At 37.8% G+C, this 483,814-nt stretch overlaps 7 protein-coding genes across 7 annotated transcripts; 4 read left to right on the forward strand and 3 right to left on the reverse strand.

Moving 5' to 3' along the window:
• Positions 1 to 10,865: 10,865 nt before the first annotated feature.
• On the forward strand, positions 10,866 to 19,220 carry LOC134793393 (very long chain fatty acid elongase 7-like). Its single transcript, XM_063764968.1, has 4 exons — positions 10,866 to 11,062; positions 15,380 to 15,454; positions 17,064 to 17,363; positions 18,696 to 19,220. Exons 1-4 carry the CDS (start codon positions 10,898 to 10,900, stop codon positions 18,855 to 18,857), a joined length of 702 nt encoding a protein of 233 aa, XP_063621038.1. The 5' UTR covers positions 10,866 to 10,897; the 3' UTR covers positions 18,858 to 19,220.
• A 4,038-nt stretch (positions 19,221 to 23,258) lies between these two features.
• LOC134793409 (very long chain fatty acid elongase 7-like) lies at positions 23,259 to 32,980 on the reverse strand. Its single transcript, XM_063764983.1, has 6 exons — positions 32,847 to 32,980; positions 31,413 to 31,603; positions 29,515 to 29,595; positions 28,872 to 29,023; positions 27,246 to 27,393; positions 23,259 to 25,719 (listed from the first exon to the last, which is right to left on the reverse strand). Exons 1-6 carry the CDS (start codon positions 32,914 to 32,916, stop codon positions 25,456 to 25,458), a joined length of 906 nt encoding a protein of 301 aa, XP_063621053.1. The 5' UTR covers positions 32,917 to 32,980; the 3' UTR covers positions 23,259 to 25,455.
• A 49,787-nt stretch (positions 32,981 to 82,767) lies between these two features.
• LOC134793965 (very long chain fatty acid elongase 7-like) lies at positions 82,768 to 88,861 on the reverse strand. Its single transcript, XM_063765677.1, has 6 exons — positions 88,391 to 88,861; positions 86,156 to 86,343; positions 85,698 to 85,766; positions 85,280 to 85,476; positions 84,923 to 85,025; positions 82,768 to 82,950 (listed from the first exon to the last, which is right to left on the reverse strand). Exons 1-6 carry the CDS (start codon positions 88,458 to 88,460, stop codon positions 82,783 to 82,785), a joined length of 795 nt encoding a protein of 264 aa, XP_063621747.1. The 5' UTR covers positions 88,461 to 88,861; the 3' UTR covers positions 82,768 to 82,782.
• A 73,930-nt stretch (positions 88,862 to 162,791) lies between these two features.
• Positions 162,792 to 195,489, forward strand: LOC134793384 (very long chain fatty acid elongase 7-like). The gene is made up of 9 exons (XM_063764955.1): positions 162,792 to 162,943; positions 163,291 to 163,510; positions 168,889 to 169,079; positions 172,338 to 172,418; positions 182,351 to 182,513; positions 183,148 to 183,284; positions 192,448 to 192,512; positions 194,075 to 194,749; positions 194,978 to 195,489. Exons 2-8 carry the CDS (start codon positions 163,411 to 163,413, stop codon positions 194,424 to 194,426), a joined length of 1,089 nt encoding a protein of 362 aa, XP_063621025.1. The 5' UTR covers positions 162,792 to 162,943; positions 163,291 to 163,410; the 3' UTR covers positions 194,427 to 194,749; positions 194,978 to 195,489.
• A 24,322-nt stretch (positions 195,490 to 219,811) lies between these two features.
• LOC134793405 (uncharacterized) lies at positions 219,812 to 335,647 on the forward strand. Its single transcript, XM_063764980.1, has 12 exons — positions 219,812 to 220,068; positions 318,513 to 318,651; positions 319,117 to 319,181; positions 320,215 to 320,353; positions 323,243 to 323,355; positions 325,961 to 326,095; positions 327,132 to 327,260; positions 330,808 to 331,027; positions 332,532 to 332,677; positions 333,541 to 333,822; positions 334,154 to 334,357; positions 335,104 to 335,647. Exons 1-12 carry the CDS (start codon positions 219,921 to 219,923, stop codon positions 335,205 to 335,207), a joined length of 1,824 nt encoding a protein of 607 aa, XP_063621050.1. The 5' UTR covers positions 219,812 to 219,920; the 3' UTR covers positions 335,208 to 335,647.
• Positions 335,648 to 349,179: 13,532 nt separating this feature from the next.
• Positions 349,180 to 351,881, reverse strand: LOC134793341 (uncharacterized). The gene is made up of 3 exons (XM_063764889.1): positions 351,738 to 351,881; positions 351,122 to 351,279; positions 349,180 to 350,252 (listed from the first exon to the last, which is right to left on the reverse strand). Exons 2-3 carry the CDS (start codon positions 351,224 to 351,226, stop codon positions 349,263 to 349,265), a joined length of 1,095 nt encoding a protein of 364 aa, XP_063620959.1. The 5' UTR covers positions 351,227 to 351,279; positions 351,738 to 351,881; the 3' UTR covers positions 349,180 to 349,262.
• Positions 351,882 to 352,155: 274 nt separating this feature from the next.
• Positions 352,156 to 478,004, forward strand: LOC134793354 (uncharacterized). Its single transcript, XM_063764911.1, has 11 exons — positions 352,156 to 352,966; positions 447,914 to 448,035; positions 469,429 to 469,630; positions 470,110 to 470,195; positions 473,347 to 473,476; positions 473,996 to 474,121; positions 474,467 to 474,579; positions 474,886 to 474,992; positions 475,159 to 475,414; positions 475,896 to 476,062; positions 476,802 to 478,004. The coding sequence occupies exons 1-11, from the start codon at positions 352,607 to 352,609 to the stop codon at positions 477,857 to 477,859; spliced, it is 2,727 nt and encodes a 908-aa protein (XP_063620981.1). The 5' UTR covers positions 352,156 to 352,606; the 3' UTR covers positions 477,860 to 478,004.
• Positions 478,005 to 483,814: the final 5,810 nt, after the last annotated feature.

A 483,814-nucleotide genomic window follows, 5' to 3' on the forward strand; every position in this document is an offset into this window, starting at 1 on the left:
GTCATTATATATAACGAAATCGTCTAGATCCCGAAAAGTCGGCCAAGTTACTGTTTATTAAATAAAACGCACCTATATTCTTGCTCAAATACTAAACGTTTCGTTTTTTTTTATTAAAAATTGCTAAAAATGTAATATTTGACGTTTTTTAAGTACCTTATCTTGACATCCGCATCCGCATCCGCAGATGTGAGACTTTAGATATCCGCATCCGCATCCGCGGATGTCAAAAAATCTGCATCCGCAACATCCCTATGTATACCCCAATGTTCTCAATGACTTATTTATTCTCACTTGATAAGTGTTATTGAATCTTAGATGTACACGTACAGTCGCCATCGTAGGTATACATAATGTATATCGAAGAGGCCAAGATGTTTACAAATAAATGAACAAAGCTTGTGTAGACGTTATCCATGTTCAGATATATTTGACCTCCTTAGCCGATCCGATATACCTGATGCGACTGTACCTATATCTACTAATTAATATTCAGTATAATTTTATTAAAGTCCGCCCCATGTTTATGTCGATTCGTTTAATACATAATTGGATAAATCGCACAAGATGTAAATAATGATACTAAATGTTTATTTTTCTAGTGCTTAAGAGAAGTTCTGGAAACCGGTTTGTTACCCAGAAAATGTTATATGTTCATTGAAGAATATTGGAACTTGGTAAGTACCAAAAACAAAGCAAACAATAAAAACTATTTTACAAAAAAATAATTTAATTAATTTGCCATACAACGTGGCAATGCTGCCAGCCTTCTGGGCACGCTGCCAATAGACGGCGATTTGGGGCAAATTTTCTATTTATAGTTTTATTTTTAGGCTTAGTTTTAATCTTAGTTTTTAACTTTAGTTTTTAATTTTAATTTTTGACTGTGTTTTTAAAATAATATATATGTATGTTTCGGTCGGACATTACAGATTACATTTAATTAATTATTATAATTGCATCACAGGTTGTATTAATGAGCTCTAGAGTCTGGCTACTGAAATATTACCCAAAGTTATGGCGGGAAATTCAAAAAATCTTGGGCCGGTCACACTGTGTGTAGTAGGAATTATAGTTTTGATACTAGAAAATATTTTTGATTTTCTGTGCACACGTAAGGTACCTAAGGAAATAAGTTAAATATACGTTGACTGCACTCAAAGTCAGCTCACATTAATTTCTACCACTATGTAAAGTATAGTCAACGACAAACACATATGATTACGTTCCAATGTTTTGATTTTATTGATATTTTACAGAACTTCTAGTTTATCCGTTTTTTTAAACACTTTTCCTGTTTATGAGATTCAGGTATTAATAAATTCACATAATTAATCAAAGTTATAGGGAAATGTTAGAAGTTTAGAACTAGCACTTAAAGTATCAAAATATTAATAGAGCACCAACCTACTAAATTGTTTCCGACTTGTAAACATTGCAGTTTTTCGTTATAAAACGCTTCACGTCGTTTCGCACATTGTCGTAATTGTTTACGAGCTTAAATAATAGGTTGCGGACCTCACTCGGTATAGTTATTATTAATATTATTTAAGTATTATTTAAAATAAACGCCTTATATACCGCGAACAATTTGAATGAATGACATAAATTGACAACAGACTTTTAACTTTTTTTAAAAGCATAGACAATTGGTGATGCAACAAGGAAATATCTGTCAACAAAATTTGGCTAGCCAGACTCTAAATAAAAGCCATACCTACGTGTAAAAATAGCTCATAATAAATTGTCAGTAAATTATTAAAAAAAATGCAAGTACTTTTTGGTAATGGTGAAATTTAATCAAAATTCATTCCGAAAAAAAATGCAAAGGATTAAAAAATTGGTCTTATATAGACAAGAGGTGTAAACCGTATATTCTCTTTCATTTTATTCCAGGCTTACATCGGAAACCGTCTCTACTTCTTCGCCAAAGTCTCCGAACTTCTCGACACGATATTCTTCGTTCTCCGAAAGAAGAACAACCAAGTATCCTTCCTCCACGTCTACCACCACACTGGGATGGTCCTCATCTACTTCGTGTTCAAGTACCACCCCTCGCACGTCACCAGTGTTATGCGTCTGGTGAATTCGGCGGTGCATGTGGTCATGTACGGGTATTATAGCTTGACCGCTATGGGACCTAGTGTGGCTAAATATTTGACGTGGAAGAAGTATATTACGTCGATGCAGTTGGTGAGTTGGGTTTCCTAATTCAGAGGGTCTACCGTGTAAAAGAAAATCAATATTTCTTTAACTACCTCTCTATCGCTCTTGATAGAGGCAGGTAAAGAAATTTCCGTTTTCGTTTTGTGCAGTAGCGCCTCAGGCTTCAAATTCATATTATTAATTTATTAGCTCGGCCGTCAGAGTTCGTTTGACCGTTTTGATAAAGGTTTCCAGCCAAACTCAAGTAGGTCTAGGTATCAAAATATTTTTTGTTAACGAAAGTTTTTAGCCTATAAAGTGTCCCACTGCTGTGTTCCAATCTTCTCAATTAACTGCAGCATCCGTCCAGTTACTGATGAGACGTGTCCAGGTCGTCCCGCCATCTCCTCTCCCAAATATTTTATATTATAAAATTTGCCGAGACTCATCATTTATACCTCCTGTTTCCATCTCGACACAAGCATTTTGCTCATATATTAAGGTAATGTGTAGGGGAGGTGGGCACCATTGGGCAGTCGGGAGAATCGGGCACCCCCTTGTAAATAGTCCTGATTTACAAAGGAGTTCCCGAGCCTCCCGACTGCCCGATGGTCCCTTATCTCCTCTACATGTATATATTATTTTGTTATTGGTCATATATAATTAATACCTTGTTTTTTTTTTTCAGGTACAATTCTTCTTCTTCATCATTTACTCCATAGCTGCAGATCTAGTATCAGAGTGTCCGTTTTCCATGGCACACACAATATATCTAGTTTCTCATGTAGGAATAATTGCTGTGCTCTTCGGAAACTTTTACAGACAAAATTATCTCAAGAAGTGTAAAAATAACGGAAACCAAGTTGGAGAAAACTTTAGCCCAGTAATTCAGAAGAACGAATAATAATAATATGTAAAGTCAATGTGGAGAAGACCGGCATATATATTTTTTTGCTATAATAAAAGTAAACAATGAACAATACAACAATTAGGTAGGTATAATAGCATAATAGATATTATAATTTTAATTTTAATGTATGCTATATTGATAAGGGAATCTAATAAATCATTGTTATTTGATCCTTTGTTGTCTTTCTTTTTTACATCAATTAATTTTATATGAACCTAACATTCATAATTTAAGTAAGTATAATAATTGATGATTTTTGGATGATTTTAGGGGGGGGGGGGTTCAAAAATCGTCAAAATTAGATGACGTAATTTATGGACAGCCCCTATCCTAATATTCGATCCCTTATGGGACCTCTTTATTTTACGTATTGTAGGTAGAGTCTGGCTACTGAAATATTACTACTTTTTTTACTATAAATAGATCGATTGAAAATTTGCAAAAAATTATAGAGTTAGACCAAGAAAAGTCTGCAGCGATTTTGATAGCCCACGCAGTGCAAGTGTTATTCTAAACGTCAAACATCCATGAAATTATGACGAATATTGCTAGAATTAGACCAAGAAAAGTCTGCAGCTGTGGTCTGCAGCGATTTTGATACCTCGCGCAGTGCAAGTGTTATTCATACGTCATCATTTCATAGATGTTTGACGTTTAGAATAACACTTGCACTGAGTGGGCTATCAAAATCGCTGCAGACTTTTCTTGGTCTAACTCTATAATTTTTTGCAAATTTTCAATCTATCTATTTAAGCAGTTAGGCCTAATAACTTGCCTAAAGCTGGTCATACAACTTTCTTTGGGACGATAACCCTTGGCGCCTACATTTTTAAAATTTTCCGCTATTTTGTAATGACGGAAATGGCTTGACAGACTATAAATGAACATGCCAATAAACTTTTCACCTTAACTTAAAAAGTAGGCCATCGCCATGACAATCAACGTCACGTCAGTCATTCATGGACGGCCGGAAAAGTCACAATTTTATATTTTCGGATCTATATGATTTCGGTAAGTGAGATTATATGAATAACGATCAATAAAATATTTGATTCATGTGGATTCAATTTCAACTTCTTTGCGGTGACCAGTTGTGCGAGAATTTGGTGTTCTTCCGTAATTTTTGATACGATCCAAATACTAACCAAAACAATTTAGAAATGTACAATTTATTGAACAACTAGCGACACGCCCCAGCTTCGCACGGGTTACACAAAACCGTAACAAATTATACACCTAACCCGTTCTCAAGAATCACTCTATTGAGGTGAAAACCGCATGAAAATCCGTGTAATTTTGAGTTTATCGCGAACATACACACAAACATACAGACGCGGCCGGGGACTTTGTTTTATAAGGTGTAGTGATGAAGAGCTGATCTGATGATGCAAGAAGGCAAGGGTAAGAACTAGAACGAGTTTCGTTTGTATACTTTAGCTGCAACATATCAAAACTTGCTATGAAAAGTGTAATTTTGGTTTACCAAAATAAAAATTCAAAATACTATCGAGTATAAGGTCTAAATATCTGGGAGACCGAGCTTTGCTCGGAAAACATATAAAAACTCAAAAAATGCGCGTTTTTATGGAGATAAGACCTAGCTAGATCGATTTATCGCCCCCAAAAACCCCGTTATAGCAAATTTCATCGAAATCATTAGAGCCGTTTCCGAGATCCCCGAAATATATATACATATAAATAAATAAATAAACAAGAATTGCTCGTTTAAAGGTATTAGATAGATAGATAGGCTTCAAGACAGCTGGAGGATGTGACAAAATTGTACATACCTATAAACAGTGGAATAGGTATGTGTGCGGCAGGGGCGTCGAAAGTTTATGGGCTAGGGTAGGGTAGGCTTCGAGCAACACCGGCTTCCGGCACGTCGGAAGGGAGGAGCCCAAGCGATATCTTACCGTAGTCTGTTCGGGAAGAGAAGAGTCGTGGAATGTATTGAGCCCCATACATTCCACGACTCTTCTCTTTCCACACAGACTCTACAAATCATCCTGCCATTTTTTGCGGGGGGAAACGTGGACACAGGTGCACTTCTCTCTCACTAGCTCACTACATACAAAATCCAATCTGTAATGACGACAGAAATACATAGATAATGACACACTTCAAAGACAAATCTTGCACACCTCGATCTCTTTTTATATACGGATGAGTCACAACACACACCCCGCTAGTTGTGTGCATGCCCAGTTGGGCATGTGCTTCGGCAGAGGGGGAATAGTGCTAATGCCGACTCCCTTCCCGGTGTTGCTCGAAGGGCTAGGGGGAGGTAGTTCATATGGCCGATGACCAAGGAGAGGAGGGGCATACATTTAGTTACAAACACAGCAACTTCCACTCCCTGGCGACGAAAATAGTGCGCGGACTCATCTACTTCCCCTACTAAAAAACCAGCCAACCAACCAACTTCCGAAAGGTTGTCTGGAAGAGATCGCTTTTGAGCGATAAGACCGCCTGTTGTTACCTACTGTAATAACTGTTCTTTTTCTGTATTATTTTTCATTATGTGGTGCACAATAAAGAATATATTATTATATTATTATTAAGTAGTTACTAACGGCGCGATTCGGGAAATGAATTAGAGATTAACTAGATACGATATAGTAAAGATATGTGACGTCCCACGAGTAAAGGTAACTTATGGCGTTTGGCACGTGCGCTATAATTAACGCCGCTCCAATATTATTGCGGCGCTATGAATCGCAGCGCCAGCCGCCATAAGGTACCTTTTGCCGTGGAACGTCACATATCTTTACTATTTCATATCTAGCGAATCTCTAATTCATTTCCCGAATCGAGCCGTATGATTTTTCCGACGATTTAGATTACGCTGAGCCTCAGTATTAGTCATAATATGTACAGTTCTCATAAAATAAACAAGTGTGACGTTCCACGGGAAAAGGTACCTTATGAGGGTTTCTAGTTTCGGAGATATGAAATGTTTTGTAAAGAGGTGAAAAAATGCTCAATTTTTTTTATTGTGTGATCTGAAACCTTAATGCGTAACGTTTGTTTACCTGTTTTTATTTTTGTTATAAGTTAGTTATAAGCCTAGTAATGTCGTCTCAGAGTTTAGTAGAAAAGGTACCTTATGGAAAAAAGATTGAAAATTCCCAAAAAAATTAGTCAATACGGGAAAAGAAGTTTGGTAGAGAACTGTATTAGCATTCTGCAAAACTAATTTGATAATTTCAGTTCTGGTTGGGGCGCCTCGCAAATATTATAACCGTACATCGACCGACATCACAAATCCAAGTAGCCTGCTATTATACCAAAGTTACTCTCGTCAAGTCTTTCTTAACTAGAATAATCTTCATTTGGTTTGGTCGCATGCAGTAAATCAGCCATTGGTTTGCTGAAAAATGCCAATACCCGACGCATTACCTTATGGAATATCTGAGGTCATTGAACCTCAATGCCGCTTATCTTCAATAGCAACCGAAATATATTATTGATAAGAAATAGACGATTTATACCATCTTAACCCCAAAATATTATTAGTTTATCCTAACTGTACCATCATCATCATGCCTCATCATGTAACTTAATCACAAGGTACCTTTTCATTACATACAAATTATTGGTCTTTTTTAAGATTATTATGACGAAGAACTAATTCAATTTGGGGCAGTTTAATGTAAATTAATATTTTCTATTCATAAAAGATAAACTGTAATATGATTGATATTTTGTAGTGATGTATTATTAGATTTATTTCCATAAGGTACCTTTTCGTAAATGTATGGAGCAAATACTGTTATTGTTATGTAAGTTTAAAGTGGCATAAGGGGTTAAATATAGTATTTAGTTGGGGTTTTAGGATTTATTTCATTTGAATGACAGAATTTCTTTCATATGTGCTCAGAAAAATTGATTGTGTGTCACATTAAAAGTAAAAATATTCAATTTTGTGATTTTATATGAAAAAGTCAGAAAATACATTTTCACCTCTAAATCGGTATTGTTTTTTGCTTAAACTGTCTGTCAGTGTCGTTTTCTAATAGATAAAATTTAAATCTTGAGAGCTCATTGTAATCAATCGTGAAAATGAAATAAAACTTTATTTTCAAGAGATTGGTTAGTATACACATAAATCAGTCGATATCAAAAGTTTCTATTTGCATTACAGAACAAGTCGCAATATTTTTTTAATCTCAGATATATAAGGTATTATTATTTGTAGTCAACTATGTAACTTACTTCAGGAACATAGTTTTTTAGGCGGCTAAACTAAAAACTTCTCTATCGTAAAGTTGCTAATTTCACAACATTATTTTCAAAAAATCATATCTCTGTAACTACGCAACCTAGAAGGTTGATCTTTTGTGTTATCGATAGCTTATTTATTGTAGATTACTGGGGTATGCATAACTCCATACCCGCCATAAGGTACCTTTGACCGTGGGACGTCACAAGTAGTCTGTATAACATCAATAGTCTCAAGGCTGTCATGTGGTAGGTTATGATATCAAATAATATAGACATAGGTTAACCACACCCGACGTTTCTCTTGAAATATTACTATTAGACGATAATTTGGCGTATGCTTGTGACAAGTATAAAAATAAAAACCCGTGCTTACCCAACTCAAATAACTACTGCAAAAAAGATGGACTCATTGTATTCAATGTTAAGCGTCAATTATGATGAAATTTGGTTTTACTGATATAAGTAACAAGAATGGTTTAGTTTCAGTATCAGTCGAGACTCACTACAGGTAGGTAACGGATAATTTTATTTTCACCACACCAGCTCGGAAAGGCTTACTTTGCACTTCAAAAACTGATAGCAAAGTACTTTGCTATCAGTAATTCACATGTGAGGCAAAGTAATCAAATGCAAATTTTGAGTTGTTTTCTAATGTATGCTGGTAGAATTGACTTTTAAATGATGATTTTGAATGATAAATATTTAATAACATTCATTTGAATTTGATTTGGTTTGATTTTGTTTGATATTGTACATTTAATATTTGCTTCTGGTTGGTATGGTGAAAAATTTTGTGTTTCACTCGGGGGCAAATTTTGTTTAACCCTCGTGCTTTGAAACCCTTGCAACGCTCAAGATTCCATTTTTCGAACCACTCGCTACGCTCGTGGTTCAATTTTGGAATCTTTCGCTTGCTCGGGTATCAATATTAGCACGAGCGGTTAAACAACAACTTTGCCCACGAGTGAAACAAATAAAATAACTATTAGTGCAGTGGTTCTTAAAGGGGGAAAGAAAAGATGGCGCGGCGGTTTTTTACTTTATATCTCAATTACTCTGAAAATATACTACAATATTTCAAATAGCTATATGAAGTGTAGCTACCTTCAAAGTGTGTAAAATTGTCATTTGTTTTACAAGGGGGCAAAGTTGTTGTTTAACCGCTCGTGCTAATATTGATACCCGAGCAAACGAAAGATTCAAAAATTGGTAGGGTTCGAAAAATGGAATCTTGAGCGTTGCGAGGGTTTCAAAACACGAGGGTTAAACAAAATTTGCCCCCAAGTGAATTACAAAATTTTTCACCACACCAACCCGAAGCAAATATTAAACTTAAAATATCAAACAAAATCAAATCCAAATGAATGTTATTAAATATTTATCATCCAAAATCATCATTTAAAAGTCAATTCTACCAGCAAACATAAGAAAACAACTCAAAATTTGCATTTCATTACTCTGCCTCACATGTGAATAAAATGCAACTTTGCTATCAGTTTTTAAAGTGCAAAGTAAGCCTTTCCGAGCTGGTGTGGTGAAAATATACTTACTCCTCTGGCGTAGCGACCCAAAATGTGTATACTCTTGGCCTCCAACACGACTGCTCGCCACTGCCAACCTCTCGCAAATCAGCGTCCACCACATCCGCCCATCGATACCTAGGTCGACCGACCGGGAGGCGTGCTGCCGGTTTACCCTCAAACGCTGTTTTCGCCGCCCGATCGCCTCCCATTCGCTCAAGATGACCGAGCCACCAGTCTTTGCGCCTTTGTCACACCAATGATGTGTGGTTTATGCCGTTCAAGGATCGGGTTGTATAGCCACGAGCGGCGCTGTCGGTACTAGTCGGTAGATCATAGATGCTGCTTTAAATCATCTGCAAAGATGCTTCTTCTTTGTCGTATCCTCATGGCTGAGCTAGGGACATGACGAATGTGGACACTTTTCACCAGCGCTCTCCAAGCCGCTCTGTCTTGGGCCCAGTGCATGCTAGCCTGCAATGTGGCGTTTGTCTCTGACGTTATTCTGTCCGCCCAACGCGTGGCCATACGTCCACCCCTACGCTTCCTTGCCATGCGGCCAGTAATAAGGAGCTTTTCCAGGCTATATGGCCGTTTCTGGCAAAGATGCATAAGGCCCGAATGATGACGTTTGGTTCAGCAACTAGTTGTTCAACGTCAGCGTTTTTGTGGATTCTCAATCGGGTAAAAATATAAGATGGTATTATTTTATTTCAGGTCACAACATAGCAAACAACATGGAGAACATGACAAGTGACAGAAACCTATATTGGGATTTAAGGAAAAGTTCATGTAAGTATCTGTGAGACTTCTTTATGTAAGGTACCTGCATCAAAAAAGGCTCATTATTGAAGTGAAAACTTCTTTAGCGGCGCTGTGCACTTTTTGTGATGGGGAAAAAATGTTAAATGTTACAATCTCATTGAGTTTTCACTTCTGTCGGCACTCCCGGAGTGCAACCCGTTGTTTTTGAAGTGAAAACTTCTTTAGCGGCGCTGTGCACTATGTGGAAAAAAAATTAAATTCGCGAGAGCGTAAGACTTCGAGCAACACGGAAAGGAGGCGGCATTCGCACTATTTCCCCTCTGCCTAGGTACAAGATCAACTTAGCGCGGGTAATAAAACTAGTTGCACTCGGATTTTTCACTAGACCGAATCCAGACGCGCGCGTGAACACAGCAGCAGGAAAAATGTCTAATTGCTCGGTTTTTTGTCGTAAAAAGAGGTCGGAGACATCAAATTTACAAAAAGAAGGTGTTACATTTCACATGTAATATTTTTTTACATATCGTACGTTTAATCACATTTAAACACAATTATTATATTTTAGTCTCATGTAATTGTTGGATTTATCGATTTTGCTCGCCCAGTACAAATTGCGGATCGGTCGAGCGACAAATCCGACTTCTCATCTGTCAGAATACAATAAAATACTTCGACGAAAATGTGTTAGTGTGCGTGTTGTGACACTTGTGACTCGTCCGTACACAAAAGAGATCGAGGTCTGCAAGGTTTGTCTTTGACGTGTGTCATTTTCTATGTATTTGTGTCGTCATTACAGATTGGATTTTGTATGTAAGTGTGTGAGAAGTGCGACTGTGTGCACCTTTCCCCCCCGCAAAAAATGGCAGAAAGATTTGTACGGTGAGATATCACTTGGGCCCCTCCCTTCCGATGTGTCGGAAGCCGGTGTTGCTCGAAGGCGTAAGATTCGTAAGCGGTGACGTCACTCGTCATTGAGTTTTTCTTTATTGATTTAAATGCCATCTAGTGGTTTTCCCTATAACTGGTACTAATATAACTCGAGTATTAACAGTGATGTGCTTAGGGGTTTCAAGTAATGCGACGAAATAACGCTAGATGGCGTTAACCTCAATTATACATAGTGAAAACTTCTTTAGCGGCGCTGTGAAATGTCATTGAGTTTTCACTTCTGCCGGCACTCCCGGAGTGCAACCCGTTTTTTTTTCTTATGTTTCATATGAACATGCAGAACTTCAGACCAATAAAAATGGGTAGCTTTACATAGAAAATCCCCGTGTATTTACTTGACTTACATTTATTTTCAGACCCAGAAATTGACCGGCTGCCCCTGATGGAAAGTCCAGGGCCAATGCTGGTCATATTGACAGCATATTTGGCCTTTGTTCTGCGAGTCGGGCCCGCTTTTATGAGGAAGCGACAACCGTATAAGCTGACTACGACTATGTTAGTGTATAATGCGTTGCAAGTGGCGATATCTGCGTATTTAGTACAAATGGTAAGAAAGTTAGATTCATTTCATTTCATTTATTCATGCTAAATGACATAAGTAATACAAAATATATACGCCATATTATTAAACCCGGGTGGGGCATAGCAGAAAACTTATTATCTAGAACTTAAATATTAAATTATCCTAATTACAATCAATAATAAATAACAATAAATACAAATCTTATGCGCACTAAACATCTTTGTCCCTGAAATACTCCTCTATATATGATAGTAACATTTGTCTACTAAGTTCTTTCTTAATTCTTTAAAAAATATACTGTCTTGTTCTTTTCTCCTTTTAAGGTGTCACTCAATTTATTATAAATTTTAATTGTCATGGCGTGTGAACTGTGTAATTTCATTGTAGATCCTGACACTGATTACCCCCTCATTCATAACCGCGCTACAAAACTCAATTAGATAATAATCGTTTGTCTCTATCCGTCATTTTGACTTATGTATTTGTAAGAAAGGGATAAAACAATTTAACTATTATAAATCAAGCCCGTAAAGTGTTATGACTATGGCGGTAACATCTGCAATTCGGAATAATACGATAAGAGACCACACACTAACGTATACTGAACGTCGGCACCAATACGTTGCGTCGAGCAGCAGCCATAGAGTTAATTAGACGCCGACGCTCTCAGCTTGGGAGACCGCTACGGCCACCACAGCACACACTAGCGTCTCCCGAGCGTCGGCGTCTAGTCTTTATGGCTGCTGGTCGACGCAACGTTGGCGCAACTGCACAGCGACGCTATTTTCCATAGCGCTGACTGCGCCGACGCACAAAAGACGCTTGTGTTGGGTGGCTCTAACAGTTTGGGCCACCCCACACTAGCTCACGAGCGTAAAAAAGGAACTTTTTTTAAACTCTACTTCTTTGTGGCCGATATCGAATCGGGAAAACGCTCTAATGGAGGAACAATATGACTTTCTACTGTCAAACATTTACATATTTTGTTAAGAGGCCGTTATCGATTTTAGTCGCAAAAATGTAAAATTGATAGATTTTGACGAAGAAATTCTACACTTTTTGCTATCTAATAGAAATAACAAGTACTGGTTCCTATTTGCACGTCTTCCCATCTTGCACTTTTGTAGATCATTTTTTTGAAAACAGACTCACTAAATTAGTAATTATTTTTTTCTGAAGGACGTATAGGTAAACGCGCGTAAAGCACTGATTTTGTCGATCTTATTTGTAAATTTCGTAAAGTTTGGACTGCTAAAAATGGTAAATTTGTATTACACATATCCTGTACTCGAACTTTTGTAGACTACATTTCTGTTATTATGACTTTGAAGTAGTGTAAATGAAAGTTAAACGAAATCAATTTTCTCCAGAAATTACTTCAAAACAAGTGACAATTTCTTTATAACTCGACTTTCAACGTAATTTAGATACTTGAACAATCGATAACATTTTCTGAAACTGTTCTTATACATAATTTAGTATAATTTACTACCATAATTTTTTGATGAATTTTTAAAAACTGCCCCTTCTCGTCATGTATTACCGGTGACGCACGCTCGCGACCTCATTATTAAAAGCCAAGATGAGAAGACGTGCTAATAGAAACCAATACTTGCTATTTGGATATTACGTAACAAAAGGTGTACAATTTCAACGACCAAATCCATCAATTTCACATTTCTGCTCTAAAATCGATAACGGCCTCTTAAAGTTCCGTGTGGGGTGGCCACCCCATATTCTGAGCGTCGGCGTCTAGTCTGCGCTATAGAAAATGGCGTCGCTGCGCAGTAGCGCCAACGTTGCGTCGAGCAGCAACCATAGCGTTGACTAGACGCCGACGCTCGGCAGACGCTAGTGTGAGGTGGCTCTAACAGTGAGAACTGTACACAGTAGGATACAGCAACACTCTTAACTGTCCATCGTCCTTATGCCTTTTGTAATAAGGTTTGCCGATGAACAGTTATCAGTGTCGGCGATAGTACCATCTATTGTGGCAGTGGGAGGGTCACTATCATAAATTAAAGTTGTTACTGTTCAACCTTAAGGCACTTATCCCACCGCCGACGATGAGCGATAAGCGAGTAGAACGATAAACTAGAAACGAGTGAGGGAGCGGCGAGAAGCGAGTGTTAGCTCCAATAGTTTTGTCGCTCGGCTATTATTATATAATAGGCGAGTGTTCGAGTGCGACGGGCTATTACTCGCGTCAATCGCTCGGGCGGTGCAGCGTAGCCGAACACGCAGACTGATTGGTCTCGCAGCTTGAGTTCTAACTACGAAGTGAGCATCGCCGAGCGAGTACCGCTGAGCTAGTTTTATCTTATCGCGGCGACAAACTAGTAGAGCGAGTGTTCTCGCCGGCAGTGTGAACAGCCAGCGGTGAACTATTAATATATGTGTCTCTTTTACTAACACAGGATCCTGATCTTTTGTTCGTTTCTTGGGCGAGAAAATCGCCGATAGTTAATCGCTTACTCGCTCCTGGTGGGACAAGTGCCTAAAGTCAAACAATGAGAAACCGATACGTCATTGAAACCATTGTCTATAATGAAGAGTAAAAAAGAAATCATTGACCTTTAACCCGTGGATCGTCCACAATGAGACTTGACGGACACGTATGGTGTGAGCTGTGTTAGCTAGCTAGATAATATATACTAAACTGTAATTAAGTTGACATTAAAGTTCTAATACCCCCCCTTAGTGTTATTTGTTTGATATACTTGGTCAAGCAAATCTTGTCAGTAGCAAAAGGCGGCAAATTTGAAAAATCGCGGGTTAGCAACACTATTTTCTAATAATTCCATAATCGCGTGTCATCTGTGTTTTATCTGTGGAATGTGGATCGGGAATGACAGTCATCTTTTCTGTTTACATTCTGAATCGTTGCTATTTCAAGAGAAATTTCTGCTGTCACCATTAAATAGCAATAACCTATATTAAATAAGATTGTGCATTTGAACTTAAGGCGAGGTAACCTCTTAGAAACGTAATTTTAATGCCATTTTATTAAGAAACGGCAAAGATTAAACACGTGAAAAATATATATGTTGTTTCTGGGACCTTAATGTAAGTACGTCGGGTACTCGTTACATAATTGGACAAACTTCGGTCGATAGAAAAAAAATCCAAACATACCCTTATTTTCTACCTTAAAACTCATTTCATTTCAATATTATACTACTTGATGTATTGAAAATCACATCAAAATAAACGTCTGTAATCATAGTCTAATAAAACATGGTCTTCTCTTCCCAGAGTGACACAGGCCTACGTCACAATAACATGGCCGCTATATCTAGAGCGCTATCGCATATCATCATATAGCGCTGTCGCATGATGACGTAGGCTTGTGTCAGTTAGGTGACCTAGAAAAGACGGGAAGAGAGTTACAGGCGGAGTGTATTATTATACCATGGTCTGTAATGATGTAATGTCCGTCGGGTTTAATATTGTTAATTTCGTAACACATATAACTTTAAACTCAAAATTTACGAAATCACGACACCATTTACTCGCGCCCCCGCTGCCAGCAGTGCCAGCTCGCCGCTCAGTCCCGAGCGGGACGCGTTGGAGGTCGGACGCTTGCCAATTTCTGAAGCGCTCCATATTACGATTGGTTGATAGTACCTACAGTTTTTCATGGTATAACTCTAGATTCTAAACTCCAGTGGGGCCCCCATATTTCTGCTCTTTCGAATAGACTGAGTTCTGCAGCTTTTGCAGTGAGCAAAACTCGTTAGCTAACCGATGTGAAAACAAGTCGATCAGTATATTTTCATAACTGCCATAGCATTATGTCATAACGTCATAAGACAGAAGGAGCAACCGTTCAGATACTATTGTAACATTGACACGACCGAATAGTTACTATTAGAGTTAAACTAAGAAAAGTCTGCATATAAACCTTATTATATAATATATAAACCTGCATATAATATATAAACCTTATTCAATATAAATTTCCGAAAAAAAAATCGGAAAGTAACAAACCAGAATACGGATGGCGACAGAATAAGGAAGTAGACGTGTTGCGCGGGAATCGTGCGGCGGGGCGCGCGGGGTGCCCCCCTGCCTATTCTATCGCTGCGTCTGCTTCACCCCCTTGAAAACGTAAAACTCGAGTATAAGAGCGCCTTAAGAACACAATGTACAATCATGCTCGTTGATCGTAAATATTAGTAAAATTTGAGGTTATGAATGTTATGATAATTACGTGTTTTGGTTTAATGTACATTGCTGCTATTCTTAGCGCAATACTTTATTCCTGTACATAGCTACTGACATACTTTGCTTGACAGACTATACAACACATATCAGTTAAATTCTTATTTTATTTTTCAGTTTTTCAAGAATATCCATGAATACGGTGTTACTCCGAAGAAATGCCTCATGACAAACGACTATTCTCGTAAAGATGTAAGCATTACGTTTAATAGTGTACACACACACACACACACGCACGCACGCACGCACGCACGCACGCACGCACGCACGCACGCTCGCACGCACGCGCGCGCCTACCTGATTCTAGACACAATTCGCACATATTTCGGTTGTGCTATATATGGAACTGTATGCATTGTAGGGTTAAAAATATGTCATCGTTATTAAGGTCAATGTGAAAAAGACCATCTACCAGGCAAGACCGTCTACAAGCTCTTTCATCGCTTCTAATTCTTGCGTTTGTACACATATTCCGGTGTACTGCCATCTCGCCGAAATATTTTTCGCCTAATTTCACTTCCCAACCAACTTATTGCAGTACTTTTAGTTGGCAAACCAATGCTTACCATATTATTATTTAGCATAATTTTTATTTGAACACAATTTTATTTAGCAGATGTTCATTTTACCACGATTTATTTAGAAAAATAGTTACTAAGCAAATGTTTTATTATACCTAACTATTTATTGTTAAATAACGTTTGCCCAAATTGAAATTTCGCATACTTTTCATTGGATCACAACTATATTTAGCATTTTTTTTAGGACCCGTAAAACGAAATTGCTCCCAGAGATAGGTAGGTTATGGTTATTTTTTTTATGACCCGTAAAACGAAACTGCTCCCAGAGATAGGTAGGTTAGGGTTTTTTTTTTTTGATGACCCTAAATACGAAACTGCTCCCAGAGATAGGTCGGTTAGGGTTATTTTTTTGGTGACCCTAAAAACCAATCTGCTCCCAGAGATAGGTAGGTTAGGGTTATTTTTTTTGATGACCCTAAAAACGAATCTGCTCCCAGAGATAGGTAGGTTAGGGTTCTTTTTTTTTGGTGACCCTAAAAACGAATCTGCTCCCAGAGATAGGTAGGTTAGGGTTATTTTTTTTATGACCCGTAAAACGAGACTGCTCCCAGAGATAGGTAGGTTAGGGTTATTTTTTTTAACACCCTAAAAACGAAACTGCTCCCAGGGATAGGTAGGTTATTCACAATATTAGGCGAAAAATAATTTATGCCTATCAATACATTCGACATAACAATAAAATACATTTTGAAACATGACCAACTAAATATTTTGCCATACAATAATATTGTAAATAATCATTTGCGACATGTTATATATGCGAAACATTGGTCTGCCATCTGATAGTTTTGCCAAATGATACTATGGGAAAAATAGTTTGGGTAGTGATAATTTGCCATACAATTTTCGGCCACATATTAGTAAACCCACATATTCCACTTAGGTACCTAAACATCAAATGATACTTAGTAAGTACGTTAATTACAAAAGCGTTAAAAAGCATTTTTTCCATTATTTTAAATATAAGTTACAAGTTTGGAAGCCGCATGCTTGTAATACTGCTGCTGATACACAAATGTGACGTTATCAATGAAAAGGGGCCTATTATTGACGATAGCCGTTACATATTAACGATGCTCCGATATAAATACAATGCGGCGCGTTCCTGTGTGGCGTAAGCGCCATCAACAATACAATAAGATCCCTATTCATAGATAATGCCCCAAAGTAATTTGTGCAGATTGAACATTAAATACATTTGTGTTCTTTGTTTCTTCCAGGTAATCACCAGCCTTTGGATATACTTCATCGCCAAAATAACCGAATTAGCCGACACAGTGTTCATCGTCCTCCGTAAAAAAGACCGCCAAGTGACGTTTCTCCACATGTACCACCATACGATCTTGGTGATAGGCGGCTGGGGGATCGTCAAGTACTGGCCAACGAACGCATTGATGTTCGCCGGCTTTCTGAATTCGTTGGTTCATGTGGTCATGTACACGTATTATGGATTGGCGAGTCTTGGGCCGAATGTGACGAAGTATTTGACGTGGAAAAAGTATTTGACTACTTTTCAGTTGGTATGATATTTGGGGCATCTATGAAAAGGGACCTTATTGTCGATGGCGCTTACGCCGCACAGCGTCGCGCGGCATTGTATTTATATCGGAGCACCGTTAATAATGGCGTAAGCGCCATCGACAATATAAGGTCCCATTTCATAGATAACGTCACATTTGTTGTTTTATTTTATTTAAGTTTTATTGCGCATTTAAAGAAGATTTAGCTACCAATAGATAGGTATCTCTAGCTAACAGAAATAATAATTAATACATGCATGTGGTTTTGGCCTATTGCCTAGCTAGCCATACACTTTGATTTTCAGAAAATCTACACCCTTATCAAAATCAGCTTGTAAGTTCAAGTCATATTTGTTTATTTAAGAGCCAACGGGAGTGGTAATTTCTCCATACAAACGTACTCCTCGTTTTCCTCCGTGGTTTTTGAAGCTAGAGCAATGATTTTTTCAACACAGATTAATATTGTCAATATCTGTGTCGGACCGTTTTGATTTTTTTGATATTTTTGTTTTTTAAGGCGCCAGAGCCCTTCAAAAATGGCCAAAATGGCCTAATTGACTATGCCGCAATGAGTGGCGTGGCATTCAAAACTGATATCAATTAGCCAAAAAAGCAAAACGGTCCGACACAGATAATTTCATAATCATTTAGATTTCCAAATTTGGTTACGATTGGTTAAGTTTTGGAGGAGGAAACAGAGGAGTACGAAACCTCGATTTTTGAGATTTTTACGCAGGATTTTTCGCCTTGTCCTTATCGCACTACTTTTAGGTGCCGCTTCCGTTAGCGAGACGGGTATATTTACCTAAAATATTTAAAACTCAGCTCCTGTTTCGTCTTAATAAGTACATGGGTAAATCTTATGTTTATACATAAAATTCATGAATGAGTTTTACTGTAGAATGTAGATCATGAGTCACTAGTTATACTCTACTCTACTTATTGACTGTTTTTTACGCAGCGCAATTAATCGAATAAGATATTAATTACTGTGTATGAAAATGGTTTTATTTTCACATCTGGCCCCGTAAACATGCCAATCGCTAATGATACGTAGCGAACAAAACGTAATTGTCACTGTCACACTAATATGGAAGAGTGATAAAGACACAAAGCGATTCGATGGCGAAGCGCAAGCGATCGTCACCTTGGCTATGCCGCCTGCTAGAATGAGTTGCGTTCTCGCGCGCGTCACCATACATCTAGCGCGGCTTCAAGTATGGTCTCATGGAATGGAATGCAACTCATGCTAACCGGTCTCATGGGTTCAGTGAAACTATTAAGTAGGTATGCAATACATTTCCTTAAGTAATTGTTTATTCCCTTTTTCAGGTACAGTTCATGTCAGTAATAGTCCAGTACAGTACGGCCGTATTCGTTTCCGACTGTCCTCCGAAGAAGTCTTTCAATATCTTCATAGTCTTCAATGCATTATTCTTCTTGCTGCTTTTCAGTCATTTCTACATGAAAACATATTCAAAGAAGAAGGAATAAATTGTGAAAAAACTATATTTATTTACTTTTTCACCTCAGCAGGGGAACGAATGCGGATAATTTTCTTCTTAAATCAGTACGCGAAATTATAGTTTGTTGCGAACGTTAGACAAAATGATCATGAGCGTGAGACAAAGTGATCTCGATTTCAAAGTGGATTCGGGGTCGTATTCGAAATCAAAGTCAAAATCGCAATCGCAGTCCAGGCTCCACTCACAGTCTCAGTCACAGTCAAAGTCCGTCGCAGTGGAAACTGGGAACAGAAACAGAAATAAAGGGGCCCACAGATTACCAGTTCGCCGGACGACATCAGCCTGTCAGTTAATCGCAAAAGGCGACAGTTCCGAATAACTGGCAGGCTGATATCGTGGGAATGAAACCGGAATGGTTATTGAAACGGGAACAGGAGTGGGAATATAGTGTGTTAGAGAGTAGAAGGGGAAGTGAGAATAAATAAATGTATTTAATAAACTTTTCACCTCAGCAGCTCGAACAAGGGTACTTTGCTTCTTAAAAACAGTGAGCAAAATGCGATTTTGCTCACTGAGTCATTTTGTCTCACTCAGTGAGCAAAATCGCATTTTGCTCACTGATTGTGTCTCACTCAGTGAGCAAAATGCGATTTTGCTCACTGAGTGAGACAAAATGACATTCAAGTGACCTTTATAGTCATTTCAACATGCGGGGTCTAATACAAGTTCGATATACTTGGGTTCTATTATCTCTGTCCCTCTAGGTATGTTCTCACTGCTTAGGGTGAAAAATTTTGTGTACTACACGAGATCAAAGTTATTTACATCTCGTGCGCTTTTGAATCCCTTACTACGCTCAAGATTCTAAATTAGATTCACTCGCTACGCTCGTGAATCTATTATAGAATCTTTCGCTTGCACGGGACTCAAAATAAGCACTCGAAGAAATATCAAACTTTGATCTCTTGTTGTACAAATAACTATTTCTGTCATATTGTATTTTTACGCTTTAATTTTTTCACACTGCTGAGGTAAAAAGTTTTATACGTGTGCCACACGAGACCAAAGTAGACGCCTCCTCGAAAGTCTAAATTAACCCTAACAGCAAAAACTAACTTTGCTGTCTTGTTGCACAAATACATATTAAAAGCTTTTGAGTTTACATTAGGGTAAACAAAAACGGATTTCGAATTGACCTTCAGTAAGGACACTTTGGAATGATGTCGTCGCTTTCAGTAAGTAGTTTAATTTTCTTAGTGCCCGATGAGCCCATGATATAAACCATATTTCCGATTATAACCGATATTTCTATAAACCAATACACATTATTTTATTACCGTATCTACCCAACTAGGGTTAAGTAATGAAATTATGGTATGGTGTCGTCGGTGCGAATAAAAAAATCGCCATGTATTTTGAAGCTACTTTTCAGGAGACAAAAATAACTGTTTATTTTCCTGTTTGTAATATATTTGTTGCACCTGTATTTTTTTTCTGATAGATCAATGATTTTTACATGATACTCATGAAGAATATAAACAGTTTTTTTTTTGTAATTTTTTACAATACATATTATTATTTAACCAAATTTTGCTACATAGCGAATTAAATTTGGTTCATTAAAATCGTCATGTGTGAAGTTTGTACACATAGCGATTTGTTGCCAAAGTAACATAGTGCGATATATGATACATAGCAGATTTTAGGGTCTGTCGGGTAATCCATTCTACAATAAATCGCCATGTGCAACATTATCGCCATCACCCTCGACGGAAAACAAGGCATTTAATATCGTTATGTGCTAAAAATCACATTGCTATTTTTTTGTTTCTGTTCTGTTATTTTTTTGTACAAATGTTCTTCTGTGTTCACATAGCGGAATTTTTATTTTCAAAACTAATAAAAATATAACAAAAATATTTATGTGGGTCGACGGGAAATTTAAAAAGGAATTCAAATATGCCAAAAACAAAAAATCCAAAAAAAACAGCGATTTTTTATTCGCACCGACGGTATGTTTATGTTATGTTTATGTATAATTATATCTAAGGACGGGCCTTACGGAATGGGGCAAAGTACAGCGGTGTCACGCACACGAATACGAGCCAATCGAGCAGTCTAACGCCACAACGCGATTGGTTGATGAGTTCGCATCACGCGCGCGATTGGTCGCAACTAGTTGCGTTAAACTGCATGATTGGCTCGAATTCGTGAGTGACACCGCTGGACTAGCACCATTCTTAGTGCCCATAAGGCCCGTCCTTAGATATATGTCAATGCTCAATACGTATTTAATTAAGTATAAGTAACAATGTTCGTTTAGGTTTTCTGTGAGTTTTTCTTCCATTTATAATCATATTTTGTCATATAACTACATTCAAATAGTAGTCACACCGGAACGATAATATTGAGACTTTCCAAGGGTCCTTATGCTTCATCTGCAATAAGGTCCTTTCTATCAGAATTTCTGCTGAAATTTCATATGAAAACGTCCTTATTGCACTTGAAGCATCCTTCTGAGTTGGAATTGGCCATATATTCGAGTTAATTGTGGGCCATAGTTGGGATCATTTGGACTATAGTAGGATTTTACGGTTACTTGTTCACTTTTGAAATGTATAATTACGAATATTATGATACCACAAATCTTCGAGCAACACCGGCTTCCGACACATCGGAAGGGAGGGGCCCAAGCGATATCTTACCGTACAAATCTTTCTGCCATTTTTTGCGGGGGGAAAGGTGCACACAGTCGCACTTCTCACACACTTACATACAAAATCCAATCTGTAATGACGACACAAATACATAGAAAATGACACACGTCAAAGACAAATCTTGCAAACCTCGATCTCTTTTTATGTACGGACGAGTCACAAGTGTCACAAGTCACAACACGCACACGAACATATTTTCGTCGAAGTATTTTATGGTATTCTGACAGATGAGAAGTCGGATTTGTCGCTCGACCGATCCGCAATTTGTACTGGGCGAGCAAAATCGATAAATCCAACAATTACATGAGACTAAAATATGTATAATAATTGTGTTTAAATGTAATTAAACGTATGATATGTAAAAAAAATATTACATGTGAAATGTAACACCTTCTTTTTGTAAATTTGATGTCTCCGACCTCTTTTTACGACAAAAAACCAAGCACTTAAGCATTTTTTCTGCTGCTGTGTTCACGCGCGCGTCTGGACTCGGTCTAGTGAAAAATCCGAGCGCAACTAGTTTTATCACCCGCGCTAGATCAGTTGATCTTGTACCTAGGCAGAGGGGAAATAGTGCGAATGTCGCCTCCCTTCCGTGTTGCTCGAAGCCACAAATTTACGATACGGTATCTTAAAGGAAACGATCACCCTTTCTGGCAAGACTCGAACTTGCGACCTGTTGGAACACAGTTCTAATCGCCCTTAACCAACAGCTACGGAAACCTGCTAGAAGCATGCGAATCTTCCCATTCCTTCCTTTATGCTTACACACGCCTTGGGGGGGGGCTTCCCACACTGGCGTCTTTTGAGCGTCAGCATCTAGTCAGCGCTATGAAAAATGGCGTCGCTGCGCAGTTGCGCCAACGTTGCGTCGAGCAGCAGTCATTAAGTTGATTAGACGCCGACGCTCGGGTGACGCTAGTGTGGGGTCACCCTTAGGGTGGAAGAATGGAAAGATTCGCACGCTTGTCGCTTCTGGCAGGCTTCCATTGGTTAAGAGCGTCTGGACCGGTGTTCCAAAAGTTCGCAAGGAGTCTTGTCGGAGGCGGTGAATTTTTTCTGTAATATAATAATTTGTAGTAATTAAATTTGTATTACTTATAATTACGACACCATAAAAAGGTGACGACTGATGATGAGGGCATGAATACTTACTTTTAGATAGTATTATTGATTAATGATTATTGTATAAAACGTTATCAAATATATTTTAAAATTTTCATGAAGCCTTTTTATTTTACTGATGTTTTTTTTTTCATTTTGATCGTCCGCGTCTAGTCAGCTCTATGGAAAATGGCGTCGCTGCGCAGTTGCGACATGACAACATTGCATGCGTCGAGCAGCAGCCATAGAGTTTTGCGCTCTAGCTAAAGCGGTATCCAGACGGGATGATCAAATCGACCGATTTGATCAGAAATGAAATTGGCGTCAATTTCCAATTTAATCACCAATTTTAGATTTATGGTGATATTAGAGCCCTCTAAATTGCAAAAAAGCCCCAGAACGAAAATACTGGCGTCAAAATTGGTATTCTTGCATCCGCGCCTCATTTTATCGGTAATATCGGTTATTATCGGCGGTTGAATTCTGGCGTTTGCGTCCGCACATCCCGATTCGATCGGGCAATTTAATCAGATTGGCGAAAAATTGACTAGTCTGGACACGCCTTAATATGTAGGGCAAAAATTACAATAAAAAAAAAACAAGAAGTCTTCTCGTAACATTTTAATACCGAACATCGCTTTAAAAGATTCGTACATAGGTAAAACATTTGTGTACAATCCATTAAGTATGATTAAATCAAATAAATAAATAAAAAACAATTTATATGGTAAAATTAGATTCGCAGCGTTTTAATATCTAATTGACGGTTGTCTTCACAAATAAAATAAAAACTTATTTAAACGTTATTTAAATAATGATGCCTTTAGGCTGTTTTTGAAATAGGAAGACAGCTTAAAAATTATAATATACCTAATACTTTAAATGGGCCTGTTTTATTCTTCTCCTTTACGGTCCTACAGCCAAATTATTTTTTTTTCATACAATTTCGTACCTTGTCACAGTGACAATAGTATGAGGTCCCTAGCGACTTTCATATTGATTTTCACTGTGACAAGGTACGAAATTGTATGAAAAATAATAATTTGGTAATGGTACTGAAATTAAATTCCTTTCTATAGATTAGACAAGATTTTTTTGGCCTTCTCCATATTGCAGATTTTCAGTGGTACCAAGTGGTACTGACATTTTATTAGACAATATATGACGTACGCATAATGCACATTATTGCCATATATAGGTACATGTAAGTTGCTTGTACACTGTCTCATAGCCAAATAGAATCTTGTCAGGCTTTATACAGACTGTCAGGAAAAATAGAAAACTAAAACCAGCCATAAAAGTGACATTGGTTCACGATTCGACTATATAATTTCTGAACAGTAGCAATTCCCTAAAGAACACCTTATTCCTATAGGCAGAGAGTCCTGTATCCCGCTTTGGAAGAATTTGTATACATTAGTATATTTAAAAATCTATCTACAATTTCTTAATATTATCTTACACTTAGGTATTTATAGAAGAATTCTGTGTATTTGTGTTCTAATAGGCATTCTCGACCAGTAGAGTGTCAGTTTAGTCATAGATATATTCAATATATTAAATCGAGTCACTCACGTATATAAAGTCTATACGTATAGGTCTATATAGTTTATATACGTGAGTGACCCAGTTTATTATATTTAATATGTCACCGTCTCACGGAAGTTTTGCAAGCCATAGACGTTACGATTTAAATACCGAAGCTCTACAGAAAATCCTCTATACAGAAACGTGTATGGCCAGCTTTATGGTCGCGCTTATCCCTTGGGTGGCGACAAGATAAAGCGTACATCATATTCTGAAACCAATACCAATGCTTAAGAGACGAGATTTTTATCTTTTTGTTATTAAAATGATAAGTGCAACACACTGCGCCTGGTAGCTACTTAAGATTTTTTTTCAATGGCAGTGCGTTTTGAATTTCCACAAGAGGCTATAGTTTTTGTGCCACTAAATTATTTCTCATTACAAATGATTTTTGCGTGTTGTTCACAGCGGTAAGCGTGAATTATAAGCTACAGATTTTAAAATATAACAGATGTGAGTGTCATGTGTAAAAAAACTTCTAGGCGACTCAAATCAAAACATGTAACGGGTCACTCACGATCTTTAAATCGAATTTGTGAACTTGAGTGACCCGTAATGAATATATTTTCTAGTCATAATATCCTGGAGCGACCTCGTCACTTATGAACACTTTTGGGCTCAAATCAGGCTCTACAACTTCCCAAACTTGACATCGAGGTCATTGTTATATATGTACACAGTAAAATGATATAATCAATTATACAATTAATACTACATTTTAAATAAGTACATTGAGCATGCGTTATATTTATAACATTCTAATTTATATTTAAAATGCCTTTATGTACAATGTAAACAAAAATTGTGCTTTAATATGTAAACTGCTGAATAATAACATATTTACAAATCTACCTACATGGCGTGTATTAGTATAATTTTTCAAGATTTTTGTTAGTTGTCTTAAGCAATTATTCAAATGGTGACTTCTTAAGTAAAGGTACTATTATGCGCAATTGGTCTAATTATCTGTAAAATATTCCTCATTTATGACGGAAAACCTTTTATGTTGTAATCGACCAAAAATAGGTAATCATTGTTTTAAAATAATGGTAGATATACAAGGCAGACGAAATTCTTATCATTCAATTGCTGCATTACGCAATTTAGGTCACAAACAACAATTTTTGACCTTTCTTTTGCATTCTTTTTTTCTAAATAGGACAAGAGTCAGGGTTTAAACTGCCTTGGCTCTTTTGTGCGCGATAAAAAGTACACAATTCACTTCACTTTCTTATCATTACTCCTGTCCTTAATCCCATTGCTCTCAATTTTTTGATGACCTTTGACGCCATTTTCTTTCAAGCGGCCGTTAGATTTAGCACCATTGGCGTCAGGTTTCTTATAGGCTTTGTCATAGAAGTCCCAGAAGAGGTAGTAGAAGAAGATAGAGTTGGGAAGAGTGAAGACGACGGACCAGCGAGGGTAGCCGCAGTCGTAGAAGAGCAGTTGGGAGGAGTGGAGGAACGCTATGCAGAACTGGACCTGAGGAAGACAGAAAAATAATTTTAATATAATTTTCCGTCTTGATTACTTCAAAACTTGGACCAAAAACGGCTTCCTAGCGTTTTCACTAGTATTAAAAAAGTAGCGTTAGTAAGTATAGAAAACTGTAGTGGAATTGTATTATAGCGGCCATGGATTCTACCAGCGATGTTATCGCCTAAGTAAAGCTAGAATTGTGCTACTGTTATTAAGAAATATTCTCCGTTTAGCAAACTACGAGTAAATATTCTCGAATCCACTTAAGAAAATGAAGACTATTCTCTAGCACAATCTTATAGGCAAGGCAAAACGAATTCTAAACTCTTCATATTTTCTGGAGCGTTTGCTGGACATAACCCCAAATACCACACAGTGCGTAGCATTTAGATTCCATGGAGAATGAAGGCATTGTAAATGCGGTAATAGAAAACAGCCGTGGGCATCATATCAGATAATTCTACTACGCGCTTTTGTAACTTGTTGCCCCTGCCTGGGTTTAAATAGATTTCTTCTCCCCCTCCCTAACCTCCCCATGTTTGAGCAATAGCCAACGTTTGCTAGAAGAAATTAAGTGCGCCACCATTTAGGTACCTAGTGAGAATGAATGCCAACGGCGAGCAGTGCGATTATAGAAATCGATCTTGAACATTATAACACACAACTTTTCCGAGCACATTGGTACTGTCCTGCGAAGGGTGAGCAGTGCGTTAATATACTCGTAAAGGCTTTGGCCATCATATCATACAATTCCTCTGAGCACATTGGTAGTTGCTGTCACGGTTGGTAGAACTATTATCAAAGAGAATAATGACCATTTGTAAAGTAGTAATGTAGGACTTCCAAAAGCACAGCCGCTGGTACTTGGGCCCCATGGCGGCGAGCATGAAGTACAAGTATGTACACGAACGAGTTGGTCACGCCGATGACCTACCGTAGCCGAAGCAGTATCTGGCTAACACCAGCCAGATAATTATGTCGGAGCGGCCGAGATGCTCAAAAGTCTCTGAACATGATGCTTGATAATAGAAACTTTGCCAGTTTACGCACATATTTATGGATATCTTACTCTCCACTACTCCGGTCGAGAGTGACTGGCCGAGAGTGACCGAACGTGAGTGAACGGCTGAGCTTGAGTGACCCGTTTGTATACTTCAGGACGACATTGACCATTTGTAAAGTAGTGATGTATGACTTCCGCCAGCACAGCCGCTGGTACTTGGGCCCCATGGCGGCGAGCATGTAGTATGAGTACATATGTACACGAACGAGTTGATCACGCCGATGACCTACCGTAGCCGAAGCAGTATCTGGCTAACACCAGCCAGATAATTATGTCGGAGCGGCCGAGATGCTCAAAAGTGTCTGAACATGATGCTTGAGAATAGAAACTTTGCCAGTTTACCCACATATTTATGGATATCTTACTCTCCGCTACTCCGGTCGAGAGTGACTGGCCGAGAGTGACCGAACGTGAGGGAATGACTGAGCGTGAGTGACCCGTTTGTATACTTCAGGATGATACTGACCATTTGTAAAGTAGTGATGTAGGACTTCCACCAGCACAGCCGCTGGTACTTGGGCCCCATGGCGGCGAGCATGTAGTATGAGTACATGATGATGTGCACGAACGAGTTGATCACGCCGATGAGCGTGCCGTGCCCGCCGGGGTAGTATCTGGAATCATTAATATACAGGGTGATTTTTCAGTTGTGAATAGGGTTAGGTACTGAACAGGGCCAGGTACTTTTTTTTCGAAAAATCATCAACTTTTGGGTTATTTAGACTCAAAATCACGAGTACTATTGAATGAGGCGAAGAAAAAAAGTGTACCCAATTTTTCATACGTTTTGTGACGGTCCATACCAAATGTACTTATGTGAAAATGCGTCACAAAACTGTCATTTTATTTGGACACATTTTTAGTGTTCCGTGGAAAACTTTGTTTTCTTTGTAAATCGATATTAGCCCTCGTCATTCTGAGTAGAAATAACGGTAAAGGATTTTCTAGAAAAAGTAAATGGAACACTTTTAAGTGAAAATATGCCCCTATATGAGAAGATGGAATATCCATCCAAGATTACCTTAAAAATCTTCCCATTACCTGGGCGGTAATTACTCCAAAAACCCCTTATTCCAAAACCTAAAATACTGTTAAACAATCATTTTAAAACTCAAACCCAATTATTAAATAATACGGTTACGAACCCACTTGTATTATGAGGCATTCCGGGTATGTGACGCTATTTATATCGCTCCCCAGGATATTATGGGCTCATGCTCACCGACCTCACCGTCATCGGTGAGGTGGTACATGTGGAGGAATGTGATCTGGCGGTCCTTCTTGCGGAGCGCGAAGAACACCGTGTCCAGGAGTTCCGACATCGTCGCTAGGAAGTACTTCGTGTATATCTTACTTAGTCGCTCCCCAGGATATCATGGGCATGACGGTGTGGTGGTACATGTAGAGGAATGTGATCTGGCGGTCCTTCTAGCGGAGCACGAAGTACACCGTGTCCAGGAGCTCCGATATCGTCGCTAGGAAGTACTACGTGTATATCTTACTTAGTGGCTCCCCAGGATATCATGGGCATGACGGTGTGGTGGTACATGTGGAGGAATGTGATCTGGCGGTCCTTCTAGCGGAGCGCGAAGAACACCGTGTCCAGGAGCTCCGACAACGTCGCTAGGAAGTACTACGTGTATATCTTACTTAGTCGCTCCCCAGGATATCATGGGCATGACGGTGTGGTCGTACATGTGGAGGAATGTGATCTGGCGGTCCTTCTAGCGGAGCGCGAAGAACACCGTGGCCAGGAGCTCCGACATCGTCGCTAGGAAGCTACGTGTATATCTTACTTAGTTGCTCCCCAGGATATCATGGGCATGACGGTGTGATGGTACATATGGAGGAAGGTGATCTGGCGGTCCTTCTTGCGGAGCGCGAAGAACACCGTGTCTAGGAGCTCCGACAACGTCGCTAGGAAGTACTACGTGTATATCTTACTTAGTCGCTCCCCAGGATATCATGGGCATGACGGTGTGGTGGTACATGTGGAGGAATGTGATCTGGCGGTCCTTCTAGCGGAGCGCGAAGAACACCGTGTCCAGGAATTCCGACATCGTCGCTAGGAAGCTACGTGTATATATCTTACTTAGTCGCTCCCCAGGATATCATGGGCATAACCGTGTGGTGGTACATATGGAGGAAGGTAATCTGGCGGTCCTTCTTGCGGAGCACGAAGAACACCGTGTCCAGGAGCTCTGACATCTTCGCGAGGAAGTACACGTAGACTCCTCGGGCCACCTGGAATTGGGAAAGGATCGATTGATATTGATACACTGAGATTGTTTTCGCCGTCGCCATCAGATATATGGGATCGGCCGAGGTGCTCAAAGTTATCTGAACACGTACTCTAACGCCTTGACAATAGGGGCGGGTACTTATCTCAATAGAAATCGAAACAAAATGAAATTATAAATAGTTATGGTTAATATACAATAACAACAATTCGAGTCAACAATAATTGGCGAGAGATCGCACAGGACCGAGACCGAAGTCTCATTTTGGGTCGCTGAGCCAACGGAGTAAGTAAGTATATACTGTCATAGACTGCTCGAGAAACTGAAAACGGTGAAAAATAGAGATACTACTTCTAAAAATACGTGTGATACCTCATTCGATTCGTCATGATGTCTATATTAAATTGTATATAATATTTTTTCCATAATGTCAATAGCCAGGGAGGAAAATAGGGACGTGTCTTCGTTTGTCTATGAATGTGTGAAAGAACTTACTCGCATCGCTTCCGGGCTGTCGGAGAAGTCGACGGGTTGGCATTTCCAACTGTATGTCCGGAGCCAGCCCGCATCTAGACCCTGAAATTAGATAAAAAAAACTGTTTAGTAATTAAACTTTTTGAATTTGGTATAGTTAAAACGACAGAATTCGCCATACAGATTCTTAATTTACAACACGCAGTTTTAGTCCGGTGGCCAATTGCATGAAACCCTACCTGATAAAACATAGAAAATACTGTAAATAAATCCTCTGTAGGGATAACTGACTTTTGACAACCCGTTTTACAACTAATTTGCTTGGAATGAAGGCCTGGTTTACACATTGATTAGTGTTATTAAGTGCGAGTTTATACATTTGCTCCTAACCGTTAGTTAGTAGGTACCTAGCAAATGTATGTCAAATTGTCAATGAACACTAATCAATGTGTAAATCGGGCCTAATATAGAAGATGGCAACTATTTGGACAGTTTCAGCAATGGTACCATCATCCTCCGCGATTGTTGCGCCGTGGTCCTAGCTAAATTGGTTGTTCAATACTTACGCTATAGAATTTCCAATTTAGTAAGAACCCTAAATGGCATAACAATCCCGCGTGGTGACTGTACGTTAGTGATAAATATTAGGTCATTACCTATGAAATTGGCGTTTTGTCCGGAGAATTTCAACGAAACACGAATTTCCATACAATTAATTTTGCGGATATTTTTTTGATGGCTAATTCAAACCAAACAAAATTTTTCCAGTAATTTTTGACACCTTTAAGGTATGTTTTCAATATCTCCATTTCTTGAAAATTGGTACCATTAGAAAAATATAAGTAATTTTAATACTCGAACCGACAGCACATGAAAAGACCTATTTTCAAGGCTTAATTCTGAACACTTAACAATAAAAAATAACAATTAATTGTATGTAAAATCGTTGTTTATTGAGTGCACTGTAGTTTTATTGTAATTGTGTATGTACTTTTGTAAAAAAAAAAAAACTAGGATCAGACTTATATCTATGAACAAAAACGCCAATTTCATAGGTAAGGACCTAATAGTATAGTTACATTATAAATCAGTTATTGACTGATATTGCTCTGCCTTTCATTACAGGCACTTTACAAACGCACAAAATGGCGAAGGTAGTGAGTTTCAAACCTCACGAAAAATGCTTAGTCAAAATTACTGTTGGTCTGAGCTACATTGCGTACTTGACCTATAAAGGGTGACAAGGATTTAACCTCCTAAGACCCCGCGTACAAATTTCTGTACACATTCCACAATCTATTTTGAACTTTTATGTGTAACTAAGGGTTCTAAATTTAAAAACAAAACAACTGTCATTGGGTTTCAGGGGGTAAAAAAAGTTCCAATTGCAAAAAAAGGGGACAAAATTGTTGTTTAACCATTGATACCCGAGTAAGGCAACGATTCCAAAACTGAATCACGAACGTAGCGAGTAAAGTAAAATAGCTCATATCTTACCTCATGGAACAGCCAGCAGCTAACAAGCTCCTGCAAGAAGTTGTACACGATGAGCGTCTTCTGAAATTGGAAGGGCGGCCTGTCGGCCATGTAGCGAGGGCCCCATGTTCGTACGAACTTCAAGTACAGGTAAAGGATGGTCAGCCCGGGGATAGGGCTGCTGATGAGGAACCAGTCAGTGCGAGGGTCTAGAAGGTACATATAAACTTACCTCATGGAACAGCCAGCAGCTAACAAGCACCTGCAAGGAGTTGTAGACGATCATGGTCTTCTGAAACTGGAAGTGCGGCCTGTCGGCCATCTAGCGAGGGCCCCATGTTCGCACGAACTTCAAGTACAGGTAGAGGATGGTCAGCCCGGTGATAGGGCTGCTGATGAGGAACCAGCCAATGTTAGGGTCTGGAAGATACATATAAACTTACCTCATGGAACAGCCAGCAGCTAACAAGCACCTGCAAGAAGTTGTACACGATGAGCGTCTTCTGAAACTGGAAGGGCGGCCTGTCGGCCATGTAGCGAGGGCCCCATGTTCGCACGAACTTCAAGTACAGGTAAAGGATGGTCAGCCCAGGGATCGGGCTGCTGATCAGGAACCAGTCGTTGGTGCGAGGATCTGGAAGATTAAATAGAACGGTTAGGGTCCCCCCACATATGTTGACGCGGAATCGACAAAATCCGATAGGGAAAAGCATTTTGTCTGCGCAATAAGAGCGAAAAAGTCGTGGTTCGGCTCGGCTCAAATCGGCCGGGGTCTGTCGACGCATCGACGGCTTTTTTGCTCTTGTTGCACGGACATAAAGCTTTTTCCTATCGGCTTTTGCCGAATGCGCGTCAATATATCTGGGGAGACCCTTAGAGTGAGTCTTACTAGAATGGAGTTTGAAACTTAAATAGTAAATATTCACCGCCTTAAAAATACCTATTCTACAAAATACACCGTGTTGTTAATTTCTACCAACGCAACTGTCCAATCTGATCTTTCACCCTAGAGAGGTTGTACCATCGCCCACATTGTTAACTGTACATCGGTGGACCTTATGCTTTTTGTAATAAGATCCGCCGATGTACAGTTAGGAGTGTTGCTGTTTGTACGTATAGCAAGACACAAGCATTTTATTTAAAAGAGTTTTCAAGTAAATACATGGTTGATATGCTAACAGCTGCAAATTGTAACCGTTTGTTAGCGTTCAACTGTTTAACAATCCTATTAGAACATTATGGTTGCCCAACAAAAGGTATCGCTTCACACGTTGACAAAGAACGGAAGAAATTTTTTACAACCATTGAGTTTTACATTATTGTGATCACGGTCAATCGTAGTGGATCAAAAAGTATAATGTCAATAACCTTTTAATAGCTTCCTGAGTGCCTAGATTGTCTAGCCTAGCCCATTAGTTTCAAGACTGTTGGACTATAAATTATAGTGTTAGAACCGAGGTGAATCACCTGTGTGGGTTTCGGTCTGTTTCATTTCTTAAAATAATGTTGATATATGTATCCATACTTGCTGAGGCGTGGGGCTTCATGATCAGAAGTCCAGGGGCTCAATTCCCGAATGAGTTTTTTTTATGATATAGGAGGCAAATTAACAGTACAGTTGATATAATAAATAATCGGAAATGATAACAAAATCTACAGCTATACATAAATACCTATCTAGTAGGTCCCCTTTACATCTTGTTCTTTGTTTGTTGTTGGTTATACCTATCCAGTAAGTCCTTTCGGCATAATGTAACTCTTTTGTTGTTTGTATGTCGATGTTTGTTGTTGTTGTTTGTTGCTGGTTATTTGTAGTGTTTCTTTGTTGTTGTTTGTTGCTGTTGTTTGTAGTGTTTCTTTGTTGTTGTTTGCAATACCTGCTAGTTCCACAAACAGATGGTTGTAGGCCTTAGCGATAGTGTTGTTTGTGAGCTGTTTGAACGACATCTTGGTTCCTTTTGAACTGTCACGTTGAACAGGCCTGCATTTTTTGGTGGCACGAACTAGCTGGACTCTGGAAAGAATGAATATAAACATTTAAATTAGGCACTGATAGAGGTAGACCAAGAAAAGTCTGTCACGATTTTGATAGCAAATAGAGTGCAAGTGTTATTTATACATCATAATTTCATAGAAGTTTGACGTTTAGAATAACGCTTGCTCTGCGTGTGCTATCAAAATCGTTGCAGACTTTTCTTGGTTCAACTTAAATTTAACGATTTAGCAATTTGTTGCAGTTTTGATCTTTTAATACGACCTTGAAGATCGCTCACGCTGAATGGTGCTAGCGAAATGAAGTGAGAGATGCGCGCCAACTATCAAGACGGATGAATGTAACTGCGTAGAAATATCGGAAGCTCGAAAACAATACAAAAGGTAATTAATCACTGTTCATATCCCGGTCGATATAAGTCTAGTCATCAAGACTGATCGTCAGGGTCGTATCAAAACCGGTCGTACCATAACAAATGGTTAGTTTAGAATCGACCTCCAGGTCAAAATTGATAATGTATTTGGACAGTTCTCTTCGTTTTCCTCTACCTACATGTTGAATTCTTAACTGATTCTAGTGAATTTTGTAAGCAGTTCCATAATTATAGGGTTATTCGTCGATTATTTAGAGTTTTCGGATTTTTTTTTAAATGGTGGAGCCATACATTTAGTCTCAAGCTATGCAAAAACAGACTCACGAGGTCTAAAGCTCAGAGAGCCAATAGTAAGTATTAATACGTAAGACTCGCTCGCGGTAAATATTGTAAGTAAAGTAAGTAAATACACTTTATTGCACCACAAAAGAAAAATTCAATAATAGATTTATACAATGTAAATAAAGGTAGCAATAGGCGGTCTTATCGCTGTAAGCTATCTCTTCCAGGCAACTTTAGGGTAGCAGGATATAAAGAACAGAAAACTTTCAAAACAGGTAGTGCACGAATAAATACCTATCCTACCTATATGAATATTGTTGCTTTCGTGTTGTTTTGAGTTGTAAAGTAAAGAACAACCGTTTGTGTTGTTTTGCAATAGGACAGGTATTTAAACAGCTCGCTGACATATCTGTGTCGGCTCTTGTTTTACAACTTTTGTACGCTAAGATCCCTCAAAGGTGTAAGTTATGTCGTTTACCGAATTGGGTACATTCCTCTACTTAAAATAAATTATTTCACATCGTGCACGAAATAAAGCACCAGATCATTATTAGAAAAACCTAGATAGCAGTTATTTTTTAATACAATTTCCATTTAATAAATCGGATAAAAGTATAAAAAGTAGGTGAGTTGACTAATTATGACGTCACTACACACGTTTCCATATAAATTCCATATTAGCAAATCGTTTTGACAGTTCATAAAAAAGAAGCTGATTTGACTAGTAGGAAAGTATTAGCCAATTATCTACAAGGTGGACACACAAAACATAATCGCAGCAGCGGTCATAATCACTTGAAAAATTTAACCTTCTTTTAATGAAACTTGACTATTTCGAATCTAAATATAAAGTGCGTTAACAAGTATTAGGTACACGACGTTTAAGTGTCTATTTATGAATATTTTGAGCTAAAGTAGCACAACTTCATATGTGAAGAGAAATATCGCTTACATACGTTTACTCATATAATATTTACATACATTATTTTAACTTGCCAGTTTGTTGCCAATTTTGACACAACATATATTATATTATATTTGCTTAGTTATCATTACTTATATACAAAATGGAACTTAACAGCATGTAGCGTAGGTATATTACGAAATATCTAACACACCTTGTTAAAGGTGTTAACTTAGTATTAACCAATATCTGCACATAATTAAAGGTATCGTTCGTATCAACATTGAGCGATTTTGACATTTGAGGCAGCAATGTCATGCCGCAATACTTACTGCAACAGTAACGCTGATGCAGTGTGAATCCCAATATAACCTTATGAATATTATTTTAATATTTTATGTACATCATTTGTAATTGGATTTGATTATCTCTTAATTAGAATCACATACCTAGATATTACAAAAAAAATAAATTACCTGCATAAAGAAAATATCTATATTAATATAGCTACCTAATTAATATTAGGTACCTAATTAGGTTTTTCTCAATTGGCTCGTTAAGCTGTGAAAGCTGTCATAATCGGTGTAATTAAGGTTTTATAAATTAATTAAATGACTAATTAATGACTTATGTGACTTAATATCTCATAGATAAAATAATATTTACCTACAGGTACATTAAAACCAAATTAAAATACTATTTCAAAATGTCATGGTCATTTGCATTATTAGGTATAGGTATCGTCGTATTCCTGCTGCAGTATTGTAGCGCGACATTGCTGCCATAAATGTCAAAAATCCGGGCAGTAACAACGATTTTGAAATGATGAGTGCATTGCTGCCACAAATGTCAAAAGTGACCCCCCTGCATAGAAGTTTGTAGGCAAAGATGCTAAGCGCCACTTGCACCATCCCACTAACCCGGGGTTGACCGGTTAAACCTGGAGTTACCATGGTTACCGGTACAATTTGACACTGGGTTAACAGTTTAACCGCTTAACTCCGGGTTAGTGGGATGGCGCAAGTGGCGCTTAGCATCTTTGCCTACAAACTTCTATGCAGGGGGGTCACTTTTGACATTTGTGGCAGCAATGCACTCATCATTTCAAAATCGTTGTTACTGCCCGGATTTTTGACATTTATGGCAGCAATGTCGCGCTACAATACTGCAGCAGGAATACGACGATACCTATACCTAATAATGCAAATGACCATGACATTTTGAAATAGTATTTTAATTTGGTTTTAATGTACCTGTAGGTAAATATTATTTTATCTATGAGATATTAAGTCACATAAGTCATTAATTAGTCATTTAATTAATTTAGAAAACCTTAATTACACCGATTATGACAGCTTTCACAGCTTAACGAGCCAATTGAGAAAAACCTAATTAGGTACCTAATATTAATTAGGTAGCTATATTAATATAGATATTTTCGAATACTATTGCTACCTATTACTGTAGGTAAGTTGTGCCTCAAAATCGGACAATCACAAAAACAATACACGGTAAATAGAATAAGCTCAGAATAAGCATAGTATAGGGCAGCGGTTCTCAATCTTTTTTTTTGACGGAACCCTTTTTGAAAGCGAAATACTTGATGGAACCCTAAAGCATAGTGTTCTAGTCATAGTGTTCTGGATGGATGACTAAAGCATAGTGTTCTTCGGAACACACTTAGAGTATGGCTGGTATAGGGTATTTTGACTACTAGTTAGTCAAATCGGTTTCTTTTTTCGAACTGTCAAAACGATCTTGTTACTAATGAAATTTATATAAAACACTAGCATGTGACGTCACAATCAAATTACCTACTCTTTATAGTTGTATACGGGCTTTAAAATAGAAATTGTGTCTTTATTTAAAGCAGTTATTTTTATTTTAGAAATAAAAATAACTGCTGTCTACGTTTCTCTATTAATCTTCTGGTGCTTTATTGCATGCATGGAGTAAAATAATTTATTATACAATCAAATACCCTATTGGCACAGAATAATTAATAGTACTACCGTACAGAAAGGAAACTTCCTACAAAAACGAAGTTTGACAGCGGTTCAGGGTCGAATCATGCTGTCCCTTTCTAATATATGGCACTATCCCTTTCGGCTATTTAGGGTTGTCAAAAATCAAGTGATTATCTTATCTGTGGTCGTGCACGCAAAAGGAAGTCAAGTGGTGCCAACCCTAATAATTGCTCGGAGCAATGATGAGCCGAGCGGAGCCGAGTTTGACCGAAGTCAGGAGTTTCGCACCCCTGCTATTGGAGTGTTAGTATGTAGCACCAAAACGTCAGCGCATTTTCCTATGCCTATCAAAAGAACATTTGAAAATCCGCATCCCATCAAATGCCAGGCCTCAATAACCCTTGACCTTTTAAAAGCACAAAAATAGGACAAATACATACCGTCACTTCGGATATAGGAAGACATGTACCGTATCATAGCACAATATGGAAGTATTTTAGTACATTTTGGCACATTAACACGCGTGCGTCCGCCTCCAAGTTCAGAATGAAACTGAGCGAGCTTTGGGGGTGGGAGAAATTCCTCCTCTCCCTATGACGGCCATATTGATAAACATTACTTTCAAAATCTCCTAACTTTCACTTTTCCTCGCTTGGAATTTCAACTTTACTGTCCATTAGTTTGAGTGTAATTTTGCTTGGATGTAAATTGAGATTATTAGTTTCTGTAAGTCACGGTTGCCGTTTAATGAGGGAGGCAATGCGGCCTATTTGATTTTCACCCAATTCGTGCGCGCTATGACGTTTGTGTACGGTTTGATATTAAGTTTAAGGTTTATTATTATAATTCGTATGTCAAATACAAATACAAATGCTTTATTCGTACATAGGTGTACACAACATGATATTGCATATGATGGTAAAAAAATTGTTCCACTATGTCGTACGCATATACGAAACGGGCATACGAAATTAAGTTTGATTGCTAATACATAGCTAGCTAATACATACATAGCGTAACATCTTTGCGATTTTTAGGCGTTATGATAGATTGTCATAATAGTTGGGAAGTCCATATTGAACACTTAATTAAGAAATTAACTAGGTTTATCTTTGCTCTGCGTAAATTGAGAAATATCGCTTCCAGGCAAGCATCGATAACGGCATTTCATGGCCATATAATGTCCAACCTCCGCTATGGCATCATCTTATGGGGCAATTGCAAAGACATTAACAGAGTTTTTAAGCTGCAGAAAAAATGTGTAAGGGCGATCTGTAGCGCCCGTAGTAGAGACTCGTGCCTGCCATTGTTCAAGGAATTACAAATACTAACGGTCCCCTCTTTATATGTATATGAAATCTGTCTTTATGTGAAAAAAAATCTACACAAGTTTAATGTACAAAAAAGCAATCCGAGAATAACGTCAAAACTCCATGGCTTTAACTTGTGCTATCCCATTGATCACAAAACAGCTTACTTTAGAAAGAGTGTGTTTTATATGTCTGTTCACACATTTAACCACTTGCCTAATGAAATTAAAATACTTGAACAACCTGACTTCGGACGAAAACTTTATAAATGGTGCCTAGAAAAATCTTACTATAAGATAAGTGACCACTTTATGCCTTCAAACAATAATTAGTAAGAATAGTAATATTTATTAATTTGCTCATTGACATATTACCCATCATTTTATTCGTATCACATGTAACGGCATGACATTTGTATAAGTATTTAGCTGTAAGATTAGTTTTAGTATTAACATTGTACTCCGCATCGCGGTTGATTGTGATGATTCTACCTTAACATAATTTTAAAATCATTGTAACTCACAATATGACAATAAAGATTTCAATTTCAAAAATTTCAATTTCAATAGCAATTAGCATGCACCATGTCTCTGCTTTATACAAGATTGTTTTTTACACACTTTTATTTAGCTTCACCGCTTATATTTGTGTAAATATAATATACGTGCTTCAAATTTCATAACTTAAAGTTGAACCAGTTCCCAGTATCTGATTGAGCTGGAATTTGGCAAAAGTACTTATAATTATATTTTTGAGCTCCAGTCCGGGTTGTACATATAGTTTATCTAGTTCGTTGACTGAGCCTAATTATTGCCCATAGATTCAAGTCAAACGAAATGATACAGTATAATAGCTAAGCATAGGTAAGTCAGTTTACAAAAAAAACTCAACAGTCCATGGCGAAATACCTATTGAGCATAAATTACCAAACAATACATTACCTAAAGATGAGTAACATTTCGTTTTTGGAAGTCGGTCAAACGCTAGCATAAGCAATTAAAATCTCGCTTACTCAAGCAAAACATGAACTTAAACTAAACAAAATATGGTAGCTTCAAAAAGGCTCATCTTACTATGAACATCAATAACATACTCTCCTGTTTAACCAATACCAAACCAATACATTTTGCAACTCAGCTCATACATACACCTGATGCAGTAAAATTATATAACCAACTTAAAAAGACCTCTTAATACTTTCAACTCTCATACATACTAAGGCTCTTGTTATGTAGCCGTATATACACAAGCCAAGTTAAATCATGCGTTTCTAATGCACTTTGACGTTATCGCAATACAGGCTAGTTTTGTTTGTTTTGGCAACTGTGACGAAATGACTAGGCTTGTTGGCCTGAATACCTCGGTCCAAAGACTACGGGGAATCGTCAGATGTTAGCTTATAGTGCTTAGGTCGAACCTAATTATGATTTAGGCTAATAGGCCGTTGAGAGGAAAATGACGGTAATAAATGTCACGTATCGTTTTAAAGATAAATTATTTAAAAAAACGTACCTTTATAAAATGTACTACTAGCTTATGCCCGCATGGAAAAAAACTAAGTACATACTTACTCTATTCCCCGGGTCTCAATCTCAAACTATCTACATACCAAATTTCATCTAATCGGTTTAGCATTTTAAGCGTAACGAGAGACAGACAGCATTTATAATATTAGTAATATTAGTAATATAAGTAATATTAGTAGGGATGACGCCTAAATTTGTCAAACCAAATTCGGTGCACAGTTAGCTTCTGACCTATTGTTTGTTACTAATTAGATGCGTGCAAAAACAGGAACTACTATAGTATAAATACAATGAAAACAAAATACATTATACAAATAGATTGCACTAATATGTAACGAAAACGGTACGCTAATTTTTTTAATTCTAAACTAAATTAGAATTTAAAAAAAATCCCTACTGAAGCCCGTCCCGGGATGCCCCCGACGCAAAGGACGCATCACGCTCGCTGCATTGCCGCGTTGGACTGCGATGGACAACCTTTGCATCAGGAAAAACCCGGAGCGGGGGTCAAGGCCCCTTTCAAGCAGGCGACGACCCAGCTCCCGGAGGAAGGACTTACCCTCAGCGCACCAGCAGCCTGAGGTCTCGACAGCGAGGGGGACGAACGAACGAACTATAAATTGTATGAGTACCGTAAAATGGGGTGAGTAGGGTCAAAACTGAAATTCAAACCTCGATAACATTTTATTTTTACATATGAAAACTGAATGGTGTATATAATAAGTGTTCCGGACGTTTGTATTTTATTTTGGGTAGTTCCATTTCATAACTTTGACGATAAAGAGGAAAACCCACCTCACCCCGTAGTGCCTCGTATTTGGGGTGAGAGGGATTTTCATACAAAGGTGATTTTGGAAGATTGTTGGATCGATTTTTTTATTATTATGCGTATTACTATAGCTCCATTTTAAATTGGAATACATTATTTTTGTAGCAGTAGCCTTAAAATCCCTTCTCACCCCCCTCTCAAACCTTCTCTCCTCATTCATAACCCACCTCTCCCCGCGAAACCTACTCACCCCGTTTTACGGTATGTTACTATTGTCCTTTAGGTACACGATAAATAGAATCAATTTACTTATTAAGGCCTTAACTGTGTTGAAAAAAATTCAAAGTCACTCAATTACCTTAAAAGATTTGGACGATGATATCTTCTTCATACAGTCTGCCCACAAATTGTATGGTTGCGGCAAGGTCAATGGACTCTGTTGCTGCCTCGTCATGTCCGACATGTGCTTAGAGATATAATGATTTGGAGAAAAATATCGTTGTAGGACTTGTAGGGGGAGTATCGGTATTTCAAATTTGTTGTTACACTTATTACAATGGAATCCGCTTATCATGACTCCGCTTATACTGACCAACCGCTTACTATGACCAAAGACATATGTAACTTCGTATAAGACGAATAAAGTAAGGAAAAAACGTGCCTCGGAATTCAAGCAAAAGTCATTCTCGAATAGGTGGCGCACACACCTTTAGCCTATCCTCGGCTAGATGGCGTAACGACACCGTTTCATATTTAACAATTTTAACACATGGATATCAGTGAATGAACATGGATCAAAATGATATAAAAATTATAAAATCATTTATCCATATATATACATTTTTTGATAACTTTATACGTTTTCATTTTGAGTTTTAGTCGTGTGTTGATAGATGGCAGTAAATTTACAGTGACTACTAAATTTACAATGACAGGACCCCTCTATACTATCTATTCTTTTTGCTATGACGTAATTACTGTGCGAAGTTTGGTTTTCATATAAAATTTTCGTGACAAAGTCGGATAAGTTGACTTCGTTTATAGTGACAAACCGCTTACTATGACCATTAAATCCGATTTTCATGAAATTATGTCCGGTTATACTGACACATTCGTTTCAGTATAGTTCGGGTTTTTGTCTTTCCCTGCGAGAACGTTTGGTGCGTGCGTGGCGTTCACTTTGTTTTAGTTTTGATTCTCGGTGACAAGTTGATAATTGGTAGGTACTAGGTTAATAAAACTCATCTCACACAAAGGAAATTGAGATTAATTCGGAAAAAAAACAAAAATAAGAAGTTAAACAACTATGCTTTATATGACATCTGCTTAGTATGACGTGTTTGTCACTTCCCTTCAATGTCATTATAAGCGGATTCTACAGTATATTTGACGTTTCCTGCAGTAATGCAGTCGCAAATATTACTGCAGCAGTATTGCAGGGTGACGTTACTGCCGACTGCATTACCGCAGCAGTATTGCAGCGCGATATTACTTCCCGGATTTTTGACACCGCAATACTGCAGCATTGCAGCAGCACCTACCTAATGCTAGTCGGTCATACACATTTTATAGTAAGGTTAAAGGATGACTCACGTTAGACCGGGCCGTGGCCGGGCCGAAGCTTCCGTAGCTTCGTTTTCTATGGAAAACACCACGTGATCACCGATCAGCCGTCATAGAAAATGACATGTTGGACGCCTCGGCCCGGGCCCGGTCTAGCGTGAGTCATCCTTAACTCGTTCGCGTTTTTCCTGTAGGCATAGAAAAGTTAAGGAAATCTAAAGTTAATGTTTACGCTACACCCCTTACAGCAGGCGGGATACATTTTTTCGGTACTCGAGACCCAAATAAAAAACGGGATACATATGTACCAGAGTCGTTAACTTTTATAAGATTGTCCAAAAAAGTGACCTTTTTCTAAAATGTGTTTAATACTCGTGCAGTCTTTCGAACGGTGCCTATAGATAGCTCTGACGCAGTCAATTATACCTTGAATACAACATCATAATTGTTACACGTGGAAGTAGAAATAGAATAGGCGCTAATTTATCGCACGGAACCTTAGCATTACATCGCGTACGTTATACCTAAATATTACTCATGTCATCATTCTCTTGCCCTTGTCCCATTCACTTGGGGTCGGCGCAGCATGTCTTTCTCTTCCACACCTCTCTGTCGCCCGTCATTTCATCATTCACTTGCGTTCGTTTCATATCATCTCTCACACAGTCCATCCACCTTTTCCTCGGTTTTCCTTTCCTCGTACTTCCCTCCACATTCATTCGTAATACCTTTCCCGTCACATGACTTTCATCCCTCCGCATCACATGCCCGTACCACGCTAGGCGATTTGCCCTTACTTTTTCTGTTATACTAAATATCACTTATGTACCTACCGTCGAAATATTTCCAAAATTTCTCTCTGATTCAGAGTCTGATTTGAAAAATTTTGGGGACTACATATTTTTGTATGGCGATCGAAATTTTCCGTTTCCAAAATTAATGTTTCCACAACTTACATATATCAGCCGTAAAAATGCATGGTGACTTTATCAATGAGTTCATTCATAATTTCACCAAGCAATTTCGCAGCTCACTGTACATCTGTTTAAAAGATACAGCAGATGAAAGTTACTTTCCAAAATATGAATTAACTAGGTACGGTAAGGTGGGATAAGACTATCACCGGGGTAAGACTAACCCTTGTATGGAATACTTTGTCTTGCCCCGAACAAAATAAACCATGTTAGTCTTAGGACCTTACCTTAATTTTTACCTTAGTTTTAGCTTTTTTCGACCATGAATGCCATTGCAAAAGTCTGTATTAATTTTCTGTAATTTACTATGTTACTTAGGGGGCATCCATCGAAGGTGTTCAGAGAGAGGGTGTCAAGTCTGGGTCAAATATTCATACAATCCTCAAAAACATCTAGTAAATAGGAATTAAAACAACGCCCCCTGTTAATTTCACCCAACATATTCAAAGAGCTCGAGGTGGTTCTGTATATGGAATATTTTACACGCAAGTACTTACAAATCTTACTATCATGTGTGGTCAGTGCCGTCTTTATCATAAGAGCACACGGGGCCCGTGCCTATGGCTCCCATCCTCAAAGGGCCCCGAAGGACAGACAGGCATATATCATAGATCATTAGTAGAAAAATGTTAGTTTAATTAGCTTTCTTTACTTCCCAAAAGGGCCCCAAATGCTTATATGCCCAAGGGTCCCAGCATGGTAAAAACGGCCCTGTGTGTGGTATGCCCACAGATGGTTCGCACTGTAGTGGTAATTGAATTTGATGATTCGTACAAATACGTTGTTGGCATCACGCAATCAATTTACAGTTATATGTGATAATCTCTTACGTCGCCGTAAAGGGGCCCACTGATTAACAGTCCGCCGGACGGTATCGGCCTGTTAGTTGTTCGGAACTGTCAAAACTGACAGGCCGATACCGTCCGGCGCACTGTTAATCAGTGGGCCCCTTTAGATTTAATATAGGGCTGATTTACCAAGGAACTGAAATCAAGGTTAAGAGGGGGCGTAAAATCAGGAAATTAGGGAGATAACAGATCAATTATACTATTACTTATATAAACTAAAAAAAAAATACTGAACTATATAGTATTACATACCGTAAAATGGGGTGAGGTGGGTGAAATTTGACTTTCAAACCTCGATAAAATTTTATTTTTACATGTGAAAACTGAATGGTGTAGATAATACGTGGTTTGGACTTTGGACGTTTGTATTTTATTTTGGGGAACTACCCTTATTTTCATAACTTTGACGATAAAGAGGAAAACCCACCTCACCCCGTAGTGCCTCATATTTGGGGTGAGAGGGTTTTTCATACAAAGGTGATTTTGGAAGATTGTTGGATCGATTTTTTTTATTATGAATATTACTATAGCTCCATTTTAAATTGGAATACATTATTTTTGTAGCAGTAGCCTTAAAAACCCACCTCACCCCCTCTCCATCCTTCTCTCCCCATTCATAACCCATAGCTCCCCGCGAAGCCTACTCACCCCGTTTTACGGTACTACTAAAGTATACCATACCAGTACGGTTACCATCAGTTTGTCACTGACATAAACGCCGTCGAGAACGTAATTTACTTTCTATACCTACGTCCCGTTTGCACTAATATGCGAGTGCGAGCGAGATGTATAGAAAGTAAATTACGTTCTCGACGGCGTTTATGTCAGTGACAGGGCCCCAGTGTAAATTTCATTCGATAGCGTGACGTGCCGTACGCGTTTGCGTTAAGTGTCATTTTGTATGGGATATCGAGTTTCCAAACGTCCCGCTTGGCGCGCTGATAACGCAAACGCGAACGGTCGTCACGCTATCGAATGAAATTTACACTAAGATCTGGTATGGTATACTATACAAGGTATATACATACAACTGAAAATAAATGAATATTAGACATGTTTCCGTGATTTTTTTCTATCGAGACAACTTTAACCTTTAAAGGTTTTGCTCAGAATCTGCCCTTGCAAATATAGTCTAGTTTCCGTGTGAGTTTTTTCATGGCATTTTCCCTTGAATAATACGTGTAAAAATTCGATATAAAAACTAACTTGCGTTAGTTCCCTCTTAGGGCCACCCCACACTAGGGCATTTTCACGAAACGTCTAACCGTTACATTCCTGACAAAATGTATGGGATGTGACATTGACCGTCAGTTTTGTAGCGATTGCTAACCGGCCGTTAAAGGTGCACAGTTAAGTGAAAATGCCCACTAGCGTCCCTTGATTTTCGGCGTCTAGTCAGCGTTATGGAAAATGGCGTCGCTGCGCAGTAGCGTCAACGTTGCGTCCAGCAGCAGTCATAGAGACTAGACGCCGACGGATGGACTGGCCGCTAAAGGATATTTTAAAGTGTCTAAAACAATGAATCCGTACTTTGTACTATTTCTGTGTATTGCAGGCGGAAGACGTAACATATGTAGCTAATAATGCAGGTCAAAAGTCAACGGAATGCATTGCTACACCTATTTATTAGGTATTGCTTATGAATGGTTCAATGCAACTACTTGCTTTACATGCGATGCATTCACAAGGTCGTTCGTTTGCGATCTTCGATTTATAAAAATGGTTCAAAGTTGTAATATTCTTTTCCACATCACCTATTCGGAAAAGAGGTTCTTCTTCTTCCGTGCTAGGAGGGATTAAAGTGGTACTTTTCTGTTTTAGGACACCATTTTTTTAATCTTTTGCATATTTTTTTAGCTTAAATAATAAGTAGTTTGAGACATAATAGCCTAGTCGCCTTAGCGTCACTTGCACCATCCCACTAACGCGGGGTTAACCGGTTAAACCGTTAACCCAGTGTCAAATTGTACTGGTAACCATGGTAACTCCAGGTTTAACCGGTTATCCCCGGGTTAGTGGAATGGAAATGGTGCAAGTGGCACTTAAAGAGCTTACCCTTCTGTCGAAAACCTCGCCCAATGGTCATTCATACTCATTGTATGGACTGACGTTTATCTGACATGGCTACGTTGCGTACAAATAGCCATACAGTTGACGTGCCCCTCCCCCGCAAAAATCAGCAGACTATCTTGTACAGAAAATTACAGACAAGGCGTCTCCAGTTGTTAAATGCTCTAAGGTATTGATACTTAATTAAAGCCTGGCCAGGAATATATGATCACGCGCCGTGTTGCGGAATTTCACTGGAACTATTTTTTTCATACTCTGATGTCCCAGCAAAATGCGTGTGTGTGTTAATATGTGTTCAAAACGCGAAAGTTTTAAATATTATATAGTTGGGTTGTTTTATGGCAGCTAAATGCTATTTAGCGCAGCGAGTGCGTTGCGACATACGGCCTAAGAGTGCGCAGGAGTGCCGAGATAATCACCCACTTAACCGCAAAGCACATTAGAATGAACTAAGAGCACAGACTATTAGGCTCTGTCTTATTTGCCAAACTATTTGACTACAATATTCGCTTCCAAAATAGGTTTTGATTTCTTAACACAGCAAACAGCAATAGATAGGTAATTGCGGCAGCTTGCCCAGGCGACACTCTAGATTAGGGTTTTAGGGTTCCGTACCCAAAGGGTAAAAACGGGACAATTCGACAAGTCTCATTGTTGCTGACGTCACAGGCATCCATGGGCTACGGTTATCGCTTACCATCGGGCGGGCCGTATTCCTGTTTGTCACCATCATTGTATTATTTAAAAAAACTTTATTATATCGGCAAAAAACAGGCATTTCTCTTGCGATGTTTATGATGATAATGATGACAATTGTCACAAGATTTCAAAGAACTTTCGGTAATTCTTGACAGCAAATGAGTTCTGTGTCGGAATTTCGTGACAATTGTCGTATTTCTTGTAACAATTGTCATTAGCTTCGCAAAATAAGTACTTATTAACTGGCGATATAGTGGAGTTTTTTTTAATTAACATGTTGGTGGCAAACAACCACACCGCCCGTCTGATGGAAAGCGGTTACCGTAGCCTATGGAGGCCTGTGACGTCAGTAACAGTGATGTCGACAATTGCCGGACCTGTCACGTTGGTGAAATAGGGGCCAGGCTGTAACTCATGAACCGTGATAGTTTTTTTTTTTTTAATAAAAAAGCTGAAATTTTTACAGATGACGTATTTTTGTTGCCGCTATAACAACCCATACTAAAAACAGAATAAAATAAATATTTGAGAGGGGCTCCCATACAACAAACGTGATTTTTTTGCCGTTTTTTGTGTAATGGTACGGAAACCTTCGTGTGCGAGTCGAAATCGCACTTGACCGGTTTTTTATAATGAGTTTAAGTATAATGTATTTTTTATTGTTTTTTATGTGTTTTTATATTTTACTTTTAAGTATATATGCGTTTTCATTTTAACTTGTACTTTAAAGCGCGACTTAAGTCCGACAAAACATTTTTATAATATTATTGAGGGCGCCACTTCCTACGTGACTGTCACTTTTTTGACGTAAAATGCTTAAACATGGCAACAATTTAGTACCAATGGTGTTTTTTTGGTCCATTTTCTTTTATTTCTACTTTTTTATGTCGCACTATAGGTCGTGTTACAGTAACGTCTAACCGTCACATTCCGGACAAAATGTATTGGGGTTTGACATTGACCGTCAGTTTTGTGACGATTGCTAACCGGCCGTTAATGGTACACAGTTAAGTGAAAATGCCCATATATACCTATGCATATTGAAAAAAACCTAAACTGAGATTTCAAATGAATAAAGGAATAGGTAAATAACAAAATCCTATAAACAAAATACACATATAATCCAATCGCGACCCAAAAGTCAGATTTTAATAAGTTACTAAAAAATTGACAGCTGTTTTAAAATATTACAGAGACATTACATAACATGACATTACTGTATAAAAATCGGGCAAGTGCGAGTCGGACTCGCGCACGAAGGGTTTCGTACCATAATGCAAAAAACTGCAAAAAAAAAAACGGTCACCCATCCAAGTAGGTACTGACTACGGACCCCGCCCGACGTTGCTTAACTTCGGTCAAAAATCACGTTTGTTGTATGGGAGCCCCACTTAAATCTTTATTTTATTCTGTTTTTAGTATTTGTTGTTATAGCGGCAACAGAAATACATCATCTGTGAAAATTTCAACTGTTATATTAACTGATACAGCCTGGTGACAGACGGACGGACGGACGGACGGACGGACAGTGGAGTCTTAGTAATATGGTCCCGATTTACCCTTTGGGTACGGAACCCTAAAAAGCATCAATTATAAATGGTAATAAAATATAATTTATTGTAAAGTTATTTATTTATTTATATGAGCCTAGAGTGTCCCACAGCTGGGCAAAGGCCTCCCTCCTCCCTTTCCACGTATCCCGGTCTTGACCTGTCTCCCACCAGTTCCTGTTAAAGGCGTCGAGGTCTCGCCAACGCCTTCGAGGCTTGCCGCGACCCCGGGTTTGATGTGGGACCCAAATGACCCAATTGGTAGTTGTTTTAGCCCACAAGTCATCGCACGGCAAACGTGTCCCGCCCAGTCCGACTTCAGCTTGTAAAGCATTGTAAAGTTAGGCAAAGATAAATCTGCAATGATTTTGATAGCACACGCAGTCCAAGTGTTATTTATACGTCATAATTTCATAGAAGTTGACGTTTAAAATAACACGTGCACTGCGGGTGGTATCAAAATCGTTGCAGACTTATCTTGGTCTAACTCTACCTATTCATTTATTGCATCCAAGGTGAAGGCCAGTAACATTTTAAACGGCTTGCAAGATTTATCTAAGCATCTAATCGAAAAAAACAGGTTGAAGTTTGTAAACATACTTTTCGAGCTAGACAGGCCAATTCGAATGTACACTGACATCAGAATGATATTTGAATCATGTTATTTACTCATAGCAAAGAGAATAGATAGTATAGAGGGGTCCAGTCATAGTAAATTTTTAATTACACAAACGGGTCTACCGCGATATAATTTCATTGTTTTCATTGTTTTTGTTTGTGTAATTAAATATGTGTACAAAACGCGACAGTTTAAAGTGTTATATAGTAAATTTTGTAGTCACAGTAAATTTACTGCCATCTATCGACACACGACCAAAACTCAAAATGAAAACGTATAAAACTATCAAAAAATTAATATATTTGGATAAATGATTTTATTACTTTTATATCATTTTGACCCATGTTCATTCACTGATACCTATGTGTTAAAATTGTTAAATATGAAACGGTGTCGTCACCGCCATATAGCCGAGGATAGGCCGTTTTTTCCTTAGACTTTATTCATCTTATACGGAGTTACATATGTCTTTGCTCATAGAAAGATATATGTAACTCCGTATAAGATAAATAAAGTCTAAGGAAAAACGTGCCTCGGAAATCAAGAAAAAGTCATTCTCGAATAGATGGCGCCACACCTTTGGCCTATACTCCGTTAGATGGCGTTGACGACACCGTTTCATATTTAACAATTTTAACACATATCAGTGAAAGAACATGGATCAAAGTCTAATGGAAATAATAAATAAATAGGTAAATAAATCATTTATCCATTTATTTATTTTTTGATATTTTCATACATTTTCATTTTTAGTTTTAATGCTTTGTTAATAGATGGCAGTAAATTTACTGTGACTGCAAAATTTACTATGACAGTAACCCTCTATACTATCTATTCTCTTTGCTCATAGCAATCGTCTCGTCCGCATGCCAGCGACATGCACAATAACCGAATGACATCCATAGGGAATATTACGTGAAAGTCTGCATAGGGGGCGCCACTACGACAATCCATCACAATCTCAGGGTCTACCGCGAAACAAGAAAATTAAAATTCCGTTATCTAACCTCTCTATTCTTGCCTATTCGAGCGATAAAGAGGCAGACTAAATTTCGATTTTCACGTTTCCCGGTATTTGTAAACAAACCGCCTTGATTCATCAATGTCATATTTTATTGTCTGTGAAAACTTGTCAAAAATCAGTTTAAAGCACAGTATGTATAAGCAGTGGGGAGACACTCCTGACTTCGGTCGAACTCGGCTCCGCTCGGCTCAGCATTGCTCCGAGCAAGTATTAGGGTTGGCACCACTTGACTTCCTTGTTCGTGCACGACCACAGATAAGATAATCACTTGAATTTTGGCAACCCTAAATAGCCGAAAGGGATAGTGCCATATATTAGAAAGGGATAGCATGATTCGACCCTGAATCGCTGTCAAAGTTCGGGTTTGTAGGAAGTGTCCTTTCTGTACGGTAGTACTATTATTTCTTCTGTGGTATAAGTTACTCTATGGTTTACGATAGGCGGTAGTGCTGCACTCTGGCGGCAAAACATTGCAGTAATACGTATTAGATGTCATTCTGATATCAATGACATCAGTGGACGTTCACATTGGCCTGAATGTATGTGTCTACAATAACAAACTCTTGTCAATGTCAATGACGACCTCAGTGTCATTTAAAACTTATCGTTATGTCAAAAGTAAACTATTAATGTTATAAAAAACCGGACAAGTACCGGGTAAGTTCGCTTTTGTACTTCCATTACCTACTGTACTTAATTTATTTTTGTAAACCTGTGTTTTGTACAATAAAGTGATTGATTACTACTACTACTACTACTACTACAAGTGCGAGGCGGACTCGCACATCGAGGGTTCCGTACTTTTAAGTATTTGTTTTTATAGCGGCAACTGTAATACATCATCTGTGAAAATTTCAACACTCTAGCTATTACGGTTCATGAGTTACAGCCTGGTGACAGACAGACAGGACGGACGGACAGACGGACAGTGGAGTCTTGGTAATAGGGTCCCGTTTTTACCCTTTGGGTACGGAACCCTAATAATAGGGTCCCATTTTTACCCTTTGGGTACGGAACCCTATTAATAGGGTCCCGTTTTTACCCTTTGGGTACGGAACCCTAAAAAAGATAAAAAGATAAACACCGATCAATGTCAATGTCAAATTACGCTGTCACAACTATACACCGTGGGCCTCGATAAACCGATAGATTAATCATGTATATCCTTGATATAATAGTTACCTATTAGGAGTAAATAACAGGTCTAATGGAATGTATTACACCACATATATATACCGTCATGTGGGGTAAGTGGGGACAGAAGGAGTAACATTAGACAAAGAAAATATTCCTAAATTTTATAATAATAATGTGAACGTGGCGGGCAGCAGTGCACTTTTAACAATCTTTAAATCAGGGTTTACTAGTTTACTACAGCTAGATTTGTTCATAATGAAAAAAAATTGTCTGTAGTTACACTAGTTATAGTTACCCCACCTGGCGGTACATGTATAGGAAACACACGTGTTTTGAGCAGCATTTTTTATGTAATTCGACATTAAGAGGCCATATACATCTCTAAGTAATTGTAATAAGTTACTTTGAATTGGTAATTGCAGTTAGTTGTATTTTATAAAATTGTTGATGTATTGTTATTATTTTTGCTTGTATGTAAATTCAATGTTGACGTGTAAAAGTGCCCTTGTGGCCTATTTGCTGAATAAATGTTGAAGTTTTGAAGTAAGCAATCCATTATTGTGTAGCGCACGCCTAAGATCACTAAATAGTGAATAAATCTAAGATAAGCTTATAACCAAATGCGAATCATACGAAGATTTGCTGATTAAATAGGATAGGTACTCGTTCGAACGTAATACTTAAGTCAATATTGGTACTCCATTATATGTCGGCACTTGCGTACTTAGGGGCTATTCATAAATTACGTCATTTCAAATTAGGGGGGGGGGGGTCTGGACATCGGATGACGGTAGCATGAAGTAGGAGGAAATGGGGTCATTTGAAGCATGATTTTTGGATGATTATAGGGGGGGGGGGGTCCAAAATCGTCAAAAATCGATGACGTAATTTATGGACAGCCCCTTACACCTACATACTTAAACAATCTGGAAAATGTTATTAAGAAACAAGTTGCTTAAAATAACGTACCTGTTATTGAAATATGGGATAGCTCATCAAATTAATATAAAAGTCGCTAATTACCTCATACTATTGTCACTGTGACTAGTGTGACTAGGTATGAAATGGTAGTGAAATTAAATACTTTGACCGTACGTACTAAAAGCGGTCCAGACAATATGAGGATGGAGGAGATTCTCAAGATGTCGAACTCTTTTCGGAGTCGTTTTTAGGGTTCCGTACCCAAAGGGTAAAACGGGACCCTATTACTAAGACTCCGCTGTCCGTCCGTCCGTCCGTCTGTCACCAGGCTGTATCTCACGAACCGTGATAGACAGTTGAAATTTTCACAGATGATGTATTTCTGTTGCCGCTATAACAACAAATACTAAAAACAGAATAAAATTTAAATTTAAGTGGGGCTCCCATACAACAAACGTGATTTTTGACCTAAGTTAAGCAACGTCGGGCGGGGTCAGTACTTGGATGGGGATGGGTGACCGTTTTTTTTTGCCGTTTTTTGCATTATGGTACGGAACCCTTCGTGCGCGAGTCCGACTCGCACTTGCCCGGTTTTTTTAAATAGGTACCGTTAAATGTTAACGATATACTAGCTGTGCTTTAAAGGTAATTTAGTTTCTATGTCAACCTTTGTGACTGTTAACGGAGGTTTTTATACCATAGGTATTGTAACAAGACAATAGGCGCTGCTATGTAAGTTTATTTCTAATAAGGCTTGTACAAAATGTACAGTCAGCTGCAGAGAAAAGGTACCCCCCCTGCAAATAAATTTGTATGCAAAGGTGCTAAGCTAATAGTATTGCTGGTTGTACAAAATTAGTTGAAATTACAGTGACAGATTTAACTTTTTCTATTTTATTAATAATTTTAATGATTTTAAACATTAAATTTCATAATATCTATGTAGTTTTCTATTTTTTTATGAATATCGTCTTATTTACTGTAATAAAAGCTGACAACTGACAGTGAAAAAACTGACAACTGGTAGTGAGTAGCGTATGACAACATAATTGATTAGGTACCTATTTATTTGTTTGCCTAAAAATTTTATGTTTGTGATTTTGAAAATAACTCCTAAACTATAGACCGACCGCTTACTCGTCCTTCCCCGTCACCCCCGTACCGCGCAGGCGAGGACTCATTTAAACGGTCTGTCTATAAGAGTTTTTGCTTTTAACTATTTTAACTCAAAGGCATCAGAAGTTATGGTTGAAGTCTGTCAGGTTATTCGGGCTCACGTTGTATTTTTCCATACATCCAGGTCAATGACACGTCAGTAGGATAACCAATTATTGTAACCACTAAACACACGACTTAGGACCGCAACCGTTTTGCCAACCGCATTCGGCATAATGGCGACCGCATGAACGAATATCGTTTAAGACTAAAAAACATAAACATTTTAAATTGCTTGTGGAATAGAATTTTAGGGAAAGGATTTATTCGGTTTTAGGAGCTACTTTTCCAGCTGAGAAATCGCTAAGATGTTAGGAAGAGTAATCTTACAGCAGTGTGAAAAAAAATATGGGAAGTTTTGAATGTAGGTAGCAGGCACTGGGTTGTATGCAAGGAAAAGGGTAGATTAGGAAACTCAAAATCCCATACAAAATGACACTTAACACAAACGCGTACGGCACGTCACGCTATCGAATTAAATTTACGGTTATAGTTCGTTTTTTTAGCATTAGAAAAAAGGTAAAAAATCTTGTTGTGTCTTTTTATTGAAAAACACTTTAGAAAAATAAGTCACGGCAAATATGTAACAATTATGAATCATATACGATTATTTACATTATTTTGCTTTCATAAGTAATAGTTACAGATTTTTAAAAAGCGTTTTTCAATTAAAAGACACGTCAATATCGCCTAGCCTTTTTCTAATGCTAAAAAACGAACTATAGCAGTATTTTTGTCACGAAACGACACTTACATATCTCGTGTTCAAAATGACCGAAGAAAAGAAACGTTGGCATTAAAAACATAAAGGCCTCACTTAACGGCATGATACATGTATGATATGATTATATCATCATAATAATCTAATAGTGCACACGTAACTTACTTTCGCTTTTCCCCATTATTACCAGTACCAGCTGTCGAAAATGTCCACGAACGGGTATATCCGTGGTTTCACTTTGTTTTATATTTGTAACGTGTTAGTTTTTTGTAACAAATAGTTAACAACGAAATCAACGAACGCCATATTCTGGCAAACCAATTTGTTAGTAAATAAAGGGTAAATTTTAGAGATGCAACGGATAGTTGTTTATCGGCCGTATATCCGGTATCCGGCCGCCGAATATTCGGCCAGCGGAACTATACCTACATTTTGGTTTATCAGGTGCGCATTCTGCAGGTTTGACCTGTTTCCTAGTGAACGTTCGCGCGGACACATTTCTAGGTTCGAAATGAGTGCGCGTGCAAGTCAGTGGAATGTTTAAATTGTTTAAACATAATAAATAAGTACGATTATGACCGTGTCTGTTTCTTAAATCCAATTTGTTTACTCCAAAATCAAGCAATGTTACTATCCGGTATCCGGCCGGATAGTAGGTCACTATCCGGTATCCGGCCGGATAGTAAAATAATGGCCGGATAGGCCGGATACCGGATAGTAACCGAATATCCGGTGCATCTCTAGTAAATTTGTACAATGTAAATGCAAAAACTCGCTCTCCGATCCCGATGGCTGTTTTTGACACGAAACGCGGCTCATCATAAAATAACTTTTTAACATGCGGTATTTAGCCAGATGTATTTTGAGTATCTAACCCTTAGCCCTTATTACCATTTCTGGTGTGTGATTTTTTATTTACAAAACATAAGCTCGATTAAAGGATGACTCACGCTAGACCGGGCCGGGGCCGAGCCGGAGCTTCCGGCGCTTCGTTTTCTGGGGAAAGCACCACGTGATCACCGATCAGCCGTCAGCCCGTCACAGAAAATGACATGCCGGACGCTTGGGCCCGGACACGCCCCGGTCTAGCGTGAGTCGTCCTTAAAAGCGAGAAGAAAATAGCTCTATCTCTTTTATTTGTAAGTAACTATTGCAGGCTTGCAATTGACCCCAAACACTCACAAGATATAGTATGAATTATCTCAGGTGATTTTTACGGGCTCGGACCCTAATCTGTAAAACAAAAGGTATTGTTTCCTTTATGCAGTGTTTACAATGCTTACTGCTAATAGCCCCGACATAAGTAACGGGAACAAGCACGTTTAAAAAGCAAATTTACTTTTCTAATTATATAGTTCAAATTCATGAAACAGCCCATTCCGAGATCGAGACCTTCTGTTATCTTCAAAAACAAGGCCGCCCTGATTGTTCTCTGAACGAGGTGTCATATGAATTTGAACTTTAATACTATCACGATAGTTGCTTTTTAAACGACATGGTTGCTTTGGCACGTGCTGTAGACCGTCTTAAAAGAAACAAAGGCTTTTGTTTAACGGATTAGCACCCGAACCCGAAAAAATCATTTGAGAATTCATACTATACATACTTTGTCAATTTAATATTGGATCAGTTTCCGTCTTACTCTAGTATCCTGTTGTAGTGAAAGTGCTGTATAGATGCGCTGGAGCATAACGTGTCGCAGATTGACAGATACATTACACAGCCTTTGATAAATGTATAAATAAATAAAACAGCGCACCCCTACTGTGTCCTGGTAGCAGAGAGAAAAGTTTTTCGCAAGATCCTGGGACCTATTCAGAGAGATGACGGCACCTGGAGGATCCGGAAAAATGCCGAGATCGAGGAGTTAGTAGCCGAACCCAATATCGTCGGCGAAACGAAAGCGCACATACTTCGCTGGTTCAGTCACCTACTTAGAATGGGAGAGGATCGGGCTGTCAAGAGGGCGTTCTTGGGACGACCGACTGGTAGCCGTCCGGTGGGTCGGCCCAGGTATCGCTAGGAAGACAGTGTGGCGGCGGATCTGTTTCAGCTTCGCGTCAGTAACTGGCAGGAAGTTGCGCAGGATCGGGACAGGTGGCACGCTCTCGTTTCGGAGGCCAAGATTCTCTTTGGATCGCTGAGCCAAAATAGTTAGTTAGTTAAATAGAAGGCTGCGTAATGTATCTGCCTTTAATTTACTAATTTTACTAAAATCATTGTACGTATCATATCATTTATTCAGTAATAGTCATACATTGTCATTTATATATACAATTAAGGATAATATAGAATTAACTAAAAATTACACATGGCAATTGCTAATTGTAAGTTATAGTACTGTGACAAAATGTATGGGGTTTGACATTGACCGTCAGTTTTGTGACGACTGCTAACCGGACAACGCCCTTGCTAAAGGGGCCCACTGATTAACAGTCCGCCAGACGGTATCGGCACAGGTTAGAACAAAATTTTGACAGTTCCGAACAACTGACAGGCCGATATCGTCCGGCGGACTGTTAATCAGTGGGCCCCTTGAGATTCGAGCCCAGGACCTCCAGCTTCGTAGGCTCACTAAATAGGCTATGCCGATAAAAAATACTTTTTCCTCATTATAACCTCAATTAGTTAATTTATGGGTCAAACAGATCACTGTGTTATGTCTTTCCTGTAGACATACACAAGAGTTAAGGGCTATAAAGGTTAATTTTCTTATTTAACCCTTATCCACGTGAAAAGGTCCTCCTTTTATTTAAAGAACTATGATAAAATCATTACTTACATGCCCACAAGCTGTTAACTATTGCCCACAGGAGAGAAATCTAGTGTGTTATCGCGAACAGCACATTTTTCTCTCCTGTGGGCAATAGTTAACAGCTTGTGGGCGTGTAAGCAATGATTTTATCATAGTTCTCTAAATAAAAGGAGGACCTTTCCACGTGGATAAGGGTTAAATTTTTGTTAAATAAGGAGCGGTGGTGGCCGAAGGAGCGGTGGTGGCCGAGTGGATATGACGCCCGACTTTCAATCCGGAGGTCGCGGGTTCAAATCCTGGCTCGTACCAATGAGTTTTTCGGAACTTATGTACGAAATATCATTTGATATTTACCGCTAGCTTTTCGGTGAAGGAAAACATCGTGAGGAAACCTGCATACATCTGCGAAGAAATTCAAAGGTGTATGTGAAGTCCCCAATCCGCATTGGGCTAGCGTGGGGACTATAGCCCAAGCCCTCTCGCGCATGAGAGGAGGCCTGTGCCCAGCAGTGGGACGTATATAGGCTGAATTATTATTATTATATTATTAAGGGTTAAATAAGAAAATTAACCTTTATAGCCCTTAACTCTTGTGTATGTCTACAGGAAAGACATAACACAGTGATCTGTTTGACCCTTATATTTTATACTTTTCTTATTAATTTTAGTGTAATTTTTGTTGACATGTTTTTTAAGTTTATTTATAAATTTAAAAAATATAATTTTAATTTTTATATGATAATATTTTAATTTTAATAATTTTAATTTTATATGTTGTATGGGTACATTTTTTGCCTGAAATAAATTTGATTGGTTGATTGATTGATAAATAAGTCAATTGAGGCTTGTAGCGCGTTTATGAATAAACCAATCAATCTGTCAATAATCAGTTTGAATACGCGCCAAGTGCGCTCGCGCATAGGGGCCAAAGTCCGATTTGACGCGGACCACCGCTGACCACAGCAAGTTCTACTGTTATTGGAACTTGACAACATTCTAATCCATAGACTAGGAATCCTCTAGACGGAGTTTAGAGCAATTGTTTCATGAAACCGATGCTGCCAAAAATACGAGGGTGCGGAGGACGAGGTGAGCGAGTCCCGTGCCGTGATTGGTCCGTTCAAATACACGGACGTCACACAAAGACACTTTGGGCGATTGTGCACTACAATGAATTTTACTGTCCGGCAGAGTTTTTACGGTCCGATATGGCACGCCATTAAATGTATATAGTAGCTCGTGCACTAGACGTAATTTTACTTTTCCCCATTCCGGACAGTTTTTTTTCCGGTCCGAGATGACAGCTATGAAAAACGTGTTTATGCTTGTCCACTGCGTCTGGAATTACTATTATTCATGACTTAGCCGGGCGGGGGCGGGCTAGTGGGGGGGGGGGGGTGTTTCATGCCACTGCGCCGCACCTGCGAGTAAAAAGACGGACAAGTGCACAAGCCAATCATCCGGTTTTTTCATGCCACTGCGCCGCACCTGCGAGTAAAAAGACGGACAAGTGCACAAGCCAATCATCCGTTTTTTTCATACCATATCGGACCATGAAAACTCGGACTGCCGGACAGTAAAATTCATTGCAGTGCACAATCGCCCTTTCGACTCGAAAATGGAGTAAAACTACCGTATGCGTGGCAGAGAGTAGAGCTACTATGCTCAGTCTAGAGGATGTCTTGTCAGTGTTCTAATCATTCTTCGTAGTTAAAGATAAAGAGGCAATTTGAGCAGTTTCGACACGAGTTTTGAATGTGTCGTTAGTTTTTCGTTGAAATTAAGAAGGTTAAGAGGATATTCGTATTGCAACTGTAAAAATCTAACTTCTGACATTGACTCTAGTTATTCTGACACTAATTAAAATTACATCGAATAATAATTAACTGTGCAGGCATGCAACTATGCTTACCTACATATAGCAAATAAAGTTTGATTGATTGAGTTTTTTTTTTTAAGTTTGTTGTAAAAGTAATATTTAAAAATTACAACGGTACCTGAGCAATTCTCAAATGTGTAAGGAAATCTGGTAACAAAAAAGGAATGTTTCTTAGAAACTTTCTGGGACATCTTGGGAAATATGGTGGAAGTTGTTCAACTTCATGTACTTTACCAGCATACCAATTATTATAGAAATCAGTATGTGATGTACAAACTTTTTGAGAATTGCTCACCTACGGTCTTACGTCTTAATTTTGTCGACTTAGTAAGTTTCATTTGCCCTCGCACTTTTTAAACGTCAAACCTAATTGCACCCGAGAAACCGTAGTATGTATATAGGTACTTATATAATCTGTGTAAGAGTACTTATTTCAGTGTCACGTATAATATCATTCGGACCAATCACAGATTTCGCGTGTCGAAGTGTCATTTAGTGGTTAATTGCAGATTTTATGATCACGCTGCGCTGCGCCGGAGCAGTTTTACGTCAGTAAATCGTAGCCACTTAACAACTGTATATAAATGGAGGTTTTGTTATACTGGTGTGAACGATTGGAATTACTGAGGGCTGTAATTAACTAATTATGTAAAGGTAGCATATTATGCAAGGTTAGAAGATGGTAGTGAAATCTCAGTCTTTGTTGTTCGTGTTTTTAAAACAATGGTTATAAGGTCGAAATAAAGTATGTATATAGGATAAATTCAGTTAGATCGAGAAAACTGTATGCAATTTGAGAAAATATTTCGTCATTTATGTTGTTTTTAATACGGTTATTTTTGCGAATGTATGGTTATACTCAGCAACTTTTGATCTACCTTTATACCTATTATTATTCCCCTCGCAAAATATGGCTAAGGGTTAAAAATATATTCCGTACAAGAGCTATTTTGTTTATTTAATTTTAAACTTGTACACTACAAAACTGTACACTTTAATTTTATAATATACTAGCTGTGCCCGCGGCTCCGCCCGCGTGGAATTCGGTCTGTGTCAGTAATCGGCTAATTACTAATCCTAATTTCTCTCCCTCTCCCCTGTAGGCGGAACATGAAGTAAAGTTGACAGATGGATATGCTAGAGGACTGCAGTCCAGATAAAATATTTTACAATTAGGTACCACTAAATAAAACTACACTCCAAAATCAATATTTTTTTCGCCCTTATTCAAATTTTACACGTGATATAAACGACAGAGTAGTAGATGTATATCGGACGATACAGTAAGGTATACGCGCGCGAGCGAAAGCGAAGCGGCCTGCCTGGCTAGGGCGCCACTCACCGTGGTCTTCTTCAGACTCCTGAGGAAGACCACGTACCCCTTGTAACCTCAATGCGTTGCGAGACTTTCGCGAATGATTGGATTTTTTTCTGGAAGGCATGGTAATGCGTATTAAACGCGAGTCCCAAATCGATTGACTCCGCAATCGACCAGTGCCGTTTTGATGCCCTAAGCATTTCTAGACCATGGTGCCCCCTCTCCCTAGGGTCATCGAGATTACATTGAATTTTTTTGGTCAGTTGAGTGACGTTCATTGCCGCATTACAGCTGAGAATGGAAATTAGTCACAACATTTTATCAGGAAATTTGACAGTGCTACAGCAGTAACGTTGCAACAGAGTAATGCTGCTGCAGTCGCCATACCTTAGAAAGTTATTGAAAACGCGAGCGAAGCGAGCGCGAAAATTTTTCGATATAAAAACGCAATTTGATAGACAGTTGTACATTTTTACTTTGAGTATGGAAATCAGTCACATCATTTTATCACGAAAATTGACAGTGCTGCAGCAGTACCGTTGCAACAGAGTAATGCTGCTGCAGTCGCCAAACCTTAGAAAGTTATTGAAAACGCGAGCGAAGGAAGCGCGAAAATTTTTTGATATAAAAACGCATTTTGATAGACAGTTGTACATTTTTAGTTTTAGTATGGAAATCAGTCACATAATTTTATCACGAAAATTGACAGTGCTGCAGCAGTAACGTTGCAACAGAGAAATGCTGCTGCAGTCGCCAAACCTTAGAAAGTTATTGAAAACGCGAGCGAAGCGTGCGCGAAAATTTTTCGATATAAAAACGCAATTTGATAGACAGTTGTACATTTTTACTTTTAGTATGGAAATCAGTCACATCATTTTATCACGATAATTGACAGTGCTGCAGCAGTAACGTTGCAACAGAGTAATGCTGCTGCAGTCGCCATATCTTAGAAAGTTATTGAAAACGCGAGCGAAGCGAGCGCGAAAATGTTTCGATATAAAACGCAATTTGATAGATAGTTGTACATTTCTACTTTTAGTATGGAAATTAGTCACATCATTTTATCACGAAAATTGACAGTACTGCAGCAGTAACGTTGCAACAGAGTAATGCTACTGCAGTCGCCACCCGATTGTCACGTTTATCATATCTTAGAATGTTACTGAAAACGCGAACGAAGCGAGCGCGAAAATTTTTCGATATAAAAAACGCAGTTTGATAGACAGTTGTACATTTTCAGGGTTCCGTACCCAAAGGGTAAAACGGGACCCTATTACTAAGACTCCGCTGTCCGTCCGTCCGTCCATCCGTCCGTCTGTCACCAGGCTGTATCTCACGAACCGTGATAGCTAGACAGTTGAAATTTTCACAGATGATGTATTTCTGTTGCCGCTATAACAACAAATACTAAAAACAGAATAAAATAAAGATTTAAGTGGGGCTCCCATACAACAAACGTGACTTTTGACCGAAGTTAAGCAACGTCGGGCTAGGTCAGTACTTGGATGGGTGACCGTTTTTTTTTGCCGTTTTTGCATTATGGTACGGAACCCTTCATGCGCGAGTCTGACTCGCACTTGCCCGGTTTTTTACTTTTAGTCCCAACCAGGCGCGAATCCAGGATTTCATACAGAGAAGGGATGGGACGTTATTAGATGGGTACTTGTACACGTATAAAAGTTTCATGTAGGTACCTACTCCACGACGACTGCAATGCTGATGCAGCCTGCGCTTTTTTTTGCCTACGGTTTTGGTGCCCCCTAGACGTGGTGCCCTAAGCAAGTGCTTATTTTGCCTAAAAGGGTTAATCCGGCACTGCAAATGACAGAGGTCAATGTTTTTTTTGTCAAAGTACCCACTTTGTATGAATATGGGTTTGATATGGGTGCAATATAATTACGATTAGGTATAGTTCATGATGGAGAAAATTAATAATTTTAAATAATTATGCAATTATACGCGTGTTTGATAATTATGTGTGTTTATTTTACTACTATGTAACTATGTAAACTCATTTTTAGTTTTCTTTATTTATTAATGTTTACTCAGTTCCCCAAAAGACTGCAATGAAGGGCAATTAATTTACTGTCGTTTAATTTTGTTATATTATTAATTTATTAAATCAACATAATTATTCAATTATTTTTGTTGATATCCGTACCCCCTGCTCTAAACTTAGAGTTAATTTGGCAAAATCTTTCCTCGGTGGCTTATTCATGTCACAACGTATTAAATTCAGTGCCATCTGTTAGTTTACCAGGGTACTCAATAGTGGTAGCACATATTTGAAAAAAGTTTGCCCCTCCTTCCTAAGTAGCGCCATAAGATTCAGGGGCAAACTTAAGTCAATCAAGTGTTGTGGCTACCCCCCCCTTTTAGGGGTTGAATTTTTATAGCCTATAACCTGGCCGGGGATTTTCTCGACAGATTAGTAAAGTTTTCATCAAAATCCGTTCAGCCGTTTTCACGTGATGCGCGTTCAAATAAACAGACAAACAGATAAACAGACAAACAGACAAAAATTCTAAAAACTTTTGGAACGTGTTCTGTTATCGATTCTAAGTATCCCCAGCCAACTTTTTTTCAAATATCTTCCATGTACAGACTTTCGACCGTCTTCAGCTTTATTATATGTATAGATTAAGTAAATAAAATAAAAATAAAAAATAATTTATTCAGTAACTTAATAGCTTAACAATAAGCAGGTTGGTGTGTATTTTTAAGTAAAAAAGATATCTGTGTCCCTTCCTTACTGGTTTGCTTAGTAACAAGAAAAATACAACGGAATATTAAAATAGAATTATGAGCCACGGAATGTATAGTTAGGTAGTTTTATGGTTAATAGTACCTATTAAAAATGCATAATTTGGGTCGTTTTTCTTCTATTGCCTTCACAGCTACCTGTGAAGGCAATAGAATGTTTTAAAACACGAACCGTTGTAAAACTCGAATTTGATTTCATTATACAGCGTGGGCCCTAATAACTCGACACACCTATTTCTAACGGTGTATCTGGTTAATGTGCATAATGCGATGCAGTTAACCGATTTTTTGTGTAACATTCAAACAGCTGATGAATTGACAGCTGCCAACAAAGCCAATTAAAATGATTTTAGATAATTAATTTCAGTTTTAGTTTAATACATATTCATTGTAGAAGAAGTATACATTTTAAGAAAAATTCGTGTTTTTAATTTAGTCGTATTAATAAAACACGATTGCACAAAATAAGTAGGTAAGGTTTACTCGGGTAATTCCGAATGTCCAAAACTGTCGGATAATTCCGAAAGAGACTTTTATTATGATGGAATTAAGGGTGATTTTCATCTGAATTTCGGAATTATCCGACATTCGGTAATACCCGAATACACCTTAGGTACATAACAAAGAGATAATACAATAATTGGCTACAAAGGCGAACTTACCACTTTAAGGGATCACTTCCAGATTTTAAGCAACTAAGGGCCACTTGCACCATCTCACTAACCCGGGGTTAACCCGTTAAACCGTTAACCCAGTGTCAAATTGTACTGGTAACCATGGTAACTCCAGGCACCTCCAGGTTTAACCGGTTAACCCCGGATTAATGGGATGGTGCAAGTGGCGCTAAGAGATTTAGCCGCCGAAGTAGATGCCGCTGTAAGTATGGCGCCATCGCTCGAAAAGATGGCACCATACCTTTGGCCTATCCTCGAGTAGATGGCGATACTTTTTGACATTTAACAAATTTAACACATATCAGTGAAAGAATCAATGTCAAATAGCGTTCTGAAGAGTTTTAATCATTTGTGTCGAACGATGGCAGTAAATGTACTGACTACATAATTTACTTTGACAATATTCCTATATTTCAAATTATCTTTGCTTTAAATCCTTACCTGAGAGGCATAACACTATAAGTCCCTTTTATGTGATTTTCGGTTTTTTACAGTATCGTACATAATTTCTGATGCTCCATCGATCCATAAAACTATATTTTCACTTCTCATGCTCAAAAAGTGCACCTTTATGTCGTGCGTAGACGACATCACAGATCGCATTTTATGCTCTAGAGCATAAAAGTAAAATTTTCTTCTAAGACTAATAAGGTAATCGGTCTCAACAGCCAAACAGTTAATAGTTATTTGTACAACAAGAGATCAAAGTTTGATATTTCTTCGAGTGCTTATTTTGAGTCCCGTGCAAGTGAAAGATTCTATAATAGATTCACGAGCGTAGCGAGTGAATCTAATTTAGAATCTTGAGCGTAGTAAGGGATTCAAAAGCGCACGAGATGTAAATAACTTTGATCTCGTGTAGTACACAAATTTTTTCACCCTAAGCAGTGAGAACATACCTAGAGGGACACAGATAATAGAACCCAAGTATATCGAACTTGTATTAGACCCCGCATGTTGAAATGACTATAAAGGTCACTTGAATGTCATTTTGTCTCACTCAGTGAGCAAAATGCGATTTTGCTCACTGAGTGAGACCCAATCAGTGAGCAAAATGCGATTTTGCTCACTGAGTGAGACAAAATGACTCAGTGAGCAAAATCGCATTTTGCTCACTGTTTTTAAGAAGCAAAGTACCCTTGTTCGAGCTGCTGAGGTGAAAAACATATTGCACAATTTTACTGAGCAATAAAATTGTGTAGATGACAAAACTTGTTATATTATTTTATTTTTGCTACAATTTATTAGAAATTCGTATTTTCTGTCATTAAATTTAGTAAATCACATAAAATAGGAGTCGATTATCGTTCAAAAATGCTCCGAAATGTTTGACTTGGCAGAAAACCAAGCGTCTGAAACTCTGATCACATGTTGAAAAAAAAAAAAAAAAAAAGTTAGTTGGCTGGAATTGGTTATGTATTATGTTCTTTCGCTTTACGACAATTTCGTGGTGTAAATTCGCTTCGCTCAGACCAAAAAATTGCCTCGGGTAAAAATGGGTCACTTTATGCCCTTGTTGTACAATCTACTGTTTTACGAAGCTACCACAAAACATAAGGCGCTACCTAGTTGGCGCTTGTCAAACTCGGGAGCACGATTTTTTTCTCAGACTAACGCTTTCGTCATAAAGCTTTTAAAAAGTAGGTTTGAACGCTCAGAGTATGACAGAATCCCATGGAACGTCCCAGGTATCGCTGGTGCGATGCTGTTCGGACTTGCGCGATCGCCATGCCGATAACTGGCGGGAGATCGCGCAGGATCGAGACTCGAGACACAGTTTTACTCGGTCGGAGACCAACGGCGGTAGCACGTTCGCATTTTTATCGCCTGTCACGTTCTAACAAGTATGTATGTAAGTGCAGAATTGACAGGCATAGTGATAAAAATGCAACCATGCTGCCAGCGCAAGACTCCTTTTTGGTCGCTAAGCTATTAAGTAAATAAAGTTTGAACATAGAACCTATAAACTTACAGCAAAAAAATTAGGTAGGCCATAAACTTATAGGCGCTTAACTTAATGCTTTAGTTCATAGCCACTCACATGCTTGATATTTTTCAGTGACCTCTATTATTATAATAAAATAAGGGTGACAGCTGGTAGCTACAGTTACCAAAAGCAAGTGAGTGGCTAAGTACTAAAAAAGTTTTTGCTCCGGAAATAAAATTCCTTGACTATGTTATTTAACAATTTAGAAATGCATAATCGGTGTGTTTACAGTGAGGCCGCATTAATAGAAGGTAATGATTGGCAGTTTTAAAAATGCAGTTAATTGTCCTTTGACTTTGCATTATTCTACAAACAAGCGTCAATTACTAATGCAAAATGCACAGTATAAAATGCATACTTATCGTGTTAGCGGTTAATTTTGCTATTGTTTGTGTTATATTACAAATTGATGAGTTGTCAGAAATCGTAAAATTGGAACAAGTAGGTAGGTACATATTTAATTTGTAGCAGATTATTTGAAATAAAGTTGTTATCTCAAGTGAAAATGGCTAGTATTTACCTATATTTTTTAGCAACCCCGAAATTAAAACAAAATCAATAGTTGATCCCATTGTCATCATGTTATTATTTTGATGATGGGATCCTGAAGAATACTACGAAAATATTTTCCAGATTTGACAATTTTAGCGCGATAAGGACTACTGCAGCTTAGGCGAAAAATTACGTAAAAATCTCAAAAATCGCGGTTTTGTTCTATTATTATTATCTATATTTATTTGTATATATCTGTCTATTATAAATGTATCGTCGTGTACCCACGACGTAAGCTTTATTTAATTTACTGTAATGTCCCATATTAAATTAAACACTCTACGCATTATGCCAAAAAAACCGCATCGAAATCGGTCCATCCATTTGAGAGCTACGATGTCACAGATAGACACACAGACAAACTTTGGCGTCTAGCATATAACACCCTTCTTATTGCGTCGGGGGTTAAAAAAATAGGAATTAGGAAATGTCAATGGATGAAGGTAGATTCAGTTTGCCAGATTGGGCAGAAATGTAGCCCGCGCGACGGCGACGCAACTTTTGCGTTGCGTCAACGCAACGTCGGCGCGACGGGAGCGTTTATCGGGCGCCGGCGCCTCACCAGCGTCCACGCAGCGACGACGTGACGTCTCTAACGTCTTTCGAACGTCGGCGTCTTGACGTCTTGTCAGCGCCCGCGTCAGGGCAAGAACGCTGTGCAGCCTCACACAGTTCACCTTAATGCAGTAATACATAGACCAGTCATTATCCATCGTTAACTAGAGATTAGATTACGTCAAATCGTGGGTTTTCCGTAATACTACCTCGTTTTCTAAGTGTACCTATCTATACCTACTTCCGTTCGAAACCACGTACCTATGAGTAGATGTAGAAATCATTCTATCTGACTTTATAGATTACTTGCGGGAGATAAGATACTCGCAGCTAGCAGAAATTAAATCACTACATCATATAAAACAAAGTCCCCCGCCGCGTCTGTCTGTTTGTGTATGTTTTTTTTTTATTTTTTTATTTTTTTCGATGTGGCGCTCGCACAGCTCTTGTGAGTAAGGACCCCGCTAAGGATACGGGCGAGCCTTGCTCATATGCATATCTGTCGCCAGTTTTCCCTTAGTCGCCTTATACGACACCCACGGGACGAGATGGAAACTACTGAACGGATTTTCATGCGGTTTTCACCAATCAATAGAGTGATTCTTGAGGAAGGTTTAGGTGTGTAATTTGTTAAGATTTTGTGTATCTCGTGCGAAGCCGGGGCGGGTCGCTAGTATTAATCTATTACTATGCCCAGCCTGTGATTATTTCTATGTAGGTACATTAGAGTCAGTCCGTTAAAAGTCTGCAGCGGATTTGATAGCCCACGCAGTGCACGTGTTATTTTAAACGTCAAACTGCTATGAAATTATGACGTATAAATGACACTTTCACTGCGTGGGCTATCAAATCCGCTGCAGACTTTTCTTGGTCTAACTCTAGGATGATTCGTGTAGATCAATAGATCTCGGAAAATAATTTATTTATTGAGGAAAACGATTATAATGTATTAAAACATGCAATTACTTCCGTTGTTCTGATGCATCCACATTAAGTTGAAGGCAAGAATGATATTTCCGTAAATAATGTTATTCCTATACCTACTATGTAAATCACAAAAGAGATAGATTTATCACGTATGTGCCTACATAGGTAGTTAGTTAGTTCAACGAGGAAAATAAATAAATAAGAGGGGCACGTATTATATAATGGTAACTAGTTTTGAATATATAATATATTAGGTCCTTACCTATGAAATTGGCGTTTTTGTTCATAGATATAAGTCTGATCCTAGTTTTTTTTTTTTTACAAAAGTACATACACAATTACAATAAAACTACAGTGCACTCAATAAACAACGATTTTACACACAATTAATTGTTATTTTTTATTGTTAAGTGTTCAGAATTAAGGCTTGAAAATAGGTCTTTTCATGTGCTGTCGGTTCGAGTATTAAAATTACTTATATTTTTCTAATGGTACCAATTTTCAAGAAATGGAGATATTGAAAACATACCTTAAAGGTGTCAAAAATTACTGGAAAAATTTTGTTTGGTTTGAATTAGCCATCAAAAAAATATCCGCAAAATTAATTGTATGGAAATTCGTGTTTCGTTGAAATTCTCCGAACAAAACGCCAATTTCATAGGTAATGACCTAATATAACGCAGCCAGCCTTATGGGAACCCTTCCACAGGGATCGGACCTGGGTGATGTAGCTTAATATATACATATTGGGCTAGGTCACCCATGCTATGTTTTTTTTTTTGTTTTTTAGGTATTAGTTTTAGTTATATATAACTACGTTTTAACAACTACGTCTTACTATACGGGATACTATTTCTGCATTAGCGCTTTCTTTTGAACAATTATGTACTTATAATTAAATGTATAAAAAATATGAAAAGGTACTTCCGTATCCGATATCGGGTCGGACATTGTGGAAATGTACTTACGAGACGAGTAGGAAGATAGTTTAGTCCTATGCATAAGCATTTATTAATAATAAAAAATTAATACAGTTTAATTAGGGTTCCGTACCCAAAGGGTAAAAATACTACCCTATTACTAAGACTCCGCTGTCCGTCTGTCCGTCTGTCCGTCTGTCCCTCTGTCCCTCTGTCGCTCTGTCCTTCTGTTCTTCTGTCCGTTTGTCCGTCTGTCCGTCCGTCCGTCCGTCTGCCTGTCTGTCATCAGGCTGTATCTCATGAACCGTACTAGCTAGGCAGTTGAAATGTTCACAGATGATGTATTTCTCTTGCCGCTATAAATATTTGAGTGGGGCTCCCACACAACAAACGTGATTTTTTGCCGTTTTTTGCGTAATGGTACGGAACCCTTCGTGCGCGAGTCCGACTCACACTTGGCCGGTTTGTTATAGTCTTACCTAGTTTAGCTACAAGCCCTTTGCTCGCATTAAGCAACACATATAAAACAAGTAACGCAGTCTGTTGCAACTGCATCCGTGAAATGAAACTAACGAGGCCGTGCGTTGGTTGCACTTCCCTGATGAAAGAGCTCGCTCGGGCGCGACGGTGATCAATGTTACCCTTATGGCCCGATTTGAGTCATGAAAGTGACTTGACTACCATGTCAGTCGAGAGGAATAATGGTGGTATTTATAATACCTAGAGAAACTTTGTCTCACCACGCATAACATCAATTTGATAAGCAGGTTGAATATAGCTGTTACGTTACTTTATGTGAAATTTAAAGAATGACTACAATAATATATGTGTCGCTTAACTTCAAATTCAGGTAAATCCATTCGACCCTCTCAGCAAATATCTACCCTATTAACTTTCCTTAATACCAAAATCGCATAATCTGACAGATGGATTTACCCGAGTTTGAAGTTAAGCAACTTATATTTAGTATTTTATGTGACTCCTACATAAAAAGTAGAGATGCAACGGCCAGAACATCGGCCGAATATTCGGTATCTGGCCGCCGAATATTCGGCCAGTGGAACTATACCTACATTTCGGTTTTTAAGGTACGCATTGTGCAGGTTTTGACCTGTTTCGTAGTGAACGTTCGCGCGGACTTATTTCTAGGTTCTAAATGAGTGCCCGTGCAAGTGAGTGGAATATTTAAATTGTTTTTAAAGTAAGTAATAAACGCGACCGTGACTGTTTCTTATTCCAATTTTGTTTACTCCGAAATCAAGCTATGTTACTATCCGGTATCCGGCCGGATAGTAGACCACTATCCGGTATCCGGCCGGATAGTAGACCACTATCCGGTATCCAGCCGGATAGTAGACCACTATCCGGTATCCCGCCGGATAGTAGACCACTATCTGGTATCCGGCCGGATGTTAAAATAATGGCCGGGTAGGCCGGATACCGGATAGTAACCGAATATCCGGTGCATCTCTAATAAAAAGGCATTAAAATACGATTGTGGGTTTATAAAACGAGCTGAAAGCGAGCGTCAAGTAGGTATAGTCTGTCTTTTTAGGTATTTAAATTAAAGTAAACAAACAATTTGTATATTTTCGGGTAGTTAACATTTATTGGTTAACCAACCAAATACAAAACCGCCTGGATCAGTCACTGAACGACTTGATTTTAACCTACATTATTTGATCATGTAATGTTTTCATCTACCCTCAAATGGCTTCTTAAGCCATTTTTGTTTACTTTTATTTGGTTTACCTTTATTTTGCCGGCAATTTTTCTGCAGATTTTCGTTTCAAAGAAAATTTTTCAAGTAATTTCAAATCGCAAAATAATCTTTACATAGAATATTTACTTCAAATAATTTTAGTTCGGATTAGTTATGGTTCACCAAAAATTTAAAACATTAGTTTTGTTTCAAGAACAATTTGTTCATGTAGTTTGATTTCACAGAATCATCGATCTGTAGAAAAGTCACTTCTTATAAATACGGTTCACCAAAATTTAATATACAGAATAGTAATTTAGTCGAATTTTATTTATTGAGTCGTAAATATAACGCAATCTGCTTCTCTGGCAGGAATTCGTTTTTAGGGGTTGCCGTTCTAACCTAACCCACTTTTCTGGCAACAGTTCGTTTTCTTGGGGGTCGCAGTTATAACCTAACCTAACCCACTTTTCTGGCAACAGTTCGTTTTCTTAGGGGTCGCAGTTCTAACCTAACCTAACTCAATTTTATGGAATAAGTTCGTTTTTTTGGGGCTCGCAGATCTAACCTAACCCACTTTTCTGGCAACAGTTCGTTTTCTTGGGGGTCGCAGTTCTAACCTAACCTAACCCACTTTTCTGGCAACAGTTCGTTTTCTTGGGGTCACAGTTCTAACTTAACCTAACCCACTTTTCCAGCAACGGTTCGTTTTCTTAGGGGTTGCAGCTCTAAAATAACCTAAACTCATTTTTTTTAGCAATTTCATTGAATACTACGAGTATGTGAAAGGTAATTTAGTAAAATAATAATTGTTGAAATTAATATTCTGTGAACTGTAGTGTCGCACAAATAATATTCAATTAATAATAATTCTACAGTCAGTCTTTTATTTTATTTAAAAATCTTTGAATAATTTATTCTGAATTTTAATCAAGTTACAAAATATGTTTCTTTGAAATGAATACTCGAAGAAACAGAATTACTTAATTGTAACAAAAATGTGCGATTCGATTATTCTATGAATAATTTTCAGTATTACAAAATTCTGCGAAAAATTTGGCGGTATAATAAGGGTACACCCTTTTATTTAAAAACCTAAAGATACAGAGTTATAGTTAGAGACATTTTTACTGTTTTTCGGAAATAGTCTATCTACGGTAATCGGTTTTCCCGTTTATAAAAACCGGGCAAGTGCGAGTCGGACTCGCGCACGAAAGGTTCCATACCATAATGCAAAAAATGGCAAAAAAAACGGTCACCCATCCAAGTACTGACCCCGCCCGACGTTGCTTAACTTCTGTCAAAAATCACGTTTGTTGTATGGGAGCCCCACTTAAATCTTTATTTTATTCTGTTTTTAGTATTTTTTGTTATAGCGGCAACAGAAATTCATCATCTGTGAAAATTTCAACTGTCTTGCTATCACGGTTCGTGCATGAGATACAGCCTGGTGACAGACGGACGGACGGACGGACAGCGGAGTCTTAGTAATAGAGTTCCGTTTTACCCTTTGGGTACGGAACCTTAAAAACACGGTCATATTTAACCAAATAAAATAAACGAGTTTTTTAATCAATTGCTATTCCAATAAAATACAACGGCACCTTTCACATAGAAAAATGTATAACCTGTGACATTTTGAGGCCAATCACAAATTTCACTGCCCAAAAACCTGTCGGAGTACCTTCATCGATTCTGTGCTACTTTGTATCATTAGTAACCATATTATGCGAGCCCTTCCGGCTATCATATACCTACTTACCTATAATAGAACCTACGAATCTCAAGGGAAACGCCAAAAAGTTTGTCTTAAAGGGGTTGTTATAGGTTCTTTCGTTTTAAAGAGATTTCGAGTTACAGAGGTGAAACAAAATGAAATATATACCTATTTTATTATTTATTTAAACTTTATTGCACAAAGTACAATAAAATGTACAAATGGCAGACTTAATGCGTAAAGGCATTCTCAACCAGTCACCCGTAGGGCTAAACAGAGATGTAATAACAATGGTGCAAGAAGAAAAGTAAGAGAATTTAATATTCGTATTATTTAATTAGAGAGGTAATTTTCACATAATATTTTTTTTTCACACGGACTAAATAGATAAAAGCAGCTTTCCCACCAGTGCTACAATTTTGGTAGTAAAAAAAATCTAAAAACTTAGATATCACATCCCTAGTGCGAAAAACGTTCAATAAACAAGACCAAGTGCGGATAGTTCGAAAAACTCGCGCGGCTAGAAGATGTTGATGTCAACTTGAGCCAGTCTTCTCCGAGCCCACGGAGGTAAATTTAAAACTTAGGTAATAAAATATTACGCTTGTGAATAATAACTTAGATATTATGAAACAGAATTTTAGTTGTGCATACCTACACCAATTAAGGACCATGTAATTAATATAGGTAATTGTAATTATGTAGGTAGGTACTTGACAATTTGACATCCTAGGAAAGTACCAACATGGTACCAACATAAATATCAGGATGTACTGAAGATTTTAGCAGGCCAACCATTATGATGGCAGATTTAATTTTTATTTTAAACTATGATAATCAAAACTTTAAAGAAGTTTAAACGCACCGACAATTTAAGTTGATGCCAATATGTTACATACCTACTCTGATACTTAACTTTATAATAGTTGACTTTTATATTTTTTACCTGACATAAGGTAGTGGTACTAGTGCTCGACATGCTAATGCCCAATAGATGACACCCTGCTGTCACCTCTATTGACAATGACTTAAGTTTCAAGATGACATGTACTGGGACCGCGTCGAGCACCAGTACCACCACCTTAATAGTAGAAACCATGATATCGTGTTATGATGAATACTCGTTTAAAGGTATTAGATAAGTAGCAATTAATAGGGTAAGTATAGGGATTCTTAATAAAAGTTTTAATAAAAGAAAATTCCTAATAAATGTAATAATAAAAAATAACTTCACCCTTTCAAAACCAACCTTTGCCTCCTTCTCGAAAACAAACACTTCGAAGCACTGAAAACAAAACACTCGCGGTTCGAACTCGAAGTTTCGAATTTCGAATACAAAGTTCGATTTCAAATGACGCCCGGCCCTCTCGGCCAACGGAGAGCGACTGTTTTCTTACGTGCGAAGATGGAAAGCCTGTGCTTGTAAGGCTGGCCAACGCTGGGCGTTTTGAACGCGCATTTGGCCCTTCGACATTTTACTATACTCTGATAGCCGTGCCGTTATCGAGAACGTTCTCCATTTACTATGCCGAATATTCTCAAGCGAGAACATTTCCCATACAAAAGGGAAAACGTGAACGGCACCACTATTTTGACCACGTTAACTTTGCACAAACTTGGCAGTAAGAATACATACATATCCATATAAGCTCCATACTAACTTAGCGTGGTCTGACTCTAAATAATTGACATATGACAGTTCCTTCTAGTCTCTTTAGGCTGGGCTTAGTTTAAAAAATAATATTCAATAATGGTTTTACCCTTTTTTTTTACTTAAAAAACGTTACATTTCTAAATAAATTAATGAGCTAAACTAAAAAATATCTAGGAACATTTTACGTGACAGGTACGCCATATAAAAATGAACTATCATTGGGACCATCATTCGACGCGAGAGGTAGGTATAAATTTCCACTAACTAATAACTACTTATCCAAATAACACTTCATGTCACACCCCTGCAACTGTCCATAGGCTACTGTGATCGCTTACCACCAGGTATGTATGCTTGTTCAGACAAGTCGTCAGCGACTCACTCATTTTTAGGGTTCCGTGCCCAAAGGGTAAAACGGGACCCTATTACTAAGACTTCGCTGTCCGTCCGTCCGTCCGTCCGTCTGTCCGTCCGTCCGTCCGTCCGTCTGTCACCAGGCTGTATCTCACGAACCGTGATAGCTAGACAGTTGAATTTTTCACAGATGATGCCCATATAACCATTCCAGTCGCAGAATCACAAAGTGGTAACTAAATGTCAGATGTGTCGTAACAGAGTCCACACAATGTGTCTAGAATTGTTTCGAAACAAAGTGTCGTCGCCGTGTCTACACTTTTCCGTAACAAGGTGTCGACACATTTGTGTGCACTTTGCGTGCGGTTTGCGACTAAATCTGACAGCAAATTTGTGACAGCAAATGTCAATATAAAATACCTCTTGAAAACCAAGGTTTGTCAAACTACTATTAGTGTCTCGTGTGCTCGTAATTCTAGTAAGTCATCATGGGCAATGCAAATGATAATAATCGACCGAAACCATATAAACACCCAACACCCGTCAACCCTTTACAGAAAAGTTTTTAAAGAAATTCAATAAGCTACTTAGGTCAGGCAACGAATGCTCCAAAAGTTGTAGAGGGAAATGCTCGGAACACAATTTTTGACTCCGTAACTCGGTTTGACAAGTTAGGAGGTGAACATATCAAAAGTCCCCGGCCGTAGCCCTTGAGCGGGGGGGGAGAGAGGGGGCTTTGAAGGTCCCATTTTCCCGTTTTTCGATTATATCTCGGAAACTATGCATCTCAGCGACATGGCCACTTATACAAAATGAAAGTTAATTTAATTTGTTACAAGTTTATTCAATCAATTTTTTCGATATGTTGAATAGTTTTTGAGATATCCGCTCTTGAAAGTTTATTTAGGGCTCTCAATTTTATCTTGATATATCTATATCAGTGAAGGTGCTAGGCCGTGTTTGGTATCGTTTTCGTATAAATCTGGGGTGCTGAATCCATTTAAGATATCACATTGACACCATTCCACAAAATAAAAATAAATCTTTTTAGGGTTCCGTACCTCAAAAGGAAAAAACGGAACCCTTATAGGATCACTCGTGCGTCTGTATGTATGTCCGTCTGAATACACAAAATAGTTCTTTACCTATAGATGACAGGAAAACCTATTAGAAATGTGCAGTCAAACGCGAGTCGGACTTAATGTACGGAACCCTTAATACGCGAGTCCGACTCGCACTTGGCCGGTTTTTTTGAAACTCTTCTTGACGCTTAACCGCTGAACCGATTTCGTTGAAATTTGGTATAGAAATAGTTTGCGTCCCGGAACAGGACATAGGATAGATCTTATAACCAAAATCATCTTTTGAAGGTGTGAAAAGTGGCGTGGAAATTTGTACGGGAAATCAATAACCGCTGAACCGATTTATATGAAATTTGGGATGGTCTACATCTTTGATTTAGTTAAAAATGATGAAAAAACATGACTTCAAACCTAAACTTAAACAGTATTAACTTCAAGAAGTCAATTCTGAATTCCCCCCTACACCTCATTTCACACCTTTAAAGGATGATTTTTGAGATAACTTATTATATCCTGTCTCGGGACTCAAAATATATGTGTACCAAATTTAAATTAAAACTGTTCAGCAGTTTAAGCGTGAAGAGGAGTTTAAAAGAAAGTATTTTAATAAGTTTATATGTTTTTACTTCGGAATGGTGTCAATGTGATACCTTAACTAAATTTGGTACTGCGAATTTATACGAAAACGATACCAAACATGGCCTCGTAGCTTTACTGTTGTAGAAGTCAAAATAAAATTGAGAGCCCTAAATTCTTATTACTTGGCCAAACTTGTGTAGAAGGAAAAGGTAAAATAAAAGTCTTCGGCAGGAATATAAGACACAAATATATTTTTTTTTTGCGTTACTATTTCATTCATCAAATATAAACATACCTTGATTATACTATTCTAGTGAGATCCTCATAGATAAACAAAAACATTTACTTAAAAAATTACAAGGTCGAAATGTCACGGAACTTGTGAGAGTAATATGTGAAAAATAAAAACTTTTATGACAAAAAAAATCTGAACACAATTTAAGAATCACCCAATTGCGTCGAGGAATCATCTGTATTTTTGCTTGTTTCATTACCTCCTCGCTTCGTTTTTGTCCTTTGTATTCTGTAGCAATTTGTTAGATCTGAAAATAAAGATAACTTGCGTCGTCACGGATGTCGATTTATAGGTTTTAGGGAGTGCAGAATTCGAAAACGATGATCATTTTATAATCCAAGATGGCGGCTACGTATTTTGTCATAAAAGTGGAATCCAAAATAGTCATCATTTTCGAAATCTGCGCCCCCTAAAACCTATAAAACGATATCCATGACGACTTTTATGACATAGTGCATTGCCGCCGTTTTGAAATTAAAAATTTTATCATTTTCGAAATCTGCGCCCCCTAAAACCTATAAAACGACACCCATGACGACTTTTATGGCATAGTGCATGGCCGCCATTTTGGATTCCAAAATGGTCATCATTTTCAAAATTGGGGCCCCCTAAAACGTATAAAACGACATCCATGACGACTTTTATGACACAGTGCATGGCCGCCATTTCGGATTCCAAAATGGTCATTATTTTCGAAATCGGCACTCCCTAAAACCTATATATCGACACCCATCTCGACTTTTATGACAAAGTGTTTTGCTACCATCTGCATGCAAGACATTTCTATTATTTTTACGTACAAAAATGGCCCCCTGTCAACTTTCAATCGAGATTTAATCGATAATTTATTCGATTAATATTCAGATTAATTCAATTTCAATCTATGTTAGGTCGACTAAACTAATCGCGATTAAAATTTGAGAATTAACTTTTTTTATTCCATTAATTAGTCGAATAAACAGTTAATCGATTAATGCCCATCTCTGACCACGGCATTTTTACACTTTGAGAATATCTGAAAACAAATCAACACAAGGAGCCATTTTGCAAATCCAGTAACATACCAGTAACTTTGTTATTACTTTTGACAGCGCGTGTCATGTGTCAACACAGAGTCGACACAAAGTCGAAACATTGCAACTACTTTGTGACTGCAATATTTCTCAGCCTTAAACCATATTTATACATCATAATTAACAAGTTTCGTAGTATGTAAAGCGTTATTTCTGTTATTTAAGTATAGTATACGCATCGAAGTACTAAAAATGCTTCAAATAATATAGTTATGAACACAGGCACTGAGAAGTAAACAATTTCATTTCCGGCTAAACTAAAACAATGTGGTGGCGCGTTGATTATATTACACTTAGTTTATCAAATCACTCGAGCAGTTTAATTCCCCATAATAATTTAAGTCCTATTGTAATATAAATGCAAACAATATATAATTACGTCTTGTAATCCGTTTTAGAGATGGCGTATTAATGTCACTTATTTTTATTTAAGTATTTTTCCATCTGACAGTTTCCATTTGACAGGAACAAAATGAACGAATGAACGAATGATTTTGGCATGAAGTAGTCGCAAACCCGAAACAATGTGTGCACACGGCGACCACACTTTATGTCACTTTGTGTCATGTGTCGACCCTTCCCCATTTCTGGTAACTGTGTCGACACGGCGACGACTCTGCGACTGGAATTGTGACCGAAACAGACGGTGTCGACACAAGATGTGTCAACACCGCGTCGTAACGGCGACTGGAAATGGTTGTATGGGTGTATTTCTGTTGCCGCTATAACAACAAATACTAAAAACAGAATAAAATAAAGATTTAAATGGGGCTCCCATACAACAAACGTGATTTTTGACCAAAGTTAAGCAACGTCGGGAGTGGTCAGTACTTGGATGGGTGACCTTTTTTTTTTGCTTTTTTTTTCGTTTTATTTTTGCATTATGGTACGGAACCCTTCGTGCGCGAGTACGACTCGCACTTGCCCGGTTTTTCTAACCACGCTGGTGATTTTTCTCTCGAAACTGTTTAAAAAGTTAAATTTAGGGCCACCCCACACTAGCGTCTCCCGAGCGTCGTCGTTTAGGCAACTCTATGGTTGATACTCGATGCAACGTTGGAGCAACTAATAAAAGTAAACAAACAATTTGTACATTTTCGGGTACTTAGTTATAACATTTATTGATTAACCAACCAAATACAAAAACGCCGCGATCTGTTACTAAACGACCTGACTTCAACCTACATTATTTGATCGTGTAATGTTTTCATCTACCCTCAACTGGCTTAAGGAGCCATTTGAGGGTAGCTTTTGTTTACTTTTATTTAAATACCTAAAGATACAGATTATTTGATTTACAACTTATAATGAATATCTATCGCGTTAATTAAAGACAATATTATAATTATATGAGATAGGTCCCAGTAACTGGCATGATGTAGTTTATTATAAGCATGCAGGAAGACCAAAGCAGGAAGGTAGGCCTGTTACTCGTAATAGAATAAATATATATCAAAGCCAGTAAGCTAATTACTAAACTAATTTTATTACATATGTGCTTTTTTATTGACTGATTTCCTTTTAATTTTACGATGCGTGTTGCGAATGACAGGTATATGTGAAAATGTACGTTTTATTTTGACGAAACCTGAGAATGAGCTTTCTGCATGATGACGACAGAAAAAAGAAGGAAAAAAAACTAATTTTACTGTCTACCTCTAAATATTTCTTTTTCTAAAAAAAAACATCACAATGAAAATGAAAAAATAAAAATGAAATAGTTATTTGTGCTGAGGTGAAAATGTTTATTTTTCTGTTACACAATACAGATTAATTTATAAAGGTTAGGATCTCCTAGTAGGTATATGCCACTGTAAAAGCCCGAAGTACGGCAAAACCTAGGATTTACCGGTAAGACCTAGGTTTTGCCGTACTTCGGGCTTTTACAGTAACATATACATAACCTGTAGCAGGAGATCCTGCTTTTCCATCATGTTAGTTAAAAACCAAAATAAATGAACAAATTTAAGTGTTAAGAAACTTTAGAAACTTAAAAATAACAAAAGTGAGTGTGTGTGTGTGTGTGTGTGTGTGTGTGTGTGTGTGTGTGTGTGTGCGTGTATTTATGAAGTTATGTTGCATATACGAGTCCTTCAACGCTTTCATAATTTAGGTATTTTAACCATTCAGATACTACTTTTTTGCAAGTGAATTGTTGTAAAGAATAAATATTTAAGTTTTTATTGAGTATAGTTAATAATAATATAGTTGAAGGTTTTTTCGTCTGCAGTCAGCCTTATACCTTAAACTACCGGCCCAATTAAAAACAGAAAATTGCCATCGTCATATAATCTTCTAGTTGCCGGTACCGTACGAACTTACGATGCATTATATTATGCATTATATACATTATGATGTCCTGTTTATGACCTCAACTCAAGGAACTAGAATAACTATAAAATTCTGACTAGAGCTTAAAAACCGGCAAAGTGCGAGTCGGACTCGCGCAGAAGGGTTCCGTACCATTATAACGCAAAAAACTGCAAAAAAAATCGCATTTGTTGTATGGGAGCCCCACTTAAATATTTATTTTATTTTGTTTTTAGTATTTGTTGTTATAGCGGCAACAGAAATACATCATCTGTGAATTTTTCAACTGTCTAGCTATCACGGTTCATGAGTTACAGCCTGGTGACAGACAGACGGTCAGACGGACAAACGGACAGACGGAGAGACGGACAGACGGACAGCCGGACAGCGGAGTCTTAGTAATAGGGTCCCGTTTTTACCCTTTGGGTGCGGAACCCTAAAAATTACCCCACATATACTGTGCCGCGAGCGACTGGACTGTAGCAGGGATGTAACGGATGTGGTTTTATCGGAACCGAAAACGGAAACAGATGTTTTCAATTTAGTTTAACGGAACCGAAAACGGAAACGGAACCGAAAACGGAAACCAAAACGGAACCGGAATCAGAATCGGAGCCTGACTTTTTAACGATGTAGTCGTTTTCTCCTTTCTAGAATAAACCTTCAGACAAAGTTTACACTTAGCCGTGTCCCCACTAACTTCATCAAAATAGTTCCAAATCGAACTTGATTTCGGCTTCATTGTGCGTTTTTTTACACACTAACATTCACCACACACACTACACACAGTCAGTAGTCAGTACACAACAGAACACATACGATTTTAATTTTAATAACACGAATAAAATGTACGCCGCCGCCGCGCGAAGCATTGACATCCGTTATAACTTCCGTTTCAAACATAACGGAACCGGAACAGAAACGGATGTGTAATACCAAACGGAAGTTCCGCCTTAACGGAAACGGAACCGGAGCTCCGTAACATCCCTGGACTGTAGGTACAGTCAGCAGCAGAAGTTGCTAAGCGGGCGAGGTGTGCAAAATTACCTTGACACGCTATTCTCTTAAAAATAAAGTCGCGTCAAGATCATTTTGAACACCTCGCCCGCTTAGTAACTTCTGCTGCTGAGTGTACTGCGTGTAGCTTGACGACGTCATATATTGTTAAGGTGACAGTCCATTTCCAACGACAGCAGCACTACCATGCATTTTACTATGGAAATTGACAATAACACCGACGCGTTTACGTAGTAGTGCAGCTGCGGTCAGAAATGGAATGTTACACTTATAATAAGGGGATTATCCCCTTATGACCGCAGCTGCACTACTAGTACGAAACGAGTCGGTGTTATTGTCAATTTCCATAGTAAAATGAATGGTAGTGCTGCTGTCGTTGGAAATGGACTGTCACCTTAATGCGCAAGATGTTTGACATACAGTATTTTATTTTAGCGACCCCCTTATTCATAAACGCGCTACAAACCACAATTAGCTAATAATCGTTTGTCTTTATCTGACATTTTGACTTATGTATTTGTAAGAAAGGGATGAAACAATTTAACTAAATCAGGCCCGTAAAGTTTTACGAATAAGGGGGTAAAAGTTTAAGCTTTGATTGGCCAAAATTAAGCCAATCAAAACTTTTGGTGATCAATCACAACTTTTTCTTTAAAGTGGGAAATTGTGTCAAGTGCACTTTTGAATTGGCCTGTCAGTTGTGCTGCTCGGGACGTAGCATTACATAATTCAGTTTGTTGAACTCGCGCTCTTGGCTTCAATGAAATGTTCATACAAAATTACCTGTTTTAATTGCTCTGAGTCATGGTATAATAATATACTCCGCCTGGTACTCTCTTCCCGTCTTTTCGTGGTCACGTGACTGACACAAGCCTACGTCATCATGCGACAGCGCTATATGATAATATGCGATAGCGCTATATAAAGTGGCAATGTTATTGTGACGTAGGCTTGTGTCACTCTGGGAAGAGAAGACCATGTTTTATTAGACTATGCTCTGAGTGTAAATTATATACGAAAAAAATTTTTGGAAGTCGGTTAAAAACCCGTAAAAAGAACCGTAATATATAAAATCGATTAAATATTTATTAATGCATAATTGTTGATCAATTTCGATGCAAATTCTCACAGTCCAGCTAGCTCAAAGCTATATTTTATTGTGATACCGTTACTCTAAAAAAAAATATGCGAATTTGTCTAGACTAGCCTGGGTAATCTAAGTTTGAACCGGTTTTTCGGAGGCTTGTGCTTAAACTCCCGTTATTATTTGGCATACTTTAATAACTAAAATAAATCTGTTATAGACAAGTTATAGCGTTAACGTTATTTGCTTAAGGCTAGGATCTCCAAGAGTACAAAAAAAAAACCAGGCAAGTGCGAGTCGGACTCGCGCACGAAGGGTTCCGTACCATAATGCAAAAAACGGCAAAAAAAAAAACGGTCTCCCATCCAAGTACTGACCCCGCCCGACGTTGCTTAACTTCGGTCAAAAATCACGTTTGTTGTATGGGAGCCCCACTTAAATCTTTATTTTATTCTGTTTATAGTATTTGTTGTTATAGCGGCAACAGAAATACATCATCTGTGAAAATTTCAACTAGCTATCACGGTTCGTGAGATACAGCCTGGTGACAGACGGACAGACGGACGGACGGACGGACGGACGGACAGCGGAGTCTTAGTAATAGGGTCCCGTTTTACCCTTTGGGTACGGAACCCTAAAAACGCCTAATTAAGACATACATCTGGAGCATCGTTTTGTTTGGGTGTGAGACGTGGACAATGCGGCAGAAAGATAGGAAACGATTAGAGACTTTTGAGATGTGGTTGTGGAGAAGAATGGAGAGAATAAGTTGGACAGAGGAAAAAACGAACGAGGAAGTGCTGCAAATTGTTGGAGAGAAGAGAAACCTGCTGAGGACCAAAGAGAATAGACGAGGCAAAATGATAGGTCACTTGATAAGACACGACACTTTCTTTAAAACTATATTAGAAGGCAAGATCAAAGCTAGGAGAGGAAGAGGAAAACCACGAGCAAGCTATACACAAAAACTAAAAGCAAAAGCGAATGTCGTGTCTTACCAGGTAGTCGAGGACCGCGAAAACTGGCGCATACTCCACCGACAAGAGCCATGCTCTTAAATTATGATGATGATAACGTTACATTAATAAGTAGAAAACCATTTAATATTCCTACAAGGTGTAATAAAATAGTGGTGATAGTGGTTAACCGTTTAACGGCACATTCGGTATCGTGTTCTATTTATAGTTCGTTTTTTTAGCATTAGAAAAAAACTACGCAATCTTGACGTGTCTTTTAATTGAAGGCAGTGACCCGCCTATGAAGTCGATGGTCCAGGGTTTGAATCCCGGTAAGGGCATTTATTTGTGTGATGATGATGACACAGATATTTGTTCCTGAGTCATGGTTGTTTTCCATGTATTTTATTTATATGTATATTAGGTAAATATATCGTTGTCTACCCACAACACAGCCTTCTTGAGCTTACCGTGGGGCTTAGTCAATTTTTGTCCTATAGTATTTATTTCTTTATTAAAGTTTTTTTTTTCACAAAATGCTGAACAATTCAGCCTGTATATCAGAACAGGGTAGGAATTTATATGGGGTTATTCAAAAATAAATTTAAAACAATAAAACGAACATTTTTTCACACACCAATTTCAATTTTCTTTATTATTTATCCCGACACAAAAAGAGGGATGTTTGACCGGTACGTGTGTATCACCTTGACACCGTAGCTCTTATAGCTCCTCTCTCTCTGGCTCTACACCCCACACACACTCCAGCCCCACTCTACAGCCCTGGACCAGCGAGATGGCCATGCGATGGTTATGGCTCCTCTACACGATGGCCCAGCACTGGACCAGCGAGATGGCCATGCGAAGGTTCTGGCTCCTCTACACGATGGCCTAGCGCTGGACAAGCGAGATGGCCATGCGATGGTTGAGAGCACGCACTATGGAATGGGCGATGAATACCTTTGATGTGCGGACGAAAAACCATCGCCATCTCGCTGCGCCTTAAGCCATCCGACACCATTACCCTCTGGCCTCTCTACGCGCTGGCCCATCTTAGTGGGCCAGTATGATAGTCCATTTTAATTTTATTTGGAAGCAGGTTCTCTAGAGGTGATTCCTAGATACACTTTAAAAAAATACATTAATTGCGTTGGGGGTTTTTTAATTTTCGATTTAATTATTAACAATAATCTCCTCATTCTCTCCTTGTCTTGTTTGTATAACTATTAAAGTAGAATTTAAGAAAGAGAAAGAAGAAAGAGCCGATGCTGAAGACACAGAAGTAGTGGAAGAAAGCAGGCAGCGGGCAGGGGGTTAACTTTTGTTGGTAGTACAGATGAGAAATTACCAGAATGAATTGTACCTGAAAATAAAATAAATATTATGAATTACCTATGTTTGTGACATATGTCTATTTATATTTCTATTTAATTTAATGGCTAAAAAAAATGGCTGTTCTCTAATGGCTGCTCTACACGATGGGCCAACGCCGGCCACTCCAAGTGACGCATTTATGCGTTAGAGGGAGCAAGTGATATTGCTACCTCATTCTACCGCATGGCCGACGTTGGCCCATCGTGTAGAGGAGCCATAAAATTTTGGCTGGTCCATTTTCTATGGGAAGGTAAAATTTTTTTCGCGATTTCGGGGTCCCATAGTAAAAGTTGCACAGTCAGTATAATCCCAAAACCTTCCTGGCAACAGGTATGCAGTTCTTTTTTAGCCACCGTGTATAGCCTCGCAACACCCACGGTCCCACCCATGGTACTAAATACAACAATGAACTTAAGTTCAATTGGAACATACGGCCAATTGGAATATAACAGACATGCATTTCTTTCATTGAGTTTGATTATAACATAAAATAAATTCATACCATATTTCCTTGACTTTTAATTTAAAATTCAATTATTTTTTTGTATTTATTTATTTATTTAAACTTTATTGCACAAAATACAAATAAAATGTACAAATGGCGGACTTAATGCCTAAAGGCATTCTCTACCAGTCAACCATAGGGCTAAACAGAGATGTAATAAAAATGGTGCAAGAAGAAGAGTAAGAGAATTCAATTAGGAACTATTGCAAACAACTGAAAAACATCTATCGTAGGCCTTATAACTCTGTATCTTTAGGTATTTAAATAAAAGTAAACAAACAATTTGTAAATTTTCGGGTAGTTATAACATTTATTGGTTAACCAACCAAATACAGAACCGCCTGGATCTGTCACTGAACGACCTGACTTTAACCTACATTATTTGATCATGGAATGTTTTCATCTACCCTCAACTGGCGTAAGGAGCCATTTGAGGGTAGATTTTGTTTACTTTTATTTAAATACCTAAAGATACAGAGTTATAGGAGGATCAGTTATTATACCTACCTAGTACCTACTACCACTACCACTACCGAAGTGTTGTTAATGATAGAAAAGGGTGTAAAGTATAAGACGTACGGACATATTTGTCTTTCAAATTAGTACAGTGTTGTACCCACATTATCTGGTAACTCGAACTCAAAAATTTGACGAATGACAATTCAGTTATCACTTTATCAGTTAACCACAGTAAAATACGTGGCCTTTTTCAGCTGTCAAACTCGGAGGCACAGGACACGATTAATTCTTAGGCCGTTACAGACAGACGGACTGCAACACTGCAAACCGACTGCAATTTGTATGGGAACTGCACGCCGACTGCACGCCAACTGCAACTTCGGCGTGCAGTTCCCATACAAGTTGCAGTCGGGTTGCACTCCATCTGTACTACTGGCCCTTAGACTTAGTACATCGTACACAACGAATTTTTGCTACTATGTACTAGAAATAAACGCCTGTAGTTTTTGTTTGAGCAATCTCGACTAGACCGATATTTGTCGATCAATACAGAGTTTATTTAGGCACCCATTAGCTATACACGGTGGCTAAAAAATAACTGCATTCACTATCAGGGAGGTTTTCGGATTATACTGAGCAACTTTTACTATGGGATCAACCCCGAAATCGCGAAGAAAAATTTTACCCTCCCATAGAAAATGAACCAGCCAAAATGTATGAAACAGCCAAATTTGTTTTTTGCAATTTTTGGGTTGGTCCCTTAGTAAAAGTTGCTCAGTATAATCCCAGAACCTCCCTGGCAACGGGAATGAAGTTATTTTTTAGCCACCCTGTAAAATTTGAAATAATACCGATATATATGAACTAAATACACTGTGCGGTTTCAGAAAATAATTTCTTCCGAAAACGCTCCTGCTGTAGAATGAGTTTCCTGTCACTGTAGTGTGATTTATTAAAAAAAAAGTGTGATGTGATACTCTTAGAGCTATAGACTTACCAATTGGATCTTAGTGACATGTTTCTTCCACCAAACATATTTTTGATACTCTGGGCCCATGGAACTGATCCCATAATACGCGTACATGATCACGTGGACGAGACTGTTGAACAAAGAAATTATATATGGTAATGATAACGAATGTTTGATGTTGTCGAATGGTACTAGGCTGCTCGTCAGAGCGTTAGTGTCCAAGCTTCCCATACGTTAAAATGGGGCGGAAAAAAAAACAGAACCGACACCATTCGAATCTCACCTTAAAGACATAGATTCCATTCCTGCCCTTAATAAATAAATATTTTCAAAAATAAGTAGGTACTTTAACTTGTTCTTATAATAAGTGAGACCTAAAATTACCTGTTAAGCAGCCCCACCACCACAAAGTGGTCAGTCGGGTGATACATCAGATGCAGCCACGTCCAAGACACCATGGCGGTATGATGGTACAGGTGAAGGAAGGTCACCTGGTTGTCCTTCTTCCGAAGCACGAAGAACACCGTGTCCAGGAGGTCCAGGTGCTTCGCGATGAAGTAGGGGTAGATCTCTTTGATGACCTGGGGGTTTCATATTTGTAAGTATTCCCAGCATCATATAGGACTGGTCCTTGGACCATCACGCTCCGCGATTGTTGCGCCATTTAGGGTCCTAGCAAAATTGGTTGTTCAATACTTACGCTATAGAATTACCAATTTAGCAAGCTAAATGGCATAACAATCCCATGTGGTGACTGTACATATATAATATTATTAGTTAAATAACTTGTATACAAACATACTCCTTGCAGATCCTCTCCTTGAGGGCATCTTGTAGTGATGATGCCATGTTTTACAATGTATCTGGCGTACTGCGGGATGAAATAATGATAATAATTAGTCAATAATCAATTTACAAGCAAAGAAAAAAGACAACTTTAACAAAACGTTTTTAATAATGACATAATTTACAATGTCAGCAAAATAGGACCGTGTGTCAACATGGAACAATATCGAACACGCAAAATAGTATAAAAATTCAATAAATAACTTTAACATTTGAAAAACTAATACCCAATGTTGCTTCCACACTGATGTTATAAAAAAACCTATGTGTATGTATAATTGTATATCATCAACTGATTGCTTTCTGCCATCGTTTTCAAAATTGTATCCGGTGTCATAACATGTACATATATTTTATATGTATAACTGAAGTCTAGACATAACTTTGTCATGGCAAAAGTTATGATATACTTACTAAAAATACGATGTATGCCGATGACAGGACTTGAAAAGCATTATATTTGGTTAAAATACTTTGTAAACTGTATGGTGGTCGGTTCTTCATATAGTTTGGCAATATCTTTTGAACTACCAATAGATACAGAGCTATAACTAATCCTAAACCTATCGAGGTTTCTGTGAGACTCCATCTTTTGACGATATCTGTAAAACAAAATACAGTTATTTTAATAACTACATACATTGGATTGACGATAGAAAAAATGAACACCTTTTACGCTTGTAAAATGAGACAAAAACCAGATGAAAAAGGATGGTAATTTTATACGTAAAGTTACTTAATTAAAAAGAATTTCAGTTTTTAATTTCGTCCGCACGGTTGAGGTGTTAAATAATAAATATCAAGTTGTCATGTTTGTTATTGTTATTAGTTCTCTAAATAACAGTAGAATCGGAGCGGCTGCCGCTGCTTTCGGCAAACTGCGCGTCAAGGTGTTCCGTTCACATGACATTAAGCTCCAGACAAAGGTCTCTGTGTACAGTGGAAACTGGATAAGTGGAACCTGGGTTAGTGGAAAACCTCTTTAAGTGGACCCAAGTTCTCGGTTCCAGTCCCTTGGCAACGAATTACCTCTATAAGTGGAATTTTGGGACCTCTATAAGCGGAATCCATTTTTTCGAAAATTTCTTATTTTTACCTCTGTAACTGGAAGCAGCCGTCTCCGAAACCTCTATGAGTGGAATAGCTCGGCGTTATAAAATTTGTATTTTTAATAAACGGTCACAAGGAGGGTAGTTTGTTTCGTTAACATTATGGTTCGTGTTTTAACTACGTATTTTGTATGAGATCACACATCGTTCAGTTTTTTTTGCATTAAAGTACAATCGGTACATTGATTTATTTAACCATACTGGTTTCTCTTGCATAAATAAATATTAGGAGTGATTTTGTTTTTGTAATTTTGAAAATCGTATACGAGTAGGTACTGGGGATTATTTACAGTATTATTGCTTTTTTTAAAGTCAGGATTACATACCTAGTTTTGTTAATACTACATACATATCTACATACATATTTAATAAAAGATGATTATTTAAGTCTTGATCATACCATACGTGACCTCTATAAGCGACATTACTAGCATCCACAACCTCTGTTAGCGAGAGCCTCTGTAAGTGAGAAAATGTTTTATTTGAACCTGGTTTAGTGGAAAACTGGATAAATGGAAAACCTGGATAAGCGGAACTAAACAGCCAGTCCCTTGCGATTCCACTTATCCAGTTTCCACTGTATATGGCAATAGTTCTGCCCAATCTCTTGTATGCCTCCGAAACGTGGTGTCTCTACCGAAAACAGATTCGGACATTGGATAGGTTTCACCTTAAATGCCTGCGTGACATTATGAACATCTCTTGGTCAGATCGTGTCAGGAACACCGAAGTGCTACGCCGTGCTAATGTCAGCGGCATTGAAGCCTATCTAATGCGGCGACAGCTGCGATGGTGTGGTCACGTCTCCCGTATGTCTAATGACAGAGTTGCTAAGCGCATCTTCTACTCTGAGTTGCAAAGTGGCAAGCGGAAACAGGGTGGCCAACTTTTGCGCTACAAAGATGTGCTGAAGCGTCACATGCGGAGATGTGACATTGAACCATCGCACTGGGAGACTTCGGCACAAGATCGGCCGAAGTGGAGGCATACAGTGAGTACAAAAGTGCAAGCCTTTGAAGAGCAGAGGCGAGTGGAACTCGACGCGAAGCGTGACGAGTTAAAGGCCCGACCACCTGCGGTCATAAATTACAATTTTGTCGGAGGGGTGCTGACCTGCGGTGAGTGTGGACGTACATTCACCGCAAAAATAGGCTACGTCAGCCACCTGAGAGCTCACGATCGTCGCTCTCACTAGCCAGTAAATACCCAGTCGCCGAGGCCGAAACCGGCTAGGACAGGATGATGATGATGAGTTCTCTAAATTCACTAACACTCTATGGCTATAAGTAATTAGGTATACTTTCACGGCTGTCAGCACACTATCCTATTATTATAAGTAGGTAGCACGTATTTCAAATGGCATAGTTATTTTGTATTTTATTACTATAGGAAATCTTATTGGGCCAGGTATAGTAACAATGACATTGTTTGTTTTGCCTAGAACATAAAGAAAGTATGGAAATTCCGTATAAGAAACTTGCCCCGTTGTCCATCTTACTTCACCTTACCTTAATCTTAAAATTGAAATAAATATACTCACCATTATCATCGAGAAGATTTATTTGTTCTCTATTCTCTTCATATGCAGTTTTTAATTTTACATAATCCATTATTAAAATAATCTATGATTTATTTAATTTTATTTATCTATTTAATTTATCAATATATCAACAGAGAAATTTCGAAATGCCTATTAACATAGTCGCGGTTGCTTTTATACTGATATTTAATTTGAAATACTTTCTAGCTCATTAGCTGACTTTTAAGTAGATTGATTAGTGGTTTCAGTGGTCATTCGCCTTTGTATGGTAATTTTATTAACTAACACCTAACAATGCGTTAGAAAAGGACAAAAGTCCATAAGACTGTGCAGTTAAATTTCGAATTTATTACTAAGACTTAAGGTTGAAAATTAACAAAACGACTTTGAAATTAGCTGCTGTATTGGAATGCGTTACATTATGCGTAAGGTCAGGAGGTAAATCATTAATTATCTATTGTTACTGTCGTATATGTAGGTACGGCAATTCCGGGATAAATGGCTATAAATTTTCTAAAACCCTTCAGTATATATTCAGTACGTAGGTATTCTTATGGGATTTTTAGTTAGATTTGGCACGTAACGAACAAGTAGGTAAGATTTTCTTAATGACGTCACTTAATTAAATGCATGGATTCTGCCGTGGGAAGTGATGACGAGATCTTAATTATTTTTAAATAATTAATCCTTACAAAACTACTACATGAAATAATTTTACAGTCAAAACAAAATTCAGAAATGAATTACTTAATCTAGCGATATCAGCCGACGACCCAATTTAGAGACATAATTTATATATTATTTTCTTATGAACGTAAATTTATTAGTCATCAAACAAACAAACAATACGAAAAAATAGTTTTTATTTTATTTTAAGAATCTCACAAAAAAAATTAAGTATAATTTTATTTTCAGGATCACAGTTTCACTCACAGTCATGTATGTTTTATTTTTCAAAATAGTAATAGATTAGGGAAACCAGGATACCTATTACATGTTTTGTTTCGGTAGACCATTACTCCCGTGGCCCGTGGGGCACCTCTACCGGAATGACCCTGACCCTATTATACTAACATAAATAAACAATATCTGGGAGACCGAGCTTTGCTAATCGAAATCATTAGAGCAGTTTCCGAGATCCCCGAAATATATATACTTACCTACATATAAATAAATGAACAAGAATTGCTCGTTTAAATAAATACCTACGCATAAACTGGCTGGCTGTGAAACAAATTACTTTCTACAGTGCTATACTCCGTGCATTGTTATTTGCGTTATTTGACACATGTCACTCACAACAGCAATACAACGTAAAATGTCTTGCACATCGAAATTACAAAGGAAGGCAATTGCACTGCGAACGTTTAGGTTCTACATCTTTTTTTTTAATTTAGGGTTGGCCGGACACCACCGTTATGAATCGGTAGTCGTCTAAGTAAATCGATATAAATTTTTCATTTTTCTTTTAATAAAAATAAGGAAAAGTTGGATAATTAACTGTAGGTAAATATGGATATAAGACAACAAATTTGACACAGAAATAACATAAATAAACTTTAAAATAGATCCCCAGTTAGTTTCGATTTTGACGATGGGTGCGACCTACTCGGTCGGTGTATTAAATGCATTTACCTTGCGGGAAAACCATATAATTCTAGCTTTATTTGAATCTCAAATAAAAATTCATTCGATACCTCAGTCTACGTACTATCCAATCGTAATCGCTTGCTGTGACAATCGAATTGGGTTAGTTACATCTCTATATACGTCAGTCATAATGTGTCAAATAAAGCAAATAACAATGCACGAAGTATATGTAGTTAATAATATTAGACAGAAAAGAGATTATTCTGAGTACGGTTTGTTTTGTTGCACTTATTCTATGCCACAAAAAAAATTGGATTGATATCAAATGTACAAAAAACCGGCCAAGAGCACGTCGGGCTATGCTCAGTGTAGGAGTCCGTAGTTACCCGACCGTTACAGTAGGATGCCTTAAATTTAATATTAGTAACATGTTCTTTCGGATCGATCATTTCCGAAAATCTAATCAATTTACCAAAAATGGCTGTTGAAAACCCTGTATTCGTTTCGAATGACCTATGATATCTAACGACACCCCACACCACAGGGTTAAAGTATCATTTTAGTAAGAAGTGCCTATACAAAAAATGTGAACTATCCTAGTGAAGTTAGTTGCTATTTACTATCGTAAAGGCACTTTAAGAGTAGAACCGATGGCAGATGAAAGGTGGCGTTCAAACCAGAACTTGCTCGGAGGTTGTCAGTGACGGATTTGCCCTAAGGCCCAGTAGGCCCGGGCCTAGCGGCTCGATTCGGGAAATGATTTAGAGATTAACTAAATACGATATAGTAAAGATATGTCACGTTCCACGGCAAAGGGTACCTTATGGCGGCCGGCGCCGCGATTCGGGAAATGAATTAGAGATTCACTAGATATGCAATAGTAAATATATGTGACGTTCCACGGCAAAAGGTACCTTATGACGGCTGGCGCTTACGTCGCATAGCGCCGCAATAATATTGGAGCGGCGTAATAGCCCATAAGGTACCTTTACACGTGGGACGTCACATATCTTTACTATATCGTATCTAATTAATCTCTAATTCATTTCCCGAATCGCGCCGTAGAGCGGCAAGACATGTGGGCGGCAACCAGGCGGCAGTCTATTTTTGATGGGTGCTGAGAAAGGGGCAGCTAGTAGTTACTACTACTACTACAGGGCTTGTACGGTTACCATCAGTTTGTCACTGACATAAACGCCGTCGAGAACGTAATTTACTTTCTATACATCCCGTTTGCACTAATATGCGAGTGCGAGCGAGATGTATAGAAAGTAAATTACGTTCTCGACGGCGTTTATGTCAGTGACAAACTGATGGTAACCGTACTGATGGTAACCTGGGTCGGGCGGCGGCGGAGGTTGTGAATTCGAATAAAGCCCCGGCTCGTCCTTTCTGTAGAATCATTTATATTATGCTTAAGTATATAAGAAATAAATTTTATTATACTTGTTTCTACTTCCTTCTAAAAGGGGCCCACGGATTTACAGTCCGCCGGACGGTATCGGCCTGTCAGTTGTTCGGCACTGTCAAAATTTTGTTCTAACTGACAGGCCGATACCGTCCGGCGGACTGTTAATCAGTGGGCCCCTTTTAGAATGAAGTAGAAACAAGTATCATATCATATATTATATAATTATATATATAAGATAATTTTTTTATCAGTAGTATGATGGACAAATAATAATAATGCGTTGCTTTATCTGAAACGAAAGTTTTATTTACTATATGTTTTTTATCTTTATTACATTCGTAAGAGAATAACTAAAAGTAAACCTACATACCTGAAACGAAAGAAACGACATTTAATGTCTATTCGTCCATCGTATGTACACTAAATCACTATTTTATAAACTTATCTTAAATAAACGTTTTCTTTAATGCATTTCATATTTTTCAATGACATATGTGACATTATCGACAGCCACGCATCCATAGAGTAGGCGGCGGCCAAATAGGAAGAATAATAAAGTATAAATACTTTTTACATCTCCCCCCTAAGGAAAGAATTTTTTTTTAAATAAAATTTTCGCAACCTCACGAACTGTCTTCGGTTTCTTCTCCTTCTTCTACTGTAATGGGGACTGGAATAAGTTTTGTTATATGGAAAAGGTTAGACTCTATTTTTTTATGACCGACATCTATTCTGTATATAGAGTCTGAGATTTTCTCAGTAATTTTATAGGGCCCAATTTTCAGCTCATGTAATTTCCTTCTATTTAGTTTGTTTCCATTTTCCACGTACACTAAGTCTCCTTCATTAAATTTATGATACTTTCGATTTTTGTCAAAAACTTTTTTATTATAGTTGTGCGATTTTAGAGTGTTTTCATATGCTATCTCTTTATCTCTAATCAAGTCACTTTGCAGTTCTTGCTTAAGTTCGTTTGGCAAAATTCTATCATCTGTACCATTCATAAGGTAAGATGGGGAAAAACCAGTGACTGAATGTTTTGTTTCATTATATGTTTTTAGGCATTCTTGTGCTATTGTGGCCCAAGCTCGTTTTTCTCCTCTTTCATTTATTTTGCATCTTATCTTGTTTACTAATGTTTGATTTAATCTTTCATTTAATCCATTCGAGAAAGCTGTGTTTACTGCTGTAAATACTATGTTTATACCCTTGTTCTGTAAGAACGTCTTAAATTCTTTAGAATTAATTCCAGGGTATTGATCAGTAAGTATCATACCAATGTTGTTTGTTTCTGTTACATTGATGAGTAGTTTAACAAAATCATCTGCGCTTTGGGTTTTGGATGTTAGTATATACGCGTATCTAGTGAAGTGATCTACCAACAAATGCAGATATTTTTTTGTTGATCGCGAACCTCCAAATCCTCCAATTGTGTCTATTGACATTATTTCAAAAGGCTTCGTAGCCGGACCCAAATGAGACATAAGTCCAAATTTGTCTTGACCTCTTGATTTATTTTTAATACAAATTTCACATGTAGCACAAACATTTTTGATATTATTCGTTAAATTTTTCGCCGAATATAACGGACTAATAGTTTTCAGCATTTGTCCCACTCCAATGTGGCACAACTGTTCATGTATGTTTTTCAAAAGTGTTCTGCTAAACCTCTCTGATAGTAGTATTTTCTCTTTTGTCTTAATTTTTTTTAAATAAACGTTATGTTTCTTAATTAAATTATCCTTTTTATTCTGTATATCTTTATTTTGACTCTGATCTTTTAAAATATCTTCAAGTTTTATTAAATTAACAACTTTTAATTGTTCATCTGCATTTTCATCACATTCTAAAACTGGATTCCTGCTTAGGCAGTCTGCTTCCAAGTTCGTCTTTCCTGGCGCATATTTTATTTGAAAATCATATTGAGATAAATAGTATGTTAAATCTCCAAGTTCTTCATCTGTTCTTGATTTAAGATTCATATTTTCTAGGGGTTTGTGATCGGAGAAAACTGTGAATGTTTTTCCTATCAGCCAGTACTGCCAGTATCTTACAGCCTCCTTAATAGCTAGACATTCCAAGTATATAGCTTTTTTTTTCTTTTGAGCCACATTCAGTTTTTTAGAAAAATATGCAACTGGTTTTTCTTTTCCATTAGGCTGTGTCTGTTTTAAAATAGCTCCAATACCTTCCAATGAAGCATCAGTATAAATATTTATTGGTAAATTTTGATCAAATATTTCCAGTACTGGTTGGGAGCATAGCAGGTTTTTTATTGTATCGAATGCTTTTTGACATTCTTCAGACCATACGAATTTTTGATTTTTTCTTAGTAAGTTATGTAACGGGTCTAATATAATTGCACTCCTTGGTATATATTCATGATAAAAGTTTATCTTTCCTAGAAATTGTCTAATATTTTTTTGAGTTTTTGGAACAGGAAAATTCTTTATAGATATTAAGTTATCTTTTATCGGTTGTATTGAGTTATTTTGGATTATGTGACCTAGATATTTGACTGAGTTTGATGCAAAAGTGCACTTCGTAAATTTCAATCTAAATCCTTCATTCTTTATCGCTTCTAGCAATTGTGTCAGGTGATCAATATGCTCTGCGAATGTTTTAGAAAATATGAGTATATCATCTATATAATTAACAGCAAAAACAGTAAGTTTGTGTTTTCTTAATACATTGCTTAGTATCCTCTGAAAGATTGCAGGCGAGGTCTTTAACCCGAACGGCAAGACTGTCCACTGAAAATGTCCTTCCTGTGTCACAAAACCAGTTTTCTTCCTGTCTTCGATACGTAATGGAATAGACCAAAATGCAGAGTTTATATCTAAAGTAGAAAAGTAACTGCAATTCCTCGTTTTAATCATTAGGTCATCTATTAATGGAAATGGCTGAGCCTGAGGAACTACTATTTTGTTCAGATCCCTGAAGTCTATGCATAGCCTCGATTTTCGATTATCCTCTTTTTTAAATGCTAAAGTAACAGGAGCAGCAAATGGACTGTAAGATTCTTCTATTAGTTTATTGTCTAATAGTTTTGCTATCTGTTGTTCGATCTCTTTTTTATCTTCTTCAGTGCACCTATAGGGCCTCTTACTACAGTATTTGTCAACTAATAAATCTATCCTTGCTTCATATCCATTAACTGTGCCAATATCATACTTATGTTTAGCAAAAACTGACTTGTATTTATTAATTAAATTATTTATTTCATCTTTTTCTTCTCCATTTAAATGATCTATATTCATTTCAAAATCTTCTTCCTTTACATGTTCATTAAAGTTTATTTTGTATTCTGTTTCACTTTGAGTTTTATTATTTATTACTAAATCGGTAAGGATCTCTTCATTCTTAACATTTGTAGGATCTATGTCATTATTGTTTACTTCCTGTTTTTGGGATACATCTAAGTTTTCATCTTGTCTCAGTCTAAATAACTTTATCAGGTCTAATCCAATCACAAAGTCATCTTTGAAATTTTCTTCATCTAAAATATCTATATCTACATTATTTTCTAATTCGAAGATTTTTATTTTTAAGTTTGTCAAACCTTTTGTCTTGTTAACACCACTAATTGTAATTAAGTTTGCTTCGTTCAAACTGTTTCCTTTCCCTTTCAAATGTAAAAGCTTTGCGTTAATAAAAGAAACGTTTGAACCTGAGTCATAAAGTGCCTTCAATTCAAATTTATCATTTACTATAAGTTTGACGTGTATTAATGGTGTTATTACTCGTTTTTTTGGTGCGTTTCATTTAATTCAGCTTCAATAACTGAATTGTTGACATGTCTCACAACATTCTTTATATTCTTATCCTCGTCTCTTGTTCTAAACCAGCATAAGTTTTCTGGGTGGTAACGTGGTCCTTTATTTAATTTTTCGCAAATTTTACATGCGTTATGGTCTTCATTTTTATTGTTAGTTTTGTAGCTTCCGACTCTTCTCTTAAACACGTAGCTTTTTCTATTTACCATGTGTTCCAGCTTGCTGACCTCATTAAATAAATCAACAGTATCATTTAATATCTCCCTGTCTATCTTATTTATTATGTATTCTGGCAAACCAGATGCAATTAAATCCACCAAAGTGCCGGCATCAATCGACCTTCTCATATCCAGTAATAATTTCTCTTTTTTAATAGCATAGTCGAGCAATGAACCGTCTTTATATTTAAATAACATTGCATTCGTAACTGGGTTCCATCCTTTATTTGCAAAAGACTCACAGAATTTCTTTTTCCATTCAGACCAATCCGCGTCCATTGTTAATTTTATGATCATGGAACTAAACCAATCTGCGCAACTCTTGTCCATGAATAGCCTCAATATCTCAACCTTCTTCTCGTCTGCAATTTGAAAACGCCCACATTCTCTCTCGAAAATGTCTATCCACTGAACAGCGTTTGAATTCTTAGTTGAAAATTTCTCAATAACAAACTTCTCCGCAATATTTTTCAAACTCTGTTGACGGTTTTCTTGTGTATTCTCTATTAATTTTTCCAATAATTTTCCTAAGGCATCCGTATCTTTTTGAGGTGCGGTGGTGGGTCGTTCTTGGTTTAATTCTTCTAAGTATCGATCTCCGAAATGTATGTTACCATCCTCGTCTATATAATTCTTCTTAATTTCTTCGGTCATTGTAATCCAGATTCTTCTTATCTGATATCTCTTAGTTAAACTATGTTTTACTTTACTGTAAGCAGCTGTTTTCATTAATTCTGCATGATGACCGACTGATTGTAGCTCTTCCGGAATAGCATAGATTTTGTTATCACTCGTAGTTATAGAGGTAACTGAGTAAATATTTGTTTTCCCATCACTTCCCGGCAATATCGTAAATTCAAAGCGAAGTTTCTCCATTTTCGATCAACTTAATAACAAAAATGTCGTTTTATAAGATAATTTTTTTATCAGTAGTATGATGGACAAATAATAATAATGCGTTGCTTTATCTGAAACGAAAGTTTTATTTACTATATGTTTTTTATCTTTATTACATTCGTAAGAGAATAACTAAAAGTAAACCTACATACCTGAAACGAAAGAAACGACATTTAATGTCTATTCGTCCATCGTATGTACACTAAATCACTATTTTATAAACTTATCTTAAATAAACGTTTTCTTTAATGCATTTCATATTTTTCAATGACATATGTGACATTATCGACAGCCACGCATCCATAGAGTAGGCGGCGGCCAAATAGGAAGAATAATAAAGTATAAATACTTTTTACATATATGTCATCATTTCGGAGAAAGAAAATGTCACGAAGAAATTTAAATACATCTGCGAAGTATGGAAATTGAATAGTCTTTTTTATGATATAGGAGGCAAACGAGCAGACGAATTGCCTGATGGTAAGCGATCACCGTCGCCCTTGGACACCCTCAACACTACGGTGTTGTCAGTTCGTTCCCGGCCTTTAAACTTTATGGTGTGAAATTTGCATCATAATTTGCTTGACCTGTCAGGAACTGACATTTCTCCCAGGTAGGTGCCAAAAAAGCTGAGTTTGAATTCTTACACTAACATTACTAACAACAACCAACCCCTGTTGATGTTTGATTTTTTAGGGTTCCCTACCCAAAGGGTAAAACGGGACCCTATTACTAAGACTCCGCTGTCCGTCCGTCCGTCCGTCCGTCCGTCCGTCCGTCTGTCTCACGAACCGTGATAGCTAGACAGTTGAAATTTTCACAGATGATGTATTTCTGTTGCCGCTATAACAACAAATACTAAAAAGTACGGAACTCTCGGTGGGCGAGTCCGACTCGCACTTGTCCGGTTTTTTATGTAACATAAATATAATGGAAGGCTAGAAAAAAAATAGTAGTAGTAGTAGTAGTAGTAAAATACTTTATTGTACAAAAAGAAACATAAAACATGAAAGAACACACATCATTAGTACAAAGGCGAACTTATCCCTTTCAGGGATCTCTTCCAGTTAACCCTTGAGCAGTTGAGGGAAAATTGGAGAACGGTAGACATAAAAGCTGTACTAAACGGCATAAAGATAAAATATTTAATATCCTACAAGATAGGTAAACCTATATCCTACTATAATTATGTACCTATATACAAAGTATGGGATATGAAATATAACAAATATGTAAACAACTATATATATTTAAAATATATAATACATATAATACATTGTATATGATACAATACATATATACTAAAACTACCTAACCGCATACATCTTTTAGATTTCAAGTTCCGTCAGAAAGCCATAACTTTTTTAAATTCGCCTTTAGCGATGCGACCGATTGACACTTACGAAGAGAAGACGGTAAGGAATTCCATAATTTGACAGAGTACACAGTAAAAGACTTGTCATAGGATCGGTGTTTGTGTGGCGGGATAGCCAGAGAGAGATCTGCACTGGAACGGAGCCGGTGCCCGCTGCCGTCTGCTAAAAATTTAAACCTCTCCGAGAGATAAGGGGGAGAAGAGGGAGAGAAAAGGACGTTAAATAGAAGGGAAAGTACATGAATGTCTCTACGACGCCGAATGGGCAGCCATTTGAGTTGGGAGCGGAAAGATGAAATGTGATCAAATTTGCGTAAGCCAAAAATGTATCTGATGCAAACATTTTGCAAACGTTCAAGCTTGTCAAGTAGTTCCTCCGTGAGATCCAGAACAGCAATGTCCGCATAATCAAGAAGGGGAATTAGCAGAGAACGTGCAAGCATGACTTTCGTGTGGACAGGGAGGAAACTCTGCAGCCGACGAAGCGAGTGCAGGGAAGCAAAAAGCCTCCTACTGGTTTCAGTCACGTGGGATGACCAAGAAAGAGTCTGATCCATGACAATGCCTAAATTTCTTACAGTGGCTGAGAAAGGAATGTGTGTTCCATCGAAGAGAATTTTAGGCATTGTCACTTCAGACAACTTAGAGATAAAGTGAGGACTCCCAATGAGAATTGCCTGCGACTTTTTCGCGTTAACCATGAGGCCAAAAGATGTTGCCCAGTCGCGAATAGAGTCAAGATCCCCGTTAATTTGGCTTATTAGTGGTCCTAAATTATCTATACTAGCCGCCGAGTAAATTTGCAAGTCATCTGCATAAAGGTGGTAGGAAGAAACAAGTGACTTCGTGATCCCGTTAATAAATAGAGAAAAAAGTAGAGGCGACAGGACCCCACCCTGAGGGACCCCCGCGGTCAGTTCACACCACGAAGAAACAGTGTCCTCGACCATGACCCGCTGTTATTATATTATTAGGTAATAATTAATAGAAATAATATTATTATTTACTTGATGTATAATATCTTCCTTTTTATCTAATTAATTTTATGTAAATAATAAAATTATACACTATAAAAAACAAACGCTCCGCTTGGACAACGGGTATGTCTCCTACCATTTCACCAGCTACAAAACTTTAAGTAGGTATGACCACAAATATAATACGTGTGTGTCATCAAATAAAATACCTACATACACCATAAAGCCTTTAAGTACAAATACTCTGTTGTTTAAGAGTCCGCAGCAAGCTCAGTTCTCCATACAAACGTAGTTACGATCTCATCTTCAAAACGACTAGCTAGATTGCTCTGAAACTATGTACTTACAACAGAATAAGGTATACCTATCTAGTCCTGTATTTAGTTAATGTAACTTAAGAACCAAATTTAAAAAAATACAACGAATTATAGTTTTTCATACAAAACTTTGCTTTGCTCTATTTCGTTTGTTTTATAAACTGGAGCTATATAAACTAATTAGGTACAGGACTAGATATTATTAGATATTACCTCATGTCATTGTATGTGCAAAGTTTCATTACAATCCAACACGTAGTTTAAAATGAGAACGAAATTCCGTTTGTATGGGAAGATGAAATTCGGCCGAGCTTGCTGGGGACTCTTAACAATTCGATTCGGACATGTAACATCTTATGAAACACAGGTAAACTGCAAAGATTTCGTTTCAAACTGTCTTCTGAGAAACCAATGAATAAAGGGCAAGTATTGTGTTGTTTTATTGAGGTATTTCATTATTCTAGATATAATATACATTTTCATCACACCTGTACGAGGAACTTACTAGATATTGTTATTCCATTAAGGAGTATAGTTGATTTGAATCCCACGGATATAACGTTTTTTTTTAATGAAAGCTGACATTAGAGAAAATTTATTAGAAATCTAATTTTAGTAATTCATTTATCATCAGGAAATTATATGTTTTCAAAGGTCTAGTTTATTATGAAAATATTAGAGGTAGGAAATGTATGTAATAGGTAAGTATATTTTATGTGTCCTACATACGAGACAGGAATATAGAATAAATAAAACAAACTATGATATATTTAGGTAAAGTCGACGCGACGTCAAAAATATCTTTACACTTTTTCACCTTACCCTTTCGTAATAAGGCGAAAATTGTAAAGTGTAAACATATTTTTGACATCGACTGTACAAACTTTACGTTTAAAAAAGCGCCAGTCATGTTTATTTAGAAAATTTCAATGTCAAATATATTATCACCAAACTTTGGAATGCCAAAAAGCTTGAATTTTTTTTAATTTCGCAAAGAGTTAAACGACCTTGCATCCACCTGTATTAATAGTTTGCCTATTTCACAAATCAACGGGTCACACCTCTCTCAAACCAGGTCAAGTTTACACTCAACACGGATTGTCACGTAACCTTAATGACTCGGCAGTTTTTTTCGCGACGCCTTCGCTGTTTTAAGCTATGATAACCTGATGCCTCTCGAATATAATAGGGCGTAAGTTTCATACATAAAACATGTACATTTGACATTTTATTTTGCAGTATGTAATTGGCTAAAATAATTATGGATGTTCAAGTTCTTATATACGATGTAATTGAGATTGTGATTATTTTCAATTTGTCCAGAATTTATTGTAGTATTTTGGAGACTTTTCCTGATCGTAAAGAGGCGATGAAATTATGCTGATGGGGAAATTAATAAAGATCTTTAAATGTCAAGTTTTTACAGTTCTCGACCGTTCGAGCCTTATCGGACAGGACAGAGGTCGATCGTGTTTTATCAGTACATTACAGAATATTTATTGTGAAGGAAGAACTGTTTATTTATATGTTTAAACTGAATTGCAAGGTACCTAATGGAAAGCAAGGAAACACAATTGGTACAATAAATAAGTGCTAGAAAATGTACTTTATACAATATATATTATTAAGTTAATTTTTTTACAAATTAGTGATGCAAGTAGGTTAAATAAATAAAGCCCACATTTGAACCAGCTTTCCAATTCAAAAAGAGCCGAATTTTACATTAAATTGATATTTCTAATATAAGTAACCCAGATATTTCTCCGAATCAAAATATAATCACCACACCTTATAAAACAAAAAAACCCGCCGCGTCTGTCTGTTTGTATGTATGTATGTTCGCGATAAACTCAAAAACTACTGAACGAATTTTCATGCGGTTTTCACTTATCGATAGAGTGATTCTTGAGGAAGGTTTAAGTGTATAATTTGCTAACCCGTGCGAAGCCGGGCGGATCGCTAGTATATAATATAAACGACCGTTTCGGTACTTATACACTGGCAGAAGGCTCTGCCTAAGTCGTTGAAACAACAAAATAGACCTTAACATTTAGAAGTTTTAGAGATCATCAAAAAATATTTTCGAAGTTCAATCTCTTAGGGTGAAAATGGGGCACAAACGTTTTGAGGCACACATGTTGTTTTTCACAATTCGACGTACATACGACTTTTACTTATATGTAAACTTCCGTCTCCAGATCCATTTAAATATTTACCTCTGCTTTATGTGTTGCCCTTCGGCCCTTCCTGATGTCTTGACAGCCGTCATCCGAGCCCTGACATACACGCATGATAAAATCACTTCGCAAAATGTCAGCGAGCAGAATTGCGACTAAATTGATAGTTATGGCGAGCATCACGACATACCTAATAAATCGTTATTTGTTTTACAAGGGTGCAATAGTTATTTGTACAACAAGAGATCAAAGTTTGATATTTCTTCGAGTGCTTATTTTGAGTCCCGTGCAAGCGAAAGATTCTATAATAGATTCACGAGCGTAGCGAGTGAATCTAATTTAGAATCTTGAGCGTAGTAGGGGATTCAAAAGCGCACGAGATGTAAATAACTTTGATCTCGTGTAGTACACAAAATTTTTCACCCTAAGCAGTGAGAACATACCTAGAGGGACAGAGATAATAGAACCCAAGTATATCGAACTTGTATTAGACCCCGCGTGTTGAAATGACATTTGACTATAAAGGTCACTTGAATGTCATTTTGTCTCACTCAGTGAGCAAAATCGCATTTTGCTCACTGAGTGAGACACACACAGTGAGCAAAGTACCCTTGTTCGAGCTGCTGAGGTGAAAAAGTTGTTGTTTAACTCCTTGTGGTTACTTACCCGAGTGAGCGATACATTCCAAAATTGAACCACCAATTGAAAGTATTTATTAAGCTTTTGTTTTACGATTTATTTATTTACAATATTTGTATCTAAGTATCAGAGACTTGATGGTCACATTATGCGCAGAGATGATAGCTACTCCGTGAAAACTGTACTCAACATCGGTACCCAATCTAGTGGAAGAGGCAGATGACCAGCTACCTGGTGGTCAACTGTGGAGAAGGATTTAAAAGCCCAGAAACTTAAACCAACGACAACCCGGGATAGAATATCCTGGCGCCGATGCACAAGGAGGCCCGACCCCAGATAAACTGGGATAAGGGCAGGAAGAAGAAGAAGATTTGTATCTAAGTATCACTATTCAATTCCCGTAAGAAAATTTCAGTTTACTTATATTGACAAGTCAAGACAGCCCCTTTAACGTTAAGTGAAATTATTACTTAATACTTATCTAATGTTTATTTATTTTCTTTTCATTACTTATTGATGATGATGACTTAATGTTTGTTTTTTCTTTCTATTACTTAATACATCATGTTTATTTTTTAAATTTAACTTTGTGTGAGAAAAAGGTACACAGTTAAATTATATTTTAATATTAAGTTATACTTGTATTAAAATATCATTATAGGTATCATACAATATATGTATAGGAAGGCAAAAGAAGTATGCAAGATCAAGCATGTAAAATACATTAAAATATCTCAATTAATCATAATAATAAGACCGTAACATTGCAAGAGCTTCCTCGTAGGTCAGTATTTCATACTCACTTACTAAACACTAGGTAATACCTAGTCAATTTCAAGTCTAGCCTAGATATATTCTAATCTGTTGTATAATAAACAATCTAGTCTAAAAACAAGCCCGACTGGCATTCTTATTACAGCGTTCCGTATAAAAGAACCTATTATTATTTGATTCCAAGAAAAATATATTTAAAATATGTACATAGGTATAAGTATGACAAAACTTTAAAAATAAATTTAATAATAATTTCCACTGATAAATTTGGTATTACGATGTAAAGATACGACTATTGTTTAGTTTAAATCTAGTAATACTAGAATAGTAATGAATTACATAAATGTTTCATGACTTTCATAAGCCACAACATGCATTACCATCTTCACCACTTAGATGGTTGGCAGTCCTCAACTATGCGTTTCTCCAGAAACTTCCTGCCTCGCACAGCCAAACTGTGGAATGAACTGTCGCCAGCGGTATTTCCGGACCGATGCCACAGAATAACTAATATACGACCTTCATACCTTCAAGAAAAGAGCGTACTCTCATCTTAAATGCTGGCAGCGCACTTGTAACCCCGTCTGGTGTTGCTTACCATCAGGTGATTTATCTGCTCATTTACCTCCTATGTCATACAAACAATTAAAGTATTCTAAGGGGCATTTTAGTATCCTAAAGGATAAATCAGAATCACAGAACCCTGAAAAAAATTACAGACACAAAATTGCAGAGTTGCAATTCTTTGATTAGGTGACGATTTGGTTTACACATCAATAATTATTAGGCTAAACTTTCATGTAACCATTGCATTATGTAAATGTTATTCTAGCTAAGTCTAGACTACTTTAATTGTAATAGGAAATAGTTTAAAATTGCGGTCATTGTGTAGCCAGTGAATTTGCTTATTTGGAAGAATATTAGATTTAACAACGAGAGTATAAATAAGACAACCTATTGCTGTAATGAAATAAATAAATATCAACTGAAATAAATGTACACATGTACTATGTACGAGTATGTGTGTTCTACTTATAATCGAAACAAATTAAAATACTTTTATGAAATAATTTAATTTGTTCTAATATGTACTTCTAATAGTAGTAATAGTAAATAAATAAATAATAAATATTAAAGGATAATTTTACACAAATCGACTTACTGCCCGATTCGAACTTTAAGAAACGTCAATTAATAGATCTAGAAACGATATAGATTAGATGTGTCAGTGTGACGATTTTGTTTTAAGAAACACATTTGACACTGACATATTTAATCCATATCGTTTCTAGATCTATTAATTGACGTTTCTTAAAGTTCAACAACAACTAACAACAACAACAACCATTTAAAAAAAAATCCAATTACAAAATAGACGACAATTTTTTGTTTGAGTAATGATCGAACCTGCTCACCAAATTTTACGAGGTTCGGTTGAAAAATGCGACCTGTAGATGCGAACATCCGGACATATGAAAGAATTTTTGCCCAAACTGAAACGGAGACCTTCGCTTACGCTCGGCCAATTAAACCGCACAGAGGTTATTGTTCCATTAGATAACTGACAGATTACTTATAGCTAATAGATGCGAAATTTCCACATTACCAATTAAAATCTAGGTCGTTTTGCGAATTATATATATATCTTTAACCTTTCGGAATAAACAATGTATTATGTGGTAAATCTGACATAAAGTGACTCAATCTTTGATTTGACACGTCTATTGTGTAAGCTCAAAAACTGTTTATACACCGTGGGCTGGAATAACCCGAAAGATTTTAACAGTGTTTTCCTGATCATATTTAAAGACTAAAATTTCCTATCAAATTTTCTAGAATTTGCCTAGTTTCTGAGTTATGACCGTTTAAAAAAAATATATTTTTATCATAACTTAGTGTACAACGCCTTTTTGATGGCGATGTTGCCACTATGGGGCAAAGTCTAAATGTGCTTATTGATAGATGTCAAAAAATGACAAGCAACACTTTGCAAAAACTAGGATTTACGAAAAAATTAGTAAAAATACATTTTAATTTTTTGCGAAAAAATCAATAAACCTTTCGGGTTATTCGAGCCCACGGTACATGTAAGTATATATATTATATGCTTGGCGTAACCTCAATAGAAATCTTGCTTGATTGTAAACCTTGTTCTCATTTTATAAGGTGCAATATTGAACTAGTTTTAATATGCGCTTACGTTTTCTAAGTAAGGCATGGCTGTAGTGTAGTGTATCTTGTAATATTAAGCTAGATCATGTATTATAAGTAATGATCAATTACAATTTTGGCGGACTGCTGACCTGCAGTGAATGTGGCCGTCCGTACATTTGCTGCTAAAATCGGTTATGCCAGCCACCTGAGAGCTCACGAACGTCGCTCTCAATAAACAGTACTAAACAGTCGCCGTGGTCGAAAGTGTCGAAACTGGCCAGGACAGTATGATGAATGATGATAATTATGTCAAATAACTTAAGCGCATCTGATTGATAACAGGGTCAAACAGATCACTGTGTTATGTCTTTCCTGTAGACATACACAAGAGTTAAGGGCTATAAAGGTTAATTTTCTTATTTAACCCTTATCCACGTGAAAAGGTCCTCCTTTTATTTAAAGAACTATGATAATGAGCATGTAAGTAATGATTTTATCATAGTTCTTTAAATAAAAGGAGGACATTTTCACGTGGATAAGGGTTAAATAAGAAAATTAACCTTTATAGCCCTTAACTCTTGTGTATGTCTACAGAAAAGACATAACACAGTGATCTGTTTCACCCAACAAACTGTTTGTCTGTTTATTATTAAGGAGTTTTTTCAAAAATGCCAAGAAATAAAGAAACAGTGGAAACATTCACTGTTTAGGGTGAGACTTGATGTCACGACTCATCTTGGGTGAGACTTGATCTCGCGACTCCAGGATACCAGCCCACCGCTCTTTGAACTGAGTTACCGAGACTTATGGCCCGATTCGAACTTTAAGACACGTCAATTAATAGATCTAGAAACGATATGGACTAGATATGTCAGTGTCAAATGTGACGTCTCTCCAAACAAAAACGTCACTTTTGACACTGACACTCCGGTTTCATTTGCAGACGTTTTTGCTTAATAAAACATTTAAGTATTTGGGCTTATTCGAAGTTTAAAAATGTCAACTTTAACCGTTTAAGCGCCACTTGCACCATTCCACTAACCCGGTGTTAACCGGTTAAACCTGGCGTTACCATGGTTACCAGTACAATTTGACACATGGTTAACGGTTTAACCGCTTAACCCCGGGTTAGTGTGATGGTGCAAGTGGCGCTAAGAAGTGTAGGTAACACTCTTACGGCAGATGTCGCTAGGGTCCCCTTGACCCATAATATGGTGGAAAGATTTGCTGGCTATGGATGAGGTCTTGCCCAAGTAGCATGGAAGTGTCGGCAACATCAATATAGCAGCCAATTAAGAACTTAGAGTGATTTAAGGGACGTATAAGAGTGTCAGAAAAGATTTAAGCTGTATAGAAGGTACTTTACAGACATTATACAGCTCAAGCTGTATAAAATCATTATAAAGGATTCTGCGGAAGCATGGGGTGCTTTATCAGAATATAAAAAATCTACTATAAAACTAAAAGTGTTGTGAGAGACTACAAGCTAATTCTATCGTAAAAGCTGTATACAGGCTGTATTGTAGTAACACTTGGCACTTTTAGCTGTACAAAAGTATCTGTCAACTCCGTTTTAAAACATTAAGTGTTGTGAAACACTACAAGCTAATTTTATCGTAAAAGCTGTATACAGGCTGTATTGTAGTATCACTTGGCACTTGTAGCTGTACAAATGTATTTGTCAACCCCGTTTTAAAGCTATTTCTTATGGCGTAATCTTACTCTCCTATAAGAATAGTAGTTATATAACTTCTGTCTGTAAGGGTATTATAAAACCAAATGAATAAATGGCAGCTATAGTACAGCTTTTTTCTGTAGGTATTACTGATAGAGTCGCTTATAACAATCTTTTGGCGTAATTTTACACTCGTATAAGTATAGTAGTGTAATGATTTCTGAAAATAAGTGTATTATAAAACTAAAGGAATACATGACAGTTACAGTACAGGTTTTTTATTTGTTATACGGATCTCTAAAGAGAATTATAACTTATGTACGGAGAACCGAAATACAGCCAAACGAATACAAATATTCTATTATAAAGCTGTTTTAATTACAAAAGCTGTAAAAGACACTCCATTTATTACACAGCACAGCTACTAAGATTATAATGCTCTCCAACTATCCTGTAGGCTGTTTAAAAATTGTCGCCATTTTACAATAAAAAAAAACGTATTTGTAAATATAATTAAAGAAATACTTGCAAATATTTAGCAGACTAACGCCGTGTTATGATTACCAGCTAAAATAAATTGTTTAGCCTTAGAATTAATATTTATAAATATTTTTGATACTCTAACCTTAAAAACAAACAGCAACTTTACCGATTTTTGATATTTTCCTTTTGGTTTCTCTTTGTTATTTTGCAGGCGCGTAAATATTTTGCCAGAAAAGATACACAGGTTCACAATAAATAATAATCCGCACTTACCAATAATGTAATATTCCATTCAAGTCCTGTATAATATTTACTTTTACCATCCACTATAACACTTTATTGTCGCCATTACTATATTACGAATGAACAAGATTAAGACGTTTTAGTTTCTTAAATGATTATTATTCTCTTGTAATTCTTTCTTATAACTCATTTAAAACTTATATTCTTATATCGTACTTATAAGAGATTATCTGTAGTGTTAAGGTTTCCTGTTACACCGAAATATAGCTGTAATGCAGCTATTATGCAGCTTATGTATTGCTTATACAGCTACTCTACAGCTCTAATAACGCCAAAGGCTGTATAATTTGGGCCATTTTTAGGGTTCCGTACCTCAAAAGGAAAAAACGGAACCCTTATAGGATCACTCGTGCGTCTGTCTGTCTGTCTGTCTGTCTGTCTGTCTGTCTGTCCGTCTGTCACAGCCGATTTTCTCCGGAACTACTGGACCAATCAAGTTGAAATTTGGTACACATATGTAAGTTTGTGACCCAAATACGGACATGTAACGTAAACAAATGAATTTTAAACATGAGGGCCACTTTTGGGGGGTAAATGAAAAAATGAAAAAAAAAATTTTTTCAAACTATATCATGTTACATATCAAATGAAAGAGCTTATTGTAAGGATTTCAAATATTTTTTTTTTATAATTTTCGAATCAACAATTTAGAAGTTATTCAAGAAAATAGGCAAAAAATGACCATTCCCCCCCCCTTATCTCCGAAACTACTTGGTCTAAAATTTTGAAAAAAATACATAAAATAGGTCTATACCTATAGATGACAGGAAAACCTATTAGAAATGTACAGTCAAGCGTGAGTCGGACTTAATTACAGTTTTTAATCCGACCCTTACGGATTTTTTAAAGAGATTTCACTCACGTTTCACATAAAAAATACATTGTTAACAGTGCCGGATTACTTAGAGTAGTAGTTTTCTTAGAGTAATTGGTGATAATTTTCTGATAAGATAATCATTTTAAATATTTAACGGTCTTACCTACTTACGAGTAATTGTAAGGTCAAATTAAAAATAATGTTTAAAAAAAATGTTAAATTGAGAGCTAGCTTAAAGTTTTTTGTACTCGTCGACTTTAATGGTTGAATTAATAAAGACTTTGTAACCAATAAGCAAAACAAGCACGTGCTTACGGCACCACGTTCAGGGAGGGCACCAAAATGCCAGGTTGAAAAAGGTGAACAAATTTTAAAATTAGGGACAGACACATCGTTTTTACCACACGATTTTTTTAGCTGTCCAAAAGCTAATTTGCAAAAATAATGGCGCGTAATTCTTTGGGAAACAATCGGTAGCAGTAGAAGAGTCGTGATTACATGCATAGATTCGATTTCAACCCACTCTTTTGCGGTTCGGCGCTAGGTCTTATGCGAGGCCTTCTGCCTTACGGCAAAGTTGATCTTCTGCCTTAATTACACTTGGGCGTGGATCCAAATCCAAGCTTTCCTCTTTCGCAGCTGGGCCTACTGCCTTTCTCACACTTCGCCAATTCAATTCCAAGCTCTCTGCTTTCTTGCATATTTTATGCATGAAAACAACCTCGCTGAGACCCTTAAATATCGAGCCCTATGCGAAGCTAGGCTGATAGAAAACTGTCCCATCCCTTCTCTGTATGAAATCCTGGATTCGCGCCTGGTTGGGACTAAAACTAAAATTGCGTTTTTATATCGAAAAATTTTCGCGCTCGCTTCGCTCGCGTTTTCAATTACTTTATAAGGTATGATAAAGGTGACATTCGGGTGGCGACTGCAGCAACATTACTCTGTTGCAACGTTACTGCTGCGGCACTGTCAATTTTCGTGATAAAATGATGTGACTGATTTCCATTCTCAGCTGTAATGCGGCAATGAACTTCTCTCAATTTACCAAAAAATCAATGTAATCTTGATGACCCTAGGGAGAGGGGGCACCTAGAAATGCTTAGGGCATCAAAATATCTTAATCCGGCACTGATTGTTAAAAATTGTGTAATATACGGAACCCTTGGAACGCGAGTCCGACTCGCACTTGGCCGGTTTTTTTACTTATAAGGGCTGTATAAGCGCTTATACAGCCTTTGTACAGCCTAACTGTACAGCTTATAGTATACAAATAAACTTTAATACAGCTTATATACAGCTTGCAATGCTACTTGGGTGGTGACTCAGACGGCAGAGAGCTGGAGTATCGATCCAGAGGCCGTAAGTTCAAGTCTCACCCAAAGACAGTAATTTTTCCACTTTTAAATTTATTCTAAGCTTAATATCATCGTTCGCCAGACGTTTCTGCTTATTACTGCTGCTGCTGCTGAGATACGCGTCATACTCGTGAACGGGTGCTGTTTGTGGACTGGTCTGTTTAAGCTAACACAAGCTATTATACTTAGTAACTTTATTTTTATTAATTAATTACAGTGAGACGCCTCATTCTGCTCTCGTATGTTTCTTTTCTCTTAATGAATGTATTAATTATACAGGATATTGACTCTTGGAGACCCTATACATCTCTAAGGATAACTTGATAAACTATATAATCTTATAGTTCTGACACCTAGAGACATTTACACCTCTAAATATTATAGATTTTTTTTTTTGTGTTTTGTATCAGTCTGTATTTTTTATGTAATTCGACATTAAGAGACCATATACATCTCTTAGTAATTGTAATACGTTAGATTGAATTGTTAGTTTTATTTTATAAAATTGTTGATGTTATTATTTTTCCTTGTATGTAAATTCAATGATGACGTGTAAAAGTGCCCTTGTGGCCTATTTGCTGAATAAATGTTGGTGTTTGATGATGTTTGATGTTTGATTAAAAAATAAAAAATAAGTCAACTTAGGTACTTTGTTTTTGACACTTGTAGTGATTGTCTGTGATTGTAGATGGTGCAGGCCGGGGCGGGGTGCAGGCAGACCGAAAAGAAGATGGCGGCATTCTACCAGGCAATAAAAGGATCCAGTAAAAAAAAAACCGGCCAAGTGCGAGTCGGACTCGCGTTCCAAGGGTTCCGTATATTACACAATTTTTAACAATCAGTGCCGGATTAAGATATTTTGATGCCCTAAGCATTTCTAGGTGCCCCCTCTCCCTAGGGTCATCAAGATTACATTGATTTTTTGGTAAATTGAGAGAAGTTCATTGCCGCATTACAGCTGAGAATGGAAATCAGTCACATCATTTTATCACGAAAATTGACAGTGCCGCAGCAGTAACGTTGCAACAGAGTAATGTTGCTGCAGTCGCCACCCGAATGTCACCTTTATCATACATTATAAATTAATTTAAAACGCGAGCGAAGCGAGCGCGAAAATTTTTCGATATAAAAACGCAATTTTAGTTTTAGTCCCAACCAGGCGCGAATCCAGGATTTCATACAGAGAAGGGATGGGACAGTTTTCTATCAGCCTAGCTTCGCATAGGGCTCGATATTTAAGGGTCTCAGCGAGGTTGTTTTCATGCATAAAATATGCAAGAAAGCAGAGAGCTTGGAATTGAATTGGCGAAGTGTGAGAAAGGCAGTAGGCCCAGCTGCGAAAGAGGAAAGCTTGGATTTGGATCCACGCCCAAGTGTAATTAAGGCAGAAGATCAACTTTGCCGTAAGGCAGAAGGCCTCGCATAAGACCTAGCGCCGAACCGCAAAAGAGTGGGTTGAAATCGAATCTATGCATGTAATCACGACTCTTCTACTGCTACCGATTGTTTCCCAAAGAATTACGCGCCATTATTTTTGCAAATTAGCTTTTGGACAGCTAAAAAAATCGTGTGGTAAAAACGATGTGTCTGTCCCTAATTTTAAAATTTGTTCACCTTTTTCAACCTGGCATTTTGGTGCCCTCCCTGAACGTGGTGCCGTAAGCACGTGCTTGTTTTGCTTATTGGTTACAAAGTCTTTATTAATTCAACCATTAAAGTCGACGAGTACAAAAAACTTTAAGCTAGCTCTCAATTTAACATTTTTTTTAAACATTATTTTTAATTTGACCTTACAATTACTCGTAAGTAGGTAAGACCGTTAAATATTTAAAATGATTATCTTATCAGAAAATTATCACCAATTACTCTAAGAAAACTACTACTCTAAGTAATCCGGCACTGTTTACAATGTATTTTTTATGTGAAACGTGAGTGAAATCTCTTTAAAAAATCCGTAAGGGTCGGATTAAAAACTGTAATTAAGTCCGACTCACGCTTGACTGTACATTTCTAATAGGTTTTCCGGTCATCTATAGGTATAGACCTATTTTATGTATTTTTTTCAAAATTTTAGACCAAGTAGTTTCGGAGATAAGGGGGGGGGAATGGTCATTTTTTGCCTATTTTCTTGAATAACTTCTAAATTGTTGATTCGAAAATTATAAAAAAAAAATATTTGAAATCCTTACAATAAGCTCTTTCATTTGATATGTAACATGATATAGTTTGAAAAAATTTTTTTTTTCATTTTTTCATTTACCCCCCAAAAGTGGCCCTCATGTTTAAAATTCATTTGTTTACGTTACATGTCCGTATTTGGGTCACAAACTTACATATGTGTACCAAATTTCAACTTGATTGGTCCAGTAGTTCCGGAGAAAATCGGCTGTGACAGACGGACAGACAGACAGACAGACAGACAGACAGACAGACGCACGAGTGATCCTATAAGGGTTCCGTTTTTTCCTTTTGAGGTACGGAACCCTAAAAAACGAGGGGAGGCCTTTTCCAAACATTTACTAAGAAAAATAGGTATATCATTTCACTTACTTCCACCCTCCACTCCAATGAATCAACCTTGCATTTGAAACCCTCGCTCCAATCACCAGTTAAGACAGACTTGCGAAACCCTTGCGCGGGCACCGGCGCCGCGAGCTCTCAGTCCGAAGCGAGCCGCGCACACGACCCACTGCTCCCGCGCCGACCTTGGGGTGAGTTGCGCAACATACACTTGACCTTGAAATTGAAAGCCGGCTTTTACACTTAACTAACAGTTTTAACAATAGTTATACATATGCGATTTTTTTATACCGCTTCGGTGGCAAACAAGTATACGGCCCGCTATTTGTTAAGGATATGATTTGTCAGTGTCAAAAGTGACGTTTCAGGCTGATGAAATGTCACTTTTGACACTGACAGATCAAATTCATAACCTGCCCTTACAGTAATTAGAATAAAAAAACGGGAAAACTAGTTTTGGTGTTTTGTTCTTGAAAGGGATAATAGAGTTTCTTTATTGTTTGTGATTTATGTCGTATTAAACTGATTTTAAAAGTTTTGGACTGTATGTACAGTCGCCATCAGATATATCGGAGCGGCCGAGGTGCTCAAAAATATCTGAGGGGCTACCGCGAAAACCGAAATTTGCAAATTGCGGGGATCTTTCTCTTTTACTCCAATGAAGGCGTAATTAGAGTGACAGAGAAAAATGCCCGAACAATTTGCGAACTTCGATTTTCGCGGTTATAGCCCTGAACACGCACTCTAACGTCTAGACAATAGAGGCGTATTCAGATGTTTGTGAGCTCCTGACCGCTCCGATATATCTGATAGCGGTTGTACTAATAAGGCACCTTTACCCGTGGGACGTCACATATCTTTACTATATCGTATCTAGTTAATCTCTAATTCATTTCCCGAATCGCGCCGTATGACCCGTTTAGCGCTCAGCATAGATGCGACCTTTTGGCCGGAAATATTTCAGGTCTCTCAGACCGGATACAATTATTTAAGTATATATTTTTTTCTAAATCTATGAGTGATAGATTCTGACCTGATCTGTCTGAAAGATTTCAGTCCACCCCCCGAAATTCCGTCGCATCTCCAGTGAGCCTCTCGCGACTGAAAGTTTCGTGCCGGTCCCGAAATTCAGACACTTAGGTACCTTTAGTTTGAAATCATTTTTCATTTTTGTTGTCTTAGGTTTAGGGAAAAGGTTCTTAAATGCAAAAGGGGATAATGCACTTAAAAAGAGGTTTTTCACGTGTTTGACCGACTTGTGTGTGTGACGTTTACCTTATGATTTGAGGCCAGTTGTAGGATATGACAGGTAATGAGTTGACATTTATTGGAAGTGGGGATAGGTGGGGAGGAGTGGGAAGTCAGATGATAATATACAACATTATAATTTATAATTTCGAAATAATGTTTTTATTAATGGTCGTTTTCGTTTTTATTCAAATTCGTTCAAATACCATAATTATTATATTCATTGAGCTTAATATTGGATGTCGCAAGAGATTCGTGTAACATGTTCCTGTTACACGACTTTATATTTTTTTTAATTTCCCAAAATATATACAATATATTTGTTGTTTGTTTTGTTGCGGTCATAGAAGGTTGTATTGAAAACCTTAACCTAACGGACCAAAAATTGTGGGGACGCATTTTTTCTCAGTAAAAATGGAAAAGCTCGTAATACTGAGTAGAAATAATATAAAAATTCCCAATTCTAACACAACAATTTTTGGTACAACTTTAAATAAAAATGCCTAGAAGCGACATTCAACACTTTGACATTGTAAAATAATGTTAAAAAATGTTTAGTCCGAATTCTACCTATGGGCCCGATTTGGATTTTGAAATAGACATCTATTAGATATCTTTTAGACATCACCAAGATACGATAACGATATGTTTAAGATCTAACCTGTCACATTTGACATTTGCGCGATTCTGGAGATAATCTTGAACGATTTCCACAGGATATGACTTAGAGATCCAATTCACGTCTAATAGATATCTTACTCTATCTAACGTAAAAGTGACATTGGTTGCCCGAATTGCGCTGCAAAAGAGAACTAGTTGATATCTAAACTATAACGTATCTGGAATAGTACGTGTCGTCTCTTGTGAATATCTTGAAGTTCGAATACGGCAGTATGTATCTAACGGAACTAATTTATTATTTATTGAACTTGTATCGATGGCATTCAACTTACCCATGTACGGAGTGTATGACCTTACATTAATGTTTGTGACGTCACATTTATGATATCTTGAATGATTCTTTCAAGGTCCGCCTAAACTGACGACCTTGACCCTTTTTATTTATATTTATATTTATATTTATAGACGCTTTTGTTTACTAACATTAGATAACTATAATATGTATATCTATTAATTTTTTTATGTATCTCAAGTAAAGTGTCACTCATTATGTTCTATTATGGAATATGGAACTGGCTAACTATGTAAACAAACCGCCATATTGAAATTGTCAAATAATGATGAATTTACTAGTGACATTTGTTTACATAGTTAGCAAGTTCCATAGAATGACACTTTATAATAGTTAATCACTTTTTATAAGTTTACCTACATTATGTTTTAATGTATTATGGTATGGTGTCACTGGAGGTAGCTTAGCGAAAAGGATCTAAATGTGTAAATTTTATTTACTGTTTGTGTGTTGGATTCTTTTCCCTAAATTATTTCTAATGAAATTTAAATATTAATTTATATGTTTACATGTATTGTGTACTTATGTATTTTTAAGTATATTGTTGTTTATAATATTATTTTTATCATAAAAATATTATTTTATCTATGAAAATATTATAATAAATGCATTATAAAGTTTTTCTTTTTTATTTTATTTTTTTCTATCTTGCTTTTACCTGTTTTTTTATTATTTATTAGTATTCGTGTATAAGTACATGTCTAACTACTTTTATGCTTATTTAATGTTGTAATTAAGTACTCAATACACTTTTTAGAGGTAGTTAGGTACAGTCAGCCAAGAAAGTGGTTTACCACTTTTCGACTCTATCATCTCATTGATAGAGTCGAAAAGTGGTAGACCACTTTCTTGGCTGACCGTACCTACCCATGTTTTTCTTAAATCTAACTAAGTAAGTAAGTATCGTTATAATTATTTTCTAATCCCTTAAATCAATGGTAATACCATTTTGAAATAAATGTACGTACTGAAATATTGTCGCCCATAATAACAATTTCGTAGCTGCACAAAGAATAAAAGTATAACATGACTTACAAAATTATGATAAGCAGTACAGGTTTTAAAACGTTTAGGCAATAAACGTATATGCTATTAGACCAACTACTTTCATACAGACACCACGTTAAATCTTTACATCACATGTAATAGTTACATAATACATGTACCTAACTATTTTTGGATATGTTTACAACATTGTCATAAGGTATGCAAATTGAGATCGTTTCAAATCATCTGCAATGTATGGTCACATTAAGGTCAAAAATACAATAAATTTTCATCATTGCGACAAATTGTTTTGTGCGTAAAAATGACGCCACTCTGGCCGCTATGGGAATATTTAAAAGTCTGACAGATGAGAGACACTTTGGCTTCTGCCTGAGACGTTGTGTGCGTGGAATGACGGTGATGATGATGATTGGAAAAAAGCCAGACCAAATTTCATCTCAATCGGTTCAGCAGTTTCCGGCTGTTGAATGAACGAATGAATGAGTGGATGTTGAGTGTCGAGGTTTTCTCTAGAGGCTACAGTACCCATACTGTAACCCTCAGCAAGCCCATACAGCTTAGTATAACTATACTTATAAGTTATATACTGGTGCTGTTTATGGAGACTGGCCTGTTTAAGCTTACACGAGCTATTATACTTAGTAACTTTATTTATTTTAATTAATTACAGTGAGACGCCTCATTCTGCTCTCGTATGTTTCTTTTCTCTTAACCCTTAAATGCATAGTGTTGCCAAATGTCTACAAAGCATTAGACAGCTCACAGATTTAAAAAAAAAACCGGGCAAGTGCGAGTCGGACTCGCGCACGAAGGGTTCCGTACCATAATGCAAAAAAAAAACAAAAAAAAAAGCAAAAAAAAAACGGTCACCCATCCAAATACTGACCACTCCCGACGTTGCTTAACTTTGGTCAAAAATCACGTTTGTTGTATGGGAGCCCCATTAAAATCTTTATTTTATTCTGTTTTTAGTATTTGTTGTTAAAGCGGCAACAGAAATACATCATCTGTGAAAATTTCAACTGTCTAGCTATCACGGTTCGTGAGATACAGCCTGGTGACAGACGGACGGACGGACGGACGGACGGACAGCGAAGTCTTAGTAATAGGGTCCCGTTTTACCCTTTGGGTACGGAACCCTAAAAAGGCTTACGTTCTTGAACGCACCTTTATACCAAACGTCAAGTAGTAGGGTGATGATTTAAGGGTTAAATTTACGCAATATTTTTAATTTATAAAAATTACATTCGTTTTAAGACGAAAAGTCGGAAAGCTAGGAAAAATCCAAAAGTTGATAATTTTTAGTAAGTATGTGATTTTGAGCGGTGTTTTCGGGGTTTGTAAATATTTTATATTTAAAAACTTTATCATAGGTATATCACAAATAGTGTACCTTTCTAATGGTAGTAAAAACAATCATATATCTATTACTGAAAATTACATATTTACATAAATATGATTTAGCCAATTCAATTTCTAGCACTGATTTCGCAGTGAAAATCGTGGTTATATTTTTTTTACTATTTTTCCTAGAATCGGCAAGCAATTATGTGATACATATATTAATTTCGGGCAAAAAGAAAAAATCATGCATTTAAGGGTTAATGAATGTGTTAATTATACAGGATATTGACTCTTGGAGACCCTATACATCTCTACGGATAATTTTATAAACTATATAATCTTATAGTTCTGACACCTAGAGACATTTACACCTCTAAATATTATAGTTTTTTTTGTCTTTTGTATCTGTATTTTTTATGTAATTCGACCTGAAGAGACCATATACATCTCTAAGTAATTGTAATACGTTAGTTTGAATTGTTAGTTGTATTTTATAAAATTGTTGATGTATTGTTATTATTTTCGCACTTTTACACGTGAACATTGAATTTACATACTTACGAAATTCAATGTTGACGTGTAAAAGTGCCCTTGTGGCCTATTTGCTGAATAAATGTTGATGTTTGATGTTTGATGTATAACAGTAGCCATACCGTAGCAAGAACCCCTGATCTTCAAATAAAAACCGGGCAAGTGCGAGTCGGACTCGCGCACGAAGGGTTCCGTATCATAATGCAAAAAACGGCAAAAAAAAACGGTCACCCATCCAAGTACTGACCCCGCCCGACGTTGCTTAACTTCGGTCAAAAATCACGTTTGTTGTATGGGAGCCCCACTTTAATCTTTATTTTATTCTGTTTTTAGTATTTGTTGTTATAGCGGCAACAGAAAACACATCATCTGTGAAAATTTAAACTGTCTAGCTATCACGGTTCGTGAGATATAGCCTGGTGACAGACGGACGGACGGACGGACGCACGGACGGACGGACGGACGGACAGCAGAGTCTTAGTAATAGGGTCCCGTTTTACCTTTTGGGTACGGAACCCTAAAAAGAATCACTGTAGGGTAAAAATCCGATTATGGTCCGCGCCCACAGAGTAACCTTCGCCGGGCGGTAGGAGCAGTGTCCACTTCTTGCATCATTCGCAAATTTCGACACGCTCGCTACGCGCTTGCGTCTCAATTTATCTGCTTAAAAACACGCTGCAAATAGGTCGTAGGAATGTGATTTAGAAATTGAATGTTCGAGAGTTTTCTAGTGTTGGTAAAGGTTGGATTCATTTAGACGTGACTGAGGTTTGTGAGGTAAACCATAAGTCGAAGCTTAAGAGAAGAGTCTTCAGTAGAAACATAAGTACAATTCGGAGATTTCTCAGAAAATTTACTTTTTTAGTCAGTTTTTATTAAGTTACTGTTATTTTATTTCGAGAAACACGCTGCGTAGGAATGCTATTTAAAATTAACCTAGTTCTTATAAAAACAATAATATCAAAAAAGCAAAACGTACAGACACAGATATTGGTAATACATAATTGAAGTCACATATATAAAATTGTATCTATGGCAGACCCAGAGAGGAAAATATCGAGAACGTTTGTATGGATAAATGACCAATCCTCTTAATACCTATTCGAGATTGTCGTCCTACTGAGCGTCCTACTGATGACCTATTGAGCGTCTTCAACATTAAGGCTAGACTCCCAAAAGGAAACTCGAGTTCTTTTGATTTTTTTGATTCTTTGGTCCTGTCCAAAAAGTCGAATTAATTCAAAAGTTCTCATATTTTTTTACTTAAATTATCAAAACTTTTACTTAACCCTTCGGGTGGCAGCACCTCCGGTTGAACGGTAGGAGAAATGGCGCAGCCATTTTTTTAAATATGCCTCGGCGTGGCAGAGGCCGCGAGAAGGTTCGGTCATAACAAGCCCGTAATTGGCAGAGACCGTCTCGCGGCCTCTGTGCGACGCTGCATTTCGCGCCTAAAATAAAACCGTTAAAACTATGCCTTGCTTGCTCACTCTTGCAAGATGCATTCGTCAATAAACAAGGATGGTATTCCCTAACGGTCGAATTCCCGCGTAAAACAAAGTTTGTTAGAAATGACGTGATGTTCCTGCCCCACCTCGCCCATTACGCGCCGACCGTCGTCAAGCCGCGAACATTCAAACGGAATACGCACTGATAAAAAGTGAAATAAACTGTGTGAATCGTGTTAAATGTATTGTTTTGTCATAAAGACTGCTTCTTCTACAATCAATTGTTTTATTATTTAATTATACGTATTTTTACATGAAAGTAGAAAAAAATTGGTAATATGAGATTAGAACAAGTCTAGCATAATTCACATAAATATAATAGAATTCATTGGTATACAATCAAATAACCCATTTTATGCTGAATTCAGTGATATATAGTTTGTATGTATCATTCATAGATTTTTTTTGGGAAACGGTCATATTTCTAACACACGCCAAATTCGCGATGATCACCCGTTGAGGCCCCGCCACTTGACGTATATTTTTCCAAAATGGCTGCGCCACTCAACCGGCTTGTTATGTCTGTCCGTCTCGCGGCCACCGCCACTTACCGTAGAGACCTCGAGGAGGACAATGCCACTCGAAGGGTTATACTTTAAGGTGGTATTTTTATGAATGATTAGTCTATAGGAGCGTTCTACTGCTGGGCAAAGGCCTCCCCTCTTTCCCGCCATTTGGTCCTATCCGATGCACACTCCTGCCACTCTTTACAAAACGTGTCAAGGTCCTCTCGCCATCTCCGTTTTACTCTTCCTCTGTTGTGGTATAAAGTGGTATTTACAAGGAAAAAAAATAGGTACCTGTGTGGTTTCAGAGGAAGAAAATATCCCTGCCGATGATTTTCAGCAACGCACATGCAACATCCTTGGAGTTGTATTAAGCGTTTATGCTACACCTACTGTTCAAGCATGTAGATAGCAATAAAGTTTGCCATTTACTGAATTAAACTATTCGTAGAAAATTATATGTTTACATTGAAACAAATTGAGCAACCGACTGGTTTGGTCACGACGAGCCATACTGTAAAGTAATACTGCCGGTTAGGTTAGCGTCATTCGAACTTCGAAATTTTTATAAATCATTTATTTACATACACGATATATATAAACAGTGGTGCTACTAAACGAAATTAATAACTTGCTTAAATCTAGAATAGGCCGTTGAGGTTTTGTACCAAGGATGTTGGCGGCATTTCCTCGCTGTATCGCAATGCTGATACGTTGTGCGAGGTAGCCGCCAGCTCTTCGGTCACCAGTTACTTCGAAATTATATTATGTCAGCCCTCGGTAAGCTCAATAGGCTTGTGTCAGCCTCCTAGCCCAATCGGTAGTGCATGACCCTGCCTACGAAGCAGGAGGTCCCGGGTTCAAATCCTGGTAAGGGCATTTGTATATTTGCGTGTTCATCAAAAATATTTGTTCCTGAGTTATGGATGTTTGTATGTATTTAAGTATTTATGTATATCTACCTGTTATACAGGGTGGAACATTTCTAGGGACTGAGCTGAAGGGATAGTGTTATCTAAGTGATCTATAATCGAGTTATTATAATCGTAAATCTGGATTTAAAAGTAAAACAAAATCATTAAATGAAATATTTTTATATCAGTGACCACCCTAAAAAGTTATTTATATTTTAAATTGACACATGTCATAACATTCATTAGGATCTACTACTTGCTAGGGTTGAAACATGCAGATTTTCGCACTAATGTTTAACAAACTGTATTTCCAAAACTGTTAGAAATATTTACGTGATTAACCCTTAATCAAACGGAACACTTTTTATGTGATTTTTGAAAACTAAGAATGGTTTTTAGGTAATTAGGGTGCGTAGATTACGAAAAAATATATATAAATAAATTAAGTGGGGGGGGGGGAATAATTCCGTTACGAAATAGCAAAATTTTTAATGAAGTGGGAAATAGTTTCCCATTGTCCGATACGGTTACGAACTTTTTACTAGTTAGTAGCTCCCCCCGGCTTTGCTTGGAATTCAAGTATGATTTTTTTAACGTTATCTTCAAAAATCAAAGAAATAAATAAAAGAAAAAAGAAGGCACAGATTTTTTGTGTAACAGACAAACGGGCATATATTTTAATTTATGGAAACAAATTAAAATTTAGGTGGAGAACAAACACTGGGAAATAATTACCTACCAATTTTTTTGGAAATCGTAAGTTCAGGAACAAACAATGGGAAATAATTTCCCACTTACTAAAACCTTAAAATCTTGGCTAAATCATATCGTTATCACAATTCTTTTCCAGCAAAACACAGGGAAAATAAGTCTAGTTTATGATAGTATTCACTGTATGCACTTACCAGATCTTTTTTCGCACTTAACCTCAAAACACTAAAAAAATTGTCGCTATTGCAAAAAAAATCACGACAACTGACATTGAATTTGTCGTATGGTCACAAATGGCGGCCATTAGAAAAGTGTTGCCATTTTTCAAATTCAAAATGTTACTAAGATTTTAAGTCTGTATGGTTGGTATCGCTGAGTGCTGCCATTAAAAAGATAAAAAATATTTCGTAAATTAGAATGAAGTGGGAAATAATAGCCTGAACAATTCCCAGTTTGCGTAAAAGTCGATCGTTCTGTTCCTCCCGGTATATATCGTCGTCTAGTACCCATAATACTATGTCGTTGTACAAGCTTTGGTTATTTTGGGGCTAGGTTGATCTGTTTATGTCTATTTTATTAATTTTGGGTACTTATTGCCAACAATAACACTTCGAGAAAGAAGTTTGTTTTCTTAACCCCATAGATAGATACCTATTAAATATGTATTTGTAGGTATATATTCTGCCAATGTCGGTAAAACACAGGAAGTTCAGTTACTTATGTTAATATTTGAAATGAGACAATGCTTGTAAACTTATCTTTAAACGTCTCACCGTCTTATCGTTTCTCTTGGAATAAATTCTAAATACAAGTACCTACTTAAAGTTTAAAAAAAGTTTCTTATACAACGGATATATGTATATTAGACACCTTTGTTCAACCATTTGTTCAAACCTTTATGTGTAGACAAGCTTAAACTGAGCCGGTTAGTAAAACGTTATTTCGTTCAGCTACGACTACGAATTGGTTGAAGATTTGGCGGGCATGAAGCTGATTTGTAATGCGATTTGTTAAGTAATAATTAAATATTCATGTGGCCTAAAGGGTCTTTATGATCGTGCCTTATGCTCATGGAACGCCATATAATAATATATAAACTAGCAGGCTAATTCGAACGTACAAAAATGATATCTACGAGTAAATGATGTCATTTAGATATTATACTCCGTGCATTCTTATTTGCGTTATTTGACACATTATGACTGACGTTGCTAGAGATGTAACTAACCCAAATCGATTGTCACAGCAAGCGATTACGATTTGATGGCACCTAGACTGAGGTATCGAATTGTGACATATAATGAATTTTTATTTGAGATTTAAATAAAGCTAGAATTATATGGTTTTCCCGCAAGGTAAATGCATTTAATACACCGACCGAGTAGGTCGCACCCATCGTCAAAATCGAAACTAACTGGGGATCTATTTTAAAGTTTATTTATGTTATTTCTGTGTCAAATTTGTTGTCTGTTAGGTGACGATAAATATATCCATATTTACAGTTAATTATCCACCTTTTCCTTATTTTTATTAAAAGAAAAATGAAAAATTCACGATTTACTTAGACGACCAACGATTCATAACGGTGGTGTCCGGCCAACCCTAAATAAAATAAAAAAGACGTATAACGTAAACGTTCGCAGTGCAATTGTCTTCCTTTGTAATTTCGATGTGTAAGATATTTTACGTTGTATTGCTGTTGTGAGTGACATGTGTCAAATAACGCAAATAAGAATGCACGGAGTATAGCCGCGTGTGGCTTTCGCTCGTACTTATCCGTAAATTTATTGGTGCGAGCGAGATGTACGGGAAAATGAGAAGATAATTACATATTGTAGACATAATTTTGATGTCAGAATGTAAGTTTGATTAGGCTTCTAGGTTTAGTCATAGAAATCAGCTACCTTTTTCTATAAATCACCTACTTTCGGTGCGGGATGGCACGACTGGCGTGTCATCAATGTTTTTGACGTGTGGCGTGTGACACGACAGGCGTGCCATCATATTCTATGGCGTAAGGCACGCCTGTCGTGTCATGCCGCCACAGCCAAAAGTTTTCGAAAATGGAAGACGCAACGAACCGGTACGCCACAGATCATGTCTACACATATACAGATGTGGTGAATAATTATTTTCCATCGTATTTTCTCTTGAACGTTCGTATTTTTCATGCTACTTCAGTCAACCCCAATACTTTTTGTACCTAGACTGATTGAAATAGCAAGACACGTTCGTACGTTTCCGTGAAAATACGATGAAAAATAATTATGCACTAATCTGTAGCAGGGGGTTTGCTTAAGGTCAAAATAGACGGATTGTGTCCTACTGCCCGATTCGAACTTTAATATACGTCAATTAACAGATCTAGAAACGATATGGATTAGATGTGTCAGTGTCAAAAGTGACGTTTTTGTTTGAAGAAACGTCACATTTGACACTGACATATCTAATCCATATCGTTTCTAGATCTATTAATTGACGTATCTTAAAGTGGCAAAATCATTTATCAACTAACTTTAGGTACCTATTCGGGCATAAGAAGATAAGAAAGACACATACATGCTGAAAATCAATATTATTCGAGTATAGGATGACTCACTTTAGACCGGGCCGTGTCCGGGCCGGAGCTTCCGGCGCTTACTTTTCTATGACATGACAGGCGATCACGTGATGATTTCCATAGAAAACGATGCGCCGGAAGCTCCGGCCCGGACACGGCCCGGTCTAACATGAGTCATCCTTAACTCTGGGCAAGTCTCGCGGATTTCGCTTTACGCGTTAAAATGCACAAATTCAATCGCGATATGTCAAATGCAAATTAGTGTGTCAAGGCTACACTGCTAATATTTGTATAAGTATACATATTTTTGCACGAAGCTCGAAGTTATGGCCCTTGCGAAACGAAAGATACTTATTCGGTTAGGTATCATTGAGATGAACTTGACATTACGACGTTACGTAGCATTTTTTAACTGCTACTAGCGGCCCGATTCGAACTTTAAGCAGGCGTGGCTCACTCCGCGATTCGTCGCTTTTCTACAGGTAGCTAAAAGTACATCCGTTCCACACCAATTTTGGTGGCTAGCCATAAGCCGCGCGTGGCGCTGTCCGCACCTAGCGGCCATATCTGTCCTGATCGTAACAGACGCGTTTTGTTAGAGAGTGAGTCTTCTGTACCTTATAGTACTAATATTATTTATTCTGTGATTTAAAAACTTACTTTAAAGATTTATTAATATACATTATTAAAAGACATGAACAGGAATATAAAACTAAAACTAAATACAATTAAAATAACTAAAACTAAAAAATTAAAAATCTGCTTTAAAAATATGTATATAAATCTGGCCTACCTGGGCAAGTCTCCCGGACTCCTCCTATACCTAAGTTTGTACCAATATTAGTCTATTCAATTTAAGTAAAAGAGTTTAAGTCATCTCTACTGTATGTACCACCTCTTAAGTAGTATTTTTAACTGCGCGGCTGCATGAACAAAAAGCGAAAAAAAAAACTAATATTGTTTTTAACTCAGAGAAAAATAACGTAACGTAATAATAATAAAAAAAAATAGTAACCGTTACAAAAATATATTGTGTTCACATTTGTATTTATTTTAAAATTCAAGTAAGGAAAACTATTTTTTATATTTTGTTTTGCACGTGTCTGCAAAAACCTAATGCAAAAACAACACTTAACATTTTTATTATTTATGACAGGACCTAATAGTAAAGTTCATAACACTATGAACTTTACTAAATATTAGGTACTTATACTTATTTAAATTTACGTCAGTAACAGATATTTTGAGCATTGAGTTTTCTTTATTTGCGTCAATTGATTATTTTACTTCCACACTTAATTACGTGTTATTTATTATTTATATTTTGTTATTCCATTTTTTTATTTCATGCCTAAGTACCTACCTAAAACTACAGTAAACAGTGTAGAGTTAGACCAGGATAAGTCTGCAACGATATTTATAGCACCCGCAGTGCAAGTGTTATTTTAAACGTCATACTTCTATGAAATTATTACGTATAAATAAATAACACTTGCATTGCGTGTGTATCAAAATCGTTGCACACTTACCTCGGTCTAACTCTACTACTAGCCAAATCAGTTTCTTTTTCGAAATGTCGAACGATTTTCTACTTTGGAATTTATGTCACCGTCAACTTACCTTACCTACTCCTTACAGTTCTACACGGTGTGGCCTGTAACACGAGCAAAGAATTAAAACATAGATTGTACTCCTCAAACGGTGAGACTTTTGTTCAACAACTTTTAAAAATTATGAAATATTTAGACTCCTTATTTTTCATACAAAATAAATATTATCTTCAATGGACGCCATCGCCACGCCATATTGTTGTGATTGACGTTGCTTGTCACGCCTTAAACATAACAAAATTCGCAATACATTGCGTCTTACAATAAACTTTAAAGTGTAATAAAAATCAAACCACAAGTTATTTTTGAAAAGTCGCTGAACAAATGTTGGTCAGTATGAGGAGTACAGCCTACAGTTTAATTTTTTGCTCATGTTACAGGCCACACCCGGTATACGATTTATAATATAGAAAATGGTGTCTAAAAATAACTTCTGGGGTTGAAAGAGATTTGGCCCGATTCAAACTTTAAAGTTCGAATCGGGCAGATAGTTTTTATTACGGAAATCATTCCTTAACAGCTTCAAAAGGGGGATGAAATATATCATGAATGTGGGATATGTTTTAGTACTAATTCAACGCAGAAGAAATATTCACTATAAAACTCCCGTGAGACTTAAACATCTTAAAATTATTTAGACGGGACCTGAGACTGATTATCATTGAAAAACTAAAGTTCATACTACCGGAACACTTTTCAAGTACTTACATATATAAATCAACGTGCCACATATAAAAATAAACCTTTATTGAGGTTTGAACTTCAGATTTGCCCCAACTCACCCCATTTTACGCGTAGCGTAGCGTAAAGATGAGTACCGTAAAATGGGTAAGTCTGGCTACTGAAATATTACACAAATGTTTGGCGCGAAATTTAAAAAAATCTTCGGCTGGTCACACTTTGTGTAGTAGGAATTATAGTTTTGATACTAGAAAATATTTTTGATTTTCTGTGCACACGTAAGGTACCTAAGGATATAAATTAAATATACGTTGACGTGCACTCAAAGTCAGCTCACTTAATTTCTACCACTATGTAAAGTACAGTCAACGATAAACACATATGTTAACACTTTCTCACCATATACCATTGTAACAAGGCGAAAAATGAAATGTAGTGTAAATAAGACCTAGCTCGATAATACCGTAATATTTAATCCATCACCAAAAAAAATACATAAGTACTATGCCAAATATGCTAAATGCTAAGTATCAAAATATTTATAGAGCACCAACCTCCTAATTTGTTTACATTTGTTTCGGAGTTGTAAACATTGCAGTTTTTCGTTATACAACGCTACACGTCGACATCGTACATTGTCGTAATTATTCACGAGCTTAAATAATAGTTTGCGAACCTCACTCAGTATAGACATTATTCATATTATTTAAAATAAACCCCTTATAAACCGCAAACAATTTGAATGAATGACATAAATGGGGTTGGCCGGTGGAAGTTTTTAGCAGATGGCGCCATCATAGCTTGCCCCGTCAATCCCTAGAATTGTGTCAAGTTTTTGTTTTTTTAATACCCTGGATGCCAGCTCTTTAAGCCAAATCTCATAGAAAAAGGGGCAAGCTATGATGGCGCCATCTAGGCAAACCTTTGACAGTAGCAACCTCATTGACAACTGACTTTTATCTTTTTTTTTAAATCATAGACAATTGGTGATACAACAACGAAATATGTGTCAACATTTTTTGGCTAGCCAGACTACCTTATATTTCTTACTACGATACCTAGATTACCTAGAGCAATTACGTACATGTTGACGTCTCAAATGACGCATCAATAGTCGGTAGGTACTACCTAGTCACTGCAATTTGGCTACGCGTCGAAAGGAATATTTTATAGAATAATAAGGGAAACTACCGTAATAATGAAGTGATTAAGATGTTAACTCAAAAACAATGAAAACAAGGCACTTTACACGGAAATTTCCATACAAATTGACCGATTTTCAATGTTCATGCGGGCAAAAAGAATAGATAGTATAGAGGGGTCCTGTCATTGTAAATTTTGTAGTCACTGTAAATTTACTGCCATCTATCGACACACGACTAAAACTCAAAATGAAAACGTATAAAGTTATCAAAAAAATTATATATATGGATAAATGATTTTATTATTTTTATATCATTTTGATCCATGTTCATTCACTGATATCTATGTGTTAAAATTGTTAAATATGAAACGGTGTCGTCACGCCATCTAGCCGAGGATAGGCTAAAGGTGTGTGCGGTATCTATTCGACAATGACTTTTACTTGAATTCCGAGGCACGTTTTTTCCTTAGACTTTATTCGTCTTATACGAAGTTAAGAGGATAGTGGACCTACGCATTAATACAAATATAAGTACATGCTCGTTCCCGAACCGACGAAAGTTGACTGACTGCCAACATTGCCACTACAGCAAATTTCTTTTTACATAAAACATAATTCGTCATATTCAACATATCTAAAAACTAAATGAGGCAGTTAGCAACCTGAAATCATAGCGAAAATCTTTAACATTGCATGTATTGAGAAATTATTGAAGCTTTCAAACGCCTCGCCTGTAATTCTTATAATAGGTATGTCTCATCAGAAAAAAATACAAAATACCTATACATGTTTCCAATATGCAAAAAAAACTGATCCAGGGGTGAAAATGACTACGTTTGTTTTGAGATATTACCGTCCACAACCTATGCCCTTAATTTACTTAAATCTCGGTTTTTTTACAAAAATATACCAAGATAAGACCTTATCTTGGTATATTTTATAAATTTGCGAAAATTAATTAACACTATTGTTTTATTCTCTTTACAGATCAACAACATCGTATCGAAGAAGGTTATTTCAAAAGGGTACGTTTTCATTTTATTATTTCCAACTCATTTTAATATTTTTTTTCTACGCTTATACTTCACTATAAAGCGAATTAATAGACCATCCCGTCTTTTATTGTTTCAGAATTAGTCAAACTTTCGTCTTGATTGTAAATTAACTAAAATATAATATGATTAAATACATATAAACTGCCTAAATTAAATCTAATAAAATAAAATAAAGAATTCGTTCCGTTCTTAATTATAACCAATTTTTCTTGGCATTTTTATAAAGTACCTATAGGAACTTCGTTTTTTGAAAGGCCACTTATTATAAAGGTTAAGATAATAATAGTAAAATAAGCCAAAGCACTTAGTAATATACTACCTATTGTTACAGGTATTACGCGATGTTTCTAAGTATCCTGATATACTTGGTGTACTACGCGGTGTACACGCTCCTCCTTGCCATCGGCGGTCTCTGGTGCTTTGAGGAGTGCGTGCTCACTGAGGAGGAGGAGTACGTGTTCTACACACAGCAGAGGGCGCTGCCGTACTGAACTGTAAGTATACATACATAATATATAAACACGCTCCTTCTTGCCATCGGCGGTTAATGGTGCATTGAGGAGTGCGTTCTCACTGAGGAGGGAGAGGAGGACTTGCTATGCTTGGGGTACGATTACGGAATCTTTCGCATGGTCGTGCATCAATGTGAGAAGAGTTAAACCCGTCAATTCTGGTCACCGGTTAATAACTGGCCACCCTAAACTAAAAATAAATTATATTCACCTATAAACATAATTCATTTTAGTATGTTTCAGTAACTGGCCACCCTTAAATAACTAGCCACCTTATACTTAAATTAATTCTGATTATAGGTGAATAGAATTCATTTTTAGTTTAGGGTGGCCACTGTGGCCAGTTATTATTAACAGATAGCCAGTTATTGACGAATCACCCTATTAAGCGGAAGTAAATTTCAAATAATTATAGGATAGGAAGTAATTTTTAATGGAAATCAGAATAAAAAATGTGTAAAGTATCTTTTGATATAAGTTAAAAAAAAAAACTGGCAGAGCGTGACATTGCAAGTGCAAAGCACCTAAGCTATAATGAACCATTCGAAACAGTTGCTAAAACTGTTAACAAATGAACTTATTTCCTTAGCCAAGTAGTTGATCAAGCGTTGTCAATGAAAAAGACTAGTTGTTTCATAACCTGAACCATTTGAAGGTTATACCTAAGTACCTCGCGAAATCGAAAGTAAAAAAGACAGTAGGTAAATAATCACTGATCCAAAACGAGACTCATGTCGGAGTTTTGATACATTTGTAATAAAGTTCATATTTCTATGAGAGGAACCTGGATATGAGGCATAGATGTTTCCGAATTTTATAGAGTGTTAATTTCTTATTTTTGTTGCAGCAATATATTTTTTGTGACTCACCCTGAAAGATACCTTTAATGTATTTTTGCCTAGTGAAGGAATTTTATAGGATAATATTATGTACCAATCGCTTTTCGGGGAAAAATAATAAAGGACGACTCACGTTAGACCGGGCCGTGTCCGGGCCGGAGCTTCCGGAGCTTACTTTTCTATGACATGACAGGCGATCACGTGATGCTTTCCATAGAAAACGATGCGCTGGAAGCTCCGGGTCGGCCACGGCCCGGTCTAACGTGAGTCATCCTTTACTGTAAGAATCACAGAACCCCATTCATTCAGTAGTGACGAGTGTTCGCGTTTGCGTTATGTCTATTTTTGTATGGGATTTTGAACAGCGCGCCAAGCGGGACGTTGGTAACTCAAAATTCCATACATAATGACACATAACGCAACCGATCCGACTATATGTTCTTATAAAATATACTGCCGTATTCGAACTTCAAGATATTCACAAGAGACAACACGTATTAGATCCATTCTAGATACGTTATAGTTTAGATATCAACATATCAACTAGTTCTCTTTTGCAGCGCAATTCGGGCAACCAATGTCACTTTTACGTTAGATAGAGTAAGATATCTAGTAGATGTGAATTGGATCTCTAAGTCATATCCTGTGGAAATCGTTCAAGAGTATCTCCAGAATCGCGCAAATGTCAAATTTGACATGTTAGATCTTAAACATACCGTTATCGTATCTTGGTGATGTCTAAAAGATATCTAATAGATGTATATTTCAAAATCCGAATCGGGCCCATAGTTTCTAAAACTATTTTCTTATAAAATTAAATATAGTCGGACTAGTTGCGATGTCATTTTGTATGGGATTTTGAGTTTCCAGAACGTCCCACTTGGCGCGCTGTTCAAAATATCATACAAAAATGGATAAGTATATATATCGCAAACGCGAACGCTCGTAACGCTACCGAATGACATTTACACTAGGTTCTCTATGATTCTAAGGTGTTGTTTTGTGTTAATATTTTTAAAAACAGCTAATTTCAGAACTTACGTATGTTTTTAATTTGCGTATGAAAGGTATACCGACAAAACAAATGATAAACATATTTACTATCGATGAAAAAAAAGTATTCATAATAACATAGAGTAAACTATTTGTTTTTTGTTATACATATATCTGTATCTGAGGTAAGTTATAGATATTTAATTAGTTGATGGCTAAGTAAGTACCTACCAGAGAGGCTACCGCGAAACCCGAAATTAGCAAATTGTGGGGATCTTTCTCTTTTACTCCAATGAAAGCGTAGGTAATTAGATTAGATTAATAGAGAAAGATGCCCGCAATTTGAGAATTTTCGAGGTTATGCAGTTTTTTTTGTGTTTTCTAAACATCAAAGCACAGGTATATTCGTTTGCTCGTTTGCCCCCCCCCCCCCCCCCCCACATAATAAAAATAACATTAGAGCTATCTAAGCTAATTCCCCAGTGAGTTAGTACGCGGTACAGTATGGAAGACGCTAACACAGTTTACCGCTGCAGAATTATTCGAAGCAAAGTTAATGGTTCCTCTACATCATGGCCCAGCGCTGGACCAGCGAGATGGCCATGATGCAACGGTTGAGAGCACGCACTATACAAATTATAATGGGCCACGTGTAGATTCGTACGCACCATCGCTGACCTTTGATGTGCGGACGAAAAACCGACACCGCGGCCATTCCATCGCCATCCCGCCGCGTCATAAACAATCCGACACCACTACCCCTCTCTAGTGGGCCAGTATGATGGCATTGATGGCCCGTGTAGATGAGCTATCATACGGGCTCTCGTAATAATGAACACGCATCCAATTACCAGCTAGTATATTCAATATTGCAAAACTAGAGTTATGCAAAATTTAGTAATGAAATTCCGATAACACGGACGAAGCAAGGCCAGGAGCGTAGTCTCGATCCCCTCTTCGAGTAATTAGGAGTGACGCCTCTGGTTTCGTTCAGTACTCTGTGGCAAGCCATCCGTACGACTTCGTCAGGTTTGCATGCTTTAACTATACATATATGAAGTTTTAAATTCCTGAAGTATGCTAGTAGTTATCTAGTAGCGGATATACACACATTAATTTGTTTTTTTCTCGTGTGTTTATAGAAATGGAAAATCGATAGTTTGCGTTTAAAAGTGCGATGTATATATTGACTCTGCTAGTTTGTGCGAAATAAATTAGTTTGAGAAGGTGATTTTTGTCTTGACTCTTATTGGGTAAGTATAATTATATTTATAATTGTTTTATAGTTATTAGTTCTTATTATTGTGAAATCGTTTCCCGTAGAACGGCATTTTTCTTAATGAATTAATTTCGATTATAATAACAGATAATCATTTCAGGCAGAGAATTAATAATAACTGCAAATTATATCAATTTATATTGCTTATTTTTTACGTAAGATTTTTTGTGGTATAATTTAAAAAAAACATAAAGAGAAATCAATTTATTTTAAATTGAATAAATCTACTTAGGTGATTCACTTATTAATGTGATAACTATACTAACTTTAACGGTCACTTTATGCTTAGAAGTACTTAAACTGGCGGTTCAAGGTTCGGATCCCGGCAAAGGTCTAAACTTATATGATAAGGATGAATATCTATCCTAAGTTTGGTGTTTTCATAACACGTCATTCATTTGTTTTAACTTTATTTCACAATATAAATAATAAAATACAAATGGCGAATTTGGTGCCTTAAGGCATTCTCTACCACTAAACCATCAAGCCAAACAGAAAAAGTTAACAAAAAATAGGAATAGGTAACTTGAACAATATAGCGTTAAATGGTAATGATATTCACATTAAACATTAAAGACTGAAGTCTCATTTCATCATTTCAACAACATTATTTATTCATTCTCATTCATTTAAATTTACATTTAAGCAGCTCAAGAAAAGTTTAGTTTAGTAACTTCAACCGCTGATGAAATTCGAGATTTAACTTAAAAACAACGCCTGACCTTCGTTCACCAAATTTAAACGAATATTGAAGAGAAAGATTACACACGTGCCATTTTAGTGATATGTTAATAGAACAAATATATAATTAAACAATAAAAAGGTTTACACAGTTATAGCGACGTTGTGTAGCTAAATGGACCTGCCATCAAAAAATTGTTATTTTTTATTTCTTTGGGATTGTAAGTTAAATTTTTACTGGTTATTTTTTGCAATTTGTATAATTTTGCCTTAATTAGGTACTTACGTCGAATTATACTCATTTATTTACAAAAAAGTTAGTACATTTGCTCGAAAAATATGCAAATTAATCTTGATCTCCCCTGTGGTGTCTTAGCGGCAATCACTCAAAATAGCATCACTGCTATTGAGCAATGTCTTTCAGTTGTTTTACAAATAGATTAAATAGGTTTGTTTCAACTGTTTTTATTAACCTCATGAAAAAAACTATTTCATATTTTTGACTATATTTTTTTTATGGTTGCATCAGGTTGCATACATTCGTTCGGGTTGCTAATGGTATTGTAATAGGGAATATTACGCAAAACTCGGCGTAGGGGGCGCCACTACCGCTGTCCATCACAATCTGGGGGTCTACCGCGAAACAAGAAAATCTAAATTTCGGTATCTAACCTCTCTATCACTCTTGCATATTCAGATATAGAGGCAGATACTTAACTAAAATTTCGATTTTCGCGTTTCCTGTAGGCCCTTGTTAACAAACTGCCTTGATGCATCAATGTCATATTTTATTGTCTGTGAAAACTTGTCAAAAAACAGTTTAAGGCACAGTGTGTATAAGTTACTCTATGATTTACTAACTAGCTTAGTGCTGCACTCTGGCGGCAGAACATTGTACTACGTGTAAATCATTAGTACTTGTTTTTACTTTTCCTGTATGTTATTTTATTTAATATTTTACTTTCGTGAATAATTTAAGTGACGTAAGATAACAATGCGAAATAACAAAAATCCTTACTTTGGTTGTCAAGCAGCTTGAACTTGAACTTGAGTTCAAAGTTAGATACTGTTTGTTTTAGTCTATTATTCGCTTAAATATGTAAAATATATCCTCTACCTACCGTTTGTAACATGCCAATTCGAACGTACAACAACTTCTTCTTCTTCTTCCTCGTTCCCTCAATGAATGAATGAATGAATGAATGAATGAATGAATGAATGAAATTATTTATTCCAGAAATAATAATCCATATGTGATTAAATCATTTAAAACTAATTACATAATAAAACATGATATGATTAAATTAAGACGTACACAAACACAAACACAACAATTCACCTGATCTGAGTCTCGGGTCACCCCGACCCCGATACGACAGGCTTGTGGTAGGCCCTCCATCGCTCGTGCAGCGGACTGGCGTCCCACTCTCTGACCGCGGACAGTAGCGTGGAGGAGAAGTAGATCGCCTTTCTGGCGGTAACCTCAATACCTCAATACTGAGGATCGCGACCACATGCAACATGTCTCCATTGATTGCGGTCGTAAGACAAGTGGACCGCACGGTGCAGGCTGCCGCCACTCGTCTTCTTCATGGCGTCAGACCATCTCTTACGAGCCCCACCTTGAGCGCGTTTGCCATTCAAGATGATGATACAGCAACTTACTCGTATTCGAACGTAGGTACTTGAATGACATCAGTTAGATGTTATTCTGATATCAATGTACCTACGTACGAATTGGCCCATAAGGCGACTTCAAATATTATCATAAATACTACAATTACAATCTTATTATTGAAAAGGAGTACTAGTTTGCAATGATTTTAGTTCACTTTTTCTGTGTTAGTTATTTTATTATAAAATAAAACTGGACTTATTCTTGAATAAAAAGTTCTATTTGGACACTCTTAAATTATTTTTGACAGCAACACTAAAGCATTCCAAAAAGTATATAATATTATCCAAAAAATATATAATATACCCAATAGATATTTAAATGTTAAGTATTAGAAAATATTAGAAACTGCGTTTTATTCATATTATCACGCAAACAAGATTATTACAAGGTTTTGATATGCTTGAAAAGTTACATAAGCTTTTTACGATAATAATATAAATAATATCCACATTTAAACAGATTTAACAACAGAAAACAATTAATACAATTTAAAAATGCACTAATAGGTAATAATTATTAAGTGAAGATGATACAATTATATTAGTGATAAAATTAATGACGAGTTACGTAAGTATTACATTCAAGAAAGAGAGAGAACAAGCACTTTAGATAGATTAATTTTTTTAGAAGTTATTACTCATTGTTTAGTTATAGTTTTTTTTTATAAAATTAATGGTAAGTATATAGGTACAATCATGAAAATAACTTTAAAGTATCTAAATTAATCAATAAACTACAAAACGAAATAAAATATTCTATTCAAAAAGACCTACACGAGCTATACCGGGTGCAACGGTTACTAACGTTGGATAGCGATGGCCAACTTTTGCACGAAGTACGAAAAAATTGTTACAACGCAATAAAACCCTGTAATAATGTCTAGGACTCAGATTTTCTTCAATTCAAGGGTGTTCTTACCTTCTTACACAACTCTTGTAACAGTTGTGTAACACCCGATTATCTAATTTAACAGTTCCCGATCGGAAGGAATTGGAAGTAGCAATAGTCTAGCGGTTTCCAAGTCCTTCGAACGCAATATCCTGCCGCTTGCGTGAGCGAGCCGTGTTGCACAATGAGCATATGTACTGGCCGATTACTGAGATTCTTGGTTAGTTGTGCCGTTTTCGAGAACATTCTCTGTTGTAAACGAAGTAAATGTCATACACAAAGGAAAAAATGACCAACGCCTCCAGTGACCGGGGCTGGAAACGAACCAGCGTCCTATACGTTTACGCTACAGATGCCTGTACCGCTCGGCCATCCGGGCTGATTAACAGTCCGCCGGACGGTATCGGCCTGTCAGTTGTTCGGAACTGTCAAAATTTTGTTCTAACTGACAGGCCGATACCGTCCGGCGGACTGTTAATCAGTGGGCCCCTTAAAAGTGAATTGTCGCATGGACTGATGGAACATTCATTTGACGCGAGAGGGGAATGAATTTCAGTGAGTTACTGTAATCTGTGAGAGACTACAAAGCCACCGTTGTGTACGGCGCGAGTTTCGCCCTTACAAAACGTATCATTGTTAAAGTTAGATGGCGCTATTTACTTATATTGTTTGGTTTTTTATCTTCGTACGAATACGTAATTTAATTAACTGTTGGGTTTACTTGACCACTGTCACAGGCACGACACTGTATAATGAGCTACCGCCCAAGGTATTTCCGGACCCATACGACCTTCTAACCATCAATAAAAAAGCGTACTCCCATCTTAAAGGCTGGCAACGCACTTGCAACCCCTCTGGTGTGGCAGGTGACCATGGGCATTTGTATGGGTAATTGCCTACCATCAGGCAATATGTCTGTTCAATTGCCTCCTTTACCATAAAAAAACAAACGTCATATGGCTCGCCATGGTCCATGGTTTTTATTGCGAAAAGTTGTAAACTATAGTAATAGTCATGGTATAATAATATACTCCGCCTGGTACTCCATTCCCGTCTTTTCTAGGTCACCTAACTGACACAAGCCTACGTCATCATGCGACAGCGCTATATGATAATATGCGATAGCGCTATATATAGCGGCCATGTTGTTGTGACGTAGGCCTGTGTCACTCTGGGAATAGAAGACCATGTTTTATTAGACTATGGTAATAGTTACAGATGTTAGGAAGCAAAGTGATCTCAAGGCTATGATAGTAATCAGGTCTATGAGTCTACTGTAATGATTAGTATTAGTAGGTAATATTGCACACCGGAGATATGATTAGGTACTAATATGTATACAGACTGATTTGGTATTAAGATTTCTCGTCTACAACCGACACGCTTAAGCTCTATCGTATCGGTACGGATTTTAAACATAACAAAATTCGCAATATATTGTCTCTTAGAATAACTTTAAATTGTACTTAAAATCAAAATACAAGTTATTTTTAAAAATCGCTGAACAAATGGTGGTCAGTATGAGAAGTAGGTACAGCCTAGAGTTTAATTTTGGCTCGTATTACAGGCCACACCCGGTACCTATACGTATTTTACCTACTACTTAACGTAACACAAGTTTTTTTTGAATGCTGGTAATCGATACAATTTGTTGTGAGGACCAATGCAACTACAACGAAAACAATTGAAGGGATGTTTACAAAAACAACATAACTGACTACACTGGTACTGGTTGACACCTGAAACGATTAACAATGTTCTTAAAAAAGTGTCAACCGCTCTAAGCAGTTATGTTGTTTTTGTAAACATCCCTTCAATTGCATTAAAGTAACACAAAAGTCATAAAGTCAAAGACATTCAGTCACAAACAAAAGATCGTTCGATTATAACGGTTCTTTAATTTTTTTGATCACGCCATCTGTCAGTCAAGGACACAAACTGTGATTATAAATTTGGAACGAGATGGCAGTGACCGCTATACTCGTAGCTAGGGTTTGGTCAAATTCGACCGCGAGGCCGTCCGGTCCACTGCCCAACCTCAGAAGGCCGAATTACAAAACCTCTTTTGTAATATGTATATTATGATTTTTGAGATTCACATTAATGGATTCTTAGCTGGACATGTGGTTTATTAATCTATTGCATTATGTAGTTCTTTTAATTCAATCATTTGTGAACGCAGCGCCATCTAGTAGTAGCAGTTAGCAGTAGGTTAACTTAACTTTTTTAAACGCAGCACGCTTTAAATTAGAAAACATATAGTGTGAAATTTTAACCACCAGCCTTAACGTAGCAACTTTATGGGTCATACTGAACAACTATTATGGGACCAATGCCGAAATAGCGAAAAATATTTGACTGTTTACATACATTCCGGCTGATGTGATGTCGCTTATTTCTATGGTATAGCTAAAATTGTTTTTTTCGCGATTTCTGCATTGTTCCCATGATACAAGTTGTTCAGTGTAACCTATTAGTCACTACGCAGAGTATGACGGGTGGGTAAAATTTCACCCTGTATACCCACGGAAGGGGTGGTGGCCGAGTGGATCTGACGTCCAACTTTGAAGCCGGACGTCGCGGATTCAAATCCTGGCTCATACCAATGAGTTTTTCGGAACATATGTACGGAATATTTCACATTTACCACTAGCTTTTCGGTGAAGGAAAACATCGTGAGGAAACCTGCATACATCGGCGTGTAAGTATGTGAAGTCCCACCCCCCACCCCTCTCATGCTTGAGAGGAGGCCTATGCCCAGCAGTGGGAGTGGGACTATGTGTATTTTTTTTTTATCTGTCGACAACCCGCATAATAATATTCAACTTTTTTGGAAAGTACCGTAAAATGGGGTGAACCTATGGGGTGGGGTGGGGGGTACCTACCGTAGTCCAAAACCGTTCTAGAACCTTTACATTAACTCATATACTAATTAACAGTCATTTAACATTTAGATTCAACTCGTATACACATTGTTTGTGTAATATAAACGTACATCATGATATGATCAGCATCATATTTTGTATGCAGTCTTGCAAAACCTTGCAGATAACTGAGCTTAAGTAAATTATTTAATATAATGACTCTTGGCATTTTGAGGATTTTACTTTGTGCTTTGTTCACTAAGGGTCTTAGAGAAAAAAGTACATAGAGTGCTCACTCCATACATCAGTTTTGGTACCAAAACGACTATTATTTTCGCAGTCGACATCTAGCATCGAGTAGCGGAATTATTAGTACTGCTACTTGACAATAGATGTTGCGACCGAAAAGTATAAGGCTCAACTATTATCAGCTAATATTAGGTATAACCGGATTAACCGGAACTCTATTTTCATCTGCTTCTAATATTAGTTGTAAATTGTTGTTCAAAACAATTTTCGTAAGTCGCGACTTTAGAGAATTCTAGTATCAAATAGCGGTACTTACTGATAATTCTGCTACTCGATCTTAAATGTCGACTGCGAAAATAATAGTCGTTTTGGTACCAAACACCAAACTGATGTATGGGGTGAGCACTCTATTCTTACTATATTTCTCTTTAGCAGGGTAAGACCAAGAGACCAATTTTAATACGTACGTACACTTTGACATAAAAATGATACATATCTAAAATTATGTCGTTCAGTTATCATTGGCGCGTGCATTTCACTCGTACATGTCTGTACATGTGTTGGCGCGAGCGAGAGGCACGGGCAAATAAGAAAAATATGACATAATTTAGATATAATTTTGATGTCATAATGTAAGTTCGAATAGGCCTCCAGGATACATATAAGGAAGTGATGTTAATCTGTGTATAACCACTATAAATGCTTTTCCCATGATTATTTTTATCTATGTAAGTACTTAAATGTTTTACATTTTATGCACAAAGTAAAGTCTATTATAAATTTGCATTGTAAGTAGCTTAACCTGCACGGATATCATGGTCGCATTATTATCACCTGTCATGTCATGCGTCACTTTCGCACTTTCATACTTGTTAAAACGTGACAGGCATGATGACAGATGATAAAAAGGCGACCATCTTAGCCCTACATGACCTTTGACCTTAGTCAATGTGCTTTGTATATTATAATTTTCTTGACAAAAAAGAAAACGATTAAAAAGTAGTTACATACTTATACCTATTTCAAATAATATTTAGAGTAAGACTAAGATGTAGTGTAAGTGTTATTGTAAACTTCAAACTTCTATGAAATAATGACGTATAAATAACACTTTCACTTCGTGGTCTAACTCTAGAGGTTATTCATAAAATTGAGCAAACCATTGTTAAATTCTATCTATTTTGAACAAACACAAATGACAGATATTACTGATATTAGACACAAACGATATTCAAAGGCTTGTTACAGTCGACAGACGTTTGAATAACGCAATTGTTGTTTTGACGAATTTCAAAATAAAATGGTAGAACATTCTACGTACCTAGTAAAAACCTGGTGAAACAGGAAAAAACAATAAAAATAGGTAGTAAAAAAATAATTAAAAAAAACTATTTTCATCCGCACCTAATGAGGTTAAAGTTGATCTTTTACGCACGGGATCAAAATTTGACGTCGCCTATTGTTGCAAAAACCGTCACGTGAATTATGGAAAAAATTACATTATTTGTATGAATTTTAAATTATGGTGTTTATTTCCGTGTGGTACGGATTGACGAGGTCGTGATCCCATTTGTTTTATCAATACCTGATTTACGCACGAATTCGCGTAACTGCAAAATATTTTCTCGAGTATCATTAATTCCGCCATCTTTTTGGTTGTTTTTATACACGAATTCTATAAAAAAAAATATAATATTTTATTACATTATAAGTATCATGCTCCGCGATACAAAAACAATATTATGTTAAAATAACACTTTAAACTCTCGCGTTTTGTACACATAATTAATGTTATTAACGGGTCTAACGCGATTAATAAGGTAACCCGATTGATAATGTTAACGTTAAGAACAGCCGTATTCGAGCAATGAGATACGTCAAATACTAGATATTGAAACGATATGGATTGGATATGTCAGTTTCAAACAAGTGTCAAAATTGACGTTTTTGTTTGAAGAAACGTCACTTTTGACACTTGTTTGACACTGACATATCCAATCCATATCGTTTCAATATCTAGTATTTGACGTATCTCATTGTTCGAATACGGCTGGAATCTTGGAATACGTAAATACAGGGTGGCTGAAAAAAAAACTGCATTCCCGTTGCCAGGGAGGTTTTGGGATTATACTGAGCAATTTTTACTATGGGACCAACCCCGAAATAGCATAAACAAAATTTTGCTGTTTCATACATTTTGGCTAGTCTATTTTCTATGAGAGGGTCAATTTGTTTTTCGCGATTTCAGCGTTGCTCCCATAGTAAAAGTTGCTCAGTATAATCCCAAAACCTCCCTGGCAACGGGAATGCAGTTAGTTTTAGCCACCGATATTCTCAAATCTCGAATTTTAGGCATAACTAAGTTCGCATAGTCATAAAACGACACTACCCTAATTGTGTTTGGGTTTGTAAAAATTGTCTCGATAAGTATTGCTGAAAGAAAAGTACAGTCAGCAATAAAAGCTTGTATCAAAACTGATATTTGTCAAAATTTTAATTACACAAACGGGTCTACCGCGATATAATTTCATTGTTTTTACCTTTAATTCCGACATTTCAGCTGAGTTGCACCAGCTGTGGTCGCGGAAAGACTCTAAGAGAGTAGTACCACAGCTGGTGCAACTCAGCTGAAACGTCGGAATTAAAGGTAAAAACAATGAAATTATATCGCGGTAGACCCGTTTGTGTAATTAAATAAGTGTACAAAATGCGAGAGTTTAAAGTGTTATATTGTCAAAAAAATTTTTTAATGATTTTGATATTCTTATGATTGATAACTATTCAAGGACCTATGACTATGATGCTGTGGCCCGGTGGCCGGATGGCACAGGCTCGTGCCACGATAGCAGACGACGCTGGTTTGATTCCGGCCACACTTTCTTAGTAAATGACATTTATTTCAGTTTATAAATTATAAAATAGTGTTCCTACTTAAAACAAAAAAAATATATCTGAAAATAATTTTATTTGTTGTAATACTTCGAACAGTATTTAAATGCGATGGTAACGCCCTCTGGTGCCATGAACTATGTCCCAGTTAAGTATGTCTAAACCGAAGGTGTCACTAGTTATAAATATAATTAGAGGACGAGTGCTAACCAAACCTGCTTGCAACAGTACTAGTGTAAATCCCATTCAATAGCGCGACGTGAAGTACGCGTTTGCGTTAAGTGTCATTTTGTATGGGATTTCGAGTTTCCAAAATATCCCATACTTACAAAAATAGAAATTTACACCAGTGGCCTATTTTATAAAGCTACAAGTTACAATTTACAAGCGGAAGTCTCTTTCTAACCCGATGTGTTAGAACGAGACTTCCGCTTGTAAGTTGTAACTTGTAGCTTTATAAAATAGGCCACAGGCGTTCAGAATTATAGCACAATGTACCTGTACAGCGCCATCTACAACAGATTTATACATTAAATTAATCTTTATGGGTTTTATGGGTTTACAGTGTTTACACAGACCCATTTTACTCTATGGGCCCGATTCGGATTTTAATAGACATCTATTAGACATATTTTAAGATACGATAACGATATGTTTAAGATCTAACCTGTCAAATTTGACATTTGCGCGATTCTGGAGATACTGTTGAACGATTTCCACAGGATATGACTTAGAGATCCAATTCACATCCAATAGATACCTTACTCTATCTAACGTAAAAGTGACATTGGTTGCCCGAATTGCGCTGCAAAAGAGAACTAGTTGATATCTAAACTATAACGTATCTAGAATGGATCTAGTACGTGTCGTCTCTTGTGAATATCTTGAAGTTCGAATACGGCAGTATATCTATTGAAAACAAAAATAAGGTGACGTTGAAAATAAGTTACACCAAGTTACGCATAAAATACTTAACTGATCCGACTGTTACAAAATAACAAATTGAGAAATGTATTTATTAGTTTTGTAAATAATATAATTTATTTTTACGATAATGACCTATATTATGACTAGAGATGCCACGAATATTCGGCAACTATTCGGTATTCGGCCTATTCGGCCAATATACCTATTGCACCTAAAATGAAAAATTACACAAAAAAAAAACAAAAACTAGGTATATTTAATATTTTAAATGTATTCTTAGAAAGTAAAATACGAAGGCACGTTTTTGAGCATTTGTTGATTACAAAATATTTTATTTTTATCATGAGTCTGATTTGATTGACTCTAACTAAATTCATTAATTCTGTTCAACATAAAAATATATTTAAGCAAACGTTGTGCTTTCTTGGTGAACAGTTTTCTTAATAATTATAACTCAAAATGTTCGCATGTCATGCCGAATATTCGGCCGAGAGAGGAGCCGAATATTCGGTATTCGGTATTCGGCCAAATCCACTATTCGGGGCATCTCTAATTATGACAGACAGAAATGGGTATTGAACTCCCGTTGATGTCTTTTGTAGGTGACCTGAAACGAGGTTGGTCCCATAGTAAAAGTTGCTCAGTATAATCCCAAAACCTCCCTGGCAACGGGAATGCACTTATTTTTAGCCACCTGTATATAGTAAGGAACTATGGATAGTTGATATACGTAAATAATAATTATTTACTAAACTATTGTTTTCGCATTGACGTCAGACTTTGCAAAAAACAATAAGTATTTAATTTAACCTCTAGCCTATCCTAAATTATGCCTAAACAATTATGCGTAAACAAACATAGGCACAATATTTCAATAAAAAAAACCGGACAAGTGCGAGTCGGACTCGCCTACCGAGGGTTCCGTACAAATATAAGGTTTTTTTTTTTAATTTATACTTTTCAGAGTTTTCCCTGTACTTGTAGCGTAAGGAAATGTTAGGAATCGAATGGTACCATTTTTTTTTATAGTAAAATTTGAAAATTTTGAAGTGTTGTATTTTTTATAATTTCCATATAGAGGTAGGTAATTTTAGTGTCCAGTTTATTATAAAATTCAACATGTCATCATCCAAATATCATTTCCAGACAACCAATGGGTGGAGGGGAAAACTAATTAGGTCCCTATCATAGAATCATCATAACATCTAAGTCTAAGGAGAGATTTAGCCTCCTTGTGTGTGTTCTACCGCTTGTACAATGGGCTGTGTTCTGAGGAACTATTTGACATGATGCCAACGGCCGCTTTCTATCACCGCACCGCTCGCCGCCGGCGGTGTTCATCCTCACACCCTAGAACCTAAATGGTCGCGTATTGTGCGATTTAAGAGGAATTTCCTCCCGCGGACGCTCCGGCTGTGAAATGAGCTGCCTTCCGAGGTTTTCCCGAGGGTCTACAGTATTAGTAGAAGAGCCGGCCGCAAAATTTCTAACCGACTTGATACCACGATGAAATGCACAATGGTTTCCCAGAAAAGTTATGCTAAGTCCGAATTCGATAGTCTGCCACGGCGGAACTTGCCGAAAGTACGAAAAAGAAGGCCACTTCCGGTGCGAAAAAAGGGGCTGATTTAACCCATCTGATACCGAGATAGTAGTTATGGCAGCAGTTAGAAATTTACATGTAGACACAGAAAAGCGAAGTCTGCCACTATTTTTTTTGCCGGAAGTGCTTGGCAGACGCTCTCAAAGGTGACCATCGGGACCCCTAAATTAACCCATCTGATACCACCATGAAACCAATGCCAGTCGGTAGGTATGAACTCTCATGTCCGGAATATATAAGTCTGCCAAGGCTTTTCCTGCCGAAACACCATGGCAGACGAGATTATGTAAGCAAGGTCGCCATCGGTTACCCTACACTAACCCATCTGATACCACCATGAAACCAATTCCATTCGATAGGTATGAACCCCCATTTTAGGAATATATAAGTCTGCCAAGGCTTTTCCTGCCGAAACACCTTGGCAGACGAGATTATAAGCAAGATGACCATCGGTTACCGTACACTAACCCATCTGATACCGCCATGAAACCAATTCCAGTCGGTAGGTATGAACCCTCATTTCATGAATATATAAGTCTGCCAAGGCTTTTCCTGCCGAAACTCCTTGACAGACGAGATTATGTAAGCAACATCCGCATCCGTGGGACCGGTATACGTGATTACTGTAGGCTTATTTATTACTTTATGCTTTTACATATTTGTATATTATTATGTTATTAATGAAATATATTTATAATTTATTAAACCTATACCTAATACATTGGGAATTCATTACCTGCTTACGGCAGTAGTAGGGAGTAGTGGGTGAGTTCTGGCTCACTTAGCCAGGCCAACAGTCCCTCCCCCTTTTTTTCCCTTGTTGAGGCCCTGCAACCTTACCTTGAACCCAACCTAATGTCATTGTAGCTCGAATCTAACCTAATCTATTTTTATTGCTTTTAGAAAATATTCTAATAACAATTATCTACTTTTGCAAAGTTAAATGTTGAATTCTTTATTTCGCAAAATGGAATTTTAATGTGACTATAATGTATGTGCAATCTACTTAGAAACTGGGTTTAGAAATATAAAAACACACATTTTATATAGGATAATAAGTTTATTCAAGTAATATTCTGAACATATGAGATATAGTAACATCATTACTTATTCTGTGTACAGTGGAGAAAACATGCAAGTTGGCATTTTTCGTTTTAAAATAAAGATAAACTAAACAGTATTTGCCACAAACCGATGTTAAAAAACTTTGCAGTTGTTGGTTGGCATAATACCATCTCTTACAATTTCTCTTCATTAACATTTTATGATACCTTCCTGTTTTTATTTACTTAATTTAATTTTTTACTTTTTATGTGATCGGTACTTCATTTATTTTAGATTTTGGGCTAATATTAGTTTGTTAATCGACTTCCAAATCTCAAAGAAGGAGGTTATCAATTCGGTTGTATGTTTTTTTTATTTTTTATTTTTTTTATGTTTGTTACTCTATATCTCCGTCATTCCTGGACCGATTTTGAAAATTAGTTTTTTGATTGTATGTATATGCATACAGATTAGTTCCGTTTTTGTCAAAACCCTGTTCTGATGATGGGATCCATGAGGAATCGAGGGAACTCCTCAAATTTTAAACGCATACATATAGTGATTTTTGGGTTTTTATCATCAAATTAAGCATACACATTCAAAAAAGTGACATTTGATGAAGTGCAACTGCTGATGATGATCAGAACGGAACTCTTCAACGACGCATAGTTCACGTTTGGCGATTTGTCGTCTTCGTTATGTTTGTTAAGCAAGTCAAGTTTTTAAGCCACATTTTTGTCAAGCTCGAGTTCTGATGATGGGATCCATGAGGAATCGAGGGAACTCCTCAAATCTTAAAGGCATGCGTATAGACATTTTTGTATTTTCATCAGAAAATCAAGGATTTTCATTAAAAACTGGCGCATTTGATGAAGTGGAACTGCTGATGATGACCAGAACAGAACTCTTCAACCACGCATAGTTCACGTTTGGCGATTTTTCCTCTTCGTTATGTTTGTTAAGCAAGTCAAGTTTTAAAGCCACATTTTTGTCAAGCTCGAGTTCTAATGATGGGATCCATAAGGAATCGAGGGAACTCCTCAAATATTAAAGGCATAAGTATAGATTTGTTTTCAGCGTTTTAATAACAACACCGAATCTTACATCAAGCGCTCTCCTAAATTCTTTTGGAAATATGTCAAATCTAAACGGGGAGGCTCTAATTACCCTAATTGTTTCAATTTAGGTAGTAATCACTACAACAGTGGCATGGATATCTGTAATGCGTTTAATACATTTTTTGAGAGTGTTTTTGATACCTCAAACTCCTCTTATAACCTTAACAATAGTTCTATGAGCAGCAATCAGTGCGATGCAATGTCCGGAATCGATGTAACTTGCGAGATCGTGTTAAGTTTTACTCGAAGTCTTAAGCCATTTAATTACTCATACCACTTTAATGGCGTAGCGGTGAACAGAGTCGATGTTGTGCGTGACCTGGGTGTAATTCTAGATTCTAAAATGACAATGAGAAATCACGTTGACTCCATTATTAACAGATCATATCGCAGTTTAGGCTTCGTCATGAGGACCTGTAAAACTTTTCATAGCTTGTCATGTCTAAAAGTCGTATATTACGCATATGTGAGATCCATCCTTGAATATGCATCACCTATCTGGTCAGTTTGTTACGCTGTTCATAAAGACCGCATCGAAAAAATTCAAAAAAAAATTGTAGCTCATTTAAATTTTAAATTTAAGAAACCATCTGCTGGGTACAAAGGTAATTGCCGGGAATATAACCTACTTTCACTTGAAGCTAGGCGCAAATTAGCTGATATGAGTCTACTTTTCGATATAACTAGAAATCGTTTAGACTGCCCTGAATTATTATCTGGTCTAACGTTTCGAGTTCCAAGACGTCGAACTCGACATACAACTCTATTTCATGTTCCCTTCCACTCCACTAACTATGGTTCTAACGCCGTGTTATCACGGATCCCTCACTTGTATAACACTGAATTCTGCACTGCCGATCCTTTTGTAGGTTCTAAAAATAAATTCAAAAAATATATATATTCCATTTTGTTCAAAGAAAATTAACATAAAATCAGTTTCTGTTTTTATTACTATTGTGTTTCTACATTTAACTTCAGTACTGGTACTAATTGCTCCTTAAATAAATACATACATTTTATTACAACATCTCTTTATATCATAAGATCATAATTTTTTCAAGCTATGTGTTCCTGGTTGCCAGGGAAATGCAGTTAGTTGTACGTTCAGGTAGGTGTACTTTTTAGATTCTAACTCCTATAATAATTCTATGAACAATAAACTTTCAGTTTGAATAACTACTACATTATGATGTTTATCTTGATATTTTTGTGAACGTCTGCTGGTGTCTGATTTTCAACTAATGCAATGTCATGGTTTTGTTTTGTATTAGAAGTAGGTATTTTTAACTAGATTACTTATACATTTTACAACCGGTTTATACATTTTACAACCGGTTTATAGTATTTCTAGCGTATCGAGCATTTGTGTGTATTGTACATTCTCATTGTTTTCTTATCTTTGTTATTTTTAATCGTTATATAATGTAACTCAATGGATGACTGTTACTGGCCTTATTTTTATGTAAGCATTAATATGTCTTAGTTATATTTACGGCTGTTGTTATCCTGAATACCAATAAATAAAAAATAAAATAATTTTTTTTTTGTATTTTCATCATAAAATCAAGCATTTACATTAAAAACTGTCGCATTTGATGAAGTGGAACTGCTGATGATGACCAGAACAAAACTCTTCAACGACGCATAGTACACGTTTGGTGATTTCTAATTTCGATTTTGACTTGGACTGCGACCCGGACTCGGACCCAGAACCGGACTCATACCCGGATCCGGTTCGGACCCGGACTCGGACCCGGACTTGGAATCGAACTCGGACCCGGACTCGGACTCGGACACGGACTCGGACTAGGACCCGGACTCGGACTCGGACCCGGACTCGGAACCGGACTCGGAACCGGACTCGGACTCGGACCCGGACACGGACTCGGACACGGATTCGGACCCGGACTCGGACTCAGACTCGGACCCGGACTCGGACCTTGACCCGGAAAACCACTATAATATATATTATATTATAATTATTATTATTACACGTAAATTTGTTCACGAAGAAACCGTGTACCGACTCTTCATGCCATTATATTTTTAATTTGCTGTTATTCTCTACAAATCGACACTAAAAGTATCAAAATATCAAAATATGGAGTTCCGTTTGAGAAAGAAGCAAAACAATTTTGTCTTTGACAGTAATTGAATTATTGTGTGATTTTGAAAGCTAGACAATTCAAGATTTATATTTTTACTCACAAAGACAACACAGAAATTCAATCTCAAATGTAAACCTTCGAACAATTTCCATACATTGACGACATCACTCAAAATTCTTCTTCAAGTCAGATGCCCGCTGGGGCTGCACCGGAGCACACGTATAATTCTTCAAATAAAAATGACAGCTTGATTTGACATTAAATCATATACGCACACGAGAAAGTATACCAGTAGATAAATTGTATTTCAAAAAATAGGGTACATAAATATCAGCTCGCGTCTCCTTTAAATTTGATTTGCTGTTATTTACGGGTCATAATGGTTGAAAACCTCAGTAAACTATCTTAAAACAATACGATTACAGTCGAATTTAAGTATTATGTTCCTTCAAATCAAAACTCGCTTAAAATGAAAAAAGTTTAAAGACTCATCCTTTACTGATTGGGATTAATTTTCATTTTGCGTCATTTTAAAAACGTATTTGACTTCTGTACGTCAATTAATTTTGATGACAATTGTAATCTTGTAATATATTATAGAACTTTTATCTTAAAATATTGCCTATTAACAGGAAGCGTTATGTAATTCGTATAAGTAATACCTGAAAGTCTTGTACCTAGATCTGTAATACCATGGATTGCGACGAATAAATGATTATGATTATGCCGTTCGTTCCGTCTATATGTATAATGCGTGTACGTGCTGTTCTCTGAAAATCTTCAAGAAAAAATAACGGCTAGACCAGCACGAAGTACTAGCGAGTTTTTGCGGCTTTGGAGACCGAGATAAAGCTTACAGGCCAATACCGCTGTGGCCTGGTTATTGTTATGTATACCTATGTATCGAATGTTTTTAAAAAAATTTACTATAAAAAGCAATGTTTTATTTCGATTAGGTCTACATTTTGTGCATATTGTATATCTGAAGTATTTTCGTACTAAACTTGAAACTTTCGTTGAAACTAAATAAAATAATTATTCCTAATATACAGTCACCTGCAATTTATGTTACACAACACACAACGAAGGCCGCAAAAATATCTGACACGATCTTATTTGTAGAACCATAAGAGCATGTCATATATTTTTGCGGCCTTCGAAGAGTAGGTACCGGTCATTATCACCAACTTTGCCCGCATTTAAAAAAAAACACGAATTTCTCAAAAAAAAAACAAATCGTAATTACTTTTTTTGCTCAGCACGTCCATTGTGATCAAACGCATCAGTTTATTTGAAGAAAAAATATTTTTATCGTGTTTTTACCCATTTTTTTGCGTTTTAGAGGGTGGGCAAAGATATCCGGAGTTTTCGCCAACATTGCCAACGTCAATTTGGTATTCAAATACAGCTCGTATGATGATGATGTCTAAGGATCACTGGTTTTGGGCAATCCTACCATTCCCTGTTAATAACTTAGCGATAAGTGTAAAAACTTTTAAATAAATTTGCTGGGCAATGTTGCCTACCCGTTTTTGCTCATTTCCATATAAGGCTCGCCTAAGCATTTTACAAAGGCTAGGGTTGTCACTTTTGAGAAAATCTGTTACAATAGTTTAATGGCCAAAAATATGATTTTTGCTGTGTTTTTCATTAGTTAACGGGATAAAACATCTAAGTAAAGGATAATAAGACAAATTAAATACAGTATATATTTATAAACTTACTTTAGTGTACAAACATAACCTTATTTTACATGCGAAGTTGGGTAAATTAGATGAAAGTGACAACCCTAATCCGTTTTTGGTGGTGGGCAATGTTGGTATGGATGCCAAATCACCGGATTACTTTGCCCACCGCTAAAACTCGCTAAAAATTACAAATTAAAGATATCTTATTGATACTGTTTTAACACCCCCTGGCACTGATTAAAATAACCGACTTGGTTTCACATTACATCTCAAAACTTTTTGAAGTGAAAATTTCTTTAGCGGCGTGTAATAGTGCCCTTGCGGCCTATTTGCTGAATAAATGTTGAAGTTTGAAGTTTGCATGCCAAGTTTCGTGCTTTCTGCCGGATGGGACAGGATTTAGGATGGGTCAGACCAGGACCGCATTTTTGCAGGTTCATCTTTTATTAGCCAGACTCTACCTCCATACTAAATCGAGCTAAGGAGTCGCACTATAAAGAAATATTGAACATTTTCTTTCAAGTTGATATACAGGGTGTCCATGCATTAGGGTATTTATATTCAATATTCAATAATTTATTCATAAAATCAATACAATTTTACACGTCAATGGTATTTAGAACCAGTATACAAAGTATCATAACAAATTACGATTTTTTTACTTTGGAGCAACCTGTATGTGTTAGTAGCTCCTGAGGTAATAAATAGTATGACTAGATTTTGCCTTGTGCGCGGGGCCCGAGGGCCCCGCGGTCTTCTTGTAGTTTGTTGTTGGTGCTGTTGTTTTTGTTGTAGTAGTAGTAGTAGTAGTTTGTTTTCCAAAGGGAAAAAGAAATAAAGTTGTACTTTTGCTAGGACGAAAAGATCCGCGTGAAAGCACTACATTCCCGCAGCTCGGCCTGGCCTCGCGTGCTTGGGAACTCGTAAGGGACGCTCCGGGCCTTCGGCCCTACGCGGAGCTCGGCCTTCGTCCTTCGCTGGGTTTCGAAGCTCAGCGTCGGGCCTTCGGCCCGCCGCTTCGCTTATTAAGACAGTTGGGAGGGTTGGTTTTGCTTCGGGGCTTAAGCGGGAAGTTGGAGCTTAAACACGACCCAATAGGAAAAGTGTCTTAGACAAGCGAAACGGCGGGCCGAAGGCCGAAGGCCGTAGGCCAACTTCCCCCTCTCGTGTGACGCTTCGGGCCTTCGGCCCTACGCGGAGCTCGGCCTTCGGCCTTCGCGAGCCTCGACGCTTCGCCGTCGGGCCTTCGGCCCGCCGGCTTCGCTTATCAAGACAGTTGACTTTGTAGAACGCTTGGGGGAACTGCATTCACGCAGCTCGGCCTTCGGCCTCGCGTTTTGGGAGTCGGGGTGGAGGCTCCGGGCCTTCGGCCCTCCGCCGGGGTCGGCCTTCGGCCTCCCGGCCTGAAGCTCGCCCTTCGGGCTCGCTTAACACACTTTTTGTATAGGATTCTGCTTTGTTCGTCATTCCCGCAGCTCGGCCTTCGGCCTCGCCCAAAATTACTGGGGGTGGGGCACGCTTGGATATTCGGGGTGAAGCTCCGGGCCTGACGGCCCTACGCGGGGTCGGCCTTCGGCCTCCCGGCCTGAAGCTCGCCCTTCGGGCTCGCTTAACCTACTTGGAAATTTGAATTTTGCCCTTGTCGCCCGCCATTTTGGATTTTTCCAAAAATTTTTTTTACATGGTAATGCTGGGCCCCCTAGCTCGCCGCATGCCAAATCTCAGCGCACTCGGACCAACTTGAAAAATTAAAAAAAAAAGTCGGCCATTTTGAATTTTTTTAAATGCAGTTTGCTTTGTTTCGGGGCCCTCTATGACATTTGGTCGAGCACCCCCCACCTACCTCGCACCGTTTGAAAGTTGCCATACAAAATTAAAATGACCATTATTTCCGCCATCTTGGATTTTTTCCAAAATTTTTTTTTTTCATAGGAATCTAGAGGCTTCTATCTCTCGCCATGCCAAATCTCAGCGCGCTCGGACCAACTTGAAAAAATAAAATAAAAAAAGTCGGCCCGTTTGAAAATTTTTAAATGCAGTTTATTTTGTCTCGGGGCCCTCTATGACATTTGGTCGAGCACCCCCCAAACCCAAAGGGAAAAAGAAATAAAGTTGTACTTTTGCTAGGACGAAAAGATCCGCGTGAAAGCACTACATTCCCGCAGCTCGGCCTGGCCTCGCGTGCTTGGGAACTCGTAAGGGACGCTCCGGGCCTTCGGCCCTACGCGTAGCTCGGCCTTCGTCCTTCGCTGGGTTTCGAAGCTCAGCGTCTCGCACCTATCTTGGCAATCTTGGGTCCCCTAGCTCACAGCATGCCAAATCTCAGCGCGCTCGGACCAACTTGAAAAAAAAAAAAAAAAAAAGTCGGCCATTTCGAATTTTTTAAATGCAGTTTGTTTTGTCTCGGGGCCCTCTATGACATTTGGTCGAGCACCCCCCACCTACCTCGCACCGTTTAAAAGTTGCCATACAAAATTAAAATGACCATTATTTCCGCCATCGTGGATTTTTTCCAAAAATTTTTTGTTTCATAGGAATCTAGAGGCCTCTATCTCTCGCCATGCCAAATCTCAGCGCGCTCGGACCAACTTGAAAAAATTAAAAAAAAAAAGTCGGCCCGTTTGAATTTTTTGAAATGCAGTTTGTTTTGCCTCGGGGCCCTCTATGACATTTGGTCGAGCACCCCCCACCTATCTCGCACCGTTTAAAAGTTGCCATACAAAATAAAAGTGACCATTTTTTCCGCCATCTTGGATTTTTTCGAAAATTTTTTTTCCCATACGAATCTAGAGGACCCCGAGATTCCGTGAGCAAAATTTCAGCGCGCTAGGACAAACTTGAAAAAATTAAAAAAAAAAAGCCGGCCATTTTGAAAAAGAAATGGCGGCGTCAAAAACTGCCAGGGTCCCTTTATGACATTTGGTCGAGCACCCCCCACCTAGGTTTCACCGTTACGCCAGGCCGTTGAACATTTTTCTGACCGGAAGCGGTAGACCAAAAGTCGGATTTTTCTGGAGGTCACCAGACCGCCCTCTATACGACCGTACCAAACTCAAATACCCCACGAACCTCCTTCTGGGAGAACAATCGTGTCAATCAGTCAGTCGGATTGCGGCTTTAAATAAGATTAATAATTAAATAATTAATTATTAAATTATTACATTAAATTAAATTAATTAAAACTTTCTTCGACCGTTTTGATTATCTTTTTTATTTATGACATTAATAAGATTCTGACTTTTGACAAATGTCATCATTGCCGCACATTTTCAAACAAATTGTCAAAAGCACTGCCAATGATTAATACAGTATGTTTCTTTTTGTTGTCGATTATTGGAATTAACTTTTGTTTGATAATTTAATGTTTTATCTTTTGTTCTAATTAAAAAGAAATTACCGTTAGAGCATTTCTGAGAAGTAACCCTATGTGGGATTTCAGGGTTTGTCCAATGGCTAAGGTCACCCTGTATTTAAAAACGTAAACGTTAAAGTTTTTGGGATATATGTATAGTAGACTATTTATACTCCACATTGATACCATAAGAAGTTAATAAAACTGCCTGAAAGTTAGAGAGGACTATGGAGGAGATTACTGTTTACTAGCTTTTGACTTAACTCCTGGCCCCTGTTTCACCAACGTGACAGGTGCGACGAATTGTAAAATCACTGTTGCTGACGTCACAGGCATCCATGAACTACGGTTACCGCTTACCATCGGGCGGGCCGTATTCCTGTTTGCCACCATCATTGTATTATTAAAAAAAAACTTTATGATATCGAAAAAAAAACAGATATTTCTCTTGCTAAGTTTATGACAATTGTCACAGAAACACTGCAATTGTCACGAAATTCCGACATAACTCATTACCTGTCAAGAATTACCTACAATTCTTCTAGATCTTTGACAATTGTCAGAAACTTCACAGGAGAAATATCTGTTTTTTCCGATATAATAAAGTTTTTTTTAAATAATACAATGATGGTGGCAAACAGGAATACGGCCCGCCCGATGGTAAGTGGTAATCGTAGCCCATGGATGCCTGTGACGTCAGCGATAGTGATTTTACAATTCGTCGCACCTGTCACCGATGTGAAATTGGGGCCTGGCCTCTATTTCACTACGGTGGCAGGTGCGACACTTGTCGACATCACAGTTGGTACTGACGTTACAGGCCTCCATAGGCTACGGTAACCGCTTACCATCAGACGGGCGGTGTGCTTGTTTGCCACCAACATGTTAATAAAATAAAAACTCCATTATATCGCCAAATACTAAGTACTTATTTTGCGAAGCTAATGACAATTGTCACAAGAAACACGACAATTGTCGGTAATTCTTGACAGCAAATGAGTTCTGTGTAACACTATATGAGTAAAATGAATATAGGCGTGGAATCGAATGTATTTGCAGCCAACAAAATGCCAATGTTTGTTCAGCTACCTGTTCACCTGTTTAAATTGCTTATTATCAATTTAGATCCGGATTTTAAACCTGGCTGACATCGGATAGCCATTTATATTGATGTCAATGGTGTTGGTGAATATTTTAATTCATTCGGGCGAAAACCGGAAGGTTGGTTGGGTATCATAAAATGTTCATGGAGAGAAATTGTAAAGGCCCCAGTACACAATGGGCCATTGCCGGCCACTCCAAGGGACGCAGCCATGCGGTAGAATGAGATAGCAATATCATTTGCTCCCTCTAACGCATAAATGCGTCCCTTGGAATGGCCGGCGATGGCCCATTGTGTACTGGGGCCTTAAGATATGGTATTGTAATCAACAACTGCAAAGTTTTTTTTACATCGGTTTGTGGCAAATACTGTTTAGTTTATCTTTATTTTAAAACGAAAAATGTCAACTTGCATGTTTTCTCCACTGTACACAGAATAAGTAATGATGTTACTATATCTCATATGTTCAGAATATTACTTGAATAAACTTATTATCCTATATAAAATGTGTGTTTTTATATTTCTAAACCCAGTTTCTAAGTAGATTGCACATACATTATAGTCACATTAAAATTCCATTTTGCGAAATAAAGAATTCAACATTTAACTTTGCAAAAGTAGATAATTGTTATTAGAATATTTTCTAAAAGCAATAAAAATAGATTAGGTTAGATTCGAGCTACAATGACATTAGGTTGGGTTCAAGGTAAGGTTGCAGGGCCTCAACAAGGGAAAAAAAGGGGGAGGGACTGTTGTTGGCCTGGCTAAGTGAGCCAGAACTCACCCACTACTCCCTACTACTGCCGTAAGCAGGTAATGAATTCCCAATGTATTAGGTATAGGTTTAATAAATTATAAATATATTTCATTAATAACATAATAATATACAAATATGTAAAAGCATAAAGTAATAAATAAGCCTACAGTAATCACGTATACCGGTCCCACGGATGCGGATGTTGCTTACATAATCTCGTCTGTCAAGGAGTTTCGGCAGGAAAGGCCTTGGCAGACTTAAAAATTTCCGAAATGAGGGTTCATACCTACCGACTGGAATTGGTTTCATGGAGGTATCAGATGGGTTAATGTAGGGTAACTGATGTACACCTTGCTAACATAATCTCGTCTGCCAAGGTGTTTCGGCAGGAAAAGCCTTGGCAGACTTATATATTCATGAAATGAGGGTTCATACCTACCGACTGGAATTGGTTTCATGGCGGTATCAGATGGGTTAGTGTACGGTAACCGATGGTCATCTTGCTTATAATCTCGTCTGCCAAGGTGTTTCGGCAGGAAAAACCTTGGCAGACTTATATATTCCTAAAATGGGGGTTCATACCTACCGAATGGAATTGGTTTCATGGTGGTATCAGATGGGTTAGTGTAGGGTAACCGATGGCGACCTTGCTTACATAATCTCGTCTGCCATGGTGTTTCGGCAGGAAAAGCCTTGGCAGACTTATATATTCCTGACATGAGAGTTCATACCTACCGACTGGCATTGGTTTCATGGTGGTATCAGATGGGTTAATTTAGGGGTCCCGATGGTCACCTTTGAGAGCGTCTGCCAAGCACTTCCGGCAAAAAAAATAGTGGCAGACTTCGCTTTTCTGTGTCTACATGTAAATTTCTAACTGCTGCCATAACTACTATCTCGGTATCAGATGGGTTAAATCAGCCCCTTTTTTCGCACCGGAAGTGGCCTTCTTTTTCGTACTTTCGGCAAGTTCCGCCGTGGCAGACTATCGAATTCGGACTTAGCATAACTTTTCTGGGAAACCATTGTGCATTTCATCGTGGTATCAAGTCGGTTAGAAATTTTGCGGCCGGCTCTTCTACCATATGGGGTTCTTCAAAAAAGGAGTGTACAGGTTTTTAAAAGGTCGGCAACGCGCATGTAACACCTCTGGAGTTGCAGGCGTCCATAGGCTACGGTGACTGCTTACCATCAGGCGGGCCGTATGCTTGTTTGCCACCGTACCACATCGGTATATATAAAAAAAAATACATTTTATATACGGCACAGAATAAATAATAGGTACAGAAGACTCACTCTCTAACAAAACGCGTCTGTTACGATCAGCACAGATATGGCCGCTAGGTGGCGATACCGCCACGCGCGGCTTATGGCTTTCCCCAAAATTGGGGCGGAACGGATGTACTTTTAGCTACCTGTAGCAAAGCGACGAAATCGCGGAGTGAGCCACGCCTGTATACGGCCCACCTAGGTATGTATTTTTAGGGTTCCGTACCCAAAGGGTAAAACGGGACCCTATTACTAAGACTCCGCTGTCCGTCCGTCCGTCCGTCCGTCTGTCACCAGGCTGTATCTCACGAACCGTGATAGCTAGACAGTTGAAATTTTCACAGATGATGTATTTCTGTTGCCGCTATAACAACAAATACTAAAAACAGAATAAAATAAAGATTTAAGTGGGGCCCCCATACAACAAACGTGACTTTTGACCGAAGTTAAGCAACGTCGGGCGGGGTCAGTACTTGAATGGGTGACCTTTTTTTTTTTGCCGTTTTTTGCATTATGGTACGGAACCCTTCGTGCGCGAGTCCGACTCGCACTTGGCCCGGTTTTTTAAGTCTATTGTTGTTTGTTGTTGTTGTTTGTCCTAGGGCACCCCGGAGGTGCATAGGGCTTCCACAAGATCCTTCCACGCCTTTCTATAAGTATATTACGAGCTGATTTATACAATATTGTAAAGTATCAAGTATTACATAAATTACATTTGCTTTTCGTACTTCACTGAAATTCTAAAAAAAATCTTCAGCATCTCTTGCTAGTCCGACTAAAATGTCTTTTTATCTTCAGTGAATTAAATATTCATATCTTTTTAGTAACGCCAAAGAGAATAGATAGTATAGAGGGGTCCTGTCATAGTAAATTTTGTAGTCACAGTAAATTTACTGCCATCTATCGACACACGACTAAAACTCAAAATGAAAACGTATAAAATTATCAAAAAAATGTATATATATATATATATATATATATGGATAAATGATTTTATTATTTTTATATCGTTTTGTTTGACCCATGTTCATTCACTGATATAAAATAAATAAAATAATATAAAAATAATAAAAAAAATCTTGATTTCCGAGGCACGTTTTTTCCTTAGACTTTATTCATCTTATACGAAGTTACATATGTCTTTGGTAACGCCTATAAAAATCTCACAGCCTGTAATCTTGAATCTAGCGACCCGTCCCGGCTTCGCACGGGTAGTGCAACTAATTTAAACAAAACCTTAACAAATTATACATCTAAACCTTCCTCAAGAATCACTCTATTGATAGGTGGAAACCGCATGAAAATCCGTTCAGTAGTTTGTGAGTTTATCGCCAACATACAAACAGACAGACACGGCCGGGGACTTTGTTTTATAATATGTAGTGATTTTGTTCACATTATGCTGTGTGTATGTGTGTTTTTCTTGTTAACAATCCAGCCCTATTACTCTTTGGTTTGGCCTGAGTAGATACTGTGTGTGTGTTTTTTGTCACATGGAAATTTGAGTCGGCCGGAAAAGTCCGGCCCTACTACTCATTACCCTTAAAAATACTGTGTGGTACACGTCATCTTCCTTGATATAGGCTCTACGTTAGACAATCGTTAGCCAGTTTCCACTAAGTACAGCGACATCTAGGGAAACAAAAACATTCCATATCGAGCGTCTTTATTAACTGCAATTCTATCAAAGCTCAACACCCAAACTCGGCCACCTTAACCCAGATAGGCTTTATAGCTAAATTGACATTGACAGCTAGTATAATATTGACATGAGTTTCACAACACTTATGAAAGTTGACCCTCGGTTCTTTAGCAAAACGTGGAATCATGTTCAGCGATTATGTATGTGAAGGTAAATTGTTAGTTTGTTAAATATTTGGATAGCAAGGTTGTGTGGCGAAATTGCGCGGATGTGCGGATGTTTGGATGTATTTGGTGCAATTGTGTCCAAATTTTCGAAGAAACGCTGGCTGGAGGTTGTGACAGGGGATATGGAATAGAACAATCTCACACCTGAGGATGCCGAAGACCGGGCAAAGTGGAGAAGATTGAGCAGGAAAGCGGACCCTGGCGCTAGGCCGTGAAAACGCTAGGTTGAAGAAGAAGAAGTTGCGTCAAAATTTTCGTTGTCTTATTTCTGCTGCTTTTAGTCTAAATAAAAAAATCTAGTGCCATTGTATGTTTTTTTACGTGTAGAAAATATTTAACCACAGCAAGTCATAAAGGCTCTCATTATTTTTCAATAACTGATGAGAAAGTTGCATTTTAACCAGCAACAAAGTATTCTGATGCAAAATTTGAATTGTTTACCCATGTTGGCTGGCAGAATTGTCTTTTAAGTGATGATTTTGAATGATAACTATTTAGTGATGATAGCTAACGTTTATTTGGTTTTGATTTGTCATGTTTTACAGTTCATATTTTTCTAGCGTTGCTGTAGTATGTTTCACTTGAGGGCTTGGTATGTGCCTTTTAACCCTTGCAACGCTAAAGATTCCACTATTCAATCCCCTACTCGACTCGCTACGCTCATGGTTCAATTTTGGAATCATTCGCTTGCTCGGGTATCAATATCAGTAGCAGTTCACTAATCTAGCAACAGATCAAGTTATTGTTTGTAGGTACTGGATATTTAATAAATTATATCTAAGTTACTTCCTCAGTGCACTTGACACTGCCATCCAAAGGTCCCGTATCACTACGTGTGTTTGCATTTAGTGCCCACCATTAGCCATATACAGGTTGACCTTAGCCATTGGACAAACCCTGAAATCCCACGTAGGGTTACTTCTCAGAAATGCTCTAACGGTAATATTTTTTTTAATTAGAACAAAAGATAAAAATAAATAATTATCAAACAAAAGTTATTTCCAATAATCGACAACAAAAAGAAACATACTGTATTAATCATTGGCAGTGCTTTTGACAATTTGTTTGAAAATGTGCGGCAATGATGACATTTGTCAAAAGTCATGTCATAAATAAAAAAGATAATTAAAACAGTCGAAGAAGGTTTCATACTATTTATTACCTCAGGAGCTACTAACACATACAGGTTGCTCCAAAGTAAAAAAATCGTAATTTGTGAATTTCTTCGTATCCGCTACACCGATTGTTATGATACTTTGTATACTGGTTCTGAACGAGCTCAACATAAAAACCCGTCTATCTACTATCTGTCTCAGGAGAATCCTCGGCTTCTTTGGGCACTTGGCCCGGCGGGAACCCGACAGTCTAGAGAAGTTGATGATCGGTGGCCAGGTTGAGGGCCGAAGAGGCAGAGGCAGAATACCCACACGCTGGTTTGATGCCATTGAGGCAGTCACACGCGTCAAGTTCCAGGGCTCTATGCGGAAGGCAGAAGATCGGCCAGGTTGGAGAGCAATCCAAGAAAACGCAACTTATGGCGGTCACGACCCTCAGTCATGAGGTTACGACGAAGAAGAGAAGATACTGGTTCTAAATACCCTAATGCATATGTACATTTCGGCATTGTCCAATGGCTAGGGACAGCCTGTATATGTATAGCCATTATTTTATACCACGAACGTGATTAAACACTTTATTGTACTTCTTAGTATAATAATATGCATTTAATGAAGCATTATACATCATCATTAACTTTCAATCGGCTATAATGTTTAAAATATTTTCCATGATGCTGTTGTGAATTGTTTCCTGTTGTACTTTCAGTAAAGATGTTTCATTAATAACATTAGCAGCTGTTTCATTATCAGACATCGTAAATTTTATAGCATTTTCGGTGCAGCGGAGTGGTATTAACGGAATTGGTATTAACAATTTCAACCCTAATGATTAATAAGCGTTAATTACGTTAATATTAACCTTAAATTACCTTAAATTATCTATAGCAATTCCGTTAACACCACTCCGCTGCACCGAAAATGCTATATACGATGTCTGTTCATTATAGTAGTTTATGTGACTGCTACATAATGAAAGGCATAAAAATACGAGTGTGGGTTTATGAAACGAGCTGAAAGCAAGTTTCATAAAAACATCACACGAATGTTTTAATACATAATTATGTATACAGTTAAATACAATCTTACATAGACCTACAGACCTAGTCCCACGGTAACAAACAGAGGCCACAAACAATTAAATGCCTTTACCGGGGTTGGAACCCAGGACCTCATTAATCCAAGACAGGAAAAATAATAATATTAAAATATCAATAATCATTTGACGATTATTTTGCATAAATATCTACGTTCTACCTATGACAGAAGTGAAGACGTATCAGGCAGATCTTGAATAGTTAACGATAATGATCTTTGTAACTGAGATCAAAAATTACTTGTAATGCGTAATTGTTGTAAAAAACACAAGGAATTCCCCTGCATACACACGTGCAGTTTCATTATAAGTACCTAATTACCTTTTTTGTTGTTGACACTTAGCTTAGGTTCAATCTGAAACCTTAGTGTAAAGCCGACCACTGACTAACAGTCCGCCGGACGATATCGGCCGGTCAGTTGTTCGGAACAGGGAATATTAGGCAAAGCTCTGCGTAGCCACCTTTGTGGCACATACAGTAAAGTTTACTGAGTAAACAAACCACATTGACACACGTCAATCACATGGCCTACCGCGAAACAAGAAAATCGAAATTTCGTTATCTAATCTCTCTATCACTCTTGCATATTCAAGCGATAAAGAGGCAGATAACTAGATTTCTATTTTCGCGTTTACCGGTAGGCCCTTGTTAACAAACCGCCTTGATGCATCAATGTCATATTTTATTGTCTGTGAAAACTTGTCAAAAAACAGTTTAAGGCACGGTATGTATAAGTTAGTCTATGAATTTACTGAGTCGGTAGTGCTGCACTCTGGCGGCAGAACATTGCAGTAATATCCCCTACTGTCAATTTTTTGTTCTAACTGACAGGCCGATATCGTCCGGCGGCCTGTTAGTCAGTGGTCGCCTTTAATTTCATTCGATAGCGTGACATGCGGCCAGTGAGCTTTTTCAGGGCTATAACCGCGAAAATCGAAGTTCGCAAATTGCGGGCATCTTTCTCTGTCACTCTAATTACGCCTTCATTGGAGTAAAAGAGAAAGATCCCGCAATTTGCGAATTTTGGTTTTCGCGGTAGACCCTCAGGCTAAATATGCAAATAGGCATAATATGTAAAATAGGAAAATACTGCAAAAATATGCTACACAACGAAAGCAGCAAAAATATCTGACACGATCTTATTTGTAGAGCCATAAGAGCGTGTCACATATTTTTGCGGCCTTCGAAGAGTAACATATTATTGCAGGTGACTGTAATACTTAATTAATATCGATAAGATAAGGCTTCCATCCGTAACTTCAGAGTGAACGTACGGAACTACGCTACGGGGGATGTTAAAATGCTAAAATGCGTGTAGAAAATTGCGATAACATAAAATTTTATCTCAAAATACTTACATAATAAACAGACATACTGCCGTATTCGAACTTCAAGATATTCACAAGAGACGACACGTACTAGATCCATTCTAGATACATTATAGTTTAGATATCAACTAGTTCCCTTTTGCAGCGCACTTCGGGAAACCAATGTCACTTTTACGTTAGATAGAGTAAGATATCTATTAGATGTGAATTGGATCTCTAAGTCATATCCTGTGGAAATCGTTCAACAGTATCTCCAGACGTGCAAATGTCAAATTTGACAGGTTAGATCTTAAACATATCATTATCGTATCTTGGTGATGTCTAAAAGATGTCTAATAGATGTCTATTTCAAAATCCGAATCGGGCCCATAGATGTTTTTGTGGCATATCCGAGTGAGAAAATGAAACATCGATAAATCTGTTATCGATAAGTCATAGACTAATGTTTAAAATATGTAACTGTAGGTACTTGCTGTAGGTAAGTTACCGAGAAATTACAAAACTTTATTACGCTTTGATATTTAATAAATAAATTACCTATGTAGCGCTTTAAATGTATATTTAGTACTTAAAAATTAAAACGTAAACTGTAGACAGTGTAACAGTGCTAAAAGAATAGAAAACTACAAATACATCAAAAGAGAAGAAGATATCGAACGTGTTGTGTATTTCGCGTTAGCTATCTTCTTATAAAATGTAATAAATATCTAAATATAACGTTAAGGTAACATCGATAACAGGCATGTCGATATTTCATTTTGTCAATCACTTTGTTTTTCTACAAAAACTTCTGTCTGATAATAGTTACTCTTATGTTACAGAATAAATTTAAAAATGAGAAAAGTAGGGTTATACACAATAGTATCTCTCTGACTGATTGATACCATTTCTAGAATATAATACGGGCTCGTGATGATCATTAAAAGAGTGAAAGCCGACTGTAGCGCCACCTGTGCGTTTATTTTGTTAGTATTAAAATGATGCGCAAGTAATGAATATCTAAGGATATGTCTTAAGATATGGATGATTCCCTAGATGATGCTGTTTTGTATAATTAAATTTACTTATTATATAGAAGTTGCCCTAGTTTTAATAATCCCTGCTATTGGCCATATTCAATGGTACTGTGTATTCGGGTAATTCTGACTGCTTCAAAATGTCGGCGGATTCCGAAAGTTTGTCCATAATTCCACCATTTACAAAAATCTACAAAAATAAAATTCTTGTATGTTTGTAGACCTGTAGGTATGTTTTCCTTTATTGAATCAAGTAATAAAAAAAATACTTAATACGAAAACAATAACTTTGTCGTAAATCTTATAAATATCGAAACAACGCTTTTCTAAAAATCCCATGGCCAATTTCAAAACGTATCACATTAAACATAAATAACATAATAACTCGTATCCTACAACATAGTAATTCAGTGTCCTTAATTAATTTTCGAAACCACAATTACAATCGCGTTGTCCGAGGCTACGCGAAGGTCTGAAGACGGGCCCAGAGTTCGGACACAATCTCTTGTGGAGCCGCAACCTTTCCAAGTACAGTCACGATTTTACCGTGTATGACACAGAGGATACTATGTCTTATTCTATCTTATTTTTAATAGTTGTGTGATCTAAAAGTTTATCAAAACATATACTACTAGTTAAGTAAACTAGTCGGACAGCTTTTTTATTATTAAGAAACCGCGGAATATCGCAGTAAAAGTATAAAACTCGGGCAGTTGGAAAACAAATGCAACCGTCAAACCGGTCAAGCGACCCGCGCAATCGCTCGCAGAAATATCATCTGTTTACAGCGGTAACAGAACTCAATTCCGCCTGACGCAACGAATGTTATTCGTCCTTGTAGTGGCATGGCGTGACGTGTCTCGTGATTGGTCGAGCGGTGGCGGGCTATTCAATTGTGGTTGAGTTCGCGGCGCGTGCGCACTTTCGCGGGAAGCTCAAGTTTTCGCTTTCATTTGGAGAAATGAGACGTGCGCGTGAAATGGGCTTCGTAAAATTCGTGTAAAAATGCTGTATTACGCCGTTGCGAAATATAGGTGCGAAAATTACATTTTGAACGAAACGTGTTCTGTGTTGATTTTTACAAATAACTTCATTTTTTTTATTGGTCCACCTACTGTCCATAGATTATTATTATGATCAAATGAATCTTCAACAATTTTTTAAACAATAAATTGATATTTAAAATAAGATTTATAACAACTTTATGAAGGGCAGTATTAATTAAAAATATTCATATTGTTTTCAAATACAATAGTCTTTTGACAAATCCGAAAAACCCTATCATAAACAAAAAACCACTGGTTACGAAAAACAAAAACTTTTCATTGTAATAACCATATCAATGACGCAAAAAAGTTAACCTAACTTTTTTCTGTTACAGGTGACGACTTCAGAGCGGCAAATTGTTGCCGGAAAAGCAAGATATAGACAATTATTGAATTAGTTCACTTATTATAGTGCAGTGTAGTGACTTCAACAAGTGCAGTGTGAGTTATAGAAAATGTCGGGTTTTGTGAAAATCGCTATCGACGATTACTATTCGGACAGCAATTGGACAACCATTATTGAAAAATACTGGTTGGCGGCCGAAAAAGTGTCAGGTATTTATTTTTAATATTATTATTTGTAATATTACATTCGCCTTATTAGTTTATATGTCAAGTTCATTCTAAATATTACTTTTGATGGCCGAGAATTCATTTTCCAAAACACTTTTATTTTATAGCAAGTAGGTATTTAGAGTTAGACTAAGAAAAGTCAGCAATGAATTTGATAGCACACACACTAAATAATAAATAAATCCATTTAATTCGACCAACTTAGCAGCAGCAACTTTGCGGCAGTGCAAGTGTTATTTTAAAACGTCAAACTTCTATGAAATTATGACGTATTGCTTGCACTGCGTATGTTATCAAAATCTTTGCGGACTTTTCTTGGTCTAAGTCTAGTCATGATTTCTAAAAATTATAGGAGCTATTAAATAGGTACTTACCTAAATTGATTTCTCTGTAATAGACAACATTACTTGAGGACTAGGTATAGAATTATTCTCATAATTGATTGCTTCGAGATTAATTAAGATTCAATGAATGCAAAGTCAGCATATATTTATTTCCAAGTAACTCTACTAATTTAAGTTTTGTAAAAAAAGATTTGCCAACAATTTTCGGTTAGCGTAGATGCCTCATCTCTGAACGAATAATCAATAAAATGTGTCAGTCACAGAGCAATATCACTCTATTTTCATTCTCGGTGGCATTCATAGGTATTTTAAAAATCTATATTGATTTTATTTTTATGTGACATTACATACTTCACTATCATATCAAAGTCAAATCGCAGTTCATTTCCTCGTGTCATTTCCGGCAGCGTGCAGCGTAAACCGGGATACATTTTTGATTCTTGAATATGATGTTAAATTATTATTACTACTAGTAATTCGATTTTTTGTGATTGAACTGTCATTTATTTGATGTGGAATTTGTTAGAGATTTTAGTCATGAAATAGTTCATATAAAATACGGAATTTAAACTGTTAAATAAAAAAATAATGATAGTATCGGAATAGACTTTTAATTTTGTAGCGATTTAGCACCGAAAAGATCTTTTAATTTAATTTATGCTTCTTTGAAATTTTCATAATTATCAGCTATGTTTAAAAAGTGACTAAAAAATTTAAATATCCGTATCAAGTATGTATTTATTAATTTTAAAAGCCAACATATCTTCAAATTTAAGTATTTTCTTTTACACAATTTATTACTATCATATACGTAAAAACGAAGACACATTAAAGAAGGGAATTTTAATTCAACCAAAAGCAAAATGAAAGTGCTTTTAATAAGCAGTCAAAATTATAAAAGTGTGTGAACTCAAATCAACTAGAGCGCGACTTTCGCGAACTCTAAATGGCTTAACGCACTGACAGATGGAAGTGAGAGAAAAAACCGTTAAAAAAGCGTTAAATGATCATTTTTGACGATCTAATGCTCGAAATACGATATAACAATTTTTTTAAAAAGGCAATAGAAGTTGAAGTTTACTTCTAGACGTCAAAACTTGCCAAGACATACTTGTTTACAATTTGCAAAATTATTTAAAGTAAACATTCTTACTTAGCCTTGTGATGATTTAAATGTTCTATTTAATTATACCGATTATACCAGTATTGTGACGTAACTTAACAATCTTACCACATAATAACTAATAGTTATTAGTTTTAGTTTTAATTTAGTTTTATTTTATAGATAAGTTAGTTTATTTTATTTTTAATGTTTGTTTCATAATAATTGTCCATAACTAATAACAAAAAAATATTAACTAAAGATATCATCAGATAATAAATAAAAATTATCCGAAGTGACGTACTAAATGTCTATCCTCATGAAGACATATTAATAAGTAGATTTAGCCTTATGAGTATAATGATTCAGTATCCTAGAAATAGGACCCTATTTCCCGAACCGAAAAATAGCTATATTATATTTTGAGTCTTTGAAAACCTTCAGGCTGCGTTTCCACCTGAGATGAGCGGGGATGTGTGTTTTAAGAACCAAATGAATCAATAGAACCACTACACGCTGAGTGGGGAAAACAATTAAAGGGATTTTATTGGTTCTTAACAAACACATCCCTAGCTACGCATCCTCACACATCTCTGGACGAAACGCAGCCTTAGGCATCATAAAAAAAGTTGAGCCTTACGTCACGTAAAAAGAATCGTAATATTTCCACATTCGTCAAACGATCTTAGTATCCTTTTGTAAAATCTAAATATACATAATTATATTATAGTATACTTATTCTCATTAGTTCTCACACAATAACTTCAGGTCACTTAATAATTACTCTATGACCTTACCTCAGTTGAATGAATCAAAATAATGAATGAATTATCGCCGCGTGCTAAATTATGACGCCAATGTCAGCAATGTCGACGAACGGCCTTCGGGGTATTTCATTAAAAAATATAGCACGCTATGTACTAAAGTCCATCGAATCTATAGTACGACTACGCTAAGTCTGCACTAAATTTTCACTCTTGGCAGCAATGTGTCATGTAAATACTCGTAAAACTTAGCGAGCGACTTAGCGTTAACGTTAGCGTTAGCGTTGTTGTTAGCGGCAGCAATGTCCCGCTGCAATATTACAGCAGTAATTCTGATGCTGTATGAACGCGACCTTAAATTATTCTCATGTCGGTCAGCAATGCAGTCGGCAACAGTGTCGCGCTGCAATAATGCAATACGTAGTATTGCTGGTGCAGTCTGTATCCGAACAGTATACCTTAAATTTGATACTGATGACATAATATGTACATAATTATATCGGTTTACTTAATTTGTACTTTTGTAAGTGTTTAAGCGAGCGCTATTTTAGAAGTAATGAGAAGAATGTTACGAATCCTTCCCAAAAGACATCCGGCAGCAACCATCTTCCAACAGGAAAAGTTAGCAAACCTTTTACATCTGTCTGTGGCACCCAAGAAAAAGTAAGATCCAAGCACCTACCTGTATCTGTACACCAAGGTCATTGACTTGCGAAGATTACGAAATCAGAACACCATTAAACATAATTGGTGGGACGTTCATAAAGTCCACTGTTGCTTGAGATTCAATTCGCACTGCAAATCATAATATATCTTGTCTTGACTGGATTAACATTTAGAGCATAACTAGGTACTTACTTGAATTGAAATGCGAACCAAATTACTGTTAGTTGTGGAGATACCACCACATGACAGATCAATATTGCATACCCTACGACAAAATAGAAAAAGGTCATACGCATAAAAGTAACATTATGAAGATAAATTTATGATTAGGCGGTTGATAGAAAATATACGCGGAGACAGTAGGGTACCTTGCGGTGCACTGAAGTAAGGACACAAAATCGTTAGACAAATATCCAAACCGACAGTGTCAAAGGGCTTGCTGAAATCCAAAAATGCTCAGTGTCAATCTGCGGTCATTCCCACCCGACCCAATATCATAATTTTAACTAGTTTAGTTTGAAACGTAGGAAACCAGATGGTAAGCAATTGCCGTCGCTCGTGGACTCCTGCAACACCAGAGGGTTTGCAAAAGTGCGTTGCCAGAAATCAAGATAGAAGTACGCTCCTTTCTTGAAGTTTTGAAGGTCGTAACGATCCGGAAATATCGCGAGCGACAGTTCATTCCCCAGGGGGGCTACCGCGAAAACCGAAATTCGCAAATTGTGGGGATCTTTCTCTTTTGTTCCAATGAAGGCGTAATTAGAGTGACAGAGAAGGATGCCCACAATTTGCGAAACATATTGGTGACTTTGAGGCAATTTAATTCGGAAATAATGTGTACTTAATACAATTCTGAGTCTGACCTTAGGCAGGGTAATTGATAAATAAGTCCGGAAGTTGTCACGTCAATGAATTGTCTGCGTGTCTCTTTCGCACAAATGAAATTACTATTTAGCCAAAGAGAAGAAAGATGTATTTTTTTAGATGATACCTCTTTGTACCTACAGGAAGATTAACTATATTGATAGCTTATTAGGCAACACATGGTTTCACCATAAACACTTCTTTTAGATCTTTGTGTTTTTTGACCACTTGGCGGAAATCTGTCTCACTCAACTAATAATAATAATAAAATAGCTTATTATTTCCACATTACATAGAGTAGTAAGGTACATTTAAAAAATTTACTTAATCTAATATGGATCCCTTTTGGGTAAAAGCATCCTCACACTTTCTCCATTTATCTCTATCATGGGCTGTCTTTAACCAATCTGTGCCTGCTACTGAGATGATGTCTTCCGTCCATATTCTTTTTGGTTTGCCCTTACCTCTTCTCCCTGCTGGCCCTGTCCATTTTGTAGATTCCAGGGTCCATCTTCTGTCTTTATACCTAGCTGCCCATTGCCATTTGAAGCGTAGACTCTGATGGAGAGCATATGTACCTAAGCTTAGTTTTCTTCCTTATTTTTTTTTCACTCTTATCTGTTGCACCTTTCTTTATTCAATTAGGGTCTTAGGTTAGGGTTTTACAATGTGAGTATAAAAGTAAAATATAAAAACACTTACAAAACATAACAAAAATATATAAACACATTATAAAAAACCTAACCTAGGGTGCCGCCGGCAGCGGGGCAGGGTCCAGCACCTTTCTTATTTTTAGAAGACTCTCTCACTCAACTAGAAAGGTAATTCTAAATAACCGCCGTTATATCAAACCGCTAGTTGCGAATAATAAACGATATAAACCTCACAGTTTCACTGCTCTTTTTATGCGGTATTACGTAAACGTAAAGCGGCAGATACGTTACGTCCGTGACTTTCACGTCTAGCCATGGTTGGTTTGTGATAGCTTTATGGTGCTTTATCGATAGGTAATTGATTGAATAACTAACGATACTGCATAATAGCATAATGCTAGGAAGTCTTAAACTATGCTGGGGCCCTTGGGCACATTAGAATTTGGGGCCCTTTTGGAAAGTAAAGAAAGTGAATTAAACTAACTTCTATTTATTACGGGTAATCAAATATACTGTTACTGTCTGTCCTTCGGGGCCCCCTGAGGTTGGGGGCCCCCGTGTGCCCTTATGGTAAAGACTGTACTGACTCTAGGTAATTATATACTTGGTACCCGTGGTCAGTTATAGCTTTTAGTCCCGATTGCGAACTGGCTTTGTTCCCTAAAAAAAATAAAAATTAGTTATTGTCTCATCCGGCAGAAATCGTGACAATTTGCATCTAGGGGAAAAAATTGAAGTGGTTGGTTTTCTTATTAAAAATGGTTGAAGTGTTTCCAAATATAATGAATAACTACAAATTAGAAGGAGACGTCTTGTTTACTCTTTAATTTTTTGTCGTCCCCGAAAAAGAAATTCCATGCCAACTGTTATACGTGCTGCCGAATAGGACCATAATTTATATTAAGAACTCAAACTATACATTCGATACTACCCTTTTTGTTTTTTTTATAAAGCCTCCCTCTTCCAGATCCTCGGGTCCAAGGATGGTTCCTCTTCGACACACCCCTCCCCACCCTGGCCATGGTCATAGCGTACCTGGCCGTCGTCATGGTCATAGGCCCGCTATGGATGGAGAATAAGAAACCCTTTAAGCTGAAGAACACCTTGGTGGCGTATAATGCTTTCCAAGTGTTGCTGTCATCTTACATGTTTTATGAGGTGAGTTCTTTTGTTAATTTTTAAAGAATTAGGGCGCATTTAGACGATGCGTCAACTCGCATCGCGAGTTACATTGCGGGTTTTGATCGGTCGGTAGAATTGGACGTAACCAACAGTCCGCAATGTATCTTAAATCGCATGCGAGTTCGCGCGCCGTCTAAATCAGCCCTTATGCAAAATCAGGAATGCTGTAGAGCACAGTAGCGGTTCTGTTCAAGATTTCGACCGGCTGGCTTAATTTTAATGCAATCGGCACATTTTCTTTGAGCTTCTGGACACATGTAAAGCTAAGTTACTCCGCCATTGCTGTACAGATATGATGATTACAATTTTATCATCACTTTTACTTGTTTGAAAGTACCTAATAGCCATGAATTAATGACAGATAAACGCGCTACTATTTTTGGTCGCTGCGCGCTGTGCAATATCTTAAATGTATGAATCTTACACAGAATGGGTTTTTACAAAGTGATAATTACTTTTGGCTTAGCTAAGTGTAAAATTGATATATGACAAAATATTTTAACAAAGACCATTTGCGTAGTAAAGTTTTTTTTTTTTAATTTACCTAACTCTTAATGCTTGTTTCGTTACAAGCTTCTATTTTTTATGTTAAACAATAGCTTAATTTTTTGCATTTAATAATACACTAACTTAAAGTCAGCAATTACTGAACTAAAACCCCCATAATTGCATTAATATAGACCCCTATGAGCGCAATATAGTTGGGTCGCGCACAATTCCCGTAGGGTAAGTTTTGAGCTCTATTAGTCGCGTATAAGTAGTTACTCTAGTTTGTTGGCCAATAATATATAGAAATGATCATATAAATGTGATTTCGTATCTGTCATCTGATACATTTTTATTCTTCGATCTGCGTTTATCCAAAACCCATGGTCATGTTGGCTACGTCTCGTCATAGTCACAAGTTGTTGCTAAACAAATGTCAGTTCAGAACCGATAATATTTGTGGCCACTAAACTACTTAGTTAGGTTTAGAGGTTAGCAGTGCCGTGTCATGAGCAAACGTCTCTAACCACAGCGATGTCAAGGATGCCAATCTTCTGAGGCGCGCACCCGTGAGATGCAACTTGAACTAGAAATCACTAGACATGCGAAATGCTGCACATTGTGATTATCCCTTTGAGACAAAATAAATTAAATTAAATACTTAACTTAAAAGGAAGAATGAAACATAAACGAAGAATGTTGTCGAAGAAGTTCCCAGCGAGAGTATAGATATTAAGTGCACAATCATATGAATCATATTGAATAAGGCTTCGAGCAACACCGGCTTCCGACACATCGGAAGGGAGGGGCCCAAGCGATATCTCACCGTACAAATCTTTCTGCCATTTTTCGCGGGGGGAAAGGTGCACACAGTCGCACTTCTCACACACTTACATACAAAATCCAATCTGTAATGACGACACAAATACATAGAAAATGACACACGTCAAAGACAAATCTTGCAAACCTCGATCTCTTTTTGTGTACGGACTAGTGACAAGTGTCACAACACGCACACTAACACATTTTCGTTGAAGTATGTTATTGTATTCTGAGAGATGAGAAGTCGGATTTGTCGCTCGACCGATCCGCAATTTGTACTGAGCGAGCAAAATCGATAAATCCAACAATTACATGAGACTAAAATATAATAATTGTGTTTGAATGTAATTAAACGTATGATATGTAAAAAAACACTTTCTTTTTGTAAATTTGATGACCCCGACCTCTTTTTATAACAAAAAACCGAGCAAACAGGCATTTTTGTGCAGCAGTGTTCACGCGCGCGTCTGGACTCGGTCTAGTGAAAAATCCAAGTGCAACTAGTTTTATTACCCGCGCTAGATTAGATTGACGCGCTAATCTTGTACCTCGGCAGAGGGGAAATAGTGCGAATGCCGCCTCCCTTCCGTGTTGCTCGAAGGAATAAGGTGATGACTTTCTTGCGTCTAATTTAAATGAAAATCCAAATCTCTAAAATAAGGCGACTTGTTTTATTCCAATGACAGATGCATCACAGATTTTTTTTATTCAGCATTCATTAGCACAATTACATACCTAACATTACTAAAAATAATTAGGTAAGTACCTTACCTACACAAAATTAAGAGTTGCGCTATAAGGTCCCCACTCAGCTCGGTGTCAGTCACGGTATGAGCCACTCCGCGACGCTAATTATTTTGTAGCGTAAGCGTCACACTCTAGATCTGTGAGTTTAGTTTAGGACGCAAAATAGAGTTTTAAAGTGGGTAGGGGTAGGTAGTATTTTTTTCAGCTTCTATTCAGTGTAATGATAGCCTAGAATCGCCGAGTGCGAGGAGGTCAAGTTCTGACTCGAGCTCGGGCGAAAGTGGTCGAGAACTGGTTTGCATCGAAACGCTCCATTGTATCGAAGATGCTGCTAGACAAGTACCATTCACTGAGAGAACTTAAACCTTATTGTAAAGGAATAGAGTCTAACAATGGTTAGAGGATTGTGTTGATAGTTCCGATACCGGAACTGTGCACAAAACATAGTGTATTCGATGCGATGTTAGGCGCCAAGCCCTCGGGGTATTTGATCTTTGAAGATTTATTTTATAGTATACATTGCGGCCATTTATAATTTACTTATTTATTCTATCATAACAAGAACTGAGTAAGTAGCAGGCGGGGCCCATTTCACTTTCACTGTCACATCTTATTAGTATTGCCTGCCGTCTGTCTCGTTAGCAATGACGCAGATAGGTAAACGATTTTTTATTATGGCGGCTTTTATTTAATACCCGTTCGTTGTCAATATTCCATTTGTCCGAACGAAACGATTTGCCTCGTCTTTTTTACTGCGGACGGCTAAAGAATGGAATGCGCTCCCGCCATCTGTATTCCCTGAGAAATATGAACTGTCTCTTTAATGCAAGAGTGAGGCTATTACAGAACCGGTGAGCTCCATCTTAGTCTGTCTTCACTTTCCATCAGGAGTGACTAGGGCCAATCGCCGATCAGTTTATAAAAAAAAATAGGCAGGCTGTTTTTCTTGAGACCACAGTTCTCTAGTGTTTACGATAGGATAGGCACATAGGCAGTGCGTGCACTATCCATTGCCTTGACCGGCTGCCCGCGTCCGGCGTTGCATTCGGTCAACCGAAACTGAATTTGCAACTGCAGCTATGCACTCATACTACTGTCTACAGTTGTAAGGTAAATTTGTAAGTATGTGATTATCCCTATTTCATTCATCAATGAAATAATATTTGTCGTTTGTTCCAGCATCTAATGTCGGGATGGTGGGGCGACTACAGTTTGGCGTGTCAGCCCGTTGACTACAGCGAGAGCGAACAGGCGAGACGGGTAAGTTCTCTCTCCTTTACTATTATAGTAGACGCAAACCAAACTGACGACCGAGGTCATATCACCCATTATCTCTATCTCTCTCACCCTAACCTTGGACCACGTGAGCGTGCATGAGAAGTTTTACGTCCCTGGTAGTTTGGGTTCCGTCTACTATAGTCTTATGAGACCAGCTCCAAGAGATAGTTCACAATCATTTCGGAAATCGATACCAACTTGTAGTATGTTGTCATACCAGGAGCCCAAAATAATCTCCCGGTAGTTATGACCATTGTAATAGGAGAACAAAACTGTCTAGAGCATTTTACATGGCCCGATCTGATATCAGGTGCCGACATCTGATTTTTTCCGATAGGTAATCCTTGGAGAAACAGCTACCAGAAAGTGTTTTATGCCTTGTGGCATCCTTCTTTTTCGTTTAAAGTAGTATTTTAAACATTTAGATCAGCGGTCGGCATCCTTTTTTTGCGTAGTTTTAGTAGCGTAGTTAACAATGAGTAAGTTGACGCGGGCCGCACTTTGTTAATATTTATGACTTTATCAGACATTGTCGTTTCTCAATATTACATAGCCAGAGAGGCTCGCAGGCCGCAAGTGACAGTTTCACGAGCCGCATGCGGCCCGCGGGCCACAGGTTGCCGGCCGATTTAGATAATTGATAAATAAGAAAATATAAAAAAGCATTTTATAAAATTTTATCTCTTTGTCGTCGTATCTGATTCCGACATCTGATGGATCGGACAATATGGAAACGCTCTGAACAAGAAAATAATATTTTTTTACATTTAACGAGAAATTAAAAAAAATATCTGTTGCATCGGGGGTCCCTTTGTTTGACATAGAGTTTTAAGTCATAATGTAGTGTTTGTCATATTATCATTAGTCCTATTCTGAAACCGTTAACTTTTCAGGATTTTCGTAAGGTTATCCTACAGATAGGTTAGGTTAGGTTTGTTTTATGGCAACCCCGAAAAGTTACGCGTTTCTTTAAAAAAATATTAGTACCGAAAATGCGGACAAATACGAGTATATGATTATACCTTAACCCCCTTATTCATAAACGCGCTACAAACCTCAATTAGCTAATAATCGTTGGTCTTTATCTGTCATTTTGACTTATGTATTTGTAAGAAAGGGATAAAACATAATTTAACTAAATCAGGCGGCTTAGCACGGTCGCGTTTTTATCCCTTGTCACCATGCCTGTCACGTTCTAACAAGTATGTAAGTGCGAAAGGGACGCGCATAGTGATAGTCGATAAAAATGGAACCGTGCTGAGCCCGCAGGTCCGTAAAGTTTTATGAATAGGGGTAAAACTTTATGGGAAACAATAGAGACCAGTTGCATCGTTTTTTGTTTAAGTGCAAAAAACTATCATCTACTAGTACCTACGTGGTTAAGACGAAACAGGAGCTGAGTTTTAAATATTTTAGGTAAATATACCCGTCTCGCTAACGGAAGTGGCACCTAAAAGTAGTGCGATAAGGACAAGGCGAAAAATCCTGCGTAAAAATCTCAAAAATCGAGGTTTCGTACTCCTCTGTTTCCTCCTCCAAAACTTAACCAATCGTAACCAAATTTGGAAATCTAAATGATTATGAAATTATCTGTGTCGGACCGTTTTGCTTTTTTGGCTAATTGATATCAGTTTTGAATGCCACGCCTCTCATTGCGGCATAATCAATTAGGCCATTTTGGCCATTTTTGAAGGGCTCTAGCGCCTTAAAAAACAAAAATATCAAAAAAAGCAAAACGGTCAGACACAGATATTGACAATATTAATCTGTGTTGAAAAAATCATTGCTCTAGCTTCAAAAACCACGGAGGAAAACTAGGAGTACGTTTGTATGGAGAAATGACCACTCCCGTTGGCTCTTAAGATATCGCTACAACCATTATTTACTAAACATTTAATTAAAACAAAGGTCTTAAGCACATTTTAACAACTTCCGTTATCCAGTCCAATTCTTCTCACATTAGAGTCATTAGTACGAAAACTCACTGAATTTAACTAAACTGCATATTATAATAAACGTTTTGCGTAACGGAACTATCACTTTGGTCTAATGTCCGTCCGTCCGTTTGTGGGTTAGCTGTTTTCATACTTAGTTATGTGTGAATTTTCTTTTCTTCATACAAAAACGTCACTTTTGGCACCAAAATATCTAATCCATATCGTATCTTATAATATTATTTGTGTCGAAGTCTAGTCAAAGGTCCAACTTTGTCGCTTACCATAAGGACGAGATTTGCTTGTATCTTTATAGGAATAACCTTTCAAAGCGTCCTTATGGCAAGCGAAAAAATGGGTCTTTCTGCTTGGAAACGACACATTTGTTTATGTTTTTATTTTTGCTATTGACGCGTTCCTCTTTCGATTCAGCAATAACAAAGAGAATTTAGACTAGAGGAATAATAATTGACAATATTCTTCTATTTCAAATTATCTTTGGCAATCAATTTCTGTTAATAATTTTGTCGATAATGGCCCGGTTGTGGTGTAATCAGTTGTCTATATTTCATTATATTCGGGCAACAATAGAAAAAGTGTCTGCAAGTCTAAAACTGGTTATTTATTAGTGTCTAGTCTAGCCATTGCAACTCTCACTTCTATTTACCTAGACATTTTTCACAATGACTATTTAGCTTTTGACAATAAAAATAATTTATTATCTATCAGCAGTAACGTATACAAAATAGCAAAACCTCACAGACTAATATTACCTAACCTAAAACATTTGAGATTAATCGAATTTAAACTGTTGTGAGACATTACTAACATTTAATAATTATACGGTTTAGGGTGTTTAGACTCACTTGTTTTACATGTCGCGCGAGTGACTTAAAACAAGTGAGTCTAAACCGTATAATTATTCAACATTTGAGATTGTTAATAAAAACTAACAATAATTTGTGTGAGTAGTTTTGCACATTGTAATTTTGACAAAGGTGAATATTATTATATTATTTCGGGTTCGGGGCGTATTTTTAATTCATAAACATTATTAAAATAAAACGAAATAAATTGAATTTGTACGGAACCCTCGGTGCGCGAGTGCGTCTCGCACTCGTCCAGTTTTTGAAGAACCCCACAGGTATTCTCTAGTTTGTAAAATGAATGATTTCACACTCACAGTATTTCACATACCTACAAGAAATTCTTGTCTTCTTCATCTTAATCAATGAAAGTAAATACCACATTTGACCCATAACAAACATAAGCATTTAAACATTAGTTACTAAACACGTGAATACACTTCAACACTCAAGTTTGTCAATATTATGTTTGTGTGAATTTCATGTACGCAAATATATGTCTCTTTAGTCATAATAGGGTAGATAAGTCATCTAGAAATTTTCTGCTTTAGAAGCATATTACTAGCCATATCATCTTTTTTTTTACTTTGAGCTAAAATATGATGAGGAACCATACATACCAATTGCAACTAGCCATAAGACGTTAAAAACTTGTTGTGGAGGAGTTCTATTCTGTTCTTCATGAGCAGTTCCATTTCACCAAATAGTACAACTTACATGGAAATGCGTGGTTTTTATATAAAATAAAATAAATGCTATATTGTAATGTTAACAATTATCGGTTTTATTGAAGTAGATGATGGATTCCATGAGGAATTGAGGGAACTCTTTATATTTAAAAAGTTTCCTTAATTCCTCATGGAATCCATCATCAGAACTCAACCTTCACAAAAAAATGTTGCTTATAAAACGTAACGAGGAGGAGAAATCGCCAAACATGAAGTATGCGTCGTTAAAGAGTTCCGTTCTGGTCATCATCAGCAGTTCCACTTCATCAAATGTCTTTTTTTAAATGTAAATTATTGATTTGTTAATGAAAACATAAAAATCACTATACGTATGGCTATAAGATTTGAGGAGTTCCATCGATTCCTCATGGATCCCATCATCAAAATTGAATTTTGACAAAAATTTGACCAATCTGTCTGTATAACCTTTCAATCAAAGGATAAGGGTTCCTTAACCTTTTTGGTAAGGAACCCGAAAGAATATAATAATAATGAGTGTTGCCCTGTTGTCGCACTGTGCGTGCGGCCAATGCGGGGCCCACTCAATGAGTTGGCGAGTCACCACCTGCCTTTAACAATATTGAGACTGATTGTCACGGCAGGTGTCCGCTAGTCTCCTCCCATAGCCCGATATCCAGTCCATCCAACATTCAAATCAGTAGCCTATGACCTTAGTACCCATCGCAGCACAAAAGTGCTGCACAGCAATAGTCTTTGCACCTGGCAGGGACCATCTCCGGATGTATCATATTGTGCGCTCGGGGATGGTATCCGCCACGTGTATGCCTTGCTTTTAGATTAAATTTTCTAAAAGGGCCTCTGCGCAGTTGGCTTCGGCCCCACGCACGCCTCCCAAAAGTCCGGGACCCCATGGTCCCGAGATCGGGAAAGGACAAACAAATGATAATAATGAATGACAGAATAAGAATAATGAATGACAGAATTCTTAAGTGACGCATCTACCTGCGCACGGGCACCAATGGGTCAAGTTTGCCAACGGCACAAGCTCTACACTTTCCAACGTCCGTGTGCAGAGTTGCGATTCGAAAGTGTTGCATCTGGTTGGACATTGGTAATGACATAGACAAAAAGCTTAGGATCTGTTTTTATGCTTCTGTACCCAAAGGATAAAAACGGGACTAAGACTCCGCTGTCCGTCTGTCCGTCTGTCCGTGTGTCCGTGTGTCCGTGTGTCCGTGTGTCCGTCTGTCCGTCTGTCCGTCTGTCCCTCTGTCCGTCTGTCCGTCTGTCCGTCTGTCCGTCTGTCCGTCTGTCCGTCTGTCCGTCTGTCCGTCTGCCCGTCTGTCCGTCTGTCCGTCTGTCCGTCTGTCCGTCTGTCCGTCTGTCCGTCTGTCCGTCTGTCCGTCTGTCCGTCTGTCTGTCTGTCCGTCCGTCCGTCTGTCTGTCACCAGGCTGTAACTCATGAACCGTGATAGCTAGACAGTTAAAGGAGATAGCATTATGATCTTAGTCGCCAGTTAGTTTCGCGGCAAGTATTTAATAACCATAACGGCACAAGCTTTACTTTCTTTCGGACGTCGCTTCACAAAAGTGTTGTGTCATCGTAGTTTGTTGGGTGCTTTCCTTTTGGCACTTCATAGCTAAAATGGCGAGTCTATATTTAGACACACACACACATACACAAGCGAATATATTTGAGATCCATCAAAGTGGGTTGATAATTTTTTTTGCATCTTTAAAAAGTTCGGAGACTTCCGGTTTTATTGAGGTAGATAATATTTTTTATCTACACACATATCATAAACTGTCTATGATGCCTTCAAAATCCGTAAATAATGGCCCACATTACGATAAACTGTTTTGTTACAGCAAATTTCTTATCTGTGAAAATGTGGTAATAGCTTCATTACTATATCAAAATCGATTTGGTAATGCAATTCAAATTTCGAACATCTCTGAAAAAAAAAAGCAATTTGATTTGACCCCTATTCTAATATCAGTCGAGATGACGTTTTATTCGAAATCAAATGACAATTGCATACAATATTGACAAATCTCGCATGTAAGTTGGTATCGGACGATATGGTAATCGACCCCGACTCTAGTTTGTCTCTGAATTAAAAAAAAACTACGGATGCGTGACGTGCGTGAAAAAAGTTTTCATTTGCCGCCATTTGACGTACAGTTTATCTTTTAATTAGTTTGTAAGTAAAAAATAATTTGTTTTGTTATTTTTAAAGAAACTATAACAAAAGTTTCATGTAAAATGTGCGATAAAGATATTTCGGAGACGCCATCTCATATCCGCGAGTTCCGCCAGAGAGCAAAGTCGGCTGTAATATGAGGTTAGTGAATATATCATAGAAAGTTTATAATATGTGTGTAGATAAAGCAGTGTATGTAACTCTACATAATTGGGCATTAAAACACTCGTGTGATACTATTATGAAACTCATTTCATTCGTTTCATAAACCCACACTCGTATTTTAATGCCTTTCATTATGTAGCAGTCACATAAACTACTATTTTCTACTACTTACATAGTTTTATTAAAAAATATGTGTTACAAGAATGGCTTCTTTATTAGACTATATATAGCCTATTGGTATTATAGAACAAATAAAGAAGCCATTCTATTGTAGCAAATGTCTTCTAATAAAACGATGTAGTAGAAATGACTAATATTTACCTGCCTCAATAAAACCGGAATACATAATGTTTATTAACACATTAACTGCCGCCGACGCACACCGTCATACAAGTTTGTTCCTAGGCCACGCCCCCTGGAAGCGAATGCATTAATGATTGGAAAAATGGCAAAGTTAGTGCTAAATGATGCACAAGTATTTAAAATTGATTTTTATGTCATCTTACTTATTTTTGTAATGTCAGCGTTTGATTATTAAAGTGAGCTAACTCATTTAATAGTTTTTTGTTTTATATTGGGCCAAAATTATTGTTTAATCGCTTTTGCTAATCGAGCAAGCGAAAGTGGATAAAACGCAACTTTCTCATCAGTTTTTGAACAATAACGAGCGAGCCTTTAGGAGCTGGTGTGGTATAAATTAATATGAATGAATTGGATAAAACTCGTAATTATCTCATAATTTTTAAAAAACAGTCACAGCATTTACCACTAATTTAATTCTATATAATTGGCAAACACGAAAACGGCTAAAACATACAAAACAGGCCCTTGTCCGCGACACTGGCCCGGTAGCCTTAAACGAGAAAGAAAGTGCCGCATTCCATAAAAAGAGCGAGTCCGTATGTCAAGTGCCAGTGCCACCTGTCATCTCGAGTAGCCAGTGTACGGTGAGCCTTTGGAACGAACTACGAATACGGTACGGTAGGTCTTTACTATGGTATAGGTACGTATAGTTGCCGCCTGTCATCTATTAGACCAGTGTAAGATGAGCCTTTGGTATGAACTATGAATACAGGAAGATAGGTCTTTTTTATGTAGATATTTTAGTTAAAAAGTTCTTTGATAAGTATTGTATTTCGTCTAGTTTTAAATTGAATTTTTAGTAGGTGACGACTTTGAGTGCAAGAGAGTCAAATATTCGGTACAATGATAATACTTTATTTGTTTTAAAAGGCGGCAAAGTTGTTGTTTAACTCGTGCTACTGCTATCGCTGCGTCGTAACTAGTCGTAAGTGAACAACTCGCGAACCGCGGGACCAAGGCGTTCGCGTTCGCAACGAGATCGCCCACGTAGGACACTTCTATAGGTATCAAAGATTGATTCACCCCGCGCCGCATCGCTTCGCTTCGCGTTCGCGTGTTGTTCGCCTACGTAGTACTTACGTAGTATTGACACCCGAGCAAGCGGAAGATTACAAAATTTAACCACGAGAAAATTGATTGACTGATTAATTGATTTGATTGATTGTTAGAAAAGTGGAATCTTGAGCGTTGCGAGGGTTTCACGGCACGAAGGTTAAACAAACTTTGCTATCGTGTGTAACACAAACTTTTCATCAGACCAACGCTAAGAAAAATACTAGGTAACTGTAAAACATTATAGATCAAATCCAAATGAACGCTATTAAATATTTATCTATTTTACTAGCTTACAACAATTATTTCGTAAGATATAGCTGGCATGATGATAGCATGCCGGTTGCTACGGCGTTTAACATAACACGGCATAATTAAATTACATTAATAACAATAATGACACCAGTTTCATTCCTACCATTGCTAGAGGTCCGAGCTTGGCATATTATAAATATTATAATTATAAATAATAAATAAATATTATAGGACAATTTACACAGATCGACCTAGTCCCACAGAAAGCTCAATGAGGCTTGTGTTGTGGGTAGTAAACGACGATATATATGTATAACGTATCTCTACACCTTATAAAACAAAGTCCCCCACCGCGTCTGCCTGTATATATGTTTGTTCGCGATAAACTCAAAAACTACTGAACGGATTTTCCTGAAGTTTTCACATATCAATAGAGTGATTCTTGAGGAAGGTTTAGGCGTGTTTGTTAAGGTTTTGTGTAACCCGTGCGAAGCCAGGGCGGTCGCCAGTAGTTATTTCTGCTTATACTTAAGTATTTGTATACAAATACTTAGTTATAAACAAAAAAAAACATAACTCAGGAACAAATATTTGTGACAAACACACAAAGGAATGCACTTACCAGGATTCGAACCCGGGACCTCGTGCTTCGTAAGTAGGGTCACTACCGACTAGGTTAGGACTAGGGGGAGGTCTACAATACATATCGAGGTAATTAAATGAAATACAAGTTAACTGACAGTAAATAAAACGTCGTGATTTATTATAAATGAATTATACAGGATATAATCCGTTTCCATAGTTTTATTTCATAATATTTAATTTCAAATTTATAAGAAAAACAGTAGTGCTCAATACTCAATCCAGTCTGTTAAATCTCGTATAGACATTTTGGCGTGTACCGATTAGTAACAAAAAACCAAACATCTAAACATCCAAATATATTAAACTAAACGAAATTAATAACTAGCTTAATTCTAAATGTACCAAGGATGCATGCCATTTATATTTGTACCAATATATTATACTACATACATAAACTTTCACATATCTTGACATAAATTAGTAGGTTTATCTTTATACGTAGAGATACCTACCATGTGTTTTCCTGTCAATTGTGATGAAACTCTGTCAAGTTCACGCACAGAGAAAGCTTTCTGAGAATCGAGATTGTGGGCTTGGCGTTGGGAGTCGGCTACCATACAAACGGTCAAAAACTTTTGTAGTATGAGTTAGGGCTATATGCGTGTTTTCTGTGTACATCATAAAATAAATGAACTTTGAAGCCAAATTTTTTTGATGGTCCCTTATAGACATTTTCAAACCTACCTACTTCTTCTTAAAAGGTATAAATGTAAGTTTCCCCGGACGTTTTTGACTCCAACACACGATACAGATGATAGCAGTGTCTTCAAAATTTTTAACTTCATTTTCACCGCCTTACGAATCTAATTTCAAAAAACCTTTCTTTGTGAAAATTGACCAGTTTTAACTTAAAATGTTTATAACATCCTAAGGTAAATGAAGGTATTAACGCCCCCCTTAAGGCACCACTCAAACTAACGTAAAACTACCCGATACTCAAGGAACAAACGTTTGTGGAAGTTTACCTACCTACCGCTGAAATAGTTCATGCAACGAAAACATATCTAATTAGTACAATAGGTCGGCAATACCTGCAGATTTTTTGTGGGGCGTTGATAGCTGCGTTTACCTTACCTTCAACCATTTTGGCTGTGCGTTGTCTTCGTCGTCTAAAGTCGTAAACCTCGTAACTCTATTTCAAGGACATTAGAAATTCGTTAGGTACTTTAGCCAATCACACCTAATGTTGCAAATGTCTTAATTTACGATAATAGGGTTAAAAATGTACGTAGGTACATCTTAACGCACATAAAAAAGCTAAATTACGGCATTGGTTAATAATTTCATAAGTTTGATACTCAACCTTTATTTTTAGTTTCTCGGCATCATAAACAAAAATAATTTGTATGAACTAGCGGGATTCCGCCCAGATCATTATATTACGAAATTTATGGACGCTACAAAACCTGTTTCAGCCACAATGTCACTTGACTTCGGATGAAAAGTGAAATTTAACTCATTGATTATTCGCAATAATTTGCGTAACAGAAACGTGTTTTCGTCATTATTTAAAAGACATTTTCGAAAAGCCTTTCTGTCATAATTCTTAATCCTGTTTCTTTAATAAAAAAAGTGATAGTTATACGTTTGGATTTCTTCTTTCGAATTTCTCTTTGCTAAGTTTAACGTGTTACGGTGCAGAATTGATGCAAAAACAGTCCTCCTTTAATAATGATCCTCTGCTCTATGTGTTTTTTTAAAGGTTTTTTTGTACTTATTCTTTTTTTATTCTGTCCATAGATGCTGCATCTATGCTGGGTGTACTACTTCTCCAAACTCTCCGAGTTCGCGGACACGATATTCTTCGTGCTTCGGAAGAAGAAGGGCCAAGTCTCCTGGCTTCACCTGTACCACCACTCCCTCACTCCGTTCGAGGCGTGGCTGCTCGTCAAATTCATTGCTGGTAAGCAAAATTTTCGTCAGTCATGTTATAAAAACCATTAAGTATTCGTGCTTTGGAAGAAGAGCCAAGTCTCCTGGCTTTACCTGTAGGTACTATCACACCGGTACTCTTTAAAAAATGTCTCAAAATTCTTCCCATTGAGGGGCTTTTACAAAAAGATCTACTTTGTCGGGGACGTGACGCTTAAGGTGGCCACTGACGAGCCTTCCAACAGTCCAAATAGCGTGGCTGCAATCCAAAATCGGTCCGTGAATGTCAAAAACGTACAATGTTTAATATTAGGATGCCTTCCATTTGGATGAATCCATTGTAACGGCATCCATTTGGAAGGCTCGTCAGTAGCCTGCTATATAGCAGCTACCTTAATAATATACGGTACATACCCGTTGAATTTAAAGCTAATTTATGGTACGTTATCTTGCCAAATATCGGCTACTTAGCTTTATCAGAATTGTAAAGAAATAGCATATTTTTCTCTTCCATTCTTCTCTATCTTTCGCACAATCCATTCATAATTTTTTCAGTCTACCTTCCACTCTCTTCCACCAACAAATAACGCCACGTATCCAACACTTCTGGAATACCCCCTGAGATCCCTTGATCCTTCACTGACCTCACCCGCTTGTGTTTCTAGGTGGGCATGGCACGTTCTCCAACGTCGTCAACAACATGGTCCACATCATCATGTACACGTACTACATGTGCTCCGCGATGGGACCACACATGCAGAAATATCTGTGGTGGAAAAAGCATCTCACCACTGTTCAGTTGGTAAGTGACTTTCATTATCAATTTACACATTCGGACGCAAATTCACTGCAAAAAATGGCTACATACACCTGAGAGTGCACGCTATGACCGAAAATGGCAAGAAGCCGAAAATGATCCTAATAATGAACCCTTTAGGGCAATTCAACATGCTACACGTTGCTATTTAGTTACATAAGATACCTACTTGTTTGATAAGACTAGATCAGCATGGATAAAGTTGACCGAAAACTATCATGGCGGATACGGATGTGATCTCGTTGGTTTCATACTTATTATGCGTTGTTTCCTTAAAAACCTGATTACATAGTGATGAAACTTAAAGACTTTATGAAATGAAGTCAATTCTTCCCTATACTGTAATAACATCACGCGATGTTGTTTTGTAGGTTTATTAAAACCTACGAGTGTCCAGCGAAAGCAACCACTTAATCAGAGCTAGTGTTGGTTCGTACCGATGTATCGTACTCGAATCTTTAATGTTCAATTTCAAAAAAGAATAATCTTAAACAACTTTCGAGTTTTTGAAGTCAAGTCAAAAAAAGAATTTGTGAATCGTTTTATAGATGTTATCTTAATAATAAGACATTAAGCTGTATTGTATGCTTTGTGTTCCTAACCCATGAATTGTACATGAAGACAATGCAAGTTGACATTTTATTGTACTTAAAGAAAATTTGAGAGTTCCCTGAAAAGGACTCAAGTCTCTCTCATGTCTCTAACAAGTTGAAAAATCTCGAGTTTCAACTTAATTATAAGAGTCAGAAAAACTAGGTCGTCTTAAAGCAGAGGAGATTTTAACCAAAACTACGCAATTTCACTGTGGAAACTTTAAGATGACTGAAGTATATTGAACTACGTTGATACGACCTGTATAATAACATTAGCTACGTTGATAACAATAAAGAATAATTTGCAAGACCGGAGTGATCCCATAAGTGCTCCGTGAACAAAGTTTTGTACGGAACACTAAAAATTACAACAAGTTGATTAATAGTTACGAAAAATCAAAGTACTTAACTATTAAAAACTTTAAGGAAACTCAAATTATGGCCTATAAAGATACCGGAATCACACCAGAAAACCAATTACTTGCCCATAACTGTAACTCTGCACTGACAGGAAAGAAAATTGATACTTCGTTTTATTTACCTTAATAATTATAGGGCGAAGTCGTCAACAACTTGAGTCACGTTCGAATTAAAAATACACAGTATTTATTGATTTGACATTTCTTGCAGTGCATCTGGGTTGTATTTATAGGGTTCTTTTTTAACTTAAGCCATATCTGATCGGTCCAAATTGATAAATTTGATTTGGTTCCTCAATAAAGTTGTTCAGAATGTCCTATTTTATCACTTTGCACAATATGGCTACAGGTAGCGAAAAATACCCTGTATATTTGTGCACGCAAGATGCACTAGATAGATACGAGTATTTGAGCGTTTTCCGAAAAAAAAATAGAAAACCTGATTCTTACAAATGTGGACTTTCTTAATTAAATATGCTCATTTTACTCAGAATTGTCAGCATTCTCTATCCTACCATTAAAAAAATGTCATAAAATATCCGTTCCATTACGTCACGTTTAAATACGATTTTTTTTCACTTGTACCTACCTATGTACGTAACGTAGTGGACACTAAAATTTCCATACATATTGTTGGGACTTTTTAGCATCAGGATTGAATATGCAGTGATTCTGGAACAACCCAAAAATACCAAAATCGGGTTATCAATATATTTTTTTGAAAACGCTCATTTAATGTCAAATCATGTTGGATTTGTAAATTTCGAATGCGGCTTCTTTTAATCTGTTCCGAAGGTTACAATATCACCTTTTATTGTTTTGGACGGTGTAATGATCCTGTCAACGTTACGGTTCTGTAAGGTATAGTAAGGATGTTATTTGGGCCGATAATTTTCAAGTTGCAATGGCGGTCTGTCGGTGAACTGGATATAACCGGAAATGTGGCCTTTTCTTCTTATGGTAATGAATTTACTGATTATTTTGGCTCAGATTTTAGTTGCCTATAATTAAATATTACTACCTGCGTAACTATAAAGGTCGAGAAATAGGGCCAGTTGAGTGAAGCGAAAATGTTTACTTAGTAACTTACCAGTTATTATTACAGGTATGGGAATACGAGCATGTAGGTACAATCTCAACTAAAACATAAATGTGAAATGAGAGCCAAGTTCAATATTAAGAATATGTGTCGTTGTTGTCTCGCCGACAAAAGAATTGAGATCTTTTATATGGGTGCCAAGTTCTGTGTTGTGTAGAAAATCCTGAAATTGTATAGGATTTGACTTGGCTAGTTTTTACCAACAAAACAAATTTTAGAAAAGTAACATAGACAATAATAGCCTATACGTAAACAATAGCCAAGACAAATCTTATATATAGTTTCAGGATTTTCTACAGAGCACAGAACTTGGCACCCATATACGTAGATTTCAATTCTTTTGTCGGTAGTATGTAGGTACCTAAATGTGAAAAGGTTTCACAGTTATCTATCAAGAATCTAGTTGTTCGATGTACATAAACAATAACAATGTACTTGCGTTTTTCTTAAATTGCAGACATTATGTAAGATGTTCTCAGTTACTGACGCGTAAACAACGTGAATATTAAATACTTACGTCAATGAATGAGATTCACAATACCGATAATAACTTAAAGATTACTTAATTATTCACTCAGGCTGACATTTCAAAAATGACAATCGAACGTCAGTCTTACTCATCGAAAATAGAACACATGTTTGAAGTGCCGCATGTGGGAAATATATAATCCCTTAGCCTGAAAGGGTTATAGGACACGTTAAAGGTGACGTTCGGATGACGACTGTTAATAGTTATTTGTTTTACAAGGGGGCAAAATTGTTGTTTAACCGCTCGTGCTAATATTGATACCCGAGCAAGCGAAAGATTCCAAAAATGGAATTTTGAGCGTTGCGAGGGTTTCAAAGCACGAGGGTTAAACAAATTTTGCCCCCGAGCGAAACACAAAGTTTTTCACCACACCAACCCGAAGCAAATATTAAATGTAAAATATCAAACAAAATCAAACCAAATCAAAATCAAATAAATGTTATTAAATATTTATCATCCAAAATCATCATTTAAAAGTCAATTCTACCAGCAAACATAAGAAAACAACTCAAAATTTGCATTTGATTACTTTGCCTCACATGTGAATTACTGATAGCAAAGTGCAACTTTGCTATCCGTTTTTGAAGTGCAATTAAATTAAGCCTTTCCGAGCTGGTGTGGTGGTGGTGGTGAAAAATTAATTACTGTTGCGGCATTAATCTTTTGACAAGAACGATTCGAACTTTATAATCGTGTTATTAAACGGTTATGAATATGGTCTCTCAGCTGTCATCGAGATTATGTGACGTTTGGATGTCAACTAACAGCTGCATTACTGTTGCGTCGTCGTAGTTGCCGCGGCTATATATCTGTCAATTTCCTTGATAAAATGAGTGACGGAATGAACATCATAATTGCGGCAGTAAAAGATGACTCACGTTAGACCGGGCCGTGTCCGGGCCGGAGCTCCCGGCGCATCGATTTCCATGGAAAACATCACGTGATCGCCTGTCATGTCATAGAAAAGTAGCTTTATAAAATTTGTATCGCCCACCCGGGCGCTTTCAATGTCATTTTCCTTCATTAAATGAGTGCCGTTCACTGCCGGTGTCACTATTAGACCGTTCGTCACTAATTTTATCAAGGAATTTGATAGTAACCGTGTCCGCATTAACGTTGCAACAGTAATGCAGCTGCAGCTGCTATCCGGACATCACCCTAAAGGTGACAGTCCATTTCCAACGACAGCTGCATTACTGTTGCGACGTTACTGTCATTAGACAATGAATGACAGTGACAAGACTGTCATTCAGTTTACTATGGAAATTGACAATAACATCGACATGTAGGAGCAGTAGTGCAGCTGCGGTCAGAAATGGAATGTTACCTTAAGGCATCATACATCAACGCACATCTCATATTATATTCTCATTTATTTTATTAATTTTATTTTCTTTTGCTTTTGTAAGGATTTGATATTTTATGTTCTCTGAAAGAGCTACGTATTTGTATGATTTGATACACACATATATTATTAATTCATATAAAGAAAAGTACTTACTGTTTGTAATTGCATCAATTCTATAGTAATTTAAATTGTATTTTTTCTTATTTACTCGTAATGCCTGTTAATTATAAGTTGTAATGGAAAAGATGTGTCGCGCCGAGTTTGTTGCCGGTCCCATATTGGGATACCCTCCTCCAATTGAGGGGGGATTTAAAATATTTAAATCTTCTCCAGCCAGAGGTGTAGCGTTGGAGCCGGTGTAGCTTTATTTGACGTTCATAAGCGCATGGTAATACGCCTACTTGAGTAATAATGGCGACCGGTCTGGCCTAGTGGGTAGTAACCCTGCCTAAGAAGCCGATGGTCCCGGGTTCAAATCCTGGTAAGGGCATTTATTTGTATGATGATACAGATATTTGTTCCTGAGTCATGGTTGTTTTCTATGTATTTAAGTATTTATATATTATATATATCGTTGTCTGAGTACCCACAACACAAGCTTTCTTGAGCTTACCGTGGGGCTTAGTCAATTTGTGTAAGAATGTCCTTAATATTATATTATTATTATAAACTATCTTTATCTTATAGATATGAGCAATAACAGCCTATCGCAATACTAATAGGACTACCTACTTAATTTCCATTACGCTCTCTGTAAAACATACGTTAGACATTTACTTTTAAATTTCGCAAACGATGATTTGCTAACCTACTACGAGTCGTAGCCTTGCTGACTTGCTTTAGTTACTTACGCAGGAAAATTGATAACGAGCTAGATCTAGTAGGAAAATACAGTACAATCGCCATCAGATATATCGGAGCGGCCATGGTGCTCACAATTCTATTTCCTTACAGGCACAGTCACGTTTAAAACAACACAAGCTTCACTGAGAGAAAAATCATCACCAGGAATTAAAAAACAGTTCTGTACTGGGGGAAAAAATGAAGTTCAGTAATAACTATGGACGTTTCACTATTTCTGTAAAGTTTATTTATTTCTACAAACAGCTCAGTAATCCTAAATCTAATTTCAACAAACAGATAATAGAAATTGCAAGAACTAATAGAAATTGCAAAAGTAAATTTGTTCCTATTAGTTGACTCTCCTTGTCCCCGGATTAAGTTTATTTTTGTAATTCTAAGTGTGTTTTTGTTATCCTTTTCTCTCAGTGTTCAAAATTCAGTAAAAACCAGTGCGAGACCCATCGACTTCCATATAGCCCCAACCATGAAATATTTGGGAACACCTCTTTAAAAAATCATTACTCGTTCTGTGTTAACAATTCAAATGTATGCAATGCAATCAAATATTGTACATGCAATGATGGAGAAAGATGCGTTTTATCCAATAAAAAAAATATTTTTGACATAAAATATGGAGTTATTGATGTTTTACTCCAAAAACTGTACCGAATAGCCCCAGTTTACGGTACCTGAACACGCCTCTATCGTCAAGGTGCTAGAGCGCGTGTTCAGATATTTATGAGCTTTATCAGAAGTGTTAAAATTAGCGTCACGTACCCGAAACTTCTGGAATGCCCCAAAAGGTGAATTAAATTGTTTTGAACTGGAAGTATCTAGTGATAAGTTTCTCAACGCTGCGCCAATAAGGATAGACCGCGCCTAGCATTCCGCCCGACGGGATCTGCTCTTGCGCAAGTAGGATATGCGCGGAGAACAGACGCGTCAGTCATACTGCGATAGAGTCGGACCAAGCTAACTCTACATGCATTTACAGTAACAAGTGTGGCAAATTCATCAATAATGTCAAACTTCTATGAAATGTGTGATGTGTGTGTGGTACTGTGATAAGTGTGATAACAGACCGTATATGACACAAGAAATAAATTTTAATGTTAAACACAGCCATCGCCATCTGTCGACATAAATCCATATTGACAGACAACACTCTCGATTAAAACAAACCGTACTCATTTCTCTTCATTCCTTGAGTTAGGTAAGTTAGGTAAGTCATATAACTACACTTAAACTTATATCACCCTTCTTTTTTCCAACAGGGGTTAAAAATGATGTGTGTTAAAAACATTCTTCAACCAGAAACATCACTTTTGACACTGTTAGATCATAACCACATTACTGTTAAATCGCTTTCCTTTGGTCCCTTCAGGGTTACGTGGTCTCTTCAGGGTTACATGGTCCCTTCAGACCCTTCTTAAGTGGGTTTTACTGTATAACTATGTGCTTAAGGCATAAAAACGTAAACTGTAAATCACTGTTAAGCACATAAAAATGCACAGTAGCTCAGTACCACTCTGTCCGCAGTATGACTCTGTCGTTCAGGTTTCGACACTCAGCGGAACGCCGTCCTTTCCCCAGTTCCCCCCACCCCCACACCCCCTGCCGCAGCATTCAAGAATAACATCCTTTCAACTACTATTCATTCTATTAATCAATCACATCATTGGAACGGCATTGCCTATGATGGTCGTATGTTCTTACTATATCTAAGAGTGAGATTTATTTACACGATAAGCGATAATATCACAACCACCATACCACTAACTGCCAACTCGTTCAGCTTAAATAATCTACCGTATTTTTAACTTGTAGTACTTATATGTAGGTAGTCTGATGCTGACAGTAGCGCATGATTCGCAATACTTAAGTGTACGATTCTTTTAGATATTCAACATAAAGAGAATGTCTCAATGTAAAACAATTAAAAATGTAGAATATTTGTAGAATAGTTGGCACGTTGTTTTATTCACTTCAATTAATGTTGATAGAGTAGACCGTGTATCCATACAAATAATACGTAAACACCTTGGAGGTAACTTCTTCCAAACAAAAAATACTCAAAAAATACTCAAATCGGATCACGGGTGCCGGAGTAATCGCTGAACATACTACATTTAATAAAATCATCATCATTATCATCAAAACAATCAACATCAGGTCTACTTCATTAAATTGGTGGTTTTCGAGAGAAAATGCTCGAATTGCTTAAGAAAACAAAACACCCAAATCACCATGCATGTGCCTTTAAAAATTGAGGATTCTCCTCAATTCCTCATGGATCCCGTCATCAGAACAGCACCAAATTAATGTGGGACTACCTTGGAGGGCGCTCCTTTCGAACAAAAAAGAATTACTCAAATCGGACCACGGGTCTAGGAGTAATCGGTGAATATAAGTACATAAAAATATGTTAGCTATTTCAGGCGTCAACGAAAGTGAACAGGCAGTTAGATTTCAATTAGAGATCTACTCGTAGTCGCAAATCTGCCATGCTCAATCTTCTTGACCTAAACCTAGAAAGCTAGGTTTGGCTTAACAGAAATTGCCCGTGGCCGTCTTAGAAAGTTCATTATATCAAAGCACATAACATTCATAAACATTATTAATCATATTGGTTTGAAAACGACATTAGTGTATATCTTTCTATTGTTTGTGTGCATTTGACTCAAGAATCTCACGACTGTGAGCAGCATAGCCTGGTCTGTACACCTATTGTAAATTTCATTCGGTAGCGTGACGTGAAGTACGCGTTTGCGTTAAGTGTCATTTTGTACGGGATTTTGAGTTTCCAAAACGTCGCTTGGCGCGCTGTTCAAAATCCCATACAAAAATAGACATATAACGCAAACGCGTACGCTCGTCACGCTATAGAATGAAATTTACAGACGGGGTTCAGATGGGGGCAGTTTTGGCTTGACGTTAAATAAATACAAGACTTATTAATCGCGATTCTGATTTAATATTAACTAAATTTATATTAATGTGATGACACAGCCTAAGACGATGGTTACAAGTTCAGTAATAGCCTTAGGGCTCATTTAGACGGTGCGAGAAGTCGCATGCGAGTTTCATTACATTGCGGTTTTTGGTCGGTTGAATTGGACCAATGAGTCCGTGTGTTGGACCGGCTCGTACCAATGAGTTTTTCGGAACTTATGTACGAAATATCATTTGATATTTACCAGTTGCTTTTCGGTGAAGGAAAACATCGTGAGGAAACCGGACTAATCCCAATAAGGCCTAGTTTCCCCTCTGGGTTGGAAGGTCAGATGGCAGTCGCTTTCGTAAAAACTAGTGCCTACGTCAAATCATGGGATTAGTTGTCAAGCGGACCCCAGGTTCCCATGAGCCGTGGCAGAATGCCGGGATAACGCAAGGAAGAAGATGAGGTCGGTTGAATTGGACGTAACCAACAGTCCGCAATGTAACTAAAATCGCATGCGAGTTCGCGCGCCGTCTAAATCAGCCCTTATTCACTCTGAAGGTGATGTTCGCAGATTCATTACTGTTTCAGCGTCGTTGCTGCCGACGTTGTATCTATTTCCTTGATAAAATTAGTGACGGAAAGACGGAATGATCGTCATTATCGTCGATTACTTAGTATAGGTTAGAACACGCACTGATCCAGTTACGATAATGTCCATAAATATAACATAACCTTCGGTTTCGGCAAAAAACATGTTTTGGTCGGACACTAATTAAATCCTATATTTAATGAGTGTTTCTTCCTTTAACCCTTAAATGCATGATTTTTTCTTTTTGCCCGAAATTAATATATGTATCACATAATTGTTTGCCGATTCTAGGAAAAATAGTAAAAAAATATATAACTTCGATTTTCACTGCGAAATCAGTGTTATAAGTTGAATTGGCTAAATCATATTTATGTAAATATGTAATTTTCAGTAATAGATATGTATATGATTTTTTTTTACTACCATTAGAAAGGTCCACTATTTGTGATATACCTATGATAAATTTTTTAAATATAAAATAATTACAAACCCCGAAAACACCGCTCAAAATCACATACTTACTAAAAATTATCAACTTCTGGATTTTTCCAAGCTTTCCGACTTTTCGTCTTAAAACGAATGTAATTTTTATAAATTAAAAATATTGCGTAAATTTAACCCTTAAATCATCGCCCTACTACTTGACGTTTGATATAAAGGTGCGTTCAAGAACGTAAGCCTTTTTTTTATCTGTGAGCTGTCTAATGCTTAGTAGAAATTTGGCAACACTGTGCATTTAAGGGTTAACAATAGCAATAAATAATACCTTTTTATCTGCTTTTTCCAGATCCAGTTCTACATGGTGCTCTTCCATTCAATCAGCGCTCTCTTCTTCGACTGCGGATATCCAAGGTAAGGATTAAAGAAAAACCGGACAAATGCGAGTCGGACTCGCCCACCGAGGGTTCCGTACTTTTTAGTATTTGTTGTTATAGCGGCAACAGAAATACATAATCTGTGAAAATTTCAAGTCTAGCTATCACGGTTCATGAGATACTGCCTGGTGACAGACAGACAGACGGACAGTGGAGTCTTAGTAATAGGCTCCCGTGTTACCCTTTGGGTACGGAACCGTAAAAAAGCGTGCACAAATTAATAATGGGTAAATAGACCCGTAGGTAGTAAATTTAAAAATATTTTATTACCTATGACGTCACAATACATAGTACATAGCCTATGACTTAACGTTACTTAACGTAACGTGAACTTGACGTAAGGAATCTAAAAATACATCAGTTACATCATATAACTAGATCGGTTAAGGCATTTTCAAAATATAGTGAATTAACGAAACTTCCATACATACAAACATGAACCCTGAAAACATTGCACTCCTAAGAAGACCTGATATACATATACATATATGTAACTCATGTAAGCAATTACAATTAAATACCTAAACAAATAAATTTTGCGTATTCGTTTAAAAAATACCAATTGATTCAAGTAATCGTCTTACGCTCAATTAAACAAAAACAGTTCCTTTCCAAATCTCTAATAAATGCCCTTGTCCCTCGAGGTGTACAAATCAGGATGTTGAAAAGAGTTGCATTGGAGAATGCACTTGCAATGCGCACTCGAGCAAGGAGAGCGGTCACTGTTAGTGACTCTGCACTAGAGAATAAAGATCTGTTCATTTTTGCACTTTATTACATTGTGATAAGGTCGAAATTGAGTTAAATTTACGAATCGGATTAATTTGAAGCTAACTTACTCTGCACGCACTTTGATAGAAGAAAATGTGGTAGTGTCATTAAAAACGTCACAATTTCATAGAAATTTCACATTAACAGTTTTGAATGATTCACGGTTAGATTCAATAGCCTTATATCGAGCGGGATATGAACCGTGATTACCTTTTGTATTGTTTTCGAGCTCCCGATATTTACAAGATGCATATAACTGCGTCGAAATATCGGGAGCTCGAAAACAATACAAAAGGTAATCACCGTTCATATCCCGGTCGAAATAAGTCTAGTGAAATTTCACATTTCCACACATTGACATTACATCGCAATAGCTTGGTTTCTCTACTTTTTTAGGGTTCCGTACCCAAAGGGTAAAAACGGGACCCTATTACTAAGACTCCTCTGTCTGTCTGTCTGTCACCAGACTTTATCTCATGAACCGTGATAGCAAGGCAGTTGAAATTTTCCCAGATGATGTATCTCTGTTGCCGCTATAACAAAAAATACTAAAAACAGAATATAATAAGTATTTAAGTGGGGTTCCCATACAATAAACGTGATATTTTTGCCGTTTTTTGCGTAATGGTACGGAACTGGTTACCAATCGGATACTTTTACTCCTATATTATCTTAATGTCGTGATTTTCGCTCAACATGTTCAGAGTATAAATAGGTACTCATTCAGTTTATTTTGCTAAACTAACCAAACATGTCTCACTTCCTCAGGATCATCGCCTTCGGTCTCGTACTTCACTCCACCATCTTCATCGTCCTCTTCACCAACTTCTACATCCAGGCCTACAAGAAGAAACCCAAACCACCCACCAATAACAACATCATCACTAATGGATACGCCAAGAACGGCCATATTCCTAATGGCCAGGAATCTACTAGCCAAGAAATGAACGGTAAAATTCCAAATGGCCAGGAGATGAACGGAAAAATTCCCAATGGCCAGGAGACGAACGGGAAAATTCCAAATGGATTGGAGATGAACGGTAAAATTCCAAATGGCAATGGTCACATCAAAAATGGATGCCTAAATGGTGATGTCAGAGAAAAAGAAAAGGTGCAATAAGACTTGTGGGCCTAATGGTCGCGTTTTTATCGCAAAATAATGCTGTCAGCATGTGTAGTTTTATCCACAGCGATAAATGATAAAAACGCAATCATTCACAGCCACCTTCTTGCTTTAGTTCCGTAAGGAGAATTTCGTGCCCTTGGCTTCAAAATGTAAACAGTCATGACATTTTGAAATAATTTATCTTAATTTAACTGTATCAGGGCCCTTATTAAGCTCATGGTCGTAGGAATTCTAAAAGAAAGGCCCAATGCCAAGACCATTAAGCGTGTGACGAAATCTCGGACATAGTCGCATACATTTTTTTTTATTATAAGAGCGTACGAACCTTATAGGATATAACCAAACGGAGTAGCCATTAACGGGCGTTCCCCTCTGTCGAAAATAGGCGGCCAATAGTCAAGCACATTGTATGGACTGACGTTTATCTGACATGGCTATTTGACGTTACGCATAAATTTGACGTGCCCCTCCCCCGCTAAAATCGGTAGACTGTTTTGTACCGAAAATCACAGACATGGCGTCTCCGTTTGGTTATATCATCTAAGGTACGAACAGTGGGATGAAGAATTTGGTTTATCTGTGTGACCATTTGAATGCCGTATTTACTTATGTGAATACTCGTGTCTTTCAAATCTTTCTATTAACAATCGATTTGTAATCTAAAATTTGCGAATCAAATTCGCCATCTTGGAAATTATTAGTGTTGGGGTATGTACCGAAATCTCTCCTTATAAATAAAATAACTTATAAAATTATGTACCATATTTTGTTATGGTTCCACTGTGAGCTATGGTTGATATTATTTAAGGTGTAGTATTGTAAATAAGTACCTGTAAATAAAATACATCGTTTTTATTCTTCTCCGTCGCTGCATCTAATGTAGCGTTCTGTCAGAGAGGGGTATTCGTCTCTTAAATAAATTATAGAAGTTTCATATAATTTAAATCCACAATTATTGCAGTTTTGAAAGTACTTAAACAGACTTTAAACCTATATTAAACGATAGCCGATTTAAAATACAAATGGTTTGTGCACACGAAAAAAAGCAATGAAATACACACATAACTAATAGGGCTTGTGCACAAATCACGCGAGGTTCGATAGCGGGGGTGGGGTCATGAAAAAATCACGACATATCACGTTGGGGGAGGGGGGGTATAAGGAGACCTCATGTGTATTTTTCTACAGTGAACGAAACTAAGAAAAAACACCTACCACATGAGTAAACTTTTTCTCGGTTTCGTTAAACATAAATCTTCATTCCGCACTTCAAAATAGCGAGTCTATTTTACGAAATTTTGGAGCGCGTGGCCTTGACCGGTCGGATAGAAAAATTTCAAAAAAATAAAGGAGAAAGGTTGCCAAAAACCTCACCAAATATGACCAAGGGGGAGGGAGGGATCAAAAAGTAGCCGAAATCACCTCGCGTGATTTGTGCACAACCCCATACAAATACTACGCTTTTAGCGATTATTATATTCCTATAGTATAACACAGTCAGTGTTTAAACACTTAGATGTCGAAATTCGAAATATTTACGTATCTATACCGTTTTGGAAATCTAGTTCGTCGCTTTTTACTATATTTCGTATTGCCTGAGTGTAGTTGAATTCTTTGGCGACCCATATATAATAGCGCTACCTCGAGATCCGTACCAGTTATGCGTAATCAAGGACCGCTCGTATACTGGTACACCTAGAGTTGTGGCGTTCACGAGAATTTTCTCCGTTTACTATGGGAAATATTCTCGAGCGAGAACATTCACCATACAAAACGGAGAATGTTCTTGAGAACGGCACAACTCTAGGTACACCTAAGCAATCATGTAGCTTGAGGGTGAACGCGATCATCGAATATCGAAATTTCCTTGTATACCTCCTTATCACTCGAATATGCAAGATCGATAGAGAGGCAGATAACGAAATTTAGATTATTGATGTTCACGGTAGACACTCAACAAGCAATTTTAATGACATCTCTTGTTAGAAAATCAAAATAAAAGTCGAAAATGTTACCGTTACTCGTATTAATATAGAAACGTCCGTGTGACAATGTGTTCGGTTATTTTATAATACTTCAGACATTAACATGGGTGGAATCGGGATATATCCATAGCAGTGTTGGCCGAAAGTTAATGCGAATTGAAAATGTTGGCCATTAACCATTATAAATTGAACCTTAAACCGTAACGGACGATAATGTTGGCCATTAACCATTATAAATTGAACCTTAAACCGTAACGGACGATAACGGTTTAAGGTTCAATTTATAATGGTTAATGGCCAACATTTTCAATTCGCATTAACTTTCGGCCAACACTGATCCATAGTATAAGCTCAATGGATATAGTTTTTGTTTTACCGAACTACCTCAATATTCCGTCCAGTACTGATACCTATTATTAAAAATAAGTTCCGTCCGTGGTTATGCTCAATTAATTAGTTAGTTGTAAATATAATTATGTTGTATATTTTATGGTTAATATTCATGAAATCCTGAGTAATTTAGAGTTTACCACTGACAGTAAAAGGAATCTAAAACCGTTTCACATCATGTAATGCAAGTTTTTTATTTATTAAAGACCTGTTACTGTATAATTGTAAGGTATATAAATTACATGCAAGGAATTATTGTATAAAAATCATAGATATAATAATATACTTAGATGACGCCTCAGCGAGCTGTCACTGTTGCCACTTTTGTTTAGTGTACGATTAACAATGTGGCCCACCTTGCTGTAGCCATGTCGATAAAGTCATATCGATAAACTATCGACATTTCTTGCAATTTTAATTTTACTTCAAAGGTTTAACGATACCTAAAATGAACAAAAACGCTTTTATTCTTTATTGTGGTTATCAGATCAAAATTTTATCGTCACGCCCCAGCAGGGAACCAAGGGAAAGTTCAGATATTTAATTAAAATACATAAATACCTACTAAAATATGTGTTCCGCAATAATTGAATTATTTTATTACATTATAATATATTCATTATCCATTAGCATTTCAATTATGTTTATGTTTAACGAAGATATTGAAGCTTCAATTAATCGCTATTTCGTTCCGCTGTGTAGCGTTTATCGATATATAATATGATTAAAATCGACTTTTCACATCCCTAAAAGAACACACATATACGCTTTTACGCACACATACACAACCTGGTTCTACCAAAAAAGGCAACACTTTGATTTGAAGTCCATCTTGTCAACAGTATGGTTGTCCTTTTTTGACAAACGGCATTTTTAAAAGAGCGAGGAGAGAGAAATGATACTTGTTGCTGCGCCGTCAAAGAGAACAGAAAACTTTGGGGCCTTGATAAAAATAGATGAAAAGGTTAACAAAAAATGTTTGTATAAGTTTATGGCAAGCATATGCTTTATTGTAGGATATAACTTTACAATGTGATATTTTGTTTGGTTATAAGTACTACAATTGTATGATTCTATTTTTTGTGCGCTCGTGTACAGTCGCCATCAGATATATCAGAACGGCCAAGGCGCTCACAAATATCTGAACACGCCTCTATTGTCAAGGCGTTAGGGCGCGTGTTCAGATATTATGAACACCTTGGCCGCTCCGATATATCTGATGGCGACTGTACCTATTTTTGTATAAAACAACAACGGAAACTTAAAATATTTTAACATAATTTGTAATAGAGTTAGCCCGAGTAAAATCTGCAGCGATTTTGATGGCCCACGCAGTGCAAGTGTTATTTATACATCATAATTTCATAGAAGTTTGAATTTTAAAATAACATTACGATACGGTACGATCTTGAAACTATTTAAATTTGATTCCTTACTGTTATTGAGTTTTTGTACATGTAAATATACATCGGTTACCGACTGAAAATAATCCTGCATACAGGATGGTTTTGTATGTAGTTTGTCATGTAGGTAGGGTTTGCACGACGGATCCGAAATGTATGCGAATATCCGCCGATCCGGATCCAGATCCGGATAATTTCATACATTTCGGATCCGGATTGCAAACCCTACATGTAGGTCATACTGAACCAGTTTTACTGTGAAGCTAACCCCTAAATTGCGAAAAAAATCCAGCCGTTCACTAAAAAACATTGAGAATAATTCGCCGAAATGTATGAAACTGCATTTTCCTTGCGTTTTTGCGGTTAGGCCCATAGTATACCTAGTTGTTTAATATGACCACATAAATTCACTACACAGAGTACGATCAGACAAAACAAAATCACTGTTTACAAGCAAATTTTTACGGCGTTTCTTTTGTACCATCGTCCACACAGTTAACTGTACATCGGTGGACTTTATGCCTTTTGTTATAAGGTCCACATGATGGATGTACAGTTAGGAGTGTTATAGTTTGTACATGTATATATTATAGTATATTTTATAGCTCCCAGTGGAAGTGGGCCTATGCCCGTTTTGGTACATCTATTGGATACCAATGTTTTATACCAGTCAGTTTAGAGAAATTATATTTTATAATATAGGTGTTGTAATTATGTGATAATTTAAGTCGTTTTAAGGATACTGTAAAAAGCAAGTGTATATCTTTTATTACCGTATTTTGGAAATAAAATAATCAAATTATACTTTTGTGTTACTTACTTCACTCTATACTTACTGCAAATCTATACAAGTAGTGCGACTTAAATCGTAAAAATTAAAAAAATTGGACCTAAAAAAATTTCATAGGTACCAAATTGTTGCCATGATTAAGCATTTTACGTCAAAAATGTGACAGTAGACTTAGGAAGTGGCGCCTTCATTTATTTTCTACAATTTCTTGTCGGACTATACATAGTTTAATTTCATAGAAGCCATCTTAGTGTTCTTTATTAATCACTTCCCAGTCAAAAGTAAAAAAAAGAAAGCTATAAGCTATAAGTAACTTAGTTTATCACAAAATAGATGAGCTATCATCAACCATCAGCATCCATTAAGATAAGTACAAGTCAATAATTGAAATGAGGCCATTCTCAAAATGTTGATGAGGGCTTCATATCTGTACCTGTACAGTCGACGTCAAAGATATGTTTACACTTTTGAACCTTACTCCTTTGTAATAAGGCGAAAAATGTAAACATATATTTGACGTCGACCGTACAGTCGCCATCAGATATATCGGAGCGACCGAGGTGCTCGAAAATATGTGAGCACTCTAGCGCCAGTAGCGCCTTGAAAATACAGGCGAAATAATTTCGATTTCAATCTCGCTACGTTCTGACTGTAACCAAAAAGAATAGATAGTATAGAGGGGTCCTGTCATTGTAAATTTTGTAGTCACTGTAAATTTACTGCCATCTATCGACACACGACTAAACTCCAAAATGAAAATGTATGAAGTTATCAAAAAATGTATAATGGATAAATGATTTTATTCTTTTTATATCATTTTGATCCATGTTCATTCACTGATATCTATGTGTTAAAATTGTTAAATATGAAACGGTGTCGTCACGCCATCTAGCCGAGGATAGGCTAAAGGTGTGTGCGCCATCTATTCGAGAATGACTTTTACTTGAATTCCGAGGCACGTTTTTTCCTTAGACTTTATTCGTCTTATACGAAGTTACATATGTCTTTGCTGTAACCAATCGTGGGTGAGATGAGACCCTATTCTCGAAATAGTCAAGTCCCGCCATCTAGCGGATAACGTATGTACAACGACGCTCACTTCAGTCTTCCACAAAGAGACCGACATTGATGTGGCTTGATGGCAAGAGATGGCGTAAACAGTGGCTTGAGAGGCATAACGGTCTCAAAAAGTTTGTACAATTCGATCACATCTTAGATTTCTATAAAAATTGGTATGCTGGTAAAGTCCCAGAAAGTTTCTAAGAAACATTCCTGTTTTGTTACCAGATTTCCTTACACACGTACAGTCACCTGCAATAATATTTTACTCTTCGAAGGCCGCAAAAATATCTGACACGATCTTATTTGTAGAGCCATAAGAGCGTGTCACATATTTTTGCGGCCTTCGAAGAGTAACATATTATTGCAGGTGACTGGACAGGTGGGTAGAGTCAGGCCATGCTAACTCTGCAGTGATTTTGATATAGCACAGACTGTGCATTACGTGCAAGAGCATTACGAGGAAACCGGACATCCCAATAAAGGTACTGTTCGAATTTAGACTGCACGAACTTTACTGCGGCAGTAATGCGGCGCAACATTGCTGCCGACTGCACTTAATTACTGCTGCAAATGTAAAAGAAACGGGCAATAACATATATTTTCACATTTGCGAGTCTTGAGATTAGGTTGGCGAGCGGACCCATAATGACCCCTAAGCGAGTCGTGGTAAACAAGCTGGCACAAATATAGAAAGATGATGATTTCGCAGATAATTTTTTTCACTCTTTATAACGCAATGTACACAACGCGAAATAAATTTAAGCAGTGAAACGGATAATACAATTTTGATAAAAACTAAAAAAAAAACATCCAAATCGGTTCACCCGTTAAGCTACGGTACCTAAGCGATCAAACTTATATTATAACACCACCCCTCTTTTTGCGTCGGGAGTTAAAAATTAATATTATTTGTTCAAGCACGTTGCAGTTGAATCTATAACTAGGACTCCTAAATAGAAAGAAACCAATAATTTTGTGTTACAGAGACGCTCAACCGCTTGCGCTAATTAAAATAAACAATGAATATTTATGAAATACGTCCGAAGAAAAAATACACCATCTGCCTACAAGGTTTGTCGAAACTTACCCTTACTTAAGATTCAAATTTAATTTTAATTCGCAGCCATTAACAAAAAAGATTGTTTTTTTAGAACACGTCGATAACTGCGAGGGGCTATCCTTAATGATGGTTAACAAAATGTCAATAAACCTGATGTTTGGGCATTTTTTCCCCTTCCTAATTTGTGAACCCTAAAGTAGGCAGCCCTAGTTAAAAACCATTCTAACCAGACCCTTCTTGTACCGTAGTTTAAACGGGCTTTCGAACGGAGTGAGAGGTCTATGTATATTGGGTGTTGGATAACCCTGCATTGAGCACGGTACAGGGTTGGGACACGCAATTCTCTGTCACTTTCTATCTGTGATTGAGAGAAAGGGAGCGATGTAGAGCCGTTCATTCTTTTTAGCGTTTCGTTTTTCGCAAATATCGGTTTGAAGTTTGTTTTCGTTTTGGTTTTGATTAAGAAAGATCTAAATAATAATGGACTTATTTAGTCGTGAACAAGTAGGTAATAATTTTAAATTTGACAGTTAAATAAGAATTGCAACAAAGCTATTTCAACTTTAATAAAGGATATCATTAATTTTTTTAATGAATGAATATATTGCATCAATAATATTAATATATTTTAATGCACTCAAAGTAACAATAGCTAGTAAGAAACGATACTTCAGGTAAGACATTGCTTTTTACACATGTAGCATTGTATTTAATTTATATTTATTTAAGTACTCACCAAACACCGGAGTCTTGGTCATTTGTTACTTCACCATCACTCGCTAATGTTGTGTAATGTCAATATAGTTGACGCAGTTTTTGAAAAAAAAAACCGCTCTTTAATTGCCTTTAAAAAAAATCAAAACCTTTTCAAAGTAACGAAACAATTCAATCAATAGCTCCTTGCGTAGAACGGATCGCGCCATACAAGTCTGCCGGCCGGGCTTAAACCCTGCCGGGGTTCGCTAGTCCACTGCGCGCCGCCGCCGTGCCCCCACGCCGCGCCGCGACCCGTACACAAAACCACAAAAATACAACCAACAACAAAAAACCAGTGTTAACAGTGCCACAAATGTGTAAAAATCACACTCTAGTGTAAGTGAGCATTGGAAACAAAGCGTGGCTTTCAAACCCCCACGCATGGATAATGACATGAAACAATATTTCGTACACCGATATATAAAATCGTCCTTTAATCGGTAATGTGTAAGATAGTGTAATGTTTAATGTTTTCATGGGTTTTGCCGCACTGACGGGGAACCCATGGAATATGCTAATAAGACTATTAACCCGTACACAAAAACTCTGCACTAGACACTGCAGTGCGATTTGTGTTGCAAATTTGGTCGTTGGTTGGTTTCCGGGGGTTGTTATGATCGTTTTGTTCCGAACGGTTGCTAATGCTGCAGTTACTTTCATAGAATCCATAATCATAATGTAGAAACCCATATTTCTATTGATAACCTACTGGAGCTTTTAAAAATCAACACCTTTCCTGCTTTCATTTGTCTCGCATTAAATGTCTTTCCTATTTCGATTTTCGAAAATTGTAGGTACTCCAGTAATTGTGTTAGCGCAGTTCATAACAGACCGAAGGGGCTAGGCACCAATTTCCTTTGTGAAGATGAGTCTGTTTGCTCTAATTTCCTGCTCTATTCCTGGTACCTGCCTTTGCAATGCTGGTTTATCATCGGCAATTTGTCTATTCTTGTTTTTTGATTTGTGTTCGTTGAAGAAAAAAATCTTGAATGACTTATTCCTTGTTCGTTTTATCGTGGGATTTTAATCAACTTCACTTCTCTGATAATCTATTATCAATTTGATTGCAACATGAAAATAATGAACATGCAGTATATTCTAGTTTTTTCCGCACATTTGTTATGATTCTTTAATTTGTTAGTGTTCTTCCTTCTGATTTGTTTTATTTGGAAACGACATAAAATCGAACACTTCCAAAACATGGCTCAATACTTAGAATCTCCCAATAAAATCTCCCTAAATACTTTATCTACGAGTTGCCTGAGAAGACGTTGTTCCTAAATAATGGAGGATATGCCAAAAACTTGGACAATAAAAGGCTTAATAAAACAATCTTGTAAGAAAAACCAATACGCCGAGAATAAAGGCATGTGAACTCGACAAAATAGAACAAGAGTCGAACAAAACTATCTCGTCCACGACTTATTTCTTGCGCGGAAGCTATCCACATTTCGACCGGTTTTGTGTCTCACTAGTTTAAAAAGACGTATCTATTATTATATTCTTACGAACATAGGACATTTTAGAATGAATTGACCGGTTCTGTGCTTAGTGTAGCGTTCGTTGGCTCTGGAGGAATTAAAAGTATTTGAATGTCTTTTGAATATTACATTGGGTTGATTGATAAGATCTTGACTGCACCTTGGTCTAAGTACAATAATATCTGGATGCTTGAAGACCTGTTTCAACATTTGCTTTAATCTTGATTAATTGTTGTATTGTACTTTTATCTTGGCATTACCAAAGCGTAAAAAGCTGTCCGTCGATTAATTTCATAGGCCATTGTTCTGTATCTTAGCTACAGTATATCTTTAGCATAAAACCTGAATGATGTTGGACGAAGTCTAGGGTTTTTGTAGTCTTTCCCATTTTTGGAATTTACCTGAAGGCAATACAGCTAGGAAGAGCTTTGTTCTGCTATCCAAGAAACAGCCGACTAGAGTCTGTGCGGAAAGAGAAGAGTCGTGGAATGTATTGGGCCCCATACATTTCACGACTCTTCACTTTCCGAACAGACTCTAATATCCATTTTATCCCCTGTTTGTTACTTATGTATAACTTTTAGTGGTTTTTACAACTAAAAAACATATGAATTAGTATTAGAAAAGCCAGCAAATTTACGAAATCAACAACACAAGCAAAAACATTACGTGTCTACTTTTCTACGTGCATCATTAATTTAAGCCTTATCACAACTGCATCACAGTTTTCCCCTCATAATGTAGGTAAAAGCTGTATGACTATTTCATTATTACAAGTCTCCAATTACTCTAATTTATCCTTCCATCTCGGTTATTATACTCCATCCTTATGCGTTCAAATCGTACCGCAATTTAGAGTAATGAGCTCGAAGAATTCTTCTTTCGTAAAATTATGTACCTCTTTGTATTCTTTTTAGTTCTTTACCAGCACCTGCTCATTTTATCCGTTGCCGGTTTCATAATGGGATTAGTTGAATTGTACACCATGCTTGTTCGTTGAATATTTTGTTGTAATACATAATAATTGTTGATACTTCCTTTTTTTTCTGTCTAATCCACAGCGGAATTTCCGAAAATTTTGTCGCAATTATTTTTAATAAAATCTTTTTTCGATGAGACCACTAAAAGTTTTCAGTTCTATTTCCAATTAAGGGAGTAATATCATTTCAAATGCCTTTGTAAACATATATCATTTTATATTATTTATATAAGTGATTCTCCTAGGATAAAGCTAGACCCAAATAGGTAGATTAGGGCAAGGATAAACAAACCTAGCCTATTATCAGCGTCAGAATAATGAATTTTACATTTATCCATCACCCCATCATCGCCATTTAAGCTCACAAAATTCAATTCGAAAGCCAATGAATCCATTTTAAAAGATCATTCCCCAGGCACCCTAAACAGGTGTGTAGTCAAGCGCAAAAGTGCCCACACGTAGTTCGTGACAGACTACTGACAGATAATAGTTTTACAAACAAATCCTGCATCCCAGTTACACAATAACCACCCTTTATCCTTTATAATAAGGGTTGTTAGAGCAGCAAAGATAATGTTAGTGCCATTTAATGGGGCACGTGTCAAGCAAAGACGTAAAAGTAAAGCTGGAGCAAACGGAGCGTGTAAACTTGTCACATTCGTTGATTTGTGACGTTTGCCTGTGAGTCCTGTGACGTATTGGGAGTCCCCTTGATAATAAGTTGGAATATTGAAACAACGATCTTTGTTATGTAATATTCTTTTTAAAACAGTATCATGACAACAATCTTCTTATTTAGACAATTAAAAACATTATAATTATAAGGCTGCTATTTAACTGATCACCAGATTTAGTAAAATTTAATACCAAAAAAATCTATTTTACCACCCTAAAATAATGAATGATCACCAAAATTATAACACCATTTTAATGTGAAATGATTACCAATTTTATTACATTTTACTATCCTTTTAAAGGAAATGACACCAAACTAATCATTATTAACCCAAAAATAGTAAATGATTACCAAATTTCAAACCCCATTTTAATGTGAAATGATAACCAAATTTTTACATCTTGCTATCCTATTAAAGAAAATGACACCAAAATAATCATTGTAAACCCAAAAATAGTAAATGACCAACAAACTTATAACCCCCTTATAATGTAAAATTATAACCAAATTTTTAAATCTTAATATTATATTAAAGCAAATGACTCCAAAATAATAATTGTAAACCCAAAAATAGTAAATGACCACCAAAATTGTAACCACATTTTAACTAAAAATGTGCAAATATTTAATATAATTATCGTTATCCTATTAAATTAATTAATCCACTTCGTCACCTTTTTCTAGTAGCTTTTTATTTCTGTAACAGTCGCAGTTCTAATCTAACCTAACCCACTTTTCTAGTAGCATTTCGTTTCTGTAAGGGTCGCAGTTCAAACCTAACCTAACCTAACCCACTTTTCTAGTAGCATTTCTTTTCTGCAAGGGTCGCAGTTCAAACCTAACCTAACCCACTTTTCTAGTAGCATTTCTTTTCTGCAAGGTTCGCAGTTCAAACCTAACCTAACCCACTTTTCTAGTAGCATTTCTTTTCTGTAAGGGTCGCAGTTCAAACCTAACCTAACCCACTTTTCTGATAGCAGTTTGGTTCTGTATGGGGCGCAGTTCAAATCTAACTTAACCCACTTCTCTAGTAGCATTTCGTTTCTAGAAGAATGATTATTTTGGAGTCATTTGCTTTAATAGGATAGCAAACCTAACCCACTTTTCTCGTAGCATTTCGTTTCTGTATGGGTCGCAGTTCAAACCTAACCTAACCCACTTTTCTAGTAGCATTTCGTATCTGTGGGTAGCAGTTGAAACTTAACCTAGCCCACTTTTTTAGTAGCATTTCGGTTCTGTGAGGATCGCAGTTCTAACCTAACCTAACCTAACCCACTTTTATAGTAGCATTTCGTTTCTGTAAAGGTCGCAGTTCAAACCTAACCTAACCTACTTTTCTAGTACCATTTCATTTCTGTAAGGGTCGCAGTGCTAACCTAACCCACTTAACTGATAGCAGTTTGACTTACTTTTCTAGTAGCATAACGAAATGCTACTAGAAAAGTAGATTAGGTAAGGTAGGTATGCGGTGCGCGGTACGGGGGGCTGAGCGGGTGGGGCTAGTAATTTTGGCATCAGTTTACTTTATTTGGTAATATGTATACATTTTTTGGTAATCATAGTGGTTTATTTAGGTGAAAATATCGCATTAATTTGGTCTTCAAGATTTGGTGATCATTAATGATTTTTGGTGATCATTCAATATATTTGGTATTTGAATACAATTTGAAGTGCAGTCGTAATTAAAATGGTGGTACATTTGTATTTTTTGGCCTTATTTTTTTGGTGTTCAGTAATTTTTTTTGGTAAGCATGATTTTTTTATTTAGGGTACCAAAGTATTTTTTGGTGGTCATTATATTTGTAGCCTAATTATAATGTACTGAATTAATTTTATTCATATGTTAAACAAAATGTATACTTTAAAACAGAATATAGAATAGTAAGTAATAGTTCTTTTTTTTAAACAACAAAAAAAATCACAAAAAAATTAGTGGCCGTGGTGTACTTATTGTTATGTGCAGATAAACAAATGCATCCTTGGTACAATGCCTCAGGGGCTTATTTTAGATTTAAGCTAGTTATTAATTTCGTTTAGTAGTACCATTGTATATATATTGTATGTAAATAGATGATTTAATAAAAAACAAAAAAAAAACAATAGCAATATATATCCAAACGAAAGTTACATTTAACATGAACATAAATAGGATCTACCGTACATAAAATTCTAATTAAACATGCTAACAAGCTGGAAATCTTAAAACGTACAAGTATTTTATGATGATAAGAAAATAAAAGTCGGTAAAATATTAAAGATTCTTATATCTCGTTTTAATATGATTTGTATTCTTTTATCTACCATTGAATAAAAATATATACCCACAACGATTCCTTTTATATTCAAGTTACGTAAAAATTTAAATAGATAAGTATAACTTTGTAGCACAGGGCATTAAATTTACTAAACTAACCGTAATAAAGATAACGAATACACTTTTCAAAAAATAAATCCCAATATATTGCATGTGAAGCACAACCCAACCACAGCAGAAAATATTAAAAACGGTTTACTACCAATAACAATAAACCAGCCGATGTCCATTTTGAAAAGGCCCGGCTAAGCAAATACAAACAGAACTAAACAACCATATATGAGGAGTGTCATTTCAAAAGGGCTTACTTTTGTATGATGTCCATAGAGAAATAAGACCTTTTGAAAATACGCTCCTCATATAGCGGTCGCATTTACAATGGGTTTGCTAACAATAGCTTCTAGGGTAAGGGTTGCTATTGATATTATAGTTACTATTGCAAATATAAGTTTAATCCTAGTTTATGGTATTGGCAACTAATATGTGGAACATCTGGATTTCCGTCGTACGATTCAATATTGCAATATGGAGATGAAATTCCTTTAGACGGGCTTAATACTGTCAGAAAAGGTAACATTTGGATTCAGACTGCATTAGCATTACTGCTGCAGTGTTGTGGCTCGACATTGCTGCCAACTGCATTGCTGCAGCTAATGTCAAAATCAATGTTGTTGCCTGGATTTTTAGTAATAAAATTTGTTCTGTTCCGATCACTACACTGTCGATTGTAATGTCATTATTTAAATGTAATGTCATTGTCATTACTTTTGCAGCGGGAATCGTGCAATTCGACAACGACAACAACGCAATGTGTTAAGAAATTTGACGTCGCCCATTTTTTCTGCAGAAACTTTGCAGCTGTATTACTTATCAATTTCCTTGACTAAATGATTAACGGATTGAACGTTCTAATCGCGACAGTAATACGGCAACGAATTTCTTTTCCTTATCAAATCACTAAAATTGTGTCAGATCCGCAATACGCTATTTTAAAATTAGCTAAACGACGAGATTCTTGATTCTGCGAAAATGTGATATTTTCTGCAAATACCAAATGCCGGTCACGGGATGCGTCCAATGATCGACAATCCGTATGACGTCATCAGCATGCATCAGAAAAGTTGTCACACCGATGGCGTCTGCATCGCTCGCATCGCTCATGGACCGATGCATCCGATACCACAGAGTAGATAATAGTACGCAGATGGGGGGTTCTGGCCACTGGCCCGGTTTTGGCCATTTTAATATTGTCTAAACTTAACCTCTTCTCTCGAACCGTGAGTTCGGAAAACGGTTTTTGGGAAGAATCAACCCCAGTAAAAATCACCAGTTTTAGGATCTCAAAGAGTCGCAAATATTTTTGTTCGCGGTCTTGGAACTCCAGAAGGCGTAGCGAAGATTTCAATCTTCAACCGCCGTAAAACGCCGATCGAAACTTGAATTATGTATGGAAATGGCCACGTGACTTTTCGTTCGCATTTCGATACACTTATAACTTCTCGTTTGGCGTTGTCGATAAATGATTGTCATCTTTGGCTAGACCCCCAGGTGTTATTTTTTTGATTGACCGAATGCCGCTCGCGTGCCGTGGTTTGTCGACCCTGCCCTATGCATGCAATGTCCTTTTTCTCACTTACATCATTACTTTTGCAGCGGGAATCGTGCAATTCGACAACGACAACAACGCAATGTGTTAAGAAATTTGACGTCGCCCATTTTTTCTGCAGAAACTTTGCAGCTGTATTACTTATCAATTTCCTTGACTAAATGATTAACGGATTGAACGTTCTAATCGCGACAGTAATACGGCAACGAATTTCTTTTCCTTATCAAATCACTAAAATTGTGTCAGATCCGCAATACGCTATTTTAAAATTAGCTAAACGACGAGATTCTTGATTCTGCGAAAATGTGATATTTTCTGCAAATACCAAATGCCGGTCACGGGATGCGTCCAATGATCGACAATCCGTATGACGTCATCAGCATGCATCAGAAAAGTTGTCACACCGATGGCGTCTGCATCGCTCGCATCGCTCATGGACCGATGCATCCGATACCACAGAGTAGATAATAGTACGCAGATGGGGGGTTCTGGCCACTGGCCCGGTTTTGGCCATTTTAATATTGTCTAAACTTAACCTCTTCTCTCGAACCGTGAGTTCGGAAAACGGTTTTTGGGAAGAATCAACCCCAGTAAAAATCACCAGTTTTAGGATCTCAAAGAGTCGCAAATATTTTTGTTCGCGGTCTTGGAACTCCAGAAGGCGTAGCGAAGATTTCAATCTTCAACCGCCGTAAAACGCCGATCGAAACTTGAATTATGTATGGAAATGGCCACGTGACTTTTCGTTCGCATTTCGATACACTTATAACTTCTCGTTTGGCGTTGTCGATAAATGATTGTCATCTTTGGCTAGACCCCCAGGTGTTATTTTTTTGATTGACCGAATGCCGCTCGCGTGCCGTGGTTTGTCGACCCTGCCCTATGCATGCAATGTCCTTTTTCTCACTTACATGATTATTGCTCGATGCAATTGCGAATCGATTGAGTGAGATACCACTGCCAATACATACGAGAGATCATGAATCTAGTATTAAACTGGATTGGGCATGAGTGGTGGGGGTAACTGACTATCCGTCTTACGTATCTTTCAGTAGGAGTAGCAGAAAAAGCGCTATTATTGTTTGTCCTTGTCACAGTCTCACATATTTTTTGTTCCCCACCGTTAATTTAGTATGGATTAATAGTAGGCAACAAATAAATTCGACCAATCATAGTGACGCATTCCGTATGTTTTATCCCTCACGGAGGCACGCGTATACCACTTCTATAGGATCATACCTTCTAGGCGAGAGATAGAGGATGCGTCCAATGCGTACGATACGGATCAGTGTTCGCAGTTATATGAGTTTCTCTCCCGTATGCACGGAATTTGTCCGATGCCGAACTGAGAACGTTTGCATTTAAGGCCGATGCACACATCACGGCTCCGGCTCCTTTCGCAGCACATTGCGTTGCTTAGTTACTCGTTAGTCGTAACTAATGTAACATACATACGATGTACAGTCAGCATCAAAAGTAACTGATCAAACAACGCACCAAAATCTGCAACGCTTGAACACTTTTCCAATTAGAATATATTTCTACAGTGCGCATTCAAAACTATCTGTCATAGTATAACACTTTAAACTCTCGCGTTTTGTACACATAGTTATAACTACATACACAGGTCTACAGCGATATAATTTCATTGTTTGTACCTTAAATTCTGACGTTTCAGCTGAGTTGCACCAGCTGTGGTCACGGAAAGACTAACGTCCCAGCAAATGTCAACGCAGATATAAATCTTCGGAATTCGGAAAGTGACAGTTATTTTATCACGTGGATAAAACCATCCATAATACCCCTGCAGGAGACGTGCACTGTCGTGCATGCATCCAGTGTGCTCTAGCCTTTAATTCCACACTGACCTAGTATCACATAAGTCCTGCAATGTATTCCGGAGAATCATAAAATGCAGGCCGTTGGACAAACAGCGCGGCTAAGGCTTGTATACCGCTAGAATATTCACTGAGACACGGAGCTTTACTACTTGCACACAGTCTCAGTCAGTTTTCTCTAAGGTGCTGTGTATGAAAATTTCCAGAGAAGTTTCATTTTACCTGCCTGCATAGTGGAAATAATAACATATAGTCACGCTCCGCGATTGTTACGCCATTTAGGATTCTAGCTAAATTGGACATACCATAGCGTAAGTATGGAACAACCAATTTAGCTAGGACCCTAAATGGCGTAACAATCGCGGAGCGTGATGGTACATAAAGTGTTCCACGTTAAGCTAAGAAGGCCACTTCAGGCAAACTCCATCAAGCAGTGAGGGCAACGGGAGATAGACCGATGGAGATAAATCACAGGACAGAACCAAGTGGTCACTAATATCCTCAGTAATAGGGGACCGACGAAGAAGAAGAAAGCATTTGGGCGCCACTGTCGCGTATAAAGCAGAAAATCATATAAAGAAGGAGGACAAAATTTCTTCTTGCGAACGCTGGGGATCGGCTATGGGATTTACTCTATGTAGAGATTTCCTCGAGGGACTAGTAAAGTAGAAAAAAAAGGACAAATTGCCACGAAAAGGCTTCATCTCAGCATGATGCTGAAAACTTTCAGCGCTGATTTTCCGATTAGATCATCAAATGAAAGAGTCACTAGTATGGGGTTCTTCAAAAAAAAAAGGGAATATTACGGGTCTGCTGCATCATTAGAGTTGCAAGTATCCATAAGCTGCGTTGACCACTTACCATCAAGTGGACTTTTAGTTTGTTTGCTTCCGACGTCATATAAAACATTGTCACCAGCATTCTGCAAGCGATACGAACGATACGCAAAACCCGAGACAATTTAGAAAAGTTAATTTCCTAGTTGGGTCAATACCCAAATGGGGATTGAATGGGTAATGAGCCTCTGAGGCTATTTATAAATCCGACGGCATTTCTCCAACATTGCACCAGTTAGCCGTTGGTACTAATCAGATCAGAGGGGTCATACTTAAAGTTTTTGGAGTAGAAAACAAATTAATCAACAAACATTTAGTTTATTAATATTTTTTTTTCATTCTTTCTGTAAAGCAGGCAACGCGTTTACTCCATCTTTGAATATTCATGGTACCTATAAATGATATTTCATTGATAATATAAATTGTGATCAAAATTTTCCTACACATTAAGATTCATGCATAAACATTTAGTCATGTCATAAGAACCACATAACTTCAATTACCATACACGTCTATTATATTAAATTATTTTTAAATTATCACATATTACATATTATTGCATAATCAGATTGCCCTACCCGTATGGACGATCAATTTCAAATTATTCAAACGTCTCTTAATAACCCCGCTATAATAATGTATAGCACTAAATGTAGGCATATTTTTATAAGCGGGTCCGGGTTCAAGATTGACACAATACAGGCTATGAAATAAGTTTAATTATAACCTATTTTTAGTGTTCGTTATACGCAGAAGGGACGCTGTTCAGCACGCAAGCAATTTGGAAATAAGTTTGGAAATGCTCATTTCGGGGAAATTGGACGTCAGATCGATCACGCTGAGACGTCCAGCTAAATATACATCTATAACGTGTTTACCTTAAGTTCCATAAATAATATTTGCATGAAAACGCTTAGGTGTTACATTAGGTACATGAGTATACAAAAAATAGGTTTTTTAATTACACTAACGAGTCTACCGCGATTTAATTTCATTATTTTTACCTTAAATACCGACGTTTCAGCTGAGTTGCACCACCGTCCGTCTCGGAGTCTTTCCGTGACCACAGCTGGTGCAACTCAGCTGAAAGGTCGGAATTTAAGGTAAAAACAATGAAATTATATTGCGGTAGACCCGTTTGTGTAATTAAATATGTGTACAAAACGCGAGAGTTTAGTGTTATAAAATTGGGTTACTTTGATAATTTAAATGAGCTTTCTTTTAAATGTCTATTTTCTTATCAATAAAGTAGTTATTTTAATAGTTTTATACACTTTGCCCGCTTAGCTTAACTCTCTTGTGCTTATACCCGAAACATCATAAATTAGGTCTACAGCCCAAAATCTAGCAATACCTTTCCTACTTGTCGTGAAGGCTTAGTTCAGGTTATATATTAATTACTAAGTGTCGAGGTCATTCAGAGCATTCAGGCTACCGTACAAAGATAGTATAATGAGCCGACAGTGCTTTGTCGCTTATCGCCAAACAAATATTATTTGTACATGCGATCGTTAGGCTGAAATTAATGGATGTTCCAAGGCCGTGACATTTTTGACAATTGCCGCGTGGAATATGGGATCACAAAGGGTTGTAATATATTATGTATTTCAATCTAAAGACCTATGTTTAAGGTTCCGTAGTCACGAAACCCTTAACTAAGTCCTATAGTTTTGCGTGTCTGTCTGTCAGTCTTTCCTGCCGCGGCTTATATCAATACCTACCTAATTGTTTAGCATTATTGCTTAAGAAAGCTGAATTTGGCATGGATATAAACTTTATAATGCCGACATAGAGGTTAAGTAAAACCTAAAACTAGCGACTCTAAAATCTGTAAACTTCGCAAACCGAATTGAAAAAAAAAACAAAACTGGATCGACAAAAAACGTATCATTATCGTGGTCACAAAATTTCACGCATATTTTTGCTGAGACATTGCGACCTGCAGAGGCGAACAGCTGGACAGCTGGACAGACATTCGAAATCATATTTGCCCAAGCTCGCAAAACCTGACACTAATTTCACAAACAAATAAATAAAAATAGGTAAAAAATAATATAAATCCAATGGGCAGACGGTACAGGACAAGTTAATTGCAAGCATATCTGCGGTATCTGCCCTTTTGTAATTCATCGGAAGCGTGACAGCGGAGACAACGTATCCATCACTCCATTAGGACGGACAGTGCCGAATTTTCGAAATAGAATGTTTTGTTGGTGTCGGTGCGATTTTACGAACGGAATTATTGTTGCGTGAGTTTCAAAATAAAATATTTGAAAATTATGAAGGGAATGGGTGTTGGTATGTAAAACTTTATGTAGGCACTTAAAAACGTAAGTAGGTAAGTACAAATTAATTCTGTATGAAGGTAAACATTAAGTTTGAAAATTTCAACTTCTATTGACGAGAACAATAATTGAGATTATTTTTTTTAACCGTATTAATAGTCATTTTCTGCAATTATGATATACGACTACATTAATTTTCCTTGCTTTTGTACTTAATATCAAATTGACTGTTATTTTTAATTAAAAACCTAAACCACATTATCACTCAATGTTTTGTTTTTTTTTAATCCTCCTATTCCTAAATAGAAAGAAATGAATCCACGCGTTCAGTTTTTTATATATAAGCCCACGGAACCCTAAAAAGGTGTAACTCCAAGGCAATCTCAAACACAGACTCTTTACATACAGAATAGTATACCAGACAATTCAATTCATTGTCAATGCAACGGGAGCAAAAAACCGCAAGTAACATCTGCTTAATTTAACACCCAACAAAAGGAGCGAAACATGAACCTCTTTGGCATTCCGCTGTCGGGTAACGAATGTTCTTCGAACGGTAAAAAACAACAAAAGATACAGTCGAGATTTATTATTTTGCTCTGTAAGTAGAGCTTTGTTGCTCTAAAATATAGTACCTACTACTCTAGAACAGTCGTTAATATTAATATGAAATAAAGCAAGAATTATCGTCAGGCCAAGATAACTATGCACGAACTTAAAACACAATGTTAAGCCGAAGTCATTAAAATTACACATTTTAAATCTCCAGTAGGTGATATTCTTCAATTCCGATTTCACCTTATAAGGAAAAAATATCAAATTTTACATGACAAAATTTAAACAGAATTTCAATATGATTGAATAACATGCAATGTTATCTAAATATACCTATTCTAGCTTCTTTGACTATTTTAAGAACACAAACTTTACTGTATTAACATAGATACCTATAGATTCAAAATTATTATGGTAAGATTTATAAATTTTGTTACACACATTAACATTACACTTAATTAACGAATTTACTTATTTAATATTAAATTATATTATATGATATTAAAACAACCATAATATTAATGAAGAGCTTTCCCGTCAATTTTTCACACTTATTTCTTCTCCCTATTTCTCCCCTAAGTTTCCCTTTCGAATTATTTATTACTTTTTGCACCTTTGTGCCCTTCTGGAAAAGTTCTTTTCGAACCTTTTTAATGTTTGGTTTTGGCAGAAAGTACTTAGGTAGCTAAAACCATGTGCTTGTACATACTTATTAACACTTTAAACTCTCGCGTTTTGTGCACATATTTAATTACACAAACGGGTCTACCGCGATATAATTTCATTGGTTTTACCTTAAATTCCGACGTTTCAGCTGAGTTGCACCAGCTTTGGTCACGGAAAGACGGAATTTAAGGTAAAAACAATGAAATTATATCGCGGTAGACCCGTTTGTGTAACACTAATTAAATAGACGAAAACTAAAGTATATTATTTTTAGAGTGTAAATTTTAACAGTTTGGTTTTATACCACGTCGGTGACAAACAAGCATACGGCCTGCCTGATGGTAAGCCGTTACAGTAGCCTATAGACATGGACTTTTGCTAGTCCATATCTAGATGGCACTTGCACGGTCCACCCTTAAGAAACCAGTACGGTTACCATCAGTTTGTCAGTGACATAAACGCCGTCGAGAACGTAATTTACTTTCTATACGTCCCGTTTGCACTAATATGCGAGTGCGAGCGAGATGTATAGAAAGTAAATTACGTTCTCGACGGCGTTTATGTCACTGACAAACTGATGGTAACCGTACTGAGGGCCTTCCGCAAAACAAGAAATACGAAATTTTGTTATGTGCTTCTCTATCGCTCTAATGTGCAAGAGTGATAGACAGATAACGAAATGTCGAATTTCGTGTTTTGCGGTACGCCCTCTGTTGGTACATTTATTTACGTTTCTCAAAAAATAATTACAATCATGTAAAAATAAATTGATTTATAAACTGAAATAGATGCCACATGACGAAAGATATAGTGACCAAGGCCTCCAGTGTCCGGGGCTGGCATCGAACCAGCGTCTTCGGCATTCGCAGCAAACACCATAACCACTATAGGTCACTCGGATTTCGGCTTTACCGGTCGAAATTTCTCGTCTTTAATTTCATAATTGTATCTATCTCTACCTACGTAATAAAATACTACGAATCAACATATTTAATAAAATGATTAGATTTGTTCCCTAGTCATACATAACTATAATATTTGTTCATTTCCAAAACTCAATAATAGTAGGCAAACTACTTATCAAACGCGAATAAATATAACCTTCACAAAAAACCTCAAACGTGAAAAGATCAGACGGTCCCGAATAATGTCCACTCGTTTTGACAAGGCATGAATGAACGAAGCCGGCATGAAACCCGGCTTGAAGTGGCATGAAATACCCGTTCTTTTGTGCCGCTTACCTGCCCATTTGGAGGGTTTTTTCTGGGTATTGGGCCAGTGATTTCGAAATCTAATTATGACGTAAAGGTGTTTCGGTATTTCATGTTTATCCCGGGCGCACCCGAGTTTTTTTGGAACGTTCTTTGTTGGTTGAAGAGCTTTTATTAGTATATTGCATCCATCGTTTGTTTTTTATAGGAAAGGTGGTTTATTGAATGCTTTGAACAGTATTATGTCTTCATTAGTGAACTTTTAAAATTAGTTGGGGTTACTTGCTTTGCTTTAAGTTTTATATTGAAACAGATTATATTAATTAGATCCATTGAACTAATGTTTGGGCATCAAAGTCAATATCATCTACTTTTTTTCTTATTTCGTAGAAATGATTACCAACATTATTTCAAAACAGGAGAGCCAGCGGGAATCGAGTTATAATTATGGGCACCTCAATTTAATGAAATGAAACTGTGACGTAAAGCCAATTGACTGTAGGTAATATAGAAAAAATTATATATGTACATATTACTTATGAACAACGCCAACACAAAATAGAATAGGTAGTTAGGGCTTACCGTTTTTGTTGTTTCTTCTTGATATGCAGAGTAGGTACTCTGAATAAAAATAGTTTTCGTGTTCTATGTCGCACAAAACTCTTAATGTATTTATTGGCGAAAAAAGATTAGGTTTTATATCAGAATACGTATTTCTGTCAAAGAATATGGAATGACACTGACGATGTTTTTGACAATGTGTATTCTATATGAAGTGTAGGCGGCCAGTAATGCCAGTATCTGCACCATTCCGCAATGAGTTAACATTAAATGGAAAAAGGTTACATACTAAACAGAAAAGATTATGTAATTCATACAGATTTGATCATATAAGGTCGGAATAAAATATTCTCAAAAGGAATGGGAACTGATCAGTTTGTATTTTTCGTGGTTTCAAATAGCAAAGTGACTTCTTAGAAAGACTTTCAGATTGTCCTCTTAAAGAGACGTGCTCGTTTCCAAGCAACCTCCAATCAGCATAATCAAAGGTGACCTTAGTATCAAAACGAAATCATACTGCATACTTATAGAATCACGTTAAAAATCAGCCTACTGCAAACCACGTTCGACATGTTGCCCCTCTGTCGCACTTGTAAATTCGTACGTAAGTGTGACAAGGCAACTAGGCCCTCAGACATACATAATGGCCCAGACAATCAAAACGCGCGACATTTCCAAACTAACGACTACAGTCCGATAACTCATAGTTACACAACTTTTTCGATAAATTCTCACTCCAAAACACTCGGAACAAGCGAAAACTGACCTAAACCTCACATAAATAAAGGTCATGAGAACTGCACGGTACATATTATACCCTTAGTCACGCGAACAGATTATTGGAAAAATAAAAATAGCTATATTAGCCGGGGAATCGGGGTCGAAAATGTGGTTATGGTGTATTCAACCATGTAAATTGGAGGTAGCCTGGTCGGTTGCCATGGGAATGTGGACTTAGTGACATTGAAATAGGCAATCGGTCGTTATGGGTGACCTTTCTAGCATGGATTTGACTTCTTATTCTTAATCGATTTTGTGGAGAGATGGGAATCTTTGATTTGAGAACTTAGAGGTAATAATCAGATCTCTTTATTGCATAACCGCGGCCGACGATTAGTAAAGAAATCAATAATTATATAATTAGGGTTTTCTCATAGAAAAGTCACGAAAAAGACAAGTGATATTAAGTATTTAAGAGATAGAATAGAATATTAGAATACTCTTTATTGGCACACCTCAGTAAAAAGATACAAAAGAAAAAAAACAATTCAATAAATGTAGAGGCAGACAACAGGCGGCGGAGATTTGCATTTTCCAAATGCATATTTTTAATTTTCAAGGAATATAGAACTCAACTGTACCATACTGCTATAGGTACAATGTGATGAATTAATTATACCTATGTAAATAGCTTTTTACTTATTGATAACTCGCACTTTTTGTGAACTACCCATCGACCAATCACTTTATATCCAAGCATGATTAATCTAAGTATACTTATATATCACTTAGTACACCTTATAAAACAAACTCCCTCTCCGCGTCTGTGTGTTTGTTTGTTTGTTTGTATGTTCGCGATAAACTAAAAAACTACTGAACGGATTTTCACGCGGTTTTCACCTATCTATAGAGTGATTCTTGAGAAAGGTTTAGGTGTATAAAGTTAACCCGTGCAAAGCCCGGGAGGGTCGCTAGTTAAAAATAAAACGAAGTAAGTGACCATTCGCCATTACCTATAAGTGTTCAGGTTGAAAAGCTGAAAAATTGAAAGCACTTTGGTCGGCTAAGAGCTGGGTTATCGACGATCTGTTTTAGGGTTCTTATTTATAGAGGCCACTTCGCCGATAGGGCACGCTACCTGTAATGACCAATTTAATACCTTGGCATTTTCTAACTCGAGGCGTAACATATACGGTAACATTTTAAAATCACTTTATAGAAGTAAATATATTTAAAAATCCGGACAAGTGCGAGTCTGACTCGCCCACCGAGGGTTCCGTACTTATTAGTATTTGTTGCTATAGTGGCAACAAAAATACATCATCTGTAAAAATTTCAACTGTTCTATCTATTATTTATATTTCAGCTATCACGGTTCATAAGATACAGCCCGGTGACAGACAGACAGACGGACGATGGAGTCTTAGTAATAGGGTCCCGTTTTTTACCCTTTGGGTACCTACAGAACCCTAAAAGGTATTAAAAGGTAGGAACAGCGCGTAACAGATGATAAGGTACCAGCAGTTAATAATTTTAAAATGTGAATAAAAATATCATCATTTATAAATAAATCATGTAAATGATTTCCATAATCAAAAGATATTCCAATCGATTAACTATAACCAATATAGCAAGTTATACCAAATTGAATATCAGAGTATGTATAAAGTTAATCTAGTTTAAAGTGATCGATGGGCAATCCCAAGACACTAATTAATACGCAATATTTAGCTGAGATGAGCATTACATTCAATATTAAACCAATATTCAGAATACGTGAGTAGGTCTCTTTTCCCAGTAGACAAAATTTAGTCAAGACATCAATCGTTTCATTTGTTTATTTATTCCAAAACGTTTTTATATATTTCGCGTTTCTTTGAAATAATATACCTGGACTTTAACCTAAATAATAAAAATGGGAGAGTAGTTTATATCAACAAGATAAGAAGAATATTGCGTTAACTTTTGTCATTCAAATTAAATTAACTTTCTCGTTTGAAGCAACTGTTCCGAACTTAATTTAAGCATAATCAAATCATTATCTGGGCCCTCACTTATTAAAACGAATCAAACTCCAGAAAACAATATAATTTAAACTTTAATCGAAACCGTTCAAACAACGCCCGAAACCATTACGTTCCACGCTCCTTTACAAACAAAACATTTGTAATAATACCAAATTAATTCTGTCCACAGTATAACAAAGCATCAAACATAAAGTTTAAAGTGTTACCAGTTTTCAAAAGTGTTCGATTTCCGAAGTGCCCGGTGTCCCGCTAGTGATGTGACCGGCGATGACAGTTGGGTGTCCAAGATGGCGGGTCGGCACAAGCCCACGGTCAGGCACTTCCACAACCAGCCGGAGCTGCAGCGGGGCGGCAGTCTGGGTCTGATGCTGAGGTGGATCCTGCTGGTGTGCCTGGCGAGCTGCGGGCCTTTGGGGAACACCGTCAAACAAGATGGTAAGTGTTTTTTTCTAGTGTTACGTCTCTCCTCTGGTTGTGACTGTGAGTCTACTGCCTTGGATTAAGGCTTTAAGGACATAATATGTAATAGACTAATAGTATTTACATGTGTGATGAGAATTTTTATTATATTTGCGAAGTATTTTGTCTACAAGTATTTAACAATATATATCATCGTCTAGTAGGTACCCAAAGTACAAGTGTTCTTACTTTGATACTACTCGTAGCCTACGAGTCGTAGGTGGACCCTATAAAAAAAATTGGCAGTCAAAATTGAATCAATAGAATTAGAAAACAGTTTTTTTTTCGTTTTGAAATTGAACGAAACAAAACAAATGTCGCCCTGTTCCACTTGACAATGATTTAAATTTCATTATTTTGTACAAGTATTAGGACCGCGGGACGTTGAATTCAATATTTAGATGATTCCTTTTAAATGTGTTGCTAAAATGTTAACGCTAAAGTATTTTTTCCTTTTAATTTTATTGCAGAAAGTATTCATTTCTAGTAATGCCGATGTATGCAGAAGTCGAATGAGAGACGTTTTCATTTTAATATCAGTTCTAAACCGTTTTAATAACGTTCAAATTTGTACAGCACCCATTTGCATATTCTTTTGTTTCAACTGAAGCGTTGTAATACTTTAAATTAATGCCGTTTTTAAAATGCTTCAAAATCAGGTCACGATGCTAGGGCAAGATATTTTATCCATCCGAGAGCGAGTGGGCAAAAAGATCAACCCTGGGGAACGTCTGACAGAAGTGGATTTATGATGTTATGGTTAGAGATGCCCCGAATCACTGTTTTGGCCGAATACCGAATATTCGGCATCTCTCTCGGTCGAAGCGCCGAATATAATTATTATGAAAAGTGTTCGCCAAAAAGGATCCCGTTTGTTAAGATATATTTTTGTTGAACAGAATTAATGAACGTAGATGAATTACACTCAATCAAATCAAACCCATGATAAAAATAAAATATTATGTAGACAACAAATGCTCAAAAAATTTTACAACTAAGTTTAAAGTATTTAACAACTTTCCAAGAATACATTTTAAATATTTAATATACCTAGTTTTTGGTTATTTTTATTCTGTGTTTTTCCTTTTTAGGTAGGTGCAACAGATATTCGGTATTCGGCCGAATGTTGCTTACTATTCAAATAATAATAAAACAATAATAGGCGTGAATAGTAGGCAACATTCGGCCGAATACCGAATAGTCAGCAAAATGGCCGAATAGGCCGAATACCGAATAGCTGCCGAATATTCGTTGCTTCCCTAGTGATGCTTCTTTAATAAATAATTTTATTTTCCAGTCACTTCGACCGGGCATTTTGGTCTAAAAGGTACTTTTAAGTTTAACAGTAACTTGATTTTTAATGAGACCCTTCTAGAAATTTTGTTGGCAATGTTTTATCGGATCAAAGAGTTTAGGCCCAGACTTTTATTGGGTCGGCTTAAAATGTAAGCTTTTTAGGCTTATCTGGTCTCAATTCTAATAAAGTTGATAAATACCCACGTGGGTAGAAAGGCAATAGAATGTTAATCTTGTGACTTTACCACTTAAATTATATGGATAATAAGAGAGAAATAACTATGGTTGATTGCACTGACTAGTACCTATAAATAAGTTTTTGGCAAAAATTTCATTTTTGGTACAAGCTTTTATCGCTGACTGTACTTTTCTTACGACAGACAACTAATACTCATCGAGACAATTCTAAAAACCCCTAACACAATTAGGTTGCATTGTTTCATCGCAGAGTTCCTATGGCCACCTCCTGTCTCTATCATCAGATCAGTTCGACAGTACCATATTATTGTATTGTCATCAGAACTACATACAGCTGCCAATTTTCATGACGCTACGATCCTTGGAAGATGGTTAAATTAGTTACCTTAGATTCCATTACATAGTTACATACAGGTCGACCTAATAAAAGCTTGTTAAAAAGTAAAATTTACTAATGATATAGATAGATAGAAAGAATACTCTTTATTGGCACACCTCACTAAAAATATACAAAAGAAAAGAACTATTGATTAAATGTAGAGGCAGACAACAGACGGTCTTATAGCTAAAGAGCGATCTCTTCCAGACAACCTTTGGATACTTTGGATACCTTTGGATTTAATGTGATACTAATATTAGAGGATACCTACTCAGATAATTTGTTACGCGTTATTCTATCCACTACTGACAAAAAATTCTACAACCGTAAAATCTGTCTACTAAGCATTGCTCCACAATTCGAAATTTAATTTTAATTTTAAAATGATTATTGATTATACTGTGGTAGCCAAGTTGATACATATTTAATTACACAAACGGGTCTACCGCGATATAATTTCATTGTTTTTACTAGTGATGTACCGACTATTGATTTGGCCGACTAGCCGACTAGCCGACTAATCGGCGCTCGAATGGCCGATTAGTCGGCCGACTAGTCGGCTAGTCGGCCAGATCATTAGTTTCGTATAAGTTTAGGTGAAAAACAATATTTTTGCTCCTTTGGTTGCGCTCTATTCATCATATTACCTTGGCTAAAAGGTGTTCTCTACAGGTTTAAAGACCTATCACAAGAATTCTCGTTCAATTTCTGTCTTTAGTTCTTTTATTTTGCGATCCTGAGCAGACCGTCAGTACAGCTTGTAGGAGGTATTTCTAAGGATCTATTTCCCGTACGTAGTCGCCAGTTAAGAACCTATCCCCTGTGGTCAGCCTTATTACGAGCAACGTGCCCTGTCTAAGTCTCTAAATTTAACAATAAAATTGATAGTTCCTCGTGGCTCCACCATTAAAATAATGATAATAAAAAAATAACTATAGAACTTGCACATGAAATTACACGAAAATCAGTTGAGATCGACCTGTAGAGGAAAAAACCAGCCCTCCAACATACGATAACGATCAAATGGTCAATTATATGAACAAAAGTTTTCGTATGCAACCCTGAATAGGTATTTTAGTAAAATAAACATAAAACGTATGGTAAATGTTGACTGTTGATTTCTATATTTTCTATTTTTCTTTCACTAATAAAGTGCCGACTAATCGGCCATTTTTGCCGACTAGTCGCGGACTAGTCGCCGACTAGAAATGTGGCCGGATAGTCGGCTTTCCCGACTAGTCGGTACATCCCTAGTTTTTACCTTAAATTCCGACGTTGACGGTGCTGGGACGTCAGTCTTTCCGTGACCACAGCTGGTACAAGTGGTACAACTCAGCTGAAACGTCGGAATTTAAGGTAAAAAAACAATGAAATAATATCGCGGTAGACCCCTTTGTGTAATTAAATATGTGTACAAAACGCGAGAGTTTAAAGTGTTATGTTGGTACATATGCCGATTTAAAGTACCTAGACCATCGCTTCTATCATGTTACAATACTATGAGGTCCATGAGGTTGTGATATAGTTTCATATATCTACATATAAAAACTTTTAGAGCACAATTAAGTACCCAGTGGAGAGCAAAGTGGGCAAATTGTAACTTACTGTTATTAACAATTATTGTTTAATCGGCATTCACATTATTTGCAAAATTGACGCAAATAGTTGCGAACGTGAACGAAGCACCGGCCAAATTAAGAGAGACTTGATTAAACGAACCATTTTGAAATATGAAATGCAAATTGTTTACCGGAACAAAAAATAAACTGCAAAAATAGGAAGAACGGTTTTATTAAAAGCCCTTGGTTAACTTGTCCTTGCGATCCTCTTCGCCCGACTTCGACTAAAGGGGCCCACTGATTAACAGTCCGCCGGACGGTATCGGCCTGTCAGTTGTTCGGAACTGTTAAAATTTTGTTCTAACTGACAGGCCGATACCGTCCGGCGGACTGTTAATCAGTGGGCCCCTTAAGAGCTCGTTTCGCACTGACGTCCAGTTTTTTGCGGGTACGGTTTTTTGCAGGATCCAGTTTTCTGTAGTATGCACGCAGGATCCCGCAAACAGAATCCTCGTGTGAAAGTTACTATATTAGCACCTATACTACTAAAACGGGATCCTGCAAAAAACCGCACCCGCAAAAAACTGGACGTCAGTGGGAACCAGCTCTAAGCCGCAAGGGATGGTTACCGTATGTATGATTGTAGTTTGTTTCTCTATTTTCTAAGCGCTGGTGGCCTAGCGGTAAGAGCTTACGACTTTCAATCCGGAGGTCGCAGGTTCAAAGTAGTTCAAACCCCTGTTTGTACCAATGAGTTTTTCGGAACTTATGTTCGAAATATTATTTGATATTTACCAGTCGCTTCTCAGTGAAGGAAAACATCATGAGGAAACCGGACTAATGCCAATAAGGTCTAGTTTACCCTCTGGGTTGGAAGGTCAGATGGTATCGCTTTCCTAAAACTAGTGCGTATGCCAATTCTCGGGATTAGTTGCCAAGCGGACCCCAGGCCCATGAGCCCTGGCAAATGCCGAAACAACGCGAGGAAGATGATGAAAGGAGACGTTTAAATGTCAAGTGTAGCTGTAATTACTGTTGCTGCTTCGTTGTTGCCGCCGCTGTATCTGTTAATTTCCTTGATAAAGAGAGCTAGCGACATTCGCCGCCTCATGAGACTAATGAGCTCATGACTTCCGCGATTATGACGTTCATTCCGTCACTTATTGAAAGGATTGACATTCTAATGTCACTTCTATGGTGACAGTCCATTTCCAAGACAGCAGTACTACCATTCATTTTAGTATGGAAATTGACAATAACACCGACGCGTTCGTACTAGTAGTGCAGATGCGGTCAGAAATGGAATGTTACCCTTAGTGTGAGAAGTATGTCAGATGTGAGGAGAAAACTGTTTTTTTGGGAGAATATTTGCCAAAGTGTCAGCTATAAATAACAGTTCCAAATCTCTCCAGAGTAGCGCTAGAGTAGTTAAGAACATAAATAGACGTTATTAATGGAGTGAAGTGCTGTCAATGATTTGAAATTTTTTATCAAATTTTGTAGGCTGGTTGTAGGTATTGCGCCGCCACCTATGTATTTATAAGGTTTTTTGACGGACACTTTTTGATGCATGGAGATTGTTTTCCTTACCCCACCTTCCATGGTCAGATGGTTATGTATGTAAGTCTACGGTCGACCCCTGTCAGATTAACCTCTATCATTTGCACCTCGTTGTCCGACTGACGTAAAAGGAAGGATAACGTTGTAGCTCCCTTTTAAGTGTTATAGCCGGCCGATGAAAATTGCGACTGCCATTAGACCTTCTAAATGGGAAAACAAAGCTAATGGGATTAGTCCGATTTTCTCGCGTTTTTTTTATTGGTGAAAAGTTCCGAGTTTTCGAACCTATCGAAGATCTATTATGTCAGGTAGGTACTAAGTCTTAGGTTAGGTCTTAGATTACCAGTTCGCCGGACGATATCAGTCTGTCAGTTGTTTGGAGCTGTCAAATTTTGCGTTTAACTGACAGGCCGATATCGTTCGGTGGACTGGTAATCAGACGGCCTCTTTAGTCATGTGGTCCGTTTTTAGGGTTCCGTACCCAAAGGGTAAAACGGGACCCTATTACTAAGACTTCGCTGTCCGTCCGTCCGTCCGTCCGTCCGTCCGTCCGTCCGTCCGTCCGTCTGTCACCAGGCTGTATCTCACGAACCGTGATAGCTAGACAGTTGAAATTTTCACAGATGATGTATTTCTGTTGCCGCTATAACAACAAATACTAAAAACAGAATAAAATAAAGATTTAAATGGGGCTCCCATACAACAAACGTGATTTTTAACCAAAGTTAAGCAACGTCGGGAGTGGTCAGTACTTGGATGGGTGACCGTTTTTTTTTTGCTTTTTTTTTTTTGTTTTTTTTTTTTATGTGGTACGGAACCCTTCATGCGCGAGTCCGACTCGCACTTGCCCGATTTTTCTAACTCAAAAACCTATTGAAACCTTCGTCTATATTTATTCCGTCGTTGTAATATATATAACACTTTAAACTCTCATGTTTTGTACACATATTTAATTACACAAACAGGTCTACATTGCTTAAAATATCTCCATTGATATTTTGCTGGGACGTCAGGCTTTCCGTGACCAGTGCGGATATGATGGTCGTTCTTGTCTACGTGACAGCGTGATAAAACGGTATCCGTCACTTTCAATCGCGCTCTGTTAAAAAGTGACGGATATTTTGTCACGTGGATAAAGCCATCCATAATAGGCCTGCAGAGCTGGTGCAACTAAGTTGAAACTTCGAAATTTACCCATACCCTTTGTCATACCCTTGGGTCCATGAGGTACTTGTATAAATGTTGTAACACCTCTTGTTTTTGCCATGGTGCAGTACAAATGATTGATTTATTGATTGATTGATTTAAGGTAAATACAATGAATCCATAGGGTATCGCGTTAGACCCGTTCGTGTAATTAAATATGCTGTAATACATAACTTTTATATCAGTTTATAATCTATATAGGCCCTCAATTAACTTGCACCGATTCATATCCAATCGTCCATCACCTTATTGTTCACAGCGTGCCGTATCTCTTCGTCCCTTTTATCCTCACCTTTATTGACGGATCTAGTGTAAATATTCCAAAATATCGCTTTGAACTATCACCAAAGTGGTTTAGGCGGAAAGAGGTTTTAGATATTTGGTCAGAGGATTTATTGTTTTATTCTGGATGGATAAATCCTGCTTTTTTACAGAAAAAAAACGAAATACTGTTTTTCATTTTACGATTACCTAAACGAAACATCGAGGCCGCTTTTGATCTAGCTATTTGATATTGTTAGGCATCTCACGCGCACCAATAGTAATATGATACGGCTCTGATTACATTTCGCGCACACCAATCAGTGTGAGCGATTGTCAAGGACGTAGCAGAACAAGATCAAAACCTTGACAAATAGTCAAATCTAAATTAGTCTCTTATAAAGTTAAAAACTGCATTTTTAATCACAGTGATGTTTTCAAATGTCATCCAACATACATAATCAAAAACGGATGTTTTGACTGTTCTGACCGTGTGATAAGTAAATTAAAAGCACTAAAAAATACCTATATCCTATGTCCTTGTGTGTATATCAGTGAGTGTTATTCGGCTGATATGATATGATGGTGATTAAAACATCACCATCATATATTTGACTCATGTATTTGTAAGAAAGGGATAAAACATAATTTAACTACATCAGGCCCGTAAAGTTTTATGAATAAGAAAATTCAGAAAGACTGTTAAACTCTATTAACACTCTTTCTGAATTTTCTCCTCTCTGGTTGGAACTACAGCCGTCTGTAAAGTTGCCAAGTGGCGAGGGTTAATTCTTTTAGTTAAAAAAAGCACGGCATTTAGTGTTTTTGCATTTTATCCGCAATAAGTTCAGAAATTCAGAACACTTTTCGGCCTTTAACGTGCTTGTTCTCAAGTCGCTTTGTGTATTGGGTATTTTACCAGATTGACGTTGCGCAGAAAGGTATTATGTTTTTAAAAGTATATACATGGGTGTACCTATTCAAAATATTCGAATTCTCTGGCAAATTACTTTATTTTATTTATTTAAGTATGTTTATTTTATTTATTTAAGGTTTACCAACATTATATAATACATAATATATATCTATAAATAGTCAAAACGCACAGATTTTAGGCTCGACTTGGCGGATTTTGATCTTCCTACTTTGTTAAACTAAGAATAAGTAAAGGGTAGTAATAAAAGGTAGTAGGGGATAAGTGGCGTACTCGAAGAGATGCCTATGCTCAGCAGTGGGCGATAAACGGCTGATATGATGATGATGTTACATTTGCACATTTGCTGCAAAGATTGGCTACGTCAGTCACCTGAGAGCGCACCAGCGACGCTCTCAGCTGTAGCAAAGCAGTCGCTGTAGCCGAAAACGGCTAGGAGAGGATGATGATGTTAAATTTGCACATTTGCTGCAAAGATTGGCTACGTCAGTCACCTGAGAGCGCACCAGCGACGCTCTCAGCTGTAGCCAAGCAGTCGCTGTAGCCGAAAACGGCTAGGAGAGGATGATGATGTTAAATTTGCACATTTGCTGCAAAGATTGGCTACGTCAGTCACCTGAGAGCGCACCAGCGACGCTCTCAGCTGTAGCAAAGCAGTCGCTGTAGCCGAAAACCGCTAGGAGAGGATGATGATGTTCAATTATGGTGACTTATGGAGGTTAAAGGTGACGTTCTAATGTCAACTGCAGCTGCATTAATGTTGCGGCGTCGTTGCCGCCGCTGTATCTGTCTATTTTTTTGATAAAATGCGTGACGTTCACCGCAGCATTACTGTCGCGATTATGACGTACATTCCGTCACTCAAGGCAATTGCAGCAGTCGTGCTAGCACAGGCGTGTCGCGACAGTCTCTCACCCGCGAGTTTAGACTACCCCTCCATCTTTAATTAAAACCTACAGTTATAGACTAGCCGGCCGATTCGAACTTTACAATACGTCAGTTAATAGATCTAGAAACGATACGGATTAGATATGTCAGTGTCAAATGTGACGTTTCTTCAAACAAATGCGTCACTTTTGACACTGACACATCTAATCCATATCGTTTCTAGATCTATTCATTGACGTATCTTAAAGTTCGAATCGGGCAGTCAGGTAGTTTATCAGGCGTGCGAGATACTGTCGCGCCCCACCTGTGCTAGGCCTACAGGAGTGAGGGAATCACGCGGCTTACCCATTTCTAAACAGGCTAAAAGCTTTCAATATTTTCCCGGATTACCACTAAAAATGTCTAATAGGGGGCTATTCTAACGACAAAACGTCCCTTGTTTCGTAATCCTCGTAAAACGTTTAAGTACGAGACGAGCGCCGTAAACATTTTAAGAGCATCATGACATTTATGGCGCACGGTAAGTGCCTTCGATTCCCTGACCGATGCGGAAGCCACTGCTAGGAAGAAATAACTAAGTGTGACTAGAAACTTGAAAAAAAATGTAAAATGTGATTTAAAAAAGTTTTTAAATACGTAACTGTACCTGCTAAAAACTTCACTCCACCAAACAGTTTGACATGATTGACATGAATTACTTTAGTTAAATATTCTAAGTATAATATGTAGTTGTAGGTATATATAAGTCAGACCGTGAAAAGTCTGCAGCGGATTTGATAGCCCACGCAGTGCAAGTGTCATTTTAAACGTCATACTTCTATGAAATTAATATGACGTATGAATAACACTTACACTGCGTGGGCTATCAAATCCGCTGCAGACGTTTAATGGTGCAACTATAGATCATAAATGTTGGAAGATTTCCTTAGATTTTTCTAGGGTTTCTTAATTTTTGGACCCATGGAATTGGTGATACTTACAATTTTTTTTTCTTTCGGAGCTATTATATTTCTTAAATATTATGTTCTCTTTATCAAAAAAATATTTCCCTATTCATTTTGAAAGACCTATTCACCGAAACCCACAACGAATAAGCCGAAAAAAATGTGTTTTTTGTAGCGGATGTACCCCAAACACTTTTTAGCAATTTGTTATTTTACCATTTTATTTCCATTATTGATTTATGTATCCATGCCAAATTGCAGGTTTCCAGCACTAACGATCACGGCGCAAAGCGGACAGACAGACGGACATGGCGAAACTATAAGGGTTCCTAGTTGACTACGGAACCCTAAAAATAAAACCGCAGCCATCGATACCTGCACGACTATTAAGCCAGCAGCAAAGGTGAAATAAAGCATTAATTGCTGTCAGGGGTGGAAACGCTCTTTCTGGCCCTCCGTCACGGTGCTGCCTCTGACGGGACGGGAATGGTTTTATTTCCAGCGGGTTTTGATACGTATTACTTACTGCCCGATTCGAACTTTAAGACACGTCAATTAATACATCTAGAAACGATAATAATATGGATTAGATGTGTCAGTGTCAAAAGTGACATTTTTGTTTGAAGAAACATCACATTTGACCCATAATCCATATCGTTTCTATATCTATTAACTGACGTATCTTAATGTTCGAATTGGGCCATTACTTAGTGCTCTAGCGAATAAAATATGGTGTACAACATTTCCTCATGGTATTGATACCTTTCATCATTTTGTCATTGTGTGCAATACAATATTAATATTGGCAACAACACAGCGGGCAAGAAACTTAATTTCGGATAATGTTCCTCATTTTAGAAGATGAAGGTATCAGATTCATAATATATGCTGCGATTTCTTATGAATGTAAAAAAAAACTTGTTTTATGGATTATACACATTTATTTGTACCGATGCTTAATTTTAGTTCAAGTTTTAGAATCAGAAGTAATTTTTTCGCCGCTCCCTTACAGGCGGGAGGTTTTTAGTACTACAAAGAAAATATTAAAATAAGAAAAACATGATAAATATGTCGTTACCAGGGTCGTTAACTTTTATTGTATTGTCTACAGAAGAGACCTATTTCTGCAATGTGGGCCCTTATAACATATTTTTTCTACCTCTACCCTTTTTTAAGTCCTACTTTTAAGGGTGTCCCCCTTTATACTTTTAACCATTAGATAAGTAGGCATGAAGAAAAACAGACAAAGGGCAAGGAAATTTTACAATGAAACAGCAAGAACAATCGAATAATAATGAATTGTAAAATATAAATCATTCACATCGATTAAAATCTAACGATTCTTGTCCCACCGGTTTCCCCTCGTGGGGAAGACTTGTGAAGTAGGTAGGTATTATTTTATTCCTAAGGGTTCCGATTGTGCGATTTTGGCTACGGAACCCTAATAAAAACTACTAAAACTATCTATATATATCTATCTATATATATAATACCTTTAAACGAGCAATTCTTGTATATTTATTTATTTATACCTACATATATATATTTCGGGAATCTCGGAAACGGCTCTAACGATTTCGATGAAATTTGCTATATGGGGGTTCTCGGGGGCGAAAAATCGATCTAGCTAGGTCTTATCTCTGGGAAAACGCGCATTTTTGAGTTTTATATGTTTTCCGAGCAAAGCTCGGTCTCTCAGATCTTGATCATTATTTATCGTCAGACGGATAAAAATGTCGTTCGTTTACAAGACCACTAGTCCCTTTTCATGTAGGTACTTATTACTTTATTTACCCTTAAAATTAAAAAAATAAACTCAAACCATCACATATACCCAATTGAATGATGTCTCAGACAACAACCGACATGGAAACTCAATTCGCTCCCTTCAAATACGCGTGTTGGTCTTTCCCTCCCAAGTACCTCTCTGTGGCGTGACAACTTTACACTTGCCGCCTGAAATGGCGCTGTCTTGTCAAACTTCCTTCAAATCAATGCGTGGTTGAATTAGTTCCAAATTTACTCACCCGCATGTTTATGTTTGTGGTGGTCAATTCTAAATCGTTCGATTTCGGTTGACTTTTTTAGTTTGATTTAAAGATCGTCTTTTCGTTTTGTTTGACAATGTAGTGGAAGGTTTAGATGTTGATTTTGTGTCACTCTATTTATGTTTCTAAATGAGAAAGCAATGGTTATTTTAGTGTTGACGAAAATTGTTTTCAAAATGAGCGGTCAAACCACAGAAAATATTAACTAGTGGCTCTGTGAGCTGTAGACCTCGCGAGCAGAGCTTGAAATAACATGGTGCTAAGAGCTTTAAATACACCGTGTTTTTTTTGATTTCCGTTAATTTCAAGGGTGCATTCCTGAGCTTAAATCAAGTAACTTTCTCAAAGACACCGATGTTCTAATTAAGTCCATTTCGGAGATAATCCATAATTTATTTTTTTACTATAAGGCCTCTACAAGCGTGTACACTTGCCTTAGGGCCGGCTTACATATTGATTAGTGTTTAGAATGAGTTCATACATTTGCTACTAAACTTAAGTACAATCTCGGTCGATTGATGTACGAAATGACATTGAGATGTCACAGATTTCAATTGTTTGGTTGAGTTAAATGTAATGCCCGTGTTACAACAACGCTATATGCTACATTTAATTACTTTTTAAACAAAAAAAAAAAGAAAACAAAAAAAAATTTTTTTTTTGAAAATTAACTATGCCATTTAGTTCTTATAAACGTACTTAACTATACCCCGAAGTTAACGGAATTCAATAAAAACACGGTGTATAGTAAATTAAAGAAAAACAATACGAAATTTATGTGTAAAAAAATACAAAAAGTTATAATATCCCAGCATACAATTACTGGGGATCGAACCCAGACCCTCTGTGCAAACAGAAAAAGCGAACGTTTACAAACTGAGCCAAATAGTTCTTAGATGGGTTGACGAAATTTAGCTACTCCTTCTCAAATTAAAATTAGTTAAAATTAAATATCTAAATACCGCCTAAACCAGCGATAATTTTTTTCTGCATTTTTTGCTATTAACTCTGTAAACATGTCTCAAAAAGAAAAAAGTCTTATGATATCGATACGACTATTTGTTTAGGCGCCAGGTATCACGACTCCGCCATTTTTAAAAATTTCCAAAAACCGGATTGACAAAAAAATTTTATTTAGTCATAAAATTCGGTCACAAAATTTCACGAGAATCGGTTAAGAATTGCGACCTGTAGAGGAGAACATCCGGACATACGAAAGCAAAACGCCCGAGTCAAAACGTAGACCTTCGCTTCGCTTCGGTCAATAAGTGACGGAATGAGCCTTCGAGCAACACCGGCTTCCGACACATCGGAAGGGAGGGGCCCAAGCGATATCTCACCGTACAAATCTTTCTGCCATTTTTCGCGGGGGGAAAGGTGCACACAGTCGCACTTCTCACACACTTACATACAAAATCCAATCTGTAATGACGACACAAATACATAGAAAATGACACACGTCAAAGACAAATCTTGCAAACCTCGATCTCTTTTTGTGTACGGACGAGTGACAAGTGTCACAACACGCACACTAACACATTTTCGTTGAAGTATGTTATTGTATTCTGAGAGATGAGAAGTCGGATTTGTCGCTCGACCGATCCGCAATTTGTACTGAGCGAGCAAAATCGATAAATCCAACAATTACATGAGACTAAAATATAATAATTGTGTTTGAATGTAATTAAACGTATGATATGTAAAAAAAAAAATTACATGTGAAATGTAACACTTTCTTTTTGGGAATTTGATGTCCCCGACCTCTTTTTATAACAAAAAACCGAGCAAACAGGCATTTTTGTGCAGCAGTGTTCACGCGCGCGTCTGGACTCGGTCTAGTGAAAAATCCAAGTGCAACTAGTTTTATTACCCGCGCTAGATTAGATTGACGCGCTAATCTTGTACCTCGGCAGAGGGGAAATAGTGCGAATGCCGCCTCCCTTCCGTGTTGCTCGAAGGAATGAGCGTCATAATTACGGAAATATAGTGCGGCGGCGAACGTCACTCATTTTATCAAGGAAATTGACAGATACTGTAGCGGCGAATTATTACTTTTTCGTCCCTACCATATATAAGTTACAGAACCCTCATTTTTAGGGTTCCGTACCCAAAGGGTAAAACGGGACCCTATAACTAAGACTCCGCTGTCCGTCCGTCCGTCCGTCTGTCACCAGGCTGTATCTCACGAACCGTGATAGCAACAAATACTAAAAAGTACGGAACCCTCGGTGGGCGAGTCCAACTCGCACTTGTCCGGTTTTTTACGTATTCCAACAAACAAGTACTTATCCGGTTTTTTATATCAAAAAATCTTACCTATTCAAAAGTACGTATTAGTGTCTTTTTCAATCAATCTCCCGAAAGCAAAGATACAAATAACTTATTTACAAGTCTGTTAAAATCAATATCGTACTAATTGAAGTTGGGGTTGCCGTAACAAGTTGTATTAAGTAAAACTTGATAAATGGCAGTACCGTAAAATGGGGTGAGTAGGGTCAAAACTGAAATTCAAACCTCGATAACATTTTATTTTTACATATGAAAACTGAATGGTGTATATAAAGGTGGCCACTGATTTCCAACAGTCCAAATAGCGTGGCTGCAATCCAAAATCGGTCCGTGAATGTCAAAAACGTACAATGTTTAATATTAGGATGCCGTCCATTTGGATGAATCCATTGTAACGGCATCCATTTGGAAGGCTCGTCAGTGGCCTGCTTAATAAGTGTTCCGGACGTTTGTATTTTAGTTTTTATTTTATTTTGGGTAGTTCCAATTCATAACTTTGACGATAAAGAGGAAAACCCACCTCACCCCGTAGTGCCTCGTATTTGGGGTGAGAGGAGTTTTATACAAAGGTGATTTTGGAAGATTGTTGGATCGAATTTTTTTTATTATGCGTATAGGTCCATTTTAAATTGGAATACATTATTTTTGCAGCAGTAGCCTTAAAATCCCTTCTCACCCCCCTCTCAAACCTTCTCTCCCCATTCATACCCACCCCTCCCCGCGAAACCTACTCACCCCGTTATTACCGGTGTCCGAACTTTTTACGCGAGGAGCATTGCAACTTTAAAAATCTCGTTTGATCGCATTAATTGACCGAGCGAGCGCGAAATACGAGCGAAAAGTCTAAGTTTTAACTTAGATCTGGTTTCGTATGTCTGAGGATCTACCGCGAAAATTTAAAATCGGTCGCTTGAATAAAATACAAGTATGATAGAGAGGCAGATAACAAAATAGGTATCGATATAGGTATTCTTTTGTCGATTCAGTTTCTGGAATTCATCCAAAACTACGGAGCCATGGAGGTGATGACAATTTAATAAAATGTAAAAAAAGTCGGCTCGATCCAAACATTATTTGTTTTTCGGAATTAATTTCTTTTTTTTTTGTAGTTTGATAGAACTATGGTCGTTTTTAGGGTTCCGTACCCAAAGGGTAAAACGGGACCCTATTACTAAGACTCCGCTGTCCGTCCGTCCGTCCGTCCGTCCGTCACCAGGCTGTATCTCACGAACCGTGATAGCTAGACAGTTGACATTTTCACAGATGATGTATTACTGTTGCCGCTATAACAACAAATACTAAAAACAGAATAAAATAAACATTTAAGTGGGGCTCCCATACAACAAATGTGATTTTTGACCGAAGTTAAGCAACGTCGGGCGGGGTCAGTACTTGGATGGGTGACCGTTTTTATAGATAATGGTACGGAACCCTTCGTGTGCGAGTCCGACTCGCACTTGGCCGGTTTTTAAAACACATGTAAAATGTAATTTCTTTGTCGACGTTTACAAAATGTAAGTTACCGCAAACTTTAGCACAGCCCTAGTGTGCCATAAACTCGGCATTACGGCAAGACCATATTCCAAATGCCTACTCGCGCTTGCCTCGTTTCTGTTGAAAACGAGGCAAGTGCTCAGAGGAGCTAGCCAAGATGACAATTGTTGATAGAAAACGCCAATCGGAACTCCAATAATGTATGGAATATGGAATAGTCACGTGACTTTTCGTAGCCTCATCATCATCATCATCATCATCACATCAGCCAGAGGACGTCCACTGCTGGACATAGGCCTCCCCCAAAGAGTGCCACAATGACCGGTCTTGCGCCACCCGCATCCAGCGGACTCCCGCGACCTTTACCAGGTCGTCTACCCACGCTGCGCCTTCTGGTACGTGGTCGCCACTCGAGAACCTTTCCGCCCCAACGGCCATCGGTTCTACGGGCAATGTAGCGTAGCTGCTGTCATTGTGATACATCTTTACTTTTCGGTTGGGGTTTGTCGATGTGTCTTCTTGGCTAGGCCCCAAAGTGATTCAATGGATTGCTCAGCGTTTTCCCGGTTAGATCCTACAGGAGCCCGGCATCTGATTTGTGGCAAAATAATCACAATAATTGGCGTAGGCCCTGAGAGAAAACTAGGTCTTATTCTGCCCTCCTAAGCTAAAAGGCCGTATTTTCAATGAAAATATAATGCAAATACCGCTTTTTAGCTTAGGAGGGCAATATTGGGATTAGTCCGATTTGCATATTTAAAAAAGTAAGCTTTATGGTGAAACGAGATGCTCCCTCTAACGAGTCTAACGCATAACTGCGTCCCGTAGAAGTACGAGTTAGAACATTAAGAGCAATATAAAAGGTCCGTTTGTATGAAAATTCCATACAACCTTACCTGCTTTCTTTCCTCTCGAGTGTAGTTTGGGCTAGAGACCCAAGCCCGGTAAGCGGGCGGACTTACAGCCAAGTTTGGATGGCTTAACGCCAACATATGGCCCCCGCGGGGCTAGAGCAGCCTCAAGATATCGTGTCATACTAATGTCATTAGGAGCGAGCCATCTATGGACTGTATGGATGATGATAAGCAGACATAGAAGTTTCTGTGGCATAAACGAGTGTTTGAGAAAATGAAACATCGATAAATCTGTTATCAATACGTCATAGATTAATATTTAAAATATGTAACTTCTACTTGCTGTAGGTAAGTTACCGAGAAATTTCAATAATGCAAATCAATTACAAAGCGCTAAGTACATAAATATTTTTCTTATTATGTAATAAAGAAATTATATAGCGTCTTATATGTATATTTAGTGCTTAAAAATTAAAACTTAAACTGTAGTATACAGTGCTAAAAGAATAAAAAATTTGATATATTTGTAATCAAAACAGAAGAAGATATCGAACATGTTGTGTATTTTTATAAAATAATGTCTTCTTTCATATTATTTTTATAAAATAATGTCCTCTTTCAGTAAAATGTTCCATCTACAATATTCAGGGTAGATTCCCTCCATGTGGCATAGCCGGGGGATGCCCTGTATATTAATTATACCATCAGGCTCCGCCATTGTTGCCCCATTAAGGCCCACTAGCACCATTTCACTAACCCGGGGTTAAATGGTTAAACTGTTAACCCAGTGTTAAATTGTACTGGTAACCATGGTAATTCTAGGTTTAATCAGTTAATCCCAGGTTAATGGAATGGTGCAAGTGGGCCTTAGTGTCTTAGCTAAACTGGTTGTTCAATACTTACGCTATAGAATTTCCAATTTAGCAAGAACCCTAAATAGCATAACAATCCCGTGTGGTGACTGTACTTTAAAGACTTTTCCTGGACTAATCCTATTACTCTACACTCTACCTACCATTCTAAATCGCGATAAACTTTAATGGCTGCTCTTTTAGAGCTTTACTGTAATATTCGTATCGAATGACTTAAAACATTAAAAAATTTCTAGATCGAGACGGTGTTAAATAAATCTAGTGCGATATTATCGAGTTCATGTTGTACACTAGTGTTGGTGAAGACTCGAGTCCTTTGAGTCCCCTGTTTTAAGACTCGACCTCAGGTTTGACTGTTATAATTAAATCAAACTCTAGTTCTTTTTAAGTTGTAAAAGAACCAAGTTTTTTGTAGAAACTTGAGTCCTCTTCAGATAACTCAATTTTTTTACGAAATATTTCAAAATGTATCATATCAAATTCATTTGTGTATACTATCTAAGTACACAAATCATACACTAACGCCTATTTTCTTTGCTTTTATTTAGATAAAGCCTAAATTGTTGACGAAATCTTTATTCGGAGACTCGAGTCGAGGCCTTTTGAGTTGCGCTTAAAAATACTTAATATTTACGCTATAAGGGTCTATATAAGTATGTAACGTTCTCAATCAAATGGTACCACTTTGTCGCTTATCATAAAGACGAAATTTGCTTGTATCTTTATACAAACAACCTGTCAGAGCGTCCTTATGACAAGCGAAAATGTGGTACCTTTTGATCAAGAATGTCACATATGTTACAGGGACTTATACGATACGAGTATCAGGGTCTTGACTCGGGCTTAAAAGATTTTAAACTTTTTTAAGCGCGAAGTCACCTAATACGAGTCGAATTTTATAAATTTATGACTCATTGAGACGATGCGAGAACTCGCATGCGAGTTTCATTACATTGTGGCTTTTGATCGGTCTGTTGAATTGGACATAACCAACAGTCCGCAATGTAACTAAAATCGCATGCGAGTTCGCACGCCGTCTAAAATGTCTAAATCAGCCCTTAGACTCAAAAGACTCGAGTTCCTACCAACACTACCGTCCACATTGTTAATTGACTATTCATAAACCTTATTACAAACCCGTAAGGTCCAATGTCAGTTATGCTGTCAGGGCTAGTGTGACGGCAATGGCGGTTGCACGACAAGTCAAAATAAGAACATGCAATTTGTGCGCTTATTATTATAATGGTTGAAGTTGACGACTTTAGCGTGTGTTATTAAAATTAAATTAACTAGATATTTTAGTTAAACCTCGTACTCAATTAACAAATAAAAATAGTATATTACAGGTTGGCTAAAAAATAACTAGGTTTTTAGGATTATACTGAGCAACTACCGACCAGGAAATCGCGAATCAAAATTGCTGTTTCATAAATTTTGGGTTCCGTACCCAAAGGGTAAAAACGGGACTGTATTACTAAGACTTCACTGTCCGTCTGTCCGTCTGTCTGTCTGTCACCAGGCTATATCTCATGACCCGTGATAGCTAGACAGTTGAAATTCTTTTTCGTCGCACTATCCTATTAAAAAATCCTCTATATTAAATTTTTACCAAGATAAATAATAATTCTAAAACGTTATAAGATCATATTTGCGTATCTTAACATGGAAATAACTTGGCACCAACGACCCCCATGAGACTGCATCGCTCTTAATATAACGCATGCATTACAAGATTAATGGGGGCACAGTAAACCACTTCGTGGTTTTGTTTACTGTTAATTCTCGACTAAATATAAATAGAAAGTGACGGAATGATGATACATTGGATAGTCAATTCGTCAACAGGATATACATATTACTTAATAGAATGACATGGAATTTGTATCAGAGTAAAAGAAAACCTATATAATAGTCTCCGAGTGTAGCACAATAAAGGGGCCCACTGATTAACAGTCCGCCGGACGGTATCGGCCTGTCAGTTAGAACAAAATTTTGCCAGTTCCGAACAACTGACAGGCCGATACCGTCCGGCGGACTGTTAATCAGTGGGCCCCTTTAGCCTTTCTGGTAACACGACAGTTGCTTAGTTTTTTTTTTAATAAATATTTGCGGACAATCTTACACAGATCGAGCTAGCCCCAAACCACAGTCTATACAGTCGTTCAACGAGGGGGACGGGACGAGGGGGTCGCGCGCACCCGAGCTGCATACATCGCTGTCATCCCATTGTTAGTAGCTCGGTACACGTTACTGTTACTTTTTAGGGTTCCGTACCCAAAGGGTAAAACGGGACCCTATTACTAAGACTTCGCTGTCCGTCCGTCCGTCCGTCCGTCCATCCGTCCGTCCGTCCGTCCGTCCATTCGTCCGTCCGTCCGTCCGTCCGTCTGTCACCAGGCTGTATCTCACGAACCGTGATAGCTAGACAGTTGAAATTTTCACAGATGATGTATTTCTGTTGCCGCTATAACAACAAATACTAAAAACAGAATAAAATAAAGATTTAAATGGGGCTCCCATACAACAAACGTGATTTTTGACCAAAGTTAAGCAACGTCGGGAGTGGTCAGTACTTGGATGGGTGACCGTTTTTTTTTTTGCTTTTTTTTTTGTTTTTTTTTATATGGTACGGAACCCTTCGTGCGCGAGTCCGACTCGCACTTGCCCGATTTTTACACTGTGCCCAAACTAAGCAAAGCTTGTACTGTGAGTACTAGTCGACAAGATACCTGGTACAGTCGACGTCAAACATATGTTTACACTTTTTGCCTTATTACAAAGGAGTAAGGTGCAAAAGTGTAAACATATTTTTGACGTCGACTGTACCTAGTACCTACGTACCTACTTATGTAGATACTAACTGTACTAACATCCGTCAAGAAAAAATAGATTTGAAGTAAAGCCTCATTTCAAAGGAAATCCAAGATATTTACGACATTTAACTAACATCTAAAGGGCCTAATAAATAATAAAGAACCGTATAAAACACCTAAATACTGTAAAAACGGCTATGAATTGATTTAAACATGGAAAACTCGTTAAAACTGACGTTATATCGCCTGGTACGTTTTATGGATAAATTAATGTTTGTATTTTCATGTTTGAGAAGTTTTTTATGACTGCATCTTGTTATTTACCGTTGGAATTAAAAACTGGGTCATTTCGAGTCATATTAACGCTTTTCCAAGGATTTTTTTTTAAAGTTGATACCTCGTGCTTTCCGCTAAAAAAAAGATAAGCAATGCATGAACAAAGACGGAAAATTAAATAAAAAATGTTCCGGACACGTTTTGATTTTTCATTTATTCCGCCCAAAATTAAGAGCTATAAACCAGCTTTTATCCAAAACAAAAAAAAATGTCCAGCGAAACAAAAATCGGTCCATATTATATGTAGGTGGTCAAGGCGGGAACAGTGGCTCAGTCGCCTAAATATCGCTATTTATACTGTAGCACCCTTACGTGTTAGAATAACTGTTGCTCGTACATTTGAATTTGTTCGAATACTGAATGTTTCTGTTGTATTAGCAGGGAAGCAAATATCTATATAAATATAATCTCATGTTAGAAATAGGTTGAGTGAGCCACTGTTCCCTCCTTGACCATTTGTTTAAAAATAAGTAGAAAGTCTAAAATTAAATCTCTTAGATAAACCGACACGTACATACAAAAAAATTATAAAGTCATAAAATTCAAATGGTCACGGTACTCATTCCAGGGTTGCCACCTAAATGTCCCAATTATATGGCGGCCATAATTCATAGACGGCTCAGAATGGGGTTCCCAAATTTAAATTCACCGAAGTCCGAGTCCCAGTTGCATTCTCTTGGGCGTGAGCGAATTAGCGAACTGCCAGTGTTAGGTGACCTCTGATACAGTAAAATACAATATTGACCCTTATTGGGCCGATTTTTAAGGGGCCCACAGATTACCAGCTCGCCGGACGATATCAGCCTATCAGTTGTTCGGAACTGTCACCTTTTGCGTTTAACTGACAGGCCGATATCCTCCGTAATGTACTCCTACTGGTAATCAGTGGGCCCCTTTAGTTTGTTGTAAATTTTCTTTCGTCATATTTCGATAAAATTTGTTGGATAAGAGTTCCCTATTCTGTACAATATAAAAGCGCAATTTTACTATTTGTCCTAAAAAGCTTCCTCGGAGTAATGTATGGCATTTTCGCAACTCAATGGAAAATTGCATCCATTTTTTTTTCAGCATAAGTTTTGATTTATTATTTATTCCGCTCAGAATGAGAAGCTGTTTAAACTAACCAAAATGTATCCCAATGTAACAAAAAAAATTCGACGGCAATAAAAAATCCTATTACGTAATGTTTGTATATGCAATAAGTATACTAACAAAAAATTGTTCACTGTTGTTTAAGAAATTAATAAACGAATTGAATTGAATTGAATTGCATGTAGGTTAGACACAACATTAACTTTGACCATTTTTGTATTTTTATCCAAACCAAAATTTGGACAATTGTTCGTCGTCAAGGAGGCTTGAATTCACTAGGTACTTTACTTATTCGATTTTCTAAACATACCTAAGTACTTATAAAAAAAACTTATTTTAATATTTTTAATCGGACACTGCACATATACTGGTCCCCTAAATTCTCTCTCTATCGGAATCAAACCCCAGTCCCATGGGACGGTATCTCGCCTACCCGAGTGCCCGGGCCCGATAACTTAATCCCGGGATAAAAATTCCGACGCGCCAACCCTACTGTTTGGAGTGATAGTTGTAATGTTTGTCTATGTTTTACAAGTTTTTATTTTATACCCTGACAAGATTGTTTTGGCCTTCGGCATGTTGCATATTTTCAGAGTGGTACTGATTTATGTTACTGGCAAGGAGACTCTTTGACGTTGAAAGTCATCGAATGTCAATATAATGGTCTGTCACATTGTGGTAGTCAGTTGTCAAACTAGAGGAACAATGAAATAAAACTATTGAAACGGATTATAGCAGTATTAAAAGGCGCGAAATTCAAATTTTCTATGGGACGATAACCCTTCGCGCCTACATTTTTTAAATTTGCCGCCTTTTTCTACTGGCAAGATTTGACCATCTATAGGTACTACATCCCGATTTTTTTTTAGCTTTACTTGAAAATTGTTGTAATGTAGAACTAGCCTTATAAACCAATTTTGCATGTATAACTGGCCTTAAAAATTATAGTTTATGATGATTCATTATTTTGTAAGTGGGTAGTTTTTGCACAGTGTAGTTTTTCCTCAGTCACCCGTTAACCACGAACGCTGTAAAGGATTCGAAACGTCGGGATGTAGTATGTATTCAATATACGCGATATAATCCGTTTCAATAGTTTTATTTTATGAGTAACTATCGCGTTAACCGAAGACAATATTATGGAGGAACAATGTTTTTAAACTTTACTAGTACCACTCTTTCATAATCAAATAACTCGTTGGTAGGTTCATACAAACCAATTAGCAACCCTATAAAATAACCCGTTCAATGCAACCCAATACCCCGAAAAATTTTATTCAACTAACCCTCCATCGATTTTTAATAAACCCACTCCCATATTCCACAAATTGTTGTACAAAATGTAAGCGGCCGTACATAAGTCAGTTTCCATTATTACACATCATAGGGGATGAAGACAATACACGTATAATCCGAAAAAATCATCTTCAGATCTAAACAATGGAGATTAAACTTTAAAACAATGGATGGAAAATATATATTTACTTGGCTGGGAGTAGCAACATCTTTGCTTGCCAAGTTTGGAATACGGACGGTTAAATCGTAGAGGCTCCAATTTGAATCTTAATGCTTTTGTTTTAAGGTGCATGGGTGTGTTGTTAGGCAGTGCATGGGGTGCTTGAGACCCTAGAAGAGACGTCGAAAAAGTGCGGAGCGCTAACGAGGAGGGGGCCGAAGCAACGCTCCTCTTGGGGCCCTCGAATGTGTACTTGACTGGATACAAAACAATATTAATTGAAGGACGCCGAAGTGGCCTGGCCAAGTTCAAAGGTGATTTGAATAGCGCGATGGCAAACAATCGCACGGACGACCTGAGTAGTCCTGATCAATGGCCACAGTGAAATGAAAATAATAATATTTATTCTTCAACTAGATTCTGCCCGTGGCTTTGTCTGCTGATTAATGATGATGATGATTGATAAAAACTGTCCTATATATGTCCTTCCCGGACCTCAAAAGATCTCCATATCAAATTTCATCTCAATTGGTTCTGCGGTTTAAGCGTGAAGAGGTGACAGACAGAATTACTTTGAAAATCTGTTTTGTCTTTTTATGGGAGTCTTTTACCTTACCTATTAGAAAAATCTGTGTACGCTCACATCACATAAAAAACAGGAATTTCCTCTATCTTTTCAGAATTAGGGAAGTTAGGGGACCATTGAGTAGCCTACTACTCAATGGTCCCAGGCTGGGGCACCCCCTTGTAAATCAGGACAGAACTGCCTATAAGGGGGTGCCTGAACCTCCCGACTGCCCAATGGTCCCCTACCTTCCCAATTGTAATTAATATTAACACTTCTGTGTATTAATTAAAACATTCTCTCATATTTAATTAATTTTCTAAAAACAGTTCGGTAATTAGAGTCAGCAACGACTTTGTATTACATCTTGAAATTAATTAGGCTTATCCTAAAGTCTGCCTTAATTTACCTAGGTATTAGCTACAATGACATTAGCATTTATGAACAAAATGTAAAGAAACCTACTTTATAAAGTTAATCGACCTTGTCGTGGCTGGCTATGCTGTTAATTAATGTAGAAACATTTTTAAAACACTCCTTAATCTACGAGTAAATATGAGGCAGAAAAAAAAATGTAAAAATACTTAAGTATAAAGGTAATTAAAGTACTTATCGTTAAGAACTTTAATTACCGGTAAGAACTTTAATTACTTACCTTTAGACTTCAATTTCAAGAACGAGTAGGTATTAGGTTCTGTATTCGGTTGTAACAATTTTTATGTAGTTACTTACCTATGTTAATTTTAATGATTACGAGTACCTCATGTGTTTTAAATTAAAAGTAGGTTCATCGTTTAATTTGACCTTAAAGTTTAAACTTTTTCTCACCTTTATTATGAAAAAAAGTTTTGGTTTTCAAAACTTTAATTTAAAAAATCAATGAAACCAGCTTCTTATAATAAGGTACAAATAATCAAGTCCTAAGAGGAAAACCATGTGTTCCGCTTGCAACCAATGAGTGTAGGCATTCTTATTAAAATTGATGGCAGAAGGGGAAAACAGATTTTCACGTGCCCAGTAAGACTTTGCACCTTATACGTATAGCCTACTTATTGGGATTCGTACGGCGAGGCATATTTCACTGAAATATAAACTCTTAGTACTGTTGAGACTTCGAAAAACAGTCCATATATAACTGACATATATCATTGAAAGTTATCCCTTTTCCGTAAATATAAATATACCCCGCCAGCAGCTTTGAATACTCAATACATTATTTCCCGCTAAAAAAAGTTCTGATGGTCACAAAAAGTTTGTTTGGCTAAAATAAAGTTATATTTATGTCAAACATCTTGCGCGGCATTACCTCAGATTTTGTCATTATACTCATTATTCTGAGGGCATTACAATATTTGACGTTGTCAACATGCCAGCTGTACAGTCACCTGCAATAATATATTACTCTTCGAATGCCGCAAAAATATGTGACACGCTCTTATGGCTCTACAAATAAGATCGTGTCAGATGTTTTTGCGGCCTTCGTTGTGTAACATATTATTGCAGGTGACTGTACAGTTGAGTCACTCGCGGCACAATACACGTGGGTTAATTTTTGAGCTCTAGTCAAACTTCTATAGTTATTCTAGTTTTTTGGGTAAAGCCGACCACTGACTAACAGGCCGCCGGACGACATCGGCCTGTCAGTTAGAACAAAAATTTGACAGTTCCGAACAACTGACCGGCCGAAATCGTCCGGCGGACTGTTAGTCAGTGGTCGGCTTTAAAGTATGATAGCATAGACGCAAGAGGAGCGCGCCAGACGGCAACAATTGCGAGACACGTACGAATACTGATGCTCGACGACTCATCTCACGTACATTTGCATACGGCATTATGTGCATAAACGATAAAGGAAACGGTTCTGATATTGCCGTAGGACAATTTACATCAAGTACCATTTGGAGTTGAAACTAGGTCCATTGGGTCCCAGCGCGCACAAGTTTTTTTGCAGAACTGGCGAAGCGTCTGGTTGATGTAATGGTTACCGAAGAGCTGGCGGCTTCCTCTCACAACGTATCTATCAGCATTGCGATACAACGAGGAAATGCCGCCAGCATCCTTGGTACAATGCCTCAAGGGCCTATGCTAGTTATTAATTTAGTTTAAGTTTATTTATTTATTTAATTAATTATTAAGTTTTTTTTTTTTTTATTATGTTATTTATTTATTTATTTACATCAAATAGGTACCTTAAAACTACCCAACTTTACGTAATCCAAAAGCTTCCAACTATGGTCCATGCAGGAAACATAATTCAAATATATTCGTTCAGGTGTGACTATGAATGTCATACTTAGTTCTAACGCACAATATTTGTCAGTCATGTTCGCTTACCTACAACCCATACGCGGTTTTTGCGGGAAAATTGATCATACAATCTGTACCTAACATACACTGGCTAAGCTAGGCGTTTCTCCACTCAACGCATTGGTCTCTTAATTGCTTTATGTTTAACCTAGGGAGTATGATAAATAATTTTCATATCTCATGCTCTGAAAGTGGGTCGTTGTTGTTCTAAAAGGTGCGCAGAAAGTGATACGTTTATGCTCTAGCGCAGAAAAGTGGTGTACTCCTCTGCGTCCCCGTCCCAGGAACAACTGGGTGGAAACAAAATGGAAAAATAGTGTCTTTATTTCCTCGCCTGGTACAATTGGTAATTGTTATATTTTACTAATCCCACGTTGATCCTTTTTTTTTATAAAAAATGATGTAAGTAAATTGTTAAAAACAAATTATTCTTGATTTCTTTCGTTGAATTCTATTTACTCGATTTCATAAGGCGGGTACCAAAAGGAATACACCAAAAATATTTTTTTAAACCTTCAACAACTTGCGTAAATGAGCAAAGGCAGAATCTTATACAGCCACAGTTAAACGTTTGTACGATATTAAATTGGTTTTTAAAGTTATTTAGCACTATATTCATGAAAATAAAATGAAATACAAAATAAAAATTTCTTATATTATTAATTAAATTGTTATTTAATATTTAAAATACTTTTACTATGTTATTTTATTACCTGGTGCGGCGCACACAGGTCGAGGTGCGGTCCGGTAGTCTGTTGCGGCTTTTAGAACGAAAAAGTATAAAATTAAAAAGTAAGAGGCAATCCCGCTGATTTTCATACTATAATGAACAAATAATTTTAAAATTACTGCTGTTTGTTAAAAAATGTGTGTTTTCGTAAATATTGCAATCTAAATGATATTCGCTAGGGGTTATTAATCTTCACACATGTAAAGTAAGTCCTAAGGAAAAAAATCATGGCTGTAGGTCTATTAGGTACTTCAATTACTGATTTTGCAAAATTGTCTTGTCTTATTTGGTTTCCTCGCATTCGATATGAAAAGTAGAGTGTTTAACTCGGGTGAAAGGCACCATTTCCGTCTCGGACTAATGGCGCTCTCACTGCGTTCGAGCGCCAAACTACCTCGACAGAAATGGGTGCCTTTCAACCCTTGGTTAACAATCTACTATTTATTAAAAGCCTGGGTGAAATTTTAACCACCGTTCATACTTTGCGTGGTAATTATAAAAGTCATACTAAACAACTTTTATTATGGGACCAATGCCGAAATCGAAAGTTTGGCTGTCCCATAGAAATCAGCGGCATCGCATCAGCCGGAATGTATGAAACAGACGAATTCTTTTTTCGCGATTTCGGCATTGGTCCCATAATAAAAGTTGTTCAGTATGACCTACATATAAAGCCACTAAGTACTATATGAACGGTGGTTAATATTTCACCCTCTATAGGCTATGATTGTTCTAAATTAAAATTTGCTAAACTTTTTTTTTGTTTCAGGTAAGTTCCAGAGCAGATAACCATGTTTGTATTCAAGATTAACTTCTAATTCATACCTCATTTATTATAATCACAAAAAAGTCTTAACAAACATACCTCGAAAACTTTTTAAATTAAAACATTGTATGCTGTGCTGTTACATTTGTGGAACAAATTAATCCTGTCACTTTCTATAACATTTACAAACTTAGAAATGCAGCCGCGGAAATACTCCGGTATAACATTACAAAGGGAGGTTAGTACATAAGTTAAATTCAAAATTTTCCCAACTGCACATTTAAGTTTGGGATTGATACGATTTTACCAAATTATATATGCAGTTGAGACAGGCAATATGATGTCACTTTTCGTATGTAACAAAGTTTGTTCAGCTGTAATGGATAAGTTGGGAATTGTTAACACAAACAGTGTGGGAAAATGTTTGACATGTGATACGGGAACAGCTACGATACATTTCCATTGTTTGAGATGGGAAGGCTGTCATCGAAATGAAACAGGCCACAAGAATTAAACAAAGTCGAAACGTGTAAAATATATTGTGAATCAAATAAAAGCTGTCAGATGTCCAAATCTGCGAAATGCCGCAATTTTGCCTTTTCTAGTCCATATAGAAAATAAATAACTAGTGGCTTTATGAGCTGTACAAAAACAGATGTCTTTACATGCAAAACTAGTGGTTGACATGGACACTTTTGATACAAACTGTAACGATACATCTCTCTTTAATTAGTTTTCACTTTAATTCAATAGTGTTGGATATGTTTGGATAGGTCTTTCAAAACGAATAAGGGTATCCAAAAATCTTTTATTGATAAAGCGAATACTTTCGGAAGTGATCGCTCCGAAAGAAAAAAAGAGATGTGGCCCCCCCTCTAACTTTGAACCGTTGGTCCAAAAAATATAAAAAAACGTAAAACAAAAGCTTAATAAATTCTTTTAGTGAAAACTATAGCGAACGTGATCGTTTCAGCCGTTTTTGAGTTATTGTCAAAAGTCTTATTTTCTTTTAGTAAAAAGACATACAAAGCCCTGCAAAGGTACTCCCATCCCGTATGCTTGTAATGTACATGATACTTACTAATAGCTCCCGTTTAGCCTGTTCTGACAGAATGGTATCTACGGAACCCTACACTGAGCATGGCCCGACATGCTCTTGGCTGATTAGAGCTCCGCGCAAAACGGTTCGCGGAGCTCTTATTTTTATTTAACTTGTACAGAACTAAATGGGTTTTTTACTATGATCGTTCTACAATCTACTATTTTTCTTGTCCCGTTACGACATCGTATAACACTGCGAACATACTGTATAAAGTAAGATGTATAGACTATATATTATGTCCAGACCGGTTTACACTGATAGTCCTATCTCAGATTACGTTCCGATTGAGGCTTCATTCATACAAAATAAAGCTATAAATCCATTGTTTGCTTGATAAATTCCACTATTTCCTGTTTGAAATTGAATATTCTTGACTGTTTGATAAATTTATATTTAGTTAGGTAAATTTTTAGTGCTATTTTCATACCCCGGGGTTTTGGGCGCGGGAATGATTTCGTGTGTTTATAACTTTGTTTATTGTAAAATAGTTGCCAAACTATGAATTAAAAACAGGTACAAATGTAGTGGATAATTGTTTTCCATCGTATTTTCTCGGAAACGTTCGTATTTGTCATGCTACTTCAGTCAATCTCAGTACTTTTTGTACCGAGACTGACTGAAATAGCAAGACACGTTTGTACGTTTCCGTAAATATACTATGGAAAATAATTATGCTCTACATATGTAACTAATATGCATGCTTTGGAGCGTGCATGCCACATGCATGCACGCAGAAATGTAAAATAAATAGTCATTACAATTTTTTCCTATTTTTTGGGCACCTAAAACCCCGGGGTACGGTTATTTGTTTGATAAATCTAAAGTAGGTAGGTATTACAAGTTTCACCCGTCATATTTTCTTTTAGTTTATAAAGTTTTCAAGAGGGGCCAGGAGGCGCGCGAAAGCTTTGCAGATAAAGTAAACCAGTAGATGGGGTCCACCAAAATGTTTGGGAACTCCTGGATTATAAGTTATAAGTGCACTAAATCATAGGTACAACTTCTTGGCGTTATTCACTTCACTACTGCTTATAATTCTGTAAAAAAATACATAATTATAAATAAAAAATTATATGTTTAAATATGTGTAAAATAATAATATGTACTTAAAATAAATAAAAATATGTCTTTTTTTTTCATTTATTTTGAATAGGTATTTTATGCCCTGCCTTGACTTTTAATTCCCTAAATTTGTTTACCTTATCCGAGGAAATAAAAATGAGAGTTTACATTTAAAGACGTAATTTATATCTAACATCAAAAATCACAAATTATAAAATAAATGCTTCCAAAAGCCGGAATAACTTTCCGCCGTAGCAATCAATTCTGATTAAGTAGTATAACAAGGAATAATGAAGAAATTAATTGTATCACCGCTCCGCCCATCTGTTACTTAGGTCTCCGGAGCATTCAAAGAACTAACTTGTGAAACTCCATGTTTGGATTCTTTGGGCAATGGCATGAGCGGCAGCGTTAAGAGGGTGCTCACGCTAGTGGGTCATTCTTTTTTTGACACTTTTTCGTAAAATACATATTTTAGATTACTTGGTAATACTTCCATTTTCTGTTTTTTGATGGAGAAAAAAGCTTAATTACGCTATCGACACCGATAGCTTTGTTCAATAAATAACTAGATACTGTAAATATTCTTAGTCACAGAAAAAGCTTAATTAGGCTATCGACGCCGATAGCTTTGTTCAATAAATAACTAGATACTGTAAATATTCTTAGTCACAGAAAAAAGCTTAATTAGGCTATCGACACCGATAGCTTTGTTCAATAAATAACTAGATACTGTAAATATTCTTAGTCACAGAAAAAGCTTAATTAGGCTATCGACGCCGATAGCTTTGTTCAATAAATAACTAGATACTGTAAATATTCTTAGTCACAGAAAAAAGCTTAATTAGGCTATCGACACCGATAGCTTTGTTCAATAAATAACTAGATACTGTAAATATTCTTAGTCACAGAAAAAACCTTAATCACGCTATCGACACCGATAGCTTTGTTCAATAAATAACTAGATACTGTAAATATTCTTAGTCACAGAAAAAAGCTTAATTAGGCTATCGACACCGATAGCTTTGTTCAATAAATAACTAGATACTGTAAATATTCTTAGTCACAGAAAAAAGCTTAATTAGGCTATCGACACCGATAGCTTTGTTCAATAAATAACTAGATACTGTAAATATTCTTAGTCACAGAAAAAAGCTTAATTAGGCTATCGACACCGATAGCTTTGTTCAATAAATAACTAGATACTTTAAATATTCTTAGTCACAGAAAAAACCTTAATCACGCTATCGACACCGATAGCTTTGTTCAATAAATAACTAGATACTTTAAATATTCTTAGTTACAGAAAAAAGCTTAATTACGCTATCGACACCGATAGCTTTGTTCAATAAATAACTAGATACTTTAAATATTCTTAGTCACAGAAAAAACCTTAATCACGCTATCGACACCGATAGCTTTGTTCAATAAATAACTAGATACTTTAAATATTCTTAGTCACAGAAAAAACCTTAATCACGCTATCGACACCGATAGCTTTGTTCAATAAATAACTAGATACTGTAAATATTCTTAGTCACAGAAAAAAGCTTAATTACGCTATCGACACCGATAGCTTTGTTCAATGAATAACTAGATACTGTAAATATTCTTAGTCACAGAAAAAAGCTTAATTAGGCTATCGACACCGATAGCTTTGTTCAACCTACCTACCTACCTACCTACCTAGATACCTACCTAGGTACCTAGATAGTACCTACTTATACCTTACACAGTAGATTAAGGAAGATTGTTGAGTGCTACCGTTCGCCAACAAACTGTCATGCAGTTTGGCGAAAAAATATGTTTAATGGATTACGTGTATTTTTTATTGAGTAAATAAATTAAAAAATAAATAAATAACTAGATACTGTAAATATTCTTAGTCACAGTAACTCAGTGGTCCTTGATAGTCTTCCGATTATGTATGAAAATAAGGCATATACCACTGCGTTACCATCTTTTTACATTAATCAATATTAATATATACATTTTGGTACCCACACTCCTTACGATTGGGTTCAGGTACAATTTGGGAATACAATTTTTATACACGAATTCAATATTTATCATACTTTTTTCTGTCAGTAGATTAATGGTCACGAAAAAGTAGAATAACCCTAGTAGGTAATAGCTTTTTATATTGAATTTTTACACGTAAAATGTTACACGATACGCGTCAAGGATAAGTGCCATAAAAAATCACATGAAAACGAGATTATACATATTTGCAAGTACATCACGCATTAATTGTACAATAGCTATCCTGCATAGGGACATAAGTTAAGAAACAGGCCATCTTAGGAGCAAGTATCTAGAGTACTAAACCTCTTGTCTCTCATGGCTTGCGCCAGGCATGTCACAGTGGCATTTGACCCGGATCGATCCCGGCTTTTATTCCGATCCTTTGTACTTTTTCATCTCCCGAGGATTAAGTGAACTTCTGCGGTGGCGTCAGCTCGATACTTATCTTCTATTTATTAGTTTTCTTTGTTTAGAGCTTTTTAAATTAGCTCGGATTTTTGGGATGTTGCTGGGCGCTTTTACTACCTTATAAAGCCCAATTCAAACGTAAACTTTGACATCAAAATGATGTCCGTTTATGTGTTAAAATATCTTTCTTAGGCTATAAGAATTATATACGCTGTTTGTTTCCCTAAACAATTAAAAAAAAAATCATTCGCACGTGCATTTCGCTCAAAGGTATGGGCCTGTCCGATTTCTAAAATCAAATTCATCATACATTTACTATGGTATGGCGTACTTGATCTTATAAAAACGGACGGATATACTTGTCCGTACATGTATTATCTGCACAGCTATGGTTAATGTACAATGAATTGTGTAAGAATATTTTCCATTAAATCAAAATTGCACGAAAATTGTCACTAGTTAAAAATCGATTTTATTTAACAAGCGGCTATTATTGTCTCTCAGAACATTTTTTTCCGGGTTTAATTTTATACCCTACGTCTACTTAATTCAAATTCCGTCCTACTTAATATATTCCACATCTCTCATCTACAGAATAACTTTGCCGCATAAGCTAATTTCTCGATCCCAATTATCCGTTGCAATTGTCAATGATTAATTCGCAGCAACAATTATGTCGATTCGCTGTCTGGCACAGTCGACGTCAAAGATATCTTTACATTTTGTGCCTTATTGCAAAGGAGTAAGGTGCAAAAGTGTAAACATATCTTTGACATCGGCTGTACAAATGCTGCCTCTAAACTACAAAGGGAACAGGTGAAACAAAGTTGGTTCTATTGTCTACAATAGTACTAAAGGTACCTTTCGGATTCAGAGGGCCTACCGCAAACCACGTTGGACGTGTTGCCTCTCTGTCGCCCTTGTAAATTCGTACGCTAGTGTGACAGAGAGGCAACACGACGAACGTGGTTCGCGGTTAGCCACCCCATACTACCGTCTCACGAGCGTCGGTGCCTAGTCAACTCTATGGCTGCTGCTGCTCGACGCAAGCTTGGCGCAACTGCGCAGCGACGCCATTTTCCATAGCGCTGACTAGACGCCGACGCTCAGAAAACGCTAGTGTGGGGTGGCCATCAGACTACACCAACATTACTGCCGACTGCTAGCCGCCGCAAATGTCAAAAAAATGACATTTGCGACAGTAATGCAGCCGGCAGTAATGTTGCGCTGGAATACTGCTGCAGTAATGCTGCCGGTAAAGTTGGCTCGATAGATAAAACACGAAAACAATACATGACTAATTTTAATTTAATTTGAGTTGTGTTGTATCAGAAGATTCAGGTTCGAATCCTGTCAGGATTGCCATGTGAGGTGGGGCGTTAAAGGAAAACTACTTGGTGTTGAGTATAGATTTTAAATAACAAGTAGGTACACGCCGTTATATAGTATACACGTGTGTGGGTAAGGTGTAGTACACACTCTACAGTGTATCTTTACTCTGTATAATTTAAGTATAAAATAGCTAGTGACACACAACTTTATTTTCAAATTGAAATAAAAGGTAACCGCGCGGTGGCCATTTGTTCCATCGCAACTTTCGCGCCGCAACCCATATTTTTTGTTCTCTTCTAATTTACGACCGCTAATAATTTTATTTTAATATGCAAAGTCAAGTCATACAACATATGATCTAATATGTTGTATGACTTTGCAAAACAAAATCCTCCAAAGTCAAACATGTCAACATCATCAACATGTTACAGAGATACATGCAAAAGCACCCCTTCATAACTTTCCTTAAACAACCCGTGACGTAACAAAGTGCGAACCGATTAGTTTCCTCCCTAATCACCCCCCTAATTGATAGGTGCTACTTACCTTTAATTATTAACTCGCCGGGGGAGGCGCCCAAATTAAGGGCTGACACAATTGGTGGTGCCTTTTGGCAACTGAGTAGGTACCTACACCTAAGTGTGTTACCTAAATATAGTTGAAAAAGAAATACAGCGTTTTTAGGGTTCCGTACCCAAAGGGTAAAACGGGACCCTATTACTAAGACTTCGCTGTCCGTCCGTCCGTCCGTCCGTCCGACCGTCCGTCCGTCCGTCCGTCCGTCCGTCCGTCCGTCCGTCCGTCCGTCCGTCCGTCCGTCCGTCCGTCTGTCTGTCACCAGGCTGTATCTCACGAACCGTGATAACTAGAAAGTTGAAATTTTCACAGATGATGTATTTCTGTTGCCGCTATAACTACAAATACTAAAAACAGAATAAAATAAATATTTAAATTGGGCTCCCATACAACAAACGTGATTTTTGACCAAAGTTAAGCAACGTCGGGCGTGGTCAGTACTTGGATGGGTGACCGTTTTTTTTTGCATTTTTTTTTTTTTTTTTTTTTTGTATTATGGTACGGAACCCTTCGTGCGCGAGTCCGACTCGCACTTGCCCGATTTTATAATCTCTGATTTAAAAGGAGGGTGTGTTGCATTTAACATATGCATGTGCCATAAAGCCCATAAATAAGAGTTTAAAATGCGTACCCATGTTTTCACCACACCTACCTCGTATTCGTCAAAAACTGATGACAAAGTTTTATTTTAACCACAATAGTGTCATGATAGTGCTCGCTTCACTTAGGTTTAGGTTTAGGTACTAATATAGTTGTATAAGTATTTTCTTGTTACTAACAAACTATGGACACTGTCTATAATAGTACTAAAGGTCAAGTCTGAAATAAATGCATTTATTTTTAATTTTTTTTTATAATTAGACACAAATTTTGTTCCTTCTGGTGGAATTGACTTTTAGTAGAGTGATGATTTTGAATGATAATTATTTATTAGCATTCATTTGGATTTGATGGATTGGACGGGGATTGAGGTCCACATTTGGATAAATCTTTTTAGTTACCTATATTATATATATATAGATTTTACTATTTATAAGATAAGAATTTTTAGACAGTTTTATTGACATTTTAAAATGACAATTCTGCTTAATTTTTGCCTGAAACACAACCCTAGTTCAAGCACATGGATACCGTCCCTAATGTTAAGCCTTATTATATATAAATAGCTACATAATACATGTATATAACTTATGTTTATATTTTAACAATATTAAAAGCACTCAAACGTTTACCTTATACAAAGCTAAATTACATACAAAATTAATTTGAACCAGAAATTATTTGAAGGGAAAGAATTAAAGGAAACAACCCCTGCAAGTAGGATGACTGTAAATTTGGAAATTTCTGGATAATTCCGAAACGATCTGCGGGAGCGGACGCTGTGACAACGACTGAATAGATTTTGAGAGTGGCCGCTGCTCACACCGAAGCTATAAATCAACGCCTATTCGAAATTGAGATATACAGGCCAATTTTACTTTTAGTTAGGGTCTCCCCAGATATATCGACGCGGAATCGGCAAAAGCCGAAAGGACAAAGCTTTATGTCTGCGCAATAAGAACGGCTTTTGCCGATTCCGCGTGGATATATCTGGGGAGACCCTTATTCGATCTGTTTCCAATATGATACTTATACTGTCAGTGTCAAAAGTGAAGGTTGAAGAAATGTCCAATATGATACTGATCTGTCAGTATCATATTGGACATTTCTTCAACAGAGAAACAGATAGAATAACTTTCCAAAGGTTATGCTACGGTATTATTGTATACGATATTTTTAGGGTAAAACGGAACCCTTATAGGATCACTCGTGCGTCTGTCTGTCTGTCCGTCTGTCACAGCCTATTTTCTCGGAAACTACTGGACCAATTAAGTTGAAATTTGGTACACATATGTGAATTAGTGACCCAAAGATGGACATATTTTTATTATAATTTTAAAATACATAGGTTTGAAGTTATTTAAGAAAATAGCCATAAAATGACCATTCCCCCCCTTTATCTCCGAAACTACTGGGTCTAAAATTTTGAAAAAATACACAAAATAGTTCTTTACCTATAGATGACAGGAAAACCTATTAGAAATGTGCAGTCAAGCGTGAGTCGGACTTATGTACGGAACCCTAGAAACGCGAGTCCGACTCGCACTTGGCCGGTTTTTTTAATTATTTGTTTTTCTCTAGGTTGCCTTTAATTTCAAAAGGAATCCTATAATTTTAAGCACGAGTATAGGTATATCATACCATATATAGTGCGACATAATATAGTAGAAATTAAATAAAATGGAACTAAGAAATTCCATACTAAATTGTTGCCATGTTTAAGCATTTTACGTCAAAAATGTGACAGTTACATAGGAAGTGGCGCCCTCAATAATTTTCTACAATTTTATTATCGGAGTGTACGTCTGCTACTTATACAAAAATAACAGTTATCATGGAGCAAGTGGACCGCATAGCTATTATTAAACTTGACATTCACGTTGTATTTTTATTTCTGCTTAACTTTGTAACTGTACTAGTTTCTTTCATGTTCTTATACTTATTTTTAAATTCAAAATAAGAGCTGTTACTTCCGTCGCATATTTTTAATGAAATTAAAAAGATAGAAGACAAAATTTAAGCGGCATTTTCTATAGGTACCTACGCGTTATTATTTTTGTCAATCCAAAATTTTACACGGGTCAATAATAAATGACGTTTGCAAAATCACCTGAACATATTATAATTACAAGATGTAGTATAATACCTATTTAAAGCAGCCGGCGTATTATGGATGGCTTTATCCATCTTTATCCACGTGATAAAATAACTGTCACTTTTGAATACCATGGGATAGAAAGAGACGGACACCGTTTTATCACGCTGTCACGTAGACAAGAACGACCATCATATCCGTACAGGTTATCGTGAATTTGTTCCGTGCGATAAACCATAGAATTATGCACATATTAAATTTATCTGCGAACACAACATACAATTTTCCTATCAAGTAAGCAGTATTCAAATCACTCGTTATGGCGTGGAAAGCCATAGATAATTGATTTACGATTATTACCGTCATAAATATGGTGTTTCGTTGCAATAAGTTAAATTCCCCAGGCAAGCGCTGCTAAACGCCACCCTACACTAGCGTCTCCCGAGCGATAGCGTCTAGCCAACTCTATGGCTGCTGCTCGACGCATCGTTGGCGCAACTGCGCAGCGACGCCATTTTCCATAGCGCTGACTAGACGCCGACGCTCAAAAGACGCTAGTGACCAATGGCGGATTTGCCCTAAGGCCAAGTAGGCCCGGGCCTAGGGCGGCAAATTGTGACAAAAAATTCGCTAATGATAACAAGTATAGACATTTATTAGACAACAATGTTAAAATAATACTTACACAAAACCTTAAACTAACAACTAAATACTAAATATAAAATATCTCTCCCAAGCTACCCGCTTCTGGAATGGACCCTAGAATGCTGGCGGCGTTGCCCCTTTGAACCGCCAGACTTAATCTTTGAGCCAAGAAGGAGCCCGCCCTGTGGTCGCCCGAGACGCCTATTAGCCTGACCGACACTTCCTTTATTAACTGTTTGGTGTCGGTCGACCATGGGCCCAGTGTTTCAATGGCGAGCGCCGCAAAATCGTATGTGTCCGTTAGAAACGCATATTTGCGACGCTTTAGTGTCTGGGCCTGGTCCGCGGCAGTCCCGGGCTTCCGGGCCGATCCCTCAACGTGGGACGGTGCTAGCGTATCGACGCAGGTAGCGTCCCACGCTAAAGGGCGGCCAAGGCTCCAGGGCACAAGAGTGCAGCCGTCAGGTCTCTTGCCATCTGTGGCAGAGAGGCCTGACGGTTCCAGAGTTGCGGGTAAAGAGGCGGTGCAAAGAGCGCGGCGGATCAGGTCGTTCAATGTGGCGTGTCTATATAGTCGGCCTGCGCTCATTTGGCAGTGTAAGCCGTGCCGTCCTAAAGCATCAACAGCTTGAGCGCATCGACTACAGGTGTGGGGCTCGCATATTTTTAAGCCCAGGCGGAGGCAGACAGCGATGCGTAGGGCTGAAGGATCTAGAGTGGAGCCAAGGTTTCGCGATGGAAGCGCGTGCAGCCAATGTCCTGATTCCTTTTCGGAAACGGCTAATAGCCTCGCCCGTTCGTAGTCGTTATGGCAGTTTTGTAGTAGGAGTTGGTGTTGCGATTTTATATTTATGACGTCCCATGTTGCTTGGCTAGATTTTTCCTCTGGTACCCGTTCGACGGGATGGTCTGCACTCCAAGCCGATTCAGCGTCCGCCAGGCACGACACCAACACATTAGCGGTTGAAGGGGTACGTAATATACCACCAATGAGGGTGAGCGTGCTATAGGCAGACGACAAAAAGGCCGGGAGAGCTAAACTGCCCGTCAAACGGATACCAAGACCGCCGTATTTGATCGGGAGGGTAGCCTGGATCCAACTGGGGGATGTGAAGGTTACGTTCAGAATTTTACTAACGGTGTCCTTTAAAATTTGGTCGATGTTGGCAGTAATTATGGGGAATTTCCAAAGTGGGGCGCAGCGAAGGATGTACAAACATTTGGGCGAGAAAAGGCATAGTCGTAAGATGTAGAGGGCCATATGTGGGTTGATTTCATAAAAAAGGTTGGAACACTTAAAGAATTTTTCTATTTTGGAATGATAACAAGAAATAACTTAAAATGTAGTCAATATGATGGGTGCTGAGAAAGGGACGGTTACAGGGCCTGGGGCCTAGGGCGGCAAAGACTGCAAATCCACCACTGCTAGGGTCCACCCCACACTCGTCACGCCAAATTGTATTGTAGTTAAGTTGAAGTAAAATAGATTAACATAATCGTTAGTTTTTAATTGTGATTAATTATTATCGAGTGTTCATTTTTAAGTAATTAGGTGCATTTCTAGAGCCCATTTTATAGTACAAGCGGTATTCTCTTTTTAATTTTACTTTTTTCTATATTAGAAAGACGTTTATCCTAATAAGTTTAAAAATTAATTGTGTAAAAATATTTGATTCATCAGTAGGAGATTTTTTGTATTAAAACCCTGTAACTAAGCAGTTAATAACTAATTAAGCAATAATATAAGAACTTTAATCTTTGAAAATAATATAAGAACTTTAATCTTTGAAACTTAATGCAAATTGTAAGCTGCTTATATCGAAACTTACTTAATTACGAAGTTAATATTTAATTACGTGAGACTTTGATACAATGCCTTACTCATATGCTGGTAGGGTGGAGTGGGGTAAAATTTGTCATGTTACGTCTGTTGCATTAAGCATTAAGTTATACCGGGTGTGGCCTGTAATACGAGCAAAAAATTAAACTGTAGGCTGTACTCCTCATACTGACCAACATTTGTTCAGCAACTTTTAAAAATAACTTGTGGTTTGATTTTTAATACACTTTAAAGTTTATTCTAAGACGCAATGTATTGCGAATGTTGTTATGTTTAAGGCATGACAAGCAACGTCAATCACAATGATATGGCGTGGCGATGGCGTCCATTGAAGTTAATATTTATTTTGTATGAAAAATAGGGAGTCTAAATACTTCATAATTTTTAAGAGTTGTTGAACAAAAGTGTCACCGTTTGAGGAGTACAATCTATGTTTTAATTATTTGCTCGTGTTACAGGCCACACCCGGTATATGTATTATGTACCACACCTATGTTACACATACTCTAAGCAAGATTGTAATGCGTAGCAAATTCATTCATCTGTTTTGTAATCGTAATAATTAGTGATTTTATGAATCAAGTTGGCCATAGGTACTTACCTATATTCAAAAGATATGCTTTTGTATACATTGTATTACTTAAAGACTGTATTTTTTTTGCTTCACATACAAATAATAGGGATAATATTTAATAGAAATAAAATTAAATATTAAAAAAAACCTTGTGTAAAGGATGACTCACGCTAGACCAGGCTGGGACCGGGCCGGACCTTCCGGCGCTTCGTTTTCTATGGAAAGCACCACGTGACCACCGATCAGCCGTCATAGAAAATGACGTGTCGGACCATCGGCCCAGGCCCGAACCGTAAATCAACACGTGAAACTTTCTGCCTGTATTCTATAAAGTAAAAAGAAATAACTAGTACCTACTGAAATTAGCAACTCCTCCTACCAACTCCAACCTAATTATCAGTTATCACCTTCCATTTCTCCCTCTAACCACAATATATCACTTAAGGCGCCGTAAAAATATAACGACACAGGTTAAGGGGGCCCCCATTAGTGGGAGGGGCGCAGACAAATTGAAAACTATTTTGCAAAATGGCTTTGCAATTTGCGGATGAATGGTATTGCAATTATGGAAGATGGCCCCTCTAACCTGCTGTTTAGTTATTGACACCCCAGGGTTAGTTGATTATGATCATTTTGCAGTACAATACGAGTAAATTAATGTGCGTATATGTTTTAGGGAAAATGACCTGGGGCTATTGTAGCTGTAATATAAACGTCTTACTTTAATTATAGTAATCATTATATTAACCCCTCTGCTGTTGCTGGTGTTCATAGGCGACGACAATCGCTTACCATCAGCGATTCGTCGGCTCGTTTGCCTTTTATATCATTAAAACTAACCAAAACTAACTACTTAGGTACTATAAACTATTACCTATAGGTATTAAGACTGGGAGACCGAGCTTTGCTCGAAAAATATATAAAAACTCAAAAATGCGCGTTTTCCCAGAGATAAGACCTAGCTAGATCGTTTTTTCGCCCCGGAAATCCCCATATAGCAAATTTCACCGGAATTGTTAGAGTTAGACCCAGAAATGTCTGCAGCGATTTTGATAGCCCACGCTGTGCAAGTGTTATTTATACGTCATAATTTCATAGAAGTTTGACGTTTAAAATAACACTTGCACTGCGTGGGCTATCAAAATCGCTGCATATTTTTCACGATCTAACTCTAAAACCGTTTCCAAGATCCCGAAATATATAAGAATTGCTCGTTTAAAGGTTTATACCTTTAATCTGGAAGCTGGATAAGCTGGAAATGTACCATACTTTTTTTGAAAATTAATTTATAAAAAAAACCGGCCAAGTGCGAGTCAAATTCGCACACGAAGGGTTACGTACCATTATCTATAAAAACGGTCACCCATCCAAGTACTGACCCCGCCGGACGTTGCTTAACTTCGGTCAAAAATCACGTTTGTTGTATGGGAACCCCACTTAAATCTTTATTTTCTTCTGTTTCTAGTATTTGTTGTTGTAGCGGCAACAGAAATACATCATCTGTGAAAATTTCAACTGTCTAGCTATCACTGTTCGTGAGATACAGCCTGGTGACAGACGGACGGACGGACGGACAGCGGAGTCTTAGTAATAGGGTCCCGTTTTACCCTTTGGGTACGGAACCCTAAAAAAACAACTTTTTTTGTGACACGGCTATGTATGATTTCCGTAGTATGGTGTATCCGTGAAACTGCGGTGTAAATGCGGCCGCCTTAAATAGATTTTAAAAAGTTGCCGCACTCCGAGCCGTGCCATCTGCGGATCCGAAGTTATTTAATAAAAATATATTTCCCGGCGTTCCCGGGGATTCCGGTTCGTTCCCAAGGATTTAGCCTTTCGCATGGACATATAGCCAAATAGACGTCGCATGCAGCGACAAATTGTGTGTACCTACTTAGCGAATACGGCGGGTCTCTATTGTTTCCCAAATAGTTTTAAGACTTTTAAGTCATAATGTATTGTTGGTCCGAATTTTCGTTAGACATAATTGTTTTTTCTCAGAAACGCGTAACTTTTCAGAATTGCCATAAACAAACCTAACCTAACCTATCTATAGAATAACCTTACGAAAATCCTGAAAAGTTAACGGTTTCAGTTTTATGACTAACTATCGTGAGCCTTAAGCTCTGTTTTCCTAGGATATATAGCGGCCGTCTCCATACAAAATAATACGGCTAAATATCGATGAGTAGTATATTTTTGTATGAAGACGGCCGCTATGTGACGGCACCGCTATCCTAGTAAACCAGAACTTCACGAGGCTATCTCTATACTCTGTATATTTAGGTATTTAAATAAAAGTAAACAAAATCTACCCTCAAATGGCTCCTTAAGCCAGTTGAGGGTAGATGAAAACATTACATGATCAAATAATGTAAGTTACAGTCAAGTCGTTCAGTAACTGATCCAGGGGGTTTTGTAGTTGGTCGGTTAACCAATAAATGTTATAACTACCCGAAAATGTACACATTTTTTGTTTATATTCTTTTAAATACCTTAGGATACAGACTATAGTTAAATAACTTACCTATTGGCGAGTGATCTAGTCGTCAATAAGCCATATATCTGAGTTCTATTCGTACGGCGTTTTTGTCGATCCGCTGGTTGAGTCGCTTGCCGTAGTTTTAATTTACTTGCCTTTACGACTTAATGCTGTTACACGGTGTCTGACTCAAACTGTCGACTGACGATGGAATTGCGACTGCGCCTTAATTGGAACAAAGAACTTTTTTTGTGATGTTTCTAAAAGGATTTTATGGAAGGAATAATTTTTTGTAGTGAAGTACCTATATGTAGTGGGACATAAAATAGCAGAAATTAAATAAAATGGAACTAATAAATTTCCATACTAAATTGCTGCCATGTTACGTCAAAGAGTGACAGTTACGTAGGAAGTGGCGCCCTCAATAGTTTTCTACAATTTCTTGTCTGACTATAACTTGATCAATATTATAAACAACTACATCATTTTATAAAGGAAACATAGCGTAGTAATGTAAAATTAAGTTAACACAAAAAAGTTAAAGCTGTATTCCTTTCTCCTTTTTTTAACTCTGTAAAATATCCACCCTCTGTCATCCGTGTTAAAGATGCAGAAAATTAACCTTCTTCACTTAAATCGATTCAGTATTTATTAGTTCAGTTTTATAAGACACATGTAACAACTAACACAGACTACTTAAAATCATAACCCTTCCTTTTTTCCATAGTCGGGTAAAAATAAAACGTTTCTTTAAATTCAAATTTCGTACAAAGCATAAATTACACTCCTAAAACTTAAATGACTTTACACGATAAATTATGACGGCAATGTTTAGTGAATTGTCACACTATCAAACTTTAAACACGGGCTACTTTGAATTCTATGCTCTAGTGATTAGAGTTCATAATGGTCGAATTACTATTTTGACGGGACCATGCCATTTGGCTCATTAGCCAGCATTTCTTTCCGATCGTATCGAGTGATAGAATAACTTCCCATAATGTAATAAACTTTTTAGAACTGACGACAGGAATCGTTGACGTTAGGGCTGGCATACACGATGCTTGTCACTGGCATGGCATTTTTGTCACTGACATGAGGACAATAAAACTGACTTCATTCCATTTTAATGGATTGACTTGATCAATAAGACCTTTATGATAAGACCATAAGGTTCAATGGCGTTTAGAGTTTATTTTTTTTTCCTTTTAAACATTATTTCAATGGGAAAATCGTCAAAAAACGATGACATAATTTATGGACAGCCCCCTAGTGGCCTAGCGGTAAGAGCAGTCGACTTTCAATCTGGAGGTCGCGGGTTCAAACCCCGGCTCGTACCAATGTGTTTTTCGGAAGTTATGTACGAAATATTTGATATTTACCAGTCGCTTATCGGTGAAGGAAAACATGTGAGGAAACCGGTCTAATCCCAATAAGACCCATGTTTACCCTCTGGATTGGAAGGTCTGATGGAAGGAACAAATGCGAGGAAGATGATGATGATGACAGTAGGTACTATTATTTTAATAAAGTACTAGCACCAGGAACTGGCATCGTCTAAATCAGCTTGAATTTAGGATTATGTTACGTTAAAGTTTCAGAATTTCTTGAAAGTTATGAGTGTTGGCTAAAATTCCTGTGGATTTATTGAAAAACGCTTAGCAAATTTTTGTTAGGTTAGAAATTGTTCGTGACCGGTAAAATTCAATGCACAATTTAGAAATCTAGTAAAGCTCGGAATTTATAAAAAATCAGTACTACGGTTTGCACCATTTATAATAAACCCCCTAAAAATCATTTTATGCGAATAATGACTTATACATTATTTTGGAAAAAAGCTAAATACTAAGCTTAGAATAAATTTAAAAGTGGAAAAATTACTGTCTTGGGTGAGACTTGAACTCACAGCCTCTGGATCGATACTCCAGCGCTCTGCCATCTGACCCACCAAGACCTCATCCATACCCAGCAAATCTTTCCACCATATTATGGGTCAAGGGGACCCTAGCGACATCTACCGTAAGAGTGTTACACTTCTTAAACGGCTACCGGAGTTCCAAGACATATTGGAAATTCACCAGTTACGATGTGCTACCCATACTAATTTTCATTCTAAGCTTAATAGCATCGATCGCAGACGTTTCTGCTTCTTAAAAATGAAAGCTAAATACTCTTCTAAATACTGGATCGATTTCTATACGACATAGCTAAGAACCACCGCAATAAAACTCGCATATACGTAAAAAAACCGTATCGAAATCGGTCAATCCACTGGAGAGCTACGATGCCACAGACAGACAGACATTGGCGTGAAACAAATATCTCCCCTCTTTTTGAAAAATGAGTAAGTGTTCTGGAACCCTCGGTTGGAACGAAGTTTAGAAAGGGTCGTGACGGAAAACTCTTAGATACACTTTTTTTTTGCCTATCCGCTGTCCGCCAAGTCCGTACCGTGCGATAAGGAACTTCGTTCCATAAAACGATCATTTGGCTGTCTTATTTAAAAGTTTACTAGTAAAAACTAATCATATTAGGCACTAATTTAAATGTCGTGTTTATTCATAATAGCTTAAAGAAGACTTAAAGTTTCAATTAAAATTACATTCATAAAGATGTATATCAATTAGCTCCAAACTACAATTAAATAGTTTCGTTGCATTCCTATTCAATCTACCCGTATGTGTGTTTTTATACTCGGAGGCCGATTTTGGCTTAATAATTTGATATAATTTTGGTGTTATTTTGATACGACCTTAAGAATCGATTTCTTCCATTGATAACACGATTCTCATCTGTCATAACTGTCATAACTTTTTTTTCCTAGCCTATTTGAGTGTCCCACTGTTGGGCAAAGGCAGCCCCTTAATTTCCACGACTATTTCAACATAACTTAAACCGTTTTAATAGTTATCGGACGAGTTAAATGGTAACTGAAAACTCTGCCCTAAAACGCTGAAGGTCTGGTGGCCCAGCGATAAGAGCGACTTTCAATCCGGAGGTCGCGGTTTCAAACCCCGACTCGTACAAATGAGTTTTTCGGAACTTATGTACGAAATATCATTTTAATATTTATCAGTCGCTTTTCGGTAAAGGAAAACATCGTGAGGAAACTAGACTAATTCCAATAAGGTCTATATAGTTTATCCTCTTGCTTGCGTAAAAACTATTAGTGCCTACGCCAATTCTAGGGATTAATTGCCAAGCGGACCCCAGGCTCCCATAGTGTCAGTGACGGTGAAAAATATAAGTAATGTTTTCGGTCAATTAATAATTGTGTATTTTGTATTAAAATAAGATTAAATCCTTATCAAATTGTTAATACAGAATTTGCCTCTCGGACGTTTAAAACATGTGTTCAAAGTTTTTACATTAATTTATGGGTCGTTAATCTCCGTGTATTTTAATTTGTATCTAAATTACATTAATGTTGACGTCGTATCTAACATTAATGTTAACGGTATAAAATGTTGACAGCTCTATATACAACTTACGAGTATCAGCTGTCGTTTTTAGGTTAAATATTGTGACGAAAGACTTCTTAAAATACCAAAAGGCTTCTGTTACATACGATTTTAAAAGAATGCAAAGAAAACACGTGACACGGCGGTTTGACTTAGACCAATTATACAGGGTAGCTAAAAAATAAGGGCATTCCCGATGCCAGGGAGGTTTTGGGATTATTCTAAGCAACATTTACTGGGACCAACCTCGAAATCGCGAAAAAAAATTTGGCTGTTTCATACATTTTGGCTGGTCTATTTTTTTTTCTACGGGTGGGTAAATTTTTTTTCGCGATTCCGGGGTTATGTAATTTCATAGAATACTAGTTATTTGTTTTACAAGGGGGCAAAGTAGTTGTTTAAATTTGGTGGTAACTAGTGGGAATAACCCATACCTATAGAGTTCTGTACCCCTTTACGGTTACCATCAGTTTGTCACTGACATAAACGCCGTCGATAACGTAATTTACTTTCTATCCATCCCGCTCGCACTCGCATATTAGTGCAAACGGGACGAATAGAAAGTAAATTACGTTCTCGACGGCGTTTATGTCAGTGACAAACTGATGGTAACCGTACTTGTGTACATTTCATTCAATAGAGTGACGTACGCGTTTGCGGTAAGTGTTATTTTGTATGGGATTATGTTTCCAAAACGTCCCGCTTGACGCGCTGTCACAGAATAAATAATAGCTAGTACAGAAGATTCACTCTCTAACAAAACGCGTTTGTTACGATTAGGACAGATAGTCATATCTGCGGTCACGTTAGGTGGCGACAGCGCCATGCGCGGCTTATGGCTAGCCACCAAAATTGGTGTGGGATGTACTTGTAGCTACATGTTGCAAAGCGACGAAATCGCGGAGTGAGCCACGCCTGGCGCTGTTCAAAATCCCATACAAAATGAGACTACAAAACGCGTACGTCACGTCACGCTGTCGAATGTAATTTAAAAACCGGGCAAGTGCGAGTCGGACTCGCGCACGAAGGGTTCCGTACCATAATGCAAAAAAAAAACGAAAAAAAAGCAAAAAAAAACGGTCACCCATCCAAGTACTGACCACTCCCGACGTTGCTTAACTTTGGTCAAAAATCACGTTTGTTGTATGGGAGCCCCATTTAAATCTTTATTTTATTCTGTTTTTAGTATTTGTTGTTATAGCGGCAACAGAAATACATCATCTGTGAAAATTTCAACTGTCTAGCTATCACGGTTCGTGAGATACAGCCTGGTGACAGACAGACGGACGGACGGACGGACAGCGAAGTCTTAGTAATAGGGTCCCGTTTTACCCTTTGGGTACGGAACCCTAAAAATCTACAACGCAGCCGAGTCGGCCATGCTGCCGGATACTCGTACCGGGCCAGCAGTATCCAATGAGGATTACCTCCACCTCTGACAAAAAAAAACAAAGGGCTACCCATGGTATAATAATATACTCCGCCTGGTACTCTATTCCGAGATTCGCGAATGACCTAACTGACACGGGCCTACGTCATCATGCTGTTTACAGGTTCTCAAACTTTAAAATGTGGGAGAATTTTAACCAACGGTGAAAATTATTTTAACGGCATTAATTGTAAGTTATTCATGTAGAAACATAGTAAAATAAAACAAATCTAATGTATTAAATTAAACTTTATTTATCTATACAAGACAAACGTTTGAAAAACTAATTCACAGTTACACATTAATTACCAAGCTTACGACGTGAAAAGTTTGGAAAACACTGCGACTGCTGACACTGAGCGAGAAGGAAATAACAATTAACACGCGTTCGACAAGGATGACGGTCAGGGCATGAAGTTATCTAGATCCGAATTGTCAAATGTGACAGCGCTATCCTGTGTTGCCAGTAGTGGAAACAGAATTACCCGAACGTCTGAAATTTCTTTCGTGAATCGGAAGATATTGCTAACGAATAACTAAAATGACGTGTTATTGTAAAATTTAAGATAAAATACATATAAATGAAAATTATAAAATTATAAAGAAATATTTTAACTTATTAACCATAGGTATAATGTACCCATGTAACGTGTTATGTTGAAATAAAGTGGCAATGTTATTGTGACGTAGGCCCGTGTCACTCTGGGAATAGAAGACCATGTTTTATTAGACCATGGGGGTACCTACTGTTTGTGTCCGTATCGTCAAGAGGTGTGATATTCGCCCTGCCCGCGGCCGTCGCCATTTTGGACCCTTAAACCCGGGAGGTGCGAAAAAGGTCAGCTCAGCTTGTTATGTTACCTAATATTGCTTGTTTTATTCAGGAGTTTTAATTTAAACACGTGTCTTAAGGGTCTAAAATTTGCTTTAAATTTTAGTTAAATGTAAAATAATGCATTTTTAAAAAATATAACCCGAATTAAGGACGACTCACGCTAGAACGGTCCGGGTCCGGGACGAGGCTTTCGACATTTCTTCTATAACTTGATCGGTGATCACGTGATGCATTCTAATCAAAACTGACGTATTGGACACCCCAGCCTGTGTCCGGACTGCTATAATGTGTCGCTATTATAGTTCGTTCGGTTTCTAATAGAGCCCAACGCTAATCCTAATTGTCTATTGTTAAGTAAAACCGCTCGTGTCACGTGCCACAACCACCTGCATAAAAAGTACAGTACTTCGGTTACTGAGTGCCGGCGAGTCGAACGCTACAGAACCAGTCTAAAATGTGTCATCGAGATGCGTAACAAAGGCGCGTTATCGGAGAGCGCACCTACACTGGTTTCTTGAGCGTTGGACTAGCCTGCGCTCAGGTGCCAAATAGAATAATTAAGACCCTTTTTTGCAGGTAAGTAGCACGTGCGGTTTTACTTAACAATAGACAATAGGATTAGCCGTATTACATATTACTCATATCATTTAAAGGTACCGTTCGCATTCAGACTGCACTAGCATTACTGCTGCACATTGCTGCCGACTGCATTGCTATTGCTGTTGCAAATGTTAGAAATCAGGGCATCAAAATTGAGTCTGACATTTGCGGCAGCAATTCATACGGCATTAAGGTAACAGTCCATTTCCAACGACAGCTGCACTACTGTTGCGACGTTACTGTCATTCATTGTCTTGTCATTCATTTTAATATGGAAATTGACAATAACATCGACGTGTCGGAGCAGTAGTGCAGCTGCGGTCAGAAATGGAATGTTACCTTTAATGTCGCGTTTCTTATTGAAGCAGTATAATAATGATACATGAGCAGTTATGAACTCCCTTATTCATAATACTTTACGGGCCTGATTTAGTTAAATTGTGTTTTATCCCTTTCTTACAAATACATAAGTCAAAATGACAGATACGGACAAACGATTATTAGCTAATTGAGGTTTGTAGCGCGTTTATGAATAAGGGGGTAAGAAATTGCCAGATAAATCACATTTTACGTTTTGTCTCTATTCACCCCAGCTATACCTATTCACCCCGGTTGACTAGACGGCTTTCCTTATAAGTATATTTAAAATTATCACCCAAAAGGAAGATGAGTTTTTTTCTACTCTGCTACTGCCACGCTTCGCCAGCCTGACTATACTCACGAATACTTATTGATGAAAGTTGGAAAAATGGCTGAATTAAAACTCTAGTACGGCCTGGGGCTAAAAAAATATTAAATACCTAGAAGCGCTGTTCACTTAACAGCGGCGGCTTGATTTAAACTCGGTACAGACTACAGGTGAAAAACAGAAGGGAAAACAAAAGGTTTAGTCAGATTTTATAGTTCTGGATAACCTAGAAATTTTGCGGCCGATTTTAGGTTTGAAACTGAAATTTTAAAGCACTGTCTTGAAAATGTTAGACTTGTTCATAACATTTTTAGATTGTTTTACAGATTAGTGTGGGAATGGAAGACTTCATTATTTAGTAGATTACACATAAATAAATGACATTAAAAAAAGCTTTTCAGCTTATGACATATGTAGGTACATATCATAACTTCATAAGCTGAAAATATAAAACAACTGTGGAACAGATTTTGAAGTGCCAAAATTCTAGTTAAATCTTATGAACATCACCACAGCCACTTAAGTCCATGTTATACACAGTTGAAAGTACCGTATATATTTTTTTTAATACTTGCTTGTATAATATATAGGTCAAGCAAATCTTGTCAGTACAAAAGGGCGCGAAATTCAAATTTTCTATGAGCCGATATCCCTTCGCGTCTACATTTTTCAAATTTGCCGCCTTTTTCTACTGACAAGATCTGCTTAACCAACTTTACCTACTCATACTGATCCATCTGCGACAAAGATACTACAAAAAGGTTTTTTTAATTAGCCAGTGACATATTTTCCACTAACCTGCCAGCAAGCGTGCAACTCTTCGAGCAACACGGAAGGGAGGCGGCATTCGCACTATTTCCCCTATGCCGAGGTACAAGATTAGCGCGTCAATCTAATCTAGCGCGGGTAATAAAACTAGTTGCACCTGGATTTTTCACTAGACCGAGTCCAGACGCGCGCGTGAACACTGCTGCACAAAAATGCCTGTTTGCTCGGTTTTTTGTTATAAAAAGAGGTCGGGGACATCATTTTACAAAAAGAAAGTGTTACATTTCACATGTAATTTTTTTTTTTACATATCATACGTTTAATTACATCCAAACACAATTATTATATTTTAGTCTCATGTAATTGTTGGATTTATCGATTTTGCTCGCTCAGTACAAATTGCGGATCGGTCGAGCGACAAATCCGACTTCTCATCTCTCAGAATACAATAACATACTTCAACGAAAATGTGTTAGTGTGCGTGTTGTGACATTTGTCACTCGTCCGTACACAAAAAGAGATCGAGGTTTGCAAGATTTGTCTTTGACGTGTGTCATTTTCTATGTATTTTTGTCGTCATTACAGATTGGATTTTGTATGTAAGTATGTTAGAAGTGCGACTGTGTGCACCTTTCCCCCCGCGAAAAATGGCAGAATGATTTGTACGGTGAGATATCGCTTGGGCCCCTCCCTTCCGATGTGTCGGAAGCCGGTGTTGCTCGAAGGTGCAACTAGAGTCCACTCAGAGTTTCCCGACTAACGAGCGCTAGTGATTATATCCAATCCTGTCTATTATAATCAAGAACTTTGAGCGTGGCTCTTTGCATTTTGTTAATGCTGCCCAAGCTCTTCAAGAGCCAGATGTAGGTGTCAGGCACTGATTTAGACTCTAGAGTCGGTAATATCTAAAATGGCTTTTTGGTAAGACACTTTAAGTGAGTAAATATAACGAATCGTCTCGAACGAGTAAATTACTTATAGTACAATGAAGTGTAGTCGGTTTTGTATAAATCGGATTTTCTGGCGGTTATTAACAGGAAAAAAAACTCAATTCATCGTTAAACGCTGTACAACTGTCGTCCACTCAGAGTTTGCCCGACTAACGAGCGCTACTAATTACAGCCAATCCTGTCTATTATAATCAAGAACTTTGAGCGTAGATCTTGGCATTTTGTTAAAGCTGCCCAAGCTCTTCAAGAGCCAGATGTAGGTGTCAGGCACTGATTTAGACTTTAGAGTCGGTAATATATAAAATGACTTTTTCTACTTGAATTAAGATTTCGTATACCAAACTGCAAGTGGGTATTTTTAATTTATGGGTTTGGTATTTCGATACGGTTTAGTCAACTATAATGAAATTGACCAATCACAGCTCGCCGCGATCAAGAGGACGAAACAAAACCATAGCTCAAATTAATTATTTATTTTAGTATGTACATATAGTAGAAACAATTGCTTCATAAGTGAGAAACGCGCATGTGACACCCTTAATATAGCAACATCCATAGACTACGAAAACCACTTAGCGTTGCTTGTTAGTCTCCATAGACTACGGTGGCCAAAATCGAGAAAACAACTGTCTAAAAATTAAATATAGCGCGGAGCAAGTACCAGGGCCTCATGAGTTACGAGAAGGTGTCGTTGACCAACACGCCGGGCCGCGGCGGCCATGGCGCATACCAGTATGAAGGTATCGCGGCTGCTCGCGTATCTTAGCTGTATACTTTTGGTTTTGTTTGTTTGTATGATTATACTAGTTTAAAGTGTTATTTTTGTTGACTCGTAGAAAAAGTATTGTATACAATAGTGAGATAATCAAGCTTTTCAATCTCGTACCTCACTTAGGCAACTCAGCAAGCTTCGTTGCCTAAACACGGTACTGGACTGAAAAGCTTTCTATTATATCACGATTGTATAAAATACTATTGGTAAGACACATTTAGTGAGTAAATATAACGATTTGTCTTGAACGAGTAATTACTTATATTATAGTACGAAGAAGTCTAGTCGGTTTTATATAAATCGGATCTTTTGACGGTTTTTAACACGAAAATAAAAATAAAACTTAAAGGATGACTCACGTTAGACCGGGCCGTGTCCGACCCGGAGCTTCTTCCGGCGCATCGTTTTCTATGGAAAGCATCACGTGATCGCCAGTCATGTCATAGAAAAATAAGCGCCGGAAGGTCTAACGTGAGTCGACCTTAATTCATCGTTAAACTAGTTACTATTACTAGATTACTACTAAACACTCAGAGTTTGCCCGACTAACGAGCGCTACTAATTACATCCAATCCTGTCTATTATAATCAAGTGCTTTGAGCGCGGCTCTTTGCATTTTGTTTAATTAGCTGCCTCGGGCACTTGGTCTCGGATGCACTGGTTTATAATAAAAATTAAATCCATGTTAAAGCTTTTGCAAAAAATATAGTTTGCCTTCAACTGTATGTTTGTTTATATAAAGCAAAAAGAAACGAATAGAAAATTAACAAGAAAGATGTTGAGATTGAGACTTGTTTTACAACAAACAAATCAACTTTACTTATTATAACACAAATAAGTATAAAACAACAAAGCAATTTAAATATAAAATAAATAAATAACACAACACACATAAAATAAATAAACAAAGCGGGATAAAACATCTGATAATAGTTTTTTGCACAGCCAAGAACACTTGGGTCGTTTGTTTGATTTTCGTGGACACAAGAAAGAAGAAAGAAGAAAGAAGTAGAAGTGCAAAGTGCATGTCTAGACTTTACTTACTTTAATGTAATAAATATGATAGAAGAACAGGAACTCTAACAAATAAGGCGAAATGACAGAAAAATTGAAACTTATATTTCAGTTTTTAAGCCTTACTATATTTTTAAGCAGAATTTTTGGTAGTACGTAAACAATAATTTATAATAATCTAACTCGTTAAATGAACAGTTCAAGAAAATAATGCATCAATAAAGCCGACCACTGACTAACAGTCCGCCGGACGATATCGGCCGGTCAGTTGTTCGGAACTGTCAAATTTTTGTTCTAACTGACAGGCCGATATCGTCCGGCGGCCTGTTAGTCAGTGGTCGGCTTAATGCTAATTTTGTGGCCGTATTAAAATTATCAAAGTAAACCCAAAATTTCCTAAAGTCGCGTTACGATTTACGGGTTTTTTTTATTGGTTATGTTATGTGTAGCCTGCTGTATACAATGCGATAAAAATCAATCAATTTGCTATTTATACTCGCATATTTAATTTGTCCAGTATATTTAAAAAGTCTATTTAATGTTTTAACTAATTTAACTAATAAGCGTGAGTATGTACTCTGGTAGCTGAGCTCTGTGAGTGTGTGTGTGTAGTCATTTTCGTTTTTAAACAGTATATATGTATATAAAATAATAAATAATAAATAAATATCTGTGGACATCTTACACAGAGCAACCTAGCCCCAAACTAAGCAAAGCTTGTACTATGGGTGCTAGCCGACGATATACATACTTATATAGATAAATACATACTTATATACATAGAAAACAACCATGACTCAGGAACAATTTGTGTTCATCACACAAATAAATTCCCTTACCGGGATTCGAACCCCGTCGCCTTCACAGGCAGGGTTACTACCCACTAGGCCAGACCGGTCGTCGAATATATACTCCCTTATTAATTAAATTAGACTAAAACATTAAATAGACTTTTTAAATAAAGTGTGTTACAAATTAAATATGTCATCATATCTTATTTTTATTTGCCCAACGAGCGTGAACTCCGTGACGATGGCGCCGTTAAAACTCCGCGATACAACACGCAATGGGCGTATTTTGGTAATTACAATAAATTTGTGGGTACAATTTAAACACTATTATTGTTTGTGAGCCTCCTAATGCTCGGAGCGTGATGGAACGGCCCTTTTTAAAGTCGTTAGTGGACCGGAATAGAAATGGTGATTAGGATTTTTGAAATGTGTCTCTTTGAAAGCTTTTATTTGTTTTTGTTTTGTACTTACAGTTTTTATTGCATGCGTCTTGTTTTCTGTAAATCTTTGTAAGGACAGGCAGGACAGGCTCAGCCTAGTGTCAGACCCACTGTGAAAAAATTGTAAACAATGTTTTCTAGCAATAAATATTTTTGTATTATTGTATGTGTGTTGTTTATTATTTTACAGAAACACAACTTGTTTAAGACGAAAGGGGATGAAGTCACGTGACCCCTTACACCGCCTACATTTGTATAGAGAAGCGGTCATCGTCTGGCACTGTAAATAGTTTAAATTTATCTAGTAATGTCGTAAAATCTACTGTCACCTTCATTATTTTCAAGCTAAAATACAAATGAAGGGTACACGGAAAGAACATGTCTAGAGTTAGACCAAGAAAAGTCTGCAGCGATTTTGATAGCCCACGCAGTGCAAGTGTTATTTATACGTCATAATTTTGTGGAAGTTTCAGAAGTTGGACGTTTAAAATAACACTTGCGTTGCGTGGACTACCAAAACCTCTGCAGACTTTTCTTGGTCTAACTCTGGTCACTTTTTTTTTTAAATGAGATTTATTCTCAGTGTAGAGCCCTCAATGAACCATTAGTTACAGCTTCTGTTACCTCTGTAATCATAAATATAACACCTTTTTTTCTCACTTTAAAAACACCTATAGGTACACGAAAATAATTATGGTTAATTATGTACATCGTTCCTTTCCAACCACGATAACTCAAAATGTTGTTGTTGAGACATGTTTTTTCCGTGTACCTTTCAAATATTATATGTAAGATTTATAATACGAAAAGAAGATCGTCAATATTTAAATCATAACACCTTTTTGCGAGCTTAAAACACACGTATCCATCCACTTTAGGCGGCACGGCATTTCCTCTTGCGTTAAAACACCTTTAATGCGATTTGCACACGCTTAACACCCGGGGATTAACCGGAATACAATATTTATGAGTTATATTCGTACTCATTCCCTTCTGAATTACATTAACTTGACAGGACAGTACTAAAGCAGTATTTTAACTTATTTTCATTTTGATACGTACCTTTATATACGGCTTTTACCGTCCGGCGCCGAGCTAGCTCCCATTTTTTACTTGTAGTGTATATGTGTAGGTATATAGTTATATAGTTGTTAGAGTTTAGTTTAAATTTTAATGTTTAGCATATTTATTTTGTTCATATCTTTAATTAAATAACATTATTATCAGTAGAGTAGGTATAAAGTTCCTTTCTAAATTTTATAATAAATATAGCAATGAAAGTTTTTCAGATTTATAATCTATTAAAAAAAAAAGTCTCAGACGAAGATAAATAAAACCCTTTAAATACCTACCTTTTAATTTATTTATTTAAAAATTTACATCGGCAACAAGGCCCATATTACAAATGCCTTACAGACTAACATATAAGTACATATTATGTATTTTATAAACTTAAAACTAAACACTATTAACGACGGTGGCAAACAAGCAAACAGCCCGACACAGGTGACCGTAATTCCTTCATACCTCGTGGGATTTAAAGATAGGTAACTTACGTTAGAACGGTCCTGGTGCGGGACGAGGCGTCCAACACTTCCGTACCTCTGTGGTCACTGGTCACGTGATGTTTTCTATAGAAAACGAAGTGTCGGACGCGGACCCGGACCGTTCTAGCGTGCGTCATCTTTAACACTTAAGTTTATGATATGATATAATACATATAATGAATTCTTTCTTTTCAGGTAAGGGCTGAATAAACGCTGTTCTCTCCTTCGAATGCAAGTATAATCATCGAATCTAGATTTTAGCCTATCCATCAAATCTAAAAAAACCGCTAACCCTTTCACTGCCGGACCCAGAACACGTCAACCATGAAAGCCAAACAAACGCACCAGGTAAAAGCCGTCATATCAACCTGAGACGAGTATTGTGTGGCCCAAATGTAACGCTGTAGCGGACTCACGCATTTAAAACAACACCCTTGTTGCTTAAGACTCTAAACCATACACCAAATATAGTATCTGGTAAAAGCTGTCATATCAACCTGCGGCGGTAACACGGTCGTATTTTTATCGCTTGTTACCATGCCTGACAGTTTCTAACAAGTATATAAGTGCGAAAGTGACGCGCATAGTGACATGCGATAAAAATGGGAACCGTGCTGCGCCCGCTGCGCTGGCGCTGTAGTGGAAACACGTAGTACTTGTTTAAACAATACCTTTTCCTTGATGGCTATGGTGCTTAAGATGCTGTAAACCGTGACAGCCAATAAAGTATCTGGTAAAAGCCCTAACCTGCGTAGGTATATTCTCGTGCAACCCAATGTGGCGCTGAAGCGGAAATATATCTACTCTTTCGTGTTTATAGTCGTGCTCGTGGAGGCGACGAAATCAGCGCTTTAACCTGCATGCACTTGTCTTTGTCTAATAGTTCTAATACCTAATTCCACTTTAATTCTCATAAAGTCAAAGGTTAACTGAAAAAAAACTTTTAAAGGGGTAAAGTTCGTTTTTATACTTGCTATTTCCCTTTATGCACACAAAAATGTTTACCTACCATGTTCTACAAATGAACTTTTCTCAAAAATGGACGGCAAAGTCGACTTTGACGTCTAAAAAATAGGTCGCGAAGCGCGTAGTTTATGGTCAGTAAAAATTAAAAAGTTAAAAACATTGCAGTCTCGATTTTGGGACTGCAATGTTGCATACAAATTCCATTATTTGTCGAGTTCCAAACTTTTTAAAAGTTGAAATGGCCATATCAAATGAAGGCACAGGCCCATTAAACAGCCAAACAGATGATTAGTACCGCGACTATTTAGCTGTCTCAAATAGGTTGGCGTATTTTCGGCAGTAAAATACACTTCTATTTTTTTATAAAAAAAAAATAAAAAGGCGGCAAAGCTAATTTTTTCAATTGTTTCTACTTTTTTCTGTGAAAATATATACGTAAGAACGTTGCTTCTGTAAAATATTTCTAAAATATGTATATTTCTCGCACCATTTTTGAGAAAAGCACTATATATGACTCGGCTGGAAGGCTACTTGCTGGCTTCGGATTCAATTAAACGGACTCCCAAGGTCGTCCGTTTAATACGAATCCTCAGCCTGCAAGTAGCTACTTCCGAGCCTCGACACGACAATAATGTACTATTTTCATTATCGTCGCTTCTTACCCAACCGGCAACTTTTCAATATGGCGTTTCTATTTATCAACATTGTGCGTTAACCCTTTTTATAAGGCATAAGGGTGTCAGAAATCATGCAAAATTGAACTATATCCTTTTGAAACAAAGTTCAAAATCATGTGGGAAATATATTCCCTGTGCCTATAAAGGCTTAAAACGCCATGCGGTTATGCTTGAACCCACCCCCCATTCCTTTGTATAAGTAAAATTCGATTGACATGTCATCGAACCGCTTTCACCGCCTTTTTATGTTTTGCAAATGTCATCTTTATACGCCAGGAGTGCTTTTGTGGGAATAAAGAGTTTTATGTAAGTAGGTGGGAACTGAATTAATTTAGAATTTGATGCCTTTCTGAAGGACGATTTGAATTTTATCTTTTGTTTTCCGTGTGTGATGTGTGATGTCGATTTTGTTAGGGCTCAGTTCCTGCCTTTGTTTGAGTGTGTGTCTTTGGTTGAAGTGTCTGTAAAATAAAGGAATGAGGAAAAATGCAACGTCTGTATGTATACCTGGCCCCTGTTTCACCAACGTGACAGGTGCGACGAATTGTAAAATCACTGTTGCTGACGTCACAGGCATCCATGGGCTACGGTTACCGCTTACCATCGGGCGGGCCGTATTCCTGTTTGCCACCATCATTGTATTATTAAAAAAAACTTTATGATATCGGAAAAAAACAGATATTTCTCTTGCTAAGTTTATGACAATTGTCACAAGAAACACTACAATTGTCACGAAATTCCGACATATAACTCATTACCTGTCGAAAATTACCTACAATTCTTCTAAATCTTTGACAAGTGTCAGAAACTTCGCAGGAGAAATATCTGTTTTTATCCAATATAATAAAGTTTTTTTAAATAATACAATGATGGTGGCAAACAACAGGAGTACGGCCCGCCCGATGGTAAGTGGTAATCGTAGCCCATAGATGCCTGTGACGTCAGCAACAGTGATTTTACAATTCGTCGCACCTGTCACCGATGTGAAATTGGGGCCTGGCGTATCGAAAGATATTTTTTTTTTAATATTTATATGATAATATATCATTTATTATCAGGCAACTAAGGCCCATAGATACTTACAAACTAACATACATACAATAATAGAAATCTTACAAGCTAAAAATGTATTTCGTCGACACGGCGGTTTTTTGTTGTATCGCATGTTCCGGTGCAGGACTTACCTAGTACATTTATTCGAAAACCGGTCAAGTGCGAGTTTATTTGACTCGCGCACTGAGGGTTCCGTACCAACTTTCAATCATCTACCTAAAACTACGAAGAATATCTGTCCCGAACAAATCATAACAGCCTACACCTACAGCATCGACTAAATATTGGCAAATGGCTTACCGTAAAATGGGGTGAGTAGGGTCAAAACTGAAATTCAAACCTCGATAACATTTTATTTTTACATATGAAAACTGAATGGTGTATATAATAAGTGTTCCGGACGTTTGTATTTTAGTTTTTATTTTATTTTGGGTAGTTCCATTTCATAACTTTGACGATAAAGAGGAAAACCCACCTCACCCCGTAGTGCCTCGTATTTGGGGTGAGAGGGGTTTTCATACATAGGTGATTTTAGAAGATCGTTGGATCGATTTTTTTTTATTATGCGTATTACTATAGCTCCATTTTAAATTGGAATACATTATTATTGTAGCAGTAGCCTTAAAATCCCTTCTCATCCCCCTCTCAAACCTTCTGTCCCCATTCATAACCCACCTCTCCCCGCGAAACCTACTCACCCCGTTTTACGGTACTTACTATTTAAGTTTCAACAGTACGGTTACCATCAGTTTGTCACTGACGTAAACGCCGTCGAGAACGTAATTTACTTTCTATACATCCCGTTTGCACTAATATGCGAGTGCGAGCGAGATGTATAGAAAGTAAATTACGTTCTCGACGGCGTTTATGTCAGTGACAAACTGATGGTAACCGTACAGAACCCCTTGTGTATCATTCATGACGTATACCTACGCGTTTGGTTTAGTCTCATTTTGAACAGCGCGCCAAGCGAGACGTTTTGGAAACTCAAAGTCCCATACAATACGTCACGTCACGTCACGCTATAGAATGAAATGTACACTATGGGTACAGTAAATCTAGCACCATTATGGTGACATTCCATTTCCAACTGCAGCTGCAATACTGTTCATTTTACTATGGAAATTGACAATGACAGCGACGCGTTCAGTACTGGTAGTGCAGCTGCGGTTAGAAATGGAATATGTTACCATTAAGGATGACTCACGTTAGACCGGGCCGTGTCCGGGCCGGAGCTTCCGGGGCTTACTTTTCTATGACATGACAGGTGATCACGTGATGCTTTCCATAGAAAACGATGCGCCGGAAACTCCGGCCCAGACACGGCCCGGTCTAACGTGATGGTAATGGTAACATTCCATTTCTAACCGCAGCTGCACTGCCGGTACTGAACGCGTCGCTGTCATTGTCAATTTCCATAGTAAAATTGACAGTAATGCAGCTGCGGTTAGTAATGGAATGTTACCATGAGTCGTCCTTTACTTGTATTTTTGCTGCATAAAATGTTACTACTTTGTTTACACTGAACGTAAACTATCCAGGTTAACTCTGCTACTTTTATCACATTTCCTACCACATAAGCACAGTATTAAAGTGGTTAGTAAAAGCAGTAATTACTGGAAACTTTGGCGAAAAGCTCAGTTAAGGCCACCTGACACTGGACATTAATAATTTAAAGGCTCCGCACACTGGGGCTAGTATACGCGTCGAATTTGTTACTATCACAAATTAATAAGCTATACAGTTTGTTCATAAATTTTACCAGACAAAAGAAATACTGCTTTGATTTTTTTAACGCATTCACTGCCAGGGGGCGTGGCCTAGGAACAAACTTGTATGACGGTGAACGCACATGTGCGTTGGGGGGGGTGCATTACATTTGTTATAATTACTTTTCATATATTATAGTTTGATATATCGTTATTTTGAATAACGTAATAAATGGCATACTACCGTAATACCTAATTAACGGTATACATAATGTTATTATTAGTATAATGGTCATAAGGTATATTTACACTTCGTCTAATATACATTGCCATAATTATTACATACTCTAAAGCATATTATTTGTTATAACAAGTGACATCACATAATTATTTATGTGGCATAATAGTTGCATGACATAAATGGGTTAGGTTAGGTTGGAACAGCGACTCCGCATAAACGAATAACTACCTAACAAAAGGAGGGTTAGGTTAGGTTAGAACTTTGCCCCTCCGTAGAATAAAATACTCTACGAAAAAAGTGGTTTAGGTTAGGTTTGAACTGCGGCCCCCGCAGAACGAAAACCGTGAAAAAATTGGTTAGGTTAGGCTAGAACTGCGACCTCCCTAGAATAAAATAGCTAGCAAAAGCAGTAGGTCTGCGTACTATTATAAAAAATATGTAAAACTTTACGTTATCAGTAAATGACATATGACAAAAAATGTTATACAATATATGTATTTATACTTGATAAAATTGTATGAAGTATTACGTTATACAAAAATATAATATAATAATGTAATTATAAAATATGTCTGTATACTATTTGAAAATTATATTACTTTAGGCATTATATCAATGACAGTTCAGATGAAATCACAATATAACAAAGACAACGTATAATAAAAATTATATTATAACATACAATAATATATCAAGTGGCGTTATAACAAATGTATGATAGTTTTTTTATAATTATATTAAGCATTACACACCCCGTTGGGGGCAGTGAATGTGTTAATGGAAGTTGAAATTTCTTTAAACAGAATGTACACGTATTAATGTATGCTATCAGAAGTATTTGAACAAATTAAATTATTTTTCAGAAAAATATTTTAATTTGTTTTTATCAAGTAGAAACACTACTATATTGATAAAACACATTTATTACGTTAAATAATACAATTTTAAGCTTATTTCAATACAGTTGTGTGGTAGCAAGAAGAGAAATCTAATCTTCAAGGATGGGTATTCCACAGCCGTCTTCAGATCCAAATCTTTCTATCCTTCTTCTCGTTCCTCTAATTCTTAGAGAGACAGCTCTGATGATTGATATTTGTATTTTGACTTTGATCCAGTTGATTATTTGTGAGTATGGTTTCGACCATTTTTCATGGAGCTTAAGGGATGTTCTTTTTATGAAGGATTCATATTCCGTTCCAACAGCGCCATCACAGGAGACCACAAGAGGAGTGAATGAGGCTCTGAGATCTTCTGCAGCCAGGTCGTATTTGCGATGTTTTTCGCGAGCGTGTATTTGGGCAATCGTGGGCCATGTGAGTAGACCATACGAGGCGGCGTCGGCATTTACAATGCGAACGTCAAAGAACGCCTTCCTCGCTGGCTCCCATACACTTTCCAGTAGTAAGTCGCTTATTAGCCCTGGTTGATCTAAGGTTGCGGCACGCATTATTGGCTCAGTAGTAGCCGAACCCCATGCTGGTTCAGCCCAACTTTTGATATCGTCTCTGTGTTGGTCGTGGCCTCTTTTTATGAGCCCTCCCTTCTTGCAATTAAGTGCATGGTTTAGGTTGAAGTTATTTTCACCACAGCCATCGCAGGTTAGTGGCAGGCTAGAAGGTTCATGCCCGTATCTGATCGCAAGGCCGTCACGAAACTGCGTTGCTGTTAGGTCGGTATCATCAGCTTTGGTCGGTAGTACTGTTAGCCACTGTGATGATTTTTTGTTAATTACCCTTTGGATGCAATTCTTTGTTTTTATTGTTAGCTTATCCATGATTGATTCTAATTCGTGTTGTTCATTATTTTCTCGTTTTTTTCTTTCTTCTTTTAAAGTTTCATATACATGTTTTTGATGGTCTTCTATGTTAATTTCATCGCCGGTTCGAATTGCATCTATTAGTATTTTGTTGGCATTTAATGATATTGCATGTGAGGTTTTAGCTTGCTTTGTGGGATCATTAATTGCAAGGCCTCCGAGCCTCGCTGGAAGAGCAAAGAGTTCATGTTCTATAGATGTTATTTCTCTGCCTAGTATGGAGGGTGTTAAATGAGTCTTGATTGCGTTCTTTAGGTTATTGTAGTCTTCGTCTGTTCCAGTAGTCACTCTTTGTAGGTATTGCCACTCGCATTGTAGTGATTTAGTTAATGCGGTATGTACAGCTTGAGGATATTTTTCACAAGCTTTTGTTATTCTAAGGATGCAATCAATCCAATTTTTTGTTTTTTGTCGTATATAGTCGGTTTTATCGCTTATGTCTCCAATAAAACTTCCTAAAAATCGATGTGCTTTTACAATTTTGATTCCTAATTTATCGAATTTTTGTTTGGCAATATCTGTAAGGCCTTCTTTGACTATTAGATAGCTCTTTGTAGGCTCAGGGTAGTAGCCATATCTGGGTCCTTCTTTCATTAGTAGCTTAAACCATTTTAGTATTTCATCAAATTTGCCTAAGCATGCAGAGTCATCCGCATACCAGTTCTGAATGTATTTATTCTTGTTTTTGCATGTTTTTATTAGTGGTAATATTCCAATCGCGTACATTTGCATTGCCAGTGGATCTCCTTGGGTCGTTCCTTCTTTACTTAATATGTATTTATTGGTATTTCTAAATGATATGACTGCGTGTCCTCTATAGGTATTAAAGAGGAATCTCGAGCATCTGGGCCATAGAAGTCTGGCATTCCATAGTGCTAATGGACGATAAACTATATAAATTATAAACTGAAATAAATGTGATGAAAAAGTGACCAAGGCCTCCAGTGCCCCAGGCTGGAATCGAACCAGCGTCCTCTGCTATCGCGGCAGGTGCCTGAAGCTGCCTGAAGGAGGTGAGGTGGTTCCAGCCTGGGGCACTGGAGGCCTTGGTCACTTTTTCTTAGTAGGTATATGGCACGGGGTTAGCCTAAGAGTTGAAAAACACACTCTTTACTGTTTCTTTTAACTTTTTAGGGCCACCCCACACTAGCGTCTGCCGAGCGTCTGCATATAGTATATAGTCAAGTCTATGGCTGCTGCTCGACGCAACGTTGCCGTAACTGGTGGCGTAGCCAAGGTGACAATCGCTTGCGCTTCGCTATCGAATCGCTTTGTGTCTCTCTATCACTCTTCCATATTAGTGCGACAGTGACAGTTGCGTTTCGTTCGCTACGGAGCGTTAGCGATTGGCATCTTGTCTACGGGGCCTGCACAGCGACGCCAATTTTTAAAGCGCTGACTCTACGCCGACGCTAATCCTAGTGTGAGGTGGCTCTTACCGTTGTGAAAAGTATTTGTATTGTAGAAATGCGGTGCAATCGCCGAAAAGGAAACTATCGCTTTAAATATCCGCGCACGTGTAGTGCGGTCGTTAAACTGAAATGCACAGTCAGCTCCGCGTGATTGACGACGAGGGAGGCAAATACGGGGCGGAGATTATACTGTACGACAACGCGACGACTCCGGTGCGACGTCGTGACGACTACAATAATGTAATCAGCTCGCGCGTGATTGACGACGAGGGAGGCAAATACGGGGCGGAGCTTATACTGTACGACAACGCGACGACTCCGGTGCGACCCCGTGACGACTACAATAATGTAATCAGCTCGCGCGTGATTAACGACGAGGGAGGCAAATACGGGGCGGAGATTATACTGTACGACAACGCGACGACTCCGGTGCGACCCCGTGACGACTACAAATAATGTAATCAGAGAGCATATCGCGAACCACATTCGACGTGTTGCCTCTCTGTCGCACTTGTAAATTCTTACGTAAGTGTGTCAGGTAGGCAACACGTCGAACGTGGTTCGCGGTAGGCCCTCAGCTCGCGTGTGATTGACGACGAGGGAGGCAAATACAGTGACGATTTTATAGTATACGACAGCGAGACGACTTCGAAACGAGACCGGGACAATAACGTGCACAGTCAGCTCCGCGTCGTTGACGACGACGAAGGAAGGAAATACAGCTGGGATATTATACCGTACGACACCGGGACGACTCCGGCACGACCCCATGACAACTATATTTACCTAAATGTAATCATCTCACGACTAGGGTGGCAAATACTGGGCGAAACGTATACGGTACGAGACCGGGATGACTTCGGTACGACCCCGGGACGACTCTCGCATGATACCATCACAACTTTATTGACGGGTCTTGGGTTTGTCAAATTAATTGGCGAGCTTACGCTGTAAGAAAACGGAACGGCTTTTGTACGATTCCGTAACAGTCTGATTAACAAGACTGGGGACGCTGGGGTAGTCAAATGAGTTCGGAAGTTATTTGTATCGTACGGCACGGGAACGACTTCGGTACGACTACATGACGACTCTGGTATGATACCAATGCGATGCAATCGCCGGAAAGGAAACTATCACTTTAAATATTTATATAAGTACTGAAATGCACAGTCATGAAACAAAACAAATACAACTCTGACATCTCTCTCTCTCTCTCTCTCTCTCTCTCTCTCTCTCTATCTCTCTCTCTGTCTCTGTCTCTCTGTCTCTCTCTCTCTCGCTCTCTCTCTCTCTCTCTGCGACTCTGACTCTGATAAACCCGTCTGGAAGAAATCGCTCTTTAGCGATAAGACCGCCTGTTGCCTGCCTGTATCCTTAATCAATTGTTTTTCTTTAAGCGGTATTTTTTACTCAGGTGTGCCAATAAAGAGTATTCTAGAGTCAGACCAAGAATAGTCTGCAGCGGATTTGATAGCCCACGCAGTGCAAGTATTATTTTAAACGTCAAACTTCTATGAAATTATGACGTATAAATGATACTTGCACTGCGTGGGCTATCAAATCCGCTGCAGACTTTTTTTGGTCCGACTCTATCTATCTCTATTCCGATTGAAAATGATTTAAACTTCATAGAGTTTAATAAGTACTTTAGTAGGTAGTTAGGTAGGCATTTAGTTAGGTAGGACTGTGAGCCTTACGAGGGTAGCATCCATCACGACGAAAATATTTAGACTTTAAGAGGTTTAATACATCTAGGTATTCCTAATGCCTAGGCAGCCTAATGCTCAGATGTCAAATCGGAGAGGATATCGAAAATGTCTTCAACGCTTTAAGCTGTTATGTTGGACTGCATACGTCCAACATAACAGCTTTAGCGTTAAAGCGTTTCTAACATTATTTTATTTGAATTCAATATTGTTGTTTATTTTTGGTGTTGCCGCGTTTTATGGACATTAAACATATCGTTAAGAGAGAAAAGAGTGAAACGTACTTTTAGAATTTACAATGAATTTTTTATTGTTACTTATGTAATGTATGTAAACGGTGGTGGTTATTACGATAATAGTGTTTATAAAAAATGCATTCAATGGACCACTCTATGAATGTACAAGAAGGGTTTACAGTACGGGAAGAACGCGACGGATTGTGAAGCTTGCCACCAACCCAGATATGACGGCCACGACCACTCTGACAAGAGTATGACGACAAAGAAGAAGGGTGGCGCCACGGTCACTCACGGAGCAAGCGTCCTGCGCCGTGAGAATCGTGAGATGCCGTGCCGTGTAAAGGCGCCCACACACGAGTTAGTAAATTCGCACGCTCGTCACTAATTATCGGCCGACTCAGCCGCTATTTATCAGAGAAACAAAGCCGGTAAACGTAAATCATTATTCCTAATAAAAGGTTCGGATGACTTGTGTTTTGGTTTTGTTGTGGGGTTTGTTTGTTAATTTACTGTAATATGATGAGTGATGAGGCGAGGTAACATTACAATGGATATACACGGTGGCTAAAAAACCGGGCAAGTGCGAGTCGAACTCGCGCACGAAGGGTTCCGTACCATAATGCAAAAAACGGCAAAAAAAAAACGGTCACCCATCCAAGTACTGACCCCGCACGACGTTGCTTAACTTCGGTCAAAAATCACGTTTGTTGTATGGGAGCCCCACTTAAATGTTTATTTTATTCTGTTTTTAGTGTTTGTTGTTATAGCGGCAACAGAAATACATCATCTGTGAAAATTTCAACTGTCTAGCTATCACGGTTCCTGAGATACAGCCTGGTGACAGACGGACGGACGGACGGACGGACAGCGGAGTCTTAGTAATAGGTTCCCGTTTTACCCTTTGGGTACGGAACCCTAAAAATAAGTACATTCCCGTTGCCAGGGAGGTTTTGAGATTATACTGAGCAACTTTTACAATGGGACCAACCCCGCGAAAAAAATTGGCTGCTTCATACATTTTGGCTGGTCCATTTTATATGGGAGGATTTTTTTTTACGCGATTTCAGGGTTGTCCCATATTACTATGTTGCTCAGTATAATCCCAAAACCTCCCTGGCAACGAGAATGCAGTTATTTTTTAGCCACCGAGTATAAGAAAATACCTTATTAATACCTTAATTATCAAGCTTTTGCATTTTTTTTACTTCGCCATAAAGTCCGTCTAAGGTAACTCAGCACCTTCTTTGTTGTGACATAGTCTGAAATGTCACAATAAATATTACAATAATATAGAGAAATTGGATGTTTAAGGATTACTCATGCTAGACCGGACCGTGCCCGGGCCGAGGTGGACCTGTCATTTTCTATGACGGCTGATTGGTGATCACGGTGGTGCATTCCATAGAAAACGAAGCGCCGGAAGCTACGGCCCTGCCCCACCCCGGTCTAGCGTGAGTCATCCTTTATAGTGACACTTCCCCACATTGTCAAAGTTTCTGCAGAGTTAGCTTGGTCTGATTTTATTTAACCACCTTTAATAATCCAAAGGAAATTGGAAAAGACAAGGACAGACATTTTCAATTATAAAAATAATTAATTTTTAATTTAGAACGCAAAAAAGTCATGTTAGATATTTTTAACGCTAACACAAAGATCAAAAGAGAATTTAAAATTAAAACGTTATAGACGAAAATATGGTAAAATTGGTAAATATAGTTGCGGAGGAAATATATTTGACTCTGGGCTTGTTTACTTAATATTTTTAAAGTTTACCTAGAGGAGGATTCTAATTTACCAATTTGTTATGGTTTTCAACTGGTTTTGAGACGACGTGTTTGATAGTACCTAGTATGCAAGTGTTATTTTAAGAACACTATGTATGATAAGTTGATAACACTTCCACACTCTGTGTTATCAAGCATAACCTGACTCTACGTCGTATATGTACCTATATGTGCTTATTGTGCTATTTCTTTAATCTAGTTGACTTCTGTAATTATTTATATATTTTAATCTCAACTTTCTTGTTTTATAGTCTGTACCTTTAGGTTGTACATATTTAAATAAAAATAAACAAAACCTACTCACAACTGGCTTAAGAGCGCTCTTACAAGAAAAGTCGAAATAATGCAAAATTGATGATACTAGTCGACGAAATTCAGGACTTTGCGCTCATTATTAGAAACAATGAGTACTTGTTCCAGTAAAAGCGTCTTCTTATCTTTATAAATATCGTTGTGAATATTAGAAAAAGGACTTATTAAATTAGTAATGATTTTTTTTCTGATGGTCGTTTCCGAAAAACCCCGTGAAGCACTGAATGGCGAGCTCTTATTTGGAAATGTTGAGAATTTTACTCTGCTAAACCTGGCTATTTTGTATTACTAATACCCTGTACTTTAGGCATATCAAACTATATTTTTCCTACATACCTTTGAGAAAGAGAAAATCAAAGTAAAACGAACTCGATTTTCTCTCCGAAACAAGTGTCAATTCCTACGAAAATCTACTTAATATCGAAGTCATTTTCATACTCAAGCAATCTGCAACGTTTGCTTATACTGTTGGTATACATTAGTGTTTATGAAATTCTACTATAATTTTTTGGCAATTTTTTGAAAACTACTCTATATTACCGATGACGCGCGCTGCGCCAGCTCAGTGCCCCGGCAGAGCTTGTAGAGGCAGGACGTGTGTCGGTCGGCTCCGCACATTTTCAACGGCGACGACGAGGTTTTTTATCATTGTGTGCGGCGGGCGCCGTGTAAAACGCTATACTGTGTGCGTGTAAACCGCAACGAGAGACTTTGATCCTAGCACTGTTTTTATAGTATTATAATTTATAATGGTACAGTTTAATAAACTACCGGACAGGATTAAAAATATTTGAAACGACCTGACATTCTATATGTATTTATTTGACTCAAGATAGTACTCAGGGTCTGATGATGGAGCCGGAAGGTGGTCACCGGTACCAATCAACCATGCAACTAAACCACTTCGTGTTTAGGCTCGTTTTATTCATCTCAACAAGATCTTTGACACAAGATAGTACTCAGGGTCTGATGATGGAGCCGGAAGGTGGTCACCGGTACCAATCAACCATGCAAATAAACCACTTCGTGTTTGGGCTCGTTTGATTCGGCTCAACAAGATCTTTGACTTAAGATAGTACTCAGGGTCTGATGATGGAGCCGGAAGGTGGTCACCAGTACCAATCAACAATGCAACTAAACCACTACGTGTTTAGGCTCGTTTTATTCGTCTCAACAAGATCTTTGACTTAAGATAGTACTCAGGGTCTGATGATGGAGCCGGAAGGTGGTCACCGGTACCAATCAACCATGCAACTAAACCACTTCGTGTTTAGGCTCGTTTGATTCGTCTCAACAAGATCTTTGACACAAGATAGTACTCAGGGTCTGATGATGGAGCCGGCAGGTGGTCACCGGTACCAATCAACCATGCAACTAAACCACTTCGTGTTTAGGCTCATTTGATTCGTCTCAACAAGATCTTTGACACAAGATAGTACTCAGGGTCTGATGATGGAGCCGGCAGGTGGTCACCGGTACCAATCAACCATGCCACTAAACCACTTCGTGTTTAGGCTCGTTTTATTCGTTTCTATAAGATCTTTGACACAAGATAGTACTCAGGGTCTGATGTTGGAGCCGGAAGGTGGTCACCGGTACCAATCAACCATGCAACTAAACCACTTCGCGTTTAGGCTCGTTTGATTCGTCTCAACAAGACCTTGGACAAAAGATAGTACTCAGGATCTGATGATGGAGCTGGAAGGTGGCCACGGGTACCAGTCTACCATGTAACTGAACCACTTCGTGTTTGGGCTCGTTTGATTTGTCGCAACAAGATCTTTGACACAAGGTAGTACTGAGGGTCTGATGATGGATCCGGAAGGTGGTGACCGGTACCAATCAACCATGCAACTAAACCACTTCGTGTTTGGCTTCGTTCGATTCGTCGCAACAAGATCTTTGACACAAGTTAGTACTCAGGGTCTGATGATGGAGCTGGACTGTGGCCACGGGTACCAGTCTTCCATGTAACTGAACCACTTCGTGTTTGGGCTCGTTTGATTTGTCGCAACAAGATCTTTGACACAAGGTAGTACTGAGGGTCTGATGATGGATCCGGAAGGTGGTCACCGGTACCAATCAACCATGCAACTAAACCACTTCGTGTTTGGCTTCGTTCGATTCGTCGCAACAAGATCTTTGACAGAAGTTAGTACTCAGGGTCTGATGATGGAGCTGGACTGTGGCCACGGGTACCAGTCTACCATGTAACTGAACCACTTCGTGTTTGGGCTCGTTTGATTCGTCGCAATAAGATGTTTGACACAAGATACTACTCAGGGTCTGATGATGGAGCTGATGATGATAGACAGGTACCCGTCGCCACCTTCGCACTCCATCATCAGACCCTGAGTACTACCTTGTGTCAAAGATCTTGTTGAGATGAATAAAACGTGCCTAAACACGAAATGGTTTAGTTGCATGGTTGATTGGTACCGGTGACCACCTTCCGGCTCCAACATCAGACCCTGAGTACTATCTTGTGTCAAAGATCTTGTTGAAACGAATAAAACGAGCCTAAACACGAAGTGGTTTAGTTGCATGGTTGATTGGTACCGGTGACCACCTTCCAGCTCCATCATCAGACTCTGAGTATCACCTAGTGTCAAAGATCTTGTTGAGACGAATCAAACGATCCTAAACACGATGTGGTTTAGTTGCATGGTTGATTGGTAATGGTACCTTCCAGCTCCATCATCAGACCCTGAGTACTGTCTTGTGTCAAAGATCTTGTTGAGACGAATCAAACGAGCCCAAACACGAAGTTGTTTAGTTACATGATAGACTGGTACCCGTGGCCACCTTCCAGCTCCATCATCAGACCCTGTGTATCTTCAGTGTCAAAGATCTTGTTGAGACGAATCAAACGAGCCTAATCATGTTACTACATGGTTGATTGGTATCCGTGACCACCTTAATCATCATCAGATCCTCAGTACCAGTTCGTTTTTAAACCCTCGTTGATACAAACTTTACAACCTATAGGTACCAAATGCAATGACGAAATATGTAAATAAGCGAGTAGGTACCTATAATTTCTTTCGAGTAATATACCTTCATAAGTACGAGTATGGGGCTATTCATAATTTTTTTTTTTATTTTTTTTTTTATTGTTCAGAACACATACAGTCATACATAAAAATATAGATATAACTTACAAAAATATATAAAAACAGACCTGGAGGTTCATAATGTAAACATGTAAACATCAAAAGATACAAAAGCGTTTTGCGATGAGAAAATAAGTAAAACATAACTGATAACTACCTACTACTAACTACTATTAATTATAGTGATAATTTATTTTATCAACAGCAGTTTGGATCTCGTATGTTCTTTTAAAGCTGCAAGAGAGTGCATAAATGGATCGATGTCACAGAAATACTCATTATAGTTTCTTGATACTCGTTTGAAAAAAGTATGTCTAGAATAATTAGTTCGTGCGAAACTCACATAAAACAAATTACGAGGACGTAAGGAGCGATGCGGTACATTAACCATAATATTTTGTAGCAAATTTGGGCAATTGATTTCATTTTTGAGGATTTTGAAGAAAAAAAGTGTGTCTGAAAAGGGTCTTCTATTACAAAGGGAAATCATATTGAAGTGTTTGGCTGACTTGGCTGATGATTCCAGAGGCGTACCGGTCCTGTAACAAAGTGCTCTCAAGAAAACATTTTGTATTCTTTCTAGGCGATTAATATGGACATGGTATTGAGGACACCAGATCACAGACCCGAACTCAAGAATACTTCTGACGTAAGAATAAAATAGTATTTTAAGAGTGCAGGGGCGTCTAAAGGGTTTGCCCATCCGTAGTATCATACCTAGATTTTTATAGGCTCGGTTACAAATTTTGTCAATATGAATATTGAAATTAAGTTGTGAGTCCATGGTAATACCTAGGTCTCTAATAGAACTAACACGAGTTATATGCTTCCCAGCTATTGAATAGTTAAAATTGATTACTTTTTGTTTACGGGAATAAGTTATCACAAAACATTTATCTAAATTTAGGTACAGATAATTATTTGAACAATATTCATAAAAACTGTCAAGGTCTTGTTGTAGGCTATGACAATCAGCTTCAGAAGATATAGCTTTAAAAATCTTTGTATCATCAGCGTAAATAAGGTGTTCCGAGTTTCTGAAGCAGGTTGCCATGTCATTGACATATAATATGAAAAGAAGAGGGCCAAGGTGCGAACCTTGTGGCACCCCTGACGGTACCGGAAGAAAATGGGAAGTGTAACCCTTCAGCGCCACAGCCTGGCTCCGATTTCTTAGATAGGACTTAATCCATCTGAGGAGATCACCGTGAATACCGAGCTTCTCAAGCTTCATAATTAACTTGGAATGGTTAATTTTATCGAAACATTTAGAGAAATCGGTATACACGGCGTCCACCTGCCAGCCGGAAGAAATTTTATTTAGAATAAAGTCAGAAAAGTTGAGAAGGTTTGTGTCAACACTGCGACCGCGGCAAAAACCGTGCTGATGTTCTGATATGTGCTGATAAATCGTTGCAGTTATTTCATTTGTGACAATTTTTTCGAAAACCTTACCAAATATATTTAATTTGCTGATTGGTCTGTAATTAGTGACTAATTGAGAATCGCCACCCTTGTGGATTGGGGTTATTAAGGCCTTCTTCCATAACTCGGGAAAGGTTCCTGACGAAATAGATTTTTTGAAAATATTTGTTATGGGTATGGTTAATTCCTTCGCACATGTCTTAATGAAGAGGGGATGAATAAAATCAGCACCGCTACCTTTTTTAACGTTTACCCCACTCAAATGCTTATAGACCAAATCTTCTGTAATATGAATCGAACACATATCAATTAAGCTATCATTGGGGCAGTGCGACAACAGCGCCCCCTGCCCATCACTAGAGGCGGGTACAAACACAGAATTGAAATAATCATTAAAAAGATTGCTCATGGCTTCTCCATCACTAGCGGTTACCCCGTTAAATGACATTTGGTCGGGTATAATATTAACAGGAAATTTAGATTTAATAAATGACCAAAAGTAATTAGGTGACTTATATATTATGTCTTCGGCCAATGAGATATATTTGTTATAACATTCAGTTACTAATTTATGCTCTCTTTTTCTTAAAAATACAAACTCTGCCCTATCTAGGGGGTTGTTATAGATTTTCCATCTTTTGTGAACCAATAATTTTTGTTTACGAACTTTAATTAAACTGCGTGAAAACCATGGAGGATAACTAGAGTTGTGACTTATGCTTTTATGAGGTATAAATTTTAAAATCAGCGTATTTATAACAGAATACAAATAACCCACAGAATCGTTAGTATTTAAATTATCTAAACAAGACCAGTCGGTATCAGAAAGGGCTTTACGAATAGATTCATAATCCCCAGAATGAAAAATTGGTTTGACACCTAAATTTGGCCTCAGTTCGGGCAAATATGACGTAATTGATAAGCCTAATTCGATATGTAGGGCCCTGTGCTGAGGGTCTTCGGCGGTGAGTGGGGAAGGGCTCGCGGCAACAAAACAGTTACCATTAGACATTACAAGGTCAAGGATCCGCCCGTTCACATTAGTACAAGAGTTATATTGGCGTACACCTGTTAAGGCCATAAAATCGGACAAAAAAAGCACTGTTCTGTTATCACTAGCTCCTAGTGTTAGGTAGTTTACATCGGAACTTGTGCCCCAAATAGCGTACGAAATATTATAGTCTCCGAGAAGAACAAAGATATCATCCGGGTTATTATGCATTAAAATAGAAGCGTTATCGAAAAAACTACTTAGTGACGAGTTATGATTATCATTGTGCGGGAAGTATACGCAAGCTATATGTATGTTGGGGTGGCGCGGTGCGCGGGTGGCGGGGGCCGGGGAAACGGTGATCCAGAGCTCCTCATGCCGCGGCGCAGCGCTCCAGTCGTCGCGGCGGGTCACGCAGAGGCCCCGGCGCGCCGCCACCAGCACTCCACCACCTCGCCGTCCCCCACTCCCCGCACGGTCCCGTCTATACACATTATACCTACCATCGAAATATTCACTGCTAAAGAAATCGGAGTTAAGCCAGGTTTCAGATAAACAGATCAAATCATAATTAGCATTTATTACACTATTTAAAAAGTCGTGAGATTTTGTCCGCAGACCCCTTACGTTTTGGTAGTAAATATCTAAACTGTTAGAAGCTATGATAGAATAAAAAGTTTATAATTTTTAGGAATACAATCAAAGTGAGTTCGCAAGTGATTTCCAAACGAGTGCACAAACTTTACGGTTTTGTTGATAATTGCAAAAGGCATATAAACAATGACATCGGCTAACTTGAATAATGACTTTAAAAGAGTAACGAAAAATAATAATATATTCCAGAGATCGCAACTTATACGAGAAATAGTAATTAGAAGTCATTTTAACTTAGCAAGATCAGATTCACTGTTAATTGCGTACACTTTAGACTTATCGTTTTTTCGCATATAGATTTTGCATTGCTTAACCCACAAATAGGTATAGTTCAATTCGGCCTTGAGATCACGGGCGCGCTTGAGTAGTAGTTTGTTGCTAGATGTGAGGTGCTCATTAACGTAAACAGCAGTAGCGGGGCCCGGCAGGCCCGCATCAGCAGTGGTGAGGTTCCTACGGGCTCGCACGGCAGCCACCAGCTCGTCCTTCCGCCGCCGCTGAGAGAAGCGAACGATGATAGCCGGGGGCCGTGGGTCCGCGGCACGTCCACCACTGGTAGAATTGGGATACCTACGTACCCTGTGAATAGTGTCAACATCCGTTTCGCGCAGTTCGAAACCTACCGTGACCGTGATATTTTTGAACACCGTTAACAAGTTTTCACCATCCCTTTGAGGGATCCCACTAATCTCAACATTATTTAACCTGGTGAACTGGTCCCTTCCGTTTTCGTTCGCCTTCAGAGCTGCGAACTCAGTTTCTAGCGTTTTTAAGCCGGACTCAATGGATGGTAACCGTTCTAGGTTATCTTCCACGAGGACGAGTCGCGAACCAAAACCGTCAAGTTTCCGTTCCATGTCAGCAAATTTGGTCTCAATATTATTTATTCCTTGGTTGGTCCGGTTCAAACCATCCTGCATGGAGTTAATTTGAGTTTTCAAGCCCTTTATTTCCATAACGAGTTCGGCAAGCGAGTCATTGTTCTCACGGCACGCAGTGCACCGCCAACTGGACTTTTTATCCGCTGTCCACTTCTTGTAGATGGTTTCCTGGACTTCACAGCATCGATAGTGGTAACGACCACCACAACGGGAACACTGCACCCCTTCATCGTCCCCAAAACGAATATAGCACTGTTTGCAGGACGACATGGCACTACGAGCCTTAAGCTGTATGAGAATAAGGTCCAAGTTACTACAACTTATGAGTCGCGTTGATAACTATCCGGGAGAGGTAAACAACTAAACCGGTCGCAAGCGCATTCGATCGATGACTGAAATTACGTCGTTTCAAATGGGAGGAGTGGGGGGGAGGGGTCTGGACATCGTATGATGGTAACATGACGTAGGAGGAAACAGATTCATCCGAAGCTTGATTCTTGGATGATTTGAGGGGTGGGGGGTGGGGGGGGGGGGTCAAAAATCGTCAAAAATAGATGACGTAATTTATGAACAGCCCCTATGTACATTTGCACTGCATTTAGTATTTTCGTACTTACCAAATAACAGTTTTAGAACTTTAAAAGTTAAGTACAGTTAGTGTTGTTATGGTTGATTTCAATATGCTTCGCGAAGGATCAAGAATGTTTAATCCATCATTGTAGTGCGAGTGTGGTAGAAGGGATCGGCGTACTGAGCTCGCACGGCCTGCCGCAGCGCGTAAAATACCTAAACTCGCTCAACGCCGAAATGTAATAGCGCTCTTAAGGAGCTTAGATGAAAACATTACATGATCAAATAATGTAGTTTAAAGCCAGGTCGTTCATTGACAGATCCAGGCGGCTTTGTAATTGGTTGGTTAACCAATAAATGTTAAAACCACCCGAAAATGTACAAATTGTTTGTTTACATTTATTTAAATACCTAAAGATACAGAGTATAGTGATCTCCTTCTTCCTCGCGTAATCCCGGCATTTTGCTACAGCTCATGGGAGCCTGGGGTCCGCTTGACAATTAAGCCTTTGCCTGTTTTAGTGATATGGCTTAATAACTAGTTTTTTTTTTGTTATTTCATGTTTTATACTAATTCAATAAGGAACGTAAAGTACAGATCGGAGGAGAGTTCAATCCATCGGCAGACTACATATGCAGTATTCGCACCCCTAAGCCGCGAGGCAGCCGAGCCGAAAATATTAATATTCGATGTCTCTAATAGGGTTGCCAACGCGTTAGTTTTTGTAATAGGTACATAAATATGATGATGATGATTTTTTATGATTTCATTTCATTTGACTTCAATGGTATTTTTTCCAAAAAAATATTTATAAAATGAAACTTAAAAGTTCCATTACCGGAATTATGATATAATATTGGTCTTCTTCGATTCCGGTACCTATTGTAATGTCGTATTAAATGTCGATTCCAAAACTCCGGTATTCATGCCCCATGAGAGTTCTCGCACCATCTATCTGACGGGCCAATTCGAGTTATAGTTATGCGATCTGATTCCGATACGATACGGATCTGTCAGTGTCAATAGTGACGTTTTTGGTTGAATACATGTCAATTTTGACACTGACAGATCAATATCGTATCGGAATCAGATCGAACAACTAAAACTCGAATTGCCAATATTGCCATTTAACTTATTAGAATACTAGCGACCCGCCCCGGCTTCGCACAGGTTAACAAATTATACACCTAAACCTTCCTCAAAAAATCCGTTCAGTAGTTTTTGAGTTTATCGCGAACATACAAACAAACACAAACAGACAGACGCGGCGGAGGACTTTGTTTTGTATGGTGCAGTGAAAATCGCACCCACACACTCGACAACCCTGCAATCGCCCAATAGCTCGTGGCTCGATGTATTTACGCGGCTATTACAGGGTTAAGTATGGGTTAGGTGAAATTTATACGGCGGCGTCGTAGGTGGCATAGCGTTTTGATTGTCGTTATAAAAATAACCCGTTGAACGCGCAATGTACATTTTATGCAAGGGTTCCGCTCATATTTTTATTTGTGCTAGACACTGCAATTACTACATATTCCCGTACGCGAATGAAAACTCATCCAATACAATCTGAGTCCTAGTAAAAACTCTGTCAATGGGTATGTCGTAAGAGACTATAGTTGCTAATTAAGTTCAGGGTTCGGATATCGGTATTTCCTTCATACAAATACCGTTATTTTCACGCTCTTTTTCGTTCTTTGGTTTATTATTTTATTTTTAATGGGACAATCTAATAATCCAACCCTACGTAAAGAGAATAAAATTCCTAATTCAAAATATTGGCCTATTTCGGGGTTTTAAAAAAATACCTACCGGTTCCGAGCCCTGATTAAGTCAACGCTATTTTACTAATTTTCTGTACTTCACTAGATTAGTATTTTGTCGAATTATTGCCTAGGTATAAATACAATTGCTAATCCAGTTCAGTTCGCGAAATAACTTCGCCTCCCATACACTTTATCCCTTTCCCTTTGTTCACGGCATTTTATATGATACGTACAATAATTAAATAATCTCAAGTAACTGTATTAGTACACTTCATAAAAAAAAAAACATTTGTGGCGCATCACTAAGTGCATGCGCACATCACTAGCCGCAAACCCGTCCAGGCGACAGCGGGGTGAAGAAGACGCGCGGAGGGAACCGCCGCGCACCGGCTCCCAGACCGCTGCACGGAGCCTCAGAGCGCATCCGATCGCCATCGACGCCGAACCTGTGCCGCTCTGCCCCGCCGCTCGCGCTTACGCCTACGCAACCTATTGCTTGTTTGCTATCGCATAAATTCATAGCGCTTTGTAGAAATTAGATTATAGATTTATACGTGGAGTTCGTGTTTGATTTAATAATCATATAGAGTAGAACACCACATTGGTGACCCGAGAGTGCTTACGGACCGCGGGAAGTTTTATCGTCGCGTTATAATTATGACGGATGAGAATGGTAACGGCGCGGGCGCGTCGGTCACGGCGCCGCCTCGGGCGGCCGAAGATTTTGCTGATGCGCAAGTTGGCGCGCCGGTGGCCGTTAACCGCGTGGCAATTCGGTTGCCGCCATTTTGGCCGGACGATCCCGAAGTCTGGTTTGGACAAGCAGAGGCGCAGTTTCACGTGTCAGGTATTAAGGACGACGCCACGAAATTTTATTGCGTCGTTGCTCAACTCGATCACAGGTATGCCAAAGAGATTAAAGGTATTATTAAGAATCCCCCAGCTACTGATAAGTACCCAAAGTTAAAGGCTGAATTAACTAAGTACCTGTGTGTTTCCCGTCAGCAACAGATTACCCAGGTGCTGTCTAATGAGGAACTGGGGGATCGCAAGCCCTCGCAATTTCTGCACCATTTACAACATTTGGCTGACGGCGGAATGAACGACGAGTTTATGAAAAGTATGTGGATGAAAAGGTTACCGACGCATGTTCAACCTATTTTAATTTCGCAGGCCTCAGCCAGTTTGGAGGAGCTAGCAGATCTCGCCGACAGAATTTGTGAGGCCACGTCACCGTCGCCGCCATTACACGTTGCGGCCGCGACGTCCGATTTTGGTGGGCTATTGAAACGCATCGACGACCTGACACGTGCACAGTCCGAGATGACTAAGCAAATTGCGCAAATGTCCATGCATCAAGGCCGAGGGCGCTCAACATCTCGTCGAGGAGGCAACGCGAGATCGAGGAGCAGGGGTCGGAGCCGAAGTAGAACTGCAGGTACGTGTTGGTATCATTCTATTTTTGGTGAAAAAGCGAAGAAATGCACTACCCCCTGCAACTACTCGTCGGGAAATGCAAGCGGCTCTCAGTAAACGCGGCGACTGATTGCCGCGCCACAAGCCGCCTCTTCATAACCGACAAAAGGTCAAAATTGCAGTTCCTTATTGATACCGGTTCCGACCTCTGCGTGGTGCCACGTGGGAATTGGCCAGATGGCAAACCGACTGAGTACAGCCTCACCGCTGCCAACGGCACTCCTATTCAGACATATGGGACCGTCACGCTGCACCTTGACCTGGGCCTACGGCGAGACTTCGTGTGGAACTTCGTGGTAGCTAGCGTAGGCAAGCCGATCATCGGAGCAGATCTCCTCGCACACTATGGGTTGCTCGTGGACTGTCAGGACGGTAGATTGATAGACAAGCTCACCTCTCTCTCCTCAGCAGCCATACGGATGAAATGCGACATCTCCAGCATCAAGACGATTTCCGGTGACAGCGAGTACCACGCCCTGCTGTCAAAGTACTCGCAACTCACCAAACCGTCAGGCATCACACGTCAAGTGAAGCATAACACCGTACATTTTATCCGTACCTCACCAGGGCCTCCAGTATTTTCCAGACCACGGCGCCTGGCTCCCGATAGGCTGAAGGTGGCTAAGGAGCAGTTCGAAGAGATGGTTAGAGACGGCACCGCTCGTCGCTCCGATTCACCCTGGGCTTCTGCGCTCCACCTCGCTCCAAAGAAGGACGGCTGGAGACCTTGCGGGGACTACCGCGCGCTTAACGCGCGAACAATCCCGGACAGGTACCCCATTAGGCATATCGAAGATTATGCTCACAGTCTGGCAGGCTGCAAAATATTCTCCAAAATTGACCTAGTCAAAGCTTATAACCAGATCCCGGTTTTTCATGAAGACATTGCCAAGACTGCTATAACCACGCCATTCGGACTTTTCGAGTTTCCTTTTATGTCTTTCGGCCTAAGAAATGCAGGACAGACCTTTCAGCGTTTTCTCGACGAAGTACTTCGTGACATGGATTGCTGCTATTCTTATATCGATGACATTTTGGTATATTCCAGAAGCCACAGCGAGCACCTGGAGCACCTGGAGCAGGTTTTCAAACGCCTGGCAGAGTACGGTCTGCTTATCAACGAGAGGAAATGCGTGTTTGGTCAGCGCGAGGTAACCTTCCTGGGTTTTCACATTTCGGAGCAAGGTACGCGCCCACTGGACACCAGGATCGAAGTCATTCGAGATTTCCCTCCTCCGAGGACTGTAAACGGCCTACGCAGGTTTTTAAGCATATTAAATTTTTATAGGCGTTTCATCCCACACGCTGCTGAGGAGCAAGCACCACTTCACGACCTGCTAGCTGGTCCAAAGGTCAAGGGCTCGCATCCCATCAGCTGGACTCCTGAACTTCTCCAAGTTTTCGCCAGCTGCAAAGCAAGTATCGTTAGATGTACCCTACTCGCTCACCCAGTATTGAATGCACCTCTAGCTCTCGTCTGTGATGCCTCAAACTCAGCCTTGGGCTCGGTGCTTCAACAATTGGTGGACAAAGAATGGCAGCCACTCGCATTTTTCTCGAAGAAGATGAACAAGGCCCAGTCTCGTTACAGCGCGTACGACAGGGAACTTCTGGCAGTGTACGAAAGCGTCAAGCATTTCAGGTTCATGGTTGAAGGCAGGCATTTTGTGATCTACACCGACCATAAACCAATCACATACGCTTTCCAGCAGAGAGACCGTCACTGTTCGCCTCGCCAGTTAAATCAGCTCGATTTCATCTCACAATTCACCACCGATATCAGACACATATCTGGTAAGGAAAACATTACAGCAGATGCCCTTTCTCGGATCGAGGCCATTTCGAAGCCACCTGATGTGGAGACCCTGGCTCGTTCGCAGAAAGCAGATCCTGAGATGCAAGAGCTCCTGAACCCCAACAACTCCTCCATCGCTCTGAAGGAAGTTCAAGTACCAGGGACCCTCATCACGTTGGTCTGTGACGTCTCACAGTCTAGGCCTCGTCCCTATGTACCACGCGAGCTACGAAGGCAGATCTTCGATGCCATACACTGTCTGAGTCATCCAGGTGTGAAGACAACAACCAAGCTGGTCACGGAAAGGTACATCTGGCCCAACGCACGGAAAGATTGCCGTGCCTGGACCCAAGCCTGCATTGCGTGCCAAACTTCTAAAGTACAGCGTCACACCTCTTCTCCACTCGGTCAGTTCGCGCTTCCTGGTGAGAGATTTAGTCACGTGCATATCGACCTAATAGGACCTCTCCCACCTTCACATGACTTCAGATACTGTTTCACAGCTGTGGACAGGTTCACACGCTGGCCTGAAGTACTACCACTTCATGACATCACCGCCGAGTCGGTGGCAAAGGCACTATGTGAAACATGGGTCTCGAGATTTGGTTGCCCACAGGTCGTCACAACTGATCAAGGACGTCAGTTTAATTCACGACTTTTTCAGGCGTTGACGCGCCTCTGCGGCGTACATCTGCGCCACACAACGGCGTACCACCCAGCGGCGAATGGGATGGTGGAAAGGCTCCACCGCACCCTTAAGGCCGCCATCATGGCCCACGACGAGAAGAGCTGGACTGACGTGCTCCCCGTCGTGTTGCTCGGGTTGCGGACGGCTTGGAAGGCGGACCTGCGGTGCTCGGCTGCGGAGATGGTTTATGGTGAGCCATTACGGATCCCGGGTGAGTTTTTCAATTCTAACACACACCCTCACAACATGTTGCAGCCATCTGACTTCGTGTCACGGCTTAAAGAGCACATTTCTCACCTCAAACCGCAGCCGGCATCTCATCACACACCCAAATCGATTTTTGTACACGAAGATCTCAAAACAGCAACATATGTTTTCATTCGCAAGGACGCTGTCCGCCGTTCCTTGGAAAAGCCTTACACTGGACCACACAAAGTACTCTCAAGAACTGATAAAACAATCACAGTAGAATCGAATAGAGGACCTGTGACAGTCTCTATAGATAGAGTAAAGCCAGCTTTCACTTTAGCCGAGCAAGACAGTCGTCAGCAAGCTGCTGTCCCATCTTCCGACGCTAAACAGAACCCTGTTAGGAAAACACGTTCTGGTCGCATTGTCAGATTTCCTAATTTGTTTTCCGCAGATGGACCTTAGCACTCCCAGGGGGGTGATGTGGCGCATCACTAAGTGCATGCGCACATCACTAGCCGCAAACCCGTCCAGGCGACAGCGGGGTGAAGAAGACGCGCGGAGGGAACCGCCGCGCACCGGCTCCCAGACCGCTGCACGGAGCCTCAGAGCGCATCCGATCGCCATCGACGCCGAACCTGTGCCGCTCTGCCCCGCCGCTCGCGCTTACGCCTACGCAACCTATTGCTTGTTTGCTATCGCATAAATTCATAGCGCTTTGTAGAAATTAGATTATAGATTTATACGTGGAGTTCGTGTTTGATTTAATAATCATATAGAGTAGAACACCACACATTTATTCAGATGAAATAAACCCTATTATACAGATTTTTTCTTCTGCCAAACTGCAGGGCAGTTTGTTGGCAGAGGGAACTCCCTTAAAACATACTACTTACTTTAAATCTCGTCTCGTGAGTTCAAACTTCAACCCTTTTTCTCGATAGTCTATCGATAGTTTTTCTGGTTAGCAAAAAAATGCAAAATGAGAGTCCAAAGTTGTGTCGAGTGTTTTGGACGTTGTCGAATTAAGGATGACTCACGCTAGAACGGTCCGAGTCCGGGCCGAGGCATCCGACACTTCGTTTTCTATAGAAAGCATCACGTGATCACCCGTCACCCGTCATTGTAAACGAAGTGGCGGTTGCCTCGGCCCGGACCCGGGTTGTTCTAGCTTGAGTCATCGTTTAAGGAGAAGCAACGAATACAAAAGCTGACGTTCAATTATTAAAAATACTACGTTAATTCCATTTGAAACCTGTAACATAATATAGTAGAAATTAAATAAAATAGAACTAAAAAAATTCCATACCAAATTGTTGCCATTATTTTAGTTAATTTTAGTTAGTTTTAAGTAGGCAGTGGCGCCCTGAATAATTTTCTAAAACTTGTCGAACTATACAAGAGGCAGAATTTAAGTGTTTTGACCATCGGAACCCCATTATCAATATTTTTATATGGCTACGATCAAACCTCCGAACGGCGGGTTATCAATTACTCCAAATTATAGTCTTCATGTAAAAATTATAGTCTTCATGTAAAAACAACACAACCGAGCTTTTACTTTATGATTACGCGGCAATTTAAAATGTTTTGATATATGAATTTAATATGTATTAATTATGATAGATGACCGTGAAATATGAAAATACGAAAATAATATAGGTACTTTAATAAGCTTTTTAGGTACCTAAGATATATAGGTATTTTTAATACATTGGAAAACCTGTATACCAAGCAGTTTGCATTGCATTTAATAAATTCTTCAGAAAAATGGGTGCATTGCAGAAACTCAAAGGATTTTAGTAAAATTGCTTCTAAAAATACGAGTGCTGTCATAAAATATTCTTGGGTTTTAAACTGTACAAAGCACTACTGTCATGCAACGAAACTTGAGTGTCATTTTCTTTTGCATTTTGCGAATATTGGGATAATTTTAGCTGGATAAGTTAAAAACAAGTATTTTTTAGTGTTCAGAGGGCCAAGGAACCAAGTTCGACGTGTTGCCACTCTGTCGCACTTGTAAATTCGTACGTAAGTGTAACAGGGAGGCAACACGTCGAACGTGGTTCGCGGTAGGCCCTCAGTTAAGTATTAATAAACTCAATGCACGGAACACTTATTAATAATTTACTTATTTATTTTATTTTATTATCACTATTATTCGTCCGTGCCAAGGCTTCTGACATTACGAGTTTTGTAACACATTGTGTTGTCCCCGTTTGAGCTTGAAACAGTTGTGAAATACAAAACATTACAAAATATTAAGAGCATCTAACTCTTATAATAATTATAAAATGGACCACTCATTTTAAGTACTTATTTGGGCCACTGGGTCATTGAGGACATGTGCGACAATATGGACATTGAGAGGGAACGCAGAGCGCTGGCTGTGCGCTGCAATATGCTTGCTCGTAGGTTTGCACGATGTACCGAGAAGGTGAAGGGTACGCTTTTTAAAGCATATTGCTAATCCTTCTACTTACACGTGCAGCCTATGGGTCAGCTATACTTGGCTATACGCAGCGGGCATACAGCGCTCTGCGGGTGCAGTACAACAATGCGTACACGTACAGGGTGGTGTTCGGGCTGCCGCGACACTGCAGCGCCTCGGGAATGTTCGGAGGGACGGATCGATGGTTTCCACGCGATCATCAGGAAGCGGTGCAGCTCGCTGTTGAGGCGGTGGCGCGCCAGCTAGAATACCATCGTGTGCCCGTTGGCCGACCGGTGGGACTCTCCGTGGCTGAAGCACTGGGTGCAGCTACATGCCCCATTATGTAAAATTTTGTTTTAATGCTATGTTTGTACTAACCCTAGATTTAAGTATTAGTATGTTACTAACACATTTAGAATTGAATTGAACAGACTACCAAAATCTTCAGCTATAAATCAGTTCGCACTGTCCCTTTGTCCACTATTGCGGACAGGTGATACCAACGGACAATCTACACGAAAAACATTTTAACCCTCCAGCCCGCTACCCACCGCATCTACAACACTACTACCTGTACACCCATGCATTTTAAATTCAACCTTATATCTGTACACTTACAGTTTAAGTTGTCTTGTAGCCGCGCTGGACATGTGACAACTTGATAAATTGTTAATTTGATTCTTGTTAGACTCGGGCATCGATTGATGGATATGTTTATTGTGGTTTGCAGTTCGAATATGGACTTTATTTGTGGGGTTTGCGGTGCAATTTGGAATTAAGGCGGTTGTTTTGTATTTTACGGTTTTGCGGATAGGTCCGATTTTGTGTAAGTTTGGGGGTTTGAAGCGAAAATAAACTTTTTAGGTAAATTGTCACGGACTATTTTAGCAATGGCATAAGGGGAAATTAGCTTACATAGGTAGTACCTTTTTATTTATTTTCAATTGTATGATGCCATGTTTTTTTTTAATCAAATTTCTATAAAGTAATATACCTACTGTGTATAATTGCATGAATTCTATAATAATTTAAATTGTATTTTTCTTATTTACTCGTAATGCATGTTAATTATAAGATGTAATAATGTTTTGAAAAGATGTGTCCCGCCGAGTTTGTTGCCGGTCCCATATTGGGATACCCTCCTCCAATTGAGGGGGGATTTAAATCTTCTCGAGGCAGAGGTGTACGGTTGGAGCCGGTATAGCTTTATTTGACGTTCATAAGCGCATTGTAATATGCCTACTTGAATAAACTATTTTTTATCTTTTTTATCTTTATCTTTTAATAGGGCAATAATAGGAAGTAATTTATTCAATAACAAAACTTATACAAACTATTATTAAAATTATGTATAAACTAAATAAATTAAAACTAACACTAATAAAATAAATAAATAAAACTTACCCACCTACCTTAGGTCCCCCAGATCTGTCCCCTGCGGAAGGGTGCCCATAAGGCTGGCTACATTCCCACGCTGAATAGCTATGCCTATTCTTTGGCCTAGGAATGAGCCAGCCCTAGGGTCACCCGTGGTTTCCAATAGGCTTTTTTTTAGGCCCTTAAAAAGATTGTGAGCGTCACGACACCACGGCCCCAGGGTCTCTACCGCGAACGCCGCAAATATGTGGTTGTTTGTAAGACCAGCATATTTGCGGCGTTTTAGGGTTTCAGCCGCAATAATATGTACTTAACCAAAGTTACCGACATAGCTCAAAGAATTAGCAAGCTGAAGTGGCAGTGGGCTGGCCATATCTCAAGAAGAACCGACAACCGCTGGGGTAAACGTGTTCTTGAGTGGAGACCGCGACTCGTCAAACGTAGTGTGGGACGCCCTCCGACCAGGTGGGATGACGATCTGCGAAAGACTGCAGGCAGATGCTGGATGCGGCAAGCTGAAGACAGGGCGCTTTGGCGCTCTTTAGGGGAGGGCTATGTCCAGCAGTGGACTAATATAGCCTGATGATGATGATGATGATGAATATGTACTTGGGATAGTTGGGATGTATACACTTAGGCCCACTTGCACCATTCCACTAAACCGCTTAACCCCGGGTTAGTGGGATGGAGCAAATGGGCCTTAGTTAACTTTTATTATAATTATTATACCTATTATCCACAGAAGAGACCTTTTTCTGAAATATGTTTGCCCCAAGCACAAAGTTCTTCACAATTGGAAGTGACTGTGATAATTTACTGGAATCCCCTAAACTCCGTAAATAAAACCAATATGAAGCCACCATTTGTTTAAGCTACTGGATTATTTTTAGGGTTCCTTGTGTTATTTCGATAACCAAAATTATGAGTTCAATGGGGTTCGGTCGAAGCAAGTCGAAGTATATTTGACAGATGTCGCCAGCATAGGTTTTGCTGTCAATCTCTAGTATTGTGACAATTTTTATTTTTATGTTATGGCCTGGACTCTATAGTTCGTTTTTTTAGCATTAGAAATAAGGTAAACAATCTTAAAAAAACACATTTTAAAAATAAGTTATGGCAAATATGTAACAATTATGAATCTAATACGATAATTTATATTCTTCTGCTTTCATAAATAATAGTTACTGATTTTCAAAAAGCGTTTGTCAATTAAAAGACATGTCAAGATCGCTTACCTTCTTTCAAGTTCTTTCTAATGCTAAAAAAAACGAACTATAGTCCTTTAAAGCCAAATCTCATAGAACAAAACTAGAGACAGGGAAAACTTATGCTGGCGCCATCTCTGCAAACCTTTGACAGTTTCCAACCCCATTAATTGAAGGATGGATACTACGGATCCCAACTAGTCATGAATGTTAAAAATTTGAAGATGTTGTGATGGTATTACTTACTTACTAGTTTGGCGCGATGACCCAAAATTAGTCTTGGCCTCCAACACAAGAGCTCGCCATTTTACTCGGTCCTGCGCGGATTCACGCCAGATGGTATAACTGGTACCTAGAAATCCCTCATACCTCATGCGCTTTTTACATCGTTTTTCTTGGGTAATCATTAGAAGCCACGCTCATGTATGTATAATGCGTGCTATTTTGTCCAAGTGTACAAAAATGGGACCCTGTCCTAACTCGTCCTAACAACGCAGTGTTACAACTCTTTGCTATTCTAATATCTCGTATGGACATTCAAGTTTTTCTTTCGATGGAAAGTATCTATAAAAACAAATTAAAAATTGCTGACACATAGCTTCTAGTGAAGAACCACAGACCATAGATTGAAATAAATGTAGTACCCTCAATATTACGCAAACATTGTGGATCGTTTCATATGTACTTTGACGTTACGAAAGCAATATATGAGAAGTGTTCTTTTTTAATCTTTGGTTCTGAGTTTGGTTCAATTTGTACACGGTACTTACATGTACACGAGTTAATTCAACAAATTTACACAAAACCTTAATCATACACCTAAACCTTCTACAAGAATCACTCTATTGATAGGTGAAAACCGCATGAATTTCCGTTCAGTAGTTTTCGAGTTTATTGCGAACATTAGATACAGACAGACAGTTAGGCATTTAGTAGACACAAACACCCGACAGTTAGAACGGCAATGAAAGCGCGATCAAGTAATGTTTAATGTTTGACATCTATAAAAGCTAGGGATGTTTTTGGCGTACAAATCTGTCCATCTGTCAATTCCCGCCATAATTGACAGATTCGTCCGCCAAATACATCTGCATCTGCACAGTACACGTATATATATCGATACCTTTGGGTTCAATTGGCGTAAAGGACATTTTGGCGACAATTAGTTATATACCATATATATACATTATATGGTATATAATTAATTTTCGCCAAAATGTCCTTTACGCCAATTGAACCCAAAGGTATCGAATATGTTCTATAAGGTGGTGGTACTAGTGCTCGACATGCTAATGCCCAATTGATTACACCCTGCTGTCACCTCTATTGACAATGACTTAAGTTTCAAGATGACATGTACGGGGACCGCGTCGAGCACCAGTACCACCTTACTTAGCTAAAGAAACAAGCGAAATAACGAGCAGTAGAGTAGTCTAGTTCGCTAGTCCATTATTGGTCTGTGTAAGTCTGTACGGAACCGTTTACGTAAGTCGAACTTACTCCTGGACATTTTTTCGTACTAAATATAGACATCAACTACCTTAAATCGCCCGCAACATGTGTAGGAAACGTCCCATTACTAAAATCCTTTACACAAAAACTGTGGCTCTTAACACAGAATACATAGAGTTCACAATCGGCTGTAAAATGGAGATGTTAGTCATTTTTATTGGGTTGGTTTAATATTAATCACTTGGTTAATCTGTATATACCTTCACATTGTTAACTGGTTATTTGTAGACCTTATTGTTAAGGGCAAAAGGTTCAATTATAGACAGTTGATAATATAGTGTTGTTAGTAGAGTGGTTCACAGAATCGTTATTTTTTTACTTTAATCCTATGGAATGTGAATGGAAGTGAATGACTATTTTTATGTTATTTAATTACGTCGTTATGGTTTTATAAAATGTAAACATGGGTAACATCAAATGCCGGAGTTTAGAGTAAATTAGTCTTTGAGATGTTTGTAAGAATCTGGGAATTATATTTCTTGAAAACTATATATTATAGGTACTTACCTAATCTTATTGTAAGTACAAAAAGTTTCAGAGCAATCTAGTCGTTTTAAATGAGATACGCTACGTTTGTACGGAGAACCAAGCATGCTGCGGAGTGCGGTCTCTTAAGTACCTAATGAATACTTACCAACTACCGGTCCTTGATGTTATGAAATCAGCTTAAAAGCATCAATTGTGACTAATTTTATTTATTGCCAACGCCCCAAAGCCATCTATTACCGTGAGCGATTCCAATAAAACCACTGAATCAAAGAGAAAAACTGCGCTCCGACCGTATAAATATTTTATTTCGGATAGTGAGATTGGGGTGGCCACGAGATGAATGCGGACACGGTTTTACTTTTAAACTCTTGTCGGGGAAACTTTAAAGTGACTGCCTATCCGTTGCTCTATAAAAATATACACGATCAGTAGCACCAAAGATACATTGATTGAGTAAAATTTGTCATCCACTGATGCGTTGCGTGCGATGCGTCCGATACGTACGATGCGGCCATGTGGACGTCTACCTCAAAGCAAATTGATTGAGTAAGATGTGTAAAATCTGAAACGAGTTCGTGCTTCTGATTGTCAAAAGTTGACGTTTGACAATTCAGTGACCGCAAAACATGGCGTAGTACAGCGTCATCTGTTTTGGGTGTCAAACTAAGGGGCACGTTTTTTTCTTACACTGTACCTCTCTATTTACAATCAATTCTCTTTGGTAGCACAAAGGTTAATTCAATTTAATGCACTTATAAAGTCACGTTGATTTTATTAAGAGCGCGGGCAAATGCTTGCATCCCTGGGATACCCGGTGTAACTTTTCACTGTCTAGCTACAAGAGGAGAATGCGGAATACTTAAATCGTTAAGTATGAAAATCGTTTCACAATCACTAAATTCCAAAAAATATGTCCAATAGAAAACTTCGAGATATCTACTCGTAATTTGCTAAACTGCCTGCCTGCATGTACCTATGCTAAACTTTATTTCGTTTTTAACAAGATTTTATTAGGTCGACCTATTTGTAACTAACTATGTAATGGAATCTAAGGCAACTAATTTAACCGTCTTCCAAGGATCGTAGCGTCATGAAAATTGGCAGCTGTATGTAGTTCTGATGACAATACAATAATATGGTACTGTCGAACTGATTTGATGATGGAGACAGGACGTGGCCATAGGAACTCTGTGATGAAACAACACAACCTAATTGTGTTAGGGGTTTTTAGAATTGTTTCGATGAGTATTAGTTGTCTGCCGTAAGAAAAGTACAGTCAGCGATAAAAGCTTGTACCAAAAATATACACCTCGTTCGCACTAATATGTCAGTACAAGCGAGATGCATAGAAAGTAAGTTCCGTTCACGCTAGCGTTTATGTCAGTGCCAAGCTGTACGTCTACCACCAGTTTTGACATTGACATATTCGCTCACGTCTACGTAACTTACTTTCTATGCATCTCGCTCGTACAGTACAGGCATATTAGTGCAAGCGAGATGTACAGAAAGTAAATTACGTAGACGTGAGCGTTATGTCAACGTCAAAACTGGTGGTAGCCGTACAGGGTGGTAGCCGCGCTGTAGTACAAAGTTTGACAGTGTAAACTTTCAACTCAAGTTAGAAACTGTCATCCATTTTATTTACTTCTAATTATAAAACTAACTACTGAGTATGACAGAATCCCAAACTTAACTCCATTTTAATCAGTCAATCGTGTGAATCTGTTCCCCTAAATTCGCAACTTATGGCAACCCCACTCCGGGAGTTGGGAACTTTTACTAATATGTACTAGTCAAATGGACTCTCGAGAATTCGGTCATGCTATAAAGAACCTTGTACCAACGGATTAAAGTACGAATTGTATTGATACGGTTCCGTATTGCCGTCTGGCACTCATGCATATGGAAATCGGGACTTAGGTCATAGAATAAATACCTACCCACACTTGATAGTTTTATTTGGTCCGCAATTTTGAGTGTGGATAGAGTCTACGTTTTAGTGGCTACATTATTAACAAAGTTTGCTAACCAGAGCAAAGCTAGCTTTGTATTTTAGGTAAGTACCTTAATATATCCCGTTCTGACGAACTGACAACTATTTAAAAATACAACGTGTACAAATGGATATTCCGATGTATGTAGGTACTTCTTTTGTTATGTTATTTTTAACATTTAGATTTGATTCTAGAAATTCTAGACTAGTATTTTTTATGTTTGAAGATCCTTTTGTGAAATTCTTAGTGTTAAATTTGATCTGTATAATAATCCAATGTTATTATGGAATAATATTAACATCAATAAATTGCTCTGATAATTAGATTAAGATTAATTACGATTCATAAAGGGGCCCACTGATTAACAGTCCGCCGGACGGTATCGGCCTGTCAGTTAGAACAAAATTTTGACAGTTCCGAACAACTGACAGGCCGATACCGTCCGGCGGACTGTTAATCAGTGGGCCCCTTAAGAGCTTGTTGCTAGGCCTACATGAATAAAGTATATTTTGAATTTGAATTTGAATTTGACGTGTGTATAAATAAAATTACTCGTATCTATGAATTGTTTGTATGATACTTACTTGAAATTAGTTTTATCAAATTGGTTCATATTTTCCATATAAAATATGCATACCTACGCGAGTAAAAAATCGATTTGATATGCACGATTGGCTTTTCCATTCGATATCATTTCATTTTTCGCTCCTGGATATGACGAATTTTACGAAGACGCACGTAAACGCAAGTTCATTAAGTATTTCCGTTTGCGGAAGCTAAAATAAAAACCATTTATTGAAACCTGTGTTTTAGTTTAAGGGACGCTGATTCGATTCCAGCCAGATTTACCTTCACCGAAAAGCGACTGGTAAATAACAAATGACGTACAGTCAACGGTAAAAATATGGGTGGACAAATCATCTCAAAAATATGTCCCATAACTCTCATGTCAGTGAATTAAGAACTATGGGACATATTTTTGAGTAAGTTGTCTACACCCATATTTTTACCGTTGACTGTAGGTACATAAGTTCCGAAAAACTCATTGGTACGAGCCGGGTTTTGAACCCGCGATGACTTTTTATTTGTATATTATGACATTTATTTCGGTATGTAAAATATACTGACGTTATCGTTACAGAAGCAGTCACGAACCTAGAAGTTGGAGCTAGTTTAGAGTTAGGCTAAACTTTGTGACCTAATTCCACTAATTCAGAGCAACGAGAACGTACAGCAAAAGATTAATGTAGTCAATAAATTATGTACACCAACATTATCATTCGTGCTCTTTAGCCCAAGTATAGTACCGTTCTACCATTATGATGATGATGATGAATGATCCTTCCGGCCGATTTCGGCCATGGCGACCACTTCGACTCCTATACTCTACAATCTTTAGGTATTTAAATTAAATTAACTATAGAAATAATACTAATTATAGGAAATAACATGTCGGACGCCTCGGCCCGGGCACGGCCCGGTCTAGCGTGAGTCATCCTTTACAGGCGCGATACATTTTTCCAGTACTTTAGAATCAAATAAGAAAAATGTGATATGTACCCGAGTAGTTAACTTTCTCAAAAGTGACCTTTTTCTTGCGGGCAGGAAAGAAAACTTATGTCCATGCGGACGTCGTGTAAATATCTCCATCTGTCAAATGCTGTCAAGAGACGTTTATCGTTTCTTTATCACGCGATAAAAGCTCGTTTGCTTGTTTCCTTGTGCATAGGGCATTATATTACGAAGCCATTGTTAAGTTATTACTATACTATCTGGAGCTCAAATTAGATTAGAATACAATGGGTCCTGATTATTGAATAAAATAGAGTTTGATGACTGCAGTGTGATCTCAGCGGGTTTATGATGGTTGCGCTTTTATCGTCTGTCATTGACCGTCACTTTACAGAATGTGTTTTAAAATAAGTTTTTGGCAAAAATTTCATTTTTGGTACAAGCTTTTATCGCTGACTGTACTTTTCATACGACAGACAACTAATACTCATCGAGACAATTCTAAAAACCGCTAACACAATTAGGTTGCGTTGTTTCATCACAGAGTTCCTATGGCCACCTCCTGTCTCTATCATCAGATCGGTTCGACAGTACCATATTATTGTATTGTCATCAGAACTACATACAGCTGCCAATTTTCATGACGCTACGATCCTTGGAAGATGGTTAAATTAGTTACCTTAGATTCCATTACAAGTTAGTTACATACAGGTCGACCTAATAAAAGCTTGTTAATGAGTGTATCACACGTACACCTTCGTGTGTATCTTAACTACCTACAGCAAAGGACTGATGTCAGTAGGGCGACACTCCTCCTTTCAGGCATACTCGGCTCCGTTCGGCTCAGCATTGCTCCGAGCAATTATTAGGGTTGGCACAACTTGACGTCACTTTGCGTGCACGACCACAGATAAGGATAATGACTTGAATTTTGACAATCCTAAATAGCCAAAAAGGATAGTACCATATATTAGAAAGGGCATTCGTCCCTGAATCGCTGTCAAACTTCGGTTTTGTAGGAAGTGCGATTTCTGTACGGTAGTACTATTATTTATTCTGTGCTGATGTCTTTCAAGGCCTTTATTTTTTCGTATTTTCGCCACGGCCGTGAAATAATAAGCGTCTGTGGGTCCGATTCGGATTTTGAAATAGACATCTGTTAGATATCTTTTAGACATCACCAAGATACAATAACGATATGTTTAAGATCTAACCTATTAAATTTGACATTTGCGCGATTCTGGAGATACTGTTGAACGATTTCCACAGGATATGACTTAGAGATCCAATTCACATCTAATATATATCTTACTCTATCTAACGTAAAAGTGACATTGGTTGCCCGAATTGCGCTGCAAAAGAGAACTAGTTGATATCTAAACTATAACGTATCTAGAATGGATCTAGTACGTGTCGTCTCTTGTGAATATCTTGAAGTTCGAATACGGCAGTGTAGCAGTTGATTTCGTATGCCAAGGGTGAAGCCATGACGTCATGGCACCTGTCTTCCAAATATTTAATAAAGCAAAGGCAAGGTGTATCTGAGTTAAACCACAGACTGTTTTCTTTCCTTTCGTAAAACTGGGATTTTGTTACAAAAATGGGTGACAGCTGCTTCTTGATTCTTATGATTGCATGGGTATCTCGTAGTGTATTTCTTTAGGTACCTAGTTAAATAAATGTATACATACTAAGAATAGCAAGGGAATGCTGCCAGCATCTTTGGCACAATGCCGCGGGGGCCTTATTTAGATTTATTTTAATTTAGATTAAAATTTTTATACGACAACGGTTTCACTCACTTGAATTTTTAGTCGCTATTGGCGACATGTTTCGGGCCCGTCGGGGGTCCTTCCTCAGGCTCGAGTGCCCGCGGCGACTGCAACATTTTAAAATATGTCTCACGAAAGTTGAATATCAATTGATTTAGATTAGTTTATGTAGTTTATAATTTTATTTTAAAGTAATTTTATATGTAGCTTCTCTATTATTTATTTAAATTACATTATTTAAATAAATAATGTAATTTAAATAAATATTAGACAAAATTATATTACTACATATACATTAATAGTTTCTCACGTATTCTATCTATTAAGAAGTTGTTATAATGATAATAAACTCGTATAACTTAATATAATAAATACCCACTACCTAATACATTATGTACTGAATGTAAACTACAGTATGCAGACTGCATTAACTAATAACTAGGTACTTAGCACCATGAAATATAATGGAAAATGTAATATTGTAAAGACAAAATCGATGTGCGCCTGATTCTGATTCCGAAGGAGTTGCAGCAAATTTCTAAATGGTCTGTAATATTGAGTTGAGTGTGATATCAAATAGTTTGTGTTTAGATTAATTGTAATTTTAAGTTGTTTTTATTTAGGTATCGTCTTGGGTCGTCCCATTCGTTTTTCGTCAAGTCCTTAAATTAGTCCTATTCTGCTTTCGTCACCCATTCTACATTAGTCACAATACTCACAATTCACAATTGTCGGTGGCTTTCAATGTAGAATGCGTGACGTAAGCTGAATAGGACTAATTTAAGAACTTGACGAAAAACGAATGGGACGACCCAAGATGATACCTTTATTTATTGTTATATATCTTATGTCTAATAAATTTATATTACATATTTAAAATCGAAAGGAAAATTAAGGGGAGAGGCCTTTGCCCAGCAGTGGGACACTCAAATAGGCTAGTGTAAACATGATAAAGTGATAACCGATAATGAGCTCTCTCGAGTGCAGCCCAACAATCGGCATTGGAAATGGTCATAAAACTATAGCGCGGCAAGGACTGACACTGACAGAGCATCGCCGCGATGGCGGCGTCGTAGTGGAGTTTCCCAAGTTATGTCTGTTTCATTGTATTAATCCTTTATTTGATGACGATTGGTGTTTTAGTTTAAATGGTTTAACACAAGGAAAAAAAATCGAAAGTATATTTTTAATCGACTTCAAAAAAGGAGGTTATCAACTCGACTGCATATACATAATATAATATATTATCTCAGAACTCCGTCATTTCTGAACGGATTTGGAAAACCGATTTGGATGATTATTATACGAATACCACTCGTTGTGTCTCGTTGTTTTCAGTTTACCAAAGCTCAAGCTCAACAGAATAAGGATCCAGAAAATAATCACTATTGATCTAGTACTAATACTGTTAAAGCTACTTTGAATTATTAAACATCACGAATGACGGTTCGTCATTGAAAGGGGATTTCCATTACATTAGACAAGGATTGATGGTTGAATGTACTTTGGTAATCATGTGCCTTTATAATGACGAATGCCTTTATAATTAAGAGTACCTATTTATGTAATAATCATACCCCCTTATCAATGTTGAGCTTAGGGAATGCAATCGCGATCTCGCAATTTCGAGATATCGCGAGATCTTGCACGTATTTTCGAGATTCAATCTCGTCGATAGGAAATCTCGGTTTTTGCAATTTCGATGAATATTTTCAGGATCTCGAACAAGATTGAGAGAGATCTCGAAACACCCAATTTCGATTTAGAATTTTTGCGCGAGATCTCGAATCGCCAATCTTGGTGCGAGATTGCTGCAGTACTTATTGTAGCGCGATGTTTCTGCCGACTGCATTACTGCCGCAAATGTAAAAATCAATGTTTTTGCCAGGAATTTTGACATTTGCGGCAGCAATGTAGAGAATGCCGTGTGGCATTAAGTCCGCCGTATTTTTTACTGTGCAATAAAGTTAAATAAATAAATGTCACGCCGCATTACTGCAGCAATAATGCTGATGCCTGATGAATGATGATGTCTGAATTTGAACGGTACCTTAATTGCAACATAAATGCTGCAGCTGCCATTCGAATGTCACCTTAAGCAGCAGCTACGCTTCCCCAACAATAAATTCGTAGCAAAATGGCTTGAAAACGGGGCATGGCAAGTAGGAAACTAGTTAACAATTTAAAACGAATTATTCGCGACTTCTAGTAACAAGTGTTGGTAACTCTTTACACGCCTCTACATCCTTATACACTCATGGACAAACTTACGAACGCAAAACTTACTTTAGGTGCTGTACAATATTTTTCAAACTCGAAGGTTAGGATGACACCTGTTAAAACGCTATAGTGTAAACAACATTATTTGCGGTATTTGACGTCTGTCACTCACAACAGCAATACTACGTAAAATGTCTTGCACATCCAAATCTCAAAGGAAAACAACTGCACTGCGAACGTTTACGTTCTACGTCTTTTTTTTTTAATTTTAGGGTTGGCCGGACACCACCGTTATGAATCGGTAGTCACCTAAGTAAATGGATATGAATTTTTCATTTTTCTTTTAATAAAAATAAGGAAAAGGTGGATAATTAACTGTAAATATGGATATATTTATCGTCACTTAACAGACAACAAATTTGACACAGAAATAACATAAATAAACTTTAAAATAGATCCCCAGTTAGTTTCAATTTTGACAATGGGTGCGACCTACTCGGTCGGTGTATTAAATGCATTTAGCTTGCGGGAAAACCATATAATTCTAGCTTTATTTAAATCTCAAATAAAAATTCATTATACGTCACAATTCGATACCTCAGTCTACGTGCCATCCAATCGTAATCGCTTGCTGTGACAATCGATTTGCGTTAGTTACATCTCTATATACGTCAGTCATAATGTGTCAAATACCGCAAATAATGTTGTTTATACTATAAATCTCGCAAAATTGTATTGTAATGACAGGTGTCATCCTACCCTTCGAGTTTGAAAAACATTATAATCCAGTAATTAAATCTTGTTTTTTGCGTCCTTTCCTCGAAAGGCCGTAGCAGGATATGGGAGGAAAAATTTTACATCTAGAAATACAATTGTGCTAAGTTTTGTTGAAAAATGTCCAGTGGTTGAGCCGGAAAAAAAATCCGAATTCATCAAATCTAAAACTATTGAACCTTATCATAGGTACCTACCATCTTTTTTAAGGTTCCGTACCCTAAGGATAAAAACGGGACCTTTTTGAGTCCTAAGTACCTAATGAAAAAATGTAATGATTAGAAATATATGAAAAAAATTACTAGGTATCCCAGGCGAGACTCGAACTCGACATTAAGTTTTGATTGCAGCGTAATAAAATAGCTTTAAATTCATCTCTATAGTACAGTTTATAACTTTAAAACGAAAAATTGTATTGAAATAGCTTTCATCGTAGCCAACTATGTGAAAAATACTCTTTTCGTACCAACTGCAAAGGAGCGTAACAAGTAACATGCATTTTTCAATGAAAATTTTCTAGTTGCAGCAAAGTGGCTTCTAAACCCGTAAAGGCGGCAATAAGAAACTTGTTACTTAACTATTACACTCCCACTTCGTACTTCTAGTCAGAGTTTATATAACTTATATAATATAAGTCGAAAAAAAGTGGATACTTAATTTTATTTCAAGTGTACACTATACTTTGTTTCACATTTAGGATTTTTTATGTTATGTGAGTTATTTTTACTTAGAATCCCGAGCTCGAGCTCTTTCATATAAGTATTTTTAGATGTTTCCATTTTCATATATTTTTAGATTTTTCCATTCCGTTAGGTATATTTACAAATTCTATGAAAAATGGTAACAGTATGGAAATGAAAATGTTAAGTTACTTCTCTTCTATTAGGATCGAAAGAGCTCGTGATTCTGAGTAAAAACATAAAAATGAAAAGAGTGTGTGAGTGTACTACGAGTAGGTACTTTATAAAATAGCCCATGTAACCGTTTTGATGATTCAATTTTAGTGACTGATCTACTATGTACATATTTTACTGACCAGCTACCGTTATTAATTAGATTATAGAGCGTACATTTATTTTGTACCTAACTGATTAAATTTAATCACACCCAATTTGAAATCAATCGGTCCAGTATTTTCGGAGCAATGGCTGTGAGGCTGTGACAGACTAATGTCTAGTGTGGCTACCACCAGTTTGGCACTGACATAAACGCTATCGCTATAAATTACGTAGACTTTAGAGTATATGTCAATTTTGTATCTGTGACTCATGGGACGGGTGGGACCTTTCGCGAAAATTGAAACCCGAAAGGATTTCGTTTTTCGTTTTGAAGTTTCGAAAACTAAAAAACCGTAGACTAAAAAACTAAAAAGTAGTATTTGAAAACTGTTCAAATATTTTGGACTTGCTCATAATGAACTTCATCCTAACTGTTTTAATAAAATTGTACGCTAGTTCTACTTATGTTTCATTACATTCAAGTTTTGAAAAGTACTTGAGACTCAATTAAGAAAAACGGGGTATCTATGTACCAGAGTCGTTAACTTTGATTGTATTGTCCACAGAAGCGACCCTTTTTTATAAGGTGTTCGGACTTATTCGCATCTTTCCTGTAGACATCGCAAAGTTAAGAGAATCTAAAGCTAATTTTTACGCGGCACCTTTACAGGCGAGGCGGGATACATTTTTTCAGTACTTGAGACTCTCATAAGAAAAACGAGGTATGTACCAGAGTCGTTAACTTTTATTGTATTGTCCACAGAAGTGACTTTTTTCTAAAATGTGTTTGACCCTTTCGGACCTGTGTTGGGTTATTAATTAATGAAACACCGCTTGAATATCTTATTTAATTTTATAACGTCTATAACCAATATTTGCCTATTTTCAACATGAAAAACATCCGATCAGTAAACCAGGCCAACCGCACCCCACCTTTCGCAGTCGAGTAATTAATATCCGGCAGTCAAAGAGTGTTCTCTGGATGGGCCCCATTTCCTAAACGCTGCGGGACCATCAATTTCGAACACGGACCATTAGCGTATTGGTTCGGGGCCCTTGAAACGGGGCGCTAGATGGAAAGCACTAGATTTTGTGAAAAATCTATAGGTACCCAGAAGTTTTATTTTGGCGTTCGCGATGTTTCGGATTTTCAGTGGTACGGTACTAATTTATTTTACTGGCAAGGAGACTCTTGGACAACAGAGACGTTGCAAGTCATCGAATGTCACCGATATAACAAAAGATTAATGAAAATAAATTAAAATTAGACAGGTTTTCGTGATTTTTTTTCTATCAAAACCAACTTGCCTTTCATTAAAATGTGTAAAAAATTAACAAATTATTCATACACTTTTTATAAAAAGGTATATCTTTACACTAAACTGTACTGAATAATATTCTCCACTAGCTTTTGCCCGCTACTTCGTCTGTGTGGAATTAGTGACAGCAGCTAAAGTAGGTATAGCGCCTGGATAATGCTAATAGCAATCATTCAATTCGCGCATTGCTTACTTCAATTATTAGGCAATTCATTAACTCTTTCAATTCCACCCCCCTTTGCATTCTATTCAGGGATGATTTCCGACATAAAAACTATCCTATGTCCTTCCCCGGGACTCAAACTATCTATATACCAAAATTCAACTAAATCGGGTCAGCGGCTTAAGCGTGAAGAGGTAACAGACAGACAGACAGACAGACACACTTTCGCCTTTATAATATTAATAATAATTAGTATGGAATTGTTGAAGCGTATAAGTATTTCAACTGTTTTTTTTGTTCACAGGCTGCGTCTTCCCCGCACGCTGGCATGGTCGCTGGTTCCAATCCGGCGTCATCCAACCCATCTCTATCGAGGGGGACCGGCTCTCCAACAAGGGGCGGTGCCTCTCGTCTGAGGGGGACAAGTTCCTTATCGTCGATGAGTAAGTATACTTTACATTTCACTGTAAGATGGTAGCTGGTTTCAGTTGGCATCATCCAACTCATCTCCATCGAGGGTGACCATCTCTCAGGGCCCAGTTTCATATTGTACGCCTGAATACTTGTAGTCTCAATGTCACACTTGTATTTTCTTGGTATAAACTGGTGGTTTCGTTCAGAGTCGAATTTTTGATTCGGAATTTTAAGAACTATTTTAAATATACGTCTACCGTTTCCTGTCACAATTAAGTATATAAGCCGCGCCTAAGTTAGTTAAAGTTTGCCTGGCTGGATCTTATGAAAAGAAAGATTGTTCAGTGTAAGTAAATGTTGGACTAACTATTTAATTATGCTCACATAGGGTACAATGTTTGAGTAGGTCGTTTGTACTATGTAAGTACTGTTACTGTATTACACAGTAGGTTTTAAAAATGTCTTGTTTATCAAAAGATTTTTTTCTTTCGCAGGAAGGGGTGTTATCGATGTGTGGTCATGCACGAAAAACATACCAACGTTCTGCAATATAAAGAAAGTGAGTACAAACCCACCTATGTACCTAATGCTCGGTTGATTACATGTTTCAAACATCCCGATTAGGGAATGCAATCTCGATCTCGCAATTTCGTGATCTCGCGAGATCTCGCACTAATTTTCGAGATTCAATCTCGTTGACAGGAAATCTCGACTTTTGTAATGTCGGTCGAGATCTCGATTAATATTTTCGAGATCTCGAACGAGATTGAAAGATTGATTCGTGTGAATTACTTTGTATTAAGTAATCTTTTTGACGTTAAATTCATGTTGTTACGGCAGTGCTATTGTGTGCGGCCGGCTTTAGCTGACGATAAAAGCACTGTGGCGCGCTCTGTGTGGAATGTCAAATTAGAGATATATATTTCTTCTCTTTTTTTTATTATTAAATGTTGACTTAATTTGCTCTAGTTATTTTCAAAATATAACATGATGTACCCTAAATTAGTATATACAGAATCCTTAGAGATTTTAGATCAAAATAACACATTTTTAATTATTTTGTCATATCTCGATCTCGTCAAGATTAATCTCGATCTCGAAAGTCTTACGGTCGAGATCTCGAAACACCCAATCTCGATTCAGATTTTTCGTGCGAGATCTCGAATCCCCAATCTTGGTGCGAGATTGCATTCCCTAATCCCGATATCTACATATCCCGATATATGGTTACCTATTCGCATTATCTTCCAGTATTTATATGCTTACCGAGACTAAAGTCATATATCATTTATTCTTCAATTTTGGCACATTACTATACGCTTTTGAATGTCAAAAAGGAAAAACAATAGTTCTAACCCTCTGAACCAAGAAGATACCAACGCAAGAAACTCGGCGATCCTCTTACAGAACAAACTTCTTCTTTGTCGGTCTCTCATTACTGAGGATCGTGACCAGTTTTTGGAGCTCCTGTTAATTTTTCCCGTCGGCCTCAATCTTCCCTAGCCCTCACCGCATGAGGTGGCCTCTTTAACTTCAGACCATCTAGTCAGTGGGGGGTCCTGAGGTCTAACTAATGAAACTATAATTTTCAGCGTTTTGCCACCGCCGAGACGCATTACCCCACCTCTGCTCTCTCATCACCGGAGACGCTCTCCTCTACTCCATGTTCAGGGAGAACGCGGATCCTGTCGACTGCCCGCTGAAAGGGCCCTTCTCCTTCACGTATAACAGGTATGTTGAATCAGCGTTCTGCCACCGTCGAGACGCATTACCCCACCTCTGCTCCCTCATCACCGGAGACGCCCTCCTCTACTCCATGTTCAGGGAAAACGCGGATCCTGTCGACTGCCCGCTGAAAGGGCCCTTCTCCTTCACTTATAACCAGAGATCGGACAGATTGGCGTCATTGCTCGCAATAATGTGGACATGGCTCCAAATTTGATTAAATAATTAATCATTTTTTTTTTTACCTGAGAGTTAATTTTGTTCCCTAGTCAATAAATAGCACTTAAATAATTTAAATATATTTTTGATATAAAAAATGAGTACCTACAGAAAATTTTAAAAACATGCTGATTATTTTCTTTAATAAATTTACATTATAAGAAATCTTTGTGTTATTTATTGATTAGGAATCAAAATTAAACCTCAGGTAAGAAATTAATTAAATGATTAATTATTTAATCAATTTTGGAGTCATGTCTACATTATTGCGAGCAATGTCGCAAATTTGTCCGGTCTCTGCTTATAACAGGTATGTTGAATCAGCGTTCTGTCACCGTTGAGACGCATTGCCCCACCTCTGCTCCCTCATCACCGGAGACGCTCTGCTCTACTCCATGTTCAGAGAGAACGCGGATCCTGTCGACTGCCCGCTGAAAGGGCCCTTCTCCTTCACTTATAACAGGTATGTTGTATCATCATTCTGTCACCGTAGAGACGCATTGCCCCACCTCTGCTCCTTCATCACCGGAGACGCCCTCCTCTACTCCATGTTCAGAGAGAACGCGGATCCTGTCGACTGCCCGCTGAAAGGGCCCTTCTCCTTCACGTATAACAGGTATGTTGAATCAGCGTTCTGTCACCGTTGAGACGAATTGCCCCACCTTTGCTCCCTCATCACCGGAGACGCTCTCCTCTACTCCATGTTCAGGGAGAACGCAGATCCTGTCGACTGCCCGCTAAAAGGGCCCTTCTCCTTCACGTATAACAGGTATGTTGTATCAGCGTTCTGCCACCGTCGAGACGCATTACCCCACCTCTGCTCCCTCATCACCGGAGACGCTCTCCTCTACTCCATGTTTAGGGAGAACGCGGATCCTGTCGACTGCCCGCTGAAAGGGCCGTTCTCCTTCACGTATAACAGGTATGTTGTATCAGCGTTCTGCCACCGTCGAGACGCATTACCCCACCTCTGCTCCCTCATCACCGGAGACGCTCTCCTCTACTCCATGTTCAGGGAGAACGCGGATCCTGTCGACTGCCCGCTGAAAGGGCCCTTCTCCTTCACGTATAACAGGTATGTTGTATCAACGTTCAGCCACCGTCGAGACGCATTACCTCACCTCTGCTCTCTCATCACCGGAGACGCCCTCCTCTACTCCATGTTCAGGGAGAACGCGGATCCTGTCGACTGCCCGCTGAAAGGGCCCTTCTCCTTCACGTATAACAGGTATGTTGTATCAACGTTCAGCCACCGTCGAGACGCATTACCTCACCTCTGCTCTCTCATCACCGGAGACGCCCTCCTCTACTCCATGTTCAGGGAGAACGCGGATCCTGTCGACTGCCCGCTGAAGGGGCCCTTCTCCTTCACGTATAACAGGTGTGTAGAATATCTTTTGTAAAAAATTACATAGGTATGTGTATTATATTTATTATGTGATTTTGAAACAGCGTTGGTACATATAGACCTAAATAACCGTAAATTAAAAGAAATCATTAAAAATGTGAATATACAAAAATACTAAATTATTATTTGATGGAAAACTTGTTTTTGCATTTTTGACTGTAACTAGTAGGCTGAGCCTCTCCAGTTTATAGTTTTTATTGAACTTTTCCGATTTGTAAACTAATTTACACAAAATAACCTCTCGTGCTGTAATCATCCAAAGACCGAAAAATTACTTCCCGATCAAATTAACGTGATCATTGATTAATAGCCTCAGCAGATGTTAAACGGTCCGCTAATGAAGATCACTGCCACGTCACCGTCAACGTCATCTCCGTCAAGCACTAAATGACTTTTGTAATTAAAACGTGTGAAATCATCGCAATCCCATGGGTTATTAATTGACTGCTTTATTGGCTGATTGATGAAATTTTCTGATCAATTATCCTGTCAGAGAATCGGGGGTGAACGATTTTTGAACGATAAAGGCAATGCAGTTGAACGATAGCTGTAGGTAGGTAACCGTTTAATTATTTCTTTTACAAACTCGTGTACCCGTACCATGAGTTACTGGCAGTGTCAAAACTGACATATAACTCTAACATTTACGTAATTTACTTACAAGCGAGAATAGCGAGATGCATAGAAAGTAAGTTACGTTCACGGTAGCGTTTATGTCAGCAGCGTCAGCACTGATGGTAACCGTAGTGGAGCTTTTGTGTAAAGTTTTAATCACTTGTCAAAATAGTAAGTTGGGTTGTTTAAATTAGCAAACAGCTAAATGGTTAGAACCTTGGTTATACCTATATATTTTGATACAAAACACGAAGAACACAAAACACACATGTCATTCTTTTGTGATATTACTGCTGCGGCGAGTGTCGCCGTTGTATCTGTCAATTTCCTTGACAAATCCGGGGCCGGGCCGAAGCTTCCGGCGCTTCGTTTTCTATGGAGAGCACCACGTGATCACCGATCAGCCGTCATAGAAAATGACATGTCCGACGCCTCGGCCTTTGCCCGGCCCGGTCTGCGTGAGTCATCCTTTACTGCCGTGATTATAACATTCAATTAAGAAGAAGACAGATAGAGCCGCATTAAGACCGCTGCAGTAAGTCGCAACAGTAACGGACCTGCAGTTGAAATCGGAGTGAGAACGCAAAATGGGTTTTGTGGATGAAATTGACTTGGCATAGAAGGGTTTATCAAGGTCCTTGTAATTTTTCCAGAGGGCATGGAGACTGCAAGATCCCCGTGTCTTCCATCGAGAGCTGCACAGAAGACTCCCGTCTTCTGCTCAACTACCAGGCGTGTCCTGATATTTCTGCGTCTGAAAGTACAGGTATGTTAACAGCAAGATATTTTTACGTAATAGCTTTTAATAATAAAGAACCGACTTCAAAACTGTAATGTTGTGGTGTAATGTAGGTAATAGTCTTCATCTCGCTCCATGTCGCTCCATCTCCCTACTTTTAACATTGCAGTGAAGAGATATGGTACCGTCCTTTGAACTACGGATGAAAGAATCCCTGCTAACGTAGGTACTATTGGATGTATATAGGAGAACATTCTGCATTAATACTAGCAAATAAAACTATTTACCAAAAGTGTCTATCACCCTCTTGTTATAAACAAATAAAGAGACATCTATTTTTGTAAAGTTATTAATCTTAACTTAATAAGCAAACAAGCTAAGTATGTAGGTAAATAACTTAAATAATCATCCTATTCAAAAGTCTTATTCTTAAGTTGGCCCCTGTGAAATGATGCCGTGGATTCTGGCAGCGTTTTCTCGCTGAATCGTAAAACTTGTGCGTTGTGCGAGGAAGCTGCAAGCTTTTTTGTCACGAGTGCCATCCAAATACCAATGACCAAATTACGAAACTGGTCTTGTGCCGCTGGACCCTATGGGCCGAGGGTCTTGACGCCAAAAGCAACCAAATTAAGAAGAGTAAATCATTTTGAAGCATAGTTTTTTCTGCGTCAATTGATGCAGACTACTAAGATTTGAAACGGTGCAATACACAAAGGAAATTGTCTCGCGTTGTCAGTTTGTCTAGCTTGCAAATAAGTCGGGCAACGTTCCAGAGCTGAGGTGTCGTTTTGATTATACTTAGATTTAGTGGCAGTTTGAAATAGCTGTTTTAAGGGGACATTCAAGGAAAATAAATGGTTTAGCTTTGGCAGCTTTTTGCAGTTATTATTCGTTAGCAATCTGCAGTGCGTCAAATTTAATATACCTAGTTACTTGGCCCGTCAACGGCTGGAGCAGTCACTTTGTAACATTAACAATCCGAAAGCCATCTTTAGCAATAACAGTAATTGCTAGTAAGTACATATTTAATAACAGGACAGGGGCCTTACCATGATGTCCTTATTGCGATTTTGTTTAGGACCTAAACTGATTTGCTAAAGGACGGAGCTATATGAGTCGCATAACTCCGTCCCTTAGCAAATTCAGTTTAGGTCCTAAACAGAATCGCAATAAGGACATCATGGAAGGCCCCAGGAAAACTCTGATTTAATATCAATGTAATATAATAATAATTACTACACATCGGTAACTCGTGGCATTTAGGTAGCACTTAAAAGATTAGTGATGAGCACACATCGGTAACTCGTGGCACTTGACAGTTTCTAACTGACTAGTGATGTGACAATGTTCTTCCTATACTAGTCGAGAAAAAGAAACCACTAAAAAAAGGAATTAATTAAAGTATAATCTTTTAAGTGGTACCTAAATGCCACGAGTTACCGATGTGTAATAATTACATTTAAATTGTGCAATATTAGGTACTTATTATACCGTATTGTGTCTATATTACCGTTTTAACCTGTGGATACCAAGACACCGATCACCGCTAATGAGTTAATACCTGCTTACATCCATAAATGTAGTTTGTCAAAGGACTGTCTCATTTCAAACATAGACAGAGAGAATCTTACTATCTTTGTCTTATACTAGTACTAGCACCCAAAAGAAAAGTTACCTATAGTTTTTTTGTACTTATTTAGGTACTAACAAATTTGGTTTGACCAACTATATTTAAAAATATTTATGTAACTTAGCCTTAAGACCGCCCAGACCGAACACAAACGTAGGTACAAGCTGGATTGCCCGTTGTCTGTCTATTCCTGGCTATCCTGAACACAATAAGCATGACAGCTCTATTTTTAGCGTGATACTAATTTATTCATAGGACGTTCCGTGACGGTCTTGTTTATTCCACTGCGAAAACTTTGTCTTGGACGTTAGATATATTTTTGAACGTTTATTGTAAATCGGGAGTGCCCCCCCCCCCCCCCCCTTCAACTAGGGGGAACTAGGAGTGAACACTGAAAGGGGCGTGAAATCTGTACTAATAAAGACGTCTTCTAGATTTGGGTGGTTTCTTACCTGCACAAAATTTAAAGGCACATTTTTTTATGCCTTAACAACGTAAAAAGTTGGATAAGTTTCAAGAAAATTTCTCAGGAAACAAAGGGAAATATCATTTTGAAACTGGAAAATTTCCGATTCCCATACAAAAGTATGAGAAGTTCCCGAAAATTTTCCATAGGGAATTTCCCAATGTTGGTTACTTTCAGACGGTATATCATTACCGCCTTACATACCTAAGTTGGGTTACCAATGGAACACCAAAATGCGTTCAATATTTTTTGATTAATTACCCTCAGATTTTATTACACCACATGGGTGGCAAACGGTTAAACTGTAACTCCAGAGGGTCTACCGCGATCCACGTTCGACGTGTTGCCTCCCTGTCACACTTACGTACGAATTTACAAGTGCACCAGAGAGGCAACCCGTCGAACGTGGTTTGCGGTAGGCCCTCTGGGGTGTCACACGCGTTTGTCCGACCTTTTAATAACCTTTCTACTGTTTTTAAGATACCCACATAAAAGAAAAAAAAAACTATTTTTAACATTTATATTTATATTTCCAGTGGAAGAGCTAGAATGCCTTGCAACATGGAAAGAGGGCAGCCTCCGATTCCTCGTCGGCAAGCTTCACCACAACCACGCCACCAGCAACGAGGACCGATACCGCTGCTTCGTCTACGAGAAGACTAATGGTATCGGTAAGACTATTTCTAGGTTAGCTCGGATCTAGCTTGTATCTCGTGCAAGCTACTCAGTAAAACAAGGACCGATACCGCTGCTTTGCCTACGAAAAGAAGAAGACTAATGGTATCGGTAAGACTATTTCTAGGTTAGCTCGGCTCTAGCTTGCATATCGTGCAAGCTACACAACAAAACAAGGACCGATACCGCTGCTTCGTCTACGAGAAGACTAATGGACCTAATGGTATCGATAAGACTATTTCTAGGTTAGCGCGGATCTAGCTTTTATCTCGTGCAAGCTACACAGTAAAACAAGGACCGATACCGCATCTTTGTCTACGAGAAGAAGAAGACTAATGGTATCGGTAAGAGTATTTCTAGGTTAGCTCGGCTCCAGTTTGTACCTATCTCGTGCAAGCTATACAACAAAACAAGGACCGATACCGCTGCTTCGTCTACGAGAAGACTAATGGACCTAATGGTATCGGTAAGACTATTTCTAGGTTAGCTCGGATCTAGCTTGTATCTCTTGCAAGCTACACAATAAAACAAGAGTCAATGGAGATATAAGGAAACAACACTGAACTACCCGAAATTAGTTTATAAAAATGTTAGAGGTAGACAAAGAAATCGCAACTACCCTGTACCTCTGCCTGTACCTAAACGTAAAAAGTCATAACTACATCACATTAAATTCGTCATTGTTAATAGAATTCATCTAACCATCGGGTCTCTATACCTATATAATTATTATCGGGGCTTTAGGACGTCGGGCGGACGTTTACTTACTTACCGTATGTACAATTAAATGAATATTGTGGTAGGTACAATCTTGCACAGTCGACGTCAAAGATACGTTTACATTTTTCGCCTTATTACAAAGGCGTTAAAAAAAAAGGTACAAAAGTGTAAACGTATTTTTGACGTCGACTGCACAAATCGACCTAGTTCCACAATAAGCAAGTCTTGGTTTGTAAGTGTAAGTGTAAGATAATGAAAAAAATATTCTTACAAAATATCACAATTCACAACATCCTCTCCATCATGTTCCAGCATCAACAGGCGTGAAAGAAGGCCCAGGCTCCGGCGACGTGGAGTACCGAGTGGCCCAGTCGGGGGACGCGACCTGCAATGGGCTGTTCAGCGCCACGGAGGGGAGTAGGACCATGGCTTTAAAGCGAGGTACGTCATCAGTGTTGCCAGATGGTCACAAAAGTCACATTTTTCGTGACTTTTCGCCTTCTCGTGTGACCTGTGCGTGACTTACGATCTTGAGGCAATTTTTGTGACTTTTTAAGCTAGACGAATTTTGGACCCATGGTTAAAATGCTAGGGGAACTAAAGTGGAAAACACAACTTTTTTTTCTTTCAGATCGATTATTTCCGAAAATATTAAGTTGATCAAAAATAGTCCTTAAAGACCCTTATTCATTTTAAAAGACATATCCAAGACACCCACACTATAGGGTAAAAGCGAAAAAAAAAATCATCCCCACTTAATGTAGGGGAGTCACCCTAAAAAAATATTTTTTCTAGTTTATATTTTATGACTTTGTCAGTGTAGCAAATTTATATATTCATGCCAAATTTAATAATAGAAAGTAGAAAAAAATATTTTTTTATGGTGGCTGCCCTACATTAAAGTGGGGATGAATTTTTTTTTGCTTCCACCCTATAGTGTGGGATGTCGTTAGATAGGTCTTTTAAAACGAATACACTTCAAGAACCATTTTTTGATCAACTTAATATTTTCGGAAATAATCGATCTGAAAGAAAAAAAGTTGTGTTTTCCCCTTTAGTTCCCCTAACTTTTGAACCATGGGTCCAAAAAATATGAAAAAAATCATAAAAACATAGCTTAGTAAAGACTTTCAAGGAAAAATATAGCGAACCTAATCGGTATAGCTGTTTTTGAGTTTTTGCGAATAGTCTATTTTGACAGACGGGTAACTACGGAACCCTACACTGAACATGGCCCGACATGCTCTAAACCGGTTTTTTTTATATTTTATCAGCAGGCCCCAATTTCACCACGGTGACAGGTGCGACAATTGTAAAACATCACTGTTGCTGACGTCACATGCATCCATGGGCTACGGTTACCGCTTACCATCGGGCGGGCCGTATTTCTGTTTGCCACCATCATTGTATTATTTAAAAAAACTTTATTATATCGGAAAAACAGATATTTCTCTTGCTAAGTTTATGACAATTGTCACAAGAAACACTACAATTGTCACGAAATTCCGACATATAACTCATTTCCTGTCAAGATTCACCAACAATTCTACAAATATGTCGACTAGAAAAAATAATTCTTGTTTCACAACATAATTGTAAGACATACAATTGTAGCAAAATGCCTGTCATGTTTGTAAGTATTTCTATAGAAAATATTTTATAAAATTGTAATATGTCACCTGTCGCTTGACAATTGTCGCTCGACATATGTCACTGACAATTGTAGCCGTGGTGAAATTGGGGCCTGGTCACTTAACTTGCTTACTCCAAACTAAAATTTTTATTTATGATGAACAATTACGAAAAAAACCGGGCAAGTGCGAGTCGGACTCGCGCACGAAGGGTTCCGTACCATAATGCAAAAAAAAAACGAAAAAAAAAGCAAAAAAAAAACGGTCACCCATCCAAGTACTGACCACTTTGCTTAACTTTGGTCAAAAATCACGTTTGTTGTATGGGAGCCCCATTTAAATCTTTATTTTATTCTGTTTTTAGTATTTGTTGTTATAGCGGCAACAGAAATACATCATCTGTGAAAATTTCAACTGTCTAGCTATCACGGTTCGTGAGATACAGCCTGGTGACAGACGGACGGACGGACGGACGGACGGGCAGCGAAGTCTTAGTAATAGGGTTCCGTACCCAAAGGGTAAAACGGGACCCTATTACTTAAACCGTCTATTTTTTAACTCTAATTTAACTTTAACAACCTGAAGCTCCTAAAGTATTGATCGTAGAGTAAAATTAAACATAACCAAATTTGTAGGAAATTGTATGATAAAACTTTTGTCCGAAGTAATAGGCTACCTCGCACAACGTATCAGCATTGCGATACAGCGAGGAAATGCCGCCAGCATCCTTGGAACAATGCCTCAAGGGCCTATTTTAGATTTAAGCTAGTTATTAATTTAGTTTAGTAGTACCGAAGTAATTATAATGCTATTTGTACATATATTCGAGATATGAGCAAAAATAAGAAAAAAGGTACCTTTAACCCTCCCTGCACCCTCAGCACACCCCCTACCCTCGAGGACTTTTAGTATGTTTATTTAGACACCACAAGGTATATACCAATTTTCAAAACTACTCGAATTATTTCCGCAGATTTTTCTAATTTGCTTGGGTTATTTCTTAATTTTTTAACTTTCTCATTGACCCCCCAAAAGTAGCCCCCATGCTTAAAATTCATTTGTTTACATGACTTACATGTCCGTCTTTGGGTCACTAATTCCACCAATTTGTACCAAATTTCAACTTAATTGGTCCAGTAGTTTCCGTGAAAATAGGCTGTGACAGACGGACAGACAGACAGACAGACGCACGAGTGATCCTATAAATAAGGGTTCCGTTTTTTCTTTTTGAGGAAAAATCATAAAAGGTTAGTAGATTTTTTGTGAAATATATTATTTTCTGAATTTCTTCTAACAAAATCGATTTACCTACCCATACAATACAATAATATAAAAATGTGACTTGAGCAGCAAAAACGTGACTTTTAGGGAAACGAAACGTAACTTATGACTCCAGAGCCCTGGCAACACTGTACGTCATGGTCTTTTATAATAATTATTTTATGATAAAGGCTAAATTATATACATTGCTTTGAGAGACATATGCGTAAGGGCATCTTGGTTATGGACTTACTTTTTTTACGCTCGAAGTATTCGTATCACCATTAAGACCATAAAGGTCGGACGCCTGCGATGGGCAGGGCACGTGATACGAATGGACGAAGCCAGAGTACCCAAATGCCTTCTAGAAGGTAAGAGGTAAAGGCAAGCCCACAAGCTCAGATGGTTGGACGGCGTGTACCAGGTCATCAGGACCTTAGGAGTGAAAAGTTGGAGAAGGAAGGCCACAAATAGATCGGACTGGAGAGACTTGCTTGACCAAGCTAAGGCCCACCCGTGGCTGTAATGCCTCAGATTATGATGACGATTCGTAACACCAAATATTGATATAGGTTTGATATAGGTAAGAGGTTATGCTTAGAGTTAAGCCTCATTTACACGGCGCGAGAAGTTGCATGCAATATTCAATACATTGAACTATACGTAGAGTCCATAAAATTCAGTCGATCGACCAAATACCGCATAGTAACTAAAATCGCATACATGTTCTTGATCCGTCTGTCTAGATGGTCTCCTTCTTCTTCTTTATATTTAAGATCTGTGCTCTTGTCGGTGGAGCAATCTCCAACTCGTCCGGTTCTCTGCCAGCTCCTTAACCTTCTGGTATCACACGACCTGAACCTTTTCTTTTATTTGGTAAATTTTTTATTTTTTCTCTGTCTTCCTCTTCTTTTCTTTCCTCTATTTTTCCTTCTATGATGTTTGTAAGGAAACAAAATGTCTAAATTGTGCCGATAAATCTACATTTGATCAAAATTGTCTTAGATTGTCCTTGCTCGAGATTTCTCCCATCACCGTTGTGAACTAATAACTAATGAGGAATAGAACCAATACCTAACTAATAACTTTATTTCCAGTATCGGTCCGCTCCAACTGCCAATTCCCGAGCTGGATGACGTTCTCTCACACCTGGCACACCCTCGACTACAGCTCCAACTACACCTTTTACCAGCGGAACGCCACACTCCGCATCACTGACAAGTCTGGCGCCGACATCAAAGTGTACTGCGTCAGCGTGAAGGCCAGTTCGCCCAGCGGGAACTCGGTAGCGTTGGTGGCGCATTGGCAGCATCATTGGTGAGTTTACCACTTGTTCCTTTCTCTCTTTCTCATCACGGCTTTTGTCCCGGTTGCCTGAGATAGGTACCTACTACCTAGGAAGAAGGGACGTTGAACGTTGGCTTTTGTCCCGGTTGCCTGAGATAGGTACTACCTAGGGAGCAGGGACTAAAATCCTAGATCCACGACAATCTTGGGCAAGATCGTAGAACGAAGCAGCAGAAAGGGGAATTTGTATAATAGCAGAGGACTTTTTACGGCTGATATTAAGGCTTAGTGGCGCATTGGAGTTTAGGTAAAAACTGTTTTTTCTCATCACAATTTTTGTCCCGATTTAACACTTTAAACTCTCGCGTTTTGTACACATATTTAATTACACACCGGTCTACCGCGATATAATACATTTCTTTTTACCTTAAATTCCGACGGAAAGACTTTTCGAGTCTTTCCGTGACCACAGCTGGTGTAAAACTCGGCTGAAACGTCGGAATTTAAGGTAAAAACAATTAAATCATATTGCGGTAGACCCCTTTGTCCCGGGTAACACGTAGTTGGTTGTGAGGTATCTGGCCAGCAATGGATCTTTATTCACTTGAACCAGCCACGAAAATCATTCGTTTCTTTTTGAACAGCAACGCTCTTTTTTTCGCGATTTTTGTCCCATAAAAGTAAAGTAGGTACCTCTGCTATTCCTTTCTATCCATGTTTCTATTTGAGCTACCAACTTAATGTTTGCGACGGCATCCTTGAATTAATAATTGCTGAGCATAATTGCTGTTCATATCTCTATATCAAAATTTGATGTCAATTTTATTAATTTCGAGCAATTTCCAATTTCAAGTCCCCTTTGTACAGCAATTAAATATCTATTACCTACACAAGTACGTACCTGATGTTCAGTAAATGTCAAGGGCAAGAACCGTGCCGTCAAGGGCAGATACTCATTTGTAATTCTAGCGGAAAGTCCGTGCAAGTCCGTGACATCCGTGATAAAACAATTTATATTTTACTTGCCACTTAAAAGTTCAAGGTAAATGGACCTTTGCGGCGGTGGTTTAATGGAGTTTTCAAGTATTTCATTGCAAGTGATATTTATTAGAAGAGCTTTAAACATGACCCTCTTATAAACTTTGGTTTACCACATCATCATCATCTTCCTCGCGTTATCCCGGATTTTTGCCACGGCTCATGGGAGCCTGGGGTCCGCTTGGCAACTAATCCCGAGAATTGGCGCAGGCGCAGTCACTAGTTTTTACGAAAGCGACTGCCATCTGACCTTCCAAACCAGAGGGGAAACTAGGCCTTGGTGGGATTAGTTTGGTTTCCTTACTATGTTTTCCTTCACCGAAAAGCTACTGGTAAATATCAAATGATTGGTAGGTACGACCCGGGGTTTGAACACTTTGAACCCCGGACCTCCGGATTGAAAGTCGCACGCTCTTCCCGCTAGGCCACCAGTGCTCTGAACGTTTGTTTAACACATATGATACCTAAATACAATTGACATTATTCGATGTTCCAGCGTATCCCGCTACGTGTGCGTAGTCCTGTATCGGCGGGACACATACATAGCGGAGCTGCAGCGCGGCGCGCCCACCGCGCGCGCCGACGACGCCTGCTCCAACCATCACTTCAACGCCGTCTCCGAGCCCTACGTCACGCTAGTCGGTAAGGTACACCACTATATAAAACTGTTGGTTCGAAGTTCTCAACTGTGGGAGGTACTACTCCGATCTTAAGCATAAGAGCCCTGCGCGGCTCGGCTTAAAAGCTCACTATCAAAAAAGAAGTTGTCAACTGTGCGTTTCCTCAGAAACTTTATGCTCCGCACAGCTAAACTGTGGAATAAACTGTTGCCCGTGGTATTTCCGATACAACCTTAAAACCTTCAAGAATAGAGCGTACTAGGGCGGTTTGATAAGTAACTTGGTTCGACCTGAAAACAACTGTGTTGAGGAATGTTGTGTACTTACTTTACTACTTTATGAAATCAAGCTTTATGAAAAATGTAGAGAACTCACTCGGTTGAGATGCTTATGGCTTCATCTAATTCGCGTACTTTTATTCTTCTGCCAGCTAAAACCATATCCTGAATTTCTATCGAACCAAGTTACTTCTGAAACCACCCTCGTATCTTAAATGCCAGCAACGCACTTGCAACTCCTCTGATGTTCATATCCCGGGGTTTTGGGTCCCGCAATGTTTTGCACTAGCCAAAAAATAGGCGAAAACTTTAAAATCAAACTATTTATTTAAACATTTCTAAGCACAATTTTAGAGCATACTATTATTAATTAATAGTTTGGTAACTATTTTATATATTTGCCTCCTAATATACCTGGCTTGAGATTTGCATTGCATTGCGACATTTGATCGATCGATTGAATTGGTTACATTACACCAACGTTAAACTACGCTATAAATATTAGTTCTAAGTTTTAAAAGGGGGCCTACGCTGAACTCATAATCCTAGGTAACCTCTCTTAGACACTTTATTACCACCAGTCTAATTATTATTTTTTTCTTTTCAGCAAGCAACCCCGAATCAAAAGAATGTCCGTATTCCGGGAAATACGAAATACAGAACCGTCACGAACGAAGCGTTAGATCTATAGAACCCAATATTAGAAATGGTAGTAGGCTGTTCAATTTTAGTATAAGCAATATGTCGAGCGCGCCGATGCTACGGAGTCGGCGTGAAGTGAATGACGTCGGGTGTGTGGTCAGCGGCTTTGATAGGTTGGAGGTGGGGTGTAACTCTGCGAAGAATATGGAGTTTTATTCGAGCTGTGAGAATAAGGAGGTTGTGACAGGTGAGTTTGTACACGTTAATATATGAAATTAACGCATTGCAAGTGTTATTTTAAACGTCAAACTTCTATGAAATTATGACGTATATACATATAACACTTGCACTGCGTGGGCTATCAAAATCGCTGCAGACTTTTCTTGGTCTAACTCTATATAAACTCTGTTTTACTAAACAGAAGAATTAGAAAAGATCAATAAAATTTCATCTCTCATTAAATTTTAATTCTAAATCATACTTGATTTAGAACTATGACTATCGACCAACCGTCCTAGTTAAGTAAGTGTACACCTAAAGTCGGATAACTGTCCCTAATATTTTGTTTTTAATACCAGCGTACACATGCCACGGCGGCTGGTACGAGAACGGCGCGTCGTTCGTGGTGACGACGCCGCTCACGCGCGACAGCCGCGCCGCGCGCCGCTACTGCTTCGTATCGCGCGACCACCGACACGCGCTCACGCTCGCACGCAGCGCGACCAACTGCGAGCGCGTGCCCAGCGGGAGCGACCAGTTGGTATTCAACGCGAGGAATACTGGTGAGTTACAGTCATCAAATAGTCATTGGTAGTAACGCCGCTACCACTTCGTGTCGCGCGACCACCGACACGCGCTCACGCTCACCCGCAGCGCGACCAACTGCGAGCGCGTGCCCAGCGGGAGCGACCAGTTGGTATTCAACGCGAGGAATACTGGTGAGTTACAGTCATCAAACAGTCATTGGTAGTAACGCCGCTACCACTTCGTGTCGCGCGACCACCGATACGCGCTCACGCTAACTCGGAGTGCGACCAACAACTGCGAGCGCGTGCCCAGCGGGAGCGACCAGTTGGTGTTCAACGCGAGGAATACTGGTGAGTTACAGACATCAAACTGTCATTGGTAGTAACGCCGCTACCGCTTCGTGTCGCGCGACCACCGATACGCGCTCACGCTAACTCGGAGTGCGACCAACTGCGAGCGCTTGCCCAGCGGGAGCGACCAGTTGGTGTTCAACGCGAGGAATACTGGTAGGTTTATACAGAACTTTATTTAGAATTAACACTGAGTAAACTAAACTTTATTAGCTAGAGAATAAGGATGAACGACGGATGGTAACTACGGCTATCAAAAGCACAGTTCAAATATAGTTTGATACTATATTAGTAGGTACCTATCATTCAATTTAATACAGGGTAAATTTTCCAAAATAAAATTCATGTTTTTTTTTAAACGTTTTTATAACGTTATTTATCAACTTTTAACTCAGTAGATTTATTGTAATAAAATAATTTCGCCTCCACAGGTGAATGTCAAGATCAAACCAACGCCCAGCCCCTCCAGAGGCTACCATCACCCACCATCATCATCCTGACAGCTGTCATTCTACACTACATCATACCGAGATGATTCTGTCATGTCTACACTTGTAACATAGCGTAATTATATTTAAGGCTTAGATATCACCAAAGTGGAATAAAAACATAGTCAGAGATTAAATTTTTATAGTCAGTCAAGCTCTCTATCTCTCTAATGGCCTCTCCAAACGTCACCGATAATCGCATGCGATTTGCAATACATCGCGGAATTTGGTCGATAGATTGAATGCGTTGCTCCTACTTAACAGGCAATTATCTAAAATCGCGTGCCATTTGTTGCAACGTCTGTAGAAGCCTTAAGATTTTTACGTTTGTGATGGTAGAGTTAGACCAAGAAAAGTCTGCAGCGATTTTGATAGCACACGCAGTGCAAGTGTTATTTTAAACGTCAAACTTCTATGAAATTATGACGTTTAAATAAGACTTGCACTGCGTGGGCTATCAAAATCGCTGCAGACTTTTCTTGGTCTAACTCTATTTTCACACTCTGTGACAACGAAGTCTGTTCAGTTCAGACTATTCAGAGATGGTTCAGAGTTAGCTTGATCCAACTTGTTGAATCTTAAAAAATGAAAACAAAAAAAACGTGGCTCAATCGTTGAGCCAATGACGTAATGCCATAGATCCAATATGTTTGTTGTAACTCATTGACCGAATGACTGTCACTTTTTTTTGTTTACATTATGTTAAGATCGTTTTGAATCTCGGATTAAAGTTTATTCTTCTTTGGTCAAATTACTTAGTGAAAGAATAGAAATAGTAATTAAGCCATTTCACGTACTGTATGCTGTCAATTTTGTTTTTTGTGCCTGCGAAGTTTTGATGTAATTTTTTTTGTACCTCTCGGATTTTGTATTTATAAATACACATGTTATTATGGAAATTGTTTACTAGAAATTTGAAGTTTACCTCGCGATGAATCTTTAAAAAATATGAACTTGATTTATTACTAAGGATTCATACAGAGGTTGAAAACATACTTAAATTCATTGAAATTAAGCATAGGACAATGTTTTTTTTAAGTTTACAGGTAAAAGTGGTTAATTCTGAAATCTTTTTAAGTCGAGGACTTCAGATATCTAGTAAACAGATAATTATGTAAATAGGTACCTAACAAAATATCAATCACATATAATAAGTACACATAATATATCATAGATAGTCCCAAATCGCCTAACTTTTCATGCAATCCTAGTTATGAGATGCAATTTAGCAGAAAAAATATAATAGAATTGAGCTATATATTAATCTTAAAATACCTAGCCTACATTTATTTCCATAGATAAATTAAAGTTGTATTACCCTTACAAAATCACTCTTTGATATTAAAGATTTCAAATATTTTTGGTGTAGATACTAAATTCAGTTTCTTGCAAGCACTCTGAATATTTTAAAATAATCCACTCTGTTAATAGAAAAAGAAATTTAAAAAAAATGGAGACGCAAAGATTCAATTTCCCGTACAAACTTAGAATTTCGCGCCTATAATTTTTTAAAAAGTATGGCTCGCAGACGTATCTGATTAACCTTTTCGACGTCATGTCAAACACAAAAGCCGTCACTCGGACGCCACGTCACCGAAGTGTCAAAACTGAAATTGAACTTTATGCATAGGCACGTAGGCCTATGTTGCTCTGTGGTCTGTGACCGATTAATCGGTCTTTGGCGTTGAACCTGCGGTGCGGATATATTGGCCATTGGCGTCCAAAGGTTAATACCTAATAAAATTGTTTCACGCCTTTTTCTACTGATAAATTAGTTTGCCAGAGTATATATACTTATCCATAATTAGACCAAATATTTTCGTTAAGTACTAAAAAGACAGGTAATTAAAAAATTGGAACGGAAACAGAACCTATTAGTGATTTTGAATTTTGCGCGTTTTTAGTGGTGGAAATAGATTAAATCATCTATATTTTTTTTATTCTGGCATTCAAATCGGTTTTCTTGTAAATATACATTTTGTAGCATTTGTAACTTAGAAACGCACATTTATTGACCACAGGTTCTAGCGTATTAAAATTTCATCCTATTTGCAATCAAAGTATTTTTTCGTAAGTACCCCTTTCTTCAGTTTACATTGAAAGTGGAAGGGATGATTATGCTTACGTATTTGTGTTACTCTGATTAGTTTTAGGCGTTATAATGCAGACTTGTTAAATTCAACGTTTTTCTGTTAGAAAATTGTCATTTTCTGTACAGTTTTTGCTTAAAGATAGAACGTATAAGAACAGGATTTTGAGTTTGAACACATTTAACTAAAAATAAACGTTTTTATAAACTTGCCATGAAGGCAACTTAACCACTGATATTGCAGTTTTTGATTTAATAGGGTATTTGACTACTAGTCGAATCAGTTTCTTTTTTTTGACTGTGAATACGATTTGCTACTATGGAATTTATGATATTCTAGCACGCGTCACGATCAAATTACTTACTCTTTATAGTTTTATACGGGTTTTAGAAATAGAAATTGTGTCTAAAAATAACTGCTGTCTACGTTTTTCTATTAATCTTCTGGTGCTTTATTTCATGCATGGTTTAAAATAATTTATTTTAAATACAGTCAAATACCCTATTATGAAATTTATGAATATTTGAGATGCTTTTATTAAAAATAAAAGCAAATTGGCACATTTTAAGCGCTCTTTCGTTCAAAATAAAAACACATTTAAAAGTTAGAAAAACGTTGAATACATAACAAATAATTTCCTTATTAGATCTACAAAATGATGTGAATGGTTGTGATATATTTCTTGTTGCAACAATTATAAATACTTATATTAGAAGCTTTTCTATATTAATATTTACTGTATTGACATTTGCGTTTATGTAATGACGGGCGTTACTAAAAAAATCAGAGTGATACAGGATGTGTTTTTTAAATGGGCCAGCTAGGACAGCCTCCAGATATTTTGCTCGTACTCTGAAATAAATTGAAAAGGCTTATTCTAACTTTTTGCCTAACCTAGGTTGGGACCTAATGAGCCTGAAATGAAATAAAATCGACTTGCAAAAAAACACTTATACTGCAGGTATTTTCCAAAATATGAAAACGTCATTGATAAAAAGTTAGGCAGGGCTTTATGTAGTTCGATATTTAAAAAATACATTCTGTATTATATCAACGTATATTCGTTTGTCCTTCAACAAAAGAAAATAATCATAAATGCCATTTGTCACCGATTATTGCTTTATATAAACTTATTAATTTTAAGAAATGCTCAGTTACAAAAACTTTAGGTATAGAGCACAACCAACTTTAACTGTACCGCACTGTAGGTACTGCACTGTACGCACTGTAAATTTTCCTTTGTAGATAGACACAATATTACTCATTGCAAAATATCATAAGAACAGTTAGCTTTAATACTCTGCGTCGGAGACTGTATATTTCTTAGTTATTTTCTATACATTTGTTGAATTAGTGTCCAGTTTAGCAATTTTCTATTACATGAGAATATCATAGCATCTAACTCTATCACAATGAGTTTTCTATAAGCGCTACTACGGAAGCTCAAACTCAAATTATTTATTGAACTTAAAGCCTGCATTAAAAAAATGGACCGATCAAAAATGCACCCTGTATTTAAAGGTCCGTTGCCGAGGAGAAAAAAATCGTACATTGACTTTTATATGTGTCTCTGTCACTCGTATACTATTATAGTGCTGTCACACTCGGCCTCGAAATACATAATTAAAAATGCGCTCGAGTGACATAGATGTAGCGAATGAAGAAATTACAGAAGATTTAAACAAAAATAAATAACTAAAAATTTACTAGAGTTAGTGCTTTCGTAGTAGGCTCCATATTATTAAAATTTTCACTTGGAAGCTTAAAATATGTACAAAAATTGTTACACATGTTATCGCCTAGATAAATAATGATTTAGCAATAATTTTAAGGTTTTTCAATTGTTTTGTTAAGTAGTTTTTTTTATCGTAAGGGTGCGCTTACATTACACTAACAGCGGCATAAGATACAGCTTCTGGTTTAAATGTGGCGACTGCGTCAAAAGTGCGTCCACATCTAGCGAATTCGCCGCAAGTGCGCATGCATGTTTGCTGTAAATAGCGCGCTTTATGCGAACCATACTATCGACGTGCACGTATCGACAGCGTGTAAGGTGGTCGCCGTACGTGCGTTAAAGACGCAGCTATAAGTTAGAGTAAGAAAGAGATATTTTGACCGCGCCAAGGTCACGATGCGGTAGTCTGTTACGGCTTTTACTTGAACTAATTAGTTTTTGGGGCACTTTTTGTAGGTAGGCCGACCGAATTTCCTACAAAATGGGCCCGGCAACCACAGAACTTGAAAAACTAGTTCTTTGTTCCGTGCAGGCAACCGTGTAATAGGATGGATGCTCTTTTAGATAGACACAATACTAGCAAACATGCGTGCGCTCGTGCGCACTCGCGGCGCATTCGCTAGGTCTGGACAAAACACACCTTTGTGTTAACGACGTAGTGGACTTACTTGACACTAAACGATGGTTCACAGTTAACCGCAAGCGAGGCCTGGTGTAAACGTGCCCTAAGCTCACTTAGTTTTGTAAACCTTAATTTAAGTTACACAGTACCGTACCAGCGATATAGAAATATGTTATTTTTTGTAGCCTTAATATAATTTTGTACAATAATCTACTCTTACAATTATTTGTTACAAGCCCATTTGATGGTCGCTTGGTGTCAACTTTAGTCAAGAGTTAATATCATTAGATACCACTTAGAATATTAGCGCGATTCAGAATTTACTACCACTTGGATTGACATGACTTCCCATAACTTATCTTACTTAACTTACCTGTCCAATTTCTTGGATAGGTAGGAAATTGGATAGGTGGAATACCACCCTTATACAAAAATAGAAGTAGAAGGAAAGCGTTCTAAAAGTTAAATATTAAATAATCTTAATTGAATTACAATAAAGTATCTTCTTACCCACTTTCTTATTAATGTTATAAAATATGGTGGTATCTAAAGTTAGTAGCTCTTCGAGTGATATTAGTATTTCGGTGGCACAAAAAAGTTGGTGAATGGTGATTTATATTGAAAAAATAGAAAGAAATGCTACCTACATATTGTAATGTTTTCATGGAGATCTTTAGGTGGCGCTCACACTACACATATGGCACTACTTTGAAAAAAACCGGACAAGTGCGAGTCGGACTCGCCCACCGAGGGTTCCGTACTTTTTAGTATTTGTTGTTATAGCGGCAACAGAAATACATCATCTGTGAAAACTTCGACTGTCTAGCTATCACGGTTCATGAGATACAGCCTGGTAACAGACGGACGGACGGACGGACAGCGGAGTCTTAGTAATAGGGTCCCGTTTTACCCTTTGGGTCGGAACCCCAAAAAAACTGTCAATCAAAAAAAAATGTGGTATCTAAATATATGTAAGGGATGCATACAGACTTACTGCCTTTCAACTTTGAGTAGCAGTGCGAGATACGACATTTTTTCAAAGTAGTTAGGACATGTAAATCACGAAATTATTAAGAAAAATTGTTGTACAGTCAGCAGCAGAAGTTGCTAAGCGGGCGAGGTGTTCATAATTACCTTGACACGCTCTTATTCTCTTAACAATAAACTCGCGTCAAGATTATTTTGAACACCTAGGCCACTTAGCAACTTCTGCTGCTGACTGTAGAATGCAACTGCGTAATGTGACTCGCGGCGAAGTAATTTATGAGTAAAAAAACTCCTATAATATAGTGACCACTATTGCACTTACCTAAACCACAACAGAGTCCTAGAGATTGCTCGTGCATTATTTAAACAATACCTAACATATTTCAGCCGTTTTACAAGCGCTTATTACATCTACACGGTCGCGGGGCACTCTTTGTATGTAGGCCGACCGAATTTCCTACAAAATGTGCCCGGCAACCACAGAACTTGAAAAATGAGTTCTTTGTTCCGTGCCGTCAACCGTGTAACTGTAATAGGATGGTTGCTCTTTTACCGCCCGTCGTGTCAACTCGTCGTTCTCGCATTTTCATACTAGTTATGAACGTAGAGTTCGACCAAGAAAAGTCTGCAGCGATTTTGATAGCCTACGCAGTGCTAGTGTTATTTTAAACGTCAAACTTCTGTCAAATTATGACGTATAAATAACACTTGCCCTGCGTGGGCCATCAAAATCGCTGCAGACTTGGTGTAACTTTAACAGCTACGAAATCAAACGATAAAAGCGCGTCCATCATAGCCAGATAACACCATCACCAACATTCTTTGCGCCACCATTTGTTACAACTTCGAAGGAATTTCTTCCTTTTATCAAGCAATACTAATTTTAACTATAGAATAGTTTAGATAAGCGAATGAACGAATACTCATTTAAGATCAATGTATATGTAGTTAAGTTAATATAGAAAGCGACAGCAATAATTATATTTGTATTTAAAGCTATTGAGGCGTTAAATTTTTAATAGTTGTGCTGGTTCAGTTAAAGGAGTTTTGCCGATTTTTTTATTGTTGTCCTATATATCTACGTACTTTCCGCTAGAAATAAAATATACCCAAAAATATATATGGGGTTCACTATCCAATTACATAGAGAGATTTGAAAAGTTCCATGAAAGGGTATGAGGTTGTTGACATAATTAAATAAAGTTATTCCATCTAGAGTTTAGACCATTACTCCTTGTATGCTAATCCTGTATGCCATCACGAAATAAAGCCCTTTACACTAGTTAATAACATCAAAAAAAATCGTAATAAAATCATGTGATTCAGTCCATTTTTAAAGTTTTAAACCTCATCTAGACAGCGACCTCTGTAGCACTTCAAACATGTGTTTAAATATGTGTCGCTTAACTTCAAACTCTGATAAATCCATTCGACCATGTTAGGTAATCGGGTAATAGCAAATATCTACCCTACCCGATTACCTTATCTTAATAGCGACTCAATTACATAATCAATGAGTAAGACTGACATTCAAGTGTAATTGTTTTTGAACTGTTGTGAGTCTGGGTAAAGGCATGTGCACACCAGATGCGTGTGCGTAGATACGTGCACGTTGTAATAATACATAATTATAAGTACTGAGGGCCTACCGCAAACCACGTTCGACGTGTTGCCTCTCTGTCGCACTTGTAAATTGATACATCAGTGTGACAAGAAGGCAACACGTCGAACGTGGTTTGCGATCAGATCAGAGGGCCTATTACCGCGAACGTCGAACGTTCGCGGTAATAGGCCCTCTGATCCTTATAAGTGACGGCACACCGCTTGCGTGACGTCGTGCACGACTCTAAAATTTTAGCGCACGTGCACATGCACGTCTACGCACACGAAGCTGGTGTGCTTTGGCCTTGGATTCAAAACAGTGATTTAAAATATGAATCAAATGAAAAGTCGGCATGATTCCTAAACTGAACTAGTACGGTAGACAGTTGTGACTAAGGAAGCTAGTTGTTATCTTAAAATGACAGAGATACTATTTTTCGGATGCGGGGAAAGACGGAAATTTTCTCAAAATGTTTTTTAGTAAAAAATGTTTTTAGAATGTTTCCTAGCAGATCAGTGTTCCCATTGTGTGATATACTTAGGTATTTGAATTAATTAAGTATAATAGTCAGCATGGATTATTAAATAATAAACAGCGAAATTAATTTTGAGTTTTCTTTAACCTGTATACCATAACATAACATAAACCAATGGAACTAAGGCCAATGTGGGGAAGACAAGCATATTAAATGCTAGGAAGCACAGTGTAAAAAGTAACAGTGGACCGACGCCTTTGAATTTTGCGTAAATGCCAACACCGCACAAGAACACAGTAGAATTGTCACAGACTTTTACACAACTGCTCAATATATTACGTGACATTTAATAAGACACGCTAGCCCTGTAAGTAGTACCAAACTACTAACAATGGCGATGTATGCAGTTCGGGTGCGCGCGACCCACCCCTCGCCCCTCGCACCCCGCTCGATTGCCCTGTCTAGACGGCCTCGACGAATGACTGTATTGTTGTAGACTGTGCTGGGACTGCTGTCATAGGGCAAAAACTCTCGTATTTGTGTATACGTACTAGGGCTCGCGGTCGAGTCCGTGTTTCGTTTACACGTTTCGAATACCCGTTTCCGAATAACACGTACACGGTTTTCTGGCCCGTTCCGCACGTGTAATTAAGAAACGTGTAATTAAGATCCGTCTCCACGGATAAACGGGTATTCGAAGAAACGGATCTTATTTACCCGTGGCTCCGGACACGTCCTTGACGAGTAGCGAAGGAACGAACCGGCGCGGCGTACTTAAGAGTTAGAAATAAGTAGACAAAAGATTCATGACGAGTTTCCGTCATATTTAACCTTATTCCGTGGTTCATAGAGTCGAAATTCAATAAACGGTTTACAGAACCCTTTTTGACCAGGTAGTTTTTGCTTGCAATGTTGCAAATACGAGTAGAAAATTTGAAATACAATAGGTATACCTATGCTACTTATCAAAATAGTATTTTATATAAGACTTCAAATACTAATACTTAATGGTTTATTAATATAACTTGATAGCAATAAATTTAGTGCTTAAAAAAAATAAAAGCAATAAAGAGTATAAAGACTTTATTACGTTAAAATCTGGCCATGCATGATCTGGTACCTAGGTGGTGGTAGGTAAGTATACAATATTCTTACCAATTACATATTTTTAAACAGTTCTTATATTTTTAATAATTTGTATTCTGTATATTGTATGTATGAGTTTTTACGAATATATTCTGTCAATAAGAAATGTATATTTTTAATCTAATTATTTTTTAAGTTACGTAAGCCAGACATCTTAGTATTATTATAGTAAACCAAGTAAAAATTAATAAATACAGTGTAAACTCTATATAACGACACTGAAGGGACTGCGGATTTTTCGACGTTAAGTATAGAGAGTGGTTGTTAAATGGAGTGAAATAAAAAGGTCATCTTACTATTCTAAATATTCTAATGTATCTGTTTATAATATACTTAGGACACATTTTGCACAAGAAGAATATTCATTTCATACAAATAACAACGCCTATTAATTTATAACGTGTAACATCTTGTCAAAAGTCTAGTGCCCGAGGTAAACATGTGCAAGTTGATCATACAAAAACAAAAGACAAATTTTCTTAGAATCTCCGGTACGTCAGTCGAAGTAAACACGTGCTAGATAATAAAACAACAAAACAGCAAACACAAAAACGTACACAGCTGCAGTTTATATCAATTTCGGCAACTTAGAAAGTATTTCTTAATGATGTATTATGCCTTATTGTTGTCGTTAAATAGAGTGAGCGTGACGCTATATAGAGTGTATTACTGTATAGAAAACAAGGTAAACCAACCAAAGTCAAACAATTTCGACATTTTAAGGAGTTTGTCGTTAAATCGAGTGACGTTATAAAGAGTTTATCAGTGTAATCATGTGTATCTGCCAATAAGTAATGTATTTACAACTTTTTATATATTTTAGTATGAATTTATGAAAAGTAAGACTTTTCTTAAATTCATTATCTTATAATCATATAAAATGAACTTTAATACTGTACTAATAAATATTATTTACAATTTTAGCAACAAAACGATTTTAAATTAAAGTAACTTGGAAAGACTGTATTTTACGAATTGGCCGACTAAGTGGCGAACTGGAGTCATACCTACTTACCTAAACACAATATCTTAAAAGTCATATTTATTTCGTGTTCATCTGCTTCGATACATTTGCTTCTTTAATTTTAGCCGCTGCATTTGTTACAATTTCATATATGTGTAGACAGGTTCTCCTTATTACACCGACATAAAGCTTATAATTAGCTATGGCAGTTCTGATAATGGTTTGGGACGCTACTTGTTTTCGGCGATATCAGACAAAAGGGTATTGGAAAACAACACGTTCTAATGAATGGATCACCACCGGCCGGCATTTATTACCCGAGCACTAGTGTGAAAGTGACCCCAGTCAACATGAATGATTACCAATTTTGAGATCTATCTTAATGTATTTAGCAATATAATTGCAAGGTAACCAAGGTAGCATAGCTTTTTAAGGTTCTCGCGTGAAATCCTGCGTTTCAAATGCCGCTGTACTTTTTTGCTTCGTTGGTAGATTAGTTAACACTTAGGTAATTGATAAAAATAACAAATAACCACGAAGTAGTAGTAGGTAGTATTTGTCTGCATACCTATTCTTCGCGAAACTATATATCTTACACCATTATATATAATTTGTGTTTCTTTGATTGAAATGTAATATGTAATGAAATTAACTTATAAGCAATAATAGTAAAAAAAAATTGGCCGAGTGGAGTCCGACTCGCACACGAAGGGTTCCGTACCATTATCTATAAAAACGGTCACCCATCCAAGTACTTAAGTCCCAGAGCCCCACTTAAGTCTTTATTTTATTCTGTTTTTAGTATTTGTTGTTATAGCGGCAACGGAAATACATCATCTGTGAATAAAGATACAGCCTGGTGACAGACGGACGGACGGACGGACGGACGGACAGCGGAGTCTTAGTAATAGGGTCCCGTTTTACCCTTTGGGTACGGAACCCTAATTAAGGTTCTAAACTAGGGACGAGTAAGTTCAAAATTAAAAATAGTAGACTATATAGAATAGGGACACCTACTTCCATTCATATACAGAGTCATTTTTGGACCGTTAGCCATATTGTGCGAGGTGATTAGGTAGGTCATACTGAACAACTTTTTCTATGGGACCAACCTAGAAATCCCAAAAAAAATTTGGCCTTCCCATAGAAAACGTCGACATCCACTCGACCAAAATGTATGAAACGGCCAAAAAAAATTTTGTGATTTCGGAGTTGGTCCCATACAAAAAGTTGTTCAGTATGGCCTACCTAATCACCTCGCACAATATGGCATACGGTCCAAAAATGACCCTGTATTGTATAGTTGGTTAAATATGTTATATTAACACATGTGTTAAAACTGTTATAAATAATTTAAAAAAAAATTCGTACGCTAAACGAGTTCATCTGAAGTCAACATTCAATACTAGACCTTGCATACCCAGACCTAGAGCATTGATTGGCTCAAACTGTTTCGGATCCGTTCGGGCCGGTCTTAAGTACCCGTGTAAACGGAGATACGTATCTGAGAAACGTTTCTTGGGAACGGTTCTTGGATACGTATCCGGATCCCGGCGGTTCCGTGTAAACCGTGTTCTTAGCACCGCCGGTCTTAAGAACACGGGTATTCGTTTCGGCGTGTAACACGGATACCGGGAGCCCTATGCGTGATAGGTGGGGGGTGCTCGACCAAATGTCATAGAGGGCCCCGAGACAAAACAAACTGCATTAAAAAAAAAACAAAATGGCCGACTTTTTTATTTTATTTTTTCAAGTTGGTCCGAGCGCGCTGAGATTTAGCATGGCGGGAGATAGAGGCCTCTAGATTCCTATGACAAAAACAATTTTTTTGGAAAAAATCCAAGATGGCGGAACAATAATTTCCATGTTGCAGGAATGTTCTGAGAACATTCTCGAGAACGTTTCCGCTTTTTGGGAATGTTCTGCAATTTGTACATTGCTATGCTGGTGGTACTGGACTATGAAACTAGGCGAATTCCAAAACAGTTTATAGGACATTTTAGTCTTTAAATATGATCAGGAATATTCTGTCAAAATCTCTCGGGTTCCTCATGGTTGTATATTATTTCCTTAATGGCGGTTATGCAATCTGCCACAGTTTTACGAATTTTTATAGATGGCACTACTGATGTTCACGGTCGGGTGTCACCCCCCAAATGGGTGACACCCGGGGCGCCCCCCCCCCCCCTAGCTACGCCACTGTGTTTTCGGCTACTTTTTGACATTACCCATCTTAGTACGTTGTAGGTAAGTACCTACTACAAAATAAGTTGTAAGCTTTATTGTTGGTTAGAACCATTAAAACCAAATTTTGTGATAATTTATAAACATACATCATTTATTTCAGCACGTTCAAATTATTATCTATTAAGGTTTAAAACCGTACACCGTATCATACAGCGAAGATTTATATCACACTTTTTTTTGTGAAATCGCATCACTTAAATTATCTTTTATACACAAAATAAACTTTTGAATATACCTAATAGAAACAGTATATCACATCAAATGTAAGGTCGTTTCAACAGGAAACGCCTGTGCACACCGGCTCTGTGTGCGAAGGTATACGTGACCGTACGCATTGTAATATACAGATCTTTATAAGAGACGGCACACCGCTTTTGACGTGTGCGCGCGCGGCTCAAAAATTTTAGCGCACGTGCACGTCTACGCACACGAAGCCGGTGTGTTCTGGGCTTTAAAGAAACGGAAGTACCTACTTCTCTATCTTCGTATAACAATCTTTAACAACAAAAACCAGTACCATACATAGTTGATATGACATACATATGTTACGTAAATGTTCATGTGATGTGTCATGTAATTTAAGCATGTCGTTTAAAAATGAGTTCGTCTAATCTTCGACTAGGTTCGTCTGCCTGCCTGACCAGTAATATATGATCAAGCGCCATATTGCGGAATTTCATTGGAACTAAATTTTTCATACTAAAATGAACTGTCACCACATACATGAGAATAACAGCGCCCTCTTTTACAATTATCATATATTTCTGGTCGGGCTTTAGGTAATAGACGCTCTGCACCTTATTAAATAATATTACAGCAAAATTAATTATAGGTAGGTACATATTTAATACCCCATAACCGTTGTGACAACTAGAGTGGTCAAGTCCGTAGGCAAAATATTATTTTTATATAGGAGGCAGACGAATCACGTGATTGTAACAATTATTGTCACCCATGGACATCTGCAACACCAAGTGCGTTCCCGGCATTTAAGATGGGAGTACGCTCTTTCCTTGAAAGTTTGAAGGTCGTATCGGTCCTGAAATACCGCGGGCGACAGTTCATTACACAGTTTAGAGCGAGGCAGGAAGTTTCTGGAGAAACGCAAGTAATGGACTGTCCACCATCTAAGTGGTGACATAGAGAAAAAAAACATAGTGCTCACTCCATACATCAGTTTTAGAACCAAAACGAATATTCTTTTCGTATTTGACATCTAGCATCGAGTAGCGGAATTATCAGTACTGCTACTTGACAATAGATGTTCCGTCGACCGAAAAGTCTAATGCTCAACAATTTCCAGCTAATATTATTACCGGATTAACCGGAATTCTATTTTCAACGACTTCTGCTTTTAATATTAGTTGTACATTGATGTTCAATACAATAGGGATTTTACGTCACAGTCAACTCACCTACTTTTTATATTTTTTATTAAATAGAACTTGTCGTTTAAATAAAAATAACTTCTATCTGTGTTTTTCTAATAATTATCCGGTGCTTTATTTCATGCTTGGTGTAAAATAATTTATTTTGAATACAGTATAATACCCTATTTTGTGAGTCGCGACACTAGAGAATTCTAGTATCAAGTAGCGGTACTGATAATTCCGCTACTCGATGCTAGATGTCGACTGCGAAAATAATAGTCGTTTTGGTACCAAAACTGATGTATGGAGTGAGCACTCTATTCTTACTATATTTCTCTATGGTGGTGATGATGGAAAAGTTAATCTACTATATCAACTTGCGAAGAATCTCCTCAGTTAAGTGGTAGACCTTCACAAATGCATGGATAAGCACGTTATTATGATCCTATTCTTATTATTTTATTTATTTATTTTATAGAAAATATATGAAGTGAATTGATATCTAGCATAATTATGTGTAGTATTTTTTTTTCTTTTTATGACTAGACCTTATAAATGTGTTAGACTTATTTATTTTTTTATAAATCGTTTTGATGTTTGTTACAGTGTGGCAAATATGAATCAACTTATCAAGAATATTATTATGATTTATTGTTATAGCCTGTCCGATTTCTAAGATGAAGTTCGCCATAGATTTACTATTAATACAGTATTTTTCAAATAATTTGGGTAGGTACGGTGACAGCTGTCATCTCAATACATTTTTGCGTTTTAAGCATATAAATTGTATGAAGATGACAGCTGTCACCGTACCCAATTTATGTGAAAGATACTTAATCATTGTGAATTATATTTTCCATAAATTAACTGCTCTTAATCGTATTCACATACTGAAACATTTTCTTTGCTAAATTTATATCATTCAAGTTTTTCCATCCCTCAGTCTCATAAACTTGGGGATTCTCTTTTATAAACTGAAAAACAGTTGTTTGTAGTTTTTCTAAATTATATCTTTCTGATATAAGTGCAATTTCCATGCAGTTTCCGACATTAATTTGTTCAGCGATAGCATATTGTACTAGGAAAAATAGGTTACTTAATTCAAATTTGCCTGCAATATCTAACAGATTAATGCAATCTTGCCTTAATATATCTTTAATAGTACCCGTATATAAGAATTGAAGGAGCAACTCCATATCATTATCGCTTATATCCAAGAATAGTGAGTCCGTGTCGTTCTTAACTTTGTTTCTTAATAGCGAACTGTGAGCGGCTAGAATTATCTTATGCACCTGATATGGTTTTCGACTAGCCGACTCAATTACAAAGTTAGTTTTCTCCTGCTTTGATAGAAGCTCACCAAAGTCATGATTAAGCTTAATTTGTTTAATTAGATCCATGTTAAAAGGGCTGGCGGGGTCCGTCTTTATCGCTATAGGAATGCAGAGTATCCTGCCTTCCAGGTTCTTCGGTGTGAAGCAGTAAGTTTTCACGAAGTATTTCTCATCGGCCTGATTTGATTTGAACACTTGCCATTTAAATTCATATGGTAAGTAGGATCGTCCGGGCGAGTTGCCTGTGACCGGTCCGTGGGTGACTTCCGGAGATTTGCTTATCCCGATGCTGAAGCTGCCAACTTTTCTTAGACATACAAATAGGTTGAGAAGACACTTGTTCCCCGGGCAGAAAGAGGTATTAAAATAGAACCACAAATCAGGGTCGTTGTCAGTGAAAGTGCCTCCTATGTCGTATTCGCCATACCGTTGAAGTTTGTTGGAGATATCGTAAATGCTTAAGTGTTTTGCGGACGTCGTTTGGCGTTTGTGTAAGGAGGATATGTCTTCATGGTTCACCTGAAAATTAAATAAAAGGGTAAGTAAGGTTGCATAGGTAAGTAATAACCATTTCGTAATACAAAAATTAGAATGGAATGGTGACCTTTTTATGCGCCCAGAAGATAGGAACCACTATAAATAGGTAGATAAAAACTGTATTGCAAAATATTGCCAAAAAAAATTACTTTTAATAAAATTAAACTAAAACTCAGGTCTAAGTACTATACTAAACTAATTATGATATTGCCCCAGCCAAAGGCTTAAACTGTGGGCTGCATGCCTCAAAAGTTTATTTTCTAATGTTAAAGATTCATTGATCATAATTATATAAGAGATGTGTAAAGCCACAAAACTTACACAGTAAGTAATAAACACGGTAGTGACAATGGCACTACCTACATGTCTCCGTTCATTATGCAGTAACTCTGATAGTCAAAATTTGGCCACCATCATTTATTATTCAGCTGTCGAACTTTGCGGGCATGATTTATTCTTCAATTTTAAACCTTTTATATAATCAATGGTTGCACAGGACCGTGACGAATGGCGTAAAATGAAAGAGGCCTACACCCGAAGGGTAGAAAAAGGCTAAAGAGAGAGAGAGATACATATAATCAATGAATATTTTGTATCATTACAGGATACATACTTGGAGGATATAACCAACCGGAGACGCCTTGTCAGTAATTTTCTGTACAAAACAGTCTGCCGATTTTTGAAGGGGAGGGGCATGTCAAATGTATATGTAACGTTAAAATAGCCATGTCAGATAAACGTCAGTCCATACAATGTGTATGACCATTAGCCGCCTATTTTCGACAGAGGGGAACGCCTGTATGGCTACTCCGTTTGGTTATATTATATCCTCTAAGTTTATGTATATTTACCTCCACACACTGATTGCCAGTGTTATCAGCTTGAGGAACGGGTGGCTCCCTTCTTTGCATGGGATGCATTGGATGTCTGTTCTGAAACCCCTCGAAGAATATCATTTTTGACAGCACCGGGATTTTAATGCTCACACAATCTGCTCTTTAGTCTTGGTCTATAAATACAAAATTTAATTTATTGATTATTATGCAGCCAAGACTTAATAACAATAAATTTTACAAATATTTACGTGACGATGAATAGAATAGAATAAAACTTTATTTTATATAATTTAAGTTACAGAATTATGGCCCGCCAAGTGCAAGCAGTATTATTTTACATATATGTCTTAGGTATCAAAAAGAACTAATGTAAAGTAAATGGTTCGAGTTGGATTTTGGTTTGGTTGGAATGTTTTTGTTGATCGCCAATATGAGTCATTCTGTTGATTGCATCATTAGATTGTAATTTGTAGACTATACAAGTAACAAATGTTGGATGCGTATATTGTTTTAAGTCGATTTTATTAACTGTTACTCGTCATCCCGGTCAACAAACAAATATCTTAAATTTTTCCTCACAAAAAATTCTGATGACAACATTTCAGTCCTTTGTATTCGTATGCGTAATTACCTGCAAATTATTTTCAAACGAAGCACTTTGATGCCGCCCCTTAACCTGCGGTACTGCTGCGTAATTTTAATGTAACTAATAACTTTTCCTTACATTAAAAATAATAAAAATAGACACCGCCGACTTTTACTGACAAATAAAATAATGTTAAAATGACGTATGACGTACAAATGGACACGAAATGACAGTTGACAGCTCCCACTAGGGTTGTCCCTATCTTTGTTTACTACTATTTACGATTGGATTACGCATTGTTTACAAAATTTAATTTTACTAAATTGCATGTTTTAATAAATAAAACACACGTTTGTAAATTTTTGCACGTTGTAAACAGTAAACAAACAATCTATGATAGTCTTTTTAGCCATGTACACATGGAAATATTCAAAATTAAAACATTATTGTGAACGCATTCTAAGCAAGACAGGATGACCAACATCAAGAAAACTAATAATGAGCGCTGCCAACACTGATATCAGTCATGTGTAGTTGTTGTAGATTATAGTAGGTATCGTTGCTTGCTTGCTTTCTTTACTTTGCACCGCGCGTCGTCTACCAATTGGACTTAAATTGAATGAATAAATATTCATAACATTAAAGTTAATAATATAAACTTAATACATAATAATTAAACGTAAACAACATACAACCGTGCCAATAATACGAGGATGTGTAGAAATATGTGAAAGTGACAGTCGCAACAATCGAGTCAGTTTTTGTGATTATAATGTTATTTCGCATAGTTTCAAGTGCACCAGTTTGTATGTGCTGAAATGTTACATTTGGGAGTTCTTTCGTGTATCGTCGAGGACACCTGATGCGCGATGTTCGAGGCGGGATAGCAAGCGCTTGCACGATCAACATTTATAATGCAACAAGATTGTTTAGCGGACGAGTGCAAGAGTAAAAGTCTGCGGCGGAGGCCCACGAAGGTTCTGAAGATAGCTGAGAGCTTCACGAACTTGGATGAGACTGCGAAGGCGGGCCGTTTCGTGAGGGGGCCTAACTGGCGAAGGCGTCGTGAGGGACTCGACGGGAGGACCAAGTGTTGTGATGATGATTTCTGTGCTAAGGAGTCGAGTGTGAGTGATGACAGTGAGAAGGTGGGCGACCGGAGGGTCACGGGCTCGTCGTGCACGGCCCTCCGGACCGCGGTGGCTGCCCTGTACCCGTTTGACGACTTCATCCTGGAGAAGATTGGCTCTGGATTCTTCTCCGAAGTTTTCAAAGTAAGTAACCTGCTTTTACAGTACTGGTAAATCATTTGATGAAATCTACATCAAATTATAGCAATATTGTATACAACAAGGTCTTATTTTGAAGATGAGATTTACTGTAGATTTTTACATTCAACCAACTTTTTTTCATTTTTCTGCATTATTCTTGGAAAAATACCAATAAGAAAAAAACATTTTTTTTTTTCTGCTTGCAAAGGGTATAATATTGACAATACTGTAAGAAAACTTAATTGTGGCTTCCATATTTTCAATCATGTTCATATTTATAAGCATTCAGAGTTACATGCTTACTTGTTGGTAAATATGGAGTGTGCATCATCTGCCCGAGATATCTTTTCAGTAGTTGTGTCAGAACATGGTTATATATGTGAATGAGTCATACAATCTAGGAGCCTTTGTTGACAAAACATGAACGAAATTTCCTTTGCTTTTAAAAATAATTTTACGGTAATTGTTCCTAGTGGTGTTTACCTTGCAGATGCAATTTAACATTCTTGACTCCCAAAAATGACAACAAATATTGATTTAAGTTTCTCTGTCTTTTGCTACTGCTTTAAAATACATTTTGAATGAACTGCACACTTTTTTAACGCATTCACTGCCGGGGGGCGTGGCTTAGGAACGAAGTTGTATGGCGGTGGACGCACATGTGCGTCGGGGGCAGTGAATGTGTTAAACAATGGTGGTGCTTCCCTAATAAGTGTCTGTATGGCTGTTGATTTTCTGTCGAATAAACTCTATAACTAAATTTTTATTTTAATGTTTATTTCACTAATATTTTCTCAAGAACAACATCTAAAATAGTAAAAAATGCAAAATTATTTCTGGTGTCATTTTACTATTTCATATTCTGGATATCACTAGAGTAGTGAATTAAAATTGGCATTAGTCACCATCCTCGGGCTTGTCCCGGCAACCACAATGATTATTCACCCATTCAAGCTTGTGACGTGTGAGTAACAATTATTATCCTTGACAGTGACCGTGACACATTTAATTTATATGTCCTGCCACTCCTGCCTTTAAAGAGGTTTTGTTACCAAGTCAATACAAAATTGGCAAAATGTTCTATGGGTAGTCTTTGAATAGGTATTTATTAAGTTATTAAATGCCACAGTATAGCAAAATTAAGATTTTTTTAATATAACAAAACTGAGTGGCAACCATGTTAGTCCAGTGGTGGGCAAAGTATGGCCCGCGGGGCAGATCCGGCCCACAAAAGGATTTTATCCGGCCCGCAGCTGGTCCTTCGAAAAAATGTGTAGGTATATGACCAGCAATATGATAAAAATCAATTTTTGCTGTAAACCTGTCTTCTGGATTTTTTTCATGTTTTGGGCCCCTCGTGAGGGAAGTTTGCCCACCAATGGATAGCCTGTTTGAAATTTTGATAGATGGACTACTTCAAATATTGCAGGAGACATGTTCATATAGTGCATTATGCAGTGGCGGATTTGCCCTAAGGCCCGGTAGGCCCGGGCCTAGGGCTGCAAGATACTAGGGGCGGCAAATTGTGACAAAAAAAATTGCTAGCTGATAAAGACGAAATAACTCAAAAGGTGGACAATATGATGGGTGCTGAGTAAGGGGCGGCCACATGGCCTGGGGCCTAGGGCGGCAAAGACTGCAAATCCGCCACTGGCATTATCTCTTACCCCTATTTCAGAAAGATATTTTTATCCCCAATTACCACAATGTGACCTTGACTTTGTTGACAGATAATAATATAACACACAGAAATAATATTTGGCTCACGTAGACAGAGACATTATTGTCTTTTTATGATTTTGTTTTTCAATATTTTTCCGGTAAACAGTGAAATGTTTATAATGGTATGATGTAATTTAAAAGTTTTTAATAGTTAAGTAACTAAATACGACCGACGAACGGTATGGCCTAGTGGGTAGTGACCCTGCCTGTGAAGCCGATGGTCCTGGGTTCGAATCCCAGTAAGGGCATTTATTTGTGTGATGACACAGATATTTGTTCCTGAGTCATGGTTGTTTTCTATGTATTTAAGTATTTATATATTATATATATCGTTGTCTGAGTACCCACAACACAAGCCTTCTTGAGCTTACTGTGGGACTTAGTCAATCTGTGTAAGAATGTCCTATAATATTTATTTATTTAAATAAAATTGTAAAATCCATCCAATCTGAGGAAATTTTTAAACATACAAATATAAGATATCACTTACGATATCTGTCTTCCGTCACTGAAAAGTATAGTTATATCATATTAAAGTTTGTAAACTGAGATACTCATTGGTGTGAGTTGGCGACCAGTCTAGCCTAGTGGGTAGAGACCCTGCCTATGAAACCGATGGTCCTGAGTTCGAATCCTGGTAAGGGCATTTATTATAGTATAAAGTAAGTAGACCTATATTAATGTTTACACATAAAATACCATTATCCTATCATTAACCCCATCTACATACTTTTCATTTTGCAAAATAGGTATTCATTCGACAAAGGAATTTCACACTGAACATATTGTTAACACAAGTGATGTAAAGAAAGGCATACCTTAACTCTGACATCATTATAGTAGTCTTATTAGATTGTTAAAGAGCTATGCTTCATAAATATTTACTATGAGTAAGAAAAACCGGCCAAGTGCAAGTCGGACTCGCGCACGGAGGGTTTCGGACCATTACGTAAAAAACGGCAGAAATCACGTTTGTTGTATGAAAGCCCCACTTAAATATTTATTTTATTCTGTTTTTAGTATTTGTTGTTATAGCGGCAACAGAAATACATCATCTGTGAAAATTTCAACTGCCTAGCTATCACGGTTCATGAGATACAGCCTGGTGACAGACAGACGGACAGCGGAGTCTTAGTAATAGGGTCCCGTTTTTACCCTTTGGGTACGGAACCCTAAAAATTAACTAATGTAGTCAATAATGAATGTTGTGACATTCTGAGCCTTCTCTGTAGGTATGTTTACAAGATTTTGAATTACTGATGCGTTTATGTTGTAAGTTGTATATAAATTATGTACAGTAAAGGGCCATAAAGTTTGCACATCGGAATTTCGGCTTCGTAGAGCGTTGTCTCTTTCATTCTCGTTGCCTCCAATATTCTCTTTCTAAATACCGATGTGCAAACTTTATGGCCCTTTACTGTACCCACAGTAGGAGGATATCAATTTTTAATTTGCGTATTGCTATTGAATGCAAATGAGTATAATATATACGTGCCCAACCGTCTTGATTTTGCCACTTAAGAATACCTAAACTGTACTACTAAAACAAGAATTCCATTCAAGACCATTCTTAGATTCTTATAAACATCTTTATCTCAAAGACTAATTTATACTGAAATCTAACATTTACCGACCCCTGTTTACATTTTATAAACTAAACATCTGCCATGCATAGCTAATCTGTGGAATGAACCTTCAAACCTTCAAGAAAAGTACTCCCAACTTATAACTCTGTATCTTTAGGTGCTTAAATAAAAGCAAACAAATAATTTGCACATTTTCGGGTAGTTATAACATTATTGATTAACCAACCAAATACAAAACCACCTGGATATGTCACTGAACGACCTGACTTTAACCTACATTATTTGATCAATAATGTTTTCATCTACACTCAAATGGCTTCTTAAGTTTTTGTTTACTCTTTTTAGGGTTCCGTACCTCAGAAGGAAAAAATGGAACCCTTATAGGATCACTCGTGCGTCTGTCTGTTTGTCCGTCTGTCACAGCCTATTTTCTCGGAAACTACTGGACCAATTAAGTTGAAATTTGGTACACATACGTAAATTAATGACCCAAAGTTGGACATATTTTTTTTATAATTTTAAAATACGTATGTTCGAAGTTATTTAAGAAAATAGCCAAAAAATAACCTTTCCCCCCCTTTATCTCCGAAACTACTGGGTCTAAAATTTTGAAAAAAATACACAAATTAGTTCTTTACCTATAGATGACAGGAAAACCTATCAGAAATGTGCAGTCAAGCGTGAGTCGGACTTATGTACGGAACCCTAGAAACGCGAGTCCGACTCGTACTTGGCCGATTTTTTTTAAATACCTAAAGATTAGATTATAAAGGCCGGCAACGCACTTGTAACCCCTCTGGTCTAGCAGGTGTCCATGGGCAACTGTCATTGCTTACCATCAGGCGATTCATCTGCTCCTTTTGCCTCCTATAAAAAAAAAACCTAGAAGTAATTAATTTTCTGTTTTGCTTTAACGTAATTGTCTGTGTAATTGTTCTTTTGTGACGTTAATAACTTGTCAACTTGTGGTGTCATAGGGTCGAGTGTCATAGTTTTTTCTGTAGTTATGCTAATGAATAGGAAGAAGTTACCTGTTTTAAGTCTAAGGCTTGGTGACGCATTTTTTTTCTATCTACATACCTTGTACTAACTATTGCCTCCTACTACCTATTAGACTAGTTAGTAATTACTAATTAATCTAACAGAATCTGAGCCCCCTCGTATTAAAGATACATTTAACCCAGAAATGTAAGTGTTAAACAAAAGATTGCTTATTCTCAGGAAAGTAAATGGTAGGCTACCAAAGTATGCTATTATGAGCAACACTTTTGGAATGCTCCTTTTCGAATAGGTACCTATGTGTATTTATCCCTGTTCTGCCATAGTCTCATTTAATCACGAATTAAAATAATATCGTGCTTATCAAATTGAGGGTCTACCGCGAACACCGAAAATCGAATTTCTCTATCGCTCGAATTTGCAAGACGATAAGTCCTCAGACCTGCTAGCATGAGTTGCCTTCTCGTGCGCGACTCCATATATATTATGTACATCTAGCGCGACTTCAAGTATGGACTCGCGCGCGAGAACGCAACTCATGCTAGCCGGTCGGATGGACGTTTAATTTCTAATAACTGGGAGACCGAGCTTTGCTCGGAAAACATATAAAAACACAAAAATGCGCGTTTTCCCAGAGATAAGACCTAGCCAGATCGATTTATCGCCCCCGAAAACCCCCATATAGCAAATTTCATCGAAATCGTTAGATTTCCGTTTCCAAGATCCCCGAAATATACATATATGTATATTAATAAACGAGAATTGCTCGTTTAAAGGTATTGGATTAGATAGATAGATAGATAGGTACCTAAGTTTGACCTAAGCGGTTACAAACAACTAGGTATATTTTGCCTAAGCATTTTACGAACTTGTAAACATGTTTTGGCAATAAATATATCAAGTTTGTACCTAAATTCGCAAACCTTTCTTGAAGGGCAGGCAAAGTCATGTTTTCTTACGACATCGACACTGTCGTTGACATTGATAAATATCAAGTTGGTCAGGAATATTGTGTGTGTATTTTCACGGCTTCTGCTTTGAATGGGAAATTGCTTTAGGAAATTAGATACTTAGTCCTTCTCGATATAAGGCTCCGTCATACAGGCGCGTTTTGCGGGCGGCGCGTGAGCGGGGCGCTCCGCGTTTCATATAAAACGCTCACGCCCCGCCCTGAAAACGCGCCTGTGTGACGGAACCTTAATATAAAATACTCCTAATTATCAAATATCATTTGTAGATATTACCTCTATGTATGAAAATATTAAAAATACTATAAAGTTTATAAGGTGTAGTTATTCCGAATGTCATATCAAAAATTCCTTAAATTTCATCATTAAGAGATTTTAGAAAATGGTTTTATTTATTATTCGTTATTTGGTATCTACTTCTGTTTAGCTAGTGGAAAAAAGTTGTCATCACACTTGCATAGTAAGCGAGCTTATATCACGCATGTCCAGCGGGAGGTAAAGTACATTTTACTCCCACGGGAGTTACAGCTTTTTTTAAATATGTTACTAACGTAGGGGAATAGCTATGGTTAATATACATCAAATTGTATAAAAATATTTTCCATAATGTCAATTAATTTTAATGCAGTTCTGTAAATCTTAATTTACCTTATCTGTGACATCGAGCCTCGAGGCATATCTTCAATTAACGTCAACCGAGGAAAAACATCTGTCATAACAGCAGTGCAAGGTCTAGAGGTAACCTCGCCATTATAAGCACGGTGTTATTATTTAAAGCCTATCCCCTTATTCATATAACTTTACGGGCCTGATAATTATGTTTTATCCCTTTCTTACAAATACATAAGTCAAAATGACAGATAAGGACAAACGATTATTAGCTAATTGAAGTCTGTAGCGCGTTTTTGAATGACGTATTTTATTATAATTGATATCTTTATTTTCTTGTTTTTGAGGATTATATGAGAATTATGTACCTAATATCTCTGCATGGAACTAATAAAGACTACCCAGTTCCATGCCGCACTTTACATGATATCATCTTTATTACGAGAATATTACTTAATATTACTGTCATGTAAATTGACATAGGCACCTTAACAATCTACAATGTATCAAATATTATTATGAGGTGAAGATCTAATCTAATCTTTACAACAACTTTATCGACTAAAAAATTATGGTTAACAGTTAGCATGTTAGCAAACGTATCGAATGTCTGTCTATAGGAACATCGAAATTTATCAGAGGATTTTTTTAATTATCAATCAACTGTTCGTTTGAGTTAACATTTACTAATAGTTTATATACTAATATAGGTACAGGCACACATCTTTCCTTCAGTTGTATGTATGTATATCCTAGTTTCATAATTCCTACGTTTATCTTTGTTCCGGTTAGGCTAAATAAAATGCTGATATATATTTTTTTAATACTAAGATTAATCGACGAATCCGCGCTTGTCCATTTCGCCTCCGCGTCCGTAGCATGGTCTCTCGAATCCACAGAACTCGCGCACGCAGGTACCTACTGACCAGACATAGAAGTTTTTGTGGCATAAACGAGTGTTTGAAAAAATGAAACATCGATAAATCTGTTATCGATAAGTCTGTAACAGATTAATAATTAAAAGATGTAACTTCTACTTGCTGTACATTACCTACAAATTTTAAGAACGCAAATCAATTACCTACTGGTACATACTTTCTTTATTACTGTATTTAGTGTACTTAAAAATAAAAACGTAAACTGTAGTACGTATACACTTATACAGTGCCAAAATAATAGAAAACTAACAAAATATCAAAGGAGATATCGAACGTGTTGTGTACTTCGCGGTAGCTATGTTATTATACAGTGTTATAAATATCTATGATAAAGTTAAGGTAACATCGATAACAGACATAACGATATGTTTACTTTATTTTGCCACTATAACTTCAATGTCTGCTACTTACATATATCAGTATCATGTTTTCATCTCGTTAAACCAATAGAACGCAGGATTTTTCTCTTTTTACGTAACGTACAGGTTAAAGATTTCTATTATCTAGAAACAATGCCTTACGACGTCAGCGTCTTTGACCTGTTATGTATTGTGTACACACGAATTATTTACACGTGAAATCTGAGCTGAAATATGATCACAAAGGACATTATATTCCATTAAATAAAACGTGCTCAATCCTATGTTTTGTTTCTACTTGGTAAACAAGAGAGTAAATAATATTTCGTTTCGTAAATAACCGCTTTTATTCCAACGTAAAATTTTGGTTACTTCAGTATTTTTCCTCTATTTAAGACAGTTTTATAGGTAAATAATAGAAACGTGTTATTTTTGGGGGTAGACTACTCGTATTTTGTAATATAACAGTCTCCTACTCTGCCCTAGTACTGACTTTCCCACTTAGGCCAGTCGTATGTTCAATCAACATTTTGTCTCTCTTGTCCCCGCCGCGATACTCATGGCTATCGGTGGCATAGCGTTCGTAGAATTAGGTTCCCATCGTCACGGAAGCCCTAAGAAAAAGTATGCCAAATTAGGACCAGCACAGACGGACTGCTGCAGTTCCGATACAAATTGCAGTCGGGTTGCAGTCCGTCTGTATCGGCCCTTAGCTCCGACGTGCCCATAGAAATCTCCACTCCACCTACCTGCTTAAGTATAAATACTTTAAATTCCTGCCGTTTACAAAGCGCATCCTCAGAAGCACTAGATTTTGGCAAGTCGCAGTAACTTTGTAGTGGTTAGAAGTTCAGCTAAAGCGACCACATGGAGTTAGCACAAGCACTCCTAGCATTATCTAAACAAATTCTCGTATAAAGGCGCAACTTCGTAGTTTGAGAACACTGCCAACAACATAAAGGCCAATTCTGTTCTACTAATTTGGCATGTTTTTTATTTGATTTTGATACGATCTTGAGCCAGCGGCTGTCGCTGATTGGTCCTCACGAAATGCAATCAGGAGTCGTCTCATATGGCATCTCGCTCGCTCTTATTGGTGCATGTGAGATGCTTTAATGACACGACTCAAGGTCGATGTGATAAGATCACATCCTTATCAAACTTTTAAATCGGAATTGGATTCAGTCCCAGACAGCTTGGAATTTGATTAATCCGCCATGTTTTTAATAGGGCGCCTCGGGTGTTCGAAGATTAGGTTTTACAATATTCACCTTGTGTCCTGAGGGGTTCCGTTGACGTTGTTCGTTAGAAAGTTATTAGGGTCAGATTAGACCAGCCTTTAGAGAGACCCCATACTAGCGTCTCCCGAGCATAGGTGTCTAGTCAAATCTATGGCTGCTCGAAGTAACGTTAGCGCAACGTCATTTTCCATAGCGCTGACTAGACGTCGACGCTCAAAAGACGCTAGTGTGGTGGCCCTTAGATTTACCTCCTCAAAACAATTGGTAAGTACAAATTTGTTTTACAACCGTACACGGTGACGTCGATCCGTTGCGCTCTCTGTACATTTTGATGCGTTAACGAGGCGTCAACGTACTTTACGCATTGTTGTGGTCATTCGTTAAGATGTGGTAGGACAAGGTCATTACCAAACTAAAATGAAATTTATCCGGACATGTTGCTAGGCAGAGTGATGGCAGGTGGACTAAAATGTTAACAGAATAATGGCCGCTTTCGGATGAAAGAAGCGCCTGGTGTCCGTTGGCTCGTTGGGTGGACGACACCCGGAAAATTACGGGTCACTTCTGGATGAGATTAGCTCAGGACCGGGACAAGTGGCGTACTAGAAGAGAGGCCTATGCTCAGCAGTGGGCGGTAAAGGGCTGATATAATGATGATGAGGACATAGTCGGTTTTGGTATAATATTATCGGCCAATCATTCCAAGCGAGAGGTGCGAAATAATATGACAGGATCGATGAATTCGCATACTTCAACATTGTATACACTTCCTCCGGACATCCATCTTAGTACGATCATTCATTTAACACATCGTCTCATTCATTCTTCTAAGTATGGTTTACATTCGCTTTCGTCGGTTTTAAACAAACTACTGCGGCCAGTAGTGTATAGTTTACACTAAATATACTGTGTTAGCGTACGTTTTGAGTTCGCACTTTCCGAGTGTTAGTAGTCTGTCCTTCCACCCAGCTGCGAAAGTGCTTAGGTACCAACTTTTATGAATGAATTCCACTCGGTGGGTATAATGATTAATAATGGACTTTGCAATTAAGTCCTATGTATCTAATAGTTTATATTTACACGTAAAGGCCTTGAAAAAACTAAGTACTTAGTTATTATCACAGTCGGTTTTTTATTTCAACAATATTTTACAGCTAATTGTTATTATAATTATCTTACAGCTAAGTATGATTCAGTAATAAATCATATAAAAGCATGCGTGAAGCATCATTTGGACTATCAATTTTATTTGAAAACTTCCGCCCTCTTTTTAACTGGTGTTATTTATTGATTAGGTACGTTTTCTATTAATTATTTACGTTGTTATTTTCATTTATTACATTCGTAATCACGCAAGTATTAATTTCGATTCATTTGTATAAAAATAGCAACCCGCAGGTAGCACCCCTGGAGTTTCAGGCGTCCTGGCGTACATATGCTACGCCGCCGCGGTGACTGCTTACCATCAGGCGGGCCGTATGCTAGTTTGCCACCGACATACATTAAAAAAAAATATTGCGTGTTTCCATCACTATCCGATTTATAATTTATATTGTTGTCATTGCTAAGGACACGCTGTGGATTTATGTCACCTTTCAGTCACAAATTCGGCTAGTAGAGGAAGGAAAATTTACAAAAGACATTAGCAGAATCCTAAGTAGGTACCATAACAATACTGTCAACCTTCTCAGCCAGGTAAATATGCGAGGAAGTTCCCTCGTCTCGAGGAAGTGAATCACACAACCTTGCGGAGCGAGACTTGAGCGGTTTATAAATCGCGTAATTACCGTAGTTAATGTTTACTGTTAGCTTGCGTATGTTGCTAGGGAGTTACGATGTTTAGTGTTATGTATGACTTGACAGCAGTTTTGATGGTTTTTAGGGTTCCGTACCCAAAGGGTAAAACGGGACCATATTACTAAGACTCCGCTGTCCGTCCGTCCGTCCGTCTGTCACCAGGCTGTATCTCACGAACCGTGATAGCTAGACAGTTGAAATTTTCACAGATGATGTATTTCTGTTGCCGCTACAAATACTAAAAACAATGAAATAAAGATTTAAGTGGGGCTCCCATACAACAAACGTGATTTTTGACCGAAGTTAAGCAACGTCGGGCGGGGTCAGTACTTGGATTGGTGACCGTTTTTGTTTGCCGTTTTTTGCATTATGGTACGGAAGCCTTCGTGCGCGAGTCCGACTCGCACTTGCCCGGTTTTTTTTAAACATATTGATCAGGGTTAAGCGTCTCCCCGGATATATCGACGCGGAATCGGCAAAAGTCGATAGGAAATTGCTTTATATTTGCGCAATAAGAGCGAAAAAGTCGTCGTTCGGCTCGGCTCGCATCGGCCGACGCGTTGACGGTTTTTTCTCTGTTATTGCACAGACAAAGGTTTTTCCGGCTTTTGCCGATTCCGCGTCGATTTTGGGGAGACCCAACGGCAAGGCTCTCAACCTGGTATTGTAGGTTCCAATCTTCCAATTTAGCTTTACTTCTTTCATCTTTTAAACTTACCATATGAAATCAGGATCAGTTTTATAACCCCGAAGGAACCATCATCCAAACAGGTTTTAATAATACACGAATCAAAACTACGAAGACTTAATTATCTCTGACATTTTGCACTTGCACGCCCATTCTTAACCTAACTTCAATATAAACTTTAACATATATTAAATAAAGTTTATAATCGAGTGGATTTGTCTTGATCGTTACAATTTGGCCCGCAAGCGGCACCCCTTTGCAATTTAATCAGGTTTTTGGGTTAATGTGAGTTGATATTGGTCGACCTTGCACTGAAGGCTTGCACCTTATCGTTGTTTTTATTATGTCATGTCTCGCTTGCTACGCATTGCGCTTGTTGATAGTGAACTCACGTGGACCTATTTTAAAATTATTTTAGATCCAAATACTTACTCTATGTTAGCATGTTTTATACCTACAAATGGCTTCAGAGTTTAACCTGGTCCAGGGACCATCAGGTTAAACTCTGAAGCCATTTTACCAAGCTGACAATCGTCACCTGACATTGACAATTCATCGTACATTGCTGGTTCAACCAGTTAACATGACGCTATTGTACACGCCATCAGATATGTTCTGAGTCAGAGGTGCTCAGAGTGCCTACTCTATCGCCCTGTCAATAGAGGCGTCTTCAGATATTTGTGAGCACCTTGGCCGCTCCGATATATCTGATGCGTCACGACAGCGTGATACTTAATGACATTGTCTGTCTCTTTCAATCACTTGTTTTTAAAACGAGACATTTATTTTATCACGTGCACAAAGTCGTCCATAATACACCTGCCGATCATCGGCTCACTTTCCTATAATACAAATGTATCTAATGGTAGGATCAACACAATTTGACGTATTCGATAACGCGAAGTGATTTACTCCGCTGGCCGCGTTCCACTTGGCTCCTACGATTTCGCGCTCCATAGAGCATTCCAATCTTCGTTGCGTTGTCGTTCAACACATTGAGACCTGTTAGTGTTACCTGCCTGTTCGAGTGCCAAGGTATATGACATCTAAATTAGGATGCATGAGTTTAGAAAATTATGGAATGTGATTCACTGTCTCGTATGTCTGGTTTAGCGAAAAAGCCAGGAAAAAACGCCATTGAATTGAAAGGTAACCGTCGTTGTTTTTACATGATACGTGCTCTTATTTCAAGGGTTTCTCAGTTCGACAAAGGGGTTCAGTTTACTATGTTTACCACTACATTTTTGCAAATAAATATCTTTATCGATGGATCAAAAGGAATGCTATAAATATTATGGCAGATTAATTTTTGAGATGACTCATCAGTCAGTATATATTTTTACTGTTAGTAATTTTTAATGTTATTTTATTTGTCGCATGATTGCGAGGAAGAGTCGGCGCTTGTGGATGCAAAAGCTACGCATGGCCCCTCTAACATTTCAAGTGTCACATCTATTTTTCCACTCCCCATTCCCCACTAGAGTCACACGGACCGTTCTCATTTTGACATGACATTCTCAAATGACATGAAACCTGGTTCAATTAAATTGGCTGTCTGGCCGCGGGTTCGTGTCTCTTAAGATTTTTAAAGCCGTATAAACGATTTTCTTAATTATCGTGCCCGTTTTTGTCCAAGAACAGAAAACTAAATAATCTTTACATTGTAACGACTGCGTCAGTCCCACAATTTAGTAAAGCGCTTCGGTAAATTATTTGTTTTTCAGCCCACGATTTAATTACTCAGAAATATTCCAGTGAATATTCCTAACATTACCGAGTAATGGATATTCCGTGTTTGAATATTTAATCGATGCTTACTCACAACAATGCTCGACGAAATTGTCGTCACTCGCTAGAATAAGAAAATTCCTGTACATTTTCATGTAAATAGTATTCTCTTATGACCATCACGTACGCTAATGTCCTGATTTACATCAGAATGCGTATTGGTCCGGCCGAGCAGGTTATTTGGTATGCTGCTAACATAATTATTATAATTTAGTGCCTGTTAGCAGTAATCCTGTCAATGAACGTAATTGCATTCACTTGAGTTGAATTTGCTAGTTAATATGACGCGTTTTTTAATCTATCCCAACCCCAACATCCCCAACATTTTTATGCCGATGCTAAAGTCCGAAAATACAGTAAAACCCGCTTAAAAATATTAGGGACAACGCCTTAAGCGGGAAAGCGTATTGACCGTGAAAAAAAATTAAAACAAGTTGCAGGACATCGTGTTAAATATGACCATATTATACGTGTTTTACTGTAGTCGTGATTAGGGTTGCCAGATGGTCGGGATTTGGCGGGATTCTCCCGATTTTTAGCATATGTTCCCGATTCCCGACAAAGTGAAAATTGTCCCGAAAAACAGCTTCACGTTATAAAATAATAATTTCAAGTTCCGAACTGTCGTCGAGCGAGCGAGCGACCCACGTCGAGCATAGTGCCCTTAATGTAAAATATCGTTGTTTTTAATACAATTACTTTAATTTGAATGTTTTTTTTTTCCCGACTCAAGTCCCAAAATCCCGAAAAAAATATATTTTTCCCGATAAAAGCACCTTTCGATCTGGCAACCCTAGTCGTGATTGAAGTGCTTAAATACAGTAGTTTATAGTATAACAAGTATGTTTCTGTATAGTAATTATCTTGAGACAAAAGTAAACCGTTTATAATTGCTTTCGAATTAGATTTATTGGAAACAATCTCATTAAATTGAAAGATCCGAGTTTAAGTTGTGTAATGTAAATACACGTTTTCACGAGATCGGAATGCTCTTGGCTATTTTCTCGCACGTCAGACAAATTATCTATACCGTAATCCTATAAGTACTTCCACAGGTAGAAGAATGGCAACGACTATTACTTATTGGAAAGCAATGGATGGAAATCTCGATTCAGGTGAAAGTATGTTGTTTTTCACATGCCATTCATAGTAGGTACTAGAATTTTCCCCATTGCGGCGAAACACGGAAACTATTACGGCAATCGTTTATGTATGTAGATGATTTCTTATCTTCCATTTGATTTGTATTCAGGTAGTGCGTTGTAACTACATATTTCACTGCACTTACGTAGCAATTACATGTTAAAGAGTTACGTATTTTATCTTGCCTCGATTCGGGCAGTTTGGCGCGGCCTGTCGAAATCTGACCAAAATCAACTTGGTTTTATTTTGACGAGGGTACGACCCCTTTAATCTCTCCATTTAGAAATCAGGATACGTCCAATATAAGTTTACTTACGCCAATTTAGTCGAAATATTTTTCACTGGCTCTCTTTAGCGGTCAATGGTGCCTTCAATTGCTTAAATTGATGTGTGCACAGCACATAGATCCTGTCAAACGAGCGAGGGGCCCTTTGGTGCTTTAATTCAATCAACTTGTGCGCGGTGCAAGTGCACGCTACTCTTCGTGCTACTTATAACAAGGTTATTGTTAAGTAGCCGTTGCTTTGATGTACTTAATGTGGCAAGCCACGGCAAATCTACAGGTCTAGAATGTACTAAGTATACCTGTCAAATATAAAAAGTGCGGCCAGAATCGGAATGTAAAAGTGTCATTGGAAGTATTGAATTCAGAAATAATATGTGATTGCGTTAATTATTTGCTTTTGTAACAGTATCTTCCAAGATTTAATCACCTACCGTATCTCCTGAATACAGCTTTTCGTAGTTTCCAGTCATCTAACCTAACGTTTTGGTACATTCGAGCGGCCGCTATGAAGCTCAAAGGTGGTCACGTTTTTTAATTCGTAGTTTGTCTCTTTCGCTCTCATTAAATATTCATATACGTGATGGCTTCCCTTTTACACACTTCAATCTTTTAAGAGTGTACAGGACGCTTTTCTGCGAGTTGATGTGGGTGTATGGCTAGCCGAGACCACAGACAAGACATCCTCCAGACTGAGCAAGTAGTTCTACCCCCTCTGCCACAAATCGGTAGTTTTACTCCATTTTCGAGTCGAAAGTGTCTTTGTGTGACGTCCGTGTCTTTGAATGGACCAGTCACGGCACGGGACCTCGCTCACCTCGTCCCCCGCACCCCCGTATTTTTGGCAGCATAGGTTTCATGAAATAATTACTCTAAACTCCGTCTAGAGGATTCCTAGTCTATGGCCGAGACTACTGCACGCACCTTTAGGTCCGTTTTAAAATTCGCTTCGCCATGTTTATTCCTACTTGTAAAGCCGTCAAAACAACCTCATTATAGGGAACGTACGTGCTTTCAATGGTTTAAAAAGGATAAAGCCACCTTTTGAATTCGGTCCAGACATTGTTAATACCGCGCACCTTTCCACTGCGCAACTATACTTGAGTTAAAAACTCGAAGTAAGTAAAAAAGAGACAGGACGCCGCCTGCCGCAAATAAGTGTGACAGAGAGCAAACTACGTACTCGCGTGCAGCGAGTGTTTGACTCAACTATAATATTTTTATCTCCAAGTTTATTTTACTTTCAAAGTTTCTTTGTGAGATCCACGGTGGCCCGTGGGAAGACGACACAATAGGCCATCATTAGAGCCATTAATTACCAATTGCAGAGCCATTGTGTGAAATGACATCTAAATTAACTGTTTTTGATCCCATTTTGCTGGTGTCTTTCTTGGTCGTGTAGCTTTAGAAGTCGAAGTTATTGCCCGTGGGAAAACTAATCTGATCACCTAATTCCAATTAATATTTTGGCAGAGCACCACCGCTAGTGAATTTCTCCAGTGGTCGATATTCAGGCGAAGTGATGGCAAATCTTAGATGTGCAAAAAACTTTTATTTTTTTTAAGATAAAACATCACATCAAGATGTAAAATATTCAAACAACATAAACTTAATTAAGTAAACGAAATGTCATCATTTTAAATTTGCTCCACACTTTATAACGAAGTACTCTCACTAATAATAATAACTTTTAGTTAGTGCTCCACTATTTGACGTCGTAAAATGTGAAAGAAAGTTTTTACAGTAAGCAGTTTTCAATTGCAGCAAAGCTTGTGCTATGTGTACTATTAGGCGTCGATATAAATCCACATTCCACAACTCAGGAACAATTCGTGATGAACACAAATAAATGCCGTTACCAGGATACGAACCCGGAACCTCCTACTTCTTAGGCAGGATCACTACGGCCTAGGATCGGAGGCCGTTACAATCTATTCTTTCCCCAACCTTCTCTGCCACATCGTCAGCCATCTTGCAGTATTCACTCCATATCTAATTTACGAACATCATTGGGAAGGCATGCGGCAGACATGGCTCGTCCACTCCCACTTCGTTATGTAGATGCTGTAAATTTTAAACGTCGGCACTCGGGAGCAAAATTCCCACTTTCTCTGTGGCTTGTTTTCAAGACCAAGTTAATTTTAAACACCAAGACAGTGAAAATACAAAGGAATCTTAACACTTACGCAATTCACGGGCCAAAAGTAATTTAAATCCGACCAAGTGCAATAACGTTACAAACACAAACATGCCGCATGCTCTGAGCAAACATTGCGTTATGTAACAATAAAGTTATTCAATAGCAATACTTACATCATTTGCAATACCAATATGATGAGATTATCGGTAAACGGATAGTTTTTAATCATGATTATGTCGAAACCGCAAACCGCAAGCAAAAAAGGTTAACCCTTCCATGTAATTCATGGGAATACTTGAACCACAGTTCAATTTGACTTGATTCCGACTTGAGAATTCCTTAGTAATAACAGTAATTTGAAAATAATGTTAGGATATAAGTTGGTATAATGTTTTGCCAATACCAGATGCCTATTTAGGCAGGCAAATAAATTATTATAAAGCATAGCAATCTGATTTCTCAATTAATCGAAATTTTCATAACAATAGACAGTACTAATTTAAATATCTTTACCGATTTGATAAAAATTATCTGACATGTCTATCTTTGGTCTGCTGATAATTTATTGGCATGTAAAGGGGCCCACAGATTACCAGTTCGCCGGACGATATCAGCTTGTCAGTTAAACGTAAAATTTGACAGCTCCGAACAACTGACAGGCTGATATCGTCCGGCGAACTGGTAATCTGTGGGCCCCTTAAAATTATCGACTGCCTGGCTTGTGGTAATTCGAAAAATATATAGATATCTTATTTACCTGTCCGTATGTCCGTACCTAGGGTGGGGTACATGAACGTAACGAATATCATGGTTTCTTGTGTTTTAAGTTTCACCAGTCCCGATGTCTACCTGTAGCAATTTTTCGTCCTTTTGATTAAGCTAAAATTTGACGTCATTCGCTACACCAGCCATACTCAAAGTGTGTTCCACGGAACCCTAGGGTTCCGCGATCCGCGACACCCCTGCAGGGGTTCCGCAAGAATTTAGAACACTATGCTTTAGTCATCCATCCAGAACACTATGACTAGAACACTATGCTTTAGGGTTCCATCAAGTATTTCGCTTTCAAAAAGGGTTCCGTCAAAAAAAAAGATTGAGAACCGCTGCGCTACACAAATTCGGTTTCGATGGTTTCAATTCGGTCATTCGCTACGTTTAAATAGGCGTGCATTAATTAAGATGAATAAACAAAGTATTTTTTATCAATAAACAAACAACTCTGATAATTAAGTAACAAATTGATAGGTCATGGGGTAATGGCAACAAGTGCAAATCGGCGATACGGAACGGAACAAAGCATCACCAATCGGCTTGTTTTGTGTTGGAAATAATTATTTAATTTATGATACAAGTTTTAACCACTGTCTGTGCTTTTCCAGGTGGTCATCTACTTATAGGATAGTTAACTGATTAGTCAAATCAGTTTCTTTTTTCGAACTGTTTTTTTGAGCTGAAATCTCAATGAAATAGAGAATGATATTAATGACGTCACGGTCAACTTACCTACTCTTGATAGTTCTTTCGGATTTATTAAATATAAATTTTGTCTGAAAATAACTGCGGTCTAGGGTTTTCTAATATTTTTCTGGTGCTTTATTTCGTGCGTGGTGTGAAATAATTTATTTAAAAAAAATACAGGAAACATCAACAAATAATAGGGACATTATGACGATTTGCACAAGTCGGAACTTGAGATAGCTTGTGTATTTTAATTACCCTCTAGTTCCTTTGGCCCCTTCGGTCTCCAGCATCATACTAATTGATCTCTTCATTTTTTATACTACGTTGGTGGCAAACAAGTATATAACCCGCCTGCTGGAAAGCAGTGAACGCAGTCTATGGACGCTTGCGGGCCTGGGCCTCTAGATACCTCTGGAGGTATCACACGCACCATAACTTTACAGTACTGAAGTAAAGTATGTAATGAAAAAGACTGTCCCTGCCACGGATGTTAAACAAAACAGATTGGATAATTACCTAATAAGGTTAATCTTAATTGGGTTGCCATGTTTATGGATACGAGACGCCGCTCTTGATTTAGGTTTACGAAGTGAACGCGGTTTAATTAAACTTCGTACGAAATGTTGACATTATTTAAGATTAAGCTTTACCTATCCAATATGTTATGTTATCATGGGATTCTTTTAGTTATGTTTCTGGTTTATTATTGTCAAACATACTTGCCGTATCACATGTAATGTAACCTATGCTGAAAATACCCTTACAACCAGATACGGGACGAACATTGAACATTTAAATCCGGATAGAGCAACCTGAGCTACAGCAGTTTACATTTCGCGATATACTTAAAAACTACTGAACGGATTTTAATGCGGTTTTCACCTATCAATAGAGTGAATATTGAGGAAGGTTTAGGTATATGTTAAAGTTTTGTGCGAAGCCTGGGCAGGTCGCTAGTTAGTTAGTAAATGAGGAGAAATAAAATGAAATAAAAATATTTATTTTCAGGCAACTATTGGCCTATTAGATACCTAAATACTTTAAAACTAGCAAACATATTACATAAATATAGCTTAAAACTAAAGACACATAACTATGGCTGCGATGCACACTGGAACCCGCCCATACATTGCTGTGCTCAAAACTACAATAAGTAAAATTAAGCAAAAAAAATACTATTCTACATTCGTAATGTCAAGTAGTGCTTATAATAATAATTATTTACATTATATTTATATTAAAAAATAAAATATTCCTATGATGACGTTACATATTCACCGATAAACATGTTGACAGCTTCCGGGTGAAATATTTTTGAATTAATAATTGGCAGAGGTCGTGTGCAGGTGATGATGGGATCAGAAGAAACCAAGAGCCTATTAAAAACATCTGTCATGTTGTCGAATCTACAAGTTTTACGACTAAATCTCTCTCGATAGTTTTTAAAATCCTTATTCCTCGCTTCCTGGGCCTCTTCACTTAAATTGCCTATTGGGATCAGGTGCTCAGATATTATTGCGACTCCTTGAATAAGGATTTTATGAACAGTAGGTGTCATGCGACACCACCGGTACAGTTTTACATATAACTTTGCTGTCTCTAGACAGTATTTTTTGAATTTACACGTATCGATCTTGTAGCCACTGGAAATTGTTTGTAAAATTATGTAAAAGCGACGTATGAGTTCTTCATCTATTTTAGTAATTTCGGCTGATATTTCGTAGTTTTGGAAAAAATTTCGAGCCACATTACCGTTATTAATATTGCCAAAACCTGGTTTTGGTTGATCTATTATTAAGGAAGTTATTAAGTTATTATTAAGTAAAATTGTATCACTTTTTTCATCTGAAACAGTCGAAATGCATAGAAATAACCTTAAGGTAAAATATTACGCACTAAAACATTGTTTTAGTGAGAAAAAGTTATATTTTCGCTAAAGTAAAAACGCCTGATCAAATAGTCGGAGCAAAAAATTTGGCCCATTTCGAAAACTGGACAACATCTTTTACTTTCGAATAAAGAATCTTAATAACGACAACTTTTTTAGCTATCATGCCTAAAAATTATCAAAAGATGTTGTCCATTATCGGAAATATGACCATTTTTATTAAATTACAATATATGTTACTATTTGTCGGAATACCACAAACCCAAAATTGTTTTAGAACATAAAATACGTAAAACATAATCTACATACCTTGCTCAAGATAAGTCATTGCGGATTTTGAGTTATTCATACCAACTACAATTACTTGAAATAACTATTTTGTTAATCAATACAAATTACCACTGAGATGTGACATATAAAATCCTAGACCTTTGACATAATGCAACTATGTAATGACAACTGATAATGAAGGTATTTTTCTGCAGTGAGGTGCAATATCTCCCTGTTTATGCATATATTTCAATTTGAGTACAAAATACCCACAATTGCAAAGTTGAGTTTTGAGCACTGCAATGTATGGGCGGGTTCCAGTGTGCGATGCAGTTCGCAACCCCGCAGTATCAGGGAGCCGGCCGCGGTACCGCCGGAACTTGACACTCTTCGGCCAAAACTCCTCCTTGGTGAAGGTCGCTAGATGTTCCGACTGTACGCTCAACACAAAACCCGCAAACGTGAGTTTACTCCATTCTGGCTACTGTAAATACCCCGCCATAGAAAGCGTGTACGATCCGATCGGCAATTAAAGGCACACGTCGAGATGTTCTTGCCCGCTATTGTTCCATCGGTTAATTACGGGCGAAAGTGTAGCGCGAAAGTGCATTGTTAGGGTTTTTAGTATCGACGACACATAAGGAGAACGACCCCTCATCTAGTAATACATAGGTCTTGAAACTATGCGAATCTTTAGTTTTTACCTTCGATGGTATGGCAACCCTATATGTCACATTATGCATTTAGAATTTAGGGTGAAAGACTGTTTATGTATGCATTGAAAACCACTGTTACCAAATTCCGGAGTGCGGTGTCTTGACACAAGTGTCATGTGATGTAAGATGTATGTAAGTATACATAGGCTTAAAAAGAGGCACCAGCCCAATTAGAATCACGTAAGTTAATGCTAACTCAATAAACATTTTAATTTGATATTTTATTATTAATTAAATTATTATTTTTATATACAGTTTGAACTTTTGGACGCACGCCTTACCGCTACTAGGCTACCAACGCTTACACTCTTTTGTTCATTGCTTAAGATATGTACTGTAATACTAATAATAATAATAATAGTGATCTTGGACACGGCGCGGATAGTCCGCCGGTTCCTCTCTCTGCGGCCCTGACCACCGGTAGCTTGGGCCCTGCCCCGCTGCTGGCGGCACCCTAGGTTAGGTTTTTTATAATGTGTTTATATTAATTTTTATTGTTTTGTAAGTGTTTTTATATTTTACTTTTATATTCATATTATAAATAACCTAACTTAAGATGAGAAATGAATAAAGAGATAATAATAGCAATATGGCGTAGGGATGTGACGACCCCATCGCCCGCTGGTTTTACCAGTGCAATCAGTCAACGCAGGGCAGCTTGTGGCGAGCTGTTGGGGATTAGCGACCTCACGTACCCGAGTGCTCCTGGGGAGTTCTGTTACCCGCAGGGAGGGTGGGTGGGACAGGATTCTCTGCCTCTGGCTTGCCTTAGCCGGCCGGCCAGAGTGGAGTCGTTAGAGCTATAAGCTCCAGGGGTGGAAGTGAAATATGCATAAGACGCGAGTTGGCACAGTGGCTGTTAACAGCCACTGGGTAGAAAGCGGCGCACACCTCTCGACACCCCTGAGCCGCTCACACCGGTGTTGCCCTTGAGCCATCCTAGATGTCGCTTTTTGTGGGGGCCCATCTTGTGAGTGCGAGTCACCGTCTGCCGGAAATAAAATTGCATACCGTTTTATTAGGCAGGCGTCCGGTTTTTTTTACCCCATAGCTCAGTACTTAGTCCATCGCTTTCACCCAATAACCTAGTTCATTTTAGATTCCATCAACTCTCAATAGCCCTTACACCCTGGCGGGTGCTGCCTCTGCGTGCGTCCCATGACACGGGCAAGGGCAGCATCCGCTCGGTGTACCCCTTACATTTCATTAAAGTGTCAAAAGGGCCTCTACGTGTTGGCTTCGGCTCCGCGCATGCCTCCCAAAGGTCCGGAACACCATTGTTCCGTGATGGGAAAGACATAGCAATCTGAGAATCTCGTGAAAGCCTAGAAGGACAAGTCCAGTAAGTACCTAGACTTGGCTCACGAGATAACCGCCATGGGGGATGGTGATTCGACGAGCATTGTCCCGATAGTTGTTTCAGCGAACGGTCTAATAGCGAAGAGTCTCGACCAACATCTTGAGAGACTCTCGCTATGTGGTTGGATCAAGGGCCAGATGCAGAAGGCGGTGATCTTGGACACGGCGCGGATAGTCCGCCGGTTCCTCTCTGCTCTGCAGCCCTGACCACCCTAGGTTAGGTTTTTTATAATGTGTTTATATGTATTTTTATTGTTTTGTAAGTGTTTTTATATTTTACTTTTATATTCATATTATAAAACTCGACTCGAGATAAATGAAGGAATAATAACAAATATAGTGCTATTTTTATTTCAACAACAAGATAAATTTAGCCCACTCGGTACCTAAACAAAGATAACTGCAGAAATGCAGACTGCTACTGCAATGCGTTGGATTTGGCAAGCGACTCTGATAGTGATAGGCTGATAGCGCCACGTCGTGTACGTGTATCAAAACAATGGAAACTGATGCAGTGTACTTATACCTAACGTCTCTATATTTAAATTTTGTTCTCATATTTTTCTGTTATTTTGTCATGTTAGTTTATTGATCTAGACGGTATAAGAATAAATGTTTATGATGAATTCTTAAATGTAATTTTTTATTTCGGTGGATTAATTCGCGTCTAAGATTCTTCTTGTTTCTAGCTAAAATTAACCATTAAAGTTTAGACAGACACTACAGATTTTTACGTGTGACAAAATACACCTTCAGAGACTGAAAACGGGACAATTTGTTTAAAACGTCATACAAAGTATCCTATTTTAATTTCACGTGAGTTTATCTTACAATAATAAACACAAATTCCAAATAAAACTTCCTTTCTGTCCAGATGTGTAAAGCTTAGTTCCAATCACAGACAAGTCAGCTTTCTAATTAAGAATACGGTTTCCATTTCCCACAATTAGTAAATAAACAAGTCGTTTTGTTTATCTCGTATGGCGCCGTTAATTTTATCTGATCCATGAAAGTCGCGTTTTGGTGATCCATGTTTCCATGGATCCAAAGTGAAGAAGACTCGTAGGGTGAACTTGCCTAAATCTATAAGTGAGGTTCAGACTAGCAAGAACTTGAACGCAATTTAGGTTACATTGCCGTTGCCGACTACTAAGCTAAACTGCATTCAAAAGTTTGATCACTGATCAGATACCGTAATGTAATGATTGCACGCAAGTACTTCCTTAGTCTAATCCTCGCTCTTTTATTACCTAGTTGTCGTTATCAGAAATAGCAAAGACAATGCTAGTGATAAAAATTGAACCACAAGCACAGAATATATAATAGTACTAGGTACAGAAGACTCACTCTCTAACGAAACGCGTGTTACGATCAGCGCAGATATGGCCGCTAGGTGGCGACAGCGCCACGCGCGGCTTATGGCTTTCCCCAAAGTTGGGGCGAACCGGATGTACTTTTAGCTACCTGTAGCAAAGCGACGAAATCGTGGAGTGAGCCACGCCTGCCACAAGTCCGGTACGTTTAAGCCGACACTCCGTTTGCCGCTCAACTCAAAATTATCGAAAGAGTTTCTCCGTTCTCTCACTTAGTAGTTTTCAGTAACACACGCTTGCATGATAATATTCTGTTTAAATTTTTAATCGCCTGTGAAAAGGCATCCCGTTCTATTGTATTATGACAAATCAAAATTGGATTTGTCGTGGCAAATTTCGTTTTGTGGGCGGCTAGTTGGCTACAGGTTAAAACGCACCTATTCAAGTCGACTACCTACCTAAATCATTGAAAAAAGCGTACAGTCGCCATCAGATATATCGGAGCGGCCAAGGTGTTCACAATATCTGAACACGCGCTCTAACGCCCTGACAATAGAGGCGTGTTCCGATATTTGTGAGCACCTTGGCCGCTCCGATATATCTGATGGCGACTGTACCATTCAACTTTAATCACATAAACGTCATAACTATCAGTGACACAGTGATAAATGGTTAAAAACTAAGCCAGTTATAGACGTTAGAAACAAATAATATAATAAATATTAATGACCATGTTATTAACCGCTTTTAATTATTACAAACGAGACTCATATTCACAAATCACGCCGCATCACCAAAACTTTCTCACACAGCAAACGCTTTCTTCCAGGTCGATATTTTCTATTAATTTCACCCAGTTGTATAACTGATGTAGTAATGTCCAATCATCTTGGTACAGCACCATTGACCAATCATAGTCCTTATCTCATTGCAGTAAGGTTTACGAATGGTCAATTAACTCTTGTGAAAATAGTACATATAGTGTTTCATGTTCGCGTTCGCTCGACGAACCAACATCCAAGCGTTCTTGGATTACGCATGGCTAAGAAACTATACTAGTTGTAAGATCAGATGGTTAGGTAACCAATGAGAATATACCGTGACTTCGCTTTTCACGCTTACCACCTTTTCATTTCAAAATTTTGAACGATGAGGTTCGCAATTTGTCTTGACAGATTGTTTTTTTTTTTTTTTTTTCTTTCTTTTCAAATCACTTCACACTTTGTCCGATGATAGGGCTCTGGAGAAATCGAGGGAACTTTTCCATTATTATAGGCACATCTCTAGTCATTTTGGTATTTTTTTGGTTGGTTCTTAGTAACTGTCTCGTACATTTGCTCTCGGAAAGCATCATTTGGTTAAATGAAACTCCTGAGGAAGACCATAAAGTGTCATGAAGTCAGTTCTTCTGTCGTCCCATTGAAAACAAAACTGCCAAAATTTTAACAAACCTACATAACAATTATCAACGTAGTAAAACCCATACACACCATTTTTCGTACAAGACAACTATAACATGTATAGTAACACGACTGAAACTATACCATAGACAATAAAGCCTGCACTAAGCGCCGGCGCCGGGTCGTTGCCCCCGGGTTAAGGCACGGATTTCTTAAAGCAATCCGCTTATTAGGTATTCTATATCGTGTGTACATCGTGGGCGTGTTGTAACCACTCCATTTAAGGACCATGGACGTTGCTTATGAACTCGGTGCTTGGACGGTTTTTTTTTACTAGTGGTTTTGTTTTTGAATTGTGTATGGATTTTGCGGAGTCACTTGAGCATAGAGGAGTTTGATATGGAGGATTTTTTGTTATGATGTGAAACGTGTTCTTTTATCTCGATTCTTAAGAGGATTGACCGATTTGCTTGCGGGGTTCTGTAAAGGGGCCCACAGATTACCAGTTCGCCGGACGATATCAGCCTGTCAGTTATTCGCCACTGTTACTGTTACCTTTTGCGACTAATTACTGACAGGCTGATATCGCCCGGCGAACTGGTAATCTGTGGGCCCCTTAAAAAGATTTGTATACCGGCGATGGTTTTTAGAGTAGTTTAACTTACCATTTTATGATTTTGACAAGGATTTTAAGAGTTATATTACTAACAATTCAAGCTGCTCAGTAGATATATTCAACAAGAATCGATCGAAAAGCGTGGTCCTTTTCGGCATGGACGAGATAGGCAGAATCGGCGTCAAGCTACCACATACACAGGTTTTAAACTATCGATGTGTTTACTATAATAACTATCCGGAAACCGTAACAAAATCAGCAAAGGCGGCTTCCACAAGACCCAAATCAATTCCACGCTTCCCAATAAGAATTCTCGGTAACCCTCGTCTGTCCCTAATGTTCGGCCACTGACCCCAGAGGGCCGAAGACATACCTCGTTGTGATAATTTATCACGCTTATAAAGCATTTTCTCGGCCATTATTCAAGAATTTAGATTACACGTCGAACTTGATTTGATTCTTCTCTGGTTTCCATTTAACTTGTTCGGAAAGTGTTGGTCTTATTAGTATGCACTTGGAAGTCTTCTGTTCTTTGAAAGTCCGTTGTCCGAACCTGGAGGCAAAATTTCTTGAAGAATCTTTTCTTTAAACTTGAATTTGCTAAAACCCTAAATCAATTTCACTTACAACGCATTTCAATAAGAATTCTCGATCCCCCTCGTCTAGGCCTAATATTCGGCCGAAGTCACAACACTCGTAATCATTTATAGCTCTTATAAAGCATCTGAGCCAATGTGCATAAATATTTATACCTTAACAAATTTAGATTACAGCTCTAGTGTCCTTTGCATTCCATTCAACTTGTTCGGGATTACTCTTTACTTAAGTATATTTCGTGTTTCCGCTGTTGGACTGCTGGAAAATTTATATACCGGTCGTTTTATTGGTATTTTTGATCAATAAATTACCAAAACCTTAATCACCACTCTACTTCAACGCTTCTCAATACGAATTCTCAGTCCCCTCGTCTACGTCTGTCCCTAATGTTCGGCCGCTGACCCCAGAGGGCCGAACACAACACACAACACCTCGTTGTGATAATTTATAGCGATCTTATAAAGCATAGTCTCGGCCAATATGCATGAATATTCATTTATTCATACCTGGACAAATTTAGATTATGAACCTAACTTTCCGATTTAAATATTCTTTGCATTTCATCCTAACTTGGTCTGGGGCCTTGAGTCTTTATAGTATTTACTTAAAAGTTTCTCGGTTTTCCAATGCAGTGCTGGAAAATTTCTTAAAGAGCATTCTGTTGACACTGGAATACTGGTCTTGAGAAGATTCTGGCATTATTTCAACAATCTTCAAGACACTTCTTCAAATACAAATGGTTTAGGCACTTTAGGTACATCGTGTCTTTGGATATCTGTTGTGTGTATTGCTAATTTAGTGTGTCATGACAAAGCTTTTGTTTCATTATTACGATTTAATTAAAACGGCCTTTAATCGTATTTTCGTAAAATAAAGTCGTGTCTTTCATATTCAGTCTCAATATACTAAGCCCTTGCCAATTTTAACTCAAGTCAATGTTAACTGTCGGAGATGTAAACAAGTACAAGTCTTTGATGTCTGGCATGTCTGGATGGATTAGGCTATCAGCTATGAAGCATTAGTCCCCAAAGTACAACTTTGGTTAGTTAGAAATAGAAGCGTCTGCGGGACAAAACTTCCAACCATTCAAATAGAAGTATTTCAATTTCGAAAAGCGAATAAGTAAATATGTAAATTAAAAGCGTTTAGTAGTACCTAAATTAATTGGATTCTGTAGGGTTTCAAATAGGATAGAAGCCATGCTTATTGGAATTATGAAAAAGTTACTGAAGGTCAGAAATATTATGTCCAGACATATTTAATTACACAAACGGGTCTACCGCGATATAATTTCAAATATGTGTACAAAACGCGAGAGTTTAAAGTGTTATATTATGTCTAGACGTATAAACTTAGCGGAGCGGATATTTAATCTTGCAAAAACTTTCTTTGTTAAAAGGGCTAACGCAAAACTATGCGGAAGTAAATTTTAGAGCGATCGAAATTCGACAGCGAGCGAAATCGTGTATTGGTTGTGTACGTTTTTGCCAGACTTGTAGATATTAGTGTAACAAGATCTCATCCCAGTACCATTTATAAGCTTAAAAAGTAACAATGTAGTGCAATTGTAACGAACAAATGAGAACCCACCACTATTCTACCTCTATCTAACACGTTGGAGCCTGTCCATCGGAATCCACAGGTTCTATAAATACAGAAAGCACAGTTCCAGATAACTAGACCAGCATTTTATGTTACAAACTAGTTGTTAGCTTCTATTTTGCGTCGGAGTATTTTTAGCGCAGGTTACTGGGCAATCTAGCTTCTAAGTGCAAACGGGGTTTGCTGGTCTAAAATTACTTTACGTGTACCTAGTTAGTTTTAAGGCGAATGTGACCATAGGAAATCGAATGCACAAGCAATTAGAATTTGCGAAATTCTGCAGACCGTGCAGTGCTGTTGATGAAAATTTGTCTGCGTTCGTATTGCAGTGTTTTATTTAAGTATTAGTATATGAATGCCAAAATTTTGCGATTCTAAACCTATGAAATGTTGCGCCTACTGCACGCCTTCGTATAATCGTCATCTAGTCCTTTGAGAGAAGAGCGTATTTCACTTAAACACCGCGCTTGCAACCCCTTTGGTGTTGCAGGTGTCCAAGGGCGACGGTAATTGCTTACCATCAAGCGATCCGTCTGCTCGTTTGCCTCGTTTATCATAATAAAGGCAACGTTTTCGATCAACGCTTCTTTTGAGATGTTGACTAAATCGGAGGTTCACGATTGTTCATAACAGGAAGTATATCTAGGACTCGGTACGTGGTAACACTGGTAACCATGCATTAACCTCACGGCCTCTTATTGTACACGTAACACACGTAAGTCGTAAGCGACGCAAGCGCAGGTCGGCGGGCGACATTCCGGCGGCGGCGAAAAGCGAGAGTCAAGCGTTCAAGGTCTAGATGATAACCTGTGGAAGAGCCTTTGAGGCATACACCTAATTAAAAAAGATCTCTGTTATAAATTTACGAAGGCAAAATTTTTAAAACTGCTATAATGTAAACATAGAAGTCATAGAACTGTATATAATAATAACTCATCCCCAGAATGAGGTTATATTAATGCTGACATTGCTGACCAATCCAGTGCTTTTGAAAGAAAGAAAGAAAATACATTTATTTACGTCAAACGTATACATTTATTTTGCAGGTGGTCTGTGGCTTTTGCAAAAAGCTCTCTGTTCAGTCTGCTAAAACATTTAGTATTCTGTTGGGATTAATACCCTTGACTTTGCTGCTAATAAAAGTATATTATTATATTTATTATAGTATAGAAGTCATTTATAAGACTATCGCATAAAACACCATATGGTGGAGGTCACGTGATCGAAGCCTGGCCTGGCTGGAAGAGTGTTACAAAAATGCTATATGTGGGATGATGATAGGTGGCACAAATGGACGCTCCAATGCCAGACGGCATTCTTTACTAGTCAAAATACTAATTTAATGTAAAATATAAGTTGCTATTTTATCATCCCAAAAATAGGCGATGCGACAAGTTCGTAGCGACGTCTGCGATGTTGCGGTGACAAAACAATTTATATTAATTACAATGTAAATCTTCGAACATAATAAGATAAAATTAAGTTTCCTGTGGTATGCGACAGAGAAAAACGATGCACAGTAGCTACTTATTTAAGCCTCGGTGATGTCTTTGTTATTAATGTCCGATACAATGTTGTGGATGTTGAAATAGTAATTAGACGCACGAGACATTGAATATAGCATGAGCATGGAGGAAAATGCAAAGAAAAGACAATTAACCGCACGGTATCGAGGATTTCAATAATGTTGTTTGTAGGCAGTAGGCACTAATCTGCTTAAACATTAATGTCATCGACTAATATTCACACTAATTTACATGACTAGCTTTAAAATAATCCGCTATTTTTATTGCTCTGATGTCAATTACTTTAGAAGAGACTTGTTAAGAAATAACAGTAGACTATCAATTTATCAAAAAAACTGTTTTCAACACCTCGCCATCACCATCGCCTAATTGTGATGATCTCCGTGACCAATTGTTTTGTTTCGCGTCGTTTGCAGGCGAGTTTGTTTTTCGTGCCAGTCGCAATAAAAGTGGGTTTTAAATATCGTCTTTAAATTGAGCATTACAACATTTCTACACTGTTTCATAAACGATAACGCCTTTATCTTTAGCTTCTCGGAATATATACAAGACCATAACGTCTACGTCATTTGATTTCGTCGGTTTTCGATATCTAATTACATTTCGCTTTTACATGTCTGTAATCTAAGAAAGGTGAATACAATTTAAGCCCTAACATACCTCCTTGAGTGATCCCAATTTTAATTGTAAGCTCATGATTACACTTTCAACACTATGACCTCCTTGTTTATATAACTTAACGCGCGATGCGCAAACAGTACATGTTTTATTACCTGGACCCATTTACAGTGCAATGTTATCCAAAATCTCAAAACTATAATGACGCATTCAATTACAACGTTCGTAATTTGAATGTGGCTTACGCAACAAGTTCACAACAGTGCTTCTGATACTGTTAAACACATAACACAAGAATTGAGTCAACGCGAAAATTCCTTCGCACGTCTTCCGTATGAATTGAGTGATGCACGAATTCTCGCGGCCCCGGGTCATGTAATCGTAATTAATGTATAATCTTGAGAATCCTCCATGTTGAAATTGAGGCGTAATGAGGACGGATAATTGCCTATTGAGGTTTCGCATTAGATTTTAAGTCTTGAATGAAGACACGGGTCGGCAAATGTAGTGTGAGAAGAATCTCAAAGTAACTCAAAAATTGGTGATTAAACCTGCGCATAGGGCGTCGTAGTTATGAGTAGAACATATAAAAAATACGTATGTAACAGCAATCTCACTAAAGAAAGTAAACTAAAAGCGGAAACATTTTTGTTGTAACCTTAAACGAGTAAACTTCGATTTCGACAATACTCTCTCCGGCGTAACTCTTACCATAACATGATTATTCCGTGATAATAATCTCAAGATGGGTTACATACTACACTGTTAACTAGCAATTTTTAAACCTTAATACCAAGACAAAAGGTTCATCTATGGTCAATATAGAGTACAATTAGTATAATCGCCTTCAGATATATCTGAGCCGCCAAGGTTCTCACAAATATTTGAACAGGCCTCTATTGTAAGGCGTTAGAGTGCGTGTTCTGATATTTTGAAGCACCTCGGCCGCTCCGATATATATGATGGAAACTACAATTACTTTCAGCCGGTTCTGCGTTATGGGTGTTAGATGCGTTTATGACGCAACCACCATGGGGATAGTTGGGTACACTTTCGAACGCATTAATACACCTTTTCCCTTAAGGGCTACCGATTAAAAACTTTGCATAACCATCAATTATGATTATAATCGATATAAATATAAACGTTTATTATTATAGTGTTTAAAGACTTGTTTTGAAATTTATTTGATTATATGGGTATGTTTAATTAATACTATAGATTAGGCAGTATGATCTTATTTCGCGATGTTTTGGCTTCCATTCGGTTTAAGTGAGTTAATCTTGTTATACATATACACGTGAGGAACAGACTTTGCTATTCATGTACTTGTATGTAGGTAACCTGCCCTACAAGAATTACTCACGGTAGGTATCTATGGTTTTTATTGCTAGTTAAAACGGAATTATCGTGTTCATAATTTATATTATAACTTCGCATGCTCATAATTATTATAAATAACGGTAATGTAATATATTACACTTTTCTTCTTCTTCTTCGACCTAGCGTTTTCCCGGCCTAGCGCCAGGGTCCGCTTTCCTGCTCAGTCTTCTCCACTTTGCCCGGTCTTCGGCATCCTCGGGTGTGAGATTGTTCTCTCCCATGTCCGCTGTCACGACGTCCAGCCAGCGCTGCAATATATTACACTTTTACATAACAAAATTACAGCATCAGGATTCAGGAAAACCGCAAGGAATTAATTGATGTCTACAAAATAAAGTTTAATTGAATTAGTACATTACTACAGAGGCCGGGACGAAAGGGGTTGCCGGCCGAAGACATATAGACGGCCGAGCGAAGCGAGGCCGGATAGGTCTGAGCGCGGGCAACCCCATTTCCCGCCGAGGTATGTATAGTGCTTTTCTCAAACATGCAATGAAATAAATAAAATAAAAAATCCACGAAACCCAAGTTTTATTTATAGAAAAAACTAAAAGTAAACTACACCCAAAATATAACCAACACGTACCTATATCATTATCACGCGTATGTTTTACACGAGTCGTGTATTTTTACTACCCGTATATTTTCATGTATCTTTGATTTTTTCGCCTTGTATCCGTCTGACTGTCGTTTTCGTCACATAAGTTTACATAGTCTTTCATGTTGATATCATGTTTCACATACATCGTTGCTTTATGCATGGAGTAAATAAGTATAATTTCCACAGTGTTGACGAGTTTGTAGCTTACATTCATTTAAAATATGCCACAAAACTGTTTCTAATAAACTGGAAGCCATGTTTCTTAGTTTCTCAAATAATAAAATTGCCATAAGCAACCATATACATACTTCGTCTTTGACTTGGCGGCAGAGGCAGCAAGTTATTAAAATCAATTCTGCTTACGCTGCCAATTCCAACACCTACGATTACAATTAATATTCATTTCATTATTTCGTCGGAACTCATATTAAAGTCAAAAAATCAACAACGCACCATAAATCCAATAAAACAGAATGAATATTTTTCAACTTTACCTCCATAACAATTTAAAAAATATAACTACGCGTGTTTGAGTAGACCTTTTTACCGCTAACGTTTAGATGAAATATTTTAAATGTTTTTATTTGTGTAGTTAAATTTATAATTTAAAATTATAAAATTATTGAATGTATTATTTATTAAGTTCATGTTGATTTTATACAAATAAAACTGCAAATTATAGCAAACATTGTTTTTTTTTTTTTTTTTTTTATAGGCGTAGTGGCAGAGTGTCATTACGAACCATAAAGCAAATACTGCCTCTAGTTTTTTTTAATGGATGAATGCCACGATGCTGTGTCACAAATATCTGTGAAATGAAAATTAAAAAAGAGGACTTTGCCGGCCTAGGCCTGCAAGATGTGTATGAAATTCCATTAACGACCTTTTGTCCTAGTCGCACCTGAAACGTCATACTTCGCAGCCTATTATAAGGAACATAACATCAATATTTCATTGCATGTTTGAGAAAAAATATTTATGACATGCGTGCATGACTTAACATCGCTATAATAAAATGTTATTTATAGTTTGGTAAGCCATTCCCATCAGTAGAAAAATTGTTGATGCGAAGAGTTGTCCTCCCATAGAAAATTTGAATTTCGCGCCTTATTCTACAAAGTTTGCCAGAGTATATTAATAAGTAATGTATGATTTAAAAGGAAATTACGTAAACTCCACTATTGTCTACCTATTGTCCTGTTGTCTACCATAGTTTAAGCAAAGACATATGTAACTTCGTATAACATGAATAAAGGAAAAAACGTGCCTGGGAAATCAAGAAAACGTCATTCTCGGATAGATGGCGCACTCACCTTTAGCCTATGCTCGGCTAGATGGCGTGACGACACCGTTTCATATTTAACCATTTTAACACATAGATATCAGTGAATGAACATGGGTCAAAATGATATAAAAATAATAAATCATTTATCCATATATATTTTTTTTTTGATAATTGTATACGTTTACATTTTGAGTTTTAGTCGTGTGTCGATAGATGGCAGTAAATTTACTGCGACTACAAAATTTACTATGACAGGACCCCTCTATACTATATATTCTCTTTGGTTTAAGTTAAGTCCTTAATTTGTATGTCATGTTCTTTTTCATACTGGTGAGCAATAAAGAATAGGTATTTGTATTGTATCGCGTACGCTTACTGGTGATAGAATATGATCTGAATGAACTTTTGCCAGTATGACTCACGGGCTATCTTTATTCAAGTAACGTGTCAAATCCTATGAATCACACTATCAACATGCGTTCCACGCATATATATCTCGCTCAATTGTAAAATTGCAAATATAACCTTATCGTGTGCAAAATAAAGTACAAAATAGTCAACTAAAGTACAAAAAGATACGAGTTTTTCAACTTTAGGAAAACCGGCGCATTACATCTTACGGAATAATGTTTATATGTAATTGTGAAGTAAACTTACGGTGTTATATGGAATATATACAGTTACATCAGCAACAAGGTCGATCAACAACAAACTTGACTACATCAGATAGACTCCGTATTTTTGGGACTGAGACACTTGAGGTAATCCAACCGGTCGCACTCACAAAATATAGGCGCTCTTTTGCCTACTTGTAAAAGACAGCTCAGTGAACTCCAACACTCACTGACTCACTGCAGCCTAAAACATTTGATACTCAAATAGCCCTTGTGTTATGTGAGATTTCTCATAGAACTAAAATTTTGTGGATATTTGTTATTTAGCCGTTTTTTGAAAGCTATGATACAAGCGTAAAATCTCTCTCTAAAAAAATTGATAAAATAGAGGCTTCTGCTTGTAAATATCGACCTAGTCACACAGTAAGCTCAATAAGGCTTGTGTTGTGGGTACTAGACGACTATACATATTAAGTAGACAATAAACATTTAAAATAGAAAAGATCCATAACTCATGTGCAAACATCTAAGCTCATTACATGAAAACATTTTTTTTTAATAGAATCCAGTTTTGTAGGCTGTCTAGGCTAGAGGTCGCCAAACTGCAGCACACGAGCCGCATGTGGCTCTTTGAAGATTCATTGCAGCTCTTCATGTCATCCAAAAATTAACATTTGACAGATCTCAGACTCCTGAAAACAACATATACAGCTCTTTCAACTTAAATGTGGTTATTTCTACTGCGGTTGGCTTCTCCTCTCAAAAGTTTGCCAACCTCAGCGCCAGTGTTGTCATAACACCGATGGCTGATGAGCTGATTAGTCATGAATCTTACATATGACCAGCTAGCATGAATTAATGAATTTAAGAATGAATTTTATTTTCGGAATACGGGTTACATAGGGTTGGTATAAATATAGTATTTACAAGTTCTCCAATTCTATTTAGACAAGCATGCAAAAAATAATCTGTATGAGTTGCGTTCTCGCGAGAAAGCCCATACTTGAAGTCGTGTTAGATGTATGGAGTTGCGCGCGAGAACGCAACTCATGCTAGCAGGTCTGATGCGTAAGTGATCTGTGTTGGAGACTCATCCGAATTGTAAATCCACGAAAGCGGCATAAGTCGCGTGCCCGGAAACGTAGAAAGTGTAAGTTGCCATAAAATTAACTGCCCGTTGCTCTACCATAACAGAAATGCTAATTGAAATCGCCAATTACTTCGTAAGCGACTTTCTAGAACCACCATATGTTATTGTTCGGACCCACGCTATTCCTTTAGACGGTCTTCACGTTGGATGCGAATCCGCAAGCCCAATGTGCCGACGGATGTTTCCAAAATTGAACATTTTCGGAAACTTTTCATATTTTTGTATGGGAATCAAAATTTACCATTTCCAAAATGAAAGGTTCCTTTTTTTCTGAAATTTCCGAGAACGTTTCCAACTTTTTTTGAAACATTCCATCAACGTTCACATATGTAGTGTGTCATACGGGCATCGCTTTACGTGATTTTATCAACCCGTAGCGAAATTTTGCGAAGTAAATGTTTAGGTCCTTTTGAGCAAATACTAAGAGACCAACCTCGAAATGAATTTTTTTGGCTCTTTCATAGAAAACATCGACATCTAATCAGGCGAAATGTTTGAAACAGCCCATTTGATTTCGCGATGTCTAGCTTAATCCCATCCGAAAGTTGCAAAGTATGGCTAAAGGTTAAAATATACCAGTGTATCGTTCACACACCGCAGCGGCGTGCGGAGTGCATCAGTGTGATAACCGCGTTAGCGTGGCAAATGGGGTGAGGAGATGGCCAATTGGTTTTCTTCTGTACGCGACACTTGTTTATTGATCTCAAACGTTCCTTTGCTTCTTACGTGTTCTTGACTTCATTCCAGTTCGATTTATTTTATACCATATTTTTATGGTAATTTTGAACCATAATTTGCCAATTAATTCTTACGAATTGACTGTAACGCGGTACGCATTATAATTTTCATATTCTGTAAATTAATGTGGTTAACTTTCTTTCCGTACGAGGTAATCACACCACGGCATAGTAATATGCAATGCTTCACTGGTTAAACTACATCCAAATCTAAACAAAAACACACACTTTAGTAGTATAGTAGTAAGTAATCACTTTATTGTAAACAAGAACAAAAAAGTTACAGTAATTGAAGTACAAAGGCGAACACTTTTTGCCCTAATAACCAATTACAAAACTTTACTTTCAATAAAGGTGTAATATTTTGCAAGCGTATATTGATTCATTGATTTGTAAATTGTATAGAATTTAATACAAATGTCGCAAGGCAAAAGTATAGGTATACAAGTAAACGAGTGCAAGTGTAAAAACACTAAAAACGCAACTCGTTCTAGTCGGCCGCCCGCGATGCTCCACTTGTGCGAGGAACTACTAAGGACCAGATAAGAAGAAGAATGTTGCATTAGAAATTTAATTAAGACCTGAAGATGCTACCACAGAATCACTTAACTGACAACATGAACCGAATAATTATAATGAACCCAAACAAGCAATAGCTCTGACTAAACCAGACGGTACTGCAGGAACTACTAAAAGCAGATAAGAGGAAAGTTTCTTTAGAAATTTAAGACCTGAAAATACTACAGCAGATAAACTTAGTTGATTACTTAACTGGAATTTTATTATCAACCCAAACAAGCAAACTTATATCTGACTAAACCAGACAGTACTGTAGAACCAGGCCCCTTAGACTGTTCATGCCAATCGCTAACGCTACGTAGCGGACGAAACGCAACTGTCACTGTACACTGTCACACTAAATATGGAAGAGTGATAGAGAGACACAAAGCGATTCGATGGCGAAGCGCAAGCGATCGTCACCTTGGCTAGGCCGCCAGACCAGATAAAATAAATAGAAATTCAATTATGACTTTTAATACCTGAAGAATGTACCAAACACAGAACAACTTACTTAACTATGTGAACCGGAGACTAAGGTAATTCATAACTAAAGCAAACAAACAATCAAATTCTATAAACGAATAAATATTTACATAGAAAGTAATTTAATTTGTTCTTAGAGCAATCAAATTCTGACTAAACCAGACGTTACATCAAGTAAATAATAAGCCAAGGAAACTACTCTTGACCATCAAGCCTATAAAAACAAGATAATAGCGCCAATTCCAAACAAACTGGATAATCTGCCGTCAAGATGTCATATTAAACGTACCACATTACAAAAAGCCGAACTCTAAATAAGAACCCGAGTGGGTTCGTGACATCTTCGAATTTAACGGCAACACCGGTTGCTACAACTCAGAAGAAAAACGTATGAAATATACGTATGTTCTAAAGACTTATTACCTTTTAGATTTCAGCATGTTACAAGACGCTTGCGCAACGGTGCTCGGAAATGCACTGCAAGACGGGAACTCGCCGTGTAAATGCTCAACCGTTTTCGTCAATACGCCGTGTCATCAGACATGCGAACTATTAACTGCTATTACAGTTTCACACGCGCAATTTATGATTTTATGTATCTGGTTCAATATTTAAGCATATCATTAACTATAAAAAAATGAGTGTATTTTTCCGTTGAGTTGCGTTTACGTAACTCAGAGGAAGATTTTTAGAACATACAGTGAAATTGCGCTTATATTGTACAGAAGAGGAAACTTTATCCAACAAAATTTATCGAAATCGGACGATAAAAAAAAATTATAATATTTTTATTAAAAATATTCGACAAAAAAATTAAAATCGGCCCAAATACTTGGAGGATATAAGATATAACCAAATGGAGACGCCTTGTCTGTAATTTTCTGTACAAAACAGTCTGCCGATTTTTGCGGGGGAGGGGCACGTCAAATGTATACGTAACGTAAAAATAGCCATGTCAGATAAACGTCAGTCCATACAATGTGTATAACCATTGGTCATAGAGTTTCGACAGAGGGAACCGCCTGTTAATGGCTACTCCGTTTGGTTATATATATTATATATCCTCCAAGCCCAAATACGATAGCAAGTATCCAATGCATTAAAATTGCAGTTTCATAAGATCGTGAAAGATACGTCTTTTGTAATATGTTGCATGTTGCATAATATCGTGCAGTAAATGATCCGGTTGGGATAACTGTTTTACAGGTAACGTTCTTTCGATTTGTAAAAAAACTCAAGCAGGTTTTACATTGATGTATGTTACATTAATAGCCTGCTCGAGCTAATATTAGCAGTCCTTATCACTGACATTGACAGAACGTGTGTTCGCTGCGACTTAAGACAATAGGTACAATGTAAGTGACCGCGTTTGTAACAAAGTATTTTAAACAATGAACTTGCAAGACATATATGATATGAAACATTTATTAATAACTCAAACTTAATAACACAAGTTATACACTTCAAGACTGAAGTTATTGTGCAAAAGAACAAAAGTAATGTGAAGTTCGCAAGAAGGAATACTTTGGTAAAAGTCCGAATATCACCCTTAAATCCTGACATTTAATGGACGGTAATTTGTCTAAGTGTGCAAAAGGACCATAAATCCTGACATGTCAGGGAAAACCCTGACGTAAGGGAACCCTAACTAAAACTGCGCTTTAAAATCGAGGGTTTGATTTCAAGCACGGAAACATAGGTATTGGATGTGATGATGATGAATTTGTAATCGCAAATTTAAAATGCAAATTAATTTATACATAACTAAAAGCTTCGGTCATTAAAATTATCAACAAACACTTAAAATAATGTCCGACTTTGAATTCTGGCATAACGCCTGCTGGTTAAACTAATCATGTGGGGTAAAGTGAGTTAATTTGTAGCACTGGCTGAATGTGGGTTAACATCAGACTGAAATAGATCGTCGTCTGCGCGAGAGTTTATTAGTGAACCAGATAGATGTTGATCGGATTTCTATTCGGTGGCAAGTTGATTTATGAAATCTTAAATTAGCACGACGAATTAGACATGATTAAGTAATGTTTGGATATAATATTGGCGAAAGATTTTGACTTAACTAGATCATAATCATAATCATTATCATTATTATGTCATCGAAGATATGCTCACTGATGCGCAAAAGCCATCCCTAAGAATCTTCACTTTCGATTTTATTCTGTCGTGACGTGACACTTGTTTTTATTCTGTCATACTAACATTACATAAATTAATTTTATAGTTTAACTCACGTATTCTTAGTCACTCGCGCGACATTTTTCGAAGAGCCGATGTCTCAATTTTTAAGCACTTAGAGTGCTGAGGATTTTATTTTCATTTCTACAATATTTATCAGATGTACTACCTTGTCTGCCTTCCAACGCCGTGTCTGCCTTCCAACGCCGTGTCTGCAATTTCCTCTTTACTGACTCAAACTATTTTATTTTTATTACCTTCAATAGTTTCTTATCTATCACCGTCATAATCACGCATTTAATTGACTTCCTTTGCTCTTGACTTAATGTCGTATGTCCTCTAGAACTCTAGATGGATCAAAGACTCGTTGTTAAACACGAGCTTGTCTCTTTCTCTTTCGGTGAGTGGGAGCTCGTTAGCACGTGCACATTTCTCGCTTGCCCAGGTGCGACTAAAGGCAACTTGTACAATTTGTCACAAGGTAAGCGCTTCAATTTTGGAACGCCTATAATATATCTTGAGTTATAATAAACCATTGGTTTATCATTTCTCGCAATTTGCAAACGAGTGATATTGGCGTACCTAGGTCAACGGTCCATTTGTAGTTGTGTCGAAACGTCCGTAGTTTGATGAACTTGCTTCCGCTGACACATATCGCGTTTAATCGTACGGTCTGCACCACAAGTGTTATTGAGGCAAAATTAACTTAAGGGGCCACAGCCACAGATTACCAGTTCACCGGACGATACGATATCAACCTGACAATTGTTCGGATCTTTTGCGTTTAACTGACAGGCTGATATCGTCCGGCGAACTGGTAATCTGTGGCCCCCTTTAGACGATCAGGCGAAGTTTGAATCTGAACCATTCAAAATTCAAAATCATTTGATAGCGTGCGCGCGCGTTTGCGTTATATTTATTTTTATATGGGATTATAAACAGCGCGCCAAGCGGGACTTTTCGGAAACTCAAAATCCCATACAAAGTGACACTTAACGTAAACGCAAAAATTTAAGGAGTACAGCTTTCATATTTGTATGTGTCAAAAGTTAGTAAGTCGATATCCTGAGTATTGTTGATTGTTGATATATATTTCTTAACATTTGACAAGAAGTCAAATACAATAAAAAATTCAGATAGATAATTTTTTTGATACTGCACTTAAAATGGAAGTTAAGGAATTACGGGAATCAGACTATTATTTATTATTAATATTAGAGATATCTTATTTCATTGTTGGTTTTTGTTGACTAGATTATTTAGTAAGCAATTATATTTTAACATGCACAATCAGAATTCAAAGTTTTTTGATACCCAGTTATTTGAACGAATCTTATTTTCTTGAAATAAGACTAATTTTCGTATAGCAATTTCTCTTACTATTATAATAGTTTCTGCAGACCGTACAACACGTGTCACTGCAGGCACTGCAGCGCTGCACTCAGCGGCCTCGGAATCAGGAAATTGACTTAATAACTCCGATACATCGGTTCTAATAGCGTCATATCAACCTATTAAGATGGTGCGACTTGCTTGCCACTTTCGTTACATTGCCGACCCAATATTATGAAGATGTCCAACGAAAGTTCATATTTTCACCAGGACATGCGTTGGCGTCGCTCATATTTTCGCACATGGCCAATAAATAAGTCTCGACTCCATTTTAGACAACTCAGCTGAATATTAGGCCTGAGAGTTAGAGTTCTCATTAAAAGGATTCTTTCGATAAACTAAAAGTTTTTAGGGACTAAAAGGTCAAGTTATTTTTAGCAAGACTGACGCCTTAATCTCTTATTAAGGCGCCAGTCTTGCTAAAAATAACTTGATCTTTATATTGTATGATATTAAAGCACCTTAATATTTAGTTTAAAATGGAAAGTACTTGTACATTCGACCTACTTATATGTCAAACATTGTAAATAATATTTTTTTCTATTCGCATCTAATGTATATTGTTTTCTTTATTTTCAGGTAAGAGCACTAATGAATGCTGTAACGTTCACTTATATGCAAGTATAGTACCTAACCTAAGTACCTAAATAATACATAACGGGTCAAAACATCGGGTAATTCCATTCTAAAGGTAAATTTGACATAAATGTATGGGGCCCAGGATTTTGTTTAGATATGTGATTTCAGAGTTGCTGCTATAGTAAAAGCTAATCATAGAAATGAGTACAACCGCGTACATTATTATATCTATTGTATCCAATCCTAAAATCGGCTAAGTCAAACATTGTTAATTAGCCAATAACTATTTTACCCTCAGTCCAAAGCGTGTCAGATGTTCTTTAGCGGCTTGTAGCGGATATTATTTCAGCGTATATTATAATGTTCCTTCACTACTACGGATGCAAAACTTGTCTCCTCAGGACACAGACAATTCTACTGCGTGATAGTCAAGTAAGGATTGACATTGTGAAAATACAAATGAGAACCAGTAAGTGAACGAAGGTTTAATTAAACATTCCTAAAAATAATCCAATTACATACAAGTAATGATAAAACAGGTATCTAATACAGAGCAGCAAAAATCGAATTCATATTCATTAATTATACAAACATACATTTCAAACACATTTCAATCATCAATAATAAACACTCAAACCTACATTCAAGCATTTGATACACTTAATTCAGACCATCTGATGCTACAAATGAATATGACACAGATACGAAATTTTAGGAAATGAACATTATTAAAACATTGCATAACCCCGATGTAGTGGAGTGGGCCGCATAATATTACAACCACGAACTATATCAGGTTACACAATGTAAATATTGAATAATATGAAGTGATGATAGTTTGATTAGTATTAGCATTATGGCTTAAGGTATGAACTAGATCAGTGCGAATGATTATGTTATCTTAATGCGATTTAAAAAATCATAACATCATATTGTACTGATCGACTGCATCGCTATTTAATTGATTCAAGTGTTACACAACTGTCAGTAGGTCAGTACCGACGTCCCTACCCTATTGTTTCCTTTTCCAACTGCCTCGTGTTATCTATTTAATTTTTACCACATGTTCTTTTGGGACCATTGAAAATTGTTCTAGTTTTAAGTTCGCTACCTCCCATTAGAGCAGGTGTTTTTAGAGGAGGAACGAAAATAGAGGGGACATTCTATTCCTCTACGGCCTTAATAGCCATGTCAGTTTTTAAAAGCATAAATTAACATACTCAGGATAAGAAATCATAATTAAAGGACTTGTGAAAAAAGCATGCGCTACCTTTGTACAACTAAAACTACTTAGTTCATTGACCGAGCGAAGCAAATTCCACAGGTCGCATTTTTCTTAAATGTGGTGAGCAAGTTCCATAGTTACTTACCTATATGGTTTTTTTTTTTCGATTTTTTTTTAATGGCAGCAGGGAAATAAATATACTGCAGCAGAAACATATTAATTAAGTCACTAAATAGGGATCGCCCTCATTGCGTGGCAACATGCTATAACTTATAACACAAACCCGACCCGATTTTATACAAACACAAAATCGTAACTGACAATGACGTTCATAACGCTTGTTACATTTCCTTCCAAAACGTACAAAAGTCATTAGGAAACCTCCAAAAATGCGCGCTTAATTGAATATATCATCTCCTAATGATCATGCGAGTTAAGTTAACTAGGATCGTTTACTCGAGGGTGCGGTCATTACGGGTATAGCAATTTATGTAATGACATATCAGGCGGTTAGTTACTTTAGGCTTTAGCAGTTGTACGGCTGCCTTATATTCCGATAACTTGCGGGCGTCGTTGTTGAACGTGGCTGTGTAAATTGACCTAGTGTACGACATTAAGAACACCCAGGTGATCCCATTGGACGACATGTCCAATCCCGTAGGAGATGGTATTGGGCTCATAGATCCAGCAGAATTTACCAGATATTAATTATCTTACATGACCAAAGGTGGAAAACCAACGCCCTAAAAAAGTAGCAATTGCTGATGCTGGCTGTCAACTATCTTTTACACGATCTACTTTTTTCGTGGTGAATTTTTATGCGTAATCCTACGATTCTACAGCGCTCTTGTTATTTCACAAGATGCCCCAGTACAAACGAATGATTTCTTTTGTTTATTAGTTTTTTTTCTGCGATTTATCATCCTGCTGAACATTTTATGACTCCCTCTATCATTTATTGACTATTTCATTAATACAGACTACCGTCTGTCAGTACTGGATAAATAGTCAACTACTAAAACTAGCCGTGAAGTGCTCCTATACTAGTTCCCCGTCTCGTTAAGCGATCGCAATGACACTGGTTGCGCGTGCGACCACATTTTTCTCAATGCCGTACGGTACTGGTTACTAGTTAGGGCCGGTTGCCTGCTTTGTGGAAAGTATTCGATAAGAATGCCTGTTTAAAATGCCGCTCGTATTTCTACTTCTAGTCGTAAGATCTGACTGGTTAGGTTATAGTGAAATTGTGCAAGAGCAGAGAACGGGTGTCTTGTAAGAAAATTGCCATGCCAAAAGTGACCCATTCTCAATTTTCTCGTGGCTCTTGGGTGTTATAGCCTATGACAATTTCCTGTAAATCAATCTTCTTACCCCGGCAATTCACTTCTTTATCGGGTTTCTTTATTTGCGTCTTTTATACTCTCAATTTTCCAAACGAAAGTGACGCAGCGACACAAAACAAACCAAAAATTTTTTTGATACTGATTCTAATTTGTAATCTATTTCTTAAGGGCCCACAGATTACCAGTTCGTCGGACGATATCAGACTGTCAGTTGTTCGGAACTGTCACCTTTTGCGTTTAACTGACAGGCTGTTATTGTCCGGCGAACTGGTAATCTGTGGGCCCCTTTAGCGATTACAAAATTCCATGGAATAAATGGGATTTGCCTTATACTCGTATGTATGTTTAGAGTTCCACTCATATATTCATTCCCCGCTGCAATTTCATGACGCTAATCCAAAGGGGACCACATTCAACAGATAATCAAATATTAATGGCGGTTTCGTACTTTTGACAAAATCCCCAATTCCGGCGTCAAGGGTCGCCCCCTTGCCGACGTAATAAGACCACACTGCCATCTGTCGGTGACAGTAAACAATTAAGACAGTTTGATTGGAGCAATGGGTATTTACCCTGCTGTCTGCTGTTTATTTATATCTCAGATGCGAAAATGATTGTTCGATTAACAATCATCCTGCGTTTGGACCAATTTTTTTACTACAGATCAGTTGATATGCCGTCAGAAAACTACCAAAATTGCGAATTTTTCACGTGGAAATTTTTCGCAATCTCCTCTTATTTTTTGTACGGGAATCGATTTTTTCTGAAACTGCCATTTTAGATTATATATAATATGAAAACAAACTTACTCCAACGGGCGTATGATAGGGCGAAGCTATAATTTGATAAAGAACCCGTCTCGTTTTAACACCGTGCAATTGAAAGAGATGGCTCATTATCCCGCTCATGGATACAAGTGCGATCGATTATCATACCCGTACTATTTTCTTTATTATTGATAACTTCATAGATATACAGATAAGTAACTTCAGATAATTGAAGAATTTTCTCAAGGCTCTTGCAGTTGTGGAGATCAGTATGAGTATTATCACTTAACGAGCCATTTACATAATGATAAATTACAAAAAAAAAACCGCTACTGTATAAGTACGGTGGTTTCAGAGGAATTTCCTTCCGCGGACGTTCCAACTGTGGAATGTACTTCCTGCAAAGATTATCTGAAGAACCTAAATGATGGGATGCTTTAAAAGAGGTGTGTTCAGGTTTTTAAAGTGTAGGCGACTCGCGTGTGACCTTATCAGGCGGGCTGTGCGCTTGTTCACCACCGAAGTCGTAAGAGTATAATTATTAAGGAATTAAAAGAATATAGGCTCATTTATCTACGTTGTCAACATTGCTCCCTTGTTTTTCTGCTGGCATATTATGGATGGCTTTATCCATCTTTATCCACGTGATAAAATAACTGTCACTTTTTAACACCGTGGGATAGAAAGGGACGGACACCGTTTTATCACGCTGTCACGTTGACAAGAACAACCACCATATCCGTACTGGTTTATATAATTCTTAATTATAAATCTGTCAAAAGTTGCCGAAAATCAAGCCGGAGTTTAAACCAGCCATTTTATGGACCAATTAGTTTACGTCACATGTACGATGTACGGTAAACAATTTGAATTCTGTGCCACTGCGTGCCTTGTGACAGTGACAAGAATATAAGACTCAAGCGGCTTTCGTATTGATTATTACTGACAAGGTACGAAGTGCCACAGAAATCAAATTTTTTGACCGTACCTGATGACGACGCTCTCCAATAATTTCACCAAAATTTTCTCTCGTTACTTACAAAATGTCATTAGTTATAGTCATTTGATATATTTGCTCAGTAATTTGATGTTTCCCATGGCTATTAGGACAGAACCGGCAGGTTTCACCGGTGTCGCGACAGATGGTGAGTTCGCCTACACGACGCCAGGCGTATGAGCATAGCGGTGTAGGGTTCGAGTGCGAGCGGATTGGCAAATTAAAGCCTGTTATTCGAAAAAATATACTTACAAGCCCGTCAACGTGCACACTAGCGCCACTGCTAAATAATCGTGATTATTTGAATTTAACGAAAGATATTTAAAAAAGGGTGTAAGGGGTCCAAATTCCATCCCAAGGACCCCAAGCCAACCTCCCCTGCTCGCGGTCAGCCGGTCACCCTGCTGAAAAACGAACGAGGCTCTGGCGACCCACCAACCCGCACTGGACCAGCGTGGTGGGCTTACGGTCCAAATCCCCCTTATGATGTACAGGGTCGAGTGGAGAAAACGAGGGGAGGCCTTTGCCCATCAGTGGGACACCAAAGTAGGCTAAAAAAAAAAACTGATACTGTGAGTGTTGCGTGTCGTGCCGTGGACAATAAACATTAAACTTTAACGGGTAGCTGCAATTTCTTTGTCTACCCCGAACATTTTTATAAACTAATTTCGGGTAGTTTAGTGGTGTTTTATTAATATCTCCGTTGACATTTGTTGGGACGTCAGTCTTTCCGTGACCACAGCTGGTGCAACTCAGCTGAAACGTCGGAATTAAAGGTAAAAACAATGAAATTATATCGCGGTAGACCCGTTTGTGTAATTAAATATGTGTACAAAACGCGAGAGTTTAAAGTGTTATAAAAAAAAAAAACAAAAAATTAAAAAAGGAGGCCGCTACGTACCGTATTTTGTATTTAAGTACCTTTTGAATACATCAAACTAGTTTTTATGTTGCTTGATTCGTCGATCTATGAACTCAAAACAATAACGGCCGTTTTAACTTTAGGCTCATAGATTGACGAATCCAGCAACATAAAACCTAGTTTAAATTTAAATTTAAATAATCACGATTATTTAGCAGTGGCGCTAGTGTGCACGTTGATGGGCTCTTAATGTTTCAGTGTAATTGAATCTATTTAAATTTTCTAATGCAGTATTTTTAAAACTTTTGCATGAAGGGCATCATGGCACTTGGCATGAGAAAATGTTTCCCGACCTCCCGTTGGTTTGAAAATACCTATTTTAAGTTTGTCGTCACCTCCTCACACCTCGCCTGTGTTTTATCTCCGCTATAGGATCGCGACCCATATATTAAAAAATACTGGTCTACCTACCTGGTTAGCTAGTTTACTGTCTTAATATTCTTCAGCTTTTAACATCCACATTACAACTACTCAATTTTCTCATTTGAAAATGTAGCCCTGTAAAAGTATTTTATTTTTGTTCTTGGATTTTGAATTCATCATTTTCATCAATAACAATTTTTTTTAAGATACCATTCACAGCACGATTTGCCATTCCCATTCACAAAACATGCAAATTGCTGTAAATTACAGCTTTTATTGGCAAGCCGAACGTTAAAATCTAAGGTGCCTATTAATTCGTATCCATAAAATTTTAAAATGTACGCTATTAGTTGGCCCAACGCAAATAGTACTATCGAGGTCGGCTTTTACAACGGTGTCGATTCGGCATGCGTAGGTTTATGTGCATTCTTATATGACACTTATTGGAATAAATGTTTTATGCACCTCCCCTTTAATTAATGTTCTAAAATTAAACAGGTGTCTTTTGTAAGTTGTTTGGTTGTTCATTTTGTTGGTTGTGTGTTATGTGATAGTTCGTTGTCCGCTTTCATCTTCGTAGTGTTGACAGGTTGTCACCATTGCTATTTAGTTTGCGGTATTTAAAAGAAGTCTAAGTTTGTTTTTCTACATTCTTTAGGGTTTTTCTTGGCGCGTGACGTCAATTTAATATGTCTAAAGATATGTGTTGGTTGACTCATAGGAGTCCTAGTTTCAAAATAGGTGCCTAAATTCGTTTTTGAAAGCGTCTATGGTCCGTTCGTTGGATTTGTTATACCTAACCTAAGTAGTTTTCTTGCTGCCCGCAAGCTGCCCAGGACCGGAGCCAATGGAAGAAAAAGATTCGAGCCCTTCACCCCAGCAGGGGGTAACAGGAAAGAAGAAGAAGTAGTTTTCTTAAGGTTTAAGGTACTCATGTATGATATTCTACTTAGCATATGAAATTTTCAATGAATGGACCTCTGTGAATGTCAGATAACAGCGAAAGTAGATACATGATAAGATTGATAAGCGTCTTTCCCAGCATCCAAAGGGTATGAATATTCTACTGCACATATTCATAGACGACATCTCAGATAAAAAATTTTATCTTTGATGATGATCGCATTTTCTTGACAAATGCAATATTGTTGATATGAAAAATTTTGAAAAGTAAAAAATTTCACCTACAAGAGTTTCGAAAGTTCTTTATTACGTAAGTTTAAGATAACTTGTCTTATCAGGGATTAAACTAATCACTTATCAAATGATTAAGCTAACACTATGCAGTGTGCACCACTTTCATAATTTCGTCTCGCTAAACAAACTTCGTTTTTTTTTTTCAAACTCCGAAGCATGAGGATTTTATGCGGTTCAATAGTGTTATTTCGTTGGTTAAGAGCTACTCCCGCAAAAGCACTTCCCGCACAGCAAAATCCCGTTTTAAATACATTTATTTTTAATTTTAATATCTATCACAGTAGGTACAAAATTCTCTATTTTTAAAAATTGATTAAGTACGTTTAGGTACACTAGCCAACGATTTTATAAAGTTTTTTATACATCAAATTTTTTATTTAAAGTTTTGTTGGTATTATCGCCCACACAGTTGGAAGTGTTGCTGTTTGTATGGAAAAAATTTGGAGTCTTATTTCTGCCATTATATACTTACAACTGGATGGTGTTTAGCAAAAATGAGTCATCCCACATCCATTTTGCAATAAAATGACAACTTTAAGCATCCATTTTTTGAGGTGACATCTTATTGAAAAGTTAATGTGGGTTGACACATTATTGCTTAACAGCATCCAACTTTAATATAAATTATAAAATATTACAATAACGAAATGATCTCAACTAGCACAAATTCACAAAAACCACTTCAAGTGCCTTAGAACCTCATGCTTACTTCTGCGAAACTCTTTCTTAACCTAAAAACAAAGAAACTTTAATCTTATACACACCCCCTACAATCTGGCAGCGTCTGCCACACACCATTAACCCGTCCCGCCCCGGTGGCTTTACGACTGGCATTATAAAATCCAAATACTGTAAATACTTATTACTAACGCCATGATATCATTCGCAATGCCGGCTGTACACACTCGTCGAGAGCCTCTCGCCGAGAGTCTCGGTAAAAACCCGACGCGATCGAAAAAGGGCGAGACGAAAAGGAACCAGTATGTACGCTCGTTCTTGGTCTGTCTCGGGGTCTCTACGAGTGTGTACAGCCGGCATAAGGAAATCGGAAGTCGTTATACTCGTACGGTTACGGTTATAGCACGGATCCTTGTCCTTATTCCTCGGTTAACCTTAAAGATATCTAATGACAAGATCGTTTGAGGTTACTCATTCCTATGTAGCGAGGATAAACACCATTGAAGCAATAAGAAACATCTTGATTACAGTAGAAGTAGAACCTCTATAACACGAATCTCAAGGGAAACCCCAAAAAAGGTCGTGTTATCGAGTTTTCGGCTTATAGAGGGTTTCGACGTGGAGGTTCTTATAGGTTTTTCGTTCGTTTTAAAAAGGTTTCGAGCTACAAGAGACAAAACAAATAAAAAGTTCGTATTATAGAGGTAATAATACAAGTCTGCATCCTATACGAGTAGTTCATGCCAGTTCTCATGCAATGCACGCTCCCTATAAGACCCTACCTATCATTCATTTTTTTTTTCCTAAAATCCAATGCTTGTAAATAACACAAAGATTTTTAATGGTCTAATTGGCCTCCAGCAAACATTAACCATCGTGGTCACTAAATTAATCATGGGAATGAATGCGGAATGCGAAACAATGGGCTTCAGTGCCCTGGTGACCTTAGAAACGCATCAATGGAACGGTTCGACTCGTTCCGACTTGTACCACCAATCCAAGGTCACTTTAAGAGTGACGTATCAGGCCTAATCGAACGTACACTGATATCAGGGGACCTAGCCAACATGCCAATCGCTTACGATTCGTAGCGATCATAGAAGGTAGCATCCTATAGAAGTGGTATACGCGTGCCTGTGCCTCCGTGAGGGACAAAGCATACTCAATGCGATGTGAGACTGTGACAAGGACAAACAATAATAGCGCTTTCGCTGCTACTCCTACTGAAAGATACATAAGACTATCCCGTTCTGTCAGTTATCCCCACCACTCATGCCCAATCCAGTTTAATACTAGATTCATGGTAGCGATCGAAACGCAACTGTCACTGTCGTACTAATATGGAAGAGACATAGAGACACAAAGCGTTTCGTTGTCGAAGCGATAGCATTGACACCTTGGCTAGGCCGGCAGGGCACCTAGCCAAGATGACCAACGTTTGCACCGTAGGGTAGGACCGTAACGAACGAACCGCCTCTTCCCCTCTATCGCATTAATATGGAAGAGTGATAGATACATTAGCGTTCGTTCGCTACGGCGCAAACGTTGTCATCTTGGCCCCCAGAATGATATCTAAATTATCTCATTTAGTTATCGTGCGTCTCGCCCGCGCCAATACATGTACGGACAAGTACGAGCGAAATACACGATAACTGAATGACATCAGTTAAATCTCATAGTCTCTTAGTGTACGTTCGAGTCGGCCTGTATGATGCATTACATTTAAATGGGGATTTCTTATCAATTGATAAGGATCTAAATATATACATAGTTGATAAACGGATTTAATAATGGGAATAATAAGTAGGTACCACTTTTGTGACTACACTTGTGTGTACTCCATTCTTGAAAACCCAACACTAGACTCATAAGTACCTAATGTACCTATGGATCCTACACCTACCTATGGATGATCATAAACATACCATTGGTATGCTGATTATAATTAACAATAGGTACGATACCAGCCTATACTCGTCCCACTTCTGGGCAGTATCTCAATGTACATAGTCAAGTGCTGAGTCTGCCTCCATAAAAACTGAACAATGCTTGAAGACGCACTCAAGCTGCCGCCGCTTCAAAGTCAAATCTGGACAAATATATTAAACGCTCAATAAATTCTGAGAAATAAGGGCCACCGCACACTAGCGTCTTTTAAGCGTCAGCGTCTAACCAGCGCTATGTAAAATGGAGTTGACGCGCAGTTGCGCCAAGTTGCGTCGAGCAGCAGCCATATAGTTGACTAGACGCTCGGGCGACGCGTGAGGTGGCTCTAAAACATAATTATATTTCCTCGAATTTCTACAAAACGAACGCCTTTGACCCAGTCATGCGGATTGCCGCATGAGGCTTCCTTAATCCCTTGTAATCCGATTGGAAGAGATTTACCTATATCGTTTTCATTCCATTGACTTACATAATACGGACGTACTGACACTTATTTCACTAACCTATAGTAGACTTTATGCCATTGCAATAAGTTTGACGAAAGGTCTATGAGGATGTCACGTTCTTCCGGTCACGTTTTGTTTTTCACCTTGTCCTGAGGATGATTTGGGTCTTATTTTGGCGATGCGAATTCTTCGCGGCCGTCATTTGTATTCAAATTTAATCTGAGGAAATCCTTGTGAGGCATGATATTGATAAAATCGATTTTGAATACTGATGATTCCAGTGGGTATCATATGCTAGCAGGGTATGTGCAAAATTCAACGCGTCCTTAACTAGATTTTTACCTGCTTGCGTATTTTGGGACAACTGAGCACCTTTTCCTACAAAAAACAAGATCTGGCAACTGATATATTTGTTATACCAAGTTTTCCGTAACATATGTCAACAATTCTCACTCATCACGACAGTCACGATTTATATTGCTAGGATTTATGAATACATACTTTATATCTGCAACAATGTTGAATAATTGTTACCGATTTATCTCAGGTCTCAGGCCGTAATAATCACAATACCCAGGAATCCGGTGATATTATATTGTCCTAAAAAGAAAAGCCAAATCCAACACTATCTCTAAATCATTCTTTATTAAGAAGGATTATATTACTAACGAGTACCTATATTAAGATCGGAGAAACGCAATAGCAAATAAGAAAGTAAAGTAGCTATATAGTAATAAAACTAGTTCTTATAATCCTTTTTAATCCGGTTGTAAAACATCCTAAAACCAAGCTCCAACGCAGAAGATGCACTTATCTCCTTCCTAAAAAGATTAGAGATAGATAACCATACTTTCTTTGTTTATATCAAGATAACGAGCATGACGGATGGGCGAGTCCAAAGGCGGATGATTACATAAAACGTGAAAGTATTATGTCGGGCAAATTGTAAAGATCAACTATAACTACTATGTTTCTTGTGCGCTTTTAATCTAGTCGAGTTTTATGACAAAGGAAACTTGTACGTGCATGATGGTGCATAAAATGTACAGTGGGTTGTTGTTTTCAGCTGAATCTGGTTTCGCTTTTAGGCCAAGCAATAAGAACTTAAGAAGGTATAGAGGGAAATGCTAGGAACACAATTTTTGACTCCGTAACTTTGTTTGGACTAGTTAGGAGGTGCACATATCGAAAAGTCCCCGGCCGTAGCCCCTATGCCGGGTGGAGATGGGGGTAAGAATGTCCATACAAAGTTACGAAGTCAGAAATTGTGTTCCTAGCATTTCTTCTACAATTTTTTTGAGCACTCGTTGCCTGATCTTTCTCTAAATTGGATGGCTGGGCTGTCTCTACTCAAATTTCGGCTTTCGTTAAATGTTAAAAACACCAGTTTTGTAAGTTCTGAAAATTTTCATTTCATTTCATTTCATATAGAATTACTAACAGGCTTGCATTCTGACTCTGAGACATTAAAAAAAATACAGTAGGTAGATATCCGCTAAGAAAGGATTTATGGAAATTTAACCCTAGGTGTACGTTTTCAACGACTTCTTCGCATACGAACTGCCAGAGGCTAGGAAAAAGTTCTTAGCCAGTTTTGTATAGAAACTTCTCTCTAAAAAGATCTCAGATCTGATGTTGTATCATCTAAAATAATCTAAATCATCTTGTACCTTTGTCGTTCATAGAGCTATGTGATAACTGACTATGTGAAACACCTACAGAGTATTTTATAGTGTCAGATTCAATCCCATAAGTAAGAATAAGAACAAGATTAAATAAAAGAATAAACCTCCCAGTAAATCCCAGTGTAGATGCGCCCTTATAACCCCAACCTTTGACATCGAGAGCCAGACAGCGTAACGTAGACGAGTTAAAATTAGATATGAAATTTATATAAGTCTTCAGACATTTTAGCGGAATTCAATTTGGTGTTGGAGCAAGGAAAATTATTTATTATATCGAGACTGAATGCCGAAATTACTGTGAAGTTCTTTAATGCTGAAAAATTGAAGATTATATCATAAACACGCTTCAAGCCTCAATGGGGTTGGCAACTGTCAAAGGTTTGCATAGATGGCGCCATCATAGCTTGCCCCTTTTTCTATGAGATTTGGCTTAAAGGACTGGCATCCAGGGTATTAAAGAAACAAAAATTTGACACAATTCTAGGGATTGACAGGGCAAGCTATGATGGCGCCATCTGCTAAAAACTTCCACCGGCCAACCCCATTACCTTAATTGATTGTCGTAATCTATTTTGACTTGTATTTTTAAGAAGGAGATTCCTAAAGCATAAATTAACTAATTGAGTATTGTAGTTTTATGAATATGGGGGTTTGAATGGCATTCAGATTCAAAAGTATATATTTTTTTATATAATATTTATCTCGTCTACGCACGCAGGACACATTGAGATTCATGTCTAGAGTCTGTTCGGAAAGAGAAGAGTCGTAGGGCCCAATACATTCCACGACTCTTCTCTTTCCGAAATTAGACTCTAATCAATAAGTATCATACTACGTTTAGGTCTTTGTTTTTTAAAGTTTTGTTTTCAATAAAATTTTATTATTTTGCACCAGAATTAATCTTAGAGAAAGAGATAGTAAACATTGATATAATACCTAGATATCAAATTATAGGTATATTGTATATTTACTTGGGGCGGAAAAAACAACATAATAGAATTTCTTGATGACTTTAAATAGCAGCATTATCTTTTTATCCGTGAACTAAACTATAAAAATAAATGGTTTGTTTTTAAATTATGAGTGCCATAATGTATGGAGTTAATTACAGTAGTTGTTATTGTTCTATTATTTATGAGTGTACAATAGGAAGTAATTTTTTTTTTGTTATTATAAGAAACCTAGATTTATGATAATGGATACTTACGTCAAGAAATAAGACTCGTAATTTCATTGACTGTTTCATTATGATACCATTCGCGCACGAAGGTCGGTCGCGGAGGAGCTGGATTCGGAGTTTTTAGGGCGAGCGAAGCGAGCCCTATCACTATTCGACAAACTATGCATTCTTGTGGTACACTTTACGGAAAAACTATCGCACTGATAGGTTTGAAGTTTAACATAGTAATTTAAATTCATGTCTAGATGTGTTATCATTATCAAACATAAAAATATCATATTATAAACTTAAAAAAATAAAATAAAGGAATAACACTTTGTATTACTACTAGCGCCATCTGTTAACAACGATGAATACAAAAAAGGCTTAAAATTTTGGATTCTGACCCATCTCGCTTCGCTTGGGTTGATTCCCAATTTAGCAATTAAGTTTCTGTGAATACTGAACATTCAATCTTAATGTATATTCACTGCGGAGGTCAATTCACTCGAATGTTCTGTTCTGTGACGCCGATAAACTGATTTTGTGTTAGCAAACTTAAATCGGGTATTTTGAGTTCGAGAAAGAGTTTTAGTGTTACTATTGCTTGGAACTGCCAAAATTATAAATAAAGATAACCATATTAGGCCGTCTGTATCGGCCCTAAATCACTGAAGTTTGTATTAACTACTATTAACAAACTTCAGTGATTTAGGGCCGATACAGACGGACTACAACCCGACTGCAACTTCTATGGAAACTGCACGCCGACTGCACGCCAATTGCAACGTCGGCGTGTAGTTCAACAAAATGACCCAGAACCCTGGCATTACCTAGTGGAACTCAGGTTTTGTGCAACAGGCACACGCTGTTTTAGTAATTCGACACGTCTTGATGAGCACTTGGGAGAGCAGTACGATAGAGCTGATGCTGAACCTTGGCTGTACCTAGCGGACCTCAGGTTTGGTGCAACCTAGACACACACTGGGTTGGACATCCGACTCGTCATGATGAGCACTTGGGAGAGCAGTACCCAAGATAGAGCGGATTCTGAACCCTGGCTGTACCTAGTGGAACTCAGGTTTGGTGCAACATAGGCACACGCTGTTTTAGTCATTCGACACGTCTTGATGGGCATTTGGGCGAGCAGTACTCAATATAGAGCTGATTAGCTGATGCTAAACCCTGGCTGTACAGCCGCCATCAGATATATCGGAGCGGCCAAGGTGTTCACAATATCTGAACACGCACTTTAACGCCCTGACAATAGAGGCGTGTTCAGATATTTATGAGCGCCTCGGCCGCTCCGATATATCTGATGGCGACTGTACCTAGTAGAATTCAGGTTTGGTGCAACATATATACACGCTGTTTTGGACATCCGACTCGTCAGAATGAGCACTTGGGAGAGCAGTACCCAAGATAGAGCTGATGCTGAACCCTGGCAGTACCTATTGGAACTCAGGTTTGTTGCAATATAGGCACACAATGTTTTGGTCATCTCACTCGTCTTGATAAGCACTTAAGAGAGCAAATTATACGTAAGTTTATGTGCGGAGCAGCATGATTACCGCCAGTAGGTGTCCAGACGGGATAGTTTTACGCTCAATTGTGTGGTGTGGACGCATAAATAAAATCAAGGACATTGGCTCGCTGACCCAACATTATGTAGGAAAGCCAGTTGGCTTCCTTACAAAAAGTACTGGGCGACCGTGTAGGATGTAATAATCGCTTACGAAATTGTATATTACGTGTGGATGATATTGGCAATTTGATTTTGTCGTCTGGACACGTTTTTAATGGACAAAGTAAAAGCTGTAACAGACAGGCGTACCGGACAGCGACCGGGGTCCAATTAGTAGGTATATTTCTTTCTTGCTCTCACTTATAGCTGCGTCCTTAACGGACTTATTACGCCTCGGACTGGATCAAAGTCGCGGTCCGGTACGATTAGGTAGAAAAACTCCGCGAGCCCTTACAAAGCTCTGCTTTTTGCTAGTTTATTTTATTGGGAAAACGTTAAACATTTGAGCACAATCTCTCCTGATGGTGAGTGCCGATGCGGTCTACGATGGAGCATGCCTACCTAACTGATGTCTATTCACTCTCAATTTGAAAAGATCCCAGCATTTATAGTGGGCTCCGTTCCAGTTCCACTCTTTAGCCGTTCGCAAAACAAAGCTGGAAGCAAAGCGTTTGGTAAGAATCAGTGGGGAATTGAAAGTTTCTATTCTTTATATCCTGCTACCCCAAGGTTGTCTGGAAGAGATCGCTTACAGCGATAAGACCGCCTGTTGCTACCTTTATTTACACTGTAAATCTGTTATTGTATTTTTTCTTTGTGGTGCAATAAAGTGTATTTACTTACTTACTTAAATTGAAAAAGTTGAAGGTTGCGCACTGTCATTATATTATGCTGAACTAGAGATAAATCTATGCCACAACACCTGATTGTGTCCTTTTAATGTATTATTGTGGAATTTAAACAGTTTTTCTTTAATTCTAAGCTGCATGCCTCCTTTTTATAAACTTTTCTTTTGTAAACACCTTCCTACCATACATGTTGTGAAAAATTGGAAATAAATAAAGTTTTAATCTATCTATCTATTTATGTAAGGGCTTGTGCACACCGTAGACTAGATTTTTCTCGCTTATCGGTCTGTACTACTTAATTGTCATTATCTTTTTAGATCGAAACAAACACTACCATTATCTAGATAATATCTGTCGCCTAACATAATGCGTAAAAGGCCGTGAACAATGAGTCCATGAGCCATTTTATTTTGAGTTGTACACTACACTTTTTTTATATCTTTTTTCTACTCAGAATAAGGAGCTCGTCTTCGATCCTAATAGGAATAGAAAGTGTCCCATACGACAGGACGGCAGGTCCCATACGGCGGCTTCGAGAGCAGCATATGCGGCTCTTTGGAGATACGATTGCGGCTCAAGTCACTTAAAAAATCACACCAAGGACCACTGAAAACACGATTGGCGATTCCTACTCTTTAGGTTGCCGACCCCTGCCTGACATATGGCATACTGCATCGTAACATAAGGTGCAGCAGGGCAATTTCGACAGCGGGATTATTTCAACTAATTGAAATTATCTTCCATGTTTTACATTATTAACTAGAGTCACACACAACACACACAGCACATTTTTTTTGCTTGACGCAGCATCTCACTCCGCGTATAGCGACCTCGGGGTAGCAATGTGGAACTAATTGTCACCTCGATTCTAACTAATAACATTGCGATACGGTTTTCACAAGATATTTAACATTTTTATTAAATTAAACTGTAAATATAAGTCACACAGCTGTAGCTAAGAGTTTAAAGCGTAGCTAGCCTATGTAATTATTTTAATTGTGTAAGTAATCCACAGTTTACGGGTTCCAATTCCAACTTTCTCTTTCTTTCCCCCCTGTAAAACAAATAACTGTTAGCTCTCTCATAGAAAAATCGTCATCTGATCAGCATAATGGATGAAACAGCCAACTTTTTTCGCGATTTCGGAGTTGGTCCGTACATGAAAGTTGCTCAGTACGATCTTAGGTATTCACCCCTCAAAATATGACAAAGGGTTGAAAAACCACCCTGTATACCTAAACATCTACGCTAATTGCTGAGCTAATAAATTTATTTATATTAATACTATTTTAATCTTGCCCATTGCGTTTTCATAATAACCCAATTGATTCCATGGAAAGCAGGACATTAGTAGCAATTAAATCGTGCTCCAAATCCATACTCTATATTATCTGAGTACGCGATACCATTGTAAGATTTGTCTCGACCAGAATCGTGATCGCACGAGCGTGCTGTATCTATCGGACATTTCTAACCTTGTTTATATACACTGGCCGCCTTACCCTAGGTTAGTTCCGACGTCAGTTCTAAACAGTGTTTCGGAAAATGAACCTTATTGATATTGGCTTTTAAGCCCTTACTATTAACCGTGCTTTAATATAAATGCAAAGCTTTGCGACGCAAGCGGCTACCGCAATAGGCCATACACATTTCTTCTTGACGTATATGACTTTTCTCAACTGAGCGATGTACGCTCGTTTACATTTGGAGTAAACTGGCGTGTTTCGAACGTGTCATGCGTAACGTATACATTCATTACTAGATGCAACATGTGAGCACTCACTGTGATTTACCTAATAGGCCATTATGCTGATAATTCGGATTAATATTTGTCATGATGAATCTGGTGATTGGAATCGGTGGTCCGATCGGTGCTTTCCAATTTTGCGAACTGTTATGCTTTATTTGAGATGGAATTTTATTTGTGACATTTTGACAACAAGCCGGTGGGAACTGGATGCAGCTGGCAATGGACCTACAGGCGTGACAGGCGCTTTTCAGGCTGCTATGAATGGATGCTTTATATATGAATAATAATAAAGTCATCAAGTATGATGTTGCGAAGGTTGACATGCGTGCCAATAGTGTCAGAAAAGAGGATGCCGAAGACCGTGCGAAGTGGAAGAGAAAATGTCGGAAAGCGGGCCTTTGGCTCCGAAGCAGCAGCTGAGGAGGCAACCGGGCGAAATGCTAGCTATGGAAGAGGAAGCGCCTAAAATTAGAACACCATAAATTTCTTACAGAATATTCTGAAAGGAGAAAAACTACGACTGTTATTTAAACCAGTTCTATTTCTCTATAAAATATCATAAAAATTGTATGTAAACAAACCGATATTATTTGATTGTAATCTAGTTTCTTCAAAGATAAAAGTTTCGAAATAATGTCAATGTGTGATATTATCTTCGCTCTCACTGGTATCACCATGAGTCACGTATCAAATGTAAGTAATCCAGTTATATGGAGGCGAGAAAGTAATAAACTGTCAAAAGCTTTGCGAATTCGAATGAACTCTTGCGCAATGTCGGTGCTAAGTAAATGCTTCTTTTACATGTTTTATATCAATATCATCGTTATTTGGATAGAAATGTGCGATAAGTTAAAGGTTACCTTAAATACATATGTATTAAAGCATATATATGCTTTCACGTGTTGTAAAAATTGTGGTTATGTCTTCAAACATTGAATTTGCTCGGAATTATTCTATGTTCAATATTTGAAGCACATTTTGTGTCTGTTGGTGTTTTTTGCTCTTTAATCTTTTTCGTTATATAATTAGTTACATAACGATTGACTATTATAGGTATAATACTTGCGTAGTTAAAACGAAGAATTATTTTCACCAATCATCCTTGAGTCCATATTTTACTTTACGTTTTTTAACACTAACATCCGTTGGACATTAGTAGTTTTTTCTTTTACTTACAAGCATTTACGTTATTACACTTATTACTCATACATCAAACATATCGTTTAAAAAAATATGTATGTAGAAATCATTCGGCCGATTAATTATTGCCACAAACGATTAATTAATTAACAAATTATTGAACAACGCGGATACACGCCATTTCCACCTAGCAGTATTTAAGTGGAACTGAACGCCCATCGTACCGCAGTTCCTATAAAGAAATATTTCTTAACATGCAGTAACAACAATATTTAACTGGTCATTGCTAGACTCTATGACGTTGCAAATAAGGTTTAAATATTGTCAATTATCAGTGTCGGTGGCACATTTGACATTACGCATGTCAAAATATCAATAGTCTGTCCTTTCACTCGTGTACACAAATTAGCAATGACGATAATTGATTATTAGAGTGACTTATACATTTACGCGATTATGGCATCGCTCCAACATCTAAATACTTTCGAACGTCAACCTAATACTTTCCCTGGACGATAACCACATTCCATTGTAGCGTGTCTAACAAATTGACGTGACAATTCACGCATTATCGAACTATAAAAAACATAAACAAACGTCTCGTAATGTTATTATCAAATAGCCGACCTTGAGTCAGTTTGGCCCGATACCAAGTGCCGATGACTCCTCTGGCGCTTTCTACTAGTTTTTGTGAAGTATAAATCAAGTTTTGGAGCGATACACATTGCTCGTACTTTGTTTGACCTAATGAATTGTTAGACGTGTTACGTCGTTTGTAATCAATCAACTTTAATGTTGCGAGTATCGTTTTCGTTAACGATCGTCGTTTCCCTTTCTATTCTCATTATTTTACGTAATATCTTGTTTTGAGAAGATTACTGCACCCTGCACCCAAGAACCGTCCTTGAGGTGTATTTGACTCATAATGTTGTGTTAATGTTAATTACTTACTTTAGTTTTTAATATATTAAGTAATATTCTAACCTGCATATTCTAGCTTTAACTAAATGATAATTAATGACTCTTTTCATATTCCCTAAATGACCTAAAGGTTTATGATTGTTTAAAATATTTTAATCAGATAATAATAGGTATATAAATTGCAAGACCATCAAAATTCCAAAAGTAATCCGAGTTCGCCCTAAATTCCAGGTGGAAAGCTAATTATACAAATGTCAGGTGTTAGCTAAAATTAATGGTAGCACCTGCTAATGCTCATTTGGACGGACTCAGAGCGCATACGTTTTTGCCGTGTATATCTACACGTCAACTCGTCTATTTTAAGCTTCTTATTTTGTTGTTTATTGCATATTTACAAAATAGTTACTCATTACCATTAGCATAGCATTCCCGGGTGTTTGGTGATCGATTTATTTGAGGGTATGCTAATTACGGAGATACATATAAGGTGCATTGGGGTAACTTCGAAAGCACTTCATACTTTAGTAACACTTAGGAACGCTACTACAACGCTACTGTTGCTACAGTAAAAAGTGCTTTTAGTTCAGTAGGTAGTATTCTTTCGAAGCTACCCCAGTCCCCAATGGAGACATTTTAGCAGGAATTATTTTAAAATGTCGTTTATATTATTAACTGTGACATTATGTTCTAGTTATGTTAAGAAATGTTCTTGCATTGCATGGGATTTGCCACTAAATTGTAGTGGAATATGTAAATCCGTCCGTTTACAAACGGTTGAAAGTGTTGAAACATACATATTATTGTTTGTGTTTATCGATTTTGCAAGCCGCTTTTGTAATGTCCGTTTCGTAACATTTGATTTTCATTCTTTTAAGGATATTATCGGCACAACATTGAAGTTGGAAAAGCGCTTTGTGGTTGGCATGGTGGATGGAGGACGAGGTACTGGACAATCTGGACATCCACGGACCCGCTGGGTAGATCTATAAAAGGAGGCCTGCCAGGGATCTACACTGGCGCCTATTATTAAGGGGCCCACGGATTACCAGTTAGCCGGACGATATCAGCCTCTCAGTTGTTCGGAAATGTCACCTTTTGCGATTAACTGACAGGCTGATATCGTCCGTCGAACTGGTAATCTGTGGGCCCCTTTAGAACGGCAGAAAATCGTGCAGAATGGAGAGCCTTGTTGCACTAAATATTGATCATGTGGTCGTGACTCTCAGTGATGAGGAAACGAGGAGGAAGAAGATTGAAGTTACTCTTCATTAATTCTTAATGTACTTTTTCGTCTTTAACATTGTCGACCTTTTGAAGAGACATCTGCACAACTCAAACTTGATTTAATTTAATATCCCGAAAAGATCCCTTTCTTGTTCAACCTTGAATTAAGTTTTCACCTGAATTTCCATACCTAGCCGAAATTAAAATCCTTCAGCAAATACACTTTTCTTTACATGTCTACTTTTTTATCATTTATGAAACTCGCAAAAAATGCTAACGCTCAGGTAAAATATATCTCACACTTTAAGTAAAGTCTGGGATAGCAGCCATAAACGTTATTAAAGTTTATCCCCTAGAGGGAATTCAATGCTATGATAATGGAATTTCTAAGTGAAATGTAGTCAAAGTCAATTTTATGTATAGTAACGAGATCTGCAACTTTGTTGTTTAATAGTATTTAAAATTGCGAGCCTGATGTAAGTCAGGTATCCCTATTGAATAGATTACAATTATTTATTTGCAAGAATATGTATGTACAAAGGTGTCCTTATTTATAGTTAGTAACAATATCACTAATATCAGCCATTTGGCATGCAAATGTTAGGAACAATAGTAACATAAAAAATATCATCATCATTTCAGCCTATATACGTCCCACTGCTGGGCACAGGCCTCCTCTCATGCGCGAGAGGGCTTGGGCTATAGTCCCCACGCTAGCCCAATGCGGATTGGGGTCACATACACCTTTGAACTTCTTCGCAGATGTATGCAGGTTTCCTCACGATGTTTTCCTTCACCGAAAAGCTAGTGATAAATATCAAATGATATTTCGTACATAAGTTCCGAAAAACTCATTGGTACGAGCCAGGATTTGAACCCGCGACCTCCGGATTGAAAGTCGGGCGTCATATCCACTCGGCCACCGCTCTCAAAATAACAAAATAAAATTATGTATTTGCATTTCCAGATACTCCTTAAAAGAGTAGAAACAATGTTCCTGAAGCCATTTCGTTTGGTAGTCCATCTCACCCTTTGTTGATGGATTTTAGACGATAGTAGAATACGAGAGTTCAAAAATGCTCTGTTGCGTAGTTTGTGGGTCGAAAGCAAATATTCTTCTATACTTAGATACTTACTGTTGTCATTAATGAAATCTACATTAAATAAGTCTTTATCTTTAATGTGGATTTCTCCAAAGAATTAAGTACCAAAAATATTGTTTTTCTTTTCTAATAGTTATGGACCCAATTATTATTACCTATCACTATTATCAGTCATTGATTTAAATGTTTAGTATTTTTGTGTGTAACTTGGTACAAATCCTTTCCAAAATGTACGCAAGAAAAATATTCCCAATGGATCACCTTCAAGCCATATTGATTGCTGTTCATCGCCTAGAACACACTTCTTCCTTGAAGATTAGGTACTATGCAAATTAATCTTTTTACATCAACAACACACGGAAAAGTAATTCAAGTATTTTTGTAATTGCACTAACAGCTTACTTTACTAATAGCAGCCCTTGACTGATCATCGATGAACCTTATGCCGTTTACAATAAGGATTATAATATGTCAGTTAACAGTGTAAACGATGGTACATAACATGACGTAACGCATCTTGGCTTGAATTTCATGCGTTTCATATCACTTGAACGGTTGGCTGAGCATGCTGCCTGATCACGGTCATTCTTGACTGGACGCTGACTTGGATCGTTTAACTTTCTATTTATGTTGGCGCGTGTGAAGATTGTCCCTAAGGGGAATTAAGAATTCTGAAATCAATTTATAATAACACTTATTTTACCTTACTTTAACGAAGCAATACACTAATTAAATACTTATATTCCTGTGGTTCTATATTATTAGAGTGGCACTGTTTTAAACTTTTAAAACAGAAAAAAAACGATGCAGGCTTTTATTATATTGTAGCTATCTGTTTTGCATAGTCATGATCTACTTATCAAAAGGCTACAAATGCGTTGGTATTGGGGGATTGCATTGTCTTGGAAAGAAATGAGAAATTTCATTATCAGTATCTTTGTCATCTACATATTTTTTTTACACATGATTCAACGAATTTTTAACTTGATCCGAAACCAGCAACAGCAAGTTATTTTTACATACAACTTACAAACTTACAATCCAACTCCCTAAGATTGGAAGTTGAATGCAGATACTATCGAATTTATAAATCTTTAAATAATCAACTAACCTACCTGCCTAATAGTCACCATATGTTACAACCGTGCGTATACATCATCTGTAACATCTACATAACAAACTAATTGTCATTAAACAATGTCACCTTTAAAACATTAACATCACCCATAACGATTGATAAATTTTCGACAATCTCGTGGGTGAGGGAAGTTGCATCAGCAGAACCTTAGCTTACCCACGTCCGTCCCACATCGGCTTCGTTGTGATTGGCCCTTTGTTGCCGTGAATGGACCTGATTGAACGGTGATACCATTTTTGTGTATCATCCGATTAGATGCTTGATGCAATCCATCTAGGTGCGCTTTCGTAATCTTTGATACGTTGGTATGTTCGTAATGTTGCAGAATCGCTACTACTGTCTGAAAATCAATTAAGATATTTATTAATTGACGGATGATTACGCACCATCGCAGTGATAAATTCTATAATGGTTTCTGCAAGTAGGGCTCAACGTCCTATCTTTCAAATGTCAGATTAAGAAGACCTAATGAGGAGGTTCTATTGAGGGCCGTAAGGCTGTTTTTTAAGGGTGGATATGAGACGAGACATGCGGGAATAGCATTCGTTGTCATCCAGCGGAGCGGACAAGAGAACTAATGCTAATATTGTTCAAAAACGATTCACTAATTATGAAAAAACACCCTGGATCCTGCCTCTACTTGTCCGGATTTTTCAGAGCTGAGAAATGCGTTGAAGTGCCTCGGCTGCCTACTTGCCACGAATGTCGAGTATCTGTTTGATGACTTTGTTGTTCCGCCCGAATAACCCAAATCCAGCTGGCCTGAGTACAATCGATAGGTACTTGATTTTCAACGCCTTGGGACCCTTTGCGATTAAAGAGGGTATAAGACATACATATAAACACAAAACAGTACACGAATGTTACATCCAAAACAGATGTGTGTTCTGATGTGCTGGGTCATTTAGAACTTACGTTTTAATAATATGTTTGGTTTTATTCGACATGCATTAATGATGGTAATTTATCGCAAACAAACCAGCTTAAATGTGTTTTGAATAATTCAAGCAATATGTATATATAGTTGATATTGTTAAGCGTTTAAATTTCTTCTACGATTTCTTCTATAGGTGGGTACAGATGCATTAGGTAACTCAGAATGTGGGGACATTTTGAAAAATGCAAATAATTACTAAATTAAATCCTTGCACTAGCGTAAGTTTTGCCAAAGTATGAAGTGCTTTTGGATTATTAGATATTAGTTGCAAGCCAAGTCTTTAATCACTATAACAAGGAACTCACCGTTTTCACATTAATTTGAATCACGACTCTCATAATTATACATCTTTATGTCCGTCTATATTGTATAATGTCCACAGCAACTGCCGTTTACTTGTTCCTGCATTGCATTAGCCATAATTTCTTCATCATTTATCTATACTAATGAGTGTTTGTATGTTTCAGGTAAGTCACGTGGGCCCGTCACGTTTCAGTTGCATCACGCTATCTTTGAAGTGGTAAACTAACATGTTTATTCAAACGTAAGTCTGACATTTGTTTATGTTCCTGTACTAAACATATTCAGTCTACAATACAAGAATCATATAATCATATTTACATTTGCAGTTTGAGAGATATTGTTGTACTTAGTGAGTTTTGGTTGTTACTTGGCGAAATATTTGTTATACAATTAAACACCACCAACATATAAAGAGGATCACAACTTTTTTGCTAGGAGACTTACTAACAAGCAAAGCTAGATTTACTAGCAAGTTTCCCGATGTATAATAGTCTTAAAATCTTATTTTTTAACAATACATAAATATATAACACGGCGACTGATTATTCAGATGATTCCATACAAGTTGTATCTTTATTGGTACTTAGACTACTTAAGCCGACCACTGACTAACAAGGCCGCCGGACGATATCGGCCTGTCAGTTAGAACAAAAATTTGACAGTTCCGAACAACTGACCGGCCGATATCGTCCGGCGGAGTGTTAGTCAGTGGTCGGCCTTAGCCCTATTTACATCCGAGACGTCTCGTCTTCATATCACTTAACAATTCTCAAAACTTGATTTAAGGGGCCCACTGATTAACAGTCCGCCGGACGGTATCGGCCTGTCCGTTAGAACAAAATTTTGACAGTTCCGAACAACTGACAGGCCGATACCGTCTGGTGGACTGTTAATCAATGGGCCCCTTTACCCATGTTTCTTACATTTTATACCATTAAGCGAATGTCTGCATATTTAAGACGCACTGCACATTTCTCGTCCTAACAGGAATGTGTGACGAAATCTGTCTAATTATAAATCGGCCATCAACGAAGGACGAGTGGGAAAATGCAGGATGCACGCTGACTGTGACGCACGCACCAATCACATGTGTTCAATGTGCTGTAGCAGATACATAATCCGAAGTACCGTAAAAATATAAAAACTTTGCCCTTTAACATAACTTTGCCCACCGCGTCACAGTTCAGTAAACGCGAAATAACTTAAAAGTAGTTATAGATACACTTTCTTCACGTCCTTCTTCAGTTATTTCGCTTTTACTGAACTATGACGCGGTGGGCAAAGTTATGTAAGTTTTATACTTTTACAGGTCTAACAAACCTGATGTTTGACAGCGAACCATTTTGTACCAATCTAACACATGAGTCACACACTCACACATGACTGCTCTGAGCAGTTGAGCCAAGCGTAATAGCTATGGATACACGTAGGTACAGATGTGGCCATCAAATCTGTCTGAAAACGTGTCTGGGGAACAAATATGTCAATGTATGGCAGGAATTAAGCACAGATGTATCTGCAGACAGCTTATGTGGCTTGCAGTGGCGGAGCATCAAACATATCCATTGGGCAACTCGTTGGGTAAGATGCTCAACTGACTCAAAGTACGCAAGCCGGTGGGAATCATGCTGTTTCAAAAACCAACAAAATTCTATTATGACGACAGCGTTTGCAGGTGAAAAAGTGTGAGCTAAACAGTTTTACATGAAGATTCAAAAGAATAGACGAAAACATCTCGTAATGTTTTCGGTAACCGCCGAGATGAGAAGTGTGTCTAGTATTGTTTGTCACTGGCTTTTGTTTTGAGCAGGATCAGAATGTGAGAAGATAGATTATGCTTGGACATTTTTGTATCAAACATTTTGCTCGTAGCTTGCTACTGTATAATGCTTGTTCACGCGTTACAAACTATACATACAAGAAGAAATTGAAAGACATTTGTGATGTCTTCAACCCGTGTTGCCTTTCGTAAAACCCTCTCGTAAAATAAAAGGACATGTGCGGTGGAGGCTCCTTACTTAGTCAATTATGTCTTTATCAATACATGCGTTTGTAAGTCATATATATGTACAAACAAATTCATTATTTCAAGAAAAAATTAATTGTTTTAGGGTACGATGAAAGAATGTTAAAGAGGTGAAACGAATAAAATATGCAACACAATATTGGAAATTTTGAACCATATCGAAAGGAACAGAAACTCGCTTTTGTTCAGACAAATTCTGTTTTCACCCTCGATGCTTTTTAGGGCCGTTCCCTTCTGTTGAAACAACGTAAATGTATAAAGCAAACAACTCTGGTATACATACGGAACTCCCATTAAATAGCTAAGTCGATATTTTATAGCCCCCGCCATGTGCGCAAAGTATTATCGCCGTAATGTTAAAACTCCGAAAAAGCTTCACTCTTCAACAGATTTGGACGATGACAAATAGAAATCCTGCGGAGAATAGAGAAGAGGGCGGATTCTGAAATTGCTATTCATATGAAACTGAATAATATTTAATGAACGACGCATTTGAGCAAAAACATTGATTTCTTCGATTATAGCCTCGAATGTCCAATTCATCGTTAAACTGATTTAATGTCAAAGCATACTATCATTATAATGTACCTAACTGTAAATGTTTTAGTGACTTGGGAAGGGCCCTTGGAGAATACATATTTTGACTCTGAATACGCCCCCAGGTTCGTCGAGACGACGAGAGTTAATCTCGTTGATTCAACTTTTCTGCGCACGGTTTTTGCTGAGCGAGTGGAGTTTGCAGTTCGTTTGTCAAGCTCAAACGTCGTTTTACTGAAAGGAATTAGGACAAATTCTGATTTTAATACGTGAAAACGTTTTGTGACTTAATCGAATATTGTTTACGATGAAAAATGAGAAAAAAAATCCCAACCGTTTGTTGTTGTTTTACATAAGATTGCGCGCAATAATAACCTATTATTTAATCAATCAATCTTAATCAGACAATAGACCTTTGACTCGTAATAGCTAAACAAAAATAAACATTTCAACTAATGACACTAAACAATCGGAAGCTTAACAGAAGCGGCTGCAATAAGAGCAATAGCCGAGCCGGTCTGTCATTGTTTACAATATGGATGTCTGCACAAACGCTTATGACGAGCGATTATATACAATAGGAATCCCGCCAATCTAAACAACTGGCTTTGTTTATCGACCAGTTGACAAATCTGAACTGGAAACCGTAAGGGCTAAAATCCATGCAGATATTTACGCTAGTATAGCACATAAGAGTCTAGCTATTAGTCATAAAATTGCGTGCTGAAGAACATCAGGTTTCTATAGCGTTACGGTGCAGAACACTTCAAGCCATATCTATGTTTGATCTTGTACTAATTTGAGTTAAATTGGACAGATTTGATGCATTACAGATGGTTACCTATAATTAGATAAGCATCAGTCATGATTGTTATATAGATTTAAGAGCATGTAAGATGTATTATCTGTTGGTAATCCTAAATAAAGAAAATAAAAAAAAATAAAAAAATTACAGATCTTATCTCGACCAAGTTCAAATAACAAATGCATTGCAAAATACCGTTCCAAATACCAAAGAATATGCAAAGGAATGCCTGTATTATTTATTGCTTCGTGACAAATTTAGCTTTTGCGAATGTCCGAAAAACTCAACCTGCCTGTCATCTATTTGCCTTTGTTGTCCTACTTTCGACACGGCATGTTTTACCCAACCCGACAGGCATTCTTAATGATTTATAATGATGCCGCGTTTTTCGTGACTTACTGTTGCCAAAATTTTGTTTAGATCATTAAAAAGAAATAATCGTTCACTTTCTACTCTTCCGATCCCACGGCTTCGTTAAGTTTTATTTTGTGTTCATTTTGGTTTTAAAACTGAACTGCAGATATCATTTGATATTGAGTGTTTTGATGCCTTGGTACAAGTACGAGGGGCGTTCAAAATATTCTCGGTATTGATATCTTACAACCTCTTCTTAAATTTCTTTCGTTACTGGCCGCTAAGGTTTATTCATTGACATTAAAAAAAAATATAATTGGAACCGAGATGTTCTTTTGTTTTTCTGCAATTGCTGAACAAACATGAACATCATGTGCGAATTGACAATGTTAACTAAATTAGAACATCAATGCGTCATAAGATTCTCGACAAAACAGGGTAAAAATCAAAAAACCATAAAAGAGGAAATGGATTGTGTTTACCGTGAGTCTGCTCCTTCTCTATCTACCATTCAAAAGTGGTCAAGCGAATTTAAACGTGGAAGGGAGAGTATTGAAGATGACCCTAGACCTGGTCGGCCTGTAGTAGCTACTTCACAAGAAAATATTGATAAAGTGGAAAAACTTATATTGGAAGATGGTCGAGTGAAGGTAAAATCTATAGCTCAAGTAACCAATCTTTCTATTGGTATCGTACATGATATTATCCATGACCATCTTAATATGTCAAAAGTAAGTGCAAGATGGGTTCCGCGAATGCTGACTCGGCTTCAAAAAGACATGCGTGTAGCGTGTTGTTCCGATGTTATTGACCTGTGCGGTGAAAATCCTAATGAGGTGCTGCAAAGAATAGTTACTGGAGATGAAACCTGGGTTCATCATTATGACCCAGAGAGTAAACAAGAGTCCATGCAGTGGCACATTAAGGGTTCAGCTCATCCCAAAAAGTTCAAGGTCGTCCCTTCAGCTGGCAAGGTCATGGCCACGATATTTTGGGATTGTGAAGGAATATTACTAATCGATTATAAAGAAAAAGGTGTAAATATCACACGACAGTACTACGCTAACATTCTACGTCAATTAAAGGATGCAATCAAAGAAAAGAGGCGAGGAAAGTTAACCAAAGGTGTTCTGCTTCTGTGTGACAACGCCCCCGTCCATACTGCTCATATTGCCAAGGCAGCTATTGTTGAATGTGGGTTTGAAACTGTTACTCACCCACCGTATAGTCCGGACTTAGCCCCCAGCGACTTCTTTTTGTTCCCCAATCTTAAAAAGGATCTGCGTGGAATTTTTTTTTCTGACGATGAAGCATTGAAGGCTGCAGTGGAGGAGCATTTTTACACCAAAGATAAAAAATATTTTTATGAGGGATTAAAAAAAAAAAATTGATCGATCTTTTAAGGGGATTAACATAGGGGGGGAGTATATTGAAAAATAAAAATATCAAACTTTTCGTACTTGTTTGTTTTCATTCTCATACCGAGAATATTTTGAACACCCCTCGTAGGTACACCAATTCGTATTTCGTTTCACGCTTTCTCGTCATTCGATACATTCGTTACTGCTGATGGTTAAAGTATAAAGAATAAAAAACAACTGCTTACTCGTATTAACGTTTCGCAGTGTTTTCCTTTCTTTAATCCTAACGATCACATGCGGCGATTAAACCCATGTGGGTTCAGATCAGATCAGCAGATGTCCGCTCGATTGTAAAATTTGGCAATTTAACAAATTTAAACAATTGAACAGTATCGTAGCGCTTGAAATTGCCGCGATAAAGTTTGATCTCGTAAACATGTCACACGGTAACTCGGAAAGGGAAGTGACATCTCCCGTGCCGAATTAGCGTTTGTGCATGAGTTGATCGAATATCCTCGACACTGATTAGAGACGGTTCCTCATCGTGTGTTTTATGGGTTGTACGAGTCGATTTTTTGAGAGAATCGAAGTATAATTTTTACATGTAACTATGTATATGTAGCCAGAGGTAATCGTAAGTGCACTAATCATCATTTGACTGACCTTGGTACTTACCCAGTGAGTCTGTCTGTTTAGATTTGAGGAGACAGGTTTGGTGTCTTTTAAACAACATCAGGGAGTATATTAGGGAGGCCTCGGAAATCGTGCATCACTTGTTGTATAGGTATGGGGATGGCGTGACTGAATAAGTCAACAGGAGGGTAGTGTGGCGATCCAGATCAGACATTGTACCACATTATTGTTTGTTGGGTGTCCTCTCAACAAGTTTAGAGGGGAAATGACGGAATTCAGACACTTTCGACGGATACAGTTGCATTCTTAAATCTAATATTTTACAAACTTAAGTAAAGAACTGTATACTGTATACAACCGTGTAAACACAAGCTGTATTGCGTACTTGCGTTTATCATTATACGTTTCTCGATCTTTTCTTCTTTCTTTTCTTTGTCATCTAGATATGTAAACTGTATCTCAGTAAATTCCATTCTTCACCGCTTCTTCTTAACTAAATAATTGTTTAATTTTTTTTTTCAAACCTCATTATAGTATTATTTTACTTGTAAACTGCATTTTGTCCACCACAGGACAGGCTATGCCTAGTGTCTCCAAACCTCCTCCAGCATAAGTTTTACAACTGTTATTATTATATTTCCGAAATAAAATATTTGTATTTGTTATTTGTATTTAGTAACAGCATCCAGTGTCCATCCGATCTCGGCCAATGATTTGCGGATTCGCGTCAACACGTGCGGCCTTGCCACGAATTCCGGGACAGTTACTGTAACCGCTCGATCTGTAAGCCTCGATACCGTTCCTTTGAAATTGGTCGCCTCTCTCGATCACTGTGTCGGCGTTTATGTTGCTAACGGGTGTGTTTTGCCGCATTTTTTGTTTTTGCCTACAAACTGACCAACGGTTAACTTAAGGGGCCCACAGATTACCAGTTCGCCGGACGATATCAACCTGTCAGTTAAACGCAAAAGGTGACAATTCCGAACAACTGACAGGCTGATATCGTCCGGCGAACTGAATCTGTGGGCTCCTTTAAGTCTCATCTGAGACAGCCATAGTCTAACAATGCGGTTGGACGGAAGACGTATTTAAAAGATGGCGCCTCCATAGGTTTTACCCGTCAATGCAACGAGTATATACGAATACGTATTATGAATAGTGTCAAATTCGTTTTTTTAATGCTATATGGCCTTTTTTTTTTTTTTTTTTTTTTTTTTTTTTTTTTTTTTTTTTTTTTTTTTTTTTTTTTTGACGGAGTGGGAAAGCATTTACGCACAGTGTGTGGGACTCAGAGTGTGGGATAGCGTTTTAAGCCAAATCTTTTTTGAACTTTAAATCATAGAGACGTTAAAACCTTAAAATGAAATAAATGCTGAAAAACCTTTTTAGGTCATTATCTGCATCTCTTTTTAAAACAATAGCATAACAGACATATAAATTCAACTGCGGACCGATCGATTGCATGTCTCTTGTATGAATTGATAATGAGTCGAGCTGTTGAATTATGAACTAACTGAAGCATATCAGACGTGTGAATGCGATTACTGAAAAAATACTTATTAAATTATGGCATATTTGTGATTTATCGTGTAGCCAGGCGTGTTCCGCCTAGACGTAACAACGGCGTGACCATGGTCTAATAAAACATGGTCTTCCATTCCCAGAGTGACACGCGATTACGTCACAATAACATTGCCACTTTATTTCAACATAACATGTTACATGGGTACATTATACCTATGGTTAATAAGTTAAAATATTTCTTTATAATTTTATAATTTTCATTTATATGTATTTTAGCTTAAATTTTACAATAACACGTCATTTTTAATTACTCGTTAGCAATATCTTCCGATTCACGAAAGAAATTTCAGACTTTCGGGTAATTCTGTTTATACTACTGGCAACACAGGATAGCGCTGTGGACATTTGACAATTCGGATCTAGATAACTTCATGCCCTGACCGTCATCCTTGTCGAACGCGTTAATGTTAATTGTTATTTCCTTCTCGCTCAGTGTCAGCAGTCGCAGTGTTTTCCAAACTTTTCACGTCGTAAGCTTGGTAATTAATGTGTAACTGTGAATTAGTTTTTTAAACGTTTGTCTTGTATAGATAAATAAAGTTTAATTTAATACATTAGATTTGTTTTATTTTACTATGTTTCTACATGAATAACTTAAAATTAATGCCGTTAAAATAATTTTCACCGTTGGTTAAAATTCTCCCACATTTCAAAGTTTGAGAACCTGTAAACAGCATGATGACGTAGGCGCGTGTCAGTTAGGTCATACGCGAATCTCGGAATGGAGTACCAGGCGGAGTATATTATTATACCATGGGCGTGACGAATACATTGTATACGGCAAAGATATGTACAATGTACATGTATTTTCAGCCTTATTACAATGGAGTAAGGTGCAAAAGATGTGCACGCGTCGATTCCCTGTTTGTGCGGAATGCGAGATTCGCAGTACTTCGGTCATAGGTGGTATGTGGTATTGAGGATGGACAACGGGATTGTGCTCGACAATTTGTACGTGCTAAATGCTAGGGAAATACTTCCATCTTAAAGAAGACCGCAGTTATAATACTAGTTTCAGGTGTCAACCACTATATTGGCATTAACCTCTTGTCTGTGTATGGTAATGACCGACTTTTTAGTCATCTTTTGCATTTTTTTCGAGGACAAGATTTTCTGCTCTATAAAGCCCAACCGAGGTTTGAACCTGCCATTTTTCACTACCGCAGACGAAAGGTTCATCATCATCATCATCATCTCAGCCGAAAGACGTCCACTGCTGGACAAAGGCCTCCCCCAAGGATCTCCACAACGAACGGTCATTCGCTGCCTGCCTGCCTGCCTGCGCTGATAGTGAATTCTGCAATACCTAATAAATCCCTTTATGCGACAACATGATATACCACCACTCTGGAATTGCAAACATTGGCTACGGTGTGATGTGTGGCGTAATAAAACAAATGTTCAGATTTTATCCGGATAAAATCTAAACATTCATTCAGTCAGTAATTTACGGATATATTCTGAAGTAAATTACTAGTATTATGACCTTTATTGATATTATAATTATGTCTATTCATGTGTTAATGAGGCTTAGCAATCTTAGCACACACACACTTATGTGAATTCATGTATAAAATGTGTTTATGATGATTTGATGAAAGCAGGAAATATACTTCTAATCATAATAAAAACATCGATTCCGATAATCTGAGTGTATGAGCAATTAAAACATAGCTTAACGCAACAATTTAATCGCTTCGGTCATGGATTGACGGGAAATCGCTATCGATAACAACAATAAAACGACGTGAGAAAGTAATACGTGGAACCACATCTATCAATAATGTGTAACATTGATGATTATTACTTGCTTACTATACTCGTATGTATGTACCTCCAACTCGGTGCGATTGAGGATGGAAACTAGTGTCATAAGTAGGGCTTCCATTCCGGAACTCCCGAATTTCGAAATTCCGGAATCTCGAACAAATTTTCCGATATTACAATTCCGGAATTGAGACCACTGAATATCGAAAATTCCGGAATTGGATTTAAGTACTTTTATTAGATTTCAATACGTTTACTACTGAAAATTTCCAAGAAACTACATATGCTCATAAGTGTCAGACTTAACAAACATCTTTTTAATTCAGGTGATACAGACAGTTCCCTATACCGAAGTTACATGTACGAGTAGACAGAAATAGGTACAGCCTCTACAAGTACAAAACATCTCACCTTTCCGAGAGATTCCGAGGTCGAACATCAAATTTTGATAGGATTACTTGATGAGTTGGGCTGGATGGACTAGCCTTCTTCACGCGAAATAGGCGCCAATCGTCGATTTGCGGAAACCTGCCCGTGCTACAATACAATAATACATGTTGGCACTGTCGCGTTGTCTTTTACTCGTTGTCACCTTTATCGCTAAAGACAACGCCTAACCACTCGCATTCTAACGTCACCGATAGAATCTAGTCTAGAGTGATACATTATACAACGACGGCGCCGGGTTATATGTGCATTTTAAATGTATCTCCGTATTGAATGCAAGATTTTTAGGTCAGCGCCGATCGGAATCACAACGAGATTACCTCTGGCACCAGGGACACTGTATAAATTGACAATTACCTTACACAGCTTTACTGACACCAATTTGTTAATTTTTAGGGTTCCGTACCCAAAGGGTAAAAACGGGACCCTATTACTAGTGTCCGACCGAAGGTTCGGTTTCGGTTTCGGTTTCGGCCAGTTTCGGCCAAAAAATCATGTTTCGGCTGTAGTTTCGGTTTCGGCCAAAAAACGGCCGAACCTTTCGGCCGGGCCGAAACTTACGAAATGGTACTTCGTACTATGAAACTAAACTATGTGACAAAGACCAAAAGTTGGGGAATAAGTAGGACAACAATATTAATATGTACCTACATAATATACTGATTCATGTATAGGTACAGTAATTAATTGGTTTATTATCAAAACAATTCCACTAATGAGGGCGCCACTAGACGCAGTCTTAAGAGGGTGTTAATACCTATAACGCGCACACTGTCTAATTGTATCGGAGTAAATGAAATAGCACTGTCGCATGTTACTGGGCCTGGGCAAAGGAATAATAAGAAAACTCATCATCTTCCTCGCGTAATCCCGGAATTTTTGCCACGGCTCATGGGAGCCTGGGGTCCAATTGACAACTAATCCCAAGAATTGGCGTAGGCACTAGTTTTTACGAAAGCGACTGCCATCAGACTGACCTTCGAACCCAGAGAGTAAACTAGGCCTTATCGGGACTAGTAGTAGTACGTAAGAGTTTACTACTACTACTACTACTACTACTACTACTACTACTAGTACTACTACTACTACTAGTCCGGCTTCCTCACGATGTTTTTCCTTCACCGAAAAGCAAATAGTAAATATCAAATGATATTTCGTATACCTATAAGTTCCGAAAAACTCATTGGTACGAGCCGGGGTTTATACCTGCGACCTTCGGATTGAAAGTCGCACGCTCTTACCGCTAGGCCACCAGCGCTCAAGGAAATATCTCACTTTTTAATACAATGGACGTTGGTTGGAGTTTGTGCTCAACTACTTATCCTGAAGCCTGAAGCACGGCTTTGACTTCGCATGAAAGTTCGCCTCACTGGGGTACTTCGGACTTTTAGGCCCAGGTGAAGATCGGTACCCGGCCTTGCGATATTTTAACAAAAAATTTCGCGCTCGCTGCGCTCGCGTTTTTGTTTTGGTTGACCCTGTATCTACATGTTAACTTGACTGGTGAATGAATAGAGTTAGACTAAGAAAATTCTGCAATTATTTTGATAGCATACGCAGTGCAACTAGTGCAAATGTTATTTATACGTAATAATTTCATAGAAGTTTTGACGTTTATAATAACACTTGCACTGCGTGTGTTGTCAAAATCGTTGCAGAATCATCTTGGTCTAACTCTAGTAATTTTCTTAAAAAACTGCTAAAGTAACGTCAATTTCAAGGACATTGGGTGTTGACAGCTCCATAATATGTGTGTAAAAGCGGTTTTATGACATTTTTTAACGATTTTAACAAGTCTACAAAAGGTTCGGTTTCGGCCGAAACTTGAGCCAAAGCCGAACATTCGGTTTCGGTTTCGGCAAAAAAACATGTTTCGGTCGGACACTACCTATTACTAAGACTCCACTGTCCGTCTGTCCGTCTATCTGTCACCTGGCTGTATATATCTCATGAACCGTGATAGCTAAACAGTTGAAATTTTCACAGATGATGTATTTCTGTTGCCGCTATAACAACAAATACTAAAAACTACGGAACCCTCGGTGGGCGAGTCCGACTCGCACTTGCCCGGTTTACTAATATCAGCTGGCGTGTTATAGTTGCTCTTATCGCGCATGACATAGCGTTCGTATTTTATAAACGTGCAATGTCAGAAAGTGATGTTTATTATATCATCGCGATCATAATACGCGAGCTGAATTGACTTTCATATGAATCATTCTATTTTTTACGCTACAATTACTTTTGTAGTGGTATATTTCGTTACATATGTAATTAAATTAAGCATGTTTCAATCTTGTGAAAAAGATGAGCCCGATCCCGATGTACGAGTATTACTCAGTAATTACTTTGTGAAATACATGCAAATCTATCTAGGTTTATCACACCTGCACTTACTAATCACTTTCAATATATATGACAGTTGCTTTGATTCTTTTATTCGTTGTAATCATATTGATTACATTATTTTATTAATTAAATCCAACGAATTCCGATTTCGGAATAGCGAATGCGTAAAAAGGACAAGTTCGTTCGATTAGTTTTACAACCGTGGCGACCTTCCACAAAAGATTAGAATTAGAATTTAATCGATTATGATAAACATGCTTTACTTCTAGCCTTTTTGTTGATAATACATTTTCTTTTTACAATGAATTAATCAAGTTTAACGCATGTTTTAGTAACCAATTACTATTAGATTGTGAAATGTTTGTTAGTTTTCAAAGATCCTGTATAACTAATTTACAGTAGGTAGTATTTTGAAAAACATATAGATAGACACTACTTTTAAAATAATAGAACACCATTTTAGTGTAATAGAATACCTTACAAAATTGAAGTGTAAACTAAGATCGTTAACGTTACTGTAGTTCCAGCCAATGACAATAAATTTATTAGTTTAACAACATCGCGCGGGATGGTAATGAATAAAGTCACTTAAACGATTTATGTTGGTGGATGGTAAAGTAATGGTAAAGTTGAATCGCCTGTCGGGGGAATAGAGACTTCAGTCGTTGTCAATGTGCAATTAAGTTTTAATAAATGATGATACTTCTAAAGAACGTCTTATGCGGGCTGCTATCAGTAAAAATGACACTAAACAATAAAAAAGTTACCTAATCATGAATATTAATTTACCTTGGTTTCGTTGCAATTTTTAATTAAGTAATTTAATAGCCTTCCAAGTAATGTCTAAGTCTCTAACCTTTAATTTCAATGTGAACAATTCCTTATCAGGATTATCAAGTTTGACCGCTCGCGCCATACGCTAAAAACGCATAACAAATACCTTTACACATCGATATGGCTAAGGTAGCTTTAACTTGTCAAAAAAGCTGTCATATAAATACAAAAATATGTCAAAAGTTGAACGTACATAATCACGAATTAGGGTTCTCAAATTTTTAAGTCATATCTGCAAATATGTTCGTTGAAGAAATATGAAAAAAATTGCTTTCTCAGTCCCATTCTTCAACATGACAAAAGGGGGCATGTTAAGTTTTATGAATAATAAGGTAAATACCTAAATAAATTATTCAGTCGCAACGACCAAACAAGTGCATACCCAGCATTCGCGTATACGCGTTTCTCACAGAGATGCGGATCCGCATCCAATATGAAGACTACAAAAAACTGCACCGGCGCGCTGCACGCGGTATTTTTAGCCGGCCACGAATAGCCGATCTGTGTCGTTGCCGATGCACTCCTATCGGACTTTTTTGGGTCTCCGTCGGCGTGATGACTGAAGAATTTCGACCGAAACGTAGTCTGATTTATTGGAGCGATTTCCATCTATGGCTGTTTCTTGCTGTCTGGTTTTTGGAAAAAAGTCGTTGAGTTTAGCGCGTACCTACTTCTGAGATACATATTGGCGAGAAACATTTCTTATGAATTCTTTAAATTCTCAGACACAATATACCTAACATGGAGAAATCTATAAGTTCTATAACTATCCAGAATCTTCATCTACATGAATCGTTTAATAAGATTTACCTATGCCCCTAACGTCATTTGCTAGGCGCAGGTGGCAATTTTCTCCCACAAAAACCCCAAAACTCCAAAGAACCCGCGAATTTTTGATATTCCAAGTTACGAAGAGCCCTTTCCCTTTTCCCTAAAGGATTGCACCATCCGTCTTGCTCCCTCATAAACAGATTGCGGTTTTTTGTCGAAACAGACGATTTATCATCCCTGATCACGGTTTTGATAAGGCTGTGTTTGCTAACTTTTTTTAAGTTGAAATATTTCTATCGATTTTTTAACGTAATTTAAAGAAAAGCCGTTGGAATTCTTGCGTCCGGAACGGGACCTGTGATTTATTTAAGTACGATTGGAATTTTTAGCAGCAACGCGTGGTCGGACCGCACTTTGACTTTGCCGATGGTTGCCGCGACAATTATTGGTGTAGATTATTTAGTTAGTGGGTTTAGTAGCTCCGTGGGTAGTATCAGTGTTAATCTCGAGTTAAATTAACCTTTTAAAGCGCGAAAACTAGCCAGGGTACTTAAACAAGGCGCTTAAACTCTTTTATTAAGCAGGATTATTATTAATGCCTTATTCCCCAGTTTATGAAAGACATTATTGCCACTATTTGCTCTGTGCTAAAAATACATTCATTTACATGTACGATATTTTTATTGCAATAAACTCAAAGAATAAGTTCTGATATAAAAAGTAAATCTACAAAAATTTTGGAAAATGCTCACGTATCAGGACTACAAGAAACAAAATTAAAAAGGTGAAACGTGAGAAGAGGCACCTTTACAGACAATGGCAGTAACAAATTGCTTTCAATTGTTATTCATTTCAATTTGTTTGGTAGCTCTCTGCTTTTAGGTAACAATGACGACAATCATGTCAAATTTAAGAATAGAAAATAAATTTTGAATAAAATAACGTGATAAGAAGAATGGTTGGCAACCGGTTGTTATGAATTCTTATTATAACAATTTGGTTGTTGTTAGACAAAATATTTAAACTATTTTTCTGTAGAAACAACCAACTACGACTAAATGTATTTTCACATCACCTATTCGAAAAAGGGCTTTTTCTTCCCCGCCAGGAGGGATCAAAGTGGCACTTTTCGTCCCTGCTAGGAGGGATCAAAGTTGTACTTTTCTGTTCTAGGACACGATTTTTTCTTGCATACTATTTTTGTTTTGGTCAAATAATACATATTTTGGAACATTGGGACAATTTCCTCATAGTTGATGTGAAAAGCAGTATGTGTCACACGGTATCAAAATTATTTCGTCTTGGGCGTTAACACTTGAATCCCTCGTTACGCTCAGGATTCAATGTACGCCCTTGACGGAAATATATAATTTTGATCCCTTGTAACACAAACTACTATTATCCGTCTGAATAAAAAAAATGGAGGGTAATGAATATTTTCTGTGCGTTAGTGGTTTATATTATAGTGAGTGGGACACAGAGGGGAAATGCGAATGGAGAGGGGGAATGAGAAGTTACAGCGAAACTCGTCTCGTCGTCTTCGCTTTTTGTTCTGGATTGTGGTGGACCGACTTCGCGACTCTGACTATGATTGATAATTTGATATCTTTTATATCAATAGACCTGTGCAAAGTTGAATTTGACTGACTTCTAGTAACTTTAAACTTAAGACACTTGTTAAGGTGTTCTCACACGGCGATATAAGTAAAGCATTGCTTAACACTTTATAACTTTATTCAATGTTATCGCCGCCTTTGTGTAACAATGATAACTTTTATAACTGCAGTGTGGGACCACCTTAAAGTTGTAAATTTCACAAATCCGCTCGTAATGGTTACGTGCGAATTTGACATTTCGTTTTGTCGCCTTTCTACGTTGTTGACATAAAAATTAATACTGGAAATTTGGAGACTTGCAAAATCAGTTCGGTTTTTTTATTTAATTCTCAGACTTGAAATACGTTTTAGGAATATTAAAAAATCGGCCAAGTGCGAGTCGGACTCGCGTACGAAGGATTCCGTACAATAACGTAAAAAACGGCAAAAAAGCACGTTTGTTGTATGGGAGCCCCACTGAAATTTTTATTTTATTCTGTTTTTAGTATTTTTTGTTATAGCGGCAACAGAAATAGATCATCTGTGAAAATGTCAACTGTCTATCGCGGTTCATGAGATACAGCCTGATAACAGACAGACAGACGGACTTAACTTTTATTTTATGATATTTTACTGCACTTAGAATCGAGAATGCACTTACAATAAAAAGGGACGAGAAGATCACAGTACCCAATACTTCGAATCCGTTCCATACATGGCAACATCTGCATTCCTGCATGACCATTGCATAAGCAATTTCAAATAAGGGTGGCCAAAACTAACTTCATGTGTCACGTATGTTGTTGTGCGGTCAAGGGATTTAATTTTAGTACCATTACGTACCTTGTCACAGTGACAATAGTATGAGGTCCCTAGTGACTTTCATATTGATTGTCACTGTAACAAGGTACGAAATGGCGCCTATACTGAAATTAAATTCTTTGAAGGTACCTACGGCCACTGTTGACTGATTTTTCGTAAATTCACGACGCCAAGTATGGCTGGTGAAAAAAATTGTTAAATAAAATGATATTATTTTGTTACACGATGCTGAAGAATAGATATGTGGCGGAGGCGGATTACCTGCAATAATATGTTACACAAGGAAGGCCGCAAAAATTTCTGACACGATCTTATTTTAGAGCCATAAGAGCGTGTCACATTTTTCACACAAGAAGGGAATAGTTATTTGTACAACAAGAGATCAAAGTTTGATATTTCTTCGAGTGCTTATTTTGAGTCCCGTGCAAGCGAAATATTCTATAATAGATTCACGAGCGTAGCGAGTGAATCTAATTTAGAATCTTGAGCGTAGTAAGGGATTCAAAAGCGCACGAGATGTAAATAACTTTGATCTCGTGTAGTACACAAAATTTTTCACCCTAATAAGCAGTGAGAACATACCTAGAGGGACAGAGATAATAGAACCCAAGTATATCGAACTTGTATTAGACCCCGCATGTTGAAATGACATTTGACTATAAAGGTCACTTGAATGTCATTTTGTCTCACTCAGTGAGCAAAATCGCATTTTGCTCACTGTTTTTAAGAAGCAAAGTACCCTTGTTCGAGCTGCTGAGGTGAAAAGATTTTTTTCAATACTTATCAGTTAGTACTCGGTTTAATTAGGCTTGCTTTGCTTATTTTAATTCAAAGGTCGCTAAGCAAGTAAGTTCTCTGTGTCTTTTTCTGTTCAGGTGTTAAAGCAATATCGTGTTGTTAATTAAAAACAAGTGAATGCTTTTAAGATATAAAGTTACACTTGTAGAAAGTGCTTTTAAGAGTTTATTTCAAGTGTTGCTTGTTAAATGTTTTGCTCTAAGAAGTCTAAGATAAGGAGTAGGTAATATAGATAGGATAGGACAGACGGACAAACACCGAATGATTCTCGTATGTACCTACGTCAGTGTTTTCTACACCAATTTCGGCAAACGAGCCAAAAAGCAGAAACAAACCGACTTGGAAAACATATTTTTCCCCCCGTTTATAAATTCCAAACAAAGTTCCGTCAAACCTCGGACTAAGCTCATATATCGGTTTAGTACCTATTGCGAATATTGAAATTGCTACATAGAGATTTAGTTATGCTTGCGAGGGTTTATTACTGGGTTATTCCATGCAAATTCCGCCTGAACCTAGAACCCGTTACAGCGATGCAAAAATCTCATAAAAAGCCGCGAGATTCAAAACGTTCTCGAAACGGTAATCGGCGATCAGCGCCCGACCGTGCGAAAGGCACGATAGCATCGCGGCCGCCCATATTCGGCCAGGGCTTTACGAACTTCTAGCTTAGGGTCAAAGCCTACAGCAGTAGTCTTTTTAACAGTACCACAGAATAAATAATAGTACTAGGTACAGAAGACTCACTCTCTAACAAAACGCGTCTGTTACGATCAGCACAGATATGGCCGCTAGGTGGCGACAGCGCCACGCGCGGCTTATGGCTTTCCCCAAAATTTGGGGCCGAACGGATGTACTTACTTTTAGCTACCTGTAGCAAAGCGACGAAATCGCGGAGTGAGCCACGCCTGACAGTACGAAGCAGGGATGTTGCGGATGCAGATTTTTTGACACCCGCGGATGGGGATGCGGATATTTATAGGCTCACATCCGCGGATGCGGATGTCAAGATTAGGTACTTAAAAAACGTCAAATATTACATTTTAGTAATTTTTATGAAAAAAACGAAAAAAATGAGCAAGAATATAGGTGCGTTACACTCAATAAACAGCAACTTGGCCGACTCTTCTGGATCTAGACGATTTCGTTATAGGTAATGACGCTTTAATTAGCACTTACGCCGCTGCTAAGATGTTTCTGTACCGACTTGTTCGACATCCGCATACTTACGCATAAAGCTCCGCATCGATTTCATTCAGATGCGGATTTTCAAAATAATGCGGAAGTTCCGCGGTTGCGGATGCGGATGAGAATATTCGGAACATCCCTGGTACGAAGTACGAACACCACGTTTGCTGTATCCACAGTGTGACATGTTTAATAACCCTTTTAACGTAAAGCCTATCGTGCTTGACGCGTCATCGTGAACCTTGTCGGGATGGGAAGAAAGAACAGACTTCACGAAACAGTCTAACGTGCCATTGTTTCATGGTTTTCATCAGCCATTCTCTAAATTCAGCCAGAGGACTATGAACTTTGCTTAGGGTCACCGTAAGAGAATCAGCCAATAGATAGTGTCTTCCACGAATGCGCGCCCATGTCTGACGTTTCCATAATCCATTTCACACTTAAGACAAATAGAGAGGCATGCCACAAAAACCTGTTGCTGGCAGCCTTCTGTCAGCAATACCCTAAGATAGGGGGGACTTGGGGGAGGGTCGCAAATACCCCTCCCGAAGACAGTAGGGACATCAAAGTTATACCAACAGGCAAAACAGTGACTGGTCTTATTTCCTCCGTGTATCTTTTTGTCCAGGTTTGACTGTGTGACATTTTATTGCACGATTCTATTCAATCGTGACTCCAATGTTATTGTTACTAGACATCCTCAATTAGTACTTCGAATTAGTACTAACCAATATTATGTCATCTCTATTCCGTCAGTGAATGTTCAGAATACGATTTATACTCATATGAGTGCATATGAGTGGTATGATCGAGTACATATGTACACGCTTGGAGCCAAAATTAAACCAAAAATTGTTATACGCAGAAACCAAACATTGTTGAAGTTAAAACTTCTTTAGCGACGCTGTGCACTTTTTGTGATGGGGAAAAAATGTTAAACTCGCGACAGGTCACGTGCCCGTAAGATTCGTAAGACGTAAGACGGACACGTGACATGATCGAAAAACTGTTACAATGTGAGTTTTCACTTCTGCCGGCACTCCCGGAGTGCAACCCGTTGTTTTTTATAGAATTATCTCTATCTTTTACGTATGTTGTATGTAATAACGTTTACGTTTATTTGTGTTATGTCGAAACAATTCCTTCCCCATTCTTACTGTTAAATCTTTCCACTGTCACCTTATTACGTGGGACGGGCAAGCTTTGAAGACGCAATTATGGTAATTCTCACCCTTACGCGGAGGGTGTGCGGATAGGCTAACTGATTCCCGTTCGTCTGCGTTTAACTCAGTTTAACTCCTGTCACGACGGAAGCACAGAATAAGTAGTAGAGATGCCACGAGTATTCGGTATTCGGCCTATTCGGCCACTTTGCTGAATAATCAACAAATGCTCAAACAAGTGCGAGTCGGACTCGCGCACCAAGGGTTCCGTACCATAATGCAAAAAAAACGGAAAAAAAATGCAAAAAAAAACACGGTCACCCATCCAAGTACTGACCACGCCCGAAGTTGCTTAACTTTGGTCAAAAATCACGTTTGTTGTATGGGAGCCCCATTTAAATCTTTATTTTATTCTGTTTTTAGTATTTGTTGTTATAGCGGCAACAGAAATACATCATCTGTGAAAATTTCAACTGTCTAGCTATCACGGTTCGTGAGATACAGCCTGGTGACAGACAGACGGACGGACGGACAGCGAAGTCTTAGTAATAGGGTCCCGTTTTACCCTTTGGGTACGGAACCCTAAAAAGGGTCTTCGTATTTAACAACGTTCCAAGAATACATTTTTAAATATGAAATATACCAAGTTTTTGGTTATATTTATAGTGTAATATTTATTTTTAGGTAGGCAACAGATATTCGGTATTCGGTCGAATAGTAGGCAAGGTCGGCCGAATATTCGGTATTCGGCTAAAACCACTATTCGGGGCATCTCTAATAAGTAGCATTTCATATAGAATGGCCACGCTTTATACCGCCGCTTAATTTGACGTTCAGATGTCAACTGCATGGACTGCATGAGTGACGTTCGCCGCCGCATTACTGACGTGATTATAACTACAGCGCCTTACGTCTTCTGGTCACTCCATTATCAAACGTCAACTTGTGAAAACCAGAGTTACTGCATAATGTATAGAGACATACAGCGCCATCTACATCACCAACATCCAGTCAAAATCGAAGTACGAATATTGTAATCATCTTTACACACCTTACCAGGGGTGCGAAACTTCGGGCAAACTCGGCTGCGTTCGGCTCGGCATTGCTCCGAGCAATTATTAGGGTTGACACAACTTGACGTCCCTTTGCGTGCACGACCACAGATAAAAAAATGGCTTGAATTTTGACAACCCTAAATAGCTGAATTTGATAGTGCCATATATTAGAAAGGGATAGCATATGATTCGACCCTGAACCGCTGTCAAACGTCGGTTTTGTAGGACGTTTCCTTTCTATACGGTAGTACTATTATTTATTTTGTGACCTTACACAATCTTTCCGAGGGTTAACTGATAGAGAATGCCTTCTGGCAATAAGTTCGCCTTTCGTACAATTTTTACTGTGCAATAAAGTTTAAATAAAAAAATAAATCTTTGCTAAAACGATTTCCGTACTATGGCGTGTCTTATTAGTACACGATTTATTACCAATCGATAGATAACAGTAGGAAATTGAACGAGCGCCATCGTATCGGCCTTCGGTCTTCAGACGCATCACAATATCCAAGATACGATGCAGTTGCATTGGCGCCCCCGATGTCTGTTGGCGTTCGGCCAAATCAGCTGATCATTGGTTACCGATGGATGTAGCATGTTGGCTATGTGCACAGTGCCTGACGGGGTAGTAAAAGCGCGCTCGAATTGTTTGGGTTATTTGACATTTGTTAACTCTCAAATCTATATGTCCCAGTGTTGTCACTGTTATCATTAAGGCCATCATCAACATCACTCACCTTACGTGTCTCATGAACTTTTCGGAAAATGCGTATGCAGCCTATTTTTGGTCAGACACTGTTATATTAAAATTAAATTTAAGCCAAGCCATGATAGTACTAACTTTTTTGACGATTTTTATTTACTGGTTATAAATTAGTAAGCTGTTTCGGACTAGTAAAATAAAAACAATGAAAAATTCTTTTATTTCAGACACAGTCCATATCAACATAACTACATTAAAATTACAATTAAAATTACGTCAGATAAAATAGAAATTAATTTATAAATAAAATACAAATTATTACTAACTATTATTTACACTATTAGTCCCATTCTCATTAAACCACACAATGAATCCAAATACTTTAATCAATAAGTGTTTCGACTCCTCCCAAATAAGTCGAACTCGAAAGCGAATAAGAAAGTATGTACTCGTGTATGCGAAAATGAGCGCAAAAACAGAAAAATACGTCTAAAGAAACCCGACGTATGCATGATCGTAAGTGTTGAACCCAATCATGCTTGTTTGTTTGTGTGATCTACTGCCAGGTAGTCTATGACAAATGATAAGCGCTCGGTTACACCGCTCCACAATACCGTTTGCGGTAGGGTGTTAGCGCGGAACGGAAACTGATCTAATAAATATAGGTCGAATACTTATAAATAAATATTATGGTGCAATCTGACTATTGCCAAAAGGATGTTAGGGTTGTATTAACCTTAAATTGGACGAGGGGAATATATGTTTTTAGGGTTCCGTACCCAAAGGGTAGAACGGGACCCTATTACTAAGACTCCACTGTCCGTCTGTCCGTCTATCTGTCCGTCCGTCCGTCCGTCTGTCACCAGGCTGTATCTCACGAACCGTGATAGCTAGACAGTTGAAATTTTCACAGATGATGTATTTCTGTTGCCGCTATAACAACAAATACTAAAAACAGAATAAAATAAAGATTTAAACTGGGCTCCCATACAACAAACGTGATTTTTGACCAAAGTTAAGCAACGTCGGGAGTGGTCAGTATTTGGATGGGTGACCGTTTTTTTTTTGCTTTTTTTTTGTTTTTTTTTTTGCATTATGGTACGGAACCCTTCGTGCGCGAGTCCGACTCGCACTTGCCCGGTTTTTTTCCACAATATTTTGAACATCTTTGACAAACTTAAATCGACCGGGATATGGACCGTGATTACCTTTTGTATTGTTGTGTAAAGGTTAATCACGGTCCATATCCCGGACGATAAGTCTATTGAATAAACCGTGAATCATTAAAAAATGTAATCTTTGACAAAGTTTAGAAAAAAATTAGTGTTATATATAATAGGGGACATTAATGTCATTGATGGAAGTATCTCTGCCAAGACAAGCCAGAGCTTTGACTGTACCTATACCAAAATCTTTCTTGCAAAACGGTCATGTTTATATTCATTGTAATTGTTGAAGCAATAAAACCTATTGCTACTGTCTATACTTAACACATTCATTGCCGACGCATTACGATTAAATAGTTTTGTGACGCGAATTCGCGTCTTCGGCAATAAATGGGTTAATTTATTAACATTACTTTTGTAATATTTGTCTACAGAGTATAGAATATTGACTTCTACAGTGTATATCCTCATTGTGTTCGAAAACCCTGTTCCAGTCCTGTCTCGACGCCACTTACTTGATCGGATAAAGTGGCCGTATCATCAGTTCATTAGCTGGGTCGAGGGTCGCCTCGAGTGGCGTTTCTCTTGACACCACAGACCATTGAACCATGGTATAATAATATACGGAGTATATATAATAATATGCGGAGCCTGGTACTCCATTCCCGTCTTTTCTAGGTCACCTAACTGACACGGGCTTACGTCATCATGCGACAGCGCTATATGATAATATGCGACAGCGCTATATATAGCGGCCATGTTGTTGTGACGTAGCCCCGTGTCACTCTGGGAATGGAAGACCATGTTTTATTAGACTATGCATTGAACTAGATGCAGCTAATTCGTTGAGTGTCTTTTAAGCCCACATTTCTACCTTGTAAAGGTGATGCTTAAATTTCATATAAACGGAAGGATAAAGCTTCAAACACTATTAAACTGTACAACGGGACTTAATTGCGTATTTAAGTTTTAAGATTTACCTCGGACTACCCGCGCGAGTTTTTCGAACTACCCGCACTTGGTCTGTTGAACGTCTTGCGCACTAGGGATGTTACTCTGTGGAAACACACTTCCACTGTGTGTAAAAATCATGAAAGTTTAAATCAGCTTCAAACACTAGTTTTTATTGGATCGCAAATTTTTAAAATGGCGTATAGAAAAATGTACCTATACTATTATATTCTGTGACAATTATAAGTTACTTTTGCCAAGAAATATGGGTACATGTAACATCACTTAAGTTTCCACGAAAATTCTATTTCTGTTTTACGCAAGTGTTATTTGTATACATGTTGTAATAACTGATTTAACCATAAACAGATTACAGTAATGTCATTCCAACACGTAACTACAACAGAACGTGAAACAGAAGCCATACAAACATACTGTGTGCACAATTTACCCATAACGTGCCTACGATCGCAGAGCAAACATGCAGGTAATGCCGAAAGTAAACATACTGGTAACAGTACACGCCCACGGTGACGGTTTGGGCTATGAATCAACCCGCTGAGAACCGTATGCTGTGTTGCAGACTTTGCCACCTTCTAGCTTTTTTTTAATACCACGTCGGTGGCAAATAAACATTCGGCCAGCCTGATGGTAAGCAGTCACAGTAGTATGAACGCCTGCAACTACAGATGTGTTACATTTTGTTACCGACCCTTTAAAAACATGTAGGTACACTTCTTTTTTGAAGAATCCCATAGCCATACTGCAGACCCTCGGGAAAACCTCGGAAGAGAGCTAGCGCATTCCACAGCCGGAGCGTCCGCGGGAGGAAATTCCTCTTAAACTGCACAGTACGCGACCATTTAGTTTTCACATCACCTAAGCAGAAAATGGATTTTTCTTCCCTGCTAGGAGGGATCAAAGTGGCACTTTTCTGTTCAACGACATTTCATTGCCAGTAATATAATTAACTATGAACATCGTATGTACAGCCTGGCAAAAAAGAAATTAAAAAGTGGCAACACTGTAGTGTCAACACTAAAGGCCGTAACATCGCACCGCACCGCGATCTTGGTGTGTCGCACCCATAAGTGAGAGCGAGAAAGAGATATCTGTTTCTCGCTCTCACTTATGTGTGCGATAGTGTGTCAACACTTTAAGATTTTTTTATTTTCCTCATAGTTGATGTGAAAAGCAGTATGTGTCACACGGTATCAAAATTATTTCGTCTTGGGCGTTAACACTGGAATCCCTCATTACGCTCAGGATTCCATTCCATATTGTAGAATCCATCGCTTCAACGCCCTTGACGGAAATATATCATTTTGATCCCTTGTAACACAAACTACTATTCTAGAGTGTGAGGATGAACACCCTAAACCGGAAAGTTACACTTGACATTGATACTTCACGGTAATAAGTACATGCTACCCCCTATCTCACGCACGCTTCCTTGGGGCTGTCCATAAATTACGTCATCGATTTTTGACCCCCCCCCCCCCCCCCCTATAATCATCCAAAAATCATGCTTCAAATGACCCATTTCCTCCTACTTTATGCTACCGTCATCCGATGTCCAGACCCCCCCCCCCCTAATTTGAAATGACGTAATTTATGAATAGCCCCCTTGCTGCTGAAGGGCCTGCCAACTTGTGGCCTAAATCGGAAAGTTAAACATGACAATGAAACTTTGCGCCAATAAATAGGGTTTTGTGCTGCCTTCTACAGTTCACACACGCTCTTTTAAAGAGATACGTAAAAGACTAACTTATAATTATGTCTTTCACGCCTTTGCGCAAATCTCGTATGTTTCGTCCACACTGTCAACTGAAATTTCCACCAATCCAATGGCTGGCCAAGTGGTAGGTAATATCGGATTGGCGTACTAAATACTAAACGTCTATCCTAGAAGTGTAGGTATGTTTGAGACATTTTGGAGAATTGAACACTCAGACATATTATTGTGAAGTTTGAAGAGTCACTTGCTTTTATTACAAATTGCTTTCATCCGAATCAATTCGTTAACGTCTCAATGTGCTTACTACTAGAGTGTTGGTTTGACAGCCACAATATAAATGACAATTTAATGCCCCCTCCCACCACTCCAAGGGGACCCCATGCCTTGAGAACCTGACATTGGGGGAAAGTAAATTGATGATTGTCCATGGAGAACGTAAAACGGCTTAGGAAACGTCAGGGACACTTTATTTTGATGTATTACTTAGAACTTGGGTGCCAGTTACATTGGTAACTTTCTAGGGTTATAAACACAAAAAGTGTTACTCAATTCAAATATTTATCCAGCTAAAGGGATCATCCATTAATTACGTCACGAATTTCTAGGTTTTTTTACCCCTCCCCCCCTCCTTGTCACACTTGGTCACATTTTGCAAAAACCTCTATATGTAACCTCTTATTGTACCTACAAGAGGATTTGAGCAATACTTTAGGCGCTAACATAGGTACTTCATGGCCAATTGAGGACGACACCTAATAATCTTTTAGTTTCTTAACAGATTGCCTCATGATGTTTTTTTTTTCGCTGTATAGCAACATATACAGCAACATATACAACAATATAGGGACTAATCAAACATCAAACATCATCAAACATCAACATTTATTCAGCAAATAGGCCACAAGGGCACTTTTACACGTCATCATTGAATTTACATACATGCAAAAATAATAATAATAATAATATGTCACTCAGGCATATCATTTCCGGTTGTTCTCATCTTGCTAACGGCGAGTACTTGCACAGACATAATCTCGTAGCCAGGATTATTCACCAGCAACTTGCTCTTCTATACGGCCTTGTGGACCGCGAAGTACCGTACTACAAGTACTTACCTGCGCCTGTTCTCGAGAATGGTCGTGCCACGCTCTATTGGGATCGATCTATCATCACTGACAGGACTATTGTAGCCAATAAGCCTGACATCGTGATAATAGATCGATCGCAACGTCGGGCCGTGCTCGTTGACATCACCATCCCCCACGATGAGAATCTCGTGAAAGCCGAGAAGGACAAGTCCAGTAAGTACCTAGACTTGGCTCACGAGATAACAGCCATGTGGGATGTTGATTCGACGATCATTGTCCCGATAGTCGTTTCAGTAAACGGTCTAATAGCGAAGAGTCTCGACCAACACCTTGAGAGACTCTCGCTAGGTGGTTGGATCAAGGGTCAGATGCAGAAGGCGGTGATCTTGGACACGGCGCGGATAGTCCGCCGGTTCCTCTCTCTGCAGCCCTGACCACCGGTAGCTTGGGCCTTGCCCCGCTGCTGGCGGCACCCTAGGTTAGGTTTTTTATAATGTGTTTATATTAATTTTTATTGTTTTGTAAGTGTTTTTATATTTTACTTTTATATTCATATTATAAATAACCTAACTTAAGATGAGAAATGAATAAAGAGAATAATAAGTTTTAATACCTATTTCCTATATTCCTATTTCTGACATAGTTTTCTTCACTAAATGATATTTTTATGTAGTTGTACTTACTTTACGCACAGAAACTTGCGTGGACTGCAACTTTGATCAAGCAAGTAAACATTCTGCTCAAGCAAGTAAACATTTAAGTCTTATAGAAACTCAAGATTGGAAATCAACCTTGCAAATCCTCAATTTTCTCTCAATCTATTTAAATGCTAACTCGTGCAATAGACTTTGCGTTATCGCATTCTCCAGATACGACGGTAATGATACCACTTAATAATATTGACTTAGAGCATTGTGCGCGTTATCTGATAGCGCAGGTACATTTGATAACTATTGTAAATAGAACATGCAAAACGTGCAAAGAAAGCATTCATAATTTTTTCATATAAAAGGCAAGTGTCCTAAAGAATCCCATCCATGAAAATCCTTTGCACCGATTGCACGAAGTTCTAATTTCCAAAAAATAATTTGTTCGGATTGTCGGTTGAGGTCAGACCTGATTAATGAGGGAGATTTTTCCCGTCCCGTTCGGTGCTCGAGCGATTTTGTATGCTCGGCGTAAGATACTTTTTACTTGCCACTTATATTTACTACTACATACTTATCCTACAATTTTCTTAAAGCATATTACCATGCTATTGCCCCCTAACACAATTTACACAGCTCAATCCATCCGTGCAAAGTGCTCATTACTGTTTGTCATGTCTTCCACGCACCCATTAAACCCTTAGGTACGCGAACAACCCACAAATCACAGATAAAACTGCAAATCTCTGAGGTCAGATGTGGCTCGAATTTATTTACTAACGGTACGTTTAATAGTGCACTTAAATCTTCGCAGACTTCTAAAGAGCCTAACAGAACACCATCGCAGAACGGTATAGTGGAAATCTAGAAATGCAATCGGACTATTACGACCGAGTCGTAAGACGAATCGACGTAGATAGTATTGAATGACATTGGATAGTAACGTTTAATGGTTGGCTTGGTAGCGCTTAAACGCAATACGAAATGAATATCTAATAATTAACTCAAGTGAGAAAAGATCTATTGCCTAGACAAGGAGCTGTTATACGTAGTTTTAGTAACCTGAAACAGAAATGTGGTCTTTCGTTATTCAATTAAATTTATCTCATTTCGTGCGGTTTTATGTAAATTAGACATATATCCACACTTTTGTATGATGCGCAGAATCAGAATCGTGCTTAGCAGTATTCGTTACACAACGAGTTGTTACTTGTTACACAAAAATTCGAACGTACACTGAAATCAGAATGATATTTGAATCATGTTGAATTATCGTGCGGCTCGCCCGCGCCTATACATGTACGGACAAGTACGAGCGAAATGCACGATAACTGAATGACATCAGTTAGGGGTGGATTTCATCACCAAAAATTTCACCATACAAAAAAATATTTTTTTTTAATGTTTAATTTAACACGATTCTAGCTGGGTAAAGTAATAGGGGGCTGTATATTGAGGATATTTATGGTATTTATACAATCATTTGTGGCTTATATTTGAAGTTATCGCTTTCTTAAAATAAAAACGCAAGATGGTGATGACAATCATGGTATGGTAATGACTCTTTTATAGACGGTAATGACACTGCATGTACGGTAATGACGATTTGGGAACTAATTTATATATGTATTAAAAACGTATTAAAAAAACAAATACTTTTTTTAATTGTAAGGCTTTAGAACTTTAATAAACATTACAAATAACATGTTTTTGAACATAAGACTAGCTACATAAATTATTTTTAGAAAATTATAAAAAATACATTTTATTCATATAAATAAATATATAACAAGTATTTTTATTGTATAATTTTAAATAATTTATATTCCGAAATAGGCAATTTATGTATTTAATATTTTTTTTGGGTATTTCAATGTTAAATCATATTACCAATATTGTACTCTTATTATCAGTTTAAACCCGCATCTTCTTTTATCTACTGCATAACTTGGTATTTATATCATATTATAAAATTGCTGGCTTACCAGTGAGCTTAATTTTTATGATTTATTACTTTTTTTTTGATAATTTGATTCATTGCATAAGTTTGTATTTTTGTTGATTTATAAATTAACTTTAAGAATAGCTATAATGATTTAAATCCACATATATATTGTTTAATAGCTAAACATTAATATATAATCAGTGTTTTATAAGTTGCAAGACCCCTACTTGTAATGCATGTCATAAGTTACAAAATGTTAGGTATTGGGTCCGGTGACTACCCAATGTATAATTATTAATTGCTCCGCTGATGCTATAATTATCAAAAAACATAAGGCCATTACGATAGTGAGCCAGTACCGTAGCCTATGGTCGCTTAAAACTTAATATATGTTGCTTGTTTAAATACTTTGTTTTAACACGACTAACATGCAATTACAGACTCTAAGTTGCACGATTTACATTATTAGATAATAAAAAATAAACATTTGTATGTACTAAGTTCTAAGTGACCTAAATTTTGCCTACTTCAGTCAAAATGTTATTTAAAACTAACCATCCTCTAGTGTGAAAAAAATGGTCATATCTTCTTCTACATTTATTCTACATTTATAAGGTAGACATTATATAATGTTAGAAGACATAGAGAACGTTTTTCAAACATACAGCTTAATTTCATAATGAATTATAGCAAAATAACTAGAAAAGTTTCTGAGAACCGTCATCACCATACACATGAAATCATCACCGGTCGTCATTTTTTCCCGGTGATGATGGGTATGGTGTTGACGATTTGAGAGTTTCTTGTTTTTATTTCTAGAATACGATTAATAGTAGTTAATGTCTATGCTACACAATAAACCTCATGTAGTTTGCCATTCATTTCAATAATTATTTCTAATATATCATTTGTAACTTTTTTAAACCAAAGCATAACGGTGATGATGCTCTGTTGTGACAAACTACGTTTTACAAATTTGTTCGTAATATTTCTCACGATTCAATGATGTGACTTTATAGTGAAATCATTTTTGGCATTCTATATTAAAGTGAAAAATAGGGCAAGGACCTTTAGCGGTATTTCGTTGTTCATACACGGAGATAAGCTCACATTGACATTACCATGACGGTGTTGACGAATATTCGTGACAAAATTTTAAATATTTTTAAATGTACTTTCTCGGTGAAGGAATTATTGCATATTTTCCCATGTGTTAAACAACAACATGGAAAAGATATAAGTAAAAGAAAAATCGCAATCGTACGATAGGTATGCTATAATTTTCACTGCAAACAATAAGGTTCAGATTTTTCCGGTAGACGGTGATGATTTTAGACACATAAAACATTTTATATAAAAAAAACTATTAAGTTATTGGAGATGGTAATTGAAGGAACATGAAGATAATAGTTCTTAAAAACATATAAAAAAGTTGCAACTCGCACAACCTACTAGTTTTTTTTATAAAGACCGAACCATAAGTTTTCGCAGGATTTTGAAATCCACCCTTAGATGTTATTCTGATATCAGTGTGCGTTCGAATTGGCCTGAGAGTAATTAAAGCAATCTGTTTTGTGGTGGCTTGGGAGCAAGCCAGCGGTCGCAGCTTTTCTAGAACAATGAAACGTGTAATTTCGAAAACAGAGCTCAAATATAAGCTATTTAAAGACTTTGATCGTAATTATGTTCATGTCTGACCTGATTTAAAATAAGATCTAGAATATACAGACAAATGTTTTCGTCAGGAATTTGGAACCGTCTTTATTTTAAGTTAAGCAAAGAAAAATAAGTAGGTACTTGCTTTTTTATACGCATAGAAAGACAACTAAACAATTATTTATTAATATTGCCAGTTCTAGTCAACATTAATGATTGGCTTTTGAAATCAACTCCATCAGCAGGCGTATGTAATGGTCGAGCTTTACTCGATTTCTATTTTATAACACTGATTTAAACTTTCACGATTATTAAACATTATCAAACTGCACAACGGGACTTAATCGCGTATTTAAGTTTTAAGATTTACCTCCGACGTTTCGAGGACGGCGTTGTCCCCGTGGTCTCGGAGAAGACACCACGACGACGACGGGACCACGGGGACAACGCCGTCCTCGAAATGTCGGAGGTAAATCTTAAATCTTAAATACGCGATTAAGTCCCGTTGCGCAGTTGATAATGTTCTATTTTATAATTTCGATTGGATTATTAGTAGGCCAGTCAAATTAGATTTATTCCATGAATTAATTCCCAGCAAGCTGGAAATCGTCTTAATACCTTCATTTGGTTCTAAATTAGTGTAATCCGAGTTTGCTCCATTCCAGGAGTTGTGGAAAAAAAACCATAGATTTTGATATAAATTAGACGATTTCAAAGTTGCTAAACGCCAGTGTCTTGTTGCAGGTGACCCACAAAACGTCCGGCAAGGTGATGGTGCTGAAGATGAACCAGCAGCGAGCCAACCGGCCCAACATGCTGCGCGAAGTCCAGCTCATGAACAAACTGAAACATCCCAACATACTTGGGTAAGTACATAACTCATCTCTTTCTCTCTCTCTCTATCAGGTGACCCACAAAACGTCCGGCAAGGTGATGGTGCTGAAGGTGAACCAGCAGCGAGCCAACCGGCCCAACATGCTGCGCGAAGTCCAGCTCAAATAGGGAACCACATTTTATGGTTCGCGGGGAACAATATCATCATTATATCTTCCTCGCGTTTTCCCGGCGTTTTGCCACGGCTCAATGGGGCTAATCCCGAGAATTGGCGGAGAATTTGTGTTGGCGGGGGAACGATATAATACCTGTTAAACTCAGGCGTTTGATAGCGATAGCAATAATACTTATTCGTTCAATCTTGCTTGTATTTGTATTTTGCTTCATTGTCCAGTGTCCGCTTTTAGACTTTTCTTATAAGACACTTAAACAGGGAGGCAAAGTAGGTACGGCCACATCCAAATATGATCTTCCTCATATCTCAAAATACTCTAATTTCGCACTTAGGGACTCTGTTTTATGGAAGACTATATTCATAATAACACGTATTATATAGACTGTAGGATCGTATATATCTCGTGTAAAGAGTAGACGTTTGACTTGTTAATAACAGGCTCCTTAAAATACTCTTAGCCAATAAAGAAGAGAACTCGAGAAATACCGACTTTATTTAACCCGCAATATCATATAACTCAAAAATAAGATTAGATATGACACTTTCTGTTATAGAGATCTTGGAATCCTTACAAAATCATATTATAGCGAAAGCACTTTATATTACTACAGTATCCATACGAAATCTCATAAAAATCATAAAGAAAGGATAACCTACAGAGGTTATCCGTTGAAGTAAATACAGACGACGGATGAAGGTCAGAAAAGGCGTCTACGTCTAGACCTAGGTTTTATTATAATAGTACCTATCTCCGGCGAGGGCTCGTCCATAAATATTTCAGACCGACATTTAAACGTGAACAATCATTTGTCTTCAATCGTAGTATGGATATAAGGACTCATTGTAAAGTTTACTTCAATGGTGGTAAAATACTCCGCAGAAAGCTAGGTCGAATATCACCTTCCCATACAAACGGAGTTTCGTTTTCATTTTAAAGCTACGTGTTGTATTGTAATGAAACTTTGCACATACAATTACATGAGGTATATCTAGTCCTGTAATTAGTTTACATATATAACTCCAGCTTATAAAACAAACGAAATAGAGCAAAAGCAAGTTTTGTAGGAAAAACTTAAATTCGCTGTATATTTTTTTTAACTATGATATCTGAAGCTACATAAACTAATTACAGGCATAGATATACCTTATCTTATTGTAAGTACAAAGTTTCAAAGCAATCTGGCTAGTCGTTTTAAAATGAGAGCATAACTACGTTTGTATGGAGAACCGAGCTTGATGCGGACTCTCAATAAAAAGCTATGAAACAATTAATCCGAGGCTCATGAGACATTTTAGAATTGCGTTGCAGAATGATGGATTGTATCGCTGATTTAGGATGAAAGTATATACAGTCAACCACGAGAAATGTGAAATTGAAACAGATCTATCAATTAAGACAAGGTAGATCCAGACGGGTCCCTAAAAAGAAATCCGGCTTGCAATTTCATCTCACGAAATCTACGCGAAATGAGTTTAGTTACCGCTTTTTATTCTATGTACTTACCTATGTAAATATTCTTCAGTTACGTTGCATGGTTTTTACGTATAATTATGCCACAATATACAGACGTAACGTGTTTCAACAGAGTTATAAAAGTAAGCTCTTTATTTGCTCGTCAGATAATTAACATTTTATTGGCCGTATCTATACTCATCAGCATTATGATGTAAATAATGTTAATAAGGGTATGTTGAAAATATTACATCTGCTAAGGTAATATTAATTTAAGTTATTATAACTGATTACTCATGGCAATCTTTTTTTTTGTGTGTATTTGAGTCAATCGGTCCTCGCTAGAGATACGGGCGGCCGTTTGCTCTTTGTTTCAGTAAGAGCTGTATTGGTAGTGGATTGCGGTGTCTGTTTAGTGGTTTTGGACAGGTTCCCACAGTGGTACGGCAATGTATCTTCGTCGCTAGACTGAGAAAAGACCTTAAGTAACATGCCCTGTCAACTTTGTGTAATAGGTACTTAAAAAAATAAGTCTAAGATGTGTAATTAAAATTAGCGCCAAGACTCGTCTCCATCGAGATAATCTTCATATTTTTAAATCAGACCACTTCTCTTAATGACCATTAAGATATTACACAACAATTAGGCTTTATGGAACAGGTTATACTCGTAAGCCCCTGTGATAGTAGGTGTAATTTTATAATTATACAGGTTAGCGATGGAATGTCGTCTATATATTTAGCCCTCATCCGTCCACTGTTGAATATAGGCCGCTTCTTTACCCAATATCCTCTGTCTGGTTCTTTTTGTCGTGGTTTCCAACCTCAGTGCTGGACTGACATCGACTGACTGACTAACCAATTGACTGACTCATTATTGGAGGATTTTTGTAGCTACCTGAAGAAGCTTGCATTGTGGATATGTTACTCATACAATTAATTATTCTTCAGGTTCTGTTCACGCGTTGATTAGTGTTTAAGTAGTTCTATTCGTTAATTTTCCACTAAACGCTAGTAGCAAATGTATGAACTCGTACTAAACTCAGTGCGTAAACGAGCCTTTAGATTTTGACGCTTTGTTAAATAGGTATTAAATTATTTTACCGACTGTCTCATTTCTGAGAGACAGTGTAATACATTCTAAATTGACAGGACAAGACTAGTTATCTGAATATTGAATGACGCGACAGATGAGGAGTGTATTTTCAAAAGGACTTATTTTAGTATAGTGGTCATAGAGAAATAAGCCCTTTTGAAAATACTCTCCTCAGATAGTCCAAGACACTACCAAATCGAAGACACTAACAAAAGACGACTAGATACGTTCTTGACCATGCCTTTCACATCTTCTTCTTCTTGGTCGCATCCATCATGACTGATGATCGTGGTTGGTGGGTTTGTGGGCCTTTCACATATTTTATCGAAAAGTTTACATTGCGCATTCAGTTTTTGAGTTCATAAACTGTAAGCAATGATTCAATTATCGACATTCTTTCTCTCATTAAATGCTTGGGTGCTTTGCACAAATATGGGTGTTCCTTGTTTACTTAGGATGCGTTCGTCTTGAAAAACAATGCTGATCAAATAAGTGTTTAAACCAACAGGTCTTGGTGCCACGAGTAACTGTATATCTGAAAGAGTATTTTAGGTATTGTGACGACATTGGATCTTACATTAATTTAGAAAATCTTAGGATACACGACTCCAAAACGACGTATATGGCGAAGTCACGCTAAATAAATCAGAAAGAAAATAAATAGAGTCACTCCACTTTTGTTATTTTTAACCCTTATCTTGGCATTGTAACACCCGTGATACATGGAACTTTAAAAAATCTAGCAGGTTCACTTTATTACCTAACACAATAATTCTTCCATCAATATGTCGAGCTACCCTCCTTTTTTATAGAAAAAAATAAAAGACACATGTGTCATTGTAAATTAATTAGTAATAATCAACATGGAGTCACGGAGACAACAGATTTTGGTTCGCACTGGAAGTTTTGCATTTATTTCTTAGATTAGTATATATTTTTCCATATTATTTACGTTTTGATGCATTTACTATCTGTTAGTGCATAAATATTTACAATGCATTTGAATTTAAAAACATTGAATACACAGAATTTTACAGAAAACTGTTATGTATTATATTTGATACATTGCCAAGAACTCAGAAATGTACATATTGAAAGGATTGTATTACATTTAATACATTGCCAAGTTGTCGTCAAAATAGTTTTACATGTTTTTTGATTTTTTTATATTTGTGGGCGTACAAAACATGTTTCAAGTATTTTATTTATATTAGTTGTCGTATTATTTAGTTATTGAACTTTGATTTTTTTAAAGTACTAGATGTTATTTAACTGTATATTCGCACGCCGTAGCATTATTGCTACGCCGTAGCCCGTAGCACGGAAAAATATGTGTATGGCAAAAATGCCCCCAAAGTAAAAAAAAAATATTTTTTATGACTTTTTATTATTTGTTTACTTTCATATTTTACTCAACTTTTTGCTGACGACTATTTTGAAAGTTTACGGGATCAAATTTTCCGCCCATGTGATCAGGTATTCGTAAATATAATTTATTTTTACAGGTGTTATAGTCATCTGATGCTTTTGATTGCGTTTAATTAGCAATAAATGATAATTTCTGTTGCATTACATGTTTTATTTTTATTAAAATCCACATTTTTCTTCTAAAAAGTAGGTAACTATTTTGTTGAGGGATTAGCATTGTATTAAATATGATACATATGATTTTCAGAAACTGGAAAATCTTGGATTTTTTCCGTTATTTTTTAACAGTCCAGTATGCTCAATAGGTGACGAAAAACTATTTTTTTTTTATATTTAACATATTTTGAGCCTTGCCAAGATAAGGGTTAAGCAAGTTTCTTAACACTTAAATTTGTTAATTTCTTTTTGTTAACTAACTAACATGACGGAAGAGCATGATCTCCTGCCACAGGTAATAATGTCTATACCTACTAGATCTTAACCTTCTAAAATTAACCTGTATTGTTTAACAGAAACAAACATTTTTCATTTTCACACCAATTCGCTGCATCGAAACTGAAATGAAATTGATATCATTTGTTACAAATCTGTATATGCGCCTACATTATTGGAAATCTAACTGGTGTGTCGAAAACATCCGAACGCAATGCAAAAGGAACCAATATTAAAACTCATCTTTCAGCGCCATATTGGCCTAACGGAAACGACTAACTTTTCAAATTTCCGTAATACAATAACTTTTTAGCTGCAACTTGCAAGTAAACTTTTCCATTTCCCTTTGCCTGTAAATGAAAGATTGAAAATGTGTCCATTCTATTATTCGATATTGAGTTAGAAAAATCACCCCCGTCTGGCCGAGAATACATTTATTGGATTATTTTTTCGCTCGTCTATATCGTAGACAGATTGCTACAATATATCACTGCTGAATCAATATTAATTCGGATAAAAGGAGTCTAAAGATACTTTATTCATTCTGTTTTGAGTCATTTTAGTATGGAACAGGTTTTATAGAACTTTGATGTTTGTATTTTAACTTAGGTGACAGAATGACTTCAAATCCTGACAAATGGTGCGAAATCTATTTGTTTCTGCCATACTTAACCCAATAATTTCAAAACATACACGCTGAGATAACCTCTCATGATCGTCGACGGTTTTTAATTACCCCACACGACGGCACTTATGCAATTTCACGGCGCAACCCGATTCCCAACCGAGCGCCACCTCCGACTCATTCTGAAAGCTTACCGAGACTCGAGTCTTACCCAGATTTCTGGCGATTCCAAGGCAGATACACCAAGTATGAGGGTCGGTTGTAAGGCAACAAACCTTCTGTTACCGTCAATACATTCGCTAAATTTTATTGTACGCGAGGTTCAATAATAAATTCGCCGATTGTGGCTGGTGGGTCATTCCATGTGATTTCAACAAATTTGAATTAAAAAGTGTGCCGCATGATTTTTGATTTGAATAAAAAAAATTGAGGATGTATTTCATGGTGGCAGAAATGCTGAACCATCACCAGTTTTTTTTTTATCTTTTATTTTCCAAGTTATGCCCATTCGAAGTTAACAGTGGGGTTAAATTCCTGCTTGTACAAAATCAGACCTAACTTTTTTTCTATAAAAGGTAACGAAATAATTATTACTTTTTTTGATTAGGTAAGAAATGTGGATATTATACTGTATGACAAAATGTATCTGAATTAACTACAAAAAAAATGGTGACCACCCGAAGTGTACACCTAATTGGTCAATTATTGCAATTTTAAATTGGTTCCTGTGCCAACCCTGGTGCATATCAAATATTACTTTTTTCTGGAATATAAAGTACTTGCCGTGTTCATCTTGTAAAATAAATATAATTGTGTTAGATCAATTACTTCTAATAGAAAAATATAAGTGAAAAATTGAGAAATTCGAAAAATGCTCGTTTTTGACTCTAAAAAAATCCATGTGGAAGAGAAAATAAAAATTTGATTGTAGTCCGAAAATATAGCTGATAATTTCGTTAATTAGATTTAGAAAAGAAAGTTTTGTTATTTTCCCTATTTTTTGAAATATGTTTTTTTTAACATGCTACTTTTTACAACTATCGATACAAAATGTTTTATGTTATAAATTAATAAAAATGGGACGGTAATTGGTCATACGGATATTATTTACGTTTTTTATGTTCAAATAATTTTTTTGACATGACAATAATTTCATTTGTAAATTTAATGAGGGTAGAAATTCGACAATGCACTGTTACCTGACAAGGATTGTGAATCACTTGCGAATGTTTCTTAATTTAGCCGTGTAGTGAATAACCGACGCCTCCTGACTTGTTAACAAGCTTTATTTGCATGTTACATGGCTAAATTACGAACATAAGTAAACGGCCCAATAATCCTTATCGAAGTTCTATAGGAAATCGTATTTATCTAGGAGATAATGAAGTGGTGCAAACTCTTTGTAGTAAGTGCTTGTGTTATTAATAGTTGACTGTTCGTTATATATCACTGACAAGAAGAAGTATTTATTTAACAATTCAATTACTTCGACAATTTCACTGGACAAATGATCAAGCAACGGTGCATCCATTCGTTATTTACATTAAAAAGGATAACATTATCCAGTGTAGAACATTTTGTATTATCAGCGATTGTTTAACTCACAACACCGTATCATTTTTCGCTTTCCAAAAGGTTTTGCTTGAATGCCTAAAACAATAATATGACAAATTGGAAATGATACATTATTTTAGTGATGGTGCAGCTGCACAATATAAGAACAAGAAGACTTTTGTAAACTTGTGTCATCTTTACGATGACTTCGGACTAAAAGCAGGGTGGAACTTTTTTGCCACCTCTCACGGCAAATCCCCCTGTGATGGTGCTGGCGGCACGATTAAGCGGTTGATTAGAAAAGCTAGTCTGCAACGCATCACAGGTAGTTATAACATTTTATCACCTGAAGCTACGAGTTTTGTGTGAATAAAATTCATGGGATCAAGTTCTTTTTCGTCTCAAAATCAGATGTCGAAGAAGCTGAGGTATATCTATCAGAGCGATTTAAAAATATAAGGACCATAAAAAATACACGTTCCTATCATAGCTTCGTTCCCATTTATTAAAATGAATTAAAAGTGCGACGTTATTCAACTTGAGAAAATTTTGAAGTAGCAAAGGTTTGCAAATGATGTTTTTTTTTGTATAAATATATAAAGTAAATTTCAATCGTCTGGATTTAATTGATATTTTTCCAATATTTATAAGTTTAAGGTCATATGTATTTTAATCAGCATAAATACAACAGCAGAGCGAAAATGTATGAGATGAGCAGTTTAAAAAAAAACACATTTCAAAAAATAGGCAAAATAACAAAACTGTTTTTCCTAAATCTAATTAACGAAGATATCAGCTATATTTGCTGACTAAAATCAATTTTTTATTTTATGTTCCACATGGATTTTTTTAGAGTCAAACATGAGCAATTTTCGAATTTCTCAATTTTCACTTATATTTTTCTTTTAGAATTTATTGCTCTTACCCAATTATATTTATTTTACAAGATGAACACGGCAAGTACTTTATATTCCAGAAAAAAGTAATATTTGATATGCACCAGGGTTGGCACAGGAACCAATTTAAAATTGCAATAATTGACCAATTAGGTGTACACTTCGGGTGGTCACCATTTTTTTTGTAGTTAATTCAGATACATTTTGTCATACAGTATAATATCCACATTTCTTACCTAATCAAAAAAAAGTAATAATTATTTCGTTACCTTTTATAGAAAAAAAGTTAGGTCTGATTTTGTACAAGCAGGAATTTAACCCCACTGTTAACTTCGAATGGGCATAACTTGGAAAATAAAAGATAAAAAAAAAAACTGGTGATGGTTCAGCACTTCTGCCACCATGAAGTATATCCTCAATTTTTTTTATTCAAATCAAAAATCATAGGGCACACTCGATTTGTTGAAATCACCTGGAATGACCCTGGTGCAATTATTTGGCCCTGATTTGTGTAGGTATCACTCCGGGTATTGCATTTGTACAGTTGTAGTGCATAATTGTTTTCCTTCGTATTTTCTCGGAAACGTTCGTATTTGTCATGCTACTTCAGTCAACATCAGTACTTTTTGTACCGAGACTGACTGAAATAGCAAGACACGTTCGTCGTTTCCGTGAAAATACTTATGCACTACATCTGATGTATGACGAGAATCGGGATTACCTGGTTCCGGTACTTACAGTACGTCTACAGATTGCTACAATATATCACTGCTGAATCAATATTAATTCGGATAAAAGGAGTCTAAAGATACTTTATTCATTCTGTTTTGAGTCATTTTTATTATGGAACAGGTTTTCTAGAACTTTGATGTTTGTATTTTAACTTAGGTGACAGAATGACTTCAAATCCTGACAAATGGTGCGAAATCCATTTGTTTCTGCCATACTTAACCCAATAATTTCAAAACATACACGCTGAGATAACCTCTCATGATCGTCGACGGTTTTTAATTACCTCACACGACGGCACTTATGCAATTTCACGGCGCAACCCGATTCCCAACCGAGCGCCACCTCCGACTCATTCTGAAAGCTTACCGAGACTCGAGTCTTACCCAGATTTCTGGCGATTCCAAGGCAGATACACCAAGTATGAGGGTCGGTTGTAAGGCAACAAACCTTCTGTTACCGTCAATATATTCTATAACTATCTATATCTAGTTGAGCAGTGTTTCTACACTTTCTAGCTCATGAAAAAAATATAGGTAAATTAGATTAGTGCTTTCCTATGAATATATTTGACGTAAAGACACTGGATGAAGCCATAAAGTCGTAATCAGGGATTGATGGCCCGGGCTCCATAAAATTGGCTGTACAATAGTTACGGATCTCAGTTAGTTAGGTTCGACTCGCCCTCACCGCAAGCAATAAGAATTATACAATACGCCTGACCTGCCCGGCTAACCGCAAAATATGAGCCCAGATGACGCAACGGCCTACAATTGATTCAGTAATCGTTACTTAATTCCCTAACCCATTTTGACAGCTTTTTATACTTCCTATGTTATGAAACTGAACAATGGAGCCTTTTAGGATGCTCCTTAGTTCCGTTTTCAATGTTTGTCGTGACTTGCGAATCATCGCTGAAATAATTTTTTAAATCAAGTTTTCGCTTGAATCTAAAGCAGTCCAACTAAAATAGGGTGTGACAGTCGCCAGTCGACAGCGGGCAGGGTGCTCGAAATTATCTGAATACGTATATGCAGTTTAGAATACCTACATATTGCACGTAGAACCGATGGCCATTGGGGCGGAAAGGTTCTCGAGTGGCGACCACCAGAGATGTGAAAAATACTTTATAAAAAGTATTTAAATACAAAATACAAATACTTCCTTGATATACTATTTCAAATGCAAAATACAAAATAGTTTTTGAATTTGTATTTCAAATACAAAATACGAAATAGGTATTTTCAAAATACTTTTTTAAAATACAAATACTTTGCGATAAAATGTACTCTGAATAGCGAATACCTAGTCTGAATTAAAAAGTATTTCTCGGAATTTCCGAGTTGAAAATACTCTCTTTATTCTTTGAAAACAGTGTGTCAATCAGTCCTCTATCTAAAGTGCAAATTTCTAGTTGTTTACTCATATTAACCGGTAGGATGGACACCGAAAAAAATAATTTTCTACAATACTACCAGAACGTATAGTAATTTAAAATATAGTTATACCTACTAAAATCCGGTAGTAATAACAAAAAATGTTGTATCGTGTAAAACTTGTTTTTTAAACATCACTGTTTAATTCTAGTTAAATGCAATTTAGTACTGCTTACAATTTCGTTGTATATGTAAAGATGCAAGTGTTGTAAATATTAAACGTTTGTCTCGTTTAATATATGCATCGTAACACTAACTATTGATATGTAAAAATAAAGATACGAGTGTACACGTTACAAGTTATTATGTTGTGGTTACTATAATGCATTGTAGTCTGAACGAATCAAACAGTTGTGCCAACACCACGGTGTATGCGCGGGTGGCGGGGGGCGGAGAAAGGAATTGCGCAATTCACAGAACGGCAGCCATTACGCCAGCGTCTTACGTTCCGGCCGGTCGATGTTTTATTTACGTAGATCCTGTCCATAATTTTATTGTAAACTAGTACAAGTGTATAGTATAAGTGCGTGTTGTTTGCGTGTTGCTGACACAGTGAAATGTGCGGGCTCCGATTAAGGAAAAGTCCTCCCGCACCGATGTGGATAAGGAGGGATTCAAACTGGTGGAAAGGAAACGCAAGGCGCGCAGGGCGCCTCGTAAAACTCTGTGTGGCACTGCGGAGCCGGTTAATTCTGGCCTACGAGTTGCGACACCGAGTAAGGCCCTCTACGTGTCTCGCCTGCATTACTCCGCCGGGGCCGACGAGGTGGTGGAGTACGTCCGCCGGAAGACTGGCTACACGCTGAGGGTGCACCAGCTACAGTCGCGTCACTATGTGCACTTCAGTTCATTTGTAGTGCGCGTGCCGCGGCCTCTGCAGGACACCATCGCAAGCGCGGACTTCTGGCCGAAGGGTGTGGTGTTTCGGCGGTTCCGGGGCAACCTGCCGAATCCTACGCCGAGTCAGACGACGCTACGGAGCCACGCTGTTACGTCGTCGCCCAAATCCAATGTTTAATTTGTATGTCATTTTTGTGTCTATTGTTTTCTTTGTAGTGACAAAATGTTTTTTTCTTTTGTAGTGTCACAGTGCCTTGGTTTTACTGTAATGCTGTGTTACTTATTTGATCAATAAAATAAAAAAAAATAAGTGTGTAAAACTTGTCTGTATTTACTAGAAGAGCAGTGTACTGGTTATATATTGTTCACGTAACCAGAACCCACTGTGCTGAAGGGACTTCTAAACGGGCCATATGTTCACTGCAATATGTGGCCGGCAACTATTAGTGTCCCTCTCTAACATGTGAGTAAGAGGACACCAATAGTTGCCGGCCACATATTGCAGTGAACATATGGCTCGCTTAGAAGCCCCATTAGCACAGTGCGTTCTGGTAACGTGAACAATATAAAACCAGTACACCGCACAAATCGTTCAGTTACATATACTGAATACCTTGTTATAACAACAGGACAGGAACGTATATGTTACTGTATTATTTAGTAACCATTAACAGACCGGCTAGTTGGGTTTACTAAAAGTCTTATACCCACTACTATACACTTCATAGAATTAACAAATTTAATTTAACAAGAATGGTCTGGTTATGTTTACAAAGTGTCCTGTCGTCACATATACAACAAGACAATATAGTACAGCTAACCAGATTCTGGTTACCAGTACCAGGATTTTTTTTCAGTGATGGATAATGTTTTTAACGGCCAATTTTTAAAGCATTAATTTAGATTTGTAATGTTTTACAGCTAGTATAATGCCTCTCGTTAGTGTGATGAAAACGTCTCGTTTTTTTCACCAGGGCAGAAAAGTTTGTTCTCCTCTCGTGCCTTGAAACCCTCGCAACACTCAAGATTCCACTTTTTTAACCACTCGCTACGCTTGTATTCATGTGCGACGTTGCAAAACAGATTCAACAATTCCGTGAGAGTTGCCAGGATTGTAACTCCTACTTACATTACCTACTATAAAGTATTTTGAAAATAGAAAATAGGTCCCAAAATCTATTTCAAATAAAATACAAAATGGTTTTCCTCAAAAGGTATTTAAATACAAAATACAAAATAGGTATTTTGCATTTAGTATTTACATTTTAAATACAAGTATTTCAAATAAGTCACATCTCTGGCGACCACGTACCGAAAGGCGCAGCGTGGGTAGACCCCCACAAGGTAGACTGATGACCTGGTAAAGGTCGTGGGAGTCCGCTGGATGCGGGTGGCGCAAGACCGGTCATTGTGGCACTCTTTGGAGGCCTATGTCTAGCAGTGGACGTCCTCTGGCTGATATGACGATGATGATGATGATATATGTAGTTTAACGTCTTGATAATAGAGACTTTGTTCAGATATTTATGAACCCGCCGCTCCGATATGTCTTAAGGCTGTACGAGTAGCTCCACCATCCAACACAACTTACACTAGTAAGGCGCCATTTATTTATTACGTAAGACGGTTTAGGGGGAGGGAGGTCGTACATATCTTATTTTTTCTTACAAAGGGGGAGGGGGGTTTTCATAGTTCTTACGTAAGATCACAAAGATGTGATTATTTTTAATTTCTATGAAATTATGACGTTTAATATAATACTTCCACACTCCATGCTATCAAACACGGTGCAGAGTTAGCTTAAACTGGCTCCAGTACCTTTGTAAGTACAAATAAAAATTAAAAATTTTTTTTATGAAAAATAATCACTGAATAAACAAAACGTGTACTCATTTTTTCCTTTAAATTCTTACGTAATATAGGGGTTGAGGGGGTCAGCCTATTCTTATTTTGTCTTACATAGGGGAGGAAGGGGGTCAAAAACTGGCAAAAATCGCCTTACGTAATAAATTAATGGCACCTAAGTAGTGTTATTTTTTACTGTAATAGTTTACATAGTAAATACTAGGTAATCATATTTTGGTGTGTTAAGCATGACCGTTTCATATTTAATAACGTTTCCCGTCGCTGGCCAGAGATGACGTGGGAGATGAATGATAAATGCAGTCACTTTATGTACGTCGTGTAATATCCTTGCACGTTTTACATAATAAGATTGCGTTGTAGTACTTAATAGGTAAAAGGTAGGGTAGGCAGAGAGATTCGCCATATACCATCTCAGCAGCTGTGGCCTTCAAGTCTTCCTTGTAGGCGGTACGCATGCCGAGTAGGACGAGTGGTAGAGCGCGCGTCCAGGAGCCAGAGTGGCACATAAGTGCGGCTTTGAGCTGGCGATGCACGCGCTCGATCATTCCGTTCGCGCAGGGATGGTACGCGGTTGTACGAATGCACTTGATGGCGCAAGTCTGCATTAAACGTCTGAAAAGATCAGACTCAAACTGGGTACCCTGGTCAGTAGTTACTGTAGTAGGGACACCAAAGCGAGATATCCATCCCTGGACGAAGGTATCGGCCACCTCATCGGCAGTAATGGAACGCATCGGCCACACCTCTGGCCACCTGGAAACCCTGTCGATGGCTGTGAGACAATAACGATAGTCATCACAAACAGGAAGGGGACCAGCGATATCGATGTGGACATGCATGAAACGTCCAGATGGTTGCTCGAAAGTACCTAGAGGTGACGAGGTATGCCTTGAAACCTTACTGCGCTGACACGCAAGGCAAGACTGGGCCCATCTACGACAATCCTTCCGTATTGAAGGCCATACATAGCGACTTACCAAAACTCGAGTGGTGGCTCTGACGCCGGGGTGACTCAAGTTGTGCAACTTGTCAAACACCGCACGACGAAAAGAAGGGGTCAGATAAGGGCGAGGCTTACCAGTGGAGACGTCGCAAAGGATGTAGACGTCTGTGCCAGGTACAGCGATGCGTGAGAGCTGAAGGCTGGAGTTACCTTGACGTAGGTCGGCAAGCTCTTGGTCCTCTAGAGTAATTAATAGGTAAATGTAACTCAAAAATCACAGAGCGACGTGTACGCCGGTGCTAGTCTAGAATTCACAAGATGGCGTGTAGGGGGTGGTGTCGCCAAGCTCAGATAAACTGTTTAAGCTAAGTATTAACACGCCACACATGTAAGTGGTTTGCCTTTATTTCTTGCATATTTAAGCAAATCTGCCAAGCGGAAGGAGAAATTGTATGAATCGTGTGACGGCTAAATAGCGTTATATCTGCTAACAAAAGCCAATATCATAAATCTTAGAGATTCCGTGTTTTTCGCATGACCAAGGATGAGTGAATATACAAAGACTGATAACCTCCAAACGACTACTCGTGCGTCAACATTGTAGATGTCGCCATCTGCTTGATTTGTTTACATTTTTGGTCTCGTCTCGATTGACCTCTGTTACAAATACAAGAATAAATTGAAAGTGCATATGTCGGTATGCGTGATGTGTATAGGTATAGATTACATTTTCATTACAGTTTTGTGCATGTACCAACACCAACAAAAAGAAAAAGCTATTTTTGCGTTTTTGTTTTAGAAATCCCAATTCTAAGAATGATATTTGTCTTGTTCAAATATTTTCAACTTGCGGTACTGATTAAAAAAAATCTTTTTAAATTGTAATGTAATTGTGTTGGACCTATGTTGTCTTTAATAAACGAATTTATTATTATTTGTATGTTTTTCCATAACCTCGGGAACATGGGGTCCCGGACCTTTGGGAGGCATGCGTGAGGCCGATGCCAACAGCGCAAAGCAAACTAAAGCAGAATCAACAATTTGGCGTTGTATAGAGATTAACAGTCTTACTTTTATTAACTTGTCCCTGTCATCATGACGTAACTTTTGACGTGAACATTTCACCTCTCGTGCTTCGTTTGACACTTCCTAGGAAGGATTTCCACTTTCGCCGCGCTTGTAATCTTTGACTAATTGCTTGTCACAAGGGAGAGTGTGCTGATATTTAATATTATATTATGATCGTCACTATTAGAAGTATTAGAACAAATTAAATTATTTTCAGAAAATATTTTAATTCGTTTTTATTTCAGTTTATTATGATCGTCTGTCCATATTCTATCTGCAATATATCGGATACGCCAAGGTGCTTACAAATATTTGATATTTATTCAGGGATAATTTTACAGCTAGCGCCAATGCCCTGTAAAATTAAATATGTTATTTACTATAAGCTATAGTAATAAAATTATATGACGAATATGACAATAATTAAGCTATACCTAGTGATGATGTCTATGTTAATTCACAAAAACGTAAAAAATCTAAGCTTATGATGTTTGTCGGCAAACAAGTCGCAGTCAGGTCACAAAATAAATAATAGTACTAAGTACAGAAGACTCACTCTCTAACAAAACGCGTCTGTTACGATCAGCACAGATATGGCCGCTAGGTGGCGACAGCGCCACGCGCGGCTTATGGCAAACCCCAAAATTGGGGCCGAACGGATGCACTTTTAGCTACCTGTAGCAAAGCGACGAAATCGCGGAGTGAGACACGCCTGATCAGGTGCAAAAACTAAAGAAGTGTCCGGGAGCGGACGATTGGAGAGTACTGGTACTGGTGGGTGTTGTGTGTGAGGCTTCATTCGCTAGGAGGCGATGGCTGAGACCACGTAAGTAGTTGTCGGGAACAAATAAGGTAGTCGTCTTTGCCATCAAGTCCAAGCAGTCCGACTCCCCTCTTAATATCAGAACACGCCTCGTCAAGGCGCTGAAGTGCGCGTTCAGATAGATATTTATGAGCACCTCCCTATATATTTGATGGAGTCCGTACAAACTAGACATGTTAATCGGCGGTTTAGTAATCAATCGTTTGCTAAGCGATGTTCTCGAATCCTCCGATTATCGATTTTCAGATTACTTTTCAGCACCTTGGTCGCTCCTACATACATATCTGATGGCAACTGTACAGTCAGCAGCAAAAGTTGCTAAGCGGGCGAAGTGTTCAAAATTCCCTTCACCCGCTCTTATTCTCTTAACAATAAAGTCGCTTCAAGATCATTTTGAACACCTGGCCCGCTTAGCAACTTCTGCTGCTGACTATACGTATGTTAGAACAGAGAAAAACAACTGCAAAAATTTAACCTGGCCATTCTTGCATGTCTCTTTAATTAGTAACTTGCAATAGCATGCACCTGACCATTCCACCTCGGGCCTTGCCGTCGCGTGATACCATCTTCATAATCGCTTCATAATGACATTAATAACGCTGTTAAATGCTTACTCAATGTGAACACTGGCTAGTTCTTTGCACAACTGTGCTACTTGAAGATTTTACAAAAGTTTTGTTCGTTTGGATTTAAGAGATAATTAATTAATTAAAAATGTCAATGAATTATTTTCTAATCGTCCGTTTCGAAAAACGTTTGTGAACATGTTTTTTGTTATGTTGTACAGTGAGCTGCGAAATTGCATGGAGAAATTATGAATGAATTCATTGATAAAATCGCCATGCACTTTTGCGGTTGGTGCTAACCTACTTGCATACGCCCAGGCCCCTATTTCACCACGGTGACAGGAGCGACAATTCGACAAATGTCACTGTTGCTGACGTCACAGTCATCCATGGGCTACGGTAACCGCTTACCATCGGGCGAGCCGTATTCCTGTTTGCCACCATCATTGTATTATTTAAAAAAACTTTATTATATCGGCAAAAAACAGGTATTTCTCTTGCGAAGTTTATGGTGATGATGATGACAATTCAGACAATTGTCACAAAATTTAAAAGATTTCTCTGTAATTCTTGACAGGAAATGAGTTCTGTGTCAGAATTTCGTGACAATTGTCGTGTTTCTTGTGACAATTGTCATTAGCTTCGCAAAATAAGTACTTATTTATTGGCGATATAATGGAGTTTTTTTTCTCAATTTAAATTTTGGTGGCAAACAAGCACACCGCCCGTCCGATGGTAAGCGGCTACCGTAGCCTATGGAGGCCTGTGACGTTAGTAACAGACAATTGTCGCACCTGTCACCGTGGCGAAATAGGGGCCAGGTGCTACAATCTTGACATTTTCTTTAATAAAAGTGAAGAAAGTAATTTCTGCATTTGTATCATAAATAACTATTATTTGACACCATTCACAGGTCGGGTTATTACCATTACTTTCCAACCCAGTCATTCTACTAACAAATCGGTATGAGTCCATAGTTGCTCGAAATAAAAAAAATCATTTTTTTTTCATTCATAGCCCACCTTTTAGATTATTTTCTGACACACATCACTACACCTTATAATTATAAAACAAAGTCGCCCGCCGCGTCTGTCTGTTTGTGTGTTTGTTCGCGATAAACTCAAAAACTACCGAACGGATTTTCATGCGGTTTTCACCTATCAATGGAGTGATTCTTGAGGAAGGTTTACGTGTATAATTTGTTAACCCGTGGAAGCCGGGCGGGTCAACAGTAACATATTAAAATGACACGGTGGTCGCGATCTCATAATCTTAAGTTTAACTAAATTGTAACTAAATACCTAATTTACATCGTAAACATTCCATTTTACATTGTAACAGCTGAGGTAGCGAAGCGGAAAAAATACTGACTGTTTAATCACACTTGTCAATTTAACTGATTGCAATTTGCTATCGAACCACGTTAATTATACTCGATCGAATCTACGCCCAATGTTGATTGAAAAAACTGTATTTTAAAATAATTTACTGAAAAAACTAGTATAGTATCGTATGTTTACAGAATATTCGTGGCTTTAAAATGTGCTTATCGAAATATTTTGTATTAAGTTTTCTCACACCATTTAATGCTTACTATTTAGAATTAATTTATTTTCTTCTTCTTCTTCTATTTAGTACACCAGATCTAACAATTTCATTTTAGTTAATTAACCCGTGGATCGCCCTAGTATCACACGTGTGATACTAACGCAATTTGGGTCGTAGCGACTCAGTATCAGACGTATGTTATTACCTACAGATCAATATGGGTCAAATTGCTTAGCTGTAATTTGTTGTACAGTGGGCGTTCGACGGGTTAAATCCTTATTAAAGTTTATGCATTTTTTACCACATAGCACATATTCAATTTGTTTTGATTAAGTAAACATCAACAATCGCGTTTCCATTCCGACGGCTGACGACGACGTAGCCATAATTTTGTTTAATACCTAAGTTCATCCTTTACCTGTTTACAAACGCGACGTGTTTGTATTAAGTAGTGGTCTTGCAATCGTATTTTATTTCAATTCAACTAATGTCACCCAGGACAATTGCAACTATGAGGCAAGTGCAACTACTATAAAAATACGAGAAGTGAGTCTAGAGCCAGCAAGTATTCATTGCACACTTTCGTCAGTCATAATAAGTTTTTGGCAAAAATTTCATTTTTGGTACAAGCTTTTATCGCTGACTGTACTTTTCTTACGACAGACAACTAATACTCATCGAGACAATTCTAAAAACCCCTAACACGATTAGGTTGCGTTGTTTCATCACAGAGTTCCTATGGCCACCTCCTGTCTCCATCATCAGATCAGCTCGATGGTACCATAATATTGCATTGTCATCCGATTTATACATGCATGCAAAATTTCAGCTCAATCGGAAACCGGGAAGTGGATCAAATTTAACTTGCAAGATTTGATTACAGACCGACAGACAGACAGACAACGGTCAGGTGAAACTAAATAAAAGCTTGTAAAAGAGAGTTCACCCGTGGTATACATAAGTGACTCTAGCTCTAGACTCACTTCGTGTATTTTTAGAATAGTTGCATTTGCCCCATAGTTGACATTGCCCTGGGTGACCTTTCGTTGTAAATTGTATATGAATTGGACTCTTCGGAAAATCCAGCGTGAGTAAAGTTTTTGTTCGCGAGTGTAGGCCTCGGTCGTAGGGTCAGGGACAATTCGTCAAACTAGAGACCTTGTGTCGGACAATGACTCTTTGTCAATGTCCGTCACTGCGTTGTCACTGTTGTCATACATCACAACGTACCTATCCCGACAAAGATGCCTTTCAAAAGTGTGCTGGTACTGTGATTGTAATTTGAGCCTCGAACTTTGAGGATATAAAATTACAAATTAGCTGAGACCTTGTGCGAGATAGGTACTATACCTACTAAAATTCAGGAGTATGTTTGCATTTTTACTAATTTTTAGTGTTCTTTTTGAGACAAAGCCTTATTGCTATTTATAACTTTAAATCAAAACAATCTGGCCGATGTAAAGAGCACAAAACTACAATAAAGCATAATGAAGACATGATTTATTAAGCATAACAATCGCCTTTTACTTTTAACCCTTTCAAAGATGTTTCTATTCTAGACAATGCCGTATTTTAAATTCACATTTTCATAACCCAAGCAACGTCGGGCGCCCGCCATTTCGTTCTCAAGAAAATACAACATTGTTACACGAAATTGAAAATGCTCTGTCCTCATACTCCCCATTCAAACTGTCCATTCCATTACCACGACGCATTTCAAACCTTTTGAATGCATCCAATACCATATTTGTACCGAGTGTTGTAACAAAATCAAAACCAGTCGAGATTCAATGGCCGCCTAGGTCCTTTGTACGTATGTGAATTATGACATCGTCTATAAATTCTACAATTGCTTCAAATGTTCGCTTTGTCAGTGCATCTTGTACTTCGTATGGTAACTACAAGAATCGATTACGTTCTTGTACTTTTTTTTAATCTGTTTCTGCAATAACACGGGTTTATTGGAAAATATATCTGTCTTGAATATTTTGCCTTATAGATGGGTTACCTCTTACCTCATACTTGGAATCGATCTGAGATTGTCAAATGAAATTTTATTATATTTTAGCTGTATATTTCTGAACATGAATGACCACTATGACCAGAGTCGGACCAAGCTATTAACTCTGCATGACATTTGCAATGACTATACTCTGTATCTTTAGGTACCTATTTAAATAAAAGTAAAGAAATAATTTGTAAATTTTCAGGTAGTTATAACATTTATTGATTAACCAAATACAAAACCGCCTGGATCTGTCACTGAACGACCTGACTTTAACCTACATTATTTGATCGTGTAATGTTTTCATCTACCCTCAACTGGCTTAAAAAGCCATTTGAGGGTAGATTTTGTTTACTCTTTTTTAAATACCTAAAGATACAGACTATAAGTGTGTCATTGTCATAATTAAAGTCAAATTTTAATGAAAATACTTTGTGCTGTTCAAGCCGGTGGAAAGTTAGCTGTGACAGGCTCTATTGCAAAAATGCAATCAATAAAGATTAAATTGGCTTCCATTTTAATTTAACCTTTTAACTTGTCATTTGCGCAAGTCCGTTCCTAAGTTTCTGAGTGAGTTCATTAGCGCACGAAGTGATTAGAATTGTACTTGTACACTATATAAGAACGTTAATGAGCTTTTTATTATGTTCATCATTCTAACAATACAGCAATAAGATCGGCCGACGCATGGGAATTGATAAATCGACAACAGAAGGTGAAACCACATTTTTTCCTCCGGTTTTCATTATTTACCTACCCATTCAATCTATGATTTATTTGACTTTCTCTGTATAAACAATGCGCTTAGATATCAGATTGTGTGATGAAAAAAGTGTGTTTACGGAAGAAAAGCCCGTTAATGTCTCGTTCGGTTCGCTGATGGCAATTATTGGTAAAATATGGACGCCTCTAAAGAGCCGCAAATTATGAGCTTGTGGTTTGACGTGATGGCAGATTTGTTCGAGCTGCTTAATGGGATTGCCTGTGTAATTTTACAACTTCATTTAAATATTTGTGAAAAAGAAAATAAAAAGTTGCACTAGATCTAGCCTTTAATTAACCAGTCGGTCTTAATTTTGCATCTAAGCTATAAATCAAAATGGGTGCATAGAGCTTCTGTAACCGATCCTGAACGACCCCTAATTTTATCAATCCCTAATAAAAGCGGTGGTGGCCGAGTGGATATGACGTCCGACTTTCAATCCGGAGGTCGCGGGTTCAAATCCTGGCTCGTACCAATGAGTTTTTCGGAACTTATGTACGAAATATCATTTGATATTTACCACTTGCTTTTCGGTGAAGGAAAACATCGTGAGGAAACCTGCATACATCCGTGAAGAAATTCTAAGGTGTATGTGAAGTCCCCAATCCGCATTGGGCCAGCGTGGGGACTATAGCCCAAGCCCTCTTGCGAGTGAGAGGAGGCCTGTGCCCAGCAGTGGGACGTATATAGGCTGAATTATTAATATTATAATAATAGCTGCTAAAAAAAACTAGACTATTATTCTCATAGTCAGCACAGCAGCGGAAGCAGCTGAGGGGGTGGGGTGTTCAAAATGGTCTGCAAACACATTTTCTATTTTTTATAAAGTAACCCTCGTTGCCCGCGAAGCTACTTCTTTCGTCATCATCATATCAGCATCGCCCCTGCTGAGCATAGGCTTCTCTTCTATTACACCACTTGTCCCGGTCCTGGGCTCCACCCAACGAGCTAACGAACGCCACGCGCTCCTTTCATCCGAAGCCAACCACCATTCCGTTAACAATTTTGGCCCATCTACCATCACTGATAACTCCATTTAGTTTGGAAAAACGTATCACATATTGCACCTTGGTGCGGCGTCGGATTTCAACATTCCTCATTCACATACACAAACATAAATAGCTGAACTACAACTGACTTACGAAAATTAACAAACTAATGCTCCATTCCCTCTTTCCAGGTTCATGGGCGTATGCGTGCATGAGGGCCAACTCCACGCCCTCACCGAGTACATGGAGGGGGGGTCCCTGGAGCAGGTGATCCTGGGCATGCCCCCCGAGCCTCTCCCGCAGGCCGCGAGGGTCTCGCTCGCCGCCGACATGGCCGCCGGGCTTGAGTACCTGCACTCTCTCGGCGTGTTCCACCGCGACCTCACCGCCAAGGTACTACCCGACCCTGGTTAGGGTTGTTATGTGATTTTTTTTTATATCCTGACAAAAGTCCGCACATGACACTACAAATCCTGACATTTCCGGGACGGTAATTTCTCCAAAAGGACACTATCTCCTTAACTCGCCACCAAATGCTGTAGCTACAGCATAAACTTCCTTTTCCTCTGCCCAACTCCAAACTCTTAGGCCTATAGGAATAACCCGGGGTTAACCGGTTATACCTGGAGTTACCATGGTTACCAGTATAATTTGACACTGGGTTAACGGTTTAACCGCGTAACCGCCAAGGAATACATGCCGCCTTAATGACCAGAACCTCATCGATACCTTTGGAGTATACCTAGATATTGAAAAGACTCGATCCATTGCATAATTTATTGCAACAATGCTATATTTTTCTTTTATTGACTAAATCTCATCTTCGTGTTTAAAAAGTATATTTAGTAATTCATATAAAACTTTTTTTACAGAATGTATTAGTAAGAAAGCACGGAGAAGGAGACTTCACCGCAGTCGTGGCCGACTTCGGTCTCGCCGCTAAAATACCTCATCCAGTGTAAGTACCTATTCCTACAATTCTATTCTTTACAACTAAGGCAGTCTTCACATTAGACGCGGATAACGTTATCATGCGAATTCCCACTGGGCCACCCTACACTAGCGTCTTTTGAGCGTCGGTGTCTAGTCAGCGCTATGGAATATAGCGTCGCTGCGCAGCTAGTTGCGCCAACGTTGTGTCGAGCAGCAGCCATAGAGTTAACTAGACGCCGACGCTCGGGAGACGCTAGTGTGAGGTGGCCATAAAGGCACATAAGGTGCGCCCAGATCTATAGAATGTGAAGTGTACAATTTTATTATAAACGACATATTATTTATATTAAAACTAGCGGCTCTATGAGATGTAGACCACCATGGCTTCGCCATTTTGAAAAAAATCCACAAACTAAATCAACAAAACAAAACCATGTCATTATCAAACATGCTCACATAATTTCACGCGCTTTATGCCAAAGCTTCGCTCTTGCTCGGTCAAAAATACAATTGTAATTAAACATTTTATTTGATTGACATTTCAAAGTTTTTCGAAATGGTCTCAACAACCGGCCGTCCTTTTCTGTTTACAAGAATCAACTTCAAACTTATAAAACAAGTCTACTATGGAGCCCTAAGAATGACGAACTGCTAAGTGCTAAGTATGCATTCTTATCCACAAAAAAATATCATTATTCATGCTGATCGTCGTACATACTATTATTACTAAATTAATTAACGCGCTAGCAATTACCCACAAGTGAGAGTCGCCCGTCATTTGATATAATAATTTACATAAGCTCTTATTCCAAGGAATTCCATGATTATATAAGCGTCCCTAATATCTATAGCATAAGAATCACATTAAAAAACCATATGCGTGCGAAATCTGCAAGTTTAAATGTTATTAGTAGATTTTGCGTGCGGTTTAAGATAACGTCAACTTGCCCGCGTAGCGGTTAAATGCATTATCATATTATATGCATCGGAATAACTGTTTTGTCATGCATGGACACTATTGGACACAGTCCATGAAATTTTAAAGAAAATCTTCGAATGATCGCGAATGTTTTTTAATGGAAATCGCCTGAACAACATCGGAAAATAACGATTTTTAAAATGTACTTAAGGCGAGATATGCCAAGGCTTGCAATATTTTCGATACGATTTTCTATCAAGTTTTATTTTAGATTATTTTAACAATCGTGTACCCATGTAAAGTCTATTTCAATAGAACTTGCTAACTATGTAAACAAACCGCCATATTGAAATTGTCTCTGAATGATGAATTTACTAGTGATGGGCAAGACTCCTACTTACTACTTTACTAATGTCAAACCATATCGAATAATAAAATGCCAAAAGTAAAAAACAAGTAGTTACTTATTTTTAATTTGTTTAATCACGATCAGAAGACAAATTAGTACTTAAGCATGATGTATTGATGTATTTTATAACCGCGGTGGTAGGTACAGAGCGTGGGTTGGGTAGTGTGTAGAGGGTTTATATCACAAACTTTAGTCACAACACTACCCATCATAGACAATTGTAGAATTTAAAAGAAACAAAACCGTCATTCCATCAGGTCCTAATAACCTAACTTATGAACCCATTTTAAACTTTTAATTAAATATCCAAGATACAGTTATATATTTATGTATTTTACGGAACGGACCGTTTCATTAGTGTATATGTGTATGGTTTCAATGGTGTTTGATGAGGTGGTGTGAAAATTCAAAGAGAAACAGTGATAAAACAAAGTTACTTTGTTTGTTTACATAGTTAGCAAGTTCTATTGAAATAGACTTTAGTAACTTCTCTAACTAATTTTACCTAAAAGTTATTGTAATAATACAAATCGAATTAAAGATATTAAAATAACCCATCATTATACAAACATACATACGCCCGAAACCACAACCTTCATAGGCAGTTGGATAAAAAACCGACCAAGTGCGAGTCGGACTCCCGCACAAAGGGTTCCGTAACATTACGCAAAAAACGGCAAAATAATCACGTTTGTTATTTGGGAGCCCCACTTAAATATTTATTTTATTTGTTTTAGTATTTGTTATAGCGGCAACAGAAATACATCATCTGTGAAGGGTCATGAGTTAGAGCCTGATGACAGACAGAAGGACGGACGGACAGACGAACAGCGGAGTCTTAGTAATAGGGTCCCGTTTTTACCTTAGGGCACGGAACCCTAAAAAGACATTCTGTCAAACAGAATTAAACAGTTGAACACGTATGAAAGCTATTTTTATAAACGCCAACCTTTACCAGTTATTTTTAGAAGCAAAACAAAAAGGAATGTGTAAAAAAACTTGGCAATACAATTATGTCTAATTTACATATTACGTAATGTTTTGTGTACTATTCGTACGCCAAGAAAACGTGGGTAGATTTCCATAGTACATACTGTTAACTCACATTTCTTAAACCTTATTTCTATTACACAAGGTTCACCTTTGAGCAGTCGACAGTATTGATATTAGTTCATTCATAACTAGTTCAATGCCACGTGGCTTTATAGCTGACAGAAATAACAGCTGATGTTACTATATTTACTAATAGCTTGCAGACCAGATACGTGTACGATGTTACTGCAACGGTTTACGTGCTATTTTGACCTAGTGCCGACTATGTAATCGTAATCAACCTTTATTTCATACCATACGATATAGGTACTTGGTAAGTAGGTACATGAATATGCTCGGGTTCAAAAAGGACTATCATTCGTGGGATTCCATAATGAACCGTTTTTTTTTTTTTTTTTTTTTCAAATAATTTTACTCGCAGATTGTAAGTCACTCTTTGAAATATACGTTGCTCCCAAAATGTCCCAAAATGACTTATTACAGAATCACCTAGAATTGCATTTTCTGTGATGTGTTATAGATCCATCATAGCGTAGCGTAGGTATTTTGGGTTGTTTTAGAATGAAATATCTAATTAGTAATTGATAGTCAAGGATTCGCTATGAAACAATGTTTTCACCATGTCAAGCAGAGACTAAGAACTCCAGTGGGTTCTCGACACTTCGTTCGCCGTATCTAATCTACCCCTATATTGCGCGTCAGAACTATTTAGTGCGCAATTAATGTGAAATGAGTCATAATCCCAAGTGATATATCTGTGTATCATGATGTACTAACTACTAGATGGTTTTACAGGAACGGCTACCGGCTGCCAAGCGTGGGCTCTCCGTGGTGGATGTCCCCCGAGTGCCTGCGCGGCCGCTGGTACGACCACCGCTCCGACATATTCTCCTACGGTATCATACTGTGCCAGCTGATCGCCAGGGTAAGGACCACTCCACAACCATCAGGTTACAGGAATGGGCTCTCGGTGGTGGATGTTGCCAGTGTGTTTGCGCGGCCGCTGGTACGACCACCGCTCCGACATATTCTCCTACGGTATCATACTGTGCCAGCTGATCGCCAGGGTAAGGACCACCCCAATTCGCTAACATGGGGTTTATAGCCCAATATCTGTACCCCACAGTAAGACGTCTGATGATGATTGAAGAATTGCCTCAAACCAGCGCCAACTACCAAGAATCATGATTCAGAGAAGACATTTTTAAACTGCGCGGCACCAAGGCATTTGTAAAAGCTGGTGCTTTTGCCGTAGTTAATTTACATTAGGGCATAACGGTGTCAGAAATTATGCAAAATTAAAACTTATCCCTTTGAAACTAAGTTCAAAATAATGTGCTTTGCCTTATAAAGGCTGAAAAAAGGTTTATGTCGATCCTGGAGGTCTACCTGCTCAATACATATAAGAATTTTGAATGACGACTAACGCTTCAAAATGTTTCAGGTGGACGCCGATCCGGACGTGCTCCCGCGCACGGACAATTTCGGCCTCAACTACATGGCGTTCGTGGAGCTGTGCGACGAACAGACTGTGCCGGACTTTCTGAGGCTCGCCTTCACCTGTTGCATCGTGAGTTATGTCCCTTATGTGATCAGATTCAGTACCTTACACATTGTGTTGTGTCTGAGTGACAACATGTTCGTAGTGCTGTGCAGCAACGAATAGATTAAGCAGGGATTCTTACGACTGGCCTTCATCTGTTGCATCGTATTCTTACACAAGTGAAAAATTTTACACGAACAGTGCGGAAATTACAGACTTCTTTTCCAATATTTTTTTTTCGTGTTTTTGCAATCGCTGTATTCTGCAATACCATTCTCGGTGAATTAATAATGAAACGTCATGGCGATAGGTCAACCGTCCCTAAGTGATTTTTGTCCAAACCGACTAATCACATATTGTTGTTTGTTTCAGTACGATCCTAAAGCGCGGCCGCTATTCCCCGAGATAGTGAGCAACCTCGCCGAGATTAAAGAAAGCTTGGACGATGCGCCGTGGGGCTACGCGCCTAACATCAGTTATGAGAGGTATACATGCCGTTTGAATTCATTTGTCCGCTTCTCAACGTGGTTAAAGCAATTTTTTCTCGGCAATTGATAATAAAGTATTGAAAAATATCAAAAGTACTGCTGCTCAAAAGACATTGACGCACCGTAAACGCAGTGGGACGTGACTCGTCCATCATGATTTTGATCGTCTATCGTTCCATAAGAACGATAAGTAATCACTTCTTGCGTTTTTGACGCAGGTCTGCGCTGTGTCAGCGTATTTTGAGCAGAGGTACGGTTGATTCTTTACATGACTAAAGTTTTGATTTGCTTCGTATGTTTTAGCGAGGAATCGGACGCGTCGGGTCCACGTTCCTGCCCCGGACTGTACGCGTGGCGCCCACAACGGCACGTGAGCCACGACCCGCTGCGGCATACTCCGCTCGATACCAGTAAGCGTACGATTAAGTAGCAACTCCTGCCAGAAATTCAGTTAGACCCCATGAATCTCGAAGTTATTCTATCCAATAAGTAGCGGGACTGACCTTTGTTATAATATAAACCTTAATAAAGTGTGTCAATATTATCCCTAATCTAATATGGTCGTATACCTTCCAGTCCAACACCGGCGCTCGCTGTCGGAGCTGGAGTGGGGCGCGCCGGGCGCGGGCCCGGGCCGCGCGCGCGCGCCGCACCGCTCGGCGTCCGCGCTGCCCGCCGCGCCCGCGCGCGCGCCGCCGCGCCTCGCGCGCCTGCTCCGCCTCGCGCACATCATGCTGCTGCGCGACCCGCCGAGGGGGCGGGGAGGCACGCCGCTGCATACCTTCCGCGGCGTTAACAAGATCCTTGAGCATCCGCATTCGCGGGCTAGCGGGTAACTAGCTTTATGATCCCGGTCCCGGCACCAAATTGTAACGAACGACCCTGCCCGACTCTATATTCTATAGCGAGTGTGGAGCTCCCGTCGCCGCACGACTTAATGACCGACGAGCCCGAGCTTAACCCCCTTATTCGTAAAATTTTACGGGCCTGGTTTACTTAAATTATGTTTTATCCCTTTCTTACAAATACTATGTCAAAATGACAGACAAAGACAAACGATTACTAGCTAATTGAGGTTTGTAATGCATTTATGAATAAGGGGGTAAGAGTGTAGTGGACGACCGCTTCTCCGTACAAAAGTAGTCACCATTTTCCTTCTATAAAATATTTTCCATAATGTTATTATCCACAGAGTAGAAAAATGAGGTACAAACGCAATCCTGATTTTAGTACTACATACTAATAGCGGTCACGTGACATCTTTCCTTAGTTTTAACTTTCTATAAAAATAAGCAATAAAGAACATTTTACAGTTTCTCGTCATGCGTGGAACTACCATCGCCGCTAGTGCGAGTGTCCGACGAGCCTGAACTGGGCGAGCCGCGGTGTGCGTCCCTCCCGTCGTCGCCGGGCCTGTCGCGGCGCGGCTCGCTGGAGCGGCCCGTGCAGCAGCAGCAGCCGCGTCCTATCAACAACACCGGTAAGTTCCCCACTCGAACGTTCGCCTAGCTGTGTAGCTGTTAAACCTTTACCAGGCTGACATTTCAAAAATGACAGTCGAATGACAGTCTTACTCATCAAAAATAGAACACATGTTTGAAGTGCCGTATGTGGGAAATATATATCCCTTAGCCTGGTAAAGGGTTAAACCGCTGAGCTACGCTTATAAATAATAAGAATTAGGTGGCACAGGTTCCATTTAAAATAAATGTATACTTACAGAAGTTCTAAATCAACCGCTGTAGTTTTAGCTCTATTAGCGCCACCTGCACCAACGCACTAACCCGGGGTTAACCGGTTAAATCATTAACCCAGTGTCAAATTGTACTCGTAACCATGGTAACTCCTGATTTAACCAGTTAACCCCGGGTTAGTGAATGGTGCAAGTGGCCCTTAATGTGTTTAACTTGACCAAATCGCGTCGTATCTCTTGATTGTAGTATCTACAGATTTCGACGAAATTTATTCACGCTTAAAATGTATTCAGTTATTTTAGCACTAACAGCCCGGCCACGATTTCGCACGGCGGCGGCAGCGGCGATAGGTGGAAGCGAGAAACAGCTATCCGACCTTTCGTTCTCACCGATGTCGTGGCCGGAAGATGAGAAGACGGGGCTTGATTTATCTCAACATAGCTTTTATCTCTCGGGCTTGAATCAATAGTCAGTCGCTAACTTATAATGGACCACAAGTTTAAACGAACATTTCGTTATTTCCAGAGCTATCGGAAGGCACATTACTCGGCGCGGCACGACGGCGCGGCTCGTGCGAGTCCGGCATCTTCTCCGTCGCCAACGAGGACCTGTGCGCCACGCACGCCGATTGCTTCTACAACGCCATGTGCCCCTGCTCGCTCATGGGCTGCCAGCGCTGCTGGTGGTGGCCGAGACACCGACCCACACCCGACACCACGGAAGAAGACTCACTGGACTATCGTGATCCACCGCTGCGGATGTGTGAGCATTGTCTGATTATTTACGATAGACTGTTCAACGCTAGAACGTACAAGCGCGGCGCCGCCGGCTCGGCTAACTCTAGCCTCTTCGTCCTCGACGATTCCGCCCTTTCGACTACGACAGTCAGCTCGCTGCGGAGTCTAGACGACTTAGAAGAAGTCCCCTCCCGCGATGAGCCGCAGCCTAGAAGGATCATCGAGCATGACGCTTCACCGTTCTTGTGCGGGAAGCTCGACTCTAACCGACCGGATTCCGACGCCTCTGAAACGCCGGAGCCTCAAAAAGAATACCATATTCTAGACAGATGTTGCTGCGTCAGTCGCGCGAAATGTATAAGCGGATGCGTCTCCCATAAACCTCTAGATGATGACGAGCTGAGCTATCTCCTTCAACGCGGTCCGCTTATCAACCATCTTCTAAACTCCTCATGTAAGAGAACCTCGAGCGTCTACACGGATAGTTCAGAAGACGTGGCATCGCTAGCCGGCTCGGACAGCCTGTACTGTGACGAAAGGATCCCGCGCCACTTCCGCTCGGCGCAGATCTCCAAGATAGTGGAGTACTTCGAGCGCAAGGGCGCGGACTTCAAGTGCGATCGGACGTTCAAAAGTTCGCGTTTCAAAGTGAGCAACTTCAGCAAAATGGAAATGTTACAGTTCGCGAAAGGTAAGGAGGGCGAGCGGAGTGAGAAGGAGTACTTCGTCGACGTCAAACATAGGGGGCTGGATGACGGCTGCGGGAGGAAGTGCGTCCAACAGAGACTCATGATCTGTGAGGGCGCCGTCAAGTCCAAGCTTCCCCTCTTCGACAAGAAGTCGTAGCGGCGTTGAGCGTTACAACTGATGTGTCAAATCGATAGTGATTCGATATTTCCATAGTAGATACGGATAAATATTTTTACTCTATAATATACACGGCGATATCGGAGTGATTCAAGGCTAGTGCCGACGTTTCCCGTCTACATATTCTATAGATACGACGTATCGTGTTGAAATTTGTTTGGCCGCCGGCCGTACTGTTTCGATTTTATTTTGACGACTGAATTAAAAGTAAGGTTTAGGAGGACGGTTGTAGATTTAGTTTTAGTGGAAATATTAGTTCGGGCGGAGCTTCTCAGTTGATCCTACGATGGCCTATTGTTACGCAATAGTCTATATTAGTCTAAATATATATGGCAGCATATAATCATTGTTTTCTAAACGAAGCGCATTCTTTATAGTTATACCGTTTATATAAATTCGAGTTTTGTAAATACGTTTAGGTTTAATATGTTTCATTTAAACTTATTTATACACAGTATTATATTAGTACTTGCCAGTTCAGATAATTATAGTGTACATAGAACCGTAACTGTTAAGATTTAGCAACTGTATTAATAATAATTTTTGTACTTCTAAAGTGGCAGCAGTTTAGATAATTGAGTAATTTAACCTTTTTAGATTTTAATATACATCCTTAATCCTTATTAAATTTAATCGACAAAGTCATAGATTGAGTTATTTAAAATTATAGTTCTTTTTTTATAAATTTGCTAAATAATTATTTTAAAGTCGGTCGGCTAAGAACCGTTTCTGTCTCTTTCACTTACGTCTGGTGTGAGTAAGACTTATACAGACTTATTGATACAACGTTATGCAAATTTAACATTGATTTTATAATGTTTTTTAAACTCGAAGGGTAGGATGACACCTGTCATTTCAATACAATAGGCTAGATGACTAATTTTCATTTATGGTATCAATAGATCAGGTTTGTTTTTAGGATCAAATGTCTATATGGGACCCATTGAATTAAAGCAATACAAAAGTCAGAAATGATAGTCAAAGTCCGACAGTCGTACTTCACATGCGAAACGCCCCGAACAAAACGATATGTGACCGTGACGTCAAGGTCACAGAGAGTCCATCTTGAAGTATGAGTGGTATGAACAAAACAAGAAAATTGCGATTTTGTCGGTGAAATATTGCATTTATGTATATAGTTTCCATACAATCTTATGTTGGATAAAATGTGAGGAATCGAATGGTATCCTTATTTTTGTCGTTTTTGGAAGTTGAAAAAAAACTAAAATTTTGAAACTTTGAGGTGCTGTACTTTTGAATTATTTCCATATATTTTTTTGTTATTTGCTCAATTGCTATCTATTTTACTAGATTTTGTTGTAAAATTCAACATGTGTCATCATCCCTATTCTGCGAGATTTGGCGTTTTTAGGTTATAAATTTTATGGATATGGCAGGTGTCATCCTACCCTTCGAGTTTAAAAAATATTATAGTCTGTCAAATAAATGACTGACTCCTATTTGTCAAACTGTCATATAATATGGTCAAGATATTAGCAACATCTTCACTATTTGTGTAGATAAGTCTAAATGTGTCGCTTAACTTCAAACTCGGGTAAATCCATTCGACCCTCTCAGCAAATATCTACCCTATTGCCTTTTCTTAATACCAAAATCGCATAATCTGACAGATGGATTTACCCGAATTTGAAGTTAAGCGACTCAAATAAGAATTAAAATCATAGTCAAAAGAATAAAAAGTAAGTGTTGAATTATTATGTATGTTCAAAGCAAGATATTTTGGCTATATTTCAGAATTTTTGACCGTAAAAATAACGTAAGGTAAACGTACTGGTGCTCGACGCGATCCAAGTACATGTCATCTTGAAACTTAAGTCATTGTCTTTAGACGTGACAGCAAGGTGTCATCTTTTGGGCATTAGCATGTCGAGCACTAGTACGTTTACTTTACTTATTTCTTCTACGGTGAGCTGTAAGCGTTGCACCAGGCGTACGAGACAATATTTCGTATACTTATCCTAAATTAACTATAAATCTATCTATATCTATACAGGCACGTAACTAGTCTTCACATACGTGTCAAATGTCCGTCGAACTATTAACGAACAAACATATTTAAGTATTAATTATATACATATATCTTTGCACTAAGCAGCTGCTATGATGGAGTGAGTCAATATCTTTATAACTGTCAGAAACTCTTGTCATTAGTGTGTTAACCCTTTACCAGGCTGACATTTCAAAAATGACAACCGAATGTCAGTCTTACTCGTCGAAAATAGAACACATGTTTGAAGTGCCGTATGTGGGGAATATATATCCCTTAGCCTGGTAAAGGGTTATAACAAAATATTACCAAAATATCACTTCTGTAAAATCTATTTTATTTGGACTTGATATTCCTCATTAGAATCATTTTGTTTATGCCAATATGTCCAACGCAGAGACAACTGTTAGTCCCTATACGATGTTGAGTTTTCCCAAAAGAACGGATTACTAATAGATCGTGGTCCTCCGTCCCATACATATGTAACATTTTTATTGTACAATACAATATTTAGTGAAGTTAACAATCGTCAAATATTTTAACGCCGACTTTCTGGCAGTTTGACTGGCAGCAACTCCCGCGGCAGCGACTCCATTATTATAAAATTAATGTACAAAATTGTGTCAAAACAGATGGAAATATTGAAAGGCGCGTTTCAGCAAAAACAGGCAAATATAGTTATGTTTATTATTAAACTAAAACTACTTAATCGAGTATACAAATAAACGTGGAAATTAAATAAAATTATGGTCATAAAAAGAAGTAAGTAGGTACTTTTTGGGAACACACGGGTACGAAGCGTCGGACGTAATTTTAAATTTATTTATATACACGATTAATTTCTCTTTTAGTTTAAAAAGGCCAAAAATAATGAAACTTGTTGCTATGATAATAATTCGTTTGGCTGTAAAAGAAGTTTTGTAATAACACAGTAGAGCCCGACCAAGCGAACTCTGCAGACTTTGCAATGACATATTACAAGCCAGAATTAGCTATGATTCGTTTGTCTTTATCTGTCATTTTGGCTTATGTATTTGTAAGAAAGGGATAAAACATAATTTAACTAATTCAGGTTCGTAAAGTTTTATGAATAAGGGGGTAAGAGTAGAAGTATAACCATAAACGTCAAGTTTCTATGAAATTCTGACAGTTATTGTGGTGAAGGGCTCATTTAGACGATGCGAGAACTCGCATGTGAGTTTCATTAGATTGCGGGTTTTGATCAGTCGGTTGAATTTATTTGTTTTATTTGTTTATTAGGATCACCAACAGAAGATACAATTTACATACTAAATATAAGTAACACACTAAGAGGGCACATTATTGCTTCCCCACTTATAGGCAATCACAGCATGCATTAAGTATTATAATGTTTAATTTACACATTTTAGTTAACACTCAAGAAAAAGACTAACTAAGTATAATTTACAATAATTAGAATAAGTCCCTATAAAATACTAATTAACAACTCAATATTAACAATAATTTTTGAATTGGACGTAACCAACAGTCCGCAATGTAACTAAAATCGCATGCGAGTTCGCGCGCCGTCTAAATCAGCCCTAAAGTGCGCAGCTTGCTCACGCAGCAGAGTTGGCTTGGAATGACTCTAGGATGATTTCCAAAATGATTTCATCTTTAATGTTTATTTCGAGTTGTCCTGAAATGCGCCTAAAATGGATTATTTTAATGAAAAACAAACGCAGAATACACAGAAATATACAAATAACAACAATAATAGCCAGTTCGTCTCTCGTTAAAATAATCCATTTATAAATAAAAAATATTTTTGTAAATACAGTATTACATATTTATTTAATCATCAACATCATATACGTTAAATCATGGTATATATGTCAGGGTATACTGAATCAATGTAAATATGAAGAGATTCCATTTTGAAGGTGTAAAGAGAAATTAGTTTATAACGGGCTCGTTTGATATGAGGATATTTCAGTGCCAAAAATAATTTGTATTTTTCTTTGATTGAATATGTTAAAAAATGCACATCTTGTTGAAACATTTCCTTGTGTTGAAATCACACCAAACCTTACTAAATATTTTAATAAATACCGACGGCGGTAAAAGAAATCTACTCATGTCTGAACCAGGTAATCCAGACCGGCTATGAGTTGTGTTCTCGCGCGCGAATCCATACTTGAATTCGCGCTAGATGTATGGAGTCGCGCGCGAGAACGCAACACATGCTAGCATGAATGGAAATACTGAATAATGCAATAAGAAATTTAATGATTAAAATAAAAGAGAAACCAGTTTTAACCCACTATTAATAGATACGAAAATAAAAACTTTAGTGTCATTTTTAGAGCTCCGCACAAAACTGTTCGCGGAGCTATTATTTGTGAATTATTTTCGCATCATATTGACTATTCGTCGTAATATACTTGGTGTGGTTTCTTAAATAGTAATGAAAAAACTCGAAAGCAATTAATTGTCCGTCCAATCGTTCCCAGTGCAACTTTGAAGCACTTCGTATTAAACCATACGGCAAACGGACGTTTTTCCCCATTAATATGAAAATCTTTCACTGATAATCTAGACAGTCTGGACATGATCCACTTTAATACTTACACCAAAGAGTTATTGATTGTAATAGAAAGATAAAGTCGACGAAAAAACGTGCCCGTTAGTTTGACAGCCGAAACATGATACTTTACTACGCCGTATGTTTTGTCATACGTCAGTTTTTGACAACCAGAATTACCGCATAATGTACTGAGCCGTAAGTACAGCACCATCTACTTAGTAGCTGTGAACTTAAAATCACGAAATTGTCTTAGACTTTACTCATCTAGTTCAATTAATGAATCTTTGCTTTACAGGTCCAGATCTGAGGGCCTACCGCGAACACCAAAGTTCGCAAATTGCGGGCATCTTTCTCTGCCACTCTAATTACGCCTGAATTGGTGTAAAAGAGAAAGATGCCCGCAATTTGCAAAGTTCGGTGTTCGCGGTAGGCGCTCAGCTAGTGTGAATACTCGCATACTAATATTAATAACGAATCCGAAGCCTACCGTTGCCGTATGTGTCCGTAGTCCTTTATTTGATACAATTATGTAGTTAGCAGGACGCAAGACTGAAAGTAGTTAAAGGTTTTCTTTTCATACATTTGTCTCTCATTCGCATAAAATAAAAATATTACGAAGCACCTTTAATAGTTAAACTTTTAGATAATAAATCTTTAGCAGTTTATTGGACGGTCCCATAAGCTTTTGTTTATTGCAAAATGACCTCTATCAGTGCGTAAAAGAATCCAAATTGGCCCGGCTCATTTGAACATTGACCTTAATAGGTTTAAGACTACTTAAATAATAAAAAAGATAACCTGTAATGTTATTGGGATGGTTCAATTTGCATAGTCAATATTGTTAGATAATATTATTTGCTATAAAACTGATTTAGTATAAATATAGTCCAGTTATTTCTGTTTAACAATAATAACCAGTTTTTATATTGGTTTTTGTACTTTCCGAGACGTTTATTGATACATTTTCAACAACATATACAGCAAAATTTAATTAAACATCCGCCATTTTGTAAAAGTGCCATGACAAAATGGCCGCCACGAGAGTGTATCGAAAACGCTCGGATTCTCGTCGAGTGTTATGAAATAATTGTAAAACTAACTACGATATTCGTCAAATGTACCTGTTACGACTACACTATGTATAACGTGCAATAGCGAGGTATATTTAGAGAAAACACCTTAGTAACTTTATGGGAAAAAAATCCTTGGCATTTTTGGCAGTAAGTTTGTAAGTAAAGTAATGTTTCGAATTATGGTCTAAAATCTAATCGTTTTCATATATTTTGTTTAATTTCTCATATATTTGTACTTGAAGGGTTATAGAGCAATTATCGACCTCAAATCTATGGGTTGACTTGACAATAGTTTCGGACCCTTG

This window comes from Cydia splendana, chromosome 9, assembly GCF_910591565.1.
Source record: "Cydia splendana chromosome 9, ilCydSple1.2, whole genome shotgun sequence".
NCBI classification, from domain to species: Eukaryota; Metazoa; Arthropoda; class Insecta; order Lepidoptera; family Tortricidae; genus Cydia; species Cydia splendana.

Coding starts and splice junctions, on each gene's coding strand:
- LOC134793393 (XM_063764968.1), top strand. CDS start 10,898: ATGGAAAGTCCAGGGCCAATGCTGGTCATATTGACAGCATATTTGGCC. Junction 11,063..15,379: donor CTGCGTATTTAGTACAAATG/GTAAGAAAGTTA, acceptor TTTATTTTTCAG/TTTTTCAAGAATATCCATGA. Junction 17,364..18,695: donor ATTTGACTACTTTTCAGTTG/GTATGATATTTG, acceptor TCCCTTTTTCAG/GTACAGTTCATGTCAGTAAT.
- LOC134793409 (XM_063764983.1), bottom strand. CDS start 32,916: ATGTCGTTCAAACAGCTCACAAACAACACTATCGCTAAGGCCTACAAC. Junction 29,024..29,514: donor ACAGCCCGGAAGCGATGCGA/GTAAGTTCTTTC, acceptor TCCCAATTCCAG/GTGGCCCGAGGAGTCTACGT. Junction 27,394..28,871: donor ATATCCTGGGGAGCGACTAA/GTAAGATATATA, acceptor TAATGATTCCAG/ATACTACCCCGGCGGGCACG.
- LOC134793965 (XM_063765677.1), bottom strand. CDS start 88,460: ATGGATTATGTAAAATTAAAAACTGCATATGAAGAGAATAGAGAACAA. Junction 85,477..85,697: donor AAGGAGAGGATCTGCAAGGA/GTATGTTTGTAT, acceptor TGAAACCCCCAG/GTCATCAAAGAGATCTACCC. Junction 82,951..84,922: donor ATGTCACTAAGATCCAATTG/GTAAGTCTATAG, acceptor TTTTATTTTCAG/GTACAATTCATTCTGGTAAT.
- LOC134793384 (XM_063764955.1), top strand. CDS start 163,411: ATGTCGGGTTTTGTGAAAATCGCTATCGACGATTACTATTCGGACAGC. Junction 169,080..172,337: donor CATCTTACATGTTTTATGAG/GTGAGTTCTTTT, acceptor CGTTTGTTCCAG/CATCTAATGTCGGGATGGTG. Junction 183,285..192,447: donor ATCTCACCACTGTTCAGTTG/GTAAGTGACTTT, acceptor TGCTTTTTCCAG/ATCCAGTTCTACATGGTGCT.
- LOC134793405 (XM_063764980.1), top strand. CDS start 219,921: ATGGCGGGTCGGCACAAGCCCACGGTCAGGCACTTCCACAACCAGCCG. Junction 220,069..318,512: donor GAACACCGTCAAACAAGATG/GTAAGTGTTTTT, acceptor TTTTGTTCACAG/GCTGCGTCTTCCCCGCACGC. Junction 331,028..332,531: donor GCGCATTGGCAGCATCATTG/GTGAGTTTACCA, acceptor TCGATGTTCCAG/CGTATCCCGCTACGTGTGCG.
- LOC134793341 (XM_063764889.1), bottom strand. CDS start 351,226: ATGATATTCTTCGAGGGGTTTCAGAACAGACATCCAATGCATCCCATG. Junction 350,253..351,121: donor CTGGCAATCAGTGTGTGGAG/GTAAATATACAT, acceptor TTTAATTTTCAG/GTGAACCATGAAGACATATC.
- LOC134793354 (XM_063764911.1), top strand. CDS start 352,607: ATGCAACAAGATTGTTTAGCGGACGAGTGCAAGAGTAAAAGTCTGCGG. Junction 473,477..473,995: donor TGTGCCAGCTGATCGCCAGG/GTAAGGACCACT, acceptor AAAATGTTTCAG/GTGGACGCCGATCCGGACGT. Junction 475,415..475,895: donor CCGCATTCGCGGGCTAGCGG/GTAACTAGCTTT, acceptor AACATTTTACAG/TTTCTCGTCATGCGTGGAAC.